Source organism: Netta rufina (genome assembly GCF_964035555.1).
Source record: "Netta rufina genome assembly, chromosome: W".
Lineage (NCBI taxonomy): Eukaryota > Metazoa > Chordata > Aves > Anseriformes > Anatidae > Netta > Netta rufina.
The window spans coordinates 9,222,166-9,773,670 of record NC_140139.1 but is presented as its reverse complement, the minus strand read 5'-3'; the positions used below and the strand labels follow the sequence as shown (position 1 = coordinate 9,773,670).

General features: G+C 46.9%; 5 protein-coding genes across 15 annotated transcripts; 1 reads left to right on the top strand and 4 right to left on the bottom strand.

Moving 5' to 3' along the window:
* Positions 1 to 4,000: 4,000 nt before the first annotated feature.
* On the bottom strand, positions 4,001 to 51,984 carry SMAD2 (SMAD family member 2; the record flags this gene model as incomplete). Of its 6 annotated transcripts, XM_084304529.1 has the most annotated exons (11): positions 51,864 to 51,908; positions 42,419 to 42,505; positions 41,320 to 41,612; positions 12,804 to 12,893; positions 11,475 to 11,668; positions 10,878 to 11,012; positions 7,765 to 7,839; positions 6,964 to 7,017; positions 5,717 to 5,929; positions 4,326 to 4,463; positions 4,001 to 4,149 (listed from the first exon to the last, which is right to left on the bottom strand). In XM_084304529.1, the coding sequence occupies exons 3-11, from the start codon at positions 41,553 to 41,555 to the stop codon at positions 4,001 to 4,003; spliced, it is 1,284 nt and encodes a 427-aa protein (XP_084160655.1). In that variant the 5' UTR covers positions 41,556 to 41,612; positions 42,419 to 42,505; positions 51,864 to 51,908. The 6 variants fall into 6 exon arrangements, with proteins under 6 accessions (XP_084160655.1, XP_084160654.1, XP_084160656.1 ...); XM_084304528.1 differs by lacking the exons at positions 42,419 to 42,505; positions 51,864 to 51,908 and adding an exon at positions 51,936 to 51,984; XM_084304530.1 differs by lacking the exon at positions 51,864 to 51,908 and having other exon boundaries at positions 42,419 to 42,544.
* A 13,987-nt stretch (positions 51,985 to 65,971) lies between these two features.
* LOC311220853 (very low-density lipoprotein receptor-like) lies at positions 65,972 to 457,593 on the bottom strand (the record flags this gene model as incomplete). The annotated part of the gene is given in 3 exon segments (XM_084304496.1): positions 65,972 to 66,120; positions 66,123 to 66,829; positions 457,484 to 457,593. Coding segments are annotated over 3 exon segments (966 nt in total).
* Positions 119,558 to 125,820, bottom strand: ZBTB7C (zinc finger and BTB domain containing 7C; the record flags this gene model as incomplete). Its single annotated transcript, XM_084304377.1, is given in 5 exon segments — positions 119,558 to 119,573; positions 123,822 to 124,063; positions 124,065 to 124,945; positions 124,948 to 125,021; positions 125,744 to 125,820. Coding segments are annotated over 5 exon segments (1,290 nt in total).
* On the top strand, positions 234,766 to 391,740 carry CTIF (cap binding complex dependent translation initiation factor). Of its 6 annotated transcripts, none has more exons than XM_084304523.1 (12): positions 234,766 to 234,973; positions 244,315 to 244,398; positions 257,857 to 257,979; positions 263,442 to 263,515; positions 267,213 to 267,317; positions 272,820 to 272,895; positions 321,054 to 321,130; positions 349,891 to 350,332; positions 352,119 to 352,418; positions 371,959 to 372,114; positions 389,531 to 389,584; positions 391,032 to 391,740. In XM_084304523.1, exons 1-12 carry the CDS (start codon positions 234,794 to 234,796, stop codon positions 391,245 to 391,247), a joined length of 1,887 nt encoding a protein of 628 aa, XP_084160649.1. In that variant the 5' UTR covers positions 234,766 to 234,793; the 3' UTR covers positions 391,248 to 391,740. The 6 variants fall into 6 exon arrangements, with proteins under 6 accessions (XP_084160649.1, XP_084160648.1, XP_084160650.1 ...); XM_084304522.1 differs by having other exon boundaries at positions 352,089 to 352,418; XM_084304524.1 differs by lacking the exon at positions 244,315 to 244,398 and having other exon boundaries at positions 352,089 to 352,418.
* SMAD7 (SMAD family member 7) lies at positions 415,960 to 443,092 on the bottom strand. The gene is made up of 4 exons (XM_084304535.1): positions 442,115 to 443,092; positions 441,327 to 441,380; positions 436,854 to 436,928; positions 415,960 to 417,754 (listed from the first exon to the last, which is right to left on the bottom strand). Exons 1-4 carry the CDS (start codon positions 442,599 to 442,601, stop codon positions 417,216 to 417,218), a joined length of 1,155 nt encoding a protein of 384 aa, XP_084160661.1. The 5' UTR covers positions 442,602 to 443,092; the 3' UTR covers positions 415,960 to 417,215.
* Positions 457,594 to 551,505: the final 93,912 nt, after the last annotated feature.

The window sequence follows — 551,505 nt, the reverse complement described above, 5'->3', positions numbered from 1 at the left end:
ATACGATCCATATGATGGGATGTTTCCATCCATCTCTACTACAAAGAAAGATGAAAGTTTGCAACTATTACTATAACTGTACTAATGATTTACCAAACAGTCTTTGGAAAAAAATACCCACCCCACATCTATGAAAAACATCAATAATCACATTTGTATCAACAATTTATCAAGAATGTTCTGCTCTGGAGAACAGAATAAGAACAGAAGCAAATGGTCCAAGCACCACACCAAATGCCTCACGTCCTGGTTCCAGTTAAGATAATTTTCCTCTTAGTAGCTGGTAGAGTGCTATGTTTTGGCTTAGGATGAGAAGAGTGCTGATAACATGCTGATATTTTAATTGTTGCAGAGCAGTGCTTACACCAAGCCAAGGACCTTTCAGCTTCTCACTCTGTCCTGACAGCAGGCAGGCTAGGGATGCAGCAGGAGCTGGGAGGGGACAGACCCAGGACAGCTGACCCAAACTGGCCAAAGGGGTATTCCATCCCATCTGACGTAATGCTGAACAACAGATAGGGGTGGCTAGCTGGGGGGGGGGGGGGGGGGGGGTCAGCTGCTCAGGGTTAGGCTGGACATTGGTCAGTGGGTGGTGAGCAATTGCATTGTGCATTACTTGTTTCGTACACATTATTATTAGTAGTACTATTATAATAATAATTATTTTCCTGTCTTAATAAACTGTCTTTATCTCAATCCACAGGCTTCATTTTCCTGATTCTCTCCCCCATCCCAGAGAGGGAGGGGGGAGGATGAGCAAACGGCTGTGTGGTGTTTAACTGCTGACTGGGTTAAACCACAACACCTTACTACAAAAAAAACAACTCAAAAGTGAAGACTGTCCAACCAATCTGGTGTTTGCATCACAGTCAGCTGCATACAGCTACTATCTTCACCATCAAAAAGTTTGCATGAGTAACTACATTTGAATTTCATAGACAAATACTGAAAAAATAAGGAACAGAAATGCTTGGCTCTGCACAGGTAAGGTGGCCAAACAATATAACGCATAGGAAATCTTAAGATCTATCTTTATAGACCAATCATCAAGAAAAATGTACAATGAAGCAAGAAATGCTGCATCGTAACACAGTGTGGTTATACTGTGCTGACTGATGTTATCTCAAATGGAACTCCAAACTTCATCTGATTTCCTGTAATCTTATTTATACTTCTACTTTGTTTTGTAGATCTTCACACAAGCAGTTTAAGTAAAAATTGTTTCTGTTCTCTACAAACTTGCCTTATTTTTCCACAACAGCAGCTTTTATTTTTTTTTTAGTACACTATTTAGGAAGTGTCAGTAAAAGCCAAAAACTTGATATCCATAAAGTTCCATTCACTCTCCCATACATCCTTGGGAGAGAAACCTGTTATTCAGAAGTCTTCCTTTTCATCTGCAGAGAAACAAATATTGGACATACTCTGCCTGAGAGATCCTGTTATTCCATTGTACCCACTACAGACATGGGAGTTTTCTCAAACTAGAATGGCAAGACTACCTACTGTTGCTAAGCCAGTTTTTCCTAATAATTCTACCTATTCCAAAATCAGAGCAAGGAGGCATTAAGATTCAAAGAAAGCAGATTAGTCACATACAAACCCAGTCCCTTCATTTTTACAGTCAGCATCGGAACTCTTTGCTTTAAGAAAATATGTTTATATAAATGGGGGGAACTGAAAAGGCAGAAAAATTAAACCAGCGAGAAGATGGATTTCAAGAGCTGTCTGTGGTATTACATTTTCTAGGAGAAGAAAGCAGTTGGGGTCTGTTCTCTCTCCACACTCCAAAAAACATTAACTTAGCCCTGAATGCCTATGCCAAAATAAAGCGATCCAATAAAAAGAACAATCTAAACCACAGGAAATGTAATTCCATTTAGTCTTGAATCCTCTCCCAAAGAAGGAAGTTCATTATTCCACCGCTGTCAACTCCCCTACAATCTGTTACACAACACACTTCCAGAATATTCCTGAATATTTTATAACTGGTTCTGTTCAACAGCCCTGGCAAAAGATAAAATAGTGAGCCACTTAGCAGCCCTCTCAAAGCTAGAACTCAGTTTCTTCTATCCATGGAGTTCCCATCTATGTATCAAATAAATCTTTGCTGTGATTACACCTCAACTTTCTTCAGAAGATTATTTTAGCCCTGGTTAGTTCCTGTGTTAATGTGAATGCTTAACTGCTGATCTGAACTTCTACCACAATCCTCAACTTAAGCCAACATGCAACAAGCGAAAAGCTATGAACTATTTTGTCTACTAAGCCTATAAAATCTACCACCTTGACATCATGCTTATGAACATAAGCCACATGCCTGAAATGTAGATAATGGTTTGGCTTCGCCAAAACCTAGTCTGAGAAACATTTCTGACATAATGAAGCATGGAAGTTTTAACAATGACTGGTTTTTAGTGTGATTCTGTGATACCCTGCTTCACCATCTATTTTGACAATTTAGACTACCTTAATTTAAATTCAAGGTTGTACATGTAGGAGCAACCCCTTCTTACTTTAATCATAACTTACAAGTTTTGCACCTCAATAATTTATTAGCACTATCTTCAACAGAGATGCAAATAAACTAGTTCAGCATTACATTGGTACTCAGACTGTGCTGTTCTGGCAGTTTCCACTGGGCTTTTTCAACCCTATGATCTCTGAAGGGTTTATAGACTGCTAAAAATCATTCTCCCTCCTTAGCAATAACTTCACCAAAAACCTCTCTGCTGTTTTAACCCAACATTTACACTCCATTCACTTCAAGTTGTCTTCACATAATCTGACTGATTAAGCCTTTCTTCTATTCCGACTTGAATGTTGTATTTAATTATGCGTAAGTGTATACATACTCCTTTTGAGCTAAATCCAACAGTTCTTTAAACTTGAGCCGGATTTTTTTTCTTGCATACCTCTTGCTAACAAAGAGGTACCAATTTATTTCATTACTCAAATTTTTTATTTAATCTAATTAGGCTTTTATAAAATTGGCTTAATTTAGCCAAGAATCCTCCCCCACATACCAATGGCTCACATTTGCATGGATATATTGCAAGAGCAGATAAAAGAAACAAAACTCCAGGATCTAAAGTACAACCTGGTATTATTTAACTTCAGAATTAAGGATTTAAAGAAAATAATTGTTCTGTACTGCAATATGGTATTGATGTGTCAGACTTTATTCTTTCAGTATATAATTTATAGAGACTTCTAAGGTTTTTTTTGTTGTTATTGTTTAAAACCACATCTGTAGCTCTCTAAAATAATGAAATCTCAGCTTGAGAAATAATGAAAACTGCTCAGTTTCAAGTTAGCTCCTTTTCCTTCCAAATTCCCATACTACATTAAGAAGATGCACCATCTGAACTATAGGTTTTAGTTTGTTCTATAGAGAATATAATTAGACTATTCAAAAGCAGATAAAAGACTACTTTTCCACTCAATGATTTTTAGCAGTTTTTTCTACATAAACACACATCTTACTCCTGCAAAGTTTTTTCCACTCCAAGTTCCAATATATTTGCCATCCCTTAAATGCATGTTTATCAGCTGTTTTAGTCTGCATAATGAACTCAGTCACTTCAGTACTTTCCCTTGGGTCCCAAACTGTATCCCCACACCAACCTAACAAACTCATACTATACATTACACTCATAGAAAAGCACAGAGACCAAAATGACTATAGGTGTAACACAGCAAATAATTGTATAACAAGTTCTGAAACTTCCAGATGTTGTCAGTGTTTTCACCACAATAAGCAAGTAAGACTAAGTGAGGAAGTGAACTCTGATGAAACTCCTTGCTCAATGAACTTTAGTGCAATACTAAAATCAGTTTACCTGTCTTTATGACTTAGGAGTTCCATAGCTGAAGGAGAGAAAAAGAAAATATGGGGTTCAACTTGAAGACAACATAGCTACAGTAGCTATATATAACTTTCAAGCCAGAGAGAAATAGTGCACATTAGCAAAAGGAAAAAAACATAAAGGCTTTTTTCTTACCTGTATTCAGCTCCCCATCCTTTAACAAAACTCATTCTTATAGTACACATTCTAGTAAGCTGATAAACTGCTTCAAAACCCTGATTCACAGATTGAGCCAGAAGAGCAGCAAATTCTTGATTATTGAAGATTTTTAGATTGCATCCTACAAAGAAAAAAAAGTCAAGAAGTACACTTAAATACTTGTGTTTGCTACACAGAAGACCAGAACTATGAAGAAACCCTTTCTAGGCATCAAAAGGAAAGTAAATGACATCCGACAAAAAAAAAAAAAGTTGGATTTTTTTTTTTTTTGTACAAGACCTTTGGTAGGCTACTAACCTGGTGGAATTTTGCACACAGTTGCAGGATGCCAGCCATATCTTTGATTACAGTTTGGGCTCTGAACAAAAATTGCGCTATCACTTAGGCACTCAGCAAAAACTTCTCCACCAATGTAATAGAGGCGTACTCCCCTTCCTGTAAGGAAATTCAAAGGAACTCTAGTTATGATATGACCCAGGCAGATTAACAAACAAGGGAGTATTTTGTTTTAGAGAAGGCCAATTATTTATTTATTTATTTATTTTTTCAACAAAAATAGAAGTCAATTATCTAGATAACCATACTGCTGGTCTGACAGCTGTAGCAGGGACAGAACACAACTAGCTTGCATTTTTATCACACAATATTCGAAGGCAAAATAATTTTTGGTCCAGTGATCTAGAATTTTCTAGATACACAATGGCTAGTAACCAAAGCCAAGTTAAGAAGTAAAGAATTTTTTCACTTGAAGTGCCACAATTGAAAGAAAAAGATTAGATTCAGCATAATTAAAACATGTGCCAATATCAAGTGCTGTATGTGAAGTGGCACATGCTGCTAAGATGATGGGAAAAAACAGAACAAATATACCATTTCCACAGACTCTCCTCTTACATGCACCCACACAATTTCACAACCCACTGCATACCCCTTTTTCTGTACTACTTTGACAAAAACAGTGGGACTTCATTTAGTCCTATTGTCAAAAAAAAAAATCAGTAAGAAATCCTATTGTTCACTTCTGAAATATGATCTCGCTCTTTCTCAGAGGAAAAAAAAATCCATATGGGTTATTTCTGGCACAAGTAAGAAGTAACATACAATTGATTTCCCCCCCAAAAAGCTAATTATAATGAACAGGTCCTTTAAAGGCCATAGTTTATATTCCCATTTTTCTTCAAAAGCATTTTTCAAATAAAATATGAGCTATTCAAAAAAAAAACAAAACAAAACAAAACAAAAAAAACAGGGAGAATGCCTTACAGGTTTACTTTTCCTCATCACTGACCATTTTAATCAGTCATCACAGGCATATCTTGGGCTTCTCCACCTCTAAAATTTTATGACAAGCATTTGGATTTGGGGCAGAAGTAGTCAGAAGGTTCTACTGAAGGCCATAGAATCATAAAGATTGGAAAAGACCTCCAAGATCATCTGGTCCAACCATTCCCTTTCTGCCAATATCAGTAACAAAAGAACTCTGGACTTGAAAGCAGTGACCTCTGTCTTACCAATTCTGTCCTTAGCAAGAGACACCACACTCTCCTTAGAAAGCCTCGAAGACAGTTCGGTGGCTGGTTGTATAATGGTGAAACAACCCTAAACAACAGATCTGCCCTTCCTACCTGGACCACTACTGATAATTTCAGAGCTAAAATACTGAAATAGTTAAAAGATTAGATTTTTACCTATGTGTCGCCTTGTCATTTCCACTGTAGCATTTCTGTTTACATTGGAAAGCAGACCTAGACAAAATCGTTCTGAATTTGATGGATCTGTAAAACCATCTACAGTCAGGGAAGGCTGTGATGCATGGAAGGTTTCTCCAACTCTTTGATTCAATTCATAATATGCGATTGAACACCAGAACGCAGGCTCTGAATAAGTAACCGGTTGCAAGTCTAAAAAAAAAAAAAAGTTAAATAAAAAAGAATAGCACAGAACTGAAGCTGAAATGAAATTGATCTGCCTTGCTATTTTTTTCCTCCAGAAACAAGTCTCAAGTCTCCTCAAACTATTCAAATTTAATTTTGCTTGCCATTGTTTTTACCTACCACAGTAAAGAGAATAGAATTCAATATTCCACCAAAGGGAAGGGGTGATCTAAAGTGATCACAGCTCACATACTTTACTTGTGCTTGCTCAGCAAAATGATTAAACCAATGTTACTGTAAGTACCAGACATTGACACACTTCTATTACCATTCTATAACTTAAAAACACTCTTGCAACATTAAAGAGATCAAACTATCAAACACTGAACCAAACAAAGGAAAAAGTTAAATATGAAAATTATGTTCCCTCATATTACAATATATTCACCTTATACCCATCCATTTGAAGGCACTCTCCCTACTAAAGCTTCATATCTTCCCTGTGCATCTTCAGCTTCTCCTGTATTGCTTCCTCTTTTTACGGAGGCTAACTAACTACTTAGCCCAGCTCTCTAGACAGCATTTTCCTTTCACACCAACTCCCCACTCTTAAACAAAGTCAAAGGAATCTGATCTTCCTGAGGGATTTACACAGAAACCCAGCAATAGAACCTGATCAAAGCAGGTGGGCAACTAATGGAGGAGCAACAATTGTCTTGTGGCCACAGGTGAAACAGTACATGAGAAGAGCAGAACAGACGGGGAGACTGCAAGTCTGGGCAGCACTACAGACAGGCTAATATCCTTTAAAATATTTTATGAATTCAGTTCCTGAACACACATGCAACCATATTACTCTTTGCTAGCAGCTCACCAGTTAGAGAAATAGGATAGTAATTAACTAGTCATTAGCCCAGCTCTTATATTTATTATCAGGAAGTCAACCCAATAGTTTCCTCCTAATATAGCTCTTGCTTTAAGGTACATTTTTATTTTTAGTGTAATTATATACATAAAGAGGATCCATCACACACACTGAAACAAAAGTATTTCCAACTTACCCAGGCTATGATTAACTGGGGAGAGAGTACTAGGAGACAGCTCTGCTGGAGATCCTGTTGAAGCAACACAGATTAAGAGCAAATTATTCTCATCATTTCAGATGGATACATACAACTCTTACTTAGGAACCATCTTTATCTTAAAATTCTTTGGACTAAGAAACCTCAGAAAGCCTATAACCAGTTTTCCAACATGTCACATCTTTATTCTGAATTAAAATTACATTTAATTTTCCAGACTCCTGGGAACCTACCCCTCCTTGTGAAGACACTAACAACATCCATTATTAAACATTATATATATATTTTATATATAACGTTTCCATTATTCTTTAAATATAGCTTTCTAAACAAGAATTAATTTGAAACTCAGCAGAAGCAATAAAGTTATCAGAGTTAAGAGAGGTTCTCAAAATGCAGCATTTCTTTAACCTATTTAGGCCAACAGACAGTTTGCTTCATTGAACCTGTTTTCAGAAGGGAAAGCTACTAATAAGTTGAAACTAGTCAGCTATTAAAATCTATTTCAAGATTTTCTGATGAAGCCTTAATTAGACTTTGTGCCATGTTAAGTACATTTCATTTGTTTCATAACAAAAGCATAAGTGTTTTAAAAGCATTACCCTGGCAAAAAAAATATCTTGCTCACAAAAAAAAAAAAAAAAAACCACTTGTATTTTCAACACAAAACAACAGGTTGTACAGAGGGCTACTGCCAGTATCATTTGGGCTTAAGTCATACCACTACATAAAGGGATCACAACTAGTAATCCCAAGTCTTGAAAGTGGTGAAAATGTTACCTGTATCCATGCTTTGGTTCAACTGCTGGTCACTTGTTTCTCCATCTTCACTGATGTATCCGGGAGGTGGGGTTTCTGTTTAAAAATAAAATATCCATCTATTGGTTGAATAATAGGGAAACTTGTAAGATTTAACATTTGGGGGTTTAGTCCTCAAGTCTTCATAAACTCTATATTATACCTGAATACTGAATTAGAATTTCCTTTTGCTGGACTTTCTTTCTACCACAGGAATTTAAATCCATTACCTGACTTATTTTGCCTACATAAAACGTATTATCTTTTGTATGCCTGCCAATTCCTCAAACATACATGTATTATATAATTAATGGACAATCCTTGTTTGTTCCATGTAATACAAGATACTTTCACTACAATGATTAACAATTTTGCAATTGCGATTAACAGCTTTCACATTTAGTAGAATTACAAATGAAAAACCATCAGGTGACTTCTACAAAAAAAAAAAAAAGCTGTCTTTATGTAGTACAACCATCAGATCAGACACCCTCTTACGCCCTAGAAGTTAAGATTTAATTGTGAAATTAAATCTTAACTTCTTAACTGAGTGAAATCAACTCAACAGTTGATTTCACTCATTAACAACTACATTATCTAACATTATGATGCACAAGCTATTGTTGTTATAAATTCCATACTATCAAAAAAAAGCTACTCTTTTAACTAGCTGTCTAAAGCCAGGAATTTTACAGACCAAAGTAAACTCAATAACAAATATAAAGTATTTTGATACTAGATATTTTGTTTAATTTCACAAAAATATCTTCAAATCCCATGAGAGTATGGTTGTTCCTTTTCCCCATTCAAAATGTACTTTGTAATCCAGATAATGAGTTAACCAACTGCCTTTCAGGAAGTAATCTTGTCTGAACTGGGCAAGTGTCTTCTCCTATATATTAGTGACAAAACTTCAGTTTCTTTAGTGAAAGAAGGTCAAAGCTAACTGATCTCTATAATCACCTTAGTTTAATCTCTCACATGTTTGAAATAATTCTAATTATGCATTATCAAAGAGCAGAAACAAAGCCTTTTGCCTAAGAATTAAAATCAAGTTACATCTAATATCTATTGCTGTAAGTCTCTGACATAAGGAAGATCAGAAGGAAAATTAAATCAGTTGATTAAATAAAAATGAACCAAATGAACTGCATCTTTGGTTCAGTCTGTAAAACTACACACTAAATATAGATGTGACAAAATTCAAGCGAGAATTTAGAAGGAAGATTAAAGGAAATCTTTACTAACAAGAACTATGATGACAAAACCACATGGTTTTGAACATTTTTATAGAATTCATTGTGATAAACCAGACTCCAACCATCTTTAAATTATTTGTTATACTTAAGCCCACAGATATGGTAAAAGGTCAATAACCATTTCCAATCCAACCCACACCTCCTGTTTCCAGTTGCTAACATAGGCTGTTTGGCACAGGTTATTTTCCATATCTAGTCTGTCTGAACACAGAAGATCCCCTCCAATCTAGTACTATTAATACTGTTTTAGGGTCAGAGGTGAGCATCAACACAGCTGGAAAGAAGTGTTGAAGTGCAGCATTAAAAATTCCTAGCAGAGCATGAATGCTGCCACAAGTTTGGACAAAACAGCTCAGCACATCCCAGATTTGGAAGGGCCCTGAAGGCCACCCTGCACCTCCACAATCACCATCTGCCCAGCACACATACAAGAGCTACACTGTAGGTGAAACAGATCTCTTCGTAGACATACTGAGACAGTATTGTGGTACAATACTACCACAGTTAGTCTGGTTTACTGCTAAAGTTCTCTGAAGCAGGCTGTCAAGACACACAAGGCTTATCAGAACCTAGCTAAGTAGTCAAGATTAGTTAAGGTGGTCAAAATAAGATACAATCCTTGAATACAAGGAGGGTGTCAGTGGCAAAGAGGAGGCAAGGTATGGTGAGTTGCATAAACATTTGAAGATCATGTGAGTACCTGCAATCACCTTGAACAGACTTCTTCCAAATAACTACCTAGAGTTCCTTGAGCTCATTTCCTGTATTTTCAAATGGTGGCTTTCCAGTAAGTTGTCTGCAAACACTATCAAAAGCCCTCTGATGGAGTCAATGAAGTATACATAAGCAAAGAAAGCAACATCAAGTTCTAGCATCTTAAATAGCTCTTTAAATATCTCACCCTTAAGTGGCAACAAATTTGGCACCAATTAAACAGAGGAGATCAAGTTCATGGAAATTTTCTTGGTGCCATTTCAATTCTCAGATACATTTAAAGAAAATGCAAGAAACATCCTGTGTAAGACACGTAGATACAGTTTGAAACTCAGATGTGTGTAGTATACAATGCAGTCATTCTTCTAGAGAGCCAGGACCTGAATTTTCAGCTTATTCATCAGTTCTTGGATGCTGTAACACAATTGCATTAAACTTATGAAAAACTTCAGCTTGGCTTGGTTTTATATTCCAGACAACTTTCTGAAGAGGTAAGAAATAGCAAATTGGGACAGGAAACAAAGGTTACTTATCTTACATTTCTGTAAGGACACAGGCTTGTGTGTGCACTGTAGCAGCTCAGTCTTGAATTTTGTTTTGGGGTAGGGAAGAAGCATTCTTTAGAAGTTCAGTACAGTTACATTATTCCTTTCCTGAACACTAACAAAAATTGTATGCACACAATTGTAACAAGTACACAAAGCAGACTTTGATCAATTGCAAGCTACATTACTTTGCAACTTACTTTTCTCTGCATACTGCACATGGTGGAATTGAGCAGTTTACTACTCAATCTCCAATATACAGCATTTGGCAACACCTACATGTTTATAGAAGTCTTAAACCATAACATGAAGGTCTACTTTGTACTCATCAGCATTTTGAACCTTAAGCTACTGAAACCAAGTAAGCTACTCTGAAACCGCAGCAATACCTTTTTCATACAGGATCATGTTCTACAAGTAAATGTTCAGGCCTTCCATTGGAGTTAATGCAGAAAAATCAACAAGATTTAATTGGTATGTTTTTCGATTCATTTAATCACTTTGTGAAATCACCAACAATGCAGCAGCAATGGAACAAAGATAAGTGTACTGCTAGCATTAGGAGTTCAGCAAATACCTGGTATGTAATTGCTCTGCGGTTCAATTCCAGCTGGAAAGTTAGTGTTTTCAGGAATGGAATGGGTATAGTCATCAAGAGGCGGAAGCTCTGTTAGAATCTCAGTGTGCCGTGGCACTAGTACAGGAGGCAAGACTGGAAAAGCAAAATTCAAAGTATTAGTAAGACCCACAAATACACACTTCTATGAACCATAAGGGAAAAAAATAAAACATCTAACAATTTCTTCAGATGTTTCTCAGTACCGCTAATACTGCGATCATACCACTAGTTACCAGAACAGATTCCTGAGGTGTTTTTGAGTAAGACCACTCTATATTAGTAAGACAACTCTTTCATTTCCATGCTGGACCATACCATTGCTAGCAGTACTGGAAGCATTTATCATTGTTATTCAACACGTGTAAAAGTTTTTCAGCATCTTTATTACTAAAAACTTTCAATGGATGGTATTCTCAAAACCTGTAGCTTTAATCATCTTGTAGTTTTGGCAAGAGAGCACATCATCCTTCTATTTTTTTATTTAAAATATTATGCTGAACAAGTGTGTACATACTTGTGTACATACTGCTATAAAATCAGAAACAGTCTTCCTACCTGGTGTCTCTACTCTCTGGTAGTGGTAAGGGTTTACACATACTTCATCCTTTTTAAGATTAAAAGCATATTCGCAGTTTTCAATTGCTTTAAGTTCATGGTGACTGTGAAGATCTGGCCAGCGCCACAAACGACAGTAAATAACATGTGGTAATCCTTTACGATGAGATACCTGTAGTCGGCCATCGAGAGATCTACATGGGAAAGATGTTGAGAAGTATTTACAGACTGCATGCTGTCTCTTAATCACTCAAACAACAGTGTACGCACATGGGAAAGGCAGTTTGTTCATTTTCAGAGTTCACTCAATTGACACTATTAGTGACATTTGTACTCTTGTTAAAAGACTTCAGATGAGACAAGTGATGATATCAAACAGCATTTTTACTTTTTTGAAGATGTTCAAATTATTGCCAGTGAACTTATGGTTCAATAAAAGCCACTTTTACCTCCAACCAAGTATTTAGGATAATTGCTTCACGTACATTTTTAAAAGTCAAAAGACAATTGTTGAAAGAAAAACACACATTTAATAGTCCCTCCAGTTTCTAAACCGCAAGGCTTTGTTGTGGCACAGATGCTTTATTACTTTAAGCATAAGAATTCCCACAGGACTGCAAATAAGCCTCTAAACAGTCAGCTGCCCACGTGATCCACATGGCAGTATAACTGTAATGCAAAAAGCATGAACACACATCTCGTAAGGGCTGTACAGCTTATCTTCTTGACTTCATCTGCCTTGCTACCAGCTGAAAATGTTTTAAGACTGACTGCATATGCTTACACAAATGCAGATGTTTATGATCGTTATGGAATGGGAGACAAACGTCAATACACAAATCAAGTAATGTGACATGAAAAAAAATAAAGACCCTGTTTAGAATTTGCCCACCATTAACTACTGAAGAATTTACAAACAGTTCTTTAGTAGCTCGTATCTGAGCCAATTAGCAAGGCTTAACTGAAAGCTTGTGGCATACAAAGCAGTTTAAACACTCTGTAAAGATTAAGTCTAAAGAATTGAGTAGCCCAACTTTGTTGATATAAATACTAAATCACATTAGAGCTTGCATTTAACAAGTCTTCCCATTCTTTCAACTGCACTGGCATGAAAAAGGAATATTCTGGAATTAGATTTTAATTGGTCAAAACATCAGCTGAGAACACTTGGATTTCTACACTGGCAAGCAAATATTTTAAAATGCTGTACCATGAGAGGCCTAGGAAGCATTTTAGTCTATTTTAAAGCTAAAGCATCCCATTACAGACCCTCCAAATCCAATCCCTCCCACAAGATTTCTATGATGTGATAGAGGGCAGAATATTCACCTGGTTTGTTCAGAGAAGCTGTAAAGGCCTGTTGTATCCCACTGATCTATCGTGTTTGGTGTACTCAATCCCCAAATTTCAGAGCAAATGCTGTGCATAAATTGAAAACAAAAACAAAAAATTGATATGAATATGGAACATGGTTATTCAAAACACCATGATGTCAAACATGGAAAAATGTACAGAATACTTCCATTCACATAGAAGATAGAGCATTATTAGACTTGCATTTAAACAGACATCTCATGCTATATTTTCTATATGAAGGAGGCTATCAAAATGGAACACGATTCAAGGTAAATGATAATGTTTTTAAAAGGTGAACAAGTTTTCTGACCAAGTAGTCAATACAGCTGCAATGTTCCTTAAAACAGGCAGAACTTTAGCCTAGCTCTTAAAATTCAGTTATCAAGGGTCTGTTTTGTTTTTAAATATAAGCTGCCCTAAAATTACTAAGGCCATGTGTATCTGAATCATCACAGCCTAACTTTAAGGTACCATCACTTCAGCAGTTTCATTCTCCATGCACATACTAGTTTACTGCTTTTCCCAAAACAGGAACACTCACTGAAGAAAACCATGTTGCAGTTGATATTTCACACTATTTTACGTACTCCCCTTGATTAAATAACTGAAAACTATTTTCTACCACATATAAAACATAAAATACAACTCCGTAACACTGTAGTAAATATTTTAAGTCTTAACGATAGAACAACAAACCTAATTGCTAAACCAAGCAGGAGGAAATGAGAGAAATATTTCTTCACCAAACTGGTTCAATAACAGTCAGAAGTAAAGAAAAAGGAGCCTCCCCAGGCACAGACTAAAAGCACCAGATTTAAGCAAAGCAAGAAAACAGCACAGGCTTATAAATGGGCAGCACATTTTCAGAGACATAGCTTTATCTTGGGTGATCACATATGTGCTCTGTGACCACTGGAAACTGATGGTTTATTTCACTTAAGTAACACACAAGTAGACTTGACACCTCAGAAACAAAGAGAATTTGGACAACAAGCAACTTACAACTCCACTAGCACAAACCTTGAAATTTGACTGGCTGCTACGTTACCTCTGAAGTTAAGAACCTCTGAAAAGTTGCAGCAGAAAGAAGAGAATACAAGTTCACCAAACTCCTGGTTTTAAATATAGGCTTTGCTAAATATAGCGTTTTGTTTTTTTTTGTTTTTTTTTTTTGTTTTTTTTTTCATTTAAGCTGATTCATCTTAGCTGATACACTCAAGTTTGGATTGGGTGCTCAAGGGAATAGAAGTCAGGTAGGTATTTTTATTTCTCCTTCCTACACAGGGAAAATTCATTAGTGTTATGAAACAAAAGAGCAGACAGCACAGCATTATATTTAAAATCATCTTTAGGACAGACAACCACTTCAATTCCATGGTCACTTCAATAAAACTTAAGTGCGGACTACTGGCAAAGGGAAGGAATGGTTCTGGTCCCCTTCGTGCTCATCCCACATGCCTCACTTCTAATACCACCCCAGGGATGCTGAAATGTTCGTGCAATTGAGCAGTGAATCAAAGCAATGAACATAACAGACATGGCTGAAAATTCAAGTTTTTTGATTTGCTTTTCAGCCAGATCAGTTCTTCTACTCACTGTGGAGCTACACAAGCACTGCAGAGGAAGAATGAGATTGTGACTTGTGACAGCAGCTTGCGCTTAATGACAAAAAGAAACGTCCAACAAAACATGGCCTTTCACATTTTACTGCCAACGGATACAAGTGGAAGTCCTATGCTAGATGAACTTCTGTCTTTTTGCAGACAGCCACATGCAAAGCCCCATTCTCCAACACCCAGCCCTCCAATAAGAGCTAACTGCCCTGAACTAGTTACATCTACCTAAAACACCAGCAGAAAGGACAGCTCTCTGGCCAGAATCAGAGCAGGCAGAAGAGGGACGCTGACCACTGGCAGAGCCTATAACCTCTCTCATTCAAGTTCCTAAGCTGCCTCCAGGACAGCAAGCTGCCAGAAGCTGTACAAGGACAAAATGGTTGCCTTGCAGACACATAAGCAGCCCGTGGGACATCAGTACAGTGCAGGGATGCTCCCTGTGTCCTTAAATGTGCACCACTGCTGCTTGTAAGACAGATTATCATGCACATGAAATGAGAAGAGCAATCAGCAGAGTGTGCTGCATATTAACTGACACAGCCAGCCCTGACAGCTTACTACCTTTGAGCAACAGATCCTTTACACGAAGTAATGCTCCAAAGCTGATGCTATCACATAATTTATGTTCCTAAAATTGAGGGGTGCATCACTGGTATAAGTGCAACATGCCACACAGTTGCTTCACAAGACTCAAGTCAACACATTCAAAAGTAAAATTTTATAGCCCTTAGAGCATGATGAACAATACCTTATGTTGTTAATTTTTCTCTATAAATATTTGAACTATCAAAGTTGATAGCATATTCCAAGCCCTATGAAAAGAAACAGTATTCAGAAGTGACTGCATGATGGATCCATAACTTGCACTGAAACCCAGGACACCCCAGAAAAAGAAGATGGCAAGGAAACAGGTGGGAGTGTTGGAAAAGGGGGCGCAGGAAAAGCAATCAGTTCAGAGCAAAAATTGTTCCATCACTCAGCGTCTTATGAAATATACTGTCTTCCAGGACCTGTGTCTACTTCGAGCTGGAATCAATATCAATGGGTTACTGGCTTATCTACACTAGGACTACATCCCAGGTCAAAAATGCACAAGCATGTGGAGCAATTGCCTAAAGTTACTAGGAAAATTAAACTAATATTCACATTTTAAAGAAAACGTACAGCATTGAAGAGGCTTTCAGGGTAGGGCGTAGCTGTATTACCTGAGCATTCCCTAGGCTGCCAACCTTAGATGATATCGCGCTGGGGGAACCTGGTGTGCTGGCTCTAAGGAACAGTACGGGGCGTAGAGTGGAGTGGAGACACCACGGCTAGGCTCTGTGACAAGAGGGGGGGACTCGATTGTTCTTGTGCGCGCCAAGACCAATAAACTGCACTTTTTGCTACCCTGAGTCAAGGACCTGTCGTGTTTTGACAAATGCTGTACTCTAGTGTACTTTTGCTCATTATAATATCATTATAATACCAAAACACACCTCCATCCCAAAAGCTACCCACCTCCAAGGTGCGACCACCCCTCACTGAGCATGCGCTCTGAATTTCTCAGAGCCTATTCCTTTAAACAAAAGCAAGAAAACTTTTCAATCATAACTAAGAAATGCTTGACTAGAGTTACTCAAGCTCCACATAAAAGATAGAAAATAATATAAATTGGCCTAAGAGAGAGGGGATGTTAGGGAAGATACCATCCCGAGGGAATACACCATCCTGAGGACTTCCTGACTCCTGGGATCAGCTGATGGGCTGAGCCTCCCCCCTCATTGGGATGCCTTTGGGTGAGATTTGAACATCTGGCTATACTGGGTGTCTCTGTGGAAACTTAGAAATCTCTATAGAGTCTTTGCGTTTTAACGCGTTAATTTCCAGGCTTCACACCTGCGTATTTCATGCATGCTAGCTGGCCCCCTTCCCCCGGCTAGCCACCCCTATATATTGTTTAGCATGACGTCAGATGGGATGGAATACCCCTTTGGCTAGTTTGGGTCACCTGTCCTGGGTCTGTCCCCTCCCAGCTCTTACTGCACCCCCAGCCTGCCTGTTGGCAGGACAGAGCAAAAGGCTGAGATGTCCTTGGCTTGGTATAAGCACTGCTCTGCAACAATTAAAACATCGGGGTGTTATCAGCACTCTTCTCATCCTAAGCCAAAACACAGCATTCCACCAGCTACTAGGAAGAAAATTAACTCTGTTCTAACTGAAACCAGGACAACCTGCAAAATCAAACCTCTTACGTACTATAGATGGGGATAAAGTTCCAGTAGTGCACGTAAGAAATATGCTGGGTAAAACAGTCTGGGCTACTCCTGCCTCAGGAAAAGGCAAACCCATTCATCGAATGGGTTTTACTCAGGGATCTCGATGCACTTGGTGGGTAACGCAAAAGAATGGAGAGGTCCGGTGTATACCCCAAGGGGATTTAATACTAGGTAAGAATAGCCCATGAATTGAATTGTATCACGGTAATTACTATGTACTACTGTATGTCATCACTACCATGATTACTATACATCCTAGATGAAAATGGTGATTCATTAGAATGTATGGAAAAGAGCGTAACCTGAGCATAACATAAATGGTATGGAATAAGGGGTGGATAGATGTCCTGGTTTCAATTAGGACAGTTAATTTTCTTCCTAGTAGCTGGTAGAATGCTATGCTCTGGCTTAGGATAAGAAGAGTGCTGATAACATGCTGATGTTTCAATTGTTGCAGAGCAGTGCCTACACCAAACCAAGGACGTTTCAACTTCTCACTCTGTTCTGCCAGCGGGCAGGCTGGGGCTGCAGCAGGAGCTGGGAGGGGACAGACCCAGGACAGCTGACCCAAACCGGCCAAAGGGGTATTCCATCCCATCTGACATCATGCTGAACAACAGATAGGGGTGGCTACCTGGGGGGAGGGGGCCAGACTGCTCGGGGATAGGCTGGGCATCAGTCAGCGGGTGGTGAGCAATTGCATTGTGCATCACTTGTTTTGTATACGTTATTAGTAGTACTATTATTATCATCATTATTGTTATTATTATTTTCCTGTCTTATTAAACTGTCTTTATCTCCACTCACGGGCTTCACTTTCCCCTTTCTCTCCCCCATCCCAGAGAGGGAGGGGGGAGAGTGAGCAAACAGCTGTGTGGTGTTTAGCTGCCAACTGGGTTAAACCACAACAGAAGCAGAGATTTAGTGCCCCAGAATAAATAGGAAACATTATCTCCTAAGCTTACCTTTCTGAAGTGTCCCAAACCCCTTAGGGGGAGAAGGCTCCTTCTTCGCTTTACTCCATTAAGATTCCAGAAGAATCAAGGACTAACATCTGTACTCTTAAGTTAAATCTCATCTGGAAGTGTTCCCAGACCATGGAACCCCTGGAACACGATCATGTATGCTAGAAAGCAGCTAGGACATTCCCCAGCACTGCACTGTGCCAATTAGTGCTCTCCCACTCAATTCCCAGGTCTGAGGGTCAGAACACAGTTGGGACAGCTTGCACTGGGCAGTTCAGCTGCAGCCACCCTGCCCTGGAAGGAAAGAGCATAAAAGCATGGACACAAGCAGTCCCAAGCCAGTTGGCCTCAGTGCCTGGGAACATTCCCAGGCACATTTAATTTATTAGGAGTGAAGTAGCCAACAGGTATCACCATTTTACCTTTAGTGAGCAGACTGCCCTCAGGCTGAAGCCTTGAAGCACACTTCAGGCTTCATGTTTTATAGAACAGTTTTCTTTTTTTTTTTCCTTCTTGGTTTTGAACCCATTGTATATTGCAGCAGTGGTAAACCATCATTGTTTCCAAAATATATTTTGACCCCTGCAGCCAAGCAGGACTTAAATCTTTCCTGTGTAGACAGGGCTTAAATATACTCCAAAATACAAGCTCAGCGCTAATACACCTCCCAGCAGAGTGGACATGTTCGTTCCAAGGAGCATTTTATAGCTGGTCTCAATACGATTTAACTGTTGACATAAACAAGGTCACCTATTCAAAAACTAGTTTTGCTGATGATTTTTATTTACTCATTTTAAATCATTTCGATACAGATTTAGATTAGCAAGTCATCATATTCTGTGGCCTCCTGCACTTCAAACGAGCTTGCTTTGTGATACTAGCATTGCTGCTTTTGCAGACCCTACAGAATTAGAGTTTATTTTAAGAGACTTTAAGAATTAAAACAATCAATTTGGCTTAATTTTTCATGTATTCTGAAGTTCTAGCACAAGAAGATGAAGGAGAAATGCTCTAAAGATACTTGCACTAACGAACTGCTAAACCCAGGGATTTTCAGGGAAAAGTTAGTGTTCTAGCAAACATTTGCTACACTCTCAACCTGGGAAAACTCAGCCCTGTGATTCCAATGTCAGGACTGACCAGAACACAGATGTGGTGAAGAAAAAGTCAGACAAGTTATAACTGGGTGGAACCAACACTACTTCTGTTTAAGCCTTTCCCTAAATGGGAAGGGCTGTAAGAGTTGGAGTTTCAACCTTTTTATCTGCTTATAAGGAGCAGCATCTCAGATGATATTACACAATTCTAATAAGAAGAATCTTTAATGTGGCTATCAGCATGCAACAGCACAAGGTATGCCTTCAATTCTTCCATTTCATCACTTCCTTTAACAGGAAAATCCAAGCTCCAAAAATCCGTACTCTGGGCAAGAAATTACCTAAACAGCAGAGAGCTGTAGCAACACTTCACAATTTTGAGACAAAGTGCCCAAACCACTTCTCTTTAGTAAGACACACAATACTGACACATAGGAAAAACATAGGTGCAGGAAGAACATGAAGAACATAACCAAAATGTCTTTGTATTATGTAAGTCTACATGGTAGAGATAATGATCCCAATCAGCATGAACAGTACAAGCTATCTTACTTATATCAAGTAAACCTACTATTCAAGCCTACTACAGAAGTAGGCATCTACTTCAAATATGAGTTTTTAAACTTGCCCATAAAGAATGAACATGGACAAAAGCAGTTTGAACCACGCTTAAGCAAGCTGTTTGCCTTTTTTTTTTTTAAACTCATATACTTACTAGAAGAATCAATGCCTGTATCAGAATCCATAATAATGAGATATACACTGTAAAGGATGAAGTAGTCTAGAGTAGATGGAGTGCATCAACGGGAAAACAGACTGAAGACAGATTTTTTTTATTTGCAGTACGATTAGTGGCAAAGGACACTGTCCATTGAGGTGGAAAAAGGAACAGAATAACGTACTGCTTTCAATTTCCTGAAAGATGTATTGCCAACCATCATATTAATATTAGTCTGTGACAGTATGATCTCATCTTAGCAAATTCAGGAAGCCATTTGCATTCTGATTTGCAGTGGCACTAATTCTGAATTAGAAACCCCCATGACTGGAGATGCATCAACACAGAACAGTCCACAACCTTTGCAGATGTCCAGATGCCAACTAATAAAGCCTCCTCAGCTTGGTGTTTGCCTAATCAGGTTCAGTTCCTCAGCACAGCTAAAAGCCAGAGGTACTAATTTGCAAGATCCAAGTGCTGTTTGATGCTGTGGTCACAGCTATTTGGACAAGCTGACACTGCACTGCATACACTCCAAGATATCCCTGTACTTTCCCCAAGTGCATTTGCAAAATAGATGATACGCATACGGACAAAGGTGGTAGGTCTTGTCAATGATATCCAGTTGTGCAGAGATGTTTATTGAAGGTTATAGCTGAAAGAACCTGAAGTCAGCACAATTTTAAACAGTACTGTGTGTGCATCAGAATAGTTACACATGTAATATACAGACATCAGCTTGAACAGGTAACTACTATTGTGAATTTAAGCTTTTTCCTGAGTGACAGATTGAACAAAGCAACCCTCTTACCACTAAAACTGTTCACAGTATTGGAAACACTGCATGCTTTAGGTACTTTCTGTGTACTAAATGAAGTACTTGCAACAAACACTACATCAGATGCAAGTTTGGTGGAACCACTTCAAAGACATTTACATATCAAGTAGTAGAAGCTCTCTATAAAAATTGGTAAATATTGTCACAGCTCAAGCATAACTGCAATTCCATGTTACTCTTCAGTCCTGCAAAGAAACAGGATGACTGTACAGGAGCTGGAAGGCATGGAGTTGACAGTCTCTTCCTTAACTGAAGTGGTAGCACTAGAAAGATGAAAAATGAAATTTGAAAAGCAAATTTCATCACATTAGCCGAAGTCTGTATTACTCAGGAATCATCACATAAAGGTCTTGGACACTGACCTCCCCTATTTGTTAGGTACTACACTTGAACTCCTGATTTTTTTCCTGGACCATACTCTTCAGAGTCCACAGCCAGTAACAGGTTTGCAAGTTCACTTTCAAGGTAATCTTTTCCATTCATCTTTCTCCTACACCTTAACCTCAACAGGCCTTTCTACCACCAAAGGTAGTTGCCCCTACCTTTTCCTGAGGCATTTGTAGTGCTGGAGCTGCCACTGAAAGAAAAACAATTTCAGCAAATTGTGACAGTACTCCTTTTATTCACTTTTACATGGGAGACAAGAATAAGTTCATTTCCTAAATTCAAAATTCCCATTCAAAGCTTTTCTAGAGTTGTGAGCCTGACACTTATGTTTTCACTCAATTTTACTCAAAGTGAGAAAAATGCAAATGAAGATGAAGTGTTCACTTGCAGTAAAGAAGTTACTTAGTACAGGCACACAAACGTTTCCATAGCAGCCTACCAGTTACAGGACTTACTACCTTCACTGAGATTTTGTCACGGGGGCAGGAAGGAGGTACAGAATTGGTTATAACAAGAATTCGTTCTTGAAGTAAAACTATCCAAAATTCAGTTAGAACACAAAAAAAAAAAAAAAAAGTTACCAGACTTACAGAATCCAATTTTCTCATAAGAAAGGAGCAAGTTACATTGCCTTAACATTACTCGTGGCTGCTTCTGTAAAATTTGCCTCAGAAAACAGGTTAATGTCTATAGACTGAAGACCTGTATCTTTTATTTAATTATGTAAGATCTTAAGTCTAAGACCTTATACACAACACAGAGAACTGGAAAACAAGAACACAGTTATATTAACTTAAGCTCCAGTTCAGCACTGGTATAGCTGGATCGAAGTTGCACTCCTGTGAGGACACTGTCCTTTACTCCACTGATACTAAGAAAAAGATCAACTGGTAGATGAAAGAACTGAATCCTTCTTCCTCTTCTGCTGGTTTCTTCCTGATGACCACTGGGGTTCAAAAACCCATAAAGCTCAGAGGGATGCATACAAAGGGGTATACCAAACCTTTGGAACATGGGTCTTGAAGATAACAGGAAAGATGGATTTGAAATGCTGAGAGAGAATACAGATTAATCAAGATCAGCAATCAAAAAGATTCATGAATTACGTAGATTATATTCAGCACAGTTAACCTCCTATGAAATCTGCCTGATCATGGTTTCCTTAATTCCAGGTTTCAAAGGAAAGTATGTAGCTACTTTTATATTCCAACTTGACAGTCCTTCCTTTATACTGGCAGCTAGCATTTCTCCATATTACAGGCTAAAACATCTGCATCATCCAGCAGCAATGCCAATTACACTGCCTGTATTTGCAAACAGCATCTCAGCTAGCTGTACAGCCAGTTGTCTGAACAAAAGCTTCCTGTAAAGTATACTTTGTCTCACTTAAATGCCTCAGCTACTGAATTACATGTTGCTCGTAGTTTATTTTCCCCATGCTGGGGTGGCAGGGAAAAGATCATCTGCACTCAGATCTGTTCTCAGTTAGAAAACATTAAACAGATCTGCAATAGCAACGCAAATTTTAAGTTGCTTTCATGAGATCTAGCCTACTCCTCTTTGGATCCCGCATCATTTTGCATTCCAGCAGAACTGACCAGTACATTTCCATCAGCCTACATTATAGTGACACAATATCATCTGCTCACTTAAATATAAATAAGCAGACACACACATTCATCAACTGGCACGACTCAAAGCTATAGCAGTACATTTCTGTTTGTGAATATTGTGAAGTAACACAGAAATACTAATCTCTTTTTCTTGTGTAAAGACTTGGGAATTTAGTATGAAATTATTTTTCTAAGCACCAGCTAGAGTGATGAGCTAATATCTTGACCAATGCTGAATAAAAGCACAAGCCTGAATTCCTCTTAAAAATCACTTAGACAAATCTGCAGTGGCACTCATTAAAAGGAGCTGGACACAACTCTTCCAATGAGACCGTTCTGTGATAGACATAAGTAGAGAAACAGACCACTAGGAAAAAAAAAGAAATTCAGTTAAAGGATAGTATTAGCAACCAGAGTAAACAGGTACTTGGACAGAAGTATAGGTGGGCAGTTAGACAGCTACCAGATTCTCCCATTCTTCAAAGGAAGCAACAGAGCCTGTTAAGGATAGGAAAAGGATATTAAGTAATGTCTAAAGGAGACCTGGACTGCAGAAGAGAAAGCTCTTACAGAACTAAGAGCACAATTTTCTCTCTCAGCACAAACTCAACAAAACAACAGCAATACTGGCAGCTGGGCACTCAGCTCCCACAATTATGAGTGCTTCCTCAAGTACCTCCAACCCTTTCAATTTACTTTTATTTGTAAGTAGCCCTCAATACATTTAAAAAAAGAAAAAAAAAAAGCTTTGCTCCACCTCTCTCCCAGAATCCAAAATCCAGACTTTTCTTCCAGCATATGCAACACAGATTATTTGTTCAGAACAGTAACTGTACCTTTTCTCCCTGCCTCCTTCCTTCCCACACAAATGCTGAAGACATACTATAGCCAAGAAATGTTTACAGATGTGCATACTGAGTGGAATATAAGTCAGGAACCATTACACAACTCTCCTCTTAATCAGAGCCCTTTCAAGGAAAAGAAGTTGACATTGAATTTTATGTAACACATTAAAAAAGTTACATCAAATACAAAATTCATCATTTGAACTGTGGAAAATGACTCAAGTAACCTTCCTTATAAGTAGAAGTGTGCTAAAAAATAAACACATCAAAATAACCAGAAAAGCAGGAGCTGCGGGATACAGTTAACCTCTCTAACACTATGTGAAAGAGGGGAAAAAAGGTCCTTGAACAATGCCATTTACTTTAGCTTAAACTCCACAGATGTCCACATGGGACACAGAAGTGGAAGGCGAGGTACAAAAGACTCTGTTAGAGGCCAACAGCAGGGCCACCCATTGCCCAGAGGAGGGCCAGCAGCTGTTTTCTCCCAGCCCTGCATAGTGCCAGGCCAGCCACTCAACTCAATGAACAGCATCTGCTTCTCCTGCCTTTTCTCAAGGCAGGCTTCTTCCTGGTCACATGTTCAACAAACTGCCAACAAAGGCAAAAGTACAGATATAAGGCCCCTTTTCAAAGCACTTTATTCTCCCTTCTCCCAAATCTCAACGTGCTAGCCCACTGCTGTCAGACAAAATAAAGCAGCCATCAACAACGAGCATTACCTTTATTTTTTTCCCCTCAGTACCAGATGCTTGGATAGATAGCACCACACGGTTCAAGAACTATTTTTCCAGGGTGCCATGGAAACCAAGCAGAAGGAAACCATTTATTTTTCTTGCTGTCCACATTGCCTGTTTAGATGCACATCTTATCAAGGGGTCTTCACTCCCCGTTCAAAGCCAGGCAGAGAGCAACCTGCAAACTTGTAAGCTTCCAAAGAGCAAGGTCAGGCAGCACAGAGATGGTGCTCGGGACCAAGAAACAGACAGCATGCAGCACAGATCAGTCTCTCTTAAGAGTCAGCAGAGAGCTGGCCACAAGTCTAAGCCTTGTGCTAGAGAGTAAATGCAGGGAGCACGCAGAAGCAGCCTATGGAAATCATAAGCTAACAGCTCTGCTGGGAAACTTGCCCTGCAGTTCCCCACTCCAAAGTAACTGCTTTGAGCAGCTGTAACTTATCTCATTAACTCTGAGCAAACTTGCTGGCAATAAGACAAACCACAACATAGGTTTAGCCTTCCTAATGAAATATTCAAAAAAGCCATCAAAAAGTGACTTTAAGAAGCCCCACGTCCAGTGAGGGTTACAAATGCACAACAACATTCACAACAGCAACTCCCTGAGACTAACCAGGCAGAAAAAAATAGACCAATACATAGCCCCACAAACTCTAAGAACGCAGGTTTGTACTTTGAGATGTCATTTCTGAAATGCTAACTCTGAATTCTTATGCTGCTTTCATTTGTTCAACTATTGTATCCAATAAAAGCTTTCTGACTGCTAAATTACTTGGCAGTTTCTCCTGCTACCCTCAGAAATGTAAATACAGCACTTCAACTGGGACAGAAGCATGTAATTTTGAAATTCCCACAACTAAAAGTACTGTGTTCATTATGTGTCTGAGTGAGCTAATATTAATATATCTGTATTTCATCTGAGAACATCATACTGAAATCTTCTGTCAGGAAGTCCAAAGACATTTAAGGTATCAGAAGGCCACCACACATCCTGAAAGAAATACAGGATCACAGCTTTATTATTGGAGTAAAGGAAGACAGAGAGACATGTTCTGAAAATGTCTGTTTCGGAAATAACCTTTCAGAGCTCTGGACAGCTGTTGAGACATTGCATGCAGCTATGAAGCAAGTATGCTCAGCAACTCAGCCTGAGAAATTGCTATCTGTCCTCCACTCTCATACCACCTCTATTAAAACAGAGGATTGAGCAATTCCTTTCTAATAATTAAATTACCGCTGAGTTGTTTCGACTAAAGAGAGATGACTAGTGCAATCTTCTAGAAAATGAACAAGTGTTTTTTTTCTTTAATAGATTGACAAGTTACGTAAGGAATGAACAATCTAATTTCATACCACATGTGGTTACCTTTGCTTTCTAATAGGAAACAGAAAAATGAAATGTCATGCCGTGAGTTAAGATGACACCCAATGCAGCTTCACAGACTGACACACTGCATCATCCTTAACAGGGACTAAGGTCAAGGCAAACCTGAACAGAATCAGGAGTACCAAAGAACAATGGATCTTTACAGAAAGCCATATCCATCACAACACTAGCTGAGCTGTCCACAACAAATGGCTCTGCTAACAGTTGATGGCAATCTCAAAGGTCATATTTTCAAAAGACAGAGCTCAGCACACGCATTTCAGGACTAGCTCTGCACAAATATTCAAAGATGACCTTTGTCTCAAATTCTCCAACCACTATTAGTCAGAGTAGGTGAAAGCTTTTCCCACAAGCTACCAGGTACAGCTACCAAGGGCAAAGTCAAATAATTTCTCTCAAACAGCCTGTCCTCCTCCAAGTGGGTAAGCACTATGAGTGGACCCTTTTACAACTGGTAGACAGCAGAAAAACTGAAGATGTGACATTGTGATTAACTACCTCAAACTAGTGGGTATTTGGGGTGGTGAGGAGGAGGGATTAGCTGTGCAAGACATTTATCTTAGCCACACTGCCTGAAAAACATGCTAACTTGGCAAAAGATTGCTGTTAGAACAACAGTTACAGGAATCTTTTAATACTTCATTTCAAACCAAAGCTGCTTCTGGACAGCTTCCCCTATGGATTAAAAACCCACCTTGTGAAACCCAGGAAGACAAGTGACCACAGGACATATATTAAAGTGCTCAATGCAGCAAAGCCACCATAGCAGAAGGAACTCCTATTGCAGCCTACACCAGATGTGGGCACACCTAGCAGAAAACTGGTGAAACTTAGAGAAGATGCTGACCTTAATACATGTCCAAACAAGTATCTTTAGAGATGAGGAATAAAAAAGAAATCAAAGAAATTCAAGTATTACATAACTAAGGTCCCCAGTACATGCAGAATTCCCTGCAACTAAGAGGAGTTGAATGAAGGTAAGGTTTGAGCCATAGAGAAAGCTTCCCCAAGCAACATACTGGGGAGAAGAACTGAATGGTACCTGTGCTATGACTGTTACAGCAAATTGATATATGCAAATATAAAAATGACTGGCTTCGGTTAAATCACACTGCCTTCACTCACAGCAATGCCTGTATTTTATTAGAAATATTAAAGAAAATTCATAATCATCAAGGAAGCCATAAAAAGGCTTGAAGAAGTATCAGTGTTCAGGTACAAGAAAGCAATTTTTTTTAATTTTAATTTTTATTTTTTTTTTAAATGTACTTGGCTTGTTTGCTGAGATACTGCATGGCCTTACACATTGAGTAAAAGCAAAAATCAGTCAGACAAGGTGCCTGGCTACAGGCCTCTATTCTCCTCAGGCCAGAACAGAATATGGGACCCCATATCAGACATTAATGACAGAAAACCTCAGTATGCATGGGACAAGATCCCTTAGAATACAAATCAAAGCCTATTTCTTGAGCTTCACTGCCTAGAGCTAGGCAAAAGGAAACATTAAGATGACAGACAAATCCTGAAGTACTTGGCATCTTGTTCATGATCCATACCCAGAACACACAACTGCAGACAATGCCTACAAGCACTCTTGCCTCACATGCAGTTGCTTAACAGCTGAAGTACTTTCTAAAGACATCCAATAGTTTTCCTCTTCCTCACTCTACTTGTCAGGTGTCAACCCTGATCTACCAGCACCTGCCCTGTGCTGATGTGGCAGTTACCCTGCTCTCTCCCTGTACTACTGCAGCCAAAGATCAGAATTTCAAAAGCTTGAGAATATCAGCATTCAAGTAGACAGCTTCTCAGTGCAAAGGGAACTGGTGAAATCCTTCTGGGAAAGGCTGGTTACTGGAGAAAACACCAAAGGGTCTCCACCTGAGGAGCACATATTCCAGCTCTGGGCCACGGTAAAAATGTCTCATCACTGAGCAGGATATTACAACATTTTTTAAATGACTGTCACCAATGCAATTTGCCACAGGCACAATCCCATTGGCAGTAGGCCTTCTGTTCTCCACCTATATTCATCTCACAGAAAGACATGGGAAACAGCAAAACACTGAGCTCTAAACACTTAGCAGACTAATGTCTTGTTAAAGCAGTAAGATAGATACATTGGACATAAGCAAAACAGACAAAAGTTAGATAAATGAACAAAGAGGCATTTTCATTATTAGCTGTGTGAAATTCACCAGAATGGACACAGCTAAAGGTCATAGCAAGGACAGAACTTAAGTTTATATTCAAGCTCCCCTCACTGTTACAGAAGGGGACGTGTTTATTACAGAAAGATAGGAAAGAACTACCAGTAAGTTTTGGTGAGCAGATGCTGTGCTGCTGCAGACTTCCACAAATACATCTAGGTTCAGAAGGTGCTCTTAAAAAGTGTACTTAAGAGTCCATGAAATTAACATTTGAGTGACCTATTAAAGAGAAAACTCTTTCAACCAAACACCTGAAAGTCAAGCAGTACTTCAAACACAGCTTTCCACAACAGAGCTGAAAGACTCCATATCAGTTGATACTAGATTTTCTTCATGTTCAAGGTTTCAGAACTACAGCATGAGTTAAAAAGTTACTTAAAATATCAACATAAGAACTTGACCTGAAGCTTCCCACAAAACTAAGAGGAAGTGAAGACCAGTTCTGGAATGTAACTCACCAATTCAACTCAACAGTAACCTTAAAAATACACATTTAAGCAACACTGAGTTTACTTCTTTTGTATCTGGCTTCTACCTATCCAGTAGGTAAGAAACTGAGCGCACAAAGAAATGCTCAGTTTACCTCCAATTACAGACAAAGACTCCAAGTGAAAGTTTTTAATTCCTGACCTATCAAAAACTTGCTTGCACATTTCAGAATGCAAAGCCACAATTTGGGGAATCTTTTTTCTGAACAAATGCTGAAGTCAGATTACTGTGCAGCACTCGTCCAATGGGATTTCCCTGATCTCACTGTTCTTCTGCCAATTTTGAAGCACATGCAGTGAGATGTGAACCTACTCCAGCTTCTGATTGTTCTCTTGTATCCCGCTGGTCTGCTTCAAACAATGCAGCATGACACAGGCCAACAAAAGCTGTTCATGATGAGACTATAGCATTGTATACAGTAAATTTCAGAAGTTTTCCACCAACCAGCACAGCAACCAAATCAGAGTAAGCAAGTAGTAACAAGCAGTAAACAAGACACAGGAAATTGCTTTTATTAAATTGGCAGGTGTAGATTACAAGTAGGATTAAATCAGTAGGGAACCCATTAACTGGCTATTTGTGTTCAAAGCTGCAGCAGTAAGAGAACTGCAGCATGTTGTTTATCCTATAAATTCTTCCTAGACTAACTGCCTGATCTACACAATTTGGAAGTTTTTCCTATAAAACTGTTTGTCATAAAACATTCACATTAGCAAACAGCACTCAGGTGCTCTGTTACAATAACAAGAAAACTAAACTGGCTGACTTCTACAAAGCAGGAATATAACGAGCAGAGGAATCTTTACCACACTGAATAGCTGGCCTGATAAAGACATTAATTACCACAGCAAGCCAGTGGTTTAGCACTGACTTGGGCTGACTGAAGCCTGTTTCTTTACTGAAGAAAAATAAGTACTATTTATGAGGTTATTTGAGGCTTAACATTGACTGTGCTTTATTGTCAATATATTCTTCTTGAATGATCAAGATGTCGTCTTAATGATAACATAAGGTGTCATATACAGATATTATTCCTGCTAGTCATAGCTTGTTACTAGGATCTACTGAGTGATAAGTTGCTAAAGTAATCACAAATCACCATTTTTCGTTTGCCTAAAATTCCACAACCCCAGCATCCCTTCTTAATCTGGCACAAATACTTAACAGAATATAAAATCAAGCTAATTTAAACACTTTTTTATTCCAACTCCTGACCATCTCTTCCTGCTTCTTACCACTAAAGCCATCTTAATGAGGAGCAACAGTTACTTGAAGATAAAGAACTTCCACAGATTCCAACAGCTTTTCACCCCTAAATTTGCTTTCCATATCAGTAATGCTCCAGTAGGAACAATGCCTTAAGCTCACTCCCTAACCAAATAATTCAGTTTATGCTGGTGCGAAGGTAGCATTATCGCACACCTTAGAACAAAAAAAAGAAAATCATCTCCACTTATACTGAAAAATGACAAGTTAGAAGTTGGTACAGTCACCCAAGAAAGGGCAGCAGAGCCAGGACTAGAACCCACATCTCCCTAAGACTGCACCCAGTGCTCCAATTAGTACTAACAAGGTCTTCAAATTCAGCAATTTTTCCTCCTGACTCAAAAGGCAAGCTCTTTTTAACTATGCAGCATTTTGCTATTGGCTAGTATCTGGCACATTTACAGTTTTACATGTTGCTCTGCCTCAAATGACATGCCAACGCTTTCTGGTTGGCATACCAACTCTAAAAAAATTATAGGGGTAAGTCATGTGACTTCCTGAACCACATGACTTTAAATTTGGCAGCCCTAAGTTTCTTTGTTTAATGCTCTAAGACTTCCTTTTTCAGGATGACATCAATATTATAAGATGTAGTAATTTGAACTACGTCTACAGTGAAGTTTCATCTTAGTTAACAGCAATTCAGTCCTCAACATCACAGCTGTGCAAGAATCAAGAGTAATATTTTAGTATATTTAATAAATCTTTACTCAATTACATTATAACAAGCCATCACTCTTAATTTCAATTAATGCTACTTTAGAAGGCTAGAAAACTTCAATTTTCAAATTTATCTTCTAAAGAGCGACTTACCTACACTACAACAAGGCTCCTGAATGACATAATATACACTGCCTAGACAGCTCCCTACTGATATTCTTCTGCATCAAGACACTAGGAATAAGGTCTTGCTGCAAAGCAGACAGTTGAGAAGAGCTGGTAAAGGAATAAGTTATTAGAAAATAAATACTTCTGTTCACGAGTCCTGCATACTACCCTACATAACAAAGACAACAATGCTATGAATCAAAGCAAACAAAACTTAACTTCTACATTGTAGCCTGAAGTTAAGTAAAAAGGGCTAGAGAAAGGGGAGTGGCAGTACTCAACTTCTTGCCTTGCTCTGCTTTGAGCATTTGCTATACTCTGTCACAGCCCAATCATCCCAATCCATAATAGTTCTTTAAAAAACAGTACCACAAGACAATGTTGACTGGTTCACAAAAGCAGATTTTCAGTAACGAACGCTCAAAGCGCTGTTTTCACAATCAAGCTTCAAAGAGGTATTCATTTAAAGCTAGTTTCTGAAGACAAGAACATTAAGTTGTGCAGTTATTCAGCTCCCTTGAGTAAAGGTTTTAAAATATACAGAGCATGAATATTAATGCCAGACAAATTGGTACTTCCACAGTTAGGTGTTGTTAAACCATAGTTAACTGATCTGAACCAACTTAAATTATTTTTCATTCAGCAGCCTAAAAGAAACTGAGAAAGCTGTGAATGGCCACTAGCAGATACTTGGTTTTAATTTCCAAGTTTAGTTTTGTGAAGACACCAATTAAACTGACATAAGATAGTTTTGAAGTTCAAGGAAATGCATAAGAGTTTTCAAGTAGACATAGGTAGCATCACCAATACTGTCTTATTAATTGCTCACCTCAGGTTTACAACTTCAGCTTCATGGAGACCGGAAATCAAACTCAATATGAATTTTATTTCTCATTATATGCCCACACAGCACCTAATGGTTCTGCAATCCAGAGCTTACACACGTCATTTTAAATATATATGTAATTATGGCCACTGTACTTCTATCTACAGCCATAAACCTACCAACCTGGGTCTCTGGAAACTAAAAAGGACTGGGCACATTTCTTCTGGGGAGGAGATGGTCTTCGAACACCAGGCTCCAGCTTCTGCCACCTGGTTCTGAGGAAGACCCCAAGGAAATCTATGAGCACTGTTGTTTTCTGTGTGCTAACCCAGGCTGCACAACAGAGCACTACAGAGCACGCACCAGGTGAAAGTTGTCACCATGAAATTACAAAAAACAATTATTAGAAAACACTGCAAAATATCAGAAAGTATCCCCAAAATCAACTGCTTTGCACTTGCCACTTTCAGCAACAGCTATTTTTCTCCTACACAATTATCTGTGTGTTGTCTGAGCAATGCAGGCAGGCTTTTACCTGACTAGCAGCCAGCAAAGAGGTATCTCACACCACAGGAAGCCACTGCAAAGCAGTGTCAGTCCATCCTTACTACCCTACAGAGGTCAGAAACCAGCCCCATGCATTTAGAAAGCACTGAGAACTTTCTTTAGTCTTCCATGGAGAACATGGAGACAACGTTCAAGTCCCACCATAATTACAGAACTGATAAGAGCAGAGGCAAATTGATCCTCCTGCTACACCTCTCCAGCGCATGCATTTTACACATAAATGAATGTGTAGACTGAAATAAAGGATATGGTTTGAGAACGTTCCTTATACACAGCAGTTCTCAGCTTGTGAGCTACGATTAAGAATTAATGTCCATCCCCAACTCAAATATAGTATTATTAAAACTCTACTACAAACTAACAGAGGATGCCAAGTTCTGTTGCTGGGAAAACAGACTTCACCTCTGTCTGGTCAGCAATGTTATTTTAGGATCCACTGTGCCAATCCAACTGCCTGCTGTTGTCCTCGTAGCTAAGGTGCTCACAGCTTCGCAGCAGATGTTGGAACTCTCACAGAATCACAGAATTTCTAGGTTGGAAGAGACCTCAAGATCATCGAGTCCAACCTCTGACCTAACACTAACAGTCCCCACTAAACCATATCCCTAAGCTCTACATCTAAACGTCTTTTGAAGACTTCCAGGGATGGTGACTCCACCACTTCCCTGGGCAGCCTGTTCCGATGCCTCACAACCCTTTCGGTAAAGAAGTTCTTCCTAACATCCAACCTAAAGCACCCCTAGCGCAACTTAAGCCCATTCCCCCTCGTCCTGTCACCAGGCATGTGGGAGAACAGACCAACCCCCACCTCGCTACAGCCTCCTTTGAGGTACCTGTAGAGAGCAATAAGGTCGCCCCTGAGCCTCCTCTTCTCCAGGCTGAACAAGCCCAGCTCCCTCAGCCACTCCTCGTAGGACTTGTTCTCCAGGCCCCTCACCATCTTGGTTGCCCTTCTCTGCACCCGCTCAAGCACCTCGATGTCCTTCTTGTAGCGAGGGGCCCAAAACTGAACACAGTACTCAAGGTGTGGCCTCACCAGAGCTGAGTACAGGGGGACGATCACCTCCCTAGTCCTGCTGGCCACACTGTTTCTTATACAAGCCGGGATGCCGTTGGCCTTCTTGGCCACCTGAGCACACTGCTGACTCATATTCAGCCGACTATCCACCATCACTCCCAGGTCCTTCTCTGCCTGGCAGCTCTCCAACCACTCATCTCCCAGCCTGTAGCTCTGCTTGGGGTTATTGCGCCCCAGGTGCAGGACCCAGCACTTGGCCTTGTTAAACTTCATGCAGTTGACCTCAGCCCATCGGTGCAGCCTATCCAGATCCTCCTGCAGAGCCTTCCTACCCTCAAGCAGATCGACACACGCACCTAGCTTGGTGTCATCTGCAAACTTACTGAGGGTGCACTCAATGCCCTCGTCCAGATCATTGATGAAGATATTAAAGAGGACCGGCCCCAGCACCGAGCCCTGGGGGACGCCACTAGTGACTGGCCTCCAACTGGACTTGACTCCATTCACCACGACTCTTTGGGCCCGGCTATCAAGCCAGTTTCTAACCCAAAGAAGTGTGCGCCAGTCCAAGCCAAGAACAGCATTCTCCTCAAGAAACTGGCTGCGGGAGACGGTGTCAAAAGCCTTGCTGAAGTCAAGGTAGACCACATCCACAGCCTTTCCCTCGTCCACCCAGTGCATCACTTTGTCATAGAAGGAGATCAGGTTCCTCAAGCAGGACCTGCCTTTCATAAACCCATGCTGACTGGGCCTGATCACCTGCTTGCCCTGCAAGTGCTGCGTGATGACTCTCAAGAGGATCTGCTCCATGAGCTTCCCTGGCACTGAGGTCAAACTGACAGGCCTATAGTTTCCCAGGTCTGCCCTCCGGCCCTTCTTGTAGATGGGCGTCACATTTGCTAGCCGCCAGTCAACTGGGACCTCCCCCGATCACCAGGACTGCTGATAAATGATGGATAGTGGCTTGGCCAGCTCCTCTGCCAGTTCTCTCAGTACCCTTGGGTGGATCCCATCCGGCCCCATCGACTTGTGCACATCCAAGTGCCGTAGCAGGTCACCAACCAGTTCTTCATGGATAGTGAGGGCCACATCCTGCTCCCCATCCCCTTCCACCAGCTCAGGGTACTGGGTATCCAGAGAACAACCGGTATTGCCGCTAAAGACTGAGGCGAAGAAGGCATTGAGCACCTCCGCCTTTTCCTCATCTCTTGTAACTAAGTTTCCCCCCACATCCAGTAAAGGATGGAGATTCTCCTTAGTCCTCCTTTTTGTGTTGATGTATTTATAGAAACGTTTTTTGTTATCTTTAACGGCAGTAGCCAGATTGAGCTCCAGATGAGCTTTGGCCTTCCTAATTTTGTCCCTGCACAGCCTCGCAACATCCTTATAGTCCTCCCTAGTGGCCTGCCCACTTTTCCAAAGATTATAAACCCTCTTTTTTCTCCTAAGCTCAAGCCACAATTCTCTGTTGAACCAGGCTGGTCTTCTTCCCCGCCAGCTCGTCTTTGGGCACGTGGGGACAGACCGTTCCTGCGCCATTAAGATTTTCCTCTTGAAGAGCGCCCAGCCTTCCTGGACCCCTCTGCCCTTCAGAACCATCTCCCAAGGGACTCTACCAACCAGTGTCCTGAGCAGCTCAAAGTCAGCCCTCCGGAAGTCCAATACAGCGGTTTTACTGGTCCCCTTCCTGGCCTCGCCAAGAATAGTGAACTCCACCATTTGGTGGTCACTCTGCCCAAGACAGCTCCCGACAATCACATCCTCCACCAGTCCTTCTCTGTTTGTGAAGAGAAGGTCTAGCAGGGCACCACCCCTGGTAGGCTCACTAACCAGCTGCATCAGGAAGCTATCTTCCACGCTCTCCAGAAACCTCCTAGACTGCTTTCTCTGGGCTGTGTTGTGCTTCCAAGATATGTCAGGGAAGTTGAAGTCCCCCACGAGAACAAGTGCTGAAGATTTCGCAACTTCTGTCAGCTGCCTGTAGAACTCCTCTTCCGTCTCCTCATCCTGGTTCGGCGGTCTATAACAGACCCCGACCAGGACGCTAGCCTTGTTGTCCCTGCCAATCCTAACCCAAAGGGACTCGACCTTGTCATTCCCAGCCTCGAGTTCCACAACATCAAAACACTCTCTAATATAGAGAGCCACACCACCACCCCTTCTGTGCTGCCTGTCCCTTCTGAAAAGGGTTCTCTCCTAACACTGTTTCCAGAGGAACCACTCCCCTGTTCCCCAGCATAATTGGGGAAGTCACCCATATTCTACAGCCTTAACATGAGAAGCAGCAAAGGAATTTCTATGTTGCTGTTGCTGAAGTACCCCATTTTGGGGAAAGATCTTAAAAGCTTGAGACCAATCTATTCTAGAAGCCAGGTTAACTTGACAGCTCTGCTGTAGCAGTGATCAAAAGCATCCTTAAGACTAGGTTATTGCATACAATCACTTCCCAAACAAACATGAAACTTAAAAAAACAGAGCCTGTACTACCAGTTAGTATACTGAATAAAGCCAGTCAGCTTTTGTCCTGGTTTCACTTAGGACAGAGTTAATTTTCCTCCTAGTAGCTGGTGGAATGCTATGTTTTGGCTTAGGATGAGAAGAGTGCTGATATCACACTGATGTTTTAATTGTTGCAGAGCAGTGCCTACACCAAACCAAGGATGCTTCAGCTTCTCGCTCTGTCCTACCAGTGGGCAGGCTGGGGGTGCAGCAGGAGCTGGGAGGGGACAGACCCAGGACAGCTGACCCAAACTAGCCAAAGGGGTATTCCATACCATCTGACGTCATGCTGAACAACAGACAGGGGTGGCTAGCCAGGGTAGGGGGGCCAGCTGCTCGGGGATAGGCTGGGCATCGGTCAGCGGGTGGTGAGCAATTGCATTGTGCATCACTTGTTTCATACACATTATTATTAGTACTACTATCACCATTATTATTAGGACAGGAAAGAAAGGAAAACAATAATAATGTCTTTATCTCAATCCACAGGCTTTAATTTCTTTCTAATTCTCTCCCCCATCCCAGAGAGGGAGGGGGGAGGCTGAGCAAACAGCTGCGTGGTACTTAGCTGTCAGGCAGGTTAAACCACAGCAGCATTACACCTAAATTATAGATGATTTTTTATTCAGTTATCTGAAGAAAAAGGCACCAGAATCTCAATTTAAACCATTTGCTTGCTCTCAACCAACAGTTCCAAGCTACCTGTCCATCTTTAAGGTTTTCTCTTTGCCCAATTTATTTCCACTGTTACCTCCTTTGTAAATACTTGTAATCAACATTATTTAGCTCCATCTATGGAGGCCAACATTACGTAATACAAGAACCAACTTTCAGAAAACAATTTTAACACACAATAAGCTATGCTTAAGTATAAGAACAAAAGAAATCTTGTGTCAGAGATCAATAGCATTAATCACTTTTACATCAAGAGTAGGCTTTTAGGCTCAGAAGTCACACAAAAGAAACTCCTGGATATGCAGATTTTTGCTTCATAAAAAAAATACAGCCTTCAGAAGTAGCCTACGTATATACACACAGACATTGCGACTTAAGGAAAAAACGGTATTAAAATCATCTTCTATCTGCAATGCTTGGAATGAATACCACCACCATAGTATTTCCTCAGGATAACTTGGGTGTGATCAGTTCCATGACAGCAGTTTAAAGAGTTACCACCATTCACTGTTGGTGGAACTGAAAAGTATGTAACAGGTACACCTTTAAAATATTTCATCCTAACAAGCTCAGCAGGTAGCTTGTAATCTCAACGCCAACCAGCCACTTCACTTGCAATTGTCTGCTTTGCATTTTATCCAATACTCCCTTGAAGTCTTCTATATTCCCAAAACCACAGAGTCCACTCGGGGGTGGGGGGTCTTCTCTGCCTGAGTGGTAAAGACACAGAATTCACCTCATATTTGAAGCAGAAGCCAGGTGCTTTAGAAGTTTACTTGTTGGCTATAAATCAGCCACACTCCTCAAAACAACTGCAAGATTTCGGAGGCTGCTGAAAAAAGCCAAAGCAAGCTTCTGAAAAATCAGGAACCATAACAGAGGGATGCTATCCCTTATATTGAGCAAGAAGGGCAGAAAACACAGATAAGACTACGTTTTCCACATTCATATCAAACTTAAGCAAGAACAACTATTTTGCAGATAGCACCTTCTAAAACTCTAATGGCAGAGCAGGATGGAAAGCAAGGGTCTGACAGGAATATCAACCTTCCCTCTGCACTGGGAGCAAGTGCTTCATTTCACTTAAGACTCTAAAGCACCCTAGAAAAGAATCCAAGAAGTTGGTCTTAAAACCTTACTTCAGCCAGTATACTGCCACATCACTTTTCCATCGATATTCAACATCATTTTTCTCTTGTACCAGAGATTCCTCTACTATCAAGCAGTAGTAAGATTTACCTCCTCCGCAGAAACTCAAGATCTCTCATTAAAACCAAGATTCAAGTGTTAAGTACTGTTTCATACACAGTATCAAAAGCAAGCTTTCATATTAACTGTAATATAACCATTAACATCAACACAAATTTATCTGTTCAAGAAGAACGTTTGTTCTTTTAACTTAGAACCAGGAAGTTCTTTGATGCTGTATTAAACTCTTTTAGAGTACTGAGTGAGCACACTGTCGTGGTTTAACCCGACATTCTACCAGCTACTAGGAAGAAAATTAACTCTGTCCTAACTGAAACCAGGACACACGCAAACATCTGGAAAGAAGAAACAGAGGTATACTGTTATAGATGCATCTTTCAGTGCCTCCTCCTCCCAGTCAGCAACAGCCGTGTCAGGGCACGCACAAAAGCTCCACTCACTACGCAGAACTAAAATGAAGACTACAGATGCTGAGATTGATGGGAGGCACCTGTTTCTTCTTTATCCTCCTCCATATAGGACAAAAATAAAAGTGCAGCTCTGCACTGAGCTATATCAGGGTCTGCCCCTGTTCAGCACTGCACCATGCAGACTGTGCCAGCAACACAACTGCCAGCAGTGCAAGGAGATGCAGCAGCACTCTGTGGGTCCAGCAAGGGGGTAAGCAGGCACAACACAAGGTGGGACCTGCTGGGGGACAGCGAATGGATTACAACATAAAACAAAGAAGGAACACAGGTGTGCCTGGGGAGTGCTCAATACTGACAGGTCATCTTTTATTACACAACCTTCATATAAAACCTTATTAGAGCTGTCACAATAGCCAAGTGTTGGCATAGCAGCAGAATTTAGCATGCACCTATGTAACACTCAGGAAGGACTTAGTTCTGCATTAGTTTTCAGAAACATATGCTCTAGAGAACGAGGCATCACAAAGCAATATAGTAATAAAGCAATTACCCTTCCCCTAGTCCTCCCCCTTGTCTTTAACTAAAAAAAATCTACAGAACCCCAGTCATCGCTACCCAAAACCTGTTCCACCTAATCTCTGTTGACATTACTTATGCTATTCGGTATTTTACAGAAATCATTTTAGCAAGTCTAAAACAACCAAAAAAAATAAAAGCCCCCAAGCATAAAGAACATCTGTAGTTTTTAAGACAGAAGAGACAAGTGATCCCATGAAAATACTGCAACACCAAAGGCAGTGATTTGTTTCCCTACTTTGAATTGCAATGTTGCATACTGTCACCACTGAAATGACTTTTTAAACAATGAATATAAACTATAAATATCAGTTGATTATTCACTGCATGGCATAGTTTTGTTTGTGAATAGCAGTAACTAAAATCCAAGCCCTTAACAAAGTACTTATTTCAGCAGAATAATCCATGCTAATGAGAAACAAACTGCTCCGGTAGAAGAAATCTTACAAATTAGTACTCATGTTGTTTCTTCACTGACTGCTTCTGGTGCTCCATTTGTATGAAAACTGCAAGGGAGAGCATGAAGACATAATCTTAAATGAAACCGAATTCATTACATACCTTAGAAAAGTGAACTCAAGAACCAACATTTAGTTTGAGGATACGCAGGGATTATGAGATTAGAATCCTACTGGCTCACTGGGAAGATTCAGCAAGATAACTACAAATTAGAGGGCTAGTGTCAAAAGGACCTCTACTTATTTAGCCTCTGCTCTAGATTACTGACCCACTTATGAAGAGCTAAGCATCCCTGCTGTGTGATGCCAACACCCACCCCATCTGTTTGCTTCTGCTTTCTCACAATCTCTATTAGTCTGTGTAAGAAGCTGTGTTAATTACCACACAAGCAGCTTGAATAGTTCACACAGCATCAGCTTCAGTGTGTGGTCACCTTGACCAACAGCACAGAAACAGAGCCAATCTAATCACAGCAGATTATCAAAAGCAAAGTATATGCAGATCTTTGCAGAGTTTTATCAATTTCATTCAAGCTACTTTCAGTTTTGAGAAAAGCTTGTACATGTTTATCTATTCCAGGTTTCAGCAATGAAAATACAAACAAGTTAAGTATTGTATTAGCCTTGATGGATATTTCCAATGGGACCAGAAACTTGTGAAACCACAAGGGAAACTTCTCTTGAGGGAATAACACAACAGTTGCAGAAAGAGGTATCTCACAACACTTGTTAATAAACTGAGTTAAACAGTATCAAGAATTAAATCTAAAGCTAGTTAAAAAAAAAAACACCCAAAGCCCTCTCACTCATGTCAGAACTGCATCTCAGCAACTTCACACCAAACTTCTTGCTAACAAGGAAGGAAAAAGAGTTTGCAAGTCAGTCATTTATTGTTCATCCCTGTTGATGTACAGATTAAGATATTCATTAAAGCGAGTCTCAAGCAGCAGTTTTATTAACTTACTAAATCCAAGAACAAAAATCTCCAGAAATCATTACAGTACTCAGTTGACATTTGTTCTTTCTTGGGAACCCAGACTACTGCTGTCAAAATGAAAATATCAATAGTCCAAAAGCCAACTTCAAAACTCAATTCTGTACAGCACTGTTTGCAACCCTGATATCATCTTGCCCATTAATTTTAAACTAACAAATGGCTTTTGTGTTAAACCTTGTGAAATAGGCAGCGCTCGAAGAGCTCTCTAGCTCCCATCTTACTCATAAGGTAGCCAAGAAAAGTAAAATTTCAGTGAGCCCTTTTTCAACTGAATAACAACAGTAACAGCACATCTGAGCAAGAACTGCTCATCACAACACTGAGACTATATGGAGTGTAACTGAGCTTCACATTCTGTTTTAAGGAATTATTTACTACTTCACAGGCCATGCAACCAGGAGGAGCCACCCAAATACAGACAGCAAGAAGACCAGGAAAACAATGATATACTGGCATCTTATTTGTGCCTTTGAATACTGTCATCACAAGCATACTTGTTTAAATATCCTGAAGTAGCAATGTTTACTGCCCAGTACCCTTGCAGGAAAGCTCTATGAGCTTGCTCCAAGAACTCTATAAATTAGATACATGTTTTGTATAAATCTATATCCTCTGTAACATGAAAAACCTTCCAACTAAGCATTTTGTCTTTGCCATTACTTTGACTTGGATACATTTCTGTGAAATGGCTTTATGTATTTAGCCTAATAGGCTCCAATCCTAGTCTACTGATACACAAACTCCAACAAATATTTCACTTCTTAGCTGACAAAAGAAAGCAGAAGGGAAACCCAACAAACTGGGTTTGTTGGACTGCTCCAAAGAAGAAGATACAAGCAGAATGCAACATTAATTCTTCTCTTTCTTTTGTTTCTAAAGTAGTCATTGATCCAGAACACATGTATGGTTTTCCCAGAAAGTTATGTCAAATCTAAAGGAGAATGCTAAAACCATTATCAGATAACAGCCATAACATATTTGATAGGTAGCAGTCATTACTGCCACCGGTCAAATGTAGCATGCACCAAGATTAATATAAAGTTTAAAACTCACTGGGACCAATGTGCTAATAATACAGAAATTAAGGTCATAAACACATGCAGTTTCTCTCCCTTACAAACTACGACATATGTCAAGGGACTGAGTGCCCAGAATATTCCTGTGTCACCAGATCCTCCAGCAATTTCATAGAGAGACAAAACATCTGTAGAATGATTTGATATTTACAGAGTACACTTGATGAGCACCTTTAGTGGGAATTCTGTACAACATGAATCTAGAGCACGTTGCATTATACTTACAAACACAACCCTTGCCTCTCACACAGCAGTTGCTATGAATTAAGTTGAGAAAGTCAAAGGGGCAGAATGCAAGCCATTCATCTAAATATATATATACACACGTAAGGAGCAGAAGAGAAGTTCTAGAAATGCTTCAAGTTAAATGAAAAGCACTTCCATTAACCAATGACATAATAATTACAGTAAATAAACAAATCTTCAGACAACCTGCCTCCAAAGCTAAAGTTTCCCTTCAAAAGGGAAAACAGATGCAACTTGTAGAACTTAAACAGAACTAGCATATAGAACTGAAAATAATAATTAGTTGACTGAAGTGTTGACCAAGGAAAAACTAGTCTTTTTTTTTTTCCCCTGAAGCAGAAGCATAGCTTCAAACAAGCCCCTCCAATTACAGTGTTATCCAATAAAAGCATAAGGCAGTGTTATGAACTAAGAGCTATGTGAGTCACCACCAGAACACATACAAATTGGAATCTAGTTAGTAACAAACGAAATGTCAAGTTATTACTAAAAATTGTGACTTGACAAAGCATGTGGTTCAGTTTTAAGAATTGAATCAAGGGATACATAAAACCAAAACAGGCTTTAAAGAATTTTTAAATGAATCAAAAGCATACAACTGATTATTTGTTCACATGACAGCCTAGACATCTGTTTAGTTTAAGAGGTTATAAAAGCTTCAAACACAACAGCACTTACCTTGGTATCGTCACACATTTTGTATTGCAATTCTGAGTGGTAATTGCCTTCTCAAGCTCATCCAGCTGTCCTGTTTTTTTTAGCTTCTTGACCAAGCTTTTCACTGCTTTTTCACACCACTTTTCCTCCTGACCATTCTGCTCACCACCACCAGCCCCTCCAGAGCCACCAGCAGATTTTTTCCACCCCAGAAGTCTCTTCACAACTGGTGGAGTGAATGGCAATATGGATGACATGACTTTCACCAGACAGAACACTCAGCACGCAATAAATTAGTGATTCCCGTCTGATCCCTAAAAACACAAACCAAAACAGACATTAGCACTGAGGTTTCACGAGACACATACCTTGCTTAGGACCTTTCACTACCAAATGCCGTAGGACATGGCATCTCAAAACAAGTCAGGTAACAGTTCAGTACTAGTCTGCGCATTTGTTACTATGTCAATGAAATTAAAGGACAAACTTTCTACAGTCACTCCAGCAGTTAGCTACAGACACCTAGTTTTTCCCTCACATCTTTCCTGGCTAAAGTTTACTTCAGAAATTACAAAACATTAACTTACTTGAATCTAGCTTTGCACCTGGGCTGAGCTGGTTTTAATCATTTGCTAAAGTGTTCCACAAATGACCGACAAATTGCATACCCAGATTTGCACATGCTGCCCATCTCCAAATTAACTTAACAAGCAGAACTGTGTTTGGAGTGCCATTTAATCATTATGAGTGTTGACAGAAGTCTTTCAGCAGCCAACCATTTGGCAAGCCTTTCTTTCATCTTGTTACAATTTAAATAACTACCACTTTTTGTGCCACTGGGAACACAGATTTGAAATTCACTCAAGTTTGGCGATGAGCTTATTCCCCTGTTCCAGGTATGCGAATTCCAAAAAGTTACCTTACTTCAAAACCTCAGCACACTTAACTACATGAGTTAGTTTAGTCAGCTGAAAATACCTTGCTCTAGTGAAGCACTAAGGCTACCTTCAGGCTACTTGATCAGAGTTTTCAAGGCAGCTCATGTGCATCCCCATCCTGAGCAGGCACGCTCCTCACTTCTATTCAAAACATACAGCCTCACCTAACTGATGTTTCCTACCTGCAAAACAGCATGGTTCATTTGGGATACTTCAGGCTACATTATTTCTGGGTAATTCATGCTTTATCACGTTGGTTCTTGCTGAAACTGTGAAGACAAGTCACCAAAAGCTAAATTATATTCCACAGGTAGCTTTAAATCTTAACTTTTTGACTTCCATGGAACAGAGTATTCAGTAGGAAGGACATTAGAGTTTCAACTAAGTTACACCTCAGTGAAGCGGCTTTTGAGATCACCTGAAAATATGACCAAAGCAAGGATTGTAGTGGTTCAGGCTCATGGAGATTGAGGTTCTGATTAACAGGGACTTGAGAATAAAAACAGTCACTTTATGGAAGTGATTCAAATAACCTATCCTAAATCAAGGCATTCGTTTTCATGCAAAACTATAACACAAAAAGAGCTTTAATTTTTTCAAAAGCGTTAAATTATTAGGGAATTGTGGCCAATACATCAGACTGTAAAAGCATTACATTGTAGCCCTGACTACAGAAAACAAGACTAATAAACCCAATATCCAACATTTTCAGATTAAACACTGAATAGGATACTCAGGCTACAGTTTCTTAAAGAGTCTCCAGCCACAAGCAGCCCAGGTCTCCTTCCTTTTTTCTCCGTGGTCCCACCTATGCACTAACAGCAATACCTCTCCCCAAAGACTCAGGTAGCTGAACAAAAACCATCATGTTTTCTTCCTGAGTTAACATCCTTCCCCACTACCAAGTTGCGCCAGCTCATACCCAGTACTGTAAGGACCCATGCTAATGTTGGCTGAGATACAGAGCGTAGATGGAGACTCTCCTCCAGCCCCGGCCTTCAACACTAGCATTAGCATCCCCTCTAGCTCTTTAAATGCAACCCAGACATGTACTGTAATGACAATTTGTTCTGGTGGCACAGCCACATTAAGCAGTCTTGCTCCCCTTTCCACATGTTCTGAACTGTTCACAGGGCCAGGAGTAAACCCCTTAGAGCCCTAATCCAGTACCCTGAGTGGCTCCAGAGGTGAAGTGGGAGGCTCACACAGCCTCTGCCGCATTAAGAAACACTTGCACATGGTTTTCAAAAGAGGGAAGGGGACCAGCTGCACAAGGCGTAACCTGGGACAGCAGTTACTCTGAACTTCATCACTGAGACTTCAGCTTCCGAGCACGGCCAACACTGAATGCTTCAGATGCAAGAAATTCAAAGGGAGCAAACCAAAGGATGATAGCCTATTTTGCTGCAAAGCCCACACTTTCAAACACTGGCAGTTGATGGTTTAATATCTGAATACTACATTCAGTGCTGACAGATGCAGGCAATGGAGTACCAATATTATTGCTTATCCACATGCTAATTCTCCTCAAGTTTACGGAGCTCACTGACACACAAGATAAGCATTTCCTGTTCTTTTGCTTCAAATTTGACCTTTCAGTGTCCCAGAATACTCCCTTGATTATCAGCCTCACGAAGCACAAGCTTCAGAAGGGTCACACTTACCACCACAGTAAATTGCCTATTCTTCCAGGCCCTTGAGGCATTCTCAATGTTTTTATCTGATTTTCAGCTTTACAACACCCCTTAAGGTGAGGTATCCAGTCTTGCAGTATTCTTTCCCTTAAAAGATATCACTGAACTATGTATAATTTCCTGTATTCGCTTTCTTAAAACAAAGACTACAACTTGCATTTCTGCTTAACTGCGCATTGAGTAAGATTTAAGTGTTGCAGCAGGAAAAGTTTAGAAAGCCTATACGTTTCAAAAGCCTATTACATTTCAACTCACATTTTTCTGCCACGCTCTGAGGCAAAAATCTCCCTTTATCCATTTTCAGAAGTCTGTCAGTTCAGACCTAACTGATCAAAACTTTCCAGATATTTTACTTAGTTTTAACCAGCTCCCTCACATCAATGTTTACTAGTTTCTGTAGATGTTTCCACAAAGCACAGGTTTATCTGCTACCCCATGGCTGTTTCTACAGGAAAGTTTTGTTTGTTTGATAATGGGATATCCGCACCAAGTCCTTTATTACACTGATTCTCACACCTTACCAGCTGATTTTAAAAGAACATACACCACAGCTGCAGACAGATTCTGGGAGGCTTTAACTTCTGCCTTTTAACTATGGCTACACCACATCAAGGATTTGCCAGGAGCACAGTAAGAATTTCATTAAGTTATTCCAGTTACAGCCCTGCTATCTTTCAAAGGCCAAGCAGAGAAAACATGACCCAAGTAGGGCAAGACTTGATTCATCTCAGTACTTCAGCCAACTGTGAGGAATACTACTCATAGGAGACTATTTCAACCAGTTTAACTTATGCAAAAAGTTGCACCCATCTCCATGCCTAGAGGAGGCACTAGGAAGCACACTGCACAATTAGGTTGAAGGTCAGATGAATCTAAATTATGCAAGGAAAAAGCAACAATGAAGTAAAGAAATACCCTAATGGGTCCAAAGAATGGTGCATCTAGCCTGATGTCCTATCTCCACCAGTGGCAAAAGGATATGCTATCCAAGGCCAGCACATGAGCCTTACTGGTTTACAGAGTCTGTTCCCTCCGTAACACTTCATCTAAAATTGCTGTAGCAGCTATTTATGGACCTGTTGTCCATGAATTCATCTAACCACTTCCTGAACCTGCCCCTTGTGGCAGACAGCACCAGAATTTAACATCCAGTTTTTAAAGAAGTATTTTTGGATGTTTTGATCTCTTCCGAGTTTCAGACTGTGCCCCTTGTTCTTGTGCAAGCTTTGCTGAAGAACTGTTTGCATTCATCTTGTCCACAAGCTTTGTGATTCTGTACATTTGAATCACGTCCCTCCCACAGAGTACTGTCAGCCTTTTGTGGCAAATAAAATATCTGAACACTGCTCACATAGTTTGGAAAGCTCCCCTGGACAGATGCCAAGCCTGAAGTTTTCCTTCTCCAATTAAGTTACAAGCACTTGAAAAGCATAGCAGAGGGAGTGATCTAAAGACCACAGAGAAGTTACACGAAACTACAGCTAACATCTTTTCAGTAACAGTACACTAAAGCTCTCCACATCAGCATTACAAGAAAAAGCACAAAGATTTATACCTCGAGCAATTTGCAGACAGAAGACAGACAGCACATGTGCTGCTGAACATCTGGCAGCAGCTCAAAAATCTGCCCCTGGGCTGCTCTGCAGCCCTATATCTGCACTGGGTTCTTTCTCTGTCCACCAGGAGAAACCCAGACATCAGACTTGCACCAACAGGCTCAGCAGTCACTACTACAGCTCTTTTTTGACCAGAAAACCCTATTTCAATTTACCACCTGTAACTTCTGCTTTCAAACTGACATAGGAATATAAGGAGTTTTGATCTTTGTTGCCAAAGCATCACTCGTACACTGTCACTGCTGACACCAGCCTCTTGGTAAAAACCCTCCTGTAGTCTTTTTCCTTGCACACTTCCTTCATTCACAAAATATGTTTTCTCCAAACGGACCCAGAAAACATTTGCCAACACCACAAGCAATATTCCCACGTTGCTAAAACAGCTGCAGATTAAATACAGGCTAAACACATAATAATGCTTTTTCCTTATTATTTCCTTGTAGTCCACAGGCAGCCACCTCCAAACACTGACAACTTATTTAGGGCCTTTGCTTTTTAAGGACCTTACACATGCTTCCCACCACTCGTTCTTTGTGTTGCCTCTCCACTGCTTGTTCTGTTCCACTGATGCCCAACACCATAGCCCAAATGTTATATTTTACCTGTCCACGTACTATTTCTACTACAACATATCAATGTAGTGGGACTCTAATTACATGGAAATTTCCAAGACCCCTTTGAGTTCAATTGTAGTTGAGCTATCAGTATGATGGCAGAAACGTGACAGCAGAAAGCTATCACTATGTCATCCCTTTCCACATTCCCTGGGTTGTGCCTTAAAACCACAGCTTTGAGTACTCAAGGAGCTTAAAAGAGAGGTACAAGTGTCAGACTGCTGGCACACAAGGAGCACACACTGTTATACCCAACAGATTAAAACTGGAAAATGTACAGATTGCCTAACTTCTGTGGTATGTTTCATCTCTGCCCCCATAGTATACTCTGCTTCCTCTCACACGTTTCTATAGCAGGTCAACACAACAGTTGGCAACTTGTGAAATCACAGTTTGAGTGATGTCTGTTATTATTCCATTCTGCTGTGGTTCTCTGGAACACGGATTAAATATTAAGCCCACAATCCCAGAAATAACTAAGCATAAAAGAGGAGGAAAACCTTAAGGGCAGTACATTTGCAGACTAAAGTCTTCAAGGGAAGTTTTCCTTTCCTGAGTGTCTGGAACTTATTATAAACACACTGGTACTACCAAAAATATCAAGTGATTTCTGGCTAATTTATTCTAAAGCCTTATGCAACATATTTCATATCAGTCTGCTTATTTATCTTAAACTTGAAATAAAGAAATGGGATCTCTCCTGGTTTTACTGGAAGTATTCTGGCTTAGAAGAATCTCATTTTCAAGTGCTCTTCTGGAATAAAGAGGACAGAAGTTAAACTCCTGAGGAAAGAAGATTGAGGAAAATCCTTTGTAGCATTTGAAAAAGTCTACAAGTTCATCTCCTTCCAGTTTTAGTCCCATTTTTGAAGTATTTTTAAGATACTTTTTTTTTTTTCCATTAAACCTGGAATTTGGAGATTCTATACCAATTTCATCAAGTGTACAGTGCCTCACATATCTCAGAGGAGGGAATATCCACCCTTTTCCTTCACGTCTCCCTGTGGCATTAGTTCTTCCAGAATAAGCACATTAATTGAGGCAGTCTATTTAAAGCAGCATCAACACCCTATGTTAGGCTAACCAGTACTGAGATGTGACGCTTTAGAGTGCATAGGTTAGGCAGTACTGTATGTCACCCACATTAATGCAAGGTCATCAACAGTGGAAAAACTTTGAGAAACAATAAAGCAAGTATTTCATCTCACAATGAACAGAAGCAAAACAAAATTAATTTACGATCTGCTTCTGAATTCTTGAAACAGTGTTATTCCAAACAATGAGGCAGCTTATTCTCAGCAGAACCTGAGAAAGTTTTCCTCAATGCTAATGATGTCAACTTGCAGGAAACCTGAATTCTGTACAGTGTTCAAACTAAAATTCAACATCACTTTTTCCCATTCAGACAGAATGCATTCTAGTTAAAGAACTTGGCAAAACAGACAGGAGAAGACACTTTACTGCTGCCACTATACCCACAACCCCTACAAAACCTGCCTTTTGAGACTCCAGGGGGCTCATGCCTTCTTCTTCTCCCTCAAACATGTATTAGACACCTGGTTTCATCATACTGGAGAGGCTTGAGCCTGCTGTGCATACATACATTTCCAAAGAACAACCACACATGGAAGTTAGACAACACAAGCTTCTCTCCCTGTATTCAGGCCAGAGTGGGACAGCTTTAAGTACTTCCTTCCCAGCTGTTGGGCATTGAGTTTTTTTTTTTTTTTTTTTTTGTTTTTTTTTTTTTTGGCCTCAGTGCAGGCAAAGAGCTGGGGGAAGGGGAATGCAGCCCTGCTGAGCATTGCCCCCAGATCCACCCCCCAGCCGAGCTTCCCAGCCAATTAGGCCAGCAGGGGAGAGTGGCTCCAGAGCACTCCCTCCAGAGGGGCTCGAGATGGCCCAGGCTCCCAAAAGCAAAACCAAGGTCCAGGTTCAGCTTTGACAAGAATTGAAGTTCAAGGCAGGCTGTTTGTGACAGCAGCAAAGGAAGTTCTCCCTTCAGGACAGCTTCAGAATTAGGATTTTGCAATGTGCCAATCTACAGCCTCAATTTGCACATTAATTTTTAAGTTTCTTATGGTCTAGTATTGCAATGCATCTTGAAACTCTGTAGAACTTTTGTCTTTATATAGCTCATTAAGGAGAGAATTACTTTCAAAGTAGACTTTTTCCTTTTACTCATTTCATAAAGTTTGATTATGAATCAAACAAGAAAATTCTTGTTTCTCATATGCAGAACTAAAATAAGCACTGTCCTGGTTTCAGTTCGGACAGAGTTAGTTTTCCTCCTAGTAGCTGGTGGGGTGCTATGCTTTGGCTTAGGATGAGAAGAGTGCTGATATCACACTGATGTTTTAATTGTTGCAGAGCAGTGCTTACACCAAGCCAAGGACCTTTCAGCTTCTCGCTCTGTCCTGCCAGTGGGCAGGCTGGGGGTGCAGCAGGAGCTGGGAGGGGACAGACCCAGGACAGCTGACCCAAACTGGCCAAAGGGGTATTCCATCCCATCTGATGTCATGCTGAACAACAGACAATAGTGGCAGCTGCTCAGGGTTAGGCTGGGCATCAGTCAGCGGGTGGTGAGCAATTGCATTGTGCATCATTTGTTTCATACACATTATTAGTAAGAGTACTATTACCATCTTTTTTTTTCCTGTCTTAATCTCAACCCACAAGCTCCATTTTCCTGATTCTCTCCCCCATCCCAAAGAGGGAGGGGAGAGGGTGAGCAAACAGCTGTGTGGAGCTTAGCTGCCAGCCGGGTTAAAGCACAGCAAGCAACAAAATGATAGAAAAGTTTCAGGAGCTAAATTTTTCTTCAATTACTAAGGACTACTGCAAGCTACAGCCAGATAAGATAACAAAAAGCTTTACTGCTATTAGAAAATTAGCACATTGGAAGCAACACATGCATTCACATAACACACTAAAATTGCATATAACTAGCTGAGATGCTAACTTCACTGACTTTGAATTAAACTAATAGGACTGACATATTTTAGCAACTCTCCTAGAATTACCTGAGAGGAATATTGCCAGAACTACAGTCAGCCGATTCACTTGTCCCTGCAAAGCAGCAAACGTTTTCCACATCCTTCCTAGTTATGAACTCACAGCATTGCTCCTCAAAACTGGAAAACCTCAGTAGTGCCACAAAAGCACCAAAAGGAACATTCCAAACCACAATAGTTTAACCTCTTCTCACCTTATTTGCTTTGATTAAAATGGCCCAGGTGCAACAAAGGTCAGTTTCATTATTTTGGAAAGTAAATACTGCTGGGGTAAAGCTGACAGGTAGTCCCCAAACCAAAAAGCAGGTACCTGGTTCAGCTTCTAGCCACATAACTTAGCACGTTCCCCCCTCCATTAAACAACACACAAGCACATTTAGTAATTAACTAATGCAAGTTGACTTTCCAAACCAGCCTAACATCAACGAGTGTTTCTCCAACAGGCCAGGCTCCCCCTTCATGTTCACTGCACACTTACATTATGCTCATCTCACTCCAGCTTAATTAAATCAAACTCAAGCCCTAGACTACGCTGATAGGAGATCCAGGAGCTGCTCTTGCAGTCTCTTTCTTGGTCTTACTTCACACTATGGCTGTCAAACACACAATGACAATAAGAAGTCATCTGGAACAATACCTTTCTCTTTGTAAGACGGTTACTCTACTGGAAGTTGAAAGCATCGTTTAGTAAGAATTTTTGCAGTGGCTAATTTCTTCTAGCCCAGAGCACTGAGCACAGGGCTGCCTGTGCTCTCCATTCTGTTTAATAAATAAATAAATAATCCCATTGCATGACCTGCAGCAATTCTGTTTAACAAATCAACAATTACAAGTATTTTGGCAAAGTAAGCTTAGGTATTGTTTGCCTCTCAGTACAATTCACAACCAGTTTGGATTGAATGACTTTTATCATTAAGCCACAATCTGAAAAGCAGAATTTACAGCTCACTTAACAAGGTAGGCCCATAAATGGATGCTTTCAATTACAGGGCATTTACATGCAGTCATTAAGACAGTGCTGAATACATTTGAAAACTACAGAATACCTTTAATAATAATTAAAATTCTGCACACTGGTCTTTATATAATCAAAACCTAGGAATTTTCTTCAGTCTCAAACAGAGCTTGGATTCATTGCTATCCAGAACCTACTACAAAGTCTGTTCTCCCAGTACTTTTCTGGGAAAGGGATCAGAAATGGAAAAAAGTTTTGTTTTTTAAATTTGCGTTCACTAGCACAGATTTTTAAGCTCCAATGAACTCAATTATATCAACTGGTGCTCAACACTTCTGAAAGATCAAGTAGAACAGGACAAGTAGAACAGGATCAAGTAAGAACACCTAGGAGGGCCTTTCATTTGGAGATTCCCTGTGCAACTCAAGCTCATTTGATTTTGCTCACACACCTAGCTTCTAGGTGGAGGGAAAAAAAGATCAGTTAAGAGACCAATGTGTTGTTTTTTTTTAAGCTCATTTTTTCAATTGTGTTTTTATTATTATTATGGTCAAACAGAATCTCAGGAAAGCTGACTAACTATTCTCCAAGATTATACTACCCATGACCAGATTCCTCCATAAAGAGAACTGAATCCTCCCTCTTGCTCATTTTAATGACTGTTGGCGTAGTCCAAGTCTAAACCACACAACTACCAAGTTATCCTATTAAATATCTTAATAGGAAACATCCCAACGAAGATAACCCAAAGAACATACTTAAGCGAAGCTTAAGCCACCTCAACTAAGAACCTCCCCTTTCCTCTTTTTCAAGGGGATTTACAGTTAATGCTATCTTTTATCATGACAGTGCTAAGCAAATGAAGCAGGGTGGGGAGAGTCTGGCAACTTCAGCTACCCCCATTTAGTTACATTCTCATGCCCCTTTAAGACACAGGAGTTTGTAAACCCTTACATTTTAAAGCTATCCCTTTGAATAAACATTGCAAAAGACGGACTCATATACCACACAAGTGAAGCTCTAACACTATGATAAAGTATAGGAAAATCTAAACAGTAACCTTGTTTGTTAAAAAAAAAAAAAAAAAAGCCTTAACAACAGGTTTTTTTCCTCAGTCTGGAGAGCAGAACAAAGCCTAACCAGCCTCTCATTACAGAGGTCAGCCTCATAGATGTAACACCACAAAGTAGTTTGAAAGCACAGCTCTCCAGGCAAAAAGTATCACACCTGCGATCAGCCAAACCTGCAGTTATGTGCAGCCTCCTTCCTAATAAGCTGTCATTACCACCTCCTTGCTATCGATGGAAGCTCACGCATCTCTGACCACAATAACAGGAGCCCGACATGCAACAACAACAGGCTGAAGCACTTCCAGAAACCCCCGTTTGGAAAACCCGGCGAGAACTTTTCCTCCAGCCCACCCGTTGGTGCGTTAAGGTGAGCAGAACACACAGGGCTTTTGGCAGCCAAGCACCGCAACGAGCGGCCGAGAAGCCTCAAACTAGCCTGGCCGCCAGCTGGCAAGGGCTCCTTACACACCCGATTTTTTCCCCTTTTACCACCCGGAGCCCGCAGGACAGCACCCGGCTCCCCTCCCCACTCCACCCCCGCAGCAGCACGCCACGGCCCCGCTGCAGGAGCTCCCCACGCTCCCCTCCCGGCTCCCCGCGGACCCAGCTCAGCTCCGCGCCGGGGGGGGGTAGAAAAACCCCAGGCCAGGGAGTAAGGCCCTACCCGATCCCCTCACACCGCAACAAAACGGAAACCCCAGCAGCTCCAACCCCCCACGACGAACCCAGGCCAAACCTCCTACTCCCCGGCTGGCTGCGCGACCACCCTCCTCCCTCAGCACCGCCCCCCTGCTCCCATTGGTCGTAGCCTCGATCCGCCCGCCCCCAATGGTCGCAGCCTCGGCCCGCCCACCCCAGCGGCTGGGAGAGGAGGTGGCGCGATGGCCCGCAAATACGTCGTTCAAGGGAAAAGGGAGAGGAGATTGGGGGGCGGTGGAAAGACCCCGCCCCCTACCCCCTTCCCGCAAGCGATTGGCGGGTCGAGAAAGCGAATCAAAGGAAGGGCGGGGGGACAAAAGCAGGGAGAGAACGGGAGATGGGGAGGGGTGAGAGGGCGCGAGACTCGGCCCCTTTGGCGGTGTGACGCCGCTCATTGGCTCCGTTCCTTGTCACTTTTCACTCGATGTGCCCGCTAGGAGAGCTTGACCGGAACGGCGCAACGGCGTTTGCGTGACCTGCAGGCGCGCAGGCGCACTGGAAGTGTGATGTGGAAGTTACTTCGCTCGAATCTGTAACCTTCCGCACATGGGAACGGGTGGGAGCTGAGAAAAAGTAGTGCCCTCCTTCCCGACAGAAATTATCTCAGGGCCTGAGACCGGCCCAGCATAGGGCAGTCCCTGGCCACCTGTCTTCGAGTGGCAGAGCCAAATCGATGTTCCTTGGGTGAGGGAAGGCGAAACACCATCCTTTGGAGGATGGGAGGAGGGCAGATGCCAGCCATGGCAGCCCATCAGGAGGCTGAGGCAGGAGGGGGATGCAATCCTGCGCCCCTAGCACCTGCTTCATACTCAAATGGATGTAAACCACATATAAAACGTGTTAAACTACCCATAAAACCCATAAACCATAACACCACTTCGTCTGCTGTTATGGTGTAAAGTTGCAGGCAACTTGATCTTAGCAGTCCCCAGACCTACGGTCTTCCTCCCAAAGATCACTGCCCACGTCCTGAAGACCCCAGCCCACAATTCTTGGGAGGCTTTGCACAAGCGCAAGGACTGATAGGCTAATTAGCATACGAAGCAAGAGTAGGCGGGTTTAGGTAATGAATATGTATAAGCATTAATTGAATATTCATTGTTTTGCTGTATAAGTATGAGATAGTTTGTTACTTCGAACATGCATGTTAGGTGGAAGGATCCCCCGTGCATCCAGCGCTGACAATAAAGGATACTTCGTCACTTAGAAATTTCAGCTTCGATCTTTGAATCAATCTGGCACCCCAGATGGGACAGCCTCTCTGCTGGACTGCAGGACCCGCTGGGAATAGGACTCCCTAGGGTACCCCCGGGATTTCCCAGAGGGACTCCTTGACTCAACGGATCACTGCAGAGGCAGACAAGGATCCCATCTCTGTAAGTGACAGTATTCTTTATTTTGGTTTTGGTTTGTTTGTTTGGTAGACCGGTCATTTGAAACTGCCCATAAGTCGGAAGATAAAAGTTCTGCAGGGTGGTGTATACTTTTGTGGCTAGCACCTTAAGTATGCGTTTGATTTTGTTGGCATTCAATTGCTGTTTGGAACCTGGCAAGTTTGCTAATAAGGTTCATTTGTTACAGAGTTACTTATTTCAGTTTTCTGACTTATTGCATGTGGAATTTGACTCTGATTATTGTTATTGTTATTGTGATTTTGGCTATATTATTGGTAATAATAGTAGGTTCGTGGCATTGCTATAGAAAGATACCTGCGTGCTGCATTTTGTAAGTGATAAGTGTATTCTGAAAGTGTGAACTGGGAAAATGGGAGAAAGGCAAACTGGTGGGATTTTAAAGAAAAGCCCTTTAGGATGCATTTTGAGTCATTGGAAGGATATTGGAGGATCTGCTGGTGGAAGTATGAACAGGAAAACATTGATAAAATATTGTAATTGGTGGTGGCCGCTTTATAAGCTGGAATGTGGAGAAAAGTGGCCTTTTAATGGAACTTGAAACTTTAATACTTTGCTACAGTCAATGTTGTTTTTGAGAAAGAAAATAGGATGGAATGTTGTATACTGATGTTGTTTCAGCATCTTGGAGGGAAAAGGTACGGAATTAAGTTGGTCCCTGACTGAGCCTTTGGTGCTGGCATGAGAAAAGTACAGGCTGGAGAAAGATAAAGGAAGTGTTAAAAGGGTTGTTGAAGGTGTTAAAGGTGTTTGAAGTTGAATGAGCAGGGAAAGAGGATGTAGGAATGTTAATAGTTCTGCCTCAGCCCGGGGCTGAGACCTTAAAATCTTGGGTGTTAGCCCTCTGGGGCAAAGGGATCATGATGGGTCCCAGAGAGTTGTCATGGAAACAGAAAAGCAGTTAACCCTTAAAACAACCTGAGTTCATGTGTGAGCTCAGATTGCCGATGGGATCGCTCAGGGAACTGTGGACAATTACATTCCCCTGACCAACCCCCCACTGAGACCCTAATTATTACGAAAATTATGAACAGTTAAGTAAATACTAAAATCTGGATGAATTGGGAATTGAGAATATGCTTCCAACAAGGTCCAAGAGAAACCCCTATGGAATTTTTGGACCAACTCTGAAATGTAATGGAAAAAAAAAAAAAAGAGAAAAAAAACAAAAACGATTTGGACCTGGCTTGGGAGGACAAATTGACTAGCCTTTTCCTAGGGTAATCATAGGCCTCTGATTTCAACAGGAATAACGGGGACCTGGGGAATCTACACTAGCGAATCCTCCACTGGTTATAATGAAGCTAGGGGAGGAACGGAAGTGAAATTTTTGTTGATACGGGGGCAACATATTCGGTTCTAAATCAAGCATTAATGCCTTTATGGAATGATTATGTTAGGGTAAAAGGTGCAACCGATCAACCTGAAAAGGCTTATTTTTGTGAACCTTTGAAGTACAAGTTAGGGAAACAAATGGGGACACATAGGTTTTTATACCTACCTGGATCTCTAAAATCTATATTTGGTTAAGATTTGTTGGAACAATTAGAAGCAGAAATTGTCTTTGAAAAAGGGAAAATGGAATTAAGGATAGGAGAAGAACAACTAAGAAATGTGTTGAGCTTGGCACTAATACAAACTGACCTTAAAAGTGAAATACCCTTAGAGATCACAGATCAAGTATATCCAGGAGTTTGGGCCACTGAAGTCCATGGAAGAGCTAAAAATGTGACCTCAATAATTATTAAATTAAAGCCAGGAGAGAAACCCGTTAAGGTTAAGCAATATCCTTTGAGGATAGAAGATAGGAAAGGTATTAAAGAGATAATTGATAAATTTCTACAGTATGGATTATTGGTTGAATGTGAATCAGAATACAATACACCCATATTGCCAATTAAAAAGGCAGATGGAAAAAGATATAGGCTAGTTCAGGATCTGAGGGCCATAAATAAGATCACCGAGGATATACATCCAGTAGTGGCAAACCCTTATACTTTGACTAAATTAAAGAATAGTCAAGTCTGGTTTACCGTACTGGATTTAAAAGATGCCTTCTTCTGCCTAGCCTTAGCCACAGAAAGCCAAAAGCTATTTGCCTTTGAATGGGAAAACCCTGACTCAGGCAGAAAGACACAGCTTACGTGGACAGTGCTACCTCAAGGATTCAAGAATAGCCCCACTATTTTTGGAAACCAATTAGCAAAGGAACTCAAGACTTGGATACCTCCGGACACTGAAGGGGCTTTGTTACAATACGTAGATGATCTCTTAATAGCTACCGAGACTAAAGAGAGTTGTATTCAATGGACTATAAGTCTCCTTAATTTTCTGGGTTTAAATGGATATCGAGTCTCTCAACAGAAAGTCCAGCTGGTTCAACAACGCGTGACCTACTTGGGATTTGGAATTTCGGGAGGTCAGCGAGAACTAGGAACTGAACGTAAGGAGGTCATTTGCTGGACTCCAGAACCCCAAACGGTAAAGGAGCTACGAACCTTTTTAGGAATGACTGGTTGGTGTCGCCTTTGGATTTATAATTATGGACTAATGGTAAAGCCTCTATATGAATTGATAAAGAGTAATCAGTCAAAGTTAGTCTGGACTGGAGAAGCACGAAACGCCTTTAAACAACTTAAATGAGAACTGATGCAAGCTCCAGCTTTGGGATTACCGGATCTCTCGAAACCCTTTTGGTTGTTCTCTCATGAGAGACAAGGGATAGCTTTGGGAGCACTAGCACAAAGACTGGGTCCCTATAAACGAGACAATGGGACAGAGAATGACAGTGTTAGTTTCCCATACGGTCTCAGCAGTTTTGGAACAAAAAGGAAACCATTGGCTTTCACCACAGAGATTTTTAAAATATCAAGCAATATTAGTAGAACAAGATGATGTGGAAATTGTGGTCACTAACGTCGTAAATCCAGCTTCTTTCCTTAGCGGAACTCTGGATGAACCCATAACCCATGATTGTATAGAAACAATGGAGACTGTGTATTCTAGTCGACCCGATCTTAAAGAAGAACCTTTAGAAGATGCTGATGAATCTTGGTATACTGATGGAAGCAGCTTTGTGAAACAAGGACAACGTAAGGCAGGGTACGCCGTTACAACCACTCAATAGGTAATCGAGTCTAAACCATTACCCCCTGGAACGTCCGCCCAGAAGGCAGAGATAATTTACTCTTACACGAGCACTGGAACTAGCAGCAGGAAGGAAAATAAATATTTGGACAGATTCTAAATATGCATTCGGCATGGTACATGCTCATGGAGCGATTTGGAAAGAACGTGGATTGCTGACCACTCAGGGAAAACAGATAAAACATGCTGAAGAAATTTTAAAATTGTTAGAGGCTGTAAAACAACCAGAAAAGGTAGCTATCATGCATTGTCGGGGACACCAAAAGGGGAACGCCGATTTTGAAACTGGAAATCGATTGGCAGATCAGGAGGCTAAACAGGCAGCTGAAATAATTAAGGTGAAGGCATTGTCTTTGATACCAGACGGTAAAATCCAAACTATATACATGAACCAAAAGCCAAATTATACAAAAGAAGACTTAAAATTAATTGAAGATTTGAAAGGTAAAATGAAACCAGATGGATTGGTATATTTAAAAGATAACCGCATAATAATACCCTCTAATTTGACATGGCTCATAGTTCTTACAGAACACAATAAAACACACTGGGGAGCTGTAGTGGGTTTACATGGCAAGGTTTTGGTAGCAGGGGGCCATAGGGGTGGTTTCTATGAGAAGGATCTAGGAGCTGCCCCGTGTTTGGTAAGGGCCCCACTGCTGACCAGAGCTGAGCCAATAAGCGATGTCGTTTTGTGCCTCTGTGAGAGCAGATTTAAGACAGGGGAAAAAAACACTGCGCCACACAGCAACTGGGAGAGTGAGAGGAGTGAGGAACAGCCTTGCAGGCGCCAAGGGCAGTGAAGAAGGAGGGGGAGAGGTGCTCCAGGCGCCGGAGCAGAAGTCCCCTGCGGCCTGTGGTGAGGACCATGGTGAAGCAGGATGTCCCCCTGCAGCCCATGGAGTACCATGGTGGTGCAGGGTTCCACGCTGCAGCCCATGGAGGAGACCACGGTGGAGCAGGTGGCCCTGCACTGACGGAGGCTGCGGCCTGTGGAAGACCCCTGCCGGAGCAGATTCTGGGCCGGACCTGTAGCCCGTGGAGAGGAGCCCACGCAGGAGCAGGTGACCTGGCAGGAGCTGCTGCCCGTAGGGGACCCAGGTTGGAGCAGTTTTCTCCTGAGGGATGGACCCTGTGGTACGGACCCATATCTGGAGCAGTTCTGGAAGAGCTGCTGCCTGTGGGAAGCCCACGCTGGATCAGTTCATCAAGGACTGTATCCCGTGGGATGGACCCCACAGCACAGGGGACGAGAGTGACCGAGAAGGAGCGGCAGAGAAGAAGTGCTGTAGACTGACCATAACCCCCATTCCCCTGTGCCTCTCAGGGGGAGGAGGTGGAAGAGGGTGGATGGGGAGGGAAGGTGCTTTTGGTTTCTTTCCTTTGTTTCTCACTTCTCTAGCTTGTTAGTAATAAGCAATAAATCTTACTATATCCCTATGCAGAGTCTGTTTTGCCCGTTACAATAATTACTGCGTGATCTTCTCGTCCTTATCTCAACCTTTGAGCCCTTTTCATCGTATTTTCTCCCCATTCCTCTTTGAGGAGGGGGAGTGACAGCGTGGCTGTGGTGGAGCTCGGATGCCCACTCGAGCAGAACCACGACAGGAGCTAACACATTGCATAAGAGCCTGAGTCAGACATTAGTGGGACGAAATTTATATACAACGATAAAACAAGTAACTCAACAACATAGCATTTGTTTACACAATAACCCCAATACCAAGAATATAATCAAATTTAGAATAATTGGTAAAGGATGTGCACAAGTCGATGGGGCCGGATGGGATCCACCCAAGGGTACTGAGAGAACTGGCAGAGGAGCTGGCCAAGCCGCTTACCATCATTTATCAGCAGTCCTGGCTATCCGGGGAGGTCCCAGTTGACTGGCGGCTAGCAAATGTGACGCCCATCTACAAGAAGGGCCGGAGGGCAGACCCGGGAAACTACAGGCCTGTCAGTTTGACCTTAGTGCCAGGGAAACTCATGGAGCAGATTATCTTGAGAGTCATCACGCAGCACTTGCAGGGCAAGCAGGCGATCGGGCCCAGTCAGCATGGGTTTATGAAAGGCAGGTCCTGCTTGACGCACCTGATCTCCTTCTATGACAAAGTGACGCGCTGGGTGGATGAGGGAAAGGCTGTGGATATGGTCTACCTTGACTTCAGCAAGGCTTTTGACACCGTTTCCCACAGCATTTTCCTCAAGAAACTGGCTGCTCTTGGCTTGGACTGGCGCACGCTTCGTTGGGTTAGAAACTGGCTGGATAGCTGGGCCCAAAGAGTCGTGGTGAATGGAGTCAAGTCCAGTTGGAGGCCAGTCACTAGTGGCGTTCCCCAGGGCTCGGTGCTGGGGCCGGTCCTCTTTAATATCTTCATCGATGATCTGGATGAGGGCATTGAGTGCACCCTCAGTAAGTTTGCAGATGACACCAAGCTAGGTGCATGTGTCGATCTGCTTGAGGGTAGGAAGGCTCTGGAGGAGGATCTGGATAGGCTGCACCGATGGGCTGAGGTCAACTGCATGAAGTTTAACAAGGCCAAGTGCCGGGTCCTGCACCTGGGACGCAATAACCCCAAGCAGAGTTACAGGCTGGGAGATGAGTGGTTGGAGAGCTGCCAGGCAGAGAAGGACCTGGGAGTGATGGTGGATAGTCAGCTGAATATGAGCCAGCAGTGTGCTCAGGTGGCCAAGAAGGCCAACAGCATCCTGGCTTGTATCAGGAACAGTGTGGCCAGCAGGGCTAGGGAGGTGATTGTCCCCCTGTACTCGGCTCTGGTGAGGCCGCACCTTGAGTACTGTGTTCAGTTTTGGGCCCCTCGCTACAAGAAGGACATCGAGGTGCTTGAGCGGGTCCAGAGAAGGGCGACGAAGCTGGTGAGGGGCCTGGAGAACAAGTCCTACGAGGAGCGGCTGAGGGAGCTGGGCTTGTTCAGCCTGGAGAAAAGGAGGCTCAGGGGCGACCTTATCGCTCTCTACAGGTACCTCAAAGGAGGCTGTAGCGAGGTGGGGGTTGGTCTGTTCTCCCACGTGCCTGGTGACAGGACGAGGGGGAATGGGCTTAAGTTGAGCCAGGGGAGCTTTAGGTTGCATGTTAGGAAGAACTTCTTTACCGAAAGGGTTGTGAGGCATCGGAACAGGCTGCCCAGGGAAGTGGTGGAGTCACCATCCCTGGAAGTCTTTAAAAGACGTTTAGATGTAGAGTTTAGGGATATGGTTTAGTGGGGACTGTTAGTGTTAGGTCAGAGGTTGGACTCGATGATCTTGAGGTCTCTTCCAACCTAGAAATTCTGTGATTCTGTGAAATTATCCGGGGCAACAGTGGCAAATTGATTTTTCAGAACTCCCTAGAAAAGGGGGTATCGTTATTTACTGGTTCTGACTTACACGTTTTCAGGATGGCCCGAAGCCATTCCCTGTCGAACAAACAAAGCAAGAGAAGTGGTTAAAGTCTTGTTAAATGAAATAATACCACGCTTTGGGATTCCAGTAGCAATGTCTTCTGAGAGAGGTTCACATTTTTGTGTGCAAGTAGTATAACAGATAAGAAAGATTCTAAAGATAGATTGGCAACTGCATACTCCTTATAGACCGCAGGCAAGTGGACAAGTAGAAAAAATGAACAATTTAATTAAACAACAAATAGCTGAAATCGGACAAGAAGCTAATTTGTTATGGCCTCAATCCCTCCCTTTAGCATTACTTAGAATCAGAGTTAAACCTAGAACAAAAGAGAATTTGAGTCCCTTTGAAATCTTATATGGAAGGCCGTATCAATTTCTATTTAGTGGAGAGGATCTAACACAGTTGGGATCAGAATATTTATATGCTTATATAACTGAACTTCAGAAACAATTAAATAAAGTACCTTAATTTGTGTTAGGGACCAGGGCTAGAGGGTTGGATCAACCAATCCACCCCTTTAAGCCCGGGGATTATATATGTAAAGACGTTTTCAGGACAATCCCTAGAGGAAAAATGGAATGGACCGTATCAAGTGTTGCTGACAACTCATACTGCTATCAAGATTAGAGAACAAGCCGCTTGGATCCACCATTCCCGAGTGAAGAAAGCTCCAGAAGCCTGCTGGAAAGTAACGCCAGGTGACGATGAACTGAAACTAAAGCTTAGTTGAACAAAATGAGGACATTACGGTAGGGAGTATTTGGTAATATGGTTGGCAGAAATTTTGTTGATAGAATTGTTTTGTTTCTATGGCTTATAGTTGTAATTGTGATTCAAGAAGGTGCCTCTACGATAATAGAGAATGGGGAGTGGCCTTGGACCGAAGCCGTAACAACAGATGATAAGAGCATTAATGGAAGTTAGCAGTTATGATCATCTGGCGAACAAATGGTAACCATTTATATACACTATCAGAATGGCGAAAATTAGGGGAAGAGTGGACACACCAAAGAACCATAGGGGACGAAATTAAAATAGGGTGCCAAATGATTAATGGAACGACCCACGAGAAAATAACGGGGATTTTAGTTAAACCAATTTCCAAAAATGGCCAACGAGAAGGTTGTATCCGCCCAGGTAATTTAGATTGCTGGTATAATTTTACATTAACACAGAATGTAGTAATCAGCCAAAAGTTCAAAATCAAGGAGGGTGAGGGCCTCATATTAAATTTTACAATATATGCTGCACTTCCTACAGCAGTGGGACCCTTTACAACCTATGCCCCACCCCCAACCAAACTGGAACCCAAAATTTATGAAACAGGCCCATATGTAGTAAGGAACACGGGCCAACAACAATTGTTATTTAATCCAGAATGGTCTCTCAAGCATGTTGAATTGCTAATACAAATTAACGTCTCGGCAGTTCAAACAGCCTGCTCTCCTTTCCTAAAGACATCATTTGAAGACTGGACAATATGGTCACAAAAGCAAGCACACCTCAGGGGCAGGACACGAAGAGACTTAACTGGAATGCTAGGAACAGGGTTAGGAGTTTTAAATGGAATTGATTCAGAAATATTAATGAATAAGCTAGCCACAGCAACAAGTGATTTGACAAAACTAAAACAACCCTTGCAATCATCCTTATTGGCATTGGGAACTAGCCAATGGCAAGTTTCAAAGGTGTTACCGAGATGGGAAAAGGCTGAAGACTAAGACCACAAACTAATAATAGATGCACTTAGTATGGTTCAAGATAATGTATCTTTAGCTCTTGGTTGTATGCAAGCATAGTTATGGTTACAGGCAATGGCTGCCTTGATCATTAGGGAAGGAAGTGAAGGCATTTTTCCGGCTGAAGTCCGAAAGATTGTTTGGGACAATGCCAATGATTTTGAGAAGAAGTTCCAGTCTTGGTGGACCCTGGTAAATTTTACCTATGATCCCATTGTTTGCATGGCTACTGCCTTCATGCTTACTATATGTAATGCCACAGTTTATGTTATCCACCCGATCATTGCACTAGGATTAAACCATGAGAAGACAGTGCTTTTTCCTTCGGAGCATAGAACATGGGCACGGATGGAGAATGGGAAATGGCAGTCTGTAAATCTAGAATCATGTGTTACCCGGGAACAACAAGGATTTATTTGTGAAAGTAATACAATTGATGCTCAGGATGTATGTCTTGACACGGAGCAAGGTGTTTGCCACTTTGAAATTCATCTGTGTGTGTTTAAGAACTGCTTGTGATTTTGTAGAAGTAGATCAAGAGAACATAACTCTCTGTAGCAAAAGTCATTCTAATTTTTGTATTTGTAACTTTGTTAGAATCGTCGGGTGTGATTTTCTATATTTGGCACCAGTGGTATCCCATCAGTTGATCAAGACTAACACCACAATGTATCATAAGTTATTACCTACACCTATTGGGATACACTCTTTGGATGGTCACCAACTGCTCCTGGGATTTTGAGCACATTGAGTCACCCAATTATTGTTTTATTGATATTAGTTGGTATAAGTTTAATATTGTCTTTTGTATTACTTGTTTGGAATTGGAAATTGTTACAATGAATATCCATGTTAGTCTCCTTGACAAACGTGCATGGCAAGGTATTGAGGGGTACATATCATAAAGACTGGGAAGAAAAATTTTCATATTAAGTAAAAGAATTTACTAGATTTTCCAGAAAAGGGGGGAATTATATTGTATAAACTCACTTTAAGTTAGAATAAATCTTGTAGTTAAAATATAATGAGAACAAAATATACAACATCTTGTTATCTGTCAACTTTCAGTTATGCTGAAACTTGAGATAACTTGAGCCAACTCGGCATTCCTGCAGCTTGGAAAACAACTGATTCAGCCAACTTGGCATTCTTTAGCAAAAGGTGAAAAGTACATCATGAGGAAGACCTACGGTCTTCCTCCCAAAGACCACTCCCCACGTCCTGAAGACCCCAGCCCACAATTCTTGGGAGGCTTTGCACAAGCGCAAGGACTGATAGGCTAATTAGCATACGAAGCAAGAGTAGGCGGGTTTAGGTAATGAATATGTATAAGCATTAATTGAATATTCATTGTTTTGCTGTATAAGTATGAGATAGTTTGTTACTTCGAACATGCATGTTAGGTGGAAGGATCCCCCGTGCATCCAGCGCTGACAATAAAGGATACTTCGTCACTTAGAAATTTCGGCTTCGATCTTTGAATCAGTAATGAAGAGGAGAATGAGACTCTGCCTGCCCACAGGAGTGGCCACGCCACGGACATCCTAGTGCGTGCCAGCCACAATTCCCTGGAGGAACTCCGCTTCTCAGCCGCTCACTGCAGGGGCAGACAACGACCTGCTGGACTGTGGACAAATGGTATGTGTAACAGTACAGGAAGAGCCTGTAAGTCGTACGTGTGGCTGGGACAGCTGGTAAATGGCGCAGAGACATTTGGCCTGCAGCGTAGCCCCCATAAGGGAGGAGGGTACCCTACAGGCTGACCAATGGAGTGGTCAAGGGGGATTTGCTGACTGATGTAACAGCCGCTAGCAATCTTGGGAGCAGATTGAGCAAATCCGAGGTTACAGCTGCATCCCAGTTTTGGGAGCCAGGACGGACCTGCTAATGACTGTATAAGAAGCAGGAGAAGGGTAAGCGGGCCTCTCACAATTGTGACAAAGTTATCTGGGTAATATTTTCATCTGCTGCAGGGATATTAATTGGAGTTGTTATAAATGAAGTCTCAACTCAATCTGAATTTAGTAATATTTATAAAAGGAATATTTATAAAAGGCAAGTAAACAGCGCTGGGTGCGCGGGGAGTCTACACTCTACCAACACACACACACAAACATCAAACTTTCTAAATATACAGAACATTGCTTTTACATACCAAACCCGAGTATGCCTATACATATTGTTATAAATGGCTCAGGATTCAAATTAGGATTAAATAAAAAAATAGGATTTATTGAAAGAATATAAAGGAATAGAGGTAAGCAAACAGCGCTGGGTGCACCGGGAGTCTCCACTCCACCAGGACGCACACCAGTTACATCAAGCAGCTGATTTTTATGCTCCTAGACTAATACATATTCATTACTACTTCTAAAAAAATAGATTATTAAAATTAGCTTCCGGGGTGCAGTTCCTCCTACTGGAGCATGCGCAGTCTCCTCTGGGGTCTCTTCTGGGGGTCTCTAGGGGTCTTTCATGCTGAAGGCTCGTAGTCTTCCTCTCCCCCTTTGTACTTACTGGGCACCATACCAAGTTTATAGAACATTCTCTTCAAGTCTTGTCTCCCAGCCGTCCTTCAGCTTCTTTCTCCTTCCTCTTTATCTCTCGGCCCCCCTAACCAGATACCAAAGATCCGCATAGTATCCCATAACAGTCACTAGTTGTTATCAGTTGTTCTGAAACTCCCAGACATCAAACACAAACAGCTTCACGAGTAATTAAAACATTCTTCCCCAGCCATTCACAGACACATCTATAGCAGTGTTAGAAATAGAAGTCCGGAATAACAAAAGCAAACAGGTTCATAAATTTAAGGAGTGATAAATTGACTAGAATGAGGGGGAGACTGGGACACACTGCAGCTGTGGTTCAAGAATTGAATTGCCAGTGCAGGGCCCAGAGGCAGACAGGATTCAAACAGAATTGTTCTTTATGGACACGAACTGTTAAAACATTCCTCACAATCCCTTATCTTCTTTTTAATATCCCCAATTCGTGTCTCTTCTGTTATTAATAATTGGATTTCATCAGTTTGTTCTTGGAGGGTCCAATTCTTAAGCATCATAATTGACATATTCCCTTCTTTTTTTAATGAAGTTATTACCAATGTACTATTTATCACCCGGTGTATTAATAATGTAAGACAAGGTATCATACAAGGTATAAACAATAACATCATTACACCACATAACAATAAAAATAACACTCTTTTAACCCATGGTCCACCAGGCAGCCATGAAAATAAATCCCATTCCATATCCTTCCAGGTTTGTGTTTGCTCGCTCACCTCCCCCCCCTCCTTCTCTGGGATGGGAGAGAGAAATGGGAAAGTGAAGCCTGTGAGTTGAGATAAAAACAAGAAGATAATAACAGTAATAATAATAACAATAATGATGATAATAGTACTACTAGTAATAATGTGTACAAAACAAGTGATGCACAATTGCAATTGCTCACTACCTGCTGTCCGATGCCCAACCTAACCCTGAGCAGTCCGGCCCTCCTCCCAGCCTGCCTGCTGGCAGGACAGTGAGAAGCTGAATTTGGCTTGGTCCTTGGCTTGGTGTAAGCACTGCTCTGTAACAATTAAAAACAATTAAAACATCATCATATTATTAACATTCTTCTCATCCTAAACCGGAACATAACATTCTATCAGCTACTAGGAAGAAACACCCTTTTTATCAATCTTTAAACAGCAACTACTAAAGCTAAATTTTCCACAGACTTCTCCTTCTTGTGCTAGTAAATAATCCAAAGCTAGGCAATTTTGATACAAAGCAGTTCTCATCTTTATAACTCATTTAGATCAGTTCTCATCATTTATAACTATTTCTATTACAGCTAATAACCTAATTATTCTATTAAGTATATATACTGAGGTCCTATAGCCCCAGGATCTATCTTCTGCCCACGTAGCTGGATCATAATAGGCAAACGCCTTTAGGGTCGATTCAGGCTTGTGTTACCGTTCGGCCTGTCAGGGTGATCCAGCTCCTGTAAAACGAATCACAATTTTATATAGGTTTAAAAAGGTTCTTATGTTATTTTCTCAGGACAACCTGACCTTAGTGTGGGAGAAGTCCGGTCGAGGCCCTCTCACTCGGCAGTCAATACCCATAGGGGTTGCCTCCCTCGGTAGACCATACACACCGCAGTGGAGGGTCCTGCCCCGGTCTTCCCTTCTCCCTTTTCTCCCTTTAGGCTTGTCCCCTTTATTTGGCATCCTTAATTCATGCAGAGCCTCGTTGCCAGAATATTAGTTCTCCCTTAGCTTGAGTTTCAGTTTCCCAGGAGCGGGACTCAACCCTCCAAGTTTCAGTAGTTACTGGTCCTTTTATTCTGGATGCGTGGGTCCCTTTCTGCGGTTCTCACAGGGGCTCATCACCCCAGTCCTTGCAGTCTCTCTGCTGGTTACACACTTTATTGATATCTATGCATTCTCCACTTCTGCACTTGAATTTGCCAGGTCCAGAGCACTGAATAACATTGTTACAGTTTGCTTCATCAGTGCCATCCAGTCTCTCACACCATTGCACTGCCTACTCCCATGGACACAGTTCCCATCTTCACATCTGAACTGGTCTGGCCTGCAGGTCCGAGAAGGGCAATTAATTTCATCACTTCCATCCTTGCAATCAGGATCTCCATCACATCGCCACTTCTTGTGGATACATTCACCTGAGCCGCACTGCACCTCACTCGCAGAACACTTCACTGGAGGTGCAGGCTGGTGGCCACACTGCTCCAAAGATTCATCCGAGTGGTCGGAGCAGTCAGCATCATCATCACACACCCAGCTGATAGGGATGCAGGCAGAACTCTTGCACTGAAACTCATGAACACCACAGGTAGGAGGTGCACACTCCAGCTCATTGCTACCATCACTGCAGTCATCTTGAACATTGCAGACAAAGCTTTTGGAAATACATTGCCCACTACTGCATGTGAATTCTGCTGCACTACAAGTCACAATGCCACAATTCTCTTCATCTTCTCCACTGTCACAGTCCTTTTCACCATCACATTTCCAGGACACTGGGATACACTGGGTTGACTGAGGACCACAGCTGATTTCATTTACCCGGCATGCTCTCATATGACACAGCTCAGCACTTTCGTCAGACCCATCTTCACAGTCCAGATCCCCATCACACTGCCATCTGTTTGGCACACACTGACCACTGTTGCACACAAAGTCAGATTCAGCACACATCTTCTTCACACATCTTCTTCACACAAGCACTCTCATCACTGCCATCTGAGCAGTCTTCACATTTTGCTCTAGCACCGTTGGCAGCAGTGCACAGGCCGGCGAGGGCGAGCAGCAGGCAGAGCGCCCCGCAGCGCGGCAGCACCCACCACCGCCCCACACCGTCACCTGTGTCACTTATACTACTCCTATTACCCATGCTGTTAGTGTCAGTGGCATCCTCCTTGTACCGTTTCTGTCTTTGTCTCCCCCCTTTTCTTTTTGCGACTGGCCATTCACCACAAATGGATGACACATGATTACTAGTTAGGAAAGAGAGTGTAACGTCTGCTATACGGCTGCAGGCAGTGCCAGCTGCAACCTTAGAAGCGGTTTGTGAAAGAGCCTACCGGTGGTCATTTGGCAGTGTAATCTGCGTCTCTGCACTCCTGCCCTGCAATAGAGCTAAGTCGTCATTAGTAATAGTTCACAGAATCACAGAATTTCTAGGTTGGAAGAGACCTCAAGGTCATCGAGTCCAACCTCCAACCTAACGCTAACAGCCCTCCACTAAACCATATCCCTAAGCTCTACATCTAAACGTCTTTTGAAGACTTCCAGGGATGGTGCCTCCACCACTTCCCTGGGCAGCCTGTTCCAATGTCTAACAACCCTTTCAGTGAAGAAGTTCTTCCTAACATCTAACCTAAAACTCCCCTGGCTCAACTTAAGCCCATTCCCCCTCGTCCTGTCACCAGGCACGTGGGAGAACAGGCCAACCCCCACCTCGCTACAGCCTCCCTTGAGGTACCTAAAAAGAGCGATAAGGTCACCCCTGAGCCTCCTCTTCTCCAGGCTGAACAAGCCCAGCTCCCTCAGCCGCTCCTCGTAGGACTTGTTCTCCAGGCCCCTCACCAGCTTCGTCGCCCTTCTCTGCACCCGCTCAAGCACCTCGATGTCCTTCTTGTAGCGAGGGGCCCAAAACTGAACACAGTACTCGAGGTGCGGCCTCACCAGAGCTGAGTACAGGGGGATGATCACCTCCCTCGCCCTGCTGGTCACGCTGTTCCTGATACAAGCCAGGATGCCGTTGGCCTTCTTGGCCACCTGAGCACACTGCTGGCTCATATTCAGCTGACTATCCACCATCACTCCCAGGTCCTTCTCCGCCTGGCAGCTCTCCAACCATTCCTCTCCCAGTCTGTAGTTCTGCTTGGGGTTATTGCGCCCCAGGTGCAGGACCCGGCACTTGGCCTTGTTGAACTTCATGCAGTTGACCTCAGCCCATCGGTGCAGCCTATCCAGATCCTCCTGCAGAGCTTTCCTACCCTCAAGCAGATCGACACACGCACCTAACTTGGTGTCATCTGCGAACTTACTGAGGGTGCACTCGATGCCCTCGTCCAGATCATCGATGAAGATATTAAAGAGGACCGGCCCCAGCACCGAGCCCTGGGGGACGCCACTAGTGACTGGCCTCCAACTGGACTTGGCTCCATTCACCACGACTCTTTGGGCCCGGCTATCCAGCCAGTTTCTAACCCAACGAAGCGTGCGCCAGTCCAAGCCAAGAGCAGCCAGTTTCTTGAGGAGAATGCTGTGGGAGACGGTGTCAAAAGCCTTGCTGAAGTCAAGGTAGACCACATCCACAGCCTTTCCCTCATCCACCCAGCGCGTCACTCTGTCATAGAAGGAGATCAGGTTCGTCAGGCATGACCTGCCTTTCATAAAGCCATGCTGACTGGGCCTGATCGCCTGCTTCCCCTGCAATTGCTGCATGATGACTCTCAGGAGGATCTGCTCCATGAGCTTTCCTGGCACTGAGGTCAAACTGACAGTTATAACACCGATCTGGGGACTAATAGTCTTTTTTGCATTGCAAGATAAACCTTTTATAAAAAGAATGCTAGAGTGAAGCAGCACAGCCGCTGCTGCCGCTGCCTCCATGGTTACGTCAGACAGGCTGCAGGGTCCTGATGTCCGCCCCTCTGCTATGTGCCGACTCGCCTCACGGTGAGAGTCGACTGCCGTTGTCCACTGACGCCTCTGGTCTCCCGTAGCAACTCGATCTCGGATGTCCCGCAATTACTTCAATTTCCCCGCGTTTTGCAGCTTCTGTCAGGTCTATTCTGTGTCTCTCAGAGCCGTCCGTGGCTCTGCAGCGTCTCTCAGGGCTCTCTCCGTCCAGCGGTAGTCCCTCCGTAGTTTCTCTGTTCTCCCAGCGCCGCTCCAGTCTCTCGGCGCCGCTCCGGTCTCTCGGCCTGTTCAGGTCTCAGTGAGTCCAGGTCTCGGCCTGTGCGGGCCTCATATGTTGCAGGAAGCACAGCCGAAAGCACCAGTAGAGTCAGATCATGCTCCTGCCTTTTTCTTGTCACAGTCAAAACATTTAAGAGCAAAAATAGGATACACAAGATACACCGGGCCCATATATTAGGCACCACCACTCAAACTTGGATAAAACAGCACTTCTTTTCAGTCTGTCAAGCACTTCATTTGTCTCTGCCCACTCCCCTTGCGGAGAGTACGGAACCATGGATTGGAACTCTGCACTCGCTTTGCAGCAACGCTGCGTCTCACTCACACAGCACAGTAGCACACAGAGGCCTCCAGCACATCTCATTCATACCACAGGAATATAATTTAGAATGATAACCAACCAAACCAGTATTGTCTCTGGCTGTGTTCTTCGTGAAGTGACTTGTAACACTTTGTTTCAAACCCTTACACTTACACAAATACTTTCAACACAAAATACATACAATATGCAAATATTACAATATACAAAATATCAACACAAAATACATACATAAAAACACATACAATTATTAACACTCCAGTTAGTATCCCTCCAGCAGCCGAAAACATACCGTTTGTCTGCAGTTTCAGGAGATCTTTGTCTGCTCCTGCGGTGAGCAGCTGAGAGTGGAGTCCCCTCCGAGCAAAACACTCAGGATGCACCTAGGGGCGTCCGGGCCGCAGCCGATCCCACAGCCAAGCAGAGTGTCTCCTGCCTGGCTCACCAAAATGACTCACAGAAAGCTGACTCCACAATCAGTAAGATTGTAAAGTAGGTATGTTTACTCAGTTCCATGCAGCACGGGGCGGGTAGTCCCACCAGAGTCGTGCACGCCTAACGTGGCAAATTGCTCTAGTAAAGAGTTACATATACATGAACATTCCTATACATATACATATTCCTAACCTGTCCCTTTGTGAACAGTCCTCCTTATCTCAGACCCCTTGATTAAAGTCCGAACCGTGAGGTTGTTTTTGATCTGGTTCTCGGGGTCCGAGAGGCTCCTGTTATCTGGTGGTATAAGTGCAGCACAGGCACAAATGTAGCACATATTCATTCTTAATCAATTGTTCTCTAATTTCTAATTCCAATGTTTCAGCTTGCTCTTTTCCGGATCCATGGGTATTCTACTATTAATGTTCAAAGCCTGACAGACCCTGTCCTCCGTGGATCAAAATACATGGGGTCTTAAGGGTTCTTTTGGTCATTCTATCATAAAGAGTAAATTGAAAATGATCCAGTATTTTAATTTTCTGGGGCCCCTATTGTTCCAATTTCTAATCATTATTCATAATGGACTTTTTGGTCATATATCTGGTAATTTGCTCCCTTTCTGGTCCTTGGTCTTCGATTTTATCTGACCCATCCGGGAATTTTACTAGTGGCAATTCCCACAGCCCTTGGTTGCCCCCAGTGAGAGTGTCTTGCAGGGGGTTTAGGACCTATCACCCACCCACGTATCCCTCTCTTCACCAGCCCAGCCCCCCCGACAGGAGATTAGAACCGGTGAGAAAACAAAAAGACCTCCACGCTGACTTTAGAAGTCTCAGTTACACTCTCACACACAAACACTGGCAACTGCACCTTTACCCAACCGGACGGTATCTTACGAATCAGTCATCTTCATCCAGAATCCAACTGGACGGTATCCAGAAGTATCTCTGCTGTCTTCGTCTGGGATCGAACCAGACGGTATCCACAAACGACTGTCGTCTTCATCCGGTTCGATTCTGGACACCGGAATCCAACCGAACGGTATCCAAACGACCCTGTCGTCTTCGTCCGGATCTTCGCGCGCAGAATTACGGGCAAAAAACAGCCGGCAAGGGAGCTCAAAAAAAATCAAATTCTTTGCTTACCTTTATTCAGGTTCAGGATGGCATTAGTCCCGATCTGACTCAAACAGGAACCACCAAATGGTGGGGCGCCTCTCCTAGATTAAATCAGAATTCAGGAACTATAGCCATCCCGGACGAGCCCCCAAATTGTTATAAATGGCTCAGGATTCAAATTAGGATTAAATAAAAAAATAGGATTTATTAAAAGAATATAAAGGAATAGAGGTAAGCAAACAGCGCTGGGTGCACCGGGAGTCTCCACTCCACCAGGACGCACACCAGTTACATCAAGCAGCTGATTTTTATGCTCCTAGACTAATACATATTCATTACTACTTCTAAAAAAATAGATTATTAAAATTAGCTTCCGGGGTGCAGTTCCTCCTACTGGAGCATGCGCAGTCTCCTCTGGGGTCTCTTCTGGGGGTCTCTAGGGGTCTTTCATGCTGAAGGCTCGTAGTCTTCCTCTCCCCCTTTGTACTTACTGGGCACCATACCAAGTTTATAGAACATTCTCTTCAAGTCTTGTCTCCCAGCCGTCCTTCAGCTTCTTTCTCCTTCCTCTTTATCTCTCGGCCCCCCTAACCAGATACCAAAGATCCGCATAGTATCCCATAACAGTCACTAGTTGTTATCAGTTGTTCTGAAACTCCCAGACATCAAACACAAACAGCTTCACGAGTAATTAAAACATTCTTCCCCAGCCATTCACAGACACATCTATAGCAGTGTTAGAAATAGAAGTCCGGAATAACAAAAGCAAACAGGTTCATAAATTTAAGGAGTGATAAATTGACTAGAATGAGGGGGAGACTGGGACACACTGCAGCTGTGGTTCAAGAATTGAATTGCCAGTGCAGGGCCCAGAGGCAGACAGGATTCAAACAGAATTGTTCTTTATGGACACGAACTGTTAAAACATTCCTCACAATATGTACAATCAGGAAAGGTAACAAACAATCCTTTAAGTCTGTTACTGTCAATGTCCATGACTGGGGGAGCATAGCTGGCCTGGTTGAAGTGCTCCCATATCTTCCATGACTTATAACAGCCTCCATTTTCCATTCCTTTTCTTGAATACAAACACCAGAGAATTCCAGGGCTAGTCATGGGAACAATGTGTCTCACTTTAGGTTGTTAAGCAACTCAGCCTTCAGGCACATCGATCGCCTCATGAAGATAGGTTTGGCCAAACTCAGCAAACCACTCAAAGAAGCTCGTACAGAAAGTCACTGGAAACAGGCGCACTGGAGCTGGAGAGAAGCTCAAGCTGAGAGAAGCAGACCCGCGCACACAACTGCCTCTCGCTGGTAAGCAGCTGCGCATTATGGGGAATCATACGTCCTTAGAAACAAAGACTGTCCTGTTAACCTTACAGCTTATTCTCCTTATTAACAATCGGACATTTTATGATCTTGAGATATGGGACCAAATTGAGGTCAAGGTGTGGGACTCTGCAACTAAAAACGACAAGGTTGCGGTGGGATTGCTCAGCACCTGGCGAGCAGTCTCTGAGGCTTTAAAGAGCCATGTGGGACCACAGTCGGAAACGTGGTTTGCCAGATAGTGAGGGAGCTGCGGGCTCCTTTACTGATCCGACTGCTACTCCATCGGCCCCTCTGCTGCTACAGCCATCGAAGGCTTTTGCTGTTACGCCCCCTGGTGACCTGGACGTGCCTTTTGACCCAGGCCCTATTGGCCTTGAAAAGGAGATGGATATGTTTTTTCTTCGATAAGAATAGGATACATAAGGCCCGAAGGCTGAGTTGCTTAACAACCTAAAGCGAGACATATTGTTCCCTTGACTAGCCCTGGAATTCTTCAGTGTTTGTAATCAAGAAAAGGAATGGAAAATGGAGGCTATTATATGAGCTGAGAAAAATTAATGACGATATGGGGAGCACTTCAACCAGGATTACAAACTCCAACTATGCTCCCCCAAGTCCTTAGTAATAGACTTAAAGGATTGTTTGTTAAACACCTGACAGAATTCAGAAAACTTTCCCATGTTTATGTTTCAATTGATACCTTTTCTGATTGTACATATTTATCGGTGTACTTGGGTTTCTTGTGAATATGTAAAAGCAATGTTCTATATATATTTAGAAAGTTCGACAGTTGTCTGTGCACGTGTGGTGGTTTTACTCGGGTGGGCAGCCAATCTCCACCACGACCGCTCTCTCACTCCCCCTCTCCTCAAAGAGGAAGGGGGAGAAAATATAACAGAGAACTCGAGGTTTGAGATGAGAAAGGTTTAATTAAAGGGAAAGGGAATGGGGAGAAAAAGAAACAAAAGAAACAATAAGGCCGTGCGGAAGCACAGAGAGAAGGGAAAAAAAATAAAATTATTCTCTTCTTCCCATCAATGAGCGATGTTCGGCTACGTCCTGGGAAGCAAGGCCTCAAAACGCATAGCGGTTGTTCAAGAGGAACAGCCCCCTCCCCCACGAGAGCCCTCCTTTTTATTGCTGAGTGTGACATCAGGTGTTATGGAATATCCCTTTGGTTGGTTTAGGTCAGCTGCCCTGGCGATGTCCCCTCCCCATCACTTGCCCACCCCCAGCCTGCTGGCTCTTGGGGGCTTGGAAGGAGTCCTGATGCTGTGCCAGCACTATGCAGCAATAGACACGACACTTGAGTAATATCAGTACTGTTCCAGCTATGAGTGCAGAGCACAGCACTGTGTGAGCTGCTGCAGGGAAAAGTGACTTCATCCCAGACAGACCCAACACAACATCCACCCCTTATTCCATAACATTTTTGTCTTAGACTGAGGTCCCACACAGTTTAGTATATAGATATTCTTATCACCATTGTTCTCTGTCCATTGAAGTATTTATACATCTGTACTTCCTTTCATTCTATAGGTCTTTCCCCAAAATTTTCTTAAAACTGTTGATGGTTTCAGCTTCATCTGTCAAAGTGGTCACTCAGGGCAGGCGAAGTTGGTTTTCTTGACACCAGCACCAGCTTAGCTCACATCACTGTTGCACTTGCCTGGTTCCTTGAAAGGTTGACCTGTCATTGGTTCTGCAGTGTCCTCCTACAACACATAACTTGGATGACAGATTAATTTTCTGCCAGTGTTAAATCTCCTTGAGGCACACACCTGATATCCCCATCTTTCTGTATAACCCACCAGGTTATTACCCACCTGGTCCTTGGACGAAGACAATCCCGTGAGTGGGTTTGCCTTTTCCCATGGCAGGGGCAACCCACACCGTCTTCCCCCTCCACTTCCCTACATGCACTACAGGGACTTTAGCTTCTCCCACAGTGTGTAGGGGTTTTGTTTCAGCAGGACCAGGACGGCTGTCAGACCCCCTGTTGTTAACTAGCCAAGTGGCCTCTGGTAGATTTATATCCCAGTGTTTCCATGTCCTAGCACCCAATGCTCGTAGCATAGTCTTTCACAGTCCATTGTACCTCTCAACCTTCCCAGAGGCTTGTGGGTGATAAGGGATGTGATACACACACTCAATGCCATGTCTCTTGGCCTGAGAGAGGGAGTTAGGAGAATACAATAACTCACTAATCTTTTAGAAAATAATTTACTAACTTTTAGAAAAGGGGGAACTGAGAGAGGGAGTTAGGGGCAAGTAGAGATAGAGTGCTGACAGCATGAAACTAGGATGGTGCAAATTAATTAAAGCAAGAAGCCTTGGGCCTCTTTACCAAGGTCAGCCTCCTAATAAGAGTGTGAGCCTATCTTAAGAAACTGGTAGAAACTGGTCCTGCGGATGGACAAGAGCCAAGGAGCAACTGAGTCTGCGCAAAGACAAGATGTCAACCATCAGTGATGAGGAAGAGTCATCAATCTTCATCCCCACGACCCCCGACAACCACCACCAGGAGACACTGCGCAAGCGCAGATGGAAGGAGTTTATGGAAATGACTCCTTGGAACTAATTTTAATATGAAGCGGGGACAGGTTATGAATATGTATAGGTGTATTGTGAAACTTCATGCATATGTAACTCTTTACTGCATAGAACCAAGGCAAGTTGCCGCGTCAGGTGCGCACAACATTGGTGGGACTTGATTTAAAGATCAAAGCTGAAATTTCCTTAAGTGGTATATTCTTTATTGCAGCGCTGGATGCACGGGGGATCCTTCCGCCTATCGTGCATGTTCGAAATGACAAACTATCTCGTATTTATACAGCGAAACAATGAATATTCAATTAGCAGCTATACATATTAATTACCTAACCCCGCCTACCCTCGCTTCATATGCTAATTAGCTTATCAGTCCTTGCGCTTGCGCAAAGCCTTCCAAGAATTGTGGGGCAGGGTCTCCAGGATGTGGGCAGTGGTCTTTGGGAGGAAGGCCGTAGGTCTTCCTCGTAATGCACTTTCTTAATCAGTTGTTTTCCAAGCTGTAAAAATGCTGAGTTGTCTTTCGGTTTAACTGAGGGTTGGCAGACAACAGGATGTCTCAGTTAACAAGACATAACAGACAGTTGACTCAAGTTATCTCAAGTCTCAGCCTGACTGAGTGTTAATGGATAACGGGATGTTTTCAAATAACAAAATGCTTAAACGTAACAGAAGGTCTACAGATAACAAGATGTTGTTTACTTTGTCCTTGCTAACTTTTAGTCACAAGTTCTATTCTATCCTAAAGTAAGTTTATACAATATCATTCCACAAGTTTTATTCTATCCTAAAGTGAGTTTATACTCTATCATTCCCCCCTTTTCTGGAAAATCTAGTAAATTCTTTTACTTAATACGAAAATTTTCTTCCCAGTCTTTATGATATGTACCCCTCAATACCTTACCATGCACATTTGTCAAGGAGGTTAACATGGACATTCGTTGTAACAATTTCCAATTCCAAACAAGTAATACAAAAGACAATATTAAACTTATACCAACTAATATCAATAAAACAATAATTGGGTGACTCAATGTGTTCAAAATTCCAGTTACAGTTGGCGACCATCCAAAAAGTGTATCCCACCAGTTGTGACTTGTGTCTCGTTTTACTCTTTGCAAAACTCTGCTTATTTCCTTTGTATCATGATGGACAGTAATTAGAGTCTTCTCTCCATTTTCCTGAATGCCTTTTAAAATTTTAATCAGGTCTAGTTGCTTCACTAGTGTGAGGTTCATCCCAATAGGTGTAGGTAGTAACTTATGATACGTTGTGTTGTTAGACTTGATCAGCTGGTGGGATACCACTGGTGCCAAATATAGAATATCACACCCGACGATTCTAACAAAGTTACAAATACAAAAATTAGAATGACTTTTGCTATGGAGAGTTATATTCTCCTTGTCTATTTCTACAAAATCACAAGCAGTTCTTAAACACACGCACCCTTGACCAACATATACAAGCACAGTCTTTTGACTAGTATTTGGATGAATTTCAAAGTGGCAGATACCTTGCTTGGTGTCAAAACATACATCCTGAGCATCAATTGTATTACTTTCACAAATAAATCCTTGTTGTTCCCGGGTAACACATGATTCTAGATTTACAGACTGCCATTTCCCATTCTCCATTTGTGCCCATGTTCTATGCTCCGAAGGAAAAAGCACTGTCTTCTCATGGTTTAATCCTAGTGCAAGGATCGGGTGAATAACATGAACTCTAGCATTACGTATAGTAAGCACGAAGGCAGTAGCCCCGTTAACAATGGGATCATAAGTAAAATTCACCAGGGTCCACCAAGACTGGAACTTCTTCTCAAAATCATTGGCATTGTCCCAAACTGCCTTTCGGATTTCAGCTGGAAAAATGCCTTCACTTCCTTCCCTAATAATCAGGGCAGCCATTGCCTGCAACCATAACTATGCTTGCATACAACCAAGAGCTAAAGATACATTATCTTGAACCATACTAAGTGCATAGATTATTAGTTTGTGGTCTTAGTCTTCAGCCTTTTCCCATCTCGGTAACACCTTTGAAACTTGCCATTGGCTAGTTCCCAATGCCAATAAGGATGATTGCAAGGGTTGTTTTAGTTTTGTCAAATCACTTGTTGCTGTGGCTAGCTTATTCATTAATATTTCTGAATCAATTCCATTTAAAACTCCTAACCCTGTTCCTAGCATTCCAGTTAAGTCTCTTCGTGTCCTGCCCCTGAGGTGTGCTTGCTTTTGTGACCATATTGTCCAGTCTTCAAATGATGTCTTTAGGAAAGGAGAGCAGGCTGTTTGAACTGCCGAGACGTTGTCGTGGTTCCGCTCGAGTGGGCAGCCGAGCTCCACCACAGCCGCTCTCTCACTCCCCCTCCTCAAAGAGGAATGGGGAGAAAATATGTGAAAAGGGCTCAAGGATTGAGATAAGGACGAGAAAATCACGCAATAATTATTGTAACGGGCAAAACAGACTCGGCATAAGGAGATAGTAAGATTTATTGCCTACAACTAACAAGCGAGAGAAGTGAGAAAACAAAGGAAAAAAAACCCAAAAGCACCTTCCCCCCATCCACCCTCTTCCATCTCCTCCCCCCGAGCGGCGCAGGGGAACGGGGGAATGGGGGTTATGGTCAGTCTACAGCACTTCTTCTCTGCCGCTCCTTCTCGATCACTCTCGTCCCCTGTGCTGTGGGGTCCCACCCACGGGATGCAGTCCTTGATGAACTGATCCGGCGTGGGCTTCCCACAGGCAGCAGCTCTTTCAGAACTGCTCCAGATATGGGTCCGTACCACGGGGTCCATCCCTCAGGAGAAAACTGCTCCAACCTGGCTCCCCTACGGGCAGCAGCTCCTGCCGGGTCACCTGCTCCTGCGTGGGCTCCTCTCCACGGGCTACAGGTCTGGCCCGGAATCTGCTCCGGCAGGGGTCTTCCACAGGCGGCAGCCTCCGTCGGTGCAGGGCCACCTGCTCCACCGTGGTCTCCTCCACGGGCTGCAGCGTGGAACCCTGCTCCACCGTGGTACTCCATGGGCTGCAGGGGGACATCCTGCTTCACCATGGTCCTCACCACAGGCCGCAGGGGACTTCTGCTCCGGCGCCTGGAGCACCTCTCCCCCTCCCTCTACACTGACCTTGGTGCAAGGCTGTTCTCTCACTCCCTTGAGTCTCCCGGCTGCTGTGTGGCGCAGCGTTTTTTCCCTGTCTTAAATATGCTCTCACAGAGGCGCAAAACAACATCGCTTATTGGCTCGGATCTGGAAAACAATGGGGCCCTTCCCAAACATGGGGCAGCTTCTAGATCTTTCTCACAGAAACCACCCCTATGGCTCCCTGCTACCAAAACCTTGCCACGTAAACCCACTACATTCCACCCCTCGCCTCTGTTAAAAGCATATTTAAGACTACTCACAACATACTCTTACTTTACAATTATCACAACAACCTTCACAAACTTCACTTACATCAAAAAGAAAAAGAATTCACCACACCAAAATAAACATAACATCATCACAGCACCGACAAGGTGGACATTTTACACACACACACCACCCCTCGTCCCTTCACCACACTAACATATCACAGTTACTGCTTTCTTAAATTCTTCACAACTTGTACATTCCTAACAATCATCCTGCACATATTTTTGCCCGTTACTTCTACTAACTATCATCCTTATCTCAAATTCCTCGAGCCCCACGTTGGGCGCCAAAAAAGACTGTCGTGGTTCCGCTCGAGTGGGCAGCCGAGCTCCACCACAGCCGCTCTCTCACTCCCCCTCCTCAAAGAGGAATGGGGAGAAAATATGTGAAAAGGGCTCAAGGATTGAGATAAGGACGAGAAAATCACGCAATAATTATTGTAATGGGCAAAACAGACTCGGCATAAGGAGATAGTAAGATTTATTGCCTACAACTAACAAGCGAGAGAAGTGAGAAAACAAAGGAAAAAAAACCCAAAAGCACCTTCCCCCCATCCACCCTCTTCCATCTCCTCCCCCCGAGCGGCGCAGGGGAACGGGGGAATGGGGGTTATGGTCAGTCTACAGCACTTCTTCTCTGCCGCTCCTTCTCGATCACTCTCGTCCCCTGTGCTGTGGGGTCCCACCCACGGGATGCAGTCCTTGATGAACTGATCCGGCGTGGGCTTCCCACAGGCAGCAGCTCTTTCAGAACTGCTCCAGATATGGGTCCGTACCACGGGGTCCATCCCTCAGGAGAAAACTGCTCCAACCTGGCTCCCCTACGGGCAGCAGCTCCTGCCGGGTCACCTGCTCCTGCGTGGGCTCCTCTCCACGGGCTACAGGTCCGGCCCGGAATCTGCTCCGGCAGGGGTCTTCCACAGGCGGCAGCCTCCGTCGGTGCAGGGCCACCTGCTCCACCGTGGTCTCCTCCACGGGCTGCAGCATGGAACCCTGCTCCACCGTGGTACTCCATGGGCTGCAGGGGGACATCCTGCTTCACCATGGTCCTCACCACAGGCCGCAGGGGACTTCTGCTCCGGCGCCTGGAGCACCTCTCCCCCTCCCTCTACACTGACCTTGGTGCAAGGCTGTTCTCTCACTCCCTTGACTCTCCCGGCTGCTGTGTGGCGCAGCGTTTTTTCCCTGTCTTAAATATGCTCTCACAGAGGCGCAAAACAACATCGCTTATTGGCTCGGATCTGGAAAACAATGGGGCCCTTCCCAAACATGGGGCAGCTTCTAGATCTTTCTCACAGAAACCACCCCTATGGCTCCCTGCTACCAAAACCTTGCCACGTAAACCCACTACAGACGTTAATTTGTATTAGCAATTCAACATGCTTGAGAGACCATTCTGGATTAAATAACAATTGTTGTTGGCCCGTGTTCCTTACTACATATGGGCCTGTTTCATAAATTTTGGGTTCCAGTTTGGTTGGGGGTGGGGCATAGGTTGTAAAGGGTCCCACTGCTGTAGGAAGTGCAGCATATATTGTAAAATTTAATATGAGGCCCTCACCCTCCTTGATTTTGAACTTTTGGCTGATTACTACATTCTGTGTTAATGTAAAATTATACCAGCAATCTAAATTACCTGGGCGGATACAACCTTCTCGTTGGCCATTTTTGGAAATTGGTTTAACTAAAATCCCCGTTATTTTCTCGTGGGTCGTTCCATTAATCATTTGGCACCCTATTTTAATTTCGTCCCCTATGGTTCTTTGGTGTGTCCACTCTTCCCCTAATTTTCGCCATTCTGATAGTGTATATAAATGGTTACCATTTGTTCGCCAGATGATCATAACTGCTAACTTCCATTAATGCTCTTATCATCTGTTGTTACGGCTTCGGTCCAAGGCCACTCCCCATTCTCTATTATCGTAGAGGCACCTTCTTGAATCACAATTACAACTATAAGCCATAGAAACAAAACAATTCTATCAACAAAATTTCTGCCAACCATATTACCAAATACTCCCTACCGTAATGTCCTCATTTTGTTCAACTAAGCTTTAGTTTCAGTTCATCGTCACCTGGCGTTACTTTCCAGCAGGCTTCTGGAGCTTTCTTCACTCGGGAATAGTGGATCCAAGCGGCTTGTTCTCTAATCTTGATAGCAGTGTGAGTTGTCAGCAACACTTGATACGGTCCATTCCATTTTTCCTCTAGGGATTGTCCTGAAAACGTCTTTATATATATAATCCCCGGGCTTAAAGGGGTGGATTGGTTGATCCAACCCTCTAGCCCTGGTCCCTAACACAAATTAAGGTACTTTATTTAATTGTTTCTGAAGTTCAGTTATATAAGCATATAAATATTCTGATCCCAACTGTGTTAGATCCTCTCCACTAAATAGAAATTGATACGGCCTTCCATATAAGATTTCAAAGCGGCTCAAATTCTCTTTTACTCTAGGTTTAACTCTGATTCTATGTAATGCTAAAGGAAGGGATTTTAGCCATGACAAATTAGCTTCTTGTCCGATTTCAGCTATTTGTTGTTTAATTAAATGGTTCATTTTTCTACCTGTCCACTTGCCTGCGGTCTATAAGGAGTATGCAGTTGCCAATCTATCTTTAGAATCTTACTTATCTGTTGTACCACTTGCACACAAAAATGTGAACCTCTCTCAGAAGACATTGCTACTGGAATCCCAAAGCATGATATTATTTCATTTAACAAGACTTTAACCACTTCTCTTGCTTTGTTTGTTTGATAAGGAAAAGCTTTGGGCCATTCTGAAAGCCTGTCAGTCAGAACCAGTAAAAAAACAATACCCCCCTTTTCTAGGGAGTTCTGAAAAAATCAATTTACCACTGTTGTCCCAGATAATTTCCTTTACCAATTATTCCAAATTTTATTCTATTCTTAGTATTGGGGTTGTTACATAAACAGATTGATGAGTTACTCGTTTTATTGTTGTGTATAAATTTCGTCCCGCTAATATCTGACTCATGCTCTTATGCAATGTGTCAGCTCCCCAATGTGTTTTATTGTGTTCTGTAAGAACTATGGGCCATGTCAAATTAGAGGGTATTATTACACAGTTATCTTTTAAATACACTCATCTATCTGGTTTCATTTTACCTTTCAAATCTTCAATTAATTTTAAGTCTTCTTTTGTATAATTTGGCTTTTTGGTTCATGTATATAGTTTGGATTTTACCGTCTGGTATCAAAGACAATGCCTTCACCTCAATTATTTCAGCTGCCTGTTTAGCCTCCTGATCTGCCAATCGATTTCCAATTTCAAAATCGGCGTTCCCCTTTTGGTGTCCCCGACAATGCATGATAGCTACCTTTTCTGGTTGTTTTACAGCCTCTAACAATTTTAAAATTTCTTCAGCATGTTTTATCTGTTTTCCCTGAGTGGTCAGCAATCCACGTTCTTTCCAAATCGCTCCATGAGCATGTACCATGCCGAATGCATATTTAGAATCTGTCCAAATACTTATTTTCCTTCCTGCTGCTAGTTCCAGTGCTCATGTAAGTGCAATTTCCTCTGCTTTCTGGGTGGACGTCCCAGGGAGTAATGGTTTGGACTCGATTACCTATTGAGCAGTTGTAACAGCGTATCCTGCCTTACGTTGTCCTTGTTTCACAAAGCTGCTTCCATCAGTATACCAAGATTCATCAGCATCTTCTAAAGGTTCTTCCTTAAGATCGGGTCGATTAGAATACACAGTCTCCATTGTTTTATAGGTTCATCCAGAGTTCCGCTAAGGAAAGAAGCTGGATTTGCGACATTAGTGACCACAATTTCCACATCATCTTGTTCCACTAATATTGCTTGATATTTTAAAAATCTTTGTGGTGAAAGCCAATGGTTTCCTTTTTGTTCCAAAACTGTTGAGACCGTATGGGAGACTAACACTGTCATTTTATGTCCCATTGTAAACTTCCGAGCTTCTTGTATATTGATAACAACAGCTGCAACAGCTCGAAGGCATCCGGGCCATCCTTTACTTACTTCATCTAATTGTTTAGAGAAGTAAGCTACTGCTCGTTTATAGGGACCCAATCTTTGTGCTAGTACTCCCAAAGCTATCCCTTGTCTCTCATAAGAAAACAACCAAAAGGGTTTTGAGAGATCTGGTAATCCCAAAGCCGGAGCTTGCATTAAGTTGTTTAAAGGCGTTTCATGCTTCTCCAGTCCAGACTAACTTTGACTGATTACTCTTTATCAATTCATATAGAGGCTTTACCATTAGTCCATAATTATAAATCCAAAGGCGACACCAACCAGTCATTCCTAAAAAGGTTCGTAGCTCCTTTACCGTTTGGGGTTCTGGAGTCCAGCAAATGACCTCCTTACGTTCAGTTCCTAGTTCTCGCTGACCTCCCGAAATTTCAAATCCCAAGTAGGTCACGCGTTGTTGAACCAGCTGGACTTTCTGTTGAGAGACTCGATATCCATTTAAACCCAGAAAATTAAGGAGACTTATAGTCCATTGAATACAACTCTCTTTAGTCTCGGTAGCTATTAAGAGATCATCTACGTATTGTAACAAAGCCCCTTCAGTGTCCGGAGGTATCCAAGTTTTAAGTTCCTTTGCTAATTGGTTTCCAAAAATAGTGGGGCTATTCTTGAATCCTTGAGGTAGCACTGTCCACGTAAGCTGTGTCTTTCTGCCTGAGTCAGGGTTTTCCCATTCAAAGGCAAATAGCTTTTGGCTTTCAGTGGCTAAAGGTAGGCAGAAGAAGGCATCTTTTAAATCCAGTACGGTAAACCAGACTTGACTATTCCTTAATTTAGTCAGCAAAGTATAAGGGTTTGCCACTACTGGATGTATATCCTCGGTGATTTTATTTATGGCCCTCAGATCCTGAACTAGCCTATAGCTTTTTCCATCTGCCTTTTTAATTGGCAATATGGGTGTATTGTATTCTGATTCGCATTCAATCAATAATCCATACTGTATAAATCTATCAATTATCTCTTTAATTCCTTTCCTATCTTCTATCCTCAAAGGATATTGCTTAACCTTAACGGGTTTCTCTCCTGGCTTTAATTTAATAATTATTGAGGTCACATTTTTAGCTCTTCCAGGGACCTCAGTGGCCCAAACTCCTGGACATACTTGATTTATGATCTCTAAGGGTATTTGACTTTTAGGGTCCGTTTGCATTAGTGCAAGGCTTAACACATTTATTAGTTGTTCTTCTCCTATCCTTAATTCCATTTTCCTTTTTTCAAAGATAATTTCTGCTTCTAATTGTTCTAGCAAATCTCAACCTAATAGAGATTTTGGAGATCCAGGTAGATATAAAAACCTATGTATTCCCATTTGTTTCCTGTTATAAATGAGGTCTGAATTTTGTAATATTTATAAAACAAATATTTCTAAAAGGTATATAAAAAGCAAGTAAACAGTGCTGGGTGTGCAGGGAGTCTATGCTCCACCAACACGCACACACAAACATCAAACATTCTAAATACATGTATACAGAACATTGCTTTACATAATAACCCGAGTATGACTATACATACATACAATCAGGATAGGTAACAAACAATCCTTTAAGTTCCATAACTTAACAGTCCCCATTCTCCCAGCCTGTTCCTCTTCACTTCTTTTTCCTGCTTCTTTACTGATGTAACTTCATAGTGTTGCTTTTTTTTTTTTCCTTGAGGGCAGGCTCCCCTCTTATACACTTCTCTCCACAGCAGTTCTTTTCAAAACAACTTTTTAATTGGTCAAACAACTTTCAATGTAACAACAACAGCAAACACCCAGAATCATCCATGCCTTAACGGCTGGAGAACAAGAAACCACCTGGAGAACAAGAAAACCCCAGACTGCATGGAGTCTCCTGAATCACCCTTCTTTGTTAATATCAGCCATTTTCTCGACACAAATTACCACTCCATATATAACATTTCCCCAACTTGTACTTCAAAGGTTCACAAAAATAAGCCTTTTCGGTTGCACCCTTTTACCCTAACATAATCATTCCGTAAAGGCATTAATGCTTGATTTAGAACTGAATACGTTGCCCCATATCAATAAGAAATTTCACTTCTGTTCCTCTCCTAACTTCATTATAATCAGTGGAGGATCTGCTAGGGTAGATTCCCCAGATCCCCGTTATTCCTGTTGAAATTAGGGGCTGATTACCCTAGGAAAATGCTAGTCAATTTGTCATCCGAAGCCAGGTCCAAACCGTTTTTTGTTGTTGTTGTTTTTTTTTTTTTCCTTCCCCATTACATTTCAGAGTTGGTCCAGAAATTCCACAGGGGTTTCTTTTAGACCTTGTTGGAAGCATATTCTCAATTCCCAATTCGTCCAGATTCTAGTATTTACTTAACCGTTCATAATTTTCAGGATGATTAGGGTCTTAGTGGGGGTCAGTCAGGGAAATGCAATTGTCCACAGTTCCCTGAGCGATCCCATCAGCAATCTGAGCTCACACATGAACTCAGGTTGTTTTAAGAGTTAACTGCTTTTCTGTTTCTGTGACAACTCTCTGGGACCCACCATGATCCCTCTGCCCCAAAGGGCTAACACCTGTGATTTTAAGGTCTCAGCCCTGGGCTGAGGCAGAACTGTTAACATTCCTACATCCCCTTTCCCTGCTCATTCAACTTCAAACAGCTCTGTCAAATACTACATGCCACACAACCTTTAACACCTTCAACAACCCTTTTAACACTTCCTTTATCTTTCTCCAGCCTGTACTTTTCTCATGCCAGCACCAAAGGCTCAGTCAGGGACCAACTTAATTCCGTACCTTTTCCCACCAAGATGCTGAAACAACATCAGTATACAACATTCCATCCTATTTTCTTTCTCAAAAACAACATTGACTGTAGCAAAGTATTATAGTTTAAAGCTCCATTAAAAGGCCACTTTTCCTCACATTCCAGCTTATAAAGCAGCCACCATTGATTACAATATTTTATCAGAGTTTTCTTGTTTTCACTTCCACCCGGAGCCTCCCCTATATCCTTCCAATGACTCATAATACAACCCAGCATACTTTTCTTAGGAATTTCACTGCTTACTCGCCCCCTCATTTTCCACTTTACACCTTCAGAATACATGTATCACTTACAAAAATGTGGGCATGCAGGTATCTTTCAATAGCGATGTCACAAAACTACTATTATTACCAGGAGATATTGCCAAAGTCACAATAACAATAATCAGAGTCAAATTCCACATGCGATAGGTTAGAAAACCGAAATATGTAACACTGTAACAATATCTTTCTTATAACAACGCCATGAAACTACTATTATCACCAAGAAAATAGCCAAAATCGCAGTAACAATAACCAGAGTTAAATACCACAATCTCTATGAGTCAGAAAACCAAAATAGGCAACACAATTCCAGATGGACCTTAAAGCGAGCTTTTTCCTTAAGGTCCCCAAATATACTTATGGTGCTTACCACAAAGTATATACCAAATACTGTCCTGCAGAAGATCACCTTCCGACTTACAGACAGTTCCAGATGACCGGTCTACCAGAAAACCAAACCAGAATAAAGAATATACTCGCTTACAATGATGGGGTCCTTGTCTGCCTCCGCAGTGATCCAGTGAGTCGAGGAGTCCCTCTGGGAAATCCTGGAGGTACCCTAGGGAGTCCTGTCCCCAGCGGGTCCTGCGGACCGGCAGAGAGGTTGTCCCACCTGAGTCGCCAAATTGATTTAAAGATCAAAGCCGAAATTTCCTTAAGTGGTATATTCTTTATTGCAGCGCTGGATGCACGGGGGATCCTTCCGCCTATCGTGCATGTTCGAAATGACAAACTATCTCGTATTTATACAGCGAAACAATGAATATCCAATTAGCAGCTATACATATTAATTACCTAACCCCGCCTACCCTCGCTTCATATGCTAATTAGCTTATCAGTCCTTGCGCTTGCGCAAAGCCTTCCAAGAATTGTGGGGCAGGGTCTCCAGGATGTGGGCAGTGGTCTTTGGGAGGAAGGCCATAGGTCTTCCTCGTAATGCACTTTCTTAATCAGTTGTTTTCCAGGCTGTAAAAATGCTGAGTTGTCTTTCGGTTTAACTGAGGGTCGGCGGATAACAGGATGTCTCAGTTAACAAGACATAACAGACAGTTGACTCAAGTTATCTCAAGTCTCAGCCTGACTGAGTGTTAATGGATAACGGGATGTTTTCAAATAACAAAATGCTTAAACGTAACAGAAGGTCTACAGATAACAAGATGTTGTTTACTTTGTCCTTGCTAACTTTTAGTCACAAGTTCTATTCTATCCTAAAGTAAGTTTATACAATATCATTCCACAAGCTTTATTCTATCCTAAAGTGAGTTTATACTATATCAGACTACCCCCCGTGCTGCCCAGCGCTGAATAAACATACCTACTTTAAAATCTTACGGATTTTGGAGTCCGTTTTCTGCAAGTCAGTTTGGCGAGCCAGGCAGGAGACGCTCTGCTTGGCTGCAGGATCGACTGCAGAGTGGATGCCTCTAGGCGCACCCCGAGTATTTTCCTTGGAGGGGACTCCACTCTCAGCCACTCACCATGGGAGCAGACAAGGACCTCCTGAAGCTGTGGACAAACGGTATGTTTTATAGATCAGGAAGGGCCTGTAAGTCGTACATATGCCCTGGGCAGCTGGTAAATCGTGCAGACATCTGGCATGCAGCATAGTCCTCATATGGGAGGAGGGTACCCTACAGGCTGATCGATAGAGCGGTCAAGGGATATTTGGTGACCGATAGAATCAACGAGGATTTGCTGACCAATGCAACAGCCGCTAGCGATCTTGGGAGCAGATCGAGCAAATCCGAGGTTACAGCTGCATCCCAGTTTTGGGAGCCAGGACGGACCTGCTAATGACTGTATAAGCAGGAGAAGGGTAAGCGGGCCTCTCACAATTGTGACAAGGTTATCTGGGTAATATTTTCATCTGCTGCAGGGATATTAATTGGAGTGTTAATAATTGTAATTCTTATTTGTGGATGTCTGGGTATCTCATGTTGAAAGCATTTGTGTAAGTGTATGTGTTTGAAACAAAGTATTGTTGTGAAGTGAATTACTCCACGAGGAACATGGCTGGAGACGATACAAACAAGTTTGGTTATTGTTTTAAGTGGTATATTCTGATTGTTATAAATGAAGTCTCAACTCTGAATTTAGTAATATAAAAGAATATTTATAAAAGGCAAGTAAACAGTGCTGGGCACGCGGGGAGTCTATGCTCTACCAACACGCACATCCAACCGTCGAACTTTCCAAATATATATAGGACATTGCTGTTACATATTTACAAGAAACCCGAGTACGCCTATACATATGGATATCCTATCCCCGCTTCATATTATAATTCTCTTTGTGGTGGTCGTTGTGGGTGAAAGGCTCACAGTTTCCCCATCACCATTAGCAACCTTTTGTTCCAGACTGCAGGAGCGGCTTCGACTGTCTCCCTCTTCTTCTACACATGCTCTGCCCACCACAAGGTTCCCAAAAGCAACAAAATGTGATTGCTTTTCCCGCGTTTTGTTAACACTGGAAACCACACTAAACAATAAATGTTAACAGTTCTAACCAGCAACCCCCCCCCCCCCCCCCCCCCCCCCCCCCCCCCCCGCAACTTCTGTGCCTTAACAGAGGGGAAAACAAGCAATCCCAAATGGCAGGGCGTCGCCTCAATCACCCTTCTTTATTTCCTCTAAACTCTTTACATTCCTGATGACCTCATCGTTAAAGAGTTTGATGTTATCACCAACCAGGAGGCTTTCCGACCCCCATTGCCACATTCCCAAATCTCCCCCTTCTTTATTAATATCAACCATTTTTCTGACATGAATTACCACTCCATATATAACATGATGGTATGAGCAGGAATTGCAAGGGGCCTCTCTGTGTGATTGCGTAATTGTGCTGTGTGAGTGAGATGCAGGGTCGCTGCGAAGCGAGTGCGGAGTTCCGATCCACAATTCCATATTCTCCGCGAGGGGATCGGCCGGAGACGAACAAAACGCGTGACAGACCTAAAAGAAGTGCTGTTTTATCCAAGTGTTGGTGATGCCAAATATATGGGCCCAGCGGTGTATCTTGTGATCCTATTTTTTGCTCTTAAATGTTTTGAGTGTGACAAGGAGGAAGGCAGGAGCATTATCTAAGTAACAGTTTAAAAGTTTAGCGGTGGTATTTGTTCAGTTTCCCAAGTACTGGAGAGGGGGAGGGGGCTGACTGATTATCAAAGCAGTAGAACGGAGAGAGTCATTTCTTTGGTGGTTCGGGCTTGAGCCCTGGGAATTTGTTAAGAAGGGGGAGAGCGAATTTATTTAGGCCTCAATACCCTTTTAAACCCCCATATTGACAGATACACAGGAGTGATTCCTTGTTTTGTATGGGCTTACTAACAAAGTGCATGAGAAAAATTGGCATTCGGTTTGAAATTCGGTCCTGTTGAAATGTAAATTTTGTGGAAAAGGTGGTAATGTTTGTCTAGAAGACAGAAGGCTGAGTGCTTCGGATGTTTTCCCGAAGTCCCTTGGATTTGTGATTGGAACGGGGCTCATTAATAATCTGAAATAGTAAAATTTGTATGTGGGAAGAAGAGTTTAATCCCAGAGAACTGGGACATTTGGGAAGAAGATTAGGAAAAGATAGTAAAAACCTGCAGTAAAAAGGTTTGTGTGGAAATTGAAACAAGGGGCAGTAACTAATATAAATAAATAAAAGGGAATGGGAAATCAAGGAAATGGGTAATATCCAAAACAAAGACGTTTTAAAAAAAGCCTCCTTGGGTGCATATTGGCGCATTTGAAGGATATTGTTAGAACTGGGGGGCACAAAGCAAGAGGACTTTCACTAAGTATTGCAATCAATGGTGGCCACTATATAAGATAAATGGCCACTTTATGGATCAATCAACTGTAACATTATCTTGCAATTAATGTTGTTTTTGAGGAGAGAAGGAAAATAGGATGAAATGTAGTATACTGATATGTTGTTTCAGCATCTTAGAGGGAAAAGGAATGGAATTAAGTTGGCCCCTGACTGAGCCTTTGGTGCTGGCATGAGAAAAGTACAGGCTGGAGAAAGATAAAGGAAGTGTTAAAAGGGTTGTTGAAGGTGTTAAAGGTTGTGTGGCATGTAGTATTTGACAGAGCTGTTTGAAGTTGAATGAGCAGGGAAAGGGGATGTAGGAATGTTAATGTTCTGCCTCAACCCGAGGCTGAGATCTCAAAATCACGGGTGTGAGCCCTCTGGGGCAGAGGGACCATGATGGGTCCGAGAGAGTTGTCATGGAAACAGAAAAGCAGTTAACTCTTAAAACAACCTGAGTTTATGTGTGAGCTCAGATTGTCAGTGGAGCCACTCAGGGAACTGTAGACAATTGCATTGCCCTGACCGACCCCCCACTGAGACCCTAATCACCCCGGAAATTATGAACAGTTATGTAAATACCAAAATCTGGTTAAATTGGGAATTGAGAATCTGTTCCAACAAGGTCCAAAATAAACCCCTATGGAATTTCTGGACCAACTTTGAAATGCAATGGGAAAAAAAAAAATAAAAAAAAAGAAAAAAAAAATTGGGACCTGGCTTCAGAAAACAGAAGCAAGTGGCTAGCCTCTTTCTAGGGCAACCAGACCCTGATATCAGAAAGAAATTGTCTTAGGTTGCAGGATAAACTTACAACAGTCAGGAATGACGGGGACCTGGGGCATCTAACCTAGCAGGTCCACTAGTTGAAATAAAGCTAGGAAACGAAGAGAGAGGCTTGAAATTTTTGTTGGTTACGGGAGCTTCTTTCTCTGCGTTAATTAGTCTGTAAATGTAATAGGAGCAACTGGCCAACAGGAAAAGGTGTGGGTTTTTTTTTTCAATGCTTGAAATTTAAATTGGGAAAAATGATTGGAATTACAAACTGAGAAAAACAGTGAAGTTTGGTTCATGGTACTAGATTTAAAGGATGCCTTTTTCTGCCTGCCCGTGGCAACTGAAAACCAGAAACTCTTTGCCTTTGAGTGGGAAAATAATAATAGAGGATGGAAAACTCAGCTTACTTGGACAGTGTTACCACAGGGGTTCAAGAATAGCCCCACCATATTCGGGAACTGTGATCTTGAAGCCTGAAAGACCCCTTTGGGAAAAGGAGACGTTGTTGCAACATGCAAATGATTGCTACTGAAGAAGAAAAGGAATATGTATAATGGACTATTAGTTTACTAATTTTTTCTGCACTAATACTCTGAACCCAGCCTCTTTCCTGAGTAACAGAGTTTCCAGATTACCCATTCATGATTGCATCAAGACCGCGGACACGGTATACTCCAGCTGACCAGGCTTAAAGGATATACCACTAGAAGATATGGAGGATTGGTATATAGATGGCAGCAGCTTCGTATGCCAGGGACTTCGCCTCACAGGATATGAGGTAACAAACATCAGCCCAAAAGGTGGAAATCATTGCCTTGATAAGAGCTTTTGAGCTGGCAAACATTTGGACAGATTTGAAATATGCCTTTGGTGTGGTGCATGCACACAGGGCAATTTGGAAGGAGAGAGGACTTTTATCTTCCTCAATTAAACATGCAGAAGAGATACTGCTGTATACCTGCCTACATCAAGCAGAAGATACTGATATTGAAAGGGGAAATAGATTGGCTGATGCAGGAGCCAAAGGGGTGGCAGAACGGGCATCTGATTGTGGAGTCCGTTTTCTGCAAGTCAGGCCCAGGAGGTGACCAAATTGTTTCGGAAGTGACTCCCATTTTCGGACTCAATTCTCTCTGTTATACCATGTTGCCACAGCACTTGTCTTTCCAGGCCCAAGATAGTGTTTCAGGTTGTGGCATGGTTTACTGGATATGTTTCCAGCCACCCAGTAGTTGCTTCTACCATGGTAAGCATGTACCGTTTGCCTTGGCAGGTTTGTGGGAGTGGTCCAATGTAGTCAATCTGCCAAGCCTCACCATATAGAAATCCAAACCACCTCCCCCTATTCCAGGGAGACTTTACCCTCATAGCTCATTTGACTGCAGCACAGGTGTCACACTCATGGGTAACCTGTGTAATTGTTGAGGGATTTTTGAAACAGCAAGGAGGCCATGACTTGCTGCAGCTGAGCAAACCAAGCTACCAGAACGACTATGAGAAGTTCCCATGACAGTGTTCCCACATCACCCGATCGAGGAATTTAAAAAAATATTGTTGCCAGCAGCTGGCTTCAGGGACGGGATCTACGTGACTGCTAATCACAAGGGAGTTGTTTTCTTGCAGGTGGGGTTGTTTTCTTGCAGTTGTTTGTCTGAGTGCTTTTGACCAATAATCTTGTGTGAGACACTATCCGCCCCTGTTAAGTTTGCTATAAAAGTTAGGCTATTCGGGTAATAAAGACAGAGCATGATCTGACCATACTAGTGTCTGTCGTGTTTTCGTCCGTTCTTCCTGCAACATGTAATGGCCTCAGTGGTCAGGTCCACGCCTCGATCATGAGCCCATCTGTATGTGGCATCCCTCCCTAGATGTCCTGACATTTCATGGGCCCATTGAGCAACAAACAGCTCACTCTTACGTCCCCAGTTCAGGTCCACCTGAGCTACTTCAATTTTCAAAGCTAGATCCACTTCTTCGTTCTGATGTTCTTCAGTGGCACAATTCTTAGACATGTGGGCATCTACATGACGTATCTTTACAGACAGGTTTTCTACCCGGGCAGCAATATCTTGCCACAGGGTAGTAGCCCAGATAGGTTTACCTCTGCGCTGCCAGTTGTTCTGTTTCCATTGCTGCAGCCACCCCCACAAAGCATTTGCCACCATCCATGAGTCAGTGTAGAGAGAGAGAACTGGCCATTTTTCTCTTTCAGCAATCTCTAGGGCCAGTTATACGGTTTTCACTTCTGCATACTGACTTGACTCACCTTCCCCTTCCATGGCCTCCACAACTTGTCGTGTGGGACTCCACACAGCAGCTTTCCACTTCCGATGGCTCCCTATCACACGGCAGGATCTGTCAGTGAACAACGCATACTGCTTTCTGTCTTCTGGCAACTCATTATATGGCTGTGCCTCTTCAGCATGGGTTACCTCTTCTGTTGGCACTCCAAAATCTCTGCCTTCTGGCCAGATCATGATCTCTTCCAGGATTCCCAGGCGGTTGGGTTTCCCCATTCAAGCCCGCTGTGTAATTAACGCTACCCATTTACTCCACGTAGCGTCGGTTACATGGTGTGTAGCGGGGATTTTCGCTTTGAACATCCAATGTAACACAGGTAGCCGTGGGGCCAAGAGGAGTTGTGCTTCTGTACCAACAACTTCTGAAGCAGCTCGAATCCCCTCATATGCTGTTAATATTTCCTTTTCAGTTGGGGTGTAATTGTCTTCTGATCCTCAATAGCCCCGGCTATTTAAAAGGGTTGCTGAAGGTGTTAAAGGTGTGGCATGTAGTATTTGACAGAGCTGTTTGAAGTTGAATGAGCAGGGAGAGAGCACGTAGGAATGTTAATAGTTCTGCCTCAACCTGAGGCTGAGATCTCAAAATCACAGGTGTGAGCCCTCTGGGGCAGAGGGACCATGATGGATCCGAGAGAGTTGTCATGGAAACAGGAAAAGGCATTTTTATTTGCAATGCTTTAAATTTAAATTGGGAAAAATTATTGGAATTCATCAATTTTTATACTTGAACTGTTTTTACAAAGGGATTCAAGAATAGCCGTATTCGGGAAACAACTAGCCTGTGATCTTGAAGCTTGAAAGACCCCTTCGGGAAAAGGGGACACTGTTGCAGTACACAAATGATAGTTACTGAAGAAGAAAAGGAATGGGTATAATGGATTTACTAAAGTTTGTCAGCACTAATTCTGTGAACCCAGCCTTTTTACTTAGTCATGTTTGCATCAAGACCACGGTCACAGTATACTCCAGCTGACCAGACTTAAAGAAACACCCCTAGAAGATGCGGAGGATTGGTATATAGATGGTGTCAGCTTTGTCATCCAGGGATTTCGCCTCACAGGATATGCGGTAACCAAAAGGTGTGGAAATCATTGCCTTGATAAGAGCTTTTGAGCTGGCAAACATTTGGACAGATTTGAAATATGCCTTTGGTGTGGTGTATGCACATGGGGCAATTTGGAAGGAGAGAGGACTTTTATCTTCCTCAATTAAACATGCAGAAGAGGCTGATAGCAGTTATTAGGGAAGAAGAAAAAAGGAGGCCTAGACATGAACAGCCCTGTCTAGGCAAGGATCAATGTGCCTTATGTAAGAAATTTGGGCATTGGAAAAATGAATGCCCGGAACAGAAAAAAAATGAAAAAGGGAACTGGAGAAGGGAGGTGGTGTTTGCGTGTGCAAAAGACTGGAGAAGACCAGGGAAATCTACCCCAGCAGGTCCACTGGTTATAAAAATGAAGGAGGGAAAGAAGGTGGAACTTATGGTAGATACAGGGGCAACTTGTTCATTTTAAATAAAGCACTAGTACCTGTAGGAAATGATTATGTCATAGTAAAAGGAGCAACTGGCCAATCTGAAATGGCATACTTTTGTAAACCTTTAAAGTATAAACTTAGGAAACAGTGGGGCATTCCTAAATTTTATATATGCCCAACTCTCCAGAATCACTCCTGGGAAACGACCTATTGGAAAAATTACAAGCAACCATATCATTTTAAAATGGGGAGATTATTCTGGAGGTAGATGACCAGAGGTATGTGGAGGTACTAAGCCTAATGATATCAACAAACCCCAAAACAAAGGAAGAGGTTAATTAATATATCTTGAGTCAGGTATTCCCGGGAATATGGGCCACTGAAGTACCAGGGAAGGCAAAAAATTCTCCTCCAACACAAATCAAACTTAAGGAGGGGAGACAGCCACTACCTTTACCCTGTGGTGGCGAACCCATATACTTTACTAACATGCTTAACTCCAGAGCTAACCTGGTTTATCATTTTAGATCTGAAGGATGCCTTCTTTTGCTTCCCTCTCCATGAAGCCAGACAGAAAATCTTTGCATTTGAGTGGGAAAGCCCTAAGAGTGGGTGCAAAACACAGCTCACATGGACAAGGTTGCCTCAGGACTTTAAGAACTCGCCCACCTTGTTCGGAGAATTTGCAAAGGACTTGGAGACCTGGGAAGACCCACCAGAAGAAGGAAGGCTGTTGCAGTACGTAGATGACCTCCTAAAAGCCACCCAGACAGAAGAAGCACGTGTGGCCTGGATGGTAAGCCTCCTAAACTTTCTGGGACTCCAGGGGTACAGGGTATCAAAGAAGGCTCAAGTGGTAAAGCAGAAGGTGACCTACCTGAGTTATGAGGTTAGTGCCAGACAAAAGACCTTGGGGCAAGATTGTAAAGAAGCAATATGTCAAACCCCGAAACCTGAGACAATAAAAGAACTGTGAACCTTTTTGGGAATGAAGGGGTGGTGCAGACTGTGGATCTATAATTATGGATTGCTTGTAAAACCACTGTATGCACTCATTGCAAATGGAAACAGGGACCTCCAGTGGACAAAGGAGGCCACGTGAGCCTTTAACCAACTAAAGAAGGCTCTCATGTCAGCTCCAGCTCTGGGACTTCCAGATGTGAATAAACCATTCTTCCTCTTCTCCCCTGAGAAACAGGGGACTGCCCTGGGAATACTAGCACAGGACCTGGGCCCAAATGCTTATTTTTCTAAGCAGCTGGATGCTGCCGCCAAGGGATGGCCAGGATGCCTCAGAGCTGTTGCAGTAGTGGCGCTAAATATCCAGGAAGCATGCAAGTTCACCTTGGGCCAGAAAATAACTGTGCTAGTGTCTCACACAGTGTCCACGGTGCTGGAAGTGAAAGGTGGTCACTGGCTTTCCCCACAAAGTTTCCTGAAATACCAAGCTATCTCAGTAGATGATGTAGAAATAGTGGTAACTAACATTGTCAACCCAGCTTCTTTCCTCAGCGGAAACCAAGGGGAGCCAGTACACCACGACTGCCTGGAGACCATCGAAGCTGCCTACTCCAGCCGTAAACTCCTTCTGATGATGTGGAAATCTGGTTTACTGATGGGATCAACTATGTCATCAGTGGAAAATGACATGCTGGGTATGCAGTTACCACTTGCAAAGAGGTAATAGAATCTGGACCTTTGCCAACAGATACCTCTGCACAAAAGCCATTTGCCGAGGCGATCGGCTCCGGGGCAGACGCGTTCTGCAGCGGAGCGGGGGATCGGGCCAGGCAGGGCTAATTTTTTCCGGCATCGAGCCTACTTGAGGGAGCCGCCAGGACCCGGCAGCCCTCGTGAGGGAGGCTGACGAGGCGAAGGCGGAGCCAGCAGCGCCCCCTCCCCAGCCATTCAAAAGCTGCCCCTAGGGAGCGCGAGCAACCAGGAGCGCGGCGAACAGGACGGGCAAACAGGGCGTGGCGTGTCAGAAGGGAGTGGCGCGGCAGTTAGCGCGGCAGTTCGCGCAGGCAGGGCGCGCAGGAAGGGCAGAGCGCTCCCCCTACACACAAACAACACCTCGTTAACAACAGCCGTAACTAGGCGATAATGGTCGCCACCAGGCACGGCGCGCTCTCCAGGAAGTCGGTACACACGCAGACCGACTACCCGTTAAAAAATGCCGCAGTTCAGGTCACCGGATGCAAGGAGTGTCTGAGCCTGTTGCTGCCATCGGCGGGAGGCAGAGAAACTGCGTGCGTGAGGTGCGAGCAGGTGGATGATCTGGTCCGCATGGTGGCGGAGCTCAAGGAGGAGGTGGAGAGGTTGAGGGCCATCAGGGAGTGTGAGCGGGAGATAGACTTCTGGAGTAACTCCCTGCAGGGCCTCAAGGGGAGGTGCCGAGGTGAGACTCCTCAAATGGGGGCGGACCCCCTGCCCTGTCCCCGTCGGGCAGAGGGAGGGGATCTGGGAGCTGAGGAGGAATGGAAACAGGTCCCTGCTCGACATCGCAGGCGATGCCCTCCCCTTCCGGCCCCCCCTTCCCAGGTGCCCTTACGCAACAGGTTTGAGGCCCTAGAGATTGAGAGGCCGGTGTGTGAGGAAGAGGTAGCAAATGTTCCCAGGAGGATGCCTGGGGCGAGGAGGTCAACTCCGCGCCTCAGGACTGCCTCCATCAAGAAAGACAGGAGGGTTATTGTTGTTGGTGACTCGATTCTTAGGGGAACAGAGGGCCCTATTTGTCGGCCTGACCCTACCCGTAGGGAGGTCTGCTGTCTCCCTGGGGCCAGGGTCAGGGACGTTGCCAGGAAGCTTCCTAACCTGGTACGCCCCTCTGACTATTACCCCCTTTTGATAGTCCAGGCGGGCAGTGATAACATCGAAGAGAGAAGCCTCAAGGCTATCAAAAGGGACTTTAGGGGACTGGGTCGGTTAGTGGATGGAGCGGGAGTGCAGGTGGTGTTTTCGTCCATCCCTACGGTGGCAGGGAGGGGTTCAGAGAGGACACGGAAAGCTCACCTGTTAAACACATGGCTCCGGGACTGGTGCCAACGCAGAAATCTTGGGTTTTTTGATCATGGGGCACTTTACTCAGCACCTGGCCTGATGGCCGCAGACGGGTCCCTATCTTTTAGGGGAAAAAGGATCCTGGGCCAGGAACTGGCAGGGCTCATTGAGAGGGCTTTAAACTAGGTAGGAAGGGGGATGGGGCTGAGGCTAGGATTGTTGGGGCTGTGCCAGGGGGAACAATGGCAAGGCCGGAGGATAAGGCAATGGCCCAGCTGAAGTGCATCTACACCAATGCACGCAGCATGGGTAACAAACAGGAGGAGCTGGAAGCCATCGTGCGGCAGGCAGGCTACGACTTGGTTGCCATCACGGAGACGTGGTGGGACCAGTCTCATGACCGGAGTGCTGCAATGCCTGGCTATAAGCTCTATAGAAGGGACAGGCAGCATAGAAGGGGTGGTGGTGTGGTGGTATAGACTCTCTATATTAGAGAGTCTTTCGAGGTTGTAGAACTTGAGGCTGGGAATGACAAGGTCGAGTCCCTTTGGGTTAGGATCGGCAGGGACAACAAGGCTAGTGTCCTGGTCGGGGTCTGCTATAGACCGCCGAACCAGGATGAGGAGACGGATGAGGAGTTCTACAGGCAGCTGACAGAGGTTGCAAAATCATCAGCTCTTGTACTCGTGGGGGACTTCAACTTCCCTGACATATCCTGGAAGCACAACACAGCCCTGAGAAAGCAGTCTAGGAGGTTTCTGGAGAGCGTGGAAGCTTCCTGACGCAGCTGGTTAGTGAGCCTACCAGGGGTGGTGCCCCGCTAGACCTTCTCTTCACAAACAGAGAAGGACTGGTGGAGGACGTGATCGTCGGGAGCTGTCTTGGGCAGAGTGACCACGCAATGGTGGAGTTCACTATTCTTGGCGAGGCCAGGAAGGGGACCAGTAAAACCGCTGTATTGGACTTCCGGAGGGCTGACTTTGAGCTGCTCAGGACACTAGTTGGTGGAGTCCCTTGGGAGGTGGTTCTGAAGGGCAGAGGGGTCCAGGAAGGCTGGGCGCTCTTCAAGAGGGAAGTCTTAATGGCGCAGGAACGGTCTGTCCCCACGTGCCCAAAGACGAGCTGGCGGGGAAGAAGACCGGCCTGGCTGAACAGAGAACTGTGGCTTGAGCTTAGGAGGAAAAAGAGGGTTTATAAGCTTTGGAAAAGTGGGCAGGCCACTAGGGAGGACTATAAGGATGTAGCGAGGCTGTGCAGGGACAAAATTAGGAAGGCCAAAGCTCATCTGGAGCTCAATCTGGCTACTGCCGTTAAAGATAACAAAAAACGTTTCTATAAATACATCAACACAAAAAGGAGGACTAAGGAGAATCTCCATCCTTTACTGGATGCGGGGGGAAACTTATTTACAAGAGATGAGGAAAAGACGGAGGTGCTCAATGCCTTCTTTGCCTCAGTCTTTAGCGGCAATACCGGTTGTTCTCTGGATACTCAGTACCCTGAGCTGGTGGAAGGGGATGGGGAGCAGGATGCGGCCCTCACTATCCATGAAGAACTGGTTGGTGACCTGCTACGGCACTTAGATGTGCACAAGTCGATGGGGCCAGATGGGATCCACCCAAGGGTACTGAGGGAACTGGCAGAGGAGCTGGCCAAGCCACTATCCATCATTTATCAACAGTCCTGGCTATCAGGGGAGGTCCCAATCGACTGGCGGCTAGCAAATGTGACGCCCATCTACAAGAAGGGCCGGAGGGCAGACCCGGGAAACTACAGGCCTGTCAGTTTGACCTCAGTGCCAGGAAAGCTCATGGAGCAGATCCTCCTGAGAGTCATCATGCAGCACTTGCAGGGGAAGCAGGCGATCAGGCCCAGTCAGCATGGCTTTATGAAAGGCAGGTCATGCCTGACGAACCTGATCTCCTTCTATGACAGAGTGACGCGCTGGGTGGATGAGGGAAAGGCTGTGGATGTGGTCTACCTTGACTTCAGCAAGGCTTTTGACACCGTCTCCCACAGCATTCTCCTCAAGAAACTGGCTGCTCTTGGCTTGGACTGGCGCACGCTTCGTTGGGTTAGAAACTGGCTGGATAGCCGGGCCCAAAGAGTCGTGGTGAATGGAGCCAAGTCTAGTTGGAGGCCAGTCACTAGTGGCCTCCCCCAGGGCTCGGTGCTGGGGCCGGTCCTCTTTAATATCTTCATCGATGATCTGGACGAGGGTATTGAGTGCACCCTCAGTAAGTTTGCAGATGACACCAAGTTAGGTGCGTGTGTCGATCTGCTCGAGGGTAGGAAAGCTCTGCAGGAGGATCTGGATAGGCTGCACATATGGGCTGAGGTCAACTGCATGAAGTTCAACAAGGCCAAGTGCCGGGTCCTGCACCTGGGGCGCAATAACCCCAAGCAGAGCTATAGGCTGGGAGAGGAATGGTTGGAGAGCTGCCAGGCAGAGAAGGACCTGGGAGTGATGGTGGATAGTCGGCTGAATATGAGCCAGCAGTGTGCTCAGGTGGCCAAGAAGGCCAACGGCATCCTGGCTTGTATCAGGAACAGCGTGACCAGCAGGGCTAGGGAGGTGATCGTCCCCCTGTACTCATCTCTGGTGAGGCCGCACCTCGAGTACTGTGTTCAGTTTTGGGCCCCTCGCTACAAGAAGGACATCGAGGTGCTTGAGCGGGTGCAGAGAAGGGCGATGAAGCTGGTGAGGGGCCTGGAGAACAAGTCCTACGAGGAGCGGCTGAGGGAGCTGGGCTTGTTCAGCCTGGAGAAGAGGAGGCTCAGGGGTGACCTTATCGCTCTTTTTAGGTACCTCAAGGGAGGCTGTAGCGAGGTGGGGGTTGGCCTGTTCTCCCACGTGCCTGGTGACAGGACAAGGGGGAATGGGCTTAAGTTGAGCCAGGGGAGTTTTAGGTTAGATGTTAGGAAGAACTTCTTTACCGAAAGGGTTGTGAGGCATCGGAACAGGCTGCCCAGGGAAGTGGTGGAGTCACCATCCCTGGAAGTCTTCAAAAGACGTTTAGATGTAGAGCTTAGGGATATGGTTTAGTGGAGGGCTGTTAGCGTTAGGTTGGAGGTTGGACTCGATGACCTTGAGGTCTCTTCCAACCTAGAAAATTCTGTGTGTGAAATTCTGTGTGTGAAAAGGCTGAGATAATTGCTCTGAGCCATGCCTTACAAAAATAGCAAAAGGAAAAAAAATAAACATCTATATGGACTCAAGATATGCATTTAGGGTTGTACATGCACATGGAGCCATCTGGAAAGAAAGAGGACTGTTAAATTCACAAGGGAAAAATATCAAATATGGGAAAGAGATAATGCACTTATTGGAAGCGGTCCAGCTACCTGAAAAGGTAGCAGTCATGCGTATTAAGGCACACCAGAAGGTGAGCTCAGAATTGGAGGAAGGAAATGATCTGGTGGACAGAGAGGCAAAAGAAGCAGCAGAAGGTGAGGTAGCAACTGAGGGAGCCCTAATCCCAGAGGGGCAGATAACCCTTGAAGCCAGTATATAACAAAAAGGACAGAAAATTAATCGAAAGTCAAAAGGGAGAGCATAACCAAGAGGGATGGGCTATTACTGAAGAAGGGAAAGGGAAATTAGTAATCCCCTCTAATTTTCTATGGTCAATAGTAAGGGAAGAACACTGGAAAACTCATTGGGGAATAAATTTCCTATATAACTATCTGGTTGGGAAAATTATGGCTAGGAATTTGTATGCTACTGTCACACAATTAACCCAACAATGTGACCTCTGCCTCCAGACCAACCCCAAAAATACCCCCAAACCGAAATTGGGCCAACTTGGGAAAGGCCATGGGCCTGGACAACAATGGCAGATTCACTTTTCTGAACTTCCAAGAAAAGGGGGGTATCGATATTTGTTGGTATTAATGGATACCTTTTCATATTGGCCAGAGGCAGTACCCACTAGAACTGCTAAAGCATGAGAAGTAAATAAGGTATTGCTACAAGAAATAATACCATGCTTCGGAGTTCCAGCCACCATGTCCTCAGACTGGGCACCACACTTTATTTCAAAAGCAGTGCAGCAAATTGGTTGGCATTTGGGCAATAGATTGGGAACTCCACACTTCATACCACCCTTAATCAAGTGGTCAAGTGGAGAAAATGAACCATTTGATCAAACAACAAATTGTAAGGTTAGGTGTCGTGGTTTAACCCGGCCGGCAGCTAAATACCACGCAGCCGTTCGCTCACCCTCCCCCCTCCCTCTCTGGGACGGGGGAGAGAAATGGAAAGTGAAGCCCGTGAGTTGAGATAAAGACAGTTTAATAAGACAGGAAAATAATAATAACATAATAATAATAATAATACAATGGTGATAATAGGAAAGTAATAATAATATGTACAAACAAGTGATGCACAATGCAATTGCTCACCACCCGCTGACCGATGCCCAGCCTAACCCCGAGCAGTCCGGCCCCCTCCCCCCGGCTAGCCACCCCTATATATTGTTTAGCATGACGTCAGATGGGATGGAATACCCCTTTGGCTAGTTTGGGTCAGCTGTCCTGGGTCTGTCCCCTCCCAGCTCTTACTGCACCCCCAGCCTGCCTGTTGGCAGGACAGAGCGAAAGGCTGAGATGTCCTTGGCTTGGTATAAGCACTGCTCTGCAACAATTAAAACATCGGGGTGTTATCAGCACTCTTCTCATCCTAAGCCAAAACACAGCATTCCACCAGCTACTAGGAAGAAAATTAATTCTGTTCTAACTGAAACCAGGACATCTATCCACCCCTTATTCCATACCATTTATGTCATGCTCAGGTTACACTCTTTTCCATACATTCTAATTAGTCACCTATAGTAGTCATAGTAGTGATAACATACAGTATTATATAGTAATTAACATGGTACAATTCAGTTCATGGGCTATTCTCACCCAGTATTAAATCTCCTTGAGGTACACACCGGACCTCTCCGTTCTTTTGCATCACCCACCAAGTGTATCCAGGTCCCTGAGCAAAAGCAATTCCGTGAATGGGTTTGCCTTTTCCTGAGGCAGGAGTAGCCCAGACTGTTTTACCCAGCATATTTCTTACATGCACTACAGGAACTTTATCCCCATCTACAGTACGTAACAGGTTTGATTGGGCAGGTCCAGCTCGGTTGGCAGATCCCCTAGTATTGACTAACCAGGTGGCCTTTGCCAAATGCGTATCCCAATTTTTGAATGTCCCAGCGCCCATTGCTTTCAATGTAGTCTTTAACAGTCCATTGTATCGTTCAACTTTCCTGGAGGCTGGTGCATGATAGGGGATGTGATACACCCACTCAATACCATGTTCTTTGGCCCAAGTGTCTATAAGGTTGTTTCGGAAATGAGTTCCATTGTCTGACTCTATTCTTTCTGGGGTACCATGTCGCCATAGGACTTGCTTTTCAAGGCCCAGGATAGTGTTCCGGGCGGTGGCATGAGGCACAGGATATGTTTCCAGCCATCCGGTGGTTGCTTCCACCATTGTAAGTACGTGGCGCTTGCCATTGCGAGTTTGAGGGAGTGTGATGTAATCAATCTGCCAGGCCTCTCCATATTTATATTTCAGCCATCGTCCTCCATACCAAAGAGGCTTTGACCGTTTGGCTTGCTTGATTGCAGCACATGTTTCACAGTCATGAATAACCTGTGCTATAGCGTCCATGGTCAGGTCCACCCCTCGATCACGAGCCCATCTGTATGTTGCATCTCTACCTTGATGGCCTGAGGTGTCATGGGCCCATCGGGCTATAAATAATTCACCTTTATGCTGCCAATCCAGGTCCACCTGAGCTACTTCAATCTTAGCAGCCTGATCCACCTGCTGGTTGTTTTGATGTTCTTCAGTAGCCCGATTCTTGGGCACATGAGCATCTACGTGGTGTACTTTCACAGCCAGGTTCTCTACCCGAGCAGCAATATCTTGCCACAATGCAGCAGCCCAGATGGGTTTGCCCCTACGCTGCCAGTTGTTTTGCTTCCATTGCTGTAATCACCCCCACAGGGCATTTGCTACCATCCATGAATCGGTGTAGAGATAGAGAACTGGCCATTTTTCTCGTTCAGCAATGTCTAAAGCCAGCTGAATGGCTTTCACTTCTGCAAACTGACTCGATTCACCTTCTCCCTCAGCAGCTTCTGCAACTCGTCGTGTAGGGCTCCATACAGCAGCCTTCCATCTCCGATGCTTCCCCACAATACGACAGGACCCATCAGTGAACAGGGCATATTTCTTCTCATTCTCTGGTAACTGGTTGTATAGTGGGGCTTCTTCAGCACGACCCACCTCCTCCTCTGATGATATCCCAAAGTATTTGCCTTCTGGCCAGTCCATAATCACTTCCAATATTCCTGGGCGACTGGGGTTTCCTATTCGAGCCTGCTGAGTGATCAGTGCAACCCACTTGCTCCACGTAGCATCAGTTGCATGATGCGTAGAAGAGACCCTTCCCTTGAACATCCAGCCTAGTACCGGCAATCGGGGTGCTAGGAGGAGCTGCGCTTCAGTACCGACCACCTCCGAAGCAGATCGAACTCCTTCATATGCTGCCAATATCTCCTTTTCAGTTGGAGTATAGCGGGCCTCAGATCCTCTGTATCCCCGACTCCAAAACCCCAGGGGCCGACCTCGAGTTTCCCCAGGTTCTTTCTGCCAGAGGCTCCAGGTGGGGCCGTTCTCCCCGGCTGCAGTGTAGAGCACATTCTTTACATCTGGTCCTGTTCGAACTGGCCCAAGGGCTACTGCATGGACTATTTCCTGCTTGATTTGTTCAAACGCTTGTCGTTGTTCAGGGCCCCATTCAAACTCATTCTTCTTACGGGTTACTTGGTAGAGCGGGTTTACAATCAGACTGTAATTTGGGATGTGCATTCTCCAAAACCCCACAACACCTAGGAAAGTCTGTGTTTCTTTTTTGTTAGTTGGTGGAGACATAGCTGTTATTTTGTTGATCACATCCATTGGGATTTGACGACGTCCATCTTGCCATTTTATTCCTAAAAACTGGATCTCTTGTGCAGATCCTTTGACTTTATTTCATTTTATGGCAAAACCTGCTTTCAGAAGGATTTGGACTATTTTCTTCCCTTTCTCAAAAACTTCCTCTGCTGTGTCACCCCACACAATAATGTCATCGATGTACTGCAGGTGTTCAGGAGCTTCCCCCTGCTCTAGCGCAGACTGGATTAGCCCATGGCTAATGGTAGGGCTGTGTTTCCACCCCTGGGGCAGCCGATTCCAAGTATATTGGACTCCCCTCCAAGTGAAGGCAAATTGTGGCCTGCACTCTGCTGCTAGGGGGATGGAGAAAAATGCATTAGCGATATCAATTGTGGCGTACCACTTGGCTGCCTTCGATTCAAGTTCGTACTGAAGTTCCAGCATGTCCGGCACTGCAGCACTCAGTGGTGGCGTCACTTCGTTCAGGCCACGATAGTCCACTGTTAGTCTCCACTCGCCATTAGACTTTCGCACTGGCCATATGGGACTATTGAAAGGTGAATGAGTCTTGCTGATCACTCCTTGGCTCTCCAACTGGCGAATTAGCTTATGGATGGGAATCAGGGAGTCTCGGTTGGTGCGATATTGCCGCCGGTGCACAGTTGTGGTAGCGATTGGCACTTGCTGTTCTTCGACCCTCAGCAACCCCACAACAGAGGGGTCCTCTGAGAGACCAGGCAAGGTAGATAATTGTTTAATGCCTTCTGTCTCTAAGGCAGCTATACCAAAAGCCCACCGGAACCCTTTTGGGTCCTTGCAATATCCTCTTCTAAGATAGTCTATGCCAAGGATACAGGGAGCATCTGGGCCAGTCACAATGCGGTGCTTTTTCCACTCATTCCCAGTCAGACTCACTTCAGCCTCCAATACAGTCAACTGCTGAGATCCCCCTGTCACTCCACAAATACAGATGGGCTCTGGCCCTTTATAGCTCGATGGCATTATAGTACATTGTGCACCGGTGTCTACTAAAGCCTTATACTTCTGTGCGTCTGACGTGCCAGGCCATCGAATCCACTCAGTCCAATAAACTCGATTGTCCCTTTCCTCCCCCTGGCTGGAGGCAGGGCCCCCCTAATCCTGGTCAGAATCTTCTTTGTTTCTGTGTTTGAAGGACTGTCTGCTGGAAGTTGGAGCAGCAAACTTTTCAGAGAATCCCTTTTTCTTGATTGTTTTCTTTTGCAACTCACGTACCCGTGCCTCTAGGGTCGCAGTAGATTTTCCATCCCATTTTCTCATGTCCTCTCCATGGGCTCGTAAGTAAAACCACAGGGTGGCACGGGGTGAGTACCCACCATATCGTCTTCCTTGTGTGGATGAACGCCTACCCCTGATAGCTGAGACACTGCTTTGTACAGGTGCGGAGGAGAATAATCTCTCTTCAAGTTGGTGAACCTTTTCAGAAAGTTTCTCCACAGCTGAGACGCAGGCCTGTAAGGAAGAAGAGAGACTTTCTTCGTACTGCCGGAGTTGTTTAGCCGCTTCATCCACTGTGGGTTCCTCATCCTCTTTCCAGGCCATTATTGCCAATGAGCTGGCATATGATGATGGTGCACTCCGTACAAACTTCCGCCACATGGGTCGTGTACACCTGACTTCATCTGGATCTTTGGATGTTTGTCTGAGGTCTGGATCCTCATAAATCACTTCCCGTACGGCTAATTCCCTCAGGTACTGGATTCCCTTCTCCATAGTGGTCCACTTGCCTGGTAGACATACAAGTTCTTCCTTGAAGGGATACCTTTCCCTCACAGCTGAGAGGAGACGCCTCCAGAGGCTGTGAGATTGTGCTCCATCTGCAATTGCTTTGTCAATGCCTGCGTCTCTAGCAAGGGATCCCAGTCGCTTGGCTTCCCTGCCGTCTAATTCCACACAATTGGCTCCAGAGTCCCAGCATCGGAGCAGCCAGGTGACAAGCTGCTCACCTATACAGCGACCAAAATCTTTTCGCACATCTCGTAACTCACGCTCGTTTAGGCTTCGGGTAGTTACTGTTGATTTTTCGACATCCTCATCTTCCTCCTCCTGAACCCTTGATGGCCCAGCATCGGCGTCATCTCCGTCGTCTCTATACCTAGATTTGGCAGAAGACTCTCTGCGTTCTAAACGACCTGAATCTCTATACCATTTTTTCACCTTCTCTACAGGGGCAGCTTGCACTGCTACTGCTCGTTTCTCTGACCTTGTTACAGGGTCTGCCACAGAGGTTGGAATACCCTCTGCAGGGTCAACTTGCACTGCTACAGCTCGTTTCTCTGACCTTGTTACAGGGTCTGCCACAGAGGTTGGAATACCCTCTGCAGGGTCGACTTGCACTGCTACAGCTCGTTTCTCTGACCTTGTTACAGGGTCTGCCACAGAGGTTGGAATACCCTCTGCAGGGTCAACTTGCATTGCTACAGCTCGTTTCTCTGACCCCGTTACAGGGTCTGCCACAGGGGTTGGAATGGCTGCAGGAGCTGGAGCAGCTGCAGGAACCGGAGCTGGAGTGGCTACAGGAACTGGAGTTGGAGCAGTTGCAGGAGCTGGGACTGGAGTGGCAGCAGGAGCTGGGACTGGAGCGGCTGCAGGAACCGGAGCTGGAGCAGTTGCAGGAGCTGGAACTGGAGTGGCTGCAGGAGCTGGAACTGGAGCGGCTGCAGGAGCTGGGACTGAAGCGGCTGCAGGAACCGGAGCTGGAGCAGTTGCAGGAGCTGGGACTGAAGCGGCTGCAGGAGCTGGGACTGGAGCGGCTGCAGGAGCTGGAACTGGAGTGGCTGCAGGAGCTGGAGTTGGAGCAGTTGCAGGAGCTGGGACTGGAGTGGCAGCAGGAGCTGGGACTGGAGCGGCTGCAGGAACCGGAGCTGGAGCAGTTGCAGGAGCTGGAACTGGAGTGGCTGCAGGAGCTGGAACTGGAGCGGCTGCAGGAGCTGGGACTGGAGCGGCTGCAGGAACCGGAGCTGGAGCAGTTGCAGGAGCTGGAACTGGAGCGGCTGCAGGAGCTGGGACTGAAGCGGCTGCAGGAGCTGGGACTGGAGCGGCTGCAGGAGCTGGAACTGGAGTGGCTGCAGGAGCTGGGACTGGAGCGGCTGCAGGAGCTGGGACTGGAGTGGCTGCAGGAGCTGGGACTGGAGCGGCTGCAGAGTCCACCGTAGGGGTCACAGTGGCCGTTGGATCTGTCACGGGACTTGGAGTGGCCGCAGGGTCTGTCACTAAGTTGATAGCAGTATCAATGGCAGCTCGATAGGCATGAGCCAGGCCCCAGCATGTTACAATGATTTGTGTTTCTTTGGAACTGCCAGAATCATGACACCTTTTTCTCAAGCATTCTGCCAGTTTTTGAGGATTTTGCAGTTGTTCAGGGGTGAATTTCCAAAACACTGGGGGTGCCAACTGCTCTAGATGCCTGCCCATATCCTCCCATACTCCCTGCCACCCACAACTATACTGCCTCCGGGCAGATCTCCGGATGAGCTTCCTAAGTAGTTGTTTAACTTTAAGCAGAATCTGAAGTGCATTCAGGAGGCAGAACAATGAGACTATGCTGGTCTGAGTATCCCAAGGATATTCAATATCTTGGAGAGCTATTGTAACAAGCTCGGAGGATAAGAGGGTGGTGAAGGAGAAAGGGAGAGTGATCCAGGAGGATACAGGGGTGGTGAAGGAGAAAGGGAGAGTAATCAAGTAAGAAAAAATATCTTCCCCTTTCCCCTCCACAGATTGACTCCCTAATGGAAAAAAGCAATAGGTATAATTGCTAATAGTTTCCAAGATACAGTTTCCAAAGTACAGAGTCGACAATGTTACTGAGTACAAATACCAAGTTAGAGTCATGACCAGATATCTCATCGTCTCATAAGCCATTGCTACAACACTCAGTACCATAATGATCTGAAACCAGGGCCCGGAGAGGATAAACAACATGACAGAGAGCAAATACGGAAAATAATGTACTATAATACTCAATTTGGAAAACAGGCGCAGCAGAGTTGAGATTAAAGCAATCAGCATTATGACAAGTGACTATTAAGCAGGTCTAATACTTACACCAATTTTAGTTTAACACACTCTGGTCAGATCTGCCGTTATCTCAACCTTTCGAGCCCCACGTTGGGCGCCAAAAAGACTGTCGTGGTTTAACCCGGCCGGCAGCTAAATACCACGGAGCCGTTCGCTCACCCTCCCCCTCCCTCTCTGGGACAGGGGAGAGAAATGGAAAGTGAAGCCCGTGAGTTGAGATAAAGACAGTTTAATAAGACAGGAAAATAATAATAACAAAATAATAATAACAATAATAACAATAATGTTACAATGGTGATAATAGGAAAGTAATAATAATATGTACAAACAAGTGATGCACAATGCAATTGCTCACCACCCGCTGACCGATGCCCGGCCTAACCCCGAGCAGTCCGGCCCCCTTTCCCCGGCTAGCCACCCCTATATATTGTTTAGCATGACGTCAGATGGGATGGAATACCCCTTTGGCTAGTTTGGGTCAGCTGTCCTGGGTCTGTCCCCTCCCAGCTCTTACTGCACCCCCAGCCTGCCTGTTGGCAGGACAGAGCAAAAGGCTGAGATGTCCTTGGCTTGGTGTAAGCACTGCTCTGCAACAATTAAAACATTGGGGTGTTATCAGCACTCTTCTCATCCTAAGCCAAAACACAGCATTCCACCAGCTACTAGGAAGAAAATTAATTCTGTTCTAACTGAAACCAGGACAGAAGGACAGAAGGAAGGAAGGTAGGAAGGAAGGAAGGAAGGAAGGAAGGAATCACAGAATCACAGAATTTCTAGGTTGGAAGAGACCTCAAGATCATCGAGTCCAACCTCTGACCTAATGCTAGCAGTCCCCTCTAAACCATATCCCTAAGCTCTACATCTAAACGTCTTTTGAAGACTTCCAGGGATGGTGACTCCACCACTTCCCTGGGCAGCCTGTTCCAATGCCTCACAACCCTTTCAGTAAAGAAGTTCTTCCTAACATCTAACCTAAATCTCGCCTGGCTCAACTTAAGCCCATTCCCCCTCGTCCTGTCACCAGGCACGTGGGAGAACAAACCAACCCCCACCTCACTACAGCCTCCCTTGAGGTACCTATAGAGAGCAATAAGGTCGCCCCTGAGCCTCCTCTTCTCCAGGCTGAACAAGCCCAGCTCCCTCAGCCACTCCTCGTAGGACTTGTTCTCCAGGCCCCTCACCAGCTTCGTCGCCCTTCTCTGCACCTGCTCAAGCACCTCGATGTACTTCTTGTAGCGAGGGGCCCAAAACTGAACACAGTACTCGAGGTGCGGTCTCACCAGAGCTGAGTACAGGGGGACGATCACCTCCCTAGCCCTGCTGGCCACACTGTTTATTATACAAGCCAGGATGCTGTTGGCCTTCTTGGCCACCTGAGCACACTGCTGGCTCATATTCAGCCGACTATCCACCATCACTCCCAGGTCCTTCTCTGCCTGGCAGCTCTCCAACCATTCCTCTCCTAGCCTGTAGCTCTGCTTGGGGTTATTGCGCCCCAGGTGCAGGACCCGGCACTTGGCCTTGTTGAACTTCATGCAGTTGACCTCAGCCCATCGGTGCAGCCTATCCAGATCCTCCTGAAGAGCTTTCCTACCCTCAAGCAGATCGACACATGCACCTAACTTGGTGTCATCTGCAAACTTACTGAGGGTGTACTCGATGCCCTCGTCCAGATCATCGATGAAGATATTAAAGAGGACCGGCCCCAGCACCGAGCCCTGGGGGACGCCACTAGTGACTGGCCTCCAACTGGACTTGGCTCCATTCACCACGACTCTTTGGGCCCAGCTATCCAGCCAGTTTCTAACCCAACGAAGCGTGCGCCAGTCCAAGCCAAGAGCAGCCAGTTTCTTGAGGAGAATGCTGTGGGAGACGGTGTCAAAAGCCTTGCTGAAGTCAAGGTAGACCACATCCACAGCCTTTCCCTCATCCACCCAGCGCATCACTTTGTCATAGAAGTAGATCAGGTTCGTCAAGCAGGACCTGCCTTTCATAAACCCATGCTGACTGGGCCTGATCACCTGCTTGCCCTGCAAGTGCTGCGTGATGACTCTCAAGAGGATCTGCTCCATGAGCTTCCCTGGCACTGAGGTCAAACTGACAGGCCTGTAGTTTCCCGGGTCTGCCCTCCGGCCCTTCTTGTAGATGGGCGTCACATTTGCTAGCCACCAGTCAACTGGGACCACCCCCGATAGCCAGGACTGCTGATAAATGATGGATAGTGGCTTGGCCAGCTCCTCTGCCAGTTCTCTCAGTACCCTTGGGTGGATCCCATCCGGCCCCATCGACTTGTGCACATCCAAGTGCCGTAGCAGGTCACCAACCAGTTCTTCATGGATAGTGAGGGCCACATCCTGCTCCCCATCCCCTTCCACCAGCTCAGGGTACTGGGTATCCAGAGAACAACCGGTATTGCCGCTAAAGACTGAGGCAAAGAAGGCATTGAGCACCTCCGCCTTTTCCTCATCTCTTGTAAATAAGTTTCCCCCCACATCCAGTAAAGGATGGAGATTCTCCTTAGTCCTCCTTTTTGTGTTGATGTATTTATAGAAACGTTTTTTGTTATCTTTAACGGCAGTAGCCAGATTGAGCTCCAGATGAGCTTTGGCCTTCCTAATTTTGTCCCTGCACAGCCTCGCTACATCCTTATAGTCCTCCCTAGTGGCCTGCCCACTTTTCCAAAGCTTATAAACCCTCTTTTTTCTCCTAAGCTCAAGCCACAATTCTCTGTTGAGCCAGGCTGGTCTTCTTCCCCGCCAGCTCGTCTTTGGGCACGTGGGGACAGACCGTTCCTGCGCCATTTAGATTTCCCTCTTGAGGAGCACCCAGCCTTCCTGGACCCCTCTGCCCTTCAGAACCGCCTCCCAAGGGACTCCACCAACCAGTGTCCTGAGCAGCTCAAAGTCAGCCCTCCGGAAGTCCAATACAGCGGTTTTACTGGTCCCCTTCCTGGCCTCGCCAAGAATAGTGAACTCCACCATTTCGTGGTCACTCTGCCCAAGACAGCTCCCGACAATCACATCCTCCACCAGTCCTTCTCTGTTTGTGAAGAGAAGGTCTAGCGGGGCACCACCCCTGGTAGTTTCACTAACCAGCTGCGTCAGGAAGCTATCTTCCACGCTCTCCAGAAACCTTCTAGACTGCTTTCTCAGGGCTGTGTTGTGCTTCCAGGATATGTCAGGGAAGTTGAAGTCCCCCACGAGTACAAGAGCTGACGATTTTGCAACTTCTGTCAGTTGCCTGTAGAACTCCTCATCCGTCTCCTCATCCTGGTTCGGCGGTCTATAGCAGACCCCGACCAGGACGCTAGCCTTGTTGTCCCTGCCGATCCTAACCCAAAGGGACTCGACCTTGTCATTCCCAGCCTCAAGTTCTACAACCTCGAAAGACTCTCTAATATAGAGAGCCACACCACCACCCCTTCTGTGCTGCCTGTCCCTTCTGTAGATCTTATAGCCAGGCATTGCAGCACTCCAGACACGACAGTGGTCCCACCACGTCTCCGTGATGGCAACCAAGTCGTAGCCTGCCTGCTGCACGATGGCTTCCTACTCCTCCTGTTTGTTACCCATGCTGCGTGCATTGGTGTAGATGCACTTCAGCTGGGCCATTGCCTTATCCTCCGGCCTTGCCATCGTTCCCCCTGGCACAGCCCCAACAATCCTAGATTCAACCCCATCCCCCTTCCTACCTAGTTTAAAGCCCTCTCAATGAGCCCTGCCAGCTCCTGGCCCAGGATCCTTTTTCCCCTAAAAGATAGGGACCCGTCTGCGGCCATCAGGCCAGGTGCTGAGTAAAGTGCCCCATGGTCAAAAAACCCAAGATTTCTGCATTGACACCAGCCCCGGAGCCACGTGTTTAACAGGTGGGCTTTCCGTGTCCTCTCTGAACCCCTCCCTGCCACCGTAGGGATGGACAAAAACACCACCTGCACTCCCGCTCCATCCACTAACCGACCCAGTCCCCTAAAGTCTCTTTTGATAGCCTTGAGGCTTCTCTCTTCAATGTTATCACTGCCCGCCTGGACTATCAAAAGAGGGTAATAGTCAGAGGGGCGTACCAGGTTGGGAAGCTTCCTGGCAACGTCCCTGACCCTGGCCCCAGGGATGCAGCAGACTTCCCTACGGGTAGGGTCAGGCCGACAAATAGGGCCCTCTGTTCCCCTAAGAAGAGAGTCTCCAACAACAATAACCCTCCTGTCTTTCTTGATGGAGGCAGTCCTGAGGCGTGGAGTCGACCTCCTCGCTCTAGGCATCCTCCTGGGAACACTTGCTACCTCTTCCTCAGCTACTGGTCTGTCGAGCTCCAGGGCCTCAAACCTGTTGTGTAAGGGCACCTGGGAATGCGGGGCCGGAAGGGGAGGGCGTCGCCTGCGATGTCGAGCAGGGACCTGTTTCCATTCCTCCTCAGCTCCCAGATCCCCTCCCTCTGCCCGACGGCTACAGAGCAGGGGGTCCGCCCCCATTTGAGGAGTTTCACCTTGGTACCTCCCCTTGAGGCCCTGCAGGGAGTTACTCCACAAGTCTATCTCTTGCTCACACTCCCTGATGGCCCTCAACCTCTCCACCTCCTCCTTGAGCTCCGCCACCATGCGGACCAGGTCATCCACCTGCTCGCACCTCACGCACGCAGTTTCTCTGCCTCCCGCCAATGGCAGCAACAGGCTCAGACACTCCCTGCATCCGGTGACCTGAACTGCAGCATTTTTTAAACGGGTAGTCGGTCTGGGTGTGTACCGACTTCCTGGAGAGCGCGCCATGCCTAGTGGAGACCATTATCACCTAGTTACGGCTGTTGTTAAGGAGGTGTTGTTTGTGTGTAGGGGGAGCGCTCTGCCCTTCCTGCGCTCCCTGCCTGCGCGAACTGCCGCGCCACTCCCTTCTGATGCGCCACGCCCTGTTTGCCCGCCCTGTTTGCCACGCTCCTGGTCGCTCGCGCTCCCTAGGGGCAGCTTTTGAACGCCAGGAAGGAAGGAAGGAAGGAAGGAAGGAAGGAAGGAAGGAAGGAAGAAGAAACTTTGAGCAGAGTTTGGATACAAAAAAGATTGGCCAGGTAATAATATAAGATGAAAATGATCAGAAAATGACCATCATTCCATGGCGAAACACTGCTAAGTGCTCCCAGATTTCTTAAACTCATTCAATTGAAACTCTAGCATATACTTCAATAAGTGCTTTGTCTCTTACATCAGTGTTACTTACAGTTATTACTGATGGTCCCCTGCTTACTGTAAATGCTATTTGAGCAAATTATTTTCACTCTAAACTTTTGTGAAGGTATCTCTGATCTTCCACAAGTCAGCCTAAGATTATGAAAGAGAGAATGGCATACAGAGAAGCTGGATATGGAAACTGTGAAAGCGACCGATTCCCTTTCATGCTACATTACTTCTTGGCCAAATGACATGAAAGCAGCCTTTCCATATCATTGCAGGACTGCCTGCTACAGGGGCTAACATTGTGAGACTTGCAAAAACTTCCCCCATGGAGAAAGAAACAACTCTGCTAAGACTGAGATTGCATCTCCTTCAGCTTCAGAGAGTTCAGTATGGGCCTAAACCAATTGCCCTTATATTACATGAAGTTTGCAAGCACTTCTTGTGACAGCATTGTGAGAAACTCTGTAGCCAATAACTTAGGCTCAGGCGAGGATCTCAGTGAAGTAGTAATTTATTCACGATTGCAATGGCAGGCGCCCCACAAGCAGGAGAGAGCGCATCTACTAGCTCCAAAACACAGTTTATATACCTTTTGATGGCAGGACCCTCCCCTGTTTCCCCACTGAGTGGGTAATCCAGGTTCACAATCTATCTGATGCTTCACAGACAATTCATGGCCTTCAGTAGCAGGCCTGTTAAATTTCAGTTTCCTTTTGACTTTTTTACTGTTTGAATTGGTAATGTTTCTTCACTTATCTGACTTGACACCGTGATTTTCACCTAATTGTCCTAAGGAGTCTGGTTGTCTGCATTTTACAAGGTTGTCTGTTAAGCCTTCTTATCACTGCAAGCATATCTCAATACCACATTCCTTAGCTCTAAACAATGTAACTCTGCAAAAACAACATTTCTATTCCCACACTGCTGAACAGAAAAGCCTCTCGCTTCCCAAAAGTGCAGGTTTGTTCTTTCCTTTTTTTTTTTTTTTTTTTTTTTTTTTTTTTTTTTTTGTTTTTTTTTTTGTTTTTGTTTTTTTTTTTGTTTTGTTTTTTTGTTTTTTGTTTTTGTTTTTTTTTGTTTTTGTTTTTTTTTTGTTTTGTTTTTTGTTTTTTTTTTTTTTTTTTTTTTTTGTTTTTTTTTGTTTGTTATTTCTTTTCTCCTGCACAACTTGAGGAAGAGGCTTTTGAATCACCCTCCCCAGGGTTTCGAGGCCGGGGCAGGCATCTGCCCATCCTGCCTGATGCTCCTTTTGCAGCGGCACCTGGCACCAGCTCGCCCTGTGAGCAGCATTTCCCCAGCACCATTCCCCCCACCGATGCTCCAGCAGATAACAGCAGCTGTTCAGGAGCAAGAGTGTAGCCATATGTTGCTGCTAACAAGCATTTACCAAAGCTGGTTTTCTTTCCGTGATTCCCATGTGCCTGATTAGCACGCAGCTCCTCCGATCAATTTTCAGATTTTCACCCTCCCTGCAAATCTTTTTTAAATTTTTTATTTATTTTGACATTATAAGTAAATCAGAATATAAAATTGGGCTAAAAGCCACAAGATTTGTAACAAACATTAAAAACATATTGAAATAGCTAAATTGTAATTTAGTTGGTTTTCTTTTCTTTTTTTTTTTTTTTTCTCTTTTTGCTCAGAAACATGCTGATGGTAGGGAACACATGGGAGCACAGGTGAGGTGCTCACAGCTGCTTGCCTACTCTGGAAGGTGGGGTGGTGTTTCCATCTTCTCACACCAGTTTTGGACTGTGCCCATGGGTCCAGACCCTGCCCCAGCACCCGATGACGGCTGAGCAGAAGGGAGGGAGCTGTGGTGCTGGTGAAACATGAGATTAGAAATTAGAGAGCGATTGATTAAGCATGAATATGTAGGCAACACTCATTGCTTAATATGTGCTACATTTGCGATGTGCCTGTGCTGCGCTTAAGGCCTCCAGATAACAGGAGCCCCTGGGACCCCAAGAACTAGATCAAACCAACCTTATGGTTCGGACTGTGACCAAGGGCTCAGAGATAAAGAGGACTGTTCTTAAAAGGACAAAATAAAGAATGTCAAACTTGCAAGGCCTCGAGATAACAGGAGCCCCTCAGACCTGGAGAACCAGACCAAACCAACCTTATGGCCCAGATTGTGACCAAGGGCTCAGAGAGCATGCACAAGGAGACGAGGTGAAAAGTTCAACCCTGATAAAGACATCTTACTTCATCCCCACGACCCTCAGCGCCCACCACCACAAGGCACTGAGCAAGCGCAGAGGGGAGAAGTTTATGGAAATGACTTCTTGGAGCTAATTTTAATACTAAGCAGGGACAGGTTATGAATATGCATAGGCATACTGGGAAACCTCATGCATATGTAAATCTTTACTGCATATAACCGAAGCAAGTTGCTGTGTTAGGGGCGCATGACTTTGGTGGGCACGACCGTGAGTCACTGGGAACATTGGTTCCTGTGGTGGTGAAGGCACCAGCACATCGACAGGGTGCTCAGCACCTTGCAGAGCTACCCCACTGTTGGCTGCAGGGCCCAATTTTGGGGAGCAGAGCCCTCTTAGAGCTTCACCCCTGTTTAAGGAGGTGTTGGGTTAGTCTGGCCTGCCTCAGGTGGACTGGTGAACATCTGGCCTGCCCAAACATCAGGAATATCAATATACTGGGGGGAGAAGAGCTTCACCTTATCTCACAGTAGCTACAGGAATGGAGAGCAGTCCAAGCGAGTTTTCCAATCCACATGGGTAGATAGGTGCTGCTAAAGGAGACTCATCCCACCCTTGGGAGGTCCCGTGTGGATTCACCCTCCAGGGGCACCTGCACCCCTCCAGAGCAGGGGCAATGGGTGGAAAGCATTTTGCAGCTTCTGACACCCAAAGCCGAGGTGTCAGCATCTCAGAGTACATGAGGGGCTTGTTCCTTAATTTGGTAACAGCTTAACGACATGGGATGGGTCCCACAACTCATACCTGGAACCTATTCTCCAGGCTTTTGCACCTCTTTCAAAAAGTAGCATTAAAATAACAAGGGAATTTTGCAGCTCCTTGGCTGCAACATGAATTACAGGCCTTTCAACAGTGTCAGCTGGTGGTACCTGCCACAGCTGGACCATGGGAGCCAGCAGGAGAAGATGACCAAGAAGCCACCACAGGTCGAGCTGGAGAGCCTTGTATCCTCCCAGCCTGAGGCTGGGTGCTCAGCATGCCCGTGAGGCTGCCTCCACACCAAGCCAGGCTCCCACAAGGATACCTGTGGCCTGGAGTCACCGCACACCACAGAAATAGGGTTTGCTATAGTCCTCCCTCCCTGCCCCAAAACATGCTTGATGCCAGCAGGCTCCGTACAACCCAAACCAGCGCAACGCAGGAAAATCAACCTTAACTGGGACACAACCATCATCACAGCCATACAGCCACAGCTCATGCCAGCTGGCTGCCTCGTAATTAGTCTGGATTTCCAAAAGGTGCCTCTGGAAAATGCTGAATTTGTACATCTGGTGAGCACAGGTGGAGCCAAGGCTGTCCTTGGGGGGTAGCTCAGCTTTCTCAGCTTGGACACAGGCAAGAGAACCAAGTCCCACTAATAATTTAAGAGCATCAGTTAATACAGTTTATTAAATACATAAAAGGATCTACTCTTTCTTCTCTTTCCATTCACTTTCTAGCTTCAATGAAAGTTAAGGGTGATTGTCCCATGAGTAACTAAGGAAAATTTGTGTGCGCGCTTCTCTCTCCTTTGTTTTTTTTTTTTTCTTTTTTTCTATTGTTTTGTATGTAAAACAATAACATAAAAATAGTTATAATTAGAAAAATTGGAAATGTTTTCCCCTATAGACAAATAGAAAAAAAAACACCAACAAACAAATTGAGACAAAAAAAAACACCTTGCTTCAAATTCTTGTAGGTTATACATGTACAGTACTGAGCATCTTTGGATACTTTACAATGACTCCAAATCGTAGACAAAAAAAAAAACTGAAGTAACCAGTCATCTACAAAATGTTGCTTGTGTAAGAAGTCGATAAGGACTTTTAAAAAAAAAAAAAAAAAAAGAGTTTGATGCAGTTTTTGGAAGTTCTCTTTTTTTTTTCTTCTATTTTCTTTTCCACCAATTTGTTGCGCACACAGTCTGTGTGGATTCCTTCCCAGGAGTGAGCAGCAGGCAGTTTGTGGCAGTGCTCGTCTGCGTGTGGTCACAGCACGAGCATCCCTTGTGGGGGCACAGGAGGGGACATGCTGGGCTCCTGTGGGGAGACCCTCGTCCAGTCACCACTTCAGAGCAACACTGTCAGCGGGCAAGCAGAGAACCTACAGAAAATGGACCTGCAGTCCTCTCGTTCCCTTTGTTATATACGGAGTGGTAATTGGTGTTGAGAAAATGGTTGATATTAATAAAGAAGGGGGAGATTTGGGAATGTGGCCATGGGGGTTGGAAAGCCCCGTGGTTGAGATAACATTAGACTCTTAACGACGAGGCCATCAGGAATATAAAAGAGTCTAGAGGGAACAAAGAAGGGTGATTCAGGAGACTCCATGCAGTCTGGGGTTTCTTGTTCTCCAGATGGTTCTCTTGTTCTCCAGCCATTAAGGCATGGATGTTTCTGTGTGTTTGCTGTTGTTGTTACATTCAAAGTTGTCTGACCAATGAAAAGTTGTTTTGAAAAGAACTGCTGTGGAGAGAAGTGTATAAGAGGGGAGCCTGCCCTCAAGATAAAAAAAAGGCAACACGATGAAGTTACATCAATAAAGAAGCAAGAAAAAGAAGTGAAGAGGAACAGGCTGGGAGAATGGAGACCAGGACAGGAACAGGCACATTGATTGCCTCATGAAGATAGGTTCGGCCAAACTCAGCAAACCGCTCAGAGAAGCTCGTCGCTGGAAACAGGCGCACTGGAGCTGGAGAGAAGCGGACCTGCGCACACAACTGCCCCTCGCTGGTAAGCAGCTGCGCATTATGGGGAATCATACGTCCTTAGGAACAAAGACCGTCCTGGTAACCTTACAGCTTATTCTCCTTATTAACAATTGGACAGTTTATGAGCCTGAAATATGGGACCAAATTGAGGTCAAGGTGTGGGACTCTGCAACTAAAAATGACAAGGTTGCAGTGGGATTGCTCGGCACCTGGCGAACTATCTCTGAGGCCTTAAAGAGCCATGTGGAGCCACAATCACAAACGTGTGGCTTGCCAGATAGTGAGGGAGCTGCGGGCTCCTTTACTGATCCAACTGCTATGCCATGGGCCCCTCTGCTGCTACAGCCATCGAAGGCTTTTGCTGTTACTCCCCCTGCTGACCTGGACGTGCCTTTTGACCCAGGCCTCTTGGCCTTCACAAGGAGATGGACATGATCTGGGAAGAACAGGATGCATAAGGCCCGAAGAATGGAAAATGGAGACTGTTAAGTCATGGAACTTAAAGGATTGTTTGTTACCTTCTATGTATAGGCATACTCGGGTTATTATGTAAAGCAATGTTCTATATACATGTATTTAGAATGTTTGATGTTCGCGTGTGCGTGTTGATGGAGTGTAGACTCCCTGCACACCCAGCGCTGTTTACTTGCCTTTTATAAATATTCTTTTATGTTACTAAATTCAGAGTTGAGACTTCATTTATAACACCTTTCATCCTGCTGATGTTGAAAGGTAATAGTAAAGAAAGAAAGAGAAAGACATAATTTATAACATTTACACTTTTGAGCACTGGTTTCATGTAAGACCACCGGGCACCCGCAGGAAGCCAACTTCTCATCGGATGGTGAAATGGGGGTCCCACCACGTCTGAGAGGCAGGCCGCCAGCAAAAGCCTTCATTCTCAAATGCAGTTCATATTTTTAGGAGCTACCTGGCCAAAGGAGGCTCATGGGACAATTCCAGCCAACTGCTACTTTTTGGCCTCGAAGGTAAGAGGGAAGAAATATCAGGCAGGGGTGGCTGAAGCAGGGTCTGCAGGGAGGCTGGGGGGACCCCAGACCCAGCAGCCACCATGGACATCCTTAAGCTTGGAGCAGCCCATTGGACACTACTGCCTCATCTTTTGAAGCAACAAATGGTGAATAAAGATTTCTGCTTGCTTGCAAGTAGACAACCTTGTGTGCAATAAATCTTTAATGGCCTCCTTTCCCCTAAAGATCCCTTGAGACCAGTAGCAGGGAAATTTGCGCACTAAATTTTTTTCTGATCAGCATTGCACATTCAGGGACACCCAAGTGTTTTGTAAAATTTTTTGTCATCAAAATATATATAGGAATTAGGGGCAGGGGGGAATTAAGGACAAAAATCCAGACACAGTCAGTGACAGCAAATTCTCACTGAGCTCTCCTGATTCTGGTTTGAAACGACTTTCTCATTTCAACATTCCTTCATGGTTTCTTTTCCCAAAGCAAGGGTTTAAAAAAGCTCTAGATCGAAACATTTCTGATCCTTCCAAAAAACTTTCTTTACCTTTTTAAGCAACTGAAGTTAAAATGCTCAAAACAGGGTTTGTCTGATCTTTAGAAATAGCCAAAAAAACAAAGTAACAAAATTCCCCTTTTCCATCCAGGTTTTGTCTGGGTGATATCCAAAATCTTTTTTGATTGTTTAGGGTCCCAACACATCCCACACAGCCCCACAAATCTGACTCCTTCCCTTCTCCAGGCTGTGGCAGCGCGGAGCTACCCTGCCCACCCCACTCTTCCACCAGGACCCCTCTTGGAACAAATTTTGTTGGCAGACATGGGAATTTAACTAAAAAACAAAACAAAACAAACAAACAAACAAAAACCCTTAGGTCCCTTTTGACCTAAAGGGACAAGGAATGTAACATATCAAAACCAAGTCTGGATGGCTTGTGGGCGTCCAGTACACCCCATGGGTTTCCCAGCAGAGCTGTCCCAGGGGGGTGGCCGTGCCCCAGACTAAGGCAAGTGACATTTTCGGGAGTGCTGAGGAGTGCAGCAGCCCTGGCCTGGCCTTCCTGGATGGGGCCACCGAAGCCAAGTGTATCGCTGAGTCTAAAGTGCCGGGGGCAGCGGGCTGCAGCCAGTGCGTGGTCAGTTCGCTTGGCAGGCCTGTGGCAGTGTCGTGGTTCCACTCAAGTGGACATCCGAGCTCCACCACAGCCACTCTCTCACTCCCCCTCCTCAAAGAGGAATGGGGAGAAAATATGATGAAAAGGGCTCAAAGGTTGAGATAAGGACAAGAAGATCACGCAGTAATTATTGTAACAGGCAAAACAGACTCTGCATAGGGATATAGTAAGATTTATTGCTTATTACTAACAAGCTAGAGAAGTGAGAAACAAAGGAAAGAAACCAAAAGCACCTTCCCCCCCCCATCCACCCTCTTCCACCTCCTCCCCCCGAGCAGCACAGGGGAACAGGGGAATGGGGGTTATGGTCAGTCTACAGCACTTCTTCTCTGCCGCTCCTTCTCGGTCACTCTCGTCCCCTGTGCTGTGGGGTCCCACCCATGGGATGCAGTCCTTGATGAACTGATCCGGTGTGGGCTTCCCACAGGCAGCAGCTCTTCCAGAACTGCTCCAGATATGGGTCCATACCACGGGGTCCATCCCTCAGGAGAAAACTGCTCCAACCTGGGTCCCCCACGGGCAGCAGCTCCTGCCAGGTCACCTGCTCCTGCGTGGGCTCCTCTCCACAGGCTACAGGTCCGGCCCGGAATCTGCTCCGGCAGGGGTCTTCCACAGGTGGCAGCTTCTGTCGGTGCAGGGCCACCTGCTCCACCATGGTCTCCTCCATGGGCTGCAGCATGGAACCCTGCTCCACCGTGGTACTCCATGGGCTGCAGGGGGCTGCTTCACCATGGTCCTCACCACAGACTACAGGGGACTTCTGCTCTGGCGCCTGGAGCACCTCTCCCCCTCCTTCTTCACTGCCCTTGGCGCCTGCAAGGCTGTTCCTCACTCCTCTCACTCTCCCAGCTGCTGTGTGGCGCAGCATTTTTTTCCCTGTCTTAAATATGCTCTCACAGAGGCACAAAACGACATCGCTTATTGGCTCAGCTCTGGTCAGCAGTGGGGCCCTTACCAAACACGGGGCAGCTTCTAGATCCTTCTCACAGAAACCACCCCTATGGCCCCCTGATACCGAAACCTTGCCACGTAAACGCACTACATTCCACCCCTCACCTCCGTTAAAAGCATATTTAAGATTACTCACAATATACTCTTACTTTACAATTATCACAACAACCTTCACAAACTTCACTTACATCAAAAAGAAAAAGAATTCACCACACCAAAATAAACATAACATCATCACAGCACCGACAAGATAGACATTTTACACACATACCACCCCTCGTCCCTTCACCACACTAACATCTCGCAGTTACTGCTTTCTTAAATTCTTCACAACTTGTACATTCATAACAATCATCCTGTCCATATTTTTCCCGTTACTTCTATCAACTATCATGGGGCCGATGCTGCAGGAAGCATGCGATTCCCTGTGAGAGCACAAGCAGCGGCATGCAGGATATCCTGGCAGAAATCTCTTGCTACGTCTCAATCACTCCACTGCGCTTAAATACATGTCACCCTAAAGAAGAGGTCTCACACTCGAGTAATGCTGAAAATAGCTTAAGCAAGTAAGTAAAAATAAAAACAGCAGCATGCTATTCAAAGTGCTTCCAAATGCACTTAAGAATAAACCAGTGTTTTGGAATGTCCACTTTGCTTAGTGCATTAAAGAAGGAAAAAACCCTCCAGCCCTCCACTGCGTGTGAATGGCTTCATTCTCCTGAGCGATGGGGCATGAGGGATGGCACTGTTGTGCTAGTCCTGACCTTTTGGGGATTTATTTTCTACAAAACCCTTATGCTTTGTATTCAGAAGCTACTGAGCATATGGGGGGATGTAAAGAAGCCCTTATGTTTATACCCACATCAGTAATGGTCCACGCTAGACCAAAACAGAGATGTATTTCCCTAACAGAGATGAGGTTTCCTTCTCTGTTCTGCCCAGATCAGGATCTGTGGTGCAGAAAACAGCTGTGGCCATGGAACTGGTCACCAGCTCTGTTAAAGCACTGCCCTGATTTTGTGTGGGACAGGCAATAAGACATCCCAAGGGCTGGAGGCACACAGCTCCTGGGAGCTGATGTCCAAAACTGAAAGGAGAGCTGCTTTCACAGTGCTCAGCACTCAGCTGGTCCTCCTCCTTCCAAAAACAACTGCAAAAACCCCACAAGGAGGAGCAGCTCCTCCTGTTGGAAAGGAATGGCTCACTGCGGGGACAGGTTTCATCAGCTGCGGGCTCGCCCCCTGCCCCTCTGGGGGGCGAGCAGCCACGAGCTAAGAGGGCTGGTAAGGTTTTAACCTCCAAGGTGCTGATTCAACCTCCCTATCAAAGCCTGGACCAGGGGTCAGGATAGCTCAACTCTCACCCAAGCCCTCCTACTTATTTATGCAGTGGCTGTGAGCCAGTGCCAACATCGCCTTGTGCCTCAGTGTAGACTGAATCCCTCTGGAAGGCTCTACTCTGTTATTGCCATGATGGGAAAGGTGTCGGTGATGGGTCAAGACGAGTTGCTTCCTTTTTGGCTATTAGCACCTGCAGCATCACATTCAGAACGAGCTCACACATCCGGAGATGACAACCGTGGGGACAGCACCAGCAGGAGCCAGATCCCATCACCTGCAGATGGGAATTAGCAGCGGGCACAGACTTTCCCCTGCAAGTACCAGGGTGAGCCAACTGGCACTGCGAACACCCACCCCAGGCACGATACTCTGCACATAGTAATACAGGGGCTGTTGCGTTAATGGAGCAGAGCATGGAAATTTATTTTCAGGTCAAATCCTCATCATCTGCATAAAATCCACTGCCCTGGTTTCAGCTAGAATAGAGTTAATTTTCCTCCTAGTAGCTGGTAGGGTTCTGTGTTTGGGATTTAGGATGAGAAGACTGCTGATAACATGCTGATGTTTTAATTGTTGCAGAGCAGTGCTTACACCAAGCCAAGGACCTTTCAGCTTCTTGCTCTGTCCTGCCAGTGGGCAGGCTGGGGGTGCAGCAAGAGCTGGGAGGGGACAGACCCAGGACAGCTGACCCAAACTAGCCAAAGGGGTATTCCATACCATCTGACATCATGCTGAACAATATATAGGGGTGGTTAGCCGGGGTGGGGGGCCAGCTGCTCGGGGATGGGATGGGCATCGGTCAGCAGGTGGTGAGCAATTGCATTGTGCATCACTTGTTTCGTACACATTATTAGTAGTAGTACTGTTATCATCATTATTAGTATTTTCCTTTCTATTCTGTCCTAATAAACTGTCTTTATCTCAACACACAGGTTTTCATTTCTTTCTAATTCTCTCCCCCCATCTCAGAGAGGGAGGGGGGAGGGTGGGCGAACAGCTGTGTGGTGCTTAGCTGCCCGCCAGGTTAAACCATAACATCCACTCAAATTGGGATGGGAACACCTCACTCATCCCCATTCCTCATCTAGCTATGTGTGGGCCAAGCTGAGGGTGCCCATGTCCCTCCTCTGGCCATGGAGGGGTGGAGGTGCCAGGCTCTCAGGTTAACGATGTTAGGGGTGATGAATCCACCCTTTCAGACCAAAATCTAGCAATTAGGACTGCTCTGGCCCCCGAAAGTGCAGACACTGTCATGTTTAAGCATGTGAAACTTGGCTGATGCCAAAACGATGTGCAAAACCGAACTAATTACATCCCTCAACTAAATAATCCTCCCAACTCAACGCATCCCCCAGCGCATTAGGGATGAAGTTTCCTTGGCTATCTGACCAAAAGCAACCATCTGTTTTCCAGTTCCCTCTCATTCGACCATGGCAGACAATAACGGGGTTGAAAATACCCTATTACTTATTTATGCTTTTGTCCAGAGAGCGGCTGTGATCCCACCAAAATCAGTGGGTTCCTTTTCTTTCTTTCCCTCTTGTCTTTTCCTCTTTCTCAAAGGCACCGCTTATCTCTGCTATGTTTTTGGAGACAAAAGAGATAAATAGCTTGGGAACAATCCACCACCCCCCAGTCCATTGCCACAGCAGAGGTACAGGATGCACACCTGGTAAAGCGGACTTCACAGATAGTGCACGTATACGGCTTCTCCCCTGTGTGGGACCTCATGTGCCGGGGCAGCTTTCCAGCCCCCATGATGAACTTGTTAAAGATGGGACACTGCTGGGATGCCTTGGGCTTTATCTTCCTCTCTTCCTCCAAGGGCCAGGGAGGAAAAACTCCTCTGAACTGGGTAGCACTGAGGAAATTGAGATAAGCGCTATAGTTGGTCTCTGCCTCAATATGCCCTTAAGGGAGCTGCTGGAGTGTTGATAAACATGTCCTTGAAGAAATCATTAGGGAAAGGAAGTGGAGGTAGGTCTTCCTTCTCCTCCTCTTCCTTAATCTTTCTCTTTTTGATTACCAGATCCAAGGGGCCATTGTCTACTTGTGGCTCTTCGAGCTGGGAAAAGGAGCTAAAATCGCCATTCCACAGGTGGGGGAAGAAGCTGGGGGTGAAAGGAGAGAGATCTGGCCTCCTTTCTGGGATGTTCACCTTAGGGTACAAGTTTTCCCTTAGCAAAGATTCAATGGAGAAGTCTCGTATCACACCCAAATATCCAGAGGAGTTATTGGCTGGGTAGTGATTTGGAAAGTCTTTAGGTTCTTCTGTGTATGCTTCTTTGGTAAGACCAGACTTAGAAGGGCTTTGGTGACAGCTTACTTCTTGGACATCAGTTAGGTTCTCCTGATTGACAAAATCTTCTACTTCTTCTTCCTCCTCTTCCTTCTCCTCCTCATCTTCATCTTCATCCTCCTCATCATCGTCATCCTCTTTGTCATTTTCCTTTTCCACTTCTCTGTCAGGCTCCATGATCTCAAGGCATATGTTGATAATGCACTGGATCTCCAGCATCTTGGTGGTGCTGAGGATGTGCTTGACATTTGAGGTGGTGATGGTGAGGGTTGAGGTGTAGGCAAACTCGATGATGGCAGAAAGTGCTTCAGGCTTGACAAAGTCAATCTCGTAAACATAGGGCTGGTCTGTTAAAGTGCCAGTAGTGAAGAGTTTTTTGAAGTACTTGCTGCAGGCAGCAAGGACAGACCGATGGGTCCAGTATTCCTGGTCCTGTACAATGAGGATGACATTGCAGAGGAGACCGTCATGCTGCTGCTCATTTAAACCACATACACTTCACTGTTGTGGTTTGGGAATGGGATCCCGATAAGATCTTCAATGCTATTGGCTATATTCCCATTTAGTGCCCTAGGACAAAACACAGACGGGGGCATCAGCAGGGGGGGTCCCAATCAACAGCACCAAAACAGCCCTGCCGTCTCTCTGTCCTCCTCTCCACTGCCCCACATGCACCTCCATAATCACTTGCTACTACTGCATCTCCATGTTACCTTTAACTCCTCCCCTGTTCTCTGTGATTTAACCTCTGCATCCCTCTGCATCACTTTGTCTCCTTCCTTCTCTTCTCAGTTCCCACACCCCCTACCTTTTCATAACCACCACATGCTCCTCTTCTCTTTCACATCTCTCCCCTGGGATCCTTTTGAAACAATTCCCTCCCCCTCACGTTTCTTCCACGCCCTCCCAGAGCCAACATCTTTCTAGGCACATGTACAATTTGCCCTGTCAGGAGCTATGTGGGAAAAGGGTGATACTGCATTGCTTCATGCTGCTGGGCACCAGTACCCACACTGCTGGCACAAGACTACCCAGGAAGTGTCCTCTTATCTGCATGTCTGTTTGGGGGACTGGTGCAACTGGGCTTCCCCAAAAGGAGGTGCAGTTGGTCTCGGCTGACTGCTGCCTCAGAGTTCTCTAGTTCTGTGCCCCTATGCTATTATCTCATGCCTGGCAGCTGTCCTGTGTCACCTCAGCACATGGAGTTGTCTTGCTGAGGGATGTGGGACAGGGGGAGGCAAACAAGCTGTTTCACAATGTACCTAAATACTCAGAGAACAATGACCAGGTACCCAGCCATGGAGCAAGGGCTGGAGGCAGATGCCTGAACGCTAACTTCATCCATGAGCTGAGCTTGCTCCGGTCCCATGTCTGTTTGGACTTGTTAGCACACTATCAGATGTCCTGTGCATCTGGTGGACACCTTCCCCTGCCAGAGCAGCTCCAGCTTCAAAGGGGAGATTGGAAGTGAGAAGCCCATGCCCAAAAGGGAAACATCTCACAGATAAAAAATAGCAAAAATCATGTTTCCTCTTTCACATGGCTCCAGCAGCCCTTGACATGAGAAATCCCAGGGAAGAAGCACAGCTTCCTCCAGCGGGCTTGGAACACATTGCTGCTGGAACATGCTGAATACATCCAATGGCCAGAATAACTCTGAAGACACAAACCCTTCGTAAGCTCCCAGGACACAGGAAGCATCCCCTCTGCAAGCCCTGCTCCTACCCCTTCTGCAAGGCTGGGACCACCAGGTTCCCCATCCCATGCCATACCACCTCAGCTTCTCTCAATCAGTGCCTGAACACCGAGGAGCCACAGAGGGACTTATTTGTGCCGCTACGAGCATGTCCTGGTGCCACCCTGCTCCACCAGCCAGCCCAGCAGGGGCAGGACCCACTCCCATCGTGAGAGCCTCAGGGGCTGTGCCTGGCTCCAGCCACTGGGCTGGCATTTTTGGCTGAGGACCACAGATCCAGCCCTGCATCCCTCAGCATGAGCATTAGCTCCATGCTAATTACAGCTCTTGTCTGAAACAAATTGATTCATTGCATTGTGCTGTGCTTAACCATGTTAACTAGCTACATTTCAGTCACAGCCCGACTGTCTCTGTATAAAAACCTCTTATAAAATTGCTGATAAATGAAAGCAAGTCTGACGTGTTCTTTACGGTGGGTGTAAGGTAATAAACAGCAACTGAGCTGGGGAGGAGACACCTTCCTTTTTAGGGCCTTGTATCCTAAAAATAAGTATGAGAAATTACATTTCTGTTGCTATATTTGCCTTTTTCATTTTTGTTTGGAAGGAGAATTAGCATTAAAGGAGTGTTACATGAAGGAATGCATCTTCATGTGAATATGTTTTGATCTTTTATTGCCAGATCACACCGTAAGTGCAAAAGATCAGAAAAAACAGGACATCATACCGCCCTGCCAATTGTTTTCAGAAGTTTCCTTGCTTCTGGACACTTAGCTATGTCCCCCCTGATTCACAGAATCACAGAATTGAAGGGGTTGGAAGGGACCTCGAGAGATCATCGGGTCCAACCCCCCTGCCAAAGCAGGTTTCTTAGAGCAGGCTGCCCAGGTAGGTGGCCAGACGGGCCTTGAATATCTCCAGAGAAGGAGACTCCACAACCTCCCTGGGCAGCCTGTTCCAGTGCTCCATCACCCTCACTGTGAAGAAGTTCTTTTGCATGTTGGTGCAGAACTTCCTGTGTTCTATCTTGTGGCCATTACCCCTTGTCCTGTCCCCAGAAACCACTGAAAAGAGGTTGGCCAAATCCCTCTGCCTCCCACACCTCAGGAGTACAAATGTGTATTTATACACATTGATGAGATCCCCTCTCAGTCTTCTTTTCTCCAGGCTGAACAGACCCAGGTCTCTCAGCCTTTCCTCATAGGGAAGATGCTCCAGGCCCCGTATCATCTTTGTGGCCCTCCTCTGGACCCTTTCCAGGAGATCCCTGTCTTTTTTGTATCGGGGAGCCCAGAACTGGACACAGTACTCCAGGTGAGGCCTGACCAGGGCAGAGTAGAGGGGGAGGATCACCTCCCTTGACCTGCTGGCCACGCTCCTTTTTTATACACGCCAGGATCCCATTGGCCTTTGTGGCTACCAGGGCACACTGCTGGCTCATGGTCAACCCGTCGTCCACCAGGACCCCCAGGTCCTTCTCCTCAGAGCTCCTCTCCAGCAGGTCATCCCCCAGCCTGTACTGATACACGCAGTTGTTCCTTCCCAGGTGCAGGACTCTACACTTGCTCTTATTAAACCTCATTTGGTTTCTTCCTGCCCATCTCTCCAGCCTGTCCAGGTCTTGCTGAATGGCAGCACAGACTTCTGGCGTGTCGACCATTCCTCCCAGCTTTGTGTCATCGGCATACTTGCTGAGGGCAGACCCTATTCCCTCATCAAGGTCGTCAATGAAGATGTTGAACAAGACCAGACCCAGAACTGACCCCTGGGGAATACAGGTCTCCAGCCGGACACTGCGCCGCTGAACACCACCCTCTGAGCTCGGCCAATTCATGCAGCATTCACTCAGCAGCAAGAGAGAAAGAAAAGTGGAATTATAAGATGGGGGAGAAGATGATTATAATCCCCCCAGTTTAGCAGGAATGGAAAAGGACAGCTGTTGTGTCTAAAATTATGCCCAGCTCCCTCCGGTGGAAATGGACTTATTTCCCTTCATCTTCCCCTCCTGGTCCTCTGGAGGTGCAGTTCTGTTAACTGAAGCCCTTAGGAAAGCTGATAACTTCACAGGATGCTGGCAAACCTGGAGGTGATTCATGTCATGTCAGTGGTTGGGGAGTGATTGGGAAGAGAAACAACCCAGTGACCCACTTCTATACGATTGCAAAAAGGCCATTTTTTACTCATGAGGCACTTTGACAGCTCAGCGCTGACACACTAGGCACCCATCCTGAGAAATGACCTCATGCTCCCATGCCCCAGGAGGGACGGCTGGGGGCTGGATGTGCTGCAAGGCTGGTGCTGCCCTTCCTCCAGCTCCCTCCTCTGCCTCTTCCACGCCTCCCCCTCCCCAAGCCAAGGGTGGGGTCCGTAGGAATAACAGGAACAGTAATAGCATCTGCAGCCCCAGTGGCTGAGGACAAATGTCCCCCCCAGAAAAACTCACATGCACAAATGCTGAACTGCACAGAGTTAAACAGAAAATCCCAAATTTTAATAGCAAATGAGAGTATTGTTAAAATAAAGGGGGAGGGGGGTGGAGGGCACCTAAAATAACCTCATTCTGACCAGACTGACCAGGCTGCAGATGATGTCTTGAAACAGTGCATTTATGGCAATGTTTATGTCCTGGTTTCAGATAGGATAATTTTCCTCCTAGTAGCTGGTAGGGTGCTGTGTTTGGGATTTAGGATGAGAAGACTGCTGATAACACGCTGATGTTTTAAATGTTGCAGAGCAGTGCTTACACCAAGCCAAGGACTTTTCAGCTTCTCGCTCTGTCCTGACAGCGGGCAGGCTGGGGATGCAGCAAGAACTGGGAGGGGACAGACCCAGGACAGCTGACCCAAACTGGCCAAAGGGGTATTCCATACCATCTGAGGTCATGCTGAACAATTAATATAGGGGGGCTGGCCGGGGTGGGGGGGCCAGACTGCTCGGGGATAGGCTGGGCATTGGTCAGCGGGTGGTGAGCAATTGCATTGTGCATCACGTTTTTGTACACATTAGTAGTAGGAGTACTATTATCATCATCATCATCATCATCATCATCATCATCATCATCATCATCTCCTAATAAACTTTCTCTATCTAAACCCACAGGCTTCATTTTCCTGATTCTCTCCCCCATCCCAGAGAGGGAGGGGGGAGGGTGGGCTGGCCGGGTTAAACCACAATAGCTTAAAACTCATTCACCACTGCTTTGCAATGAAAAGCCCCATTTCTAAAATAAGGATCCTGCGAGATGCCATCCTATACAGGCAGCATGGGCAGTGATGCCAGTCTGTACCTGAACATGGGCTGTACAACTCTTTTACAAGCCGGGCACCTTTGCCAGAATCCCATGGCAAGCAGCAGGGATTGAGCTCTTCATGTGAGGCATGGGACCATCCTGCAAAGCATCCCAGTGGGGTTTGGACCTGGGTTCAGGGTGCTGAGCGTCCCCTGCCACGCCCCGGGGAGGGTGTCAAGCAGGAGGTCCCAAGAGCTTTGCCCATCTGTGTTTATTTTCTATGCCAACTCCTTCCCTCCTGTGCCTGGGGTGCTCGGCACCCCGAGGGACGGATGCTTTGGCTCCTCTGCACCCACTGGCCATGGCGTCTACCTGCCAGCCCCAAAATATACATGTGGGCTTTCCTTTTTTTTTTTTTTTTTTTTTTTTTCCCAGGTTTGTTTGTGCCTCATCGTAATGAGGCAATTAAGATGTGCATGCAAGATTACCCCAATCCATCAGAATATAACAGCTCCTTTCTGTGGGATATGCTGACCTTCACAGCTCCCGCTCCCTCCACACACCCCAGCCCTGTGGCTGTTCTGTGGGAACGGGGATGCTCCGACACCTGGGGACAGGCCCTTTTCCCTTTCCTCCTTTGCCGTGACCTTCCCACCTGCAGGGAAGGGGGGCACCAGGACGGGGGGGCTCGCAGCAGAGCCATGCTTGTCCCCTCCTTGGAGGCACAGGAAGCCAAGATGGCTTTGGATCCATAAATCCCATTCTGAAAGGCTGGTGGAGTGTTGTGTTTGTTTGTTTGTTTGTTTGTTTTTGTTGTGTGGTTTTTTTTTCCCTTGTATTAAAAGAATTTTTTTTTTTTAATGTAAATAACAAATTGGCAAATATTTCCTTAAGTACACCTCCCCCCCAAACATCTTGTCTCCAGCAGAACATGTTATTAAACCACCCACCCTCGAGTGTTTCTCCCCTCAGGCCGTAAGGTGGGGCAGCATGCTGCTTACCTCTCAATCACTCCCCTGCCCTGCCACCGAGATGGTGAGGAAAACACGGTGACAACAGCTGCTGCCTCCCTCGCAGGGAAATAATCAATTTTTTCATGGAGATGATTTACTGCAGAATCACACAGAATCACAGAATTTTCTAGGTTGGAAGAGACCTCAAGGTCATCGAGTCCAACCTCTGACCTAACGCAGGCCCCAAGATGCTGTGGGAAGGGAGCGGCTCGCTAGTAATATTGCCAGCGTTTTACTGCCTGGCTGGGCACCCTCCCCAGCCTCTAATAACTGGGAGCAGCCTTCCCCTTGGGAGCCTGGGGACAGCAGGGTTGAGCCAGGAAAGGTGGGGGTATTTGTTTTTTAAGTGGTACATAATTTGTTCCTTCACCCTAAACTAACCTCTACCCCCCCCTCCCCCCCAAAAAAAAAAAAAAAAAAAAAAAACAAAACAAAACAAAAAAACAAAAGCACACACAAACAAAAAAACACTGTGATTTTGCTTAGATCTGGACAAGATAAGTAAGGGCTGAGGCTTCCAAGGTGATGTTTCAGTGAGGAAGGATGCAAAGAGGGTCACACTTGCAGCAAGGATGGGGAGAAAGAGCTGCAGGAGGCTGTGGAGGTGCAGGACAGTGAGCGGAGCAGGCCAGCACCTTGTAAGAGGATGCTCCATAGGCATCTGTGCAGAGGCTGACTATGGATGTCATCCAGAGCCCTGGTGCCACTGGTGACCTCCATCCACGCTGGGAGGAGAGGGATGGCCAAGGAGCCCTGGGAGTAGCCCAGCCCAGGGTTTTGGCCAAGCTCCAGGGAGCCAAGGATGCAAGAGATGGCTCCTGCTTGCAGGAAGAGCCCTGGCAGTGGAGTAGGATTTGATCATGTAATTAATGTGGTTATGCTTTGGGGACTGAGTGAATGGGTGACCTTTAGTTTGGTAGTTCTCCATTGCCATCTGGATTTGCCAATATTAACACAAATCTCTGAACAAAATCCTTGGGCACACAAGGATTTGTCTTTATCAACATCTACTGTCTCCCTGGCAAGTTGAGCCCAAGTGAACCATATACATTTCACATACTATACAGAACTGCCATTTTGGGGCTGGCACTATTAGTTTCCTATAAGGCCATCAGATGGCCATCTTCATGTGAAGTCCCATCAAAGAATCCAAAATCAAAGGTGTTGGAGAACTTCTCCAGTCCAACAATCCCGGCAATGCCATATTTAACCTCTTTCGCATTTTAATGACATTTAAATGACAGCCATTCTTTTCAGTTTCCAAAATTCATATGGAAATTAGGATTTGAACTCCGTAATCCTTGCAGGTCCCCTCTGTATTTTGTTTCTACGATTCTATAAAATTTTGCCCACCAAGCACACCCGAGGAATATCAGAATTGGAAATCAGTTATGTTCTCAACTATGACATCACTTGGGAAATGCCACGAGGACTGTTTGTTTAAGGAGCTAAATGTGGTTGTGGATGCCACTGATTTGCTTGCCAAGGTGTGGAAGCACAAGTGTCTGCTGTGCCCTTGCTGAATTCATCCTTGGGAATTCATCCTGGTAAGGGCTAGGCACAAAGTTCAGCAAATATTACACATCTCCAAACAAATCTATTCCTGCAGGTTAGCTGTAGCTACAGAGAGCCTACACCCAACACCTTGTGCTTCAGCAGCTTTGCTTGTGTGCAGATAGGATATGGCGAAACTGCAAACTATTAATCAAAACCTGTCCTCCTGAGGATCTGGCCTGGCTCGCAGCACACTGGGTGCTCGGATGCTACTGGCGGTAGTGGGAATTCACCACTGCGCCGGCCCTGCCAGGATCCACCCTTAGCCCAGGGGGTGTTTTGTTGCAGGAAGAACGGCCAAAAACACAACAGACACTAGTATGGTCAGATCATGCTCTCCCTTTATTACCCTGTGGTGGTTTTACCGTGCTGGGCAGCTAAACCCCACAACCGCTCTCTCACTCCCCCTCTTTTAGATGAGGAGGGGGAGAAGTAAAGCAAAGAACAACTCACGGGTTGAGATAAGGATAATTTAATTAAAGGGAAATAATTATAATAATTAAATAAAGACTACCATGAACTAAACAATTTAACTAAAGGGAAATAAAAAGGGAAAGGGGAAAAGGGAGGGGGAAAGGGAAAAAATAAAAAGAAGGGAGGAAAACAAACAAATAAAATAAATGAAGGCTATATGGAAGTGCAGAGGAAAGAAATTACTCTCTACTTCCAACAAATGAGCGATGATTGACCACGTCCTTGAAGCAGGGCCTCAATGCACGCAGCCGGTGTTCGAGAGGAGGACCGACGTTTTCCCAATGAGAGCCCACCCCTCCCCTCTTCTTCCTGTTTCCACCTTTTATTGCTGAGTGTGACACCACATGGTATGGAATATCCCTTTGATTGGTTTAGGTCATCTGCCCTGGTGATGTTTCTTTTCTCACTTTTTTTGCCCACCCCTTAGGAGGATTAGAGAGCGTCCTGATGCAGTGCCAGCACTGCTCAGCAGCAGACACAACACTGGTGTGATACCACTGCTGTTCTAGCTACAAGTGCAGAGCACAGCACTGTATGGGCTGCTGCCGGGAAAGTTAACATTCCAGCCAGACCCAGTACATACCCAAAGAGCCTGACAATTAATAGCAAACATAAAAGGGGCGGATAGTGTCTCACACAAGATTATTGGTCAAAAGCACTCAGACAAACAACTGCACAAAAACAACCCCATCACCAACCCCATTGTTAGTGTAATCTGCGGCTCTGCACTATGCCACGCAATAAAGGTAGTAATATAGCTAACTCGTCATTAGTAATCCGTACAATGTGGCAACGCCACTGAATATTATCCAGGAACATTTGTACATCTCTCAAATTGTGTAACACTGTAGTTATATCACCTTTCTGTGGACGAATAGTAGAGTCTGATATTTTCCATTCCAAGTATAGCCATAGCTGTTTCTGCTGAACCTTCTCTGGGGCTATCTTCAACCCTTTTGCTTCCAAAGTATCCTGAATAAACTTTAAATCTGAATCCTGGAAGCATTCTGGCCTACCAAACTGAATGTCATCCATATAATGGTAAATAATTATGTCACACCACGCTGTCCGAATTGGTTGTAAAGCACAGGCCACATATAATTGACATAATGTAGGGGAATTCCTCATCCCCTGCGGAAGCACTAGCCATTCATAGCGCTTTGCCGGGGCCTGTTTGTTAATGGAGGGTACCGTAAAAGCAAATCTCTGACAGTCCTGTGCCACCACATCTGGTTGCCTGGACTGATCAGCTCTCTGTACCCTTTCCAACATGTCCTCTACTTGTGCGGTTCTCGGCAGTGTAACTAAGATGTTTTGAGGTTTTGGGTTTGCATCATCAAATGCAAGCATTTTAAAAACACTGCTTCTAGACTCTGCTGTTAGATCAGGATGATCAGGAATTGCTGCCCACAACCGATCGATAAATTTAGCATATGGTTCCCCAGGGGCCTGTTCTACAGATGCAAATGGAGGTGCTTTCTTTTCCCCTGGGAGACTAAGAAGAGCCCTCAGTGCGAGCTGTGCAGCTGTTTGACGAATAATCGCAGGGAACTGCAACTGAATCTGGATATTGAGATAAGGACCCGTCCCCGTTAATGTCTGCAGTAATCCCATACAGAGGGTCCCCCGGTTGATGTAGTTGACCCGCTTCCCCCTGTGGTAACTGCAACCATTCCCCTTCAAACAATAACAATGGGGAAGGAGTTAACAATAAGTGCGCCAAGTTTCAACAGTCAAGTGGACACATCAGTTTTGCCTGAAAAATCCATTGAATTATTTGTCGAGCACCTGGGACTGTAAACCATAGGCCGTAACTGTTTTTCAAGCTTGTTATAAAAGCTTGCAATCCTGCGGCTGCCACAACCCGGTGCATTGCACAGGGTCGATAATAATAGGGCAGGCCAAGGATGTAGCATGCCAATGCCCTTCTATGATGGCATCACATATGCTGTTGGAGCACCTGTCCCTCCTTGGTGCCGATGGTGGTGTAACGATGGATAATGAGGGAGTCGGCTCCGGTGGGGCAGACAAGAGAGGAAGCTCCTCCGAATCCATAATTTTTAAGTTCTCCAGTTTCTCTAGCAGTTCTTGGAACAACTCCTCCAGTGAAGGTTGATTTTCGCAAGCTGCTGCTGCGCCTCTCATTGGCGAAGCATCCCGAGTGGATTTATTGCTGCCTGGCAGCGGCACAGATGCTGGCAGCACAGCTTTATCAAGATTTTCCGACGTGGGGGGTGGGGAGGGCAGCCCCCACTCCCCATCAGCACTCTGCTCCAGGATCGTGCCAGCCGTGTTCTTGGGGTCTCAGGTTTTGTACTCAGCGTTCTGTCAGTCCCAGACGGTACTGACAAAGCTTGCGCCATTGCCATAGCCAGCTGCTGTTCGGTTTTCATACCACACAGCACATTAATCACTGTATTCCACGTCCCACTTACTTTATCTAGCTTTCCACTTGAGATGGCTTTATCCCATAAGTGATCTCCTATGTGCCGCCATTCATCTGGGCTAAACATTAGAGGTATTTCCTTCAGAAAACCCTCCTTCTGAGCCCAGTGCACCAAGGATGTGATATTTTTTACACTGCAAGATGTCCTGCGTCTCATCGCGATACTTCACTATTCCGCGTCTCACCACGATACCACTGTGCGTCTCACCATGATACTTCACTATTCCGCATCTCACCGTGACTTCACTCTGCGTCTCACCACAATATCTCTCCGCTTCTCACCACGACTCCACTTCCCTTTCACCGTGACTCTACTCCGCGTCTCACCGCGTCTGTCCGGTTCTGTGCTCCGTCTCTCTGCGTCCCGTGTATTACTGCATCTCTGTTCCTAGTGTCTCTGCATCTCAGGTGTCTCACCGGGTCTCAGCCTGTTTGGGCGCCATATGTTGCAGGAAGAACGGCTGAAAACATGACAGACACTAGTATGGTCAGATCATGCTCTCTCTTTATTACCCGAATAGCCTGACTTTTATAGTGAACTTAATAGGGGCAGATAGTGTCTCACATAAGATTATTGGTCAAAAGCACTCAGACATACAACTACAAGAAAACAACCCCACCTGCAAGAAAACAACCCCCTTGTGATTAGCAGTCACGTAGACCTTGTCCTTGAAGCCAGCTGCTGGCAACAATATTTTTCTAAATTCCTCGATCGGGCGATGTGGGAACACTGTCATGGGAACTTCTCATAGTCGTCCTGGTAGCTTGGTTTGCTCAGCTGCAGCAAGTCATGGCCTCCTTGCTGTTTCAAAAATCCCTCAACAGTGTTTAAGTTAAGGCTGTGCACCTGTAGCGAGATGGGAGATTTCTTTTTATTTGTACTGTCATCGGCTACTCTGTTGGCTTGCTGCTTGAGCTGTCCCCTCCATCAGCACGATGACTACTGGGTTCAGCTCTTTTCCTCTCTCCTTTATTGCTCCTCACCTTGGCAGGCACTGGGCATCCCCAGCATCCCCTTTGTTCTGTGCCAAGGTCCCATCCCAAGCCAAACATCATTTTGCAGTGAGCTCACAGACCTAGCAGGAGGTCTGGGGGTCCGACACGTGTCAGCGCTGCACACGGTGGGACCGAGCCCTAGTGCTCTCTGACTTCCTTGACACAATTTCTGGGGCCCTGGATAAATGCAAACAGTAGTTCTGGCAAGAGCAGAGCACAGCTCAATGCCTCCTATAATTGAAGGGCCATCTTTTCACTTAGGTTTCTTCTTTCTGGCTTCTTTAAATTACCCAGCACACTTCCCAGTTCCAGAGCTTATATGAATCTCCAGAGTCAGGAGCTGTGGGTAACTTCTTGGAGCAGCTTGATTAAGCCTGAATGCTACATTATAAGGCCCATCTGATGTGCTCAGCAGGTTTTGGCAAAGGGGGATCCCAGTGATAAATGATCCCGAGCAGGCAACTAAGCACAAACAATTAGTGGAGCTAGACAGAAGGCACAGCCCGGCTCCAGATGGTGTTTCAAGGGCTGCATCTACTCACAGAGCTGGGTCAAATGCCTAAAGTGGGTGCAGGAACATCTCCCACCAGACCAGGTCGCTCAAAGCCCTGCCCAACCCAACTTTGAACACCTCCAGTGATGGGGCACCCACAACTTATCCGGGCAACTGGTTCTAGTGCCTCACCACCCTCATCACAAAAAATTTCTTCCTTGCAACCAAGCAGATCCTTGGATAACGAGTCTGGGGGCATGACTGGAGGGGACGATGGTCTGGGCACCAGGTCCCTGCTGCTCCTCTCCGCTGGGGCTTTGGGAGATGCTGCAGTGCTGGAGGTGGTCATCGTCCAGCAAGTTCTGGGGGCCGGGTCCCTTTCTACAAGGCTCTGTGAGAGCCCTGGTACTCTCCTGGTCATTCTTTAGTGTTCTGGACAGTTTTGTGTGTGATGTCACTGAGCAGGAAATGATACTGCTGCCTGCACATCTCCACTTCCTATGCAAACAGTGAGTAAATATAAATGCACACAGATAGGTATGCATTATATCTATGTGTTTGTATGTGCATAAATCCTGTGAGAGGGGGAGCGTATCAAGCTCCCGAGTTTCCATTCATCCTGTGCAACCACTCCACTTGCATGGAAACTCACTCATACTTCAAGTGACGCGAATCCCCTCCCATGTGGTGCTCTGAAAAAAAAGTCCAGAAAAAGAGAAAAAAAGAGACAGCAAGAGGAAAATCCCTGCATGTCTCATGAAGATCAGCCCCAAGCCATTCCCCAGGGTCCTCCAGCATCTCCAGCACGGCCTGGATGATGCCCAAGAGGGCCCAGGAGTTGGGTGACATTGTTGGTGGTGTTTATCCCATGTGCTTCTGGCCACTCTTCCCCACCATCACCTTGCTGTTGGTGTGAGCTGCCCAGCCCCTGACACATCTTCAGCTATATGGGATATATATATCAAATAAATTCCTACAGGCACACAACATTACCACTCTGTGAGCCCGGCAGGGATGGGTACCTCCTTTCAGCATGGCCTTAAAAATAGCAAAAAGCCATTTCCTCCCATTCTGAGATCTCCTGGGCTCACCCTCCTGGGCTCCTGGGAGAAAAGGCAGCCCCTCCGCTCCCCCTCACCCCACTTCTTTCCGCAGACAGAGAGAGGAAAAATGAATTAAAAAAAAGGCTTCTATTGAGCAGCACATGCACTGGGTGGGTTTGCTTCCTGACAAAAAACACGACGGAAAATGTGCCCAGCTTAACCATGGAAAACTGGCTTGGCTCCCGTCTCTCCAGAGTGGACAAGATTGTGAGGGACTTGGACACGGCTCCCGGCACGGCTGTCACCAGCCTGCTGGGGCTCCAAAATATGACCCAGAAAAGCCGGGAGTCTTCAAGCCGGCTGTCCCAGACAAGCAGGGGGTGAAGGATGGGGAAGCCTCAGCCCCACTCCCCCTTTTCTCTCCATCCAGAGATGCTAAAGGAAGGTCTTGGGGAGTAAAATGAAAAGGGTTGGAGTGCACTAAATGAGAAGCAGATGTGCGCACCACAGTGCCTGCTCACGGCCACCCACCTGAGTCACCCAGCAGGGTGGAGGGAGGGTTATCGCTGTTCTGGTGCTGGGTGTGGGGTACAGAAAACAAAGCTAGGAGAAGGCAGTGCAGTGTTTGAGCAGGCTTAATATTGGCTTTGGAGCAGGTATGGGCAGGCTCCAGAAATGCTGGGGTGTGAGGTATTTGCAGCGGTCCTGCTCCACCCCCTGCTCCATCCAGCAGCCCATCTCCCAGCTTCATCCCTGCAGGAGGAATCCCCTTTCTGGTGCGTGGCCAGAGATGTGCCCACTGTTGGATGCACCATGAGGCCATCCCATCCAGAGCATCACTGTCACGGCGGCCTCATTGCACCTTACACAAGGGCAACACCCCAGTGCATGACTTCAGCCCTGGCACCCACGTCTATAAAACCCAGATAGCTTTGGGCCAAGCCCCGTCATGCAAGATCAGCCTCACCTCTCACCCTCCACGGCTTACACAGCATTGGCTTTAGGCTCCCACCGTTTTTTAGGAGCATTAGCACAGCTTCACCTCGTGTTGGAGGATTTTCCTCCAAAAATGTCTGCTTAGTTCTCATTCGTTTTTATTTGCCATTTAAGTCCTTGAGCTCTAAGGACACAAGCTCTCCTGCTAGGGCTGGTCCAGAATGGCTCCCATGTGGACATGCAGCTCAAAGCAGAAATGACTTTGCAAGACATGTTCATGCAAGGTGCCTCTGTAGCCTGCAGGGACATGGCCCCCCAGCAGCACTGCCCTGTTATCTGTACCATGAGCAGAAGGAGAGGCCTGGCCTCAGACCACGCTGCCCCAATACAGGGCAAAAATTCAGTCCCTGCCTTCAGAGAGCTTTCAGCCTTACGTGCCCGACCCTGTAAGAGATGCCAGTGGCATGCCACGAACCAAGGAGCACGAGGAGATGACAGGACAACTTTGGTCAATTTGACAGCTACAGCACTGCCTCTAACTGAAACATTTAGCACAATGGCTTTGTTAATGTAGTCCTACCTTTGGGGTTATTTCTGTCTCTGGTCAAGGAGTGGCATAGTGCCCTGGCTGGGAGCTGGCTCAATCCCCTGCACAACCAGGCAGGTAGGGGCAGATGTCAGGCTCCCAAACCAACCACTGAGTCCTACTGTCACTTTTCCAAAACAGCATGCCTGCAAAGACAATGCAAAAGCCCAAAGCAGAGAGAAGAGAACATCATTTGGACCAAATCCACCCAGTTCCTGCCCTTATGAGTGTTTCCTCAGAGCCACATACAGTCCCAGCTCCATCACAGCTGAGCGTTAGTCTGAAGGGCAAATACCACATCTCCTTCTCCTTCCCTGACCTAGGGAGAAGCATCATTTTTCTGCAAAGCCACACTTCTCTGAATCACTCTTCCTGACCACGCTGAAACCCCACCAAGGTACATAGATCTCTAACCCCTGAGCTGGATGTGTCTAGAGGAACAACTGGCAGTTTGCAACAGAGGACAGCTGGGGAGAGGAGATGACAATTTCATCCAGACTTCTTGTATGTAAACCAACCAACTAATTGAGCTCTCTGAAGACCACAGGTAATATATGAGCATAACCTTAGTGTGTGGCCCCAGCACTGAATATCCAAAGGCAACTCCCTACGTTCGGGGGACAATTTAATCCACTTCTCAAGGTTATGGAGCAATTTAACTAAAGATCAGGGGTCAGATTCAGATCTCATTTGCATCTCAACTCCTTGTCTTGGTTTCAGTTAGGAAAGAGTTAATTTTCTTCCTAGTAGCTAGTAGAAAGCTATGTTTTAGCTTAGGATGAGAAGAGTGCTGATAACACGACGATGTTTTAATTGTTGCAGAGCAGTGCTTACACCAAGCCAAAGACGTTTCAGCTTCTTGCTCTGTCCTGCCAACAGGCAGGCTGGGGGTGCAGCAGGAGCTGGGAGGGGACAGACCCAGGACAGCTGACCCAAACTGGCCAAAGGGGTATTCCATACCATCTGACATCATGCTGAACAATATATAGGGGTGGCTAGCCAGGGGTGGGGGGCCGGACTGCTCGGGGTTAGGCTGGGCATCGGTCAGCGGGTGGTGAGCAATTGCATTGTGCATCACTTGTTTTGTACACATTATTATTAGTAGTACTATTATCATTATTATTGTTGTTATTATTATTGTTATTATTTTTTTCCTGTCTTAATAAACTGTTTTTATCTCAACTCACGGGCTTCACTTTCCCATTTCTCTCCCCCATCCCAGAGAGGGAGGGGGGAGGGTGAGCGAACAGCTGTGTGGTGTTTAGCTGCCGGCTGGGTTAAACGACAACAGTCCTTCTGCGAGCAAAGCCCTTGGTGTCTCTACCAACCTGCTAGAAAGCTGAAAAGCAGCCAAATTGTCAGATCAGCCCTGATCCTGCAAAGCCTCACCCACCTGAGTAATCCATGCGATTCAGTGGGGCCCACCCATGCCCAGCTCAGCAAATACAGCCAGAGCTTGGGAAGGCCAGCAGAAAAAAAAATCAACAAGATTTCACCTGGAAGAAGCAAAAGAAAAATATCTACTGGTTAGATGTTTCAGCTCAAACACATGAGAAAAAAAAAAAAAAATCAATAGAGTCAATAGGATTAATTGTTCAGCTGATTCTTCTGCAAGCAAGCAGGGGGGTGCAGGACTGAGCCCCTAAGCAAGGCAAGTCCTACATCCCAACTGATGACGTGCATCCGTCATCTTACAGTCTGATTTGATTTAAAACAGCTGAGTTGTAAATGAGGCTTATAATGGAATTGGCAAATGACCCTTAAATATAGCATTACAAACTGACAGCACTCAAAAATAATCAGGATTCAGCTCTCAGCCGGGAGAGAGCGCAGGATCAAGGGTGCTCTGTGCCACCAGGTAGGAAGGCAGCCCAAGCCAGCAGCAAGGAAATCTCAGCCTATCCCCTATTTTGAGGGGTGACCCTTCAAAATGAAATAAATAAATAAATAAAGGAGGGGAAATAAGGAGAAAACGCAGTCCTGCTGTGTAAAGAAAGATGGTCTTGCGTGTTTGTTTTGGCCTGTCCTGAACTCCAGGCAGTTTCCAACTGGAACCCAGAAATGCTTATGATGTTTGGATTCTGTCTGCATCCCTCCCATGACATGAAGAGGCATTCAGGATGATGGGCTGGGATATTTTTTGTTTTCCCTAACAACTATATTTACTGCTACATTTTGAACTCACTGTGCTGTCATTACATTTCCCTAGTCAGTGCTATGATCCGTACAGGCCATTTGCAGAGGCAATCAGAGGATAACACTATGCATCCCTAGGACCCCACACCCCAAGCCCAGACCCACCTAAAACAAGACCAAGTACCTTTGGAGGCAACGGGGATGGATGAAAACATAGAAAGTGGGTGCCCCCACAGTGCTGCTGCCAGACAAGTTTTTAATCTCTCTTTATTGCCAATTCTTGCTGGTCATTGCTGCGCTTGCTGGTCAGGCAGTGTCTGTCCTGTCCACAGAGCACTAACTCTGAAATCCTAAGTGATCTTCCTCTCTCCTTGACCTACATCAAGGGCTGGTTACACCTCTGCTCTCGAGGGGCATGTGAGTTTGAAGGCATATGACAAACCCCGTGAGAGAATTAAAGAGGCTGATCATGAGAATGCAAGATGCAAGGAGAAAATGAAATGAATGGCCGGTCCTTGTACTGGGTCTAGCTGGGATGTTATCTTTCCCTGCAGCAGCCCATACAGTGCTGTGCTCTGCAGCTTGTAGCTAGAACAGCAGTGGTATCACACCAGTGTTGTGTCTGCTGCTGAGCAGTGCTGGCACTGCATCAGGACGCTCTCTAACCCTCCTAGGGGGTGGGCAAAAAAGTGAGAAGAGAAACATCACCAGGGCAGCTGACCTAAACTGACCAAAGGGATATTCCATACCATATGATGTCACACTCAGCAATAAAAGGTGGAAACAGGAAGAAGAGGGGAGGGGTGGGCTCTCGTTGTGAAAATGTCGGTCCTCCTCTCGAACACCGGCTATGTGCGTTGAGGCCCTGCTTCTAGGACGTGGTCAAGCACTCATATGTGGGAAGTAGAGATTAATTTCTTTCCTCTGCACTTCCACATTGCCTTTACTTGTTTTGTTTTGTGTTTTGTTTTTTTTTTTTTCCTTTCCCCCTCTCTTTTCCCCTTTCCCTTTTTTTTTTCCCTTTAGTTAAATTGTTTAGTTAATAATAATCTTTCCTTAATATTTATTTTTTTCCCTTTAATTAAATTATCCTTATCTCAACCCGTGAGTTGTTCTTTGCTTTACTTCTTCCCCTCCTCATCTAAGGAGGGGGAGTGAGAGAGCAGTTGTGGTGTTTAGCTGCCTAGCACAGTAAACCACCACAGTCCTTTTTGGCACCCAACGTGGGGCTCGAAGGGTTGAAATAACAATAGGATTGATTAAAACTCTTACAACTAACACACTTACTTGCTAGTCACCATGTTCAGTGTCCTGTTAATATTGGCTTGTTTGATCATATGTCATGCAATCCGTGTCATGTTCTCCTTTCTCCTCTATATCCGATCCGAGAATGTGCTACAATCTGTGTTCGTATTTTTGAATTCTCTGTGCTGCCAAGCACTGACCTTGAGTTTAATCTGGCATTCAGGCTCTGCACTGTTATCATTTGGGTCTCATGGAAACTATCTTTTAGAGAATATTCAGAACTACACTGCCTTCCTTTCCTCATCTGGATGTCAGTTTATGAATAATATCAGGAATGGTACCTCTTCCTTCTTTCACAGTGGGCTAATTACAACAGTTTTTGAGTATTTTGAAGATCCATCTGTAACCCATGTATTGCTATTTCTAATTCTGAATAACGGGTTTCCTCTTCTCTCTAAGATTAGTCGATTGTTTAGAAAGCTTACTTGGGAATCTGTCCCGAAACAGTCTTGTGGCGGGTGGCAAGGTGTGTGGGAGGATATAGGCAGGTACCTGTCACAGGTGTCTCCTCCAATAGTTTTGAACTTCACCCCTGAGCAAGTGCAAAATCCTAAAAACCTGGTTGAATGTTTGAGAGTCATATGTCATGACCCTGACAATGCCAGAGAACGACAGCTTGCAGCATTGTGCTGGGTCCTGGCTTACTCCTATCAAACACTGTTTAACATCATCCAGCAACTTGAAGAGTGGGAGGAAGTCTCTGAGTCTGATGTAGTACTATTATCATCATTATTGTTATTATTATTATTGTTATTATTTTTTTCCTGTCTTAATAAACTGTTTTTATCTCAACTCACGGGCTTCACTTTCCCATTTCTTTCCCCCATCCCAGAGAGGGAGGGGGGAGGGTGAGCAAACGGCTGTGTGGTGTTTAGCTGCCAGCCGGATTAAACCACAACAGTCCTTTTTGGTGCCCAACGTGGGGCTTGAAGGGTTGAGATAATGACAGATCTGACCAGAGTGTGTTAAACTAAAATTGGTATAAGTATTAGACCTGCTTAATAGTTGCACGTCATAGTGCTGATTGCTTTAATCTCAAATCTGCTGCGCCTGTTTTCCAAATTGAGTATTAAAGCATGTTACTTTCCGTATGTGCTCTCTGCCATGTTGTTTATCCTCTCCAGGCCCTGGTTTAAGATCATTATGGTACTGTGTGTTGTAACAGTGGCTTATGAGACGATGAAATATCTGGTCATGACTCTAACTTGGTATTTGTACTCAGCACTGTCGTCGACTCTATACTTTGGAAACCGTATCCTGGAAACTATTAGCAATTACACCTATTGCCTTTTTTCATCAGGGAGCCAGTATGTGGAGGGGAAAGGGGAAGATATTTTTTCCTCCTTGTTCACTCTCCCTTTCTCCTTCACCACCCTCTTATCCTCCGAGCTTGTTGCAATAGTTCTCCAAGATATTGAATATCCTTGGGATACTCAGACCAGCATGGTCTTATTGTTATGTCTCTTGAATGTGCTTCAGGTTTTGCTTAAAGTTAAACAACTACTTGGGAATCTCATCCAGAAATCTGCCCAGAGGCAGGATAGTTGTGAGTGGCAGGGAGTGTGGGAGGATATGGGCAGGTTTCTAGAGTAGTGGGCACCTCCAGTGTTTTGGAAATTCACCCCTGAACAACTGCAAAATCCTAAAAAAACTGGTAGAATGCTTGAAAAAAGGTGTCATGATTCTGGCAGTTCCAAAGTAACACAAATCATTGTAACATGCTGGGGCCTGGCTCATGCCTATTGAGCTGCCATTGATACTGCTATCAACTTAGTGACAGACCCTGTGGCCACTCCAAGTCCTGTGACAGACCCAACAGCCACTCCAACCCCTTCGATGGACTCTGCAGCCGCTCCAGTTCCAGCTCCAGCTCCAGCTCCAGCTCCTGTGTCTGGGTCATAGAAACGAGCTGTAGCAGTGCAAGTTGTCCCTGCAGAGGGTATTCCAACCCCTGTGGAAGACCCTGTGGCTGGGTCAGAGAAACGAGCTGTAGAAGTGCAAGTTGTCCCTGCAGTGGGTATTCCAACCCCTGTGGAAGACCCTGTAACGGGGTCAGAGAAACGAGCTGTAGCAGTGCAAGTTGCCCCTCTAGAGAAGGTGAAAAAATGGTATAGAGACTGAGGTCGTTTAGAACACAGAGGGTCTTCTGCCAAATCTAGGTATAGAGACGACGATGCTGGGCCCATCAGGGATTCAGGTGGAGAAAGATGAGGATGCCGAAAAATCAACAATAACTACCCGAAACCTATACGAGTGTGAGCTACGAGATGTGCGAAAAGATTTTGGTCACTGAATAGGTGAGCAGCTTGTCTTGTGCTGGGACAGCAGCAGAGCAGCAATTGCAGATGGAGCACAATCTCACAGCCTCTGGAGGCGTCTCCTGTCAGCTGTGAGGGAAAGGTATCCCTTCAAGGAAGAACTTGTATGTCTACCAGGCAAGTGGATAACTATCACACACAGAATTTCTAGGTTGGAAGAGACCTCAAGATCATCGAGTCCAACCTCTGACCTAACACTAACAGTCTCCACTTAGCCATATCCCTAAGCTCTACATCTAAACGTCTTTTAAAGACAAAAGGTACTGGATTCCCTTCTCCCTATGGAAAAGGGAATCCAGTACCTGAGGGAATTAGCCATACAGGAGGTGATTTATGAGGACCCAGACCTCGGGCAAACATCCACCGATTCAGATGAAGTCAGGTGTACACAACCCATGTGGCGGAAGTTTGTACAGAGTGCACCATCATCGTATGCCAGCTCATTGGCAGTAATGGCCTGGAAAGAGGAGGAGGAAGCCACAGGGGATGAAGTGGCTAAACAACTCTGGCAGTGTGAAGAAAGTCTCTCCTCTTCCTTACAGGCCTGAGTATCGGCTGTGGAGAAACTTTATGACAAGGTCCACCAACTTGAAGAGAATTTACCTTCCTCCCCACCCGAACAAACCAGTGTCCACCAATGTCCTGGTTTCAGTTAGAGTTAATTTTCCTCCTAGTAGCTGGTAGAATGCTATGTTTTGGCTTAGGATGAGAAGAGTGCTGATAACACCCCGATGTTTTAATTGTTGCAGAGCAGTGCTTACACCAAGCCAAAGACGTTTCAGCTTCTTGCTCTGTCCTGCCAACAGGCAGGCTGGGGGTGCAGCAGGAGCTGGGAGGGGACAGACCCAGGACAGCTGACCCAAACTAGCCAAAGGGGTATTCCATACCATCTGACATCATGCTGAACAATATATAGGGGTGGCTAGCCAGGGGTGGGGGGCCGGACTGCTCGGGGTTAGGCTGGGCATCGGTCAGCGGGTGGTGAGCAATTGCATTGTGCATCACTTGTTTGTACACATTATTAGTAGTAGTACTATTATCATCATTGTATTATTGTTATTGTTATTGTTATTGTTATTATTATTATTATTATTATTATTATTATTATTTTGTCTTATTAAACTGTCTTTATCTCAACTCACAGGCTTCACTTTCCATTTCTCTCCCCCGTCCCAGAGAGGGAGTGGAGAGGGTGAGCAAACGGCTGCGTGGTGTTTAGCTGCCGGCCAGGTTAAACCACGACAACCAACTAAAAGAGAACACTTGGGAGAAACTTTCTGAAAAGTTCCACCAACTTGAAGAGAGATTATTCTCCTCCCCACCTGTACAAAGCAGTGTCTCAGCTATCAGGGGTAGGCGTTCATCCACACAAGGAAGACGATATGGTGGGTACTCACCCCGTGCCACCCTGTGGTTTTACTTACGAGACCATGGAGAGGACATGAGAAAATGGGATGGAAAATCTACCGCGACCCTAGAGGCACAGGTACGTGAGTTGCAAAAGGAAACAATCGGGAAAAAGGGAATCTCTGAAAAGTTTGCTGCTCCAACTTCCAGCAGACAGTCCTTCAAACACAGAAACGAAGAAGATTCTGACCAGGATTAGGGGGGCCCTGCCTCCAGCCAGGGGGAGGAAAGGGACAATCAAGTTTATTGGACTGAGTGGATTCGATGGCCTGGCACGTCAGATGCACAGAAGTATAAGGCTTTAGTAGACACCAGTGCACAATGTACTGTAATGCCATCGAGCTATAAAGGGCCAGAGCCCATCTGTATTTATGGAGTGACAGGGGGATCTCAGCAGTTAACTGTATTGGAGGCTGAAGTGAGTCTGACTGGGAATGAGTGGGAAAAGCACCATATTGTGACTGGCCCAGATGCTCCGTGTATTCTTGGCATAGACTATCTTAGAAGAGGATATTTCAAGGACCCAAAAGGGTTCTGATGGGCTTTTGGCATAGCTGCCTTAGAGACAGAGGGCATTAAACTGTTGAGGGATTTTTGAAACAGAAAGGAGGACATGACTTGCTGCAGCTGAGCAAACCAAGCTACTAGGATGACTTTGAGAAGTTCCCATGACAGTGTTCCCACATCACCCGATCGAGGAATTTAAAAAAATATTGTTGCCAGCAGCTGGCTTCAGGGACGGGATCTACGTGACTGCTAATCACAAGGGGGTTGTTTTCTTGCAGGTGGGGTTGTTTTCTTGCAGTTGTTTGAGTGCTTTTGACCATACTAGTGTCTGTTGTGTATTCGGCCGTTCTTCCTGCAACATATGGCGCCCGAACAGGCTGAGACCCGCAGACGCTGAGAGATGCTGAGACACCTGAGAGACGCTGAGAGACTCCGAGTAAAAGCCCGAACAGAGGGATCATGGTAAGACGCGGAGATAGATAGAGAGATCATGGTGAGACATATGGACAGATACAGAAATTGCGGTGAGATGCGGAGATAGATACAGAGATCGCGGTGAGATGCGGGAACAGAGGAATCGAGGTGAGACGCAGAAAAGTGACATATTGCAGTGAAACGCAGGATATCCACGGTTGAATTGCTATGGGAGATCAGAGGCGTCCGTGGAAAGGGCAGACGACCGCCACCGTGTGGAGAGTTGGCACATAGCAGAGGGGTGGAGATCACGACCCTGCGGCTCGTCTGACATAACCACGGAGGAGGAAGCAGCTATCCAGCTTCTCTCTAGTATTCTCTCTAAGACAGGTGTATCTTGTAATGTAAAAAAAAGATCAAATCCTTGGTGCACTGGGCTCAGAAGGAGGGATTTCTGAAGGAAATCCCTCTAATATTTAGCCTAGATGTGTGGCGGCATGTAGGAGATCACTTATGGGATAAAGCCATCTCAAGTGGAAAGCTAGATAACGATGTAAGTGGGACATGGCACACAATGATTAATGTGCTGTGTGGTATGAAAACCGAACAGCAGCTGGCTATGGCAATGGCGCAAGCTTTGTCAGTACCGTCTGGGACTGACAGAACGCTGAGTACAAAACCTGAGACCCCAAGAACACGGCTGGCACGATCCTGGAGCAGAGTGCTGATGGGGAGTGGGGGCTGCCCTCCCCACCCCCCACGTCGGAAAATCTTGATAAAGCTGTGCTGCCAGCATCTGTGCCGCTGCCAGGCAGCAATAAATCCACTCGGGATGCTTCGCCAATGAGAGGTGCAGCAGCAGCTTGCGAAAATCAACCTTCACTGGAGGAGTTGTTCCAAGAACTGCTAGAGAAACTGGAGAACTTAAAAATTATGGATTCGGAGGAGCTTCCTCTCTTGTCTGCCCCACCGGAGCCGACTCCCTCATTATCCATCGTTACACCACCATCGGCACCAAGGAGGGACAGGTGCTCCAACAGCATATGTGATGCCATCATAGAAGGGCATTGGCATGCTACATCCTTGGCCTGCCCTATTATTATCGACCCTGTGCAATGCACTGGGTTGTGGCAGCCGCAGGATTGCAAGCTTTTATAACAAGCTTGAAAAACAGTTACGGCCTATGGTTTACAGTCCCAGGTGCTCGACAAATAATTCAATGGATTTTTCAGGCAAAACCGATGTGTCCACTTGACTGTTGAAACTTGGCGCACTTATTGTTAACTCCTTCCCCATTGTTATTGTTTGAAGGGGAATGGTTGCAGTTACCACAGGGGGAAGCGGGTCAACTACATCAACCGGGGGACCCTCTGTATGGGATTACTGCAGACATTAACGGGGACGGGTCCTTATCTCAATATCCAGATTCAGTTGCAGTTCCCTGCGATTATTCGTCAAACAGCTGCACAGCTCGCACTGAGGGCTCTTCTTAGTCTCCCAGGGGAAAAGAAAGCACCTCCATTTGCATCTGTAGAACAGGCCCCTGGGGAACCATATGCTAAATTTATCGATCGGTTGTGGGCAGCAATTCCTGATCATCCTGACCTAACAGCAGAGTCTAGAAGCAGTGTTTTTAAAATGCTTGCATTTGATGATGCAAACCCAAAACCTCAAAACATCTTAGTTACACTGCCGAGAACCGCACAAGTAGAGGACATGTTGGAAAGGGTACAGAGAGCTGATCAGTCCAGGCAACCAGATGTGGTGGCACAGGACTGTCAGAGATTTGCTTTTACGGTACCCTCCATTAACAAACAGGCCCTGGCAAAGCGCTATGAATGGCTAGTGCTTCCGCAGGGGATGAGGAATTCCCCTACATTATGTCAATTATATGTGGCCTGTGCTTTACAACCAATTCGGACAGCGTGGTGTGACATAATTATTTACCATTATATGGATGACATTCAGTTTGGTAGGCCAGAATGCTTCCAGGATTCAGATTTAAAGTTTATTCAGGATACTTTGGAAGCAAAAGGGTTGAAGATAGCCCCAGAGAAGGTTCAGCAGAAACAGCTATGGCTATACTTGGAATGGAAAATATCAGACTCTACTATTCGTCCACAGAAAGGTGATATAACTACAGTGTTACACAATTTGAGAGATGTACAAATGTTCCTGGATAATATTCAGTGGGGTTGCCACATTGTACGGATTACTAAAGACGAGTTAGCTCTATTACTACCTTTATTGCAGGGCAGGAGTGTAGATCCACAGATTACACTACCAAATGACCACCGACAGGCTCTTTCACAAATAACTTCTAAGGTTGCAACTGGCACTGCTTGCAGACGTATAGCAGACGTTGCACTCTCTTTCCTAATTAGCAATCATATGTCTCATCCATTTGCGGTGATTGGTCAGTGGCAAAAAGAAAAGGGGGAGAGTACGGAGTGACAAAGACAGAAACGATACCAGGAGGATGCCACTGACATTAACAGCAAAGGTAATAGGAATAGCATAAGTGAAACAGGTTATGGCAAGGGTGGAATGATAGGGCAGCATTTTCGAGTTCTGGAATGGATTTTCCTACCGATTCAGCCAAAAACGAGTGTTCAGACACGGGCAGAAGCTATTGCAGAGTTAGTACGTGAGGGTTGCTCTTGGAGTATTGAGATCAGCGGGCAGGAACCAGGAGATATTAGTCTGCCAGGATCTACTCAGGATCATTTGGAATGGTGTTTACAGCAATCCATACCACTACAAGAAGCTGTGTTAGATTACCCGGGATTGGTACACTCCCGAACTCCAAAGAGGCCTCTCTGGAAGTTATAAGATCATATAAATGGCAGGTAGTACCACGGCTTTCGTCCTGACCAGTGGTGGGTCGCACTGTATACACTGATGCAGGTGCGGCAAGTAGGAAGGCTGTGTGTGTGTGGTACGAGAACGGAAATTGGGAGAAATACATAATTCCAGAGGAGACAGGGGATTCATTACAAACACTTGCATTGTCTGCAGTTGTTTGGACTTGTCAGTGCTGGATGCATGAGCCGATTAATATCGCCCCAGGCTCTCTGTATGTTGTCAACGTGGTAAAACGGATAGAGGATGCCTTGATACGGCAAACTAAGAGGGACAGATTGTTGTCATTATTTCTGCAGCTGCGAGATGCCATTCAGGGGAGAACTGCACCTTACTGTGTTATCCATATATGTAGTCATCAGTTCTCGATTGGGTTAGCAGAAGGTAATTCACAAGCAGACAAGTTGGTGAGTATAGTCACAGAGAGGCCTGAGAGTGTTTTTGCACATGCGCGAGTGTCGCACGAAATGTTCTATCAGAATGCAAAGGGTCTTTGGAGAATGCTTGGATTTACTTGGACAGAGGCAAAAGGAATAGTAAGAGTGTACCCTTCCTGTAGTTATCATGGACCAGGGTTAGGTTTGGGTATTAATCCACGGGGTGTTAAGGCACTTGAGGTATGGCAAATGGATGTAACACGTGTGCCGGAATTTGATACTAAAAGATATATGGAGATTATCTTTTTGGAAATATTAAGAATTACAGCACCTTATTTTTTTCCCCTAGCAGCCAATCTGTGAATAATATCGGGGGTGGTGCCTTCTTCTTTTCTTCCTGTGGGCTAATTACAGCAGCCTTTGAGTATTTTGGATACCCTTGGTCAGATATTATCCTCCTATTACTAGTTCTAGTGTTTGTCTTCCTCCCTAAGGTAAAACAATTTATTAAGAATATTATCCAAGGACCTGTCCTGAGACAAAGTAGTTGTGGGGGGCAAGGTGTGTGGGGGGATTTGGGCAGGTACCTGTTACGGTTTTCTCCTCCGATGGTTCTTAACTTCACCCCTGAACAAGTGTAAAATCCAAGAAAAGTGGTAGAATGTTTGAAAGTCGATGGGGCCAGATGGGATCCACCCAAGGGTACTGAGAGAACTGGCAGAGGAGCTGGCCAAGCCACTATCCATCATTTATCAGCAGTCCTGGCTATCGGGGGAGGTCCCAGTTGACTGGCGGCTAGCAAACGTGATGCCCATCTACAAGAAGGGCTGGAGGGCAGACCCGGGAAACTACAGGCCTGTCAGTTTGACCTCAGTGCCAGGGAAGCTCATGGAGCAGATTCTCTTGAGAGTCATCACGCAGCACTTGCAGGGCAAGCAGGTGATCAGGCCCAGTCAGCATGGGTTTATGAAAGGCAGGTCCTGCTTGACGCACCTGATCTCCTTCTATGACAAAGTGACGCGCTGGGTGGATGAGGGAAAGGCTGTGGATGTGGTCTACCTTGACTTCAGCAAGGCTTTTGACACCATCTCCCACAGCATTCTCCTCAAGAAACTGGCTGCTCTTGGCTTGGACTGGCGCACGCTTCGTTGGGTTAGAAACTGGCTGGATAGCCGGGCCCAAAGAGTCGTGGTGAATGGAGCCAAGTCTAGTTGGAGGCCAGTCACTAGTGGCCTCCCCCAGGGCTCGGTGCTGGGGCTGGTCCTCTTTAATATCTTCATCGATGATCTGGACGAGGGCATTGAGTGCACCCTCAGTAAGTTTGCAGATGACACCAAGCTATGCGCGTGTGTCGATCTGCTTGAGGGTAGGAAGGCTCTGCAGGAGGATCTGGATAGGCTGCACCGATGGGCTGAGGTCAACTGCATGAAGTTCAACAAGGCCAAGTGCCAGGTCCTGCACCTGGGGCGCAATAACCCCAAGCAGAGCTACAGGCTGGGAGATGAGTGGTTGGAGAGCTGCCAGGCGGAGAAGGACCGGGGAGTGATGGTGGATAGTCGGCTGAATATGAGCCAGCAGTGTGCTCAGGTGGCCAAGAAGGCCAACAGCATCCTGGCTTGTATCAGGAACAGTGTGACCAGCAGGGCTAGGGAGGTGATTGCCCCCCTGTACTCGGCTCTGGTGAGGCTGCACCTCGAGTACTGTGTTCAGTTTTGGGCCCCTCGCTACAAGAAGGACATCGAGGTGCTTGAGTGAGTCCAGAGAAGGGCGACGAAGCTGGTGAGCGGCCTGGAGAACAAGTCCTACGAGGAGCGGCTGAGGGAGCTGGGCTTGTTCAGCCTGGAGAAGAGGAGGCTCAGGGGTGACCTTATCGCTCTCTACTGATACCTTAAAGGAGGCTGTAGTGAGGTGGGGGTTGGCCTGTTCTCCCACATGCCTGGTGACAGGACGAGGGGGAATGAGCTTAAGTTGCGCCAGGGGAGTTTTAGGTTAGATGTTAGGAAGAACTTCTTTACCGAGAGGGTTGTTAGACACTGGAATGGGCCGCCCAGGGAGGTGGTGGAGTCACCATCCCCTGGAGGTCTTTAAAAGACGTTTAGACGTGGAGCTTGGGGATATGGTTTAGTGGGGATTGTTAGCGTTAGGTAGAGGTTGGACTCGATGATCTTGAGGTCTCTTCCAACCTAGAAATTTTCTGATTCTGTGATTCTGTAAAGACATATGCCCTGACCCTGGCAATACTAGAGAACTCCACCAGCTTTCTGCACTCTGCTGGGGTCTGGCTTACGCCTATCAAATGTCAATTAACATTGCCCAGCACCCTCAAGGGGATAGGGAAATTCCTGAATTCGATGATGAGATAGCACACACTGTGACCACCCCAGAGGACCAACCATCTATGGTATCAGTCGCCCCAATAGTAAAGACAAAACAATGGAAACGGAAATCAAGTCATTTAGTAAGGGAAGAAGCTCCTCCTAAGGATGAGGGAGAAGAGGAAAAGGCAGGCAGCTCTAAAGCAGCGTCATCACGGCAACATCAGGGAGAAGAGACTGAAATCATAGATGAATCAGAAACTACTCGATCTCTGTCCTTGAGTGAGCTGCGAGAAATATGAAAGGATTTCAGTCGTCATCCAGGTGAGCACATCCTCACCTGGCTGCTTCGATGCTGGGACACTGGGGCCAATAGCCAACAGCTAGAAGGCAATGAAGCCAAGCAGCTGGGATCCCTCTCTAGAGAAAGGCTGATTGATAGAGTAATTGGGAGAGAGGCACAAGTTCTCATCCTCTGGAGGTGACTCCTAACAGCTGTGAAAGAAAGGTATCCCCACAAGGAAGATATTGTATACCAAGTAGGCAAGTGGACCACTATGGATAAGGGTCTCCAGCACCTGCGGGAATTAGCTGTGCTGGAGATGCTTTATAGTGATTTGAACAATGTCCAGACACCTGATGAAGACCCTGATGAAATCCAACGCACAACATCCATGTGGCGGAAGTTTGTACGGGCTGCACCCTCATCACATGCCAGCACACTGGAAGCAATGGATTAGGAGGAGGGGATGGGGCCAACTGTGGATAACGTGTCCAACCAACTTCATAAATATGAAGAAAATCTCTCTGCCCCAGTACGGGACTGCATTTCAGCTGTGGAAAGACTGTCCCAACGGTTAAAAGAACACATAGCTTCCTCCTCATCTAGATGGAAGAATCTTTCGGCCATCAAGCGCCAGCATTCTCCAGCTCAAGCAAGGGAGAATCCGGGACGCACACCGCGGGGTACCTTGTGGTTTTATTTACGTGACCATGGGGAAGATATGAGGAAGTGGGACGGTGAACCGACCTCGGCCCTAGCTGCTCGGGTACGTGAGCTGCGGAAAGACACAGCAGCAACAAAAGGGGTCCCTAGGAGGATTGCTGCCCCAGTTTCTGTTGGGCAGTCCCCCAGAGGCAGTAGAAGGGCTAGTATTACTCCTGACCCTGACGAAGAGACCTCTGCTTCACATTTGGAAGAATTAATTGATAGATACTACAACCAGGACTAGTGGGGCCCTGCCTCTGGCCAGGTAGAGGAGAGGGACAACCGGATTTATTGGACTGGGTGGATTCGATGGCCTGGCACACCGGAACCGCAGAACTATAAAGCTTTAGTGGACACAGGTGCACAGTGTACCCTAATGCCATCAGACCACCAAAGGGCAGAACTCATCTCTATCTCTGGAGTGACGGGGGGATCCCAAGAGTTAACTGTATTGGAAGCTGAAGTGAGTCTAACTGGGAATGAGTGGCAAAAGCACCCCATCGTGACTGGCCCAGAGGCTCCGTGCATCCTTGGCACAGACTACCTCAAGAAAGGGTACTTCAAGGATACAAAAGGGTACCGATGGGCTTTTGGCATAGCTGCCTTGAGCACAGAGAAGATTAAGCAGCTGTCTACCCTGCCTGGTCTCTCACAAGACCCTTCTGCTGTAGGATTGCTGAGGATTGAAGAACAGCAAGTGCCAATTACACCTGTGCACCGGCGGCAATATCGCACCGAGACTCCCTGACTCCTATCCATGAGTTAGTTCATCATCTGGAGAGCCAAGGAGTGATCGGCAAGACTCATTCACCTTTTAACAGTCCTATATGGCCAGTGCGAAAGTCTAATGGCAAGTGGAGGCTAATGGTGGACTATCAGGGCCCGAATGAAGTCATGCCACCACTGAGTGCTGCAGTGCCAGACATGCTAGAACTTCAGTACGAACTAGAGTCAAAGGCAGCCAAGTGGTCTGCTACAATCGATATCGCTAATGCATTTTTCTCCATCCCTCTGGCAGCAGCATGCAGGCCACAGTTTGCTTTCACTTGGAGGGCATTCAGTATACTTGGAATCAACTGCCCCAGGGGTGGAAACACAGCCCTACCATTTCCATGCACTGATCCAGACGACAGTGGAACAGGGGAACGCTACTGAACACCTGCAGTACATCGATGACATCATTGTATGGGGTAACACAGAAGAAGAAGTTTTTGAGAAAGGGAAGAAAGTAATCCAAATTCTCCTGAAAGCTGGCTTTGCTAATAAACAGAATAAGGTCAAGGGACCAGCACAGGAAATCCAGTTCTTAGGGGTAAAATGGCAGGATGGACGTCGTCACATTCCAACGGATGTGATCAACAAAATAATGGTTATGTCTCTGCCAACTAGCAAAAAAAAAACCCACAAGCTTTCCTAGGCCTTGTGGGATTCTGGAGAATGCATGTTCCAGGCTATAGTCAGCTTGTGAGTCCTCTATATCGAGTGACTCGAAAGAGGAACTCTTTTGAGTGGGGCCCCAAGCAACAACAGGCCTTTGAACAACTCAAACAAGAAATAGCTCGTGCAGTGGCTCTTGGGCCTGTCCGTACTGGACCAGCTGTGCAAAATATACTGTACACTGCAGCTGGGGAGCATGGGCTCACCTGGAGCCTCTGGCAGAAGACCCCAGGAAAAAGTCGAGGTCGACCTCTGGGCTTCTGGAGCCGGGGCTATTGAGGATCAGAAGCCAATTACACCCCAACAGAAAAGGAAATATTAACAGCATATGAGGGGATTCGAGCCGCTTCAGAAGTTGTTGGTACAGAAGCACAACTCCTCTTGGCCCCACGGCTACCTGTGTTATATTGGATGTTCAAAGGGAAAATCCCTGCTACACACCATGTAACCGATGCTACGTGGAGTAAATGGGTAGCGTTAATTACACAGCGGGCTTGAATGGGGAAACCCAACCGCCTGGGAATCCTGGAAGAGATCATGGACTGGCCGGAGGGCAGCGATTTTGGAGTGCCGACAGAAGAGGTAAGTCGTGCTGAAGAAGCACCACCATACAATGAGTTGCCAGAAGACAGAAAGCAGTATGTGTTGTTCACTGACGGATCCTGCCGTGTGATAGGGAGCCATCGGAAGTGGAAAGCTGCTGTGTGGAATCCCACAAGACAAGTTGTGGAGGCAATGGAAGGGGAAGGTGAGTCAAGTCAGAATGCAGAAGTGAAAGCTATACAACTGGCCCTAGAAATTGCTGAAAGAGGAAAATGGCCAGTACTGTATCTATACACTGACTCATGGATGGTGGCAAATGCGCTGTGGGGGTGGCTGCGACAATGGAAACAGAACAACTGGCAGCGCAGAGGTAAACCTATCTGGGCTGCTACCCTGTGGCAAGATATTGCCGCCCGGGTAGAAAACCTAGCTGTAAAGGTACATCATGTAGATGCCCATATGCCCAAGAATCGTGCCACCGAAGAACATCAGAACAACGAAGAAGTGGATCAAGCTTCTAAAATTGAAGTAGCTCAGGTGGACCTGGACTGAGGACGTAAGGGTGAGCTGTTTGTAGCTCGATGGGCCCATGAAACAACAGGACATCTGGGGAGGGATGCCACTTACAGATGGGCTCGTGATCGAGGGGTGGACCTGACCATTGAGGCCATCACACAGGTTACCCATGAGTGTGAGACCTGTGCTGCAATCAAGAGAGCCATGAAGGTAAAGTCTCCCTGGAATAGGGGGAGGTGGTTTGCATTTCTATATGGTGAGGCCTGGCAGATTGACTACATTGGACCACTCCCACAAACCCACCAAGGTAAACGTTACATACTCACCATGGTAGAAGCAACTACTCGGTGGTTGGAAACATATCCAGTAAAACATGCCACGGCCCAAAACGCTATCTTGGGCCTGGAAAGACAAGTGCTGTCGCGACATGGTACACCAGAAAGAATTGAGTCTGACAATGGGAGTCACTTACGAAACAATTTGGTCACTTCCTGGGCCAAGAGACATGTCATTGAGTGGGTGCATTGTTGCAGGGAGAATGGCCGAAAACATGACAGACACTAGTATGGTCAGATCATGCTCTCTCTTTGTTACCCGAATAGCCTGACTTTTATAGTGAACTTAACAGGGCCGGATAGTGTCTCACATAAGATTATTGGTCAAAAGCACTCAGACAAACAACTACAAGAAAACAACCCCACCTGCAAGAAAACAACCCCCTTGTGATTAGCAGTCACGTAGACCTTGTCCTTGAAGCCTGCTGCTGGCAACAATATTTTTCTAAATTCCTCGATCGGGCGATGTGGGAACACTGTCATGGGAACTTCTCATAGTCGTCCTGGTAGCTTGGTTTGCTCAGCTGCAGCAAGCCATGGGATCTTTGCTGTTTCAAAAATCCCTCAACAATTCCCCCTTTTTCTTTTTGAGCAAACCAAGCCCGATGTAACAGCTTTGCAAGCAACCCTTTAACTACATTTATTACAATACAACATGCAATGATGATTGACACCACAACAAACAGAATCCTTAATCCCTCTTTGACTAATCCCAGTAACCATCTAGGCATCGTTTCAAACAAATCTATGAGCCACTGACTGAAAGGATTGATATCATATTGAATCTTTCTCATGTGCTCTTTCAGGAAAGTAATGGATTTGTGAATTGACTCATTATGATCAGAAAGGTTTAAACAGCACATTCCCTCAAAGTCCTCACACCCATGCCTTTGAGCCAAAAGCAAGAAGTCAATAGCAGCTCGATCCCGTAAGAGTGCATGTCGCAGACTATTTTGATCTGGTAACCTCTCCTCAAGTATCTCTGTCGTGGCATGGGCTTGCTTCTTGGCCCAGCACACCAATTTTTCTAAGTTGTTAAGTGAGGCCACAGATGCCACTCCTGGCACTAAAATTGCCAATGCTGCTCTAGCTGCAACACCAAGCAATTCAACATTATCATTGCAATCCGGTGCGAGCAATACCCATTTATGTCTGGTGATCTCACGCAACTGTGACAAGCTAGGAGCAAATATAATGAGTTTATCTAAGTAACATGGACCTCCGATAGCATTTGCAGGGATACCTTGCCAGGCCCTATCCCCACAAATCAGAAAAACATCAGGAGGTAAGGCCAAAGCTGTACAATTGTTCCAAACCCTATAGTTGTTGCCCCTTGTCTCCGTGCCATAAGCCCCTAAACCCTGCCTAGCAGTGTCATTGTAACCATAGGTGTTATTTGTATTTCTGTACCTGTATGGCCCTTTCCAGGTTCCTGTAGCAGGATCTCGGTAATTCATTCTTATTTGTGGTAACACATTTGGTGCTGCTATATTTATTATTTGAAAATGAATGCTTGCAGGAGGGTCTTCTCGGTCCCTAGTCAAACATAAGTGATTCAAGACAGCCAATGCCTCAGACAATTTCTCATCGATGTTCTTGATCTCTTTTAATCTCACTAATTGTTCCTTTAAAACCTGATGTGATCGTTCAACCATCACTTGACCCGTGGGAGAATATGGAACACTCGTTTTAGGCTGAATCTGTAGGAAAATCCATTCCAGAACTCGAAAATGCTGCCCTATCATTCCACCCTTGCCATCACCTGTGTCACTTATACTACTACTATTACCCTTGCTGTTAGTGTCAGTGGCATCCTCCTGGTACCGTTTGTGTTACCTAATGCTCGTAACATAGTCTTTAACAGTCCATTGGACCTCTCAACCTTCCCAGAGGCTTGTGGGTGATAAGGGATGTGGTACACCCACTCAATGCCATGCCTCTTTGCCCAGGAGGTAACAAGATTGTTTCGGAAATGACTCCCATTGTCAGACTCAATTCTCTCTGGTGTACCATGATGCCACAATACTTGTCTTTCCAGGCCCAAGATAGTGTTTCGGGCTGTGGCATGGTTTACAGGGTATGTTTCCAGCCACCCAGTAGTTGCTTCTACCATGGTGAGTATGTACCGTTTGCCTTGGCGAGTTTTTGGGAGTGGTCCGATATAGTCAATTTGCCAGGCCTCACCATATTGAAACTCTAGCCATCTCCCCCTGTTCCAGGGAGATTTTACCTTTCTTGATTGCAGCACAGGTCTCACACTCATGGGTAACCTGTGTGATGGCCTCAATGGTCAAATCCACCCCTCGATCACGAGCCCATCTGTAAGTGGCATCCCTCCCCAGATGTCCTGATGTTTCATGGGCCCATCGAGCTACAAACAGCTCACCCTTACGTTCCCAGTCTAGGTCCACCTGAGCCACTTCAATTTTCGAAGGCGATCCACTTCTTTGTTGTTCTGATGTTCTTCAGTAGTGCGACTCTTGGGCATGTGGGCAACTACATGACGTACTTTAACATCCAGGTTTTCTACCCGGGCGGCAATATCTTGCCACAGGGTAGCAGCCCAGATAGGTTTACCTCTGCGCTGCCAGTTGTTCTCTTTCCATTGCTGCAGCCACCCCCACAAAGCATTTGCCACCATCCATGAGTCAGTATAAAGATACAATACTGGCCAATTTTCTCTTTCGGCGATATCTAGGGCTAGTTGTATGGCTTTTACTTCTGCATACTGACTCGACTCACCTTCCCCTTCCATGGCTTCCACAACTCGTCGTGTGGGATTCCACACAGCAGCTTTCCATTTCCGATGGCTCCCTATCACACGGCAGGATTCGTCAGTAAACAACGCATACTGCTTTCTGTCTTCTGGCAACTCATTGTATGGTGGTGCCTCTTCAGCACGGGTTACCTCTTCTGTTGGCACTCCAAAATCGCTGCCTTCCGGCCAGTCCATAATCTCTTCCAGGATTCCTGGGCGATTGGGTTTTCCCATTCGAGCCCGCTGTGTAATTAACGCTATCCACTTACTCCATGTAGCATCAGTTGCATGGTGTGTAGTGGGAATTTTCTCTTTGAACATCCAGTGTAACACAGGTAGCCGTGGTGCCAAGAGGAGCTGTGCCTCTGTACCCACAACTTCTGAAGCAGCTCGAACACCCTCATATGCTGTGAGTATTTCTTTTTCAGTTGGGGTGTAATTGGCTTCTGATCCTCGATAGCCCCGACTCCAGAAGCCCAGAGGTCGACCTCGACTTTCTTCTGGGGTTTTCTGCCAAAGGCTCCAGGTGAGCCCATGCTCCCCAGCTGCAGTGTACAGTATATTTTGCACAGCTGGTCCAGTACGGACAGGCCCAAGGGCTACTGCACGAGCTATTTCTTGTTTGATTTGTTCAAATGCCTGTTGTTGCTTGGGGCCCCACTCAAAAGAGTTCCTCTTTCGAGTCACTCGATATAGAGGACTCACAAGCTGACTATAGCCTGGAACATGCATTCTCCAGAATCCCACGAGGCCTAGGAAAGCTTGCGTTTCCTTTTTGCTAGTTGGCGGAGACATTGCTGTTATTTTATTGATCACATCCATTGGAATATGGCGACGTCCATCCTGCCATTTTACCCCCAGGAACTGGATTTCCTGTGTAGGCCCCTTGACCTTGCTCTTTTTAATGGCAAAACCAGCTTTCAGGAGAATTTGGATTATTTTCTTCCCTTTCTCAAAAACTTCTTCTGCTGTGTTGCCCCACACGAGGATGTCGTCAATGTACTGAAGGTGCTCAGGAGCTCTCCCTTGCTCCAGTGCAGACTGGATCAGTCCATGGCAAATGGTAGGGCTGTGTTTCCACCCCTGGGGCAGCCGATTCCAGGTGTATTGGATGCCCCTCCAAGTGAAAGCAAACTGCGGCCTGCATGCTGCTGCCAAAGGGATGGAGAAAAATGCATTAGCAATATCAGTTGTGGCGTACCACTTGGCTGCCTTTGACTCTAGTTCGTACTGAAGTTCTAGCATGTCCGACACTGCAGCACTCAGTGGTGGTGTGACTTCATTCAGGCCTCGATAGTCCACTGTTAGCCTCCACTCGCCATTAGACTTTCGTACTGGCCATATAGGACTATTAAAGGGTGAGCGAGTCTTGCTGATTACTCCCTGACTCTCCAGTCGGTGAACCAACTCATGGATGGGAATCAGGGAGTCTCGGTTGGTGCGATATTGCCGTCGGTGCACTGTTGTAGTAGCAATTGGTACCTGTTGTTCTTCAACCTTCAGCAATCCTACAACAGAAGGGTCTTCTGAAAGGCCAGGCAGGGTAGACAGCTGCCTAATCTTCTCTGTGCTCAAAGCAGCTATGCCAAAAGCCCACCGGTATCCTTTTGGATCCTTGAAGTACCCTCTCTTGAGATAGTCTATGCCAAGGATACACGGAGCCTCTGGGCCAGTCACAATGGGATGCTTTTGCCACTCATTCCCAGTTAGACTCACTTCAGCTTCCAGTACAGATAGTTGTTGGGATCCCCCTGTCATTCCAGAGATACAGGTGAGTTCTGTCCCTTGGTAGCCTGATGGCATTAAGGTACATTGTGTGCCAGTGTCCACTAAAGCTTTGTATTCCTGTGGTTCTGATGTTCCAGGCCATCAGATCCACACAGTCCAATAAATCCGGTTATCCCTCTCCTCTACCTGGCCAGAGGCAGGGCCCCTCTAGTCCTGGCTGGAGCGTCTGCCACTTAATTCTTCCAAATGAAAGGTAGAGGTCCCTTCATCAGGGTCAAGAATAACATCAGCTCTTCTACTGCCTCTGGGGTACTTCCCAATAGAAACTGGAGCAGCATTTCTCTTAGGAGCCCCTCTTCTTGCTGCTGTATTTCCTTTCAGTTCACGTACCCGAGCAGCTAGGATTGAAGTAGGTACACCATCCCATTTCCTCATATCTTCCCCCTGGTCACGCAGATAAAACCACAAGGTGCCACGTGGTGTACGTCTTGGGTACTCTCTCTCTTGAGCAGGCGAATGCTGATTCTTAGTGGCTGAAGTATCACTCTGTCTAAATGAGGGGGAATATACTTGTTCCACGAGCTTGTCAAGTCCTTTAGACAGTTTCTCCACAGCTGAGACACAGGACTGTAGCGGAGCAGAGAGATTGTCTTCATATTGTTGAAGCTGGCAGGAGACATCATACATTGTTGGTCCCATCCCCTCGTCCCAGCGAATTGCTGCCAGGGTACTGGCATGTGCTGATGGTGCACTCCGCACAAATTTACGCCACATGGATGTTGTGCACTGGACTTCATCGGGGTCTTGAGGTGTCTGGGCATTGTCCAAATCACTATAAATCATCTCCCGCACAGCTAATTCCCGCAGATGCTGGAGACCTTTATCCACAGTGGTCCACTTGCCTATGTGATATACAATATCTTCCTTATGGGGATATCTTTCTTTGATAGCTGCCAGGAGTCGTCTCCAGAGGCTGAGGGCCTGTGCTCCTCTCCCAATTACTTTGTCAATTACCCTTTCTCTAGAGAGGGATCCCAGCTGCTTGGCTTCATTGCCTTCTAATTGTAGGCTACTGGCCCCAGCATCCCAGCATCGGAGCAGCCAAGTGAGGATGTGTTCACCTGGGCGTCGACCATAATCCTTTCGTATTTCTCGCAACTCACTCAGGGATAAGGATCGAGTGATTTCTGATTCCTTTATGATTTCCGTCTCGTCTTCCTGCTGTTTTTGTGATGGCTCTGCTTTAGAGGTGCCTGCCAATTCCCCTTCTCCCTCCTTCTTAGGAGAGCCTTCTTCCCTTACTAAACGAGCTGACCTCCGTTTCCATTGTTTTGACTTGACTATGGGGGCGACTGATACCATAGTTGGTTGGTCCTCTGGGTCAGCCACAGCATGTGTTACTTGGTCATCAGATTCAGAGACTTCCTCCCACTCTTCAAGTTGCTGGATGATGTTAAACAGTGTTTGATAGGAATAAGCCAGGACCCAGCACAATGCTGCAAGCTGTTGTTCTCCGGCATTATCAGGGTCAGGACATACAACTCTCAAACATTCTACCAAGTTTTTAGGATTTTGCACTTGCTCAGGGGTGAAGTTCAAAACTATTGGAGGAGACACTCGTGACAGGTATCTGCTAACATCATCCCACACACCGTGTCACTCACCACAAGACTGTTTCGGGACAGATTCCAAAGTAAGTTTTCTAAACAATCGACTAATCTTAGAGAGAAAATGAAACCTGTTATTCAGAACTAGAAATAGCAATACATGGGTTACAGATGGATCTTCAAAATACTCCCAAACTGTTGTAATTATCCCACTGTGAAAGAAGGGAAAGGTACCATTCCTGATATTATTAATAAACTGGTGTCCAGATGAGAAAAGGAAGGCAGTGTAGTTCTGAATATTCTCTGAAAGATAGTTTCCATGGGACCCAAATGATAACAGCGCAGAGCCTGAATTCCAGATTAAACCCAAGGTCAGTGCTTGGCAGTACAGCGAATTAAAAAAAGTGAACACAGATTGTAGCACTTTGTTGGATCGGATATATAGGAGAAAGGAGAATATGACACGGATTGCATGACATATGAACAAAGCTATTATTAACAGGACAATGTACATGGTTACTAGCAAGCAAGTGTGTTAGTTGTATGCATTTAATCAATTCTATTGTTATCTCAACCCTTCGAGCCCCATGTTGGGCGCCAAAAAGGACTGTGGTGGTTTTACCGTGCTGGGCAGCTAAACCCCACAACCGCTCTCTCACTCCCCCTCCTTTAGATGAGGAGGGGGAGAAGTAAAGCAAAGAACAACTCAAGGGTTGAGATAAGGATAATTTAATTAAAGGGAAATAATTATAATAATTAAATAAAGACTACCATGAACTAAACAATTTAACTAAGGGGAAATAAAAGGGAAAGGGGAAAAAGGGAGGAAAACAAACAAACAAAATAAATGAAAGCTATATGGAAGTGCAGAGGAAAGAAACTACTCTCTACTTCCCACAAATGAGCGATGATTGACCACGTCCTTGAAGCAAGGCCTCAACGCACGCAGCCGGTGTTCGAGAGGAGGACCGACGTCTTCTCAACGAGAGCCCACCCCTCCCCTCTTCTTCCTGTTTCCACCTTTTATTGCTGAGTGTGACACCACATGGTATGGAATATCCCTTTGATTGGTTTAGGTCAGCTGCCCTAGTGATGTTTCTCTCCTCACTTTTTGCCCACCCCCTAGGAGGGTTAGAGAAAGGCCCAATGCTGTGCCACTGCTGCTCAGCAGTAGACACAACACTGGTGTGATAACACTGCTGTTCCAGCTACAAGTACAGAGTACGGCACTGTATGGGCTGCTGCCGGGAAAGTTAACATTCCAGCCAGACCCAGTACACCGTTTCTGTCTTTGTCGCCCCTTACTCTCCCCCTTTTCTTTTTGCCACTGACCATTCACCACAAATGGATGAGACACATGATTGCTAATTAGGAAAGAGAGTGTAACATCTGCTATACGGCTGCAGGCAGTGCTGGCTGCAACCTTAGAAGCTATTTGTGAAAGAGCCTGCCGGTGGTCATTTGGTAGTGTAATCCGCGGCTCTGCACTCCTGCCCTGCAATAAAGGTAGTAATAGAGCTAAGTTGTCATTAGTAATCCGTACAACGTGGCAACCCCACGGAATGTTATCCAGGAACATTTGTACATTTATCAAATTATGTAACAGCATAGTTATAACAGTGATCTGGGGACGAATAGTCTTTTTTGCATTGCAAGATATGCCTCATAAAAAGAATGCTAGAGAGAAGCAGCACAGCCGCTTCCTCCATGGTTACGTCAGACAGGCTTTAGGGTCGTGATCTCCGCCCTTCTCCTATGTGCCAACTCGCCACACGGTGAGGGTCGGCTGCCGTTGTCCACTGACGCCTCTGGTCTCCCATAGCAACTCAATCTCGGATGTCCCGCTTCACACCGCGATTTATTTGTTTCCCTTCGTCTCCCCGCGGTTTCTCTCCCCGCAGATTTTTTCTCCACGTCTCCCCGCGGTTTCTTTCTCCGTGTTTCCCCGCGGTTCCTTTTCCCCGCGTCTCCCCACGGATTTCTTTTTTCCCCACATCTCCCCGTGGTTTCTTTTCCCCACGTCTCACCACGAGTCCTTTGTCCGGGTCGGTGCTTGGAGTTTCTCAATGTCTCTCAGGTGTTCCGGCTTCTGTTAGGTCTCTCCATGTCTCTCAGAGCTGTCCATGTCCCTGAAGCGTCTCTCAGGGCTCTCCATGCCTCTGAAGTCTCTCCATGTGTCTCAGGTCTCTCAGCATTGCTCCGTCTGTCAGCCTGTCCGGGTCTCAGCCTGTTCGGGTCTCAGCCTGTTCGGGCGCCATATGTTGCAGGAAGCACGGCCGAAAGCATGACAGACGCTAGTATGGTCAGATCATGCTCCATTTTATTACCCGAATAGCCTGACTTTTATAGTGAACTTAACAGGGGCGGATAGTGTCTCACACAAGATTATTGGTCAAAAGCACTCAGAGAAACAACTGCAAGAAAACAACCCCCTTGTGATTAGCAGTCACGTAGACCTTGTCCTTGATGTTACCCAGATGCTGGTAACAACATTTTTCTAAATTCCTCAATTGGGCGATGTGGGAACACTGTCATGGGAACTTCTCATAGTTGCCCTGGTAGCTTGGTTTGCTCAGCTGCAGCAAGCCATGGGATTTTTGCTGTTTCAAAAAATCCCTCAACAGTGTGGCAATGGAAATGCTAGTGCAAATACTTGGTGGGATGATCCATGAAGTAATTTTCAGGGAAATCCTTAGGGAAGGGAAGACAGCTGATATGTGGGCAGGTGCAATGACAGCCTGCTAAAGGCACTGGGTCCTGGGAGGCTGGTGTGCTCCTACTTTTGTTTCAGTGCCCAAATGCCCATGTTACACCTATGTGGGATGGCTGGGGTGGGTGCAAAGGGCCAGAACCTGCAAGTGCAATGGGTGGTATCGTGCTGGGAGCCAAGCTAGCTTTCTAGGGCCAAGCAGCAATGTCAGTGAGTAGCAAATGTAACTGCACTGTTCCATGCATCTGCTGGAGCTCCCTGCGCACGAGTACCGATGGTGTCCTCTGTCTGTCCTGGATGATGGATTGTATCTTGGAAGTGTGCCGCGCAGTGGGACCCACCTTTACTCTTAGCTGTGCATCTGCATGTGGAGGTACATCTCTCCGCTGCTGGTCTTCAGCTGCAGTACACCATTAGTTTTCAAGGAGCTGCCTTTGATTAACACCCATGCCATTTAGGCCTATTGCCTAGGTGTACGGGCAGGTGGGAAGAAGCTTGTCAAGGTCACCTGCTCTCCCCAGCTCTCCTGGCTCAAGAGAAAGAAAGTTTTAATTTTGGGGGAATATAAATCTCTTAAAATAAAAGGACAGCTGCTGTGAGTTTGAATTTTAAACATATCTGGGCTGCAAAGCACGCCAGTGAAAGGCAAAGACCTTGGGGCTGTGAGGCAGAAAGCATCTCTGATCTTTCCAGAGTGACAGTTCTCCCAGTGCAGGCATGCAACACGTCCTCCTCGGTATTTATGCTCTGGGGAGCGGTCTGGTTATATTCTGGGCTGCTGATGCTGGGTGGGGAGGAGAAGCAGGGAGGTGTGCTGGGGACTGCAGCTCAGTGCAGCTGTGTTGGTTTGTGTGGCCAGATTGTCAATATTTGGTCATCAAGCCTTGATTTTGACAGGACTACTACCTCGTGTAAAGTTAGGCAAGCATTATAGGTGTTTTGCCACTATGAGGTGAATGTACAGAACATGGAGCTCAGTGGGGGGCTGTTTCAGAGAGGATGCTGTGCATTTTCTTAGCTGAAAATGGGGTCTTCTCAGAGGTCCTCCTGGAGGAGAAGTTGCTGAAGAGGTCTGTAAGTGGGGCACGTAAACCCTACGTGGTGTGGAGGTGGAACCATTGTTTGTTGCGTCCTGCAACACAAGAGCTAGAGAAATATCATGAAACAGTTGGCCAGAGACCTTAAAGAGGAAGTGCTTTTTCATAAAAGATGTAATTAAACCATGGAACTCGTTGCCACAGGATGTTGTGGATGCCAGAAGTAAAAGTGGCTTCAAGAACCAATCGGGGAAACTTGAGGACTGAAGGTCTGTTGAGGGCTCTTAGTGTAGCACTGCAGATACAGCCACCGTCTCTCCTGGGTTTCCCCCTGAGTCCAAGTGTGAGCAGAGAGCCAGGAGGATACGGGGTAGCATCTGCCAGAAGAAGGTGAATACTTGGGTGTGTTATATATGGAGTGGTAATTCGTGTCGAGAAAATGGTTGATATTAATAAAGAAGGGGGAGATGTGGGAATGTGGCCATGGGGGCCAGCACCTGGCGAGCAATCTCTGAGGCCTTAAAGAGCCATGTGGGACCACAATCAGAAATGTGTGGTTTGCCAGAAACACTTGCCTTTTAAAACTTTGCCATGTTTACTTTTCAATTGATACCTTTTCTGATTGTACATATGTATAGGCGTACTCGGGTTTCTTATGAATATGTAAAAGCAGTGTTCTGTATATTTAGAAAGTTTGATGTTTGTGTGTGCGTGTTGGTAGAGCATAGACTCCCCGCACACCCAGAACTGTTTACTTGCCTTTTATAATTATTACTAAATTCAGATTGTGAGATATGTTCATCTGATTCGTGTCAGTATGGAACAATGCTAGGGCTGCATGGTATGATGAATGTGACCTTCTGTCTTACATACCCTTGTATAACCACAAGGCTAAGAAAAACAGAAAGGCTAAGAAAAACAGAGTGGTTAATGTATATAGTTCCTGCATCTTGCAAAGGAATGTTTTAGCAATTCGTGTCAATAGAGAGCTCGAAGGGAAATGTATTTGTAGGCTTTTCCTTGAAGTCTCTGATATCTGAGGGGTTTCAGAATAACTGCTAACTATTATGACTATTGCATGGGACACTATGCAAGTCTCTGATATCTGGCCAGGAGATTAAGGAGACGGAGAGAGATGAAGAACAACTAAAAGACAAAGCTTGCAGGAGACGCTGCACAAGTCTCTGACATACAGCCAAGTAGGACAAAGGAGAAGAACAAGAGGGAGGAAGACTATGAGCCTTCAGCACGAGAGACCCCCAGAGACCCCCAGAGGGCCCACCGGAGACTGATACGCATGCTCCAGTAGGAGGGTTTGGATTCCGGAAACTAATTATAATAACCCTGGTTTTTTTAGAAGTAGTAATGAATATGTATTAGCCTAGGAGCATAAAAATCAGCTGCTTGATGTAACTGGTGTGCATCTTGGTGGAGCAGAGACTCCCGGCGCACCCAGCGCTGTTTGCTGACCTCTATTCCTTTAATAAATTGTAAACTTTGATTATAGTCCTCTTTTGAAGACTGAACCATTTATTACAAGATTGAGTTGTATCTTCATTTATAACATTACTCTCAAAGCTTTGACAACAGCAGTTTAAACACAAAGCATGTGATCTGAGGCACTGAAAAAGTGCCCTGTCCCCACAAATTCAGGGTGGATGGGAAAAAACGCCGTACCACAGCCCTGAAGGTGAACACATTTCTCCTTTCTCATTCTTCTTTCTCCTCTTTCACTTCCTGAGCCTGCTTCAATATGTGTCTTCCCCCTCCCCACTGGAAACTCGAGCTCAGCTCCCTACCACCCACCACAACTGTCGAGAGAGAATGATACGGTCTATTTTTTCCTTTATTGTCCGCACAGTGCTGCACATAGAGTATTTGAAATGGAGACTGACAAAACAAGAAACTGCCAAGTGAAAGTCCTCAGGCCCAGGTCCTGAAAATGTCACCGTACAGAGCTGAGTGGAGGGAGGATGGGGCTCTGTTCCAGGCAGCACCGTGCCTCCTCCTCCTGAAATAAAAGCTGATCCTGAGAGCTGGGCGCTAACCTCCGCTGGAGTCAGTGGGAAGCCAGCTCTTATTAACCACCTTTCTGTGGAGGAATCCTACAGATGGGGTTAAAAATTATAACCCTCTGCTGGCTGATAGTTTTATCAGCATGCAGAATTAATAAGGAATATAAGCTCACTCAGGAAGCCAGTCCTACAGGAAATAAAGGGTTGTTAGACATTGGAACAGGCTGCCCAGGGAAGTGGTGGAGTCACCATCCCTGGAGGTCTTTAAAAGACGTTTAGATGTAGAGCTTAGGGATATGGTTTAGTGGGGACTGTTAGTGTTAGGTCAGAGATTGGACTCGATGATCTTGAGGTCTCTTCCAACCTAGAAATTCTGTGATTCTGTGATTCTGTGAAATCATTCATCCTCAGTTTCAGAGTAACATCCATAGCATCCTGCTGGCTTTGCTCTTACTCAGTTCTCTTAAAACTCATCCATAAGAGCTGCACTTTTCAAACTCTCATCCTGAGCTTTAGTTCACCTCACTGGGCTGGATGAAGGAACCTTGGAGCAAACCCTGCCCATGCCCCCGTGCAAGGCACTGGGCTGGCACCAGTGAATCTCCACCAGGATGCAGAGCAAGGCACAGCTTGGCCCTCGGCTCTTTGGTTTCCATTTACCTACCTTGGAGCAAATATTTAAAAATCATGAGGACATTTCTCAAACGCACAACAATGAGGCCAGATTTGGAGAAGAGACTACAGTTCCTGTGTACCCAGGAAAACATTTTCACAGTTTGTTTTTTTCTGCAGGTTCCAGAATTACCGTAAAAAAGAGGCTCATGTAGTTTTTGAGGCCTTGTAACTCTGATCTGAACAGGAATCCTCTCCAACAAACACTGATATTTTCAGCCTTTGATTACTTCTGATGGGAGTGAAACATTTTTTTAACTGTTTTTACATCTTTCTGCAAGTCAAGTTAAATCTTCCCAAGCAGAACAACTGATGACCACTGCCAGAATGGTGATCAAGAAATTCCCTTTCTGGAAGTAAAGGAGATTGTTTTGTTTTTTGGGGGGAGGAGGTGATGCAGTTGTGATTTCATTGGAACAGTAATTACTATTATAGTGTCAAGTCACTGATCTACAGAGTGACAGCGTTCAGGGGAAAAAAAATAATAATTTAGCCAGGAAAGTTCTGGTTGGAGTCTGCATCTGGCTTCCTTCCAGCAACAGCCTCCGCTTCAACCAGCCTCCGGGCAAATCAGCCTGCAGGAGGATATGTTAAGTTGAGGTCTGCAGCAGGTGAATGATCCCAATAGGATCAGAATAAATCCTGGTGCTTTTGTCCAGCCACATGAGTCTGTCAGTTCTTGTGTAGCACCACCACCCTCACAGACCCCTGGAAAAATGAAATGCTGGTGGACTCAGGTCAAGAGGTCCGAATCAATTTAATTTGGAGGTAAGCAAGGTACATGGTCTGTTCTGAAAGTAGTAGGACTGGCTTTTTCCTGGGCTAACAGGCGGACGAGAGGCGGTCTGTGCACGCAGGATCGGTGGAGGGGGATATTGGGAATGCTGGGAAAAATCGGCAGTCGGCTGTAGGCCGTTGAAGAGAGCAGGTCGCTTGTACTGTGAACACCTGTCGAAACGCCTCTCCACGGAGAATCATGGAGCGTTTACTGGAGCAGCAATACGCGATCAAATTTTGTGTAAAGCTTGGTAAAATGGGCAAAGAGACTCACAACATGATTAAGGAGGCCTACAGTGATGCTGCCATGGGTAGATCGGGTGTTTTTGATTGGCACAAGCTGTTCCGAGAAGGTAGGGAAAGAGCGGAAGACGACGACAGCTCCAGATGCCCTTCGACCAGCAAGACCAACGAAAATGTGTAGCGAGTGAAAAATTTACTGAACCGTGATCGCAGAATGAGTATCAGAATGATTGCTGATGACTTGAGCATTCCTCAAACCCAAGTTTTTGAGATGGTGAAAGAAAACTTAGCCATGAAGAAAGTGTGCGCGAAGTTTGTGCCATGAGTGTTGTCAGAGGAGCAAAAGGCTAACCGGAAAGCAATCTGCCAGGATCTTCTTCATCATGTGAATGAGGAGCCCGACTTTTTGGACAATGTAGTGACCGGTGACAAGACGTGGGTGTTTGAATACGACCCGGAGAGTAAGCGGCAGAGCACAGAATGGCACACCCCTGCTTCCCCACGCCCCAAGAAAGCACGAATGAGCAAATCCAAGCAAAAGTCCATGCTCATTTGCTTTTTTGATCGACATGGAGTCATCCACAAAGAGTTTGTACCACCCGGACAAACAGTTAATGCAGTTTATTACGTGGAAGTCCTCACAAGACTGTGAAAACGCATTGCTTGTTTCCTCTCAGCCATCGTCAACAATTGGCGGCTGCACCATGACAATGCGCTGAGCCACACAGCGTTCCGCGTAGTGGAGTATCTTGCCCAGCACAAGGTGGCAACACTGCCTCAGCCCCCCTACAGCCCCGACTTGGCCCCGCCAGACTTTTTTCTATTCCCAAGAATAAAATCGACACTCAAGGGGAAGCATCATGCATCGGTAGAGGCACTTCAAGAGGCCGTGATGAGGGAGCTAAACAGCATTCCAGTCCAGGCGTTCCTGGAGGCATACGAAAACTGGAAAACTCGTTGGCAGCAGTGTGTAGATGTGGAAGGGTGCTACTTTGAAAAATTCTAATCGTTTGTTCTATTCTCATGTATATATATATTTTTTTAAATGAGTCCTACTACTTTCAGAACAGACCATGTATTCATTTGTCAGAGTACAGCAAGTTACAGGACCTGACCAGAACAGGTTAATGGATTAATGGAACGGACAATTAGGAGTATCATTGCAGACTATCTGCATAACTCACAGAACATCAAATTTCACCCATAATCCATGTAGAGAATTAGAATAATGACCGAGGACCTGATCCTGAAAGGTACTGAGTGCAGTCAAGTGGTCTCAGTTCCCATAGAGGTCAGTATCTTAGGGGCTTTCAGCAGGATCAGCCTTGGAGCCTGGACAAAACAAGACAGGTTGGGCTTAGTAAAGTCTTCTGTTAGAAAAAAAAATATATTAAAAAATGTTATACTGTAATTAAAAAACCCATCCCAGCTCCATGTGCTAGCCCAATATTCCTGCATGAAGAGCCAATACAAGAGTCACGCAGCCCGTGGCCATGGTAGGTGCTCCCCAACCCACAGGCAAGGAGAATGAGGGGAAGAAAACAATGCTCTCTCCTCACTTGCCTAATGGAAGAACAAAAACACAGTGATCCCTTCCAAAAATGTCTTGAGGAACATACGACCAAGCCCTCAGTATTTCTGTTTATTTCTGGACGAGCTCCAGCCTGACAGTGTTGTTCTGTCCTTCCTCCAGGCTCTTGCAGGACTCGCTCAGAGCTGCATGGACAGTGCGACATTGCTACACAGGTCTTAGACAGACCCCATACCTAATCCAGGAGTGATCCAGTGGCCGTGGAGGCACCTGACAGCAGGCATGGACTTGGCTAGCTGTGTGGATAGAGCTGTCGAAGGCCATAGGTGTCCTTTACACCATCTCCTACGTTTGCCCAAGTTCTCTGCATGCCCATCTGCAGCCCCTCTCCAGCCAGGTGGATTCAGCAGAAGGTCCCCATGGCCTGCCCTTCAGGTTCCAGCCCAGTCCAGATCCCACCAGAATGGGGACCAAACCCACTAAAGCCAAACCCAGCACAAAACCAGGTTCAGACCTTTCATTGTTCAGTGGTGTTGGCTGCGACAAAGCAGAATGGGATTTCTGTCATGACTGCTCATGGAAAGTCCCTGACTAGCCCACAACCATGGAAAAATGGAAAATATAACTTTAATACCAAGTTGGTGGCAGACTGTCTATTTTTCTCTCCTGTGACTAGTTACCATGGATAGATTTCTGAGGTTTTCAAGGCACTGCTCCTATTCAATAGAAGATGAGCAAGTCATCCCATTTGTACTGTGCTTTAATTTCTAGAAAATCTTTGTTCGTTTGTTTGCTTAAATTATTTATCTAATTTAAAGAAACGATGCAGTCTTACAAAGCGATGGCACAAATCTCAAGTAACCCTGCTGTGGTTCATTACTTCTGCACTAGTTAATAAGGACGGTAATTTCCCTGAGGTTTAATAGAAAAACGTCTTACTATAATGCAAAGAGGCAGGAAATTTTAACAAACTCACTACTATGTTCCAGCAGTGTTGTAGGTGAGGGCAAGGCATGGTCCTCCTCAGGGGTACTGAATAGAAGGGGATACCCTAAACTGAGCTTTCTTTACCCAAAGTGGAGAGCTCAGATTGCATGTGCCACCCCTTCAGATAGAGAAAGGTACCTGCACGCCACACCGTGTTGGTGGCAAATGCAAAAATCTGCCAAAAAAACGTTCTCTGCTGAGCATCACAACATTTCCAGCTCTATTTGTGATGAGACTCCTGAAGCACCGCAGCCCTCATCCCAAAATGCAGACTGGGTTACTTAGTACTTATTTTACTGGAATGACATAAATGATCTCCTCCAGCTAGCTACACACCTGCCACCCCTTGTCTCAGACCACAGTCTCTTTAGTGCAGGCTTTGGCTCTGTTGCGGCTTTGTGCAGCACCTAGTGTTATATATGGAGTGGTAATTCGTGTCAGAAAAATGGTTGATATTAATAAAGAAGGGGGAGATTTGGGAATGTGGCAATGGGGGTCAGAAAGCCTTGTGGTTGGTGATAACATCAGACTCTTAACGATGAGGTCATCAGGAATGTAAAGAGTTTAGAGGAAACAAAGAAGGGTGACTGAGGCGATGCCCCGCGTCTGGGGTTCCTTGTTTTCCCCTCTGTTAAGACACGGAAGTTGCTGGGGGGGTTGCTGGTTAGAACTGTTAACATTTATTGTTTAATGTTATATGATAATCATATTATTAGTGTGATTTCAAGGGTTAACGAAATGCATGAAAAGCAATCACGTTTTGTTGCTTTTGGGAACCTTGTGGTGGGCAGAGCATGTGTAGAAGAAGAGGGAGACAGTCGAAGACGCTCCTGCAGTCTGGAACAAAAGGTTGCTAATGGTGATGGGGAAACTGTGAGCCCTTCACCCACAACGACCACCACAAAGAGAATTATAATATGAAGCGGGGATAGGATATCCATACGTATAGGCGTACTCGGGTTTCTTGTAAATATGTAACAGCAATGTCCTATATATATTTGGAAAGTTCGATGGTTGGATGTGCGTGTCGGTAGAGCATAGACTCCCTGCGCGCCCAGCGCTGTTAACTTGCCTTTTATAAATATTCTTTTATGTTACTAAATTCAGAGTGAGTTGAGACTTCATTTATAACAATATTAATAAAGAAAGGGGAGATTTGAGAGTCTGGCCATGGGGGTTGGAAAGCCCCATGGTTGAGATAACATTAGACTCTTAACGATGAGGCCATCAGGAATCTAAAGAGTTTAGAGGGAACAAAGAAGGGTGATTCAGGAGACTCCATGCAGTCTCTGGTTTCTTGTTCTCCAGATGGTTCTCTTGTTCTCCAGCTGTTAAGGCATGGATGTTTCTGTGTGTTTGCTGTTGTTGTTACATTCAAAGTTGTCTGACCAATGAAAATCTGTTTTGAAAAGAACTGCTGTGGAGAGAAGGGTATAAGAGGGGAGCTTGCCCTTGTTGAGGGATTTTTGAAACAGCAAAGATCCCATGGCTTGCTGCAGCTGAGCAAATGTACTGGGTCTGGCTGGAATGTTAACTTTCCCGGCAGCAGCCCATTCAGTGCCGTACTCTGTACTTGTAGCTGGAACAGCAGTGTTATCACACCAGTGTTGTGTCTACTGCTGAGCAGCAGTGGCACAGCATTGGGCCTTTCTCTAACCCTCCTAGGGGGTGGGCAAAAAAGTGAGGAGAGAAACATCACTAGGGCAGCTGACCTAAACCAATCAAAGGGATATTCCATACCATGTGGTGTCACACTCAGCAATAAAAGGTGGAAACAGGAAGAAGAGGGGAGGGGTGGGCTCTCGTTGAGAAGACGTCGGTCCTCCTCTCGAACACCGGCTGCGTGCGTTGAGGCCTTGCTTCAAGGACGTGGTCAATCATCGCTCATTTGTGGGAAGTAGAGAGTAATTTCTTTCCTCTGCACTTCCATATCGCTTTCATTTATTTTGTTTGTTTGTTTTCCTCCCTTTTTCCCCTTTCCCTTTTATTTCCCCTTAGTTAAATTGTTTAGTTCATGGTAGTCTTTATTTAATTATTATAATTATTTCCCTTTAATTAAATTATCCTTATCTCAACCCGTGAGTTGTTCTTTGCTTTACTTCTCCCCCTCCTTATCTAAGGGAGGGGGAGTGAGAGAGCGGTTGTGGGGTTTAGCTGCCCAGCACGGTAAAACCACCACAGTCCTTTTTGGCGCCCAACGTGGGGGTGAAGTTCAAAACTATTGGAGGAGACACTCGTGACAGGTATCTGCTAACATCATCCCACACACCGTGCCACTCACCACGAGACTGTTTCGGGACAGATTCCCAAATAAGGTTTCTAAACAATCGACTAATCTTAGAGAGAAAATGAAACCTGTTTTTCAGAATTAGAAATAGCAATACATGGGTTACAGATGGATCTTCAAAATACTCCCAAACTGTTGTAATTAGCCCACTGTGAAAGAAGGGAAAGGTACCATTCCTGATATTATTAATAAACTGGTGTCCAGATGAGAAAAGGAAGGCAGTGTAGTTCTGAATATTCTCTGAAAGATAGTTTCCATGGGACCCAAATGATAACAGCGCAGAGCCTGAATTCCAGAGTAAAACCAAGGTCAGTGCTTGGCAGCACAGCGAAGATTAGGCAGCTGTCTACCCTGCCTGGCCTTTCAGAAGACCCTTCTGTTGTAGGATTGCTGAAGGTTGAAGAACAACAGGTACCAATTGCTACCACAACGGTGCACCGACGGCAATATCGCACCAACCGAGACTCCCTGATTCCCATCCATGAGTTGGTTCACCGACTGGAGAGTCAGGGAGTAATCAGCAAGACTCGCTCACCCTTTAATAGTCCTATATGGCCAGTACGAAAGTCTAATGGCGAGTGGAGGCTAACAGTGGACTATCGAGGCCTGAATGAAGTCACGCCACCACTGAGTGCTGCAGTGCCAGACATGCTAGAACTTCAGTACGAACTAGAGTCAAAGGCAGCCAAGTGGTATGCCACAATTGATATTGCTAATGCATTTTTCTCCATCCCTTTAGCAGCAGCATGCAGGCCGCAGTTTGCTTTCACTTGGAGGGGCATCCAATACACCTGGAATCGGCTGCCCCAGGGGTGGAAACACAGCCCTACCATTTGCCATGGACTGATCCAGTCTGCACTGGAGCAAGGGGGAGCTCCTGAGCACCTTCAGTACATTGACGACATCCTCGTGTGGGGCAACACAGCAGAAGAAGTTTTTGAGAAAGGGAAGAAAATAATCCAAATTCTCCTGAAAGCTGGTTTTGCCATTAAAAAGAGCAAGGTCAAGGGGCCTACACAGGAAATCCAGTTCTTGGGGGTAAAATGGCAGGATGGACGTCGCCATATTCCAATGGATGTGATCAATAAAATAACAGCAATGTCTCCGCCAAATAGCAAAAAGGAAACGCAAGCTTTCCTAGGCCTCGTGGGATTCTGGAGAATGCATGTGCCAGGCTATAGTCAGCTTGTGAGTCCTCTATATCGAGTGACTCGAAAGAGAAACTATTTTGAGTGGGGCCCTGAGCAACAACAGGCATTTGAACAAATCAAACAAGAAATAGCTCGTGCAGTAGCCCTTGGGCCTGTCCGTACTGGACCAGCTGTGCAAAATATACTGTACACTGCAGCTGGGGAGCATGGGCTCACCTGGAGCCTTTGGCAGAAAACCCCAGAAGAAACTCGAGGTCGACCTCTGGGCTTCTGGAGTCGGGGCTATCGAGGATCAGAAGCCAATTACACCCCAACTGAAAAGGAAATACTCACAGCATATGAGGGTGTTCGAGCTGCTTCAGAAGTTGTGGGTACAGAGGCACAGCTCCTCTTGGCACCGCGGCTACCTGTGTTACATTGGATGTTCAAAGAGAAAATTCCCACTACACACCATGCAACTGATGCTACATGGAGTAAGTGGATAGCGTTAATTACACAGCGGGCTCGAATGGGAAAACCCAATCGCCCAGGAATCCTGGAAGAGATTATGGACTGGCCGGAAGGCAGAGATTTCGGAGTGCCAACAGAAGAGGTAACCCGTGCTGAAGAGGCACCACCATACAATGAGTTGCCAGAAGACAGAAAGCAGTATGCGTTGTTTACTGACGGATCCTGCCGTGTGATAGGGAGCCATCGGAAATGGAAAGCTGCTGTGTGGAATCCCATACGACGAGTTGTGGAAGCCATGGAAGGGGAAGGTGAGTCGAGTCAGTATGCAGAAGTAAAAGCCATACAACTAGCCCTAGATATTGCCGAAAGAGAAAATTGGCCAGTATTGTATCTTTATACTGACTCATGGATGGTGGCAAATGCTCTGTGGGGGTGGCTGCAGCAATGGAAAGAGAGCAACTGGCAGCGCAGAGGTAAGCCTATCTGGGCTGCTACCCTGTGGCAAGATATTGCTGCCCGGGTAGAAAACCTAGATGTTAAAGTACGTCATGTAGATGCCCACATGCCCAAGAGTCGCACTACTGAAGAACATAAGAACAACAAAGAAGTGGATCGAGCTTCGAAAATTGAAGTGGCTCAGGTGGACCTAGACTGGGAACGTAAGGGTGAGCTGTTTGTAGCTCGATGGGCCCATGAAACATCAGGACATCTGGGGAGGGATGCCACTTACAGATGGGCTCGTGATCGAGGGGTGGACTTGACCATTGAGGCCATCACACAGGTTACCCATGAGTGTGAGACCTGTGCTGCAATCAAGAAAGCCATGAAGGTAAAATCTCCCTGGAACAGGGGGAGATGGTTAGGGTTTCAATATGGTGAGGCCTGGCAAATTGACTATATCGGACCACTCCCAAAAACTCGCCAAGGCAAACGGTACATACTCACCATGGTAGAAGCAACTACTGGGTGGCTGGAAACATACCCTGTAAACCATGCCACAGCCCGAAACACTATCTTGGGCCTGGAAAGACAAGTATTGTGGCGTCATGGTACACCAGAGAGAATTGAGTCTGACAATGGGAGTCATTTCCGAAACAATCTTGTTACCTCCTGGGCAAAGAGGCATGGTATTGAGTGGGTGTACCACATCCCTTACCACCCACAAGCCTCTGGGAAGGTTGAGAGGTACAATGGACTGTTAAAGACTATGTTACGAGCATTAGGTGCTGGGACGTGGAAACAATGGGACACAAATCTACCAGAAGCCACTTGGCTAGTTAACAATAGGGGGTCTGACAGCCGTGCTGGTCCTGCCGAAACAAAACCCCTACACACTGTGAAAGGAGCTAAGGTTCCCGTAGTGCATATAGGAAGGTGGATGGGGAAGGCAGTGTGGGTTGCTCCTGCCTCGGGAAAAGGCAAACCCACTCGTGGGATTGTCTTCGCCCAAGGACCAGGGTATACCTGGTGGGTCATGCAAAAGAATGGGGATATCAAGTGTGTGCCTCAAGGAGATTTGACATTGAGAGAAAACTAATCTATAATCTAAGTTATATGTTGTAGGAAGATGCTGTAGGATCAACGACAGGTCAACTTTGCAAGGAGCCGGGCAGTGCAACAAGGACTTGAGCTAAGCTGGTGCTGGTGTCCAGACATCCAACTCCGCCTGCCTTGAGTGGCCACTTTGGCAGATGAAGACCTAATCATCAACAGTTCTTATGAACATTTTCCAAGAAAGACCTATGGAATGAAAAGATACATCTGCCTATTAATCCTGTCCTGTTAAATCCTTGTCCTGTTAAAGGACAAGGGATAATGATGAGAATGCTTGTATGCTAAAGTATGGGGATCTGAGTGTGACACAAATGTTATGGAATAAGGGGTGGAGGTTGTACTGGGTCTGGCTGGAATGTTAACTTTCCCGGCAGCAGCCCATTCAGTGCCGTACTCTGTACTTGTAGCTGGAACAGCAGTGTTATCACACCAGTGTTGTGTCTACTGCTGAGCAGCAGTGGCACAGCATTGGGCCTTTCTCTAACCCTCCTAGGGGGTGGGCAAAAAAGTGAGGAGAGAAACATCACTAGGGCAGCTGACCTAAACCAATCAAAGGGATATTCCATACCATGTGGTGTCACACTCAGCAATAAAAGGTGGAAACAGGAAGAAGAGGGGAGGGGTGGGCTCTCGTTGAGAAGACGTCGGTCCTCCTCTCGAACACCGGCTGCGTGCGTTGAGGCCTTGCTTCAAGGACGTGGTCAATCATCGCTCATTTGTGGGAAGTAGAGAGTAATTTCTTTCCTCTGCACTTCCATATCGCTTTCATTTATTTTGTTTGTTTGTTTTCCTCCCTTTTTCCCCTTTCCCTTTTATTTCCCCTTAGTTAAATTGTTTAGTTCATGGTAGTCTTTATTTAATTATTATAATTATTTCCCTTTAATTAAATTATCCTTATCTCAACCCGTGAGTTGTTCTTTGCTTTACTTCTCCCCCTCCTTATCTAAGGGAGGGGGAGTGAGAGAGCGGTTGTGGGGTTTAGCTGCCCAGCACGGTAAAACCACCACAGCAAACCAAGCTACCAGGACGACTGTGAGAAGTTCCCATGACAGTGTTCCCACATCACCCAACTGAGGAATTTAGAAAAATATTGTTACCAGCAGCTGGCTTCAAGGACAAGGTCTACGTGACTGCTAATCACAAGGGGGTTGTTTTCTTGCAGGTGGGGTTGTTTTCTTGCAGTTGTTTGTCTGAGTGCTTTTGACCAATAATCTTGTGTGAGACACTATCCGCCCCTGTTAAGTTCACTATAAAAGTCAGGCTATTCGGGTAATAAAATGGAGCATGATCTGACCATATTGGTGTCTGTCGTGCTTTCGGCCATGCTTCCTGCAATATATGGCACCCGAACAACCTGAGACCCGGATACACTGAGAGACCTGAGACACATGGAGAGACTTCAGAGGCACGGAGAGCCCTGAGAGACGCTTCAGAGACACGGACAGCCCTGAGAGACACAGAGACACCTGACAAAAGCCGACACACCTGAGAGACATTGAGAAACTCCAAGCACCGACCCAGACAAAGGACTTGCGGTGAGACGCAGGAAAGTGACGTCATCGCGGTGAGACGTGGGAACAAAGGAATTGCAGTGAGACGCAGGAAAGTGACGTCATCACAGTGAGACGCGGGAACAGAGAAATCGCGGTTAGACGCGGGAAAAAAAGCACTTGCGGTTAGACGCGGGAAGAAAGGAATTGCGGTGGGAGGCGGGAAATTAATGTCATCGCGGTGAGACGCGGGACATTCGGGATCAAGTTGCTACGGGAGATCAGGCGTCAGTGAACAACGGCAGACGACCCTCACCATGTGACGAGTTGGCATATAGCAGAGGGGTGGAGATCACGACCCTGCAGCCCTTCTAACGTAACCATGCAGGCGGAGGCGGCTGTGCAGCTTCTCTCTCTCATTCTATGACAGGCTGTAGTGGGTTTACGTGGCAAGGTTTTGGTAGCAGGGAGCCATAGGGGTGGTTTCTGTGAGAAGGATCTAGAAGCTGCCCCATGTTTGGTAAGGGCCCCACTGCTGACCAGAGCCAAGCCAATAAGCAATGTTGTTTGCGCCTCTGTGAGAGCATATTTAAGACAGGGGAAAAAACGCTGCGCCACACAGCAACTGGGAGAGTGAGAGGAGTGAGGAACAGCCTTGCAGGCGCCAAGGGCAGTGAAGAAGGATGGGGAGAGGTGCTCCAGGCACCGGAGCAGAAGTCCCCTGCAGCCTGTGGTGAGGACCATGGTGAAGCAGGATGTCCCCCTGCAGCCCATGGAGTACCACGGTGGAGCAGGGTTCCACGCTGCAGCCCGTGGAGGAGACCACGGTGGAGCAGGTAGCCCTGCACCAACGGAGGCTGCCGCCTGTGGAAGACCCCTGCCGGAGCAGATTCCGGGCCGGACCTGTAGCCCGTGGAGAGGAACCCACGCAGGAGCAGGTGACCTGGCAGGAGCTGCTGCCCGTGGGGGACCCAGGTTGGAGCAGTTTGCTCCTGAGGGATGGACCCCGTGGTACAGACCCATATCTGGAGCAGTTCTGGAAGAGCTGCTGCCTGTGGGAAGCCCACGTCGGATCAGTTGTCGGATCAGTTCATCAAGGACTGCATCCCGTGGGTGGGACCCCACAGCACAGGGGACGAGAGTGACCGAGAAGGAGCGGCAGAGAAGAAGTGCTGTAGACTGACCATAACCCCCATTCCCCCATTCCACTGCCCTGCTCGGGTGGGGAAGGAGGTGGAAGAGGGTGGATGGGGAGGGAAGGTGCTTTTGGTTTCTTTCCTTTGTTTCTCACTTCTCTAGATGTTAGTAATAAGCAATAAATCTTACTATGTCCCTATGCAGAGTCTGTTTTGCCAGTTACAATAATTACTGTGTGATCTTCTCGTCCTTATCTCAACATTTGAGCCCTTTTCATCGTATTTTCTCCCTGTTCCTCTTTGAGGAGGGGGAGTGACAGAGCGGCTGTGGTGGAGCTCGGCTGCCCACTCGAGCTGAAGCACGACAGAGGCGTATCTTGCAATGCAAAAAAGACTATTCGTCCCCAGATCACTGTTATAACTATGCTGTTACATAATTTGATAAATGTACAAATGTTCCTGGATAACATTCCGTGGGGTTGCCACATTGTATGGATTACTAATGACGACTTAGCTCTATTACTACCTTTATTGCAGGGCAGGAGTGCAGAGCCGCGGATTACACTACCAAATGACCACCGGCAGGCTCTTTCACAAATAGCTTCTAAGGTTGCAGCTGGCACTGCCTGCAGCCGTATAGCAGACGTTGCACTCTCTTTCCTAATTAGCAATCATGTGTCTCATCCATTTGTGGTGAATGGTCAGTGGCAAAAAGAAAAGGGGGAGAGTAAGGGGCGACAAAGACAGAAACGGTACCAGGAGGATGCTACTGACACTAACAGCAAGGGTAATAGGAGTAGTATAAGTGACACAGGTGATGGCAAGGGTGGAATGATAGGGCAGCATTTTCGAGTTCTGGAATGGATTTTCCTACAGATTCAGCCTAAAACGAGTGTTCCATATTCTCCCACGGGTCAAGTGATGGTTGAACGATCACATCAGGTTTTAAAGGAACAATTAGTGAGATTAAAAGAGATCAAGAACATCGATGAGAAATTGTCTGAGGCATTGGCTGTCTTGAATCACTTATGTTTGACTAGGGACCGAGAAGACCCTCCTGCAAGCATTCATTTTCAAATAATAAATATAGCAGCACCAAATGTGTTACCACAAATAAGAATGAATTACCGAGATCCTGCTACAGGAACCTGGAAAGGGCCATACAGGTACAGAAATACAAATAACACCTATGGTTACAATGACACTGCTAGGCAGGGTTTAGGGGCTTATGGCACGGAGACAAGGGGCAACAACTATAGGGTTTGGAACAATTGTACAGCTTTGGCCTTACCTCCTGATGTTTTTCTGATTTGTGGGGATAGGGCCTGGCAAGGTATCCCTGCAAATGCTATCGGAGGTCCATGTTACTTAGATAAACTCATTATATTTGCTCCTAGCTTGTCACAGTTGCGTGAGATCACCAGACATAAATGGGTATTGCTCGCACCGGATTGCAATGATAATGTTGAATTGCTTGGTGTTGCAGCTAGAGCAGCATTGGCAATTTTAGTGCCAGGAGTGGCATCTGTGGCCTCACTTAACAACTTAGAAAAATTGGTGTGCTGGGCCAAGAAGCAAGCCCATGCCACGACAGAGATACTTGAGGAGAGGTTACCAGATCAAAATAGTCTGCGACATGCACTCTTACGGGATCGAGCTGCTATTGACTTCTTGCTTTTGGCTCAAAGGCATGGGTGTGAGGACTTTGAGGGAATGTGCTGTTTAAACCTTTCTGATCATAATGAGTCAATTCACAAATCCATTACTTTCCTGAAAGAGCACATGAGAAAGATTCAATATGATATCAATCCTTTCAGTCAGTGGCTCATAGATTTGTTTGAAACGATGCCTAGATGGTTACTGGGATTAGTCAAAGAGGGATTAAGGATTCTGTTTGTTGTGGTGTCAATCATCATTGCATGTTGTATTGTAATAAATGTAGTTAAAGGGTTGCTTGCAAAGCTGTTACATCGGGCTTGGTTTGCTCAAAAAGAAAAAGGGGGAATTGTTGAGGGATTTTTGAAACAGCAAAGATCCCATGGCTTGCTGCAGCTGAGCAAACCAAGCTACCAGGACGACTATGAGAAGTTCCCATGACAGTGTTCCCACATCGCCCGATCGAGGAATTTAGAAAAATATTGTTGCCAGCAGCAGGCTTCAAGGACAAGGTCTACGTGACTGCTAATCACAAGGGGGTTGTTTTCTTGCAGGTGGGGTTGTTTTCTTGCAGTTGTTTGTCTGAGTGCTTTTGACCAATAATCTTGTGTGAGATACTATCCGCCCCTGTTAAGTTCACTATAAAAGGCAGGCTATTTGGGTAATAAAATGGAGCATGATCTGACCATATTGGTGTCTGTCGTGCTTTCGGCCATTCTTGCAACATACCCTCAAGATAAAAAAAAAAAAAAAGGCAATGTAATGAAGTTATGTTGTCAATGGAGAGGCAGAAAGAAGGAATGAAGAGGATCAGGCTAGTGGAACGGCGACCAGGACGGGAACAGGCACATTGATTGATTGATTGCCTCATGAAGATGGGTTCGGCCAAACTCAGCAAACTGCTCAGAGAAACTCTTACTGAAAGTTGCTGGAAATGGGTGCACCAGAGCTGCGAAGAAGCTCAAGCTGAGAGAAGAGGACCCGTGCACACAACTGCCCCTCGCTGGTAAGCAGTTGCACATTATGGGGAATCATACGTCCTTAGGAACAAGGACTCTCCTGGTAACCTTGCAGCTTGTTCTCCTTATTAACAGTCGGACAGTTTATGAGCCTGAAACATGGGACCAAATTGATGTTAAGGTGTGGGACTCTGGAACTAAAAATGGCAAGATTGCAGTGGGATTGCTCAGCACCTGGCGAGCAATCTCTGAGGCCTTAAAGCGCCATGTGGGACCACAGTCAGAAACGTGTGGCTTGCCAGATAGTGAGGGAGCTGCGGGCTCCTTTACTGATCCGACTGCTACACCATCAGCCCCCCCACTGCTACTGCCATTGAAGGCTTTTGCTGTTACGCCCCCTGCTGACCTGAACGTGCCTTTTGACCCAGGCCCTATTGGCTTTGAAAAGGAGATGGATATGCTTTTCTTCGATCCGGGAAGAACGGGATACATAAGGCCTGAAGACCGAGTTGCTTGACAACTTAAAGCGAGACATATTGTTCAAAAGGAATGGAAAATGGAGACTGTTGTCATGGAACTTAAAGGATTGTTTGTTTTCTTTTCTAATCGTACATATGTATAGGCACACTCGAGTTTAGTAAGTCATGGAACTTAAAGGATTGTTTATTACCTTTCCTGATTGTACGTATGTATAGGCATATTCTGGTTTATTATGTAAAGCAATGTTCTATATATTTAGAATGTTTGGTGTTGATTCAAAGATCGAAGCCAATATTTTCTCAGTGACGAAGTATCCTTTATTGTCAGCGCTGGATGCACGGGGTTTAAATGCACCAAACGTGCATGTTTGAAGTAACAAACTATCTCATATTTATACAGCAAAACAATGAATATTCTATTAACACCTATACATATTCATTACCTAAACCCGCCTACTCTCATTTTGTATGCTAATTAGCTTATCAGTTCTTGCGCTTGCGCAAAGCCTCCCAAGAATTGTGGGCTGGGGTCTTCGGGATGTGGGCAGTGGTCTTTGGGATGTACTTTTTACCTTTTGCTAAAGAATGCCAAGTTGGCTGAAGTTATCTCAAGTTTCAGCCTAACTGAGTGTTGACAGATAACGGAATGTTTCAATTAACAAGATGCTTCAACATAATAGAAGGTTGGCTCAAGTTATCTCAAGTTTCAGCCTAACTGAGGGTCGTCAGATAACGGGATGTTTCAGTTAACAAGATGCTTCAACATAACAGAAGGTCATCAGATAACAAGATGTCGTATATTTTGTTCTCATTAATTTTTAACCACAAGATTTATTCTATCCTAAAGTGAGTTTATACAATATAATTCCCCCCTTTTCTGGAAAATCTAGTAAATTCTTTTACTTAATACAAAAATTTTTCTTCCCAGTGTTATAAATGGCTCAATCTTCAAAATAGGATTAAATAAAAAATAGGATTTATTAAAAGAATATAAAGGAATAGAGGTAAGCAAACAGCGCTGGGTGCACCGGGAGTCTCTGCTCCACCAGGACGCACACCAGTTACATCAAGTAGCTGATTTTTATGCTCCTAGACTAATACATATTCATTACTACTTCTAAAAAAACAGGTTATTTTAATTAGCTTCCGGGGTCCAGTCCCTCCTACTGGAGCATGCGCATCAGTCTCCTCTGGGGGTCTCTAGGGGTCTTTCATGCTGAAGGCTCGTAGTCTTCCTCTCCAAGTCCTTCCCCTTTGTACTCCTTTGGCACCGTACCAAGTTTATAGAACATTTTCTGCAGGTCTTGTCTCCCAGCCGTCCTTCAGCTTCTTTTTTCTTCTTCTTAATCTCTTGGCCACCTGGCCAGATACCAGAGGCTTGCATAGTATCCCATAACAGTCACTAGTTGTTATCAGTTGTTCTGAAACCCCAGACATCAAAGACTTCATACAAACACAAATAGCTTTCTTATTGACACTTCACCACTAATTAAAACATTCTTCACCAGCCATTCACAAGGACAGTCACACCTATAGCAGTGTTAAGTTAATCTCGAAGAAGACAGAAAAAAGGCTGTAACTGTTAGAAATAGAAGTCTGGAATAACAAAAGCAAACAGGTTCATAAATTTGAGGAGTATTTTCTGAAGACTTGATAAATTGACTAGAATGAGGGGGAGACTGGGACACACTGCATCTGTGGTTCAAGAATTAAATTGCCAGTGCAGGGCCCAGAGGTAGACAGGACTGTTCTTTATGGACACGAATTGTTAAAACATTCCTAACAATCCCTTATCTTCTTTTTAATATCAACAATTCGTGTCTCTTCTGTCGTTAATAACTGGATTTCATCAGTCCGTTCTTGGAGGGTCCAATTCTTAAGCATCATAAGTGACATATCCCCTTCCTTTTTTAATGAAGTTATTACAAATGTACTATTTATCACCCGGTGTATTAATAATGTAAGACAAGGTATCATACAAGGTATAAACAATAACATCATTACACCACATAACAATAAAAATAACACTCTTTTAACCCATGGTCCACCAGGCAGCCATGAAAATAAATCCCATTCCATATCGTTCCAGGTTTGTGCTCGTTCGCTCACCTCCCCCCTTCCTTCTCTGGGATGGGAGAGAGAAATGGGAAAGTGAAGCCTGTGAGTTGAGATAAAAACAAGAAAATAATAACAATAATAATAATAACAATAATGATGATAATAGTACTACTAGTAATAATGTGTACGAAACAAGTGATGCACAATGCAATTGCTCACCACCTGCTGTCCGATGCCCAGCCTAACCCCGAGCAGTCCGGCCCTCCTCCCAGCCTGCCTGCTGGCAGGACAGTGAGAAGTTGAAACATCCTTGGCTTGGTGTAAGCACTGCTCTGTAACAATTAAAACATCATCATATTATTAACATTCTTCTCATCCTAAACCAGAACATAACATTCTATCAGCTACTAGGAAGAAACACCCTTTTCATCAATCTTTAAACAGCAACTACTAAAGCTAACTTTTCCACAGACTTCTCCTTCTTGTGCTAGTAAGTAATCCAAAGCTAGGCAATTTTGATACAAAGCAGTTCTCATCTTTATAACTCATTTAGATCAGTTCTCATCATTTATAACTATTTCTATTACAGCTAATAACCTAATTATTTTATTAAGTATATATATTGGGGTCCTATAGCCCAATCTGTCTTCTGCCTATCTGTCTTCTGCCCACGTAGCTGGATCATAATAGACAAGCGCCTTCAGGGTCGATTCAGGCTTGTGTTACCGTTCGGCCTGTCAGGGTGATCCAGCTCCTGGAAAACAAATCACAATTTTATATAGATTAAAAAAAAAGATTTTTATGTTATTTTCTCGGGACAACCTGATCTTAGTGTGGGAGAAGTCCGGTCGAGGCCCTCTCACTCGGCAGTCAATACCCATAGGGGTTGCCTCCCTCGGTAGACCATACACACCGCAGTGGAGGGTCCTGCCCCAGTCTTGCCTTCTCCCTTTTCTCCCTTTAGGCTTGTCCCCTTTATTTGGCATCCTTAATTCATGCAGAGCCTCGTCGCCAGAATATTAGTTGTTCCTTAGCTTGAGTTTCAGTTTCCCAGGAGCGGACTCAACCCTCCAAGTTTCAGTAGTTACTGGTCCTTTTATTCTGGATGCGTGGGTCCCTTTCTGTGGTTCTCACAGCTGTTTCAGTAGTCAGTAAAACAAGGTACAGTCCCTCACATCGGGGGTTCAGTGATTCTTCCCTCCCATGGCTGCTTGTTGAAACACTTTCTTTTTTATCTTCTGACAAGTTAAGCAACGGTTATGTAGTTTGCTTTGCCGTAGCAGGATTCATCTGATAGCCATGGCTACATTCACATTTGTAGCCACCTTTCAGGTTGATACAGATTTGACTACAGATAGCAGGGTTTTGGTATTCATCACTATCTCCACAGTTTCCCAGCTGGACAGGCACATTCATTTATGTTGCATTCCTTCAGGGGCTCATCACCCCAGTCCTTGCAGTCTCTCTGCTGGTTACACACTTTATTGATATCTATGCATTCTCCACTTCTGCACTTGAATTTGCCAGGTCCAGAGCACTGAATAACATTGTTACAGTTTGCTTCATCAGTGCCATCCAGACAGTCTTCACATTTTGCTCTAGCACCGTTGGCAGCAGTGCACAGGCCGGCGAGGGCGAGCAGCAGGCAGAGTGCCCCGCAGCGCGGCAGCGCCCACCGCCGCCCCGCACCTGTGTCACTTATACTGCTCCTATTACCCGTGCTGTTAGTGTCAGTGGCATCCTCCTTTTCTTTTTGCCACTGACCATTCACCACAAATGGATGAGACACATGATTGCTAGTTAGGAAAGAGAATGTAACGTCTGCTATACGGCTGCAGGCAGTGCCAGCTGCAACCTTAGAAGCGGTTTTTGAAAGAGCCTGCCGGTGGTCATTTGGCAGTGTAATCTGCGTCTCTGCACTCCTGCCCCTCAATAGAGCTAAGTCATTATTAGTAATAGTTATAACACCGATCTGGGGACGAATAGTCGTTTTTGCATTGCAATATAAACCTCTTATAAAAAGAATGTTAGAGTGAAGCAGCACAGCTCAGCACAGCCGCCGCTGCCTCCATGGTTACATCAGACAGGCTGCAGGGTCCTGATGTCCGCCCCTCTGGTATGTGCCGACTTGCCACACGGTGAGGGTAGGCTGCCGTTGTTCACTGACGCCTCTGGTCTCCCGTAGCAACTCGATCTCGGATGTCCCGGCGCCGCTCCAGGCTCTCGGCCTGTTCAGGTCTCATCGAGTCTGGGTCTTAGTGAGTCCAGGTCTCGGCCTGTGCGGGCCTCATCCTGTTCGGGTCTCATATGTTGCAGGAAGCACGGCCAAAAGCATGACAGTAAAGTCAGATCATGCTCCTGCCTTTTTCTTGTCACACTCAAAACATTTAAGAGCAAAAATAGAATCACAAGATACACCGCCAGGCCCATATATTAGGCACCACCACTCAAAACTTGGATAAAACAGTTCGTCTCTGCCCACTCCCCTTGTGGAGAGTACGGAAGCATGGATCGGAACTCTGCACTCGCTTTGCAGCAACGCTGCGTCTCACTCACACAGCACAATCGCACACAGAGGCCTCCAGCACATCTCATTCATACCACAGGAATATAATTTACAACGATAACCAGCCAACTAAGTATTGTCTCTGTGTTCTTCATGAAATGACTTGTAATACTTTGTTTCAAACCCTTACATTTACACAAATACTTTCAACACAAAATACATACAATATGCAAATATTACAATATACAAAATTTCAACACAAAATACATACATAAAAACACATACAATTATTAACACTCCAGTTAGTATCCCTCCAGCAGCTGAAAAATACTGTTTGTCTGCAGTTTCAGGAGATCTTTGCTCCTGCGGTGAGCAGCTGAGAGTGGAGTAAAACACTCAGGGTGCACCTAGGGGCGTCCGCGCTGCAGCCGATCCCGCAGCCGAGCAGAGTGTCTCCTGCCTGGCTCACCAAAATGACTCACAGAAAGCTGACTCCACAATCAGTAAGATTGTAAAGTAGGTATGTTTACTCAGTTCTAGGCGGCACAGGGCGGGTAGTCCCACCAAAGTCGTGCACGCCTAACGTGGCAAATTGCTTTAGTAAAGAGTTACATATACATGAACATTCCTATACATATGCATAACCTGTCCCTTTGTGAACAGTCCTCCTTATCTCAGACCCCTTGATTAAAGTCCGAACCATGAGGTTGTTTTTGATCTGGTTCTTGGGGTCCGAGAGGCTCCTGTTATCTGGAGGTATAAGTGCAGCACAGGCACAAATGTAGCACATATTCATTCTTAATCAATTGCTCTCTAATTTCTAATTCCAATGTTTCAGCTTGCTCTTTTCCGGATCCACGGGCATTCTACTATTAATGTTCAAAGCCTGACAGACCCCGTCCTCCGTGGATCAAAATACATGGGGTCTTAAGGGTTCTTTTGGTCATTCTATCATATAATACTGGATCATTTTTAATTTACTCTTTAATTTTCTGGGGCCCCTATTGTTCCAATTTCTAATCATTATTCATAATGGACTTTTTGGTCATATATCTGGTAATTTGCTCCCTTTCTGGTCCTCGGTCTTCGATTTTATCTGACCCATCTGGGAATTTCACTTGTGGCAATTCCCACAGCCCTTGGTTGCCCCCAGTGAGAGTGTCTTGCAGGGGGTTTAGGACCTATCACCCACCCACGTATCACTCCCTTCACCGGCCCAGCCCCCCCGACAGGAGAATAGAACCGGTGAGAAAACAAAAAGACCTCCACGCTGACTTTAGAAGTCTCAGTTACACTCTCACACACACAAACACTGGCAACCGCACCTTTACCCAACCGGACGGTATCTTACGAATCAGTTGTCTTCGTCCAGAATCCAACCGGACGGTATCCACAAGTGTCTCTTCTGTCTTCATCTGGGATCGAACCAGACGGTATCCACAAACGACTGTCGTCTTCATCCGGTTCTATCCCGGACACCGGAACCCAACCGAACGGTATCCAAACGACCCTGTCGTCTTCATCCGGATCTTCGCGCGCAGAATTATGGGCAAAAAACAGCCGGCAAGGGAGCTCAAAAAAAATCAAATTCTTTGCTTACCTTTATTCAGGTTCAGGATGGCATTAGTCCCAATCCGATTCAAACAGGAGCCACCAAATGGTGGGGCGCCTCTCCTAGATTAAATCAGAATTCAGGAACTATAGCCATCCCGGACGAGCCCCCAAATTGTTATAAATGGCTCAATCTTCAAAATAGGATTAAATAAAAAATAGGATTTATTAAAAGAATATAAAGGAATAGAGGTAAGCAAACAGCGCTGTTTGGTTGCCTCTATTCTTTTATATTCTTTTAATAAATCCTATTTTTTATTTAATCCTAATTTGAATCCTGAGCCATTTATAACACCAGTCTTTATGATGTGTACCCCTCAATACCTTGCCATGCACGTTTGTCAAGGAAGCTAACATGGACATTCGTTGTAACAATTTCCAATTCCAAACAAGTAATACAAAAGACAATATTAAACTTATACCAACTAATATCAATAAAACAATAATTGGGTGACTCAATGTGTTCAAAATTCCAGGAGCAGTTGACGACCATCCAAAGAGTGTATCCCACCAGTTGTGATTTGTGTCTTGTTTTACTCTTTGCAAAACTCTGCTTATTTCCTTTGTATCATGATGGACAGTGATTAGAGTCTTCTCTCCATTTTCCTGAATGCCTTTTAAAATTTTGATCAGGTCTTGGTGTTTAACTAGTTACTTCATTAGCGTGAGGTTCATCCCAATAGGTGTCAGTAATAACTTGTGATACATTGTGTTGTTAGACTTGATCAACTGGTGGGATACCACTGGTGCCAAATATAGAAAATCACACCCGATGATTCTAACAAAGTTACAAATACGAAAGTTAGGATGATTTTTGCTAGGGGGATCTATGTTCTCCTTATCTACTTCTACAAAAGCACAAGCAGTTCTTAAACACACGCACCCTTGACCAACATATACAAGCACAGTCTTTTGACTAGTATTTGGATGAATTTCAAAGTGGCAAACACCTTGCTCCGTGTCAAGACATACATCCTGAGCATCAATTGTATTACTTTCACAAATAAATCCTTGTTGTTCCCGGGTAGCACATGATTCTAGATTTACAGACTGCCATTTCCCATTCTCCATCCGTGCCCATGTTCTATGCTCTGAAGGATAGAGCACTGTCTCCTCATGGTTTAATCCTAGTGCAATGATCAGTGGATAACATAAACTGTGGCATTACATATAGTAAGCATGAAGGCAGTAGCCATGCAAACAATGGGATCATAGGTAAAATTTACCAGGGTCCACCAAGACTGGAACTTCTTCTCAAAATCATTGGCATTGTCCCAAACAATCTTTCGGACTTCAGCCGGAAAAATGTCTTCACTTCCTTCCCTAATGATCAAGGCAGCTGTTGCCTGCAACAATAACTATGCTTGCATACAACCAAGAGCTAAAGATACATTATCTTGAACCATACTAAGTGCATCTATTATTAGTTTGTGGTCTTAGTCTTCAGCCTTTTCCCATCTCAGTAACACCTTTGAAACTTGCCATTGGCTAGTTCCCAATGCCAATATGGATGATTGTAGGGGTTGTTTCAGTTTTGTCAAATCACTTGTTGCTGTGGCTAGCTTATTCATTAATCAATTCCATTTAAAACTCCTAACCCTGTTCCTAGCATTCCAGTTAAGTCTCTTCGTGTCCTGCCCCTGAGGTGTGCTTGCTTTTGTGACCATATTGTCCGGTCTTCAAATGATGTCTTTAGGAAAGGAGAGCAGGTTGGTTGAACACCTGTCGTGGTTTAACCCGGCCGGCAGCTAAACACCACGCAGCCGTTTGCTCACCCTCCCCCCTCCCTCTCTGGGATGGGGGAGAGAAATGGAAAGTGAAGCCCGTGAGTTGAGATAAAGACAGTTTAATAAGACAGGAAAATAATCATAACAAAAATAATAATAACAATAATAACAATAATAACAATAATAACAATAATAATAATAATAATAATAATAATAATAATACAATGGTGATAATAGGAAAGTAATAATAGTATGTACAAACAAGTGATGCACAATGCAATTGCTCACCACCCGCTGACCGATGCCCAGCCTAACCCCGAGCAGTCCGGCCCCCTCCCCCCGGCTAGCCACCCCTATATATTGTTTAGCATGACGTCAGATGGGATGGAATACCCCTTTGGCTAGTTTGGGTCACCTGTCCTGGGTCTGTCCCCTCCCAGCTCTTACTGCACCCCCAGCCTGCCTGTTGGCAGGACAGAGCAAAAGGCTGAGATGTCCTTGGCTTGGTATAAGCACTGCTCTGCAACAATTAAAACATCGGGGTGTTATCAGCACTCTTCTCATCCTAAGCCAAAACACAGCATTCCACCAGCTACTAGGAAGAAAATTAATTCTGTTCTAACTGAAACCAGGACAACACCCGAGACATTAATTTGTATTAGCAATTCAACATGCTTGAGAGACCATTCTGGATTAAATAACAATTGTTGTTGTTGGCCCGTGTTTCTTACTACATATGGGCCTGTTTCATCATATATTGTAAAATTTAATATGAGGCTCTCACCCTCCTTGATTTTCAGCTTTTGGGCATTATTAGTCCAAAAACAGCTAATTACTATATTCTTTGTTAATATAAAATTATACCAGCAATATAATTTGCCTGGGCGGATACAACCTTCTCGTTGGCCATTTTTGGAAAATGGTTTTACTAAAATCCCCGTTACTTTCTCGTGGGTCATTCCATTAATCATTTGGCACCCTATTTTAATTTCGTCCCCTATGGTTCTTTGGTGTGTCCACTCTTCCCCTAATTTTCGCCATTCTGATAGTGTATATAAATGGTTACCATTTGTTCGCCAGATGATCATAACTGCTAACTTCCATTAATGCTCTTATCATCTGTTGTTACGGCTTCGGTCCAAGGCCACTCCCCATTCTCTATTATCGTAGAGGCACCTTCTTGAATCACAATTACAACTATAAGCCATAGAAACAAAACAATTCTATCAACAAAATTTCTGCCAACCATATTACCAAATACTCCCTACCGTAATGTCCTCATTTTGTTCAACTAAGCTTTAGTTTCAGTTCATCGTCACCTGGCGTTACTTTCCAGCAGGCTTCTGGAGCTTTCTTCACTCGGGAATGGTGGATCCAAGCGGCTTGTTCTCTAATCTTGATAGCAGTATGAGTTGTCAGCAACACTTGATAGGGTCCATTCCATTTTTCCTCTAGGGGTTGTCCTGAAAAAGTCTTTATATATATAATCCCCGGGCTTAAAGGGGTGGATTGGTTGATCCAACCCTCTAGCCCTGGTCCCTAACACAAATTAAGGTACTTTATTTAATTGTTTCTGAAGTTCAGTTATATAAGCATATAAATATTCTGATCCCAACTGTGTTAGATCCTCTCCACTAAATAGAAATTGATACATCCTTCCATATAAGATTTCAAAGGGACTCAAATTCTCTTTTGTTCTAGGTTTAACTCTGATTCTAAGTAATGCTAAAGGGAGGGATTGAGGTCATGACAAATTAGCTTCTTGTCCGATATTAGCTATTTGTTGTTTAATTAAATGGTTCATTTTTTCTACCTGTCCACTTGCCTGCGGTCTATAAGGAGTATGCAGTTGCCAATCTATCTTTAGAATCTTTCTTATCTGTTATACTACTTGCACACAAAAATGTGAACCTCTCTCAGAAGACATTGCTACTGGAATCCCAAAGCGTGGTATTATTTCATTTAACAAGATTTAACCACTTCTCTTGCTTTGTTCGACAGGGAAAGGCTTCGGGCCATCCTGAAAAAGTGTCAGTCAGAACCAGTAAATAACAATACCCCCCTTTTCTAGGGAATTCTGAAAAATCAATTTGCCACTGTTGCCCCGGATAATTTCCTTTACCGATTATTCCAAATTTTATTCTATTCTTGGTATTGGGGTTATTGTGTAAGCAAATGCTACATTGTTGAGTTACTTGTTTTATCGTTGTATATAAATTTCGTCCCACTAAAGTCTGACTCAGGCTCTTATGCAATGTGTCAGCTCCCCAATGTGTTTTATTGTGTTCTATAAGAACTATGGGCCATGTCAAATTAGAGGGTATTATTATGCGGTTATCTTTAAATATACACATCCATCTGGTTTCATTTTACCTTTCAAATCTTCAATTAATTTTAAGTCTTCTTTTGTATAATTTGGCTTTTGGTTCATGTATATAGTTTGGATTTTACCATCTGGTATCAAAGACAATGCCTTCACCTCAATTATTTCAGCTGCCCGTTTAGCCTCCTGATCTGCCAATCGATTTCCAATTTCAAAATCGGCGTTCCCCTTTTGGTGTCCCCGACAATGCATGATAGCTACCTTTTCTGGTTGTTTTACTGCCTCTAACAACTTTAAAATTTCTTCAGCATGTTTTATCTGTTTTCCCTGAGTGGTCAGCAATCCACGTTCTTTCCAAATTGCTCATGAGAATGTACCACGCCGAATGCATATTTAGAATCTGTCCAAATATTTATTTTCCTTCCTGCTGCTAGTTCCAGTGCTCGCGTAAGAGTAATTATCTCTGCCTTCTGGGCGGACGTTCCAGGGGGTAATGGTTTGGACTCGATTACCTATTGAGTGGTTGTAACAGCGTACCCTGCCTTACGTTGTCCTTGTTTCACAAAGCTGTTTCCATCAGTATACCAAGATTCATCAGCATCTTCTAAAGGTTCTTCTTTAAGATCGGGTCGACTAGAATACAGAGTCTCCATTGTTTCTATACAATCATGGGTTATGGGTTCATCCAGAGTTCCGCTAAGGAAAGAAGCTGGATTTACGACGTTAGTGACCACAATTTCCACATCATCTTGTTCTACTAATATTGCTTGATATTTTAAAAATCTCTGTGGTGAAAGCCAATGGTTTCCTTTTTGTTCCAAAACTGCTGAGACCGTATGGGAAACTAACACTGTCATTCTCTGTCCCATTGTCTCGTTTATAGGGACCCAGTCTTTGTGCTAGTACTCCCAAAGCTATCCCTTGTCTCTCATGAGAGAACAACCAAAAGGGTTTCGAGAGATCCGGTAATCCCAAAGCTGGAACTTGCATCAGTTCTCATTTAAGTTGTTTAAAGGCTTTTCGTGCTTCTCCAGTCCAGACTAACTTTGACTGATTACTCATTATCAATTCATATAGAGGCTTTACCATTAGTCCATAATTATAAATCCAAAGGCGACACCAACCAGTCATTCCTAAAAAGGTTCGTAGCTCCTTTACTGTTTGGGGTTCTGGAGTCCGGCAAATGACTTCCTTATGTTCAGTTCCTAGTTCTCGTTGTCCTCCCGAAATTTCAAATCCCAAGTAGGTCACGTGTTGTTGAACCAGCTGGGCTTTCTGTTGAGAGACTCGATATCCATTTAAACCCAGAAAATTAAGGAGACTTATAGTCCATTGAATACAACTCTCTTTAGTCTTGGTAGCTATTAAGAGATCATCTACATATTGTAACAAAGCCCCTTCAGTGTCCGGAGGTATCCAAGTTTCAGATTACTTTGCTAATTGGTTTCCAAAAATGGTGGGGCTATTCTTGAATCCTTGAGGTAGTACTGTCCACGTAAGCTGTGTCTTTCTGCCTGAATCGGGGTTTTCCCATTCAAAGGCAAATAGGTTTTGGCTTTCTGTAGCTAAGGCTAGGCAGAAGAAGGCATCTTTTAAATCCAGTACGGTAAACCAGACTTGACTATTCTTTAATTTAGTCAGCAAAGTATAAGGGTTTGCCACTACTGGATGTATATCCTCGGTGATTTTATTTATGGCCCTCAGATCCTGAACTAGCCTATAGCTTTTTCCATCTGCCTTTTTAATTGGCAATATGGGTGTATTTTATTCTGATTCACATTCAACCAATAATCCATACTGTAGAAATTTATCAATTATCTCTTTAATACCTTTCCTATCTTCTATCCTCAAAGGATATTGCTTAACCTTAACGAGTGAGTTTCTCCCCTGGCTTTAATTTAATAATTATTGAGGTCACATTTTTAGCTCTTCCAGGGACTTCGGTGGCCCAAACTCCTGGACATACTTGATCTGTGATCTCTAAGGGTATTTCACTTTTAGGGTCAGTTTGTATTAGTGCCAGGTTCAACACATTTATTAGTTGTTCTTCTCCTATCCTTAATTCCATTTTCCCTTTTTCAAAGACAATTTCTGCTTCTAATTGTTCTAACAAATCTCGACCTAATAGAGATTTTAGATATCCAGGTAGGTACAAAAACCTATGTGTCCCCATTTGTTTCCCTAACTTGTACTTCAAAGGTTCACAAAAATAAGCCTTTTCAGGTTGATCGGTTGCAATATTTACCCTAACATAATCATTCCATAAAGGCATTAATGCTTGATTTAGAACCGAATATGTTGCCCCCGTATCAATAAGAAATTTCACTTCCGTTCCTCCCCTAGCTTCATTATAACCAGTGGAGGATCCGCTAGGGTAGATTCCCCAGGTCCCCGTTATTCCTGTTGAAATCAGAGGCCTATGATTACCCTAGGAAAAGGTTAGTCAATTTGTCCTCCCAAGCCAGGTCCAAATCGTTTTTGTTTTTGTTTTTTTTTTCTTCCATTATATTTCAGAGTTGGTCCAAAAATTCCATAGGGGTTTCTTTTGGACCTTGTTGGAAGCATATTCTCAATTCCCAATTCATCCAGATTTTAGTATTTACTTAACTGTTCATAATTTTCGTAATAATTAGGGTCTCAGTGGGGGTCGGTCAGGGGAATGCAATTGTCCACAGTTCCCTGAGCGATCCCATCGGCAATCTGAGCTCACACATGAACTCAGGTTGTTTTAAGGGTTAACTGCTTTTCTGTTTTCGTGACAACTCTCTCGGACCAATCATGATCCTTTTGCCCCAGAGGGCTCACACCCATGATTTTGAGATCTCAGCCTCAGGCTGAGGCAGAACTATTAACATTCCTACATCCTCTTTCCCTGCTCATTCAACTTCAAACACCTTTAACACCTTCAACAACCCTTTTAACACTTCCTTTATCTTTCTCCAGCCTGTACTTTTCTCATGCCAGCACCAAAGGCTCAGTCAGGGGCCAACTTAATTCCATACCTTTTCCCACCAAGATGCTGAAACAACATCAGTATACAACATTTCATCCTGTTCTCCTTCTCAAAAAAAAACATTAACTGTAGCAAAGTATTATAAAGTTCCATTTAGGGGCCACTTTTCTCCACATTCCAGCTTATAAAGCGGCCACCACCAATTACAATATTTTATCAATGTTTTCCTGTTCATACTTCCACCAGCAGATCCTCCAATATCCTTCCAATGACTCAAAACGCATCCTAAAGGGCTTTTCTTTAACATCCCACCAGTTTGCCTTTCTCCCATTTTCCCAGTTCACACTTTCAGAATACACTTATCATTTACAAAATGCAGCACGCAGGTATCTTTCTATAGCAACGCCACGAACCTACTATTATTACCAATAATATAGCCAAAATCACAATAACAATAATCAGAGTCAAATTCCACATGCAATAAGTCAGAAAACCGAAATAAGTAACACTGTAACAAATGAACCTTATTAGCAAACTTGCCAGGTTCCAAACGGCAATTGAATGCCAACAAAAACAAACAAATGAACATTATAATAAAAATTACCAAGTTCCAAATGGCAATTGAACACCAACAAAATCAAACGTATACTTAAGGTGCTAGCCACAAAAGTATACACCACCCTGCAGAACTTTTATCTTCCGACTTATGAGCAGTTTCAAATGACCGGTCTACCAAATAAACAAACCAAAACCAAAATAAAGAATACTGTCACTTACAGAGATGGGATCCTTGTCTGCCTCCACAGTGACCCGTTGAGTCAAGGAGTCCCTCCGGGAAATCCCGGGGGTACCCTAGGGAGTCCTATTCCCAGCGGGTCCTGCAGTGCGGCAGAGAGGCTGTCCCATCTGGGGTGCCAGATTGATTCAAAGAAGCCGAAATTTCTAAGTGACGAAGTATCCTTTATTGTCAGTGCTGGATGCACGGGGGATCCTTCCACCTAACGTGCACATTCGAAGTAACAAACTATCTCATATTTATGCAGCAAAACAATGAATATTCTATTAACGCCTATACATATTCATTACCTAAACACGCCTAGTCTCGCTTCGTATGCTAATTAGCTTATCAGTCTGCTATAAATGAAGTCCCAACTCAATCTGAATTTTGTAATATTTATACTTTTAAAAGGTATAAAAGGTATAAAAGGTATAAAAGGTAAGTAAACAGCACTGGGTGTGCGGGGAGTCTACACTCCACCAACATGCACACACGAACATCAAACATTCTAAATATATAGAACATTGCTTTACATACTAAACCCAAGTATGCCTATACATATGTATAATCAGGAAAGGTAACAAACAATCCTTTAAGTTCCATGACTTAAGAGTCTCCATTTACCATTCCTTTTGAACAATATGTCTTGCTTTAAGTTGTCAAGCAACTTGGTCTTCAGGCCTTATGTATCTCATTCTTCCCGGATCGAAGAAAAGCATATCCATCTCCTTTTCAAGGCCAATAGGCCTGGATCAAAAGGCATGTCCAGGTCAGCAGGGGGCGTAACAGCAAAGGCCTTCGATGGCAGTAGTGGTGGGGGGGCCCATGGCGTAGCAGTCGGATCAGTAAAGGAGCCCGCAGCTCCCTCACTATCTGGCAAGCCACACATTTCTGACTGTGGTCCCACATGTCTCTTTAAGGCCTCAGAGACTGCTCGCCAGGTGCCGAGCAATCCCACCGCAACCTTGTCGTTTTTAGTTGCAGAGTCCCACACCTTGACCTCAGTTTGGTCCCATGTTTCAGGCTCATTAATAATAAGGAGAATAAGCTGTAAGGTTACCAGGACAGTCTTTGTTCCTAAGGACGTATGATTCCCCATAACGCACAACTGCTTACCAGCGAGAGGCAGTTGTGTTAGTGGGTCCACTTCTCTCAGCTCAAGCTTCTCTCCAGCTCCAGTGTGCCTATTCCCAGCAACTTTCTGTACGAGCTTCTCTGAGCAGTTTGCTGAGTCTGGCCGAACCTATCTTCATGAGGCGATCAGTGTGCCTGTTCCCATCCTGGTCTCCGTTCTGCTAGCCTGTTCCTCTTCACTCCTTTTTCCTGCTTCTTTATTGATGACATAACTTCATCACATTGTGTTCCCTTCCTTTTTTATCTTGAGGCCAGGCTCCCCTCTTATACTCTTCCCTCCACAGCAGTTCTTTTCAAAACAACTTTTCATTGGTCAAACAACTTTGAATGTAACAACAACAGCAAACACACAGAAACATCCATGCCTTAAAAGCTGGAGAACAAGAGAACCATCTGGAGAACAAGAAACCAGAGACTGCATGGAGTCTCCTGAATCACCCTTCTTTGTTCCCTCTAAACTCTTTTATATTCCTGATGGCCTCATCGTTAAGAGTCTAATGTTATCTCGACCACGGGCCTTTCCAACCCCCATGGCAACACTCCCAAATCTTCCCCTTCTTTATTAATATCAACCATTTTCTTGACACGAATTACCTCTCCATATATAAGAAGTCCTTGTGCTTGCGCAAAGCCTCCCAAGAATTGTGGGCCGGGGTCTTCGGGACATGGGCAGTGGTCTTTTGGAGAAAGACTGTAGGTCTTCCTCATGATGTACTTTTCACCTTTTGCTAAAGAAGACCAAGTTGGCTGAATCAGATGTTTTCCAAGCTGCAGGAATGCCGAGTTGTCTCAAGTTATCTCAAGTTTCAGCCTAACTGAGGGTCGACAGATAAGGGGATGACTCAACATAACAGAAGGTCGACAGATAACAAGATGTCATCTATTTTGTTCTCATTAATTTTTAACCACAAGATTTATTCTATCCTAAAGTGAGTTTATACAATATCAAGGGGAAAAAAAACAGCTTATAGGCCTTTTGAGAAAGTACAAGTTGGTTTCACTGAATTGCCCAAAGTAGAGAGGATAAAATATCTATTGGTAATAGTAGATCATTTAACACAATGGGTAGAAGCTTATCCTGTAGCACCAGCTACAGTACAAATGGTGGTAAAAATTCTATTAGAACACCTGATACCTCACAGAATCACAGAATTTCTAGGTTGGAAGAGACCTCAAGATCATCGAGTCCAACCTCTGACCTAACACTAACAATCCCCACTAAACCATATCCCTAAGCTCTACATCTAAACGTCTTTTAAAGACCTCCAGGGATGGTGACTCCACCACTTCCCTGGGCAGCCTGTTCCAATGTCTAACAACCCTTTTGGTAAAGAAGTTCTTCCTAACATCCAACCTAAAACTCCCCTGGCACAACTTAAGCCCATTCCCCCTCGTCCTGTCACCAGGCACGTGGAAAATAGACCAACCCCCACCTTGCTACAGCCTCCTTTAAGGTATCTGAGCAATAAGGTCACCCCTGAGCCTCCTTTTCTTCAGGCTGAACAAGCCCAGCTCCCTCAGCCGCTCGTCGTAGGACTTGTTCTCCAGGCCCCTCTCCAGCTTCGTCGCCCTTCTCTGGACTCGCTCAAGCACCTTGATGTCCTTCTTGTAGCGAGGGCCCAGAACTGAACACAGTACTCGAGGTGCGGCCTCACCAGAGCTGAGTACAGGGGGGCAATCACCTCCCTAGCCCTGCTGGTCACACTGTTTCTGATACAAGCCAGGATGCTGTTGGCCTTCTTGGCCACCTGAACACACTGCTGGCTCATATTCAGCCGACTATCCACCATCACTCCCAGGTCCTTCTCTGCCTGGCAGCTCTCCAACATTTCCTCTCCCAGCCTGTAGCTCTGCTTGGGGTTATTGCGCCCCAGGTGCAGGACCCGGCACTTGGCCTTATTAAACTTCATGCAGTTGACCTCAGCCCATCGGTGCAGCCTATCCAGATCCTCCTGCAGAGCCTTCCTACCCTCAAGCAGATCGACACACGCACCTAGCTTGGTGTCATCTGCAAACTTACTGAGGGTGCACTCAATGCCCTCATCCAGATCATCGATGAAGATATCAAAGAGGACCGGCCCCAGCACCGAGCCCTGGGGAACGCCACTAGTGACTGGCCTCCAACTGGACTTGACTCCATTTACCACGACTCTTTGGGCCCAGCTATCCAGCCAGTTTCTAACCCAACGAAGCGTACGCCAGTCCAAGCCAAAAGCAGCCAGTTTCTTGAGGAGAATGCTGTGGGAAACGGTGTCAAAAGCCTTGCTGAAGTCAAGGTAGACCACATCCACAGCCTTTCCCTCATCCACCCAGTGCATCACTTTGTCATAGAAGGAGATCAGGTTCGTCAAGCAGGACCTGCCTTTCATAAACCCATGCTGACTGGGCCTGATCGCCTGCTTGCCCTGCAAGTGCTGCGTGATGACTCTCAAGAGGATCTGCTCCATGAGCTTCCCTGGCACTGAGGTCAAACTGACAGGCCTATAGTTCCCCGGGTCACTCCTCCGGCCCTTCTTGTAGATGGGCGTCACGTTTGCTAGCCGCCAGTCAACTGGGACCTCCCCCGATAGCCAGGACTGTTGATAAATGATGGTAAGCGGCTTGGCCAGCTCCTCTGCCAGTTCTCTCAGTACCCTTGGGTGGATCCCATCCGGCCCCATTGACTTGTGCACATCCAAGTGCCGTAGCAGGTCACCAACCAGTTCTTCATGGATAGTGAGGGCCACATCCTGCTCCCCATCCCCTTCCACCAGCTCAGGGTACTGGGTATCCAGAGAACAACCGGTATTGCCGCTAAAGACTGAGGCGAAGAAGGCATTAAGCACCTCCGCCTTTTCCTCATCTCTTGTAAATAAGTTTCCCCCCACATCCAGTAAAGGATGGAGATTCTCCTTAGTCCTCCTTTTTGTGATGATGTATTTATAAAAATGTTTTTTGTTATCTTTAACGGCAGTAGCCAGATTGAGCTCCAGATGAGCTTTGGCCTTCCTAATTTTGTCCCTGCACAGCCTCGCAACATCCTTATAGTCCTCCCTAGTGGCCTGCCCACTTTTCCAAAGATTATAAACCCTCTTTTTTCTCCTAAGCTCAAGCCACAATTCTCTGTTGAACCAGGCTGGTCTTCTTCCCCGCCAGCTCGTCTTTGGGCACGTGGGGATAGACTGTTCCTGCGCCATTAAGATTTCCCTCTTGAAGAGCGCCCAGCCTTCCTGGACCCCTCTGCCCTTCAGAACCACCTCCCAAGGGACTCTACCAACCAGTGTCCTGAGCAGCTCAAAGTCAGCCCTCCAGAAGTCCAATACAGCGGTTTTACTGGTCCCCTTCCTGGCCTCGCCAAGAATAGTGAACTCCACCATTTCGTGGTCACTCTGCCCAAGACAGCTCATTTCGTGGTCACTCTGCCCAAGACAGCTCCTGACAATCACATCCTCCACCAGTCCTTCTCTGTTTGTGAAGAGAAGGTCTAGCGGGGCGCCACCCCTGGTAGGTTCACTAACCAGCTGTGTCAGGAAGCTATCTTCCACACTCTCCAGAAACCTCCTAGACTGCTTTCTCTGGGCTGTGTTGTGCTTCCAGGATGTCAGGGAAGTTGAAGTCCCCCACGAGAACAAGCGCTGAAGATTTCGCAATTTCTGTCAGTTGCCTGTAGAACTCCTCATCCGTCTCCTCATCCTGGTTCGGCGGTCTATAGCAGACCCCGACCAGGACACTAGCCTTGTTGTCCCTGCCGATCCTAACCCAAAGGGACTCGACCTTGTCATTCCCAGCCTCAAGTTCTACAACATCGAAAGACTCTCTAATATAGAGAGCCACACCATCACCCCTTCTGTGCTGCCTGTCCCTTCTGAAGAGCCTATAGCCAGTCATTGCAGCACTCTAGTCATGAGACTGGTCCCACCACGTCTCCGTGATGGCAACCAAGTCGTAGCCTGCCTGCTGCACGATGGCTTCCAGCTCCTCCTGTTTGTTACCCATGCTGCGTGCATTGGTGTAGATGCACTTCAGCTGGGCCATTGCCTTATCCCCCGGCCTTGCTACTGTTCCCCCTGGCACAGCTCCAACAATCCTTGCTTCAGCCCCATCCCCCTTCTTACCTAGTTTAAAGCCCTCTCAATGAGCCCTGCCAGCTCCTGGCCCAGGATCCATTTTCCCCTAAAAGATAGGGACCCGTCTGCGGCCATCAGGCCAGGTGCTGAGTAAAGTGCCCCATGGTCAAAAAAAACAAGATTTCTGTGTTGGCACCAGCCCCTGAGCCATGTGTTTAACAGGTGGGCTTTCCGTGTCCTCTCTGTACCCCTCCCTGCCACTGTAGGGATGGATGAAAACACCACCTGCACTCCCGCTCCATCCACTAACCGTCCCAGCCCCCTAAAGTCTCGTTTGATAGCCTTCAGGCTTCTCTCTTCAATGTTGTCACTACCTGCCTGGACTATCAAAAGAGGATAATAATCAGAGGGGTGAACCAGGTTGGGAAGCCTCCTGGCAACGTCCCTGACCCTGGCCCCAGGGAGGCAGCAGACTTCCCTACGGGTAGGGTCAGGCCGACAAATAGGGCCCTTTGTTCCCCTGAGAAGAGAGTCTCCCACAACAATAACCCTTCTGTCTTTCTTGATGGAGGCAGTCCTGAGGCGTGGAGTCGACCTCCTCGCCCTAGGCATCCTCCTGGGTACACTTGCTACCTCTTCCTCAGCTACTGGTCTGTCGAGCTCCAGGGCCTCAAACCTGTTGTGTAAGGGCACCTGGGAAGGTGGGGCCAGAAGGGGAGGGCATCGCCTGCGGTGTCGAGCAGGGACCTGTTTCCATTCCTCCTCAACTCCCAGATCCCCTCTCTCTGCCCGATGGCGACAGGGCGGGGGATCCACCCCCATTTGGAGTGTCTCACCTCGATACCTCTCCTTGAGGCCCTGCAGGGCGTTACTCCACAAGTCTATCTCCCACTCACACTCCCTGATATCCCTCAACCTCTCTACCTCCTCCTTGAGCTCCGCCACCATGCGGACCAGGTCATCCACCTGCTCGCACCTCACGCATGCAGTTTCTCTGCCTCCCGCCGATGGCAGCAACAGGCTCAGACACTCCCTGCATCCGGTGACCTGAACTGCAGCATTTTTTAACGGGTAGTCGGTCTGGGTGTGTACCGACTTCCTGGAGAGCGCACCATGCCTGGTGGAGACCATTATCACCTAGCTAACGGCTGTCGTTAAGGAGGTGTTCGTATGGGCGGGGGGGGGGGGGGGGGGGGGGGGGGAGCGCTCCGCCCTTCCTGCTCGCCCTGCCTGCGCGAACTGCCGCGCTAACTGCCGCGCCACTCCCTTCATACCCTCCCTTCATACTCCCTTCATTCCCTCCCACATACCTAGATATGGGATAATCCAGTACATTGATTCTGATCAGGGCACACACTTTACTTCTAAAATAATAAAATGATTATGTCAATCATTAGATATTCAGAGGGAATACCATACTCCGTGGCACCCACAAAGCTCAGGGAAAGTAGAAAGACTGAATCAAATAATAAAACAACAATTGGCTAAATTAACCAAATCAAATGCCCTGGACAAAATGCTTACCATTGGCACTTTTAAACATAAGAACTAAACCACACAGTGAGACTGGATTATCACCATATGAAATGTTATATGATATGCCTTATTCTCAAGGGGTGCCTCTAGGAAACAATGTAGTTGAGGATCATAGCATCCAGAAATATATAATTACTATTGGAAGGAGATTACAAGAAAGAGAAATTGGAATGATGGCTCAAACACCACCTTTAGGATTTGCTATTCATAAGATACAACCAGGAGACAAGGTGTTAATAAAAAAAAATGGAGGGAAGAATCATTGAACCCCTGATGGGAGGGACTGTACCTTGCTTTACTTACTACTGAAACAGCTGTGAGAACAGCAGAAAGGGGTTGGACCCATGCATCCAGAATAAAAGGACCAGTAACTACCAAAACTTGGAGGGTTGATTCCGCTCCTGGGGAACTGAAACTCAAGCTAAGGAAGAACTAATATTCTGGCAATGAGGCTCTGCATGAATTAAGAATGCCAAATAAAGAGGACAAGCCTGAAGGGAGGAAAGGGAGAAGGGAAGACCGGGGCAGGACCCTCCACTGCGGTGTGTATGGTCTACCAAGGGAGGCAACCCCTATGGGTATTGACTGCCAAGTGAGAGGGCCTCAACTGGACTTCTCCTGCACTAAGGTCAGGTTGTCCCGAGAAAATAACATAAGAACCTCTTTTTTTAAACCCATATAAAATTGTGATTCATTTTCCAGGAGCTGGATCACCCCAACAGGCTGAACGGTAACACAAGCCCAAATCGACCCTGAAAGCGGGCCCAACCCCTTGATTGAAGGCATTTGCCTATTACGATCCAGCTACGTGGGCAGAAGACGGATCCTGGGGCTATAGGACCCCAATATATGTACTTAATAGAATAATTAGGTTACAAGCTGTAATAGAAATAGTTATAAATAAAACCGGAGATGCACTTGGATTAATCGCAAAGCAAAATACTGTTATATATGGAGTGGTAATTCGTGTCGAGAAAAATGGTTGATATTAATGTTATAAATGAAGTCTCCACTCACTCTGAATTTAGTAACATAAAAGAATATTTATAAAAGGCAAGTAAAAAGCTCTGGGCGCGTGGGGAGTCTATGCTCTACCAACACGCACATCCAACCGTCGAACTTTCCAAATATATATTGGACATTGCTGTTACATATTTACAAGAAACCCGAGTACGCCTATACATATGGATATCCTATCCCCGCTTCATATTATAATTCTCTTTGTGGTGGTCATTGTGGGTGAAGGGCTCACAGTTTCCCCATCACCATTAGCAACCTTTTGTTCCAGACTGCAGGAGCAGCTTCGACTGTCTCCCTCTTCTTCTACACATGCTCTGCCCACCACAAGGTTCCCGATTATTAAATTTTCAGGTAATTCAAGATGTTGTGGGTATCTCTACTGGAGGTGGCACTCCCCCTATGGAACTTTGGGGTCCCCAAATCCTTCTATTAGGGCCTTTATATGAGTTTCCAATGATTGCTAATATTCTAATCAATACAAGATTTAATATACATACAATTAGCATCCAAAGGGTAGGTATGCCCTGATATACTTCAAGTTCTTTTAAGCTTAACTTTCAGATCTCCAGGAGTAGACTCAACCTTCCAGGTTCCTGTTACGGGTCCCTTTACTCGTGATGCATGTGTCCACCCCTTTTCCACCGTTCTTATAGCCGTCTCTGTAGTAAGCAAGACAAGATAAGGACCTTCCCAATGTGGAGACAATGATTCTTCTTTCCAAGTTTTTATCAACACTTTATCTCCAGGCTGTATTTTATGAATTGTGAACCCCAAGGGCACATTTTGAGCCAACATCCCCTTCTCCTGAAGTTCGTTCAATTGTTTTCCCAGAGTTATCACATATTTCTGGGTCTCATAGTCTTCTATCAGAGAATGATCTAAGGGCATTCCTTGGGAATACGGCATACCGTAAAGCATCTCATAAGGTGATACTCCAGTCTCCCCATGTGGCATGGTTCTTATGTTTAGCAATGCCAATGGTAAGCATGATTTACCCATGATAATTGAGTCTCAGTCATCAATTTGGCCAATTGGTGTTTAATTGTCTGATTCATTCTCTCGACTCATCCAGAACTTTGAGGATGCCATGGCGTATGATATTCCCATTTAATGCCCAGGGCCACAGTCAAAGCCTTTAAAACCTTTGAAGTAAAGTGTGTTGCCTGATTAGAATCAATGCTCCCGATTAAACCAAAGCGAGGAATAACATTCTCCAACAGGTTTTTAGCTACCACTGCAGTGGTGGCTCGTGCTGCAGGATAAGCCTCTACCCAATGTGTTAGTTGATTCACGATTACCAACAGATATTTATATCGTCCTACCTTTGGTGGTTCAGTAAAGTCCACCTGTATTCTCTCAAATGGTCGATATGCAATTCTTCTTCCTCCAGCAGGTGCTTGCCTAATCGCCTTCTTATTTACTTTTTGAAACATTAAGCATCCTTGGACAGTTTGTTTGGCTATCTCATATATTCCTACACACCCATAAAATTTTAGAAATTGATCACTCAGTGCTTTTGTTCCCCAGTGGGTTTGTAGGTGTAGCCGTAAAAGTAGATGCCTAGTTTGTTCCTTTTGCAGTTTTTCTCTTCCATCAGGCAGAATCCATTTTCCTTCTTTCAGTTCTGCTCCCATGGTCTTTATAATTTTTATTTCTGCTTCTGTATACTTTTTCTCTTGTGTCCCTTTTCCGTTATCCGTTTCTTGTAGGGTTAGGACTACATCATGCTTCCTAAGAGCTGCTTCCCTAGCTTCTCTATCCGCTAGGTTATTCCCTCTTATGTGGAAGCCAGTTCCCTTTTGATGTCCTCTGACATGTACCATAGCAATCTCCCTAGGTCCTCTCAATGCCTGCAATATTTGAGTAACTAAAGTTTGGTGAATCAGCCCTTTTCCCTGTGTGCTTATGAGTCCCCTTTCTTCCCAAATTTTCCCAAATGTGTGGACTATTCCATAAGCATATTTAGAGTCTGTATAAATAGTGCCACTTTTTCCTTTCAATAATTCTAGGGCTCGTAATAATGCATAAAGTTCACATGCTTGAGCGGACCAGGCAGCGCTGAGTGGTCCCGATTCTATTAGGACCATATCCCCATTTACGATGGCATATCCTGATCTTCTTTTTCCATCTACTACTTTGGATGATCCATCAATAAATAATTTTTCCCCTGTTTCTAATTCTGTCTCCTCGAGATCGGGTCAGATTTTGGTTTGCAATTCAATCACTTCCACGCAGTTATGTTGTAGTTCTGTTAGGGGTTCCCCATATAGAAATTGTGCAGGACTCTGTGCAGCAGTTACTTTTAGTTCTAAATCAGGGGAGTTATGTGGAGTATATATCTTCAGAGGTGCCCAAAAAGTGACTTTTCTAGCTTCCTCAATCAGTAAGGCAGTAGCCACAATTGCCTGTAAGCACACTGGCCACCCCCTACTCACAGGGTCTAATAGTTTGGAACAAAATCCCACAGGTTTCTTGATTCCTGCCCATTCTTGAGTTAGTACTCCATATGCAGTTTGGTTAGAAACATTTACAAATAAATAAAAGTGTCTTTCTAAATCTGGGAGGCTCAGCACTGGAGCTTCTATTAACATTTTCTTGATCAACCTCAACTTTTCCTCATCTTCCTCGTTCCACTTAATTTTTTCTCCAGTCAATTTTTCATATAAAAACTTTGCCTTTTCACTAAACCCTTCAATCCAGGGCCTACAATATCCCAAGAGGCCGAGCAGTTGCCTCCCTTCCTTCTTTGTTTTGGGTGATGACAGGGCTAAAATCCCAGATACCCTGTCAGGATCCAATTTTTTCTTTCCTTGGCTAAGCCAATGTCCTAAGTACCTTATTTCCTTTTCCACGAATTGTAATTTAGATTTTGAGACCTTCAACCCTTTTTTCCCTAAGAAATTAAGTAATTCAATAGTGGTTCTCCGTGTCTCTTTTTCAGTCTCCCCAGCTATTAATAGGTCATCCACATATATATATATATATCCAATATATATAGGACATTGCTGCTACATATTTACAGTTGCTGCTACATATTTACAGGAAACCCGAGTACGCCTATACATATGGATATCCTATCCCCGCTTCATATTATAATTCTCTTTGTGGTGGTCATTGTGGGTGAAGGGCTCACAGTTTCCCCATCACCATTAGCAACCTTTTGTTCCAGACTGCAGGAGCAGCTTCGACTGTCTCCCTCTTCTTCTACACATGCTCTGCCCACCACAAGGTTCCCAAAAGCAACAAAACGTGATTGCACAACAGTGACCTAGATGTGTTCTGCCCTAGTCACAGCAAAACCAAGTTGAGAGGGACCTTGGGTGTTCAGCTCACGCGTTTGCTGCACCCAGGACAAGGTTGTCTGTGACTTCTGGCCCAGTTTTCATCTTGGTGTTGTCCCTGATCTCCAGCGAAAGATATTCCATGATCACCACGTTGGTCACATAGCCACCTACCAACAAAAATTTAGCAAAATTATATATTTAGTTGGATTTAGCTGTCTTGCTGGAGGTGGTTTCCCCTGGGACCTGATAGCCTAGAGTGTCCCTCTTCTAACTGTTATTGGGCACTTCATCAGCATGTACAGCTCAGGACATGTTTTTGAGCCCTTCCCACCAGCAGAGTACATTAGAGCCCCTCCAAGCCAGCATCTGTGCCCTGGGCCAGCACCCCAGACCAGCAGCCTGGCATTGCCTCTCAGTGAGCTTTCCCCAAGGTCCAGAGAAGACTCTGGGATCCTTATGCCCAGTTCAATTCCATGCCTGCTGCTCCTCTGCAGCCCTGTGATTCCTGAGCTATATATCACAGCACATTTCTACTGTCACCCTGTGCGTGTTCAGGTTAGCTCTGCTTTGCCAGGCTCAGCGCAGGGTTCTAAATATATCAGTGAAGAAGAAAGCTCTGGGATGGCTTCCAATTTTAGCCAAGGTCACATTGGCGAGTGCTGGTGTGCAGAGGAAGGTTAATATACACAGGATCTTTCATGAGAGCTGTATTCCAGCTGCATATGACATTTCTGCAGTGAATAGAAAGAAATGGGAAAGGAAGACAGAAGCAAGAAGCCTGGGAGATCTAAAGTTTTGCTATGGGTGTGCTGTGTAGCTCAGGATCTTTGTAGTTCTGCTTATTTTCCTACAACAACAAAAAATGTTACCTATCTGCTTCAGATGGTAGACAGGCATAATGTTTGTGAAAGTGCTCAGAGCTTTGGGCCCTGGGATTCATCCCGGCAGACAATTTTTCCATTAGGAGGCAGCCAAATGCTCCAGGGAAGCCTACACTGCTGGAAATAGCGACTGCATTCCAGATTTACCCAAGTCTCTTGATGATGCATCCTAAGAGCAGCTTTCCTCCTCACCACAAGAAAAAGCTCAGAAAGTTTAGGCAAGGCCAAGGACCGGAGGTGAGGCACATCACAGAGGTTTGAAATCCCCCCTCTGGTGGGGGTGATTCTCCGTGGCTCTCGCCATGGGAAACAGAAGAGACCCAGCCTTTTAATTGTGCCCCGGCATGGAGAAGGCTCAGCAGCGGCTGGCTGCAGAGGCCCAGGAGGAGCAGAAAGAAAGGAATAAAGAGGAGATGCATAGTTGGAGGCAGCAGGGGCAGAGGCAGGCTGCTCCAGCGGAGGACAAAAAAAGTAGGTTGGTGTCACAAACCACAGCCAGAGCAGGGCTGGGCAGGCTCTCCAAGCTGAAACACAGTTTTGGTCTAGAAACCATCTAACAGTGTCTTACAAAACCTCCAGGATTTCACGGGCTGGACTCGAACAGAAATGCCATAGGCAGCACTGCCAGCCCCAAGTATTCAAACCCCACAAGTCAGCCCCCTCTTCCCAGCTCTCCAAGGCTCCTTTCCTTTCTGGGTCTGCTGAACTGCCAGGGTAAGCTTGGTTCATATTTTCCAGGTCCCTCCCCACATTTCCCCTCCCCTTGTAGGAGGGCCAGCACCGAGCTGCTGCTCAGAGGAAGGGAGATTTCCAAAAGGAGGAGGAGATGCGATGCTCGATGCTCGGAGCAGGGCCCTAAGTAACGTGGTTGTGCAACTGTCCTGGTTTCAGTTAGGACAGAGTTAATTTTCCTCCTAGTAGCTGGTAGGGTGGTATGTTTTGGATGAGGATGAGAAGAGTGCTGATAACATGCTGATGTTTTAATTGTTGCAGAGCAGTGCTTACACCAAGCCAAGGATGCTTCAGCTTCTCACTCTGTCCTGCCAATGGGCAGGCTGGGGGTGCAGCAGGAGCTGGGAGGGGACAGACCCAGGACAGCTGACCCAAACTGGCCAAAGGGGTATTCCATCCCATCTGATGTCATGCTGAACAATATATAGGGGTGGCTAGCCGGGGGGAGGGGGCCGGACTGCTCGGGGTTAGGCTGGGCATCGGTCAGCGGGTGGTGAGCAATTGCATTGTGCATCACTTGTTTTGTACACATTATTATTAGTAGTATCACAGAATCACAGAATTTTCTAGGTTGGAAGAGACCTCAAGATCATCGAGTCCAACCTCTGACCTAACGCTAACAGTCCCCACTAAACCATTTCCCTAAGCTCTACATCTAAACGTCTTTTGAAGACTTCCAGGGATGGTGACTCCACCACTTCCCTGGGCAGCCTGTTCCAATGCCTCACAACCCTTTCAGTGAAGAAGTTCTTCCTAACATCTAACCTAAAACTCCCCTGGCGCAACTTTAGCCCATTCCCCCTCGTCCTGTCACCAGGCACATGGGAGAATAAACCAACCCCCACCTCGCTACAGCCTCTTTTAATGTACTTATAGAGAGCGATAAGGTCGCCCCTGAGCCTCCTCTTCTCCAGGCTGAACAAGCCCAGCTCCCTCAGCCGCTCCTCGTAGGACTTGTTCTCCAGGCCCCTCACCAGCTTCGTCGCCCTTCTCTGCACCCGCTCAAGCACCTCCATGTCCTTCTTGTAGCGAGACTATTATCAGAATTATTGTTATTATTATTTTCCTGTCTTAATAAACTGTCTTTATCTCAACCCACAGGCTTCACTTTCCCATTTCTCTCCCCCATCCCAGAGAGGGAGGGGGGAGGGTGAGTGAACAGCTGTGTGGTGTTTAGCTGCCGGCCGGGTTAAACTACAACATGATGAATGTGTGAGATTTGGCAGTGCATCAGCTTGGCTCCTTATTTAATTGCCTGCAGATCCCACCTTGTCATTGACACCAGAGGTCAAGGTACCGGCAGTAGTTCCATGATTTGTGGATGCATACTGTGGGAAAGGAATTTGCAGGTGGCTCCATGCTGTTTCACACATCCCTGAATTAGAGATAATGAGGAAACAAGCGGTAGAAACAAAAACTTGAGCAAGGTTGAGATAAAATAACTTGGCTGAGGTGTTAAAGATGAGCTTTGGGCAGTGGCCAATTGCTGGCTGGCTTGAGGTGCGTGTCTGAAAATCTGTCAATTGTATGACAGATTCGGGCATGTGAACAGCGCATGGGGCTACGGGGAAAGTATATGTAGTGGTGAAAAAAGGCAATAAACGTCTCCTGTTCAAGAGCCATCAGGAGTCCGTGTCTTGCATCCCTTCCTATACTTCCTATACTTATCCTATAAAGCAGGTCTTTGCCCCCACATGGGCCCTCCTTCTTCACCCAGCTGCACTCCCCTTTGCTCATCTCCTTCGCCTGACTCTGCTCTTCCTTTCCTTTGTGAGGTACTTTTTGCAGTGCCTCTGTTCGGGAACTGGGCATACCATTAAAATCGGTGTGTGTAAATAAATGTGGCCCAGGAAAGGTGTTCTTCCTTTTCCAGATGAAATGAAGCATAAGGGAAGGCAACTGGCTTTCTCAGGTGCAATAATCGCACCATGCCTGCAGCTGGGGCATTGCCAGCCTATGGTCATAATGCATACTATAAAACCAGGGACTGTTTTGCTCTTCCTTTATGGGGCATGATGTGAGGTTTTTAACTCCTTATGGGGTGAAAAGGGAAAGGGAAAAAGAAGCTCTTTTCTTCCTCAGGCCTCCCTGAAGGCTGGGGTTAGTGGCTGAGGATCTCCCCAGAACCCCAGGTTGCTCCAAGAGGCCTTTGTACCCGTTGTGCTGCAGTTTACCTGCTGGTAGCACAACAGGTAGCTGCTGGTAGCTCCAAAGGGCCAGGAGCGAGGCCAGCAGCACTCAGCACGGAGCTGCTGCTGGGAGCCACTGGGAGAAGCTGCGGACAGAGAGGCTGAGGAAGGAGAGGTTGTGGAAAGAGAGGCTGTGGAAGGGGAGGCTGGGGGCTGTGCCGGGCCGCAGGGAGGCGAGCTGCAGCCGGCAGTCTCTGGCACCCCTCCGCGGCCGGCCGCGCAATCACCGGCTGACGGAACGCTGGTTTGGAAGGACCTTAAAGCCTTGTGCAGGGCTACGTTCTGCTCGCTCAAGGTTCCTAGGCCTTGAGGGAGGCTCAATCTGTGCTGTGGCTGCATATGTCGAGGCCAGTTCTGCCTCCAGGGACGGGATGGAGCAAAGGGAGCGGGGCAACTAGACCCCTCCACAAGCAGGCTCATCAAACCGGGCTTTTGGGGGAAGAAACTGCAACGCCTGATGGGCCTCTGTGGTGTGTAGAGCACGTGGCTTTCCCCTGTGCATCCGTCCCCAGACCCTCCCGTCTTCACCTATGCATCCATGTCTCTGCTTTCTGGCAGTTCTTTAATATTGCCAGTGGTTGGAACAAGCTGGATGGCATCCACAGAAAGTCAAGCAACAAGCTAAAACAAACTCCAAACTATCCTACAGGGTACCTCTGACTTTCCATCCTCAGCCCTGGCTGCAGGAATGTACTGGGCTGCACTTGCAGGAGGGGTGATCAGAAGAAAGTGGCTCGGGAGCTGCATCCAAATGAGCCCTGCAATTCCTGGCTGCTGAGAGCAGGGCCAGCCCTCGCTGTGCTGCTCCTGGCGTCATCTCCCCAAGCAGTCTCCATCCCCTGATCCAGCACGTGGGGCTGTAACAGTGGGATCTGGCCCAGCAGAGCTTGCTGCACCACCCAGAGCTTCACCACCTCTGTCTCAGCCAGGCAGGCACCAGGCTTGGGGCAGATCTATGCTTGCATCCCCGCAGGGAATTAAACACCTTCCTCATGTGCTGCTGGTGCTTGAGCTGGAGAGGTGGACTACTGTCACCTCTAACCCCCGAGAAAGGCATGAAGGCAGTTGGGAGGTTGGGAAAAGCACACTCCCGGTGCTTTAGCCTTCGCACCGTTTCCTTTCCCAAACCTTTCCACAGAGCAGAGCTGCTGTTGTCGCTCCTGCTGAGTGCGGGCAAGGGCGCAGAGGGGCGCACAGCCCGTTGGTGCAGGCTGTGGGGGGGGGAGCAAGGGGTACAGCTAGCTGTGCAGGGGGCGCAGGCAGGACTGCATCCTAGCCCAGTATGGGTGCTTGGGGTGCAGGCAGCCCCCGCAGCCACCAGGTGACGCCGCAGCGCTGCCTGCAGCCGCTGTCGGGGCCAGGGATGGGGATGGGGAGAGCGGGGCTTTTGGGGGGCTGCTGGGATGCAGGAGCTTGGGATGGGGAGCAGCAGGGTTCAGAAGCAGCGCACACAGCCCTCCTTCCAGCCCCTTACAAATGCTGCGGGTGGGGTAAGGCCGTGTGCCAGCTCTGCTCACCCCCCCGGCTCCCCAGGCAGCCCTGGGACCCCAAACCTTCCCGACCACCTCACCCCAAAATTGCCAAACGTTAAAAAACAAGGCTTGTCTTTCAGTCCTGGGGGCTTGGGGCATGCACTGTGATGTCAAAACCTGGTGATGACCTGAGGCGTGCAAGCGCAGGTGTGTGCTGCACAAAGGCACTGCTCGCATGGTGGCATTGCCAAATGTGCTCCTGCAGCAGGATCCTGCAGTAGGATCAGTGCATCTTCAGGTTTGCCCTAAACAGAGGGGGGGAAGCGTGCATGTGGCTGTGCTAGTGCAGTGCCATGAGGCTGGGTTGGGCAGTGCGGGGCTCACCTGTAGCAATTTTTATTTCTCGGGACCTGCATCAAGCTCTGCCAAGACAGTGGTGGCAGTATGACAGCAGACCCCCCATGACACCAAGAACGCTGTATTTTAAGATGCTTCTGAAAACATCTGCTCCAGGTGGGAGCTATATATTCAGCTCGACATCCACTCACCTCCTTTGGCAGTGTTATATATGGAGTGGTAATTCGCGTCGAGAAAATGGTTGATATTAATAAAGAAGGGGGAGATTTGGGAATGTGGCCATGGGGGTTGGAAAGCCCCGTGGTTGAGATAATATTAGACTCTTAATGACGAGGCCATCAGGAATATAAAAGAGTTTAGAGGGAACAAAGAAGGGTGATTCAGGAGACTCCATGCAGTCTCAGGGTTTCTTGTTCTCCAGATGGTTCTCTTGTTCTCCAGCTGTTAAGGCATGGATGTTTCTGGGTGTTTGCTGTTACATTCAAAGTTGTTTGACCAATGAAAAGTTGTTTTGAAAAGAACTGCTGTGGAGAGAAGGGTGTAAGAGGGGAGCCTGCCCTCAAGATAAAAAAAAAAAAAAAAAAGGCAACACGATGAAGCTACAACAATAAAGAAGCAGGAAGAAGAAGTGAAGAGGATCAGGCTGGCAGAATGGAGACCAGGACAGTGTTATAAATGAGGTCTCAAGTCAATCTGAATTTTGTAATATTTATAAAACAAATATTTCTAAAAGGTATAAAAGGCAAGTAAACAGCGCTGGGTGTGCGGGGAGTCTACACTCCACCAACATGCACACACAAACATCAAATATTCTAAATATACAGAACATTGCTTTACATAATAACCCGAGTATGCCTATACATACATACAATCAGGATAGGTAACAAACAATCCATTAAGTTCCATAACTTAATAGTCTCCATTTACCATTCCTTTTGAACAATATGTCTTGCTTTAAGTTGTCAAGCAACTTGGTCTTCAGGTCTTATGTATCTCATTCTTCCCGGATCGAAGAAAAGCATACCCATCTCCTTTTCAAGGCCAATAGGCCTGGGTCAAAAGGCACGTCCAGGTCAACAGGGGGCCTAACAGCAAAGGCCTTCGATGGCAGTAGCGGTGCCTCATGAAGATAGGTTCGGCCAAACTCAGCAAACTGCTCACAGAAGCTCGTACAGAAAGTCACTGGAAACAGGCGCACTGGAGCTGGAGAGAAGCTTGAGCTGAGAGAAGCGGACCCACGCACACAACTGCCTCTCGCTGGTAAGCAGCTGCGCATTATGGGGAATCATACGTCCTTAGGAACAAAGACTGTCCTGGTAACCTTACAGCTTATTTTCCTTATTAACGATTGGACAGTTTATGAGCCTGAAATATGGGACCAAACTGAGGTCAAGGTGTGGGACTCTGCAACTAAAAACGACAAGGTTGCTGTGGGATTGCTCGGCACCTGGCGAGCAATCTCTGAGGCCTTAAAGAGACATGTGGGACCACAGTCAGAAATGTGTGGCTTGCCAGATAGTGAGGGAGCTGCGGGCTCCTTTACTGATCCGACTGCTACGCCATTGGCCCCCCCACCGCTACTGCCATCGAAGGCCTTTGCTGTTACGCCCCCTGCTGACCTGGACGTGCCTTTTGATCCAGGCCTATTGGCCTTGAAAAGGAGATGGATATGCTTTTCTTCGATCCGGGAAGAATGAGATACATAAGGCCTGAAGACCAAGTTGCTTGACAACTTAAAGCAAGACATATTATTCAAAAGGAATGGTAAATGGAGACTCTTAAGTCATGGAACTTAAAGGATTGTTTGTTACCTTTCCTGATTATACATATGTATAGGCATACTTGGGTTTAGTATGTAAAGCAATGTTCTGTATATTTAGAATGTTTGATGTTCGTGTGTGCATGTTGGTGGAATGTAGACTCCCCGCACACCCAGCGCTGTTTACTTGCCTTTTATACCTTTTAGAAATATTTGTTTTATAAATATTACAAAATTCAGATTGAGTTGAGACTTCATTTATAACAAGTAGGTCTTGCCTCTCTTCTCAGCCTAGCTCCCATGCTGCTGGATTAATAATGAAACCCCGGTAGGGCCATGGATAAAACCACGCCATTCCAGGCTGCTCCCCTTGCCGAAAAGAGACTGAAACCAGAACCCCGGTGCTAAACTAACACTGTGCTCCCCACTTCCAGCTGCCCTCGGGTGTGTGCAAGGTTGTCAAGGCAACCACACAGCCAAAAATACAGCAGAGCGGGGCGGAAGGAGGTCTTTTTAATCCGATTTAACGCCCAAATCGGAGCAAGGTTGCGCATCATTCCTAGCTTTAGGGTCCTCCTGCTGGCCCTGGGGAGCTTCCCCCAGGCGGGCCGGGGCCCACTGCCGCCAGGCCGGCGGCTCCCAGACTACAACTCCCAGCAGGGCCAGCGGGGGCCGGGCCGGGCCGGGCCGGGGCGAGGGGCGGGGCCCGGCCGCCTCCCGGAGCCGTGCCGAGCCGGCCCCTGTCTGCTCGCGGCTGGGCGGCGCCCCCTACCCCGCCGCAGCGCCCACGGTAAGACAGGGACCAGGCACCTGGGCGGGGGAGGGGGTGCGGGGCCGGGCCGGGCCGGGCCGGGGCCCCGGGCGGGGAGGGGTCGCGGTCCCCTCGGGGTCCTGCCGGCTCCCGCTGCCGGGGTGGTGTGCGTGCGGGGGTGGTGTGTGGCCCTAATGGAGCCTGGCTCCTGTGGGCAGCGTTTGGGGCCGGGTGATGGTTAGGGCGGTCTCCACCTGCTGCTTGCCCTCCCTGCTGTTCCTATGTGCCCCACCCCCCCTCCACCCCCTATGACACCACATACCCACCGTGGCACTGCATCCACCCCAACACTTGCCTTGCCTGCAGCCGGGTGCCAAGGTGGTGGGTGGGTGGCAGTAGTATCCACAGCAGGATAAGGATTTGGACCTAAAGCTTCTCTTTGGGCCAGGTGGCGGTGTGTGTGGCCTTGGTGGCCATGGGATCAAATGTGCTTGTAGGGTGCTCGTGCTCTCCAGCCCGGCTGCAGGTCCATGTTTGGCACCTGAGAGCTCACACACTGGCAGTTTTCTTGTGAGCCGTGCTGTAAGCCTGGAGGCATGGCTGCTGAGCGACCCTGGGGTCCCAGCACCTCAAAAATCAGTGCCTCTAGTAGTTTCTCTGGAAAATGAGGCTGAGAGGCATTCTTGGAGGATGCACATGTGCCCTACAGGAGGAGGGATGCAGTACAAAACCTTCCTTGCCCCTTTTGCATCCAAGCTCGCCACAGCACGGCATGTGTCATGCCAGCCTGGGGAGACACATACAGTGGTATTTCTGGCTGCTGGCTTGCTTCCAGCATGTAATCTGATGTGAGGGCAAGCTGTGGGTGTCCCTGGCCCTGGAATGGTGCAAATCTGGGGCTGAGCTTCTGTGCCCATAGGTGGCATTGCACGTGCAGCTGTCCCTTGGATGGCTTTGTCAGGGTGGAAAGCAGAAACAGTTGCTCCTCTGAAATAGTAGGCTCTGTTCGTTTGTCTTTTTGTGCTGCCTTTGCTCCCACATGCTGTTCCTCCTCCACTGCTTGGAGGGGTGCAAACTGCTGCCGGGAGTCACAGCCACCACTGGGACTGCTGTAGTAAAAGCCAGCCTTGTTGACAGCAACAAAAGGTATGAGAGGAGACACAAGGTACTGAGCTTCCAGACTCTTCCTCTGGTGGTTTAATGCTCCTTCCACCTACAAACCTAAGAAAGCTTTCTGATGGTGGGTGCCGTTTGTACTCCTCATCTAAGGAGGGGGAGTGAGAGAGCGGTTGTGGTGTTTAGCTGCCCAGCATGGTAAAACCACCACACCATTAGAGCATCCAGCACAGCAGGGGATGTCATGCGTGTTGGAGAGGGAAGCATCGCGCTCTGCTTATGGTTTTTGTGATCTTGGCATGCAAATGTTCACACTTTGTCCCCACCACATGGGAAAAAAACACATTGTGTGGTGTAGGTTCATGTTCTTTTTCCTTATAACGACCATAAAGGCTTAATTCTGCACTTAGCTGATCCTGAGGTCCAAAAGCAAAACCTTGCACTGGGTTTTATTCCCTTAAGTCCAGAGTAAAATTTGTAGCCTGTGTTTTCTTTGGCAGAGATGCACATGTTTTCTGTTTTGGGCGGCTTGGGCTATGTTTGTATTTAAAGCTCTTTCCCTCTGAGCTCTGGGCCTTCCTTCTGCAGAGCCTGCACTGGAGCACTCTGAGAATTGACTGTGTCACAGTTAAAGTACTGTGGGACTAATAATTTTGTCCAGCTCTGAGGAAATATTTTTTATCACTTAAAAAATCTCAAATTGCTTTTAAAGGGAGGCAAAGGAGCAGAAGTTGATGTGGTAAATGATGAATTTCAGGTGAGCAGCCCCCAGGGGCTCCCCAGCTGACAGGGCTGCAGGAGGCTGGCAAAATCATTTGTGGAGATGAACTGAACACCAGCCCTGCCTCTGCAGAGGGATCTGTGAGAGGAGTGAGCTGTCTGAGGCGTTCGGCTTGCTCTCACATGCTTGTTCCTGTAGCTGAGTCAGCCTTGCGCACAACTGGGCTGGGAATTGTCTGTGGAGGGTTCCTGAGAGCTGTGACAGATCATGTTCAAAGTGTGGAAACGTTCTCCACAGTGAGCCTTCAGTAAGGTCCTGCGTGTTTGTGAGGAATTGTACCTAAACGTACAGCAAGGCCTGTGGCTTCTGTGAAAGCTGGGGCTGGGATCCTATATTTCAGGAACTGTTTTGGGCACACTTAGCATATTGTTGGAATATTTCTGCTAAATTGCAGAGCAGTGGAATACTGCAAATTGCATCATTGTTCTTCAGTTTAGCAGGAGCATTCAGATGTTTACATTACCTATGATGTTGTTAAGTTCCAGAGTTGACAGTCTGCTGGTGTGTTTGGAGTAGCTCTTTTTCAGGCTGGGGAAAGGACAACTGTTCCCATCTGGAAAATCTGTGCAGTGTTGAAGCTTATGGGCAAGTAGTGTCCATAAATGCTTCAGGATGTCCTTGTGAAACTCCTTGGAGAAAGTACAGTTCTGCTACTGGAGTGCAATTAGTGCTTTATTGAGTCATCAGAAGGGAAGGGCTAGTGTAGCTAGCCAGTAATTTTATGTTTACTTGAGAGAGTGGCTGTTTAATTTACACTTCATATAAATTATATAAATGTATGTATCTATAGTCAATTATAAAATGGATGCCTTGCTAATGATTGTAAGAGAAATACATTTTCTGGTCAGCTCAGACTGAAACAGGGATGCCATTGGGTGTTCTTAAAGCTTTTGAGCATCTATCTTCCAGCTTCCATGCTGGAAAGAGAGGCTTTGTTTCTTCCACATCTGCCTTGGGCTGTCCCATGTTTGGTCTGGCTTTGCTGGCTATGACTTGTGGAAAACGGACTCCACAGTCAGTAAGACTGTAAAGTAGGTATGTTTATTCAGCGCTGGGCAGCATGGGGGGTAGTCCCACCAGTCGTGCGCACCTGATGCAGCAACTTCCCTGGTTATATGCAGCAAAGAGTTACATATGCATGAAGTTTCACAATACGCCTATACATATTCATTTGACCGTGAGCCAGCAGTGTGCCCTTGTGGCCAAGAGGGCTAATGGGATCCTGGCGTGCATTAAAAGGAGCGTGGCCAGCAGGTCAAGGGATGTGATCCTCCCCCTCTACTCTGCCCTGGTCAGGCCTCACCTGGAGTACTGTGTCCAGTTCTGGGCTCCCTGGTACAAGAAAGATGGGGATCTCCTGGAAAGAGTCCAGTGGAAGGCCACGAAGATGATACGGGGCCTGGAGCATCTTCCATATGAAGAAAGGCTGGGAGACCTGGGCCTGTTCAGCCTGGAGAAGAGAAGACTGAGAGGGGATCTCCTCAGTGTATGTAAATATCTGAGGGGTGGGGGACAGAAGGATGTAGCCAACCTCTTCTCAGTGGTTTGTGGGGATAGGACAAGGGGCAATGGCTGCAAGTTAGAGCACAGGAAGTTCTGTACTGACATGCGAAAACTTCACGGTGAGGGTGATGGAGCACTGGAACAGGCTGCCCAGGGAGGTTGTGGAGTCTCCTTCTCTGGAGATATTCAAGGCCTGTCTGGACGCCTACCTGGGCAGCCTGCTCTGAGGAACCTGCTTTGGCAGGGGGGTTGGACCCAATGATCTTTCGAGGTCCCTTCCAACCCCTACAGTTCTGTGATTCTGTGATAACCTGTCCCCGCTTCATATTAAAATTAGTTCCAAGGAGTCATTTCCATAAACTCCTTCCATCTGTGCTTGCACAGTGTATTCTGGTGGTGGTTGTTGGGGATCGTGGGGATGAAGATTGATGACTCTTCCTCGTCACTGCTAGTTGACCTCTTGTCTCTGCGCAGACTCAGTTGCTCCTTGGCTCTTGTCCATCCGCAGGACCAGTTTCTACCAGTTTCTTAAGATAGGCTCACACTCTTATTAGGAGGCTGACCTTGGTAAGGGGCCCAAGGCTTCTTGCTTTAGTTAATTTGCACAATGCACCATAGTTAGCAAAGACACTAAGTAGCAGCCTAGTTCAATGCCATCAGTGCTCTATCTCTACTTGATAAGATTCTCTTCACTCCCTCTCTCAGCTCTGCATAGCTACTGTTGCTGTGCTCCAACTGAGAGATCCCGAAAAGATAGCTAGTAATGGAGATGGCGTCTCTGTAATGGATGTGAGATGTTTTGCTTTTCCACATTAGCTTTCAGGGCCTCCTTTGAGGTAGTCCATGGAGCTCCAAGGCTTTAGAGACCACAGATGGATGAGGAGTAGTCTTGTGCTTCAGGAAAGCCATTGCTTCTGTCTCTTCACTCCTACAGGGCAGCCCACAGCCTCCTCTTTCCCCAGGCACGTAGCAGTCATGGCAAAAGAAGGAAAAAACAAAACAAAACAAAACAAATTGGTTTGTCCTGTGGCAGGAGAAGCTGTGCTGACTCAATTACACTGCTACCTCTGTGGGACCAAATCCTGCCTCACCTGTTGGCGAGCAGCCTGCTGCAGGAGCATTTAATAGCGTGCAGCAATTTCTAGGAGGGCGTCTGCCCTGTGGCCACAGGCTGACTTGGCTTGGGTTCCTCCTGCCACCCATCAGATGCTGTCACTGTGGTGGCAGGATGCAGAGGGATGTGGGTGGCAGGACCTGCCCTGCGATGTGCTGGGGACAGGGAGCGGCTCGGCTGAGGATGTGCCCTAGTGCCCAACTATTTTAATTGGCCTTTATGCAAAAGGAAAAGAAAAAAAAAAAAAAAAAGAAAAAAAAACCTTTCCTCTTCTTTCTGGAGTGGCCTAGCTCCCTTGGATGGGTTTGCGCAGCCTGTGTCGAAGCTTTGCCTTCCCAACACCAGAGCAGAAGGCACGTCTGCCACAGGTTTCCCCAACCTACCACAGGGAGCTGCTAGCTGGGCTTACCATGCCTTGTAACTCATTCCAAAAACTCTGCTTTCGAACTTGGGAAGTCCTGGAGGAGCTGTGAAGGGCTACTCAGCATAGCCAGGGCAGTTGGTGGGGAGGTGAGTTGCTTGGCTGGGGTCTGCACAGTGGGGACATCATTGTCATGTCTGTGTCCTGGTTTCAGTTAGGACAGAGTTAATTTTCTTCCTAGTAGCTGGTAGGGTGGTATGTTTTGGATGAGGATGAGAAGAGTGCTGATAACACCCCGATGTTTTAATTGTTGCAGAGCAGTGCTTACACCAAGCCAAGGATGCTTCAGCTTCTCACTCTGTCCTGCCAATGGGCAGGCTGGGGGTGCAGCAGGAGCTGGGAGGGGACAGACCCAGGACAGCTGACCCAAACTGGCCAAAGGGGTATTCCATCCCATCTGATGTCATGCTGAACAACAGATAGGGGTGGCTAGCTGGGGGAGGGGGCCGGACTGCTCGGGGTTAGGCTGGGCATTGGTCAGCGGGTGGTGATCAATTGCATTGTGCATCACTTGTTTGTACACATTATTATTAGTAGTACTATTATCATCATTATTGTTATTATTATTTTCCTGTCTTAATAAACTGTCTTTATCTCAACCCACAGGCTTCACTTTCCATTTCTCTCCCCCGTCCCAGAGAGGGAGGGGGGAGGGTGAGCGAACGGCTGTGTGGTGTTTAGCTGCCAGCCGGGTTAAACCACAACAGTCTGGGCCACCAGTGAGCAATTTTAGGAGGTGCTGTGGTCTGTGGAAACACATCTGAGTGTTTTCCAGTGCAGGAATCATCTTAAGATTAATTTTAAAGGATTTCTTGTCTCGCAGAGAGGTGTGTCCTCTGGTCACCAGTGGGGCCATGCTGTAGTGTAGGTGCAGCCAAGCCTGTTGCCCTGTGAATGGGGCTTGCTTTTGTGTGCAGGCATCTCCATCACACAGCCAGAGGCAAATCCTGAGGGCACCGGGCTCCTGGGCTGCAGGAGCCAGAGCAGGAGAGTGGTGTGGTGTCCCCCCGCAGCTGGAAGGGGACTCAAATACCATACCCACCTTGCCGTTCCAAATACCATCTTTGGTGTTTGTACAAGAGGGGAAAAAAAATCAGGAACTGTTGTGGCGGGGCTGCAGTTGTCAGCTGGAGGCTAATAATAGGAAATGTTTGGTGCTTAATGCCTGGTCAGCTTTGTCTGGCCAGAGAAGCTGGGGTGAAAGCCTGTGGGAGCTGCGGGGTGCCCCAAGAAATGCAGCTTCTTGCTGGGCGATCAGTTTGGAGACATCTTATATTGCAGCTCTCTGGCTTGGGAAGCTATGCTGGCAATTCTAAAAGCTGCAGCAATCATTTCTGTAGCTGGAGGCTTTACGGCTGTACATAGAGGCTTGTGGTGCTTTTTGAAATGGCTTTTTTTTTTCCCCTACATGTGCACACATCATTGTTGTAAGCTACTAAGTTAATTAGATGGAGTTTTCAGGGGCTGTTAAGTTGGGTGAGAACAGTTGGCTTTGAAAGCTTGTCAAAGAGGTTCTCCTGTATTTTTTGGCTGGAAGATAAAGGAGTGATTAATGTGTTTGAGCTCAGGAGTGGATTCATTTAAAGGTCTGGTCCTGTAGGCCCAGCTGAGATCCTTAAGGGCAGTTTTCCTGACATTGTTCTACCTTTGGTGCAATCATTCTGGTTTCATTTGATCTGCAATCGAGCTCACCTCTCGGTTTAGAGGAGAGGGCGGTGGCACATGCGACTCTGGAGCTGCTAATGCTGTAAACATGCGCTCCTGTACTGCAGCTGGGTGGCAGTCACAGTTCTGCTGCCCTGCCTGCTCGTGGGGAACCCACAGGGTCTGGGGCTGGGGAGAAGCCCTGTTCCTGTTTAACATTTGGGCTGCCAGGTCCACCAAGCTGTGAGGCCACAGTGCCGATGCCCAAGAGGGAGCAGCTGCTGCAGAAACCCGCGTGGGATCCCAGTGCATGGTGCTGCATGATGCCCTCCCCTTCTTTCAGGATCAGCTCCGATCCTGGTGGCAGCTCTGAAATTAACGGCACATTTCTGGAAAGCTCTACTAGCGAGCAGCCAGCTTGCCATCCCTTCCCTGCAGCCCTGCTCCAGCTGTCCCCACGCTGCTCGTGTTTTCCTGCCTCTGTGGCTGCTCTTGGCAGCATCTGTGGTGGGCAGGACACCGACAGGTACGTGTAGTGCTTGGCTGGCAGGTGGGGAAGCAGACAAAGGATTTGGGGGGCAGTGAGAATGAGGGGGTGTCCCCTCCCTTCCACCCTCCCACCATGCGTTCAGCAGCTGTGCTCCCCTCCCTGCAGCGCAGCATCCCTTCCTGCTGAGCCGCAGGGATGGAAATGCCCCTTCTCCTGCACCCATGGGCATTTTTGGCTGGTCCCCCTGGCAGCATGGCGGTGCCGCAGCCTGCAGCCACCCCGTGCTGATGGCTTTGTTCTCTCTCACACTGCCTCACTGCCGTCTTTTGTGCTGTGGGAAGGGGCCAGCAGTGGGGGATTTTAATGCCAAGGTTGCTGACCCGTCTCCATCTGACTGCCTCCGCTCACCCAGCACTTGTGGGGATGGGGTTAATCCTGCACCTGGATGAGTGTTTTGGGGGATATCAGCCAGCTGTCTGCCGGAGGTTTGGGGAGGGTTGGAGCATGTGCCATCTCAGGCAGCAAGATGGTAGCCTGGCTAAGCGTATCCATTTAATTGAACCATAAATCCTGCAGCAGACCAATAGTACAGGAATTTATTAAAACCCCAGGGTGCTGGTTGCCCTCCCTCCCTGCTTTTTGAGTGCCGGCAGAGCACACAGCATTTTTCTAGGAATCAGCTCCCTCCTGGCTGCACTCAGCTGAAGGAGGATGTTTATGTGGCTTTTTTAAGCACAAATTTGCGTTACATGGGGTGAGAGATTGATTTATCAAGTGGCAACAGCCACTTCAGATTGAAGCTTCTGTTTCTGTGCTTTTTGTTTTTATTATTTTGTTTACAGAGATGAGGTCTGTGCAGTCAGACTGGCCGTCACTCTGGAAACTTTTTAACCCAGGGATTAATTTCAGCCAGATCGGACAGAGGAGCGCATATTTCACAGATAAGATCTTCTATGCTTTAAGGAAAAGGGTGGAAGAGGGAAATCCAAATTTCTTCCTGACCACGAAGAGAGGCTGCAGCAGTCGTGAGCTCAAATACTGTCTGGGTGCGAGTGGGTCAGTTAATTTGCTGATACCTACCAGGGATTTGGGGTTTGTGTTGCTGCAACCAACCCAAATACATGCTGCTTCTTGCAGGGATGAGGGCTAGAAGGTCCCAGAGGGAGCTTTGCATCTGGGGTGACGGGGGAGAGGGAATGGTCTGGGTGTGCATGTTGTAGGCACAGTGGGGAGTGTGGGGAATGTGGGTCACAAATCAGTATGAAACTGGGTCCTGTTATAGGGCTGCCTGCGGATGTTTGTTTTTCTTGGGTGTCCCAAAACTCTGGAGCTGAGCTGGGGCCAGGTGGAATGTTGGCTTTCAGGAGTGCCTTAGGCAGTACCCTCGCAAGCATTTTGTTAAGCAAATAATACAAATTGAACAAAAGGAAGAAGGAGCTGGCTGTGGAGGTGCTGCCAGGGATGGTGATCACACACTGCAGGAGCAGCAGTGCTGGGGCTTGGTTTATTGATGGCTTTGTAAGCCCTGCTACCCCACAGGTTATTCTTTGCTTTGAGCCTCACATTTGCCTAGACCCCTCTGTCCTGGTGCCATTCTCTCCTCCTGGCCATCTCAGGCTGACCCCCAGCTCAGCATTTTATGTGGAGTATGAAGAAGGGGCTGGAGCTGGCAGCTGGCAGTGGGGATCTTCCATGCTGTGTAGGACCTCTGGTGTTCTGGGAGTGCTTTAGGGGCACCAAAACTAACAGTAACAAGAAAAATCTACTTCAAGGAGTACATAGTCCTGAGGATGGCCCCAAATCTTTGCATTCAATAGGGTTTTCTTGGTTATCTCTTTGTATCGTCTGGCATCTGAGTAGGCGGTTGGGAGGTGCTGTGACTGGTGTTCTGCAGAGCAGAAGTTGCAAGTCCTTGGTGGGACTGAAGGTGCAGGAAGGCATCTGACCATGCTTCCCCATCTGTGTTTGTGGTGCTGGTGAGGAATAGGAACATCCCTGGTGTAGGGTTCAGGCTGTGCAGCTGCAGGACCCCTGGACTTGGGGTGGGGTGAGACTTGTGCAGATAAAGATGGGTACAAAGCCCTGGGAAGGGGATCAACTGGAGAGCAGCAGGAGCTGGTCCTGTGCCTTCAGGAGAGGCTCAGCTGGGAAGTGATGAAGCATCCCCATACAGCACCATGCTAGAGGGGTTTGGTTGTGCCCTGGGTTTCCTTATATTTGTCAACCTGTACTTATTGCCCGTGCTCTGACCATGCAGCCGCGCTGTTCTCTCCCAGGGCTTGGTGCTCGCTCGTGACCATCTGGCTTGCAGTACGAAGCTGGTGGCAGGTTTATCTCCAGTCTGCTGCCTCTCTGCTGTGACATCCTGCAGTCCCAACAGGCTCCCCAGCCTTGAGCTGAGCCTTGCCATGTACCTTCTGGGACAATCAGGTGTTTTACTGCTGTTTCTAATGGTGATGGTTAATGCCTATGGTGTGCTACTGCCTAGAAGCTTGTGGAGAGTGTTTCATGGCCAGGGAATGGACAAAGTCTGTCCCCAAAACCTTGGTTGGGCTTGCTGTGGTTTCCCTTTGAGGTGGAGGTCCAGACTGGCAGCATTCTGACATCATTGAGGGCCCGTGACCTTGTTTGGATGTAGGGCTTGGAGCTGCTAACAGAAGTGATTTGTGAACACCCAGTTCCTAGCAGAGCTGAGGAGGATGCTCTGTCCTGCTTGTGACGACTCTTCTTCCAGCTACAGCCTGAGGCTGCCTTTTTTGTCTCTCCCCTTCTGCTGTCACTACTGGCACTCTTTATGGGGATTCTATTCCTTTTTTGTCAGCTTGGAGAACTATTTTCTTTACGTTTTCCTCAATTTAGGGCTCAGGGTGGGGGGGGGGGGGGGAGGGGGGATATGACTCAGCCTTTCCTCTGCTCCTGTTTGCACAGTCATCCCTCACCAGCTCCACTGAGGCTTTCTACACACACCTCACGTTACAAACGCTTCATTTTCACAGAATCATCTAGGTTGGAAGAGACCTAACCTGCTGATCCTAATCCATAGGGACTCAACCTTATCATTCCCAGTCTCAGCCTCGAGTTCCACAACATCAAAACACTCTCTAATATAGAGAGCCACACCACCACCCCTTCTGTGCTGCTTGTCCCTTCTGAAGAGCCTATAGCCAGACATTGCAGCACTCCAGTCATGACAGTGGTCCCACCACGTCTCCGTGATGGCAACCAAGTCGTAGCCTGCCTGCTGCACGATGGCTTCCAGCTCCTCCTGTTTGTTACCCATGCTGCGTGCATTGGTGTAGATGCACTTCAGCTGGGCCATTACCTTATCCCCCGGCCTTGCCATTGTTTCCCCCTGGCACACCTCCAGCAAGCCTTGTTTCAGCATCATCCCCCTTCTTACCTAGTTAAAAGCCCTCTCAATGAGCCCTGCCAGCTCCTGGCCTAGGATCCGTTTTCCCATTAGAGATAGGGACCCGTCTGTGGCCATCAGGCTGGGTGGACAAAAACACCACCTGCACTCCTGCTCCATCCACTAACCGACCCAGCCCCCTAAAGTCTCATTTGATAGCCTTCAGGCTTCTCTCTTCAATATTATCACTGCCAGCTGTCGTGGTTCTGCTCGAGTGGGCAGCCGAGCTCCACCACAGCCACTCTGTCACTCCCCCTCCTCAAAGAGGAATGGGGAGAAAATACGATGAAAAGGGCTCAAATGTTGAGATAAGGATGAGAAGATCACACAGTAATTATTGTAATGGGCAAAACAGACTCTGTATAGGGAGATAGTAAGATTTATTGCTTATTACTAACAAGCTAGAGAAGGGAGAAACAAAGGAAAGAAACCAAAAGCACCTTCCCCCCCCATCCACCCTCTTCCACCTCCTCCTCTACCCGAGCAGGGCAGTGGAACAGGGGAATGGGGGTTATGGTCAGTCTACAGCACTTCTCTGCCGCTCCTTCTCGGTCACTCTTGTCCCCTGTGCTGTGGGGTCCCTCCCACGGGATGCAGTCCTTGATGAACTGATCCGGTGTGGGCTTCCCACAGGCATCAGCTCTTCCAGAACTGCTCCAGATATGGGTCCGTACCATGGGGTCCATCCCTCAGGAGCAAACTGCTCCAACCTGGGTCCCCCACGGGCAGCAGCTCCTGCCAGGTCACCTGCTCCTGCGTGGGCTCCTCTCCACGGGCTACAGGTCCGGCCCGGAATCTGCTCCGGCAGGGGTCTTCCACAGGCGGCAGGCTCCGTTGGTGCAGGGCTACCTGCTCCACCGTGGTCTCCTCCATGGGCTGCAGCGTGGAACCCTGCTCCACCGTGGTACTCCATGGGCTGCAGGGGGACATCCTGCTTCACCATGGTCCTCACCACAGGCTGCAGGGGACTTCTGCTCCGGTGCCTGGAGCACCTCTCCCCCTCCTTCTTCACTGCCCTTGGCGCCTGCAAGGCTGTTCCTCACTCCTCTCATTTTCCCAGCTGCTGTGTGGCGCAGCGTTTTTTTCCCTGTCTTAAATCTGCTCTCACAGAGGCACAAAACAACATTGCTTATTGGCTCGGCTCTGGTCAGCAGTGGGGCCCTTACCAAACATGGGGCAGCTTCTAGATCCTTCTCACAGAAACCACCCCTATGGCCCCCTGCTACCAAGACCTTGCCACGTAAATCCACTACAGGAGAATGAACAGTGCAGTGCTTGAATGTCATCTCCCAGGACCATAAAACTATTTGGGTTGGAGAAGACTTCAGGAGGTCTCTAGTTCAGCCACTCGTCCAAAGCATGACCTTGCGTTTCTCCAGAGCATGGCCTTTGCTGAATTTGGGTATTAATTAACCTTTTGCTGTATTTGTCAGGCAAGCATGCTCTGACCAAAAAGCCCAGTAGGAAGGGAGTAAGGTCAGAAGGGAAACTTAAAAGACAAATGCAAAAAACTCAGAGCTGCAAGTTATCTTGGAGCACCAGGCAGTGCCGCAAGGTCAGACAGTGCCTGTGCTGTTGTGCCTCTCCACTGACACCGACGTTGGTGACAGCAGCCCATCAGCAGTGGCTCCAGCCCATCACAGAGATGTTGTGGGGACAATGACAACCCTGTAGGGCTGCTGGTCCCTCTTGTTACATGACTCACATCAGCTCTGTGCAGACTTAAGTGCATAACAGTTATGTGCTGCGACTTTTTAGTCTCTTGTTTTATTGTGAGCATTAGCTGTCGACCAACTCGCTTTGCTGTCAGTTCCTGGCCACCTGCTCTAGGGAGCTCTGTGTGCAGTGATGATCCTAAACCAAGCATAGGTGGTAATTCATCACCTGTAAATGTGGGGCGCTTCTACTCCTGTCGAGCTCTGCTTTCCTTTAGGGAGACAGAGGTCCTGTAAATGACTCGTCTTTGGAGCTTTCTGCTAGAGACACAGCGATGTCTCAAATATGAGATTTGGGCTTGTTTGCTGCACTTTGTGACTTCGGCCAAACCTGTTCCCTTTCAGTCCGTCTCTCCTGTTGCTCGTGTGCAAAGCGCTGGTGGGTGCAGGGGTGAGCACCCCAGGTATGGGGTGCAAGTGGGAGTGTCCTGGGGCAGCGACCCAGCAAGACCTTCCCTTGGTTCCATGCCCTCCAGCATCACCCCCCAAAAAAGGCAAAAAGTCCTCTCGTGCTGCTTTGGCCCTGGGGACAGGCCACCCTCTGGCCCTGCCAGTTGAGCCCCATTCCAAAGCGATGCCACTGGTACTGGCCGTCCCTTCCCTATGCACAGGCACCTCCATGTGCTGCCGTGTCCTCCAGGATGTGCTGTGGTTACCTGTGCTTCCAGCTCAGGGCTTGACAATTTCTTTAGTACTTACTATTTAATAATTGATGCTTTCCATTTGATAATTGGCACTAATTAGCTAAGGGGTGAGAAGCATGTCCTCCGCCGGGGCTCCGTGCTCTCTGGGGCTCTTCTTTCTTTTTCTTTTTTTTATTTTTTTATATTTTTTCTTTCTTAACATGCCACATGATTTTGTTTGGGAGCTAATCTGTGTTATCAATCTACATAATTAGCCTTTTTGACAGTCTGGGCACATTTGGGAATAATTCCTTGGGCAGATGAAATCCTTAGGCCAGAACTGCTGTAAACGAAGCTGCAATTGTTCTGAAGTGACAGATGAGAAATAGTTCAAGAGCTGGAAATTACACAAGCTGGGAACAAATTTTTCTTCTTCCCTTCTGGATGGCATGTGGCTCACTCAGATTTTGCTTGGTAATTTCACACTCCTCTCCAACCAAGCTGTAAATACCAGTTGCCGTAGCAGGGGAGGGTGAGGGATGAAATCTCTGTGTCCTGCCATGCAACAGGAGCTCCTGGTTCCTCACCCCACCACCCACAGGGAGGGAGGAGCATGAGCCTTGCTGCAAGACTCTGGTCCTAAATCCTGCTTAGTTCATGTGGAAACACACCCCTTTCCATCCCAGGTGCAAAAGCCTGGTGGTTTCATTTCTTTAAGGAGTGAAGTGGCATTCAGCCACAGAGAAATAGGAATGTGTTTGTTCCCAGGATGTTCAAAGCCATATGCAAACACCACAGGGCTTTGCGGTTGCACTAGAAATAGCTAATAGCTGGTTGATGCAATTTTGCATCCATTCCCCAGAAGAGGCTGTTGGAGTAGCAGGGCACAGGGTGCAGGAGGGCTCCGTTTGTGTGGTTCCCCTCCTGTGGCTGTTGCAGGGCTGCATCAATGGGCTCGTGGTGCAGAGCCTGCTGCAGCTCCTGGCTGAGGCTCCTCCTGGCCCCATCGTGCAGCAAGTTCCCCAGTTTTTGCCTCATGTGCAAAATACTTAATTTTGATGGCCTCTCTCTGATGGTCCTTTGGTGTGGCTACCTGCCTTCCCCAAGTCAGGGGAGCCAGGGCAGTGTTCCCCTGTGGCTTTTGCTGGTGTTTAACCGCCTGTCAGCCAGGATGCTTGGAGCCTGTTCCTGGGGCTGGGGTGTTTGGGGGAGCTAAACATGTTTGCCATTACAAGAGATTTGTGCTCAGACTTTGTCATGTTTATTTCGCAGCTGTAGTGAGTGATCTCCAGTAACTGTCAATCCTCCCTGTGCTGCTTCCATTTTTAATTTGTGAAGGCTCCCCAGAGGCTGGGAGATGTGGAGATGCTGTGTGATTAACGAGGAGCTTGCAGCTGCACGAGCTGCTGCTTGCAGCCCAAGTAGTTCCTGCTGGGGTCAGTACCTTGGGGGGGACCTCCCGGGGGACCTGCCATGTGTGGGTTCATCCTGCAGCCGTGCTGGTCCTCCACGTGAGTGTGCACGCACAAAAAATGACATTTCATGGGAGCATCAGGTTCAACATGTGAGCAGTGATTGTGTTGTGCAGTAGCCTGCTTGCATGGTCAGATGTGTGGTCCTTGTGAGCTGGAAGCTCCTCTGTTGGTTGTGTGATGGAAGAGGAGCACAGTGGCTTGGGGAGGAAGGTGGTGTTTGAGTAGCTGGTGGGCTGCTTACTCCATCCTGCTTCAGACCCTAGGAAAGAGTCAGAGAGAAGACTGGGGGGGTTAGCATCACCTGCTGGATGCAGGAGCAGTGGCTCCTGGCTCCCATGTGTGCTCTGGGAGTTGTGTAAACCCTGGTCTCTCTTGAGGAAGTGTCCATGGCTGCTGTCATCGGGGCAGAGGGGTCCTTGTGCAGTTCCCATTTCAGGTGACCACAAGAGGACCTCTCCATGCTTTTCATTTCTGGCCCTGCTGGCGGCATGTTTTTTTCAGCAGTTGCCTTGTTCTGCACCAGAGGAGGTGACATCTTGGTGACATGAAGGAGGTGACCTATTATCAGAAAGTAAAGCTGGCAGGCTTTCAAAGGAGATCAGTATTCTGGGACAGATGCACTGGGTAGATGCACATGGTAACCACAGGAGCATCTGCTCGAACGCCCTCAGAGCTGCCCTTACTGGTGATGCTACATTTAAGGCTTCATCGGCTTCTCTTCAGTACATACATGCCCTTCAGATGGTCTGGGTGCCAGCTGCTGGCTTCCTTATGACTTCACTCACTGGCTAAGGGACAAATGCAGGATTATATCACAGAATCACAGAATTGTCTAGGTTGGAAGAGATCTCAAGATCGAGTCTAACCTCTGACCTGACACTAACAAGTCCTCCGCTAAACCATATCACTAAGCTCTACATCTAAACGTCTTTTAAAGACCTCCCGGGATGGTGACTCAACCACTTCCCTGGGCAGCCCATTCCAATGCCTCACAACCCTCTCAGTAAAGAAGTTCTTCCTAATATCCAACCTAAAACACCCCTGGCGCAACTTTAGCCCATTCCCCCTCGTCCTGTCACCAGGCACATGGGAGAATAAACCAACCCCCACCTCGCTACAGCCTCTTTTAATGTACTTATAGAGAGCGATAAGGTCGCCCCTGAGCCTCCTCTTCTCCAGGCTGAACAAGCCCAGCTCCCTCAGCCGCTCCAGACCCCTCACCAGCTTTGTTGTCCTTCTCTGGACTCTTTTGAGCACCTCGATGTCCTTCTTGTAGCGAGGGGCCCAAAACTGAACACAGTACTCGAGGTGCGGCCTCACCAGAGCCGAGTACAGGGGAACAATCACTTCTCTCACCCTGCTGGCCACACTGCTTCTTATGCAAGCCAGGATGCTGTTGGCCTTCTTGGCCACCTGAGCACACTGCTGTCTCATATTCAGCCGACTATCCACCATCACTCCCAGGTCCTTCTCTGCCTGGCAGCTCTCCAACCACTCATCTCCCAGCCTGTAGCTCTGCTTGGGGTTGTTGTGACCCAGGTGCAGGACCCGGCACTTGGCCTTGTTGAACTTCATGCAGTTGACCTCAGCCCATCGGTGCAGCCTATCCAGATCCTCCTGCAGAGCCTTCCTACCCTCAAGCAGATCGACACACGCACCTAGCTTGGTGTCATCTGCGAACTTACTGAGGGTGCACTCAATGCCCTCATCCAGATCATCGATGAAGATATTAAAGAGGACCGGCCCCAGCACCGAGCCCTGGGGAACGCCACTAGTGACTGGCCTCCAACTGGACTTGACTCCATTTACCACGACTCCTTGGGCCCGGCTATCCAGCCAGTTTCTAACCCAACGAAGCGTGCGCCAGTCCAAGCCAAGAGCAGCCAGTTTCTTGAGGAGAATGCTGTGGGAGACGGTGTCAAAAGCCTTTCTGAAGTCAAGGTAGACCACATCCACAGCCTTTCCCTCATCCACCCAGTGCGTCACTTTGTCATAGAAGGAGATCAGGTTCATCAAGCAGGACCTGCCTTTCATAAACCCATGCTGACTGGGCCTGATCGCCTGCTTGCCCTGCAAGTGCTGCGTGATGACTCTCAAGATAATCTGTTCCATGAGTTTCCCTGGCACTGAGGTCAAACTGACAGGCCTGTAGTTACCCGGGTCAGTCCTCCGGCCCTTCTTGTAGATGGGCGTCACGTTTGCTAGCCGCCAGTCGACTGGGACCTCCCCCGATAGCCAGGACTGTTGATAAATGATGGTAAGCGGCTTGGCCAGCTCCTCTGCCAGTTCTCTCAGTACCCTTGGGTGGATCCCATCCGGCCCCATCGACTTGCGCACATCCAGGTGCCGTAGCAGGTCGCCAACCATTTCCTCATGGATAGTGAGGGCCACATTCTGCTCCCCATCCCCTTCCAGCAGCTCAGGTTACTGGGTATCCAGAGAGCAACTGGTTTTGCTGCTAAAGACTGAGGCAAAGAAGCCTCAAAGAAGCCTTATGCTGAAGTTCTTCATTTCCTCTGTGGATCAGAGGAGATAAAAGGGGTTTGAACTCAGTCCCTGGTATCTCCTGCAGAGGCGTGCAAGTACTCAGGGGTGCATCCATTTGCACGTGTTGGCTTTGGAGAGGGGCAGGGGTTATTGCTGGGAATGCATAGGGCTCTGGTTTTGTTTTGCAGCAGAGCTCCTAATTCCTTGGTGATATGTGCCCTGAATGAGACTGTCCTACTCTCCCAGTAGGGTTTGTAACATAAGCCCCCTGGGTAATGGCTTCTTATTGTGCTAGCAGTAGTCTACATGTGAGCTTTTAGGAGAAGGCTGTGCTTCTGGAGCAGGAACTGGAGGGAGGGGTTACTGTCAGGACAGTTAGGTAGCTGAACCAAGCCCTGAGATCCTGTCTTTAATTTGGTACCTGCATCTATTTGTGTTTGCACAGCCTTTTCTTCCTTTGCTCTGTATTTTGACTCTCACCAGTAAGAATACATTTAAATACATTTAAAATCTGCACAGAGAGCACCTAGTGATCCATACTGCTGCTGCTCAGAAGGTTTGCATCCTGGTTGGGCTACCTGCCAGTCTGCACCCTGAGCACACCTTAAGGTACAAGCCCCCCAAAGTCCTTGTTTTCTGCAGAGCAGCATCCCTGTGGAGGCAGAGCTGCTGCCATGTGTCCCTGGGGGGCAATGTGATCTCTACACTGAGCACAGCATCACCTGTGGCTTCCTCCGGGGCTGCCAGCCAGCCACACTGTGGTGCTCTGCAGGATGTTTTCCCTTTTTCTAATGCATTTTTAACAAGCGGAGGTTTTAAAAATAGATTCTGGTGTGATCACTGTTTCACCTCCACATCCAAACCTCCTCCCTGGACTGTTAGCAGGCGCACTGCTGACTCAGCACCTTGCTTACTGCTGCAGTCCTAGAGAAGCTTTGCAGTTCCTGTCCTTTTCATGTCCCCAGCCACAACGCGAACCTCATCATCCTTCCGCTTCCAGTGCAGCCAATGTCACGGGCCTTTTAAATTAAGCTTTGTTAATTTCTTGGGCATGTTTCTAGAGGTTTTCTACAGCTTTGGTTGTGAGGAGGATAGGCAAATGTTGTTGTGGCCCTTATGTGTAGGATCACAAGATGGGCCTCTTGCTCATGGAGGAAGAAGAGGGCTCATGAAGGAAGAAGGGGGCATCTGTGCTGGTGGGAGAGGCAGGTGCTGCTCAGCAGGTGGCCAAGGACTCAATTTCCATCCTTTTTCCTTCTCAGGCCCCCTCCGTTCCCACTGTCCCAGCTGCAGTGATGGAAAACTCGTCAGTGGCATCCGCCTCCTCAGAGGCAGGGAGCAGCCGCTCGCAGGAGATCGAGGAGCTGGAGCGCTTCATCGACAGCTACGTGCTGGAGTACCAGGTGCAGGGGCTGCTGACCAACAAGATGGAGGGGGACGGGGAGAGTGAGAAGACGCAGTCCAACATCTTGCAGGTTGGTGAGGAGCGTGGGCTGAGGGGGACTGCAGGGCTGGGCAATGCCAAAGCAGCTTTCCTAGTGTAGAAATGCAGTGAAATGCTGGATTTGGGGCAGCTTTCTGCTTCAGCCAGGTGTGAGCACTCCCCAGCTGTGTTTTGTATTTATCATGAAGTGGTCTCAGGGTGTGCCTTGATGTTTTTTTTGGTTTCTCCAGGGTTCCTTTGTCAAGTGAAGGACACTGGTGAGAGGCTGCCCTGCACACAGGGGCCGGCAGGGTGCACATGTCTGGAAGCAATGGGTGCTGTTTGGATGGCATCTCCACTCTGTCCCTTAGGAGCAGGTGCATGTGAGTGGAGTCTGTCTCAAACAACGCATTGCTTCACCCACAAAATCCCACCAGCTTTAGGAAGAGCTGTGGAGACCCAGCAGGGGGTATCCAAATATTGAGAAGTGTTCCCACATTCCTACATTCCTGTGCTGCTTTTCTCCATGTGCACAGGGATGTTAGTGAAGAGACAGAGATGCTAAAGGCATTAAAAGCCCCATGTGTCCCCTAACACTGTGTCATGCCACTGCACATTTTAATATGTACAATAACCTGTTTGCTTGCTTCCTGAGTGTTGTGTCAGAGAAGCAAACTGCTCTGCTACAGAGGATGTGAATACCCAGCAAAGAGAGTGATCGCTTAGGGGAGATGAGATTTGGTGGTGTCATTAGGATCTAAAAAAAACCCAAAACTTTAAAAATTGGCTTTTTGGCTCCCACACGAGGAGAAATTTAAACCTCCTGAACTGATGCTGTTGTCCTGAGGAAAATCCTCCGTATCGTGGAGCCAGCGCTCCTGGAGATGGGATGGCCAAATGGCATGGGACTCACGCAGCAGGGAGCTGAAGGACTCTGCTCTGTGCCCTTGGGTTTGTGAGGCTGCAGTGAGCTCAGGTCCATGCAGTGGGGTGCTGGGCATGCTGCTCTCCTGCCATGCAGAATGGTAGAAGAACAGGTGCAGGCTATAAACTGTGTGTACACTGGGCCTGGGTAAGAAGGACTTGAAGCCAGGGTAGACTCTCCCTTGTTAGGGGACTTAGCTAATGAAGCAATACCCATTAACCCATTAGGCCTTGCCAGGGCTTTCCAGAAGGGATGGGAGGTGTTTAATAATGGATGGGGTGAGGAGTCCTGCAGGAGGGCTCAGTCCCTTCCCTTTGCCCAGGAGATGGGCAGCAATCCTCAATCACCGGCGCTGCGTGGCTAACAAGTTTCCCTCTGCCCCATGGCTGCAGGGGGGGCAGGGCACCTCTTCCCAAGCCGGGCTTGCTGTGGGATGTGCTTTATTTATTAGTATGTGTTGAGGGATTTTTGAAACAGCAAGGAGGCCATCACTTGCTGCAGCTGAGCAAACCAAGCTTCCAGGACGACTACAAGGAGTTGCCATAATGATGTTCTTCTATCGCCCGATTGAGGAATTAAAAATATTGTTGCAAGCAGCTGGCACTTCCTTCAAGGACAAGATCTATGTGACTGCTAATCACAAGGGGGTTGTTTTCTTGCAGTTGTTTGTCTGAGTGCTTTCGACCAATAATCACAGAATTTCTAGGTTGGAAGAGATCTCAAGATCGAGTCTAACCTCTGACCTGACACTAACAAGTCCTCCACTAAACCATATCACTAAGCTCTACATCTAAACGTCTTTTAAAGACCTCCCGGGATGGTGACTCAACCACTTCCCTGGGCAGCCCATTCCAATGCCTCACAACCCTCTCAGTAAAGAAGTTCTTCCTAATATCCAACCTAAAACACCCCTGGCGCAACTTTAGCCCATTCCCCCTCGTCCTGTCACCAGGCACATGGGAGAATAAACCAACCCCCACCTCGCTACAGCCTCTTTTAATGTACTTATAGAGAGCGATAAGGTCGCCCCTGAGCCTCCTCTTCTCCAGGCTGAACAATCCTAGCTCCCTCAGCCGCTCCTCGTAGGACTTGTTTTCCAGGCCCCTCACCAGCTTCGTCGCCCTTCTCTGCACCCGCTCAAGCACCTCGATGTCCTTCTTGTAGCGAGGGGCCCAAAACTGAACACAGTACTCGAGGTGCGGCCTAACCAGAGCTGAGTACAGGGGGACAATCACCTCCCTAGCCCTGCTGGCCACACTGTTTCTGATACAAGCCAGGATGCTGTTGGCCTTCTTGGCCACCTGAGCACACTGCTGGCTAATATTCAGCCGACTATCCACCATCACTCCCAGGTCCTTCTCTGCCTGGCAGCTCTCCAACCACTCATCTCCCAGCCTGTAGCTCTGCTTGGGGTTATTGCGCCCCAGGTGCAGGACCCAGCACTTGGCCTTGTTGAACTTCATGCAGTTGACCTCAGCCCATCGGTGCAGCCTATCCAGATCCTCCTGAAGAGCTTTCCTACCCTCAAGCAGATCGACACACGCACCTAACTTGGTGTCATCTGCGAACTTACTGAGGGTGCACTCAATGCCCTCATCCAGATCATCGATGAAGATATTAAAGAGGACCGGCCCCAGCACCGAGCCCTGGGGAACGCCACTAGTGACTGGCCTCCAACTGGACTTGACTCCATTTACCACGACTCCTTGGGCCCGGCTATCCAGCCAGTTTCTAACCCAACGAAGCGTGCGCCAGTCCAAGCCAAGAGCAGCCAGTTTCTTGAGGAGAATGCTGTGGGAGAAGGTGTCAAAAGCCTTGCTGAAGTCAAGGTAGACCACATCCACAGCCTTTCCCTCATCCACCCAGTGCGTCACTTTGTCATAGAAGGAGATCAGGTGCGTCAAGCAGGACCTGCCTTTCATAAACCCATGCTGACTGGGCCTGATCGCCTGCTTGCCCTGCAAGTGCTGCGTGATGACTCTCAAGAGGATCTGCTCCATGAGCTTTCCTGGCACTGAGGTCAAACTGACAGGCCTGTAGTTTCCCGGGTCTGCCCTCTGGCCCTTCTTGTAGATGGGCGTCACACCTGCCAGCCACCAGTCAACTGGGACCTCCCCCGATAGCCAGGACTGTTGATAAATGATGGTAAGCGGCTTGGCCAGCTCCTCTGCCAGTTCTCTCAGTACCCTTGGGTGGATCCCATCCAGCCCCATCGACTTGCGCACATCCAAGTGCCGTAGCAGGTCACCAACCAGTTCTTCATGGATAGTGAGGGCCACATCCTGCTCCCCATCCCCTTCCACCAGCTCAGGGTACTGAGTATCCAGAGAACAACCGGTATTGCCGCTAAAGACTGAGGAGAAGAAGGCATTAAGCACCTCCGCCTTTTCCTCATCTCTTGTAACTAAGTTTCCCCCCACATCCAGTAAAGGATGGAGATTCTCCTTAGTCCTCCTTTTTGTGTTGATGTATTTATAGAAACGTTTTTAAAACGTTAATCTTGTGTTAGAAGCTTTACGCCCCTGCTAGATTGCTATAAGAGTCAGGCTATTCGGGTAAAAAAGGGAGCATTATCTGACCATATTGGTGTGTGTCATGACTTCAGCCATTCTTCCTGCGACAAATGGTGCCTGAACCGGGACCCGGGACATTGGTGATCAAGCCGGACCTCAAAACTTCTACGGGAGAACGGAGGAGTCAGTGAAGATGGGACACGAGTAGCGCTGTGAGTCCAGAGTGGCGGGAGGTAGGAGATCGCTTATGGGATAAAGCCATCTCAAGTGGAAAGCTGGATAAAGAAGTGAGTGGGATGTGGCGGACAGTGATTAATGCGCTGTGTGGTATGAAAGCCGAGCAGCAGGAGGTGATGGCGGCAGCGCAATCTCTAGCAGTACCACCTGGGACTGACAGAACGCCTGGTGCAAAGCGCCTCCAGCCCCGCTGCCCGCCCTGCTGTCAGCTCTGGGCACCCGCCCACCTGCCCCGCCGCCGGCTGCTGCGTTTCTCCAGTTTGAGCACCCACCTGCACGCATCGGGTGCTGCCATGTTCCACCTGCTGCTGCGACCGGGCCTGCCGCCCCATGGGCCCCCGCTCGCCGCCGCCGCTGCTTTCCCCTCACCACCCCCCACCCTCGGGCTGCCCTCCCCACTCAGCCCGCTGGCCCCTCTGCTGGCGTTGCGGACCACCACCGGCAGCTTGGCCAAGGATGTGGGTGGATCCCCTGAAAAGGCGGCCACAGATCTCAGCAGTGAAAACAAGAAACTCAATAAATCCCAGCAGCTGAAAAAAGTTTTCAAAGAGCGTAGTGCTGTAGGGGTTTCATTCCATGTTGGAATTTCATTAGTATTTCTAGGAATCTTCTACCTGGCTGTGTCAAGTGGTGTGGGAATGACCGTAATGTATTGCTGTTAGGACGATCAAGTACATCTTTGACCAGATTGTTTGTTTTGCCAAGGATAATTGATGCCGATTATAATGGACAAAAAAAAAAAAAAGGACGCGGAACAGAGATGCGGTGAGACACAGGACGCGGAGAGACGTGGGACGCAATATTGTGTCAGACTCACAGCATGTGAGCAGGACCAGTGTGGGTGCCAAGCCAATTTGTGAAGGCTGCCTGTTGTGGTTTAACCCGGCCAGCAGCTAAACACCACACAGCCGTTCGCTCACCCTCCCCCCTCCCTCTCTGGGATGGGGGAGAGAAACGGGAAAGTGAAGCCTGTGGGTTGAGATAGAGACAGTTTATTAAGACAGGAAAATAATAATAACAATAATAATAATAACAATAATGATGATAATAGTACTACTAATAATAATGTGTACGAAACAAGTGATGCACAATGCAATTGCTCACCACCCGCTGACCGATGCCCAGCCTAACCCCGAGCAGCCACCTCCCCCACCCCAGCTAGCCACCCTTATATATTGTTCAGCATGATGTCAGATGGGATGGAATACCCCTTTGGCCAGTTTGGGTCAGCTGTCCTGGGTCTGTCCCCTCCCAGCTCCTGCTGCACCCCCAGCCTGCCCACTGGCAGGACAGAGCGAGAAGCTGAAAGGTCCTTGGCTTGGTGTAAGCACTGCTCTGCAACAATTAAAACATCGGGGTGTTATCAGCACTCTTCTCATCCTAAGCCAAAACATAACACCCTACCAGCTACTAGGAGGAAAATTAGCTGTGTCCTAACTGAAACCAGGACACTTCCCAAGATGTCTCAAGGGACGGGGAAGTTGTTGATGGTGATTGATTCTAATACTGCCAGCAGGGCTTGCGCTCGTAACCAAGATCAAGCCGCAATGAAATCAACGAAATCTTTGGGTGACATGGGCTAATCAGACTGGTATGTCAGAATTTTGTCTGTCCATGGCATCGTCCACAGATCCGTTCAGGACTTGCCTCATAGGTATACCTGTGTATGACCCTTCTGAGTTTGGCCAATATGCTACCAACAATCACTGCAATGCCTCATCTGCAGCTGTGTGCTCAGCGAAATTGATAAATTCACTTACTGTCTCATTGCCCAGGGATCCACAAGAGTTACAGTTACGTGGGTCTCAGAGGATTGGGAACACATCACAGAATTGGACTCAAACATGTTTTGTGTTCGGTAATTTACAGCAAAGATTAAATCCTTTCAAAAAACAATCCAACAGGGTGGACAAATGTGACTTCAGAAGGGCCATACAGGTACAGAAATACAAGTAACACCTGTGATTACAATGACACTGCTAGGCAGGGTTTAGGAGCTTATGGCACGGAGACAAGGGGCAACAACTATAGGGTTTGGAACAATTGTACAGCTATGGCCTTACCTCCTGATGTTTTTCTGATTTGTGGGGATAGGGCCTGGCAAGGTATCCCTGCAAATGCTATCAGAGGTCCATGTTACTTAGGTAAACTTACTATATTTGCTCCTAGCTTGTCACAGTTGCCTAAGATCAGCAGACATAAATGGGCATTGCTCGCACCGGATTGCAATGATAATGTTGAATTGCTTGGTGTTGCAGCTAGAGTGGCATTGGCAATTTTCGTGCCAGGAGCAGCAGCTGTGGCTGCACTTAATAATTTGGAAAAATTGGCATGCTGGGCCGAGAAGCAAGCCAATGCCACAACAGAGATACTTGAGGAGATGTTACCAGATCAAAATAGTCTGCGACATGCGCTCTTACAGCATCGAGCTGCTATTGACTTCTTGCTCTTGGCTCGAGGGCATGGGTGTGAGGACTTTGAGGGAATGTGCTGTTTAAACCTTTCTGATCATAATGAGTCAATTCACAAATCCATTACTTTCCTGAAAGAGCACATGAGAAAGATTCAATATGATATCAATCCTTTCAATCAATGGCTCACTGATTTGTTTGGGACGATGCCTAGATGGTTACTGGGATTAGTCAAAGAGGGATTAAGGATTCTATTTATTGTGGTGTTAATCATCATTGTGTGTTGTATTGTAATAAATGTGGTTATAAGGTTACTTGCAAAACTGTTACATCAGGCTTGGTTTGCTCAAAAAGAAAAAGGGGGAATTGTTGAGGATTTTTTGAAACAAAAGCAAGGAGGCCATGACTTGTTGCAGCTGAGCAAACCAAGCTATCAGGATGACTATGAGGAGTTGCCATAACGATTTTCTTCTATCGCCCGACTGAGGAATTAAAAATATTGTTGCCAGCAGCTGGCTTCAAGAACGGGATCTACGTGACTGCTAATCACAAGGGGGTTGTTTTCGTGCAGTTGTTTGTCTGAGTGCTTTTGACCAATAATCTTGTGTGAGACACTATCTGCCCCTGTTAAGTTTGCTATAAGAATCAGGTTATTTGGGTAAAAAAGGGAGCATGATCTGACCATATTTGTGTGTGTCACGACTTCGGCCGTTCTTCCTACAAGTATGATGTATTGGCATGAAGAAATTACCTGTAAACGGAACCTTCTAAAGAATAGGTTTTGCTGAAGAGAGGTCTTTTGTGAATTGATGATCAAAGCCATTATAAGTGGGGAAAAATATATTTAAAAATCAGGTGATCCCAAGCACTTCAATGATGCATTTTTTTATAACCCCAGGCTGGAAAATGGCTGTGTTTGAAGTGATGCTTTGGAGGGGCATCAGGTCAAACAGGCAAGCACTGCTTTATTTAACGTGTCAAGTTGAGAAACACTATTGAATTAGAAATAAATTAATAGTCAAAGTTTTTTAACCACTTTGCAATTCAGAGGAGGTTTAACTCTGAACAGCAGGAAAATTCTCATCCTGATTTGCTCTTTCCTTTAAAGGAAAAGGTAAATGAAATCGGGAACTCACTTAAAAGCTATTACCCAGACTGAGCGTGAGATAGGAGCATGGTTGGTAAATGGGATTTGGTCTGCCCCTCTGTCCTGGAGTCTGCATCCTCAGGACAAAAGATGCTAATTCTCGTGAGGACCCATTTACAGTTTTTGCATTAAGATTCTTTCCTGGCTGTCACAACCAAATCCATCTTGTTTTTGTGGAAATGGGGCATTGACTTTTCTCCATGTCCTGCCTGCATGAAAGGCACTGCATTTTTTTCTTTTTTTTTTTTTTTTTTTTTTGTCAGTTCTAGGGATACTGCCTTTAAAGATAGTCAGATTTTATTTTAGAGGAAAAATAGTAACGGAAGATCTGAACGGTGAACCTTTTAATTAGACCACTTTTAAAGGCATCTCAAGTTAAGCAGCTAGATGTGTTTGTACCTCAGATGATGGGTATCTACTTGGAAATAGGATTTCTATGTGGCTCCAGTGAAATGCAGTATTTTGTATTACTCAGGGCTGCACATGGGACAAGTGAGGTTGAGCTTCTAGATGTGTATCACCTGCTTTTATCAAGTCATGCTTTCAGAGTTGGACTAAGAAGGAATTACCTGTTGTCTCCAAAAGGTGTTTACTTTCCCACCTGCCCAATACTCCAGACTTGTGTAAGAAATGAGCAGGAATCATTTATTTCTGTTTTTCTCTTCGTGATTGCTCCTTATCAAAGCAAGCCATAAACACACACGTATCCTGCCCCTTGCTGGAGTAACTGTGTTGGAGCCGGTGCGGGGTACATTGGTTTGCCAGCCTGATTGAAGGCAGCAGGCTCCCTTTCAATGAGAGCTGGAGGAAAAAGGATGGCTTTATGGCTAAGGTGCTGGACTGAGACCAAGAAAACTGTTTTAACTGCAAGGCTCTTCTGGAGACTTAATCTTTAACTTGGGGCAAGTTATTCAGTGTCTCCGCAGTGCACTTCCTTGTGCCTGCGGTAACACTTCCTCTGCCGGAGAGGGGACGCGTCTGGTGCCACATCCTAAATAGCTGCTCCCCATGCCCAGTGAGTCTGGCAGAAGGCTCTGACGTGCTGCCAGGAGCAGCACATGGGGGAAGCAGCCCATGAAAGGGGTAGTGCGAGGCAGAGGTGGGGTGTGACAGCCTGCTGGGCGCCTGGCATGGCCCTTCCAACACAGGGATCACTTTATGTGACTTTTAGACTCCTTGTCCTATTCCATGGCTTCATCTGTGCCTGCCAAGAAGCTCTCAATTAGTTGCTGTTTGGAGGGAACCCTTTTTAAATTTTATTTATTTTCCATGGTATGAGTACACCCGCGCAGTGACAGTCCCAGGATGAAAGACCTCAGAAATGGGAATGGTCAAAAAGGTTAGGCCTCAGCTGTGGCAGGGAAATCAAAATGACTTTAGGATTAAACAGTATCGTTTAAATAGTATTGTTCCTGTTTGTATAGAGAAAGTTGCTTTATTATTTGTTTTGACAATATGCTGTAGCTCATCTCTTCTTTGGGAGGCGGATATCAAATGGCCCCAAACTGAAATTCTTCGATGCATTGCTGCAGCTGTGGTATAATGTTTTAGCTGAACCTGCAGCACTATTTTCTGTTTCATTTAAAAACAAAAACATCACCTTTTTTTTTCTTTTTTTTTTTTTTACCCCCCTCCCCCAATCCTCTGTAAAGGTACAGCTGAGGTAGGCTGGCTGCGTTAGCCCCAAGCCACCGAGTTTGGAGCCTGCAGGGAAAAGCAGAGGGTGTTTTTCTTGCAGAGCACCCTTTGGCTGCCCTCGGCATTGCGGCCAGTGTGCTGGGATGGTTCTTGCAGCTTTCAGTGATGACAGCTTCTCCTGGAGTTTCCTGCAATTGTTCATGAATCTTTCCTCTGCTTGCCATCCGTGGGTGGAGCATTTCCCAGCCAAAGCTTTTGAGATCATCCCTCGTGTAAAATGGAGCCCTGTTTCTCTGGAAAAAGAGATGGTGCCACGGAGGGAAGGCTGGGGCTGCTCCTGGCAGAGCAAGGGGCATGAGTCACGCTGCCTTTTGCCAACAGTCCCTCCTAAAAACACGCTTACCCACAGTCGTACAGGGATGCCCTTGGCCCAGACGGTGTTTGCTGCATTATGTGGGCTGACACAGCGGTTTCCCCTGTCCAGCTATTATTTTACACAATGCCTTTCTATCCCTTTTACAGTGGACGGCAGATTGTAGTGAGCAGCTTGATGGCCGCTGTTCCCCATCCAGAGAGAAGGGCTCATCGTCTCCTGAACACAATCAGGTAGGGCTGCGTCTAGCTCTTCCTCCCCAAGCATTGCCTCTCTTCTACTGTGTCTCCCAGTGCTAAGCCTGTCCATGCTGCCAACTCAGCATCACAGTGCTTCCTCCTCTTGGAGGAGGAGGGAAGTGGGAAGATTTTATATAAATACTTTATTTGCATTCCCTTTGTGGGGCAAATAGGAAATTTTGATGCATTTCTGAAAGCAATTCATTAAGTGAAAGGCTTTTGCTATGGTATGTATTGAGGGATCCAGCAGGGCTGTCGGACATGAAAGGCCTGGCAGCAGCTCCATCCCAGGCTCCACTCACAGAAAGGGCACTAACAAAAAACAGAGCTTCTCTGAGGGTTTGTCCCATTTCTCCAGACAGAGGGAGAGGGAAGGCTGAAACTCCTTCCTGGCAAGGCCCATCCCTCTCTGCTGTGGCTATCTCCTGTCATCACCAAGCAAAAGCCTGTGTTGTTGGCAGCAGGTGGGACTGCGATTTATTTTACTGCTGCTTTGTGTGAGTATCTGTGTCCTGTCATACTTCCCAGGAACTTGTTGTGTGGTTGGGAGCCTTGGAGGCTCCTCCAGTTGATGCCCATGTCGTGTGCCTCCTGCGCGGTGGAGAAGTGAGCACACTGTTTAGGTCATACCATAGGCACCAGCTGAACTCTCCTGCACCCTCTGCTCTTGCCCTCTGGTGCCCTCCCTGAGGGGCTGGTGGTGGAGCAGGTGACTGGGTTGCCCTTTCCCGTTAAGCCAGCAGAAACAGCAGCACATCTGTGGCAGGTGGAGATGGTGGGCTTCCATTCCAGGGTGCTGGTTGGAAAGGACTAGCCTTAGGAGCATCCCCAGGACGGTGCTCACAAGTTCACAGTGCGTGATATTGGGTGTCCTGCACTGTTTGGGAGTGTGGAGCTGTGAAGTGCTTTGCAGGGGTTGTATGCTCTTGTCGCTGAGCGTGGCACATCCTGCCAAGGGATATCTAGACCCAAGCCTTGCTAATAACAAAACCTTGAGAAGTTCCCACACCTCCACAAGATCAAAGCTAATCTCCAGTGAAGCCTTGTCTTCGTGACTCAGCTGCTGAGTGCTGTGCTGCTGTCCTCCCGGGAGATGCTTCGTGCTGTGTGAGCTCAAGCTGGAGGCAGTGGACATCTCACCTGCTTGCACCTGGGGAGGTGTCTGACTGCTGTGCTGGGGTGGGATCGGAGAAGATCACCTTAAGCCCCGTAGATCACTCTGTGTGGCTCACCTGAACCTCAGAGGCCCCTCTGGTGATGAGCACTTGATCAACTGTATGAAGTCACAGCTGGAAAGGCTGCTACAGTGCCAAATGCTGTGTATTATAGGCAGCAAAATTTGTGTGTCGTCACCTTGTTTTGGCAGGTAGGAGGCTAGCAGTGTGGCTAGCTGTTATGTGCCAGTCATCCTCAGGTGCAGTGAGCACCAAAATGTGATTTTCTAGGTTTTTTTTTTGCCTTTGACTTGGCTTTCCCACTGGATTTTGTTGTGGCTGCCATACTGAGGAGCTGCTGGGATGAGTGGTTACAGACAGACACAGCAGTTGTCTGTCTCAGTTCCAACAAAGAAAGAGAAGGCAAAAGGCAGGGAGTGACTTTGGGGCGCTGCCAGTGAAAAACAGGTTGGTGTAGCCCTGCCTCAGAGAAAAATAAATTTCCAAGTGAGGTGATGTGCTGGTTTCAGTTAGGACAGAGTTAATTTTCCTCCTAGTAGCTGGTAGGGTACTATGTTTTGGCTTAGGATGAGAAGAGTGCTGATAACATGCTGATGTTTTAATTGTTGCAGAGCAGTGCTTACACCAAGCCAAGGACCTTTCAGCTTCTCACTCTGTCCTGCCAGTGGGCAGGCTGGGGGTGCAGCAGGAGCTGGGAGGGGACAGACCCAGGACAGCTGACCCAAACTGGCCAAAGGGGTATTCCATCCCATCTGACATCATGCTGAACAATATATAGGGGTGGCTAGCTGGGGTGGGGGGGGTGGCTGCTCGGGGTTAGGCTGGGCATCGGTCAGCGGGTGGTGAGCAATTGCATTGTGCATCACTTGTTTTGTACACATTATTAGTAGTAGTACTATTATCATCATTATTGTTATTATTATTATTGTTATTATTTTCCTGTCTTATTAAACTGTCTTTATCTCAACCCACAGGCTTCACTTTCCCGTTTCTCTCCCCCATCCCAGAGAGGGAGGGGGGAGGGTGAGCGAACGGCTGTGTGGTGTTTAGCTGCCAGCCGGATTAAACCACAACAGTCCTTTTTGGCGCCCAACGTGGGGCTTGAAGGGTTGAGATAATGACAGATCTGACCAGAGTGTGTTAAACTAAAACTGGTATAAGTATTAGACCTGCTTAATAGTTGCTAGTCACAGTGCTGATTGCTTTAATCTCAAGTCTGCTGTGCCTGTTTTCCAAATTGAGTTTTATAACTCGTTACTTTCTGTATGTGCTCCCTGTCATGCTGTTTATGCTTTCCGGGCCCTGGTTTAAGATCATTATGGTACTGTGCGGTGTAACAGTGGCTTATGATAGGATGAAATTTCTGGTCATGACTCCAACCTGGTATTTGTACTCAGCACTGTCGTCGACTCTATACTTTGGAAACCATATCTAGGAAACTATTAACAATTACACCTATTGCCTTTTTTCGTCAGGGAGCCAGTCTGTGGAGGGGAAAGGGGAAGATATTTTTTCCTACTTGTTCACTCTCCCTTTCTCCTTCACCTCCCTCTTATCCTCCGAGCTTGTTACAATAGTTCTCCAAAATATTGAATATCCTTGGGATACTCAGACCAGCATGGTCTTATTGTTATGTCTCCTAAATGCGCTTCAGGTTTTGTTTAAGGTTAAACAACTACTTAGGAATCTCATCCAGAGATCTGTCCTGAGGCAGGATAGTTGTGAGTGGCAGGGAGTGTGGGAGGATATGGGCAGGTTTCTAGAGCAGTGGGCACCTCCAGTGTTTTGGAAATTCACCCTTGAACAACTGCAAAACCCTAAAAAACTGGTAGAATGCTTGAAAAAAGGGTGTCATGACTCTGTCAGTTCCAAAGTGACACAAATCACGGTAGCATGCTGGGGTCTGGCCCTTGCCTATCGAGCTGCAACTGATGCTACTGTCAACCTAGTGACAGACCCTGCGGCCACTCCAAGTCCTGTGACAGACCCAACAGCCACTCCAACCCCTTCGATGGACTCTGCAGCCACTCCAGCTCCTGTGTTTGGGTCAGAGAAATGAGCTGTAGCAGTGCAAGTTACCCCTGTAGAGAAGGTGAAAAAATGGTATAGAGACTGAGGTCGTTTAGAACGCAGAGAGTCTTCTGCTAAGTCTAGGTATAGGGAAGATGAGGCTGGGACATCAGGGATTCAGGAGGAGGAAGATGAGGATGCTGAAAAATCAACAATAACTACCTGAAACCTATACCAGTGTGAGCTACAAGTTGTACGAAAAGATTTTGGTCGCTGCATAGGTGAGCAGCTTGTCACCTGGCTGTTCTGGTGCTGGGACACCAGAGCCAATTGTGTGGAGTTAGAGGGCAGGGAAGCCAGGTGGCTGGGATCCCTTGCTAGGGACGCAAGCATTGACAAAGCAATTGGAGATGGAGCACAATCTCACAGCCTCTGGAGGCGTCTCCTGTCAGCTGTGAGGGAAAGGTATCCCTTCAAGGAAGAACTTGTATGTCTACCAGGCAAGTGGACCACTATGGAGAAGGGAATCCAGTACCTGAGGGAATTAGCCGTACGGGAGGTGATTTATGAGGATCCAGACCTCAGACAAACATCCACAGATCCAGATAAAGTCAGGTGTACACGACCCATGTGGCGGAAGTTTGTACGGAGTGCACCATCATCATATGCCAGCTCATTGGCAGTAATGGCCTGGAAAGAGGATGAGGAACCCACAGTGGATGAAGTGGCTAAACAACTCCGGCAGTACGAAGAAAGTCTCTCCTCTTCCTTACAGGCCTGCGTATCGGCTGTGGAGAAACTTTATGACAAGGTCCACCAACTTGAAGAGAATCTATCTTCCTCCCCACCCGAACAAACCAGTGTCCACCAACTAAAAGAGAACACTTGGGAGAAACTTTCTGAAAAGGTTCACCAACTTGAAGAGAGATTATTTTCCTCCCCACCTGTACAAAGCAGTGTCTCAGCTATCAGGGGTAAGCGGTCATTCGCACAAGGAAGACGATATGGTGGGTACTCACCCCGTGCCACCCTGTGGTTTTACTTACAAGACCATGGAGAGGACATGAGAAAATGGGATGGAAAATCTACCGTGACCCTAGAGGCACAGGTACCTGAGTTGCAAAAGAAAACAATCGGGAAAAAGGGATTCTCTGAAAAGTTTGCTGCTCCAACGTCCAGCAGACAGTCCTTCAAACACAGAAACGAAGAAGATTCTGACCAGGATTAGGGGAGCCCTGCCTCCAGCCAGGGGGAGGAAAGGGACAATCGAGTTTATTGGACTGAGTGGATTCGATGGCCTGGCACGTCAGATGCACAGAAATATAAGGCTTTAGTAGACACCAGTGCACAATGTACTGTAATGCCATCGAGCTATAAAGGGCCAGAGCCCATCTGTATTTATGGAGTGACAGGGGGATCTCAGCAGTTGACTGTATTGGAGGCTGAAGTGAGTCTGACTGGGAATGAGTGGGAAAAGCACCGTATTGTGACTGGCCCAGATGCTCCATGCATCCTTGCATAGACTATCTCTGGAGAGGATATTTAAAGGACCCAAAAGGGTTCCAGTGGGCTTTTGGCATAGCTGCCTTAGAGACAGAGGGCATTAAACAGTTGTCTACCTTGCCCGGTCTCTCAGAGGATCCTTCTGTTGTGGGGTTGCTGAGGGTCGAAGAACAGCAAGTGACAATCGCTACCACAACTGTGCACCGGCGGCAATATCACACCAACCGAGACTCCCTGATTTCCATCCATAAGCTAATTCGTCAATCGGAGAGCCAAGGAGTGATCAGCAAGACTCATTCACCTTTTAACAGTCCCATATGGCCAGTTCGAAAGTCTAATGGTGAGTAGAGACTAACAGTGGACTATCGTGGCCTGAACGAAGTGACGCCACCACTGAGTGCTGCAGTGCCGGACATGCTGGAACTTCAGTACGAACTTGAATCGAAGGCAGCCAAGTGGTACGCCACAATTGATATCGCTAATGCATTTTTCTCCATCCCTCTAGCAGCAGAGTGCAGGCCACAGTTTGCTTTCACTTGGAGGGGTCTCCAATACTACCTGGAATCGGCTGCCCCAGGGGTGGAAACACAGCCCTACCATTTGCCATGGGCTGATCCAGTCTGCGCTGGAGCAGGGGGAAGCTCCTGAACACCTGCAGTACATCGATGACATCATTGTGTGGGGTGACACAGCAGAGGAAGTTTTCGAGAAAGGGAAGAAAATAGTCCAAATCCTTCTGAAAGCTGGTTTTGCCATAAAACGAAATAAAGTCAAAGGATCTGCACAAGAGATCCAGTTTTTAGGAATAAAATGGCAAGATGGACGTCGTCAAATCCCAATGGATGTGATCAACAAAATAACAGCTATGTCTCCACCAACTAACAAAAAAGAAACACAGACTTTCCTAGGTGTTGTGGGGTTTTGGAGAATGCACATTCCAAATTACAGTCTGATTGTAAACCCGCTCTACCAAGTAACCCGTAAGAAGAATGAGTTTGAATGGGGCCCTGAGCAACGACAAGCCTTTGAACAAATCAAGCAGGAAATAGTTCATGCAATAGCCCTTGTGCCAGTCCGAACAGGACCAGATGTAAAGAACGTGCTCTACACAGCAGCTGGGGAGAATGGCCCCACCTGGAGCCTCTGGCAGAAAGAACCTGGGGAAATTCAAGGTCAACCCCTGGGGTTTTGGAGTCGGGGATACAGAGGATCTGAGGCCCGCGACACTCCAACCGAAAAGGAGATATTGGCAGCATATGAAGGAGTTCGATCTGCTTCGGAGGTGGTCGGTACTGAAGCGCAGCTCCTCCTAGCACCCCGACTGCCAGTACTAGGCTGGATGTTCAAAGGAAGGGTCCCCTCTACACATCATGCAACTGATGCTACGTGGAGCAAGTGGGTTGCACTGATTACTCAGCGGGCTCGAATAGGAAACACCAGTCGCCCAGGAATCTTGGAAGTGATTATGGACTGGCCAGAAGGCAAATCTGAAGGTGACTCGAGTCAGTTTGCAGAAGTGAAGGCCATTCAGCTGGCTTTAGACATTGCTGAACGAGAAAAGTGGCCAGTTCTCTATCTCTCTACGGATTCATGGATGGTAGCAAATGCCCTGTGGGGGTGATTACAGCAATGGAAGCAGAACAACTGGCAGTGCAGGGGCAAACCCATCTGGGCTGCTGCATTGTGGCAAGATATTGCTGCTCGGGTAGAGAACCTCGTTGTAAAGGTATGCCATGTAAATGCTCATGTGCCCAATAATCGGGCTACTGAAGAACACCAGAGCAACCAGCAGGTGGATCAGGCTGCTAAGATTGAAGTAGCTCAGGTAGACCTGGATTGGCAGCATAAAGGTGAATTATTTATAGCCCGATGGGCCCATGACACCTCAGGCCAGCAAGGTAGAGATGCAACATACAGGTGGGCTCGTGATCGAGGGGTGGACCTGACCATGGGTGCTATAGCACAGGTTATTCATGACTGTGAAACATGTGCTGCAATCAAGCAAGCCAAACGGTCAAAGCCTCTTTGGTATGGAGGACGATGGCTGAAATATAAATATGGAGAGGCCTGGCAGACTGATTACATCACACTCCCTCAAACCCGCAACAGCAAGCGCCATACTCACAATGGTGGAAGCAACCACCGGATGGCTGGAAACATATCCTGTGCCCCATGCCACCGCCTGGAACACTATCCTGGGCCTTGAAAAGCAAGTCCTATGGCAACATGGCACCCCAGAAAGAATAGAGTCAGACAATGGGACTCATTTCCGAAACAACCTTATAGACACTTGGGCCAAAGAACATGGTATTGAGTGGGTGTATCACATCCCCTATCATGCACCAGCCTCCAGGAAAGATGAACGATACAATGAACTGTTAAAGACTACATTGAAAGCAATGGGCGCTGGGACATTCAAAAATTGGGATACGCATTTGGCGAAGGCCACCTGGCTAGTCAATACTAGGGGATCTGCCAACCGAGCTGGACCTGCCCAATCAAACCTGTTACATACTGTAGAAGGGGATAAAGTTCCTGTAGTGCATGTAAGAAACATGCTGGGTAAAACAGTCTGGGCTACTCCTGCCTAAATGGTATGGAATAAGGGGTGGCTAGATGTCCTGGTTTCAGTTAGGACAGAGTTAATTTTCCTCCTAGTAGCTGGTGGGGTGGTATGTTTTGGCTTAGGATGAGAAGAGTGCTGATAACACCTCGATGTTTTAATTGTTGCAGAGCAGTGCTTACACCAAGCCAAGGACCTTTCAGCTTCTCACTCTGTCCTGCCAGTGGGCAGGCTGGGGGTGCAAGAAGAGCTGGGAGGAGGGCCGGACTGCTTGGGGTTAGGCTGGGCATTGGTCAGCGGGTGGTGAGCAATTGCATTGTGCATCACTTGTTTTGTACACATTATTAGTAGTAGTACTATTATCATCATTATTGTTATTATTGTTGTTATTATTTTCCTGTCTTATTAAACTGTCTTTATCTCAGCTCACGGGCTTCACTTTCCCGTTTCTCTCCCCCATCCCAGGGAGGGAGGGGGGAGGGTGAGCAAACAGCTGTGTGGTGTTTAGCTGCTGGCCGGGTTAAACCACTACAGGTGACCAGCACACAATCAAAGAGCAGCCCTGAGAAAACCTGTCTCGTAATCATTATCTGTCTGTGACTGCTGGCTGATACTCCCTCTGTATGGTGAGTATGGCCATGCTTGGTTCTGGTCTGAGAGGAGGACTGCTGAGAGAGGAGTCATTTAGCTGATGTATAGGTGTAACTTTCTCTGGGACTTGTGTTTGGGATCTGCCTTGTGAGTCAGCAGCACCCCTTAAAAGGGAATAGCCATGTATTGTTTGGTGATTGATTTCTGCTCTCCATGCTCTTCAGGTTTTGCCACATCCATGTTCTTCTGGGACATATGTATACTGAGAATATATTGGAGGGAGAGGTCACCGTGACCTTTGGGTCTGTGTGCTTTCCATTCCCATCTGCGATTGACTGCTGGTGGAAACAATATATAAGGCTAGATGGACCTTTGCTCTGTCATTTCCTATATATTTATGGTATTTCTTCTGGCAGACTGGTTCCACTTTTCAGCTGTACAAGCTCAGTAGCTGCTTTAAGGGTGAACTTCATTGTCCAAAACATTTGTGTCATGGCAGCGCATCAGTGGTGTGTGGAGAAAGAAGGGAGAAGAATAAGCCAGAAACCCCCAAGGTTCAGCATCTCCACCCAAGGCAAGACCTTGCATGCTCCTGGCCTGTGGTGCTGCTCAGTTCAGGCTGTCAGCATCCTGCTGCAGGCTGGGGTCGGGCTAGGTGTGCTCTGCAAAAACAGGTTAATTGCAGAGGGGGCTGCAATGAGCGCAGCTCACACCAGGAGGGAACTAAGGGGCTGTATCTGTGTTTGCCTACAGCATGCTGTCCTTGGCTGGTGGTAAAGGACCAAAAATGGAGGATTTCTACCGTAGTGCTAATTTTCTGCCCCTCTGAACATCAAATTATTTTAGAGATATTCTGAAGCAACTCGTGCTGTTAGGCTGCTGTCTCAGACTGGAAGGTTTTGGGGCGGGGGAGCCTGTGGGATACACATAGCTTTAGGGCCACTCCTCGGTGCCCTGCTTGGGCATCAGAAGGGCTAGGAGTGAAATGCTTCTCGCCTTTGCTGCCTGCTTCAGAAGAACTGGTGCTGCTTACAGAGGATGGAGGAAGGCATCCTCAAGGTTTGGTGTCACCGGTGGCTTGGGTTGGAGGATGTCTTATCACCCTGGGTCAAAATTTGTGTCGAACAAGTAGAGCGGGAGGAGAGGACAGCCGGCTTTCCCTCGGTGCTTGTGCTGTGCAGGTCTGTGTCCTCTGCTCCCTCCCTTGCATGCCTTGTGTACAGGCCCCTGCCATATCCCTACACGTCCCTGTAGGGCAAAGGACAGCAGGGCTGGGCAGCACTCACACCTACCCTAGTCTGCCAGTCAGCCCATTGCCCTTCAGCACAGATGCCAGCTGGGGTTTACCCACTGAAGGGAGAGCTTCCCATGCTCTAGTTCTGTGAAATTTGCAGTAGCTGAGTTATCTCTGAGGTCTCTGTTCTTCTTCCAAATCTGGCTGAAGAGACCAACAAGCGCCGAAGCCCTTGGCAGGGAAGGGGTGGTATGAGCTATATCCTGCAAGGCTCAGGCAGGGCTTGCTGCTGGGTTTCTGTGGCCTGCCCAAAGTTCTCGGTGCCATCCTGAGTGCTACCAGTGCTCCATCTCGTTTCCATCCACGTGAGCAAAAGAGCTATCTAACACATTATCCTTGGCTAACACGTCTTTTGATGTTGTCCAGAGGAGCACAAGTAAGCACACAAACCGGGCACTTTCCTGGGGAGTCCAGGAAGATCTTGTAGGCTTGATCTCCTGCGCCCAACACATCAGGAGCCCTGGGCCCTTTGGTCCTGTGTTGTGGCACAGGTGTAGGCAAAACTTTATTTTTCCTGCTGGGAGGAGCTCCGAGTGTCTGCTGTGCCTTCACCAAAGCAGTGAGCAGGTACCATACCTTGTGAGGTAATGTGCCTGGGGGAAGGAGGACGGAGCAGAGGATGCTAATGGATTTGCACCAGCATAGGGCTTCCTGGGGGAGAGGCTGCAGCTGCAGTGTGCTTGGGAGCCTGGATTTGGGGACTTGAGCTCCCGAAGTGCCTATGCTGAGGTCTCTGGTTCACCCAGCTCAGCTGTTGTGCAGAGGACTCGCATAGCAGAGGGCAGGAGAGCATGTGGCTGTGACCACTACCCCCAGCATCTCCTTATCAGATATCAAGCAATTGAGAAACACTCCACCTCAAGGCAAATTCCTTGGAAAATGAATTGTTTCCTTATCTCTGTTGGTGTAACTACTTGTTTTTTTCTGTGTGGTTGTTTTTTTCTGCGTGGTATTTTTATAAGGATGAAGTTTCTGTTCTTTTAGTTTGTTTTTGTTTTATAGCTTTATGCAATGCATTAAGAATAAAGAAGCTAGAAATTTGTTCCAACTAAAAGATTTGCAGTGTATTTTATAGCTTTTTCTTAAAAGCTGTGTTTAAACATATTAAAATCATTATTTCTATTATAAATACTTATTTTTCCTGTAGAAAAATTGGAATGGATGTTCGTTCCTGAATAGGTCTAGAAGAGCAGGGAGATGTTGTCTGAAATACTTGGAGTCCAATGACAAAATTCTGCCCAACTGGAAGATTTAGCTGTAGCACAACTGCTGGGTGGCATCTCAGACCTGGAACTTAAAACTCTTATGTCATGAGAAGTCCCTTTCCTGTGGCCTGCCTTAGGCTGAGAGTACTGTACATTGAATGTGGGGAATTTTGTGTAAATTGTAACAGGAATCCCTCCAGGAATGCACCGTTGTCTTCAGACCACTTAAAGCTCGTGGCATTGCCAGCAGAGTGAACTTTGCCCATCCTTATCTCCACATGAGAGGTTGCTGCGTTTCCATTTATTGCCTGCTTATCAGGAAAAGCTATCTCCCCCTTTTTTTTTCCTGCAAATGAGATTTTCAAACTCACACTGAAGCACCAGAAAGAAATAACTCTTGAGCTGGCAGAGGGATTGGGATTAATTAGTTCATGCCTCAAAGAGCTGCAAAGGTGAAAACTGCAGTGTAAGTGAAACATATGATTAATGCTAATTAAAATGTAAATGTTAAATTTAACAGCTAGTTTCCAAAGGAGGGTGTCTGGCAGTGCTGATGTGCAGAAGCCTCGCTGTTCCCAAGGGGGTGCAGAACTTGGCCAGAGGGATTTGCATGGATGAAAGCAGCCGCTGGGAATCGCTCTCTGGAGAGGGCAATGTTTGCCTCCAGGCCCCAGAGCTTGGCACAGAGGTCCCCTCTCCTGGCAGTGAGTGCAGACCTAGTAAGGTAGCTGGGGCCCAGGGAAGAGCTGGGAACAGGAGTTCAAGGGCCTTTGGGGTGTGGGAAGAGATAAGGAGAGTCTTGCTCTTCTGGAGATGCATAGCAAGGAATAATGGGGCTAGATTTGGGAGGGTTGAATTAGCAAGAGACAAAGACAAGGGAGGGAATTCTGTGCTGTTACAGCCATTTCTTGAGGTTTTGTCAGAGCTGCAGGCAAATTTCCTCATGCACCTTGCTGTGTTAGTTTAACAAAAACATATGGAGATGACTTGGTGGCCGTGCTGCTGGCTGGAGGGTGAGCAGTATGGCATCTTGCCATGCAGCAGGAGGGTTTTGCTGTGCCTGGTGATGCAGGTGGAGGGTTTTTGCTGCTCAGTGGTTGGTTTTTAAGAAAAGATCTTTACCTGCATGCTCCTCCAGCATCACCTGTGAGGTTTGGTGTGAGCTTCTCTGCTCGCATAGAAAGGAGGTCTGCAGAGAGGGCTCATTTCAGCACAGAGGACTATTAGACAACACAAAGCTGCTGGAAGTGCATGGGAGAGTTGCTGGTGGAGGAGCTTTTGCTTTGGTAGCAGTAGAGAGCTGTTCAGCTTTGGCAATTAGTCAGAAATTACGGTAAAATTCTGATCTTGGCTGTGCCAGTGAGTTTGAACATGATGAATTTAGGCTGCACTTGATTGGTCTGTCTTCAACCCTGGGAAGTTTCAACAATTTTAAGTGCAGATTTTATTTTAAAATAGTTTTTTTTAAATGTAAATATTAAGAGGGCCAGATAGAGGGCAGAAAGCACAGAAGATGGAGAATGTGAACAGGGAAAGGTCCCAGGCCATGGGTTAGAGCCAGGAGACAAACTCATTTAGTAAGAGCAGTAGCCCTGTTTCTACCCAATTCGTTCGTGATATTTCTGCAGGCTTGTCTGGCGCCTTCAGATGTCGGTGCATGATGGCATCAATCTCCCTGTTTCTTACTGGGGTTTTATTGTGGCCAGCCGCATTTCTGGCATTTGAATAGCTTCAAGTTGTCTGCAGGCAACCATGACCAAAAGTTGAGTAAATACAACCAAATGGCAGTGTTTATTTTCAATGTTTCTTTTAAAGTGAAGGGTGCATATGCTGGCTCGCTCCTATGGCAGCATTTGGCACAGACATTTTTCAGATGTAGGTGAACAAGATGCTCAATATGTAGGATAGAGTAAATTGGTAGTTGAGCCTTTGAGCAGCTAGGTGGTGAAGAGTCATCTCTCCCAGTTGCCTTTTCAGTTGGTGCATGTATTTTTTCTGTGTCAAATGTGAATTCTCACTTCTCAGGATGCCTGCAAGACTTGCTCATTCTCACAGCTTCCCAAAGTGGCCACCTCCCCGTGTCTCTCAGTTTATACTAATAGTTTTATTTTTCCTGCCTCCCTGCCAATTTAACAACTCCCTTAACTTCATGTCACTCGGTGTTTCTCAGCCATTGGGATATTTGGATTGCCAAATTGTGGTGAGGAGGAAAAGTGCTTTCTGCCATTAGGGCAACATCTCATGGGAATAACCACAATTTCTCAATTTTCATCTATATACAGCCTGGAAACTAGCTGACCTCTCCCCCTCTTTCAGAGTTGATACTGCTTGTAGGCTGTAGCAACCAGAAGATGTTTGAGCTTGATTGGGACTTGCCGTGTTCGACACTGGAGAACATGCAGTGGGGCAGTGAGGAAACGGTGCATTTTGCCTTCCGTCCCTCACCTTGGGTCAGTCCTCTGGGATCAGTGACCTGGACTGTGTGTCCTACACTGCGGGTGAGTCCTGCTGCCTCCTAAAGGCTGAGGTGGCCCTGCCGTAGTGGTGGCAGTGCCAGCAGAGACTTACATAACCCCAGCGAGTGTCTGAGACACCAAATGCCTGCTCTTACATAGGGAACACGGACTGCCACTTTCATTTCCCACATTTTCAGAGAAGTCAAAAAGAGTAGAATATTCCATGCTCTGTGATTTCGGGTGTTTTAACCACTGCAGGTCACTTCAAAAGTCTTTTGCAAGCCTCTGAGGAAGGCTGTAGGAGCATATATAAGCAGTTCTAGTGGGTTGCTGAATATGTATAATTAATTGTCATGAAGCCATAGGAGGTAAGTAGTATTTTTCCCCGTGCATACACTAGTGAACTAGAGCCAAAACTTATTACCATTTCAGCTTCCCACAGTGCCATCTCTTTGCAAGGTGTAAGTATGAGAAAATTTCATCCAGATACTTTAAAGGGCTCAAAGAAACCCCCAAACAGGGCCATTAGGCATGGGCATGTTTCTCTAGGTGCTTGTGCACATGGCCTGGGGGCTCAAGCTCTGCCAGCTCAGCGGTTTTTATGGGTGCAGGACGGCATTGCCCTTGACTAAAGCCAGCTGTTTGTTGTTTCCAGGAAGAGTGGGATCACAGCAGCAGTGGGAGCGCAGGATCCCAGCTGGGGTCGGGCTCCAGGCACGGGTCTGGATCCAGGTCTGGCAGCTGCAGCAGAAGCAGCCAGTTCAGGCAACCAACCAAGGTATTCCTGGTGGCCACGGTGAGAGCCAACTGTGGGGTGCTCCAGTCGCATCCTGTGCTTGCTGTTCATCGCTGGTGTCCTCCTGATGGCGTGGCTTGTGTATGTGCCTACATGTAAGGTGTGAGTGCCTGGCCGTGGGGGAGTTTACCTGCCAGACCTACTTGCTTTGTGCATAGCCTGTGACCTGGCTGCTGAGGGATGTAGCTGTCTGTCCTTCAGCCCCGAGGGCTGTTCAAGCATGACAAGCACCTTACTGTTGGGAAAGAAGTCTCGAGCCAGCTGGCTTAGTGCAGAGGAAATGTGCTTTTCCCCTTGTGTCGTGGTTTAACCCGGCCGGCAGCTAAACACCACGCAGCCGTTCGCTCACCCTCCCCCCTCCCTCTCTGGGACGGGGGAGAGAAATGGAAAGTGAAGCCCGTGAATTGAGATAAAGACAGTTTATTAAGACAGGAAAATAATAATAATAATAAAAAAAATAATAATAAAAATGATGATAATAGTACTACTAATAATAATATGTACAAACAAGTGATGCACAATGCAATTGCTCACCACCCGCTGACCGATGCCCAGCCTAACCCCGAGCAGTCCGGCGCCCCTCCCCCAGCTAGCCACCCCTATATATTGTTTAGCATGACGTCAGATGGGATGGAATACCCCTTTGGCTAGTTTGGGTCACCTGTCCTGGGTTTGTCCCCTCCCAGCTCTTACTGCACCCCCAGCCTGCCTGTTGGCAGGACAGAGCAAGAAGCTGAGATGTCCTTGGCTTGGTATAAGCACTGCTCTGCAACAATTAAAACATCGGGGTGTTATCAGCACTCTTCTCATCCTAAGCCAAAACATAACACCCTACCAGCTACTAGGAGGAAAATTAGCTGTGTCCTAACTGAAACCAGGACACCTTGAAATCGTGGAGTACTTTTATTTGGGGAAATGAAGAGATGCCTGTAATTATTTTTTGGTGAGTCTTCTAAAGAAAGTTGGTGTGAAAGGGTTCATCTGATTCGTGTCAATATGGAACAATGCTAGGGCCGCATGATATGATGAAATGTGTTTGCTTACCTCTATTCGTTTAATAAGTTGTAAACTTTGATTGTAATCCTATTTGGGACTTAGTCATTTATTACATTGGTATATGACTGAATGCCACATGGGCAGTGACAAATGATGACCTTGAGTCCAGCTGCTTTCCATGAGAGCTGTCAGCAGGGCTAGATGGGGAGTTACCTTCCTGCCATGCAAAATCCATGGGGAATTTGATTTTGATTTGGTTTTAGGGCCACTCCCTGCTTGAACTCTGAGCAGGGACCTACTTCTGCACACACAAACATTGGGTGTACCAGAAGTGGAGGACAGGCTTGGGAGGTTTGGGCTAGTGTTCCTGATCCATCCATCCATGTCAAGCATCCTGGGGAAACTGAGAAAGCAGTCTGAAATCGTGAGTGGTGTTACGGAGATCAGGGCTGGGATGGAGGAAAGCACAGCCTCCCCAACTTGCAGAAGCAGGTTGTTCTTGAAAAGCCATGGGCCTTTCTGGGGGGAATGAGGCTTGCCATATCCCTGTGTCTTTGACCAGGGATAGCATTGTCTTGTTCAAAATGTCTGTATTTTTCTCAGTTTTGATAAACTGGTGTTTTTCAACAAAAAGCCTTCAAGCAGAGCCTTTTTGGGCAGCTCGATGTCTGTCTGTGGGCTCTATGCATCCAGGAGTCATAGGTAGCTGAAAAGGAGGAAACGTGGGGGAATCTGTGCAACTTCAAAAGTAGCATGACACAGGATAATCCCTGAATGTATACCACAGACAGCACTGAGACTTGGCTGACCACTTGGTGCTGTTCTACATTAATGCAAAGCATGGTGATGAGGTATGCTGTTGCAATTGTGGGATGATGAGCATGGTTTTGTATTTGTCATGGTTTGCTGCAGAATTGTAATGAGGAGTGGTGAGAGAAACCAGTGTTACACTGAGCTAGCTTTTGAAAAGCTGCTGCATGCATTTCAGTGCTGACTTTGCGGGAATTTGCTGAAGTTGCATGCTTAAGTGAACAGTCAGAGTCCACGCAGCTGGTGGCATGCTCTGTCCCTGCTTGTGCATGCGCTCCCAGGGACTGGGCAGTGATGGGTGTGGGTTTTAGGCACCTGGGCGTGTTCACTGGGTCTGCAGGACGCAGATTATGAAAATTCATTTAAACCATACTGGGGGGAGGAGCTGCCTTACTGAAGCTAGGGTGCATCTGAGCACTTGTGACGTTCTCACCACCATCTCTCACAATCATCCTTCCTAGTGACTTAATTAATTTTCAGCAATCTTTTTTTTGCAGTGAAAATTATTATCTAAAGCTGAGGATTGGGTCATGGGGAGCTTCAAGTTAAAACTGCTCACTGTTATAATTGTAGTCCTGGGGGAACTGACAGCAAGTAACTTCTTTTCTTTTCCTAAATACTCCCCCAGCCCCCCCCAGTCTTGAGAATTGGCTTTTTTAAAGCCTTTCTATAGAGTCTCAGCACCGGGCTTGGAGCTGGGTAGCAAGTGCCCTGCCTGCAGAGGGTGTGGGTGCTGCTCACTCCCTCAGCAGCTCGCTTGGGCTTTGTTCCTTCAGGATAAAGGTGGTCATCGCAGGTGGCAAGGATGTTTGTCTTGAAATGACTGTAGTGACTCATGACTTAATGGCAAATTGTGTTATCATTTGGCCCCGGCGTAGTCTCGGTGGAGTCAGGCTGACACTTGGAGCACCTCCCAGAGGAGATGGGGTTGTGGTGTAAAACTTAGTAATAAGTAATAAATCTTACTATGTCCCTACTCTGAGTCCATTTTGCCCGTCACAATAATTGTTGAGTGATCTCCCCATCCTTATCTCAACCCTTGAGCCCTTTGTGTCATATTTTCTCCCCCTCCTCAAAGAGGAAGGGGAGTGAGAGAGTGGCCGTGGTGGAACCCAGCTGTCCACCCAAGTAAAACCACCACAGGGAGGGCTAGGAGCTGCAGCCCAGTTGGGGTGGTAGCATCCAGCCACTGCCCAAAAGCTTGCACCCATCTGACCTCATGCACCACTTCGCAGGAAGCATTCCCACCAGCTGCTGGGAATTGGGGCTGAACCAGCCACATCCAAACAGGTTTGAAGCAGAACTCTGGAGGCTAATTGTTAAGTGCTTTGTTTCAGGGTTCAGAAAGGGACACTGAGCTGAATTTGGGTGACAGTTTTATGACACAACCTGTTGCATTAGGAACCCATTCTCATGTTATCCTAAATTTTGGCTGTTTAAAGTTATTGTGGTTGATTTATCTCATCCTCATTGCAACTAGTTACACACTCACACACTTTTTCCCTGAGCCACAATACTGAACTCCTAGGGCATCCTATTGTAGGTAGTTCATTAACAAGTACTTAAAATATCCAATGTCTGTAAAAATGGGAAGAGAAATGAATCTGTCTGCAGGAAGAGGTATTTCTTCTTTGGGTGAAGACCAAAGAAGAAATAAAGACCAAAGATGCTATAAAGATGTGGACATCTGTGTTTTCATTATGCTGCATGACAATGCCTTTAAGTATTTAGAATTAATTTCTCTCTCTGGTGAGAGAATTTTTGCTTACGTTTGCTTAAAATAAAATCTCTGCTTCCATAATTGTCCATGGGAGTTTTATACTTTACTTGTAGTTTATTTCTGTGCAGACATGTTGACCTGTAGATCGCTGGAGGTTAAAAATCATAATCCATACACCCCTTAAAGGAAACCAAAAAGAAGGGGGGAGGAGCAATGCGCCTGTTTGAGTATCTGTTTGTTTGTTGTGTTGGGAATGGCTCTGTAATCTGTCTGTGGTGTGCAATGACAATGTGTGTCCATGTTGGGAAAAGGCTGCTTGCTTCATGGCAAATTGGGGTTTGGGACTTAACTGAGAAGCATTTAGATTTTTGTTTTTTTTCAGTGTCTCGGTTATTAATATTTGAGTATGGCAGTTCCTCAGGAAAGCTGTATGTGGACAGAAGAAATATTTTTGCATACTAATCTTTGATAATTGTTGTCTGCATGACAGTTTATCATGATTTTATGTGTGTGTGAACTCGGTAAATATAGTTTGCCTGTTGGAAACATCAGCCTTGAGGAGAGCCATCAGAAATACTACAGCAGGGTAGTGCTTATATTCATTCATGCTTGTGATGGCTGACAGCTTTGAAGATGCTCTCAGTACCTGACAGTGTAACTGCGGCTGGTTGGGCCCTCGTTGCAAGGGTGTTGTGGGTATGAGGAGACGAACCTGCTTTTTGTACCTGTGCCAAGGCTGAAAGCAGCCTGGAATTGCTTTGGCAGAGTCTGGCTGTGTGGTGTCCCCTGGAAATCATAGGATGGGGGAGCATTTGGAAGCCGCGTTCTCCAGCACTACTTTTTGCCAGAGCTGAACCATTTGTGCTGGAATACTTCAATAAGGGCAGCCTGCTTTTTTTGAGGAGGATATGTGGAGGCTGGTGAGTGTAAAGGGGCTGTGAAGGACGAGAAGCAGTCTGGGGTCTTTTCTTTAGATGCTTTTCCTTTTGCATTGCTCTTTTTCTAAAAAACAGCTGCACCGCAAAATTAGAGGTGCTTTGTGGTTTATTGGAGGTTTCTCATAATTCCCATCTGATTATACTGTAAGGCTTTTGCTTCTCAGGTGGGTTAAAAAAAATGTTCCTGCAAGCTCAGCATGATGCTTTCTGATGGTTTGTGTAGCAGCTTCCTAGCAATTCCTCCTATCCTAATGCCTACAACCTACATTCACCTTGTGCCCTCCCTTCTGTAACACCAGGTCTTGGGGACCCAGGCAACTGGAGTCCGCAGTGCTGTCAGGAGTTTCAGCACAGTGCTATATCATACCTTGAGACTTTGATAGAGCAAGGCCAGGTTGTGTCACCATGACTCCTTGAAGAAGCAGTCACTGCTGTGGTGAAATCCAGAGGTGTTGGGAGGTTCCTTGGGCAGCTCTGCCTCGTGCATCACTGATGGTTGGCTTTCCATGTGCTTGTTGGTGATAACCCCTGGAAATATTGAAGAGCCACCTGAACTGGCTTCTAGGTGGCCCTTTTTGACCTTGGTTGGACCAGATGACGTTGGAGGTCCCCTTCCCAGCTCAAGCAGCCTGGAGTTCTGTGATGCTGAGCATCTTTGTGGCCAGCATGTCAACCTGCCCACTGGGTCTTGGAGGTCTTGTACCCACATTGACTGTGGACAGGGGATAGAAGGATGGGGCCAAAGTCAACCAATGCATTGTCTGCTCTGTGTCGTCCACAGCTTTGTGTCCCAAAGGCCAAAACCATGTGTCACTCCCTGTCTTCCAAGTGCACTCTTGTGGCGAGCGAGGGGGCTGTATTGGGCTGGCGTGGAGGTGGCAAGGCTGGGCACAGAGCTGTGCCACCTCCTGGCTGGCATAGGAGATGCTGGGCAGGGCTAGGCACCTTCTGCCAAGTAACTGCCTTTCCCTCCTTCCTAGAATGGCAACAAGGAGGGGTCCCTTGACATGCTGGGCACTGACATCTGGGCTGCCAACACCTTCGACTCCTTCAGGTAAGCTGATCTGAAAGCGCTCTGAGAGGAGGGTTTGCGCACATGCCTATCCTGGGTGTGCCCAGCTGGGCACTGGCCTCACGTCGCTCCTCCTCGCCTTTACTGGATGCGGGTAGAAACCTAGTTACAAAAAGATGAGGAAAGGGCTGAGGTGCTTAATGCCTTCTTTGCCTCAGTCTTTAGCGGCAATACCGGTTGTTCTCTGGATACCCAGTACCCTGAGCTGGTGGAAGGGGATAGGGAGCAGAATGTGGCCCTCACTATCCATGAGGAAATGGTTGGCGACCTGCTACGGCACTTGGATGTGCGCAAGTCGATGGGGCCGGATGGGATCCACCCAAGGGTACTGAGAGAACTGGCAGAGGAGCTGGCCAAGCCGCTTACCATCATTTATCAACAGTCCTGGCTATCGGGGGAGGTCCCAGTCGACTGGCGGCTAGCAAACGTGATGCCCATCTATAAGAAGGGCCGGAGGGCAGACCCGGGGAACTACAGGCCTGTCAGTTTGACCTCAGTGCCAGGGAAGCTCATGGAGCAGATTATCTTGAGAGTCATCATGCAGCACTTGCAGGGCAAGCAGGCGATCAGGCCCAGTCAGCATGGGTTTATGAAAGGCAGGTCCTGCTTGATGAACCTGATCTCCTTCTATGACAAAGTGACGCACTGGGTGGATGAGGGAAAGGCTGTGGATGTGGTCTACCTTGACTTCAACAAGGCTTTTGATACCGTCTCCCACAGCATTCTCCTCAAGAAACTGGCTGCTCTTGGCTTGGACTGGCGCACGCTTTGTTGGGTTAGAAACTGGCTGGATAGCTGCGCCCAAAGAGTCATGGTGAATGGAGTCAAATCCAGTTGGAGGCCAGTCACTAGTGGCGTTCCCCAGGGCTCGGTGCTGGGGCCGGTCCTCTTTAATATCTTCATCGATGATCTGGACGAGGGCATCGAGTGCACCCTCAGTACGTTTGCAGATGACACCAAGTTAGGTGCGTGTGCCGATCTGCTCGAGGGTAGGAAGGCTCTGCAGGAGGATCTGGATAGCCTGGACCGATGGGCTGAAGTCAACTGCATGAAGTTCAACAAGGCCAAGTACCGGGTCCTGCACCTGGGGCACAACAACCCCAAGCAGAGCTACAGGCTGGGAGATGAGTGGTTGGAAAGCTGCCTGGCGGAGAAGGACCTGGGAGTGATGGTGGATAGTCGGCTGAATATGAGCCAGCAGTGTACTCAGGTGGCCAAGAAGGCCAACAGCATCCTTGCCTGTATAAGCAGCAGTGTGGCCAGCAGGGCTAGGGAAGTGCAGGTCTAGGGCTGAGCTGCAGTCAGAGAACTGTGCCTGTGGTTTCAGCAAGCCTTGGTTTCAACCTTGCTGGTACCGCATAGGCTCTGTTGGGAGGTTAAATGTTGAGGACAGTGTATTGCGTTCATATGCATGTGCATATACACACAGGGCTCCTGTTTTAGGAAAGGAGATTCTGAAAAGCACCAAGCCTCCTGACAACTCCAAAATAAATTGCTGCCAAGAAGCCAGTAGTGATGGTGCATCGATCCAGATGTTTCCCCTACGGGATGCACGTGTGTGTGACGCAATGCCTACTTTTTCTCCAGCCTGTTTCTTCTCCAGATCTGTCTCCACAGCCAGTTTTCAGTAGTTCTGGTTAAATGACCTTTGGTGCTCAAGTGCTGGGGAATGGCAGGGTGAGGCCTTCAGTTAAACAGTCCTGTTTGAATAGCTTAATTTCTCAGTGTCTTAATTTTTCACTTTCCAGTGCCCCAGTCCCCCGAGGAGCTAAGGTGCTTAGCATGCTTCCACTGAAGGCACCTCTGAGCTCTTCTCGTCCTTCAGAGGGAAGGATGGAGACACCTCCTGTGCTAGGGCAATGCTGCCCTTTTGCATGCTGAGCAAAGCCTTTGACACGGTCTCCCACAGTATTCTCCTGGGGAAACTGTCTGCCCGTGGCCTGGACAGGTATACTCTTCTCTGGGTAAAGAACTGGCTGGAGGGCCGTGCCCAGCGGGTAGTGGTTAATGGAGTTAAGTCCAGCTGGCATCCCATTACAAGTGGTGTCCCCCAGGGGTCAGTACTGGGGCCTATCTTGTTAAAAATCTTTATTGATGACCTAGATGAGGAGATTGAGTCAGTAAGTTTGCAGACAACACCAAGTTGGGAGGTAGTGTTGATCTGCCTGAGGGTAGGGTGGCCCTTCAGAGGGATCAGGATAGGCTGGACTGCTGGGCTGAAGTGAGTGGGATGAGGTTTAACAAGGCCAAGTGCTAGGTCCTGCACTTTGGCCACAATAACTCCGTGCAGCACTATAGGCTTGGGGCAGAGTGGCTAGAAGACTTGTGAAGAGGAAAGGGACCTGGGAGTGTTAATCGATGCTTGGCTGAACATGAGCCGGCAGTGTGCCCAGGTGGCCAAGAAGGCCAACAGCATCCTGGCTTGTATCAGGAATAGCGTAGCCAGCAGGACCAGGGAGGTGATCAGCACTCAGCTCTGGTGAGGCCGCACCTCGAGTACTGTGTTCAGTTTTGGGCCCCTCGCTACAAGAAGGACATCGAGGTGCTTAAGCAAGTCCAGAGAAGGGCGACGAAGCTGGTGAGGGGTCTGGAGAACAAGTCTTACGAGGAGCGGCTGAGGGAGCTGGGCTTGTTCAACCTGGAGAAAAGGAGGCTCAGGGAAGACCTTATTGCTCTCTACAGGTATCTTAAAGGAGGCTGTAGCGAGGTGGGGGTTGGTCTGTTCTCCCACGTGCCTGGTGACAGGACGAGGGGGAATGGGCTTAAGTTGCACCAGGGGTGCTTTAGGTTGGATGTTAGGAAGAACTTCTTTACCGAAAGGGTTGTTAGGCCTGTCCCGGGAAGTGGTTGAGTCACCATCCCTGGAGGTCTTTAAAAGACGTTTAGATGTAGAGCTTAGGGATATGGTTTAGTGGGGACTGTTAGTGTTAGGTCAGAGGTTGGACTCAATGATCTTGAGGTCTCTTCCAACCTAGAGATTCTGTGATTCTATGATTAGTCCACGATGCTAAGCACCAACAACGTACTCAAAGCATTGTGTCTGCTTAGGAGAGGTTTGCAGTCCAAACATCTGAAAAAGGTACTGATATGATTATTTGCAGGCATCTCAGAGCTGCACCGGTGAAATAGAGGCAGCTGTGAGCTCCTGCTCCAGGACTCTCTTCCATGAAGTGGCGGTATGATCACGCCTTGCTCTGCAGCTGCTGAGAAGAGCTGCTGCTTCAGCATGGGTAAACCAAGTGTGCTGCCCAGCTCGAGCAGTGAAACATGCTTTCTGTCTGGTTGTATGCATTTGTGTGCTGTGCCTGAAGCACTGCAGGAGTTGTGTTCCCATGTGTTCCCACCTGGGACTTGCTCCAGGCCCCTAGAGCATCTGCACTGCATGGACTGGACCAGCATCTGCTGCAATAAAAAGTGCTAGCTGCACTTGCTATAAAAAGCAAGTGCAGTTAGCAAGGCGTATGCTGCATCATTAGTCTACATCAAAACTATGGGCTTAGCGTAACAGCAGCGTAAAGGTCGGAGGCCTGTGGCAGCATGCTCTGCAGCAGGGAGTGCAGCCTCCAAAGTACCAGCTTTCGTCGTCTACAGGCTCGTGTGAGCCATCTGCTCTTCAGTGAGGTTATGTTTAATTAGTAGGGCACTGATTTTCTTTCTCTCCTTGTTTTTCCTCTCCTAGTGGTGCAACATGGGACTTGCAGCCTGAAAAACTAGATTTCACGCAGTTTCACAGGAAGCTCCGAAACACCACCAAACATCCACTGCCTCACATAGACAGAGAAGGGTGAGTGCTGTGCATGTGCATAGTTATCCCGAGATAAATGATATGATGCTCTCCAGCAAGATGTATAACCTCTCCTTTGCAGTGGTGTCCTGGTTTCAGTTAGAACAGAATTAATTTTCTTCCTAGTAGCTGGTGGAATGCTGTGTTTTGGCTTAGGAGTGCTGATAACACCCCGATGTTTTAATTGTTGCAGAGCAGTGCTTATACCAAGCCAAGGACATCTCAGCCTTTCGCTCTGTCCTGCCAACAGGCAGGCTGGGGGTGCAGTAAGAGCTGGGAGGGGACAGACCCAGGACAGGTGACCCAAACTAGCCAAAGGGGTATTTCATACTATCTGACATCATGCTAAACAATAATAGGGGTGGCTAGCTGGGGGAAGGGGCTGGACATCGGGGTTAGGCTGGGCATCGGTCAGCGGGTGGTGAGCAATTGCATTGTGCATCACTTGTTTGTACATACTATTATTACTTTCCTATTATCACCATTGTATTATTATTATTATTATTGTTATTATTATTTTTGTTATTATTATTTTCCTGTCCTATTAAACTGTCTTTATCTCAACTCACGGGCTTCACTTTCCATTTCTCTCCCCCGTCCCAGAGAGGGAGGGGGAGGGTGAGCGAACGGCTGCGTGGTGTTTAGCTGCCGGCTGGGTTAAACCACGACAGTCTTTTTGGCGCCCAACGTGGGGCTCGAAAGGTTGAGATAACGGCAGATCTGACCAGAGTGTGTTAAACTAAAATTGGTTTAAGTATTAAACCTGCTTAATAGTCACTTGTCATAATGCTGATTGCTTTAATCTCAACTCTGCTGCGCCTGTTTTCCAAATTGAGTATTATAGTACATTATTTTCCATATTTGCTCTCTGTCATGTTGTTTATCCTCTCCGGGCCCTGGTTTCAGATCATTATGGTACTGAGTGTTGTAGCAATGGCTTATGAGACGATGAGATATCTGGTCATGACTCTAACTTGGTATTTGTACTCAGTAACATCGTCGACTCTGTACTTTGGAAACTGTATCTTGGAAACTATTAGCAATTATACCTATTGCTTTTTTCCATTAGGGAGTCAATCTGTGGAGGGGAAAGGGGAAGATATTTTTTCTTACTTGATTACTCTCCCTTTCTCCTTCACCACCCCTGTATCCTCCTGGATCACTCTCCCTTCCTCCTTCACCACCCTCTTATCCTCCGAGCTTGTTACAATAGCTCTCCAAGATATTGAATATCCTTGGGATACTCAGACCAGCATAGTCTTGTTGTTCTGCCTCCTGAATGCGCTTCAGATTCTGCTTAAACAACTACTTAGGAAGCTCATCCGGAGATCTGCCCGGAGGCAGTATAGTTGTGGGTGGCAGGGAGTATGGGAGGATATGGGCAGGCATCTAGAGCAGTTGGCACCCCCAGTGTTTTGGAAATTCACCCCTGAACAACTGCAAAATCCTCAAAAACTGGCAGAATGCTTGAAAAAAGGTGTCATGATTCTGGCAGTTCCAAAGTAACACAAATCATTGTAACATGCTGGGGCCTGGCTCATGCCTATCGAGCTGCCATTGATACTGCTATCAACTTAGTGACAGACCCTGCGGCCACTCCAAGTCCCGTGACAGATCCAACGGCCACTGTGACCCCTACGGTGAACTCTGCAGCCGCTCCTGTTCCAGCTCCTGCAGCCGCTCCTGTTCCAGCTCCTGCAGCCGCTCCTGTTCCAGCTCCTGCAGCCGCTCCAGTCCCAGCTCCTGCAGCCGCTCCAGTCCCAGCTCCTGCAGCCGCTCCAGTCCCAGCTCCTGCAACTGCTCCAACTCCACTTCCTGCAGCCGCTCCAGCTCTGGTTCCTGCAGCTGCTCCAGCTCCTGCAGCCGCTCCAGCTCCTGTGGCTGGGTCAGAGAAACGAGCTGTAGCAGTGCAAGTTGACCCTGCAGAGGATATTCCAACCTCTGTGGCAGACCCTGTAACAAGGTCAGAGAAACGAGCTGTAGCAGTGCAAGTTGACCCTGCACAGGGTATTCCAACCTCTGTGGCAGACCCTGTAACAAGGTCAGAGAAACGAGCAGTAGCAGTGCAAGCTGCCCCTGTAGAGAAGGTGAAAAAATGGTATAGAGATTCAGGTCGTTTAGAACGCAGAGAGTCTTCTGCCAAATCTAGGTATAGAGACGACGGAGACGACGATGACGCTGGGCCATCAAGGATTCAGGAGGAGGAAGATGAGGATGCCGAAAAATCAACAGTAACTACCCGAAGCCTAAACGAGTGTGAGTTACGAGATGTGCGAAAAGATTTTGGTCGCTGTATAGGTGAGCAGCTTGTCACCTGGCTGCTCCGATGCTGGGACTCTGGAGCCAATTGTGTGGAATTAGATGGCAGGGAAGCCAGGCGGCTGGGATCCCTTGCTCAAGACGCAGGCATTGACAAAGCAATTGCAGATGGAGCACAATCTCACAGCCTCTGGAGGCGTCTCCTGTCAGCTGTGAGGGAAAGGTATCCCTTCAAGGAAGAACTTGTATGTCTACCAGGCAAGTGGACCACTATGGAGAAGGGAATCCAGTACCTGAGGGAATTAGCCGTACGGGAGGTGATTTATGAGGATCCAGACCTCAGACAAACATCCACAGATCCAGATAAAGTCAGGTGTACACGACCCATGTGGCGGAAGTTTGTACGGAGTGCACCATCATCATATGCCAGCTCGTTGGCAATAATGGCCTGGAAAGAGGATGAGGAACCCACAGTGGATGAAGTGGCTAAACAACTCCGGCAGTACGAAGAAAGTCTCTCCTCTTCCTTACAGGCCTGCGTCTCAGCTGTGGAGAAACCTTCTGAAGAGTTCCACCAACTTAAAGAGAATCTATCTTCTTCCCCACCTGAACCAACCAGTGTCCAACGACCGAAAGAGAACACTTGGGAGAAACTTTCTGAAAAGTTTCACCAACTTGAAGAGAGATTATTCTCCTCCCCACCTGTACAAAGCAGTGTCTCAGCTATCAGGGGTAGGCGTTCATCCACACAAGGAAGACGATATGGTGGGTACTCACCCCGTGCCACCCTGTGGTTTTACTTACAAGACCATGGAGAGGACATGAGAAAATGGGATGGAAAATCTACCGCGTAAACCACAACAAGTGGGAATGCTGGCTTGATAGCATAGCCCAAACAGAGGACTTGGAAAAGATGTGTTGGACCACATATAGGGGCTGAGAACTTCATGATCAGTCTCTTTGGCTCCTCTATCAACCAGCTCTGGGTTAGAGCAGAGATGTTTGCTGTATTTTGTATTGTTTGAAAGAGTTCAGCTTTTAAACTGTGTGGGCTCCAGGCTATGTCTCCTAGATTTAAGCATCTCTGAATATTGGGGGAAAGATCCTGGTTACAATTCCAATGAGTGAAAGCGCTTCTGTTGTTCTCCCCAGCAAGACTTGAGGGAAGAGCAGAGCATCAATATGGTCCATCTAGATTGAAATGTTCATTCCCTTCCTGCTAGGCATGTAACTATGAGAACATTAAGTAGCTCATCTTGGTGGTTACAGCCTCCTGGGGCTATCACAGTGTTGCTGGATTCTTCTTTGGCTATGCGTTGGTCATGTACATAGACACCAAGAGATTCACTGATGCTGATGAGAGAATCTGCATTTCTCTGCAGATTCTGCCACTTGAGAAGCACTCTCCTTGTTACTCAGTCCTTGTGCTTAACGCACTGGCAGTGCTGTTAACAGATATGGGCAGTGTTACCCGTTCTGTTATCCCAAGTTATGACAAGGCTTCAACTCATTGCTGATGGAACTCATTGCACATCTCAGCTAAAGAAAGAATAGAGGAAGTGCCATATCCACGTTTTATCTAATATTTTTTCTGATATTTTTTCCTAGTAATTAGTCATTTCTTCCCATAGAGGATGATAAAAATAAAAATGGATTTAAAAGATGGGGTTGAGAAGGCTACAAATGACTTCTCAGTGCCATTTTAGGCATAGGGATAGAAATCTTTCAGCAAAGTTTATCTGTTGGTAAATTGGTTTTGCCAAAGTATGAGCCAGTCTGGGTTCACAATCCTACCTCAGCCCAGGTTCAGCATCTGCAGGAGGCTCCCATACCTGTTTGTGACAGGCAAACTCACATGACCGTATAAGGCTTTTTTCTGCCCTGTAAATATTTATGATTTGCAATTTTCAGAATATTTGAAACAACATGAGTAACACTTAATTTCAGAGTCTCTAAGTGCCTCAGTAGGTAACAGCTCATGTTTGCCTCTATAGATGGTTTTGAAGCATAGGATGAGGGGCCCTCTGTAAAATAAGATGTAATGGGCTCCATGGTTCATGGCACTTCCCAGGTGGTCCTGCCAGAGACACCAGCTATGTACAACAGCAATTTCATTTGTGATGGAAAGTCAAGCCACCTGTTGAACACCTGATTTTTCATAAAGCAATTAAGGCGTTAGTTAAATGCCAGTCCTCCACTACCTTCAGTTTAGTCCCCTATTGCTCCTCTGCAATCTCACAAGTCTAGGGCCTGCCCCACTGGGCTGTGGAGGTTTCCATTCAGCTTGCTATTTTTCAGGTTTGATGTTTTAGCATGTTCCATTCTTTCATTTTATATTTACTGTAATTCCACCGATATCGGTTGTCCTTGGACTTAAAGACACTGAATGTTTGCACCTGCAGCTGTCAAAGTTTCTGCCTTCTGTAAGTTGTTGAACAATATCTTGTCACTAATTGACCACAAAATACATCAACATTTGTCTGTAATAAATCACTCAAATTCTTTATAAATGCAGATGAACAATGTTTACTGCTCTTTTCTTATTGTTTTCATTTTCTCTGCATTCAGCTAGTAGCAGGCCTTATGTGATTGATTTTTTTAAATTTCTTGATACAAGCAAAACTTGCTAATTATCCTTACCCTGTCAACTATGTACTTGGTCTTTTAATACTTGGCTTCTCACCCTGATTTTTTTGAAGTTTCAAAACATATGTTTACATTCGTATTGGTTTCTGTTTACCGCTTTTCTCCTGTTTGAGATCTGTGTTTGTGCTTGCTCACCGCCACCTTTCCCAGCAGGGGAACAGGAGCTCCTGCAGAGACTGGCAAATGAGCAGCAGTTCAAAAGAAGCATTTTTCATTAGGTTTTTCTGTCCCCATTTTTTCTTCACGGTGGGCTGTTTAGTTTTTCTCAGTCTGGGAACTGAATCATCTAAAACTACTGCTCAGGGCTGCCTTTGGTTTTCTCACTGCTGGTGTTACCAAAAGTATTTTAATGCTGTGGTGAATGGATAGTCACTAGTGCAGGGGATAGGGCTGGGAAAAGCATTTCATTTGGTATTAATGACTTTGTGCCCACATGGGAGTGTTTTGGAGACACAACATACTTGCTTCAGAGAACCTCTTTGTTTTTATGAGAGTCCTTTGAAGTAAGCACTAATCTTTCCCATGTGCCATAATAGAACATTAGTGTAGGTTCCAGCGAGGTTTATCATGCTTTTGTTTGTTTTCTTCCTGCTGCAGGATCGGAAAAGGGAAGTACGAGGACAGTGATAGCATCAACTTGAACGACATAGAGAAAGTCCTCCCAGCGTGGCAGGTAGGTGCTGAGGCCACTGCTGAAGGCAGCAGCTTCCCTGCACAACCTCTCCTTACAAAACCATCCCTGGAAGGTGGGCAGGCTGCCTGGGCTGAGCTGCAGTCAGAGAACTGTGCCTGTGGTTTCAGCAAGCCTTGGTTTCAACCTTGCTGGTACCGCATAGGCTCTGTTGGGAGGTTAAATGTTGAGGACAGTGTATTGCGTTCATATGCATGTGCATATACACACAGGGCTCCTGTTTTAGGAAAGGAGATTCTGAAAAGCACCAAGCCTCCTGACAACTCCAAAATAAATTGCTGCCAAGAAGCCAGTAGTGATGGTGCATCGATCCAGATGTTTCCCCTACGGGATGCACGTGTGTGTGACGCAATGCCTACTTTTTCTCCAGCCTGTTTCTTCTCCAGATCTGTCTCCACAGCCAGTTTTCAGTAGTTCTGGTTAAATGACCTTTGGTGCTCAAGTGCTGGGGAATGGCAGGGTGAGGCCTTCAGTTAAACAGTCCTGTTTGAATAGCTTAATTTCTCAGTGTCTTAATTTTTCACTTTCCAGTGCCCCAGTCCCCCGAGGAGCTAAGGTGCTTAGCATGCTTCCACTGAAGGCACCTCTGAGCTCTTCTCGTCCTTCAGAGGGAAGGATGGAGACACCTCCTGTGCTAGGGCAATGCTGCCCTTTTGCATGCTGAGCAAAGCCTTTGACACGGTCTCCCACAGTATTCTCCTGGGGAAACTGTCTGCCCGTGGCCTGGACAGGTATACTCTTCTCTGGGTAAAGAACTGGCTGGAGGGCCGTGCCCAGCGGGTAGTGGTTAATGGAGTTAAGTCCAGCTGGCATCCCATTACAAGTGGTGTCCCCCAGGGGTCAGTACTGGGGCCTATCTTGTTAAAAATCTTTATTGATGACCTAGATGAGGAGATTGAGTCAGTAAGTTTGCAGACAACACCAAGTTGGGAGGTAGTGTTGATCTGCCTGAGGGTAGGGTGTGGTGGTTTTACCGTGCTGGGCAGCTAAACCCCACAACCGCTCTCTCACTCCCCCTCCTTTAGATAAGGAGGGGGAGAAGTAAAGCAAAGAACAACTCACGGGTTGAGATAAGGATAATTTAATTAAAGGGAAATAATTATAATAATTAAATAAAAGACTACCATGAACTAAACAATTTAACTAAGGGGAAATAAAAGGGAAAGGGGAAAAAGGGAGGAAAACAAACAAAATAAATGAAAGCGATATGGAAGTGCAGAGGAAAGAAATTACTCTCTACTTCCCACAAATGAGCGATGATTGACCACGTCCTTGAAGCAAGGCCTCAACGCACGCAGCCGGTGTTCGAGAGGAGGACCAACGTCTTCTCAACGAGAGCCCACCCCCCCCTCTTCTTCCTGTTTCCACCTTTTATTGCTGAGTGTGACACCACATGGTATGGAATATCCCTTTGATTGGTTTAGGTCAGCTGCCCTAGTGATGTTTCTCTCCTCACTTTTTTGCCCACCCCCTAGGAGGGTTAGAGAAAGGCCCAATGCTGTGCCACTGCTGCTCAGCAGTAGACACAACACTGGTGTGATAACACTGCTGTTCCAGCTACAAGTACAGAGTACGGCACTGTATGGGCTGCTGCCGGGAAAGTTAACATTCCAGCCAGACCCAGTACAACCTCCACCCCTTATTCCATAACATTTGTGTCACACTCAGATCCCCATACTTTAGCATACAAGCATTCTCATCATTATCCTTTGTCCTTTAACAGGACAAGGATTTAGCAGGACAGGATTAATAGGCAGATGTATCTTTTCATTCCATAGGTCTTTCTTGGAAAATGTTCATAAGAACTGTTGATGATTAGGTCTTCATCTGCCAAAGTGGCCACTCAAGGCAGGCGGAGTTGGATGTCTGGACACCAGCACCAGCTTAGCTCAAGTCCTTGTTGCACTGCCCGGCTCCTTGCAAAGTTGACCTGTCGTTGATCCTACAGCATCTTCCTACAACATATAACTTAGATTATAGATTAGTTTTCTCTCAATGTCAAATCTCCTTGAGGCACACACTTGATATCCCCATTCTTTTGCATGACCCACCAGGTATACCCTGGTCCTTGGGCGAAGACAATCCCACGAGTGGGTTTGCCTTTTCCCGAGGCAGGAGCAACCCACACTGCCTTCCCCATCCACCTTCCTATATGCACTACGGGAACCTTAGCTCCTTTCACAGTGTGTAGGGGTTTTGTTTCGGCAGGACCAGCACGGCTGTCAGACCCCCTATTGTTAACTAGCCAAGTGGCTTCTGGTAGATTTGTGTCCCATTGTTTCCACGTCCCAGCACCTAATGCTCGTAACATAGTCTTTAACAGTCCATTGTACCTCTCAACCTTCCCCGAGGCTTGTGGGTGGTAAGGGATGTGGTACACCCACTCAATACCATGCCTCTTTGCCCAGGAGGTAACAAGATTGTTTCGGAAATGACTCCCATTGTCAGACTCAATTCTCTCTGGTGTACCATGACGCCACAATACTTGTCTTTCCAGGCCCAAGATAGTGTTTCGGGCTGTGGCATGGTTTACAGGGTATGTTTCCAGCCACCCAGTAGTTGCTTCTACCATGGTGAGTATGTACCGTTTGCCTTGGCGAGTTTTTGGGAGTGGTCCGATATAGTCAATTTGCCAGGCCTCACCATATTGAAACTCTAGCCATCTCCCCCTGTTCCAGGGAGATTTTACCTTTCTTGATTGCAGCACAGGTCTCACACTCATGGGTAACCTGTGTGATGGCCTCAATGGTCAAATCCACCCCTCGATCACGAGCCCATCTGTAAGTGGCATCCCTCCCCAGATGTCCTGATGTTTCATGGGCCCATCGAGCTACAAACAGCTCACCCTTACGTTCCCAGTCTAGGTCCACCTGAGCCACTTCAATTTTCGAAGGCGATCCACTTCTTTGTTGTTCTGATGTTCTTCAGTAGTGCGACTCTTGGGCATGTGGGCAACTACATGACGTACTTTAACATCCAGGTTTTCTACCCGGGCGGCAATATCTTGCCACAGGGTAGCAGCCCAGATAGGTTTACCTCTGCGCTGCCAGTTGTTCTCTTTCCATTGCTGCAGCCACCCCCACAAAGCATTTGCCACCATCCATGAGTCAGTATAAAGATACAATACTGGCCAATTTTCTCTTTCGGCGATATCTAGGGCTAGTTGTATGGCTTTTACTTCTGCATACTGACTCGACTCACCTTCCCCTTCCATGGCTTCCACAACTCGTCGTGTGGGATTCCACACAGCAGCTTTCCATTTCCGATGGCTCCCTATCACACGGCAGGATCCGTCAGTAAACAACGCATACTGCTTTCTGTCTTCTGGCAACTCATTGTATGGTGGTGCCTCTTCAGCACGGGTTACCTCTTCTGTTGGCACTCCGAAATCTCTGCCTTCCGGCCAGTCCATAATCTCTTCCAGGATTCCTGGGCGATTGGGTTTTCCCATTCGAGCCCGCTGTGTAATTAACGCTATCCACTTACTCCATGTAGCATCAGTTGCATGGTGTGTAGTGGGAATTTTCTCTTTGAACATCCAGTGTAACACAGGTAGCCGCGGTGCCAAGAGGAGCTGTGCCTCTGTACCCACAACTTCTGAAGCAGCTCGAACACCCTCATATGCTGTGAGTATTTCTTTTTCAGTTGGGGTGTAATTGGCTTCTGATCCTCGATAGCCCCGACTCCAGAAGCCCAGAGGTCGACCTCGAGTTTCTTCTGGGGTTTTCTGCCAAAGGCTCCAGGTGAGCCCATGCTCCCCAGCTGCAGTGTACAGTATATTTTGCACAGCTGGTCCAGTACGGACAGGCCCAAGGGCTACTGCACGAGCTATTTCTTGTTTGATTTGTTCAAATGCCTGTTGTTGCTCAGGGCCCCACTCAAAATAGTTCCTCTTTCGAGTCACTCGATATAGAGGACTCACAAGCTGACTATAGCCTGGAACATGCATTCTCCAGAATCCCACGAGGCCTAGGAAAGCTTGCGTTTCCTTTTTGCTAGTTGGCGGAGACATTGCTGTTATTTTATTGATCACATCCATTGGAATATGGCGACGTCCATCCTGCCATTTTACCCCCAGGAACTGGATTTCCTGTGTAGGCCCCTTGACCTTGCTCTTTTTAATGGCAAAACCAGCTTTCAGGAGAATTTGGATTATTTTCTTCCCTTTCTCAAAAACTTCTTCTGCTGTGTTGCCCCACACGAGGATGTCGTCAATGTACTGAAGGTGCTCAGGAGCTCTCCCTTGCTCCAGTGCAGACTGGATCAGTCCATGGCAAATGGTAGGGCTGTGTTTCCACCCCTGGGGCAGCCGATTCCAGGTGTATTGGATGCCCCTCCAAGTGAAAGCAAACTGCGGCCTGCATGCTGCTGCCAAAGGGATGGAGAAAAATGCATTAGCAATATCAGTTGTGGCGTACCACTTGGCTGCCTTTGACTCTAGTTCGTACTGAAGTTCTAGCATGTCCGACACTGCAGCACTCAGTGGTGGTGTGACTTCATTCAGGCCTCGATAGTCCACTGTTAGCCTCCACTCGCCATTAGACTTTCGTACTGGCCATATAGGACTATTAAAGGGTGAGCGAGTCTTGCTGATTACTCCCTGACTCTCCAGTCGGTGAACCAACTCATGGATGGGAATCAGGGAGTCTCGGTTGGTGCGATATTGCCGTCGGTGCACTGTTGTAGTAGCAATTGGTACCTGTTGTTCTTCAACCTTCAGCAATCCTACAACAGAAGGGTCTTCTGAAAGGCCAGGCAGGGTAGACAGCTGCCTAATCTTCTCTGTGCTCAAAGCAGCTATGCCAAAAGCCCACCGGTATCCTTTTGGATCCTTGAAGTACCCTCTCTTGAGATAGTCTATGCCAAGGATACACGGAGCCTCTGGGCCAGTCACAATGGGATGCTTTTGCCACTCATTCCCAGTTAGACTCACTTCAGCTTCCAGTACAGATAGTTGTTGGGATCCCCCTGTCATTCCAGAGATACAGGTGAGTTCTGTCCCTTGGTAGCCTGATGGCATTAAGGTACATTGTGTGCCAGTGTCCACTAAAGCTTTGTATTCCTGTGGTTCTGATGTTCCAGGCCATCAGATCCACACAGTCCAATAAATCCGGTTATCCCTCTCCTCTACCTGGCCAGAGGCAGGGCCCCTCTAGTCCTGGCTGAAGCGTCTGCCACTTAATTCTTGCAAATGCACAAATTCTGGCAAATGAGAGGTAGAGGTCCCTTCATCGTGGTCAAGAATAACATCAGCTCTTCTACTGCCTCTGGGGTACTGCCCAATAGAAACTGGAGCAGCATTTCTCTTAGGAGCCCCTCTTCTTGCTGCTGTATTTCCTTTCAGTTCATGTACCCGAGCAGCTAGGGTTGAAGTAGGTACACCATCCCATTTCCTCATATCTTCCCCCTGGTCACGCAGATAAAACCACAAGGTGCCACGTGGTGTACGTCTTGGGTACTCTCTCTCTTGAGCAGGCGAATGCTGATTCTTAGTGGCTGAAGTATCACTCTGTCTAAATGAGGGGGAATATACTTTCTCCACGAACTTGTCAAGTCCTTTAGACAGTTTCTCCACAGCTGAGACACAGGACTGTAGCGGAGCAGAGAGATTGTCTTCATATTGTTGAAGCTGGCAGGAGACATCATACATTGTTGGTCCCATCCCCTCGTCCCAGCGAATTGCTGCCAGGGTACTGGCATGTGCTGCTGGTGCACTCCGCACAAATTTACGCCACATGGATGTTGTGCACTGGACTTCATCGGGGTCTTGAGGTGTCTGGGCATTGTCCAAATCACTATAAATCATCTCCCGCACAGCTAATTCCCGCAGATGCTGGAGACCTTTATCCACAGTGGTCCACTTGCCTATGTGATACTCAATATCTTCCTTATGGGGATATCTTTCTTTGATAGCTGCCAGGAGTCGTCTCCAGAGGCTGAGGGCCTGTGCTCCTCTCCCAATTACTTTGTCAATTACCCTTTCTCTAGAGAGGGATCCCAGCTGCTTGGCTTCATTGCCTTCTAATTGTATGCTATTGGCCCCAGCATCCCAGCATCGGAGCAGCCAAGTGAGGATGTGTTCACCTGGGCGTCGACCATAATCCTTACGTATTTCTCGCATCTCACTCAGGGATATGGATCGAGTGACTTCTGATTCCTTTATGATTTCCGTCTCGTCTTCCTGCTGTTTTTGTGATGGCTCTGCTTTAGAGGTGCCTGCCAATTCCCCTTCTCCCTCCTTCTTAGGAGAGCCTTCTTCCCTTACTAAACGAGCTGACCTCCGTTTCCATTGTTTTGACTTGACTATGGGGGCGACTGATACCATAGTTGGTTGGTCCTCTGGGTCAGTCACAGCATGTGTTACTTGGTCATCAGATTCAGAGACTTCCTCCCTCTCTTCAAGTTGCTGGATGATGTTAAACAGTGTTTGATAGGAATAAACCAGGACCCAGCACAATGCTGCAAGCTGTTGTTCTCCGGCATTATCAGGATCAGGACATACAACTCTCAAACATTCTACCAAGTTTTTAGGATTTAGCACTTGCTCAGGGGTGAAGTTCAAAACTATTGGAGGAGACACTCGTGACAGGTATCTGCTAACATCATCCCACACACCATGCCACTCACCACGAGACTGTTTCGGGACAGATTCCAAAGTAAGTTTTCTAAACAATCGACTAATCTTAGAGAGAAAATGAAACCTGTTATTCAGAATTAGAAATAGCAATACATGGGTTACAGATGGATCTTCAAAATACTCCCAAACTGTTGTAATTATCCCACTGTGAAAGAAGGGAAAGGTACCATTCCTGATATTATTAATAAACTGGTGTCCAGATGAGAAAAGGAAGGCAGTGTAGTTCTGAATATTCTCTGAAAGATAGTTTCCATGGGACCCAAATGATAACAGCGCAGAGCCTGAATTCCAGAGTAAAACCAAGGTCAGTGCTTGGCAGCACAGCGAATTAAAAAAAGTGAACACAGATTGTAGCACTTTGTCGGATCGGATATATAGGAGAAAGGAGAATATGACACGAATTGCATGACATATGAACAAAGCCATTATTATTAACAGGGCAAGGAACATGGTTACTAGCAAGCGTGTTAGTTGTATGCGTTTAATCAATTCTATTGTTATCTCAACCCTTCGAGCCCCACGTTGGGCGCCAAAAAGGACTGTGGTGGTTTTACCGTGCTGGGCAGCTAAACCCCACAACCGCTCTCTCACTCCCCCTCCTTTAGATAAGGAGGGGGAGAAGTAAAGCAAAGAACAACTCACGGGTTGAGATAAGGATAATTTAATTAAAGGGAAATAATTATAATAATTAAATAAAAGACTACCATGAACTAAACAATTTAACTAAGGGGAAATAAAAGGGAAAGGGGAAAAAGGGAGGAAAACAAACAAACAAAATAAATGAAAGCTATATGGAAGTGCAGAGGAAAGAAATTACTCTCTACTTCCCACAAATGAGCGATGATTGACCACGTCCTTGAAGCAAGGCCTCAGCGCACGCAGCCGGTGTTCGAGAGGAGGACCAACGTCTTCTCAACGAGAGCCCACCCCCCCCCCCCTCTTCTTCCTGTTTCCACCTTTTATTGCTGAGTGTGACACCACATGGTATGGAATATCCCTTTGATTGGTTTAGGTCAGCTGCCCTAGTGATGTTTCTCTCCTCACTTTTTTGCCCACCCCCTAGGAGGGTTAGAGAAAGGCCCAATGCTGTTCCACTGCTGCTCAGCAGTAGACACAACACTGGTGTGATAACACTGCTGTTCCAGCTACAAGTACAGAGTACGGCACTGTATGGGCTGCTGTCGGGAAAGTTAACATTCCAGCCAGACCCAGTACAGTAGGGTGGCCCTTCAGAGGGATCAGGATAGGCTGGACTGCTGGGCTGAAGTGAGTGGGATGAGGTTTAACAAGGCCAAGTGCTAGGTCCTGCACTTTGGCCACAATAACTCCGTGCAGCACTATAGGCTTGGGGCAGAGTGGCTAGAAGACTTGTGAAGAGGAAAGGGACCTGGGAGTGTTAATCGATGCTTGGCTGAACATGAGCCGGCAGTGTGCCCAGGTGGCCAAGAAGGCCAACAGCATCCTGGCTTGTATCAGGAATAGTGTAGCCAGCAGGACCAGGGAGGTGATCAGCACTCAGCTCTGGTGAGGCCGCACCTCGAGTACTGTGTTCAGTTTTGGGCCCCTCGCTACAAGAAGGACATCGAGGTGCTCAAGCAAGTCCAGAGAAGGGCGACGAAGCTGGTGAGGGGTCTGGAGAACAAGTCTTACGAGGAGCGGCTGAGGGAGCTGGGCTTGTTCAACCTGGAGAAGAGGAGGCTCAGGGGAGTCCTCATTGCACTCTACAATTTCCCGAAGGGAGGTTATGATGAGGAGGGGGTCAGACTCTTCTCCCAGATAACTAATGATAGGACTCAAGGAAATCGCCACAGGTTGCGCCTGGGGAGATTTAGATCAGATATCAGGAAAAGCTTTTTTTCTCAGAGTGGTCAGGTGCTGGAACAGCCTGCCCAGGGAGGTGGTGGAGTCACCGTCCCTCACGGCGTTCAAGAAGCGCCTGGACAAGGTGCTACGAGATGATTTAGTAGCTTAGTGGGTAGTATTGGTGATAGGAGGATGGTTGGAGTAGATGATCTTGTAGGTCCCTTCCACCCCTGTGTTTTTAAGTTTGTGAACCAGTGAGAAGAGGGAGAAGTGCTGCTGACTTTGGCATTGATTCAGAGATCGAAGCTGAAATTTCCTTAAGTGTATTCTTTATTGCAGCGCTGGATGCACGGGGGATCTTTCCACCTATTGTGCATGTTTGAAGTAACAAACTATCTCATATTTATCCAGCAAAACGATGAATTTAACGCCTATACATATTCATTACCTAAACCCACCTACTCTCGCTTCGTATGCTAATTAGCTTATCAGTCCTTGCGCTTGCCCAAAGCCTTCCAAGAATTGTGGGCCGGGGTCTTTGGGACGTGGGCAGTGGTCCTTGGGAGGAAGACTGTAGGTCTTCCTCGTGTTGCACTTTTCACCTTTTGCTTAAAAAATGCCAGGTAGGATGAATCAGTTGTTTTCCAAGCTGTAGAAATGCTGAGTTGGCTTTTGGCCTAACTGAGGGCCGGCAGATAATGGGATGTCTCAGTTAACAAGGTGCTTCAACATAACAGAAGGTCGACAGATAGCAAGATGGCATCTATTGTGTTCTCACTAATTTTTAACCACAAGATTTATTCTATCCTAAAGTGAGTTTATACAATATCAGCATGCAGAAACACTGCCTGCAGCTGTTTTCTCTTACGTGCTCAGTCTGTCTGAACTTCAGGTCAAGGGGAAAAAATATCAGGGCCAGCTGATAAAGACCCCAGTAACTCTGCAAAATAAGGTTGTTTTCCTTGGGAAATAATTATAAATGCTTTACATGGAGAATCAAAGGAGTTTCATGTATTGAGATTGGATTTGAGGGGCCACCAGCCATGTTCAGCATCACGTGCTTTGTGTTTCAACCTTTGGTTAAAATGTTCCTTGGTGAACCCTGGCCCTGTTCTGGAAAGCACAGTGCAGAGCTCAGCCCTTGCTGGCCAAGGGCTCTGCACCAGCAGGCTGCTGTGAGCTTGGGCTGTTTGGGAGAAGAAACTCTTATCTTTGGTGTGAGGAGCTGGCATTCTTAGAGTTCAACCTCCTTCATAATCAACAGCTGTTAAATAAGCCAGCTCCTCCTGGCCTGGTTATCTCATCCTGTTGTAACACAGAATGAGTTTGTTGACTTCAGTGAATTAATTCTATTATATACCTGTAACAAAGGGGGATCTGTTTCTGTCTCATATAAGCAGCTACAATCACACCTTAATTGTAAGTGTGGCGACTCTAAGCTGGAAGACCTCGTGGAGGAAGTGCTTGATCTGGTGTTTTGTGCCTCTGGGCAGAGTAGTAAAATACTGCATTATTTTGGAGACTCGCTTACCTAGGCATGTACATTCATAAGTGCATGTGGGAACTAGGAGCCATGTCATTATTGGTGAGGATTTATCTTGTTCAGTGTTGACAAGTGAAATGCTTACTGACAGCTGGCTTAATCCTGACATTGTTAACTGGATTTGAATGCAATCATGCAGTGCCAGTGGTGGTTGTGCTGCTCTTTATCACTTTCTTGTTTGAAATGGCTCTTTGGCACACAGTATGTGGGATCATGAGGAAAAATATTAGTGTGAGCCTATGAAAGAAAATCCTTCACCTTCCATGGGCCTTTCCCACATTGTGGTTATGTTTGTGTCATATCCTTAAAAGAGACTTGTCAGGCTGGAGATGCATAAACTCTTGCTTCGTCTGTATTTGAAGATCTCATGGGTTGTTTGTCAGCAGCTGATTTGCTTCTGGTTGCTTCTGGTTCCTCTCTTAGGACTTGCTTTTAGCACTGTCTCCCCCATGATGCAGAGCCACTTAGAGCAAAGGTTTTGCACTGCCAAATGTGCTTCAGCAGCTAATGCAGAGTTAAGAGCACCAAGCTGCAGAGAGGTTGCAAGTCTTACGTATGGGCTGCTTTGGAAACTCGGTTTCCTTTGGTAAGGTATGATTCCTGTAGGGCATGAAACTAGGAATAGTTTCCAGAATACACATGGGTCCGTATCTGTACTTGTATTTTCAGTGCCCCACTGATGGGTGGGGCAGAATGTTCTGGATATGTGGACATTAATGTCCATACTTGAGTTTTGCTGCTGGAGTCAGGAGTATCAGGAGTATTTTAACAAAATCACAGAATCACAGAATTTCTAGGTTGGAAGAGACCTCAAGATCATCGAGTCCAACCTCTGACCTAACGCTAACAGTCCCCACTAAACCAGATCATCCCTCGTCCAGATCATCGATGAAGATATTAAAGAGGACCGGCCCCAGCACCGAGCCCTGGGGAACGCCACTAGTGACCGGCCTCCAACTGGACTTGACTCCATTTACCACGACTCTTTGGGCCCGGCTATCCAGCCAGTTTCTAACCCAACGAAGCGTGCGCCAGTCCAAGCCAAGAGCAGCCAGTTTCTTGAGGAGAATGCTGTGGGAGACGGTGTCAAAAGCCTTGCTGAAGTCAAGGTAGACCACATACACAGCCTTTCCCTCATCCACCCAGCGCGTCACTTTGTCATAGAAGGAGACCAGGTTCATCAAGCAGGACCTGCCTTTCATAAACCCATGCTGACTGGGCCTGATCGCCTGCTTGCCCTGCAAGTGCTGCATGATGACTCTCAAGAGAATCTGCTCCATGAGCTTCCCTGGCACTGAGGTCAAACTGACAGGCCTATAGTTACCCGGGTCAGTCCTCCGGCCCTTCTTGTAGATGGGCGTCACGTTTGCTAGCCGCCAGTCGACTGGGACCTCCCCCGATAGCCAGGACTGTTGATAAATGATGGTAAGCGGCTTGGCCAGCTCCTCTGCCAGTTCTCTCAGTACCCTTGGGTGGATCCCATCCGGCCCCATCGACTTGCACACATCCAGGTGCCATAGCAGGTCACCAACCAGTTCTTCATGGATAGTGAGGGCCACATCCTGCTCCCCATCCCCTTCCACCAGCTCAGGGTACTGGGTATCCAGAGAACAACCGGTATTGCCGCTAAAGACTGAGGCAAAGAAGGCATTGAGCACCTCCACCTTTTCCTCATCTCTTGTAACTAAGTTTCCCCCCACATCCAGTAAAGGATGGAGATTCTCCTTAGTCCTCCTTTTTGTGTTGATGTATTTATAGAAACGTTTTTTGTTATCTTTAACGGCAGTAGCCAGATTGAGCTCCAGATGAGCTTTGGCCTTTCTAATTTTGTCCCTGCACAGCCTCGCAACATCCTTATAGTCCTCCCTAGTGGCCTGCCCACTTTTCCAAAGCTTATAAACCCTCTTTTTCCTCCTAAGCCCAAGCCACAATTCTCTGTTGAGCCAGGCTGGTCTTCTTCCCTGCCAGCTCGTCTTTGGGCACGTGGGGACAGACCGTTCCTGCGCCATTAAGATTTCCCTCTTGAAGAGCGCCCAGCCTTCCTGGACTCCTCTGCCCTTCAGAACCATCTCCCAAGGGACTCTACCAACCAGTGTCCTGAGCAGCTCAAAGTCAGCCCTCCAGAAGTCCAATACAGCAGTTTTACTGGTCCCCTTCCTGGCCTCGCCAAGAATAGTGAACTCCACCATTTGGTGGTCACTCTGCCCAAGACAGCTCCCGACAATCACATCCTCCACCAGTCCTTCTCTGTTTGTGAAGAGAAGGTCTAGCGGGGTGCCACCCCTGGTAGGCTCACTAACCAGCTGCGTCAGGAAGCTATCTTCCACGCTCTCCAGAAACCTCCTAGACTGCTTTCTCTGGGCTGTGTTGTGCTTCCAGGATGTCAGGGAAGTTGAAGTCCCCCACGAGAACAAGCGCTGAAGATTTCGCAACTTCTGTCAGCTGCCTGTAGAGCTCCTCATCCGTCTCCTCATCCTGGTTCGGCGGTCTATAACAGACCCCGACCAGGACGCTAGCCTTGTTGTCCCTGCCAATCCTAACCCAAAGGGACTCGACCTTGTCATTCCCAGCCTCGAGTTCTACAACATCGAAAGACTCTCTAATATAGAGAGCCACACCATCACCCCTTCTGTGCTGCCTGTCCCTTCTGAAGAGCCTATAGCCAGTCATTGCAGCACTCTAGTCATGAGACTGGTCCCACCACGTCTCTGTGATGGCAACCAAGTCGTAGCCTGCCTGCTGCACGATGGCTTCCAGCTCCTCCTGTTTGTTACCCATGCTGCGTGCATTGGTGTAGATGCACTTCAGCTGAGCCATTGCCTTATCCCCCGGCCTTACTATTGTTCCCCCTGGCACAGCTCCAACAATCCTTGCTTCAGCCCCATCCCCCTTCTTACCTAGTTTAAAGCCCTCTCAATGAGCCCTGCCAGCTCCTGGCCCAGGATCCGTTTTCCCCTAAAAGATAGGGACCCGTCTGCGGCCATCAGGCCGGGTGCCGAGTAAAGCGCCCCATGGTCGAAAAACCCAAGATTTCTGCATTGGCACCAGCCCCTGAGCCACGTGTTTAACAGGTGGGCTTTCCGTGTCCTCTCTGTACCCCTCCCTGCCACCGTAGGGATGGACAAAAACACCACCTGCACTCCCGCTCCATCCACTAACCGACCCAGTCCCCTAAAGTCTCTTTTGATAGCCTTCAGGCTTCTCTCTTCAGTGTCATCACTACCTGCCTGGACTATCAAAAGAGGATAATAGTCAGAGGGGCGAACCAGGTTGGGAAGCCTCCTGGCAACGTCCCTGACCCTGGCCCTAGGGAGGCAGCAGACTTCCCTACGGGTAGGGTCAGGCCGACAAATAGGGCCCTCTGTTCCCCTGAGAAGAGAGTCTCCCACAACAATAACCCTTCTGTCTTTCTTGATGGAGGCAGTCCTGAGGCGTGGAGTCGACCTCCTCGCCCTAGGCATCCTCCTGGGTACACTTGCTACCTCTTCCTCACCCACCGGTCTCTCAAGCTCCAGGGCCTCAAACCTGTTGTGTAAGGGCACCTGGGAAGGTGGGGCCAGAAGGGGAGGGCATCGCCTGCGGTGTCGAGCAGGGACCTGTTTCCATTCCTCCTCAGCTCCCAGATCCCCTCCCTCTGCCCGACGGCGACAGGGCAGGGGGTCCACCCCCATTTGGGGTGTCTCACCTCGATACCTCTCCTTGAGGCCCTGCAGGGAGTAGCTCCACAAGTCTATCTCCTGCTCACACTCCCTGATAGCCCTCAACCTCTCCACCTCCTCCTTGAGCTCTGCCACAAAATACTGCAAGGAAAGCCTGTGCCTATCTAGTGATTAAAAGGTGGGGGGAAAAAATAGGGAAAAAGTCCCACCCTTCTCCAAACCCTCTTTCTTCATCGCTATCTGTGAGAAAAATGCCTGTCTCCAGCCTTTTGTTTTGAAACTGGAGGACGTGCACTGGCTGCTGAGAGATGCTGCGGGCAGCCGAAGCAGCACGGTGCGCTCTGCCATCTCGTGGTAGCGTGCAGGCAGGAAAACCTGCTCGCTACTGGGCTCGCCCTGCTCCTCAGTTTTTAAGCTTTCCCCCTTGCCCCATCTTTTTAAGGCTCAACTAGAGTGCTTGTTTTTACTGGTAAATAGATGTTGCTTTGAAATCTTCTGCTGTAGTGGTTCCAAAAAACAAACGAATTGGTTTGAAACGCAGTGGGAGCGGCCCCGTGCCGCCCTTTGTGTTTGCACCATGCTCAGGATAACACTGACATTGCTGGAAACCGGTTATATAAAGCACGTTGTGCCTGGGGTGAGCATCTGTGCTCCTCTTCTGCCACTCAGATCGGGATAGCGAGAGGCACTTGGAGCATCTTGTTCACACGATGCGTGCCGTGCCTTTTACTCTGCCTCTGCACTGGTCAGGAGCACGTGAAGTCATGGCTTTGGCTCAGCTCCTGGGCTGTAACCTCTTCATCTCTCCTTACTCATCAGTCTGTAGCTAGATTTGGGTACTACTTCACGTAACCACTGCCAAAAAGTGGCTTTGGAAGAAAATTTGAAGATAAGTATTTCCCATTCATAAGAGATGTGGTTGCTCATCTGCCACATTAGGGAGGCACAGTTCAGATGCAGATTCAGTTTTGCTCAGCCTCACCATTACTCACCTCGCTGGTCAGCTGGCTGGGCGGAGGAGACCACGTAACCAGCTCTGCGTTGTGCAAGACGTCATGAGAGGGCTAACACATCGAGTTCCACTTTTGCTCCCTCTGGCAAATGCTAAGAAAAGCTTTCAGGCTTGGACGTGTCACAGCTGAATGCCCCAATCCTATATACAGTCTTCAGACTGAGCCCTTGGCACACTCTACACTGAGAGAACAACCCAAGGGGCCATGTCCTACAAGATCTCTTCCCTGGGAGGCTGCTGTAGCTCAAGAAGGATGCACAAGAAGGACGTGAATGCTGACAGACATGAGAAGAGAGGTTTAGGATGCATCCCAAGTACTTTCTGGACCGGCATCTTGCAGCTTTTGGCTATGGGTTTGCTGGACGCATGCCTCCGGGCTGGGTCTGCCCTCCTCTGAATGGTGCAGCCGTACCTTTACTGGCTAGCTGCTCCTGGTCTGGTGGCTTAGGAGGTAAAAAATATGTGGCACTTCTGAAAGGGGTACGGGGCTTCACTGGTGCTATGAGACAACGTTGGTGTCTTTTCATTGGGCATCTTAATTGCCTTGCAGCTCATCTCTTTCCCTTTCCTTATTTTTTACCCTTTCTGTCATGTGTTTGGAGTTATAATAGTCTGCTTGTTTCTCTTCTAGCTGTAGTTCTAGCTTCCTTGCTGGATGAGAAACAACAAAACTCCTTAGGAAAAATGCGGACTCAGTAACTTGTTTGTGTTCCTTGTAGCACCACTGTATTCCTGACTTTGTCCAAACTAGGCTCAACAGCACCAGGACTCCTGATTGTGCTGGGATCCCATCTGAATTTAGGCACTTACTTTATGTCTCTGCCTACTCTCTCCTGTCTCTTCTCATTGACAAGTACTTTCAAGTCAGATCTTACAATTTAGTGTCACTTGGGCTGGTCACTTGGGGTTCCTGCCATAGGGAAGGTGTGGACATGTCTGTGTGATTCCCTGCATCTCAGCATAGAGGTCTGTAGAAAGTCAGATGATGCCTATCTGAGGATATCCACCTCCCTTCCCTGTCTGGGAGCACATCTGGACACATCTGGATGTGGTAGATGCCTAAAGAGTAACAAGCCAAACCAGACATCATGGGGGAGAAGGGTGAACCATGGACCAGCAGTCCCGGTGCTGCCACTGTCTTGTGTGGGGTGAGAAGCTTGGCATCTGGCACTGGTGTAAGGCTCACTGAGGAGCAGTGCGGATCCGTGACCTTCCTGTGTGGGTGGTGGCAGAGGGACAGGTCTCTTTGGTGGGGTGAAGTTATTTACCTTCTCCATACAGTGGCTTCATGGTCCTTATCTTCTCTTCATACCTTCTTGCCTGTTCCTACTGCATCACGAGGTTTCCAGGACCGCTCAGTCATGTCCCTGGGCAGCTCTCATTTTAGCCACCTCTCTAGCCAGCCCAGATCCCTCTTTCAGAGCAGAATTTTTTGGATGATGTCTCCTGGCTATCTGAGTTTGCTAAGCATCTTCTTACTCTTCAGCCCTCCCTTGCACTCTAGCAAACACACTTCACACTGCTTAGCCAGCAGTTGCTGTAGGAGACCTCTGAGATGTCTGAGCTGCCAGGAGGATGAAGAGTGTGATGCTCTTACTTTTCAGGAGCAAAATGTGCCCAGCAAACTTGGCTCACAGAGCTGTCACCGTGTACAGGGATTGCATTCTCCAATGCTCGGCCAGACTTTGAGAGAGCAAAACTGGGGCTCTGCTATGGGGGTTACAGCTTCAGAAAGCTTGTCTGCTCTTCCACTGGAGCTGAAGGAGGAATTGGAGGTGCAGGAGGCTCTGCTGGGAGCAGCTGGCAGAGGGAAGCTGCCACCATACTGGGTAGCCGTGCTGTGAGTGCCCACCCTAGGAACTGCAAAAGTGGGTGACTCAAACAGGCCGAGTGTGTTGCATGGAGCTGGGACCCAGGCAAAAGGTGTGTCCCTAATCTCCCCTGTGCTGCATACCCCTCCTGCCACTCCTGTGCTCTTCCTGGGTAACACTGAAGTCCTCTATGTGTCCACCCAGCACTTCCGAACAAGCCATGCTGGCCGCCTGGGAGCCCCAAGCTGGGCACATTTCTCCACACCACCCTGAGACTCTGCCCAACTCCGTCAGCAGTGTGTAGGCATGGCACAGCCTTCAGAGGAGGTTTTTAGTTTCATTAGTTTCACAAGCTAGCTTCCCATCTCCCAAGGGTCTTTCCAATACTGTAACTGCTCAAACTGCTGTGGAAAGTCCGTCAAAGAGCCAGAGTTGAGCATAGGTCACAACGTATTGAAAGTCAGATATCCACGGCTGAGTAAAAAGCCTTTTTTGCTGTGACTTCCAGTAAGATATCCTCTTACCCTGGCCCATTTCTTTGTTTCATTTAACCCAACTGACAATGACCATTTCCTTGGGAAAAGGAGCAGGCTGAGAGCAAACCTTTGGAAAAAGCCCGGTCACCCATAACTCCTTCAGCCTACCCCCCAGGTCAGAGTTAGGGTCCCTAGTGGCCGAGGAAGGCAGGTGAGACTGCTACCATTTGTGAGGAACTGGAAAGGAGACATCTGGACTAGTGTGGGCTGATCTTCCATGCAGATCGTCAGTTCAAAGGCCTTGGTGTAAGGGTAAGGGACAGGTCTTGTCTCTGGCAATAGAGCACAATTGCTCTAAGCCCTGATCCTGGTTATAAAAGCCATGTTTTTTATCAGATCTGCTGAAAAGAGATTTTTCTAGTGGGTTTTTCAGATGATGATGGCCTTCTGTAGCATTTAATGGTCTTATTCACTGCACAAATGAAACACCAGGGAAATGGCCAAGAACTTTGACATTTCTATTATTATTATCAGGATTCGGAGCTGGTTTCCAATTGTAAGAAATGAGGTAGCCTCTCACTTCTCTGGGCTGGTTTTATTTTTCTGGCTGTTACCTAGTTCACAGACTTAGTGGTATTGACTTAGTGGTATTGGCTCCTAATTCACAGGGTTTTCTCCCTAAACATATGGGCTCAGGGATTCATTTTTTCTTGTTGAAACACAGAGTTTCTGGAGCCAGTACTGGTCAGCTGGGCAGGGTTGGGGCAAGGCTGTCCTGTTTTTTGGAGAGTGGCAGACCTACAGTGAGCTCCTGCAAGGACAGGAGAAGTTGGGGTGCCTTCATGTCCTGGTAGGGTAGACTGGGTTCAGGTTTGGGGGTGTCAGTGGAGAGGATGAGCGTGACTTTGACTTATCTTGCAGCCTTGAGGGTTGCAGGAGGCCAAGGTTTTGGCAGACGGAGGGTGAAGCCACTCTGACAATGATGGCTGTGCAATGGGGAGCAGAGATGGCTGGGGAGCCACCAGTGGAGATATTTGGTGGTGATGGGGCCGGTGCACCCTGCAGCACTAGAGGGCACTGCGGCATCACTGCACAGCTCCGAAACCAGCTCCGTGCAGAGGAAGCGGGCTTTTTCCAAAGGCTTTTTCCAAAGGCTTTTTCAAAGCAGCAAAACGCACCCTGTAGCGGCTGCGTCTTGCACCCCTCCTGCAGTTCCATCTCACTGCGCCCACGGAGGGGGAAGGTGTTCCCCTGCAACGTGGCTAGCTCCACATGGAAACACCAAGACTGAGGCCCCGAGCAAAGCGGGATGAAAACCTGGAGGTGTTTGTGAACCTCTCATCCTCATCATTGCCTTGCCCAGGCCCCACAGCTCTGTTTTGCAGAGGGGAGCTGGTGCCCGGGGGTGGCCGTGCCCCACAGCACGTGTCTTCCTTGCTTGCACTGCGATGCCCCCCCCCCCGGAAATCTGATTTCTACAAATGTGCCCTTTTGCCCATTTCAGGGCTTTTGCAACATGGACTTTTTGTTGTTCTGCAGGGCTCAGTCTCACAACAAAGAATGGTGCCATGTGTACTGAGAGGTCCTCCCCCTCTCTACAAGATGGTGCTGCCCCATTGAACGTAGGCTGTTCATCTGAACACTATCCCTCTGTCCCTTATCTATCTTGTCATCCCCAAACCATGTGGAAGAATGTGTCTACCTCAGTAGGAGGGAGAGGAGACCGTGGTGGCATCAGAGATGGACTGTCTCTGGTCCTTGGACCCCAGTTTGTGAGATTCTGGTTTCTGCTACAAAAAAATAATAATAAATAAATAAATAAAATAATGGTGTTTCATCTGCTTTGCAGGCAGGGACAGGTTGATGGAAGGGTAGACACAAAGCAGCTGAGTGGCAGGACAAGGCTGGGCTCACCAAAAAGAGGTGTTGGGTTTTGGGTTTTGGAGGAGCTGGGTGAGACACAGAAGAAGAGGAGCCCTGCAGGAAACATCTAAAGCATTGGTGTGAGGAGAAGATGGAAAGAGGGAAAACTGGGCAGGTAGGGTTTGGGCAAGGGAAACGTGCAAGTCCTCCTGAGCTTGAGCAGAGATTCACAGCCAGGGGCCACAAGGAGATGTATGGAGAGTCCAGGAGAGCTGGATGGGAAAGTGTTCCTGGCAGGACAGTGAAGAAAGACACTTTATTTTGCTTTTAAGGAGTTCACAAGTAGTTTTAAACCTGAGAAGCTCAGTCTTCCAGGGAATTAACTGATTTGTATATGGGGACTAGTACTGGAGTATAAATAACAATCCAAGAGGCATTTGAGGCTCTAAAACATCACCACACTGAACTCTGGCTTGAACACAATGGAGGGCAACACAGGCTTTTCTCAGGCTTTTAGCTGACTTTCCTTTCAAAAAAGGTTTGTTTTTATGCAGCTATATAATACCTAAATAAAGCCTGAAAGGCTGAAAGGTTTTGTTTTGTTCTTTCCCAATCCTTTCAATACACTGTAACACCACTCCCTACTCCCAAAATCCTGCCTGAATTTTATTTTAACTTCTAAATAGTGTTACATCTCTTTCTCCCTTGTTTTCCCAAAGGGTTTATTAGAAATCTGAGAGGTCTTTCTTAGCACTGCCATGAATTCTGCTGAGTATTTTCCTGAAGCTGGTTGTAGAGTAGCGTTTAAGTTAAAAAGTTGTTAAAAGTAGCAGAAGTAAAAACAAACAAATAAATAAATTACTAATGATACCAAATAAAAGCTCAGTTCCTCTTTGGTCAAGCAGCTATTTCTTCTGGCTTGGCTATTTACACACCCTAATCCCCTTCCCCATTCTGCATGAGATGCCTCAGTTTTTAATAAAATAAAGGGAAAGAAGGAATTTCTCTCTAAAAAGTTGACATACCAAAGAAGAGAGACGTGCACATGTCCCCGTTGGCGGAGGAGCCTACGGAGCATAGAAACACAGCTCTTTGTAGCAGTTCTGCTAATGTGGGATGCCATCAGCCTGTGTCTGACAAAATAGGAGGTTAATATTTCCTGTAGCGCTTAAAATTTATTCTTGACCAGAAGATGCTCCCCCCTTCTGCTGCCTTTCCTCTGACATTATGGAAATAGCAAGCAGTACAATAAATCAGACCAGAAGCTCTTAGGAGGCGAGTTTCCTGCCTGGAGGCAGCAGGTAAGCACATCCCCTTGTGGGCGGTGGCCGAATGTGCTGTGCTGCTTGGGGATATGTATATATAGCCGTGGGTGTAAATATAGGTACGTAGAGGCAGGAGAAGCATTTATGGCAATACAAGGTGGCTTGGTCAAAGACCGTTCTGTAACGGGGGAGTTATATGATGCCTACGTGTCCCTTTCATGGGGAAATAAATTCAAGGGGAAATAAAGATTGTTTCTGAAGGGAGCTATATAATGTGACTAAGAGGTCCTTTATACTCCTGCATACCTGTTGTCCCTATTTTTTTTCCTCTGTAGATTACACTTTTAAATACCTTCTGGGTTTGTTTGTGTATTTAGTTGGCTCCAGAACTGGCAAACACTGGGATTTGGGACAGTTCACAGAAGAGAAGGCTGTGCCACCTCCGGGATGCTGCTGCAGGGCTGCAGGCTTTAGCCTGGGCTAATAGGAACAGCGAGAGGCATGTGATACAAGCATGTGGGTGCCATGCGTTGCAGCATCTGCATGCAGAACCAGGGGTGGGGAGGACAGAGATGATGCTGAGGTCTCCCAGAGGGGCTGTAGAGAAGCTAGGAGAGGGCTGCCCAGCCCTTTAGCCATAGGATGCTATCCTGGTGGCTATTTGTCCTGTGGCCAGGCAGGGTTATTCTCTGTTTTTTGCCTGCTGGTACCACCATGGAGAAACTGCTCATTGTTGGGTTTCTATTTCTTTTCTTCTTTTCCTTTTTTTTTTTTTTTTCCTCCTTAATTCCTGTAATGTATGAGCAGAGAAACTACTGGAGAATGATAAAGCTTCATTTCTTCTTGCTTTTGTGGTCCTCTTGATTATTTCATTTCTCACTGTATATTCTTTTGAGGCCACCAATCCAAACGGAAAGAAAATATGTATGCTTATAGGAGCAGTTTGTTTCCATTCAGCTGAGCAAAATGAGCAGGTATCACACCAGGCCCTGACTGCTTCTACTTGCAGATCCTGGGGAGGGAGCCCCCGACACTCCATCACATGCCCGTGGGTGACATTTGTGAAAGATCAGGGGCTGCCTATGCTTAAGCTTTGCCAGCCTTCCACTTGGGACTGTGAATAAATAAAATATGAAAATCCAGCTTCCTTAACTTTGGCTTGCTGTGTATCACTGGGTAGGAATAGCAAGGTTTGGGGTCAGCAGCTACCAGGACGTGACGTGAACCAGCAGCTTGAGAGCTGAGATGCTCTGTCCTGGTCTTTACTGGTCACTTTGCAATGATGATCTTTACTGAAGCCAGTTTTCAAAATTCAGGAGTGAAGCATAGATCTGCATTTCTTTATATTTTAAAGAAAAACATGGGCCTAGGATTTCTCTGGGTTCCCTGTCGCTGCGCTTTGGGGTGCATGGAGCATGGAAAGTAGTGGATGGGTGGCTTGCCTTTCCCAAAGAGCCAGTGTTTAACATGTTAGGAAGAAACAGTGTTTTTTAATAAAATACCTAGGACTTAACCATGCATGAGGCTGTCCCTGGGCTGGCCAGTTTTGCAAACTGAGCCTGTGCAGGTGCTGGGTGAGGAAGAGACTCAGTCACAGCAGGCTGGCAGGTGCTGTGGAGCCAGGATCAGGCCCAGGCAGTGCCCTTGCCCTGCACTAGGTTCAGGATGGTGGCTGAGGTTGTACAACAGGCCTGTCTGAAAGGTTCTGGAGAGCCACAGAGGGCTTGGGGGCTAGGTGGGTGCTTGGCCACCATCGGCAAGATGGGTTTGTTTGATGCAGCCAACGTTTAAAAAATAATTATAAGATCATCTCCTTGCGTGCAATTTGTCACCTGGAAAGCCAGTCAATTGATGGCTTTCATTCCCTGGCTTGCTCAGGTAAATCTCAGGCTACTTGTGGATCGATGTGTGCTTGGCACATCACATCCCTCACTAGCTGCTTCCCAGAGAGCGGATGGCATCATCTCGTCGCCCTCAGCATGGACGAAGCCAAGCAGATCAGTGCCAGCCATCAGAAAGGCTACATGGGGCGTTTTGGCCAGAGAGAGCAAGGTTGGGGGGGAAATACGACCATTGGCCACCTTGTTGTACAATCACAATATATTTTTTCTGGTTTTGTGGTTGGCTTAACAATTAAAAGGCTGCACTGCACTTTGGTTTTTCCAGTCTGCTGCATTGCGTGACCCCTGTGACTCCGAGTTAAGCCTCATTATATAATGGTGGGGTGTTTTTTTGGAAGAACTCCATTTAATCCTTTCTGAGCAGAGTTTGCTGGTTTTGTTTTCTTTCATATTGTCGCCTCGCTTCCTCCCGCCTACCCCTTCCCTGGCGTGTGCATGCTGGAGGCGTCAGTCTGGGAGCAGGGTCCTTTCTTCCTTTCTTTTTTTCAAATCTGCAGAGAAAAACGGTTTATTTTTGTTTGCTTGGGTTCCAGGGCCTTTCCCCGCCGCTGGGGGGAAGGACTACGTGATGTGCAGCAGGTATTTTGTGAATGGAACACAACCCTGTGACTCCCCGCCGCTTGGCTGAAGGGGGAGGCAGGGGAAGGAGAGAGACAAAAAAAAAAACAAACAAACAAACAAAAAAAAACAACAGTGACTCCATCTGACTTGCTCTGGCTGGAAAACTTTTTCAGCACTGTGGTTCTTAAGCCAGGAGGAAGCTTTCTTCTGGCCCAAGAACAATAAAGGGGTCAGCAGCCTGATCCTCCCTCCTACACCCTCTTCCTTCCATTGTAAGGGGTATTTGCAAATATCTCAAGTTGCTTCTGCTGGTGCCTGAGGGACTTTGGCTGCACATGTGACATTAAAGAGAGACTCTTGAACAGCTCTGCGAGTGTAGCAATACTGAGTTGGAGAGAAAAAAAAAAAAAAAAAAGTAAAAAAAAAGTGAAGTCTCTGGGGTGCTCTATTTCTGGTGTAGTGGTAGCCTGTTGGAGAAGACACTCTTGGGCATTTCTCACAGTGGGGAGAAATCTGTCTGCTTACCATGCCCCAGGTTTGGCGTAGGTGCTCCTCTGTGGTGCCATGGCAGCTTCTTCCCCTGCATCTGCTCTGTGAGCAGCCAAATCCATGCAGAGGGTCATGTAGAGCCCTTGTGTCTCCCAACTCTTCACCTCCTCTGTGCCCCTGGTTGTCCAAGGTGGGGGAATTTCTGCTGTTCATACTGCACACACATCCTGTGTGCTGGTGGGGTGGGCATCTTCAGCAAGGATGGGGTTTAAAAAGAAGGAACGGCTGCTTTCCACGTGGTGCTTGTCCTGCCTAACATCTGCCAGCAGCTGGGTTCTCAAGCTGGCACCTTTCAGGCTGCGTGTGCTTCTTCCAGGATACCTTCCACAGACCACAAAAGTCTGATCCAATGTTCCTTGCAGTAAAAGGTCTTGGGAGAAATGCTAGTGGGACCTGACCCACAGCACTGCTCATGCTGGTGATTTCTGTGTTTTTGGTGGTCATCAAAGCCACCTGCATCTCTTTGTGGCTGGGGCTGTATGCAGGTGGCAGGGCTGCTGTGCCTTTTGTGGGTTTGTTCATGAATCCAGGGCACTCACACAACAGTCCCAAGTGCCATTGCAGGCTTCATGGTTCTGCCACCATGGATGGTGATGTTTTTTCCAGATTTCAGCTAGACAACCATAACACTTGCTATCTGCCAAACCTACCTCCCTGAAGGAGAAGGGATCTGTGGCCTCCTGTGGGAAGGTGGGGTCAATACAGTGAGTCAATACAGTATTGTGCGCTGATGACCTGATTTGTTTGCCAGAGGGAGAGTAGCTGATGCTCATCAAACTGTAGGAGCACACCTTTGTTTTTTTCCTTTTTCACAATAACCAGCTAACAGCACGTGCGACCTGCTCTTGCCATGTTACAGCTCCCTGGACCTTGGCACCAAGCAGTCACATGAATTGCGGTGGTGATGTTGCCGTAAGACAGTTCCTGTCGTTATTATCTCCTTTGCTGTGTCAATAATGCTTTAGTGGCGATAGCCAGGATTTCCTCACACTACAGAGCTTTCCTGGAGATCAGCTCTGCAAGTGCAAGAGGAAGTAGCTGGTAGGAGATTGCACCTCGCTGCTGAGGACTGGGTGGCCAACTTCAAATGTACGTGCAACCTGACATGGTCCTGAGAGCCCCGTGGCAGCTCCACTGCCCCCGTCTGCCTGGTCACTGCAAGCAGGGTCTGCATGCGTCTACCTGCATGTGCATGGGTCCTACTCCTCTGCAAAGGCTCTGAGAGGCTGCCAGGTGTCCTGGGGCTGAAATGAAGCCAAGCCCGGCTGCAGAAAACTGTCAGAGAATACAACGCTAGCAAGGGAGATGGGGGGAGTTGCACCATGTCTTGCCTGATTTCAATCTTGAGGGCATGGTGGGACACTCATGGCCAGAGAGAAATGCAAGGTCTCCCACCCACCCCTGTGGGTTGCAGCTACACACACTGCAAGGATCCTTTATATGAATGGAAAAGTATCTTTGGTTCAATTTATAAATGCTTAGACAGACAGGTTTGTTATTTAAACTCATTTTTTTACAAATGCCCGTGTTCAAAGGTAGAAGTAAGCAAGCTATTTCTTATTTCAGCCTTGGTGTTTTGCTGGTTTTGTCCAGGTATTAGAGCAGCTTTCTAGTCTCTTCATCCAGCATCTAACATTTCAGTTGTGTTTCCAAGCAGCGTAGCTACACAGGTAATGAATGATAACAGAATGGGCTACATTGGCCTTTGTGGAGAGCAGGTGAAGTGTAACACTTACAAGATCTAGCTCTTTTGCCACTTTTCCTCATCTAGAAGAGGAAATTGTGCACAACTGACCATAGCCAGCAAGGCTAGGGAAGTATTTCACAAGTAGTTCTGAGGGCTGGAAGTGTGCACGAGGCTGGGAACCTGCTGCGTTAGAGGTGGAGTTCCTTGACTACTTGACCATCCTGCTGTTCCTGTCTGAAGGAGAAGCAGATCGCCTTGTTTGGCATCTTTTCATGGCAAGGTTTGCATGCAAGGCGGTACTTTAGTTTAATCTGCCAGTCCTAACTTCTGAGAGTCATGGGCTTCAGGAAGGGCAAGTGTGGCAGCCCGTGGCTGTGCTCTTCTTCTGGGAGGTCTGAGGTCCAACCTGATGTAAGGTTGGACAAAAAGAGTTTTTTTGGGCATTGAAGAAGTCTGTGCAGAAGAAGATTGAAGATCTAGTGCTCATCTAGAGTCTTTTAAAATTTGGATAGGGTCTCCTGTCAAGTCTGGGCAAGTTGTTGCTTCTTGATGAGAGCAGTCCTGTTTCTGGATAAATCAACAGCGAATCTTCATCTTCTGTGTCCAAGTTTCTAGTCCTCTGCTCGTCTCCTCTGCCCATGTCTTCCACGTCCTTCTGTGCTGCCTGTTTGGAGTGGTTACCTCTGTGCAGGAGGGCTTTGTCTCTGCCAGTACTGCACACCTGCCCACAGCCACCGAGGCCCTAGCAAGCGTAGATGCAATTGAAAAAGAGTATAAAAGTTCATGTGAAAGGGCATGGAAGACAAAGAGAATCAAGCAGGAGTCTGGGGGAGACTTCTAGCCCTTTAGAAGCTGCATGGCCTCTTGGAAGATTGATCATCAGGTGCTGCACTTCCCTACAGGGACAAGTGAGAGAGTCTCATGGATTTCGTGTCTCTTCTTTCCCCATGTGTCCACTGAGAGGCTTTTCAGAGTGGTGAGGCAGGATCTGAACATTCATGGAGCCAGGGGCCAGCTTCAAGGCTTCTGCCTTGGGAAATCGGGATGGTAATGGGGTTTCTCCTGGTCCTTTAAGGAGTGTCCGTGGGCTGGGAGTTACGTACAGTAGGAACAGTCATCAGCCTCATCTTGCGTTCACCTGGTTGGGATCACTTCCCCCGTGGAAACCATCAAGAATTTCCGTTATTTCCTTTCCTGAGGCTTTGTTTGGGTGGGGATTTCTAGAAGGTATTTTACAGGCAGGTATAATTAAAGAAAGGCATACTCTGCCTGTAGGCTAGACAAGGTTTCTTTAAAGCCAGCCTCTAGCGTGGTGGCAAAACAGAAATGGTTTGTTGCCTGGTCTGATGGAGAGCGTTCGGGGAAAGAGGGAGCCAGTAAGCCCAGAATCATCCAAGTTAAACGTGGCACACCGGGGCTAAGGCCCTTATCCAGCAAATCCTTGAAATATATGCTTAATTTTAAGTCCCACTGACTTCAAGCTGTTTACTCTTGTGCTTAACTTTAAGCATGTGCCTAAGTGCTTTGCTGGCCAAGGGCCAAGGCAAACAGCAGACTTGGAAGTGGGTTTGGGTAAAGTAGGTGCTCTACTGAGCTGATGGCCCACAGAGGCAGTCAGGAGAGAGTGGGGTGCTGCGCCTTTCTGGGACCGCCAGCGCTCTGGCAGGATGGGGATGATGGAAGGGGACGGTACCGAAAGCAGCACACTCGCCTTTTGAGGAGAATCATAGCAATTTACTCTCTAACCAGGTATCTTGATGGCAGTGTATCTGTATTTCATTTTTCTGAAGGTGTCAGCCTCACAGGTAGTCTTATGCATACTATAAACACAGTCTTGAAAAAGATATACAATTTTTTTCTTCTTAATTGGGAGAAAGAAGCATTCTAGTGGAGTGAAAGAGCCTTGATTTTATCATCAGGAGAGGAAGCAAGGCAGATACATGACCCAACTAATAAATCTTGGTAGGAATTTTCATGGCTGCATTAACACTTAAAACAAAAAGGACTCCTGTATTAGTGCAAGCTTTTTAATGGCTTTATCTTCTTCTTTCCTGTTCCAAGTTAATTCCTGAAAACCTTGTTTTAATCCCCCTTTTGCTCATCCAGCCTGGACTTCTTAGAATGGCAAAGGTTTTTTCATTATTTTTAATCTATGCATGACAGTGATTAAAGCTAATAGCTGTGGCCGTGGCATGCATGAAAATGAAAAGCCAGCATCGGAAAACAAGCTCTGTTTTTTTTGAAAACACCACTACCAGGGGTTAAGGGAAATCTGCAGCTGCAACAAATATAGCTCTTGTCTAACTTCCTCAATAACTCTGCTTGGGGAGTGCACAGTTGCCAGATGAAGGAAGCATGGTTAGGCATCGAGTCTTTGAATGCAGCTCCATTTCCCCCTCAAACCCATGGAATTTATATTAACCTCCAGCTTTTCTTAGCTGGTGGGATTTTTTTATTATTTTTATTTTTTAATTATTACTTTTTTTTGTGCTTGAGGAAGAGCCTTGCTTTTGTTCCTTCGGTTTGTTGGAGGCATGGAAGAGATGCTTGTGCTCCTCATGAGGTGTTCTGGCTGGCGAAAGACCATGGATCTTAAGTGAATATTTTGGGTGTTGATAAGGAGAGAGAGGCTGAGGCTGCCAAGTGCGGAGATGCAGGCACCCGCGCAGACATCTGATGAGTTGATTTGCGGGAGGGCAGGCTACAGCCATGCCACCTCGCCGGGCTGTCTGCCTCCCCAACAGAGGTGCGGGCAGGAGGAGGGACCCCGTGCACCTCCTCTACCTGCATTCAGCTGTGCATAGTGGGCAGAGATGTATGGAGGCAAGGATGTCTAAAACCAGTTTGGATACAATACTTAGAGACCTAATTTAAGGTTCTTACAGCTCTCCGTGACCTATCTCTCAGAGCTCTCCAACTTTTGGAAATGAGCCCCTGTATTGTCTACCACACATGCCAACAAGAAGGGCTCGTACACCCAAGTGAAGGAGCTAAAAACACCCCAGCAAGGAGGGGTGGCATGCTTTGTTTGCCATGTTTTGTTGCTGGTTCTTCTTTGTCCCCGCTTGGTTCTGATGAAATACAGCCTGGAGGAACTTGGTTCGATGCAAAATGAATTGAACGGGTTTCACCCGGCTCCCGACAGCCATCACAAAAGTACCCATAATGCATGTTTTTACTGGCAGAAAGGCTGATCTTTGCCTGGTGCCTGGAGAATATGAGGTTTCCTTGTGTCTTTGGAGTTGTCATGGTTGAGGTTCATTCTTTGCAAGACATGGGAGAGCAGATACTGCTGTCTTGTTTCCTGTCCTCTAGTAGATTTTAGATAAGAAGCCATTTTTTAAGATTTTTTTTTTTTTTGTGGAAATGCCAGATCCATTTACAAATGTCACATTTGAGACTGCTGCGAAGCAGCTACAAACTTGCTTTGCCTACTTGTATTCGTTTTGCTGTTAAAGGTAGTCCATGGCTCCCAGAGGTCTGCAAAGCACCTGTTAAAAACCACCAGTGTAATTAATAAACGAGGTGGTATGACTGATACTCTGTGGCAAGTGCATAATGTTTTCTGTACTTGTCACTGCATTAAGACCCATTACAGCAGGAGGAATTGGAGGGCTTGATGCATAAAGGGAGGATCCTGGGAGGGAGCAGACTCAAGAAACAGTTTCTTCTGCCCAAGTCCAAAGTACCAGTAGGCTAGCAGAGGGTCAGGGCAAAGGAGTGGGACTTTTCAAAGGGAAGAATGAGGTTTTTATAGGATTAAATCAATGTTTACACACCGGGGTATGTTCTGAGCAAGGGTGGCAGTGACATGAGGTCCTCACTTGTTCCCACAGAGCTGGACTAAGTGGACACTTGAGAAAAAACATTTCTTTCATTTCTTTGTGGTATAGTCCCAGGGAAAATGTGTTGGCTGTGTCTTGGGAATAGGAGTCTGAAAACAGGAATATCTATTGTGTGAAAATGTTTCAAGCACAATACGAGGGCCTTGAAGAAGGAAAGGCTGTTGATATTCTGCACAGCTTGTTTCAGCCAGGAAGGTGCCGTCTTTGAGCCTGCGAGAAGGGCTATGGCCTGGTGGACCAAAAGGGGCTGCCACCATCACGACCCCATTGAAAGTGGTGGTGAAATTCCCCTCAACTTCAGTGTCAGAGTGCATGGATCACAGCAATAAGGATGATGGTGAGACAAGCCACCTCTCTGAGGCCACTTGCCTCCCCTCTCCAGGTAGCAGAGCAGAGAAATGCGCATTGACTTACTAACTGCTGCCTCCCATCTTAGGGTGGTGTGAGAGTGTGTGTTTGGATCGCCTCCAAAGGGAAGTGCCAAGGGCTGCATGGTGAGAAAGTCTCTACCATGTTGAAAGGAAGGAGCAGCCACCTATTGTCTGTAAGGTTATGAAGTTACCAGTCTGCAATCGAGGGCCTCCATAGCTGCTGGACTGTCCCAGGGAGTTTGCATGAGCATGAGCTAAAACTCTGGTCCACCCAAGTTGGGTAGATTTGCAGGGACTTGGTTCTGGGGGATTGCGTGTTTTTCATGTCTGTTTGGGCAATCTTTTGTTAATAATATGGGTGAAATGAAAATATACATGGGTACAACCCCTACCTTCTTTTGGGAGTGATGCTGAGGTGAGCACATGGGGCAGAAGCTGCTTTTGCCAGAGGGTGTTGTACCAAAAAAAATAGCTGGTGGTTGCACAGAGCTTCAACAGACTCTGCAGGGTAGAAGGTGACTTGGGTCCTACTCCAAAACTCCCTGATGTCCTATTGGATCCATTCAGAGATCACAAAAAATACATCAGGGAGGTCCTCCTCGTGCCCCCAGCCCCATGATGCATGGTGGGGAGGTGCTGGGAGGCAGGATCAGCACATCCACGTCTACAGACTGGGGGCTGTAGGCTTTGAAGGGGCAAGAGATGAGGAAAAACAGATTTGTGAATGTGAAAAATACAGAGGAGGAGTATACTTTAAAGAAATGCATGGTCTCAGCTGAAGTTACAAATATTCCCATAGCAACATCACAACATTGTAAGTCCCAGCTAGAGTAATTCCTCCTTCACCCCCAAATTAGCAGCAACCAAGCAAAATGTAGGAAAGGCTTTTCCAAGCAGTGCAGCCCTTTCTCAGGGTAAGCCTGGGCAAGCTGGGAGCCAGTCTGTACCCCAAGCTCTCCAGCCCACAGCAGAGCAACTTAGTGCCTGTCACCCAGCACAATGTGGAGCCTGCTGGCCAGTGGTGGCATTGGTGGCACTGGTCAGTCAGAGAGAGTGCCACTGCCAGCCAGCATCCCCACAGGCAAACCCCCAGTTGAAGGGAGCAGGAACGGGGCAAGTTGAATCCATCACCTCTGAGACCATCGGTTAGTGCCAAATTTGATGCTGTAGTGTTTGCACGGCGTGAGCTGAACAGACCACAAGGCAAATACCAGGGCCTATGTGATGCAGGCAGCATTTATCCCCGATAATAGCTGAAAGAGGCTCTTATTTCCAGGGAAAAGCAAACCCAGGTCGCCAACACTGTTTATTTTAATGTTGATTCTTTAAATATTCTGTATTTAAGGATTCCAGGCAGTGCTGTGGTTGTATCTGTATTTACTGGATAAATGCATTTATTTACGGATGGGACGCTTTACTGCTGACAGTAAGGTTTGTTTTTAAGCATGACCAGGCTAGAGGAAATGCATACAAATAAACAATAAACCTAAACAACACTAAAATTACATCAGTTAAAACAATTAAAGTTACTTCCACTCATGAAGTATTGTTTCCATTTTGCTTTAACATGGGAAAAACTCCATTTCCTAAATCAGATTGTGACTGATTTTGGATTTGCGGATTCTGGTAACAAAGGGGATTTCTTTTTATACTCTTCCTATGGCACCACGTGTCTGTGTCAGTGCATCTGGAGCACCCGGCATCAATGCTTCCAGTGTGCACCTCGCTCCATGGCTCCTGCTGCTACCCCTGCCCAGCACGGTTATGTCGGTGGGTACTATGTGTCTGCGGTTCCTCTGAGGAGACTTTATGCAGGATTTCAAAGTTTTTATATATATTTCTCCAAGATTTTTATATATAATTCTTGGAATTATATATAATTCAGGAGCTATGGGGCCAAGTGTTTAAAACAGAGCCCAGAAAACTTGCTGTCAGTCATCAGCAGATGGCACTGAGGAAGGTTCAAGGTGCATTTCACTGGAGGTACTTTGCCTAATTATTCTAATGCTTTAATTACATTTGCATCCTTTATCTCACATGGGCAGCTTGATGCCAAGCTGTTCCTGCCGTTCTCTGTGTCTTTGGTTTTATCCCAGGGCTGGTTGCAGAGGGATGAAGCTGCCCCCAAGTATTTAATGCCAGGGTCTACGCTATCGTCTGTCTAGTGGGTGTTTGCTCTGCTGGGAGCTGATAGCAAAAGCTGGGGAAAAGGGTGTCGTGGTTCCGCTCGAGTGGGCAGCCGAGCTCCACCACAGCCGCTCTCTCACTCCCCCTCCTCAAAGAGGAATGGGGAGAAAATATGTGAAAAGGGCTCAAGGATTGAGATAAGGACGAGAAAATCACGCAATAATTATTGTAACGGGCAAAACAGACTCGGCATAAGGAGATAGTAAGATTTATTGCCTACAACTAACAAGCGAGAGAAGTGAGAAAACAAAGGAAAAAAAAACAAAAGCACCTTCCCCCCCCATCCACCCTCTTCCACCTCCTCCCCCCGAGCGGCGCAGGGGAACGGGGAATGGGGGTTATGGTCAGTCTACAGCACTTCTTCTCTGCCGCTCCTTCTCGGTCACTCTCGTCCCCTGTGCTGTGGGGTCCCACCCACGGGATGCAGTCCTTGATGAACTGATCCGGCGTGGGCTTCCCACAGGCAGCAGCTCTTCCAGAACTGCTCCAGATATGGGTCCGTACCACGGGGTCCATCCCTCAGGAGAAAACTGCTCCAACCTGGCTCCCCTACGGGCAGCAGCTCCTGCCAGATCACCTGCTCCTGCGTGGGCTCCTCTCCACGGGCTACAGGTCCGGCCCAGAATCTGCTCCGGCAGGGGTCTTCCACAGGCGGCAGCCTCCGTCGGTGCAGGGCCACCTGCTCCACCGTGGTCTCCTCCACGGGCTGCAGCATGGAACCCTGCTCCACCGTGGTACTCCATGGGCTGCAGGGGGACATCCTGCTTCACCATGGTCCTCACCACAGGCCACAGGGGACTTCTGCTCCGGCGCCTGGAGCACCTCTCCCCCTCCTTCTACACTGACCTTGGTGCAAGGCTGTTCTCTCGCTCCACTGACTCTCCCGGCTGCTGTGTGGCGCAGCGTTTTTTCCCTGTCTTAAATATGCTCTCACAGAGGCGCAAAACAACATCGCTTATTGGCTCGGATCTGGAAAACAATGGGGCCCTTCCCAAACATGGGGCAGCTTCTAGATCTTTCTCACAGAAACCACCCCTATGGCTCCCTGCTACCAAAACCTTGCCACGTAAACCCACTACAAAGGGGTGGGAAGAGACAGAGTTGAAGTGATGCTTCTTCAGATCTGGGACTCTGCGTGTGTGGAGCCTGTAATTCATTAAAATGCCCACAGTTTTGAGAGAGGGGCCATAAAAATTGTCGTTAACACTCAGCAAATGGGATTACAGGAGTTTGCACCCTTGGGGCAATGTGGGAGGGCAGAGCCCTGTAGGAAATTGACATGGTACTTTTAACGATAACCAAGGAAGGAGTGTGTTTAGCTGTCACCATGTTTGCCATCACAGTCATTGCTCATCTGTATCCCCACCCTTTCTTTGGGAAAAGAGTCTCCTCCGCGGTGCTCACCACCGAATCACGCTGCAGCTCCACATTCAGCCTTTGCTGGCAATGTACACTTATGGCACACTCCCCAAAGATGCAGTTAATCAGGAAATCCTCCAAACCGGGACATCTCCCAAGAAACAATTTCCTATGCCTCCCATTTGATAGGAGTGTTGCGCCATGCCATGATTCATCAGGCGAGCACGTCCTATTCCTGAGGTCCCACAGAGAATCCTTCCTCTTCCGTCACTGCGGGGCTTGGTGGTGGTGAAGCCCGAAGACCTGTGCTCCTGGGGTGTCTGGAAACACAGGCACCTTTGCCGACCCAACAGCTGAATTTAGACTGAAGAAGCATCCTTGGAGGTGGCCAGAAGACGTGTGCTGTGCCGTGCATGCTGCATGATGGGAGAGCCACCACAGCGCAGGGCTGTAACGACTGAGCCACCTTTTGCCTTGGGCTTGGAGCACGGTGTGAAATCGTTGCACTTTCTATTCAGTTGGCTTTGAGTCCTGATAAAAAAGGAGCACCGATTGATTCTAATAATCAGCTAATAAGCTAATAATTGTGATTATTAGCTATAATCTAATAAGCTAATATTGTGAGCACCTTCCAGGAAAAACGAATAGTTTGCAATTTGAAGGAACAGATTTATCACTTAAATTTTAACAGAGAGGAAATCATTTACAGGCCCCTTCCTGCCATTGTTTTGTATTCTTCCATGGCTTCCAAATCAGGTCAAGGCTTTGGGTTGTGCCACAACCCTCTTCTTTCAAGAGGTAGAAAATTCCCCTCATGTCAGAGGAGAGTGGATGGCAGGCCACCTTTGTGGGAATTCCTGGAAGGGGAAGAGATACAAGTGATGTCCCAGCAGCTGGCTTTGCTCAAAGTGCCCCTGGTGATGACAAACACCGGCCGCAGAGGTGATGGGGACATCTCTGATGGGGTATGTCCCCAACTGCTCATCCTACGTGGGCACCGCCTGGTCCACACCTTGCAGCCTGACCCTGAACGTGCTCAGCGTTGGCTGAACATATTTAAATAAATAGATCCATGTTGTCCCTGGCTTTCCAGGCCTGCAGCGATCAACCCGTCATATAGGTGGATGGAAACCTTATCAGGATATGTTATGAGTTTCTGGGCTGGTTTCTGTGGATCATTTCTGGAGCTGCAATATTTGTTTACCTTTTGGCCCTGCCTTCAGCCACAGTATTTCTGTCGCTGCTGTTGCAGAGGCAGTGTCTTCAGTGCTGCTATAAACCCAGCCCTGCCCACTTCCCACTGCCTCCGAAAATAAATCCCACCCTGAACTTTGGGTGTAATAATACGGAGCAAAGCTCCCGGCGTCTATTGGCGGCCTAACAACCTGTTTGTTCAGCTCAGGCCTTCTGCCACCATTTGCTTAAGATAAGCAGGGGTGGAGATGTTTCTTGAGGGCACAAAGGCTTTTGAGATAAAGCTCTTGTGGACCAATACTGCAATACGGCCAGATCATTTCTTTTACTTCTCCCATCACCCCAGCCTTGGTTGTTTCCATCTGTCCCACTTCTTTTCTCAATTTGCTTGCTCTGGGTTTCAGCGATGCTGTTTCCCTTTTGGGTCACCTTTTCCTACTTGACTGTCTCAGGGCTGTGAGCATCTTGTTCAGTGGCTGTAGCAGAGGCTGATGGCATGGGTAGCGGTGAAGAAGAGCATTTTACAGAGTGAGGTTTGGCATCCAAGGGTCAGGCTGCATTAGGCAGACATCAGCAACATGAGATGAAACGATGAACACCAGACTGTCATATGCCCGTAGATTTTTACTGAGTCTTTGTGGAATGCCCTTAACTTGGCCTTCTGATTTATGGTGGGATTTACCGTCACCTGTAAAAAGAGACAAAGCTGGTGCTCCAACTTCCTCAGTTGGTGCTGCTGCAGAGGAGGCATGAGAAAAACAGCACAAAAGCTCAAGCAAGGAGCAGAGTCGCTCTAAAACTCCCCATTTCCCTGCATTTCACTGGCCGTGCCCCACTTCCTCGTGTCCCTCCCAGCACCCAGCAGGCTAGGTAAGAGACGGAGGCTCTGGGGTTGCTGCAGAGTGCCAACAAGACATTGAAAGGTTTTTGTTTGTTCGTCCATTAAAGTTTCATGTCAATGGGCCTGGAGCAGCACAGAGGGGGCTGCCGCCTTTCTGAATTCCCATGGGTGGGTGGACAGGGCTGAGGATCCGGCAGAGGTGCTCAGCAAGGCTTCAGCCACGCCGTGACCTTGCTGAGCATCCCTGCCGCAGCAGAGCTCCTCTCCGGCTCCATCTGCCCTGCAAGCTGCTTCTTGGGGCGGCTTCCTGGGAGCAGCGACAAACCTGCCCTGCTCTGCTGCCTGCTTGTAGCAGTCACGGTAAAGGACAGCTTTCCCTTGGCACCTGCTAGCTGGCCAGATGACAATCACCTAAGCTTGCCAGACACCACCACCTCTTCTCCAAGAGCTGCTTTCCCAAAAACATCTGAAAAGATGTCAGCACATCAGAGCTGATCTCTAGGGGACTGGCCAGAGAGCGGGCTGGTCCTTCTCTCACAGAGCTGCTGGCCTTTCTTGTAGTAGCGTGCATGTTTGTAATTTAAATTTGACATACACATACATACATTAGAAGTCCCATGGGCTTCTCAGGTTCTGCTCCAAGTTTACCACCATGTAAACCACAGTGCATTTTGCTCCAAGATTGAAAATGACCTATATTAGTGGTACTTCCGAAGACCGTGGACTCCTTGTTCTTTGCTTTTCCCATACCTCTCGCTTCTAGAACCAGCAGCGCTGAAATGTTGTTTATGTTCTCAATCCACCTGTGAATAAATATAAAAATAAAACTGCTGTGGGAAAGAGACCAAATATGATTTTACTGCCCATGGACAAGTCACAAACCCACGTGTGAAATCCGTGGGCACCTCGGCTCACTGCTGTCTGCTGGCTCTGGCAGGAGTGAAGAGCATCTCTCTGGTGTACTTGGAGACCCATTGCAGGGCACAGGGTGGTCCTCTGCCTGGCAAAGCACATCCCTTTGGTTCTGCTTGGGGATTTCAGCTTCATAGAGAGCCAGCCTGCTGAAAAATGGAAGAGTTGTGTTTCAGATCCCCATTGTCCTCAGTGAATTAGCTCTGCTAAAGGCACTTCTAGTGTCGCACTGCGTGACCTGCAGTGGGGAGCAGCCTCCAGACAAATCAAAGAGCCATGTCATAAATGCATTTACTGTGCCCTTGGGACTCTGGCCTGCACTCGCCCACCCAGCGCCCTCGACTTGTCCAAGCACTCCACCCTTCTTGGGAGTTGCTGATATTTCCTTTTACATCAGCCTGCTGCACAAAAAAGTCGACTTTTCTCCCTTCCAAATTTAGCTTTGCTTAGGCACCAAAATACACAAGAGTAGGAACTAGTGACAGTTTTTTTCCAAAACATTGTCTGATGGCTAGGACTAAGGAAGGGAACTGCTTGGCCAGAGAAGGGAGATGCTTGCTTCTCCTAGCGGGGACGCTGAGTTCTGCTTGGGCACGGGCAGTGGCCAGGCGTGCTCCTTGGGTTAGGAGCTGTGTTCCCATGCCGTTAACCCATCTCTCACACCCGGGTTGTCTGTTCTGGAGGACAGAGGGATGAGGAGGAGCAGTGGTGTGCTGTGAGGACGCCACGCAGCAGTGCACAGCTCTGCCTGTGGGCATGGGCAGTACTAGAGCTCCTGACACTTAATGAAGCTTCGCTCATGGGAAATCGGTACTTTGGGTGCTTGTGCTCTGCAGAGATGGTTTCGTTTTTCAGGATAATTGTATTTGCACATGTTTTTGCAGTGCAGCTTAAATTCTTCAAAATACCCCAAGCTTTAGCCTGCTGTGGTAGTACAACATTTGGAAATGGTCTGAGTATTGTGCTAATTTTAGCCTTGTTTCCTAACCTAGTACAGCTGATGCGACTGGGCTGTGTGTCTGCTCCCTCCCTTCCTTTTCCCATTAGCTTTGGTACCCATTGGCCAATAGCAAGTGAATTTTCAGAGGACCAGATCTCAGAGAGATTAAGCTCCTCCTGTGCAATCAGTGAACAAGAAGCATTCAAAGAGGTGAGAAGGCCTCAGACTGCAGCCACAGTAATGAAAAAGCCTCAGTATAATTTCAAACTGCTTGACCTCAAAGATCTCCAGGCTCATTTCAGTGGTGTTCAGGCTCTTTGTGGCAGTGCCCAGGGCCAGGCCCAAATGCCTTGGACCCGTAGCGGAGCCCTGGCGGCTCCCCCTGCCTGCTAGGCCACACTTCTGTGCTGGGTGGATGTCGCAGACCTGGCCCAGGCTGCCCAGAGGGGCTGGGGGCTCCTCAGGGAGGACTCTGGTTCTGTGGTGCCACCCAGAACTAACCATAAGGTGTTTGGCTGCAGGAAAAGCCCAGTCAAACCCAGTTAACCAAATGATAATCCCACTGCTACAGCTTGTTTCGCTGACCCAGCCACAGGAGCTGGAGAGGCTGCAAGAGCTGGAACTGGAGCGGCTGTTGGGTCTGTCACAGGACTTGGAGTGGCCGCAGGGTCTGTCGCTCGGTTGACAGTAGCATCAGTTGCAGCTAGATAGGCATGGGCCAGACCCCAGCACGTTAAAGTGATTTGTGTCACTTTGGAACTGACAGAGTCATGACACCCTTTTTTTCAAGCACTCTACCAGTTTTTTAGGATTTTGAAGTTGTTCAGGGGTGAATTTCCAAAACACTGGAGGTGCCCACTGCTCTAGAAACCTGCCCATATCCTCCCACACTCCCTGCCACTCACAACTATCCTGCCTCAGGACAGATCTCTGGATGAGATTCCTAAGTAGTTGTTTAACCTTAAACAAAACCTGAAGCACATTTAGGAGACATAACAACAAGAACATGCTGGTCTGAGTATCCCAAGGATATTCAATATTTTGGAGAACTATTGTAACAAGCTCGGAGGATAAGAGGGAGGTGAAGGAGAAAGGGAGAGTGAACAAGTAGGAAAAAATATCTTCCCCTTTCCCCTCCGCAGATTGGCTCCCTGACGAAAAAAGTCAATAGGTGTAATTGTTAATAGTTTCCTAGATATGGTTTCCAAAGTATAGAGTCGACGACAGTACTGAGTACAAATACCAGGTTGGAGTCATGACCAGAAATTTCATCCTATCATAAGCCACTGTTACACCGCACAGTACCATAATGATCTTAAACCAGGGCCCGGAAAGCATAAACAGCATGACAGGGAGCACATACAGAAAGTAACGAGTTATAAAACTCAATTTAGAAAACAGGCACAGCAGACTTGAGATTAAAGCAATCAGCACTGTGACTAGCAACTATTAAGCAGGTCTAATACTTATACCAGTTTTAGTTTAACACACTCTGGTCAGATCTGTCATTATCTCAACCCTTCAAGCCCCACGTTGGGCGCCAAAAAGGACTGTTGTGGTTTAATCCGGCTGGCAGCTAAACACCACACAGCCGTTCGCTCACCCTCCCCCCTCCCTCTCTGGGATGGGGGAGAGAAACGGGAAAGTGAAGCCTGTGGGTTGAGATAAAGACAGTTTAATAAGACAGGAAAATAATAACAATAATAATAATAACAATAATGATGATAATAGTACTACTACTAATAATGTGTACAAAACAAGTGATGCACAATGCAATTGCTCACCACCCGCTGACCGATGCCCAGCCTAACCCCGAGCAGTCCGGCCCCTTCCCCCCGGCTAGCCACCCCTATATATTGTTCAGCATGACGTCAGATGGGATGGAATACCCCTTTGGCCAGTCTGGGTCAGCTGTCCTGGGTCTGTCCCCTCCCAGCTCCTGCTGCACCCCCAGCCTGCCCATTGGCAGGACAGAGCAAGAAGCTGAAAGGTCCTTGGCTTGGTGTAAGCACTGCTCTGCAACAATTAAAACATCAGCATGTTATCAGCACTCTTCTCATCCTAAGCCAAAACATAGTACCCTACCAGCTACTAGGAGGAAAATTAACTCTGTCCTAACTGAAACCAGGATACAAGGCTGGGCTGTGGCAAGGTACAGGGAGCATGAGGAGGGCTCTTTGTGGTGTGGGGTGATTCTCTCTGGAAGAGTAGAAGTGAAAAAGGAAGTTAGGAGGGAAACCACCTTCCCAAAAAACACACTTCAACCCTGCTGGCAAAGCAAGGCTGAAATGGGGGCAGGCTAGCCAGCAGCAAGATTTACCCAGGGGCTTGGTGACTTTTGCATTGCTTCAAATCTCAAAGGGTGAAGGTCTCCAAAGTGCTGTGAGTTTGCTGCAGCACCTGTGGGGTGCCTTTCTCCAGTCTGGATGGTCAGGTTAAGCCCTGCTAGTCTTGGACTCTGGGATGCCTGCTCTGCTCTTTGCCATCCACAGAAACCTTTCTCCTCTGTTATATCTTCCACCAGAGGATCTCATAATATCTGTAACCGCTACCAAAATTAACTGTAATTTTTAAGGCTATCTTTGCATGGAGAGGGATTTTTTTTTCCAGGCAGTATTGTCATGCCAATGTGACAAAGCTGCTGCTCAACGAGAACCCATCCCGCCCAGCCCTTGCCCTTACCTTACTGCTCCCTCTGCAGCTCCAGCTAGAACAGTGAGATAGATCGCTGTGGAAATAAAAGGACTAACTTTTACAAGGCTTTTATTGCCAGCCTGGGGAGTACAATGCTACATAAATAATAATCATTAGGGTTATGACAGCTCCATAGTCCCTGGGAAATAAATAACACTTTACACTTCCATAGTGCCTTTTGTCCAGGAGCCTCGAATCCCTTTGCTGACATTAATGAAGCCTCATGATGTCCATAGCAGGATGGTAAATACAGCACCCCTCTAAGCAGACAAACATCCCAAGTTGGAGCCAGATAACCTGGCACCTTCAGTGGAGAGAGGAAGAACAGAAGTGGAGAAGAAAGTTTTGATTGGGTTTGAGGTATTGACTCGTGGAAAGCTGAATCCACAATTAGTAAGATTGTAATGTAGGTATGTTTATTCAGTGCTGGGCAGCACGGGGGGTAGTCCCACCAAAGTCATGCGCACCTAACGCGGCTTCAAGCTTCAAGGCCGTGGTTATACATGTATGCAGTAAAGAGTTACATATATATGAAGTTTCCCAATACGCCTATACATACGCATAACCTGTCCCCACTTAGTATTAAAATTAGCTACAAGAAGTCATTTCCATAAATTCCTCTTGTCTGCGCTTGCTCAGTGCCTTGTGGTGGTGGGCGCTGAGGGTCGTGGGGATGAAGTAAGATGTCTTCATCAGGGTTGAACTTTTCACCTCATCTCTTTGCGCATGCTCTCTGAAGCCTTGGTCACAATCTGGGCCATAAGGTTGTTTTGATCTGGTTCTTGGGGTCCGAGGGGCTCCTATTATCTGGAGGCCTAAGCGCAGCACAGTACATCGCAAATGTAGCACATATTCATTCTTAATCAATCGCTCTCTAATTTCTAATCCCAATGATTCAGCCCCCCCTTTTCTGGAAAATCTAGTAACTTCTTTTACTTAATACAAAAATTCTTCCCAGTCTCTATGTGTACCCCTCAATGCCTTGCCATGCACTTTTGTCAAGGAGGCTAACATGGACATTCATTGCAACAATTTCCAATTTCAAACAAGTATTACATAAGACAATATTAAACTTATACCTACTAATATCAATAAAACATTGGCTGACACAATGTGTTCAAAATCCCAGTTGCAGTTGGCGACCATCCAAAGAGTGTATCCCACCAGCTGTGATTTGTGTCTTGTTTTACTCTTTGCAAAACTCTGAATAACTTGTGATACTTTGTGTTGTTAGACTTGATCAACTGGTGGGATACCACTGGTGCCAAATATAGAAAATCACACCCGATGATTCTAACAAAGTTACAAATACGAAAGTTAGGATGATTTTTGCTAGGGGGATCTATGTTCTCCTTATCTACTTCTACAAAAGCACAAGCAGTTCTTAAACACACGCACCCTTGACCAACATATACAAGCACAGTCTTTTGACTAGTATTTGGATGAATTTCAAAGTGGCAAACACCTTGCTCCGTGTCAAGACATACATCCTGAGCATCAATTGTATTACTTTCACAAATAAATCCTTGTTGTTCCCGGGTAGCACATGATTCTAGATTTACAGACTGCCATTTCCCATTCTCCATCCGTGCCCATGTTCTATGCTCTGAAGGATAGAGCACTGTCTCCTCATGGTTTAATCCTAGTGCAATGATCAGTGGATAACATAAACTGTGGCATTACATATAGTAAGCATGAAGGCAGTAGCCATGCAAACAATGGGATCATAGGTAAAATTTACCAGGGTCCACCAAGACTGGAACTTCTTCTCAAAATCATTGGCATTGTCCCAAACAATCTTTCGGACTTCAGCCGGAAAAATGTCTTCACTTCCTTCCCTAATGATCAAGGCAGCTGTTGCCTGCAACCATAACTGTGCTTGCATACAACTAAGAGCTAAAGATCTAACTTTCCATTATGCTCTTATCCTCTGTTGTTACAGCTTTGGACCAAGGCCATTCACCATTCTCTATTATCACAGAGGCACCTTCTTGAATCACAATTACAACTTTTAAGCCATAGAAATAAAACAATTCTGTTAACTAAATTCTTGCTAACGGTATTATTAAATACTCCTGACCGTATTGTCCTCATTTTGCTCGAACGAGCTTTAGTTTCAGTTCACCGTCACCTGGTGTTACTTTCCAGGGGGCTTCTAAAGCTTTCTTCACTTGAGAATGGTGAATCCAGGCACTCTGTTCCTCAATTGCGGTGGAGGTTGTAAGGAGCACCTGGTATAGTCCTTTCCACTGTGGTTTCAAAGTTTTCTCTACAAGAGACTTAGTTACCTCTCAGGCTTTGGCAGTCCTAGTGGGGAAAGCCTCTGGCCATCCTGAAATGGTATCTGTTAACACCAGTAAATATCGACACCCCCCTTTTCTTGGAAGTTCGGAAAAGTCAATTTGCCACTGTTGCCCGGGCCCATGGCCTTTTCCAATTTGACACAGTTTTGGTTTGGGTGCATTTTTGGGGTTAGTCTAGAGACAAAGATCACATTGTTAAGTTATTTGAGTGATGGTAACATATAAGTTCCTGGCAAGATTTTTTCCAATTAGGGAGTTTTACAAGGTGTCTATTTCCCAATGTGTTTTCTGGTGTTCTTTCTTTACCAGTGACCACAATAAATTGGAGAGGATGACTAGCTTCCCCTTCCCTTCTTTGGTAATAGCCCATCCCTCTCGGTTATATTTTCCCTTCTGACTTCCGATTAATTTTCTATCCTTTTTTGTTATATACAAGCTTACCTTCAAGGGGAATTTGCCTGTCTGGAATCAGGGCTCTCTCCGTTGCTACCTCACCTTCTGCTGCTTCTTTTGCCTCTCTGTCTGCCAGATCATTTCCTTCCTCCAATTCTGAGCTCACCTTCTGGTGTGCCTTAATGTGCATGATTGCTACCTTTTTAGGCAGCTGAACTGCTTCCAATAATCTCATTATTTAGTCCGTGTAGATGTTTATTTTCCAGATTCTATTACGTCTTTGCAAGTGGTAACTGCATACCCAGCATGTCGTTTTCCGCTGATGACGTAGCTGCTTCCATATTTCCACATCATCAAAAGGAGTGTCCTTCAGGTCTGGACGGATGGAGTAGGTAGCTTCAATGGTCTCCAGGCAGTCATGGTGTACTGGCTTCCCTTGGTTTCTGCTGATTTCAGGAACCTTTGCGGGGAAGCCAGTGACCACCTTTCACTTCCAGCACTGTGGACACTGTGAGACACTAGCACAGTTATTTTCTGTCCCAAGGTGAACTTGCGTGCTTCCTGGATATTTAGCACCACTGCTGCAATGGCTCTGAGGCATCTCAGCCATCCCTTGACGGTAGCATCCAGCCGCTTATTAAAATAAGCAACTGCCCTTCAATATGGGCCCAGGTTCTGTGCTAGTATTCCCAGGGCAATCCCGTTTCTCATGGGAGAAAAGGAAGAATGGTTTATTTGCATCTGGAAGTCCCAGAGCTGGAGCTGACATGAGAGCCTTCTTTAGTTGGTCCTAAGCTCGCATGGTCTCCTTTGTCCATTGGAGGTCCCTGTTCCCATTTGCAATGAGCACATAAAGCGGTTTTACAAGCGATCTGTAATTATAGATCCACAATCTGCACCATCCTATCATTCCCAAAAAGGTTTGCAGTTCTTTTATTGTCTCAGGTTTCAGGGTTTGACATATTGCTTCTTTACGATCTTGCCTCAAGGTCTGTTGTCCGGCATTAACCTCATAACCCACGTAGATCAACTTCTGCTTAACCACCTGAGCCTTCTTCTTCGATACCCTATACCCCTGTAGTCCCAGAAAGTTTAGGAGGCTTACCGTCCAGGCCACACATGCTTCTTCTGTCTGGGTGGTTATTAAGAGGTCATCTACTTACTGCAACAGTCTTCCTTCTCCTGATGGGGCTTCCCAGGTCTCCAAGTCCTTTGCAAGTTGTTCTCCGAACAAGGTGGGTGAGTTCTTAAAGCCCTGAGGCAACCTTGTCTGTGTGAGCTGTGTTTTGCGCCCACTCTTAGGGCCTTTTTAATCAAATGCAAAGATTTTCTGACTGGCTTCATGGAGAGGGAGGCAAAAGAAGGCATCCTTCAGATCTAAAATGGTAAACCAGGTTAGCTCTGGTGTTAAGCATGTTAATCAATTATCGGGCTAATTCCTTCTCTATCTTCCTTTTTCAAGGGGTACTGTTTAAGTGCATTCTTCGCCTTCCCTGGTACATTAGAAGATCATACTCTGGAAAACACTTGACTTAGGATTTCCTCACTAATTTACTCTTTGGTCTCAATAGCTGTCAATATCAAAATCAACACTTCCACATATCTTTCATCATTTACCTCCAGAATAATCTCCCCATTTTTAAATGAAATGGTTGCTTGTAATCTTTCCAATAAATCTCTCCCTAGGAGTGACTCCAGGGAGTTGGGCATGTATAGGAACTTGTGAATGCCCCACTGTTTCCCATATTTATATTTCAATGGTTTGCAGAAATATGCTATTTCAGATTGGCCAGTTGCCCCCTTTACTACAATGTAATCATTCCCCACTGATATTAATGCTTTATTTAAAACTGATAAGTTCCACCTCTTTTTCCTCCTTCCCCAGCTTCATTTTTATAACCAGCGGATCTACTGGGGTAGATTCCCCCAGTCCTCTTCAGTCATCTTTTACACGCACGACCATCACCTCCCTTCTCCGGTTCCCTTTTCCGTTCTGGGCATTCGTTTTTCCAATGCCCAAGTTTTTTACATAGGGCACATTGATCCTTGCCTAGTCGGGGCTGCTCCTGTCTGGGCCTCATTTTTCCTTCTTCTCTAATAACTGCTATCAGCCTCTTCTGTGTGTTTAATTGAGGAAGATAACAGTCCTCTCTCCTTCCAAATTGCCCCGTGTACATGCACCACACCAAAGGCATATTTCAAATCTGTCCAAATGTTTGCCAGCTCAAGAGCTCTTATCAAGGTGATGATTTCCACCTTTTGGGCTGATGTTTGTTACCGCATATCCTGTGAGGTGAAATCCCTGGCGGATGAAGCTGCTGACATCTATATACCAATCCTCCATATCTTCTAGGGGTGTTTCCTTTAAGTCTGGTCAGGAGGAGTATACCATGTCCATGGTCTTGATACAATCATGAATGGGTGATCTGGAAACTCTGTTACTAAGGAAAGAGCCTGGGTTCACAGTATTAGTGCCGAAAAAATGTAGTGAACTCACAGTCCATTACACACATTCCTTTTCTTCTTCAGTAACTATCATTTGCATATTGCAACAGTGTCCCCTTTTCCGGAAGGGGTCTTTCAGGCTTCAAGATCACAGTTCCCGAATATGGTGGGGCTATTCTTGAACCCCTGTGGTAACACTGTCCAAGTAAGCTGAGTTTTCCATCCTCTATTATTATTTTCCCACTCAAAGGCAAAGAGTTTCTGGTTTTCAGTTGCCACGGGCAGGCAGAAAAAGGCATCCTTTAAATCTAGTACCATGAACCAAACTTGACTGTTTTTCTCAGTTTGTAATTCCAATCATTTTTCCCAATTTAAATTTCAAGCATTGAAAAAAAAAAAAGAAAAATACCTTTTCCTGTTGGACAGTTGCTCCTATTGAATTTACATTTACAGACTAATTAACACAGAAAATAAACTCCCGTAACCAACAAAAAATTCAAGCCTCACTTCTTCATTCCCTAGCTTTATTTCAACCAGTGGACCTGCTAGGCTAGATGCCCCAGGTCCCCATCATTCCTGACTGTTGTAAGTTTATCCTGCAACCTAAGACAATTTCTTTCCGGTATCAGGGGCTGATTGCCCTAGAAAGAGGCAATTAACTCTGTTTGTTTTCTGAAAGCAGGTTCAAAATTTTTTTATTTATATATTTTTTATTATTATTATTTTCTCTTCGAAAGTTCCCTTAGATTGCCAATGGGACCGCTGAGCTCACACATGAACTCAGGTTGTTTTAAGAGTTAGCTGCTTTTCTGTTTCCATGACAACTCTCTCGGACCCATCATGGTCCCTCTGCCCCAGAGGGCTCACAGCCGTGATTTTGAGATCTCAGCCTCGGGTTGAGACAGAACTATTAACATTCCTACATCCTCTTTCCCTGCTCATTCAACTTCAGACAGCTCTGTTAAATACTACATGCCACACCTTTAACACCTTCAACGACCCTTTTAACACTTCCTTTATCTTTCTCCAGCCTGTACTTTTCTCATGCCAGCACCAAAGGCTCAGTCAGGGTCCAACTTAATTCCATACCTTTTCCCTCCCAGATGCTATACAACATTTCATCCCATTTTCCTTCTCTCCTCAAAAACATTAATTGCAAGATAGTGTTATAGACGATTGATCCATAAAATGGCCATTTAGCTTATATAGTGGCCACCACTGACTGCAATACTTAGTGAAAGTCCTCTCGCTATCTGTGCCCCCAGTTCTAACAATATCCTTCGAATGTGCCGATATGCACCCAAGGAGGCTTTATTTAAAACGTCTTTGTTTTGGATATTACTTATTTCCTTGATTTCCCATTCCCTTGTATTTATTTGGGCGATCACCAACCGCATGAAGTTCAATAAGAGCAAGTGCCGGGTCCTGCACCTGGGACGGGGAAACCCTGGCTGCATGTACAGACTGGGCGATGAGACGCTGGAGAGCAGCCTAGAAGAGAGGGATCTGGGGGTCGTGGTAGACAGCAAGTTGAATATGAGCCAGCAGTGTGCCCTGGCAGCCAGGAGGGCCAACCGTGTCCTGGGGTGCATCAAGCATGGCATCGCTAGTAGGTCAAGGGAGGTGATTGTCCCGCTCTACTCTGCGCTGGTGCGGCCTCACCTCGAGTACTGTGTGCAGTTCTGGGCACCACAGTATAAAAAGGACATGAAACTGTTGGAAAGTGTCCAGAGGAGGGCTACGAAGATGGTGAAAGGCCTGGAGGGGAAGACGTACGAGGAACGGCTGAGGTCACTGGGCCTGTTCAGCCTGGAGAAGAGGAGACTGAGGGGAGACCTCATCACAGTCTACAACTTCCTCGTAAGGGGGTGTCGAGAGGCAGGAGACCTTTTCTCCATTAACACTAGTGACAGGACCCGCGGGAACGGGGTTAAGCTGAGGCAGGGGAAATTTAGGCTGGACGTCAGGAGGGGGTTCTTCACAGAGAGGGTGGTTGCACACTGGAACAGGCTCCCCAGGGAAGTGGTCACTGCACCGAGCCTGGCTGAATTTAAGAAGAGATTGGACTGTGCACTTAGTCACATGGTCTGTTAGTTACTTAGATAATGCTTTTTCTTGTCACACTCAAAGCATTTAAGAGCAAAAATAGGATCACAAGATACACAGCCAGGCCCATATATTGGGCACCACCAATCAAAACTTGGATAAAACAGCACTTATTTCGTCTGTCACACACTTCGTTCGTCTCCACCCACTCCCCTTGCGGAGAATATGGAACCGCGGATCAGACCTCTGCACTAGCTTCGCAGCGACCCTGCATCTCACTCACACAGCACAATCATGCAATCACACAGAGAGTCCCCTAGCACATTTCATTCATATCACAAGAATATAATTTAGAATGATAACCAACCAAACAAGTATTGTCTCTGACTGCGTTCTTCGTGGAGTGACTTATTCCACTTTGTTTCAAACCCTTACACTTACACAAATACTTTTAACACAAATTACCTGGACACTTAAGAATAAGACATACAATTATTAACACTCCAGTTAGTATTCCTCCAGCAGCTGAAAATGTTACCCAGATAACCTTGTCACAATTGTGAGAGGCCTGCTTACCCTTCTCCTGCTTCTTATACAGTCATTAGCAGGTCCATCCTGGCTTCCAAAACCGGGATGCAGCGGTAACCTCGGATTTGCTCAATCTACTCCCAAGATCGCTAGCAGTCACTCTATTGGTCAGCAAATCCCCCTTGACCACTCTATCGGTCAGCCTGTAGGGTACCCTCCTCCCTTACAGGGACTATGCTGCATGCCAGGCGTCTCTGCACGATTTACCAGCTGCCCCGGCCATGTGTACGACTTACAGGCCCCTCCTGTAATGTAAAACATACCGTTTGTCTGCAGCTTCAGGAGGTCCTTGTCTGCTCCCGTGGTGAGCAGCTGAGAGTGGAGTCCCCTCCGAGCAAAATACTCAGGGTGCACCTAGGGGCGTCCGCTCCGCAGCTGATCCCGCAGCCGAGCAGAGTGTCTTCTGCCTGGCTCACCAAAATGACTCACAGAAAGCTGACTCCACAATCAGTAAGATTGTAAAGTAGATATGTTTACTCAGCGCTGGGCAGCATGGGGGGTAGTCCCACCAAAGTCATGCGCACCTAACGCGGCTTCAAGCTTCAAGGCCGTGGTTATACATGTATGCAGTAAAGAGTTACATATATATGAAGTTTCCCAATACGCCTGTACATACGCATAACCTGTCCCCGCTTAGTATTAAAATTAGCTACAAGAAGTCATTTCCATAAATTCTTCTTGTCTGCGCTTGCTCAGTGCCTTGTGGTGGTGGGTGCTGAGGGTCGTGGGGATGAAGTAAGATGTCTTCATCAGGGTTGAACTTTTCACCTCATCACTTTGCGCATGCTCTCTGAAGCCTTGGTCACAATCTGGGCCATAAGGTTGTTTTGATCTGGTTCTTGGGGTCTGAGGGGCTCCTGTTATCTCGAGGCCTTGTATGTTTAACATTCCTTATCTTGTCCCTTTGTAAACAGTCCTCCTTATCTCTGACGCCTTGGTTAAAGTCTGAACCATAAGGTTGTTTTGATCTGGTTCTTGGGGTCTGAGGGGCTCCTGTTATCTGAAGGCCTAAGCACAGCACAGGCGCAGTACATTACAAATATAGCACCTATTCATTCTTAATCAATCGCTCTCTAATTTCTAATCCCAATGATTCAGTATTGTCCTGGTTTGTGTTTTGTAAGGATGTACAGATGGGAACATTTTCTTGAATCAGCCTCATGCGCTTAGCACACAGCTCTGTCTCACTCTGAGCACCTATATATCGATGCCTCCTGTATCGTGGAACTGATGGTTGCTTTTCCCTCTGTTACAGGGTTACCATCCATTGCCTCATGAAGCTGAAATCGCACACACCAAAAAGCTGTTCAGAAGGAGAAGAAACGACCGGAGGTAGATGAAACATCTCTTTAATGTTTTTTTTTTTAGCCTTCTCTTCTTCATTGCACATCTTCCCCCACTGTCTCATGGAGTGTCTTTGAACAATATTGCTCTTTAGCAGCTGTCACCATTGAATTAATGCAAAAACTGTTATTGGAGCACTAATGTCCATCCCTCCAGTTTGTCTTTGAAATTTGGGGTATATCTTGTATTGCTCCAGACCTCTTCTTCCTCTTAAATATTCCAGCATAGCCAGATCCCTCCACTTTCCTTAGAAGAGGCAGCTGGCAAGACATTATCTGTAAAGGCTTTGAGTCCCTGCGACTTGCTTCCTCTCTTTCCATAGAAAAGCAAAATCTGCTGACTTTCAGGGTTTGCTGCAAAATGGGTTGAGAGGGGTTTGCAGCAAGCCTCGGATGCCATTCTGCATGAACAAGGGGATGTGCTAAATAGGCAGGCAGCTGAGTGACTCTAGGGCTCTAGATGAGGGCATCTAGAGTCCTTGATAGGAATCCTGACTGTGGTTAAATGTGAAAATAAGCTGTGAATGAAGGAATCAGTTACACATGCAGCTTTCTTCTGCTGTGGCAGAGACAACAAAGCCAGGGCAGTAAAGCATTTCTAAACCCAGGAGTTTGCAGGATTGGTGTTATTGAACAGGAGGAGGACAGTGGTTTCTCAGAGCCTCAGTTGCAATGCCTCGTTGTGGCCTCATTTTGGGGGGAAGTCTTGCAGAGACTGCAATGGCAGGCAGGATGTGTCCCCAAATCTCCAAGCAGATGACTCGAGCCACCGCTCCTCAACTTGCTAACAGCCTGCAAGGAGCCATGGTGCAGTTATCTCTGTGCTTGTGTTGTTTTCCCTCAGTTTTACAGAGCAACTGATAAAAGCTTGCTCAGACAGCCCAGAAATTGTCTGTGGGCAGCGAGCAAGTCTTAAAAAGGGTCCTTCTATGCATCTCTTGGGGCTCCAGCAAAACTCTGTTTTCCAATTTAACGTGTTATTTCTGCAATTCAGATAGTTAGGGCATAGCATTTCATCATCAGCCTCTGTCTGGTTTTGCTTGCTCTCATGTCGCCATCGAGGGCTTTACAGTTTCTTCAGTTTAAGTACAGCAGTCTTGCAGAGATAAATAGGACCGAGTGACAGAGGTGAGGGGAGTTTGAGTAATCCCTTACAGTACTGGTGTGCTGCTGCTGTGAGCTGGATGTCGAAAGCCAGGAGGAAAACCAGACCAGTCTGCGGCTAGCAGTCACTGGGGCTCCCTCCTTTTTTCACCATACACAATTTAAAAGACAATTTTGTGATTTAGGGAAAAAAAAAAAAAGGCATGAGACCCCTGCAGAGCAAAGGGGTCTCATGCCTGAAGCTCCACACTGATACCTGGTGGGGCTGCAAAATGCAAACCATAGTATTACAGCACATTGTGCTGCAAAATGCAAACTGTAGCCCTCCTGCAGGTGCCTGTCTTCATCCCACAAGCCCAGCCTTTGCTACAGGCTGCATGCAGCCCAAAACACGGCCTCTGGCTCAGCCAGCCCTGCAAGGAGGTGGCTGGAGGATGGAGATGGGCATTGCACTGCGTTGAGTCAGAGCTGCAGCCATTGTAAATGTGTGCAGCCAGTCCACTGCAGAGCTGTGGGGATCATGCCAGATGTACTTCTTCTCTTCGGTTCAGATTACCACAATAAATAGAAGTGTTTAGGGCATTGCTGCCCTTCCTGTAGATGTCAAAGAGTGATAGCAAAAGGAACTGCCTTGAGCTGGTTCTGGGAGATACAGGGTGAGGAACAGCCCAGAGCAAATAGCTGAGTGTGAGGCTTTGCAGAGGACAAGGGTGATGTTCCAGGAGGAGAGCTGGATTAGGACAAAACACAAGGATTTACTTAAAAGCCTTCAATCTGGGTCAGTATGGCAGCATGCAGGAGGAGATGTGGGTCTGCTTCAGCCCTAAGCAGTCGTGAATGAAATAAAATGGAAAGGGAGGTGAGTATACAGAGCTGCCCAGGTCCCCCCTAAACACGTCCATCCTTGGTAGCACTGCCTGTCAAAGCTGTGAGAAACACTCTGTAGCCAATAACTTAGATTCAGGCAAGGATCTCAGTGAAGTAGTAATTTATTCGCGATTGCAATGGCGGGCACCCCACAAGCAGGAGAGCGCCACTACTAGTTCCAAAACACAGTTTATATACCTTTTGATGGCAGGACCCTCCCCTGTTTCCCCACTGAGTGGGTAATCCAGGTTCACAATCTATCTGATGCTTCACAAACAACGCATGGCCTCCAGTAGCCGGCCTGTTAAATTTCAAATTTCTTTTGACTTTTTTACTGTTTGAATTGGTAATGTTTCTTCCCCTATCTGACTTGACACTGTGATTTTTACCTAATTGTCCTAAGGAGTCTGGTTGTCTGCATTTTACAAGGTCGCCTGCTAAGTTTTCTTATCATTGCAAGCATATCTCAATACCACATTCCTTTCCTCTAAACAATGTAACTCTGCAAAAACAACATTTCTATTCCCACAATTCCCCCTTTTCTTCTTTATAAACTGTTGATTTTTGCAAAACTTTTCTCTAAGGTGTAATTTGGTAGATATCTTCCTCTTCTTCACTTTCTTTGCTCTCCATTTCCTCTAATATCATCATCTTATCTGAGTAAGGTGGTGGCTCCATGGTCATTTGTTTCCATAGTGCAGTTTCAATTAACCGCTTGACAAGTCCCCTTACACAGGGGACAATGCAACAACCAATGGCTGTCAAAACTCCTGCTACTACGATCAAGGATGTAAATATGGACACTACCATCCCTTTCCATTTACCAAACCAAGATTCCAACCGTCTGGTGGTGGAAGTGCCTGTTCCTAATTTTTCTGCCAATTCACTGGCAACGGTGGTAAACCCTTGCAATGCTCTAGTTACTGTGCCATCCGGGGCAATATTGTTGGGGATAAAAGTGCAACAGTGGTTGCTCAGTATCACACACACACCTCTTTTCTCCGCAAGCATCATCTCTAATGCTATTGTTTTCCCAAGCCATTTTGCTGGTGTTCAGTGATTCCTCTTATCGCATCCCTTGTATAATTTATGAATCTCTGCTGATTATAATAAATATAATTAATCCAATCCACATTCTTATTGATTGTTACCCACCAGAACAGTGACTCAAACCCTGCAGCAATTTGATTCCTGGCTTCCTGTTCATGAGGAACTCCTCTAGGTACCCCAATAGAATCTATGTATACTCTGTCATCGAATGATACTCCTAAGCTTCTTTAACTTCTTCTGGGTATTTGTGATGTTTCTCTTTCAAATGCCAGGGTGAAGGGTATAGCTAATTGAACAAGTGCACAAGTGCCTCCCCAATTAGATGGTAAGGTGGACCGTAGGATCTTCCCTCCACAGTACCACCAGAGATCTGCCCTGGGGATCTCAAGTCTTGAGCAGTTTCCCATCAAGTCCTTGGTAGCATTCAAGGTCCTGGTGCACAAGGCAAATTCTCCCAGATGCCAGGTAGCACTCACACCCTGCCGTGAGAGGCAAGCTGTATGGTTACCTATAGCTGTGGAGAATACAGGGAGAACCCTGATATTGCTATCACGCAAGGAAGGGAGTAGCAAAGAGAGAGACTTACAGGCCTCACTTCCCCAGGCAGTCTTTTCTTGGTACAATGCAATCATACATCGCATCCCTTGGGAGTCTTTGGTCTACCCCCATGGGAAGGGCACTATCTGGGCAATCAGTCGTCCCGACGCACAAGCATAGCAGTAGCTATGGTTGAGACTCTGGACGGTACATTTGACCCATTCTATCCAGGCATTCATATCCCCATACCCTGTTTCAATCTCAAATGTTTGAACTGCCACATTTCAAAGAAGGCCTCCTGTTTTCTCTCCTGTTTTCTCCTTGAGTTTCTCCCTTTCTCTGATGGCAATAGAGGATTGTTTCCATACAGCTATTCTCAATCTGGCTGTTGGGTCTATCCCAGTTATTTGTTCTCTCTGCTCAATTGTCGTTGGGCATTTAAATCTCCACAAGCTAACACCTCACAAGCATCAAACGTGACGGCTTGTGGTACATAACCCTCTGACACAATCACACGTATTTTGACGGGGTATCCCATCTTACTATTATCTGGTCATGCCTTTTCCAAGTTGCTAATTGACCAAGGCCTTCTCTGAGGCCTACAATTACTAGAAACAAAATTAATAGTTGACCTTTCCCTGTCATAATTTTTAACCCTTAGGTTTTCAGATAATTATTAATGCAAAGAATAAGGTATATGTACTACTAAAACAAACCCCCCTTGGGAGCACTTCCCTATAGGCCAGTCCTTTCTCTCACTCGCAAGCCACGCTCATTAATTACCTGTGAAAATAAAGGGGTAGTTTACAATTGCAAACTTTTATCCTGCTCAGAGTCCACTATGAGATTTTTCTCTTTGATTTCAACGTCCAACAAGTCTTCTGTAGGAACAGCTTCCCAGGTACTAGGGTCGACAGATGCCTTCACTCGAGTATAGTGAGTCCAACCTTTTTCCGCAGTTCTTACAGCTGTTTCAGTGGTTAGTAATGGTCCTTCCCATTCAGGCCAGAGTTGATTCTTTCCAGGTCCGAATCAGGACCCAGTTTCCTGGGTGATGGTGGTGAATGGGGAATTCCAAAGGTGGGGTTTGAGGCAACAGCCCACGGGTCCTGAGAGATGACAAAGTAGAGGACAACCCCAGAATGCAGTTCTTAAGAAAACTCTCTTGTTTCGAATTGTGGTATCTCATCCCTTCTGCCCAGATAGGGCAATCTGAACATCATCTCATATGGTGAAATTCCTATATCCTTTCTTGGTGCTGTTTGAACCTGTAGGAGTAAGCATTTTACCCAAGGAAGTTGGGTTTCTAGCACTAATGTAGTTAATTGCTTCTTTAATGCCTGGTTCATTCGCTCCACCTTCCCAGAAGGGGAGGGGTGCCAAGGGGTGTGAAAATCCCACTCAATCTCTAAGGCCTGCTTTAACCCTTGCAGTAAAGCTTACACCCATCTAGTCACGTGGTCAGTTAGGACAAACAACTCAGTAAAGTCTACCTGTATACTTTGGAAAGGTCAAATCTCTGGCTCCCATCCCCCTCTAGATGGGTTACAGAAGACCTTTTTATTTACCTTTTGACATATGGTACATCCTCTGCATATTTGCTTCCCTAAAGTGTATATTCCTACACAGACATACTTTCTTAGCACAACATCACACGTTGCTTGCACCTCTCAGTGACTCTTGATGTAAAACAGTTAATATTTGCCTCATTATCACTTTATTCAGCATTTCTCTCCCATCAGGGAGTATCGATTTTCCTTCAGACTTCATGGCTCCTGATTCCTTAAAAAAATCTTTCTCTTAAAACTTTTTAGTTCTTAGTTTTCAAAAATTCCCTGAATCCTCTCTGGATTTATTCTTTGTTTTCCCTCAGACATTAGATGCCTTAAATACCTGACTTCTCTTTCCCCATATTGTAATTTATTTTTCAATACTCCCAAGCCCTGCTTTCCCAGAAAGCCGAATAGCTTGTTAGTAGCTTCCTTCACAGCTGTTTTCTCCTGTCCTGCCAATAAAAGATCATCCACGTATTTGTGACAGTAATGTTATAAATGAAGTCTCAACTCAATCTGAATTAGTAATATTTATACTTATAAAAGGTATAAAAGGCAAGTAAACAGCACTGGGTGTGCGGGGAGTCTACGCTCCACCAACAAGTACACACAAACATCAAACATTCTAAACATATAGAACATTGCTTTTGCATACTAAACCCGAGTATGCCTATAAAATCAGAAAAGGTAACAAACAATCCTTTAAGTTCCATGACTTATAACAGTCTTCATTTTCCATTCCTTTTCTTGATTACAAACACCGTAGAATTCCAGGGCTAGTCGTGCGAACAATATGTCTCGCTTTAAGTTGTCAAGCAACTCGGCCTTCAGGCCTTATGTATACCGTTCTTCCCGGATCAAAGAAAAGTATATCCATCTCCTTTTCAAGGCCAATAAGGCCTGGGTCAAAAGGCGCGTTCAGGTCACCAGGGGGAGTAACAGCAAAAGCCTTTGATGGCTGTAGCAGCAGAGGGGCCAATGGTGTAGCAGTCGGATCAGTAAAGGAGCCCGCAGCTCCCTCACTGTCTGGCAAGCCACGTTTCTGACTGTGGTCCCACATGGCTCTTTAAGGCCTCAGAGATTGCTCGCCAGGTGCCGAGCAATCCCACAGCAACTTTGTCGTTTTTAGTTGCAGAGTCCCACACCTTGACCTCAATTTGGTCCCATATTTCAGGCTCATAAACTGTCCGATTGTTAATAAGGAGAATGAGCTGTAAGGTTACCAGGACAGTCTTTTTTTCTAAGGACGTATGATTCCCCATAATGCGCAACTGCTTACCAGCGAGGGGCAGTTGTGTGCGCGGGTCTGCTTCTCTCAGCTTGAGCTTCTTCCCATCTCCGGTGCACCTATTTCCAGCAACTTTCTGTACGAGCTTCTCTGAGCAGTTTGCTGAGTTTGGCCAAACCTATCTTCATGAGGCAATCAGTGTTCCTGTTCCCATCCTGGTATTTGTTCTGCTAGCTTGTCCCCAGTCATTCATTTTTTCTACTTCTTTATTGATGACATAACTTCATTTTATTGTGTTGACTTTTTTTTTTTCATCACAAGGACAGACTCCCCTCTTATACCCTTCCCCCCACAGCAGTCCTTTTCAAAAGCAACTTCCATGCCTTAACAGCTGGAGAACAAGAAACCGGAGACTGCATAGAGTCTCCTGAATCACCCTTCTTTGTTCCCTCTTAACTCTTTTATATTCCTGATGGCCTCATCGTTAAGAGTCTAATGTTATCATCAACCACAGGGCTTTCCGACCCCCATAGCCACACTCCCATATCTCCCCCTTCTTTATTAATATCAACCATCTTCTTGACACAAATTATTATGCCATATATCACACCTGGAACCCATATTTTCCCTTTTTTCCTAGCCCTTGTCAGTGTGCTGCTACAGAAATTTCCCTCCTGCAGGGTACCACACAATAACATTCCGATTCTGGAAAATGGGCGTGTACTGCCAAGCACTTCACCGTGCAGGGATTACCGTACACCCAATTTCTCTGGTGTACTTCCAATCACTTCCCAGTGCAAGGATCACCATACACCAAATTTCCCTGGTGTACTGCCAAGCACTTCACTGTGTAAGGGCTTACCGTACACCAAATTTTCCGAGACTCTTCCTTTATCTCCCTCATCTCACGCTTCGTCCATCTCTGGCCGCGCCCCTCGCAGAGCTACAGAACCTTGGATCAGGACTCCACACTCGCTTCGTACAGAAGTACATCTCAATCACACGTCACAGAGTCTCATCCGACCCCCAAGGCAATAATTAATACTTCTTACCTTGGTCTGTGCACAGAGTTACTGGATCAATTCTTAAAACCCGGAGTGCCTACGTTCTTCCTTTACCCACTACTTCACAGATCCTGCCTCTTTAATCAGTCTTGGTTCCTCTGTCAGCTCTCCGCAGAACCACCCCCGTCGATGCACAGGACCGCTGAAATCAGCGGGGCATGCCCTCCTGCTGCTGTGACCGTGGGGCTCCCCAGTAGGTGACTGGATCCCAGATAAGCCCCCAAATTGTGAGAAACACTCTGTAGCCAATAACTTAGATTCAGGCAAGGATCTCAGTGAAGTAGTAATTTATTCGCGATTGCAATGGTGGGCACCCCACAAGCAGGAGCGTGCCTACTAGCTCCAAAACACAGTTTATATACCTTTTGATGGCAGGACCCTCCCCTGTTTCCCCACTGAGTGGGTTATCCAGGTTCACAATCTATCTGATGCTTCACAGACAATGCATGGCCTTCAGTTGCCGGACTATTAAATTTCAAATTTCTTGACATTTTTACTCTTTGAAGTGGTAATGTTTCTTCCCCTATCTGACTTGACACCGTGATTTTTACCTAATTGTCCTAAGGAGTCTGGTTGTCTGCATTTTACAAGGTCGCCTGCTAAGTTTTCTTATCATTGCAAGCATATCTCAATACCACATTCCTTTCCTCTAAACAATGTAACTCTGCAAAAACAACATTTATATTCCCACAGAGTTTAGAAAAAAAAGCATACTTATTTTAACTGCAGAAAGCTAGGAAGCATGGGTAGAGGGAGCTGGAGCAAAACAACAGTCTCTTAAATAATTATTTAATCCAAAAAGGCAAATTGTAAAGACAAAAGGGGACCCCAGCAGCCCCTTGACCCTACGCAGTTTGGTGCTAGGGGTTGGACTGAACAGCGTTAAGCACCTGGAGTCCTCTTGCGCATTTATGGTAGGGGGGGATTTCTAGTGCCATTTGAGGTGCCCCTGGAGAACACTCGCTCCTTAAAACTGATTCCTAGCAGTAAGTGAGATCTCAGAATGGTTATCTTATGTGAAAATCATTCTGGAAATAGGGAAAAAAAGGGAATGGGAAAAAAAAAAAAAAAAAAGTCCTGCTGAACAAAACTGTTTTGCAGCTTAAATGCCAGTCTGTATTGGAGCACAAACTTGTTACAAAGCTACAAAGCTGTTCACACTTTATTGCAGTGCTATTATCTTAATATCCCAGACATCTTGCTGCTGGAGAAAGGCTTTGTTTCATCACTGGTGTTGCTGCACAGGTGGTATAAATATTCCTCTTGTTATAAATGAAGTCTCAACTCAATCTGAATTTAGTAATATTTATACTTATAAAAGGTATAAAAGGTATACAAGGCAAGTAAACAGCGCTGGGTGTGCGGGGAGTCTACGCTCCACCAACACACACACACACACACGAACATCAAACATTCTAAATATACAGAACATTGCTTTACATACTAAACCCGAGTACGCCTATACATATGTACAATCAGGAAAGGTAACAAACAATCCTTTAAGTTCCATGACTTATAACAGTCTTCATTTTCCATTCCTTTTTCTGATTAAAAACAAGTCTCCATTTTCCATTCCTTTTGAACAATATGTCTTGCCTTATGTTGTCAAGCAACTCGGCCTTCGAGCCTTATGTATCCCGTTCTTCCCAGATCGAAGAAAAGCATATCCATCTCTTTTTTAAGGCCAATAGGCCTGGGTCAAAAGGCACGTTCAGGTCACCAGGGGGAGTAACAGCAAAAGCCTTTGATGGCTGTAGCAGCAGAGGGGCCAATGGTGTAGCAGTCGGATCAGTAAAGGAGCCCGCAGCTCCCTCACTATCTGGCAAACCACACGTTTCTGACTGTGGTCCCACATGGCTCTTTAAGGCCTCAGAGATTGCTCGCCAGGTGCCGAGCAATCCCACAGCAACCTTGTCGTTTTTAGTTGCAGAGTCCCACACCTTGACCTCAATTTGGTCCCATATTTCAGGCTCATAAACTGTCCGATTGTTAATAAGGAGAATGAGCTGTAAGGTTACCAGGACAGTCTTTTTTTCTAAGGACGTATGATTCCCCATAATGCGCCACTGCTTACCAACGAGGGGCAGCTGTGTGCACGGGTCCGCTTCTCTCAGCTCGAGCTTCTTCGCAGCTCCGGTGTGCCCATTTCCAGCAACTTTCTGTACGAGCGACTTAGTGTACGAGATTCTTTGAGCGGTTTGCTGAGTTTGACCGAACCTATCTTCATGAGACAATCAAAGTGCCTGTTCCTGTCCTCGTCTCCGTTCTTCTAGCCTGTTCCTTTTCATTCCTTCTTTCTGCTTCTTTATTGATGACATAACTTCATCGTGTTGCCTTTTTTTTTATCTCAATGACAGTCTCCCCTCTTATACCCTTCTCCCCGCAGCAGTTCTTTTCAAAACAACTTTTCATTGGTCAAACAACTTTGAATATAACAACAACAGCAAACACCCTGAAACTTCCATGCCTTAATGGCTGGAGAACAAGAAACCGGAGACTGCATGGAGTCTCCTGAATCACCCTTCTTTGTTCCCTCTAAACTCTTTTATGTTCCTGATGGACTCATTTAGTCAGCTGAATATGAGCCAGCAGTGTGCTCAGGTGGCCAAGAAGGCCAACAGCATCCTGGCTTGTATCAGAAACAGTGTGACCAGCAGGGCTAGGGAGGTGATTGTCCCCCTGTACTCGGCTCTGGTGAGGCCACACCTCGAGTACTGTGTTCAGTTTTGGGCCCCTCGCTACAAGAAGGACATCGAGGTGCTTGAGCGGGTGCAGAGAAGGGCGACGAAGCTGGTGAGGGGCTTGGAGAACAAGTCCTACGAGGAGCGGCTGAGGGAGCTGGGCTTGTTCAGCCTGGAGAAGAGGAGGCTCAGGGGCGACCTTATCGCTCTCTATAGGTACCTCAAGGGAGGCTGTAGCGAGGTAGGGGTTGGTCTGTTCTCCCACGTGCCTGGTGACAGGACGAGGGGGAATGGGCTTAAGTTGAGCCAGGGGAGTTTTAGGTTAGATGTTAGGAAGAACTTCTTCACTGAAAGGGTTGTGAGGCATTGGAACAGGCTGCCCAGGGAAGTGGTGGAGTCACCATCCCTGGAGGTCTTTAAAAGACGTTTAGACGTAGAGCTTAGGGATATGGTTTAGTGCGGACTGTTAGTGTTAGATCAGAGGTTGGACTCGATGATCTTGAGGTCTCTTCCAACCTAGAAATTCTGTGATTCTGTGATTCTGTGCTTCATTGTTAAGAGTCTGATGTTATCATCAACAATGGGGCTTTCCAACCCCCATGGCCACACTCCCAAATCTCCCCCTTCTTTATTAATATCAACCATTTTCTCGACACGAATTACCACTCCATATATAACACCAGGAATTGCTTTCCCCACCTTACATGGCAGAAATCCCACACCCAGTGTTTTCTCCATCAGTTTGGACTCATGAGGTGTGCCACCTTCTGTGTTGGATGGGAGCGACGGTGGGCATCACTGCTTAATGGGATCGTTGAAGGAGCACAGTGGGGACACGTTTTTTGTAGATGCCCATGTGAGCAAGTGCTGAGTACCAATGAGGTTTTACTGTCCCAGATGCTGACCCACTGTTTGCTACCACAAGACCCACCTTACGTAGACAACACTAAAGGCAATTTGGTTTGGCATCCCATAGGACTGGGATACAGAGCAGAACAGACCCATTTCTCGAGTCCTCTAGTCCTCTCCTCCATCCTATCTCAACCTGCTGCTTCTCTGCTAGTTACTTGTCTCCCTGGGAAGGTGGGCTCTGAGTTGTGTCCACTGGTTTTCAAAAAGCTCCCAAAAACACCACTTCTTAAGTATCTACTGTGGTGGTTTTACTCAGGTGGGCAGCTGAGTTCCACCATGGCCACTCTCTCACTCCTCTGTCCTCAAAGAGGAAGAGGGAGAAAATATGACAAAGAGCTCGTGGTTTGAGATGAAAATTATTTATTTAAAGGGAAACGGAATGAAAAGAAAAAGAAAAAAAAAAAAACAACAACAAGCAAACACAAGGCTGTGTGGAAGCACAGAGAGAAAGGGAAAAAAAAAAGTTATTCTCTACTTCCCATCAATGGCGATGTTCAGCCATATCCTGGGAAGCAGGGCCTCAAAACGCATAGCGGTTGTTCAGGAGGAACAGCCCCCTCCCCCACGAGAGCCCCCCCTTTTATTGCTGAGTGTGACATCAGGTGTTATGGAATATCCCTTTGGTTGGTTTAGGTCAGCTGCCCTGGCGATGTCCCCTCCCCATCACTTGCCCACCCCCAGCCTGCTGGCTCTTGGGGGCTTGGAAGGAGTCCTGATGCTGTGCCAACACTCTGCAGCAATAGACACAACACTGGAGTGATAACAGTGCTGTTCCAGCTACGAGTGCAGAGCACAGCACTGTGTGGGCTGCTGCAGGGAAAGGTGACTCCATCCCAGCCAGACCCAGCACACCTACCAAAGCATTGCAAGTCAGCTTGCTGTTGCACGGGGTTTTTCTGGTCTCTGTGACCTCCTAGGATGATGTATTTGGGGATGGAGGTCCAGCTGGCCAAACGCCATGGCCCTCAGGCTCATTCACAGAAGTTTGTGTTACGCCGCTTGGGCCAGTGTTAAAGGAGTTGTACAAAACCTTGCCTGGTCTGGTTAGGATACACAAGGAATATATGGGTTTCTGGAGGGGTTCTCTCAAAGCAGGTTAGTTTGTACCTGCTTCTTGGTCTCCTGATTAATGGGGTGCTGAAATTGTTCTGTGTCACCTAAGGACCAGGAAAAGATTGCTGGGGAACTCTTAAAAAGTTTGCACCGTTGTAATCACACTGGTTCAATCACATCTTGTTCGATTCAAAGGTCAGATCAGGCTGATTTCTTTAGTGGAAGGAAATTCTCATGTGTGCGTAGGATGCTGGCAGGTACCTCACAGGGCTTTTGGTGGAAAAGGACAGGATTGCATTACAGAGGGGAACACAACCCCATGGCTTGGAGAGGATGGTGTAAAAGCCTCAAAGTTAATCAGTCTCCTATTTCCAAAAGGCATCCAAGTTCCTATTTTCAATATACATGTAAGTGTGGATCCTTTGTGCTTCCGCCGTATGCAGCATGGGAGTGTCTCAGGTCTTTGGGATGACCAGAGCAATGAGGGGCTGTTCTGCAGGAACCTGCCTTGGAGTCCTTGGAGGACTGTCACCTGCAGCAGTGGCTTCTCCTCTCAGATGGAGGAGCATTTCTGCCATCCTTCAGAAAGCCCTTGCGTGGGGATAAGGAGCTGGAGCAGAGGCTCAGCCCCTTTTGGCTGATATATGAAGCAAAGGGGTGGGAGCTTTCCCCATCTCTCCTCAGCATGCCCCAAATACTTATTGTTTTGATAACAGGATTACAGAAATGTCCCCAAGTTTTCTCATGCACTGTCCCAGTTTGCTTCCTACCGTTAACTTGGCTTTCCACTTAAATGATCAGGAAAAAGCAGTCTGGCTTTTTTTTTTTTTTTTTTTCCCTTTTTCATTTTGTTTTGTTTTAATGAGATTCAGAGCTGGGGAAGGCAGAAATATCCTCCTTCCCCGGAGAGCCATGGGTGGCTGTCAGGGACAGGTTCCTCTTCCTGCAGCACAAGGCTTGTGTAAGCGCCGCTAACCCCTCCTGCTCGCGCCCATGCTGAAAACAGGGTCATCTGGGGTGACTGTAGCAGGGTGGGCGCCCCTGCCCTGCCTCTCCACTCATAGTCCAAAGCCCCATTACACCAATATGGGTCTCCTCTGTGGCCACCGCTTCGCTGAGGGACATCCCAAGGGCTCATCCACGTGACCCCAGCTGGGGTCTCGTGTTGGGGCGAGCATGGTCCTACATGGGGACAGCCCAAAGGATGGTCACTGTGGGCTCGGGGCCAGGCAGGGAGCATCCCAGATCCACTGGCAGCTCCGATGAGGAGCATAAGCAAGCTGATATATTTATTTTCCCTTTATATTTGATTTTACAGGCCTTCAGGGACTCTCAGCCACCTACAGTGATTAGTTCAACTGATTAAGCTGCTTTTCCTCTTGTGGCAAACTCCCTTTGTGAAGGGTTGCCCTAAACTGGCTGCCCTAGGCTTGGACTGGCGCACGCTTCGTTGGGTTAGAAACTGGCTGGATAGCCGGGCCCAAAGAGTCGTGGTGAATGGAGCCAAGTCCAGTTGGAGGCCAGTCACTAGTGGCGTCCCCCAGGGCTCGGTGCTGGGGCCGGTCCTCTTTAATATCTTCATCGATGATCTGGACGAGGGCATTGAGTGCACCCTCAGTAAGTTTGCAGATGACACCAAGCTATGCGCATGTGTCGATCTGCTTGAGGGTAGGAAAGCTCTGCAGGAGGATCTGGATAGGCTGCACCGATGGGCTGAGGTCAACTGCATGAAGTTCAACAAGGCCAAGTGCCGGGTCCTGCACCTGGGTCACAACAACCCCAAGCAGAGCTATAGGCTGGGAGAGGAATGGTTGGAGAGCTGCCAGGCAGAGAAGGACCTGGGAGTGATGGTGGATAGTCGGCTGAATATGAGCCAGCAGTGTGCTCAGGTGGCCAAGAAGGCCAACAGCATCCTGGCTTGTATCAGGAACAGTGTGACCAGCAGGGCTAGGGAGGTGATCGTCCCCCTGTACTCAGCTCTGGTGAGGCCGCACCTCGAGTACTGTGTTCAGTTTTGGGCCCCTCACTACAAGAAGGACATCGAGGTGCTTGAGCGGGTGCAGAGAAGGGCGACGAAGCTGGTGAGGGGCTTGGAGAACAAGTCCTACGAGGAGCGGCTGAGGGAGCTGGGCTTGTTCAGCCTGGAGAAGAGGAGGCTCAGGGGCGACCTTATCGCTCTCTATAGGTACCTCAAGGGAGGCTGTAGCGAGGTAGGGGTTGGTCTGTTCTCCCACGTGCCTGGTGACAGGACGAGGGGGAATGGGCTTAAGTTGAGCCAGGGGAGTTTTAGGTTAGATGTTAGGAAGAACTTCTTCACTGAAAGGGTTGTGAGGCATTGGAACAGGCTGCCCAGGGAAGTGGTGGAGTCACCATCCCTGGAAGTCTTTAAAAGACGTTTAGATGTAGAGCTTAGGGATATGGTTTAGTGGGGACTGTTAGCGTTAGGTCAGAGGTTGGACTCGATGATCTTGAGGTCTCTTCCAACCTAGAAATTCTGTGATTCTGTGGGTTTTCAGTAGCCACACTGCCCGGGACATTGTTCCTGTACAATTTCCTTTCAAAACACCATAAAGGGTACTCCACCACTTTACCCTGCAATAAAATATTACAGGAATCAGCTCTGCCCAACTCAGTCTGCAGGGGCAAAATCTCCCCATGTCGGGAGAAGGTACAGTGGGATGAGAGTAGCAGGACTGCACAATGCTGGAGTGAGGTGGAGCCTTCAGCAGGGGGGATCTGAGGTAAGGAGAGGTAAAGCAGAAGTTTTCTGTTTGTTTTTTTGTTGTTGTTGTTTGTTCATATGAGGATCCAGGGTCACCTAGGGAAGCGAACAACAGACTTAAAGCTCAGAGAAGGAAAGAAATGCTGCCTCGCACATCTCTGGTTGTACAGCCTTGCCAGGCAGGCTGGAGAGGATGTGGATGCTCTCCAGGTACCCAGGGTATGTGGTGCAGGGGGAGAAGGGCTGTTCCTGCTGAGGACACACATGGAAAGCAAGCAGCTGAAAACTGTCCATCTAATAAAGAGTGGAAATCAGAGGAAGATCTGCTTTGATTGCCACCAAGGGGGTAACAGGAGTAAGGAACTGGATGGGGTTGCAATGCACAAGGTCCTCCCATGTTTGTAGTTACCCCAGTACCTTCCTTTCTCACCAGGCTACCAGGTAGATTCATACAAAGAGTGGGTGTCACTGGGACCTGGTTGGCCCATGGGCAAGGCAGTGATGGAGCAGGACAGAGATGCTATCAGGAAGAGCCAAGCAGAAGCCCCTTCCTCCTGGCAGAGCAGCACTGGCGAGACACACTGGTATTGCCCAGTCCTGCTGCCCTTACTTCCAGGCATCAAGGAGAAGGCTCTGCCAGGGGTCATGGCGCTGGCACCCCTCTCCCAGGAGGAGGGAGCTGAGAACAAAGACTTCACCGGGCTCCTCATTGAAGGAGCGGCCCCTGAATGATCAAAAAGCCAGCTTGTGACGACCCGCAGGCATCTGCTGCGGGTGACTCAGCCTTGGGTGGAGCTGCTGGGACTGCACTGCAGCTTCTCGTCAAGAAGGACCTCTTGGAGCTGAGCTCTGGAGGTGGTTTGGCTCCCGTGGGTCCCCTTGCTGCCCTTGCAGCATGCTCTGGGTTCAGTGAGTAGGATACGCAGGAGGACTGTGGTGGTCCAGAGCCATCCCTGTGCAGCAATCCCAGCAGAAGGTCAAATAGCTCCACAGAAGCCATCTGAAGATCAACTGAGTTTGTATCTAGCATCAGGCCTGGACAGGCTCATCTAAGAGCCGCTTTGCACTGTCCCCAGAGTGGCATGTGTGTAGTTTTTCATCACCCAAGTGGTCCATTTAAAACAGCAGCAGCAGTGAGTGGAGCAGTTAGTGTTTAGCATTGGTAGGGAAGTTTGCTTTGACTGTCGCCTGTGCCTCGGTCTGTGGTGGGGTGACAGGGGGTTTCCACCCAGCTGCTCTGCTCCTGCCGCTGTGGCCAGCACTAAACTCTTAGGTGCTGAGCAAGTCAGGAGAGTGTGTCCAGCCCTGAGGCACCCCCGAAGGCAGATGGTGCAGCTGCAGTCCTGCTGGAAAACGCACCATGCAAGGCAATGACACATCTACAACTCCTGTACTGGTTGGGCTGCCACTGACTATAACGTGAGTCTCAGTCCCTACCTCCTATTTGGTCTCTGACATGGCAGACACCTAAAATTGGATGATCTGAACCCACAGTCTGTGTGAAGCTTGTGACCTTCTCCTCATGTCTATATTCTCCATGCTGTACGTGGTATTTTCTCTTGCTGCTGTAAACTGCTGGGGGAGCAGTTCTGTACTCTAAGAACACAAGCACAGGACCCAAGGCTCTCCACCATGGCTGGACTGGTAAATTCCTGCACAAGATTGAGAAACCCTACAGTAACCCAGAGCTGCATGGAGAGAAAGGAGGATTCTCCTTCTTCTGGGCCCAAGCGGGAATGTCCAAAGGTGGCAATCGCAAGGGCTTGGAGAGCCTTGAAGAGCTTTACGCTGAGAGATCTTCTTGCCCCTACAAATTAAAAATGAGTCTGGCCATCTTGCAAGAACAGGTTTCCTTGCTTTATTTCACCTTCCCATGTTGACCAGAGCCAAAGAAGTCTGAAAATCAAAGAGCTGTGGGAGTTGAACCAAACCACCTCACGCTGGAGGAAGCACTGGATCGGGGATTTGTTTCTGTTCTCCCTTCAGCAAGAACAAAGACTTGAGACCGAGCATCCCATCCTCTCCCATCTCATGGAGGAGAAATCTCTTCTTACCAATTAGCACCTTCTTCTAGAGTGTTTCTTCTCCACTGGTGGGCAACTGGGAGGTGGGCACACCTGAATCAGGGGTGTTCTAAGGCAGGGGATTGTCTGCGACAAGGTGGTGCCATCTCAGGTTAGGCATTGCAGGGACACTTCTGGCACTTGCATTTCAGACAACGTGTGAGCTCCCAAACCCTTACGGTCAGGTGGGATTTGGGGAAATGCTCATTGAGCTCTTGGATCCTCAGGTCTACCTAAGCTCTGGTGTGAATGTATGTGCGCTTGGATTTGGTCCTAAATGTCAAGAATAAATACATACACCCAGGTTTGTCATGGGCATTTGAAATCGTGGGAGGGTCAGGAATGGACCCTAGAGTTGTATGGCTTGTAGTTCTGCATGTGAATTTTAAACCTATTGTCCAATTTGTGTTTAAAGGATGATATTGCCTTTTTTTACATCAAAACCTGCTGTCCTGCGTTCCTGAGTATCTGGTTCTGAGTTCCCGACTATCTGGTTCTGCGTTCCCATACATCAGCCCCTTATCTGCTATTTCTTATCTTAATTAAAATGCTTCTCCCTCTTGTTTAACCTCCTTATTTTTCACTTTTTACTCAGAGATACATATATAACTGCAGTACAAATCTCTCCTGCTGGGAGAGTGAATAGAAATGAGTTCATAATTACAGAGTATAGAACTGATGCGTTTGCTTTTTCACTATTTTAATTGAGGTTTTCAGAAAGGAAGAGAACTTAAAACAATAGAGAAATGTCTTTTGTTCTTACAGGGCCATTTATTGAGGGGGTTGCAGTGAGTGGAGAGGATGTTTATTAACAAAAGCAACAATATCAAGACGTTATTTTAGTGCAGAATTGTTGTTCCTCACTGGAACAAAACAAAATGTTTCAGATGAACTTGCTGAAAACTGGTGTTGAGCGAAATGATTTGCAGTGCTTTTACTGCAGACAGTTTTGGAACAGGAGAAAGGGAGAGGAAGGGAAGGAGCCGAAAAGGTTGAAACACCCTTTTCCTTCTCAGTAGTATTTCCAAGTGTAATTTAATTAGGCTTAACAGTACATGGGGCTGAACCCCTGAAGCGGTGTCTGGAAATCAGGTTTTCATCCTCCTCCATGCCCTCCTGTCTCCTCCATGCCCTCCCGGGAGCCAGTAGCGAGACACGGAGCCACCGAGGAGGCTTTCCTTGGGGACACAGAGGAAGCAGCCCAAGCCCATGAGGGATGTCCCGGCCACCCACACCGAGGAGCTAAGCTAGCCTGGTGGTGTGTGTCTGTGGGACAGCCCTTCTCTTCAGCAAATTTAGGACCAATGATTCCTTTTTTTTAAGGGCAGAAGTAAGTCTCTGTCTGCACTGATTGGAGGCAGTATGAGCATCTGGCTAAATCACAGTATTAAGAGTGCAGTGATACAATCAAGAGCAATAAACGCCTCTAGCCGCCGGAAGCACCTAAGAGTGCTGTTAAATCAGCAGGCTCTGTCCTGCTGAACATTTAGAAACTTTGAAGGAGCAGGGAAGGACAGGCCCCGTGTCCAGGAACACCCGTGCTAAAGGCGCAATTCAGAAATAAGTTGGGGAAGCTGCATGGCCAAAGCCCCACATCTTGGAGAACCACATGAAGAAACCCTTATGGAGGTGCTGGATCTTCGAGGCAGGGGTCCTCCAGGATGCAGAGGTTGTACACAGAAAGGTGGCGAGGCAGCAGCCAGTAATAACTGCATGCCTGCCTCGGAAAGTGGGGCCATGCCAGGGCTGTGGACGAGCCGTGCATCAGCCAAGGTGTTAGTTACAGGCAATTTAGAGACAGATCATTCAGTTTCATTGATTTTGATTGTCCACAACATCGCTGTGAGTTATTACACTAAATTAATTCTCCCAACTGCAGGTCCCCAGAGGGCAATACTGTCTCGGCGGTTTGTTCCTAAAAGGGCTCAGCTGGGTGATTGCGTTACTGCAGCTTAATGAATGGCCGCACGTGAGCTGGTCGCTGGTAATTGCCTGCGCTCCTGGCTGTAGGCGCAGAGTGCATTACACTGAAAATCCTGCACCCAGCCCCGAGATGGCTGGCCTCAGACGTGTGCCACAGGCCAAGCACATGCCTTGCACATAAGCACTTTCCTGTTTGCAATCACCGGAGCAAAGGTGGCGGTGGGCTGGAGCCGGAGGTGAGTGCGAGCAGAAGGGGAGCTGCATTTGGTCACACTGGAGCGCCCCACTCCCTGCCCAGCACACGTCTGGGGCTGCCACCCATCAGCTCTCTCCCCTTCTCCAGGAATTTGCAGCTGGAGGACTGGCAAGGCCACGCTTGTGCCCAGGAGCTCCTCTTGGGTTTTCTTTGTGGGGTTTTGTCAGTGTGCTTTTTGGAACCCATGTGAACTTCTGATACTCACAGCTCCAATAGCCTGACCGCATATAGCATGCATACACTGTATATTATATCAATTTATCAATTATCAATTATATCTCTATATTAGAGAGTCTTTCGATGTTGTAGAACTCGAGGCTGGGAATGACAAGGTCGAGTCCCTTTGGGTTAGGATTGGCAGGGACAACAAGGCTAGTGTCCTGGTCGGGGTCTGCTATAGACCGCCGAACCAGGATGAGGAGACGGAAGAGGAGTTCTACAGGCAACTGACAGAAGTTGCGAAATCTTCAGCGCTTGTTCTCGTGGGGGACTTCAACTTCCCTGACATATCCTCTAAGCACAACACAGCCCAGAGAAAGCAGTCTAGAAGGTTTCTGGAGAGCGTGGAAGATAGCTTCCTGACGCAGCTGGTTAGTGAACCTACCAGGGGTGGTGCCCCGCTAGACCTTCTCTTCACAAGCAGAGAAGGACTGGTGGAGGATGTGATTGTCGGGAGCTGTCTTGGGCAGAGTGACCATGAAATGGTGGAGTTCACTATTCTTGGCGAGGCCAGGAAGGGGACCAGTAAAACCTCTGTATTGGACTTTCGGAGGGCTGACTTTGAGCTGCTCAGGACACTAGTTGGTAGAGTCCCTTGGGAGGCGGTTCTGAAGGGCAGAGGGGTCCAGGAAGGCTGGGCGCTCTTCAAGAGGGAAATCTTAATGGCGCAGGAACGGTCTGTCCCCACGTGCCCAAAGACGAGCTGGCGGGGAAGAAGACCAGCCTGGCTCAACAGAGAATTGTGGCTTGAGCTTAGGAGAAAAAAGAGGGTTTATAATCTTTGGAAAAGTGGGCAGGCCACTAGGGAGGACTATAAGGATGTTGCGAGGCTGTGCAGGGACAAAATTAGGAAGGCCAAAGCTCATCTGGAGCTCAATCTGGCTACTGCTGTTAAAGATAACAAAAAACGTTTTTATAAATACATCAGCACAAAAAGGAGGACTAAGGAGAATCTCCATCCTTTACTGTATGCGGGGGGAAACTTAGTTACAAGAGATGAGGAAAAGGCGGAGGTGTTTAATGCCTTCTTCGCCTCAGTCTTTAGCGGCAATACCGGTTGTTCTCTGGATACCCAGTACCCTGAGCTGGTGGAAGGGGATGGGCTGACTCAGGCCGCCCATGCAGCCAAGCACTGCAGCACAAGAGGACTTTCTTTGGACTTCAGCAGAAGACAAGTTTGCTCTTCAGTGCTTTGCTGAGTCTGCTCCAATGGACGTAGTGCCGCATCCTTTCAGCCCAACAGCACTGTCACTGCTCCTGTGGCCCAGCCTGCAGAATGGTCCCTGTGGCTGGGCTGTCCACCACCGTGGTGGGAGCAGCAGTGGGGCCTGATGGTGTGAAGGGATGCTGCAGGAAGGTGCAGGGAGAAATTAGATCTCTTTCTGTGTTTGGAAAGGCTAAATCAATTGGCATCCCATAGCAGAAATAGGGCATTCCATGAGGGACCATGCCTTGCAGCAGTCCTACACCATTTTTTGACAGATTACTGCATGGGCTTCCTGTTTGAAGCCCTCCAACACTGCCCTTTTCTTTTATAGTGGGTCTATGTATGTTGTAAGGGCCAAACAAAATCATATCTAGCAAAGAAAGGCATGATGTCCAGGCCCGAGGGAAGGCTGTCTGCTGCAACTGGGCCCCAGAACCAAGGTGGCGAAGAGAGGAGTTGTTCCCAGGTAGGCGACTTCTCTGAAGATTTCATAATACTCTTCCCAGCAGCCAGATGCTTTTGCTGTGAGCCTCATCAAAAGCATCTCTACCCACATAACGTTTTTGTTGGCTGTGCTGGCCCTCTAGAGTTCATTGCATGTTTTCAGAGACGCATACATGTGAGACTTAAAAGACTCATTACAGCTCAAATGTCCAAAGATGATTGCAGAACCAGATCACCACATTTTGACAGGTGGATTTTCTGTGCTTCCAAAATGCCATGTCTGTCCAGACACTTGGGCTGTTCCTAATGATGGGATAGATTTTGACCTTAGTGACAGAAAAGCATAAAAGAAGTGTGAACAATTTCATTTTTGTTTTCAGAAGTGAACATGACATCTTGTTCCCTTCTCATCTGAGAAAAATGCAAACAAAAATGAAACTGGAGCCAAGCAAAACCAGTTTGAGAGAGAAAGCCAAAGGGAAAACACACAGGAGTCCTGTGTTCTTCATGCTTGGAGCTGGTGGTTGCTGCTTTCTGTGGGGTTTTGTTTTTTTTGATTAAATTGCGTGGAACCATCAAGCTTATTTGATTGTTTCCCACTCTCAGTCATAGCAAGGGTAGAAAGCAGCCATGGCTGGGCTGTAACGTTCCCTGCACCAAACGATAACAGTACATAATGCTGAGTTATCGTTATACGTGCACATACAAAATCATAGGGCCTTTAATGGAAGTAGTTTGGTGAAGAATACTTCTTGGAAGAAGTTGAGGTGTAAAATAGAAATTCAGACCTTTTTCCTCATTAGATTAACAGCAAAATTCCCGATATGCTCCCAGATGGACCTCCAGGACCAGTTTTAGATGCTGTACCATTCCACCAGGTCCTACCTGGGATCCTTCAAGCCCTCCAGTTTGAGCCACAATGTCCCTTAGGTGTCCAAAGACAGTGCCAATGGGCATTTTTGGCTGCAGGTTAGGGCAGATTGGTGCACAAGACTGAGGTCGGAGACACAACATAGTCCATACTGCTTCTAGGGTAGAGGGGCTGTGGTGGCATTCAGCCCCTCTGCAAGAGTATGTGGGGAGGACATGGGGATCTGCTGCAAAGGAGGCTTCTGGTGCACCTCTCCAGGAGCTATGCTGACTCATCTGGTGCTGTGGCTGATGTGGGTAATGGCAATTCCTAATTAATTGCAGCCATGGTAATAGGAATGCCAATTATGAGATACTTTCAAGGCTCAGCATCATACTCCTGTGCCTCTGCTGGTACGGAGACAAGATACTGACTATGCAGAAGAAAGGATGGAAATGCATCTTCTGTCTCAAAATGCACTGAGGAATGTGTTCAGTCACATACCAGATGGGTGAAAGGAAGGTTTGACCTTGGCCACAGCACTGCTGTTCATTCTCAGCTTCTTGCCCAGGTGTCTGCAGGTATGTATTAGCTGTTAATTGTTGGCCAGCCTTGGTCATGCCCCTTGGCTGTCAGGCGCTACACGAAAGCAGGACAAAACCTGTGTCCCTCCCCTTCAAGGAGCACAGCATGCCCAGGAGGGTCTGTCCCATGGAAAGGTGCCTCGGATTGAGGGATAGCCTGATGTCCAGGCAGTTTCTTCAAAGGCAAGAGCCGTGATATCCAGAGCACCCAGTCCCTGAGCCCGCAGGCAATATCTTAGTCTGTTCGACCACACGGAGTGCTCTGCACCGCAGGGTAAATTTCTCAAGTGCCATTGGAGATAGAGCTGCTTACTTCTCAGTATTTAAAGGAATTGCCTAAGCAAATCTCCATGGAGAGACAGGAGAATGTAACCCCGTGTTGTCCTCTGGCTTTCGACATGCCAGACGAGCGGTAGGGGCTCTCAGAGGACTTGTCTAGCTCTAGGGATATGAGCAAAGCTGATGGGAGGGAGCAACTGTGTTTTAGACCACAGCTGTGCACGTGTCTGGAGTTATTTTCCCCAGCCTTGTGCCCCTTTCCTTGGGAGTGAGCGATGCAGTACAACTTGCAGGAATCCTATATTTCTGAGCACGTAGGCTGGTAATCACTGAGACCAAAAGATCGAAATGCCGAAAAGACCGAAGCCAAAGATTTGTTTGCATAGGCTCCTCCAACAAAGCAAACATTTGTCAGATCTAAATTCTGTTGAAAGGTATCTCGTTTTGTTAATTTAAAAAAATAAAAATCAGTGGAGAAACAATAGCACAAATGATACAATCCTATTTCCAGCTTGGCAACCCTGACTGTCTCCCCTTGATTTTTAGTACTTGTACAGTTTCTTTGTAACTCTGAATGTCTGTTTAGTTTCCATGTTGACTGATGGCCAAATTCTCAGTCCCACTGAACTCAGTGGGAGTTTTGAGCTGAATCAGAATTGCAAGAGAAAATAGTTATTCAACATGCAACAAAACAGGAGCAACAGGTAGAAGACCATTGTGCTGCAGTGGAGCACAGGAGTGAGTGGGGCAACAGCAGCTGGGTTTTGTGTCTGCAGAGCAAAGGGATGCCCATGTCCCTCGATACCTGTCCGCTTTCCCTGGGGCCTCATGTTCTGTTGAGGTTTTTAGGAGTTCCTCTGCTTGGGAAGAGGCTGATGCTCATCATCACTGGAAGATTTATGTCTTCACTCAGGCATTTTAACAAAGCATTTGGGTGAGGTAGGGTGGAAGAGGTTAATTTTCTACCAAGACTGGTCTACCATAATACAACACTTCAGAACAAATGTGCCCTGAAAGTAATGCAGGTGCCAGGGCTCCTTCTGCTGTGGTTCATGCCAGCAGTGCAGTACTGTCCCTACGGCTGGCCCATGTCACTGGTGCATAAACTGCTGCCAGGGAAGTCACTTCTACAGGATGTTCCTGCAGACCACAGCCTGTCCTGTGGCCTCAGCCAAGAGTCCGTATTTCAAGGATTGCTTTTTGGTCCCCCCACAGTGTTTGGTCCTGCCCTGTATCAGCAGTGTTAAGACAAGGTCAAAGGGGGATGAGTGAAGAGGACAGCCAGTGTTGAAATGCATCTCCTGCCAGTGTTGAAATGCATCTTCCCACACTGAGAGAGCTGCTGTCTCCAGAACCAGCACCTCCTGTGGGTCCTCCAGAATAACCCATGGATTCCCCAAAGTCTTCAGCCCGCAGGTTGGGAAACCCTGTCCCAACAACAGGAGGGACCGAGCGGTGGGAGATCCCTATTCTCATGTCCACCACTTGTCCCTTCTCCTTGCCCTGGTGCCTCCTGGTGCTGCTCCCCATGCAGGCAGCAGATGGGGGACCAGAGCCAAGTGATGGACATCGCAAGCCCAAAGCCCTGGGTCTGGAAGTGCCTTTGGGTTCCCGCACGGCACGGTTACCTGAGCGCGGACACTTATCCCAAGTGAGCCGAGCCACCCTCTGGGTGTGTGCGCTCCTGCACAAGCTTGTTTCCATCAGCTTCACCCCCAGCGAGAAGGCAGAGCTGGCTCCAGCCTGCGACCTGGGCTCAGGGGCTCCCATCTCATCCCCCTTCCTGGGGTCTTGGCCTCGGTAGCGCCTCCACTGCATCTGGAAGCAGGGATTGGCCATCCCAATCTGCCAGGCTTTGCAATGCTCTGCAGACAAAAAAAAAAAAATCTAGATTTGGGCCCTGTTCTACCTCTTTTGGCTTTTTGTTCTGTGAAGAGTCCTATTTCTTCTTGGCTTTTCTTCTTCACTGGGATGTTGGGAAGATAATAGCACTAAACGAGTCTTTGCCTGAATGCTGGATTATTGTCTAGACCCGAGCCTTCTGCCAAGTCACGGACACTGCTTCTTGCTTGCCATTCTCCTTCCTTTGCCTTTTATTTCTAGCATTTTTTTCCTAACTTGTTTAACTCTGGTGTTTTCCGTCCTGTGGTCAGTGACTGCAGAGCTTTGGTTTGCATTAGTGTTTGCTGTGTCCCTTGCCATGTGAATTTTGCCTTTCAGCTATCCTGTATGGGAACAGAGCTGCTTTTGCTCTCCCTGTCTTGTTGTTAAAGCCCCAAACTGAATAATCTTTCACATTCCACATTGAATTAAGTGGGATGTGTCTTTTTTTTCTGTTAAACTTTTTTAATTTTTTTTTTTATTATTTCACAGCTCTTAAACAGAAACTGTTGGGTTTATAGTATCATTATCTTGAGAAAAAATGTCCCTTCACACATTTCTTGCAGGAATTTATGGCAGCGGGAAGAGGCTAGGTTGGCCTCCAGGTCCTTTCCAGACATTATGGTCTACCCCTTCTTATATTAAAACTTCATCTGCGGGCAGCTTTTATCATTTCTTTGCAATATCTGAAATCTAAATGTAGTGACAGTCTATTTGGCTGATCACCCAAGACTGGAAGTGTACCCAAACAATTAAACTCTGATATTGAAGAAGAAAGAGCAAAACCACAGAAAGGTTTTGCTGAGTTGTATCAGCAAAACTTTTGCACATTTAAGCATGTGAGGGCTTAGAGCTAGATAAGGGGTATAACTAACCTTTATTTTGACATTCCCCTTTTAATAAGCATTGCTCTTTATGCATTTCATAAAGTAGTTTATATGATTGCGTTACTGGGAGGAAACAAAGAAATGCCAAGAAAACTTTACATAAAATGGTTGTAGTACTCAACCATTTATGTACTCATAAAATGGTTGTAGGCTCCAGCAAACAGGAAAGCTTCCCAATCTCTTTTTTTTTTTATTTTTTTTTTTTAATTTTAATTCCCTGCCATTCAGCTTGCAAAAAAACATGTTGAATATCTCAGAAAACGGGATTCAGTGGTCTGAGACTAAACACAAATTCCTTCCACTGCTACCAAGAACAAGCCTGTTGGGCCTGCCTTGGCCAAACACAAGCCCTTGCTTTTTGTGGTGGAGAGCCAGTTGGCCTCGCAAAGTAGGTTTTAACTCCCTTGGCTGCCAAGGAATACAGATTTGAGGGGCAGCATGATTTGGCAGGCCAGGCTGGGGACGGTTTAGACACTGACCATTGCAATGTATTTGTGAATGGCTGCTTCCTGTGCCCCAACCCACTTAGCTGAGCAGCACAGATATCTGCTGTGAAAATAAAACTAGTTGCTATGTGGGATGTTTAAAATTAATGGAGCTATTCACCCAAACACAGGTGGGGGTTTGGGGTAAGGGATGAGACTGAGCCACAGAAAAGGGATTGTGACGACTGCAAAACCAGCAAGGATGTGGCAACATATGGGCACTGCGGTGCCGGCGCGTTTGCTCCTGCAGCCCTGTGCCGATGCCTGTTTGCCTCAGCAAGGAGAAGGGGGAATGGGCTGAAGTTGCGCCAGGGGAGGTTTAGGTTGGATATTAGGAAGAACTTCTTTACCGAAAGGGTTGTTAGGCATTGGAATGGACTGCCCAGGGAAGTGGTTGAGTCACCATCCCTGGAGGTCTTTAAGACGTTTAGATGTAGAGCTTCGTGATATGGTTTAGTGGAGGACTTGTTAGTGTTAGGTCAGAGGTTGGACTAAGTGATCTTGGAGGTCTCTTCCAACCTAGATGATTTTGTGATTCTGTAATTCCGTGATTCTATGATTCTGTGCTTCTGCCTCGTGGGACCCTGGAGAGGCTGCCCTGTGCCTCCCCAGCACTGTTCCAAGAGCCTTGTAAGGAGCGGAGCATTTGAGCATCCCACATGCTCTCTGAGCAAATACCAAGCGTTAAAAAAGCAGCAGGCACACAGGGAGCTGCCACTGCACTTAGGGCTAGCCCTAGCGCCAAGATCTTTAAACAAAGACGGTCGCTGCTGTTTGGTGCCTCAGGGTTAACCCACTCCAAAGGAGCAGCACCAGGTGGCTGTCAGCAGCCCAAAGCCTTGCCCTTCAGGGTGACGAGAGACCTTTAAACTTCCTTCGCTCTTTTTCTGTGCACGTATGTGTGTGTTGCAAGCCCTGATAATCTTGTCTTCACAGCCTGTGTGGAAATCTGAAATGTCCACGTTCACAGAATCACAGAATCACAGAATCTCTAGGTTGGAAGAGACCTCAAGATCATCGAGTCCAACCTCTGACCTAACACTAACAGTCCCCACTAAACCATATCCCTAAGCTCTACATCTAAACGTCTTTTAAAGACCTCCAGGGATGGTGACTCCACCACTTCCCTGGGCAGCCTGTTCCAATGCCTCACAACCCTTTCAGTGAAGAAGTTCTTCCTAAGATCCAACCTAAAGCTCCCCTGGTGCAACTTTAGCCCATTCCCCCTCGTCCTGTCACCAGGCACGTGGGAGAACAGACCAACCCCCACCTCGCTACAGCCTCCTTTAAGGTACCTGTAGAGAGTGATAAGGTCACCCCTGAGCCTCCTCTTCTCCAGGCTGAACAAGCCCAGCTCCCTCAGCCGCTCCTCGTAGGACTTGTTCTCCAGACCCCTCACCGGCTTCGTCGCCCTTCTCTGCACCCGCTCAAGCACCTCGATGTCCTTCTTGTAGCGAGGGGCCCAAAACTGAACACAGTACTCGAGGTGCGGCCTAAGTTCAGTGGGAGGGTGCAAGACACTCTGGCCACATCTGCTGGCAGGAATTTCACTCCAGGTTCCTGGAGGAGGGAGCAAGAGGAAAATTTCCTCACCCTTGGGCTGTTTTTTCACAGCTCAGTGCAATGGCGTCTGCTTCTGAGGAGCCCTGTCATGCCAGGCATATTTCTGGAGATGACACGAGCTTTGAATGCAAAAGCAAAAAGGCTGCCAAAGCATTTCTTCCACTTGGCTGTTGGGTTTTAGGGGACCTGCAGTCTCGGCTACTGCTTGCAGTGAGGGGCGAGCACTGGCTTCTGAGCCATGCTGGTCCCTCCAGCAAACCATTCATGGGCAGTTCCTCCTCTTTGTGCCTGTTGAATGTCCATGTTGCCCACTTTGAGCCACATTCTTACTGCCTCCTGTCCAGATCCACTGGTCCTGGCTCCCCATGCTGCTGGAGCTGAGCGTGGTCCTCAGTTTCTTCATACACATCCCCTGCATAGCAATGATGAAGGACGTGCATAAGGGAAATAGAAGACAGGGCAAAACCATTTGGTGTGGGCACCTCTTTTCCTTGGCAATTTACTTTTTAGCTTTTTTCTTTCTCTGTTCTTGATAAGTTCTTGATAGTTTCTTGATAGGCTGGAAATGGCATACTGCAAATGAGCACAGCAATACGCCCAGCTGGTGCAGCGGAGGAGACATGCAGGGGAGCGATACTGCAGGCCAGGCATATCGGGATGACTTGAGAAAAACATGACTTCTGACATTTTTTCCCTGCCTGACTTCCAGCTGCTGCTATGAAACTAACCAAATATTCCCTGGTTTAGTATGGAAGCAAGTCTTCATCTCACAGAGAACCACAGGGCAGCTTTTCCTGGGAACCAAAGTCATGTTATCCAATTACTTATGAAAACTTTCAGATGAAATATGCTATTTAGTACTGGATCGTGTTAGATACCATTAAATTGGCTCCTCTTTTGCACTTGGGTGACCGGAGAGTCACTCCGAGGGCCAGCCTGTTTTGTTGAGTCAGATGTGCTGGCCCAGTTGGTATAACACTGACCTGCCAAGCAAACATGACATAGTGTAGCATTTTTTAGGTGTCGTGTGGTTTGAGTCTGGGGTTTGTTTCCTTCTCTCCATGAAGGATGCATTTGATGTAGGGGGTTTAGAAACATTAGTTGCTATGAGACAGTGCTGCTGGAGTAATTTATATGAATGCAGAGGGCTGAGATCATTAGGTAGCCTGTTCTTATGTCATCTCCATGACACTGCAGACACTACATGAATGAAGCCATTTTGTGAGTAAATACGGTTACTGGTGCCTGCTCAGAAAAGACCTACCTCATCTTTGTTGCTCTTCTGCTACTAGTCTGTGCAAAAAAGGGCATACTGACCTCTTTCTTTGACTTCCCAGGCGACAGCAGAGACTTCCCGGAGGGAACAAGTCTCAGCAGCACACAGATCATCAGCAAGGCGGCACCAAACACAACAGGGACCACCAGAAACTCTACCAAGGTGGCCAGGCCCCTCACTCCTCAAGCAGGACGGGCTACCACGGCTACAGCCAGAACCGGAGATGGCACCACAACCAGAAGCACTCACCCAACGACAAAGAAATGCACAGAAACGCCAAAGAGACTGAGAATTTGAAAATCGAGGACACCTCTGTCTGCACGGTGCATAATCCAGTGGAGATGCAGCAGGGCCCAGAGGCGGTGGAGAAGCAGTCCCAGCAGTACATCCAGGAGCTGGAGACCAAGAGGAAAGACAGTATTCACGAGCGCATTGGGGAGAGACCCAAGATCAATTTGCTTCAGTCTTCCAAAGACAGGCTGTGGAGGAGACTAAAAGAAAAGGTACTTTTTGGACTTACCTTTTTTCCAAGAGTCTGGCTGCTGGCCATACAGGGTGGGCTGGGCTCAAGGGACGTCTCCATATAATTCACCCAACTTATCTTAATCTTCCCAGTGTCAACACTTCTGTTGAAGTGTCTTCATGCTTCTTCAGGAGGTTTTTTACTGACACAGTGCTAATAAGGATCTTAGCTTGCCTCCGTGGTTGAGGTTGCTACCAGCTTCAGTTTTCCAGGAGGGACTGGGAGCTCGTCCTTATCCCTGCAAACACCCTCGGGGAAGGCTGGGGCATGTTCGAGCTGCAAGGCAGGCACTCCCTCCCCAGAGGCTGATCCCCGCTGACTGCCTCTACTCTGCAGAGCTCATCTGCCTTGCAGAGAGGTCTAAAAAAGGCAATTCATCTCTCCGCAAATACAGAGCGAAATACCAAGCTTTGACTTTTGAGTGCTGAGTATTTGTAGTCAGCTACTTAAAAGTTGATATCCATTTATCTTGGTAATGAATTGAAACTCCCTTATCTTTCCCCTTCCTTCCAGCAACCCAACAATAACAAAACTATTGCTTGCAAGTGATGGAGGAGAATCCAAACAATATTCAACCTCAGATTTCTGAGGAATTCAGAGATCTCCATTTGCCCTATGTGCAACCCAGACTCTTTCTCCTGAGATTCTCTTTTCAGACTGGAAAATGCATTTGTGGGGGTATCTCCAATGAGATTTTCAAAATGTGTAGCAAAAATAACCTGAACATATACAATTCCATGGGAGTGCACGTTGGAAATGTATACCTTTGAATGCATGTGCATTTACTATTTATGTATGTGCCTTGAGGGGGAGGAAGAGATTTTGTTAGTTAGTTTTGTTATTTAAAGCAATGGAAGTATAGCAGAGACTTTCAGAGTATTCACTTCAGTGTCTGCCCTGCAACTTTATAATCTGGTAAGAAACACATCACATAAGCACCCACTCTGGGATGTGTGTAGTTAACCCTGCTGGTCTCCTGATAGCTCCTGCCGGCTGGTGTTGCAATTGTCCAAACAATTGCTACAGGTATGTATGGTATAATCTGTTTTAAGATTGAACCATGGGAGGTGAAGAGAGCAGACCAGAGCAAGCAGGATGCATGCCTTATGATGCAGAGGAAGGGACAAATGCTTAATTAAATATTAAAAAGAAGCAGTAAGTTAGTTCTGTGGTAATGACATGAAGTAAAATGTGTAACAGTCAAGAGATGGAAAAGTTAAGAGTTTTTCTAATGCCTGGAACATGTGACATCTTTGATCCCAATTTAAATCATTAAATATACATTAAAATGTAGATATTTTTGTGGGATTGCTATGTGAGCATTTTGCAAACAAGAATGCACTTTCAAAATAGAGGCAAAAAAAAAAAAAAAAGACCATTATTAGCATGTTCCAGACGGGAAGCTGAGCAGACATGGCCAGAAACCTGTCTGAGACTGTGAAGGCAGTCAGGGTGATCTGACCTTGGTATCCTGGCTCAGAACCCTCAAGCGCATCTTCTCCCTGGGCTGAGGAGGAAAACTCTGGGATTGTGTACTGCGGGAAATGGGGAAATGGAAGATTTCTGGGTCAGGACTCATGTACTTGTGGCTTTCAATGCTGAGATGAGACCATTGTACCTCTAGAGGATGCTCTGATTTTTCTAGGTCTGTTTATATGTCTCCCCAGTCCCTTTTCCCCCTTTGCTGTTTGTGGAAGGACAAGGGCTGATGCATCTGTTTTCTCCTTATGTAACAGACGCCTTGTCTTTCCCTTTTCACGGACCAGGATGAAGTCACAGTTGAAACCACCAATCCTGAAAAGAACAAAATGGACAAATTAATTGAAATCCTTAACAGCATGAGGAACAACAGCAGTGATGTTGACTCCAAGCTCACCACCTTCATGGAGGAGGCCCAGAACTCCACCAACTCTGAGGAGATGCTGGGGGAGATAGTTAAGACCATCTACCAGAAAGCAGTGACAGACCGCAGCTTTGCTTCCACAGCAGCCAAACTCTGTGACAAAATGGCCCTCTTTATGGTGGAAGGAACCAAATTCCGGAGTCTGCTCCTCAACATGTTGCAGGTAATTAGATGAAATTATTTGGTTAGGCGCGTGCAGCTTCACCCTGCCAGGTCTTACCATGCATTTGGGCAGGAGCTGAGCTTTTACCAAATTCCTTTTAAGCCCAGGAAATGAGAAGATAAGTGTTTCTGCATTTCATTTGTGCCCACCTTTAATAGTTACTGTAGACATTGTTACACCACAGGCATCATCCAGTTGCTCTTCATTCCCATTTCAGGAGCTGTACGTGGAAATACAGTATGTTATGGCAGGGCCCATCTGTGAAAGGAGTGGGTTGCTTGTGGCAGCATCCTCGTGACATGAAGAGAAGTGAGCTTGGCACTTAAAGTGAAGGGTCGTTGCTGCTCTTTTGGGCTCTCTTGCTGTTTTCCCCACACCTCTCAGCACCATGGGTATCACATTATGTCATGGTCCCTGGGAAGGCTGTTGGCCGCATCACCTGGCGGAAGGGCTTGCTCCTGGTTTCTCATTGCACCTTGGACATTAATGATTTGTGTATTTGCTAATTATTTTGAGTGACTTGCTTAGTAGTATAAGCAGCACTGGTTGGTTGTTCTGCTCCAAAAACCATCAGCTACAGCAAAGTTGAGGTGGGAGTGTGCTTTCTGGAGAGGGTGTCACATAGACTTCCGTCTTTTTGCCTCTCTGGAGACAGAGTGTGCAGAGATGAAAGCACAAATTTGCATCTTCACTTTAATTTGCATTTCTGTTTGGCCACTTGCTCACACACACAGCTCATCTGCAGCACGTGTGTACAAGTAGCTCTCATTTTCTCTGTGACTGTTCTCCACACATGCTCGATATTCAGAATTGTGCCTTTTTTTTTGGCACACTTGCCTGCCCTCCTTGCTGTGCCTGTGTGTACCGGGTAGGGGCCAAACACAGCTTTTGGGCAAGTGGGGTGTGGCAGCCACTTGTGCTTCTGATCCTGCTGTGGAGGAGGTGTTGGAAGGAGATGTCTTCCTGCCCTCCAGATACCTTCTCATGTCCGATCAGTAGGCAAAGGGCTGCCAGTCATATTTACAGGGATGGGAGGGAAGAAGCTGTCATCTGCCACCTTCACCGATGTTGCTGTCTGTGGGCAGCAGCATCCAGAACAGCGGTGCTCACTGGGGATATTGGGATTTATTTATTTTTTTCCAGAAATGGAAGCTTGGCCTAGAAATGCATATTTTAAGGAAAATGTTTCTGGCAATGGATTTTCATATGGACATGAGAGGAAAGCTGATAGCCAGTTGTCTGGTAGGTTTGGTTGTCTACCAGATTCAGGGCTCTTAAGTTTTCTGTGCTAGTGATCAGTCTTTTACCTTGGGCAGGTCCTTCCATCTCCCTCTGCCTTGGTTTCCCTCATTTGCAGTAATTCTGGGTCCTGCAACCAGGGTGCTCAGCTGTTTTATTCTGTTTCCGTTGACACAAGCTGATGTGGCTTCATAAACAAGCCTCACAAAAGCCAGCTTGTATTTCTTCTCAAATCTCTTGATATTTTCATTTGAGTACCTGCTCTTGCTTTTGCGACTATATCTACTGGAAGGACTGAGGATGGGGAGGGAAGAGACAAAGGTGATGAGAGGAGTATCTGCAGTTTCACGTGATGTCATAGCAGGGAGATGACATCACGAGAGCAGGGTTTAGAAAGCCCACCTGGATCCGACTTGCACGTAAGTCCGAGGAGATGTGACTCCAAGAAGGGTGAGAGTTTTCCCTCTGCTTTACAGTAGGTGAGGGATGATGTGGAGAGACTGAGTGCTCCAGGAGAGGCTACCTGTGCAACAACCCACAGTGGTGCAAGGTCTGAGCCCAGGCTCTCTCATCTCAGATCAGAGTCCAAATTACAGGAGTTTGCATCCTCTTGTGAAGACCAATGTCAAAGGCTCTCTCCAGAAGTCTGTGAAAGCCAAAACAAGATATGTATAACTAAGAGAGGGAAAAGGCGGATACCTACAAATGTTCTTCACTCATAAGCAACTGGGAGGGATTTAATCTGCTGGAAGCGAAGCCTAGCAAGATGCAAAGGCATGCAGGGAGGACTGTTTCCTACAAGGCTGTCAGGGTGAGCAGAGCCAGTGCCCACCCCATGGAGCTGCTGGGAGCTGTGGTGCTGACTGAGCTGAGAAGGGGTGAAGACATTTCTGCATGTCACCACTGGAGCAGTAACTCCTAGGGGCTCTCCTGGCCAGGGGCAGCTCATCAAAAGTCCCAGCCTGCTGGTGAGGCTGGAGTTGTCCTTCCCACCAGCCCTTGTGTCTTTGTCCTGGGCCAACCAAGACTTCAATGCCCTGAACCCAGACTGAGGAGCAGATCCAGCTTATGGGGGTGTCATTTAGGGCATCCAAGCATCCCAAATGTTGCTTACCAGGCATGTCCTGGTGTTTGGGGCACATCAGCCGTGCCCACCATTTCTCCTGCTCCCTGCAAAACAGTTTGAAAGTGGGGAGGAGGCGAGTCACTGGGCTGCTTTTTCATTGGCTTTAAATTTTCATTTTCATTGGCTTTAAATCAAGATGTTGTCTCCTTTTAAGAGGAAAAAAGCTATTTTTAAGGAGGAAAACATGGTCTTGGTGCAAGACAAGAGTGCAGCCAAGGCACATGGTTCCTGACACCGGCTCTTCCCCAGCGGGTGGCTGCTGTGTGCAGTGACCAGCACCCTCTGAGTGAATCTATCCCTGAATTCATTGCAGTTAGGTGAGAACAGCATTTCTCAAGCATCTTTGCAGCCAAGCCCTTGAGAGGCAGCTGGGGATGGTTGTGGGCATGGAAGCAGGAGAGCATGGGCATGCAGCACTGCCCTAGGATGCACAGAGGTGGGCAGGATGAGTCCTTTCTCACCTGACAGCCAGAGCATCTGTGGGCAGGGAGCTCTGTGGCCACCAGACACTCAAGGAAACCATCCGTCTCTTTTATTTCCTTTGGCCATGATGGAGGAGGGCTTCTTAAGTTCAGTTTTATGGCTAAGCACCACACAACTGCCCAATACACTTGTCATTTTTTAAATAGTAGTGCTTTTTAATGTTAGGTTATTTTCCTTTTCCTGGGATTAGAGGTTTTTAAGGCTCCAGAGCTGATACACGGATTGCATGACTCAGGCAGTTCAACCACCGACAGAACTGCGCATAAGTCACATAATCGCCCTGCTGCAGAAATAATTTTGCCCTAAAGATAGGTTTTAAAAAATAGGTTCCCAGGGAATATCCCAGTGTCTGCACCAGAGCTGAGAGAAATTGTGCGTCAGGAGAAGACAGCAAGTTCAGGTGTCGGCCTTCTGTAAAGATGAAATCACCGAACGGGGATGAGTTCTGGTGACCTGTTTGTATCAGGGTTCCCTGGCAGGGTTACCTGGAATTTCTCCTTGCATCTTCAGGAACAAGTGGGATCGTCACTGTCTGTGTGTCTCAGTGCACTGCCATACACAGCACAGGGAGGCTAGCCCTGTGCATTAAAACGTTGGAAAAAGCCTACAAGGAGAAACGTGCACATTTCTGTTACCACTAATCCCAACCAAGATCAGTTGTGTGGTGTTTTTGTTTTTTTTTCCAGTAGGCTGTGTGCAGATGTGGCAGAACCCCTGCTTTCCCCAGGGATGGCTGGGAGGAGGTACCCCCCTGGCAAGATGTCATAAGTCACAGAGCAGACCTGAGATCCGGTGTCACCTTGCTTTCATCATTTACTGCAACTGAAACAGCTGGGAGCTGCTCAGCAGGCTGTTACAGCAGCGGTGCCAGGGTGAACCTGTGTTGTGTTTTGGTTTTGAATGATGGTGACATTCAGCAACAAGGAAAACAGGCAAAGAAACAAACAAACAAACAAAAAAGAAAATCAGTATTTATTGTAAGCTAGGGTAACTCCACATTGCTTTTCTTATTGCCCTGGACACAACAGATGGGTTTGCCTGAGCAATATAAAAAAGATAGAAAGAGCAGAGCTAAAGCAGGATCCAGCAGTGATGGCCAGAAGCAGAAGGATGTTACCCAAAAGGAGAAGAGGATGGCAGCCCCTCTGGGCTGGGGAGGACCCTTCCAACTTGCCCTCTGTAGTGGGTTTACGTGGCAAGGTTTTGGTAGCAGGGAGCCATAGGGGTGGTTTCTGTGAGAAAGATCTAGAAGCTGCCCCATGTTTGGTAAGGGCCCCATTGTTTTCCAGATCCGAGCCAATAAGCGATGTTGTTTTGCGCCTCTGTGAGAGCATATTTAAGACAGGGAAAAAACGCTGCGCCACACAGCAGCCGGGAGTGAGAGAACAGCCTTGCACGTGCCAAGGTCAGTGTAGAAGGAGGGGGAGAGGTGCTCCAGGCGCCGGAGCAGAAGTCCCCTGCGGTCTGTGGTGAGGACCATGGTGAAGCAGGATGTCCCCCTGCAGCCCATGGAGTACCACGGTGGAGCAGGGTTCCATGTTGCAGCCCGTGGAGGAGACCACGGTGGAGCAGGTGGACGTGCACCGATGGAGGCTGCCGCCTGTGGAAGACCCCTGCCGGAGCAGATTCCGGGCCGGACCTGTAGCCCGTGGAGAGGAGCCCACGCAGGAGCAGGTGACCTGGCAGGAGCTGCTGCCCGTAGGGGAGACAGGTTGGAGCAGTTTTCTCCTGAGGGATGGACCCCGTGGTACGGACCCATATCTGGAGCAGTTCTGGAAGAGCTGCTGCCTGTGGGAAGCCCACGCCGGATCAGTTCATCAAGGACTGCATCCCGTGGGTGGGACCCCACAGCACAGGGGACGAGAGTGACCGAGAAGGAGCAGCAGAGAAGAAGTGCTGTAGACTGACCATAGCCCCATTCCCCCGTTCCCCTGCGCCGCTCAGGGGGGAGGAGGTGGAAGAGGGTGGATGGGGGGGAAGGTACTTTTGTTTTTTTTTCTTTTCCTTTGTTTTCTCACTTCTCTCGCTTGTTAGTAATAGGCAATAAATCTTACTATCTCCTTATGCCGAGTCTGTTTTGCCCGTTACAATAATTACTGAGTGATTTTCTCATCCTTGTCTCAACCCTTGAGCCCTTTTCACATATTTTCTCCCCATTCCTCTTTGAGGAGGGGGAGTGAGAGAGCGGCTGTGGTGGAGCTCAGCTGCCCACTCGAGCGGAACCACGACACCCTCTTGTCACACCCCTATCATCAGACCCAGTGAGCTGATTTATGGTGTAGCATCTTGTGCAGTAATGAATGGATTCACATTCAGCTCTTCATGGCTGGAGTGCAGGATAAATAATATATCTCATTTCTCCAGAGAATCCCTAAATGTTTCCAAGGAATGTGTAACCAGCCTCACTGTGCTTGGTGCACAGGGAGGGAGCGCAACATCTGCCTTGGAAAGCTGCAAAGAAATCATATGCAAAGTGTGAGCAGGCTGTGCGGGTAACTGCTTTCATGTGCAAGAGCACAGAGGAATGCAAAAGGGGTTGCTCCACTCAAAACTGCACATCTTTTAAAAATATCCTGGTGGGGCAAAAGGTCAGTACAAATGAAAAGCACAACATTAGGTGAAATTAAATAATTTAACATTTCATTTCTGGGAGTGAAACATTTTGACTTTCTCCAAACACAGTTTCTTTTTCCAACCAAAATAATCAGATGCATTCACACTGATTTATGAAATACTTTGATCAGCCCCAAAACAGCATTTTTTGTGGCACATTCAGGCTTGATAGCCCTGGCAGGGGACAGATGCGTGTACACAGTACAGAAGACTTGTCACAGCTGTGAAACAGGGGGGTTGGCTGCATCAGGGAAAATCTAACATTGCCCAGCTCCAGTCCTGACCTCTCCACCATCAGGCAGATGTTTTCCAACAGCCATTTCCAGATAATTTTCCATTAATTAAAAAACTCTAATAAAACTCTTGCTCTGGAGCTGGATTTGTGTCTCTGCAGCACCTTTCAGGCTAATCCAATCCCTGGACCTAAGGAGCTCGGCTTGCTGGGCACTGGCGAGTTGGGGAATTACTCTGCTGGGGTGTGATAAATCGGGATCACCATGCCCCTCCCTTGGTTGATCCCTCTGGCCGGGGCCGAGCTGCTCACCCCCCAGATGGCACCAGCAGATGCTCCTGTTTTGCAGGGGCTGAGTGGACTTGTTTGTCCCTCTTTCTAGGAGCAAAACGCCTGCAAATTGCAGCAGCTCAGCCCCAGACGCAGGGTGGAGCATCTCCCTTAGGCACTGCTGAACAAACTGTCTTTTTAACCCAGTTCCTTTTATATTTTCAGCTGTTGACAAATGCCCGTGTCGGAGGGGTGCTCGCACTGGTTGCTCCCAGGGGCTGCACATGTTCGCAGCTTATCTCATGGCACTGGTTTTGATCTCAAAACAGACGCCAGCACTGTGGTGCAGGAATGCTGTCATGTCATCCCCTCCCTGCAGACAGCTCCACTAAAGAGCATCTCCCCAAGCAGCGTGTGCCCTCGCAAAGCGCGCAGCTGCAGCTGGGAATGGAGCTGCTCCATATGCAAAAGATGCACAGCTGTCCTTGCCTGAAACGAGGGGATTGGGGTCAGGAAAACCCTGGTTTTAATTCTTCCATCTCGCTGTGTTTCGGTCCCGAATTTCAGCCTTGCTGTTGAAGCTGGATGCTGGGAACCTGGGATGCTGGAGGAAAGGGGGGGATGGCAGCTGTGGGGCAGGCTGATCAGCCTTGGGGAGATGCTGCTGGCCCTAGGCTCAGTGTTGGGGTTTTTTATTTCTCCTCATTGAGTTTGTTTTTTGGGGTTCAGTCTAAGACACTTGATCTGACTACAGATACTCACTGGGAAACCATTAGCTGCAGCAGAATGGTGCAAAACAGCACCAGTTGCCTTTGTGCTTTCCTCTTGGGGGCAATTGTCCCCCTTTCCTCCTCCTTTCCACCCAAACCGTAGCTACAAACTGTTTCTCCAGGTCCAAAAACAAACCATAGTTCCTTCACTCATGGGTCCCTTGATGTACGTACCGCTGTGGTATGAGGGGTGATTTTGGGCTGCACGAGCCCCCGGGATGGACACAGATGAACTGGGGACCTTGGAGGGAGAAGGGCACGAAAAATGTCTCGGTGGATACATGCATGGTTTCTTTGACCCCCTACAGATCCCTGTGCAATTAATAAATTGCAAGGAGGCCTCCTGCAAGAGATTTTTGCTTGTCATAGTTTCAGTCACTGGCTTCTGCTGGCCACAGTGCTTTTTTCTGCAGTGGGGAGGTGTTGAGCAACATGCCACAGACCCTTCACATGTAACATAAGTTGGAGTATTCCTCTGTTCAAATCTCTGTGCTCTTTATAGCCAAGATGTGTCTGCATCTGAGCTATGCATAGCGAAGTATATTATTAGAGAGGACATCACTGGGGCTGTAATTGTACACTGCTCCCCTTAGCAACCGCGGCCCGCAACACATCAAACAGAAGGCTGACACCTTCTTAAAAAAGAAAAGAAAAGAAAAGAAAAGAAAAGAAAAGAAAAGAAAAGAAAAGAAAAGAAAAGAAAAGAAAAGAAAAGAAAAGAAAAGAAAAGAAAAGAAAAGAAAAGAAGAAAAAAGAAGAAAAAAGAAGAAAAAAGAAGAAAAAAGAAGAAAAAAGAAGAAAAAAGAAGAAAAAAGAAGAAAAAAGAAGAAAAAAGAAGAAAAAACGAAAGGCACATCCCTATACAGAGCCCAGCACAGCCCCTTGCAGGGCTCACACGTGCACCCAGACAGAGGTGAAGGCTGGTGTGTCCTCATCTTTGGAGATGCCTTGGTGCCAGTGGCCGGGACTATTTCCATTGCATGCCTTACTGCATGCCCTATCACATGCCTAATTGCATACCCAACTGCATACCTAATTAAATACCCAATTGCATACCTAATTACGTACCCAGTTGCATGCCCAGTTACATAACCATTTGCATATCCTGGTTTGGGCTGTGGGATGTGCATACCCAGTTATATACTCTATTGCATCCTCTTTTACATACCCTCTTGTATACCCACGCAGGGTTTCCTCCATGCTCATCAGCCTGGTGCTTGCTCAAATGCAGAAGTTTGTTCTGAGGCATTCAAATTAGTCATATTAGTGCAATCTCCTGATGCCCGAAAAATGACATTTCCGTGGTTTGATGCTGTGCTTCTCTCTGGTTTTAAATACTTGACTCAGACCCTGTGGGTTTTGACACCGGTCACACCTGTGTTTTGGTGGACTGAGCTGGATTTGAGATGTTCAGGGTAGCTGCTTCTGGAGGAGTTTAGCCGGGAAGGCTGCAAAGCTCATAAACCTGTTGCTGTCAGCCCAGGCAGAGGACAGATGAGTAAAATTTAGCTTGAATCCTTTATTGGGATAGAAATCTTGAGGCATTAGGTACTGGAGAATTGACTGACAGTTGATGGTTGGATTTGGTGATCTTGAAGGTCTTTTCCAACCTAGATGATTCTGATTCTGATCGATTTCTTTCAATAAATCAGGGTGCAAAGGGAAGCATTTACCATGCTGAGCGCAAGGATTTGGGAAGAGTAAGCTGAAATCCCTCCTCTTCTGCAAGCTCCCTGTTTATTTGATCCAATGACTTAACCTCCTAGTGATGGGAGCACTTTTTTGGGTTGGGAGGATAAAGACACCGAAGGTGGTGAAGTGAGTGGGTACTGTGGTAATAGGGACATGGAAGCAATATGCATGGTTCGTGCTGAAAGGCACTAGCATTTCTGCACAGATGTTGGCAGCACTGTCCTGGTTTTGTGAATGGCTGTGGGACCCACCTGCTAAATGTAAAGCCCTGTAGCCAGAGCTTGGCAGGTGGGATTTGTTTTATTTATGCCCAGGAAATTCAAAGGCAATTCTAAATTAATGCACACACATATACACATAGTATGTATAGGTGTATATGTGTGCTGACACACATGCTGTTGTGCAAGCTGTGCAGGCAGTCCCAACAGAATCAGCATCAGCCACGCTTTCACCACGCTTCCCTTCCCCATGGAGTGTCTGAAGATGCACCACGATTCTGAAATATTCTATTTTGCATCCTTGTTGGGGCCCAATGAAACCCGCACAAGTGTGGCAGTGGGCTGGTGTGCTGGCATTATGGGAGCTGCTCGCAGAAGGTCCCAGGTAGGTCTGGGAGTTACTGGGGAGCCCTGGCTTAAAAGTCAGGCTTCATGCTTTCAACTTTCCCATTTCCAAGCAGAGCAAGCTGAGAGGAGCAGGGTGGCGGGGAGAGGATGAACCAGGGATCAGCACTTTTCAGAAACTAACAGTGGGATGAGGACTAGGATGTGGGGCTTTAGTGGCGTGCAAAAAAAAGGCAACAAATAGCCTTTGGGGAAGCAGGGAAGTGGACGGGATCCCCCAGGCACCAGGCAGCAGGGGCTGCAGTCCCACTGATGCTTCTGCATGGGGAAGGTGTTCAGTTTAGGGTAGCAGGGCACCAGGTAGTTTACCATTTGAGAGATTGATTGGAAAGCGGGACTAAGTTGCAGAAAAAAGCTGTAGGAGTTTAAAGAACAGCTCAAATTCACTGCACTGGTAAGATTTTATCTTGCACTACTCAGGCATGTGGTTAAAAAATACCAATGGCCTCCTTTGCTCCATAAATACATTGTGCGTGCTTCCTTCTGGCTCTTTGTCACCCTGGAAGGACCAAGGGCCAGGACAGGGGCTAGGCCCCACCATCCCTGGGGTGTGGATGGACCCATGCAGGGATGCAGCGCTGAACAGAGGCTCCGCCAGAAACTAGGTTGAGACTACGGACTGTGCAGCCCGGCCGCAGCCTGCCTGCAGCCCTGGCCGGATCCAGGCAGCCACTGCCCTCCAGGAGAGCCCCCAGGCTGCTCCCACTCATTGCTGGGGGGTGAGGATGCTCAGGGCTGAGAGGGTACCCCCAGCCTGCATGCTTTCTTAGGAGAGGTGGGGAAAAAAAAGCCTCAAAATCAATTTGCTTAAAGCAAATCTCCCTCTGACCAGGCTGGATGGAGTTTTAAAAAGCTGGCATCGGCTCACCAGCTCTGCCGCAGAGAGGACCCATTTTCTCTCGAAAGGCTCAAATCTGTCCCCAGGACATGGCAGAATGGTCAACAGCTGCGGGGTTGGGAAATCCCTGCTCCTGGTGCCCATTTTGAACCCCCATCCACAAATTGGGGACACAGAAAACAGGAGTGAGCTTGGGAGGTGGCTCCAAGCTGGCAGAAGTGGCTCTGCACCCCCAGAATGGAGGCTCAGGGTGAGCACCCCGCGAGTCATTGCCCTACCTGGGGTCACCCTGCAGCCTCCCCAGTCCTGCCTTGCAAGAGCAGGCTTGCAGCAAGCCGAGGTCAAATGCCTGTGCAAGCCCAGATGGCCTGCAGGGACTCAAGCTCACCAGCTCCTTCTGGAGCTAGACAAGTCCAAAGACGGACCCGTCCCCTCTCACCCAGCTGCCTTGCTGTCCCCCCAAAAGCAGAAGTGCACTGTAGGAGCATGCCTTAGCTGACACCCCTGCAAACCCCACAGCCCTGAACCCGTGGGCTGTAGCACAGCAACACCAGTGCTATATTGCCTTAATCATGTGTCAAATGACCGCCTCGGCCATTTGTCCTCAGTTCTCTCCTGGGGATGAGCTACGCGTTTTGCAGAGGGAATGCAGCACGGGAGCAGGTGCTGGAGCTGGAGCTGTCCCTGCCAAGGCCAGAGCAGATGCAGGTGCCAGCGTCAGCCTGGCAGTTGGGCTTGGGGAGAAGGATGCTGGAGGGGGCAGCACTTCATTTTTCTTTCGTGGGAACAGAGTGAAATGGGATGTCCTGTGCCTGGCCCATCCCTGTTTTTGCCAGGCAGTTTATGTCAGTGCTCTCGGTAGCAGCAGCAGTGCAGTGCCTCTCCATCGCACCTCCCAGATCCCGACACATCTCTGCTACACTGGAGGGCCCAGGCATCTCCCCATAAGCAGGAGTGCAGGGGGACGTGCTCAGCTGGCAGACCCCACAGGTCTCGGCCATATCCCCCTGTAGGCATGGCCATGGGCGGCCATGACACAGGGTGCTGTGCATGCAGTAGCACAGGGTTGTTTTTTCACTCCAGCAGCAATGACTGTGGGACCAGGTGTGCAGTGTGTGCAGGTGAGGGATGAGATACAGTAGAGGTGTTCCAGGTTGTGTCCCATGCCTGGCTAGCAAATGAGGCCTGTCACCAGTGCAAAATGCAGCAGTAAGGTTTGAGGACGCAGGAAAGCAGAGGACAGCTGGACGATACCACCCCACTGTGACACACCCGTGGGCACAACGTACTGCATCCTGTGCAGCCCCTGTCCTTGCCCTGTACGCTGAGTATCCGAAACCAGTGTGATCATCTTTGCCCATGCTGCCTCTTCCCTTCCCAGTGATAAATTGCTCCACTTTTCTTTCTTCTCCTGTTTTTTTTTTTTTTTTTAATTATTTTTTATTACACTTGCTCTGCACATTATTTTGTTAATAAGGGGGTGTGAGGAGCATTTGGAACAATGCTGGAAACCCAGCGCAGCAATATCGCCCCCGGTCCGGGAGCACCAGGAAGTGAAACTGGATACAGAGCACAAAGCCACAGTGGTAAGGAAATAGTGCTGGGCTGGGGAGACACAACCTGCCACTTGTGCTTTGCTCCTAGGGATGAGGTGTGCTGTCCCACGTCTTTCTATATTCCAGCCCCTGCCATCTGCTGTCTTATAGAAAAGCTCCACCGGGATGCTGTGTATTACACTGCAGAATGTGCCGTGGTGATCATGAGTGTGTCTATAAAGACAGAAAGTTTGGAGGGACCGAGGGGTTCACAGTTCATGTTTTCTGCAGCTTTTCAACCTGGTTCTTTCCATAAGCTCAGCTTTTCCCACACGGACAGGCAGCTTGCAATGCATGTAGGGTACGTACATCTTCAGGGGGCGAGCAGAGCAGATTCTTTTACATCCTTTAAAAAAAATGTTAGCCAAAACAACATTTTCTATAGTAGAAGCTCTCTGGCTTCATAGGATTTGTAAACATTACCCCCAAAGAAAGATTTTCTGCAATAATTTGTGTAAACAGAGCTGGATGGCGATGCTTTTTAGCAGACTGGTACTTCAGCTCGGGGCCGCAGCTGTCAGATGCAGCTCATCCCTGTCACAGGGAGCCCTGAGCAGCCCAGCCAGCAGGACACCAGTGCTGGTACCACGGGTCCGTGCCCATCCCCTTGGCTGTGGTGGTGAGAGATGAGTGAAAAGTGGATAGCAGAGATAAGGGGGTTGTCGGTCCCGGTGTGTTTGCTCAGCAACGTCCGCATGCTGGGCCAGAGCCACTGCCTCCCTGCATATTAAACAGTTGCAGCATTTTCTCCCATGACCAAAAGAATTTATAAAAGGGTCCCAGAATAAAACTTTACACGAACTCTGGGTGCCTCAAATATCTCCAGCTGGGAGCCTGTTAACCCCGACCCCTCCACTTCCCTACTCACCATGCAGTTCAGGCTCTGGGAAGACGGGGAAAATCCCATCCTTGGACCAAGCTGGCCAGCTGCTCGTGGGTTCCCAAGCCTTTCTGCAATATTTTTTATTTTTACGGCACAGATTTTGTGCAGTTTGTATACCCCTGCTGTGCTGACACACGGCAGTTTGCTGGGTGAGGCGGAGCTTGGGGAGAACAGAGACGTTCAGAGATCCCAGGCCCTTGCACCTAGAGAGGTTTTTGGGGTTTGTGAGAAGGGGCACGAACTGCCCAAGCCTCTCAGTTTTCTGGATGTGATGGAGGCTGCTCATGGTACCATGCTCACAGCGTTATGCCACAAGGTCAGCTCAGGTTTTGGTTGCATCCATGAGGTGGAAAGTCACAAAAGCCTCAAAACAGCAGAGTGGCAGGGAAGGAGCCCCCGCCACCCACCCGCACCTGTCCCCTTGGCAGCGTTGGCGGTGCTCATGGCTGTCTTTGCAGGCTTGACCCATCCTCATAGACTCCTTGGCACCACTGCATTAGCAAGGGGCCACGTCGCATGCGTGGAGCTTAAAATAAGAATGCAGCCTGCCGGCAAGCTCCAGCTGGACCAAAAGAACCCCCACCTGCATGGGTGTTTTTTCAGGCACAGAAGTGGCCCCTGAATGGATGCCAGGAATGGTGTTGGGGCTCCAACCTCACCCTGGCACAGAGGAGGGCTGGAGGAGTCCCATCAAACCATCCACCCCTGTAACAGCAATTCAAAACAGTCCATGTATGTTTGCTGGGGGAGTTATGTTCATTTTTTTCCATGGAGTGGTGGGGACCAGCAGTGCTGTGGTTCCTGGGACAGGCAGGGATCTGCAGCAGCAGGACTGAGATGTGTGGTAAAGCTCTTCCGAAATATCCCAGGGGAGCAAGCCTGAGAAGCGGGAGCTGCCTCCTCCAGGCATTGCCGTGGGGTGTCCTGCAGGGTCGGGTCAAACAGGTGCCCCGGCTGCTCTGATGACCACCCAGTGAGTCAATTAATTTGTGTGTCTCAGCATTACTGAGACCTTTCTTAGGAAGATGAGCTGTTCCAGCCAGGTCCAGGCTCGTGGGAGAAGCAGGGCTTTCAGCAGCAGTGACAAATAGCTGTTAGCCAGCTGAGCTAGCACCCCACCGGGGTCTGTGAGCCCAGCCTTAACCCAGAGTGGGGCTGGGTAGGAAGGGCAACAGTGAAAATTAAGTAACAAGGAAGACAGCTCTGTCACCTGGGTACTACTGGAGGACGGGTTGGCCAACACCCTCTGGTGAAGCAGTCGGGGTGCCCAGCGTGCCCCCACCTCTTCTCTCTATCTATTTTCAGAGCATATGTGCTCTTGGCATTATCCCACTTGAAAATTGGCTGAAGAAATGCTCCTGCAGTAACGAGGTATGAGGCTTTGTGACTGACAGGATGCTAATGTCTTGTGGCCGAAATGGGATGCAGTGCAGTTGAACCGTGCACTCCACTGACCCTTGGGACATGGCATCTGCATCTCAGTGCTGGTTCTTCTCCCTCTGCAAGAGAAAAGGAGAGAGGTGTGGGATGTACTTGGGCTGCCTCCTCCCCACTCTACCTTCTCTGTGCAGACTGTGTGTCCACTCAGAGGCTCATTAGAGAAGATTTTTACATCAGGACAACTGCTAAATGGTGTTAGCTGTTCCTCATGGCCAGACAGGGCTACTTCATCCCCTGAGCCATTCCAGAGCATCCACCCAGACGGTGCTCCAGGATCTCCAGCAACTACCAGATTAACAGCAACGCTTCTCTGTTTGCAAAGCCATTATTAGGCTCCCCCTCAGGAGCTGTAAAACTTGACTGAATTAATAATTAACCAAGGACCTGTGAGCCTCCCTGAGGCAGTCGTGAGACACCCACGCCGGGTGGGTGGTCCCAAGTGTGGGACCAGATGGAGGGGTGGTGGAGGGACAGGGGGCATGGGTTTCAAGTGACCCCTCAGTTGCTCATTTTGGGATGACGGGGTTATTTTGGGTATGCAGATGGGTAATACCCTCCGCTGCCGTTGGCTGCAGTCTCTGATTATCTTCTGCCTCAGGATAGGTACCCCAAAAAACGAGGAATTTAAAATTCCTGGATGTTGTTGATGCTGGGAGCTTGCCTGGCATCTCCCAGCAAACCTTCAGGAGTGCCGGGAGTTTTCCGACCCTCATTTCCCCTTCCTGCCCAATTCCATGTGAGAGGAATAAGCAATATTTCCACAGTAAGAGCAGGCAAAACCTAGCCGTTTCCTCCTTGCAAGATGTGTCTATCCAACAGCTGCAGGATCTTTGGTCTTGTGGAATTGGGCTGCGGCATTTCACATCAGTAGGTGCCCATGCAGTGGTTTTTACCCAGACCTTCACCATGCAGCACATTTTGGAGACCGCTGCCATACACGTTTAGAAAGATGGTGGTGTAAAAAAATGACAGAAACACAGAGCTGTGGCAATGAAGAAGCCAGATCCATGCTGAAAGCCACCAGTTTCATTTGCTGCTCTTGCCAAAGTGGCCAGGACTGCCTGAGAAGAGATGGGTGCTTGTGCACCTGACTGTGGAGCCAGCTTGAGGAAATGCCATGATGAAAGCCCGTGGGAGTGAAATGCCTCATGGCTGGGTGAAGCCCAGACCTTTGCAAGGCCGGGTACAGAATGTCATCTGTAATTTAAAGGGTTTATCTGCTTTAAATGTCAATAGCTCTTTTGTTAGAGTGATAATAATTGTTACAATTTGCATGTCTCAGTCACACACCCCAAAGTGTTGTGCAGAGGAAGATGAGTAAATTGTTCCCACTTGCCAGCTGAGAAATCAGGGTACAGAGGTGATGGGAGCCCACGCAGGACTGAAAATAAATCTGTCTCCTGTTCTGCTATTGCCAAGTCCTGCTCTCTGCTTGGAAGCTGTTAGCTCCACTTTTTCTTTTTTTCTGCACTGGGCAGCCATGGCGTGGTGGGATTTTGGTGTGGTCTTTGGGCACAGGCAGGGGCCAGGAGTTCTGCTTTTAGAGGAGAGGAAGAGAGCCCGTGGAAGAGCTGCCGGTCCCCCTTCGTGTCCCACAGTCAACAAGGATGAAGACAGCACAGGAGCTTTTGGCTGCAGCTGTCGGTGCTGGAGCAAGGGCTTAGGTCTGATGGTCAAGATGCAGTGCTGCCCTTCTTCCTGCTTGATGCTGCTGCCCACCAACAGCAGGAGAGGAGCAGAGGAGGGATTTTTCTCCTCTCCTTGGGGTTCTTCTGTCTTGAGCCTGGTATTTAGGAGATGCCACGCCTGGGCCAAGAAGCAATAGCATTGCATGAGGTGCATCCAGATGAGAAGAGGGCTTTGACTTGGGTGCAAGAGTAGAGAGCCGCACGCAAACAGCATTTTCTGCATCCCTTGCTGGCAGAAGCTTGGCAGGAGCTTCAGCTTAAGGACTCCTTGCCATGCAAGACATTCCCAAGGGTGTGCCCATCCTTGTAGTGCATGGGCATGGGCCACCCCTGGCCTGCCCCTCATGCATGGAGGATCCTAACGTGAAGAACGTGCTCAGCCTTTTGGGTTGTGCCCCGAACTTGTCCTGTCTGAGCCCCTTCACAGGTCTCCTTGGCATCCCCCCACTTGCTGTGGGGTTTCCTAATGATCTCTTCTCTCAAACCAGGCCAACCCTGATACCTGGTATAAATACATTTTAGTTTAAACTATAAGTGCTGGAGGAAGGTCATCCAGTAAATGCACTCAGCTTATCTGCAGGCCGGGGCACCCCCAAATTAGTAATACAGTTTGTGTTTAAAAATACAGCCAATTTGATGAAAGATAATTTGTTTACTGCACTGACTTCACCACCTAAGCAGGCCAATCCACAGGTTATTTTTGTATAACTCCACAAGTCATTTCCAGAGCAAATAAAGTTCACGGGGCAGGGCAGTGGCTCTGCCGTCTGGGTTCAGCCCATTTCTGAAGGGTTTTGTGATCCAGAGGTCTGTGGGTTAGACGTGGCAACATGGGACATGGAGTTTGTCCCTGCTTGTGCAGCCCCATGGCTCTTCCCTTCTCCCACTGCCTTGGTCCAGCTCATCTGTTTTGATGGCTAACTCCTTGGGGACCTGTTTGAATTGCTCTGCATGTTCTCCATGCCCAGAGCAAGTCCAGCTGCTGTGGAAGTTTGACTCCTGGGGAGCCCAACTCTTGCCTGTAGACAGACATGGTCCAAAACTAATTCCACCTGTCAAGGTGCTTTTCCTACTTTTTCAAAGGAATCCATATCATCCCTCCTTCTGCAGAGGGACACATCAGGCACAAGGGTGCTGTGATGCTCACGCAGCCAGAGGCAGCAGTGGAGCCCAGTTGTCTAAACAGATGCCAAGGCTGCCTGCTAATGGCTTTTCCAGCAAGGCTTTCCCCCATTTCTACACGAAGCCGCAGCATGAGAGTCTTGCTAATGCAACCTGAAATGTTCTCCCTGAGCTTTGTCTGCTCCTAGAGGCTGCCGTCATCCCCATCTCAGCTCTGCCGAGGTTTCTGTCTCGGATGTTACAGATTATTCAGCTGTGGAGAGGGTTCTGGGGCACTAGCAACGTGGCCGTCACCGCATTAAATAAAGTTGTTCAGAGCTGACACATCACTGAAATACTCAGCATGCTTTCCTAGGCAGTGGAAGGAGTCACGTAAATAACTGGCTGCGAGTAAAGGCGCTTGTGCAACATGGCACAGGTGGAGGCTGGTCCCCTGTGGTGGTGGCCTCCAGGAAAGCCCTGGGGGAAGAGTTCACAATAAAGAAATGGAAGCGGGGTTATCACAGAAGAGAAATCTAACTGTTTTCTCAGTCTGGGAGCATTCCTGTAGTAGTCACATGGGTGTTTGCAAAGGGCACTGAGCAAAAGTTTGCAGGCTCTGCAGAGGCTTCCTCCATGCTCCAGCCTCCCGCAGCCTGCCCTGGCTGCAGCTTGTCCCAGCCTTGATGGGAACATCATGGTGGCTCTTCTGGGCAAGGCTGAGGCTCTGCCTGAAGCTGATAGCACAGAAAGGCTTTTTCTCTTCCCAGCGGCCTGCCACGGGTTGCTTCCAGTGAGCGGCAGTGCCCTGCTCAGCCAGGAAAGGTATGCTTTCTCCTTGCAGCCTTGGAACTGGCAACAAAACCCACTTGTTAGCACCATAAATCCCTCCTCTAACCTCAAGGCTCCTTTAGGGTGGCTTCTAGGGGTGACGGAGGGACTGTCACGTACACAGGGAGGTTTTTTCCTCTCCTGTTCTTGGCTCATCCACCTGAAGCCCGGTGTGGTTATCATGAGCAGCTAGGAACTCCCCAGTGTGCACCAGGGATCTCAAAACAGGCAATGCCCAGGCACTTTTTTGGCGGCCCCTGCTGGACGATGGGTATGGGAGGAGGTCTCAGGGCATCAAGGAAGAACCTTGGCACCCAGAAGGAGTGGCCATGCAGAGGAACAGGGCTGGAGGCTCCCTTGGTGCAGCCAAGGGGCACAGGATGCTCTCGTTGGCTTTTTTAATTGCTCAGTAGTCAGGAGGACATTTCTCTTTGGTTTTGGTTTGGTTTTCTTTGCCAGTAAAGGTCAAGCAAAGACTCCAGAATGAGCAATTCAATAACCCTGGGGTGACAACCTGAGCTGGCAAATATCTCTCCTCCACCACCAGCCTGTGACCAGCTGAGTAATGAAAGGAAGAGCTTTGCAGACTACCCCAGAGAGCCTGAAGAGACCAAACAGTGTTTGGCTGCAGGTTGATTTCAGTCACAGACACAGTTGGGCAATTGCCTTATAGAAATGTGTGTAGAGAGGAATTAGTAATCACTGTTTGGTTAATAAGTGGCTTGGGTATTTTACAAGTCTTTTTCCTGCATATGCAAATTTTTTTCCCTTTTGTAGTGAAACATATAAATAGCTCCTTTCTTGGATCTTCTATGCATACAGTGCTGTCATGAAAATAATCATGCTTTTGCCTGGCATTCATTAGTAGCTGCTTTACTTACCTTTGCTTCAAAAGAAACGACTCCCATGTGTTGTCCAGGGCATGAGAGTGATCTTTGGTGTGGTGGCTTTTCTATCTTTGGCTCTACAGAGTACAGCTGCAGGTTGGAGCACGAGGAGCAGCAAAGCCTTTGTCTCGGGCAGTAGGAATAAAGTGAGATGAAAAAGATACAGGATAATTTATTTAGTTGCTGGATTTAAAACATTGTGCAAGCTGTGCTGGGAACACAGGCTGTTGAGAACGAACTTGTCCTGTTCTCTGATTTTCCCCTACTTAGTGCCTACTAATTTTTAATAACAAGGAAAGGTCACTATGGAGACAGACAAGTGAACTCATGTGGGACATCTTGCAAGAGGCTCTGCAGCATCGCTCAGAGCCTAGGGAAGACCTCTCGGCTCCGAGTGGTGCGCACACTCTAGTGCCATCCCACGTGGTGGTGGTGCCCTCTGGAAAGTTTTTTATTTGCTTTTCTCTGTTCCTCCTTGCTCATTGCCACACGCTCCCAACACACACATACCCCTTTTCATGTCCTGCCTTTTGGCAAACCCTTTTTTCCTCCCTGGCTGGAGGACTGGTGGGGGAGGCATCTGCCTCCCTGCTCGTTCACTCCCGGTGTTGCTCCATAAATCACATCATCCTCATAATCCTTGGTCATGGCAACCATCAGCTCAGGAGCAGAGTGACTTTTTAATATCAACTCTGTGCTCCCCTAATCTTCTGGGTGGGCAGGCAGCCAGGCTCTGCTGTATGTCTGTGAGACCCCAGGGAGCAGGCAGAGCATTGGAAAGCCCCCGGCCCAACACCAGCTCAGAGCTACCTTTGCTGGAGATGCTGGATCACCAAGCCCATCCCAGCCACCAGCATCCATCGCATCCCCCAGGCACTGCATTTAAGCCACTTGCAGTCACTTTCATTCAATTTTGGTTGTGCATATGGCAAAGAGTCCCCAAGTCCATTCAAGGGGAAGGGCTGGGCAGGGGGAAGCCGTGGCAGTCATTACAGAGGCTGGCGTTTTTTCTACAGTACCTGCTTCTGGTGGCTTTGCCGTAGTTAAATTCCAGCCACTCCATTGGTGTTGAGTAATCTCCCTGCTGTTACTAAAGAGTCATTCTGTCTGTCTTCCTCCCCCCACCCTGAGTTTCAATTTCCTCTTAATTCTTCATCTAGACAGCTGTTGCCTCTCCCCTGGCGGTGCAGTTTTGCTGATGCAGCCCTTTGTCTCTGTCCCTCTTGCAGAAGGATTTCACCATGCGGGAGGAGCTGCAGCAGCGGGATGTGGAGCGCTGGCTGGGGTTCATCACCTTCCTCTGCGAGGTCTTCGGCACCATGAGGAGCAGCACCGGAGAGCCCTTTCGAGTCCTCGTCTGCCCCATTTATACCTGCCTCAGGGAGGTAATGCCTTCAGAGGTTTTCTTTCTCCGCCTTCGGGACAAGCCGTTGGGCTGCAGTGCCCGTGATTCATAGATATGTGCTGTGTGATTCCCAGATGTTTGCTTTACCCCTACGAACACTTCTCGCCCTAAGAGTACCAATGCCTGCAGGGACACTTGGCTCTTCCGGCCTGGTGTGATTCTGGTAATGAAAAGCATGTGCTCCAAGCAGGATCCCTTTGTCAAAGGGTTTGCAAAGCCCGACAATTGGGACTGCAAACCCAATGTTTAGGTTTGCAAATCCCACCACTGCAAAAATCCCCACTAAAGGAGCTAAAAAAGCTTCTTAAAAGCAGGTGAAGCCAACTGAATAGATGAGACAGACTGAGGGGAGGAAAGAGAGAGGGAGTAATAACATAGGGGACCACCTCATGCAGTGGAAACCCAGCCCTGCCATCAGGGTTGGGGACATTTCAGAGCTGGATGAGGTGAGCATAGTTCAGGTTGGGGGCAGAAACCTCACTGGGGACAAATGGGAAAGGAAACTCAAGTGTTAACATTCAAAAGAGCAGGAGAGGACTTTCCTCCGTGCTGTTTTAAATATGGTTTTATCTCCTGCTGCTGCCTGTAGAGGACTTTCTTAGGAAGAAGTCTGTCTCATCGCCCAGGGTTGGAGCTGTGAGTCTCAAATTGTCAGTAGCACTTCTGTCAGGCCATAAATAACTCACTGCAAAATAAGTTCTCCGCTAGAACTTGGGCAAGGAAAGGAGAGGGAGAGGGGAAAAAAATGCCAGTAATGACTTTTTACACACATGGAATGTTTTCTCTGAATGCAAACACACTATAAACATTTTGCCTTCACAGTAATGCTGTGGGCAGAGTTCACAGACAGTGACTGCAACAGTGAAAAAGTGTCCGGGCATTGTGATGAGGCACATGCATCTAGCGGAGGAAGTGGGAGAGGGATGCTAAGAATAGTGGAACTTCCCCAAAATCTCTGCCCACAGCAGTATGTGTCACCTCATCAGGAAGATCCTGACGTCTAGAAGAGCCCACATTCCCCCCCACTTCCCATCACAGCCATGACACAATCCAGCCCTGATTCTGCCAGGATTTTTCCCAACCCACTCCCGTCTGCCCTTGCCGTTCTGTCACGGTCGTTCTTGTTGTCTTGCCACTATGTGGGGACACGGCAGCGATCTAATGACGTGTTGAAGGATGCGAATTTCCCATATTGGATTTTTTTTTCTACAGAATGGCTCCATAAAAAGCTTTTACTGATTATACCAAGACATCGCATAAACTTGCTTCTTAAAAACACATCTATTCCGTAAGAGGACAGCTCTGTCCGAGTGGTTTTGTTCATTGGAGATGAAGACCCTGTAGCATGGCTGATGTGGGTGAGCCAGAGCCTTCCAGCTCTCCTGCCCTGAAACAGCTGATCCGTGCCTGCTCACGCCGCAGAGCTGGGACCCTGGCTCACACCATTCCCGTTCGATGACTTAGGGGTGGCTTTTCGTGATGCTGCTGTTGTTTTTTGCTGTTTCAGCTAATCCTGTTGCATGGGGCCAGCCCAGAACAGGACCCAGAGGCTCTGAGGTGGCTGCCAGCACAACCCTGCTCGGCCAGTCCCCGACTCACAGTGAGGGCCTCCAGCAGGGACAGGCACTTTACTCTGGGTTTTTGCTCTCCTGTGTGCTGTCTCCTGTACTCTGGGTTTTTGCCCCTAATTCCTTCCTCCTTGGTGGCTCCCTCTGTGCTGCTGCAGCTGCACTTAGCTCTCCCTGCCTCCATCCACCAATCCTTTGGCGATAAATCATTATCAGAGGCGAGATAACATCTCTGCTTCTGCCTGTCCTTTCAGCTCTTCTTGCTTTTTAGTTTCTCTGTCTCTTTCTTTTTCCCCTTTTCCTTTATAGCTTTGGCAGATTGAGCCAAAGGTCAGCAAGGGAGTTAGCAAGAGGAAGGGGAAAGTTGCCTGATGACTGTGGCAGGAATGCCTCTTCCCTTCCCCCTGCAAAGCTTCCTCTCACCAGCTCCTTTCCTTCCCCCCTCCCTCCCCCCCCCAGTAAAAGCTTATTAACACTGTCTTAATTGTGGAGCTGGGGAGGAAGCAAAGATGACAGTGAGGACATCAGTGGCCCAGGGAGGAGGAGGAGCAGGACTTGTTTTTTCTGGCAGCGAGGGAACCTGCTGTGTGAGACGGTTGTGCCCTGCTTTTTGCTGCCCGTCAGCTCTGTCCCTCTCGCTTGGGCTCGGGGACAGAGACAGCCTTGGGAAAGGTGAAGCAAGGTGGGGACAGGCGGTGGGGCTGTGCCTGGGTGCAGGGCAGCGCACCAGTGGTACACATCATGCAGCTGGACGGTGGTGCGCAGGGGCTGCTTGCATGGCTCAGCAGCTGGGCTGAGCAAATCCAAGCTGAAGTTCATCTCAGGTTAAACATATGAGTGATAAACATTCAGGTCTGCTAGCCAATGGAAGCGGGGTGCCGCGCGGGCTGAGAGCACCGCATCCCTGGGGAGCCGGGCAGCTGTGGCAGCAGGCATGGGAGCAGACATTTAATCAGAGCCCAGGAAATTTGGGTCAGAGCTGCTGCCATGCCTGGGCAACGTTTTGGGAGCCAAGTGACAGTGCCCCTGTGTGGGGATGTGGTGCCAGCATGGCAGGGAAGAGGAGACCAAGCGGGGTGGAGCAGGGAGGGACGGCCACCAGCACTGTGTCTGAGGTGGGGACAGGGCATCCTGTGAGCTGAACCCCCAGGAACCACCAGTTCACCATTGGGAGATTTGGGGGTAAGAGGTGTGCAGGCAGACAGGAAGTTGTATTCACAGCAGGGGCAAAATTGGGATTTTAGGCAAAGATGGTTTTCCAAGAAAAGTAAGAAGTGGGTGCAGCCATCATTAAAAATGGTTTGACAGAACCCAGTGAGCTTGTGTGGTGCTTTGGATTGACGTTGTGGGGTTTAAAGCTGGAGAAGGAGAATTGGTCACCTGAGCCCAGGCCAAAGTCTGGCATTGCAGGCGGCTGGGGAGTACGGAAAGGAGAGCCCTTTTTCGTGTGAGAACCAGAGGACTATTGCAGCCATCAAATCTGGGGAGTTTGTGCAAAGAATAATAAGGCATTGAGGTTAAACATAAATAAGAGAAAGAGCTTTCCTCCTATCCATCCCTCTGCGCCTGGGGGAACCAGGAGTGAGCTGAAGAGCTGAAGGAGGGTGTTGTTCCTGGGGAAGGGCTTTCCCCCAGGCCAGGCTGTGCTGTCCAGGCTCTCCTAACGCAGAACCAGTGGTGATATCCTCCAGGACCACATTCTGCCTTGAGTCCATTGTCTACCTCAATCAAAACGCTTTTAGCATTTTTAGGAAATTGTCCTGACTCCCACACTTGGTGGCCTCACCAAGAGGGATGTCCCACTGTGGTCTCCCCACTCTGGCCTCAGTTTAATTGACAAAACCACGCCAAACTTATCCCTGTAAACTTCCTCCTGCCCCTCCAGGATGACAGGGAGTGAAGGTGCTGACATTCTTGCTGCTCCAAAGCCTCTGCCCCATGCCCAAATACAGTGACCCCCCGTTCCAGCAACACTTCAGCTTGCATGTCCAAAACCAACTTCACCTTGCATCTCCACCTTGCATCTCCAAAACCAACTCCAACCAGGAGAGCAACAAAGGGACTTTGTTTCTTGACCCCGCCACATTTATTCTTTTCTGCAGCCTTCAGCAGAGTCAGCAAAATGTAGAAAATGGGTTAAGACTGGGGACCAGTAAATGCTGGTTGAACCATCAGTAAGGGCAGGAGTGCTCCAGAGTTTTGTGCCTGGTGTGACAAGTGCCCAGTGGCTACTGCAGGACTTGAGATAATAAATAATGTCATTTGGCATCTGTTGTTAACTGGATCTTACCACTTCTGCCTTCCCTAGCTCTCTCCTGGGCTGTCCTTCACCCTGCTGCCCACGACTGTGTGTGCTTGGTGGGATTGGTGTAGGTAGCCCAGCTCACTGCCCTCCCTGCTTAGTCCCCAAAGGGGAGCATAAAGCCTGGGTCCTGGGGGCCTGGCACAGCTCTTGGTGATGGCTGAGGTGTTCTGGGAAGGATGGGTGGTAGCCAGCTCCGAGCCACAGCTGTGCTCTGCAGAAGCCAGGACGGACAACTGGTGTCAGAAGGTTTGGCTTCTCTCGCGTCTCCATCCCATCCTCAATGGGATGTTGTTTGGATGCCAACCCAGGAGGTGCCTCTGGGCCTGGGAGTTGTCACCTTCCTGCCAGCCCTCTGACAGCAGGAGCAGCTTCCAAAGTGTTTGGTGTCAAGTGCTGCTTTGGATGTATTTGCTTATTTTTATGACACCATCCAGCAGACAGACCTGGCTTTACATCCAGATAACCTGAGCAGTTGCCTATGGCAGTAGAGCAAGAAGGTAGAAAAACTGGCTTGCAGGACCTCAAGAGGTGCCAGGCAGTGATGTTGCTGGGGGTCCTCAAGGCACCTTGCTGACTGGGGTCTCACAAGTGCCTGTGGGCTCTGCCTCCCTCCTACCCCCATACTAACCCAATCCCAACCTTTTCCCCTGCCCCATGCTTGTTTCCTGCACAGGACTTGGTATTTTTCCTTGTTGACTCCTTGTTCTGGCCCACTGAGGTCCCTCGGGATGGCAGGGCCTTGAGCACACTGAGTGGTCCTCTTGACGCGGTGTCATCTGAAGACTTGGCAGGAGTGTGCTGCTCACCTCCTCAGTCATTGATAAGGATGCTAAATGGGGCAGGTCCTGTTATAAACCCCATGGCACTCTGTTGTCGACAGAAGGAAGACAGGGACACTCAATATGAGTGATCAGCAAGCTTCATTTTATTGCCCAAATAGCCTAACTTTTATAGTGAATTTAACAGGGGCGGACAGTGTTTCACACAAGATTATTGGTCAAAAGCACTCAGACAAACAACTACAAGAAAACAACCCCACCTGCAAGAAAACAACCCCCTTGTGATTAGCAGTCACATAGACCTTGTCCTTGAAGCCAGCTGCTGGCAACAATATTTTCCTGAATTCCTCAATTGGGCGATGTGGGAATACTGTCATGGGAACTTCTCATAGTTGCCCTGGTAGCTTGGTTTGCTCAGCTACAGCAAGCCATGGGATTTTTGCTGTTTCAAGAAATCCCTCAGCAATTCCCCCCTTTTTTTTTCTTTTTTGAGCAAACCATGCCCAATATAACATTTTTTGCAAGTAACCCTTTAACCACATTTATCACAATACCATATGCAATGATGATTGACACCACAGCAAACAGAATCCTTAATCCCTCTTTGACTAATCCCAGTAACCATCTATGCATTGTTTCAAACAAATCAGTGAACCATTGATTGAAAGGATTGATACCATATTAAATCTTACTCATGTGCTCTTTCAGGAAAATAATGGATTTGTGAATTGACTCATTATGATCAAAAAGGTTTAAAGAGTACATTCCCTTAAATTTCTCCAAGTGGCTACTTCAAACAATGACTCCGTACTTGTGAAACATGATTTTGCTCGACCGATCGCAACTAGTCCTGCTAGTTGCTTACAATCGACTCCCCATTTTTCTAACAAGCACTGTAATAAATCTAGGGCTACTTCGTCCTTCATTTTCCTATGATTTTTTGCCGGCACTAATTTCCTATGATTTCAGCCTGCACTATGGCAACCTGCACTATGGCAATAAGCACGCTCTCACTAACACAGTACACAGCACACTCGCACACACAGAGCACAATTGCACACCCAGAGGCCTCTGGCACATCTCAGTCTCAATCATACCACAATCTCATTCACAAGAATGTAATTTAGAATGATAAGCAAACAAACAAGTATTGTCTCTCTTTGTGTTCCTCGTGAAGTGACTTGCAACACTTTGTTTTAAAACCTTACCCTTACACAAATACTTCCAACACAAAATACCTGGACATTTAAGAACAACACATACAATTATTAACACTCCAGTTAGTATCCCTCCAGCAGCCAAAAACATACTGTTTGTCTGCAGCTTCAGGAGATCTTTGCTCCTGCGGTGAGCAGCTGAGAGTGGAGTCCCCTCCGAGCAAAAACACTCAGGGTGCACCTAGGGGCATCCACGCCGCAGCCGATCCCCGCAGCCGAGCAGTGTCTCCTCAAGTCTGCCGGTGGTCATTTGGCAGTGTAATCTGAGTCTCTGCACTCCTGCCCTGCAATAGAGCTAAATCGTCATTAGTAATCCGTAGAATGTGGCAACCCCACGGAATCTTATCCAGAAACATAGTTATAACACCGATCTGGGGACGAATAGTCTTTTTTGCATTGCAAGATAAACGTCTTATAAAATGAATGCCAGAGAGAAGCAGCACAGCCGCCGCTGCTTCCATGGTTACGTCAGACAGTCTGCAGGGTCCTGATGTCTGCCCCTCTGCTCTGTGCCGACTCGCCACACGGTGAGGGTCGGCTGCCGTTGTCCACTGACGCCTCTGGTCTCCCGTAGCAACTCGATCTCGGATGTCCCGCATCGCACTGCGATTACTTCAATTTCCCGCATTTTCCGCAGCTCCGTTTCCCGCGTCTCTCTACGATTCCTTTTTCCGCGTCTCTCCGCGATTCCTTTTTGCAGTCTATACCCTGCGTGCTCCGCTTTTCTAAAAAGCACTTGAGCAGATCATATGCCGCTTGTCTCTCCATACCTTTGTTTACGTCAGCGCTGTTGCAGCCTTTGCAAGACCTCAGTGACGCGTGGCCGGCGGGACCCTCTATAGGTGCTCCCGGGTGCAGGGATTCCGTGTTTTCGTCCCTTCCACCTCCTGGGCTGCGGGTGCGGGGATTCCGCATTCTCGTCCCTTTCACCTCCTGAGCTGCGGGTGCGGGGATTCCGCGTTCTCGTCCCTTTCACCTCCTGAGCTGCGGGTGCGGGGATTCCGCGTTTTCATCCCTTTCACCTCCTGGGCTGCGTTGCAGGACCGGTTCCCGTATTCCGTCGATCCGTGGCTCGCAGGTTCACTGCCAGCGGGGTCCCTGTTCGGGCGCCATTTGTTGTCGACGGAAGGAAGACAGGGACACTCAATATGAGTGATCAGCAAGCTTCATTTTATTGCCCAAATAGCCTAACTTTTATAGTGAACTTAACAGGGGCGGACAGTGTTTCACACAAGATTATTGGTCAAAAGCACTCAGACAAACAACTACAAGAAAACAACCCCACCTGCAAGAAAACAACCCCCTTGTGATTAGCAGTCACATAGACCTTGTCCTTGAAGCCAGCTGCTGGCAACAATATTTTCCTGAATTCCTCAATTGGGCGATGTGGGAATACTGTCATGGGAACTTCTCATAGTTGCCCTGGTAGCTTGGTTTGCTCAGCTGCAGCAAGTCATGGGATTTTTGCTGTTTCAAGAAATCCCTCAACAGCACTCTTCGTTCCTGGCCTCCAGGTGGAGTTGGGTTGTAAGCCAGTAACTACAACACTCCGAGCCCAACCATCCAGCCAGTTTTTAACTTACCTGGCTGTCCACCCCTGATGTCCTAGCTCGGATATGGGAATTTGTGGGAGGCAGAATCAAAACCCTTGCTAAAATCAAGGCAAAAGACATCCGTGCTCTTCCTCTATCCATAAATCCAGAAGGTGAGCAAGCTTATGAGGCACATCCATGCCAATCTCCTTCTTCTCCCTCACATGCCCAGAAATACGTTTGAAGATGACTTGCTCCATGGTTTTTCCAGGGCCTGAGGTGGGGCCAGTGGGCCCATAATTCCCCATATGTGAAGATCTGTCTTTCTCCCGTTGCATCTTCCCAGTCACGGACTTGCCAGGGGTGACAGGGAGCAGCCCTGCTCTGGCACCATCCCACTCTTGGCACCCTTGGGTGCATCAGATGGGGCTGTCGGGGCAGGTTCAGAGCAGATCCCAGGAAGCAGCTCAATCACAGACTAATTAAACCACAGAACTAACTGCTTGTGCAGGACGCTGCAGCTGCAGGACCAGCCCACAGAGGTCCCCCCGTCTCGGAGCTGACGGGGCTGGGAAGGCACCCTGGCTTGTGTCACCGCAAGCATCCCCGCCGATCGGGGGTCTGTGGGCACCCAGCTGCCTTGTGGTAGCTGCTGGCAGTTCTTATTCCCAGCCCCAAGGGCTGGAGGCAGCATCCGGGCACGGTGAATCAGCCCACAGAGGCAGTGGGGAGTAGAGCTGGCAGGCTGGCGGCGGACAGGACAGTTGCTCCTCTGCAGGAGCGTCTCCTGCCTCCAGTCTGGTTGGCATAGATGGTCCCATTTCAGCATTGTTTAAAATCCTGTCACGGTCCCATCACTTCCCTGCCTTGGTACGCGCTCCTAACTTAAAGCCTTGGGGTGGTCATGCAGGAAGGATAAATATTCCCTGTCTGATTGCCTTTCCCCCACGTCTGAGTCTGTGGTGCAGCATGCAGACTGGTATCCACTCCCCTCCCTTCTCTTAGTGCCTGTTATCTCCTGGGGCCATACTGTGTAATTTAGAAAAATATTCTAACACAGTAATTAATGTCTGAACTTCAAGAGGGATCTGCCTTTTCACTGTCTCCTTCAGAGGAAGAGAGAGGGAAAACCTTCCTGACTGCAGACAGACGAGCTGGAGGGTGGTGCTGTTTGGGAAAGAAAATTGTATCTTTTAACGTGGAGGTTTTTTTTTTTTTATTTTAATCGCTCTCACTTTTTAAAAAGCATCAAGCTTTTGAGTCGAAAGAGGGTCTTTGACAGGATTTTAAGATTACGCTCACAGTCAGAGAGCAAGACAGGATTTGCCTCTTTATCATATAAGTGAAGGCACCAAGAAGGCCAGATCCTGACCCTGTGCCACCCTGCTGCCCAGGTAGCTCCACGTGGCCAGGCCTGACCAGAGAAAATAATGAAAATATAAATCCTGATGAAAGAGGAACTGGGGGTGGGGAGAAAGGAGGAAATCAGTGTTAAGTTGTTACACCTAAAAAGCTGTGCCGGTCGTTGAGATGAGCCTCAAGAAGAGACACCTTGCCTGACCTTGTCCCCACTCAGTGTCCTCCTTGGTGTCCCCTCGGACTATAGGGACAAATGCCTTTTAGGCATGATGAAAATCAATTTCTTCCAGTTTGTGCTTCCCCACTTTGGACAGGGACAAACCAGAACATTTGAGGTGGGCACTTGCGAGACATCTCACCTCGAGAGCAGATGATGAGAAGGGATGGGGACACCAAACTGACAAGGTCTTTGCGATGCCATGGAGCCTCACTGCTCAGCTTAGTGTTTTGAGTATGGGAACATGTTTTCTTAGAAAGCTACAGGACTTTGTTTGGCCCTAGACGGTGAGCATGAAAACTGCAGTGGCATATTTTAAATAGGGGAGGGCTCTCATGCCAGAGATACAATTTCCAAGGAGAGAATGCGCTCCCATACACACAACTGCTGACCCTGGGCTTTGCTCTCTTCCATGTAGGTTTCCATCACAGTTACTCTGACTTGCATGGGTTTGGAGCAGCTTTGCAGGCAGAGCTGCATTTAGGGCAGAGCTGAGGCCACCAAGGACAGCCAGGGCCACCAGTGTCCCCTCACCCCGCAGGAGAGGTAGGGAAGCATCTTCATTTCTTGGGGACCCACGGAGAAGGCAGAGGAAGCAGTTATGTTGGAGAAGAAACAAAGCTAGATACCATCTCACCGGATGGTCCCTCCTCCTTGCGTGGCCCTCCATACCCAGCATTGTTAGCTCCCGAGTCCCTTTCAGCTGGATGTAAACACAACTATTTGCATCTGCTGCCATGCGCCCTCAGAAGAGCCAGGAAAGCGGAGAGCATCCGGTGGGCAAGGGTGGAGCCCTTTGCAATCAAGCGTGATGGTCTCGCCACTTTTTCTTTCCATGTTTTGTGTTTCCCCGGACCCTTGGGATGAGATCACATCCTCTGCTCCCAGGGTTATTATGTCTTCAGACAGGCAGGATGAAGCCGGCCGTCTGGGTGGCTCGGTGTCCTGTGCGTGCAGACAGGGTGGCTCTGTCTGTGCGCACCTTGGGGTCCCCCTCAGACAGCCCCAGTGGTCCCGCAGGTGAGGGTGATGGCCCCCACCTCCAGCCTGAGTGCCTAGTGGGAGCCACGAGACTGCCCTGGCTGGCTTGGTGAGTGACCCTATTTTCTTTGTCATTGTCTCCAATAACTGCCTTTTAATGGTTTCCATCTTCATAGGAATCCCTTCTGCTGTTCCAGATCCAGGGAGCGAGCAAGAGTCATGTTTCATTGTTTCCCTTGTCTGAAGTGGAAAGGAGTAGGAGTTTCCCACGGCTGGGTACAGGGTTTTGTTCCTCTGGCCTTAATTCAATTTGCTGTTAAGTACCTCTTTTTTGAGTTCCTTAGGAGGCTGACAAGGAGGATAACCAACATTTTGGTTTACTTGATACAATAATTAAACTAATCTCTTCTTACCATCCTCCCAGGGAGTTCTGGTTGGGTAATAGGAGAACACAAGTCTCCTCCTCAGCTAAAAGCAGCACGTCACTGTAAAACAAGTAGATGCCACCAAGCCAATTCCTTCAAGTTGTCCCAAATACATTAGGGAAAGGCCTCTCATGGACACAGCAGCCATGCCAGCATGAGTAGCTCCTTGTGGGGCCAGCAGTGCCCCATGCTGGTGGCCTCTTCCTAACAGAGCAAGTGTGAATTGCCATTGGCATCTTTTCTAAGGGGCTGAGACCAGGCCACCCCTGTCAGGGAGCTGGGAAGAGGGACCTCTAGATGAGATGTAAGGGCTGGTGGCACCTTGTACATCTTCAGAGGGCTTGAAACCTTTACTGCATGAGCAGAAGGCCACGCGGAGAGAAGGACCATTTGAAGCAGACAACTCAATGCTAGATGCAACGAGTTGGGTGAGACGGGTCTCATGAGCTGGGGTTATCCCGTTAACCCTCCCCAGGGATGGTGTGGACATGGTAAGGTTGAGCTACAGCAGAGTGGACACAGCCTGGCGTGCCAGGACCTGCTACCTGTCTTCATGCAGACCTCACCAAAACAAGCCTGGAGGCCACAGGCTGAGCTTTTAGGGTGGCTGTTCTTGTTTTCTCAAGTTATGTTCAGCCTCACCCTCTGCTGCTGATTCAGAGTGCAATGGGGCTGGGCAAGAAGGCAGTGTGCCTTCTGCATCCCCCCCATCAGCTCCATAAGGGAAAGGTTCCCCAAACACATTTAACCTTTGGGCACCCTCAGCATCAAATGGCTCAGCAGAGAAGATGCTGCTTGTGACTGTGGCCTTCAAAATGTCTTCTCTTTCCAAGGGCTCACTTGTTTTTTCACTAGAATCTGGACTCACCTGACTTGCCTAGCTCAGGTTATGCCCTGCATGGCACTATGTGGCCCATAGAGAGAATGGCGCTGGCACAGTTTGTTGGTGGGTGCAAGGTGTTATAAATGAGGTCTCAACTCAATCTGAAATTTGTAATATTTATAAAACAAATATTTCTAAAAGGTATAAAAGGCAAGTAAACAGCGCTGGGTGTGCGGGGTCTCCGCTCCACCAACACGCACACACAAACATCAAACATTCTAAATATACAGAACATTGCTTTACATACTAAACGCAAGTATGCCTATACATATTCACAATCAGGAAAGGTAACAAACAATCCTTTAAGTTCCATGACTTAACAGTCTCCATTTTTCCATTCCTTTTCCTGATTACAAACAAGTCTCCATTTTCCATTCCTTTTGAACAATATGTCTCGCTTTAAGTTGTCAAGCAACTCAGTCTTTAGGCCTTATGTATCCCATTCTTCCCAGATCGAAGAAAAGCATATCCATCTCTTTTTTAAGGCCAATAGGCCTGGGTCAAAAGGCACGTTCAGGTCAACAGGGGGAATAACAGCAAAAGCCTTCGATGGCTGTAGCAGCAGAGGGGCCGATGGCATAGCAGTCGGATCAGTAAAGGAGCCCGCAGCTCCCTCACTATCTGGCAAGCCACACGTTTCTGACTGTGGTCCCACATGTCTCTTTAAGGCCTCAGAGACTGCTCGCCAGGTGCCGAGAAATCCCACTGCAACCTTGTCATTTTTAGTTGCAGAGTCCCACACCTTGACCTCAGTTTGGTCCCATATTTCAGGCTCATAAACTGTCCGATTGTTAATAAGGAGAATAAGCTGTAAGGTTACCAGGACAGTCTTTGTTCCTAAGGACGTATGATTCCCCATAATGCGCAGCTGCTTACCAGCGAGGGGCAGTTGTGTGCGTGGGTCCGCTTCTCTCAGCTCAAGCTTCTCTCCAGCTCCAGTGCGCCTGTTTCCAGCGACTTTCTGTACGAGCTTCTCTGAGCAGTTTGCTGAGTTTGGCCGAACCTATCTTCATGAGGCGATCAAAGTGCCTGTTCCCGTCCTGGTCTCCGTTCTTCTAGCCTGTTCCTCTTCACTCCTTTTTCCTGCTTCTTTATTGATCATAACTTCATCACATCATGTTACCGTCCTTTTTTTTTTTCTTCTTTCTTGAGGGCAGGCTCCCTTCTTATACCCTTCTCTCCACAGCAGTTCTTTTCAAAACAACTTTTCATTGGTCAAACAACTTTGAATGTAACAACAACAGCAAACACCCAGAAACATCCATGCCTTAATGGCTGGAGAACAAGAAACTAGCTGCAGAACAAGAAACCCTGAGACTGCATGGAGTCTCCTGAATCACCCTTCTTTGTTCCCTCTAAACTCTTTTATATTCCTGATGGCCTCATCATTAAGAGTCTAATATTATCTCAACCACGGGGCTTTCCAACCCCCATGGCCACATTCCCAAATCTCCCCCTTCTTTATTAATATCAACCATTTTCTCGACACGAATTACCACTCCATATATAACAAAGGTCAGGTGCAGGGTCAGCCCAGCTGACACTCTGATGCCCAGGATTGGAGAACTGATACTTCTGATGGGAGCAGATTGTAGAAATCCTGAAACTGGCCTTGCTGATAGAGTGTTCTGTAATTACTCGTCCCCCACACCCTCATTTGTACTTTGCATTTTCCCCAGTCTTGGTTGTTTTCACCACCCCGTGCCTAGTGACAATAAGAAAACTGGAGCTGTACCAATCTCCTTTAGCTCCAAGAGCTGCGTGACTATCCCTATGCAAAGCAGCAGAGGAAGCACATGGATCTTATTGCAGACATCTTCCTTAAAGACTTGCAACAGTAGGTTGATAAGGGGCCTCTGGAAAAGCAGCAAATTGCTATTGATGTCTTTCTGCAGACAGCCTGGGAAGTGCAGCCCCTCCTTTGCAGGAGGCTTTTGCTGCCGGAGGATCCATCTAGCAGGATGTGGGGCTTCCAGGAGAAGGCTGCCAGCCCTTGCCCTGTTTCCCACCAGTGCCGTGAGCCCCCCAGCAGCTGCTACGAGCAAAGCACGTGTTTGCACCGTGCTGGTCCCACTACTGTTGCTGCTCCCCAGGAGATGGCTCCTCTGCTGTCTCACCACTCTCCAAGAAGTCCCAACCATCCTATGGCTCTGGGTGAATATTTTGGGAGGTGGGAAAGTTTAGTGCTTTCACACCAGAGTCACCACAAAACACTGCATGCTAAGAGGCAGTTTGCGGCAAGCATCACTTATGCCATTTTGCAAGCACTATCGTATCCAGTAATTAGTGCTGTGCCTTACAGGAAGAATGCCGCTGCAGTTGTGAAGGGTAATGCACGCATTCGGCTGCTCCCACTGCCTTTCCCGGTGGGGAATGCTGCAGAGCACCATCCAGCCTGCGTGGTTTGGTGATAAGTAGGGGACTGCAATGCAGGTTCTCCATCCTGCTTGTGGCGTGCGCACCCTGGAAAATGACACATAAGTACTTCAGCCTCTCTGCAGCCCCGTCTGTCTCTGGAGAAAGTAGGTAATGAACCCAAATAATCGCGGGTATGTGTAATGGGGGAGCGTGGCTTGCTCCTGGTGGTCTGCACCAACTGCGTGCGAGTCCATTGCCATTTGGAGGGAGCCAGCCAGTTCTCTGTGGCGAAGCCCAGCTGCAGGTTTAGGGCCTCTTTGCCCCCTCAAGCACTGTTGTGTACCCATTCCATGGGCCTTCCCTTTGCAAAGACTGTTGCCAGCAGCACTTGTTTCCCTTGGGAGTGCAGGGGAGGAAGGAATTGGGGGAAGAATGCCCTGCGCCCCATGTAATCCCTGTCCCCCCACTACACACAGCACTCCCAGGAACAGCCCCTCAGGTTTATTTTTGCTTGTTCGCAAAAACATTTAGCACCCATCGCCCAGCGGGACGCAGAAATTCGGGAGCGGGAGCCCTCCCTCCGCAAAGATGTAGGCATGAGCGCCTGCTGCCTCCTGCCAGTCTGCAAAGCTGTTAGTTCAGCACCAGCAACAAAAGTGAGAAGCCTTTCACAACTGAGACTGGGTATTATATGACCGTCTGGGCAGATTCTGGCATGCAGCCTCCACTCTTAGGAAATCGAGCAGACTTTTTGTCTGCTTTCCAGCAGGAACTGCTTCTTTCGCTCACCTGATATGGGGAACCGGCTGGAGAGCAAAAGGAAGTTTTCTCGCAACCAGCCTGAGCCTCAGGGGGATGATTACAGGCTGAGCTGAGCAGCGTGTGAGGCTCACTCACCTGCGCTGCCTCTGCTTCGTGCTCCTTCCCTAGCTCCCTCGCCTGCTCTGGGCAGCTGGGGTGAAAGATGTGGGAACCTGCTGGAGAGCAACCTGGTGGGGTGCAGGCACATCTCCGCAGCAGGGAGGAGCGGCTATAAATACTTAAATAAATAACAATTCTGATGTGGGAGCGCTAAGTTAATAGGTATAGCCTGTTTACATTAAGATATTTTAAGTAAATATAAATCTGATTACGAGGGTCGGGTTTTGATCATGCAAAAGCCACAACTGCATGGCTACAGTGTCCCCAGTAGCTGCAGAGTGCCTTTCTGGGCACAGCCCTGATGGTGTGACCTGGCTGGCGCTCAGCCCCCCCGGCTGTCCCAGGGTCATCCCAGTAGGATAGAGAATGACATCTGAGTGCAGTCTCCTTATGGCCACAGGTAGATAAGGCAAATATACCCTTTAGCCAAATTGCTGCGCATCGAACAGTCTTTGACATATTCGCCCACATAACCACTTTTTGAAGCAGGCAAGAGTGTCCCAGCTCCATGGCTGGGAAGCCAGTACAAGGAAAACCCAAGTGAAGCTGCAGCTTTCCCTGGCTACATCTCACCAGGGTAGACCAGGGTCACACGAGGAGAATGAAGCAGAGGAAGGACGGGAATCAGGCCACCATGGGACCTTCCTAATTGCCTCAGCCTTTAGAAAATCTTCCCCCAGTTTGCAGACTGAGTATGTTTGCATAAAGCCATGGGAGGGGAGCATCAGTTTCTGCAGTCATTTTCCTGTTAACTTGCTTTAACTCCACATTTCTTGCTTTAATTTTCATGCTGTGTACTTCAATAACAAATACCAAGCATAGGAGACATGCATGTATGTTAACTTGCACCCCTGCTCCATTCCATGCTCACAAGCCAGTCTCCGTTAAATACCCCAGGAGCTTGTTTCCGGGCTACTGCCTGTTTATATTTGTCCCTGTTTTAAACATATATATTTTTTGTTGGGTTTAAAGTAATCTTATGTTTTTTTTTGCGAAGAATCTGTGAACTATTTGTGAGAACTTATCTCAGAGCATGGGGATTGGGCTTAACTAACTTTTTCCAAGCAACTCAGCAGGAAGATAAACTTGTGGAAACTGCTGCATGTATTCAACGCCCTAGCTGGACCTTTGGCTAACACGAGATAAAACCGACAGGACCACATGCTCAGGCAGATGCCGTAAACATCAGCTTCAAAGCAAACAAACTGCTGTCTGCAGAAAGCAGAAGACAATGAAGACAAAACTTTGAGACCAATGATAATTCCTCAAGTTACCTCTTTTTTCCTATTTTTTTTCCAGCAGTTGTGGGCCTGTAAACAAATTGGCATTTATTTGGAAAGGAAGGGTAAGAGGAAAAAATGAGTGGGAAGGAGAGATGATTAAGGCTGAGCAGCAGAGCTGTGGTGTTAGCTAAGAAGTGTGACTTCAGAGCAAACCCAGTTACACTGAGCGGTGTTGTGCATGGACAGCTGTAATTAGTCCAGCAGCTTTTCCCAAGTATGGCTTTCCCTGATGAATTTCAGACACTAGTGAAGTCAGTTTTCCCAATTTTTTTCCATTTTCTCCACGTGTAGTGCATGCATCCAGGGAGCAGCTCAGGACCAGTGGCACATGGCCACACTGACACCGATTTCTAAGCCCAATGGAGTGGCAGTGGCTGTACCTCCCAGTGCTGCCAGCACCTGTGATTTTATCATGCACTTTGCGATGGCATGTTGTTCACAATACCCCAGCTCCCTGTGTCAGCTGGCTGAGAATCTTGGCTTTTATCTGCTTGGAAAGCAACTGTGCTTTATCTCCTGTGGTTTGAGAAGAAAGCTTGAAACAGCGTCTTTGTGCACACGACAAAGTCAGAAAGCGAAGATGACAACAAAGAAGCACGTGCTAGCAAAAATATAAGTGGTTTTGATCCAGTTTTGCTCACGGCCCCTGGTTTTGTGGAGTCGGACAGGCTGAGCTTCTGTGCTTTGCCATTGCCAGGTGGACGCTGCCCCCTGACCACATGCACCAGGTCTGAAACAAGAGGGAAGAGTGAGGTAGCAGCCCCCAGGAAGATATCAACACACAGCAAGGAACTGGTAGACTGGGAGTTGCACAGGCATCTTCCCTCATCCCACACCATCATGGTCTGACCTTATGGCACCATTTGGGCTTTCTCTTGAAAGCTGCTTGTGCCTACCAGCTTGTCTTTGTAATGAAAAGCTCACAGAGAGCAGAACAGGGCCTGGAGTTGGTTCCCAAAGTGGGGAAGTGGCTGAAAACATAGCCAATAAAATGCCAAAATGTGGACGGAGATTCTCCTTCACTGCTTTGAGGCCTCAGACAGGGGGGATGAGATGGTGAGAAGGGACCAGGGAAAATCCCATGCTCTCAGCAAGCAGCATTGCTCCAGAAGAAAAGTTTACACCTGAGACACAACAGTTTCACTGGAACCATTGTGCTTGCAACCATATATAATCAGCCTGGAAGGAGACATATTCACAATGCGCCGGACGTTCGCACTCTGCCATCGGGTAATTTCGAGACTGTTGGGAGACCGTCCCAGTGGGACAGGGAGGCTCGACCGTGAGCGGGCAGCCCTTGGGCAGGAGACCAGCACAGCCCTTCCCTCCCAAAGGGCTGCTCTGCTGCCTGGGTACGGTCATTCGAGGGCTGTGTTTCCTGGCCATGTACGTGGAACTAGTGTATTTTCTCATTACCTGCCGGGGGGATAAAAAAAGCCTTGTTAAACTAATGGAAATTTATCCTGAAAGTTGTTAATCTAAAAGATCCATTGGGAGGAGGAGGTCGCGCATTTTCACTCATAGCATTTTCACTTGCGCATTTTCATTTTCTCTCCTCTCTCTTGCAGTTGTTGCAATCTCAGGATGTGAAGGAGGACGCCGTGCTTTGCTGCTCCATGGAGGTAGGGAAGCTCTGATGCCACCTGCCCCTCCTCGTTGCTCTGCCCCTTCTGTCCTTGGCTGTGCACGTGCCCAAACCCAGAGCCACGTTACCTGGCTGCATTACACCCAAATACAAAAGACAGCACCATGGGATAAGAGAGGCGGCTGTCACTGTGCTTCCAATGCGTGTGAATGGATGCAACCAAATTTGCTAGCCAGGGTCTCGCCACAAAACTAATTCCTATCATCCTGGTTCCTTTGAATCTCTTCCAGATTCCTTCAGATCTCACCCTGTGGTATTTTTTAAGCACAAAACCACCTGTATTGCACCAAAGGCTCCGTCACACTGCCTTTGCTCATGCAGTGGCGGTAGCTCCCGCAGAGAGGCTTGCTGTGCTCAGAAAGCTTTGCAAAGAAATGATGGTACAAATATAGCACGGGTGGAATTGCAAAGTTTCATTAGCTTCGCTTTTTGGAAGTGATTGGCCCATGGGAACTGATGCTTGTCTTGAAGAGAGAGGTTGAAGTAGGCTGAAAAATTGCAGCTGGATGGTTGAAATTCAGCAAAGTGGCAGGCAGCTGAAGAGGAAAGTTTGCATTTTTAAAGTCAGGACTTTTGAGAACTCTCCATTCAAATCCCTGATGCCTCACAAGCCTGAGATGGGGTTTTCTGGGGTTTACACTGCTTTAAAAACACTTGGCCGTCCTTGGAGAAGAGGTGCGATGGCTGGAAATGCAGACCTTGCTGCTGTGCAAAGGGCAGGATTTGTTATGCATAAAGGAGAGCCCTGCTTAATCAGATTAATGACTGGGAGTCACTGACAGCTGTGAATCAGCACGTAAATGAGGGAGCAGGTAAAAGGCAGGAATACCACATCACAGCATGCACTTTGTTTTGACAATAGCTTGATTTTTAGGTGGGATTTTTCAAAAGCACCCAGTGCTGCCACCTTTGAAGTCAGTGGGAGCTGAACCATTCAGTCTTACAGCAGCCCGGCGTGAGTGCTTTCGAAAGCTTCACCCATAGCACACGGCTCTGGGCAGCATCGGGGAGTGTGCTGTGGGGTGCCTGCATTTCTCACCAACAGCAGCATCTCAGCATTGCCCAGCTGGGGGAAAACTGGAGGAGTGTGAAATGTGGGTGAAAAAAAAAAAAGAGCAGGCTGCATATTTTTGGAAAACAGCCCTACTATGTAAATATTGCCTCTCTGTTGCTGGAGTTGGCTCGGTGCATGCCCACAAGCCATGACACAGCAGCATCTGTAGCTTGTGTCCTGCTTCCTTCCTGCCAGCATCACATTTTCAGCAGTGCCAAGCAGCTTTCCACCCCTCCAACATGGGGCCAGCTGTCCTGGCTGCCCAGGAGGATCCCCCTGACCCTTGCCCCCCAGCTACACAACACTAGCGCAAGCCGTGGCGGCAGCTCACACTTTAACAAGCCGCCTCTGACCCCCTCTCTCCCAACAGCTGCAAAGCACCGGCCGGCTGCTGGAGGAGCAGCTGCCTGAGATGATGACGGAGATGCTGGCCATAGCTCGCGACAAGATGCTGTGCCCCTCCGAGTCCATGCTGACGCGGTCCCTCCTGCTGGAGGTCATCGAGCTGCACGCCAACAACTGGAACCCGCTGACGCCCACCATCATGCAGTACTACAACAAGACAATCCAAAAACTGACAGCCTGAGGGGCAGGGCAGGGAGGGGTGGGAAGGGGCGAGAAGGAGACATACACCTTAGCAGGATCCAGCTCTCGCAGCCAGGCAAGCACCTTTCTGATTTAAATACCTAAGCAGACAAACCCCAGCATGCTCCAGAATACGTTCGTGGGGTGGGGAGGGAGAAGCATGTTTCTTTTCAGCTGTGTCGTCAAGTGCCACCCCTCTTCCCTGCCATGTTTTTGTTTTAGGGTTTCTTTTATGAACTCATTGCTCCAGAAGCAGTGCATCCCGCCAGGTTATTGTTTGGCTTTAGAAAGAAGACAGCGAGTTGGAAAAGTGAGCCTGAGTGGGGGCTAGTATTGTTTTCACACCATCCTCCTGGCTTGCCCTGGCCAACTGGCAGGCGACAGTTGTCCCGGGAGGACAAAGTGCAACACATACTACACCAGACACTCATCACTGACGGCTTTTGTTAAGTGGAGCTTTTGTTATCCCCCCCCCCTTATCTTCAACTTTCTGCTCCCCCACCTCCCCTCCGTCTACTTGTCACCCCTTCAGATGCCAACTGGTGAGCAGGAAGGTTTTCTTATTTGCACTGGGTTTTATTTTTCTTGGTCATTTGTATTTTATTCTATTTTATTTTATTGTGAATGGACAATTGCAATAAGCACGGAGACATGGAAGTGACGCCTTCCTGCAAGCTCACAAATGGTTTACATGAAGATGCTGAAGTAGGAGGAGGATTTTTAAGGAGCCCAAAAGCCACTGTAGAATTAATATAGCCACAGTTGTCTTGCCAGTAATCTCGCAGATTAACTGAAAAATGTGTGCCCTGAGCTGGGAGCTCCAAGAAACACGGGAAGCTGCAGCTATTTGCTCTGGCTGGTAAAGCCATGGCATCCCCCATCCACTAAACTATAACCCATTTATTTTTTGTAATTTTTTTGTTTCTGTTGAAAGAGTGCTTTGTTGTAATTACTGTCATGGTTGTAATAATACATTTAAAACCAGGCCTGTTGTAGTTGGGCCTAGTAATGTACAGGGCAATGGAGAAATGAAGACTTGATGTTCTTGGGAAACCAGTAGAGAGAAGACAAGAAGTGCATGGCAAAAAAGGAGGGAAAAAAGAAGAGGAAAACAATGAAAAGCCAAAAATACAGGTTTTGAGCCTGGCTTCTAACTGGCTTCATTTCCTATACAGTATTTGTAGGTGTGCATTGTAGAGGCACGGCTGTGTGCCCTGGTCGGTGTAAATAAGTGGTACCATGTCCCCGAGTGCAGGGTGACGTGTTTGGAGGGAGCAGGGTGAAGTGGGGAGCAGGGAGACCGTGCTTTGCTGCATGCTGGTGTGGCTGGGCTGGTGCTGGGGAGGTGGGAAAGATGGGGAGAAGGGAGAGATGGGGAGATGATGGGGGATTTGGGGAGGTGTTCGCCCAGCAGAGCTGGAAGTGCCCTGAGCATGGATGGCAAGTGAATAGCGACTAGCAAACGTCAGGACTTGGTGTTTCCTTATTTGCTTCTCTGCTGATGCTAGTCCACATGAAATCCCTGCCGGTGCTCATTTTGGTGAAGTGGGAGAGGAGCAGAAGAAGCCCTGACCCCGCGGTGCCATCCCCATCTCACGTGCCTTAGGGAGCTACCAGCCTGTGTGCGAGAGACAGGAGGCTTCCCTGACACGCAGCTTGAAGGGCAGAAACCTTCCCCGTGCACATGTGCAAGAGATAAGCATCCTGGCCATGTGGTTTGGCACGACTTGAACTTTTCATGAGGTTGGCTGCGGGAGCGTTTCCTAATCTGCACATGGAGCACGAGGAAAGGAGCTGGAAAGAGGAGCTTCAGTGGTCCATGTCTGCACAGACTGATTCCTGGACTGGGGATGTAGGCCCGGCAGCTGTGTTAGCACTGCCGCAGAAAAGCAGAAAGGTCAGAAGGTGTTAGCACGAAGCTGGACTGCATCAGACCTGTCGGTGTTGGACAGCTGAGGGCTGTGCCCTTGCTCTTGGCCTTCCCAGCCGCTTGGCCCTGCGGGGAGTGGAGGACCAGAGGCGTGAATGCCCCAGAGCAGCCTGGGCCCCAGCCAAGAGGCGGGTGGGGAATGGAGGGAGAGCGAGGGCTTAAATTGAGCAAATGAAGTGAAATTACCTGTAGTGAGGACAATTTGTCAAGGGACCTTTAGTGTCATGACAGCCTCCGATGTGTGAGCTGCACGCAGTCGATTGATGTAAATTAGACCCCACTGGTTGGAAACATTAATGAGGTAGCTGGGGCTAGAGAGGTGCTGCTACTCTTTCAGACTTTGGGGAGAAGACTGGAGAAAAAGCTTTGCTGGGGGATTTCTGAAGGCCAGAAGAGATTCCCCGCATCCCACTCCACACCGCAGCATCCCTCGGGGCCTGCTCTCTGAATGCAGCAAAAGAAAAAAAGGGAAAAAAAAAGAAAAAAGAAAAATTGAAAAGCCCAGAGGAGCTTCGGCCTATGGCTTTACCCTCCAATGCTAGGATTTCTCCCGTGGAAGAACTTTCCTGTGAAACCTGTCTTTTTAAATGTCTGTCGTCTGTCTCCGCTGTTAAGGTCCGTTCATCCAGCCACTCACCGCTTGGTAACTTGGTATGTCATTCACTCTGTTGGTGTGTGAGAATCTAGATGTTGACCAAAAAAGTATTTTTTTCCTCCTGGAATTATGTACGGCCACTGGCATATCTGCAGTCCCTCAGTGGGAAGCCTGCCTGTTGGGAAGGAAAGATGCCACCAGCAATGTGATGTGGAGGGGTGGGGGCAGCAGTGCATTTTGGGGACAGAACACCCTCCTTTGGCCAAATCCATGTCAGGCCAAACCTGGGGCTGGTGTAAGGACGTGAGCTGCCCGGAGCTGCCAGCTCTGCTCCCCATGGATATCCCAGCACCTGGTCCCCTCCTTCCCAGGCAAATTATTGCCAAACTGGAGACTTTGGCTGTCTGCAAAGCAGCCTGCTCAGTTTCCCCATGAGGGATTTGACCCCCCCGTTTGGAGAAGTCTCGTTTGTACAGAGGTGAAATGAGAATGAGGGGAAAAAAGCAAAGTAAGTGATTTGTCTGGTTCCCCTCTTCCCCCGAAGGAGATTAATTAGTATCCATTCTTGGCATGATTGATGGCTTTGAAGGAAAACTTGTGAGAATAATTTATTATTTGTTTTCCTGCTTATTTTTATAACATCCCTCACTTGGAAGTCTCTCAAAATCTGAAATAGGATTTTTATTTCCCCACTAGGTACTTTATGGCTTTACACAAATTTTGCTCTTCTTGGTGTTAGCTGTTAGCCAGTCCCGGTGATGCAGTATTTTTCAGGAGAAACGACTCTAAGTGTTGCAAAGTCCTGTTGATGGCCAACAGGGCTGTGGTGTCCTGCAGAACATGGATTTAATGCTAGCAATTCATTTTTTAATGTATTTATTTGTATTTGAAAAAGCAACATTTTTAATTTAATCATGTTTGTTAAACTAAGTGCTTAAAAAAAGGACAAAGGTTTTGGGGAGAATAAAGAGTAGATCTTCATACTAGAGAAAACAAAAACTCATAGTTTTCAGCATTTCAAAGATTATTAAAACAAGGGAGCTAATAACTCTTTGTGGCAATTCAGTCTTGTTTATAGAACATCCAAACCAACTCACTATGTGCTATAAAATGCATAATCTGTGTAATAAATGTTTAAAGCTTGACATTTCCCCATCTCTTTGACGGTACGTGCAATCAGTTTTGGTGGTCTGGGGGGGGCTTTTGTTTAGCTTGGAACAAAGGATGAAGGGAAAAAACAAAACAACAAACAACAACATTGTGGTGTCTGCTTTGAAACGTAGCCCCTGGGTCGAGCCTCTGGGCCCTCGAGATCAACTCCCCTAGTCCTTATGGGGGACTTCAACTTGACAGACGTCAACTGGGATTACCACATGGCCAACACGAGCAAGTCCAGGAGGTTCCTAAAGCACCTAGATGATAACTTCTTGGTGCAGGTACTAAGGGAGCCAACTAGGAAAGGTGCCCTCCTAGATCTGTTGCTGGAGAAGAGAGAGGGTCTTGTGGGGGACGTGGCAATTGGCGGTCGTCTCATGAAGTGGTTGAGTTTAGAATTTTTGGTGACAGAAGGAAAACTGCCACCAAAACTTCAGCCCTGGATATGGGGAAAGCAGACTTCAGGCTACTCAGAGAACTAGTCAGCAAGGTCCCCTGGGAAGCTGCTTTTGAAGGCATTGGTGTTCATCAGTGCTGGTCAGTCTTTAAGCACTGCCTCCTAAAAGCACAGGATCAGGTGATTCCAAAATATCGGAAGGCAGGCAGGCGGGGCAGAAGGCTGGCCTCTCTGACCAGGGATCTTCTACTGCAGCTTAGGCAGAAAAAGAAAGTGTACTGGAATCAGGGTCAGGCGACAAAGAAGGAATGCAGGAATGCTGTTTGTGTTTGTAGGGTAGAAAATTCGTGTGGCCAAAGCCCAACTAGAGCTGAAGCTGGCCATGTCTGTGGGAGACAATAAAAAAGGTTTTTTTAGATATGTGAACAGAAAAAGGAGAACCAAAGAAAACATAGGTCCACTACTTGATGGAGAAGGTCTTCTCACAGACAAGGACATAGGCAAAGCAGAGACGTTTAATGCCTTCGCCTCTGTCTTCAATGCTGATGATGGGCTTCGGGACCCAGGGTGCCCTGAGCTGGAGGACCATAACGGTGAGAATGACAAACTCCTAACCAACCCTGAACATGTACGGGATTTGCTGCTCCACCTGGATCCATACAAGTCCATGGGTCTGGATGGGATTCATCCCAGGATGCTTAGAGAGCTAGCTGACATCATCGTGGGACCTCTCTCAATTATTTTTCAACGGTTTTGGGAATCTGGAGAGGTCCCAGTAGACTGGAAGCTGGCAAGTGTTGTACCAACTTTCAAGAAGGGCAAGAAAGAAGACCCTGGCGATTACAGGCCTGTCAGTCTCACGTCAGTGCCTGGTAAAATCATGGAGAAGATGATTCTTAAAGTTATTGAGGCACACTTGGGGACAATGCAGTCGCTGGTCCCAGCCAACATGGGTTCACAAGGGGTAGGTCCTGCCTAATAAATTTGATTTCCTTTTATGATAAGATCACCCGTCTAGTCAATCAAGGGAAACCAGATGATGTGATTTCTTTGGATTTCAGCAAAGTTTTTGACACGCTTTCCCATAGGATCCTACTGGGCAAAATGTCCAGCATACAGCTAAACAAAAACATCATACGATGGGTGAGCAATTGGCTGACGGGCAGGGCTCAAAGGGTTGTGGTAAATGGGGCCACATCTGGCTGGTGGACGGTCACTAGTGGGGTCTCTCAAGGCTCCATTTTAGGGCCAGTCCTCTGCAATGTTTTTATAAACGATTTGGATGTAGGACTAGAAGGTGTTTTGAGCAAATTTGCCGACAACACCAAACTTGCAGGAGTTGTGGACTCTGTTGAGAGTGGAAAGGCCTTGCAGAGAGATCTGGACAGATTGGAGAGCTGGGCGTTCACCAACCGCATGAAGTTTAACAAGAGCAAGTGCCAGGTCCTGCACCTGGGATGGGACAACCCTGGCTATATGTACAGACTGGGTGATGAGACGCTGGAGAGCAGCCCTGCAGAGAGGGATCTGGGGGTTGTGGTTGACAGCAAGTTGAATATGAGCCAGCAGTGTGCCCTGGCAGCCAGGAGGGCCAACCTTATCCTGGGATGGATCAAGCACGGCATCGCTAGTCGGTCGAGGGAGGTGATTGTCCCGCTCTACTCTGTGCTGGTCCGGCCTCACCTTGAGTACTGTGTGCAGTTCTGGGCACCACAGTACAAAAAGGATGTTAAACTGTTGGAGAGTGGAGGAGGGCGACGAAGATGGTAAAGGGCCTAGAGGGGAAGAGGTATGAGGAGCGGCTGAGGTCACTTGGCCTGTTCAACCTGGAGAAGAGGAGGCTGAGGGGGGACCTCATCGCGAGGGGGAGTGGAGAGGCAGGTGACCTATTGTCCTTATTCACCAGTGATAGGACCCACGGGAACGGTGTTAAGCTGAGGCAGGGGAAGTTTAGGCTGGACATCAGGAAGAGGTTCTTCACCGAGAGGGTGGTCGCACACAGGAACAGGCTCCCCAGGGAAGTAGTCACTGCACCAAGCCTGTCTGAATTTAAAAAGCGATTGGACTGTGCACTTAGTCACATGGTCTAAACTTTTGGGCAGACCTATGTGGTGCCAGGAGTTGGACTTGATGATCCTTATGTGTCTCTTTTCTTGGGATATTCTATGATTCTATGATTCTGCAGCTCCATTTGGCGACTCGTCACTGCTCAGTACTAGGGATGGGACCAACCCTGTGGTGCATCACGGCTCGGAGCTTTTACTCGATGCAATCTGTTAAAAAAAATAATAAAATAATAATAAAATAAACCTCTGTTTTTTCTAAGCAGTCTTCCCTGGAAAACCCTTCTCAGCCTAGCCAGAGTCAATTAGAGAGGGTTTTCAGCTAATTGAAATGCGTGTGTTCACCCAGGAAGCCGCAGGTCACTTGATTTGAGTGGTTTGTGTTATCAGGCTCCCAAGTTACGGACAGAAAATTGCAGGTTGCTGCTGTTGGAAAAGCCCATTGTCTCTTGCAAAACGCCCTACGTGACCGTGCGTGTGTGCTCACAGCTCGCTGCAGCACGGCTGGGATGCAAAATAAATAGAGGAGGGGGTGGGAGGAGGTGGATCCCGCCACTGGCCGGGGTTCGTCTCCTGTACCGGCGTGTCTGCAGCAACGTGGTCACTCAGCAGGAGCACAGCTAGCAAAAAAAAACTCCTCTTGGCTGTTGTTTTCCCATCCACAGATGTAAAGTGATGAGTTGAGCATCCTCATGGGAAAGGTGATGCAAACCCTGCTCAGCCCTTCTGCACTCAGTGGACTCTTGGGTTTTTCTGAGGGCGGTGCAGGGGAAAGCAATCACCATGTCCGTGCTCGCTGTCACTGCAGCAGCCCAACCAGCTTCAGTTCAGGGCAGCCTAGCCAAAAGCAGGGCTGGGCCCTGGGTCGCCAGGACGTTCTCAGTGAGAACAGCATGCAGCAAACAGGAGGCTTGGAAGCAGATCGGTGGTCATTGATGCAGGTCTGAAGCTTTCGAGACGCAGGAATATTTCTGTGAATTCCTCGTGGCTGCCAGAAACCCAGGCAGCAGCAAATAAAGGAACCCCATGAATCAGAGCAAGTATGCTTTACTTTCCTAAAGCATGGTAAACCTGCAAATAACGGATGTTTTCCTCTTCCAGCAGCTCTGCTTCTAATACTGAGTAATGAGTGGAGTTTTTAAATGCTTGTGCTAGTGGCAAAATGGATAACAAATATAAATCCTATCTAAGTGATAAAGCGAGTTCACACTTAACATAATAGCATTGCTGCCGTGTTTGTGAGCTGAAATGTAGTTTAAATGATTATTGCTTTGACAAAAGTAAAAACAGGCCATTAACTGGCAGCGTGGGACGGCCTTATTCACTGCTTTTGTAATTAAACCCTTCTCCGAGGCTGCATTTGTTAGCAGCTTGCTTCAGCTTTGGTGACAGAGTCGGAGCTGCACTCAGCATTTTTCTCTTCGGAATCGGGGTGCATGGAGCCTTCAGATCTGGCTGCACCAGCACCCCCACTGTGATTGGGCTCCAACCTGCTGCGCTCTGCCATGGCAGCCTTGTCTAAAAGCCTGCAGAAAATAAGGTTTTGTTGAGAGCTTTAGGCTAGCACAGGCACCACATGTGCACATGTAGCCATCTATGCGTGTGGTGCCGGAGCATCCTAATGCATCCACATGCATGGATGTACAACCTCGTCTGGGGTGCAGACACAGCCTTGCAAAAGTCACCCTGATCGGTGGGGGGCAGTTTGGGGCAATTTTCTGATGGTTTTAGGCATTTTGGACACAAGTAGTATTTTTGCCATATATAAAGGACCATGCTTTTAAGGTTTAGGTGCAACAAAAAGAACAAGGGTCCAACAATAACATACACCACAAGGCTATATGGCCTCTTCCTTTTGAAACCTACACTGTTGCTCACCAATTACAAAGCCAGAGACTCATGTGGCTACTTAAATATGACTACTGAGCCAGGCTTTGTGTCTATCCCAGCCCACAGGACTTTTCTGAATTAATGCCTAGAGCCTAACTTCTGCAAAAAAAAAAAAAAAAATATATATATATCCCATCCAGGCATGTGATTTAACAATTTAAGCATTTCTGGAGATGGAAACGGCTCCTGGAGAGCTGCAATAGTTGTCCTTGCAGCTGAGCATGAGCTTGGTGCCTCACAGGGGCAGAGGCTTGGTGGGTTGTGTGCTAAACTGATGCCTCATAGAGCACCAAATGAAAGCAGGCTAACTACTTAGCATCACTTATAGCCATGCCATAGCGCTCATGGGGAAAAAAATGCAAAGTCCCTCTCAAGAGAAATGCTGAGATTTCCAAATTCCATTCTGTCCTAAATCGTCTGAGTTTTTCACCAAACAAAGTGCTTCATTTCAGTGTATGTTATGTTGCTGTAGCAATAACATTTAAACAAAGTGTTTTCATATTATTAGCACAGACCTTTTCAATAACTTCCCATCAAGCGTTCCCGGGAAATGTTTCTGCTTTGTGAAAGGGGTGCTGAGAGCACTGCCTGATCCTGACCAGCATTCCCTACCTCTGCTTAGATAACATCCCCCGAATCCTTCCCCCACAGGAGGGGAGATCTGCTGTCCAGCTGTGCCCTGCACGTCCCAGTGGTTACCTGAAATTAATGAGAAGAGCACCCTGACAGCTCAGACTGCACTTTTCAAATCGTGTTTTTGACATTTCTGGATTTTGAGCTCAAAAGAGCTCAAATTCACCTTCTGGAGCAAGCCTGGAAGAGCCCCATTCTGGTAAGGCAGAGGTTGGAGGAGAAGGGGGCGAGGGGCAGGTAGGATTAAAGGTGTGTTGGGAGATGGGTTACAAAAACCTGTATGCTGGTAATTACACGTGTTGTGTTATGAAAAACTGGTTTGAGGGCAAATGCTGTAAAATATTGCTCTGGGGAGAGAAAGACAGCAAAGGTTGTGAAATACAGCTTGCGTATTGATTACAGCTAAGGTAACTTTTGTCTCCAGGGCTGTGTTTTACAGCTATTGCAAGAAATCAAACCCCAGTTTGCAGGCCTGGGCTGTAGTTCTTGTAGAGCACGAGCATGCAGCATGCTTGGTACTTTTGGAAGACCAGGCTTTGTGCTGGTTTCCTAAGATACATACAGTCTTTTTTTTTGGTGGGACAGGAAAAAGCATTTGGGAGAGTGACTGCGTAGCAATTGCCTTGTGGTCACTGTTTTTATAGTCACTGCACATTGCATGTTCTTTATCCAAAATTGCACTTCTGCTGCTTCTGTGAGCACTTTTACAAGTGGTGCTGCTGGGGCTTACAGGTATCAGAGGGGCTAATCCTAAATAACCCTTAGGTTTGACTTTTCAGCCCCATATACCTGTTTATTCCCCATTTGCTCCCTGTCCTTTAACTAAAGCTCTCTTTGCTCTCTCCTGCGTTTCCAAATAGCATGAACCTTTCCCTTCCCCAGCTCCATGCTGGCACATTTGGCCTCCGCAGCTTCTGTCATCCCTTTCCCCAGCTGAGGATGTCTCAGGGACCACAAACTGTTCTGTGCCAGTCCCCACTACCACATTCTTTTCGGGGGGCATCCCTGGTCCCCATATTTCTGATTTAGCACCCTCCACAAGAGCTTTCTCCCATTTTAATGCTTTCTGCTGCTGCAAACACCTTGCCTGGGGCATGCTGGTTTTGCGTCCCCTCCTTTCCACCTATTTGTCCCCACAGTGCTGGACCAAATGGACCAAGGAAAAAAGAAACCGGGGGAGCCTGGGTGAAGGCACATCTGACCAAGGTGTCATCTGAAGACCTGGCACAGCCCAGGATGGCCCTGCTGGACACAGCAGGGGGAAAATTGGCCCCACATGAAGGAGATGCTCCTGTGGATGGCCGGGATGCTCGCTGTCCCATCTGGACACCCTGGCTGGTGGTGGGGTTTTTGGGGACGGGGGTGCTGGTGGAGGGGAGCGGTCCAGGACTGGCTGTCGGACAGGCACCGTGCTGGAGCCTGTTTTCTGGTGGGAACTGCTGGGACAAAATTAGAAGTAGGCTGAACTTTATCTACAATGTAAACTGAATCTGAACCCAGCCCTGTTTTGCTTTGTTTTTTTCCAAGGTCAAAGGAGTTAATGGGGAGAGAGACAAGGTGGGGCCCTGGATTTTTTTAACTTCTTTCTGTGAGTTTGCTGGCATTGGCCAGCCTCATCCACAAGGAAATGCTGGAAGGCCGTGGGAGAAGCTCTCCTCACAGCATTTCCATCCAGTGGCACTCAACCAGACCTGCAGCACCTCAGCCACTCATCTCCCTGGCTCCCTTCTTTTAATGCACAAAAGACAAGCAGTCCATCTCCCTGTGCCTTCAAATCCAAAGCAACCTGCTAACAAAATGAGTGCACATCTGCAAAGCCATCTCCAGGCCAGCCTGGAATGGTGATGTGGTGGCTCGAACATACATTTATTTCACGTTGGATATTTGCTTTGGGGCAGCAGAGGGCTTCCCAACCCTTCCCCATCCTGCCCTGGGCTCAGCCTGCATCTGGCCCAGCCCAGGGAGTACAAAGGGGAAACTGGAGAAGTTTTGGTGTTTTTGTTGGTGGATATCACACCATACAGCACTCAAGTGGTGCAAGAGGCGGCTCCTACCTCATGCTGCACGTGGGGGTTTCTCTGCCAGCCCCTGGTGGAGGGCCAGCCAGTGAGGCATTGCCCCCAGTGCAATGGAGAGCTCCCAGTGCTTCCCACCAAGCTGGTTGTCTCTTCTGAGAATGGACATAAGGCTTCACCACCTGTCTGTTTCACCTCCTCAATTACTCAAGAGTTATTAGAAACCTTAGCAAAGTGCTCTAATTTTAACAAAGATGCATCCTAGATCACTGACAAATTTAGCGAATGCACATGGGCAGACTCATTTCCTGGAATGGGAGCTACTGGAGAAAAAGTCCCTCTAGGCTGGCTCCTAACTATGACACATTTGATAGCCATTCAAGGACTACTGGGAAACATGTAATTTGTCTCTGTGAAGCTTCAGACAGAGTTTCATCATCAAGTCTGACTGCTCCGTGAAATAAAAACTGCTAATATCCACTAGCAGCAATATAACCTCTTTTATTTTCATAGAATGTATCATGAGGGTTATTTTTTTTCCCGATTCATTACAGCAGCAGGACTCAATATTTTATGCAGAGGATGCAGAGTGGCCTCATCCCCACAGTGCCGTGTTTCTGCCCCACTTCTCCAGGCGACCCATGTTGTCCCTCGACCATGCTATCCCTCGACGGGTGGCACAAGCCCCCGGCGTGCCCCAGCTGCCAGGACCATTATCAATGAACTTTGGCTCCTTGAACCGTGGAAAACCCATGGTGTCAGAGTGATAGGTGCTGTCGCTCAACGGATCAAATTGCCCCGGGAGATTTGCTGGGAGTCCCATGACGTGGCTGGAAGGGAGCCCAGACAGCGGGGCACCATCTCAGGGCACTCAGCTGGGGTCTCTGGAGGACAGCCGGTGGCCTCTGTTCCCTGCTTCCACCCTCTCTGTGTGACAACCCCTAGCAACACATCAGCCTGGGGGCTCACCAGGGGGAAGGGGGGGGAATAATTTGCACGCTGCTGTGTGGGACTACTGGTGCGTGGGATGAGGATGTGCATCAGCAGGTTTGTCCCTGCATTGCCATGGTGCAAACCCCATCTCGTGTGCCTCGCTGGTCCTGCAAGGGGCATGCCCCGTGCCTGCATCGCCCACCCACGAGCAGCCACCTCGCCCTGCAGACTCTGGGTAGTTTGGGACAGGTTCCTCTCTGGGTTTCCAGCCCTGACCCACTTTCTCATGCTGCCCCCCTTCCCAGGAGCTGCAGCTTTCAGGCATTGCCCAGCAGGGTCATCTCAGGTCCTCGTGTCCCTCACTGTTTTGTTTTGCCTCTGAGGTGCCGGATAAGATCTTGGTGCTGCTTCCCAGATGGCTTTGTGGGCAGGCTGGGAGCCCCCAGGTAGCCCCCACTCCATTTTGAGCCACCCAGTCCTTCTCCCAGGATGCGCGTTTCCTCCTGGAAGCAGATAAGGCAGAGGAAGGAGATAAGATGATGGCTGCCCCCCCCCCCAGTAGGGCCAGAAGCCCCTGTGCAGATGTGGAGGTGGGATTGTGGTGTGGGGTCAGCACAGCCACCCGCATTCCGTAGGGAATTCCTGCCTTCATCCCACATCTGGAGCTGCCAAAGGTTTGTTCCAAAGGTCATTTTCTGGGGCAGTGGAAAGCCACACACCCTCATCTTAGTGGAAGGCAGGGGATATGACAGTGGGCTGGAAACAGCTGGATTTGGGGTCACCACCATCGATGTAGCTGATGCCACCAAAAATGCTAGTGAAGATGTGGATAGGTGTACTTTAGTGCATATCAAATGGCCTGAATTAAAATCCACAGGGGAGGAAATGGAGCTCTCACAGAAACCCAGGCAGATATCTCCACCGAAGATGCACCTTTCAAGCAGAAAAAAAAAATGTTTCAAAATCCCTTTTTGCCCTCAAAACATTTTTAACAGGCATGCAATGCACACACAGCAATTTGTTGCTCTGTCAAAAAGATCCCAGGGCTCCCCACGGTCCTGTGGCTATTTGGCCCTGGGAACAGCTGCCCTTAACACAACCATCCCTACCTCTGCAAAGCCATACAGAGCTGGCTGATAGCTGGGCAACAACTGTTATGTTCTGTAATAATAATTCTACAATAATAATAGGAATAAAAAATGGAATGAATAACATTGACCTCCATAATTAATATATGATAAATGTCAGATAATGATTTAGTAACAAAGGTGGTGAACTAGTAATAGAGGAAGTCTGGAAGACAATTTGTAAAGTGCTCAGAAAATTAGAAGATATCCCAGAGTTTGAAGGACCTGGGGTTGTTTAGTCTAGAGAAGAAAAAAAAAAGACAGAGAGGGGACATAGTAAATCCTAAAACATAGCTACCAAGAGAAAGGAAATAAACCCTTCATAATCACAAAGGAAGGACTAAGAAATCAGAGGCTTAAACTGCAGGAAGGAAGATACAGCCTGGGTTACAGAGGGCAATTTAACAGTGCAGGAAATAATTAAGGCTTGGAAAATTGTCTGAAAAAAAATAGTTTCACATGAGATTTTCAAGAAGGGGTTGGAAAAACACCTGTCATTGGGGGTTTAAAGACAGCTGAATTGCCCTTCAGTTTAGGGGTGGACTTACTGATTTTTGGTGATCTCTTCCAATCCCATTTTCTAGTATTCGGTTCATTTTTCTTCCTTCATTGGGATGAATTTTGAATTTTAAGGACAGTTTTCTTCCTTGTTTGCATGCCCATCTTCCTGCAGGGGAATGTTCTGCTCCTCCAGCAAGGCTAACAAATCTCCAAAGAACACATACACTGCACATGCAGTGGGCAAAAACACAGGATAGAGATTAATAACTAAAAAAAGACGGGGGTTTTACAGACATTATTTCAGCTATTTGACATCCATGCAGAACAGATGGGAGCTGAGTTCCTAAAATGTTGTCTTTCAAAGAGACATGCACAGTAACAGTCCTGGACACAGGAGATGAAGAATTGTTTTGGTGAGCTGTTATACACCCGCCAATAGTGCAGGCTCTTGCGTTCCTGGCACAGATAAAGACCAGTATAAGTGAGATAAATCCTGTCTAAATTCTTTTCATGTTCCTCAAGCTTGCACTCCAAGGACAGACAAGATGATAGCGAGACAGTGATGAAGAAGAAGTCTTGGTGTGCAGACAGCTCTTTGTGTTTCAGAGCTTTTTACAGAGGAGGCGCGTGGCACAGAGAAACCCTACAAAGCTGGGTCTGGAGAGTCTCAGCTTGGGAAGGTCACAAAAATGAATGAGGTTTTAAGGAGGGGCTACAAGATGAGGGTGAGCAGGGAGCGGTTTGGAGGAATTTTAATTAACATCATCATTTGCAATGTTATTTAATAAGGTCCAAAAACACCTGAGAACAATGAAAGCTGAAAACAGCATCCCACATTTCACAGAGTGGGGGCTAGGAGAGAGGGCTTGGCTCTCCCAGGGGTAAGAGGGCACCTGAAGGAGTGGAAGCTCCTCTGGAAATAAGAGCTCAGAGCAGGAACATGTTCTGGGAGATTGCTGGATCAAACAGCCCAGGGTGGAGGAAGGACCCCAGTATCCCGGGGTGGGAGATGCCCCATGTGTGCTGTGGGTCCTGCACCAGCTCCTGGGGCTGTGCGTGGTATAGGGCCACATGAGGTGGCATTTAGGGAGGTAGGAGACCAGCAGTATCATAAACCCTGGTCCTTTTAGGACCCAGACATTCCCTGCAAACATGCCAGGTGCTTTCAAGGTCTGCTGTCTGCATTAAGCACCTTGCAGAAGCAGCTGAGACCTGAATTCAAAAAGGATGAAAGGTCCTTTTTGCAATTCAGGAACAGAATGGAGCAAGCTGACCTTGGCGAGGGCAGGAGGGAGAGAGCAGGGATGGCCACCAGACCACTGGTAGCGTCTGCAGCAGTGGTGCAGGGAACAGCGAGGCCAAGCACCGTGGTTGGTGCCACAGGACCCTATCAGCCTCCCTCCAGCATCTGCACGCCCCAGGACCCCAGCACACATTTGGCCCCATCAGAAAGGGCAGCAGGGACCAGAACAAGTTTCTGCAGCCCAAATAATGCCGACCACGGGTACAGGAGGGAAGGGCCAGGCTGGGCTGTGCACAGCATGCAGTGCACCAGCCTCGTCTGCTCAGGCGCTCCCCATGCCTGGACTTGTGGATGGGGTTGTTCAGAGCAATGACAATTACAGTTTCAATCACAGATTATTAAGAAGTGTTTTTTAGCAAACTTGGAGGCATGCCTGAACTGGAAGGGCATTTCACCTTCCTGCTGCATGGATCCTAGGGTGCCATGCCCTCTTTGAAGTCTCCTGGTGTGGAGGTTTCACGATCCCCAGTAGCAGCGGGGCACTAAGGTGCCTTCTGAAGACATCCTTCCCGTGGTGCGTTATCCTTTGGGAAGCTGGTCAGCTTTCATCTCCAGCACAGAGCTGGGAAGAAGCGATTGTGAGCTTCTAAAATAAATAACTTCTGCTGGTGGAGGAAAGCCATCACAGCTGCCAGAGGTGCTGATAACCAGCCCATGGCTTGGTCAGTGCACACAGGTTGGTGTTGGCCACAGCAATAACATAGATGAGCAGGAATATGATGCTTAAGGAGAGAAGTGGCTGTGGAATGATAAGGCAGTGAGACTTCTCTGCATAGGAGGTCCCCCAGCCTTTCCCCTGCCCCATCACACAGCCCAGTACAGCTCCTTTGGGCCATGTGAATCCCTCACATCATTCAGGTTAGGAGGCTCTGGTGTCTGGTGGACAAGCTTTTGCATAGCACTGGGCTTTTCAAGCCTGGGGCTGACCCAGTGTGTCAGAAAGCCCTCATCAGGAGTCCCAGAGTACAACCCAACTATTTTTAGAAAATTAAATCACCCAGGCTGACTGAAACATCAGGATAGCACCTAAAAACCTTTTCATCCTTTGGCCATCCAGCCTCTGGGTCTTCAGCCTGCTCTTAGTTCATGTTTTCACATTTCTCCTGTGGTCAGGAGACTGGATACGTGTGTGTGCTTTCAGCAAAGGTGAGGTGCATCAGTGAGCTTCAGGGGGCACCCAGGGGTGTCAGGCAGAGCCCCTGTGTGGGAACTGCACACGGAGCTTAGAAAAGCAGCTGAGACTTTGGGGCAGGAGCATATGACAGAGATTCACTGTTTCCTGTGGTTTGCTGCTCTTGCTGTTGACCATCTCCACTTTCAGTCCCATTTTAGACATTCCTTGAATTCTGCTTTACCACAATGCTGTGCCCCTGGTTGCTTCAGCTGAGGTTATTTTACTGGCCTGTCCATCTCTATTGGAAGGAGGAGAATGTACTGAATGCTCTGAACACCAAAATTGCCCTGTCTCTGTCTTCCTGGTGTTTCCCAAGCTGTGAGCAGGTCCCTATCTGGAGATCTGCTTTCCTGCAACAAGAATATTCCCCAGGTGAGAAATTTGCCTCCTGAACTCAGCATGACCTCCCAGAACTGAAAGGCTTTGGATGGGGAACATCAGGGTTGACTGTGCAAAATATCCATCCAAGTCTGGAGCCACGCTGCCAGGCATCACGATGCTTCCTTGTGAAAGACCTCGGTGGTCCCAAGAAGCACTGTGTTTGTAGGATGCCCCCTAAAATGGTGCCTCCAACCAACGATGCTGTGCTGAGCCCCAACTCGCAGAAAGGGCCTGAAGGGTTAAAGTAACAATGAAAGTTTTACGAGTCCAGGCTCCAGATGTTCTAGCCAAGAAGATGAAAGCAACCCACTCTGCCTGTATGGGAGGGCACTGAGCCCCCACAGCCCCCGCAGCACCCTACGGGGCCCATCCCCAGGCAGTGCCCTCCCTCCAGCCCTGCTCATCCTGGCCCTTGCATGAAGATCAGGTTGGGGAGCTGCTGCCCAGCTCTTCCCCCCCGATCAGTTATTAAAAGCAGAGAGTTCTCCCACCATGACATTAGTCTCAGCTTCCCCATGGCGTGCTGGGCAGGAAAATCAAACCGCAGGGCCCACACTTGCAGGGGAAGGAGTAAACAGCACTTCCAGTTTGAGGCGTCTCCAGAAGTTTGGGTTTGCTGCACCAAACCTTTGCGCCCTTTCATTCTGCAGACAAGCCCAATGACCAGTTGAGCATAGCCCCTGGCCACCTCAGCCACGCATCCTGCCCATCCTCTGCTTCCCCAGCTCCCGTCACAATCAGGGAAGTTGGTTGCCCTATGTTGGTTGGCTTATGTCTCCATTTTTCTCTTCTTCCAAGCTCTCAGCCCCAGTTTGCCTTGCAGATGGGAGGCAATACTTGTTTTCTGACCCATTTTCCCCTGGAGGTTGTCTCTGAAATGAGCTGATGAGCCTCAGTGGGTGCGACACTGGGGGATGATTAAGTCCTTTCACTGGCTGAGTGATGGGGCTCTTCTGCTCCTTTATTTTGCAGAGTCCTTTGTGCAAAACAGATACTTTTGGGGTTGGAATGGGATTTTTCCCTCATTTTGAGCACATTCAGATTGGCATTCTCAGCTGGCCAGCTGCAAGGAAGGTCAGGGACACCCCCAGATCTCTGGTGTCCCAGCACAGCCCAGCTCCAGTTATCCACCAGTATCAGAGTATCATATGTGTTTTCTACAGGACAGAGCATACACATATAAATACATCCAGAGTAATGACAGCCTTAAATATTGCCTCTCCAGCAAAATTAATAGTTAGTTGCTTGCTGTATATGAGATTTTTTTTCCTTTTCCTTGTGTGCACTGTAACCCTAGTAACCAGCAGCACCCGTACAGTCAGTCATCTGTCTTACACTGGTGTGTTTCTGTCTGATACGAAGAAACACTGCGAACAGCTGGCCCCCACTGAAGCCAACAAGACCAGCCAGGTTTTGTTCTTAGAGCTGCTGAAACACCCAGCAAGCCTGGATCTCCCTTCCTTCAGCAGTGATGGAGCCAAGAGCTCTGAGCATCTGCTCACAGCATTGGACTCGGCAGGGCTCAGCTCCTGCTGGCTGGAGGAGATCTGAGTCCCATCTCCTGCTGGTGCCCGTGGCCTGAGCTGTAGGTTGTGGGTGAGTGGAGAACATCAGAGGACCCCGTAGTGTTTCAGCTACTTTCAGTGCCCCAGCCCAGGGCAGCAAAGCCCACCCTAGTGTGAGAAAAAAATCTCAATAATTTTCTTCAGACAGGACCTTCTGTGAAGCTATTTTATTCACGATTGCAATGGCGGGTTTCCTGCAAGCAGGAGCACACAATAAAAGTTTATCATAACCTTATATTCCCTATTACCCGACACCTGATTTCTCCCCTGATTCCTCATTGGCTGAGTACTACAGGTTCACAACCTACTCGATGCACTTCTGTACCATATATGTACAATTTTATTTGACCAACCATTAATTTCTCCTTTTCATTTTTTTCCCTTCTTCTCTCATGACTAGAGGGCCTGTGATTTTTGTTTTTACTGATTTCGTACTGCTCATCCTGTTTTCCTTAGCTATCCTCCTTATTTTGGGACAGTGGGACCTTCCCCTTATCTGCTTAACATACTCCCCACTGCTGTGCCACATAATCACTTTTGAATATGCAAGGTTAGTGGAATTTTCCACTGCAAAAACACCTTCTATTGCAAAAACACAACTTTGTTTCTCACACTTGTCCCCTCAAGGAGGATGAACTATGGCACAACTCCACCTGCCTCTGCCCCAGAGCAGCTGCTAATTGGGGTCTTCTCCCTCCATCCAACTTTCTGTTTTTCTCTGAAAGCACAAACTGAATTCCCCCTCAGATTTCCACCTTGCTTTCAGGTCTGATTAATACTGTCACAAGGTTCGGGAGTTACTCAGCGTGTTGACAGACAGACTGATGTCTGAGCACTGGAGCTTCTCGCCTTTCCAAAACCAGTGCTAAAAAAGAGGATGGTCTGGTTCATCGCCGGGAGACCTTTGGCAGGCCATGATGATGGTCCAGTCAACATGATGAAGAGGAAAACATCCTGGGGTTTTCCCCCAGAGCTGATGTCAGGGACTTCGGCTAGTAAACATGACACAGTGGTGACTTCCCTGCTAACCACAAGAACTATCTGAGCCTCTCAAGTGTTTAGGTTTTTGTTTCATTTCATCTGTAAGCTGCCCAAAGAGTTATGCTGTGACTCACTGGAGTGCCCAGGGATGTCCCTCTGGTTCTGCTGCGCCAACGCACGGATGCCCATGCTGCTGCAGTGTCGGGGCTGGTGGCACAGCAGGACCAGGGGGACAGACCCCTCTCTCCATGGGCTGCAGGGGGGACAGGCCTGATCCTGGCCTTGCTGTCATCCCCACATTACTTGGGACAAGGTAATTCCCTCTGCAATGCCTGCCCCCAAAAGGCTCAGGCCAACATGAGTCCCCATGACCATGCAGAAGGATGGCCAGGAGTAGCTCCATGCATCGCTTCATACTACACCTTCCCCCCAGTCAGTTGTTCAACCCCCATCCCCTAAACCACCAGGGATCTACCCCCATCTTGACATCTTGCCTCCAAACTTGTGCCCGGTAAACCAGCACATATTTTTAAGCATGCATAGACAACACAAAGCAAACGCTGTTTCCACGTGCAGGTGGTTTTTAATAATTTATCTCAAACCAGTTCTTCCCTACTTTGTCTCCAGGAAGCCCTTGCAAACCCAGACATGCACATAGACATGGCTGAGCTACTGCTTTCACACCGAGTTAAGCCCTACCAGGGCACCTTTCCACCGGTAAACTCTGAGAGCAAAGTGCAACTAGCATAAAGCAAATACTTTTCCAAGGCCTCACTCTTTGAACGGTGTGGAGCCACCAGCCCATGTAGTGGGTTTACGTGGCAAGGTTTTGGTAGCAGGGGGCCATAGGGATGGCTTCTGTGAGAAGGATCTAGAAGCTTCCCCTGCCGGAGCAGATTCTGGGCCGGACCTGTAGCCTGTGGAGAGGAGACCACGCAGGAGCAGGTGACCTGGCAGGCGCTGCTGCCTGTGGGGGATCCAGGTTGGAGCAGTTTGCTCCTGAGGGATGGAGTCCATGGTACGGAGCCATATCTGGAGCAGTTCTTGAAGAGCTGCTGCCTGTGGGAAGCCCACGCCGGATCAGTTCATCAAGGACTGCATCCCGTGGGAGGGACCCCACAGCACAGGGGACGAGAGTGACTGAGAAGGAGGGGCAGCGAAGAAGCGCTATAGACTGACCATAACCCCCATTCCCCTGTGCCGCTTGGGGGGAGGAGGTGGAAGACGGCGGATGGGGGGGGAAGGTGCTTTTGTTTTCTTTCCTTTGTTTCTCACTTCTCTAGCTTGTTAGTAATAGGCAATAAATCTTACTATCTCCCTATGGTGAATTTGTTTTGCCCGTCACGATAATCACTGTGTGATCTCCCTGTCCTTATCTCAACCCTTGAGCCCTTTTCATCGTATTTTCTCCCCATTCCTCTTTGAGGAGGGGGAGTGAGAGAGCGGTTGTGGTGGAGCTCGGCCGCCCACCCAAGTAAAACCACCACACCACCCTATCATCCCGAGGGCTGCATGGACAGAAGGGTCCATTCACCTCATGGACTTGCAAACAGCCTGAAAGATGAGAGCCGGTAGATGCCTTGGGGTGGATGGGGAACGAGTCCGATGCTGAGCGTCACCCAAGTGAGACAGGTGTCACGGCTCTGCCCCATGGAAAACCATTTGTTCCTATGATCCCAAGATGGTGGATGTTCACCTTTGTCCTTTGCAGTACATTGGACATTGTAGACACTATCTCTTATCAGCAGTTGACAGTTTGAGCATATTTCATGTATGATTTATCATCAAAAGTGACATGGTTTGACCCTACTTTATTGCAGTCTTCAATTACCGCTCAGCAACACTGGAAAAAAAGGCTCAACCATGCTGTAATTTACTGTGTTGCAGTATGTTATTACAAGTTTTAGTGCCGATTACGCTGGAGCCATGGTACAAAGCAAGATTACAGTTAACTGGAACAGAATGATTTCAGACATCCCGAATTTCCAGAGAAATCCTTTTGCAGGGAGGGAAGGAGGGAGACACATACCACCGGGAAATCAGGATTCGAGACTGTCTCAGCCAGCTCATGTCTGAGCCTCTTAAGTGAATGAGCTTTCGGTAAGATGATTTCTAAGGAGGCAAGAGTGGGAACAGCAGAGCACAATGATACATGAGGTTCCGGGCCACCACTGCTTTGCTGGAAGGTGGTTATGGACATCCACAGTGCTGCGGGTGCTCATACCCAGGGGAGGTGCTGTGGCAAGGAGTGTGCATGGAGCAAGAACATCATATTGCTGGTCAGGAGCTACCTAGAGGCTGGACAGCCGTGTCTTCTTTTGGGAAGGAGCCAGACCTGCCCTTGCCCACAGCTCCTTCATCCAAGGGCAGGTCCGGGCTGTGGTTCTGCTCCTTAATCTGGGCATTACTGGATCATCCAAATTCGACCACATCAAGAGCAGCCACATAACTGCATTTCTGACAAATTATCTCCAGCACTTGGGCTTTATGTGAGTGTTTATGTTTCAGTCTGGCTTGGTGCCAGCCACAGCAGGACGGGTACAAAGCAGGAGGGATACGACCAGGAGAAGCCTCCGGCCTGTAGTGGGTTTAAGTGGCAAGGTTTTGGTAGCAGGGGGCCATAGGGGTGGCTTCTGTGAGAAGGATCTAGAAGCTGCCCCATGTTTGGTAAGGGCCCCACTGCTGGCCAGAGCTGAGTCAATAAGTGATGTTGTTTGTGCCTTTGTGAGAGCATATTCAAGACAGGGAAGAAAAACACTGGGCACACAGCAGCTGGGAGAGTGAGAGGAGTAAGGAACAGCCTTGCAGGCGCCAAGGGCAGTGAAGGAGGGGGAGAGGTGCTCCAGGCACCGGAGCAGAAGTCCCCTGCGGCCTGTAGTGAGGACCATGGTGAAGCAGGATGTCACCCTGCAGCCCATGGAGTACCACGGTGGAGCAGGGTTCCACGCTGCAGCCCGTGGAGGAGACCATGGTGGAGCAGGTGGACCTGCACCAACGGAGGCTGTGGCCTGTAGAAGACCCCTGCCGGAGCAGATTCCGGGCCGGACCTGTAGCCCGTGGAGAGGAGACCACGCAGGAGCAGGTGACCTGGCAGGCGCTGCTGCCTGTGGGGGATCCAGGTTGGAGCAGTTTGCTCCTGAGGGATGGACGGAGCCATATCTGGAGCAGTTCTGGAAGAGCTGCTGCCTGTGGGAAGCCCACGCCGGATCAGTTCATCAAGGACTGCATCCCGTGGGAGGGACCCCACAGCACAGGGGACGAGAGTGACCGAGAAGGAGCGGCGGCGAAGAAGCGCTATAGACTGACCATAACCCCCATTCCCCTGTGCCGCTTGGGGGGAGGAGGTGGAAGACGGCGGATGGGGGGGAAGGTGCTTTTGTTTTCTTTCCTTTGTTTCTCACTTCTCTAGCTTGTTAGTAATAGGCAATAAATCTTACTATCTCCCTATGGTGAATTTGTTTTGCCCGTCACGATAATCACTGTGTGATCTCCCTGTCCTTATCTCAACCCTTGAGCCCTTTTCATCGTATTTTCTCCCCATTCCTCTTTGAGGAGGGGGAGTGAGAGAGAGGTTGTGGTGGAGCTCGGCCGCCCACCCGAGTAAAACCACCACACGGCCACAGTGCATGGCACTGGCGGGAGCAAATAGGACCAGGTCAGCACCTTGCTTGATGTGTCTGCAGCCTTTCTGAGCACTACAGATGGATTTACAGCATTGGCAAACCCCAGCCAAGAGGAAATTCTTCCTCACTTTAACCTCCTATCTCTATTTTAGCCTTCAGACTGCTTCCTACCCAAGCACCACCTGCATCTACCAGTCCTAGAGCTGAGCAAGTTCTGGGTGAATGGGAACACAGATGAGCTAGTGCTCAGCATCCTTCTGTCATGTTCTCTTTCTTTTTTTTTATTCTTTTCTCTCTCTCTCTCTCTCTTTTTTTTTTTTTTTTTTTTTTTTATTGAATGAGGGCTAAAATTAGCTCAGCAGGAGGTGAAGTCTGGAATGTTTCAGCTAAAGCTGCAGTAGTATTGAAAAGCCATAGTTTTGCAGATTTTTTCCCAGCCGTCTTACTGAAAACAGTTTTGCCTGGTCTTTTATTTTGACAGACAAATGCAAGTAAAGACCTCATAAAATAAAGCACTCTGTGAGGCGTTTTAGTTCACTCTCCAGCCGAGCACCATAACATTCAACCTGGCAAGCTACGTCCAGCCCAAGGGCCAGCCAGCTCAGCAACATGTCTCCAGCCAAGGCCAGAGGAAGCCTCATAAGACAAGGGGTAATATGGGGTGTGAAGAGGATTTCCTGGCCCCAGAAGACCCTTGCTGCTCCTGGTGAGCAGTGCCAAACCCATCAGTGCTGCACCTATGGGGACACCTCCACAGGCAGCCTCTGGGCTCTGCTGGGTCATTTTATCCTTTTGCATTATGTACTTTGGAAAGCTGCTGTGAGGTGTGCTCATTTAAGGGTGTACCCTTCCATTCTCCTTCGCACCACTCCCAGGAGGAGCTACAGTTTGTATCCTCTATTTCTCACAAGTGGAGGTCCTGAGAAACAGGACTGGTTAAACAATCTGGTGATCACTCACTGCCTGATTGATGAGCAAGGGCAAGAACAAAAATCTCCAGGCTTCTGGGCTTTAACCTCCAGGATATGCTGAACTTCACACAATGAAATAAAAACATCAGCAAAACAGCCCTTAAATGCAGAGCCCTGTGGTGTGCCCATATGGCTTGGTGCTACCTTGGTATCATGAACCAGGGACAAAAACATCATCTCAGCTCTTCTGGGTGAAGATCCATGTCCAGATGCCAGCACAGCAGGGAGACTTGGGGAGGGGAGGGGGAAGTAAGAATGAGAAGTAACCTTTGGTTACTCCAGAGTAAAAGCCGGCTTCTTAGCCAGCTGACTGTAGGCCTAACGTGGCCCTCAACCCAATGGCTCCTGGGCTTGGAGGAATCCTTCCAGAGCAAGGTCCCTGCACAGCCCTGCTCCTGCTGGTAAGTGCTACAAAAGGAGGAGTTGAGTTAGTTTTTGCAATAAAGTTGTCTGCTTTATCCATCATCTGCAGGGCCTTTGGTGTTGTGTTCTCTGGGTGGGTGTCAAGGCCATCTCAGAAGCACTGTTCCTTAACCCTCCAACATAAACCATCCACACTAGTTTGACTGCTGGCCCATGGAGATGTGAGGTGGTTATTAAATATTTCAAGGCTGCTGGAACAGAATGGAAAGGAAAGGAGCCAAACTGTAGTGTAGCTGAAGTTGCCTTCATGTCTGCCCTCTCTATTCAGTGCACATCAAGCAGAACAGGGCAGGTACATCCACCATACCCTCAGCTTTTGATGCTGACTCCCACTTGAAGCTGAGGCTGGAAATCGAAACTCACATGCAAACCTCACATAGGATGAAAAGCCATTTTGAAGCTGGTTTGTGCACTCAGTGGAATGAATTCAACTGAAGGCACAGTCCATTCAGAGCAGACCAAATATTGTATCTCAGTAAATCTCTTTGGGCAGGGCATGTCTCCACTAAACAGAAAGATGTAGTGTTGAGTGAACCTGGTCCAGATGCTCGCAAAGCCTCATCTACTGCTAGGGCCATCAGCCACATGAAGGGCAGAAGAGGCTGGAAGTCACATTCAAGCCTACGGTACCTCTCCAAAGCCTCTGGGCTCCAGGACGCTGGTAGTTTCCACTCCAGAAAGGTTTCCTTCCAGAAGAGGCAGGAGCTGAACCAGCTGTAGGACCCATCTCCCTGGCTGAGGACACGTGCACTGTGATGGTATCGAATGGGAGCTGGCATGGAAGTTTGCTCAAGCCAGAGTTATGTGAAACAGGAATAACCAACAAAAACAAGCCCATCAGGTTTTGGCCAGCAAGGGCCAGGTGGGTACCCTGCATGAGACCCGCACAGAGCAGCATCCCTCCTGCCTGCCTCCTCCCCGCCACTAAGAAAGCCACTCTGCACATCCTCGGTCAAGTGTATGTTTTTATTTTTCAATGGAACATAAACTCCTTTAGAAAACACATTCATCTGGATGATAACACCCATAGAAAAAAACACTAGTCTTGTGTTGTTTTTTTTTTTATTATTTTTTTTTTTTTAATTTGGCATTTGTTATTTGCATTTATATTAAAGCAAAGTGCATCTTTCTTATTTTTCTCGTTTATACACATTGCACAATACATAAATAATGATGCTTATAAAACGTCTTTATATTTACAAGTAATAATATATTTATATATAACATAAAATACATTTTTTTCTTTAATAAATTTCAGGTTTTTTTCAAGGAGTCCTTTTTTGTGTGTTTTATTTCCAAAACACTACAATGCTAAAGTTCCAATGAGAATGCTCTCTTGTTCATTTAAACCTTTATATTTAGAAAAATAGCTTATGTTAAGGTCTAAACATGCTCATTGAGCTAAGAACAGTGTAAAAGTATCAAACTTGTGTATGAATTCAAGAAGAAATGAAAGCACAACTGCATTTCCAGATACGATGGTACCAGGATAACCTGATCTAAGCAGGTTATAACAGACCAACTATCGTGAACAAGTTTTTTCTTTTTTTTTTCCCATTTGTTTTTTGTTGTTGTTGTTTGTTTGCTTCGCTTTTTTTTTTTTAAGCTTATGCTTCACATCTCAGCTCAAATTGTAAAGCACAGGCCATGCATGATTTCTTCATGGTTGTTTTCTCCCCCTGCATCAATCCATGACAATAAAAAAAGCAGTGGAAGGATGGGCAGACTTCCCCCAACACCCACGTTCTTGTGGTGGACAAGATGAACACAGGGATGAGACGCCAGCCCAACAACAACAAAAAATCGACAAGGGTGGGTAAAGACTTGGCTGGGAAGGTTTTGCACCATTGTTTGGTTGCAGCTAGGTGGGGTTAGCACCACTGGGGAAGGGGTCTCAGCTGGGTGTCACCACCACTGGGGACAGCCGGAGTCAAGGGGAAGGTGGTGCATGAAAAATAGGGGTCTCCTGTCGTGTTATCCAAGAGAAGGAGCCATAACAAATAGCAAGTGGCTTCCCGATCCTCGATCGCATAGGATAATCCTTTCAGAGGCGGGAAACAATTATCATATGCAATCCGCCCCCACCCCCCGCACCCTTCTCTTGTCCTTCTGAGTTATTGGTCATTCACACTTTAAAAATATATATATATATTTATGAAAATACCAAGGCAAAAATCTTTCCATAAGCTATTTCTCAAAACAGGAAAACAAAACAAAACAAAACAAAAAGTTTGCATGAAAAGCAAGCACTCAGAAGGAAATAATAGCAGCAAAGTAGTATAAATGTCATGAGTCCACTCTGTCTCGAGTCATTGGTTATTAAAAATAACCTCCAACCAGCACGGGCAACTGCTGATAAACTGTCTCGTGTAGCACTGGCCCCAGCCTTTTACAAAGCTGATCTGAACAGTAAATCCGGTCCATGGTTGCTGCATGAACTCATGGTCATTTGGCCTCTGCAAACTGTACGCCTTCTCATAGTCAAAAGCCTTGATGGAAAAACCTGGAAACACTTTGTGCACCAGCAATGTCCTGGAGTCGGGGTTGTCCAGTGTGGCTGACTTGATGAAGATGGGATAACTGCTGCGGTTGTACACCCACACACCATCCACTTCCTTAGTGAGCTGGATGCCATACCCGATCTTGCTGCGGACCTTCTGCACCAGCTGGCTTTTGTTGTCCGAGTTGAGCTGTCCGAGGCAGAAACCATTCCCCTGAGGTAGATCATAGAAGATATCCAGGGAGGGCTCTTGGACAGAGTACAGCCGACCCACGCGCATTTTCTCTTCCCAGTATGCCACCACGCACCAGTGTGACTGATCCCCCGGCTCCTGAAGAACTTGGGAATCTAAAGGAGGTGAGAAAAAAGGAAGAGGAGAAATTGAGTGCCGCGGGGGTAATATGACCCAAAAGTGATGCAACGCCAAGAGGTTGCTTGCCTGCTCTCACTTTCATGATGCTCTCCATGCATGCATCAGCACCCCTAGCAGAGCCACTGCTTCCGAAAGCAATGTGTGACAGCCACAGTTAACCCCACTTACCCACTTTTGGGTGTTTGCTGTGATGCTTCAGCACCTGGTTCTGGTGGGAGACAAGGGCCCAAACCACCAGCTCCCCCTCCTCAAAAGCAGCTCAAGGCACCAGCAGCACCCTCAGTGCTTCCGTCCCTTGCCCAAACCCTAGGCGGGACTGCCGGGGCCGAGCAGCACCCTTCCTGCTTCAGCCAGCTGCATCTGGCAGGACCAGGTGCCCTAAAAACCTTTATTTGCACCCAACAGACACACTTTGGAGGTCACCCCAATGAAACAGGGGGTCCAGGGCTAGGCTGCCCCACTTGGTGGGGCTCTTTCAGGTGATGAATGCCCAGGCCAGGCCCTCAGCTGAAGGCAGGACATGGGAAGCGCAGGCAGACGGCAGCTCGCAGTGGCAGGGTGGAGACCGGAAGCCTTGCGTTTGTTGACAAAAACGGTCACAAAAACCCACAAGAGTAGCACCGAAGTGAGTTCCCTTAACCTGTTTTTTCAACTCCTTCTCTGCCTAACCCTGTGTGAGCAGTGAGGGTACGGCACGGGAGGGAGAGGAGAAAAACAGGGTGGGGGAGCTGAGAAATGTGAAAACCCCCTTTCCCTGATGGAGTATCTGTACCAGCCCAGTGCAATTCCTCCCAGCCTTCACAGGCATATTAAGACCTGGGAACTATTAATCTCTATAATTGTATTTTAAAAAATAATAATAATACAAAAATCCAGCCTGGACTGCAGGTTGGTGAGCAGGGGGCAGCACCCAGAGGCCTCCCCAGCCAAGCACCGTGAGGCCCCGCAGTGCCGCCTGAGCCCCCCGCCTTATTTTCTGTATTTTTCTGTACTTTTTTGCTATTAATAAACCTGCTTCTGCAGCACAGGCATTTTCCTCCAGCCTCCCGTTTAAAGCATGGCACTGTACTCTTAAAAAAAACAACAACCTCCTGACGCACACTGTTAATTTCCTCATTTCTATGCCATCAAGGAAAATATTTCTGCAGTTGCTGGAGGCAGCTATTAAAACCGGGCCTGAGCGCACCCGGCCGGCAACAGGAGGGTCGCTCGGCCACCAGCCCCCAGAGCCAGCAGGGCCAGGGGTCCCTGGGAGGATAGCCTCACAGAGTATTACGCCACAGGGTTGAGGTGTGCCACCATTTGTCCATCCACTTCTCCTTGCCAGTGCCTCCCAGGACTTCTGTTTCCTCTAACTCAATCCTGCTGAAGCCTGGCACCGCTGGGGAAAAGGGACGAGCAAGGGAATGGGTGGCCCGGCTTGGGTTACTTTGGCCCTAAGTGAACGGGGTGCCAACACCCCTCTTCCCTCCACTGACAGAGGATGCCCCAAGAGGGTGTTTATCAAGAAACACCCCTGGGACTGCATTTCCCATGGAAAAAAAACAAAACAAAACAAAACAAAAAACAATTTGAGGGTAATGCAAGCTGCCCAGGTGCCTGCTGGGTTGCCGCCCCCCCCCCCCCCCCACCTTGCCGCACCCTCCCTGCCAGCGGGAGTTTTGCCCAAGTAAAGAAAAGAGCTTGGTTGATGGCAGAAAAAAAGTTAATTGTTAAAAAAGCGGCTGGCCCTGAGCCCTGGTCCCAGAGGCAAGCTGGAGGCAGCCACGGGAGCCTCCCCCTGGAGAAGCATCAGGCACCGCGCTGCTCGGGCAGGGGGACAAAACTGCTGTTTGCGTACATGCGCAGAAAGGAGTGGATTTGTTTTTTTTTTCTGAAGATGGTTTAACTAGCTGTTTGTTTAAAGAGCTAGTGAAAGTAAAGCTAGGTTCTAAAAAAAAAAAGCACAACCCAAGCAACCAACCCACCTAATCAGAGCCTGCCATCAATGCCTAGAGCCTGCAGGTCTTTCTGCTTTACAGCAGTTGAGGGAATTTTGCAGCAACAGCCATTGAACCCTGTTGAAATTCCTGTAAGTTTTTATTTCTTTTCTTTAACATTAAAGTATCCCTTTGGGGGGGGGGGGGCAAAAAAGCTTTTTTCACCTCCTCATGTTTGTTCTTGCATTAGTGAAGACCACTTAGCAAGTAGCTCATTGCAACTTATAAAGTGTTATTTAATTGCCAGTGTGTTAAAAAAAAAGGCAAAAAGAAAAAGAAAACTGCCTTGGCTATGAATGAACAGACCTTTATGGAGGGCTGGAAGCTCATGAATGAATCCCACTAGGGTTTTCAATTACATGGGGTGACCAGACCTCAAGGACAAGTCTTAGGTAATCCGTGATTTTTTAAACGAGCCAGTGCCAGTGCACAGTATAAATATGCCAGAGCGTCTTCTGTTTGCAAGATTTGGCTGTTGACTGGATGTCTAGTCAAAAAGCCATTAGAATATATGGGTTGAGCCTGGATAAACAGGGTCAGGCCTCCCTGCCAGCCTGGTGAGCCAGCCACCACCAAAGACGCTTTTCACAATTGTTGGGATTCACAATTGTTGGGACCCAGGCGGAGTTCCCCCACTCCTCCCATTTTGGCATCAGCAGGGAGTATGGGTGGGAAAAGCCAGTGGCATTGCCTGGGCAGCAGAGGCAGGAGAAGTTGTAGGAGAGAAGGAAAAAGTGACGCAGACACGCTTCCGGCGGAGATGGAAATTTTTTCCCCAAAAGGCTCCGCTTTATGGCAATACCCACAGGCTGGGCTAGGCACAGAAATGAAGCAAAATGCTCCCAAAAGTCCCAAAACGTCCCATCAGGGTCATCTCATGGTCCCATGCCACCTCCCGCAGAAAGCCCTGCTGCAAACTTGTACAAATCTCCAGATCCTGGGAAATTTGGGGCCACATCTCCCGCAGCATGTCCTCATGGGCCACCTGCTACCACTGCCAGCGTGCCATGCACCAGATGAACCAGGGCCACTGTGTGAGTCAGTACATAAATGGCTCAGAAACACTTTGGGATTCTAGTTTTGAGTTAAAAGCATCGTTTTTATGAACTCCTTGGAGCAAACACATCCCTTTCTAAATGCCTGGAAAAGTCCCAGCAAGCTGTGAGCACTCCCATATCCCAGCAATGATAATGCTTAATGCTAGAAACATGCGCACCATTATTTTCTTATTAAGCACCCCTTCATTTGCTGCTATTGTTAGTTTATTATTATTTCTATGGTTTGCAAGGCAGCCTGCCTAGTGGCCCCATCAGGATTAAGGGCCCCCCAGTGCATTGTGCAAACTTATTGTAAACAAAAAATAAATAACTGAAAATAAAGCTAGCCTCTGCCCACAGGAATTTGGAGAATTAGTCATATTAATCACTCGTAGTCGCATCTACAGAGAACCACTGGCCGAAGCAGAGCACATTTCTGCATGGAGGGGTGAAATCAAGGCAACAGTGTGGCACCCCAAACTTTTGGGGGCAACGTTTCTCAGCAGTTTGGTTCCGGTGTCTTTGAAGAAGATTTTGTTGACTCAGCACCACATTCCCATGGAAAACCACATTTTTTTCTCATTTCTTCTACCAAGCCAGATGACACCCTCTTAACTTTCCAGAAGGGCCATCCTGACTTCTACCAGCCCATCCCAGGGGAAGGAAACATTGTTCCACGAAGGCATCCTTTCCAACAAAGCTCCTTTGCAACATGCAAACCAGTTCGACAGACTGTGAGGTTTCCCACCACCTGCCTTGACCCTCGCAATTGTCAAGTCCTGCCCAAAACTTCTCAATTAAAGGCCAGAGCCAGGGTTTCTCTCGCTTTGGCACCATGGAGGAAAGTGGATGAGGGAGACTGACTACACAGAGGGACCTGAGTGCCCCAGGAAGAGCCCCGTGCTTGGTTTTTTCAAGCCGCAGCAGCAGACTCTCACATCACAGCTGCGCTGGAAGCAGCAAGGAATTTGTGAAGCGGCTTTGCTCCTCGACACATCAACAGCTTTGGGATGATGAAACCATGTCATCTGCATCTGTACTTTTTCTTTCAGAGTTCTGACAGTTTTATGAGGGGACCAGGAAGAAAAAGTTCTTTTTCATTCAGGAACTGAGCCATTTCAGCTAATTTCAGGAGAGGTTTCTGTCTGATTTTTTTTTAAAGGCCATTTTGTATTGAAAAAAAATACACTGAACATAATTTTTGGTTTAAATATGTGCATCGGCCCTCTCCATCCCTCCTGTTCATTGCTAGATGTTTTCATGTTTTCCAGTCCATCTATCCAGCCCTTAATACCCTCTGAGCTGGTATTAGGAGTGCCAGAAGCCGTTGCAAAAGCCAAGCCCTGCAGAAGACAGAGACCAAGCACTCGCTGCTGCTCACAGCTTTTGCCTGGCGGTGGAGGAGAGGAAGGAGCGGGTCCCCCTTTCTCTCTCCCCCAAAAGTTGTGTACTTCTTCCAGGCTCTGCCCAGAGACAGCAACACTGTGGCCAGCAAAGCCTCTCACGGGTTTTCAGGTCTCAGCCTTGTCCTGGTGCGACTTCATAAACATCGGGGGGAGGTGGGAAGGGGATCTTTTGTTTTTCTTTGTTTTGTTATAGCTAAAGGTTTTCCTGTAATCAACTGACTTCTAAGGAAAACAGCAAGTTGAGCACACACTGCACTATCTTACCCTCCCTGGACTATTCCCATTTTATCCAGTCAGGAGCTATCTAGATCGTCACTGGAATCTGTGACAGGAACAGCTCTTAGCTGAAAATGGGAATACAACAGGCGCTCCTGATTAGATTTTTAAATGCCTGTAATTGGATCTTTTATCAGTGATATTAGGACTATAAGTAAATTAAATTATCCGACTGCAGAAGTGTTTTAACCAGAGATTTACGTGTCTTGATTCTTTTTAACAGCAGCTTCGCCCTGCAGGGTCTCCCGGTGCTCTTCCTAAGCTTCCCACCATCACACGTCCTCCCCTCCTTTATTCCTCTGGAAGGCCTGGGCTGGGATTTCCCACCCAACCTCACCATGCCATCACCTCCCCTGGCAAGGCCATGAAGGGCTCCTCTTTTGGGTACCCTCGCCGAGCCACTCACAGTGGTGACCCTGCACCCATGACCGACAACCCAGTGCGAATAGGCAGAGGCGGTGGATAAACTAAAGTAAGCGTGCACCGAGTGCTGGAGAACAGATGAAACAAAGGCCCTTCCTCCTTTATTTGTCAGCACGCTCGGAGGGCATCTGTGCTTAAAAAAAAAAAGGCTGGACTGCTGTCAGCACAATGTGTTGTCTGGTTGGGGCCAAGGCTGAGACCAAGCTCAGCGCATCTCACGCCCATAATCTCTCTTGGCTGACCTTAAGCAGCATTTGTGAGCGTGGGACAGAGCCGTGCCCCCCATCTTTTGCTACTCACTGAGATGGAAGAGATGGAGACAAAGAAAAGGCAGTCACTGCCTGCAAGATCTCTTCCCACACACCCAAAAGCAGGCAGTAAATCCTGCGGAAAAGGTTCAAGGCTTTCATAGTTCACATACAAATTCACTACATGCAGCACCATGAGCCAGATGCAAATGCACTTGCCGCAATTAATTGATTATAGTCTCCCCTCCTATGAGCAAATGCACTTTAAAAAAATGCCAGGAATGGTTCATGTTGGCTCTGCATGCTCTTCTGTGTTTTCTTGAGAGTCTCTCAGACCAGCTTGGGGCACTGCAGTTGCAATTTTGCCCCTCATGCCACTGTAAGTACCTTTTTGCAGGATCTCAGGAAAAACACATGACTGAACTATTATTCGAGAAGGGACCAGGAATTGCATCAAGGTGAGGAGAACAGTGAGCATGATGTGCAACCACAGAGCTAATCAAAGTGAAGATAAACAGGCATGAAACAGGGAAATGTCACCTCCCTTCTAATCTCCTGGGTAATTCACAGGGTCCTTGGGTGGGGGAACAAAGAAACAAACAAACAAACAAACAAGTCCAGAAAAACCCTTCAAAGCCAGATTTCCAGGTATGCCTTGCAAAAGCAAAGAAAAATCAAAATTAAAGGACATACCCTGCTGTAGAAAAGGGTCTTTGTGCCTTTACAGGAGCTTGTGGGCAGCCTGAAGACACCGCCCACGGGAATGTTTGCCCCAAACCTTTTATATCTCACTGCACACCAGGGCGAGACAGCCCTGGCTTCCTCACTCCCCTGCTTTTGATGACTCGGATGATTTCTGAAAGGCTAATTTAGGGGATCGTCAGGTGCTCAACTCCTATTGTTTGCAGAGAAAATAACCTCCCCAGGGATGCGCCCACCCAAGCCACCTGCAGGGTGGCCCCCAGGGATGTGCACCCTGCCTCAACACTTGCTTAGGGAGCCCTTAATCTGTGGATTATTGACACGATAGACCATAACATCTCTTTAGGAGCCATTACAGCCCATCATGTCAGTAGGTACTTAGAGTCCTTAATCTGCGGATCGACAGGCTAGACCTTAAATTTGTGTCTATGTCTAATTAGGCAGTTTCTTATTACTCAACCTATACAGTAACCATGCTGGCCAAAGAGCCTTAAAATTATTTCTTTAATTCATTAGCAAGTTGCCCACCCAATCACTTAAATGTCTCCTTGCTCCTTAAAAGTTAACCTTGCGTAAAAATTGATGTCCTGAGTTTTCCTCAAAAACTTTACTTTGGCACCAACAGCAACACGAAATTTCCCTGCCTCGAAAAAGAAAATCTCTATTCTCTTGGTGAAACCCCAACTTTCTATTCCATCACAAGCCATCTTCACTGCCTGGAGAAGGATGGAAGGCCTTTGCAATCAGTTCATCCATTTTTCTAAGGGCTGGTGTCTAGAAGCCGAGTCACTGTGAACAGATTTGAAGTCTTTTGAGTCTGATGGGGACGCAGGGGATAAAATTTGGCAGAAGCCACCATGGGAAGAAGTCTGGGATTGTAATGATGTTTGATGTTTGTAACCAGGGCTTTGGTTAAGACCCATTTAGCAGTGACTGATGCAGCTCTCCCCTGCATTAACAGGAGTGCTCTGCTCGGTCCAGGCATCCTCTGGGGACCCAAGCAGAAATTCCCATCACCTCCAGCAGGGCTGCAAAACCCCTTGTGAAATCAGCACCAAAATGAGGTGGGTTTGGATGGCGAGAAGAGGAGATAGCAGGTCACCAAGGACATCATCTATGGTTTCCAGCCCAGCATGGTGGCACCTTGGGCCAGCCTTCTCCTGGGGTGCCCGACCTGGCACCCAGCCCAAAACCGTGGGGCTTAATTCATGGATGGGGCACAAGAGCAAACTGAGGAAAGGTTTGCTACGAAGCCCCGAGGGTGGGCAGCAGTGTGGCAGAAGGAAGGCAGGGCTGGGAGGGCAGCCAAGGCATGAGGAGTACAGGGTGATTCACAGCCAGGTGGGGACGTGCACGGGGCAGTGAGGAGCGGGGACAGGAAAGAAAGAACTGAAGTGAAACTGCCGGGTTCATGGAGTCCACCAAACCAGAAATTTTATTCACAAACATCTTATTAGTCATTGCTACTGTCTAATTACAGTGATTAATCAATTACCACGGCTAAAAATTACCCGAGAAAAGAAGAACCTTTCTTGTGCTCACTTTCTTTAAAAGCCAGCAAGGCTGCAGCCACCGGTCTGTCTGCTGCAGCTACAAGGGGGAAAAAAAATACACATGCACACACCAAAAATGCCTGCCTGCCTGTCTCCAATGGTTAGAGAGGAGCCAGCTGACTCCAGTTTCCTCTGTACCAGGCTTTGGGCCTCATCAGCCATGCAAATTATAGAGTACCGTGCTGTCTGAAGGCTGAATTTCGACTCAGCTCAGAGAAAAGCCTTAGAGGAAGGGTGGGGATGAAGAAGCCAGCCAAATCCATTCATAATATTTACAGTAAATGGGCCTCTTTGCTGTTGTTTAGTATACAGTCAGTCTAATTATTTTTGAAGTTTTAATTTAAAGAACCTTCTTTATCTGCCTCTCCTTCTGCACCCCTCAAAGGTGTGGGAAACTTTTTTCTTTTTTCAGAAAGCAGCAAAATGGGAATCCCTCCCCCTGCGCCTCACCAAGCCCTGCCCGTGATGAGGTGGGAAGAAGGAGGCCTTCCAGGGGGACAGGGGAGACCCCTCCAGGGGTGGAGGGAAATATCCTGGGGGATTTTAAGACCAAAAAGAAAAGAGAAATCCTGCCTGACATGCGGGAGCCAGGTGGGCTGTGCACTGTGGTTAAGCACGAGGGCGCAGATGCTGCACATGGAGCCCCCCCAAGTCCTAATGCAAACCCCTCCCAGACCCCTTTTTTACCACATATGTCCCCACTGCTCTCCTCCCAGGTGGCAGGGACACTTCCCTGGAGGAGCAGCTTGCTCCTGGATGCTCTCACGTGTCCCTGCGCCCTGTCTGCATGCATTTCATACAAGTCTGCGTGATCCTATTTTAAGGACAATCAGGGAGGTTTCAGGAGATTTCAGAGGCTACTCTTGAACACGCAGGAAACCCCAGCAAGCCTTAGCGGTGCCATGCACCCACCAAGTGACTCAGGGCTGGTCCTGGCCCCAGATGGCCATGGTGATTAACAAACGCCTCCCTGCCTGGCTTCCAGCAGGGCACACCCCTTCTCCACCTCAACCCACCCCAGAGCTGAACCAGAAACCTTCTGAGAAGGAGGAACCAGCACACAAAGGGCTCCCGAGTTACAACCACACAAAGCAGACCCAAGGCTGAGTTTGACAAAATCCCCTCACCAGTGACAGCAACCTGCCCATCACCCTCTCAGCGTGGGGATAAATCACCACCACTGCCACCAAAGCCATCAGAGGCCACCAGGTCCCGCAAGCTGCGGGGTCATGGCCCTCCCGAACACAGCCCTCACAGCTCAGTTTTGGGAGATGAAGACCTTGAAAGGCTTTTGCAATTCAAAATAGAAGTGCAGCTCAACCAATAAGACAGTTGCTGCTGTCTGGTCCCGGCAAGCAGGGATGCAGCCCCCGGGAAAGCCACGGCTCTCCACGTTTTATTCTCCCTACTGACAACATGTAGCTATGCGGGTTACATGTTAAAGGGCTTGTAAAGGCCTTAATAAAAACTGATGCATACTAAGCTAGTATTTCCAAACTGATACCTAATACCTAGATGTGTGTTACGATTTTTTCCTAAGTGCATTCTGTGCACACGCACACAGGGCATCACTGCCACTCTCATTTCCATAATGAAAAAAATCCACTCCTTGCAGCACACTGAACTGTAATTCTCCCCAAAGTTATTGCAAGACCAAAACCAGACATACCAGACATTTCCCTAAAAAAAAAAAAAAGACCACCACCCATCCCGTGCAGAGCTCTTTCCTGGAGGGCAGGGAAAGGCTTCTTGCAGGGTTGTAAAACATGGAAAAGCATGGCTGGAACAAAAGTGCTTTTCATGCCTGACGTGCCCCCCATGGCCCCACTCCGTAACAATTATGAAAATTGTTTAGTTGGGATGGCATTTGGAGCATTTACTGCATTCCTGCCAATAAATTCCATTCCCGGATCTGATGGAAAACGCGCCCCCTCTCCCCTCCCCTCCCCTCCCCTCCCCTCCCCTCCCCTCCCCTCCCCTCCCCTCCCCTCCCCTCCCCTCCCCGCCTTCATTCCTTCTGTCTTTCTTTACAACCTAATACCCTGTCAACTTGGGGCCAGGGCCTACTTAGGGGGAAAAAAAACAACCAGCACCGGACTGGAGACAGCATGCAGACTGAAAAAGTTAATCATTACTTCTGCCTGTCTTCATAATCTAATCACGCCTATTCCTAAGAGCATGTGGCAAAGCCCACTCGTATGCAGGGGCTGGGTTGCCGTGGACAGGACAGACGGATGGCACCATCCCCCCTGGCCGGTGCCCCCTGGGCAGGGCGCAAGCCAAGCGCTCAAGGGCTGGCGAAGGGCGCTTGGACGGAGTTCACAAGCGAGGAGCTGCCTCGTCACACACACACCCCTCCCCTTGCCTCTCGCTTTGCTCTGGATTAATAATGCTGAACAGTTATAGAGAATATTACGTTCATTAAGTAATTAACCCTCACGGTGCTCCGGCAGAGCTGGCACCACTATTTCGCAGACGGAGCGCCAGGACCATCGGAAGTTTCAGTGCTTTGCCCTGAGCTATAAAGCAAGCAACACCCAGGTGAAAAGCTCTAAAAAGCTGCTTGCTCCTGGAGGAGGTGGCTTCGTCCAGCAGCGTGGTGGCACAGGGGACACTTGAGGCAGCATCCTCACCAGCCCAGAAGACCTGCTTTGCTGCCACGAATAGGTGCATCTCCCCCAGCCCAAAATGCTTGCTTTCTGCCCCCAAAATCACCTCGCTGCGCCATCCCAGGTGACACCAGCCTGGTGACACCCACGACACATTTTCCACGCTCACTCTGCGGGGCTGTGACAGAGAACAGAAAAACCGCAGGCCTCTCTGTGCTGAGATTTATGAGTTTGTTCCTTATAACGAGCTAAAAAGTCTCAGCCTGGCTTCCAAAGAAAATGAATTCATCAGTTCAAACACAGCGATGTAACTTCAGGCTCTCGACTCCTTTTCCAAATAAAAATGCTGTTACTCGATTCCTGTGCTGCCGCTCGCAGTACGGCTTTATGGGGTTATTTACCTGCTTGGCCCGGGGAGGCGCGGGGTGCCCTAACTCATCCGTGGGGCTCCCAGCAGCTGTACCGGGTGGCCGAGCTGCACCCCACCTCGCCCCCCACTTTCTCAGTGCCCCGCAGCAGGGCTGCCTTTTTCCTTCCTCCTGCAGGCCCCGTTGCAGATAGCTGCGGCACCTCCCCGCGCTGCCAACCTCACAGCAGACATCAAAGCGCGGGCGGCCTGGACAGGAGCTCCCCCTTGGTGGCAGAGCCCGGGAATTTTTAGTATCTCTAAGCCAGAGCCATTGGTTTCATCACCGCGAGTCACCGGGGCCAGAGCCAACTCCACCGGTTGTAAAAGCAGAGGATGTTTGAACTTTCACCACCTCCCCAGTACCTGGGTTTCTCAGCTGTAAATCAGCCCGTTTTGGAGGTTAAGGAGCACCTGAGCAGGAGGGGATGGCGGGGATGAGCGTGGTGGTGGCACTGTTGGGGTGTGGGGCAGCTCTGCCCCACAGAGCCACGCTGCCGCAACACTCGCCGCTGCGAGCCAGCGCTTATTTAATCAGCATTGGCAGCTCTACAAACAAAATCTATTCAAAAAGAAAATTACCATTCATAGACTCCTGCTCGCTTATTATGTACACATATATGTACATACTTGCAACAATACTCCAAAGGCTTAGCAGCTGGAGCGCTCCTGAGTGAGTAGCTTAATGCAGAAATCTGCCTGCCCACCTGCCCCATAGGAAGGAAAAGCCCTGGAAAGCCGCGTGGGCATGCTGGGGGCCAGTGATTTACACTAAAAAGTGAGGGAGAGGCAACTGAGCCTTCAGTCGCCAAAACCCAGCACCGATGCCCTGCTCTGTCCTTGAGGATGAGGAAGGGCATGGTCACGATGGTGGCTGTGGGCATACACAGTGGCAAGAAGAAACCAGGAGAGGAGACTGAGGAGGAATGGGGAGAAATGGGCAAGAAATGAGCCACGGTCAGTCTCTGCACACCACTGGGGACAGGAGCCCCAAGGGAGGGAGCCATGCTCCAGCCCTGCACCTGGGGACACCTCCAGCATCCTGCAAACCCCGCGGGGCTTTGGCAGCCCTGAAAGAGCCCAGGGCATGGCAGGAGCCAGGGAACATGGACAGCAGTTGGAGCTGTGACACTTTTTGTGTAACGAGGTTAAAAGGGTAGAGAAGGGCTGAGCCAGCCCTTACAGAGCTGCTCTTTTTTTTTTTTTTCAAGCTAAAACCAGGATAATGACACTGGGTGGGGAACAATTTTGAGGGCTGAGCAGCCAAATCAAAATTAGTCTCCAAGCCAAAAGCTTCCTAGGCTTCACAGTTTGGAGAAGGAAGCTGAGAAAAGTCATGAAAAGATTCTTCAGTAAGTCAAGAAGCGTGGCCGAGTGTAACATTCAGGCAAAGGTGACCCTGCTATTAAAATATTTTTCAACATAATAAAATAAAGCACTCGAACTGCCTCCCTCTGAAAGGTGGGCCCCACAAGACTGGGGGGGGCTCTCCTTTTCTTCTCTTTCTCCTCCTCCCCTGGCACTTTCTTCCCCTTCACTAAACTACATTTTCTTGTATTTCTTTTTTTTTTTTTTCTTCTTTTTTTTTCTTGGCTCTTTCCTCATAAAAGACTGATGTAATTTCCTGTCTTGTCCCAATGTTTCCTGTTAATTAACAGGGTGAAAGTTATCACCACAGATTTAAAAGGCTACCCAAAAAAAAGGTTAAAAAAATAAAAATAAAAGCAACGGGAGAGAACGGCTGGCCATGAGCAATGCATCCTGGGGTGCACTTCATCACCTTCTTTCTCCATTCCTCAACCAGGGGCCACCTGCACGTCCCCCGGGATGCAGGGCCAGGAGGAGCAGCTTTTGTGTGGGTCTGGAGCACAGAGAGAAGCCCCAGCCTTCCCTGGGCAAGGATGCACCACTCCTTTCTTGCCAAAAAAATAAAATAAAGTAAAGTAAAGTAAAGTAAAATAAAATAAAATAAAATAAAATAAAATAAAATAAAATAAAATAAAATAAAATAAAATATCAGTGGAGAAAGTGGCAGCCTGGCTGCCAGTACCAAGGTCACCCACCACCCCCCAGCCTGACGGGCAGCACCACTTTCCCAACACGCCCAGCACGCTGTTTTTATTAAAAGTTTAAAAAAAAAAAAAAAAAAAAAAAAAAACAAGAAAAAAAAAAAAAAAGGCTAACCACAAGCCCTCGCAACATCCTGTGTGACGCTGAGCACCTTCCCATTCTGCTGGTCCCCGCACCACGCAGGATGGGGCCGCACTGCTTGTACCACCCTGTTCCTCAAGAGCGGTGGGACACAGCACTGCACTGGTGGCACGTGGCCCATCCTCAGCCAGGTGCAGGCAAAACGAAGGGATTTTGGCAAAAAGCAAGGGCGGGGGGGTCAACTTGAACTCGCCTTTCTTTGCATTCCACCACTAAAACAGAGAGTGTGCAACAGCAATTAATAATATCTTGGCGCTGAAAATAAACTGGAAAGGAAGCTACTTTGTGACAGTAGGCAGGTGGCCAGGCTGCGGCGTTGGTCATTCAATCCTGCTGGGGACAGTGGTGGGCCTGGCCTCATATGGTACCCACCGAGCACAGCCATCGGCTCACCTGCCTCCTGCATGGCTCGGGGGGGCCGGTGCATCCCATATTCCCCGTATTTGTCCCCCCCCAGACAGTGCACACCACATTTTCCCCCCCCGCCACAATGCTCTAATGCTGGTGCTTGCGGGCTCCGTATTTAGAAACAGCATCATGCTGTGTCCCCCCATCCCCACACCGGGTAAATGCATGTGGTTAATGTTACTTGTTCCTATAGTGTAACTGATACCCGATCACAGATAGTGTAGATGGAAAAGATTCAGGCCCCGTCTCTGCCAGCTCAGGACTGCTCCTGTACGAGTGTTTTTGTCCTGTCTAGTTTTAAATGTCCCTAATGATCGGGTTTCCGGCACTTATCGGTACATTTTATTTTACAAGCAGATAGTGATTTGGATTGCTCTCTGGCAAACACGCAGGCACACCCCTCCCTGGCATCAAGCTTCCAAATTCACCTTTCTACTCCCATTCCTGCCCTCAAAAGCCCCAGGTTGCAGGAGAAAACCCAGTGGCCCAAAAGCCAGCTGCCTGAAACTGAAATGAGCTGCAAACCCCTTTGGTGTGGTGATGATGAGCAAGGTAAGAGGCAGCGACCTTCCCCAGACACCATGCAGATGTCGCTCGTGGTGGGATTTCTTTTGCATTTTATTGCCGACTACTCCCAAGGCACCGTTTGGTTGGAAAAATCCCATGGCGCCGACGCAAATGGATCAAGCAGGGATCACTGCTGGGAAGGGGGATGGAGTGACATGGGCTGAGTGCTCCTGCCATCGCTTGTCTTTTAACCCCTCCTGGGAGGACATCTAGGGGAGCACCGAAACTCCTCCCTGGGCCCTGGAGCAGTTCAAAGCAACTACTCAACAGGTCCCACTCTCTTTTGGGCAGCCCCCAGGGTGAGAGCCCACTTCAAAAGCCCACAGGAGGCAAGGGGCTGAGAGCTGTGGGGCTGGTGCCAAGCACCAGTTCCCCCCTCCCCACGCCTCTGGCCCGGTCGTGCTCTGCCACGGGTCAGATGATGTGCAAGGCAGCCGCGAGGCTCCTAGTCTGGCAGGCAGCCTGCTCCACTCCAGAGGCTCCAGCGCTGTCATCCATGCGTTAACCCCTGATAACCTTGTCCTTCGGTGGATGGGGATGTGCTTTTTGGGGAGCTGCTCCAGACACAGTGGCTCACACTGCTTACAAACTGCTCCGCAGCAAGGCTCGGAAGGAAAGGGTGCAATGGCATGAGGCGTTGGAAGCAACCAAAAAAAAAATTAAAGGGCCGTATACTCAAAAATAAAACCAGAATAAGTGACTTGAAAAAAAAAATCCCAAGCAATTGTTTATCCCTGGAACAAATATACATTCCTAGCTACAAAGGAAGATGTCTCAATTTAAGATTATAATAGGATGCCAATTTGTAAATAAAGGCATTTCGCAGGAGGTTATAAGCTCTGTACTACAGGGAGGTGGAAGAGGGATTGGGAATGGGAAAGCACAGCCAGGGTTGGGAACGGGAAAGCACAGACATGGCTGGGCCAGAGAAGCCACTCGGGATCCTGCATGCGGTGGGGGGAGTGGAGGGACCCGCTTGCGAATAGCTGCGGGTTTAGGCAAGGTGCTTCTCCCCGGCGAGCAGATACCAGCGGGGATCAGAGGCATAGTGAAACATTCCAGGCCTGCCCACTATTCCATAATGAAATGTCACTCAGCCCCATGCAGTGCCTCTGCAGCAAAGCTGAATCAAACCTGAAGGAAAGTGGCCCATTAGACCCGGCACGGTCCGTTCCTAGGTGAGCACCGCTGGTGCCTCTCCAGCCTCCAACCAACTTTCCAGGTCTTTCCCTATCTTTCCGGCACACTCCTTGAGCGGAGGAGGTGGGAGGGAGAGGTTGAGGCTGCACTCACCCAGCCTCAAGACACGGCAGGCTTGTGCTGGCACCCACCCAGCACTATCATGCGACGTCTGCTGGCTGCAGGAGGCTCTGGGCGAGTCAACAGGTGCTGCCAAGTGCAGGCTGAAGGCTGGGTAAACTCTTGCCTTTGGTATTTTATAAATAACCACAAATTAAAAAAAAAAAAAAAAAGCGGTTGAGGTGGCAAGGATACAAGCCAGCTCATCTTGCTTTCTCTGCATCACAGCCTAGGCTGCTTGGAGAGCTTCTTTTTGCTGGCAGATCCAACACCATTCAGCTGTCCTGCAGGAGATCTGCCTTCTCACCTACCATGGGCACCACAACCCTGCACCGGCCAACATCCACCAGCAGGGCTGGAAGAGGGAGATGTCCATGTCCAGGACAGGTGGATGCTGTGTCCACATCCCATGGAGACCCAGCACCACCCCACAACCAGCCAGTGCTGTCAGATGGCTCCTGGAGCAGAGCTGCTCCATGGGTTGTACCCATTGCACAACTGGACACCCCTGGGCTCTCCGAGCGCGGCTTTGCTTGTTTGAAAGCACGGTCATAACCAAACACATCTGCTGGGAACAGGTCAGCTCAGAACACAGGAAAAAACACACTCTGTCTCCTATTTAGAGACATTATTTTTATCTCCAATGGGATATTTTTTTCTCTGTACTTTGACCGTGTCCAATACAAAGGACCTGGGCCGGTAGCACCTGAACACAACCACCTCAGTGGGCAACACCCTGGCTTACCCACACAGTGACCACCGATAACAATAAAGAGAGATATGTGGTAGTAAGGTGGGGAACACGGGCTGGAGGATGGGACAGATGGGGAGAGACAGCAGAGGTGCCCTGAGAAGAGGTGAGGGGAATGGCACGGGGTCAAGGATGAGCTGACGCTGCATTAATATCCAGCCAAGCTGCATGCAGGCTCCATGGGCTTCTCTGCTCTGATTTTGACCTCTGGAACAAACCTCATCCCCACCCTTCTTTTTTTCTTTTTTTTTTTTTTTTTTTCCCCTGTTTATAACTAAGCCGGCTAGGTCACAGAGGTGTCGTGTGGCTGGGTCCCCATCCCTCACACTCTGCCCCCTTCCACACACTGTCACTGATGATGTCAAAGCACAACTCCACTACATGGGAGGTCACCCCAAGTATTTTGGGGATGCCCGTCCCTTTGTGGGGGACTCCCTGTGACTGCATTTTGACTTTAGGCTTCCCCCCTTTTTTTTTTCACAGAGGCAGGGCAGGAGCAGCTCAGCTTGGTGGTTGTGCAGGGGAAACACTTGCAGATGCCGCTCTCCGTCCATCGCCCTAGCCATGCCATGCTGTGCCATGCCACGTGCCCTCCCAGCTCCTTTTGCTTCTGCTCTCCCAGCACCTCTGGTATTCATCAATGAAACTGCCTTCGGCCTCCAGGAGAAAGCAGTCCTGCTGGCAGCCAGACCCGCGGCTCCCTTCATCAAAGGATCCTCGCTTCAGTTCCCTTCTTCATGCTCCTCTGACATTGCCCTCATCTTCTCAAAGCCCCATGCAGTTTTCCTGCCAGAATGGATGTTGACCCCGGGCTGGCCCGCTGCCCAAATTCTCTGTGTTGATAGTGATCTGCCTCACCTAACCTACCCGTCTGCCTTCAAGAAGCTAGGCCAAGCCTACCAGTTCTGAACATGACTACAACACGAGCATCTGCCGCACAAAGCAACCACTCCAGGTGCCCATGGTGCTACAGATCTACACAGCCATCATCCCTCCACCACATCCTCCTCAGCTTCTGAATTGACAGAAATGGGGATCTCATGGCTTTTCTTAAAGCCTTTGTAAGGCAGACTGGAGAATGGGTTTTCCATTAGGCCTCTGTGGCCCGTACCTTCCCAAACCCAGATGAGCGCTCATCCTTGAGGTGAAGCACTTCAAGCACACCCTGACTCATTAATGCCCTCTTCACATGCACTCTTCTGCTAACTAAAATATGCTGGGAAAAAAAAAAAAAAAAAAAAAAAAGGAGAAGGTTAGCTTTAGAGAAATGCTGCAAACTGCATTTTATTTTCCTTTCTCAAATGGGTTTCTCGAGTTGGGAATTTTCAGCACTGCACTTCTGTGCATGGAGCGGAGATGCCAGTAAATCAGACCAAATTCAAAACAAATGCTCTTTCATGTGGAAGCATTCGGCTTTGTTTCATAGCTTGTGTAGCTAACCATATCCCTCCATGAGTCAACTCTCCTATCAGCTTCTCATTAAATTAAATGGCTACAATTACATTTGTGGAGGAAAAAGAGTGGTTAATGATTGTAAAAGGTTCTGTTTCCAGGCTTTTCTGGGGGGAAACCTTTGATAACCAAGAGAAGAAAAATAAATCCAATCACATGAAATAAATAAAAAAAATGCCCTCGGAGGGGGGCATTTCTTTTGAGGGCAGGGGGGGCTTTGTTCATGAAGCTCCTTGGAGCAGCCCCCGGCCCCAAGGCACAGCGCTGGATCTCCCTTCCCACCGCCCTTCAGAGCAAGCCAACTGATTTCCTGCAGCCCAGGCCCCCACCTCCCTCCTTCCCTTCAGGAGCAGAGCAGACAGACAAGATGTTATCAATAGCCTGAACCTTTCAGAAAGCCCCCTTTTAAAAGTGAGTACTTCCTCTGCTTATTTCATGTGGTATCCTGTGGAACTGAACTCTCTCCTCCCCTCTGCAATGGGCATATTTCAAGAGGAAAAAAAAATAAATCTAACAACATCCTTATTGAGTTGTTTTGCTCCTTGTCTCCTTTCTTTTTCCAGTCCCTTTTTTCTTCCCTTCCTTCCCTAAAGCTAGAGGCTCCAATGGCAAAAAAAGGAAAACCCAACATCCCACAATGCTAAAAAAAAAAAAGTGCAGCAACAAGTTGCTCCATTCCCTCTCCCCCTCCCTTTGATTAATTCTCATTAGGGCCTTTGAACAAACACTATGCTCCCCTCTCAAATAACAGACAAGGTATATATTAAACCAAAAGAAAAACAAACAAGACTCACTTAAAGACATCCACACCAAATGCAATTCCTGGAGAGAGAGAAAGACATGCAGACCTGTGTGCACACACGGCTGCCGATGACATATTTCTGAAATTCCAGTCTCAGGGCAATGAGCTGCATAACTGCTCCACAAACCATAAATCAGGGAGACATGCCAACAAAGAGAGCACCTTCCAACATCAGTGAGTACATGTAGGTATGTGGTTTCAGACACTCAGTGAGCATGCACAGCTGCTTTCATCCTGGCAGCACCAATGTGTAGATCCCAGCCTCAGGACTGGCCTGGCCGGGGAGGGAGAAGGGCTGGTGGAGGCTTTGCAGCTTGGAAAAACCCAAGGAGGGGTGGGGAAGCCACCCTCTGAACCCCGATCCCATGATGGCTGAAGGAGGTGGGAAGTGGGAAAACGAGGGAAATGCAGCACCCTCTTTAAAAGCTGAGCCTCACGCACAAAACTTTGGGTGCCGGTTACCCCAACCAGCAAAGCCTGAAGCAGTGCCCAGGCACAGCTCTTGTCCCAGGGATGAGATAGCAGTGCCACTGCCGCCAACCAGGCCAAACAGCTCGACACCAACCCCTTCTGCAAGGGACACCCACACCTGCTCCGATAAACCATGCATCCGACCAAACTGACAGCCAACATCATTCAACCTTTCCCGACACACCTCTTCCTGCCTTGCTCTGAAATTAATGGAGTGCAAGGCTGGAGTTCAAAGGAAATACAGGCTTTTGGGGAGGGACAGCTTCGCCTGGGATTTCAACACATCCTCTGCAAGAGAAGCTGCTACTGAAACGAAATCCAACTCCCCCTTTGAGCATGCCTTTCTCAGCAACTTGCATTCCTGAACCCCCCCACACCCATTCTCAGCCAGGTGGGACCCTCAGCTGAGGAGACCCAAAGGGGCGCAGTGGAGAGACCCATGGGCAGAAGTATGGTTAATGAGAGGTGTCTTACCTGAAAGCCCCCCAGGGGCTAGACAATTAGTTCCCCCTGTTTCAATGGAGGAAGGCACAGAGTCTGGACAATCTGCTGCAGCAGAGGGAAAGAAGAAGAAATCAGTATACGTGCACTTCTTTGCAGGCTCCCAGCACCGCCATGAGTGGAACACACATTCCAAAGCATTTAACAGGAAGCGATTACTAATTGTCTGCAGAGACACAGTAGTTCATCAAGATGCATCCACCCTAAGTCATCGCCTCAGTCAAGGCTCTGTGCTGCACTTAATCACCAGCCCAGGCTGATTATAGACTGGCAAAAATTACAGACTGGCTTCCACCTCTCCATCCAAGTAACCAGGTAATGAAATCAAGGCTGTCCTCCTTAGGACAGAGCTGACAGAGCTCCCAAAATGCTTAAATTGCAGCTTTATGCACCTAATGCAGTCAACACCTGTACTCACCAGAACGAGAACTGAAATGGAAAAGTCTCATCACTGCCCTGTTGCCACAAACAATCTAAGCTTGTACTGTCCCATTCAGTTTTTGTCACCACTGGCTGCCACAGACCTCACCCACCGCTGGCCACCCCTGGGAGCACAGTGTGCACCCATGGGGCCCACCCCTCCAACCACCGACCAAAGGGACAAGGTAAGATTACCCGTCCCATCCGCAGTTTCCCATGGCATATGAGAAGCTTTTGGGTTCAGGGTTTAGGCCTCTCCATCCTGAGCCACCCAAGCATCTGCTTCCCCTGCTACAGGTGGTGAAAGCCAGAAGCCACCACCGGTCCCCTGCTCCTACAGGCAAACTCCAGCTTTTTGGTCACTACTGCATGCAACATGAACTCAGGGGCACGCTGTGCCTGAGCGGAGATGAAGGCAAGAGGAAAAATCCATAAAATTCACACAACCCCCAGGTCCTTGGCAGGCTGCACTAAAATACAGCTGGTTCCAGCCTCGCACTCTTCCAATCACCCACGTTAGCCAAGGGCTCTTGCTAGTAAGAGGTACTCAAGCTTGTGTTATTTTCAGCACTGAAGGGGTTGCTGTATCGGAGGTTTACACAAGCCTACTGCTTGTGAATCTTCTCCCCCAATTCCCTTACCGCAATATAAAACCATCGCGGAGATGTCCAATTATTCCCGGTGGCTACCAGCCCAACCCTGTAAGGTGCTGACTGTTTCCTGGAAATTGCCAAACCTCTGATTCCCATGAAAATCAATGCCACAGGTGGGCATTTGGCTCTGCAAGCAAAACCTCAGTAGGTTTCCTGCCCTTGGATGTTCCAGCACCACCATGACAGCATGTGAGCACCAGCCCAGCCCAAGCCCCTCCAAGGCTGACCACAGGATGCCGTGGATGGCTGTGCAGCAGAACCATCACTGAACCAGGCTCAGCAAGGCCATGAGTGGGCTACAGACACAGCCCCTTGCAGCTCCTGTCCCACTTAACAGTGGGTCAGAATATCTGCTTGAACTATTTGAGGGCACCATTGTCCCTCTTGCTTCCAACACAGCCACAGGCAGCAGCCCCCGCAGGGGCATGGGGACGCTGAGCTGTTATGCGCCTCCAGAAGCTCAGCTTCACCCTGTGGGCTCAGCCCCATGCCAGCCACTGTCACCAGCCCCTGGGGACATCCCAGGTAAGGAACAAGCAAAGTCCTTACCTACAGCTTCTCCTCAATGAACGTATCCAAGCGAGCTGGCCCACACCTACAGCCTGCCCGCAGGTAACACGTCTGTCGAGAGCAGACCTTTGTGCTCTGTGCAAAGTCAGGGAATCAGGATCACAGAACAGTTTGAGTTGGAAGAGACCTTTAAGGATCATATAGTCCAACCCCAAAAGCATACGAACATCAAATCAACACAGAAGCCAAGGAGGCATTTCACTAGCTGCAGCAGACCCCAGCACCCTGCTTTCCTCAGGCAAATGGCACAGCCTCCCCAGCACCCTGCCACCAGAAGATGTTTGCAATAATTTCACCAAGCACACTAGTTACCACTGCCAGACTCCGTGCTGGCACAGGTACGGCTGTTCACATGAAGCACTTATAAGATGGCACTAGGCACCTAAATATTTTTATTACCACTATCTGGTTTGATAGAAAAATACAAGTTTCCTACTGTGTGCACATCCCCAGCTCCATTGGCACTGTCATTTTTTCCTAAGTCGCCCAAGTTAAGTGGAGGCACTGCTCCTACCCAAGGTCCCTGGGGTGGACCGGCATCTGAAGACACATGCATCGGGTTGGTGAAGGACTTTGCTCCGTCTCACCGCCAGCTACCATCCCTCCCAGACGTGGCTAGCATTACTGAATGTACAGGTGGGAAACGCCAGTCACACAGCACTGCCTGCCCTGCCATGGGGATGGCAGGGATGCTCAGACATGGAACCCTCCCCTGACTCGGTACGGGCTGCAGAGGAAGCGCATGGAAAGTCTTAGCTTGTGTAAGTCACCTGCGCTGACAGACCGAGAGGCTCCAGCAGTGCCTGCCGCGGCCCTGTGTGCCCTGGTAGTCAGAGTTCGACTGCCAAATGGATTTGTCTTTCAAAAAGGAAAAAAAGGAGGACTTTTTGGTGAGTAACCCAGTTGTTTCTGCGTTTCCGATTGGCAGCATTAATCACTTCCTATTGGCTGATCTGAATAACTTTTCCTTTCGAAATGGCACATTCATGTTCTGTGGCTTTTCTGTTTACACACATTTTGCTACCTTATGTCAACACTTGCTAATGAATAAATATATCACTCCACTAACTGAAAATGAGGTCCTGGCAAAGGCAGATTGGATGTTTAAACCCTGATAATAGATTTATCCTAACATCTTTACAGGAAGCTGAAGGCAGTCATTAACCCTTATCTCCTGCAGCTCTTTCTGCAGACATCCTCTGAACCCTCTGCAGAGCAGTTTGCGTCCCATGCCGGGATCATCGCTGGGGAGAAACAAGGGCAATAAAGGAAGAAATCTAAACACCTCATGCTTTGGGGTAGCACCCCCTTGTCCAGCCACCATGCAGGTGAAATAATGACAATTTTGCCCAAACCCATCAATCTTTGAGACCCAGCAGGGCCTCATTGCTTGTCACAGAACAACCCTTCTGCAACCCAGCAGCGAGCAGCACATGCTTGGGATGCTCAGCCTCCTCCCGATACCCTCGTTCATTCACCAGCTTTTATCTTGTGTTTTTTTCACACTGAGGCAAAATATTTCATGCTTTGCAACCCAATCATTTGTTAAACAGCATTGCTTATTTCCACATGGCATAGAGAGGCTTGTTATTGTTTCTAAGAGTTTGCAGAGGGGAAAAGCCTACAGCGTTACAACGTCCTGCCTCACTGTGCTCCAAGGGAGCACTGGGAAGGATGGGACCCCACCATGGTACCCCAGACATCTGAAGGCACTCCAACTTTGGGGTTCTTTTCCTTCCTTTTCTAAGAACCAACTGAGGGCAGCCTGAAAATGAAAAGACTGACTCCACCGAGGCAGTCCCATGGGACTTGTCCAGACTCCAGCAGCAGCCAGTCCCGAGAAACTGCAGAGCAAGACCCAGAGCTGGTCTGCAGAAACACATCTGTCTTTGACTCCCTGCCCTGCTGTCCCTCAGCTGCCAGGCGTGACAGAGGGTCACCGTCCCAAAGACACTGCGCTCCAGATCTGCTAATCCCTGGGGAGACAGCAGCTGCCCCTCCCTGGCTTCACCCCACTTCCAACTCTCCCCACCTCCCCTCCTGCCCTGTGCCAGCCCTATTTATCTAAGACCGGCGAGCTCATTGCCAACCGAGAGTTTATGCAGACAACAGCAAAAGACCTGGTGCCAGCCTCAAACGGGCTTCTCCCCTGGCACCCTGACATTCAGTTACAATCAACAGGCATGCAGAATGGTGCTAAAGAAAATACTAATTTTTTGACACACACACCCACCCCCCTTCCTAATTTTCTCAGCCTGACAACATGGGATTAGGCTCCCTTAAAACACAGCAAGATTCCCGCCAAGCCCAGTTGTCAGGTCTCATTTGGGCTCCCAGCTGTCAAAGAGCTGCTTGCACGAACTGCACCATCTCCCAAAATCCTACAAAATCTGGACAGACACAGGAGCGAGCTGCACAACTGCCATTACCAGTGCAAACCACCCGTGGCTGGGCATGACACCCATGGGCCTGCTGACTGGGAGAAGCCGGCAGCAACCCCAGCCTCGCGTTTTTCCTGTCACAGCCTTCCCAAACCACTCGCTACCGAGGCCAGCCCAAAGGCCTGAGCCACTCCACAATCCCTCCTCGAGTTTCCTGGCAGAGTTGTAAAATCAGACTTTGTGCAACGCCTCTCTTAGACAAATTATACCTCAATTCTTCCGGGGGGGATCGGAAGGCACCCCAGCACCCAAGCAGTCCAAAAGCAAAATGCATCAGTGTAACAAAGCCATTTTCCCTGAGAAATGGCTGTTCTCCCTTTTTATCTGAAGGCAGCAGCCTGCATTTAAAAAGGGCCACTTACCCGTTGGTTTGAGAAAATCCATTGGATATCTGGAGTAGGGTGGAGGGGGAGACTCTGGAATTAGAAAAGTACAGAGAAAAATAAAGGCAGAGCCATGAGAAAGAAAAAAAAAAAAAAAAAAAAAAAAAGATGAGAACTTATGATAACAGTGGCATTCTTTTAGCAAAACTGTTTGTTTTAGCTCTGGGGGTTGGAGGCAGGGCAGCGAGGCGGTGATTGCCTTGATATTTAGCTGTCAGATAAACAAAAGGGGCCGTCTGGCGCCAGTCTCCCTGCTATCTGCCGCTCGGGCTGTCTGATCGGGGCCTCCTTGGCTCGTCGGAGCCGCAGCAGCGCCGGGGCCGGCCGGCTGCGCCAGGCGGCCCCTAATCCCCCGGCACCGCTCGGGGCGGCGGGCAGGCAGCGCCGGGGGAGTCCCCGCCCCCTCCCCAAATCCGAAAAAAAAAAAAAAGAAAAGAAAGAAAAAGAAAATGCCGAGTTGCCCAGTTAGTTAGTTGTGTGTGTTTTTTGTTTGTTTGTTTGTTTGTTTTTAGAGGGGGTGTTTGGGCAGGGAGGGCGTGTGGCTGCATCGTTGTCCACATTCCTGTCCCCAACTCCATCCCCATCCCTATTCCTATCCTATCCCTATACCCTGTCCCCATCCCCATACTATTCCTATACCGATCCCCATCGTTGACCACATTCCCTATCCCATCCCAATCCCCATCCCTGTCTCCATCCCCATTCCCTACCCCATCCCAATCCCCGTCCCCTTCTCCATCCCCATCCCACCCCATCCCGTCCCGCACCTAGCTCGCAGAGCCGGCTGAGGTGGTGAGGGTTGCAGCAGACGAGCTCGGGGTGCGCCTTGCCGTACGACTCGCAGCAGCACAACCTCTTGACTTCGGAGCAGTGCCGGAGGTCGGGCCAGCGGAACACCTTGCAGAGCAGCACGGGCAGCGGGTACCAGTGCTGGCCCAGCCGCGAGTCGCCCTTGGCGGGCAGAAGCAGGCAAGGGGTGCGCGCCCCTCCGCGGGACTCCACGGCGTGCAGCAGCCCCTCCAGCTGCCACTCCTTCAGCCGCTTCAGCACGGCGTGGGTCAGCACCTTCAATTCCGCCTCCGCGGCCGCCCGGCCGCCCCTGACCGCCTTGCCGGGGCAGCACCCGCGCCCCCCGCCGCCGACATGCGCCCGGCCTTCGGCCGCCCCGCCGGGCTCGCCCGCCTCCTCCTCGCCGCCGGGGGCACGGCTACGCCAGAGCCGCCGGACGAGCAGCGAGCGTTTGGTCCTGAACATGCGGGACGAGAGGAGGGGCCCTCGGCTACAAAACGGGCATGTCGGCCGCCGCGCATGAAGGGGCCGGCAGCCGAGTCGCGGCGCGGGGAAAGCGGCGGCGGGGCCGAGGAGGGCTGTGGCATGCGCCAGGCTCCGAGCTGGCTTCCTCCGCCGCCCGCCGCGAAGGGTGCGAGGAAAAGGGGGCAAAAAGCGGAGGAAGAGCGAGAGAACCAAGAGAGGGGGGAGCCGCCTCTCTGTCTCGCTTCGACCCCCGGAGAAAAAATGAAAGAGGGCGAAAATGCCGCCTAGAGCGCAGGGCCGCGGCGCATCGCGCGGGGGGAGGCGGGCTGGGCTGACCGGCGCCGCGCAGCCCTGCTCGGCTGTGGAGAGCGACTGGAGCCGCGGGGGATCCTCGGCCTCCCCGGGGCCGCGGCTTCCATCAAGCCGCCAGCTTGGGAAGGGTGGGGGACGGCAGGGATGCGACGCGGGGTAGAACGAAGGAATTAAAAAGAAAAAAGCGAACCCAAACGGTGGAGATCAAAAAAAAATATATAAAAATAATTAAAAAAAACACACCACCGACCCTAAGATTCGGAATCGATTTAAGCATCTGTCACAAAAGAGAAGAATAAGCGCATCCAGAGTGTTGTATCCCTTTTGAAAGCCCAGGTCGTCCTGATGCAGGGTTTGGGGTTTTCCTCCTTCTTCCCAAAGGTTTTAATCCACACGTACACACAGAGTCTTGATCCGGATGCTACGAAAAGAAAGAAAGAAGAAAAAAAAACAAACGTGGGGCTGTGTCCCTCCTTCTCCAGCAGCGTGCTGCCGGCGGCGAGAGCCGGGCGGCGCTGCCCGCCCCCCGCTCCGCTCCCCTCCGCGCTGCTCCGCGAGCATCGGGGGGGCCGCTGCCACCCGCCGCCTCCCCCGGCGCCGTGCTTACATGGGGACCCCTCTCGTCCGGCTCTTTTCCTTCCCTCCCTCCCTCCCTCCCTCCCTCCCTCCCTCCCTCCCTCCCTCCCTCCCTCCCTCCCTCCCTCCCTCCCTCCCTCCCTCCCTCCCTCCCTCCCTCCCTCCCTCCCTCCCTTCCTTCCTTCCTTCCTTCCTTCCTTCCTTCCTTCCTTCCTTCCTTCCTTCCTTCCTTCCTTCCTTCCTTCCTTCCTTCCTTCCTTCCTTCCTTCCTTCCTTCCTTCCTTCCTTCCTTCCCCTCACCCTTCTCCTCCTTCTTTTTTTTTTTTTTTCTTCTTTTTTTTTTTCTTTTTTCCTCTTCCCTCCGCTGGCTGCAAAGAGGCGCCCTCCCCGCACCAGCGCCTCCGTCTTCCCTTGCTGCGGGGGACCCAGGCGGAGGCGAGCCAGGAGCGACGGTGCCTGCGCGCTCGTCCGCGCCCGCCTCCCCGGTCCCCCCCCTCTGGCGCCTTCGCAGTGCGCAGCGGCCCGGCCCCGGCCCCATCACGTGGGAGTCTAGACACCGTGTCGCTCCGGGAGAGGAAAAAAATTATATATATATATATATATATATTTATCTCCGACCGCCTTGCGCAAACGGCGGCTCGGGTTGCCAAAAGGTTGTGGCTGGCTGTGTCGCACCACCCCCTGCCGCCGCTGTCCCTCTAGGATGCTGCACAGGAAATTGGGGTTCCCTGTAGGGTTGCCCTGCAGCAGCCCCCCCGCGGCACCCAGCCTGGGGGAGCCCCTAAAGGCTGGGTGCACCCCAGACGCTGCAAACGTTGGAGCACGAGAAGCGAGCCATAAAAAAAATAATATATATATTTACATCTATGATCCTGGGCATCAGAAGGGGGCATGGCATGAAAAGCAAAAATGTTAATAATACTTTGCACCTTTACAGCACCTGTTCCAAGGAAGGTGTTGTGGTTTAACCCGGCCGGCAGCTAAACACCACACAACCATTCACTCACCCTCCCCCCTCCCTCTCTGGGATAGGGGAGAGAAATGGGAAAGTGAAGCCTGTGAGTTGAGATAAAAACAGTTTATTAAGACAGGAAATAATAATAACAATAATAATAATAACAATAATGATGATAATAGTACTACTACTACTAATATGTACAAACAAGTGATGCACAATGCAATTGCTCACCACCCGCTGACCGATGCCCAGCCTAACCCTGAGCAGTCTGGCCCCCCTCCCCCGGCTAGCCACCCCTATATATTGTTCAGCATGACTTCAGATGGGATGGAATACCCCTTTGACCATTTTGGGTCAGCTATCCTGGGTCTGTCCCCTCACAGCTCCTGCTGCACCCCCAGCCTGCCTGTTGGCAGGACAGAGCAAGAAGCTGAGACGTCCTTGGCTTGGTGTAAGCACTGCTCTGCAACAATTAAAACATCGGGGTGTTATTAGCACTCTTCTCATCCTAAGCCAAAACATAGCACCCTACCAGCTACTAGGAGGAAAATTAACTCTGTCCTAACTGAAACCAGGACATCTATCCACCCCTTATTCCATACCATTTATGTCATGCTCAGGTTACGCTCTTTCCCATACATTCTAATTAATCACCATTTTCATCTAGGGTATATAGTAGTGATGACATACAGTATTATATAGTAATTAACATGATACAATTCAATTCATGGGCTATTCTCACCCAGTATTAAATCCCCTTGAGGTACACACCGGACCTCTCCGTTCTTTTGCATTACCCACCAAGTGCATCCAGATCCCTGAGTAAAAGCAATTCCATGAATGGCTTTGCCTTTTCCTGAGGCAGGAGTAGCCCAGACTGTTTTACCCAGCATATTTCTTACATGCACTACAGGAACTTTATCCCCTTCTACAGTACGTAACAGGTTTGATTTTGCAGGTCCAGCTCGGTTGGCAGATCCCCTAGTATTGACTAACCAGGTGGCCCCTGACAAATGTGTATCCCAATTTTTGAATGTTGCAGCACCCTTTGCTTTCAGTGTAGTCTTTAACAGACCGTTGTATCGTTCAACTTTCCCAGAGGCTGGTGCATGGTAGGGGATGTGATACACCCACTCAATACCATGTTCTTTGGCCCAATTGTCTATAAGGTTGTTTCGGAAATGAGTCCCATTGTCTGACTCTATTCTTTCTGGGGTGCCATGGTGCCATAGGACTTGCTTTTCAAGGCCCAGGATAGTGTTCCGGGCAGTGGCATGGGGCACAGGATATGTTTCCAGCCATCCGGTGGTAGCTTACAGCATTGTGAGTACATGGCGCTTGCCGTGTACTCACAATGCTGTAAGTCCAATAAACTCGATTGTCCCTTTCCTCCCCCTGGCTGGAGGCAGGGCCCCCCTAATCCTGGTCAGAATCTTCTTCATTTCTGTGTTTGAAGGACTGTCTGCTGGAAGTTGGAGCAGCAAACTTTTCAGAGAATCCCTTTTTCCCGATTGTTTTCTTTTGCAACTCACGTACCCGTGCCTCTAGGGTCACGGTAGATTTTCCATCCCATTTTCTCATGTCCTCTCCATGGTCTCGTAAGTAAAACCACAGGGTGGCACGGGGTGAGTACCCACCATATCGTCTTCCTTGTGTGAATGAACGCCTACCCCTGATAGCTGAGACACTGCTTTGTACAGGTGGGGAGGAAAATAATCTCTCTTCAAGTTGGTGAAACTTTTCAGACAATTTCTCCAAGTGTTCTCTTTTAGTTGGTGGACACTGGTTGGTTCAGGTGGGGAGGAAGATAAATTCTCTTTAAGTTGGTGGAACTCTTCAGAAGGTTTCTCCACAGCTGAGACACAGGCCTGTAAGGAAGAGGAGAGACTTTCTTCGTACTGCCGGAGTTGTGTAGCCACTTCATCCACTGTGGGTTCCTCATCCTCTTTCCAGGCCATTATTGCCAATGAGCTGGCATATGATGATGGTGCACTCCGTACAAACATCCACCACATGGGTCGTGTACACCTGACTTCATCTGGATCTGTGGATGTTTGTTTGAGGTCTGGATCCTCATAAATCACCTCCCGTACGGCTAATTCCCTCAGGTACTGGATTCCTTTCTCCATAGTGGTCCACTTGCCTGGTAGACATACAAGTTCTTCCTTGAAGGGATACCTTTCCCTCACAGCTGACAGGAGATGCCTCCAGAGGCTGTGAGATTGTGATCCATCTGCAATTGCTTTGTCAATGCTTGCGTCCCTACCCAGGGATCCCAGCCACCTGGCTTCCCTGCCCTCTAATTCCACACAATTGGCTCTGGTGTCCCAGCACCAGAACAGCCAGGTGACAAGCTGCTCACCTATGCAGCGACCAAAATCTTTTCGTACAACTTGTAGCTCACACTGGTATAGGTTTCAGGTAGTTACTGTTGATTTTTCGGCATCCTCATCTTCCTCCTCCTGAATCCCTGATGTCCCAGCCTCGTCTTCCCTATACCTAGACTTAGCAGAAGACTCTCTGCATTCTAAACGACCTGAATCTCTATACCATTTTTTCACCTTCTCTAGAGGGGCAACTTGCGCTGCTACAGCTTGTGTCTCTGACCCAGCTAGTGGGTGTGCCACAGGGGTTGAAATACCCTCTTCAGGGGCAAGTTGCACTGCTACAGCTCGTTTCTCTGACCCAGCCACAGGAGCTGGAGCAGGAGCTGGAGCGGCTGAAGAAGCTGGAGCGGCTGCAGGAACTGGAGCGGCTGCAGTAATTGGAGCGGCTGCAGAGTCCATCGTAGGGGTCGGAGTGGCCATTGGATCTGTCACAGGACTTAGAGTGGCCGCAGTGTCTGTCACTAAGGTGATAGTAGCATCAGTTGCAGCTCGATAGGCATGAGTCAGGCCCCAACATGCTACAATGATTTGTGTCACTTTGGAACTGCCAGTCATGACACCTTTTTTTCAAGCATTCTACCATTTTTTTAGGATTTTGCAGTTGTTCAGGGGTGAATTTCCAAAACACTGGGGGTGCCCTCTGCTCTAGAAACCTGCCCATATCCTCCCATACTCCCTGCCAACCACAACTATACTTCCTCCGGGCAGATCTCTGGATGAGATTCCTAAGTAGTTGTTTAACTTTAAGCAGAATCTGAAGTGCATTCAGGAGGCAGAACAACAAGACTATGCTGGTCTGAGTATCCCAAGGATATTCAATATCTTGGAGAGCTATTGTAACAAGTTTGGAGGATAAGAGGGTGGTGATGGAGAAAGGGAGACTGAACGAGTAAGTAAAAATATCTTCCCCTTTCCCCTCCACAGACTGGCTCCCTGATGAAAAAAGGCAATAGGTGTAATTGCTAATAGTTTCCGAGATACGGTTTCCAAAGTATAGAGTCGATGACAATGCTGAGTACAAATACCAAGTTAGAGTCATTTCATCGTCTCATAAGACACTGTTACAATGCACAGTACCATAATGATCTTCAACCAGGGCCTGGAGAGGATAAACAACATGACAGAGAGCACATACGGAAAATAACGTGGTATAATACTCAATTTGGAAAACAGGCGCAGCAGACTTGAGATTAAAGCAATCAGCATTATGACTAGCAACTATTAAGCAGGTCTAATACTTATACCAATTTTAGTTTAACTCTGGTCAGATCTGTCGTTATCTCAACCCTTCGGGCCCCATGTTGGGGGCCAAAAGGACTGTTGTGGTTTAATCCGGCCGGCAGCTAAACACCACACAGCCGTTCGCTCACCCTCCCCCCTCCCTCTCTGGGATGGGGGAGAGAAATGGGAAAGTGAAGCCTGTGGGTTGAGATAAAGACAGTTTATTAAGACAGGAAAATAATAATAACAATAATAATAACAACAATAAAGATGATAATAGTACTACTAATAATAATAATGTGTACAAACAAGTGATGCACAATGCAATTGCTCACCACCCGCTGACCAATGCCCAGCCTCACCCCGAGCAGTTCGGCCCCCTGCCCTGGCTATCCACCCCTATATATTGTTTAGCATGTCAGATGGGATGGAATACACCTTTTGGCTAGTTTGGGTCACCTGTCCTGGGTCTGTCCCCTCCCAGCTCTTACTGCACCCCCCAGCCTGCCCGTTGGCAGGACAGAGCAAGAAGCTGAGACGTCCTTGGCTTGGTGTAAGCACTGCTCTTCAACAATTAAAACATCAGCATGTTATCAGCAGTCTTCTCATCCTAAGCCATAGCATAGCACCCTACCAGCTACTAGGAAGAAAATTAACTCTGTCCTAACTGAAACCAGGACAATATCTTAGTGTAACTCTGACCCTACACGGTTACCCAGTACATAGCAAAGGAATTTATTATTTCAGCTTTTATAGTTGCATGTGAGCTTTCTTCAATGCACCATCAACTGATGCTCAGGATTGAAAAGTACTTTTCTATTTCCAAAGCTTCATTCATAAAACCAACCTTTTCATTGAATATTTTCATTCCGTTATGTGCTGGTATTTATTTCCCAAGGAGGCTATTGGGAGACTATTTCACATAATGTATCAGGAATTACTTCAGTAACTGTAATCATTCTTGACCCCATCGAGTTGCATTTACTCATGACCCCGCCACACCGAGCACAAAGCACTGGGTGTGCTGGCTGACATGAATTGTTTCACACTGCCCACTCCAACTCTCCCTCTGTGTCGGCAGCCTCAATCCTTTCTGCTCTGGGGCTGGGATGCAGTTTGAGGGACGGTCGGTTCTCAGCACTACGCAGAGCCATTTGCGACCTGTAATGCAGTAACAGCATTAAGGGTGGGTTTGTTTGGGAAGTTTGGCCCTGATCAGGACCTCAGTGGGCAAAACTCAGTTAACCAGGGGAAGAGGGCAGCAGAAAGCAGGAAGGGGAAGTGGGGGAAGCGATGGGGAAGCATGAAGTGCCATAACCAGAGTTTCAAATACCTCTGCAATTGTCAGCCAAGTGGCTGGTGACTCCTATTGACGCCTGCCAGCACAACGCTATTGCTCACCCGCCCAGCCGAGCTGGATAGCTTGGCTGAAAGATTTATCTCCCAGACAAATAATGAAGATGCTGGTAGCGAGGGAACAGGCAGACCTGCATACAGATGGGCAAACGAGACTGGGGCAGGGAGAACCACAGCCAGGCAGGAAGCCAGGACACCCAAATCTGGAGAAAGAAGGGAACAGATCCCTGCCGTGGGCAAGGGGATGGAAGCACTTAATGCATCTGAAAGGGAGAAAAATGCAAACCTTTTGCAATATTGCTGTCATGGCATGAAAAGAATTTGGCAGGGAGGCCCAGGAGCTGAGATTCCTGGGACTCGCAGCCACTCATGGGGCGACAGCAATAAGACCCAGGCTTGTACAAGAGGATGTCCCTCCTTCTGCAGAGCTCGGCACGGTTCTGAGCATAGCAGGCTGACATAGCAAAACACCATATCATTGTTTGCTTTATATCAGACGAGGCCATGCCATCACTTTTTTAGGGAAATGGCTGCTCTCTGGCTGCCTGCAGCTGCACAGCAGGAGCTCCGGCCAGGCACTCAGGCGAGGTAGAGCCAAACTGCTGCTCTGCTGCTCCCAGCTGGGCAGCAGCACCAGCTCCCACCGAGCTGCCGCAGACCTCCAGGGCTGCCAGCGCTCATCAGGGTGCAAGGCAGCAGTCCCTAGGCTGACCTGCTGCTCTCCAGGCAGAAATGCTACCTGGCAGAGCTGCAGCTCATCTCCTGCCTGCGCACTGCCCAACTGCCTTATCCCAGTGGTCTCATCCTGGTGGTGGCAGGCGGGTCCTTCTAAGGGTGACTTGTCCATGCCGCATTGGTGTCTCAGAGAAGGGAGAGGAATTGCCCTCTGGAGGCATTTGTCTTGTCTCGGAGTCCCTGGAAAGAGCCCACCTGGCATCAGACAAGAAATCTTTTTTTTTTTTTTCAGGCCACAGCTAGGCAAAGTGAACACCACCAAGGTGCCTCACCTTATAAATGCCCAGCCAGGAGAGTAACAATGGTGACATTATTTCAATCAATGTCAAATGGTCTATGAGTTAACTGAGTTTTTCTTATCTAGTCTAGAGAACAGAGTAGTTCCTTGGAAGATGCTGGAACAGAAATACGCACTGCCCTCAGGAGTGCATATAATGGCATGGGATTTCTGTACGTTACAACATTCCTTTAAGACCATGTCATCTAATGAGAGACTTTCTTTGTTTGGGGGGAGGGAGAGAGAAGTTAGCTTAGTTGTACTATTTCCTCTCTCCATTTATCATTTTAGTTTTCAGATAGGTACATGCTGTAGCATGAATTTTAATTGTAAATAAAAATACATTCTATTTCACATTGCCTCATTTTGAGAGTCTCGGAGGAGATAGTGAGCACTGAACTGCCAGGACCACAGCCTTGCAGCCAGAGCTCAGCAAAGAACCTGTTGCTCCGCCAGGTTACAGACTGGTTAACTGAGGCAGGGGGCTGGCCCCATGGCAAAGGGTCTCAGGAGAAAAGGCATTAAACCACCAGTTCTGCAGCGACTTCAGAATGCATGCCCATCTCTATAAAATCTATGAAATTTAATAAATAACTCTCAAAGAGGAATGATTTTTTTTTAATTTACTTTATTGCTCTCCCAACAGAGCGTGGTGAGTATTTCGCATTCAATTCCACGATGCTCCCCCACCACGGCAAGAACACTTCTGCTCTGCCACCGGGATACCCGGGCAGTGCCACAGGGCTGCCAGCCTCCCTACCCGCCCGCAGTGGGGGAAGGGCAGGAGGCGGGGAAGTGAAGGAGGCGGGGAAGTGAAGGAGGCAGGGCAGGGCAGGGCAGGGCAGGGCAGGGCAGGGCAGGGCAGGGCAGGGAAGGGAAGGGCAGGGAAGGGAAGGGAAGGGAAGCCACCGCCGCAGCCTGAGTCACGGCTGCTCGGCTGTACGTGCCTGCTTCAAGCTGCACTGGGGCTGGCAGGTGTTCTGTGAGACACAGAGCATGACAAGCTCCATGGGCTGCAATTTTATTATCTATTAAATATAAATATATCTATTAATTATTTCAAAATCTGTGTTTACTTCATTACTTCATTTTTTATATTACCGAGTATTTCACCTTTGTGCAATTGAAAACTGCCCCAAAGTTGTGGCACAGCTGACACCTTTATCCCAGCGCTGCTGCTGTAAACAGGGCTACATCCAAACCAGTGCTATGTGAGGTTCTTGGGGGAATATGGTTGGTAAAATTTTGTATTTATGGAGCTAGTGCTTAAAATATTATAGAAAATACATCCTTTGTTTCTGAGGCTCTCGAGTAGTCTTGCTTCACAGTAAGTCAAAGCAATTAATAGGCCTTTTGGCTTTACTTGATCTAATTTACCACATTTTTTTCTTTAATTAATATATTGCAAAATAGTTTAACTATTCCAAACTAAACAAACCTTCAGATCAATGCCAATTTACCTTACCTGTTGTCCTGCATCTTCAGAAGCAGAAGTGTTGCTTCCACAGGACCAAGAGAGGCAGGAGGGTTGCAGCTGTGCCCAGGCAAGATATTCTGTTTTCTACATGATGCTGAAATCAAGTCACATAATACCTTGCAAATGTCTCATTTTCAAATTCCTGAGTTCAACAATATGCCATACAATAAAATGAATGTGAATGCATGTGTGTTATGCACAACTCTGCCATCCCTGTTTTTGCAAACTCATTGAGAGCACCTCCTAGGCAGTTACCCAAGTTAAAATTTGAGATGGAAGAAGACGACGCAGAGAGCTGTAAGACTCACCAGAGGTATCAGAACGACATGCCATGTTTCTAGGCATCTTGACGGAGAAACTGAGATCTTGTTGTCCCTTCTTCCTTTCTCTGTTCAAGTTTTGTATTGAATTTATGGATTCAGTTGTTGGAACAGAACATAAAAAGATGGCATTTGTAAGCATTAATGGCCAGCCATCCATTTGCCTACCATATACATGTGTCAAATCTCTAATCAGGCTGTGTAACTGGTCCTACCAATTAAGCATGTGTTGGACTTTATGTCTTTTGTGCATCTGTATACTCCTGCAATTCTAAAACATGGAACAGGAAGGGTCAGACAGATTGTGTTCCTCAAGGTGAGCTAAAAACTTAACACTTGTCTTTAGGATTTAAAGCTAAGAAAAAAAAAAAACAAACCTCTTTGGCTCTTTGGTTTAGAATATGATTAATATTCTAGCAACCTACCTGTGAGGGAGCCCTGAGAGCTCTAACCTCACTTGGACTCCACTGGGAGGTGAGGTGCTCAACTCCTTTAGGCGGCTGCGTGCAATTTGCAGAGCAGAGCCAGATGGGCTTGAGAAAGACGAGCTGCTGACTTCCTAGCACATCACCATAAACAAAGAGAGTAATAGTAATAATAATAATCCTTAGCACATAATGACAATAGCGGTTGGGGCTGTGAATGGAGTGGGTCTTTCAAACCTGTTTATGGTGCCTGTGATATCACTCAGTCTGGCAGGAGGTCTGCAGCTCGAATTTCTTAAGGCATTTAGGAGGTGGTAATTGTCTCACTGTTGCTTTAAACACAGTGTTAATTATATTTCTAAACAATGCCTACAAACTCTTTAATTCTTTGTAAAGTGTTCCCTGTCTCTACGGGTTTTTTTTGTTTGTTTTTTGTTTGTTTGTTTGTTTGTTTGTTTTTTGGGGAGGAGTGTTGGAAGGCTTTGGGGGAGGTCACAGTCGTGAGGGCTATCAAATTAAAACATTCACTTTTAATTTTACTCACTGTAGTTGATAGACTTAAATTTCAAATGGTGTCTTTCTTTGAATTTGGAGGCATAGTCAGCATACAATCCTTTACAATATACATTTCCTCTTTGCTTCAAAACATTTTTCTTCTCTATTCTATAGGTGGTATTGGGTGGCTTAACTTTGTGCCATTAAACTATGCCAGCAACCCCCCCAAAAAAAAAGTATTAAAAAAAAAGTATACCATGTATACCTGTTATATCATTTGCAGTCCAAAGTTCCTGAAATGATGTTTTTGAAAAAATCAAATACTAACACATTTGGGCCATGCTCTAAAAGACCCATCCAGCAGCCCAAAACTATCTCAGACAGTATGGCTGCTCTTACATTCTCATCAAATATGTAATTTTCCTCTTAAATGAAGAGAACAAGTCTGGGCCTCCTTTGGATTAATCATTGCTATCAGATGGCATGCCTTCTTCCCTCAAGATGAAATGAATGTGGAGGTTTGGGTAATATGCTTTTGAAAATCCAATCTTCAAATTACACTTTACTATTAATACCTTTTTTTTTTTTTTGATTCAGTTTATGCAATTTGGGTTGTGAAATTAAGGTAGTCAGTTTCTCTCCAATCCTTGTTTACCCGAAACTCCCTGGACTTTCAGGTTCAAAGGAGACTTTTCATCCTGGAGGTAGTCTCTATCAGGCAGGGTCCTGACTTTCATTGTAGCGCTACTCTTTAGTTCTCAAGTGACTTCTACCACTCAGATATTTTAGAGAAAATTCAATTCCAAGCAGGTTTTTTCCCTGGAACTGAGCCACGTCAAAGACTGTCATGAAAGCATTTCTGTCGAGTTTAATATTTGTTAAAAGTTATTAAAAATCCCAACCCTACATTTAGATGAATGAGGACTTTTCAATTATCTGTTTTAATGCACTGGCACTACTAATTCATATATTATCAGGTCTGAAGGTCTATTCCTACTGTCTAGACTACCCACCTGAGTAACACAGGCCAGAAAAGCTCCCTGCATTTGTACAGGTTTGAACTGGCTGGAGCTCATCTTTTGAATACCACCAAAACCTCACTTCAAAATTGTTATTGACAAAGAATCCACCGCAGCCAGTGGTTAATTACTGTAATTAGATCATTACCTGTGAAAAAATAATGCTTTGTTTCTCTTGATTTTTCCTAACAGAACTTCCAGCTTTTGGCTCATGCTGCATCTTTGATGCACTCGAGAAACCATTAACAAAGCTTTTTTTCCCCATGTGTAATTAAGGCATTGTAGACTTCTAGAGAAACTAAGACGTTGCTTGTCTGCAGTTGTGGAGCATCTTTATTTGTATGCATCTTCTCAGTTCTCTCTTAAGCACATCACACAAGTGTAAACAGAGCCAAAAATGTCTCATAGACATAATGCTCCCATAGAGATAGAATAGAAACAAGTGCCCAAGAATTTCCTATTTAAAATTAGGATTTATCTTGGATTTGAGGACAAGAATCTAAAAAATCTAAAACGTGTTCTCTAAAAGTAGATTGTGGCAATACTCTACTCTTAAAACATCATTGCTTTATCAAGTGCTCATGTCAGATGTCTGATCATTGAATTTTCTTTTCATGTAAAACTGTAGGTCAGTATGAGGAATGCTGATCCCGAACATCATAAACATTTGAATTTTCTTTTTTAGAACAAAGTTATCTCAGTCTCTGATGGGACAAATTTCCCATTAACATCAGTGGGAATTTTCCCTAGAAAAGACTGTGAAAAGGACAGGCCAGCACCTCACCAGCAGTGAACACAGATGGTGTTTGAGGGAGAAAGCAGCTCCACGGTGCATCTGGCTAGGCCACTGCAATACAGAAGGTCACATCAATGATATTTAGGTTGTGATGTATCACATTAAAAAGGAAGGAACTGCAGAATTATACACATACCTGCCAGCAGTAGGAAATACAGACTCTGGTGTTTTTCCGTGTGCTTTGCCTGACGCTTTGCCCTTCACTTTCCTGCTATTTCTGCCAAAGGCTTTGGTAGTTTTCTTTCTAATGAAGGAATTGCAGGTTCCTCACGCTTCTAAACTGATGTACACATCCGTGGCACCTGGCAGTCCCCTCTCCAGTGTTATCAGCTGGTCCTGAAGAACAGCACATCCCTGCCTTGTGGCTGCCATTTGAGCAGGATCTGATAAATCCCCCTGAAGCCTGATAGTTATGTCAGAAGTCAGGGATTAGCCTGATAACATGATGACTTAAATGCCACTTCTAAGGGAGGGACATCCCACCCTTCCCCGGTCCCCCTGTGTTGCAGGAAGCACGGCCGAAAGCATGACAGACATCAGTAGAGTCAGATCATGCTCCATTTTATTGCCCGAATAGCCTAACTTTTATAGTGAACTTAACAGGGGCGGACAGTGTTTCACACAAGATTATTGGTCAAAAGCACTTAGACAAACAACTACAAGAAAACAACCCCACCTGCAAGAAAACAACCCCCTTGTGATTAGCAGTCACATAGACCTTGTCCTTGAAGCCAGCTACTGGTAACAATATTTTTCTGAATTCCTCAATTGGGCGATGTGGGACCACTGTCATGGGAACTTCTCATAGTTGCCCTGGTAGCTTGGTTTGCTCAGCTACAGCAAGCCATGGGATTTTTGCTGTTTCAAAAAATCCCTCAACAATTCCCCCTTTTTTTTTTTTCTTTTTTGAGCAAACCACGCCCAATATAACATTTTTGCAAGTAACCCTTTAACCACATTTATCACAATACCATATGCAATGATGATTGACACCACAGCAAACAGAATCCTTAATCCCTCTTTGACTAATCCCAGTAACTATCTATGCATCGTTTCAAACAAATCAGTGAACCATTGATTGAAAGGATTGATACCATATTGAATCTTTCTCATGTGCTCTTTCAGGAAAGTAATGGATTTGTGAATTGACTCATTATGATCAAAAAGGTTTAAACAGCACATTCCCTCAAAGTCCTCACACCCATGCCTTTGAGCCAAAAGCAAGATGTCAATAGCAGCTTGATCCTGTAAAAGCAGATGTCGCAGACTATTTTGATCTGGTAACATCTCCTTAAGTATCTCTGTTGTGGCATAGGCTTGCTTCTCGGCCCAGCATACCAATTTTTCTAAGTTGTTACGTGCAGCCGCAGATGCCACTCCAGGCACTAAAATTGCCAATGCCGCTCTAGCTGCAACCCCACACAATTCAACATTATCATTGCAATCTGGTGCAAGCAATGCCCATTTATGTCTGATGATCTCACACAACTGTAATAAGCTAGGAGCAAATACAATGAGTTTATCTAAGTAACATGGACATCTGATAGCATTTGCAGGGATACCTTGCCAGACCCTATCCCCACAAATCAGAAAAACATCAGGAGGTAAGGCCAAAGCTGTACAATTGTTCCAAACACTGTAGTTGTTACCCCTTGTCTCCATGCCATAAACCCCTAAACCCTGCTTAGCAGTGTCATTGTAATCACGGGTGTTATTTGTATTTCTGTACCCGTATGGCCCTTTCCAGGTTCCTGTAGCAGGATTCATCTGATAGCCACGGCTACATTCACATTTGTAGCCACCTTTCAGGTTGATACAGATTTGACTACAGATACCAGGGTTTTGGCATTCATCACTATCTCCACAGTTTCCCAGCTGGACAGGCACATTCATTTATGTGGCATTCCCTCAGGGGCTCATCACCCCAGTCCTTGCAGTCTCTCTGCTGGTTACACACTTTATTGATATCTATGCATTCTCCACTTCTGCACTTGAATTTGCCAGGTCCAGAGCACTGAATAACATTGTTACAGTTTGCTTCATCAGTGCCATCCAGACAGTCTCTCACACCACTGCACTGCCTACTCCCATAGACACAGTTCCCATCTTCACATCTGAACTGGTCTGGCCTGCAGGTCCGAGAAGGGCAGTTAATTTCATCACTTCCATCCTTGCAATCAGGATTTCTGTCACATCGCCACTTCTTGTGGATACATTCACCTGAGCCGCACTGCGCCTCACTTGCAGAACACTTCACTGGAGGTGCAGGCTGCCAGCCACACTGCTCCAAAGATTCATCCGAGTGGTTGGAGCAGTCAGCTTGACCATTGCAGACAAAGCTTTTGGAAATACATTGTCCACTACTGCATGTGAACTCTGCTGCACGACAAGTCACATTGCCACAATTCTCTTCATCTTCTCCACTGTCACAGTCTTTTTCACCATCACATTTCCACGACACTGGGATACACTGGGTTGACTGAGGACCACAGCTGATTTCATTTACCCGGCATGTTCTCATATGACACAGCTCAGCACTCTCGTCAGACCCATCTTCACAGTCTGGATCCCCATCACACTGCCATCTGTTTGGCACACACTGACCACTGTTGCACACAAAGTCAGATTCAGCACACATCTTCTTCACACAAGCACTCTCATCACTGCCATCTGAGCAGTCTTCACATTTTGCTCTAGCACCATCGGCAGCAGTGCACAGGCAGGCGAGGGCGAGCAGCAGGCAGAGTGCCCCGCACCGTCACCTGTGTCACTTATACTACTCCTATTACCCATGCTGTTAGTGTCAGTGGCATCCTCCTGGTACCGTTTCTGTCTTTGTCACCCCTTACTCTCCCCCTTTTCTTTTTGCCACTGACCATTCACCACAAATGGATGAGACACATGATTACTAGTTAGGAAAGAGAGTGTAACGTCTGCCATACGGCTGCAGGCAGTGCCAGCTGCAACCTTAGAAGCTATTTGTGAAAGAGCCTGCCGGTGGTCATTTGGCAGTGTAATCTGTGTCTCTGCACTCCTGCCCCGCGATAAAGGTAGTAATAGAGCTAAATTGTCACTAGTAATCTGTAGAATGTGGCAACCCCACGGAATCTTATCCAGAAACATAGTTATAACACCGATCTGGGGACGAATAGTCTTTTTTGCATTGCAAGATAAACGTCTTATAAAAAGAATGCCAGAGAGAAGCAGCACAGCCGCCGCTGCCTCCATGGTTACGTCAGACAGGCTGCAGGGTCCTGATGTCCGCCCCTCTGCTATGTGCCGACTCGCCACACGGTGAGGGTCTGCTGCCGTTGTCCACTGACGCCTCTGGTCTCCCGTAGCAACTCGATCTCGGATGTCCCGCGTCGCACTGCGATTAATTCAATTTCCCGCGTTTTCCGCGGTTCCCACGTCCCTCCGTGGATCCCGCGTTTTCCGCGGCTCCCTTTCCCACGTCTCCCCGCGTATCTGTTCCCGCGTCTCCCCGCGAATCTGTTCCCGCGTCTCCCCGCGAGTCCTTTGTCCGGGTCGGTGCTTGGAGTTTCTCAATGTCTCTCAGGTGTTCCGGCTTCTGCCAGGTCTCTCTGTGTCTCTCAGAGCCGTCCGTGGCTCTGCAGCGTCTCTCAGGGCTCTCTTCGTCCGGCGGTAGTCCCTCCGTGTGCCTCGGGTCTCCCGGCGCCGCTGCAGTCCCTCGGCGCCGCTCCAGGCTCCCGGCCTGTTGGGGTCTCAGCCTGTTCGGGTCTCAGTGAGTCCGGGTCTCAGCGAGTCCAGATCTCGGCCTGTGTGGGTCTCAGCCTGTTCGGCTCTCAGCCTATTCGGGCGCCATATGTTGCAGGAAGCACGGCCGAAAGCACGACAGACACCAGTAGAGTCAGATCATGCTCCATTTTATTGCCCGAATAGCCTAACTTTTATAGTGAACTTAACAGGGGCGGACAGTGTTTCACACAAGATTATTGGTCAAAAGCACTCAGACAAACAACTACAAGAAAACAACCCCACCTGCAAGAAAACAACCCCCTTGTGATTAGCAGTCACATAGACCTTGTCCTTGAAGCCAGCTACTTGTAACAATATTTTTCTGAATTCCTCAATTGGGCGATTGTGGTGTAAATGCCTGAAGTAACTAGGAAAATAAAACTAACATTCACATTTTTAAGGAAAAGGTACAGCATTGAAGAGGCTTTCAGGGTAGGGCATAACTGCTTTATCTGAGCGTTCCCTAGGCTCCCAGCCTTAGATGCTATCGCGCTGGGGAAACTTGGTGTGCTAGCTCTAAGGAACAGCACGGAGCATAGAGTGGAGTGGAGACACCACGGCAAGGCTCTGTAATCAGATGGGACCTCGATTGTTCTTGTGCACAAAGCTGCACTTTTTGCCACCCTAAGCCAAAGACCTGTCATGTTTTGACAAATGCTGTACCCTAGTGTACTTTTTGCTCATTATAATATCATTATAATACCAAAACACACCTCCATCCCAAAAGCTACCCGCCTCCAAGGTGCGACCACCCCTCACTGAGCATGCGCTCTGAATTTCTCGGAGCCTATTGCTTTAAACGGAGACGGGAAAACTTTACACCAATCATAACTAAGATATGCTTGACTAGAGCCACTCAAGCTCCACCTAAAAGATAGAAAATAATATAAATTGGCCCAAGAGAAAGGGGATGTTAGGGAAGATACCACCGTCAGGGGAGATACCATCCCGAGGACAACATCCTTAGGACCTCCTGACTCCTGGGATCAGTCGACGGGCTGAGCCTCTCTTCCCCCCCCATTGGGACGCCTTTGGGTGAGATCTGAATACTTGCTTATAAATCTCTATAGAGTCTTTGATCCTTTTAACGCGTTTATTTCTAGGCTGCACACCTGTGACACCTGTAAACACCTGTAACATCTGTAACACCTGCAACACCTATAACCTCTGTAACATCTGTAACATCTATAAACATCTATAACACCTGTAACATCTTTAACACCTACAACACCTATAACACCTGTGTATTTTATGCATACTAACTTGCTTTTGCAGACAGTCACTATCGCCGGCAATCCAAAAGAACCTGATTATCTGTTGCTGTAATAAACCATACTTGATTGCATTGTGATAACTCTCATTGAGTGCAACGAGGGTGAGGGTGGTTATCCGTGATAGTTCAGTGTTCTGAATCTAACCAGACCCCCAGGCGGTTAATGCATTTTTGGTGAATGTCTGAACGGACCCCCAGATGGTTAATGCGTTGATGGTGAATGTCTGACTGGACCCCCAGACGGTTAATGTGTTTTTGGTGAATGTCTGACTGGTTCAGTATCCTGAATCTGACCGGGCCCGTAACGGTTAATCAGCTACACCCCTTAATGCGACAGCGATGTGGGACCACTGTCATGGGAACTTCTCATAGTTGCCCTGGTAGCTTGGTTTGCTCAGCTACAGCAAGCCATGGGATTTTTGCTGTTTCAAAAAATCCCTCAACAATTCCCCCTGGGCTATCTATTCATAACTGTCTTGTTATAAATGAGGTCTCAACTCAATCTGAATTTTGTAATATTTATAAAACAAATATTTCTAAAAGGTATAAAAGGCAAGTAAACAGCGCTGGGTGTGCGGGGAGTCTACACTCCACCAACATGCACACATTGCTTTACATATTAAACCCAAGTATGCCTATACATATGTACAATCAGAAAAGGTAACAAACAATCCTTTAAGTTCCATGACTTAAAAATCTCCATATTCCATTCCTTTTCTTGACACAAAGAACAGTATCCATTTTCCATTCCTTTTGAACAATATGTCTCGCTTTAAGTTGTCAAGCAACTCAGTCTTTCTAACCCTTTCTAAGTAGTTTAGATCCAGATTCTGCAAATGCCACGAGTTATTGCAGGCCCCCTTGGAGTCTTGTTTGGTTGGGCGCAATTGTTTTAGAATTGGATTTGCTTACAGCAGCCATGATTTAAGAGTCTCGGCTCCTACTTCTAATACAGTAACTGTGTGACCTGAAGCGACTCATCCACCAGTGCTTATTATATGAAAAGGGAACTCCTCATGCATGGAAGTGTGCACAGGGCCAGGGGCTCATGATGTGGGGGCACTGTGAGGCCCAGCCAGGCTTCCCAGCTCCCTGCCACCAGGACAGGGCAGTGCAAGCCTCACAGCCTCTTGGTGTCTCAGTTTCCCCATCCTGGGCAGGTTCCTGCAGGCAGAATTAGGATGTGGGCTCTGTTGAGTACTCCTAGCTGCCAGAAATTACTCCTCCTAGTGGTACTGAAAGCAGGAAAAGTCAGCATGCTACATGCTATTAATTCCTGCCCCTCATTTTGTGAAAATTGGAACATACTCACCCACTACGAAATGGTTTCCCATCTGTCCTGGTTTCAGATAGGACAGAGTTAATTTTCCTCCTAGTAGCTGGTAGGATGCTATGTTTTGGCTTAGGATGAGAAGAGTGCTGATAACACCCTGATGTTTTAATTCACAGAATCACAGAATCACAGAATTTCTAGGTTGGAAGAGACCTCAAGATCATCGAGTCCAACCTCTGACCTAACACTAACAGTCCCCACTAAACCATATCCCTAAGCTCTACATCTAAACGTCTTTTAAAGACTTCCAGGGATGGTGACTCCACCACTTCCCTGGGCAGCCTGTTCCAATGTCTAACAACCCTTTCGGTAAAGAAGTTCTTCCTAAGATTGTTGCAGAGCAGTGCTTACACCAAGCCAAGGACGTCTCAGCTTCTTGCTCTGTCCTGCCAACGGGCAGGCTGGGGGTGCAGTAGGAGCTGTGAGGGGACAGACCCAGGATAGCTGACTCAAACTGGTCAAAGGTGTATTCCATCCCATTTGATGTCATGCTGAACAGCAGCTAGGGGTGGCTAGCCGAGGGGAGCGGGCCAGACTGCTCGGGGTTAGGCTGGGCATCGGTCAGCGGGTGGTGAGCAATTGCATTGTGCATCACTTGTTTTGTACACATTATTATTAGTAGTACTATTATCATCATTATTGTTATTATTATTATTGTTATTATTATTTTCCTGTCTTAATAAACTGTCTTTATCTCAACTCACAGGCTTCACTTTCCTGTTTCTCTCCCCCATCCCAGAGAGGGAGGGGGGAGGGTGAGCGAACGGCTGTGTGGTGTTTAGCTGCCGGCCGGATTAAACCACGACAGATATGCACATATGTAAGTGAGGTGTCTCTCCTTTGTAATTCCCCAACATCTCTTCTTGAGCCAGCATTTGTAAAATTATATTTCTATATTTACTTAAGCATCTGTTTAAAGAGGAATCCCTCATAATTATTTACCACACAGATATATGACACTGTTTGGCTGTGTTTATTTAGTTTCTATTAGTGATTTGCAAAAAGTCTACTGTGGCTTCAAAGCAGATATAGGTGAATGACCTGTTGATCATAAAATAAAGTATGATGATCTTTTTTAGGTCTCATGGGAAATGGCATGTAGAGGGGACACATATCACTAAGTCCTCCTGTCATTTTGTGATATAATATTCAATCCAGTCATTCTGGTCAGCTTGGCTCAAGAGAAGACATCCATAAAGTGACAGCAGTCTATGTCATAGATGAATCAGAAGAATTTGAGGGAAGCTGTTAGCTTCAAAAAGTGAGTTCCTTTGTCACTGCAGATGATACATTCATCTCCAAGTCCCCACCAGCTTTTGCAGTTTTTACAATCACACAGCTTCCACTATTTATAACTGGTATTTATTAACAAATTCGTACTATGATGGACAAAATATTAGATACTAGACTGTTAATCTCTAATTGTTGACATTCGCTTACCAGCTAGTGCTGTTACACAGCTCATCCCTGTCGAACCCAAGTGTGGGACATCCTTGGTTCAGACAGAGGCTGTCCATGGTCTGGTGTGGATAGTGCAGAGGGAAGCATGGCCAGTCTGGGGTCAGAGGACACAGAAAAATGTGCCAGTTGTCATCACATAGGCTCTGTCACTGTCCGCCATAGCTCTGCTTGTGGAGTACTCACAGAGTGCCTCTTCCTCTTGTTTCTCACCCTGCCCAGTTTGTGCTTCTCTGGCTTGGTCATTGGTGCACACACCAGCCGGGTATGGCTCCAGGTGTTTCTAAATTCATACTTTTTCAGTAGATCACGATCAAGCAAGGACATGTAGGGCAGGAACTGGTCTTGTCTATGCTCAGAGGAGTTAGCAGCAGCATTGTACTGTTGCAACCAGATACTTCTTGCCCAACAAAACACACCTTATACTTTAAAACTCTTCTCATGTAGCTTAAATCGATCTCTTAAATGGCACAAGCTAGATGAGCAGGAGAACTTGCCTGTGTTGATAATAAAGTTAACACTGCTGGGAGGTTATATTTTTGCTGATACACATCAGTCTTGCCAGCAAAACCTCAAGTCTTATAAACAGACCACTTTCTTTCTCTTCATTTCCATGGTGTTGGTTCATGGCCCTCTCTTGACTTTTCCATCCACTTGGATACTGGGCATTTTACGGAGCAGGAACCACTCCCTCTTGAGCATGAGGAAATCCTCCAGGATTGTGAGGGTGCTAACACAGATGGGCAATAAATAACAACAATTCTGGATTTCTTGTGAATTTTCAGACTGTCATGGAGGAGAGAAAAATAACAATAAAACAGAGGACTGAGTTATTTAATTCTGCTTGGAAACAATGTTTGTTTCCATGAAAGGAGTGTCAGGAGGATGGAGCAAGGCTCTTCTCGGTGACACACAATGATAGGACAAGAGACAATTGCTGCAAGCTGGAACATAGGAGGTTCCGCTTAAATATGAGATGAAATTTTCTTATGGTGAAGGTGACAGAACACTGGAACAGACTGCCCGGGGGGGGTGTGGAGTCTCCTTCTCTGGAGACTTTCAAAACCCACCTGGACGTGTTTCTGTGTTCCTGCTCCGGCAGGGGGATTGGACTAGATGATCTTTCAAGGTCCCTTCCAATCCCTAACATTCCATGATTCTGTGATTCTGTGAGAGGTAGCTCATCCTCAATTACTACTGATGTCAGGGAGGGCTTAAAAGTATTTACAGCTTTCCTCAGGGGGACAATATCTTTAATGATAAAGCTGTCCCTGACTGGAAAGTTGGGTTTGGTCTGTGTCACACCACATAGGGAGCTTGTGCTAAGGCTGGTATGGCCTTCATTTGCCTGCTGCTGACCTTACCAGCAGATGGGTAACTACGGGCCAGCCATAAATGAAGTGAGCAAGGAGGGTGTCAGGTTCTTGGAAGAAGAAAGGAAGAGCAGCCCAACTCCAGCCCCAGTGCTCGCCACATGCTTACAGCTAGGTCTTGTAGGCTTTAATAAGTAGTTATATGACAAAAATATTTTCAGGTAATATCCTGGTTGTATGTGATTGTAGGATACACACAACAAACAAAAACCTTTGCTGAGCTCCCTTACACTGGCATGCTGTGGACAAGCTCGTCTCTTCTTCTGGACCAAGTGACGGCAGGATCCAGACTTCCAGTCTAGACTGTAGGATCTTTTAAAATTGGGAAATAGGCTTCTGCATCATGCTGGAACCTTTGTTAATTTTACCATGGTTCTGTGGTTTCATTCCTCTGAACTGTTGTGTGCTATTCCCAGATTTTTAAATATATATAGACATACACACACACATATATTTACATATATTACTGTTGTCAGTCATAATATCCACTATTCTTTCACTGCTCATTAAGGGCCATAAGCACACAGCACTTTGTAGACTGCGGCTTTGGTGAAGGCAATTCATCTCCAGTTTGAACTCCTTAACTTTAAACAGATAGATGGTGGATGAATTAGGTCATTTATCCTTGCCTTTTGATTATGCTGCTGTTCAAAGGTTATCAGTTATAGGGATTTCATAATCCTTTAGGTTATCTTTTGTATCTTCAAAAGGCAGGAAATAGTTTTTTACCTATTCAAGAGCCACTCGTCTGCAGGTAAAAAAATTAACAGCTTGTGGGAGTGCTACTTAATGCCAGTAATGTGACTGATCTTTCTTGGCACTGAAAAATGCTTCTTAGAAGTCACAGTGTCAAAGGCAAGAACTTGTATATTTTTTTCACATATCTGCTAGCAACACTTAATACGTGAAAACAAGCACCCACCATTGAAAGGGGGACTGTCTGCATTGATTTCTGTGGCAGAATTTAATTGCTCAGTTTTTTAAAATTATTATTATTATTTATTTTTATTTATTTTTTCCCTAAGATTTGGAATAGAAAAAGAACAGCTTGCTAAAGGATTTAAAGGATTTCCCAATTTAGATGTTTATGGTAGGAATAAAATGTTTAAAGTTAACTTTTTTTTTTTTTTTTTTTTTTTTTTTTTAAGACAGAAGGATTTAAGAGAAAGAAACAAATTGCATTGATTGTTGTATGACATACATGTCCAGATGGTTAGGCTGGTTTAGCTTTATTCTGGGATTTGGATGATCTGCTGAGCTACAGTACATGATTTTGGCATGTATCTTGCTGGTTTTGCATGCAGATTTACCTGACGAACTCTCACTGTGTAATCTCTGACATCTATTTCTCTTGTGCTTGATGAGCTGCACTATTTTATTTTAAGGCCATGGAGCTGCCTAACATGCAGTATTTATCTTCATAGGCATGCAAAAAGAGGCAGAAGCACAGGAGCAAATGTAGTTTAAGAGAACTGGTAGCTGCATTTGATCTGATTTGCCTAATATAACAGGCCACAGTTGATAGGGGTATTTCAAAAAGAACAAACATAGCAATGTATCTGGCCCCACCTTGCCTTAAACTGTTGTGTCTTTGGGTATCAACAGCAGAGTGTTTTCTGTGATGCTTAAGTGACACTTCCAAGGTGTTCTGGATCATCTTTTGTGATCCTAGGATTTGGTATTATGTTAATGGCTAAACTCAGTCCATCCTGAAAAAAACACAACTGTAACAAGATTAGTGTTATGAAGGGTAATTTTAGTAACATTATTTTTTGATGTGCACTTTTACTCAGAGTAAATCATAGCCATGGTCTCACTTAACAGAAGCATTACACAAGAGCAATTGGATAAGATTCCCATCTGGTTTTTGGTCTCCCATTGTAGAAAGTTTGGAACCCTGGAGCTGATTTTGTCTAGCAAATGGCTACTTACTGTCTAGTCTTCCTGTGTAACAGAAAAAACAAATACAAGCCTCCTGCAGGCCGGAAGCTTTTTATGGTCAAGGATTTCTACTCACCAGACATAGGTTATGGACTCTCAAGAGGAGATGCAAGGAGGTGGGAACACACTAATGGGAGCTTTTCTCCCAGGGCTGCCTCATGCAGAGCATCCCAGCACACTTTCTGTGAAGCAAACGGGCTCCTGATGTCCTGTGTGCTATGGGCAATCCTCTCCTGGAGCTGCACAATGGATTAGCTGACTTTGGGAGCTTCTTTCCAAGCCTCATATCTCATTTAGTTTCCTAAGAGGAAATGAGACTCCTATTATTTTGGTCTGATGCTCTCATCAGCATGAAAATTACGATGTGAAAATATTTGGTAATGATTTTCTTCTAATTCACAGAATCACAGAATCACATAATTATTTAGGTTGGAAGAGACCTCCGAGATCACCTAGTCCAACCTCTGACCTAACACTAACAAGTCCTCCACTAAACCATATCCCTAAGCTCTACATCTAAATGTCTTTTAAAGACCTCCAGGGATGGTGACTCAACCGCTTCCTTGGGCAGCCCATTCCAATGCCTAACAACCTTTTCGGTAAAGAAGTTCTTCCTAACATCCAACCTAAACCTCCCCTGGTACCACTTAAGCCCATTCCCCCTCGTCTTGTCACCAGGCACGTGGGAGAACAGACCAACCCCCACTTTGCTACAGCCTCCTTTAAGGTACCTGTAGAGGGCGATAAGGTCTCCCCTGAGCCTCCTCTTCTCCAGGCTGAAGAATCCCAGCTCTCTCATCCGTTCGTTGTAAGACTTGTTCTTCAGACCCCTCACTAGCTTTGTTGCCCTTCTCTGGACTCGCTTGAGCACCTCGATGTCCTTCTTGTAGTGAGGGCCCCAAAACTGAACACAGTACTCGAGGTACGGCCTCACCAGAGCCGAGTACAGGGGTACAAAGCCGAGTACAGGGGGACAAATTGAAACCAAGAAAAAAAATAGCATCTCCGAGCTCTCCAGCTTTTTTCATTTTGGGACACGCAGTCTGGATTCGCTTCCACTTGCTGATGTGTCCCAGCTACTGTCAATTGTTTGGATGTGGAGCAAGAAAAGCCTCTAACAGGCAAACTGCATCAGTGTGCTTATTGGCACAGCTTTTTCTAACAGTTATCCACCACCAGTTGGTTTATACATTGAAGCTTGGGGATTATCTGTGCATATAAATGTTTATTTTAGCAAGTATAGCGAGGTGATATTTTTAGTAGTAATAGTAGTTAGTAATGGTTTCATGTGAAAGTCTAGTTCATCGGCCTTTACTGTCATGTATCTTATCTAGGAAATGTAAGCCTCTGTTGGGGAATATTGCGTACAGTGCTGTCTTCATTGCACAGCACTTAATCTACACATGATTTATTTATTTTAGCAAATAGAGGAAGCAAATAACCTCTGTGTGTCTCATTTCAAGTAATTGCATTGATGCTGTGTGATACAGTATAACTCTAGGATGCTTTTTATCCTTCTTAAAAAAATACGTAAAAACCAACATCCACCGCCCTAGGTGATGCAGTAGCTGAGGCTCTGGCCTGGCTCATGCTCCCTGGTACTAGCACTGCCAGGCACGGTGCAGGCACTAGAAAATATCTTCAGCAACAAAAAATGCAAAAGTCTTCATAGAAACAGCTTCTTCCTGACTTCTGCCACTGCTTGCTTTGTACTGTGAAGCTGAAGAGATGTTGCCCACCAAAGTGTTTATTTTTGCTGTTATTTAGCTGATATTTTAGTAGCAATAGTGCTTAGTAATGGTTTCCTTTAAAAAAATGTTTTAAGCTCTGCAGCTCTTTTTGGCTTTGTGCGCATACAATGCCTTGAACTGATGGGATTCCGATGTACTAGCTAATTAATTCTTGGCTGCAGAAGTCCTGATAAGAGTAAACAAAGAGTGAAATTAGCCCAGGAGAAGACACAGGAATTCACAAGCCAGCCCACATCCTTTCATGATATCACTGGGAGCCCACCCTTACTCCACCCATATGGCCCATCAGGCCCTGGCTGAAGGCAAGGGAGCTGCTTTTGGGGAGGGAGAGGTGTAGCTCCTGGTGACTCAGTGCAATTTATAGCCAGTAAGGATTTTGCTCCCGTAAGATTATCTTGGATAGCTAGATAGCTTACATTTACTCTCCCAACAGCCCGAGCTCCCACACCCACAGTGCCCAGTGCCATACCACCCTGCTCAGCACTTGGAGCACCCTGCCACGTGTCAGGGCTGCAAAGGCAGGACAAGGTGGCACGAAACGTTGGTCCAGTGCTTGTGCATGCTTTGGAGAGGATATTTGGAGGGTGCCTGCCGTGCCTGAAGGATGTACAAGGTGGGGCCAGCTGGGGATGCTCCCCAAAGCCAGCCGGGCCAGCAGCACCAAGAGCGCTGCTCCCATCAAACCTGAGCCATCCCCGAGAACAGGATTTTTCCGAGCAAGGAGATGTGGTGTTCCTCACAGCAATGGCACGTTGTTGCCATGACATTGAAGTCATTGCTGCTACCTTTCTCTCTGTCTCAGAATTAAGTGACCAATTTTGCCAACAACAGGAGAAAAGCAATTTTCTGTAATTCAGTACATAGATACATTATACCTCTGCTTTCACAACAGCAGCTAAGTAAGCATTTTGTGTTCCTTCTGTTTGCTAACACCTTGCAGTTTGCTCTAGCAAATTGTGGAACTGATAGTAGAAAAACCATGAAACACAATCTCAGAACATCCTCCAAAGGACTGTAAGAAGAGAGTACTAGAATAAAGGGGTCGGTTGGTAAAATTATGTCTAGGCTGGCTACCTTTAAAACCTGGATTGTTGCCTTTGTCTTTGAGCTGGAGCTCTTTGACTTGGCTGGATATTCAGATTTACCATTTTTTACGTTTGTGACCACATTCTTGACAGAACAGCCTAAATACCAAACTGCAGTACCCAGGCTCCATCTATTATGCTCTTTATCTCAGCAAAGGCTGTTACATAAAAAGCTCGATCTAGATAATTCATGGTAAAAAGCAATTAACTAAAAAACAGACTGGAACAAGAAAGACTATAAACTGATAAAGAGATCAAGTGAGCCCTGGCTTAGGGAGCACAGGGAAACCTGATCTGGTTGAACAAACACCCTGACTGATGTGTGGCCCTCAGTTGCTCCTGCAAGGAGCTGAGCGTGTCCCCTTGGGTTGGCTTTAACCCCACATGCCTTCACATCCAGCTCTTCTCTGCTACGCCCTCTCCATCAGCCCTGTCTGATCCACGGTGGCATCAGATGTTTTGGGGCAGTTCCTGCCAGCCACCGTTCTAGGCGGCAAAGCAGATTATCAATCTGCTGATAGAAGGCTTCTGCCCAGCTCCTCCAGCTTGGAAGGCATCCTTTTCAGGATTTTGCAGCTTTTGCCTCCTGTCTCCTTCCTTAGGGACAAATCTCCTCTACCTTAAAAATCTCCATGTTAACAATGGAGAAAAGTAATCCTCACCCAGGAACATTTGCTGTATAATACAGCAGCAGTTCAGATTTCTATGGTTCTTCTTTTTCTTTTTCTTTTTCTTTTTCTTTTTCTTTTTCTTTTTCTTTTTCTTTTTCTTTTTCTTTTTCTTTTTCTTTTTCTTTTTCTTCTTTTCCTTTTCCTTTTTCTTTTCCTTTTTCTTTTTCCTTTTCCTTTTCCTTTTCTTTTTAGTTCAGCATTCATTAAAGGGGACAGAGGAATATATTCTTTTCCTCCCCATCTTGCAGATAGAGAAACTGAGGTTAAAGAGATTTAACTAGCAGCAAGACCACCCAGCCAGCCTGTGGGGGAGCTGGCAGACAAACAAAGCCCTCCTGATTTACTAGCAAGCATCCATCCCAGAAGATGCTGCTCTTTCCTACAGCAAAGTGGATGGACCTTTAATAGCACATTTAATTAGTGCTTGGTTTTATTTATTTATTTTTAAAATATTATTTAACATATTGCACCCCAAAGTCTTTCCATATTTTTCCTTCTAGGACCAGTTAGAGGATATTGGAAAATCTTGCTGGCCTTTGACAACTCCAGACGCCCCATGGACTCAGCACCATCCATGGCACTGCTCTGCTGATGCACCCTGCAGCCTTTCTGTGTGAAACAGTGAGTCATTCTGCTGAGGCATGCTTGAAAAAAGGTTTGGATGTGACCAAATGAGCATCTTGAAAGTTTCCTTGAAATCCTTTCACCTCTGCGGCTCCAGAATAGCTTTGGAAAAGAACTAGAGCAAACAAACACCCTTCTCTTGGAGAAATGGCAGCCCAGGCTCTCTGCTGGGCGGCATCAGCCTGATGTGCCTCCACCCTGTTTCTGGACACATGCGTTTGTCCACTTGCCTAATCCAGAACTGGAATATTATTTCTATCATCGTATCTCAAAGGTTTAATCATCTTCCTCGAAATCCATCCTAGGTGTGCAAGCCTCTCAAGTGCCCTTTGCTGATGGCAGGCTCTCTGCAAAGTGCAGCTGAGAATTGCTCCTGTTGCACCTTTCTGAGAAAACCCCAACAAAGCAACAGCCACTGGCATTTGTGACATATAGGTGTTTACAAAACTGGAAGTCATGAGGCATGTCCATGCGCTCACAGCCCCCCTTTCTCTGAGAGAAAAACTGGAGGTCTGGGGATGGGTGACCAGGGTGAGGGCCATGGCAGCGATGCTGGGCATCGAGGTTGGGGTTAAGCTTGTGAGGAGCAGCTGCATGAAGCTGATATGGCCATTGAGCTAGCATTGGCAGTGGTTAACCATGTCTCTAACCTCCACCTCTTTGCTTCCAGCATGCTGCCCAAGGGCACATGGCTTGGCACAGGATGGCTGCTGAAAGTAGGCTGAGCCTGGGCTCCTGGTCATGGCATTGGGATGTGCATGCTCCTCCTGTTCCCTGGGGCACGATCTCCTGGCTTGAACTTCTAATGAGGCATATTGCTAATGCCACCTGCTAACACACTCTGTGAGTGGTGATCATGTTGTAGACCACCTCTGGAAGTCCTGGTGAGCCACAGACCAGAACTTGAGCTCCAATGGATTAGCATTTACTCATCAATCTCTTGGTACCCCCTTGCCCTCAAACATTGCCATAGGCAGCAAGACCCACAGCACTCATGAAGAGCCTGGTTGCCCTTAGCAATTCCTGCAGCCAGAGGAAGAGCAGGCAGCATCCCCAATGCTCCCACCACTGCTGGGAATCCAGCATTGAACTGTGTGCTCCAGCTGGAGGACAAAGAGTCGCAGGAGGGGAGCGACAATGAGAGGATGCTAACAATGCATACTGCTCGATTGCCCAGCAAGACATCCATGCCCTGCCACCTGCTAACAACCCCTCGCAGAGGAACAGCATCTCTGACATAGAGGCACACTTGCAGCCCTCTCAAACACAGCATTGCCCAACTCCAGCGATTATCACTGCTTCTGTACGAGTACATCAACGGGTGACCAGGGCCTGATGCAGCCCTCCCCTGGGAAGCTTTGGGGTTCAAGGCAATGGCAAAGCAACACCCCCACTCCAACCAACTGGTCTGAATAAGTTATGGGCTAAAATCTGGAACATTTGTTCTTGTGCATATTAAAGGTGATCCCTGTGCTGACGTTTATCTAACCAGGTCATTTAAATAATGGGAAGGCATATGCATAAGTTCAAAGCCAAGCTGCGCAGCCTTGTTCTGCTGTTGCTCGTATGTGTGTCAAGCAAAGCAACCTCCATCAGGTTTCCAGCCTGATGGTTTCTGTTTGGGCAGCTTCAAAGACCTCTGAATGGATGCAAGGCACTGTGCTCAGAAGCACCCCTGCCCTGTAGAAATGAGCAGGAAGGAATTCTACAAAGGTATTTTTTTTCTCTTTTAGGAAAAAAAAAAAAAACCACAAACAAAACGAGAATTGCTGTTTCCTTAACAAGCACTGATGGGCCACGTGCAAATCCTGCCTTTGCTTTTTCCTCCCTGCAGCCATGTGGCCAATTTAAACATCTTACATCTCAGGCAGGTCCCTGATGGCAAAAGAAATATTTAATTAAAGTAATTCAGAGTCTCCCTCACTCGCTCCTTACATGCCAGTTTTACAAAGGACATTTGTTTATAAGGCTCAGCTGGATTTTTCTTAAGAAGTTCCCTAAGCATTTCAGTTACCATCTGTGCACCTTTGTTGTTCAAGTGCATTAGCAGAACTTCCCCAGTTCAATCTAAATTGATAACTTTATCCAGTCTCAACTTAATATCACAATCAAGCAGATGCTCGTGGAGTTGTTTAATCTCCATTAGAGCACTTTGGTTAAAATCCAAGCTTGCATCCATATGAAAGCACAACACAGGCAAGATGCTCTGCATTGGCAGGGCTTTCCAGGACAGGGCTGTCTGAGGCCACTCGGCATGTCGTGGTTTAACCCGACCGGCAGCTAAACACCACGCAGCCGTTCGCTCACCCTCCCCCCTCCCTCTCTGGGACGGGGGAGAGAAATGGAAAGTGAAGCCCGTGAGTTGAGATAAAGACAGTTTAATAAGACAGGAAAAAAAAAAAATAACAAAAATAATAATAACAATAATAATAATGATGATACAATGGGGATAATACGAAAGTAATAATAGTATGTACAAACAAGTGATGCACAATGCAATTGCTCACCACCCGCTGACCGATGCCCAGCCTAACCCCGAGCAGTCCGGCCCCCTCCCCCCGGCTAGCCACCCCTATATATTGTTTAGCATGACGTCAGATGGTATGGAATACCCCTTTGGCTAGTTTGGGTCACCTGTCCTGGGTCTGTCCCCTCCCAGCTCTTACTGCACCCCCCAGCCTGCCCGTTGGCAGGACAGAGCAAAGGCTGAGATGTCCTTGGCTTAGTATAAGCACTGCTCTGCAACAATTAAAGCATCGGGGTGTTATCAGCACTCTTCTCATTCTAAGCCAAAACACAGCATTCCACCAGCTACTAGGAAGAAAATTAATTCTGTGCTAACTGAAACCAGGACATCTATCCACCCCTTATTCCATACCATTTATGTCATGCTCAGGTTACCCTCTTTTCCATACATTCTAATTAGTCACCTATAGTAATCATGGTAGTGATAACATACAGTATAATATACTATTTAACATGGTGCAATTCAGTTCATGGGCTATTCTCACCCAGTATTAAATCTCCTTGAGGTACACACCGGACCTCTCCGTTCTTTTGCATCACCCACCAAGTATATCCAGGTCCCTGAGCGAAAACAATTCCACGAATAGGTTTGCCTTTTCCTGAGGCAGGAGTAGCCCAGACTGTTTTACCCAGCATATTTTTTACATGCACTACAGGAACTTTATCCCCATCTACAGTACGTAACAGGTTTGATTGGGCAGGTCCAGCTCGGTTGGTAGATCCCCTAGTATTGACTAACCAGGTGGCCTTTGCCAAATGCGTATCCCAGTTTTTGAACGTCCCAGCGCCCATTGCTTTCAAGGTAGTCTTTAACAGGCCATTGTATCGTTCAACTTTCCCGGAGGCTGGTGCATGATAGGGGATGTGATACACCCATTCAATACCATGTTCTTTGGCCCAAGTGTCTATAAGGTTGTTTCGGAAGTGAGTCCCATTATCTGATTCTATTCTTTCTGGGGTGCCATGTCGCCATAGGACTTGCTTTTCAAGGCCCAGGATGGTGTTCCGGGCGGTAGCATGAGGCACAGGATATGTTTCCAGCCATCCGATGGTTGCTTCCACCATTGTAAGTACGTGGCGCTTGCCATTGCGAGTTTGAGGGAGTGTGATGTAATCAATCTGCCAGGCCTCTCCATATTTATATTTCAGCCATCGTCCTCCATACCAAAGAGGCTTTGACCGTTTGGCTTGCTTGATTGCAGCACATGTTTCACAGTCATGAATAACCTGTGCTATAGCGTCCATGGTCAAGTCCACCCCTCGATCACGAGCCCATCTGTATGTTGCATCTCTACTTTGATGGCCTGAGGTGTCATGGGCCCATCGGGCTATAAATAATTCACCTTTATGCTGCCAATCCAGGTCCACCTGAGCTACTTCAATCTTAGCAGCCTGATCCACCTGCTGGTTGTTTTGATGTTCTTCAGTAGCCCGATTCTTGGGCACATGAGCATCTACGTGGCGTACTTTCACAGCCAGGTTCTCTACCCGAGCAGCAATATCTTGCCACAATGCAGCAGCCCAGATAGGTTTGCCCCTACGCTGCCAGTTGTTTTGCTTCCATTGCTGTAACCATCCCCACAGGGCATTTGCTACCATCCATGAATCGGTGTAGAGATAGAGAACTGGCCATTTTTCTCGTTCAGCAATGTCTAAAGCCAGCTGAATGGCTTTCACTTCTGCAAACTGACTCGATTCACCTTCTCCCTCAGCAGCTTCTGCAACTCGTCGCGTAGGACTCCATACAGCAGCCTTCCATCTCCGATGCTTCCCCACAATACGACAGGACCCATCAGTGAACAGGGCATATTTCTTTTCATTCTCTGGCAACTGGTTGTACAGTGGGGCTTCTTCAGCACGACCCACCTCCTCCTCTGATGATATCCCAAAGTATTTGCCTTCTGGCCAGTCCATGATCACTTCCAATATTCCTGGGCGACTGCGGTTTCCTATTCGAGCCCGCTGAGTAATCAGTGCAACCCACTTGCTCCATGTAGCATCAGTTGCATGATGCGTAGAGGGGACCCTTCCCTTGAACATCCAGCCTAGTACCGGTAATCGGGGTGCTAGGAGGAGCTGCGCTTCAGTACCGACCACCTCCGAAGCAGATCGAACTCCTTCATATGCTGCCAATATCTCCTTTTCAGTTGGAGTATAGCGGGCCTCAGATCCTCTGTATCCCCGACTCCAAAACCCCAGAGGCCGACCTCGAGTTTCCCCAGGTTCTTTCTGCCAGAGGCTCCAGGTGGGGCCGTTCTCCCCGGCTGCAGTGTAGAGCACATTCTTTACATCTGGTCCTGTTCGAACTGGCCCAAGGGCTACTGCATGGACTATTTCCTGCTTGATTTGTTCAAAGGCTTGTCGTTGTTCAGGGCCCCATTCAAACTCATTCTTCTTGCGAGTTACTTGGTAGAGTGGGTTTACAATCAGACTGTAATTTGGGATGTGCATTCTCCAAAACCCCACAACACCTAGGAAAGTCTGTGTTTCTTTTTTGTTAGTTGGTGGAGACATAGCTGTTATTTTGTTGATCACATCCATTGGGATTTGACGACGTCCATCTTGCCATTTTATTCCTAAAAACTGGATCTCCCGTGCAGGTCCTTTGACTTTATTTTGTTTTATGGCAAAACCGGCTTTCAGAAGGATTTGGACTATTTTCTTCCCTTTCTCGAAAACTTCCTCTGCTGTGTCACCCCACACAATAATGTCATCGATGTACTGCAGGTGTTCAGGAGCTTCCCCCTGCTCTAGTGCAGACTGGATCAGCCCATGGCAAATGGTAGGGCTGTGTTTCCACCCCTGGGGCAGCCTATTCCAAGTATATTGGACTCCCCTCCAAGTGAAGGCAAATTGTGGCCTGCACTCTGCTGCTAGAGGGATGGAGAAAAATGCATTAGCGATATCAATTGTGGCGTACCACTTGGCTGCCTTCGATTCAAGTTCATACTGAAGTTCCAGCATGTCCGGCACTGCAGCACTCAGTGGTGGCGTGACTTCGTTCAAGCCGCGATAGTCCACTGTTAGTCTCCACTCGCCATTAGACTTTCGCACTGGCCATATGGGACTATTGAAAGGTGAATGAGTCTTGCTGATCACTCCTTGGCTCTCCAATTGACGAATTAGCTTATGGATGGGAATCAGGGAGTCTCGGTTGGTGCGATATTGCCGCCGGTGCACAGTTGTGGTAGCGATTGGCACTTGCTGTTCTTCGACCCTCAGCAACCCCACAACAGAGGGGTCCTCTGAGAGACCAGGCAAGGTAGATAATTGTTTAATGCCCTCTGTCTCTAAGGCAGCAATACCAAAAGCCCACCGGAACCCTTTTGGGTCCTTGCAGTATCCTCTTCTAAGATAGTCTATGCCAAGGATACATGGAGCATCCGGACCAGTCACAATGCGGTGCTTTTCCCACTCATTCCCAGTCAGACTCACTTCAGCCTCCAATACAGTCAACTGCTGAGATCCCCCTGTCACTCCACAAATATAGATGGGCTCTGGTCCTTTATAGCTCGATGGCATTATAGTACATTGTGCACCGGTGTCTACTAAAGCCTTATACTTCTGTGCGCGTGATGTGCCAGGCCATCGAATCCACACAGTCCAATAAACTCGATTGTCCCTTTCCTCCCCCTGGCTGGAGGCAGGGCCCCCCTAATCCTGGTCAGAATCTTCCTCGTTTCTGTGTTTGAAGGACTGTCTGCTGGAAGTTGGAGCAGCAAACTTTTCGGAGAATCCCTTTTTCCTGATTGTTTTCTTTTGCAACTCACGTACCCGTGCCTCTAGGGTCGCGGTAGATTTTCCATCCCACTTTCTCATGTCCTCTCCATGGTCTCGTAAGTAAAACCACAGGGTGGCACGGGGTGAGTACCCACCATATCGTCTTCCTTGTGTGGGTGAACGCCTACCCCTGACAGCTGAGACACTGCTTTGTACAGGTGCGAAGGAGAATAATCTCTCTTCAAGTTGGTGAACCTTTTCAGAAAGTTTCTCCCAAGTGTTCTCCTTTGGTCGGTGGGCACTGGTTGGTTCAGGTGGGGAGGACAATAGATTCTCTTCAAGTTGGTGAACCTTTTCAGAAAGTTTCTCCACAGCTGAGACGCAGGCCTGTAAGGAAGAGGAGAGACTTTCTTCGTACTGCCGGAGTTGTTTAGCCGCTTCACCCACTGTGGGTTCCTCATCCTCTTTCCAGGCCATTATTGCCAATGAGCTGGCATATGATGATGGTGCACTCCGTACAAACTTCCGCCACATGGGTCGTGTACACTTGACTTCATCTGGATCTGTGGATGTTTGTTTGAGGTCTGGATCCTCATAAATCACTTCCCGTACGGCTAATTCCCTCAGGTACTGGATTCCCTTCTCCATAGTGGTCCACTTGCCTGGTAGACATAAAATATCTTCCTTGAAGGGATACCTTTCCCTCACAGCTGAGAGGAGACGCCTCCAGAGGCTGGTGGGTCGTGCTCCATCTGCAATTGCTTTGTCAATGCCGGCGTCTCGAGCAAGGGATCCCAGCCGCTTGGCTTCCCTGCCGTCTAATTCCACACAATTGGCTCCAGAGTCCCAGCACCGGAGCAGCCAGGTGACAAGCTGCTCACCTATACAGCGACCAAAATCTTTTCGCACATCTCGTAGCTCGCGCTCGTTTAGGCTTCGGGTAGTTACTGTTGCTCTTTCGGCATCCTCATCTTCCTCCTCCTGAATCCTTGACGGCCCAGCGTCGTCATCATCTTCGTCATCTCTATACTTAGTTTTGGCAGAAGCCTTACCTGGATTGGCAGAAGACTCTCTGCGTTCTAAACGACTTGAATTTCTGTACCATATTTTCACCTTCTCTACAGGGGCAGCTTGCACTGCTACTGCTCGTTTCTCTGACTTTGTTACAGGGTCTGCCACAGGGGTTGGAATGCCCTCTGCAGGGTCAACTTGCACTGCTACAGCTCGTTTCTCTGACACGGCCACAGGAGCTGGAGCGGCTACAGGAGCTGGAGCAGTTGCAGGAACCGGAGCTGTAGCGGCTACAGGAGCTGGAGCTGGAGCTGGAGCAGTTGCAGGAGCTGGGACTGGAGCAGCAGTAGGAGCTGGAGCTGGAGCGGCTTCAGGAGCTGGAGCTGGAGCGGCTTCAGAAGCTGGGACTGGAGCAGTTGCAGGAACTGGGACTGGAGTAGCGGCCGGAGCTGGAACTGGAGCGACTGCAGGAACTGGGACTGGAGCAGCTGCAGGAGCTGGAGCTGGAGCGGCTTCAGGAGCTGGAGCTGGAGCAGTTGCAGGAACTGGGACTGGAGTAGCGGCCGGAGCTGGAACTGGAGCGACTGCAGGAACTGGGACTGGAGCAGCTGCAGGAGCTGGGACTGGAGCGGCTGCAGGAGCTGGGACTGGAGCGGCTGCAGGAGCTGGGACTGGAGCGGCTGCAGAATCCACCGTAGGGGTCACAGTGGCCGTTGGATCTGTCACAGGGTTTGGAGTGGCCGCAGGGTCTGTCACTAAGTTGACAGCAGTATCAATGGCAGCTCGATAGGCATGAGCCAGGCCCCAGCACGTTACAATGATTTGTGTTACTTTGGAACTGCCAGAATCATTACACCTTTTTTTCAAGCATTCTGCCAGTTTTTGAGGATTTTGCCATTGTTCAGGGGTGAATTTCCAACACACTGGGGGTGCCAACTGCTCTAGATGCCTGCCCATATCCACCCATACTCCCTGCCACCCACAACTATACTGCCTCCGGGCAGATCTCCGGATGAGCTTCATAAGTAGTTGTTTAACTTTAAGCAGAATCTGAAGTGCATTCATGAGGCAGAACAACAAGACTATGGTATTCTGAGTATTCCAGAAATATTCAATATCTTGGAGAGCTATTGTGACAAGCTCAGGGGATAAGAGGGTGGTGAAGGAGGAAGGCAGAGTGACCCAGGAGGATACAGGGGTGGTGAAGGAGAAAGGGAGAGTAAGCAAGTAAGGAAAAATATCCTCCCCTTTCCCCTCCACAGATTGACTCTCTAATGGAGAAAAACAATAGGTATAATTGCTAATAGTTCCCAAGATGCTGTTTCCAAAGTACAGAGTCCACGATGTTACTGAGTATAAATACCAAGTTAGAGTCATGACCAGATATCTTATCGTCTCATAAGCCATTGCTATAACACTTAGTACCATAATGGTCTGAAACCAGGGCCCGGAGAGGAGAAACAACACTACAGAGAGCAAATACGGAAAATAATGTACTATAATACTCAATTTGGAAAACAGGCGCAGCAGAGTTGTGATTAAAGCAATCAGCATCATGACAAGTGACTATTAAGCAGGTCTAATCCTTACACCAATTTTAGTTTAACACACTCTGATCAGATCTGCCGTTATCTCAACCTTTCGTGCCCCACGTTGGGCGCCAAAAAGACTGTCATGGTTTAACCCGACCGGCAGCTAAACACCACGCAGCCGTTCGCTCACCCTCCCCCCTCCCTCTCTGGGACGGGGGAGAGAAATGGAAAGTGAAGCCCGTGAGTTGAGATAAAGACAGTTTAATAAGACAGGAAAAAAAAAAAAATAACAAAAATAATAATAACAATAATAATAATGATGATACAATGGGGATAATACGAAAGTAATAATAGTATGTACAAACAAGTGATGCACAATGCAATTGCTCACCACCCGCTGACCGATGCCCAGCCTAACCCCGAGCAGTCCGGCCCCCTCCCCCCGGCTAGCCACCCCTATATATTGTTTAGCATGACGTCAGATGGTATGGAATACCCCTTTGGCTAGTTTGGGTCACCTGTCCTGGGTCTGTCCCCTCCCAGCTCTTACTGCACCCCCCAGCCTGCCCGTTGGCAGGACAGAGCAAAGGCTGAGATGTCCTTGGCTTAGTATAAGCACTGCTCTGCAACAATTAAAGCATCGGGGTGTTATCAGCACTCTTCTCATTCTAAGCCAAAACACAGCATTCCACCAGCTACTAGGAAGAAAATTAATTCTGTGCTAACTGAAACCAGGACACTCTCGCAGCAGGATATTGAATATTTGCTCAAAAACCATGTTGGCCATGGACATGAGCAGCGTGGGGCGGAGGCAGAAGGGCATTGGCAGATTTGTTTTTACAAATATTTCCATGCTTGCAACCCCTCCCTGCAGACCTCGCCTTGCCTAGGGCTGCCCTGCCTGGGGTCTTCTTTCTGCAGGACACTTTGCAACTCCAGCTTAGATTTTCCATCTGTGGGTTTTGCTCTGTGAGGTGCTGAGCACCAGGGTAGGGTCCTTGGTGCCTTTCTCCACCTGACTGCCCTTGCCGGCTGCTCTGCGCTGAGGCAGGGAAGGAGAGCTGGTGTTTATTCAATGAAATACACACCTATAAAATCTTTCTCTTAATCATCTCAAATGCTTCTGAAGGGATATATGTTACACCTTGTTTTGTCTGCAGGCAGCAAAATGGGGATGGTCAGGATCACTTCAAATTATGTCCGATGGAGAAATGGAATCTGGATGATTTTTAAATCTCTTTATTTTGGTTCTACTTCTTCCCATAGATCTCTGTCCCTCAGCTGACAGCCAGAGTGAGATGCCTGTCAGAGAAGTTCCTCCCCAAGATTTATTGCAGGGGAGAGAAATTATTTACTGAGAAAATATTTACGTATTATGGTAAAGAACTACTTTTCCCATTTGTTCCTTGATAATTTTTAATCAAACAAATAAAACAGACCTGAAGCATCAAGCTTCCTTGGTATTCCTGCCCCAGCCATCTCTCCAGGTGCAATGCCATGGGGATGACAGCCAGAAATGCCCTGTTGGCGTGACCCACCACTTCAGGAGAATGATTGCTCCCTGTAACACAGCTGGGTTTTCCTTTGTGCGCTGGCCCTACTAAAGACAAAAACACTTTTATCATCGATCTTGAAGGATTCAAGCTTCCAGCTCTTATATTTCCAGCTACATTAGGTTTTGGCCAGTCTGTTCTTAACAGAACTTAAATTTAAAGGAATTTACTCAATTTCAGCCACCAGCTACCACTGTTTTACCCTGAGAAAGTTGTTCCTTCTTACTGAGCCCATCAGGAAAGAGTCAGAAAGCAGATGCAGGATTCTGCCATCCAGCCAAAGCAGCAAGCAACCCAAATGTCCCATGTCCGTGTCCCCCTGCGACCACCAGGAGCGATGCAGGAGGAGCAACCACCATGGACCATTCTCTCTTTTCAGGATGGTGTGGTGGGGTGCAGCACACCATGCAGTGCGGGCTTTCACTTCACTGCATCCCCCTGGGCATGCATTTCACTACATCCCTCTCCACATCACTGCACCTCCTCTGGATGCAGCGAGCCCTGCAGCAGCCCCGTGCACACTCCCAGGGGCAGCTCTGGTGCAGATCTGGGTGTGCTTCATTGCCTCCTCTGCCTCCTTGCAGTGCCTGGTCGTCCAGCAATACTGACACATGGTGGTGTGCAACCAGGATGAAACCAGAGGTGTTTGGTCAGTGCTGTAAAATGCCAGCGTACCTTGTGCCATCCTTACTGGGAGCAAGCTGCCTGCCTTGGCATCGGCATTGGCACCGGCACTACACCTTTGTCCTCATTTTATGGGGCAGTTCCTTTGTGTACCCAAGCCCTCTGCTCTGCTGGAGGCATTATTATTTCTGTTACCCCATCAACTGAGCATTATAATTTTTGTTGCCCCATCAACCCTGCAACTCGCTGTAATTCGCTGGGACCCTGGGGCTGGAAGGGTCTGCGTGAGGCCACCATGGCATGCACCCCAACAGGCAGCAAGGACTTTCCTGTGTTGCTGCCTCCACACTGGGTTTTTGTTTTCACAACTGACTTCCTGAGTGCATTACCCACATTAAGAGACTTCCCCTCCCAAACCGCATGCACTGTGGCGCCTGGTCCTGCGTCACAGCACACGGTGAGAAAGAGCAGGAGCCCGGTGCGAGTGGGAAGCCATCCATATGCTCCCACAGGCTGTGCTCCAAGCATCAGTGTTATCAAATTACAGCTAACAAGAGCAGATTAATGCACAGTGCGCCCTGCGCCACTGGAGGAATTACTATGCGGATCAATGCGGCATGGAGCATGTGGCTGTGGGCAGCCCTGGCTTCTGAAAATGCCATGAGCTGGGTCTGCTTGGGAGAAAAGCATGGGCACAGCTATGGGGCCAACTGGAGTCATCTGGGGGTGCCACAGAAAAACAGTGAATATGGGTGGTGTGTCTGCTGGGCACAGGGAAGGGGGATATCCCCCCTTAATGGGTCACATATAATGGAAAATATTTGCTTTGAAAAATATTTGCTGTCCTTTAGGTGGCTTTCAGCAAGGTCTAGGATTTAGCATAACACTTGCCAAGCATTTTGCAGGCTGGAAGGGTGAAGCATAGCAAAATGGAGCGGCTCAGCTCAGGTCCCCCCCCGGATGCTGATGGGGAACCCCATCCGTTTCTGTTTGCACTGGGCACTGGAGGCTAGGAGGGATGTGCTGTTTGGCAGATGCTGTGGGCAGCAATCGGGCAACACACTAAAACCGAGGAAAATCGGAGCTTCACACTAAAAGATTCTAGGGCACCGGGAAAATGGACAGTCTTCATTGCATCTTAGGACTCAAAAACAATGCCCCTAAGTCGCCAGGCACCATCGCAGCAGGCTTTCTGTGCACCAGGACATAAGATGTGATTGTTCAAATATAATGAGAAAACACTCGCTTTGCTTGCAGAGATGCATTTGTCAGGCTTAAGGGCATTACTCAAGGGGAGTGTTGACAACAAAAATAAGATTACTCAGCATTTCTGTGGCATTTTACATGTTCAAGATGCCTTTCAGGTACTAACCAGACATTAAGCATGAGCTGATCTCTTGTTACAGCTCCTCTGCAGCTGTTAGATGGGATTAGGGCTCAAATTGGGTGGATATTGAAAAAAAAATCAATCAAAAATATTCAAGTTCTTTTAACAAATGTAAAAGGGCCTATAGCACGGCCCATGTGTTTCCTATTGCTGTTATGGACAATAATGAGCACTCACACACTTCACATGGGGCTTGTAAGCATATCTTAGGCAACACTGAGTCAGTGTAAGTCAAAACCTGGTCAAAATGGTGGCAAAATCAGAGATGCAAAAAAGTCCAGAAACCAAACCCCAATGCTCAGGGCCTGCATCTCATCTGGGCAGCATGCTGCCCCCAGGGACAATGGGACATGCCTTTGATGGAGCATAGGCTCTGAACACTGCTGCAGCCTGGTGCTGAGTCCCAGCAGAGTGGAAAATGGTTCAGCATCCCAGCGGAGATGGATAACACTCCTGGGTGGTCCAGGACAAATCCGTAATACCTTGGGTCATCTTCTGCAAAGTGTAGGTGGACACACTTCCACAGGGATGTTGCAAAACAGATGCAGTACTAAGGGTTATATACAGATCCCAGCTAATGAGTGAAAAAACTGTCACCACTGTCAGGTGCGAGACCCTCCGATTAACAGTGTGGGGAAGCAAGTGATTGACTCAATATGAGTGGTAATACAAGCTTCAACTTTTTGCGCAGATATCCGTATATTTATACACACAGCTATAATTATGCCTACTGGTCACTATCCTATTGGCTAAGCCTAAAAGTGTTGCAAAAAATACTGTTTCTCCTACTTGCGGTTACAGCGCATAAGCTACTCCCTTATTTTCCCAGGCCTCAGATCCACCTGTTTATCTCTCTCTCAAGGACAGACTACTCCTTGCATATTTTCACAAGAATGCTTATCATCCGGCCTACTCCATGGCTATAAACTCTTCATTTTCTTTGCCTTGCTTGTACAATTCCTCTAGGGACCCGTGCCCTTGCTCTTTGAGCCATTCTTCAACACACCACTTTGCTTGAAGGCTGTTTTTCTTGTCCTTATTGTGTTTGTGTGTAAATAGCATTAGGTAGCTGAGGGGACAGCAGCACCCATGGGTGAGCCCCAGGGGATGACCACAGGGTGGCTGCCCTGCAGGGCAGCTTTCCCATGAAATTCATTCTGTTCATGGGAATTGCCCAGTTCCAGCCCCTCCTTGGACCATGCACCAGCCCAGATGCGTCACAAGTGCCCCCAGCAGCATTGGGAAGCCACCGTTTCCTTCAATGACTGATGGGTCAAGGAACCTCACTTTTGGGTACAGTGTTCTCAGAACAAAAGCAGCCAAAGGCCATTAGTAACTTCCCAAAGCCATCACTCGACTCTGAGTTGCCACACAGCTGACCACAGAAGGGCTTTAAAAGGCAGGAGGCAGCATCACCCAGGGTGAAGTAACTCGCCCAGTGTGACACGGGATGTCGGTGGCAATGTGAGGAGCTGACTCAGGAGATCCAGGTGCAGAGTCTGGTCCCTTAACCAGTCTTCTCCTTCCCCTGACACTTCCAGCAGCATGGCGGCAAGGGCCGCTCCAGGAAGTGGCGATGCTGAAACACTCCTGGTGGTCCTGGATGCAGGAACGATGGAGGGCACTCACAGTAGGGATGCATGGGACAGTTGAAGGGCTGCCCGATGTCCTCGTGTCCAGAGCAAACCCTGCCTGGGGGCTGCAGCATCACCTCCAAATGGGGCAGAGCAACTGGCATGTGCTGTTACGTGTGCCCCATCATGGTCGATTCCATGGCTCCACTTGGCTGGAAGATCCCCGTCCCCCTGGAGCTGGCGATCAGGAAGGCAGAGGGGAGCAGGACAGAACACATTCAATAATTCCTGGCCAGAACATTGCCAAGAGGAAATGCACTTCCCATAAAGTAGGCGCTGTTACCGACTTGTTTGCTGGAATTTCTTGAGTGTCAATTATGCTCCCTTAATATTGACATATTTAAATAGTTACCAAGCATAAACCTTGTTTGGTTTAAACCTTGGGAGCCTTCCCCACCCCCCCACCTCACCCTTCTTTTCCAAATTTTTGTGGCAAGCTTTCACTTTGAACAATGGATTATCTGGAGGGGTGTGGCTTTCCCATGTCTTGTTTATTGTTCAACATGTCCAGATGTTTTGCTCTTGCACGTGGTGCATTCAGATGTGCTGACTGTTCAAGAATGTGCTGCCCTGCAAAGGCATTACAAGCATCCATCAGGCAGAAAAAATATACACATGCAATTCCATTGTGTTGCTTCATGTGGAGGCTGTCACTGCCCACGAGTCTCTGGTCGCAACCCACAGCTCACACCATGATCCCGATGGGGTAATGTACCATGGTGTCAGCATCAGTCCCAAAACATTTGTCTTTCATTCATTATTTGTCAGAAGTCCTGAGACACTCTGTCCTGAGCATAGGGTCCAAAAAGGTTGTTCTCTTCTACACTGCTTCATGCATAGGCCACTCTCATGAATGCTGCCGAAGGAGGCTTTTCTTCCCAGAAAGAACCTCTCAAGCTAAACGTGTGGTAGAAGTCTGGGTTACTCAGTGCGCGGGGCCAGCACTTGGACCAGCGCTTGGTCCAGGGGTGTCTGTGAGCCATAAATGAGTGACAGGTTGCGAGAGATGAAATCAGAGAAATGCCTAATACAGGTCTGAGATGGGGAAATAGTGGGGGTTAATGGTGCGCTCACCCTTCCTGCCCTGGCTGGCTCCTGGGGGCCCTGGTTTCCTCTAGGGATGTTCCACACTGGGACTTGTTTTGTAGATACAGAGCCCCTAATTCAACACCTTCCCTTATCTCCCCCAAGAAAAATTCCCTTTTCTCCTACGTGGCATTGCTGCAGTTGCTGTCCCCGTATCCCTCCATCCATCCACACAGAGAAATGCCTCGGGCACAGCTTATGTGGGCTTTCACTCCTCCCAGCACTGTGCAGCCTCTGGACTGACTGGTATTTTCAAACATTTCCTGGGGTTTTCCTCTCCACCCCGAGATGGGATTTTTCTGTCATCGCATGTGCTGTGAGCTTGGCTGACTCAAAGGTAACCCCTCTCTGACTTCTTTTGTTCCATACCCGGGCTTGTGGTCCCCATGCACAGAGGCTGGATGCCCCATGGGGCAGCTCTCCAGGGGACAGTGGTAGCAGTGAGGGGTCTGCACCCTCCCCGTGGGTAGGACGGAGACCAAACCCCTGCAGAGCATCCTCCCTTCCCCAGGAGGCTGCGGCTTTGTAGCCACCAACTCTCACCTTGGTCTGAGAGCACTTTTCACTGAAGCTGAGCATCATGTTGGCATTTTCTATGTCCCCTTGGGGCTAAATGAGTTTCCCACTCCTGTTTGATGAAAGCAAAAACAAGAACAACTTTCACATAGGACACAAACCACTATGGCAAAACTGGGCTAGAGAATGAGCTATTTCTGTGGGACTTTCTGTAAAGGACAAGAGGCTGCTCATTCTCCTGGGGCTCTGGTTGGGTTGCAGTTGCACGAAAGGAGGTGTATGTGCATTGTACTTTATGTCTGAGGGATGAGAAAGCAAAGAGGAAGCCAACAAAATGCCAGGTCAGTAAAATGTACCAGAGCTCGGGAAATGTGATGTAAGGAGAGGGAGCAGGAAGGCACCCAAGGGTGCTGGGAACACAGGAGTGGGTCGGGGCAGGCTCAGGCTTGGGCTCAAAGCTGTTGCAGTCCATTGGGTCCTATGGTGTTCAGGGCAACAGGACTTTACAGAATCACAGAATCACAGAATTTCTAGGTTGGAAGAGACCTCAAGATCATCGAGTCCAACCTCTGACCTAACGCTAACAGTCCCCACTAAACCATATCCCTAAGCTCTACATCTAAACGTCTTTTGAAGACTTCCAGGGATGGTGACTCCACCACTTCCCTGGGCAGCCTGTTCCAATGCCTAACAACCCTTTCGGTAAAGAAGTTCTTCCTAACATCTAACCTAAAACTTCCCTGGCGCAACTTAAGCCCATTCCCCCTCGTCCTGTCACCAGGCACATGGGAGAACAGACCAACCCCCACCTCGCTACAGCCTCCCTTGAGGTACCTGTAGAGAGCAATAAGGTCGCCCCTGAGCCTCCTCTTCTCCAGGCTGAACAAGCCCAGCTCCCTCAGCCGCTCCTCATAGGACTTGTTCTCCAGGCCCCTCACCAGCTTCGTCGCCCTTCTCTGGACCCGCTCAAGCACCTCGATGTCCTTCTTGTAGCGAGGGGCCCAAAACTGAACACAGTACTCGAGGTGCGGTCTCACCAGAGCTGAGTACAGGGGGACGATCACTTCCCTAGCCCTGCTGGTCACACTGTTTCTGATACAAGCCAGGATGCTGTTGGCCTTCTTGGCCACCTGAGCACACTGCTGGCTCATATTCAGCCGACTATCCACCATCACTCCCAGGTCCTTCTCTGCCTGGCAGCTCTCCAACATTTCCTCTCCCAGCCTGTAGCTCTGCTTGGGGTTATAGCACCCCAGGTGCAGGACCCGGCACTTGGCCTTGTTGAACTTCATGCAGTTGACCTCAGCCCATCGGTACAGCCTATCCAGATCCTCCTAGACTGCTTTCTCTGGGCTGTGTTGTGCTTCCAGGATATGTCAGGGAAGTTGAAGTCCCCTATGAGAACAAGCGCTGAAGATTTCGCAACTTCTGTCAGCTGCCTGTAGAATTCCTCATCCGTCTCCTCATCCTGGTTCGGCGGTCTATAGCAGACCCCGACCAGGACACTAGCCTTGTTGTCCCTGCCGATCCTAACCCAAAGGGACTCGACCTTGTCATTCCCAGCCTCGAGTTCTACAACATCGAAAGACTCTCTAATATAGAGAGCCACACCACCACCCCTTCTGTGCTGCCTGTCCCTTCTGAAGAGCTTATAGCCAGGCATTGCAGCACTCCAGTCGTGAGACTGGTCCCAACACGTCTCCGTGATGGCGACCAAGTCGTAGCCTGCCTGCTGCATGATGGCTTCCAGCTCCTCTTGTTTGTTACCCATGCTGCGTGCATTGGTGTAGATGCACTTCAGCTGGGCCATTGCCTTATCCTCCGGCCTTGCCATCGTTCCCCCTGGCACAGCCCCAACAATCCTAGCTTCAGCCCCATCCCCCTTCCTACCTAGTTTAAAGCCCTCTCAATGAGCCCTGCCAGCTCCTGGCCCAGGATCCTTTTTCCCCTAAAAGATAGGGACCCGTCTGCGGCCATCAGGTCAGGTGCTGAGTAAAGTGCCCCATGATCAAAAAACCCAAGATTTCTGCGTTGGCACCAGCCCCGAAGCCACATGTTTAACAGGCGGGCTTTCCGTGTCCTCTCTGTACCCCTCCCTGCCACCGTAGGGATGGATGAAAACACCACCTGCACTCCCGCTCCATCCACTAACCGTCCCAGCCCCCTAAAGTCTCATTTGATAGCCTTCAGGCTTCTCTCTTTAATGTTGTCACTGCCCGCCTGGACTAAACTTTACGTACTTTCCCAACTAATACACAGAATTGCATCAAAGAAATTGCATCAAAACTTGCAAAGGCAGAGCTGCAAAGGCACCAAGAAAGAGCCTGATGCCTCTCCACTCCATCTAGCCTTGCACTGGAAGTGCAGGGTGCCAAATCGTCCTCTGAGCCTTTTAAATCAAGAGGATTCTCTAGGCAATTTCCTTATGGCCCGTAGTGAGGGATGGGGGCACTCCCTGGAAGAAGGGACAGGACTGCCTGGCCACAAGTCCCAACTTCATGGCCCCAGACCCAAGCCCCAGACCAAACAAAAAGCCGTGGGTCCACCAGTCACTGCCAGCAGGTCTCTGTGGGCGATGATTTGGGACATTTCAGAGAGGCTCTCCATCGTACTTGACCTTTTTTGTTGGGGATGAAGTAGGGTAGGAGCCTACTATGGCACAAACAGCTTTTTTTTGCTGATGGCTGATGTCGAGTACACACAAGAGGTGAAAAGAAGGGCTTCCCAGGACCAATTCCTGAATTGTTTTGACCTCAAGACAACAGCCCTCAAAGCTTATCAGAGATGGCCATTTAGTTGAAATCATTTGGCTGAAATACCTCAGTGTCGGTACAAGCTGTTTGCTCTCTGCTGGCTGCAGAGCAGCCCGAGGCCATGGGATAAGACATGGGTTTTCAGGCCTGGGTTGGAGGGATGGTGTTGGGCCCCAATACTGCAGGCTGGGGATGAGCTGTGCTGCAGCCCTGGAGCACGAGGAGCCGTCAAGGAGGGGATTTCTTCCTTGCTCTTAATTTCAGTGTGAGCAGAGGGTTATACAACAGCGAGGCAGATGGAAATGTCACAACAGTGAGCTTGGCAGCTGCACAAACACAACTAATCTGCCCTCGTTTAATGCTTGTAGCCACAATATAAACATACAGAACCACAGAATCACAGAATTTCTAGGTTGGAAGAGACCTCAAGATCATCGAGTCCAACCTCTGACCTAACGCTAACAGTCCCCACTAAACCATATCCCTAAGCTCTACGTCTAAACGTCTTTTAAAGACCTCCAGGGATGGTGACTCCACCACTTCCCTGGGCAGCCCGTTCCAATGTCTAACAACCCTTTCGGTAAAGAAGTTCTTCCTAAGATCCAACCTAAAACTCCCCTGGCGCAACTTAAGCCCATTCCCCCTCGTCCTGTCACCAGGCACGTGGGAGAATAGACCAACCCCCACCTCGCTACAGCCTCCTTTAAGGTACCTGTAGAGAGCAATAAGGTCTCCCCTGAGCCTCCTTTTCTCCAGGCTGAACAAGCCCAGCTCCCTCAGCCGCTCCTCGTAGGACTTGTTCTCCAGACCCCTCACCAGCTTCGTCGCCCTTCTCTGGACCCACTCAAGCACCTCGATGTCCTTCTTGTAGCGAGGGGCCCAGAACTGAACACAGTACTCAAGGTGCGGCCTCACCAGAGCCGAGTACAGGGGGACAATCACCTCCCTAGTCCTGCTGGCCACACTGTTTCTTATACAAGCCAGGATGCTGTTGGCCTTCTTGGCCACCTGAGCACACTGCTGGCTCATATTCAGCTGACTATCAACCATCACTCCCAGGTCCTTCTCTGCCTGGCAGCTCTCCAACATTTCCTCTCCCAGCCTGTAGCTCTGCTTGGGGTTATAGCACCCCAAGTGAAGGACCCGGCATTTGGCCTTGTTGAACTTCATGCAGTTGACCTCAGCCCATTGGTGCAGCCTATCCAGATCCTCCTGCAGAGCCTTCCTACCCTCAAGCAGATCGACACACGCGCATAGCTTGGTGTCATCTGCAAACTTACTGAGGGTGCACTCAATGCCCTCGTCCAGATCATCGATGAAGATATTAAAGAGGACCGTCCCCAGCACCGAGCCCTGGGGGACGCCACTAGTGACTGGCCTCCAACTGGACTTGACTCCATTTACCACGACTCTTTGGGCCCGGCTATCCAGCCAGTTTCTAACCCAATGAAGCATACGCCAGTCCAAGCCAAGAGCAGCCAGTTTCTTGAGGAAAATGCTGTGGGAGGCGGAGTCAAAAGCCTTGCTGAAATCAAGGTAGACCACATCCACAGCCTTTCCCTCATCCACCCAGCGTATCACTTTGTCATAGAAGGAGATCAGGTTCGTCAAGCAGGATCTGCCTTTCATAAACCCATGCTGACTGGGCCTGATCGCCTGCTTGCCCTGCAAGTGCTGCGTGATGACTCTCAAGATGATCTGCTCCATGAGCTTCCCTGGCACTGAGGTCAAACTGACAGGCCTGTAGTTTCCCGGGTCTGCCCTCTGGCCCTTCTTGTAGATGGGCGTCACATTTGCTAGCCGCCAGTCAACTGGGACCTCCCCCGATCGCCAGGACTGCTGATAGATGATGGATAGTGGCTTGGCCAGCTCCTCTGCCAGTTCTCTCAGTACCCTTGGGTGGATCCCATCCGGCCCCATCGTCTTGTGCACATCCAAGTGCCGTAGCAGGTCACCAACCAGTTCTTCATGGATAGTGAGGGCCACATCCTGCTCCCCATCCCCTTCCACCAGCTCAGGGTACTGGGTATCCAGAGAACAACCGGTATTGCTGCTAAAGACTGAGGCAAAGAAGGTATTAAACACCTCAGCCTTTTCCTCATCTCTTGTAACTAAGTTTCCCCCTGCATCCAGTAAAGGATGGAGATTCTCCTTAGTCCTCCTTTTTGTGATGATGTATTTATAAAAATGTTTTTTGTTATCTTTAACGGCAGTAGCCAGATTGAGCTCCAGATGAGCTTTGGCCTTCCTAATTTTGTCCCTGCACAGCCTCGCAACATCCTTATAGTCCTCCCTAGTGGCCTGCCCACTTTTCCAAAGATTATAAACCCTCTTTTTTCTCCTAAGCTCAAGCCACAATTCTCTGTTGAGCCAGGCTGGTCTTCTTCCCCGCCAGCTCGTCTTTGGGCACGTGGGGAAAGACCGTTCCTGCGCCATTAAGATTTCCCTCTTGAAGAGCGCCCAGCCTTCCTGGACCCCTCTGCCCTTCAGAACCGCCTCCCAAGGGACTCTACCAACCAGTGTCCTGAGCGGCTCAAAGTCAGCCCTCCGGAAGTCCAATACAGCAGTTTTACTGGTCCCCTTCCTGGCCTTGCCAAGAATAGTGAACTCCACCATTTGGTGGTCACTCTGCCCAAGACAGCTCCCGACAATCACATCCTCCACCAGTCCTTCTCTGCTTGTGAAGAGAAGGTCCAGCGGGGCACCACCCCTGGTAGGTTCACTAACCAGCTGCGTCAGGAAGCTATCTTCCACGCTCTCCAGAAACTTCCTAGACTTCTTTCTCTGGGCTGTGTTGTGCTTCCAGGATATGTCAGGGAAGTTGAAGTCCCCCACGAGTACAAGCGCTGAAGATTTCGCAACTTCTGTCAGTTGCCTGTAGAACTCCTCTTCCGTCTCCTCATCCTGGTTCGGCGGTCTATAGCAGACCCCGACCAGGACACTAGCCTTGTTGTCCCTGCCGATCCAACGTGCCACACAAGGTAAGAGATGAGGTAAATCTGTCATTGGCAGCCTCATTACAAGGGGCGCGCTGCCGTGCCGCCCACGGCTCCCACTCCCTGGCACTCTCCTGCTGCCCTCCCAAAGCCATGCGCCGCAGCCAGCTTGGCCACAAGGGCCAAATCCAGCCCCTTTCTGCCCCTGGTGTCCCCCAGATGTCCTGTCCCAAACCTCCTGCTTGCACTGCTACTGATAGTCTGTGCTCACCCATCACCTGTTTATAGAGGAAGACTGTATAAGAGAGGGTCACCCAGTCCAACCAGTGGTGTACCTCCACTCAGCCCTTCGACAGACAGGGTCATACCACAAAAGAGAGGCATTGTATAGAATAAAATATTTAATAATAATGTTATAGCATTTTGACAAACACGTAGATGTACATACTTTATACAAACATTTATACATATGTGTGTATGTGTATAAATATATACACATATATATACACAGCCAAGCTGCCTGTCTAGTCTCAGTCCCTTCCAGATCAATTTATTTTCTCACTGATTATAAGCTCTTGAGTAAGGACCATGGTTTCTGATTTATTCTCCAACACAACTCTCCCATGTACTAACTGGACTTTCATTTGTCTGCACAGAGTCCGTGACAATAAGTGGTGAAGTATTTCATGAAAATGGCTGTTTCTTACCCAAATAGTGAAAAAGCACCTTTCCCATCTGTCTCAAGTACGCACCCACCATGGGCACACCAGCAGGAGGTCAGTAACCTGCAGTCGCAGCTGTGATTGTTCTGTAACAAGGCTTGGAGATGGCTCAGGTCTCTCAATCCACTGGCTTTAACCAGTGAGTGAACCCAGTACTGAGGGTCTCAGTTAAATTTCCTTTGGTTCATTAGCAGCTTTTAGTAACTGTAAAAATCAGTGAAAACAACTCTGGGCGTGAGTCTGGGCTGGTACAGTTCAGGATGGGATGTCTGTATCTGCTTTTTCTGGTATCTATGATTTTGTGATACCTAATGTGGCCTTGAAAAGAGCTGTTCTTTTCAAAAAGTGAGAATTCAGAGTATTTTCTGTGGGTGTCTAGTTTCTCTTGAAGGGCTTCCCAGGTGGTTGAAGAACATCTGTACCCAGGAGTACTGGAAAAGACAACACCAGTTTATCCCACATTTTCTTCCCTTGTCTCTCCCCATCCTGTCATCATCCCACCCTTACCATGCTCCAGCCTCCCACTTCCCTCCCTGCTTTGGGGAGCCATGGGCCAAAGTCTGCCCTCCTCACCCTGTTGCCCCTTTTCTAGGACATCATCTTGGGCCAGCTTGGGCCCCTGAACAAGCAGGTCCAAGACTGGCCGGACTCAAGAGGCTGTGTGAAGAGTGGGAGCATTTGTTAAACTTGATTCCTTTGGTCCTGGAATTTTAAGACAGTTTTTAAAGTGATGATGAAGGATTATGCTGTGCACTTCAGCTGCATTAAAAAATGTCTCTCTTTTTAAAATTTCATTCAAATTGTCCCACTTTGGCATCTCAGTGGTGTATTTGATTTGTGATTTGGAGGGCTTCGCTGACAGTGACATTTTCATTTATCTGAGTACATGATTGTGCTGGCACAATCCGTGGGTGGTAGCATCACCTTCAATATTAAATGTGGCTACTTGAAGTAATTCATTTGCAAGAAGGAAGTATAGGCCTTACATATGAAAAGTGTCCATCCAGCAATAACATAACATCTATGATTAAATGCTTACAAGCTTTTTGTGCTGTAATCTCAGCTGGAGACTTGCAGTTCAGGGTAAATGCTCTCAAGAAGCAAAGTATTTATAACACTGTTACTCCACAGAGGTCCCAGGTCTTCCCAGCCACGGGGAACACACAAAGGGATGCCAAAATTTCCAGTGACGTGCTAAGGAGAGAGGTAGCTCACATGCTGATGCCTTTCACACCTCAGCTAATGCAGTCATGCAGCCACGCCCATGATTACCTTTGGTAAACCTTCAACATTGCCCCCGCAGCACCTCCCTGCTCTGCTCCTACTGAATCGGTACACCCAAAGTCACAGCAGGAAGTACGGCTCTGCAGGTCCTGCAGTTAACGAGATTGTGAGGGTTGCCCTTTTGTCTTCGAACAGTCATTATTTTCCAATAACAGAACTGCTATCAGTGTAGCAACTAACCCCAGTGACGTAGCCGAAGTCTCACACATGAGGAGGAGCGCCAGGGCACTGGGGCTGTGTCATGGCAATGCCACAGCAGCGTGGGGATGTCCTGCCAACGGGATTCTTCCCTGGAAGGGGATCACCTTTATGGTCCTTGCCCTGAATCCTGGTGCCATGCACATGCTGCTGCCCCCTGAGCATTGCTGATGAAGTTGTCATGAACTGTGCAAAGCATTGTAAATGAACAAACATTAAAGTATTGCCTAGCCTGAAATAATTGCTGGCCCCATCCAGAATAACCCAGACAACAAACCCTGTGAAATCTGGGATGTATTTCCCTGCAGAAATTAGCCTCAGTTCCCTTAAAGGGAAGAAATCCTTCTTGGAGCCTTTCAAGTGTGGGTATGTGTTTGATACAGAAATGAACGCAATGTTGGAGAAACCTCAAAGGTAACAACCCTGATGCAACTTTCGGGAAAGGTGAAAGCTCCCCAAACTGAAGGTCTCTAGCAAGATTAATGCCCTGACCCAGATCTTAGTGCCCTGATCTGGGCTTGGGGAGGAGGCAGGGAGCCCATAGCTATGAAAAGGAACAGAATGAATAAATATTTCCTTTCTCTGAATCTGATAACTCAGAATGTTATGTGTCGTTATCAGTTGCACAGCTGTTACTTAAATACTTCGATGGAAATGTTAGCAGTCTACTCTAGCAATTAGCCCTCCAGAGAACAAATCAACAACAACAAACAAAACACAAAAGCAGCTGGGACCCTGATTCTTACATATTACAGGCACCAGTGGTACAAACTTTTACAGCTAGCCAGATAAGGTGGCCAAGGCCTTGTGTCCAGGTGAAGCCTGGACAAGATTTACAGTGGTCAGGCAACGATAGAATTACTATCGTATAGACAGCTCCTGGTCTTCAAGCACAGAAGCTGGTGTTTTCACAGCCTGAGCCCAAATGATCAGGGGAGAACATGGGGTTGACTACCTACAAGATGGCATTTGACCTTAAGGTATCACAACATATAATAAAACTCAACTGCTCAGGAAGAGAGGTTGTAGGAAAGGTTTTTGAGTTTCCAAAGCAGTGAGGGGGATGTTTGCGCCTCCCTTTCCTGTTTAGCTGGTAGATCAACAATCTAGCAGGCATGCTGGACACAGTTTGAAGAGTATTAGGCAAGTTACAGGAAAGAAGCAGTTTTAGGCCAGTGTGGTCCTATGTTTTCTTGCCATCAAATCTGGAGGATTTTTGGACTGCTTCTGTCAAAGTTAACGATTCCTGTCACATTTGTAGGGCAGCAGGGAAAAGGAGTTGTAGTTTGCATCCCACCACCCTATTTTCACAGGGAGACTGGAGTTTCTCTCGATTACCTGAAGTCCTTCCTCACATGCCCAGCCTCCCCTACACCAACAACACGTATGGTAACTTGGCTTCCTGCCTGTTCTCCTGAGAGCTTTGAATCCAAAGGATACTCATGGGAGGGATCCTGAGTGAGGGCAGAGCAGACCTCCCTTCTCCTCCCCGTGCCAGAAGAAACTGATGCTACGTAAGGAGCCTCAGCAGGCAGTACCACTGGTGATCAGCACTTGGAGCAAGAATATGGGCAGATCAAGGCTCAGACCCGGGTATAACCCCCCAAAACCAAAACAGGGAGACACCACCTGCTTAAACGGTATGACCAGAACAACAGGAAAGAGCAACTGCAGGTGCAGCCCCCCTGTCATGTGCGGACAGCCCTGCTCCACCCTGCTCCCCCAACAGGATGTCCCTGTGCCTGCTCTGAGCTGTCCCTGTTGCCACCCCAAAAGCTGCAGAGTCGGTGAGAACGCCCCATTGGTGGGATTGAGTATGACGCTGCAGCATGACACGTCCTCCCTTTCACTGAGCATGGATTTAAACAGTTGCTCACTTAATGCAATAAACACAGTGATGTTCTCTTCGTTGCACATTGCTGAGTGTGCCACAAAGCCTCACACATGTGAGCTCTGCACAGCACGCAGGCTTGCAGGCCGAACGTCACTGTGTGGCAGCTAGTAGGTAAAACAAACACAACTAGAGCCTGCATTTCCTGTTTTATTTATTTTTTATTATGCATAATAAATCTTTCATACTAATGAAAAATATCCCTAAGGTGATACTTTACAGATCTGAAGGAAAACAGAGTATTTGTGAACATGCCGGACTGCAGACTTCAGGACACTGCCAGACCCATATAATGCTATACTTTTGGAAGAGCCAATCAGACTAGCATGGATTTCAGCATAAGTCTTGGTCTGGCTCCACTGCTTCGACTTTGGATTGTAACTCCAGCTGTTCCATATCCGCTGGGCCCTGAGATCATTGCATATTAATTAAATGCACAAGGAAATTATGCATTTGGAACAAACCTACTCCTTTTGCACTTCAGTTCAATGTCATCAGAACAAGTGATTCAAAGATCGAAGCCAAAATTCCTTTAAGTGGTATATTCTTTATTGCAGCGCTGGATGCACAGGGGATCTCTCCACCTATCGTGCATACCCAAAGTGGAAAGTAGTCTTGAATTTATACAATCAATCTATCAATATTCTACAAGCGCCTATACATATTCATTACCTATCCCCGCCTTCCCTCGCTTCTCATGCTAATTAGCCTTTTGGCACCTTGCGCCTGCGTAGAGCCTCCCAAGAATTGTGGGCAGGGGTCTTTGGGACGTGGGCAGGGGTCTTTGGGAGGAAGACCCCGAGTCTTCCTCACAGTGTACTTTTCACCTTTGGTCAGGAATCTGCTGAGTTGGCATGTTTCTTAATTGCAAGAGCTGGTTGTTGCTAATTCTTCTGTTTGTTGTATCTTTATAATGAATTCCAATGTCCAGTTTTGAGATTTGTAGTCCTTACATTTGTTTCTCTGTCCGTCTGCCGCTTCCTTATCATGAGTTCCAGTGTCTTGTTTCGAGATATACAGTCCTTGTCTGGCGATTGTCCTTGCCTCCCCAATGCCTCCTTAATCAATCCCCCCTTTTCTTTTCCCATGCAAATTCTTTTGCATCAGATGCTTCTATTATTCGCAGTAACACAACAAAGCAGGCATCTAAACAACATGCACACAAATGTTCCTAACACTACTAATGCGATTAGAGCAATGAAAACTTGTTTCAATCATTAGAAATTGGGCAACCAGGAGGTTAACTTATTCCATATTTCACTAAAACTAAACTAAATATGAAAGATCATCTTTACTGATCTCATATAGGATCCTTGTCTGCTTCCATATTTCTTCCAGGTCGGTAGAGATCCTTCCACTCTGATCTACATACATACAACAACTTGTGTTTATTACTGTACAGACTCCCCCTTGAGTGGCCAATAATGAGTCTAGGGCCATCCGATTTTGTTATACTACCTGTGATAAACTAGATATCTCTTCTTGTTGAGCCTTTATAGCATCCAGAATTTTGTTTTCTAACTTCTCTATAATTGCAGAAATATTAACTATTGCCTTTTCCAATTCACTCACTCCTAATCATGTGATAAACCATTGAACAAAAGTATGAAAAGCGGTGTGTCTCTCTATCAATGAATTGTTAATTTTTTGTCTGATTCTCCGGATATGATTTCTCAAGTAACCTCGAGGCACTACATCATGTACTGTCATATTGGGGACTACCGCTCCAAGAGTGCAAGTTCCCTTCCAGTTCTCGGGCAAGACCTTACGGGCTGTATCATTGCATAGCCAATACCACCCTTTTCCTTCTGGAACTGGCCAGCTGGTTGAATTTGCCCAACTGCTAGTTGTACTAATATCAATTGTTCGATTACAAGATGTCTGATTTCCCACATAAGTAGTACCCGTATTTATACAATCCTGTTTTCCCATACCCTTAGGCGGGTTACACCTTTGTACACATACATAGTAAGATTCCAACGGCACAAAGCTACTAACTTCTAGTTCCAAAACTTCTTCATATTTTCGACCCCAAGATGTGTTTTCCCACAAATTAGTCCAAGATAAGTTTGCAGGCAAGGGAATCCCGATTAACGATACACCCTTATTCCCATGCTGTGGCAGATGGGTGAATACCCAACAGTTTGTCTTATTAATTACTTGAGAAATTGTTTGTATCAGGGACAGGTGTAAGTTCTCATCCCAAACTGCCCACCCCGAATCTGAGAACCACACCCCTGCAATCATTAGGATCTGGAAAACCATAATTTTGTTGGTCCAATTGGAGTGGTGGTCCATATCCTCGCCAGGGCCTTCTTCACCCTTGAATTGTGGATCCAAGCTGCTTGCTCCTTAATCTTAATGGCGGTGTGTGTTGTCAGTAATACCTGGTATGGTCCTGTCCACTTTCCTTCCATTTTTCCTCTAGGGGTTGTCCTGAAAAAGTCTTTATATATATATAATCCCCGAGCTTAAAGGGGTGGATTGGTTGATCCAACCATCTAGCCCTGGTCCCGAGAACAAATTTATGTACTTTATTTAATTATTTCTGAAGTTCAGTTATATACGCATATAAATATTCTAATCCTAACTGCGTTTGGTCCTCTCCACTAAATAGAAATGGATACGGCCTTCCATATAAGATTTCAAAGGGACTCAAATTCCCTTTTATTCTAGGTTTAACTCTGATTCTAAGTAATGCTAAAGGGAGGGATTGAGGTCATGACAAATTAGATTCTTGACCGATTTTAGCTATTTGTTGTTTAATTAATGTTTCATTTTTTCTACCTGTCCACTTGCCTGTGGTCTATAAGGAGTATGCAGTTGCCAATCTATCTTTAGAATCTCACTTATCTGTTCTACCACTTGCGCACAAAAATGTGAAACTCTCTCAGAAGACATTGCTACTGGAATCCCAAAGCATGGTATTATTTCATTTAACAAGACTTTAACCACTTCTCTTGCTTTGTTTGTTCGACAGGGAAAGGCTTCAGGCCTTTCTGAAAATGTGTCAGTCAGAACCAGTAAATAACGATACCCCCCTTTTCTAGGGAATTCTGAAAAATCAATTTGCTACTGTTGCCATGAATAATGTCCTTTACCGATTATTCCAAATTTTATTCTATTCTTGGTATTGGGGTTATTGTGTAAGCAAATGCTACATTGTTGAGTTACTTGTTTTATCGTTGTATATAAATTTCGTCCCACTAATGTCTGACTCAGGCTCTTATGCAGTGTGCCAGCTCCCCAATGTGTTTTATTGTGTTCTGTAAGAACTATGGGCCATGTCAAATTAGAGGGTATTATTATGTGGTTATCTTTTAAATATACTCATCCATCTGGTTTCATTTTGCCTTTCAAATCTTCAATTAATTTTAAGTCTTCTTTTGTATAATTTGGATATAGTTTGGATTTTACCGTCTGGTATCAAAGACAATGCCTTCACCTCAGTTATTTCAGCTGCCCGCTTAGCCTCTGCCAATTGATTTCCAATTTCAAAATCGGTGTTCCCCTTTTGGTGTCCCTGACAATGCATGATAACTACCCTTTCTGGTTGTTTTACAGCCTCTAACAATTTTAAAATTTCTTTAGCATACTTTATGTGTTTTCACTGAGCGGTCAACAATCCACGTTCTTTCCAAATTGCTCCATGAGAATGTACCACGCCGAATGTATATTTAGAATCTGTCCAAATATTTATTTTCCTTCCAAATGCTAGTTCCAGTGCTCACGTAAGAGCAATTGTCTCTGCTTTCTGGGTGGACGTCCCAGGGGGTAATGGTTTGGACTTGATTACCTGTTGAGTGGTTGTAATGGCGTACCCTGCCTTATGTTGTCCTTGTTTCACAAAGCTGCTTCCATCAGTATACCAAAATTCGTCAGCATCTTCTAAAGGTTCTTCCTTAAGATCGGGTCGACTAGAATACACAGTCTCCATTGTTTCTATACAATCATGGGTTATGGGTTCATCCAGAGTTCCACTAAGGAAAGAAGCTGGATTTACGACGTTAGTGACCACAATTTCCACATAATCTTGTTCTACTAATATTGCTTGATATTTTAAAATCATCAATTCTTGTTTAAGTTGTTTAAAGACTTTTTGTGCTTCTCCAGTCCAGACTAACTTTGACTGGTTAATCTTTATCAAATCACATAGAGGCTTTACCAGTAGTCCATAATTATAAATCCAAAGGCGACACCAATCTGTCATTCCTAAAAAGGTTTGTAGCTCCTTTACCGTTTGAGGTTCTGGAGTCTGGCAAATGACTTCCTTATGTTCAGTTCCTAGTTCTCGTTGTCCTCCCGAAATTTCAAATCCCAGATAGGTCACGCGTTGTTGAGCCAGCTGGACTTTCTGTCAAGAGACTTGATATCCATTTAAACCCAGAAAATTAAGGAGACTTATAGTCCATTGAATACAACTCTCTTTAGTCTCGGTAGCTATTAAGAGATCATTTACATATTGTAACAAAGCACCTTCAGTGTCCGGAGGCATCCATTTTTCGAGTTCCCTTGCTAATTGGTTTCCAAAAATAGTGGGGCTATTCTTGAATCCTTGAGGTAGTAATGTCCACGTAAGCTGCGTCTTTCTGCCTGAATTGGGGTTTTCCCATTCAAAGGCAAATAGGTTTTGGCTTTCTGTGGCTAAGCCTAGGCAGAGGAAGGTGTCTTTTAAATCCAGTATGGTAAACCAGACTTGACTATTCTTTAATTTAGTCAGCAAAGTATAAGGGTTTGCCACTACTGGATGTATATCCTCAGTGATTTTATTTATGGCCCTCAAATCCTAAATTAACCTATAGCTTTTTCATCTGCCTTTTTAATTGGCAATATGGGTGTATTGTATTCTGATTCGCATTCAATCAATAATCCATACTGTAAAAATTTATCAATTATCTCTTTAATTCCTTTCCTGTCTTGTATCCTCAAAGGATATTACTTAACCTTAATGGGTTTCTCTCCTGGCTTTAATTTAATAATTATTAAGGTCACATTTTTAGCTCTTCCAGGGACTTCGGTAGCCCAAACTCCTGGACATACTTGATCTGTGATCTCTAAAGGTATTTCACTTTTAGGGTCAGTTTGTATTAGTGCCAAGCTTAACACATTTATTAGTTGTTCTTCTCCTATTCTTAATTCCATTTTCCCTTTTTCAAAGACAATTTCTGCTCCTAATTGCTCTAATAAATCTCTACCTAAGAGTGCCCATGAGGAGTTAGGCATATATAAAAATCTGTGTATGCCCCATTGTTTCCCTAACTTGTACTTCAAAGGTTCACAAAAATAAGCCTTTTCAGTTACACCTTTTACCCTAACATAATCATTCTGTAAAGGCATTAATGCTTGATTTAGAACTGAATACGTTGCCCCATATCAATAAGAAATTTCACTTCCATTCCTCCCCTAGCTTCATTATAACCAGCGGAGGATCCGCTAGGGTAGATTCCCCAGGTCCCTGTTATTCCTGTTGAAATCAGGGGTCGATTACCCTAGGAAAAGGCCAGTCAATTTGTCCTCCGAAGCCAGGTCCAAACCGTTTTGTTTTATTTATTTATTTATTTTCATTACATTTCAGAGTTGGTCCAAAAATTCCACAGGGGTTTCTTTTAGACCTTGTTGGAAGCATATTCTCAATTCCCAATTCATCCAGATTTTAGTATTTACTTAGTCGTTCATAATTTTCGGGATGATTAGGGTCTCAGTGGGGTCGGTCAGGGGAATGCAATTGTCCACAGTTCCCTGAGCGGTCCCATCGGTAATCTGAGCTCGCACATGAACTCAGGTTGTTTTAAGAGTTAACTGCTTTTCTGTTTCCGTGACAACTCTCTCAGACCCATCATGATCCCTTTGCCCCAGAGGGCTAACACCCCTGATTTTAAGATCTCTCTCTGTCTCGGGCTGAGGCAGAACTATCAACATTACTACATCCTCTTTCCCTGCTCATTCAACTTCAAACACCTTTAACACTTTCAATAACCCTTTTAACACTTCCTTTATCTTTCTCCAGCCTGTACTTCTCTAATGCCAGCACCAAAGGCGCAGTCAGGGGCCAACTTAATTCCGTACCTTTTCCCATCAAGATGCTGAAACAACATCAGTATACAACATTTCATCCTGTTCTCCTTCTCAAAAAAAAAAAAAAAAAAACCAACATTAACTGTAGCAAAATATTATAGTTTAAAGTTCCATTTAGGGGCCACTTTTCTCCACATTCCAGCTTATAAAGCGGCCACCATTGATTACAATATTTTATCAATGTTTTCCTGTTTACACTTCCACCGGCAGATCCTCCAATATCCTTCCAATGACTCAAAACACATCCTAACGCACTTTTCTTTAAAATTTCACTGCTTGTTTGCCCCCCCATTTTCCAGTTCACACTTTCAGAATACACGTATCACTTACAAAAATGTGGGCACGCAGGTATCTTTCAATAGCGATGTCACGAAACTATTACTATTACCAGGAATATTGCCAAAATCACAATAACAATAATCAGAGTCAAATTCCACATGCGATAAGTCAGAAAACCGAACTGTGTAACACCGTAACGATATCTTTCTTATAACAATGCCACGAACCTACTATTATCACCAAGAATATAGCCAAAATCACAGTAACAATAACCAGAGTTAAATACCACACTCCATGAGTCAGAAAACTGAAATAGGCAACACAATTCCAGATGGACCTTAAAGCGAGCTCCTTCCGTAAGGCCCCCAAACATATACTTATGGTGCTAACCACAAAGTATATACCAAACACTGCCTCGCAGAAGATCATCTTCTGACTTACAGACAGTTCCAGATGACCGGTCTACCAGAAAACCAAACCAGAATAAAGAATATACTCACTTACAGTGATGGGGTCCTTGTCTGCCTCCGCAGTGATCCGGTGAGTTGAGGAGTCCCTCCGGGAAATCCCGGGGGTACCCTAGGGAGTCCTGTCCCCAGCGGGTCCTGCAGTCCGGCAGAGAGGTTGTCCCATCTGGGTCGCCAGACTGATTCAAAGATCGAAGCCAAAATTCCTTTAAGTGGTATATTCTTTATTGCAGCGCTGGATGCACAGGGGATCTCTCCACCTATCGTGCATACCCAAAGTGGAAAGTAGTCTTGAATTTATACAATCAATCTATCAATATTCTACAAGCGCCTATACATATTCATTACCTATCCCCGCCTTCCCTCGCTTCTCATGCTAATTAGCCTTTTGGCACCTTGCGCCTGCGTAGAGCCTCCCAAGAATTGTGGGCAGGGGTCTTTGGGACGTGGGCAGGGGTCTTTGGGAGGAAGACCCCGAGTCTTCCTCACAGTGTACTTTTCACCTTTGGTCAGGAATCTGCTGAGTTGGCATGTTTCTTAATTGCAAGAGCTGGTTGTTGCTAATTCTTCTGTTTGTTGTATCTTTATAATGAATTCCAATGTCCAGTTTTGAGATTTGTAGTCCTTACATTTGTTTCTCTGTCCGTCTGCCGCTTCCTTATCATGAGTTCCAGTGTCTTGTTTCGAGATATACAGTCCTTGTCTGAGGATTGTCCTTGCCTCCCCAATGCCTCCCCAATGCCTCCTTAATCACAAGAGGACAGCAAGAAATAATTTACTGTGTGACTCCTACATTGATTTATCAGCTGGTTTGACCTATTCTAGCAGAGTGCTGCTTTATGCACCCTTTTCTTTATAAAAAGCCTTTTCAAAGAAAATCAGGTTGTCTCCAGCTTGACACCTGACAGAAAAGCATCTGCTTGCTGTAAGCCCTCGTTCATGAAGCTCCACTTCTGTGGAAGGCAGCGGGGTGGAGGCTGTTCACCTCGGGGCAGGCTCAAGTACTCATGAGTGGTTAAGTTGGATGAAAACTGAGCTACCCCAATAGTTTCAGAATCCAGTTTAAAAGTGCATCTTCAGACTCATTTTTCCAAAAGCTATACAGCTCTGCTGTCTCACAAACACTCTTAGTCTTAATAAAAAGACAAAATTACAAATCACTACAATAATCGAGTCATTCCCCTGTAACATTTGCTCAAAGAAAAAAAATCCAAAAACGTAGCATAAACATACATGCAGCACAATTATGGATCATTAATTTCTCATATTTTCCTAAGAAAAAAATGCATCTCCAGTCTGACTGTTGTTTCATCTCTAAAGCTCCTGCCTTTTTTAAGTCTCAAATGCTTCTGAGATGTCTGTCTCTCCATAGATAATATTTAAATAAATATAGAAAGCTTTTTTAAAAAAACAAACAAACAAACAAACCAAACAACACGACAGCATTTCCATTTGTCTAGGACTCAAATGGACTTCCACCTCTAAATTATCAGATAAAAGCAAAGTACAGTTCTAGCATAACCTTCAGGAAAAAAAAAAAAAAAAAAAAAGGAAAAAAAAAAAGGTGCAAGGAATTCTATTTAGAGCCACTCAAAGGACTGCCTGAAAGCAACTGCAGCCAATTCTTCAGGTTAGTAAACAGAACATGCTGGAGCAGGCAGTGAGTACAGGGGTTTGCCATGTATGTTTAGATACTAATTCCTTGATGTTTCTGTTTTGGCATGCGATACACTGGTGACAGTACTCCACACAGCAGCGTGTGGGATTAGGAGAGTGTTTGCATGCATGTGCAATGAGCACTGTCAGGAACTTCCCCACAGAAGAAGCGATCCTTATTCTGAAAAATGAGATGTTCTTTCAAAATCAGGTCAATCCATTTCTTTTGTTCTTGCAACTGCAGAAACAGATATATCAGGAAAGGACACACACACAAAAAAAAAAAAACAACAAACAAACAAACACAAACAATAAAACAGAAAAGAAGCATTCTACATTCAGATAAATGTATACTTCTGCCATAAAACCTTTAATAGCAAACAGGGGATTTTCAACACAGAACTTTGCCAAGGATCCCCACAACACAGTGTCACCATTACACATTTTTACAGGACATCGGTCTATTTTACAATCTTATAACTATTTTCTTTGGAGATTTTTTTTCACATATTCAACTTCCAGGGACAGCTTTTGCACAGAAGCACAGTAAAACAAGTCTGTAAGGGACTTTACTCTGAAAGCTGTTTTTTCTAGCCCTCTACAGAATATTTGTCAGTCAAACAAAAAAGAAAGACTTGCTATTGAAAATCCTCCCAAAAACATTTTGACATCTAAATCAAGTGTTTTGAGCCTTCCTGGGAGCTAATAATTTGATTAATGTGCTGCTTGCTAGTTCACTTGGATGACAGTGTAGACACCAGCTGAAGGACTGCAGCCTTGACAGTGTCACCAAAATAAAGGGCCGTGAGTGAAAGCATGGTATTAGGTAATGAGCAATCCATGGCAGAATCCAACAGATCATAGAAAACTTGACCCAAAGAAGCTGTCTCGCTTTAAAGAAATGAAAATACAAATGCTGCTTCCAAATCAAAGTCCACAGTCTCTTTCCTCATTTACCCAGTTAAAAGAACAATCAGGTGTGTGGTTGGTAGTAACATTATACCCCATGTGTAAGGCCTCATTTTCAAACAAGCTCCAGATTATAGGACTATAAATACAGGGTTACATATAGGCCATCAGTTTCCAGGCTGTGGCAATCTGCTTCTGAAACATCGATGTTGGACTGTACATGAGCAACAAGCTTCATTCTCTGTAAGCTCTGGGGTTGGAGGGTGCACACTGGAAGGGGTCATGTATTCACATGCAGTGCAGTTTCATCTTCTGTAAGACAATGGAGTCGAGCTGGCTCGGCTGGGGCATCTCCTTAAGCCAGAGTCCATAATGAAGAGCTGGATGTCGTGAGGGTTCCAGTACAGGGCTGTAATTTGTCATTTATTACAAGGGCCATGGCGGAGTTGTAAACCAGAGACCAAACATAGGGAATGAAGAACTCCTCAGGCTGCTCCTCTTCCACGTACTTAAACTTGAGCTCAGGGAACTTCTGCAACAAGAAACAAAAGGCAGCTGAGGGGAGGCTCGCATGTCTGTTTGCAAACATGCAGCCTACATACTCGCTGAAGAAAGAAGCCTGGTCAAAAAAAATGGAGGGAACTGAAACATTAGACCCAAAGGAAAATATTTACCATGAGGGATAAAGAGATCATTTATAATTTCTTCTTTGAACTGCATGCTACACTGGCATGTTGTACTCAGCCCTTTTACTGTTGGTCACACTCAATTTGCCTGTTAACAAAGACTAAACGTGTGAAGCCTCTTGCACGTGTACAGGCCTGCTTACTCCAGTATTCCCTGAAAAGCATTAATATTAAATTAAAATGAAATTTTAAATTATTTTATTTTTTAATGAAAAAAAAATATTAATGAAAAGCATTAATATTAATTGTAAACAGCCCCTTAGCAGAAGAATCCTTTGGAAAGACTAATAAACAGTTTGTGGTGTGCTGTAACAGCATTAGGGCATGCTGACTTCTTCCCTCTAATTCTCCAAGATTTTCTATATGCCGAGGTTTGAGGACAGAAACACCTCCTCCACAGGGAGCACAGTGGGAAGCACGGTCAGGCTCCACGCATGGGTTCTGGCATCCTGGGTGCCCTTTCCAGTTTTGCTACAAATTCCTTGCCTCTGTGTCTTGGCTTTCTGGTTGCTGAGGAGCACACAGAGTGAGTCTAATGGCATTACTGTGCAATTAGGGGACAAAATCCTGCAAGCTCTTCAACTGCAACGTGCCATGCATCTCTTCCACCTCAGCTCTGAAAGCTGTCACCACAGTACCTGTGTACATAGGCATTATTTATTGCCCATCCATGCAGGTACCTCCCTCTCCTGGACAACACAGGCTAGACAAAGTCATTTCCACAAAGCCCTGTTTTTCAGTACCAGCTTTAAGCAAAGGACATCCAGAATTAACACATGTTGGATGTGCCAGCCCAGCCAGTCCCAACTGGAGAGAGATGCTGCACCCTCAGCTTTCCCATTTTCTCCCATTTCTTCCCTCCCAAAGGCACACATAACACAGAGGTGGTTCAATGCAAAGCCACTGTGTTCACCCTTGGTATGTGCATGCTTTGGGGAAAAGTGGAGTCTATTTTTGTGTTGTGTTATACAATCATTTTATCTATTTCTAAATGTTGCCTGTGTTAAGAGCTTGGCACAATCTCAGATTAAAGCCTCATTACAACGATCACTGGGGTAAGATAAAACATGACCCATTTTATTATTTATAAGGCTGTAGCTAAGACTAAGAATAAATTCTATGGTGTGACATGATCAGAACAAGCACAGAAATGTGCTAAGAAGCCTCTTTGCCCATTAATAATGAAGGGATGCCCTATCATCTTTCTTGAGTGTACTGTTTCCTCATGCTAGGGCACAGGACTCTTCTGGCTGGAATGGTCTCCTTTGAAGGAGCACTTCTTGGCCACTTGTCTGTCGGGGTTATTTATCTAACCTTTACACACCCAGACTCTGTGTTCTTGGAAGTCACAAAACATGGAAACTATTCCTCTCTTTCCTTGAGTCGCTGCTGTTATTAGAGCAGTTTGGTGCAAATACCAAGCATACAATTATGCCAAGCCACAAAGCTGCCACCTGCATCATGCATTATGAGGAAGGCGTCTCCATAGGCAGCTTTTTCAGCTTCACTCAACCACAGACTTGGGTGATAATGTGTCATTGTACTGATGAGGACATCGGTGTCACCTTGCAGTGTGCTCCAGTGTTCTGGAGCTGCTGTGGTCTGGCCCTACCAGACTAACACTGGCACCCAGCTACACAGTGCCCATTTTGGGCACTGGTGTGGCTGTTATTGTATTTGCTGTCTTCAGAACAGGAGGCAGCTCATCCTTATAAGAGGCGGGGGGGAAGAAAGGTGGTATGGTTTCCATCACTAGTATCTGTTTAAGGACCTGAAGCTGTTATAGGACAAGGTTGTTAAATACACTTCTGTCTCTAAAAGTTCAAAGCCCAGAACCTCAAAGGTATATCAGCAAGTTTCATATCCTGTGTCAGACATGAAGCTTGTGGTAGAGAAACTCTCCCATAGCCCTTTTGTATCCCTACAACCTCTCTTGCCAAGTTTGTTTTGACCAGCCTGTTTATCCTTCCACATTATTTTGTTCCCTCACTTTTAGGTGTTCCTCCACTCATACTCATACCCAATGCTTAATTTCCTGTTTCCTAGTCTACTCCCTTCCCCAACCCCATTCCTATACCGTTATGGTATAGGTATATGGAAAATCTCTTTAGCATATCTTTCTATGTTGCAGTTGCCCACATTTTCTTTTTTCCTCATCAGCCTTGTGAGATCCTCTGTCCCATTCCCAGTCCTCAAGCCTGACTTCCTTGTGACATCCCTCCTCTCAGGATGCCAAAACTCTTGATAGGTTAAGCCTTACTCCAGACAAACCTCATGTAGATTTAAAACAAACAAACAAACAAACACACACAACCTGTTATTCTACTCTGCTTATCCTCAATGTAATCTTCCCTACTTCCCTCCTAAATGCTTCCTGACTTGTGGTCAGTGTAGACAGGAACAGCATTACATCAGCAGAATGAATGGTTAAACCTCATGATTAAACCACTGTAACATTTCCTACCATAGATAAGCCCTTACAGAGCTGTCATTCTTTACCCCAAAGGTGGCTGCATGCCAGTACTGCAGTGTGTAGCAGTCCTTCTGTGAGGGAAGGGGAAAAAAATGATTAAAGATGCTAATTTGACTTGAATTAAACACAGATAACTCTTCTCACCTTTAAAGCCACAGATTATAGCTACTGTTTTTGCAGGTACTCAGGGTACCAGTCTGGGATCATTCTGGACTCTCATGCAGCTTAACTAATGTCTTTAGCTTTAAAGCACAAAGTTAAATCATTGTATTAAAAATTCCAATAGCTGCATCTGAGATGCTCAGCTCTTACTATACCATCAGCTCTCTGCTGGAAAGACAGCATAAAATAAACCAGATAGCATTCACATTTTCAGGCATCCATTGATTTTATTATTAAGCCTTTCTTCAGACTGATCAATGTTGCCATCTACTGTGATCGTACTGTAGTAATTTAATAATCAATTTCAGATTAAAGACTGTAACTCACTACAATCAGCTTGGACACTCACACTCACCATATGCCTTGAATAGTCTGTAGTTTTATCTTGGGAATGCAGACAAGGATAATGAGATTTTTAAGGAGAGAGAGAATATTTTCTGTCAGTGAATATGTGCATTGCCATTACATACACACAATTTCAAATATATCTTTAGAAAAAGAAGGAAAGTAATGGCAGAAATATTCATTTTTTTGACAGCCCACCTGAACAGTGGACCCAGGGTAGCTCAATACATTGCAAACAAGACATGGAGAATTTGCCTTCCAGGTTGGTAACTAAAACCCAACTTCTTTACATGACTGCAATGATCCCCGGCTTCATGGTGGCCATGTTTCCATTCATTAAGAATGAGAAATCCTAGAGGTCCAGCACAGAGAGAACTTCTGTATCAGCATCAGTCTTGCAAGGTTTGGCAGTCATCCATTTTTTAAGATTAAAAAAAAACAACACTACCAATACCATTTCATTTAGAATTACTAGGGTGTTCACTGAAAACAAAAATTGTTAATATTCAAAATCATCACATTTAAGTCACCTCAAAATATTTCTGACTTAGACTGACTTTAAAACAACTTATAACAGCAAGGACTAAATATCGCATAAAAAGTTTGACCAACACCATAAAGCTTTAAGATTTTTGACAGATAGTAGTTCAAGGAATGTTTAACTACAGCTCTCTGTGCCATTTATGTCTCCTGAACTTACTGCCTCAAAATGAGTGAGCCTTCACCATGTGCTGCAGACATACAGGAGATGACACCAATGAATGTTTTAGGAGAGCTGTAAAACAACAAGGTCACAGGAATCTCAGAGCACTTCTGGAAACACTGCAGACAGCACTGGCGAGGATTTTATCATCAAGTATGGCTGCTAACAAAATTCCCAAAGTGGCAAGTTAAAGCTGCAATGCAGAAAACCATTTTCTTCTGCTTTGCTGTTATTGTGTCTAACTTAATTCTTAAAGGCATTTGCTCCCTACCTGGTGACACCTAAATGAACTTGATTTGTAGCACTTTCTGAAAAGATAGACCACTCTAGGGCATCTTAAATGGTAGTCCTAATAATAGGGGAAAAGTCTTGGCATGCGATAAATCTCCTTTCTGTTTTTCCTTCACAGCCCTGTTCATTTCGATGGATATGAATCATGGTGCTGAAAGATGCACATGTTCTTCATCACCTCTGTGCTTTGCTGTTTAAGTTATTGAACTCATTGCCCTGACATAAATGGGTCCAGTGGAGCCATTACCTGCATTTCTGTTCAGTCATTACCAGAGAGAGCCCCAGCCAGTTTAAAGCAAACCAACCTGAGACATTACTTTAAACTTCAGAGCTGGAGGTAACACTAAGATTTGAGCTGCACAACTTAAATACAGACAACACTTATTAGCTCTGGGGAATCAACTTACCACAGCACCCTATCTTGTTTTCCTCTGCCAGACAAAGCAGAAGTCAGATTTAGTGGTTGGGACAGGGGTATAAACTAGACAGACAACTTTGCAGACTGTCTGCACTGTCAATCATATGATTTGATGAAAAACCACAGGAAGTCCAATGAACAGATGCAGAACTGAACTGCAATAACTCTGCCACCACAAAAGTTCAACATCTTTTTTGCAGTTAACGATTAGGAAGATAGCATCACAGCCAGCCAACAGCACCTGGCATGGCTCCAGGCAACTCAGTGGCATTTGAGCTAGAAGACTTGAGCCATACATTAAAAAAAATAAAATAAATCCCCTTCCCTTCACAAATTAACCATCTGAGCTGCTGCTGGGCTGCAGTGTCACATCAGTGGGTGATCTCCAGTCAGATAACATAAGCTGGAGCTGCTTTAAGAGAGAATCTGTCTTTGCTTTTTGGTGATCTAGATATTTCACTGAATGAAAAGCAGAGCTAATCAAAGAAGAGGGGCAGCTACTGTGGAAAAGAAAGAAATCAAAGAGTTGGATTAACATAAAACTGGAGATTCCTCTTTTCCTCAAATGCTTGGTTAGAAACAATTGTTTCTGGAACAGCAATTCAATGGGAGTCAGTATTTTCAAAAGCATGTGAATGGTTTAGGAGAAAAATACCATTTCCAAAGGAGTCTTACACATCTGAGAGTCAAATTGACATTAACTTTCAATGAATCTGAAACTTCAAAGTCTTTCTGAAAACGGGATTTGCATGCATTTGAAAATTTTACCGTGAGCCTTGTTTGGTAACCTAATGACATGCTGGCAAATTATGTTTCACATAGCTTCAGCTAAATATAGTAGCATTGCCTGGGGAACATCTACAGGATTGGACCTTATTAGCAATATACACAAACTGGAAAAAAACAAACAAACAAAAAAACACAACCAAACAACAACAACAACAAAACAAACAAACAAACAAACAACCACTTCAGATTCAGCACCATACCAGGTTTTCATGAGAGATGCCAAGCAAAGTTAAGTTTTACAACTTGCCTTGCACCAAAAGTACCAACCTGTAAGGAGTTTGGGCAGAGGAGGAACATTTGTATTTGCCTACAAAATGCACAAATGTAGTGGGTTTACACGGCAAGGTTTTGGTAGCAGGGGGCCATAGGGGTGGCTTCTGTGAGAAGAATCCAGAAGCTGCCCCATGTTAGGTAAAGGCCCCACTGCTGGCCAGAGCCAAGCTAATAAGCAATGTTGTTTGCACCTACGTGAGAGATTATTTAAGAAGGGAAAAGAAAAAAAAAGAAACAAACAAACAAACAAAAAAACCTGCTACAGAACAGCAGCTGGGAGAGTGAGAAGAGTGAGAAACAGCCTTGCAGGTGCCAAGGTCAGTAAAGAAGGAGGGGGAGAGGTGTTCCAGGTGCCGGAGCAGAAGTCCCCTGCGACCTGTGGTGAGGCCCATAGTGGAGCAGGCTGTCCCCTTGCAGCCCATGGAATACCACGGTGGAGCAGGGTTCCATGCTGCAGCCCGTGGAGGAGACCACGGTGGAGCAGGTGGACCTGCACTGACAGAGGCTGCCGCCTGTGGAAGACCCCTGCCGGAGCAGATTCTGGGCTGGACCTGTAGCCTGTGGAGAGGAGACCATGCAGGAGCAGGAGACCTGGCAGGAGCTGCTGCCCGTGGGGGACCCAGGTTGGAGCAGTGTGCTCCTGAGGGATGGACCCCGTGGTACGGACCCATATCTGGAGCAATTCTTGAAGAGCTGCTGCCTGTGGGCAGCCCACTCAGGATCAGCTGAGGAAGGACTGCATCCCGTGGGAGGGACTGACCCCATAGTGCAGGGCACAAGAGTGACCGAGAAGGAGTGGTGGAGACGAAGTCCTATAGACTGACCATAACCCCCATTCCCCCGTTCCCCTGCACCGCTCCAGAGGAGGAGGTGGAAGAAGGTGGATATGGGAAAGGTGTTATTGATTTCTTTCCTTTGTTTCTCCCTTCTCTAGCTTGTTAGTAATAGGTAATAAATCTTACTGTCTCCCTACTCTGAGCCTATTTTGCCTGTCACGATAATTGTTGAGCGGTCTCCCCATCCTTATCTCAACCCTTGAGCCCTTTGCATTTTATTTTCTCCCCTTTCCCTTTGAGGAGGGGGAGTGAGAGAGCAGCTGTGGTGGAACACACCACTTGGGATCTGCCCACCCAAGTAAAGCCACCACAACAGCACACCACTTTAAAATCTTGTCCCCAAAATCCCAATCTGTGTTAAATTAATGGCCAAAGAAAAACAATTCAACAGTCATGCCTGGCCCTCTGTTCCTGGTACAGATACAAACATGTATATGTAAATATTTGTATATTTCTTTTTTATATAAGTATTTTATAAGTGCTTTGACAGCACAATTTATTGAATAACATTTTCCAGTACTTGTTCTAAGATACTGATAGAATGAATTTTTGCAATTATTTATTTATTTATTTTATTTTATTTTATTTTATTTTTCCAGGGACAATAAGCTGTTGTTTCTTTTTTTTTTTTTTTTTCCTGTTTTTCTTTGCATTTATACTGCTTCTCTTTCACTTAAGACAGAAAATCTACATGACTTTGGTGAAAAATCTGTATGGTCTATACCACACCTGCTTGATAGCATCTCTGTATCTATCTCAGGCTTGAGGCACAGACAGATCAGTAAAAGATTACAGTGGGGAGACAAAGAACAAACGGGAAATCTGCTAGACTAAGCAAGAACTTCACATTTTGTTCAAAGATCTTTATAAGGAATAGGTATGATTTTAAAGACAGAGAAGAAAGCAATGGCTCAGAGTGTGTCAGGAGGTTTTGAAAAAGAAATAGAAAACAAGGTGACAAAAAGAGGCTCAAAAAAATCTATGCGTGACCAAAATATTCTCAGTTTAAAATATTATGTGAGCTGTAAGAGAAAATGACATTTTTCACAGGGAGTAAAATCACTGAGCCAGATAACCCATACTCATCTAATGGGATACAACCTTCCCCAGCCAGGAGGGCAGGGAAATTTTTCTACAGAGACACAACTGTTTTAGCAAGTTCAGATCACTGATATGCAATTTCTTTCTTCAGAGCACTCAGAGAGAGGGTTTGCACAGCTACAGCAGTGTGAAAATAAATGCTCATAAATGTGAACAGTGAATTTACACTGTAAGATGTAAACTACTAGAGAAGTACATGACTCTGTTGAAAGTTCAGCAATTATAATTTTTTATGGAGTACTGGTGGAAAAAATCAACAAACCAGTTGTGCCTAGATGTTTATTGGTAAAGACACAATGATTAAAAAAAGTAAAATATTTGCAGTAACCCTGCCAGGGCGTGAAGCTTTATGGAGTACCACATTGCTAAAAAGAAAAGATTGCACTTCTTTCTGTGGTAGACTGGAGAACACTGACAGTTTTCAAGTCCTTCCAGAGAGTCAGGGATACACACATACACACGCTTGTTTCTTTTCTTATAGCTAGCAAATACTGCTGATAAATGCCTATAGCTCCAAATCACGTCATGGAAATTATTCTTGTCTTTGTATCGAGTCTTTCATCCCTACAAATTCCAAAATTGCTGTACAAATCCGCATTATTATTTGACAGCACATGGCAATGGCACCCCATTCTATCTGTAGAAAAAGGCTTGAAGTGAGAATAGCACTCATTTACACAAAAGCTACATACAGTTGACTCGAGTGGCACTGGAAAAGAACGAGAGGGTTTGGGAAGAACATACCTGCTTACAAACTTGTACAGACAGCCTTACGCTTCCATCATGGGGCACTAGGATGAGGTCAGGTACCCACTGCAGGCTTCCCCCTGTCTACCTCTGAAGCATTTGGCTCTAGGGTACTTCTAGCCAGGAGAGAAAATAAATTGGACCCCTGGGTAGCAGCTTCAGCAAATCCATCTGGAAATGTACCACCTGAACAGCTGATCCAGAGAAAATCCCTTACATGGTTCTTTTGAGAAATCATGGGGATCCCTGCTCAGCTTGAGGGATATTGTGCCTACCTGGAATAGCTTCAGAATGGGAAGAAAAGATTAAGAAGAGATGGAGGACTAGAGCAGGAACTGGAACTGTGTATTATGCACTAGGGTAAGCACTGTTAACCCCTACATAACATCATGTTACATGTATATAATCACAACCACACTGTCACATTTCCAGCATAAGGAATGTCAGGAGATTACATTTGTGAGAGCTGATGGGTTTATTGTTAGAATTACAATCTGTTTGCCATGTCAGGATTGTTCTGCATACCATGTTGACTAGATGAACATCTTTTCAGACCTTTCCCAAGATGACAGCTCAAAAGCTCTGAGTCAGGCACGCCTGAGCTGTGACTTGCTGCCAGACCAGAGACACAGGGAACTGCAACAGAACATTACGTGGCTGTTTGCAACACTGCAGAAAGCATGATAGATGCTGGCTTTGCCAAATGACAAGAAAAAAGGACTAGAGAATGATAAATGCAGTTACATTTAAAGCTTGAATTTGTAGGTATGAAGTGCAGGTGAAGTACTATAAACCAAAAAAATACAACTTTTCTCCACTTCAGGACTTGATCTGAAACAATAAAAATACTTTGAAAGTACAGAGGCCTTCTGGGGGACAGAAGACAGGCAAATTTATCTGAGCAAAAAACGAGTCACCTCAAAAAGATGGTAGGTATGAATGAGGAATGTTTTCAAAATTGAAATAAAAAAAAATAACCAAGAAAAGATTTAAATGCATGTAGTGAAGAAAGCTACTAGCACAACTCACAAAAATGGTTCTAGTGCCTGACCTTGCTAGAGCATTTCTGATCCTGTTATGTACACACACTGACTACTCAGATAAATAAGTAAAATCCTTTGTGTGTTTTTGAATTTAGGGAATTAAAATCTGAAAACCAGAATAATCTCTGGACCCATTTCTCACTTGCAACAAAGGGTACCATTGCACACTGTCAGTCTCCCTCCTGCACAAGTGAGGATGAGCCTACCTACTACGAGAGAAAACTTGTATCAATATGAAGTGGACGTATACAGTTTCCCTCCACAGGATTTGCAGAAAATGCACACTTTGTAACAGCAGACACTATTTTTAACAGTGCTAAGGAAGATGTGAATGAGTTTAAGCTTTGACTTCCTGCATTTCAGCTCACAACACATCCTTCTCTAGAATGCTGTGCTAAGCTTTACAGAGCAGTGAAAACCAGTATGTTTGCAGCAAGTATTTTTGTTCAAGCCTTAATTCATCTAGAAATAACTTATTCATTGCCAACTTTATAGATTTACACAGGTGCTAAGAAAAAACAGCTTAAAGGTTACAAGATTAGATTTTGGACACCTTATTTTGCTACAATTCACTATTAAGACAATGATGCTTTAGCAGTTCCCTCAAGGAAGGGCTTAGATAGGCAGGAATAGTCAGAATTAAACTCTGTAACATTATAAAGCCCCCCCCCCCCCCCCCCCCCCCATTCTCTTCCCAAACAGAACAGATTCCAGGCTGAATTCCTTTCCAGAATTTTGTGAATGAGAAAATTCAAAATCCGCCACCTTTCAAGTATGCTGAAAGTAAACTGTAAACAAATAAATTGGGTTTGATAACTCTATTGGGAACCTCACATTCACTTTTGTATATTGTGCATGTCAGGAGGAATAAAAAATTGAGTGAAAATTGACTGAAAGTTTTGAATTGAGCAAAACCTGAAGTTGTCCTAAGTCTGTATATGCACCGTTTGGATCACAGTGCCAAAGATGGAAAATAGTAAGTTTAACAAGCAAGCGAAGGCAGGGAAGAGATGTTGTGTGCAGTAAGTGGAACTATGAGGAAGCGGGATGTCTGGACCGCTACAGAAAGCTCACAGTGCCTTCAGAGCCCCAACTTCACCTAGTCAGTGGGGAAACCTAATGCGGTGGGCTTATACAAAACAAAAAAGGGGCTTTCTATGGTACAGGACTTGCCTAAGATCAAAAGAATTTCTGCCATACAATCTGATTACTTGCTGTGAAAGCACATTTGATGATTGTTTTTCATATTCATAGATAAAAGAATGTGTGGAGAGTACACTTTAAGAGGAGTGTGCAAAACAGCTGGCACAAAGTCCAAGTGCTTCCCCAAAGCTGGAGGCAAAAGCCTTCCCTTCAGCGCACACAGCCTATTTGTGCAGTCTGTGCTCGGGATCTTCCACAGTACTGGTGAACACACAGCTCAGAGGCAGGTAAAGTGGGGGTGAAAAAGGCAAAGTCTTCTCTTGGAGGTACTCTAGTGTTGGGAATTGGCACAAAGGGCGTGGACATGAGTCCGTGGAACAATTGTTCGATCTGAGCTTGCTTTAAGCAACCAGGAGTAGGCCTCAGCAAATCCCATGGCCTGCTGTAGCTGAGCAAACCAAGCTACCAGGGTAACTATGAGAAGTTCCCATGACAGTGTTCCCACGTTGCCTAATTGAGGAATTCAGAAAAATATTGTTACCAGCAGCTGGCTTCAAGGACAAGGTCTATGTGACTGCTAATCACAAGGGGGTTGTTTTCTTGCAGGTGGGGTTGTTTTCTTGTAGTTGTTTGTCTGAGTGCTTTTGACCAATAATCTTGTGTGAAACACTGTCCGCCCCTGTTAAGTTCACTATAAAAGTTAGGTTATTCGGGCAATAAAATGGAGCATGATCTGACTCTACTGATGTCTGTCGTGCTTTCGGCCGTGCGTCCTGCAACACTCTAGCTAACAAGAGAAACCTGCTGGCTAAAGACAGCAGAGAATAACTTGTGTATCTGTGTTACAAAGTCTGTTTTGATCTCTACATAAGAGAGATCTATATTCCCTTGATCAAACATTTTCTAAAGCAAAAATAATACTATAAATGCCAACCAATATTCCACTTGTCATGTCAGAGAACTATCTCCTAATTATTTCCTGAGAAGTGAATTGCATGCTTTTAGTCTAATTGGTAAAATTCATTAAACTTGTCAGGTGAGCTTTTCTTCACTGTTAAAGTTTTAAAAGGGCCTATGAAGCACATGAACAATGGGAAGTTTGGAGACAATAATACTGCTGAATAATTAATATATACTAGTATGTGTAGCTAAATACTGAAAGACATGGTAGATCTACTGTACACAAATCCTGGAGTTAATCATACTTTTTAAATTTCTATCAGCAACTGCTACTGTTTCAGTCACAGCAGCTGTTGTGATTTTGATAGGAGACTAGCCTAAAATACAAGGAATATTGTTTATTTTGGAAATGTTCTGGGCTCCAGATAACATCACTGAAGCTTGCTCCACCTAGGCTAACGCAGAGCCCCATTATCTTGACCCTGTGCTTCCTCAACCAAGAGATGTTCCACTGCAGCAACAAAACCCAGCTCAACCTCTCACTGCTGCCCGACCTCCTCTACTCCCACAGAAAAACCCAGCAGCTGTGCAAATGAAACTGCCACTGTCTGTGCCAGAGACATGCAATCATGGAATTAGGAAGGCTCTGCAGGAGGATCTGGATAGGCTGGACCGATGGGCTGAGGCCAACTGTATGAAGTTCAACAAGGCCAAGTGCCGGGTCCTGCACCTGGGGCACAATAACCCCAACCACAGCTACAGGCTGGGAGATGAGTGGTTGGAAAGCTGCCAGGCAGAGAAGGACCTGGGAGTGATGGTTGATAGTCGGCTGAATATGAGACAGCAGTGTGCTCAGGTGGCCAAGAAGGCCAACAGCATCCTGGCTTATATAAGAAGCAGTGTGGCCAGCAGGTCTAGGGAAGTGATTGTCCCCCTGTACTCGGCTCTGGTGAGGCCGCACCTCGAGTACTGTGTTCATTTTTGGATCCCTCGCTACAAGAAGGATATCGAGGTGCTTGAGCGAGTCCAGAGAAGGGCAACAAAGCTAGTGAGGGGTCTGGAGAACAAGTCTTACAAGGTGTCGTGGTTCCACTCGAGTGGGGAGCCGAGCTCCACCACAGCCGCTCTCTCACTCCCCCTCCTCAAAGAGGAATGGGGAGAAAATATGTGAAAAGGGCTCAAGGGTTGAGATAAGGACGAGAAAATCACGCAATAATTATTGTAACGGGCAAAACAGACTCAGCATAAGAAGATAGTAAGATTTATTGCTCATTACTAACAAGCTAGAGAAGTGAGAAACAAAGGAAAGAAAACAAAAGCACCTTCCCCCCCCATCCACCCTCTTCCACCTCCTCCCCCTGAGCGGCACAGGGGAATGGGGGAATTGGGGTTATGGTCAGTCTACAGCACTTCTTCTCTGCTGCTCCTTCTCGGTCACTCTCGTCCCCTGTGCTGTGGGGTCCCACCCACGGGATGCAGTCCTTGATGAACTGATCCGGCGTGGGCTTCCCACAGGCAGCAGCTCTTCCAGAACTTCTCCAGATATGGGTCCGTACCACGGGGTCCATCCCTCAGGAGAAAACTGCTCCAACCTGTCTCCCCTACGGGCAGCAGCTCCTGCCAGGTCACCTGCTCCTGCGTGGTCTCCTCTCCACGGGCTACAGGTCTGGCCTGGAATCTGCTCCGGCAGGGGTCTTCCACAGGCGGCAGCCTCCGTCAGTGCAGGTCCATCTGCTCCACCGTGGTCTTCTCCACGGGCTGCAGCGTGGAACCCTGCTCCACCGTGGTACTCCATGGGCTGCAGGGGGACATCCTGCTTCACCATGGTCCTCACCACAGGCCGCAGGGGACTTCTGCTCCGGCGCCTGGAGCACCTTTCCCCCTCCTTCTACACTGACCTTGGTGCCTGCAAGGCCGTTCCTCAGTGCTCTCTCCCTCCCAGCTGCTGTGTGGCGCAGCATTTTTTTCCCTGTCTTAAATATGCTCTCACAGAGGCGCAAAACAACATCGCTTATTGGCTCAGATCTGGAAAACAATGGGGCCCTTCCCAAACATGGGGCAGCTTCTAGATCTTTCTCACAGAAACCACCCCTATGGCCCCCTGCTACCAAAACTTTGCCACATAAGCACACTACACGAGGAGCTAGGATTGTTCAGCCTGAAGAAGAGGAGGCTCAGGGGAGACCTTATCGCCCTCTACAGGTACCTTAAAGGAGGCTGTAGCGAAGTGGGGGTTGGTCTGTTCTCCCACGTGCCTGGTGACAGGACGAGGGGGAATGGGCTTAAGTGGTACCAGGGGAGGTTTAGGTTGGATCTTAGGAAGAACTTCTTTACCGAAAAGGTTGTTAGGCATTGGAACAGGCTGCCCAGGGAAGTGGTTGAGTCACCATCCCTGGAGGTCTTTAAAAGACATTTAGATGTAGAACTTAGTGATATGGTTTAGTGGAGGACTTGTTAGTGTTAGGTCAGAGGTTGGACTCGATGATCTTGAGGTCTCTTCCAACCTAGACAATTCTGTGATTCTGTGATTCATCAAAGCAAAATAAGCACAGGGTGTTTGGTACAACTCTAGCAATGAAGGAAATGATTAATCTTCAAGAATGTGACCCACATTTTTGTGTTTCTGTAACACAGCAGAGCAAGCACTCTGCATGGCTGCAGGAGGAACTTGTCTCAAGTACCCTTGTCTGGGCAATGGATAATTCTGACCCAGCTTTTTTCACCTTTCTAATATGTAAAGGTTATCATGTTCTCACCATTCCACAGGAATTGTCATGCCCAGGGTTAGGGTTTTTCCTCTTTAGCCCTGGGAAAAGAGCAGAAAACTTCTTTAGCCACCCTGGTGAACAGCCAGCAAACACCTATGAGATCTCTAGTATGGATTTTCCTCTTGGAGCCTCCAGGCTCCAAGATGGGAAGAAAGGGACTGAAGCATGCTGACAGCAAAAAACACACTAATTTCGTAGTTAAAGGATTTTCCTTTAGGAAACTACCTACATGAGCCTTCTGTGCTGCTCTAATGCACTCTTGGGATTATCTAGTTCAAGCATGAAGGCAGAAGACCAAGAGGTCAAAACACTGCTTTTGCCCACCAGTTTCTTCCAACCAAAAGTCAGTGTTACTACAATGTCACATTTGATTGTTTTCTCCTTTAGTTGCGTAAAACATATTCCCCCAGCACAAAAGGTGGCAGGAGAATAGCATAGTGATTCAGTTTCCATATTTTTCCAGTGATGAGGTCCCAGACATGCTTTCACTGGAAATTGGTGCAATGCTGCAGCATCATCCAAAACATCCCACCAAGCCAAAAAGAACATTACTTCAACCGGGACTAAATTCCTCTCTGTTATCACTGTACAGGGGTCCAAAACAGTGCACAGGCTTTGGCTTTGTGCACCAGACAGGGAAATGCAACCCTCAGCCCCTCTTTACCAGCTCTGTTTAATACACTGCTTCAATTCGTCTTGTCGATGTTGACATTTACAATAGAGGGCTTGTGCAGAGGGCTTCTTGCAGCTCTTTTTACGAGGTTTTGCTTTTACATAATAGCAGCCACAAAGACGAATCCGACATCCTCCTCCTGTCCCTCCCACCACGCATGTCGGCGGTGCGGCATGCCAAGCCCAAACATCCTCTCCCCACCCGCCAGCAGCTCCGAGCACAGCGTGCGCCAGAGAAAGACGCTTGAAGGAAGACCTCCTTTTGATTTCGTACATTTTAATTTGGGAGAACTAGACCTGTAAATATTACAAAATGATAACAATTAAGAACAGAGGCAGACTCACTGTCACCAACTTTTAACTCCTAGATCAGGGCAGCCTAGGAAGTGGACCCTTATCTTCCTGAAGTTCAGGACATGCTGACTAACACCCCTATTGAGTTTGCAGACCTTTGGCTCTCTAATCTCTGTGAACTGGAAAATGCACACCACGACGGACATACTCCCTTCTTAAGTATTTCAAGCCTCAGCAAGCAGACAATTGTGCTGTGAGATGAGCAGCGCTGCCCACTACATGCAGGAAATCAAATTTGTCTTGAGTAGTGAAACATAAAATGACAGTAAGGCCTCTCCAACCTTCACACAGTGCCAGACTGCAGCCTTATCTTGCTGGGACTCTGAGCTGAGGAACCTGTGCCAAATGTGAACGTTTACATGGGGTTTTAATGTTCTTTATCTTGCAGATGTGGACTTCGCAGCTTTTTTTTGTTTTGTTTTGCCCTAATGCTGAAAGCCCTGTGAAGATGGATCCAAGCCAGGGGGGCTTAAGCTGACCTTAACATATATCTGGGGTGCCATTTCTTAAATGTATTTTTAGGTCATGGTAGCATGTTCAAATTAGCTACTGGAAACAAGCCTTTATCAATGATAGAGGCAAGCAGTGTGTAGGAGGACAAAGGGAAAGATAACTAATGAGTGAGGATGAGAATTTCTCTGAGGTGGAGGACAGCTTCATGGGTCTCGCAGCTGGGCAGCTGCACGTCTCTTAGCTGGCCACATCGAAAAAGGGACCTGCGTGCCTGGTGTCATCCTGTGACCACAGGTTTGGAAAGCAACACTTTCATATAGTGAAATTATTTTTAATGCAAACAATCACCTCAGACTGAAAAAGGGTCTGAAGTGAACTGCTCATTCACTCTTGCAATAACGCATGAGAATTGCTTGTGTTTTCTGTTTGACTATGCTTTAGATGCAGTATTTCAATATCTGCCAGCCTTCACTGAACTGTATTAAGACCTCCCAGTCAGCTCGAGATCATCTTTAGGACATGAAGAGAGTTCTAGAGATTCTCCACCTCAGGCTGAGGAATTCTAACATTTACTTGTAAATGCTATTACAGCCCTTTGTTATTGAACATATCTGCCCCCTTCCTCTCTGTGGGTCAAGATTGTTAACTCTGGTGACAACAACCAGCCTTGGCTGGTCTTAGTACAGAAGGACAGAGCCTGGCAAAACCTGATGGGAAAGATAAGCAAGAGGAATTCAAATACAGTTTTACTGCCTGATTCTGAGCTCAGAGTTACAGCCACCACTTGAGCCTCAGGGTCCTCGCATTAAGGACAACACGTGAGCATAAGGGCTGTGCTCTTGTTCCGCTCCACTCCTTAGATACAAAATTTCCTGCTCTGTTGTGGAGCTCCGGTTATTCACACAGCCAGCTTCCTGAAGACAGGTCTGCTATCTAATACAAGCCTCTAGTTTCCTATCAGCAAAACCCAATCCTTGCTGGGGTTATTGATACCCAACACACTGCAGCAAAGGAAGGGATATCTTCCTCCTGGAGCCTCCGGATGCTATTGCATCTAGCTGCAGCACATGCATAGTGTATACTCTGATAGTGCTAGGAAATTCTCACACCCCAACGCTGTGCTGGCTGCCCTCAAGCCATACCCATCTCAAGAGCCACAGGTTGATTGCTCTTGCCATAGTTTAAACAACTTTTGTGACAAAGGAGCTAGTATAAATTACTTAGCTGGCATGCAAATAGTAGATGTAATGTATGTCCTGCAAGACTCCCTGTCTTTCTTCATCTCCCTGGCTACAACACCAGTGGCTGGAATCACTTTGCACCTACCTGGAGTGGCAGTGTGGTCATAAAGTGTAATGAGAGAAGCTAACAGGCTGGCACTTGGGTAAAAGAGAGTGTAGCAGGGTTTGCTAGAGTCAGGAGTCAACACGAGAACATGGTCAAGATCATCTCGTTTGCAAGCTCAACAGCTTGTGGGTTGAGTGTTACCATAAACCCAACCTAAATCCACGTGGATTCAAGATTCAGCGCAATCATCTCACACTGCGCTACTACATAACTATACAGCTACTGGAAAGCTATGGTGACCTAAAACCATGCCCTCTCAGTTCCAACAGAGCCCTCGACAGTGATGAAGATATACATGAGAAATCCCCCACTTGGCCAGGAAAAGGCCATCTACAGCACCAATCATTCCAAGCAGGAACAAACAGCCTGTAAATCAACTGGATAGAAGCACTGCAACTTGTACCAAAGGTTGTGACAAAATTAAACTCCATATGGGAATACAGTTGAGGCAGCTATCAGCTGACAGAGTACATTTCTTCCTCATTATCACTTCTTGGTTTAGTTTCTGTAAACATTCAAGACATTTCTCTAATTTATGCATTTAACTAAAAGATATCTATAATATTCATGCTGTTTACATTTAACCCAACACTGCAATGAAAGCTGTAATTTTGTCTAGGATTTATATTATGTACTCAAATTTATTTTGATTCCTTGATTTAAACATACACACAGAAGTGAAAATGTGTCAAATCATGAAAATTATTATAAAATCATTTGATATGAAATGATATGAAAGATTATATTCCATTATCTGGTTCATCTGTCAACCAGGGCAGAAATCTTCTGAGGACTGTTTTTCTCAATCTGCCACATGTTATAAAAACTTAATTTAAAAGACTAATTCAGAAGAGACAGCTAAACCTTACAAGTGGATGAGCAATAGGACTGGTATAATTGGAATTTGGTTACATGATGTCTTCTCTCCCTATCTTGTTTTCAGTTGTTCATAAATCTCCAAGTCTTGCACCTTCTAGGATAAAATTTTAGAACTTGGCCTCCATCACATTATCTTTGTGTACGTATATAGATATAAATATAAAAGGTTAATCCTTTCCTAAATCAGAAAGAGAAAAATGAGTTTAGCATTAAAGAAAGCAGTAAGTTCATTTCACATGCAACTTTTTTTCCTCCCAGCTACTACACTGGTACTGAAGTTTTGTACTAGAAAATGAACACATGGGTTGGAAATAGCTCTCAATAGCTCTCAACCAAGGAGAAAAAAAAATGTCAGAGCATTTCAGCATAACTTTAGTTTGCTTTGACCAAAGTTGCAGGATATTCGGAAACAATGTGTCATACACATGCAGTGCATTTGGCACTGGACTTTTCATTATACTAACAACATATGCAACTAAGTAAGGAAGACTGCACTGATATTGTATAGACTCACTTTAGAATAGAATAAATCTTGTGGTTAAAAATTAATGAGAACAAAATAGATGACATCTTGTTATCTGTCGACCTTTTGTTATGTTGAAGCATCTTGTTAATTGAAACATCCCGTTATCTGTCGACCCTCAGTCAGGCTGAGACTTGAGATAACTTGAGTCAACCTTCTGTTATATCTTGTTAACTAAGATATCCTGTTATCTGCCGACCCTCAGTTAGGCCGAAAGCCAACTCAGCTTGGAAAACAACTGATTCATCCTACCTGGCAATTTTTAAGCAAAGGGTGAAAAGTGCATCACGAGAAAGACCTATGGTCTTCCTCCCAAAGACCGCTGCCCACGTCCCAAAGACCCCGGCCCACAATTCTTGGAAGGCTTTGCGCAAGCGCAAGGACTGATAAGCTAATTAGCATACGAAGCGAGAGTAGGCGGGTTTAGGTAATGAATATGTATAGGTGTTAACAGAATATTCATCGTTTTGCTGTATAAATATGAGATGGTTTGTTACTTCAAACATGCACAATAGGTGGAAAGATCCCCCATGCATCCAGTGCTGCAATAAAGAATATACCACTTAAGGAAATTTTGGCTTTGATCTTTGAATCAGCACAACACATGCTAAGCAGATTTAGTCACGGTGAAAAATGTACTAAAAGTATAGAGTACATATAGGGTGGCTTTCTATGGTATGTAGGAGGAGGAGGGAAACTTGGGAAATGTTACTTAGCCTGGATAAATGTATAGCTCCTAAGTTAATACGGGATGGGCTCTGGCTCAGAGCCCTGTAACACACTGGATGGGGAGTTATGGGCTGCTCAATGAGCGTGCTGGGCTCCTGCCAAGCTGCTGCAAAGCCAGAAAAGCTCTACAGCTCTGGACAGGGAAGCTCCTCTACTTTCCCTTTCAAAAAACCAGGATCATCCTTGAAGGTTAACAGAATTCAAATTATGTGGCAGACAAGTGGTTCAGCAGAACTGAAGTAGTTTTGAGAAACACACACAAAACGTTGTTTACCAGTGTCAGGGATCTGTTACTATGCTGCTTGGAAGGTTTCATACTGTTTTCCCATCCTCTCATTTCCTCAGTGTTTTCTTTCTGCCTTACATTTTACACTTTGAATTCTTGTAGTATCTTCTTTAAATCAATGGCTCATCAAATCAACCAATTTAACGTAGGTGGTGACAAACAACCAGAAAGACAAGCAGACTGTTTCATATTTCACAACTTGTTCGAGATTTAAATCCTTCTACTCAAAGTCTCTGCATGAGCTTGTTCTTCCTATAAAGAGAATGACCCTATCTCTATATGAGCCACTGAAAAACTAAATTTAGAGCATTGTAGTGGGTTTACGTGGCAAGGTTTTGGTAGCAGGGAGCCATAGGGGTGGTTTCTGTGAGAAAGATCTAGAAGCTGCCCCATGTTTAGGAAGGGCCCCATTGTTTTCCAGATCTGAGCCAATAAGCGATGTTGTTTGCGCCTCTGTGAGAGCATATTTAAGACAGGGAAAAAAATGCTGCGCCACACAGCAGCTGGGAGGGAGAGAGCACTGAGGAACGGCCTTGCAGGCACCAAGGTCAGTGTAGAAGGAGGGGGAAAGGTGCTCCAGGCGCCGGAGCAGAAGTCCCCTGCGGCCTGTGGTGAGGACCATGGTGAAGCAGGATGTCCCCCTGCAGCCCATGGAGTACCACGGTGGAGCAGGGTTCCACGCTGCAGCCCGTGGAGAAGACCACGGTGGAGCAGATGGACCTGCACTGACGGAGGCTGCCGCCTGTGGAAGACCCCTGCCGGAGCAGATTCCAGGCCAGACCTGTAGCCCGTGGAGAGGAGACCACGCAGGAGCAGGTGACCTGGCAGGAGCTGCTGCCCGTAGGGGAGACAGGTTGGAGCAGTTTTCTCCTGAGGGATGGACCCCGTGGTACGGACCCATATCTGGAGCAGTTCTGGAAGAGCTGCTGCCTGTGGGAAGCCCACGCCGGATCAGTTCATCAAGGACTGCATCCCGTGGGTGGGACCCCACAGCACAGGGGACGAGAGTGACCGAGAAGGAGCGGCAGAGAAGAAGTGCTGTAGACTGACCATAACCCCCATTCCCCTGTTCCCCTGCGCTGCTCGGGGGGAAGAGGTAGAAGAGGGTGGACAGTGGGGAAGGTGCTTTTGGTTTGCTTTTTCCTTTGTTTTCTCACTTCTCTAGCTTGTTAGTAATAGGCAATAAATCTTACTATCTCCTTATGCCGAGTCTGTTTTGCCCATTACAATAATTATTGCGTGATTTTCTCGTCCTTATCTCAACCCTTGAGCCCTTTTCACATATTTTCTCCCCATTCCTCTTTGAGGAGGGGGAGTGAGAGAGCGGCTGTGGTGGAGCTCGGCTGCCCACTCGAGCGGAACCACGACAAGCATATTTATTTATGTTAAATTGCACAGCTAAATCAATACCAAAGTAGATGCATGTGTAGGCAATGCATCTCAAGAACTCACGTGGAAAAAATCAGATTCTGTGGCTACATTCACTTTCAGTCTTGTTGGGTATTTCACAGAGCAACGCAAGGCCTAGACTAGACTTTGGTTGTGCATAGAGAAATATTTATCTCCTTTAGTAATTCATGTTCTTTTTAGTGACTGGAGTTTCTGTGTCATCTCCTGACCCTTCCCCTCCACAAAGCTTGCAGAGCACCTAACATCAGGCCCCACATTTATCACCAACAATGCCTTTGCAAAGACTCTGCCATTTGGAGAGCAGCAGGAAGGAAAACATCCCTCACCCTGGGTGAAAACAGGAAAATACTACCATTTACCACTTTTTTCTCCCCCCACTCAAAAATTCCTAGCAGTGCTGGTTCCTGCTGGCTCCTGGATAAGAACTGCTCGGGGCATCTTTCACAGGACATGAAATTAAGACACTGAGCTGCCCCTTTCATGGTGACTACACCACCAGCAAAGCACAACTATACGATTCTGATTCAAGGAAGGAGAAAATTGTTGCAATGTACTTCCCTTGTGTCATGATACAGAAATATTTTTCTGCTACCTACAGGATGCCCAAAGAATTACATATTTCTTGTTGAAGATCCACATTTAGATATCTGAATATTTTCAGACAACACCAATTTTGTATTTGGTGCTCTATGCCAGGAGACAAGTCAAATGTTAACTGGTAGTTAAGAGGACATCAGCCTTGAGAGTATCACTGCTGCTTGTTCTTTATCATTGGTTGTACTTCCCTTCATTTTCCCTTCTCTGTTTTTATCACTGGGTGTGAAAGGATACTAACTATACCGTTAGCAAGTGCTGAATAACAAATTCTATGCTATCTGTGCTCTTCTTTCTCAGACTACTTGTTGAACAGCTCTTTCACTCATTTTTTTTGTTATTATGAACTTTAATCCAAACATGAACAGACAACTTGCTTATTACCTGGCCAAATGACACGTTTGAAAATCCTGATAACTGACCCTCCACCTTCTTCTGTTTTGCCCAGACCCCAGCTCTGCTCTTGTTCAGGTTCAAAGGAATTCTTAACTTTACAACATCTATAGTTTACTGATGGCCTAATCCTGGGTCAGAAAATACAAACAACAACAACAACAAACCCACACCACACTTTAATAACTGTTCTTATAGGACACTATTTCATCTTCTAAAGCCTTTACATGTAACTGCATGAATTCTCATCTGTTGTCTTAACAGGAAGCAGTTAACTACAATCCAGAAGCTGCCACAGGCAAGGCTGAGACATTAATCAGCTCAGCTGCTTACAGGACTGTAACTGCAGCTACAGTTCTGCGTAGCAGTGAATGGACTAAAACCTGACTGCCACATTAAGACAATCACAGGAGAAATACACTGGGGAACAGCTGCACATGGCAGAAAATTCTTGCACTGTTTTTTTTTCCCGCTTGTAGGATGGTTTATTTTCTCCTTCTGTGTTCTTGATTTGAAGGATTAGCCTCAGAATCACTTATATATGTGTTTCTCCTGGTTGCCTAGAGAGGAACTTGTCCTCTGAACATTTCAGTTTGGTCTCAGAAGTGGTTTTGGATAACCAAAACTCTGGCCAGACTTCCGTGTAAGGCTGACTTGCACAACAAAATTATTGAATATCTCTTCTGAAGCAGCTATGATAACTCCAGAATAAGGTGATTTCATTCCAGTATAATTGTTCTATTTTGTGAAGAAAGCAATTACTCTGGAACAAAGTGACTGAATTCAGAATGCAGCTTCCAGAAGGTAACTGGAAGAGTTTTCAGGGGTGGAGGGGACAGAATTTAAGCCTCCATGTAAATATTAGTCTCCATGTAGACAACAGCTTGGGAATAGGAGTGTCCTGAGCTAGCCCACCCTTCATCTTCATTTTGGCCAATGCACCTCATTCCTGAACTGCAGAATCGCTGTTACTCAAGTCACTCACCCAACACACCACCCTCCCAAGCTACCTTGTCTTGTTGTGCAATACCCAGTTCTTGCTGCATTCTTTCATCTCTGGACAAAATTCACTTCTCTGGATTCCAGTAAGATAATCAAAGTCCCATGTATGAATAGGAAACATATTCCCTATAGAACTGTGATCAAACTCCTACCAGGATGTAAGGGAGGCAATCAAAATACATAAAATATTGGATTAAAAAAAAATAAATCTGCAACCATAAGCCTGAAAACCCTACATGTAAGGGTTTCCTATATTATATTTGCATTTAAAATGTTCTGATTACCTGATACCTCAAATTACTCTATTTTCAGCCAGTCATTTATTTTGTTGGCATTAACGAAAACGAAGATCTGTTGTGGTTTAACCCGGCCAGCAGCTAAACACCACACAGCCGTCCGCTCCCCCCTCTCCCCCTCCCTCTCTGAGATGGGGGAGAGAATCAGGAAAATGATGCCTGTGGGTTGAGACAGAGACAGTTTATTAGGACAGAAAAGAAAAAAATAATGATCACAGAATCACAGAATTTCTAGGTTGGATTTCTACTCACCAGACATAGGTTATGGACTCTCAAGAGGAGATGCAAGGAGGTGGGAGCACACTAATGGGAGCTTTTCTCCCAGGGCTGCCTCATGCAGAGCATCCCAGCACACTTTCTGTGAAGCAAACGGGCTCCTGATGTCCTGTGTGCTATGGGCAATCCTCTCCTGGAGCTGCACAAAGCTGACTTTGGGAGCTTCTTTCCAAGCCTCATATCTCATTTAGTTTCCTAAGAGGAAATGAGACTCCTATTATTTTGGTCTGATGCTCTCATCAGCATGAAAATTACGATGTGAAAATATTTGGTAATGATTTTCTTCTAATTCACAGAATCACAGAATCACAGAATTATTTAGGTTGGAAGAGACCTCCGAGATCACCTAGTCCAACCTCTGACCTAACACTAACAAGTCCTCCACTAAACCATATCACTAAGCTCTACATCTAAAGACCTCCAGGGATGGTGACTCAACCACTTCCCTGGGCAGCCTGTTCCAATGCCTAACAACCTTTTCGGTAAAGAAGTTCTTCCTAAGATCCAACCTAAAACTCCCCTGGCGCAACTTAAGCCCATTCCCCCTCGTCTTGTCACCAGGCACGTGGGAGAACAGACCAACCCCCACTTTGCTACAGCCTCCTTTAAGGTATCTGTAGAGGGCGATAAGGTCTCCCCTGAGCCTCCTCTTCTCCAGGCTGAACAAGCCCAGCTCCCTCAGCCGCTCCTCGTAGGACTTGTTCTCCAGGCCCCTCACCAGCTTTGTTGCCCTTCTCTGGACTCGCTCAAGCACCTCGATGTCCTTCTTGTAGCGAGGGCCCCAAAACTGAACACAGTACTCAAGGTGCGGCCTCACCAGAGCCGAGTACAGGGGGACAATCACTTCCCTAGTCCTGCTGGCCACACTGCTTCTTATATAAGCCAGGATGCTGTTGGCCTTCTTGGCCACCTGAGCACACTGCTGTCTCATATTCAGCCGACTATCAACCATCACTCCCAGGTCCTTCTCTGCCAGGCAGCTTTCCAACCACTCATCTCCCAGCCTGTAGCTGTGGTTGGGGTTATTGCGCCCCAGGTGCAGGACCCGGCACTTGGCCTTGTTGAACTTCATACAGTTGGCCTCAGCCCATCGGTCCAGCCTATCCAGATCCTCCTGCAGAGCCTTCCTACCCTCGAGCAGATCGGCACACGCACCTAACTTGGTGTCATCTGCAAACTTACTGAGGGTGCACTCGATGCCCTCATCCAGATCATCGATAAAGATATTAAAGAGGACTGGCCTTAGTACCGAGCCCTGGGGGACGCCACTAGTGACCGGCCTCCAACTGGATTTGACTCCATTCACCACGACTCTTTGGGCCCGGCTATCCAGCCAGTTTCTAACCCAACGAAGCATACGCCAGTCCAAGCCAAGAGCAGCCAGTTTCTTGAGGAGAATGCTGTGGGAGACGGTGTCAAAATCCTTACTGAAGTCAAGGTAGACCACATCCACAGCCTTTCCCTCATCCACCCAGCGGGTCACTTTGTCATAGAAGGAGATCAGGTTCGTCAAGCAGGACCTGCCTTTCCTAAAGCCATGCTGACTGGGCCTGATCGCCTGCTTGCCCTGCAAGTGCTGCGTGATGACTCTCAAGATGATCTGCTCCATGAGCTTCCCTGGCACTGAGGTCAAACTGACAGGCCTATAGTTCCCCAGGTCTGCCCTCTGGCCCTTCTTGTAGATGGGCGTCACATTTGCTAGCCGCCAGTCAACTGGGACCTCCCCCGATAGCCAGGACTGTTGATAAATGATGGTAAGCGGCTTGGCCAGCTCCTCTGCCAGTTCTCTCAGTACCCTTGGGTGGATCCTATCCGGCCCCATTGACTTGCGCACATCCAAGTGCCATAGCAGGTCGCCAACCATTTCCTCATGGATAGTGAGGGCCACATTCTGCTCCCCATCCCCTTCCACCAGCTCAGGGTACTGGGTATCCAGAGAACAACCGGTATTGCCGCTAAAGACTGAGGCAAAGAAGGCATTAAGCACCTCAGCCTTTTCCTCATCTTTTGTAACTAGGTTTCCCCCTGCATCCAGTAAAGGATGGAGATTCTCCTTAGATACTTAGATAGTACTATTAATAAAAATAATGTTTACAAAATAAGTGATGCACAATGCAATTGCTCACCACCTGCTGACCGATGCCCAGCATAACCCCGAGCAGCCAGTACCCCCACCCCGGCCAGCCCCCGATATTAATTGTTCAGCATGACGTCAGATGGTATGGAATACCCCTTTGGCCACTTTGGGTCAGGTGTCCTGGGTCTGTCCCCTCCCAGCTCCTGCTGCACCCCTAGCCTGCCCGCTGGCAGGACAGAGCAAGAAGCTGAAAAGTCCTTGGCTTAGTGTAAGCACTGCTCTGCAACAATTAAAACATCAGTGTGATATCAACATTATTCTCATCCTAAATCCTAAACACAGCACCCTACCAGCTACTAGGAGGAAAATTAACTCTATCCTAGCTGAAACCAGGACAAGATTTTATGGAAGAGTTGAAGAAAGAATCTGCTTGGAGCTTCCCATGATGGTAATAATGGTCTTTTGGGGACCATGACAGATTCATTGATGTTTCCACATGTAAAGCAAGAGTGTATTTGAGTGTTGGTACCTATGGATGCCACTCCTTTGGCGTTGATCATCAATAACTTCTCAATGATAGACAGGATGGACCTTCAGGTGAGCACATCCCTTAGCAACCTCCTGGATTCCCTGCTTCAGAATGTCAAGGGCCAATGTTCTGAGGCTCTCAGTAGCGTATATAGCATGCTAGTTAAAAATGTCTTTTGCTAGGATAATCATATCACAAAAGCTTTTTTTTTTTTTCTAAAAAAAAAAAAGTAGCAAGGAATGCTAAATTTGTAATATTTTTTAAGTTAACAGACTTCAGCTGCAAACACAGCTTTGAAAGCATCTGATTTCTATGAGTCTCAGTTATGTCAGCAATGAGGCTAAGTCATCTACTTACCTTCTTTTGAAACAGCTTAGTCTTGCAGGGTACAGTCTATGAACAGTGTCCCTTGCTGGCATCAGCCACATGCTGATCCCACAATACCAACAGAGTCTCAGTGAATGGCAGAGATGTACATGGCCCTTTCATAGGCTGCAGACAAGCTGTTTTCAGCAACTTTTCATTTATAGACAAAGCTAAATGAGCTAAGGGACCTCTAAATATTTTCATAGTGAACCATTCCAAACAAAAAGGGGAAAGAGCTCCAATAACAAGAGTGCAAAAATTCTATTTACAGGAACTTCATATAAGAAACAATGAAATTAAGTAAAGCTGTATTACTTGCTACTGCTATCAATTAATGCAGCTCCTGCTGCACCCCTAGCCTGCCCGCTGGCAGGACAGAGTGAGAAGCTGAAAAGTCCTTGGCTTAGTGTAAGCACTGCTCTGCAACAATTAAAACATCAGTGTGTTATCAGCACTCTTCTCATCCTAAGCCAAAACATAGCACCCTACCAGCTACTACTAGGAAAATTAACTCTGTCCTAACTGAAACTAGGACACATGCATACACAATTTTCTTCGCAATCTGGGGCACTGTTGCAAGTGCTACCCATGTCCTGCCACTCTGCACAGTGCGACAAGTGACTGCACATGACATCTCCTCCCTCCTAACTGCATCCTGCCTTTCCAGAGAGAGCTCAGTAGCCAAACCAGAGACTGTTTAGGCTCCCTCAGTGTTGGCAAGTTCAATACGCACTTTTGTTTATAGGTACACCTTCTTTCCATAGATGCAAGCACTTGGCACGCCCCCTCGACCGGTTGGCTCCGTAGAGATGCGTCCCAGAAGCAGCACTGCTGTGGCCATGCAGAGCATGCCCTGTGTGCTCAACACCACGCTCACCCATGCCCGGCATGGGAAGCAGCTTGTGGGAAGGCCCTGCACAGCTGAGCTGGCCCATATTGCTGCACAGCTTCTCTACCAGCTGAGGAGCAATGCCTTAGTCCTGGCCAAGCCCCTTTGCTCTAGGCAGCCAATTCAAGTGAAAAGCACAACTGCATTTGAAGCAAAGGGTTTTATCCATGGTCAGGAGTTGGGTTAGGAACAAAACTCAGCTTTGCAGCAAAGACCAACCATACAAACTCACAGCCAGGAGCTAGACATACACATTCACTGCCACCTCCATCAACAACCATTTTATAGGTTTATGACATTAGCAGAATTTTTGATGTTGGCGCAGCTTCCCCAGGAGCTGGGTGATATGCCAAGGATAGAAAGCTGTGATGTCCTGGCTGCCAGGCAATACCTACTGGCAATCTGATGACAATTTACTGCTTTCCCCTGCTCTCTGGTGCCTTGATGATTAGGGGCTTTTTCCCATGAAACAAATGGAAGTTGAAGGAGTTAGAAATTATCATCTGGCTAACTCCCCTTGAAATCCTGACATAACTTGCAGGCTCCAGACACAGTGTTACTTCCCTCACACTCCTACTCCTGAGAGCACAGATAGTTCACCAAAGCAAAGAAAGGCAGCCTGAGAACTTAAAAATGAAGAATGAGGCCAATTTTCACCTATCACTATGATCTCTAAATTGCCTTTAATAAGCTCCTGCAATAAGACAGGGAGCCTGGATTGTAGGCTGCTCATCTGCGAAGGAGACAGCTCTATCTCTAAACCATGGCTTCTGCCTCAGTCATGGCCTATTAACTTATCTTCTCCCCAAGACCAAAGGAGAAATAACCAGCTCTTGATTTCAGCACCTGCCCTTTATCTCTTTGTTTATGCAGAAGTCTTCTAAAAGGCTAATTACTCAGCTTGGACTTTCCCTGCCTTCCACAGCACATGGCTAAAAGCATATGCTCAAAGTAATGTTAATTATATTGTTTGTATTCAATGGCAGTTGGGTTGCTCCAGAACTGTAAGAAAAATATGGGTTGGTACTCCCATTTCCCAACAACTATTTGCCAGGAAAAGGCATATTTCCTCACACATATACCTCCTACATACATGCCCTACTGCTGACACACATTATTTCCCACAGTGAAAGGGAGCAGGAATACGAGGGTGTGCTACAAAGCTGATAAGCTCCATTATGCAGATCAGGATCATGGCTCTAAGCGCTGTTATTTTTAGTTTACCTTTATTCACGTTTGAACTAAGGTCTAAGCAACAGACTCAAGATCTGAATACATATAATGCCTTTTGAATGCTCATTTCCTCAACAAAGGCCAAGATAAGCAACTTGAAAACATTCACTATATTTTTGCATACATTACGTACTCATACATAAGGAAAAACACCATTGTTTGAGCTGCAGGGAAGCAAGTGAGTAAAAGCGCTGCTTCATTCCTCATTTTTCCAAATCTCAACATCTTTGTGTTTATTAAACCACCTCTCTCAAAGAGTTTAAGCTGAAGATGGCAATTTCTAGGAGGTAGGAGTAGTATCTCTTCAGGGTCTACTTTACTTTAGAGCACCTGAGTGTATCATGGTAGAAGCAAGGATGGCTTGAAAATTAATTAGTAATTAACTGAAAAGCTAATCCAAAAATTCTCAGGATTAAGCTCCACAGCTTTGCACATTGTAATTACATGTAGGTCATGTCAACCCAGATGCAACAGACCCATAATTCCTCCACACATTGTCCAAGCTGTCCAGGCACAAGCCAACTCCTCTCCTGAAGCCACTTCTCTCAATTGGCTGTGTCCAAGCTAGTATGCATTAGAAAAATGTCCTTTCAGAAGGCAATATTAGTTGCTCTGTGCAGCTATACAGCTTCCAGCTCACAGATGGGAGCTCAGTGTTGTGAACAGCCACTGAGCTGTGCAGGCACAGCAAATGTGGGTAGGGCTGCTCCCACCCATCCAGACATGCCCAGAGAGTGTCATTAAAAACATGAGGATTAAAGCTTTCTCCTTTATTTAACTGCTGAAATTCCTCAGAGTTGCCAACATTGTGTAACTATATATTTAGTCTAATCTTAATATGATTTTGTCAAGCTTTAGAATAGCTTCCTCTGGAAACCTCAGAGACTGGAGGAGGAAGGCCTGAAAAAGTGAGACTTGTGAGACCCCTATGAGAGAAGTATAAGGGCAGATGGTACAAAGACTTACAACGTGATTTCTGTAGGAGGGAATTGTGTGCTACTCACCGTTACTGTCTTTTCAAAGAAAGGGAGTTATGAGCATCTACAAATTAATGCACGCAGTTATGGATGCCAAGCGTATGGACGCCAAGTGTTACCAGCTTTCTCCGTGCAGAGAAGTAACCTGCTATGACCAAACTTTTGCTTAGCAAAGTGATTTTGGGGAAAAAATGGATAAAATCCAGTAGGTGCAAATGGGCAGTGTAGAAGAATTGTGCCACCCTGTCTGTTCACTTGGTAACCCTACCCCAAAACTAAAGTTCTTTGAAGAAAAGGTAAGCATTTTAAGTCACACTATAACCATCCTTAAAATTGGAAGCCCTGTACTGCTTGGTAAGGACTTACAGAGCTTAATACTTGCCAAAAATTTTTGATTTGTTGACTTCAGTGACACAATAAATATGTCATTTTGAACACTTTATCATTAATGCACAGAAATGTAAGCTTGACAGGATTTTGCTCCTGAAACAACACTTCTTTAAATTGTGGCCCAACATACACATCAATGTGAAATGTGTTCATCTGATTTGTGTGAATATGGAACAATGCTAGGGCCGCATGGTATGACGAATGTGACCTTCTGTCTTACATACCCTTGTATAACCACAAGTCTAAGAGAAACAGAGTGGTTAATGTATATAGTTCTTGCATCTTGCAAAGGAATGTTATAGCAATTTGTGTCAATAGAGAGCTTGAAGGGAAATGTATTTGCAGGCTTTTCCTTGAAGTCTCTGATATCTGGGGGGTTTCAGAATAACTGCTATTATGACTATTGCATGGGACACTATGCAAGTCTCTGATATCTGGCCAGAAGATTAAGGAGAAGGGGAAAGCTGAAGAACGACTAAAAGACAAAGCTTGCAGTGGACGCTGCACGAGTCTCTGACATACAGCCAAGTTGGACAAAGGAAGACAAGAGGGAGGAAGACTATGCGCCTTCAGCATGAGAGACCCCCAGAGGGACCACCGGAGACTGATAGCATGCGCCAGTAGGAGGGTTTGGATTCCAGAAACTAATTATAATAACCCTGTTTTTTTTTTAGAAGTAGCAATGAATATGTATTAGTCTAGGAGCATAAAAATCAGCTGCTTGATGTAACTGGTGTGCGTCTTGGTGGAGCAGAGACTCCCAGCGCACCCAGCACTCTTTGCTTACCTCTATTCCTTTAATAAATTGTAAACTTTGATTATAGTCCTCTTTTGAAGACTGAGCCATTTATTATAAATGGGGGCTCATCTGGGATGGCTATGGTTCCTGAATTCTGATTTGATCTAGGAGAGGCGCCCCACCATTTGGTGGCTCCTGTTCGAGTTGGGTCGGGACTAATGCCATCTTGAACCCAAATAAAGGGAAGCAAAGATTTTGATTTTTTTATGAGCTCCCTTGCCAGCTGCAGCACTGTATTTTGCCCGTAATTCTGTGCGCGAAGGTCCGAACAAAGATGACAGAGTCGTAAGTATTTAAGGCGTATACTGTTCGGTTGGGTGGGATTCGGTTGCCTGTGTGTGTAAGAGTGTTACTGAGATGGAACTTAGTTCCGAAGTGAGTGTGGAGGTCTTCTAACCGCGGTTCCAATCACCCGCGAGGGACTTGGCTAGTGAAGGACCGAAGCGATTCCTATAGGATTTGTGGGTGGGTGATAGGTCCTAAACCCCCTGCAAGACACTCTTCCTAAGGTAACCAAGGGCTGTGGGAATTGCCATAGTAAAATTCCTAGATGGATCAGACAGAATTGAAGACCAAGGACCAGAAGAAAGGGAGCAAATTACCAGAAAGTCCATTAGGAATAATGATTAGAAATTGGAACAATAGGGGCCCCAGAAAAGGAAAGAGTAAATTAAAAATGGTCCAGTATTGTATGATAGAATGACCAAAAGAACCCTTAAGACCCCATGTATTTTGGCCGATATTTGGGTCCAAGGAGGACTGGGTCTGTCAGGCTTTGAACATTAATGTTAATAGAATCATGGATCTGGAAGAGAGCAAGTACGCTGCAGCTGAAACATGGAATTAGAAATTAGAGAGCAATTGATTAAAAATGAATATATGCTACATTTGCAATGTACTGTGCCTGTGCTACGCTTAGACCTCCAGATAATAGGAGCCCCTCAGACTCCGAGAACCAGATCAAAACAACCTCATGGTTCAGACTTTAACCAAGGGGTCTGAGATAAGGAGGACTGTTCACAAAGGGACAGGTTATGCATTTGTATAAGAGTATTGGGAAACTTCATGTATATGTAACTCTTTACTAGATATAACCAAAGCAAGTTGCCACGTTAGGCATGCACGACTTTGGTGGGACTACCCGCCCCGTGCCGCCCAGAACTGAGTAAACATACCTACTTTACAATCTTACTGATTGTGGAGTCAGCTTTCTGTGAGTCATTTTGGTGAGCCAGGCAGGAGACACTCTGCTTGGCTGTGGGATCGGCTGCGGAGAGGACGCCCCTAGGTGCACCCTGAGTGTTTTGCTCGGAGGGGACTCCACACTCAGCCGCTCACCGCAGGAGCAGACAAAGACCTCCTGAAGCTGCGGACAAACGGTATGTTTTCAGCTGCTGGAGGGATACTAACTGGAGTGTTAATAATTGTATGTGTTATTCTTAAATGTCCAGGTATTTTGTGTTGAAAGTATTTGTGTAAGTGTAAGGGTTTGAAACAAAGTGGAATAAGTCACTCCACGAAGAACACAGTCAGAGACAATACTTGTTTGGTTGGTTATCATTCTAAATTATATTCTTGTGATATGAATGAAATGTGCTAGAGGCCTCTCTGTGTGATTGCATGATTGTGCTGTGTGAGTGAGATGCAGGGTCGCTGCGAAGCTAGTGCAGAGGTCTGATCCGCGGTTCCATATTCTCCGCAAGGGGAGTGGGTGGAGACGAACGAAGTGTGTGACAGACCGAAAAGAAGTGCTGTTTTATCCAAGTTTTGATTGGTGGTGCCCAATATATGGGCCTGGCTGTGTATCTTGTGATCCTATTTTTGCTCTTAAATGCTTTGAGTGTGGCAAGAAAAAGGTGGGAGCATTATCTAAGTAACTAACAGTTTAGAAGTTTTGGTGTATTTGCTGTGGTGTTTGGTCAGTTTCCCAAGTACTGGGGTGGGAGGGGGCTGACTGATTATCAAAGCAGTAGAACGGAGAGAGTCATTTCTTTGGTGGTTCGGGCTTGAGCCCTGGGAATTTGGTAAGAAGGGGGAGAGCGAATTTATTTAGGCCTCAATACCTTTTTAAACCCCCATATTGACGGATACACAGGAGTGATTCCTTGTTTTGTATGAGCTTAGTAACAAAGTGCATGAGAAAAATTGGCATTCGGTTTGAAATTCGGTCCTGTTGAAATGTAAATTTTTGTGGAAAAAGTGTGGCATGTAGTATTTAACAGAGCCCTTTTAAGGTGAATGAGCAGGGAAAGAGGATGTAGGAATGTTAATAGTTCTGCCTCAACAGGAGGCTGAGATCTCAAAATCACGGGTGTGAGCCCTCTGGGGCAGAGGGACCATGATGGGTCTGAGAGAGTTGTCATAGAAACAGAAAAGCAGCTAACTCTTAAAACAGCCTGAGTTTATGAGTGAGCTCAGATTGCCAATGGGACTGCTCAGGGAACTGTTGACAATTGCATTCCCCTGACCGACCCCACACTGAGACTATAGTCACCCTGGAAATAATGAACGGTAAATACCAAAATCTGGTTAAATTGGGAATTGTTCCAACAAGGTTCAAAAGAAACCCCCATGGAATTTTTGGACCAACTTTGAAATGCAATGGAAAACAAAACAAAACAAATGAAAATGAAGAAAATAGGGGCTAGGTTAGAACAAGGAAAATGGACGCGGCCAGACAGGTGAGAGATATTGCCAAAAGCGTATGTGAAGCAAGTATTGGGACGTTTGCATGCACAAACACATTGGGGTACAAAGGCGTTAAGTGATCATTTACTTAAACAATTTGGTTGCATTGGGTTTTTTGAAAGAGCAAAGCAAATTACACAACTTTGCTTAACTTGTCAGAAGATAAATAAGAAAGTGTTTTCGACAAGCAGCCACCAGAGGGAGAAAAAACAGCTTATAGGCCTTTTGAAAAGTACAAGTTGATTTCACTGAATTGCCCGAGGTAGGGAGGATAAAATATCTATTGGTAATAGTAGATCATTTAACACAATGGGTAGAAGCTTATTCCGTAGCACGAGCTAGGGCACAAATGGTGGTAAAAAATTTATTAGAACTCCTGATACCTAAATATGGGATAATCCAGTACATTGATTCTGATCAGGGCACACACCTTACTTCTAAAATAATAAAATTATTATGTCAATCATTAGGTATTCAGTGGGAATACCATACTCCGTGGTACCCACAAAGCTCAGGGAAAGTAGAAAGACTGAATCAAACAATAAAACAACAATTGGCTAAGTCAATGATCGAGACACAAATGCCCTGAACAAAATGCTTACCATTGGCACTTTTAAACATAAGAACTAAACCACACAGTGAGACTGGATTACTGCCATATGAAATGTTAGATGGTATGCCTTATTCTCAAGGGATGCCTCCAGGGAACAATGTAGTTGAGGATCATAGCATCCAGAAATATATAATTACTGTTATATATTGAGTGGTAATTTGTGTCAAGAAAATGGTTGATATTGTTATAAATGGCTCAGGATTCAAATTAGGATTAAATAAAAAAATAGGATTTATTGAAAGAATATAAAGGAATAGAGGTAAGCAAACAGTGCTGGGTGCACCGGGAGTCTCTGCTCCACCAGGACGCACACCAGTTACATCAAGCAGCTGATTTTTATGCTCCTAGACTAATACATATTCATTACTACTTCTAAAAAAAATTAGATTATTATAATTAGCTTCCGGGGTCCAGTCCCTCCTACTGGAGCATGCGCAGTCTCCTCTGGGGTCTCTTCTGGGGGTCTCTAGGGGTCTTCCATGCTGAAGGCTCACAGTCTTCCTCTCCCCCTTTGTACTTACTGGGCACCATCCCAAGTTTACGGAACATCTTCTTCAAGTCTTGTCTCCCAGCCGCCCTTCAGCTTCTTTCTCCTTCCTCTTTATCTCTTGGCCCCCCCTAACCAGATACCAAAGATCCACATAGTATCCCATAACAGTCACTAGTTGTTATCAGTTGTTCTGAAACTCCCAGACACACGGGTAATTAAAACATTCTTCCCCAGCCATTCACAGACACATCTATAGCAGTGTTAGAAATAGAAGTCCGGAATAACAAAAGCAAACAGGTTCATAAATTTAAGAAGTGATAAATTGACTAGAATGAGGAATGAGGGGGAGACTGGGACACACTGCAGCTGTGGTTCAAGAATTGAATTGCCAGTGCAGGGCCCAGAGGCAGACAGGATTCAAACGATTCAAACAGAATTGTTCTTTATGGACACGAATTGTTAAAACATTCCTCACAATATTAATAAAGAAGGGGGAGATTTGGGAATGTGGCCATGGGGGTTGGAAAGCCCCGTGGTTGAGATAACATTAGACTCTTAACGATGAGGCCATCAGGAATATAAAAGAGTTTAGAGGGAACAAAGAAGGGTGATTCAGGAGACTCCATGCAGTCTCTGGTTTCTTGTTCTCCAGCCTTTAAGGCATGGATGTTTCTGTGTGTTTGCTTTTGTTGTTACATTCAAAGTTGTTTGACCAATGAAAAGTTGTTTTGAAAAGAACTGCTGTGGAGTATAAGAGGGGAGCCTGCCCTCAAGAAAGAAGAAGAAAAAAAAAGGGACGGTAACAGGATGTGATGAATTTTATAAATGAGGTCTCAATTCAATCTGAATTTTGTAATATTTATAAAACAAATATTTCTAAAAGGTATAAAAGGCAAGTAAACAGCACTGGGTGTACAGGGAGTCTACGCTCCACCAACATGCACACACAAACATCAAACTTTCTAAACATATAGAACATTGCTTTACACACTAAACACAAGTATGCCTATACATATATACAATCAGGATAGGTAACAAACAATCCTTTAAGTTCCATAACTTAACAGTCTCCATTTTCCATTCCTTTTCTTGCTTCAAAGTGCCTTTGATCAAAGTGCGTTGATCAAAGTTGTTTGACCAATGAAAAGTTGTTTTGAAAAGAACTGCTGTAGAGAGAAGGGTATAAGATGGGAGCCTGCCCTCAAGAAAAAAAAAAGGCAGCACGATGAAGTTACATCAATAAAGAAGCAGGAAAAAGAAGTGAAGAGGAACAGGCTGGGAGAATGGAAACCGGGACGGGAACAGGCACTTTGATCGCCTCATGAAGATAGGTTCGGCCAAACTCAGCAAACTGCTCAGAGAAGCTCCTCACTAGAAATAGGCGGCACTGGAGCTAGAGAGAAGCTTGAGCTGAGAGAAGCGGACCTGCGCACACAACAGCCTCTCGCTTGTAAGCAGTTGCGCATTATGGGGAATCATACGTCCTTAGGAACAGAGACTGTCCTGGTAACCTTACAGCTCATTCTCCTTATTAACAATTGGACAGTTTATGAGCCTGAAATATGGGACCAAACTGAGGTCAAGGTGTGGGACTCTGCAACTAAAAACGACAAGGTAGCAGTGGGATTGCTCAGCACCTGGCGAGCAGTCTCTGAGGCCTTAAAGAGACATGTGGAGCCACAATCACAAACGTGTGGCTTGCCAGATAGTGAGGGAGCTGCGGGCTCCTTTACTGATCCGACTGCTATGCTATCAGCCCCTCTGCTGCTACAGCCATCGAAGGCTTTTGCTGTTATGCCCCCTGCTGACCTGAACGTGCCTTTTGACCCAGGCCTATTGCCTTTGAAAAGGAGATGGATATGTTTTTCTTCGATCTGGGAAGAACGGGATACATAAGGCCTGAAGCAAGAAAAGGAATGGAAAATGGAGACTGTTAAGTTATGGAACTTAAAGGATTGTTTGTTACCTATCCTGATTGTATATATGTATAGGCATACTTGTGTTTAGTGTGTAAAGCAATGTTCTATATGTTTAGAAAGTTTGATGTTTGTGTGTGCATGTTGGTGAAGCATTGACTCCCTGCACGCCCAGTGCTGTTTACTTGCCTTTTATACCTTTTATAGCTTTTATACCTTTTAGAAATATTTGTTTTATAAATATTACAAAATTCAGATTGAATTGAGACCTCATTTATAACAAATTGGTGACCCTGACATGATCTTCTTGGACTTTGGACCTGTGACCGGTAAAGGGAGGTGCCCCACATAGTGGCCCTTGCCGATAGCAGTGCTAGAGTCCAACAAGATTTCGAACATAAGAGGCAAGTAAAGAACCAAGAGCTCTTATTTTGTGACCCGTAATTCTGCGCGCAAGACCCGAAAGAAGATACCGTTCGGTTGGATGGAATTCGGTTGTGTGACTGTATGTAGGGGTGTAACTGAGATGGAATTCAGTTCTGAAGCTATGAATTTGTGGGTGGGTTAACCACTTGCAAGACACCTCTAGACATAGGCACAGGCAGGGATTCGGAACCTCTTTGAGGGTTCCAGGGATTCGGAACCTCTTGGAGGGAGGATTCCAGGGATTTGGAACCTCTTTGAGGGTTCCAGGGATTCGGAACTTATTTGAAGGTTCCAGGATGGGTCAGGTGAAAAGGGGCCCATAACAAGAACTTGAAGTATACCAGGGCTTAGCTACCCCTGTTGGATGCTAATTGTAGTGACTGAAATAACAGGTGGGAAATATACCTAGAGGATTGGTTATCTACTTTGATCAATCAAATTTGATGTGTGTGATGCTGCTGGTGATGATTATCGTACACCTTGTGGAACAATGAGTTGGATGAAATATTCTAGATACGGGATTCAAATCATTGCTAAAAACTTGTTTATAAATCTTGCAGGGAATATTGTGAAAGCATTCTCTTGTGGTTCAATTGGCCTTGGCCAAATTTGAAAACAAGACACGAATTAATGATATTCAAAAGGAGAGGAGGGATTGTTATATATTGAGTGGTAATTCATGTCGAGAAAATGGTTGATAATAATAAAGAAGGGGGAGATTTAGGAATGTGGCCATGGGGGTCGGAAAGGCCCGTGGTTGATGATAACATTAGACTCTTAACGATGAGGCCATCAGGAATGTAAAAGAGTTTAGAGGGAACAAAGAAGGGTGATTCAGGAGACTCCATGCAGTCTTCAGTTTCTTGTTCTCCAGCTGGTTCTCTTGTTCTCCAGCCATTAAGGCATGGATGTTTCTGGGTGTTTGTTGTTACATTCAAAGTTGTTTGACCAATGAAAAGTTGTTTTGAAAAGAACTGCTGTGGAGAGAAGAGTGTAAGAGGGGAGCCTGCCCTCAAGAAAAAAAAAAGGCAGCACGATGAAGTTACATCAATAAAGAAGCAGGAAAAAGAAGTGAAGAGGAACAGGCTGGGTGAATGGAAACCGGGACGAGAACAGGCACTTTGATCGCCTCATGAAGATAGGTTCGGCCAAACTCAGCAAACTGCTCAGAGGAGCTCTTCGCTGGAAATAGGCGGCACTGGAGCTGGAGAGAAGCTTGAGCTGAGAGAAGCGGACCTGCGCACACAACAGCCTCTCACTTGTAAGCAGTTGCGCATTATGGGGAATCATACGTCCTTAGGAACAGAGACTGTCCTGGTAACCTTACAGCTCATTCTCCTTATTAACAATTGGACAGTTTATGAGCCTGAAATATGGGACCAAACTGAGGTCAAGGTGTGGGACTCTGCAACTAAAAACGACAAGGTAGCAGTGGGATTGCTCAGCACCTGGCGAGCAGTCTCTGAGGCCTTAAAGAGCCATGTGGAGCCACAATCACAAACGTGTGGCTTGCCAGATAGTGAGGGAGCTGCAGGCTCCTTTACTGATCCGACTGCTATGCTATCAGCCCCTCTGCTGCTACAGCCATTGAAGGCTTTTGCTGTTATGCCCCCTACTGACCTGAACGTGCCTTTTGACCCAGGCCTATTGCCTTTGAAAAGGAGATGGATATGCTTTTCTTCGATCTGGGAAGAACGGGATACATAAGGCCTGAAGACCGAGTTGCTTGACAACTTAAAGCAAGACATATTGTTCAAAAGGAATGGAAAATAGAGACTTGTTAGTAATCAAGAAAATGAATGGAAAATGGAGACTGTTAAGTCATGGAACTTAGCGGATTGTTTTGTTATAAATTGCTCAGGATTCAAATTAGGATTAAATAAAAAAATAGGATTTATTGAAAGAATATAAAGGAATAGAGGTAAGCAAACAGCGCTGGGTGCACCGGGAGTCTCCGCTCCACCAGGACGCACACCAGTTACATCAAGCAGCTGATTTTTATGCTCCTAGACTAATACATATTCATTACTACTTCTAAAAAAATAGATTATTAAAATTAGCTTCCGGGGTGCAGTCCCTCCTACTGGAGCATGCGCAGTCTCCTCTGGGGTCTCTAGGGGGTCTCTAGGGGTCTTCCGTGCTGAAGGCTCGCAGTCTTCCTCTTCCCCTTTGTACTTACTGGGCACCATCCCAAGTTTACAGAACACCTTCTTCAAAACACCTTCTTCAAATCTTGTCTCCCAGCCGCTTTTCAGCTTCTTTCTCGGCCCCCCCCTAACCAGATACCAAAGATCCACATAGTATCCCATAACAGTCACTAGTTGTTATCAGTTGTTCTGAAACTCCCAGACACACGGGTAATTAAAACATTCTTCCCCAGCCATTCACAGACACATCTATAGCAGTGTTAGAAATAGAAGTCCGGAATAACAAAAGCAAACAGGTTCATAAATTTAAGAAGTGATAAATTGGCTAGAATGAGGAATGAGGGGGAGACTGGGACACACTGCAGCTGTGGTTCAAGCATTGAATTGCCAGTGCAGGGCCCAGAGGCAGACAGGATTCAAACATTTCAAACAGAATTGTTCTTTATGGACACGAATTGTTAAAACATTCCTCACAATCCCTTATCTTCTTTTCAATATCCCCAATTCGTGTCTCTTCTGTTATTAATAATTGGATTTCATCAGTTTGTTCTTGGAGGGTCCAATTCTTAAACATCATAATTGACATATCCCCTTCCCTTTTTAATGAAGTTATTACAAATGTACTATTTATCACCCGGTGTATTAATAATGTAAGACAAGGTATCATACAAGGTATATACAATAACATAATTACACCACATGACAATAAAAATAACACTCTTTTAACCCATGGTCCACCAGGCAGCCATGAAAATAAATCCCATTCCATATCCTTCCAGGTTTGTGTTTGCTCGCTCACCTCCCCCCCTTCCTTCTCTGGGATGGGAGAGAGAAATGGGAAAGTGAAGCCTGTGAGTTGAGATAAAAACAAGAAAATAATAACAATAATAATAATAACAATAATGATGATAATAGTACTACTAGTAATAATGTGTACGAAACAAGTGATGCACAATGCAATTGCTCACCACCTGCTGTCCGATGCCCAACCTAACCCCGAGCAGTCCGGCTCTCCTCCCAGCCTGCCTGCTGACAGGACAGTGAGAAGCTGAATTTGGCTTGGTCCTTGGCTTGGTGTAAGCACTGCTCTGTAACAATTAAAAACAATTAAAACACCAGCATATTATTAACATTCTTCTCATCCTAAACCAGAACATAACATTCTATCAGTTACTAGGAAGAAACACCCTTTTTATCAATCTTTAAACAGCAATTACTAAAGCTAAATTTTCCACAGACTTCTCCTTCTTGTGCTAGTAAATAATCCAAAGCTAGGCAATTTTGATACAAAGCAGTTCTCATCTTTATAACTCATTTAGATCAGTTCTCATCATTTATAACTATTTCTATTACAGCTAATAACCTAATTATTCTATTAAGTATATATACTGGGGTCCTATAGTCCCAGGATCTGTCTGTCAGATACGTGTCCCACGTATCTGGATCATATTAGGCAAACGCCTTCAGTCAAGGAGTTAGGCCCGCTTTCAGGGTCACTTCAGGCTTGTGTTACCGTTCGGCCTGTCAGGGTGATCCAGCTCCTGGAAAACAAATCACAATTTTATATAGGTTTAAAAAGGATCTTATGTCATTTTCTCAGGACAACCTGGACAACCTGATCTTAGTGTGGGAGAAGTCCGGTCGAGGCCCTCTCACTCGGCAGTCAATACCCATAGGGGTTGCTTCCCTCGGTAGACCATACACACCGCAGTGGAGGGTCCTGCCCCGGTCTTGCCTTCTCCCTTTCCTCCCTTCAGGCTTGTCCCCTTTACTTGGCATCCTTAATTCATGCAGAGCCTCGTTGCCAGGATATTAGTTCTTCTTTAGCTTTAATTTCAGTTCCCCAGGAGCGGACTCAACCCTCCAAGTTTCAGTTGTTACTGGTCCTTTTATTCTGGATGCATGGGTCCCTTTCTGCGGTTCTCACAGCTGTTTCAGTAGTCAGTAAAACAAGGTACAGTCCCTCACATCGGAGGTTCAGTGATTCTTTCCTCTCATGGCTGCTTGTTGAAACACTTTCTTTTTTATCTTCTGACAAGTTAAATAACAGTTATCTAATTTGCTTTGCCGTATGGCCCTTTCCAGGTTCCTGTAGCAGGATTCATCTGATAGCCTTTCAGGTTGATACAGATTTGACTACAGATACCAGGGTTTTGACATTCATCAATGTCTCTACAGTTTCTCTTGTCTATAAACTCAAACCCAGCTGGACAGTCACACTCATTTATGTTGCATTCCTTCAGGGGCTCATCACCCCAGTCCTTGCAGTCTCTCTGCTGGTTACACACTTTATTGATATCTATGCATTCTCCACTTCTGCACTTGAATTTGCCAGGTCCAGAGCACTGAATAACATTGTTTCATCAGTGCCATCCAGACAGTCTCTCACACCACTGCACTGCCTACTCCTATGGACACAGTTCCCATCTTCACATCTGAACTGGTCTGGCCTGCAGGTCCAGGAAGGGCAGTTAATTTCATCACTTCCATCCTTACAATAAGGATCTCTGTCACATCGCCACTTCTTGTAGATACATTCTTGTAGATACAAGTCACATTGTCAGGCGAAGGTGAGCAGCAGGCAGAGCGCTCCGCACCGTCACCTGTGTCACTTATACTACTCCTATTACCCATGCTGTTAGTGTCAGTGGCATCCTCCTTTTCTTTTTGCCACTGACCATTCACCACAAATGGATGAGACACATGATTACTAGTTAGGAAAGAGAGTGTAACGTCTGCTATACGGCTGCAGGCAGTGCCAGCTGCAACCTTAGGTTTGTGAAAGAGCCTGCCGGTGGTCATTTGGCAGTGTAATCTGCGTCTCTGCACTCCTGCCCTGCAATAGAGCTAAGTCGTCATTAGTAATGGTTATAACACCAATCTGGGGACTAATAGTCCTTTTTGCATTGCAAGATAAACCTTTTATAAAAAGAATGCTAGAGTGAAGCAGCACAGCCGCTGCTGCCGCTGCCTCCATGGTTACGTCAGACAGGCTGCAGGGTCCTGATGTCCGCCCCTCTGCTCTGTGCCGACTCGCCTCACGGTGAGAGTCGACTGCCGGTGTCCACTGACGCCTCTGATCTCCCGTAGCAACTCGATCTCGGATGTTCCGCAATTACTTCAATTTCCCCGCGTTTTGCAGCTTCTGTCAGGTCTATTCTTTGTCTCTCAGAGCCGTCCGTGGCTCTGCAGCGTCCCAGGGCTCTCTCCATCCAGCGGTAGTCCCTCCGTAGTTTCTCTGGTCTCCCAGCGCCGCTCCAGTCTCTCGGCGCTGCTCCGGTCTCTCGGCCTGTTCAGGTCTCAGCGAGTCCAGGTCTCGGCCTGTGCGGGCCTCATATGTTGCAGGAAGCATGTCATATCATGCTCCTGCCTTTTTCTTGTCACAGTCAAAACATTTAAGAGCAAAAAAAAAATAGGATACACAAGATACACAAGATACACCAGGCACCACCACTCAAAACTTGGATAAAACAGCACTTCTTTTCAGTCTGTCAAGCACTTCATTCGTCTCTGCCCACTCCCCTTGCAGAGAGTACGGAACCATGGATCGGAACTCTGCACTCGCTTTGCAGCAACGCTGCGTCTCACTCACACAGCACAATCGCACACGGAGGCCTCCAGCACATCTCATTCATACCACAGGAATATAACTTAGAATGATAACCAACCAAATAAGTATTGTCTCTGACTGTGTTCTTCGTGAAGTGACTTGTAACACTTTGTTTCAAACCCTTACACAAATACTTTCAACACAAAATACATACATAAAAACACATACAATTATTAACACTCCAGTTAGTATCCCTCCAGCAGCTGAAAACATACCGTTTGTCTGCAGTTTCAGGAGATCTTTGCTCCTGCAGTGAGCAGCTGAGAGTGGAGTCCCCTCCGAGCAAAACGCTCAGGGTGCACCTAGGGGCGTCCGCGCTGCAGCCGATCCTGCAGCCGAGCAGAGTGTCTCCTGCCTGGCTCTCCAAAATGACTCACAGAAAGCTGACTCCACCATCAGTAAGATTGTAAAGTAGGTATGTTTACTCAGTTCCATGCAGCACGGGGCAGGTAGTCCCACCAAAGTCATGCACTCCTAATGTGGCAAATTGCTTTAGTAAAGAGTTACATATACATGAACATTCCTATACATATGCATATTCCTAACCTGTCCCTTTGTGAACAGTTCTCCTTATCTCAGACCCCTTGATTAAAGTCCGAACTGTGAGGTTGTTTTTGATCTGGTTCTCGGGGTCCGAGAGGCTCCTGTTATCTGGAGGTATAAGTGCAGCACAGGCACAAATGTAGCACATATTCATTCTTAATCAATTGCTCTCTAATTTCTAATTCCAATGTTTCAGCTTGCTCTTTTCCGGATCCACAGGTATTCTACTATTAATGTTCAAAGCCTGACAGACCCCGTCCTCCGTGGATCAAAATACATGGGGTCTTAAGGGTTCTTTTGGTCATTCTATCATAAAATACTGGATCATTTTTAATTTACTCTTTAATTTTCTGGGGCCCCTATCGTTCCAATTTCTAATCATTATTCATAATGGACTTTTTGGTCATATATCTGGTAATTTGCTCCCTTTCTGGTCCTTGGTCTTCGATTTTATCTGACCCATCCGGGAATTTTACTAGTGGCAATTCCCACAGCCCTTGGTTGCCCCCAGTGAGAGTGTCTTGCAGGGGGTTTAGGACCTATCACCCACCCACGTATCACTCCATTCACCAGCCCAGCCCCCCCTGACAGGAGATTAGAACCGGTGAGAAAACAAAAAGACCTCCATGCTGACTTTAGAAGTCTCAGTTACACTCTCACACACAAACACGGGCAACCGTACCTTTACCCAACCGGACGGTATCTTACGAATCAGTCGTCTTCATCCAGAGTCCAACCGGACGGTATCCACAAGTGTCTTCGTCTGGGATCGAACCAGACGGTATCCAAACGACTGTCGTCTTCATCCGGTTCGATTCCGGACACCGGAATCCAACCGAACGGTATCCAAACGACCCTGTCGTCTTCGTCCGGATCTTCGCGCGCAGAATTACGGGCAAAAAACAGCCGGCAAGGGAGCTCAAAAAAAATCAAATTCTTTGCTTACCTTTATTCAGGTTCAGGATGGCATTAGTCCCGATCTGAGTCAAACAGGAGCCACCAAATGGTGGGGCGCCCCTCCTAGATTAAATCAGAATTCAGGAACTATAGCCATCCCGGACGAGCCCCCAAATTGTTATAAATTGCTCAGGATTCAAATTAGGATTAAATAAAAAAATAGGATTTATTAAAAGAATATAAAGGAATAGAGGTAAGCAAACAGCGCTGGGTGCACCGGGAGTCTCCACTCCACCAGGACGCACACCAGTTACATCAAGCAGCTGATTTTTATGCTCCTAGACTAATACATATTCATTACTACTTCTAAAAAAATAGATTATTAAAATTAGCTTCCGGGGTGCAGTCCCTCCTACTGGAGCATGCGCAGTCTCCTCTGGGGTCTCTAGGGGGTCTCTAGGGGTCTTCCGTGCTGAAGGCTCGCAGTCTTCCTCTTCCCCTTTGTACTTACTGGGCACCATCCCAAGTTTACAGAACACCTTCTTCAAAACACTTTCTTCAAATCTTGTCTCCCAGCCGCTTTTCAGCTTCTTTCTCGGCCCCCCCCAACCAGATACCAAAGATCCACATAGTATCCCATAACAGTCACTAGTTGTTATCAGTTGTTCTGAAACTCCCAGACACACGGGTAATTAAAACATTCTTCCCCAGCCATTCACAGACACATCTATAGCAGTGTTAGAAATAGAAGTCCGGAATAACAAAAGCAAACAGGTTCATAAATTTAAGAAGTGATAAATTGGCTAGAATGAGGAATGAGGGGGAGACTGGGACACACTGCAGCTGTGGTTCAAGCATTGAATTGCCAGTGCAGGGCCCAGAGGCAGACAGGATTCAAACATTTCAAACAGAATTGTTCTTTATGGACACGAATTGTTAAAACATTCCTCACAGTTTGTTACCTTTCCTGATTGTAGGTATGTATAGGCATACTTGGGTTTAGTATGTAAAGCAATGTTCTTTATATTTAGAATGTTTGATGTTTGTGTGTGCGTGTTGGTGGAGCGGAGACTCCCCGCACACACAGCGCTGTTTACTTGCCTTTTATACCTTATTTATAAATATTTGTTTTATAAATATTACAAATTTCAGATTGAGTTGAGACCTCATTGTCCTGGTTTCAGTTAGAACAGAATTTTCTTCCTAGTAGCTGGTGGAATGCTGTGTTTTGGCTTGGGATGAGAAGAGTGCTGATAACACCCTGATGTTTTAATTGTTCCAGAGCAGTGCTTATACCAAGCCAAGGACATCTCAGCCTTTTGCTCTGTCCTGCCAACAGGCAGGCTGGGGGTGCAGCAGGAGCTGGGAGGGGACAGACCCAGGACAGGTGACCCAAACTAGCCAAAGGGGTATTCCATACCATCTGACGTCATGCTAAACAATAGATAGGGGTGGCTAGCCGGGGGAGGGGGCCGGACTGCTCGGGGTTATGCTGGGCATCGGTCAGTGGGTGGTGAGCAATTGCATTGTGCATCACTTGTTTGTACATATTATTAGTAGTAGTACTATTATCATCATTGTATTATTATTATTATTATTATTATTGTTATTATTATTTTCCTGTCTTATTAAACTGTCTTTATCTCAACTCACGGGCTTCACTTTCCATTTCTCTCCCCCGTCCCAGAGAGGGAGGGGGGAGGGTGAGCGAACGGCTGCGTGGTGTTTAGCTGCCGGCCGGGTTAAACCACGACAGTCTTTTTGGCGCCCAACGTGGGGCACGAAAGGTTGAGATAACGGCAGATTTGACCAGAGTGTGTTAAACTAAAATTGGTGTAAGTATTAGACATGCTTAAGTCACTTGTCATAATGCTGATTGCTTTAATCTCAACTCTGCTGCGCCTGTTTTCCAAATTGAGTATTATAGTACATTATTTTCCGTATTTGCTCTCTGTCATGTTGTTTATCCTCTCCGGGCCCTGGTCTCAGATCATTATGGTACTGAGTGTTGTAGCAATGGCTTATGAGACGATGAGATATC

Coding starts and splice junctions, on each gene's coding strand:
- CTIF (XM_084304522.1), top strand. CDS start 234,794: ATGGAAAACTCGTCAGTGGCATCCGCCTCCTCAGAGGCAGGGAGCAGC. Junction 234,974..244,314: donor CGCAGTCCAACATCTTGCAG/GTTGGTGAGGAG, acceptor TCCCTTTTACAG/TGGACGGCAGATTGTAGTGA. Junction 389,585..391,031: donor TGCTTTGCTGCTCCATGGAG/GTAGGGAAGCTC, acceptor CTCTCCCAACAG/CTGCAAAGCACCGGCCGGCT.
- SMAD7 (XM_084304535.1), bottom strand. CDS start 442,601: ATGTTCAGGACCAAACGCTCGCTGCTCGTCCGGCGGCTCTGGCGTAGC. Junction 441,381..442,114: donor CAGCCGGCTCTGCGAGCTAG/GTGCGGGACGGG, acceptor TTCTAATTCCAG/AGTCTCCCCCTCCACCCTAC. Junction 417,755..436,853: donor AGCCCCTGGGGGGCTTTCAG/GTAAGACACCTC, acceptor CACCTCCTTTAG/ATTCCCAAGTTCTTCAGGAG.